The 528,322-nt window shown below is 43.9% G+C and overlaps 5 protein-coding genes, 3 long non-coding RNA genes and 2 pseudogenes across 30 annotated transcripts, besides 36 other annotated features; 6 read left to right on the top strand and 4 right to left on the bottom strand.

The window, feature by feature from the left end:
* Positions 4,597-5,167: an enhancer, noted in NCBI's record as "OCT4-NANOG hESC enhancer chr15:68799611-68800181 (GRCh37/hg19 assembly coordinates)". NCBI's record gives its function as "activates a minimal SCP1, AML or CMV promoter by ChIP-STARR-seq in naive and primed H9 embryonic stem cells {active_cell/tissue: H9 hESC(naive and primed)}" and the evidence as "EXISTENCE:reporter gene assay evidence [ECO:0000049][PMID:30033119]".
* On the top strand, positions 24,752-29,238 carry LOC105370873 (uncharacterized). 10 transcript variants are annotated; one of them, XR_932409.3, is made up of 4 exons: positions 24,752-25,239; positions 25,673-25,962; positions 27,339-27,612; positions 28,806-29,238. It is a non-coding gene; the product is annotated as an uncharacterized LOC105370873 (long non-coding RNA). The 10 variants fall into 10 exon arrangements; XR_932408.3 differs by having other exon boundaries at positions 24,752-25,278; positions 25,673-25,795; positions 27,402-27,612; XR_932404.4 differs by having other exon boundaries at positions 24,752-25,278; positions 25,673-25,795.
* An 11,038-nt stretch (positions 29,239-40,276) lies between these two features.
* LOC124903513 (uncharacterized) lies at positions 40,277-41,968 on the bottom strand. Its single transcript, XR_007064689.1, has 2 exons — positions 41,910-41,968; positions 40,277-40,763 (listed from the first exon to the last, which is right to left on the bottom strand). It is a non-coding gene; the product is annotated as an uncharacterized LOC124903513 (long non-coding RNA).
* Positions 78,275-78,569: a silencer, noted in NCBI's record as "tiled region #1870; HepG2 Repressive non-DNase unmatched - State 21:Repr, and K562 Repressive non-DNase unmatched - State 21:Repr". NCBI's record gives its function as "represses a minimal TATA promoter and a strong SV40 promoter by Sharpr-MPRA in HepG2 and K562 cells {active_cell/tissue: HepG2 | K562}" and the evidence as "EXISTENCE:reporter gene assay evidence [ECO:0000049][PMID:27701403]".
* Positions 80,276-215,907, top strand: ITGA11 (integrin subunit alpha 11). Of its 3 annotated transcripts, NM_001004439.2 has the most exons (30): positions 80,276-80,424; positions 109,410-109,521; positions 143,155-143,255; positions 147,641-147,732; positions 150,735-150,849; positions 153,854-153,981; positions 155,140-155,288; positions 161,037-161,181; positions 161,657-161,822; positions 163,539-163,609; positions 172,795-172,939; positions 176,594-176,742; positions 179,961-180,101; positions 180,377-180,580; positions 181,328-181,458; positions 184,177-184,343; positions 185,643-185,785; positions 187,198-187,308; positions 190,936-191,021; positions 192,047-192,254; positions 195,076-195,174; positions 196,712-196,788; positions 198,571-198,660; positions 199,576-199,666; positions 201,036-201,149; positions 201,359-201,445; positions 204,743-204,853; positions 204,996-205,091; positions 208,554-208,667; positions 209,309-215,907. In NM_001004439.2, exons 1-30 carry the CDS (start codon positions 80,373-80,375, stop codon positions 209,378-209,380), a joined length of 3,567 nt encoding a protein of 1,188 aa, NP_001004439.1. In that variant the 5' UTR covers positions 80,276-80,372; the 3' UTR covers positions 209,381-215,907. The 3 variants fall into 3 exon arrangements, with proteins under 3 accessions (NP_001004439.1, XP_011519665.1, XP_005254285.1); XM_011521363.3 differs by lacking the exons at positions 147,641-147,732; positions 150,735-150,849; XM_005254228.4 differs by lacking the exons at positions 80,276-80,424; positions 109,410-109,521; positions 143,155-143,255 and adding an exon at positions 143,262-147,293.
* Positions 81,116-81,875: an enhancer, noted in NCBI's record as "H3K4me1 hESC enhancer chr15:68722903-68723662 (GRCh37/hg19 assembly coordinates)". NCBI's record gives its function as "activates a minimal SCP1, AML or CMV promoter by ChIP-STARR-seq in naive H9 embryonic stem cells {active_cell/tissue: H9 hESC(naive)}" and the evidence as "EXISTENCE:reporter gene assay evidence [ECO:0000049][PMID:30033119]".
* Positions 122,155-122,449: a silencer, noted in NCBI's record as "tiled region #14581; HepG2 Repressive non-DNase unmatched - State 22:ReprW". NCBI's record gives its function as "represses a minimal TATA promoter and a strong SV40 promoter by Sharpr-MPRA in HepG2 cells {active_cell/tissue: HepG2}" and the evidence as "EXISTENCE:reporter gene assay evidence [ECO:0000049][PMID:27701403]".
* Positions 142,003-142,504: an enhancer, noted in NCBI's record as "H3K4me1 hESC enhancer chr15:68662273-68662774 (GRCh37/hg19 assembly coordinates)". NCBI's record gives its function as "activates a minimal SCP1, AML or CMV promoter by ChIP-STARR-seq in primed H9 embryonic stem cells {active_cell/tissue: H9 hESC(primed)}" and the evidence as "EXISTENCE:reporter gene assay evidence [ECO:0000049][PMID:30033119]".
* Positions 146,451-147,650: an enhancer, noted in NCBI's record as "CDK7 strongly-dependent group 2 enhancer chr15:68657127-68658326 (GRCh37/hg19 assembly coordinates)". NCBI's record gives its function as "activates an origin of replication core promoter dependent on BRD2, BRD4, P300/CBP, MED14 and CDK7 cofactors, with strong dependence on CDK7, by STARR-seq in HCT116 cells {active_cell/tissue: HCT116}" and the evidence as "EXISTENCE:reporter gene assay evidence [ECO:0000049][PMID:35650434]".
* Positions 169,985-170,580: an enhancer, noted in NCBI's record as "H3K4me1 hESC enhancer chr15:68634197-68634792 (GRCh37/hg19 assembly coordinates)". NCBI's record gives its function as "activates a minimal SCP1, AML or CMV promoter by ChIP-STARR-seq in naive H9 embryonic stem cells {active_cell/tissue: H9 hESC(naive)}" and the evidence as "EXISTENCE:reporter gene assay evidence [ECO:0000049][PMID:30033119]".
* Positions 194,562-195,062: an enhancer, noted in NCBI's record as "H3K4me1 hESC enhancer chr15:68609715-68610215 (GRCh37/hg19 assembly coordinates)". NCBI's record gives its function as "activates a minimal SCP1, AML or CMV promoter by ChIP-STARR-seq in naive H9 embryonic stem cells {active_cell/tissue: H9 hESC(naive)}" and the evidence as "EXISTENCE:reporter gene assay evidence [ECO:0000049][PMID:30033119]".
* Positions 196,509-197,375: an enhancer, noted in NCBI's record as "H3K4me1 hESC enhancer chr15:68607402-68608268 (GRCh37/hg19 assembly coordinates)". NCBI's record gives its function as "activates a minimal SCP1, AML or CMV promoter by ChIP-STARR-seq in primed H9 embryonic stem cells {active_cell/tissue: H9 hESC(primed)}" and the evidence as "EXISTENCE:reporter gene assay evidence [ECO:0000049][PMID:30033119]".
* Positions 205,557-205,646: a silencer, noted in NCBI's record as "silent region_6587". NCBI's record gives its function as "represses an Ori minimal core promoter by ATAC-STARR-seq in GM12878 lymphoblastoid cells {active_cell/tissue: GM12878}" and the evidence as "EXISTENCE:reporter gene assay evidence [ECO:0000049][PMID:35858748]".
* On the bottom strand, positions 216,577-234,694 carry FEM1B (fem-1 homolog B). Its single transcript, NM_015322.5, has 2 exons — positions 233,774-234,694; positions 216,577-222,832 (listed from the first exon to the last, which is right to left on the bottom strand). Exons 1-2 carry the CDS (start codon positions 234,019-234,021, stop codon positions 221,197-221,199), a joined length of 1,884 nt encoding a protein of 627 aa, NP_056137.1. The 5' UTR covers positions 234,022-234,694; the 3' UTR covers positions 216,577-221,196.
* Positions 226,450-226,951: an enhancer, noted in NCBI's record as "NANOG hESC enhancer chr15:68577826-68578327 (GRCh37/hg19 assembly coordinates)". NCBI's record gives its function as "activates a minimal SCP1, AML or CMV promoter by ChIP-STARR-seq in primed H9 embryonic stem cells {active_cell/tissue: H9 hESC(primed)}" and the evidence as "EXISTENCE:reporter gene assay evidence [ECO:0000049][PMID:30033119]".
* Positions 233,797-234,698: an enhancer, noted in NCBI's record as "H3K27ac hESC enhancer chr15:68570079-68570980 (GRCh37/hg19 assembly coordinates)". NCBI's record gives its function as "activates a minimal SCP1, AML or CMV promoter by ChIP-STARR-seq in primed H9 embryonic stem cells {active_cell/tissue: H9 hESC(primed)}" and the evidence as "EXISTENCE:reporter gene assay evidence [ECO:0000049][PMID:30033119]".
* Positions 233,855-234,054: an enhancer, noted in NCBI's record as "active region_9644". NCBI's record gives its function as "activates an Ori minimal core promoter by ATAC-STARR-seq in GM12878 lymphoblastoid cells {active_cell/tissue: GM12878}" and the evidence as "EXISTENCE:reporter gene assay evidence [ECO:0000049][PMID:35858748]".
* Positions 234,085-234,414: a silencer, noted in NCBI's record as "silent region_6586". NCBI's record gives its function as "represses an Ori minimal core promoter by ATAC-STARR-seq in GM12878 lymphoblastoid cells {active_cell/tissue: GM12878}" and the evidence as "EXISTENCE:reporter gene assay evidence [ECO:0000049][PMID:35858748]".
* Positions 239,106-240,305: an enhancer, noted in NCBI's record as "P300/CBP strongly-dependent group 1 enhancer chr15:68564472-68565671 (GRCh37/hg19 assembly coordinates)". NCBI's record gives its function as "activates an origin of replication core promoter dependent on BRD2, BRD4, P300/CBP, MED14 and CDK7 cofactors, with strong dependence on P300/CBP, by STARR-seq in HCT116 cells {active_cell/tissue: HCT116}" and the evidence as "EXISTENCE:reporter gene assay evidence [ECO:0000049][PMID:35650434]".
* On the top strand, positions 245,641-245,761 carry LOC124903593 (uncharacterized; annotated as a pseudogene).
* Positions 254,921-255,568: an enhancer, noted in NCBI's record as "H3K27ac hESC enhancer chr15:68549209-68549856 (GRCh37/hg19 assembly coordinates)". NCBI's record gives its function as "activates a minimal SCP1, AML or CMV promoter by ChIP-STARR-seq in naive H9 embryonic stem cells {active_cell/tissue: H9 hESC(naive)}" and the evidence as "EXISTENCE:reporter gene assay evidence [ECO:0000049][PMID:30033119]".
* On the top strand, positions 255,228-305,447 carry CLN6 (CLN6 transmembrane ER protein). 2 transcript variants are annotated; one of them, NM_001411068.1, is made up of 7 exons: positions 255,228-255,749; positions 293,789-293,903; positions 298,051-298,149; positions 300,576-300,764; positions 301,121-301,176; positions 302,680-302,802; positions 304,029-305,447. In NM_001411068.1, the coding sequence occupies exons 1-7, from the start codon at positions 255,571-255,573 to the stop codon at positions 304,297-304,299; spliced, it is 1,032 nt and encodes a 343-aa protein (NP_001397997.1). In that variant the 5' UTR covers positions 255,228-255,570; the 3' UTR covers positions 304,300-305,447. The 2 variants fall into 2 exon arrangements, with proteins under 2 accessions (NP_001397997.1, NP_060352.1); NM_017882.3 differs by lacking the exon at positions 255,228-255,749 and adding an exon at positions 282,711-282,937.
* Positions 257,338-257,897, bottom strand: HMGN2P40 (high mobility group nucleosomal binding domain 2 pseudogene 40; annotated as a pseudogene).
* Positions 281,967-282,016: an enhancer, noted in NCBI's record as "active region_9643". NCBI's record gives its function as "activates an Ori minimal core promoter by ATAC-STARR-seq in GM12878 lymphoblastoid cells {active_cell/tissue: GM12878}" and the evidence as "EXISTENCE:reporter gene assay evidence [ECO:0000049][PMID:35858748]".
* Positions 282,617-283,206: a silencer, noted in NCBI's record as "silent region_6585". NCBI's record gives its function as "represses an Ori minimal core promoter by ATAC-STARR-seq in GM12878 lymphoblastoid cells {active_cell/tissue: GM12878}" and the evidence as "EXISTENCE:reporter gene assay evidence [ECO:0000049][PMID:35858748]".
* Positions 282,668-282,847: a silencer, noted in NCBI's record as "fragment chr15:68521930-68522109 (GRCh37/hg19 assembly coordinates)". NCBI's record gives its function as "represses an EF-1alpha promoter that drives an FKBP-Casp9 reporter gene in an ReSE screen in K562 erythroleukemia cells {active_cell/tissue: K562}" and the evidence as "EXISTENCE:reporter gene assay evidence [ECO:0000049][PMID:32094911]".
* Positions 283,247-283,326: an enhancer, noted in NCBI's record as "active region_9642". NCBI's record gives its function as "activates an Ori minimal core promoter by ATAC-STARR-seq in GM12878 lymphoblastoid cells {active_cell/tissue: GM12878}" and the evidence as "EXISTENCE:reporter gene assay evidence [ECO:0000049][PMID:35858748]".
* Positions 283,357-283,426: an enhancer, noted in NCBI's record as "active region_9641". NCBI's record gives its function as "activates an Ori minimal core promoter by ATAC-STARR-seq in GM12878 lymphoblastoid cells {active_cell/tissue: GM12878}" and the evidence as "EXISTENCE:reporter gene assay evidence [ECO:0000049][PMID:35858748]".
* Positions 300,701-301,241: an enhancer, noted in NCBI's record as "H3K4me1 hESC enhancer chr15:68503536-68504076 (GRCh37/hg19 assembly coordinates)". NCBI's record gives its function as "activates a minimal SCP1, AML or CMV promoter by ChIP-STARR-seq in primed H9 embryonic stem cells {active_cell/tissue: H9 hESC(primed)}" and the evidence as "EXISTENCE:reporter gene assay evidence [ECO:0000049][PMID:30033119]".
* Positions 301,432-301,531: a silencer, noted in NCBI's record as "silent region_6584". NCBI's record gives its function as "represses an Ori minimal core promoter by ATAC-STARR-seq in GM12878 lymphoblastoid cells {active_cell/tissue: GM12878}" and the evidence as "EXISTENCE:reporter gene assay evidence [ECO:0000049][PMID:35858748]".
* Positions 306,114-306,408: an enhancer, noted in NCBI's record as "tiled region #569; K562 Activating DNase unmatched - State 5:Enh, and HepG2 Activating non-DNase unmatched - State 10:DNaseD". NCBI's record gives its function as "activates a minimal TATA promoter and a strong SV40 promoter by Sharpr-MPRA in K562 cells, with weak activation in HepG2 cells {active_cell/tissue: HepG2 | K562}" and the evidence as "EXISTENCE:reporter gene assay evidence [ECO:0000049][PMID:27701403]".
* On the top strand, positions 306,329-321,734 carry CALML4 (calmodulin like 4). Of its 5 annotated transcripts, NM_033429.3 has the most exons (5): positions 307,107-307,194; positions 307,288-307,318; positions 312,758-312,898; positions 314,811-314,999; positions 318,327-321,734. In NM_033429.3, the coding sequence occupies exons 1-5, from the start codon at positions 307,192-307,194 to the stop codon at positions 318,422-318,424; spliced, it is 462 nt and encodes a 153-aa protein (NP_219501.3). In that variant the 5' UTR covers positions 307,107-307,191; the 3' UTR covers positions 318,425-321,734. The 5 variants fall into 5 exon arrangements, 4 of the variants coding, with proteins under 4 accessions (NP_001273623.1, NP_001273624.1, NP_219501.3 ...); NM_001286694.1 differs by lacking the exon at positions 307,288-307,318 and having other exon boundaries at positions 306,329-307,194; NM_001031733.3 differs by lacking the exon at positions 312,758-312,898.
* Positions 311,147-311,918: an enhancer, noted in NCBI's record as "H3K27ac-H3K4me1 hESC enhancer chr15:68492859-68493630 (GRCh37/hg19 assembly coordinates)". NCBI's record gives its function as "activates a minimal SCP1, AML or CMV promoter by ChIP-STARR-seq in naive H9 embryonic stem cells {active_cell/tissue: H9 hESC(naive)}" and the evidence as "EXISTENCE:reporter gene assay evidence [ECO:0000049][PMID:30033119]".
* Positions 318,592-458,124, bottom strand: PIAS1 (protein inhibitor of activated STAT 1). 7 transcript variants are annotated; one of them, XM_011522126.3, is made up of 16 exons: positions 457,201-458,124; positions 456,526-456,640; positions 454,859-454,959; positions 425,689-426,133; positions 370,409-370,493; positions 370,102-370,149; positions 366,533-366,623; positions 365,739-365,873; positions 358,744-358,849; positions 347,635-347,708; positions 338,547-338,707; positions 336,672-336,802; positions 335,785-335,965; positions 331,085-331,227; positions 328,772-328,809; positions 318,592-324,897 (listed from the first exon to the last, which is right to left on the bottom strand). In XM_011522126.3, the coding sequence occupies exons 3-16, from the start codon at positions 454,907-454,909 to the stop codon at positions 324,604-324,606; spliced, it is 1,983 nt and encodes a 660-aa protein (XP_011520428.1). In that variant the 5' UTR covers positions 454,910-454,959; positions 456,526-456,640; positions 457,201-458,124; the 3' UTR covers positions 318,592-324,603. The 7 variants fall into 7 exon arrangements, with proteins under 7 accessions (XP_011520428.1, XP_016878177.1, XP_016878178.1 ...); NM_001320687.1 differs by lacking the exon at positions 454,859-454,959 and having other exon boundaries at positions 320,975-324,897; positions 457,208-457,863; XM_017022688.2 differs by lacking the exon at positions 454,859-454,959 and having other exon boundaries at positions 456,526-458,124.
* LOC105370871 (uncharacterized) lies at positions 324,893-330,141 on the top strand. Its single transcript, XR_932396.3, has 2 exons — positions 324,893-329,171; positions 329,288-330,141. It is a non-coding gene; the product is annotated as an uncharacterized LOC105370871 (long non-coding RNA).
* Positions 442,288-442,788: an enhancer, noted in NCBI's record as "H3K4me1 hESC enhancer chr15:68361989-68362489 (GRCh37/hg19 assembly coordinates)". NCBI's record gives its function as "activates a minimal SCP1, AML or CMV promoter by ChIP-STARR-seq in primed H9 embryonic stem cells {active_cell/tissue: H9 hESC(primed)}" and the evidence as "EXISTENCE:reporter gene assay evidence [ECO:0000049][PMID:30033119]".
* Positions 457,826-458,325: a silencer, noted in NCBI's record as "silent region_6583". NCBI's record gives its function as "represses an Ori minimal core promoter by ATAC-STARR-seq in GM12878 lymphoblastoid cells {active_cell/tissue: GM12878}" and the evidence as "EXISTENCE:reporter gene assay evidence [ECO:0000049][PMID:35858748]".
* Positions 466,427-466,946: an enhancer, noted in NCBI's record as "H3K4me1 hESC enhancer chr15:68337831-68338350 (GRCh37/hg19 assembly coordinates)". NCBI's record gives its function as "activates a minimal SCP1, AML or CMV promoter by ChIP-STARR-seq in naive H9 embryonic stem cells {active_cell/tissue: H9 hESC(naive)}" and the evidence as "EXISTENCE:reporter gene assay evidence [ECO:0000049][PMID:30033119]".
* Positions 466,947-467,467: an enhancer, noted in NCBI's record as "H3K4me1 hESC enhancer chr15:68337310-68337830 (GRCh37/hg19 assembly coordinates)". NCBI's record gives its function as "activates a minimal SCP1, AML or CMV promoter by ChIP-STARR-seq in naive H9 embryonic stem cells {active_cell/tissue: H9 hESC(naive)}" and the evidence as "EXISTENCE:reporter gene assay evidence [ECO:0000049][PMID:30033119]".
* Positions 489,612-490,395: an enhancer, noted in NCBI's record as "H3K27ac-H3K4me1 hESC enhancer chr15:68314382-68315165 (GRCh37/hg19 assembly coordinates)". NCBI's record gives its function as "activates a minimal SCP1, AML or CMV promoter by ChIP-STARR-seq in naive H9 embryonic stem cells {active_cell/tissue: H9 hESC(naive)}" and the evidence as "EXISTENCE:reporter gene assay evidence [ECO:0000049][PMID:30033119]".
* Positions 491,624-492,161: an enhancer, noted in NCBI's record as "H3K27ac-H3K4me1 hESC enhancer chr15:68312616-68313153 (GRCh37/hg19 assembly coordinates)". NCBI's record gives its function as "activates a minimal SCP1, AML or CMV promoter by ChIP-STARR-seq in naive H9 embryonic stem cells {active_cell/tissue: H9 hESC(naive)}" and the evidence as "EXISTENCE:reporter gene assay evidence [ECO:0000049][PMID:30033119]".
* Positions 492,162-492,700: an enhancer, noted in NCBI's record as "H3K27ac-H3K4me1 hESC enhancer chr15:68312077-68312615 (GRCh37/hg19 assembly coordinates)". NCBI's record gives its function as "activates a minimal SCP1, AML or CMV promoter by ChIP-STARR-seq in naive and primed H9 embryonic stem cells {active_cell/tissue: H9 hESC(naive and primed)}" and the evidence as "EXISTENCE:reporter gene assay evidence [ECO:0000049][PMID:30033119]".
* Positions 495,122-495,829: an enhancer, noted in NCBI's record as "H3K27ac hESC enhancer chr15:68308948-68309655 (GRCh37/hg19 assembly coordinates)". NCBI's record gives its function as "activates a minimal SCP1, AML or CMV promoter by ChIP-STARR-seq in naive H9 embryonic stem cells {active_cell/tissue: H9 hESC(naive)}" and the evidence as "EXISTENCE:reporter gene assay evidence [ECO:0000049][PMID:30033119]".
* Positions 501,797-502,682: an enhancer, noted in NCBI's record as "OCT4-NANOG-H3K27ac hESC enhancer chr15:68302095-68302980 (GRCh37/hg19 assembly coordinates)". NCBI's record gives its function as "activates a minimal SCP1, AML or CMV promoter by ChIP-STARR-seq in naive H9 embryonic stem cells {active_cell/tissue: H9 hESC(naive)}" and the evidence as "EXISTENCE:reporter gene assay evidence [ECO:0000049][PMID:30033119]".
* Positions 502,683-503,568: an enhancer, noted in NCBI's record as "H3K27ac hESC enhancer chr15:68301209-68302094 (GRCh37/hg19 assembly coordinates)". NCBI's record gives its function as "activates a minimal SCP1, AML or CMV promoter by ChIP-STARR-seq in naive H9 embryonic stem cells {active_cell/tissue: H9 hESC(naive)}" and the evidence as "EXISTENCE:reporter gene assay evidence [ECO:0000049][PMID:30033119]".
* Positions 504,674-505,264: an enhancer, noted in NCBI's record as "OCT4-NANOG hESC enhancer chr15:68299513-68300103 (GRCh37/hg19 assembly coordinates)". NCBI's record gives its function as "activates a minimal SCP1, AML or CMV promoter by ChIP-STARR-seq in primed H9 embryonic stem cells {active_cell/tissue: H9 hESC(primed)}" and the evidence as "EXISTENCE:reporter gene assay evidence [ECO:0000049][PMID:30033119]".

Raw genomic sequence — 528,322 nt, 5'->3', positions numbered from 1 at the left:
TTATTGGAGCCGTGTCCCTCTTGGAAGGCACAGCGTGGCTTTCCTGAGGCTGTGAAGTTTGAGCAGATCTCTGAAGGATGTGTTGGCATTTGGCAGGGCTGGGGCTGCTGGGATCGAGCCTCTCTCAAGGTCTCTGTGCTCCCAAGGCTCTTGCTGTCCCTGGGCTGCTTTGGAGGGATCATTTGCTCACAGCTCTGTCCCCACTGCTGGGCATGGACGGCTCTCAGAGGAGCTGCCGCCTCCACCTCTCCTCTTTCCCTTCCTCTTCCGTGGGCTCCTTTTCTCTGCGGGTGTGGCCTCCCAGCCCTCTCTTCTCCTTAAGGGCTGGCACCTTTGTTTCTCCCTCTCTCCTGTTTTCAACCTCTCCTCTCTATCCTGTTGGGGCTGCAACATATTCACGTCATTCTATCTCAAAGACAAACACACCAGCCTCCCTCCATTCCTCATTCTTCTCATCTCTGAATTCTCTCTCCTTCCCTCTCCAGCCCAGTTTCTGGGAGAGCTGTCTGCACACACAGAGCTCACTCCCACACTCTCCACCACAATGTGACTTATGCCCCCTGCTCTCATAATGAAATGGTTTTTGCCAAGATTACCAACGACCTCCTTGCCAATACATTCCAGGGACATATTTCTTCTCTCATCTTCCTTGGCCCCAAGGCAGCATTTGACACCGCTGGCCATTTCCACCTCGCCTGGCACTCCTTGCTGGGCTTCCATGAATGTCCCCTGTGGTTTCCCCTCCCCTTCTAGCTGCAGCTCCCAGCCTCCTCTTCCTCTGCTCATTCTGTACAATCTTATGTTCCTCAGGCTTCTGTCCAAGATCATTCTTGCATTTCCCTCTACAGAGAAGCTCCCCAGGAGCTATCTCCATGACTCCATTACTCTTTCCAGGCAAAAGATTTCCAAATCAGTATCTCCAGATAGGCCCTCCCTCTAGAACTCCAGGCCAACTCCAGATGTTCCAGCTGTTCACCCACATCCCATTTGGCTGCCCCTCGGGCGTCTCAAACTTCCCACGCCCCAGAGTGCAGCCATTATCTCCTCTTCCGGCCGCCTTGTTGCTGTATCTGAACCCCAGGAGTCCCTTTTGTTTTATTCCCTCTCCCTCTTCCCCACATCTAATCAGGCACCAGGTCTCCTCCATTCTTCTCCCTGGTGTCTCAGGAGTCACCTGCTTGCCTCCATCTTCCCTGCTGTTGCCACGGCCAGGCCTCCCTCACCTCCTGACTGCCCTCCTTGTGGGCCTCCTGACTCCACACCCTCCACCATCATCTGTGAGCATTGACTCAGGGCCAGGCCTTGTACCAGGTCTTGCTCTAGCACCGACGCATTCTCCACCTGCAGCCCCGGGATCTTTAGAAAACACAGTTCAGATCACTTCACTCCCTACTCTTGGGATGAAGTCTGAATCCTTAGTGGAGCACAATTCTAATTTCATGAGAAAGATAAAAATCAAAACTACGAATAAATCAACACAATCCTGTGACTTGTGCTAAGTATTATAAGTAAATAGGTGATGGGAAGGAGGAATGAGGGGCCACTTACCTTGTGTGGCTATGAAAGGCCTTCTGCAGGGGTGACATGTACACTGAGACCTACAAAGTAAGTGGAAGAAGCCAGCTGGGAGGGAGGGAGAAAAAAGTGGATCTGATCACAGAGAAAAACAGGAAGTGAAGAGAAAGAGAGAAGCAGGGGTGAGGGAGTTCACACAGCCCCTGACCAGTGGAAATCACAGCCGGGCTCAGAATTCCTAAGCCCAGGCCTTGGATGCTATGAGATTCAGCTGCTCTTCCTGCCCTGGGTTCCATGAGATGCCCTGTATCCTTTTAAATCCCCACCCTCATCACCGACCCTTTTGTTTGAGTTAATTTGAAGAACCGTTCCTGTGAACAAAAGGACCCAGATTAGAACACCACCCTCTTTTTAAAATATTTTATTTATTTATTTTTTGTGACGGAGTCTCACTCTGTCACCCAGGCTGGAGTGCAGTGGCGTGATCTTGGCTCATTGCAACCACCACCTCCCAGATTCAAGAGATTTTCCTGCCTTAGCCTTCTGAGTAGCTGGAATTACAGGCACCTGCCATCATGCCTGGCTAATTTTTATATTTTTAGTAGAGACAAGGTTTCACCATGTTGGCCAGGCTGGTCTTTTTTCTTTTTAATTTTTTTTTTTTTTTTGAGACAGTCTCACTCTGTTGCCCAGGCTACAGTACAGTGGTGTGATCTCAGCTCACTGCAACCTCTGCCTCCCAGGTTCAAGTGATTCTCGTGCCTCAGCCTCCCGAGTAGCTGGGATTATAGGCATGCACCACCACACCTGGTTAATTTTTGTATTTTTAGTAGAGACAGCGTTTCACTATGTTGGTCAGGCTGGTCTCAAACTCCTGACCTCAGGTGATCTGCCTGCCTTGGCCTCCCAAAGTGCTGGGATTACAGGCATGAGCCACCACGCCGCGCCCACCACCCTTATGATCTCACCTTAGACGTCACTTCTTCCAAGAAGCCTTCCCTGATGGACCACTCTGGGTTTAGTGCCTGTTATTAATTTTCCAGGGCTGCTGTAACAAAGTACCGTAAACTGGGTGGCTTTAAAGAACAGAAACGTATTCCGTCACAGTTACGGAGGCCAGAAGTCTGACAGCAAGGTGTTTGCAGGGTCATGCTCTCTCTGAAGCCTTTCGAGAAGAATCTGCCCCACTCCTTTCTCTTAGCTTCTGGCGTTGCTGCCAATTCTTGCTGTTCCTTGGTTGGCAGGCGCGTTGCTCCAATCCCTGCCTCTCTCATCACATGACATTCTCCCTGAGTGTCTCTGTGTCTGTCTCTTCTCCTCTTGTTTAAGGGAACCCATCATACTGGATTAGGATCCACCCTAAGGACCTCATCTTAATTTGATTATTTCTGCAAAGACCCTATTTCCAAATAAGGTCACATTCACAGGTTCCAAGGGTTAGGACTTCAACATATTTTGCAAGGGAGGGCACAATTCGATCCATAACAGTGCCCCTTTCCATGGGCTCCCATAGACAGCAGCACTTGTCACACACTACTGCAATTGCTGGTCCACCTGCTGACCTCCCCCTCCAGAATGTAAGCTTTGTGAGAGCAGGGGTGCAATAGTCACACTCACAATTACCTCCCGAGGGCCTGGCACATAGCATATACAAATTATTTTTGAACAAATCCATGATGACACAATGAGGGAATGGTTCTCTGTACCTACTCTACCTGCTTCTTTTTGCTTTAGTGACCTGCCTGGATCTCATGGCCCAGACCCGGCAAATCTGTCAGATCACAGCCACTTAAAACTACAGGGCCTTGGTTTGCAAGAGATGGACAGTAGTGGTCACAGAGCCCAACTCCTTTGACTTCAAACCAGTCTTGACTGGCAGCCAGCTAGGAGCAGAGGATACAAAGGCAAACGCCGCGTGGTCATTCCCAAGCCGACCCGCCTGCAAACTCACTTGGAGGCTGCTGCCAATGCTGCAGGCCCTGCCAGGCAGCTGTGCACGGGAGCCCTGTGCAGCTTCTGTTATCCCAGTGCACGAGCTCACTATTCAGCGCAAAGGGGAAATGCTGTTCGCCAGCACCCCTGAACAGTTATCTGACCTGCTCATTGGAGAGACTCCTCACCAGCTTCAGAGGTGGGGTTGGCACAAGGAGGTGGGAGAGAAAAATAAGGAAAAACAAATCACTTTTACCTGGTTCTCGTTTAGAAATCATGAGTTACTCTCACTGATGTCACCTGTGGGGAGTGAAAGGGAAATTTAGAAGGGAGAAGGCAGCCTGGCTGGCCCCACACCAACTTTCTAAAAGGGTTCACATGAGGGGATTTGGACATCTTTCATCACTGTAAATGTCAACGAAGATAACTCTAGGTAGCAATTGGTTATTCCTCTTGATCTGGAAGCATCACTCCTTTCAAACTGCTTGGTGGGATGTATTGAGGGGGCAGCCTGATCTGAATTTTGTACAAATACCAGTATCATGGGGGAACCCCTAACCAAAGAAGTGCAAACTCCTGAAAATAGTTGGTGCAGCAATGACTGACACAGTCAGTCATAATCTCATCAACTCATTTTCTCAGCAATCTTGGGAGGTGGAAGGGAAGGAGTTATACACAGGGAGCCCTGAGGGCCAGAAAGTGAGATAACTTGTTAGAACTTGGTCCCAAGTCAAGGGTAGAACTAAACTCTGATCTCTTAGCTTCTATTTTCTTTTCTTTTCTCTTTTTTTTTTTTTTTTTTTTTTGAGACGTAGTCTTGCTCTGTCACCCAGGCTGTAGTGCAGTGGCGCGATCTCGGCTCACTGCAAGCTCCACCTCCCGGATTCACGCCATTCTCCTGCCTCAGCCTCTGGAGCAGCTGGGACTACAGGCTCCCACCACCATGCCCGGCTAATTATTTTGTATTTTTAGTAGAGATGGGGTTTTACCATGTTAGCCAGGATGGTCTCGATCTCCTGACCTCGTGATCCGCCCGCCTCGTGCTCCCAAAATGCTGGGATTACAGGCATGAACCACCGTGCCCGGCCTCTTAGCTTCTATCTTCTTACCTTTTTTAGGGGCACTGTAGTAGTCAGGGTTCTTTAGAGAAACAACCAATATATCTATATATCTCACACCATTATGGCTCACACCATTACGAAGGCTGCAGAGTCCCATAATCTGCTATTTGCAAGCTGGTGCTGTTAATTCCAGTCCAAATCAGAAGGCCTGAAAACCAGGAAGGCCAATGGTGTAGGTTCCAGCCCAGTGGCTCAGCTCCAAGTCTCAGCTTGAACAGGCAGGCAGAGAGAGATAATTCAACCTCTCTCCACCTTTTTGTTCCACTCAAGCCCTCAACAGGTTGAACAATGTAGACATTGAGGAGGGCCATCTGCTTTACTCAGCCCAACAATTCAAATGCTAATCTCTTCCAGAAACACCCTTACAGACACACCCCCAAATAACATCTAACCAGGTATCTGGTGCTATGGTTTGTACGTGTCCCCCAAAAGTTCGTAAGTTGGAAATTTAATCCCTCTGCTCTCATGAATGAATTAATGGGTTAATGGGAGCTGTACCTTGTGAATGGATTAATGTTGCTGTCACAGGAGTGGGTTTGTTATTGGGAGTGGCTTTCTTATCAAAGTGAGCTCTCTCTGGCTCCCTGGCACTTGACCTCTTGCCATGTGATGCCCTCTGCCATGTTATGATGCAGCAGGAAGGCCCTCACCAGATGCCTGTGCCATGCTCTTGGACCTTCCAGCCTCCAGAAATTCTTTTCTTATGTATTCAGATGTCAATTGAGAAAAAATGACAAGACAAGTTTCAATCATTTTAGGAGGTTTATTTGCCAAAGTTAAGGACACGTGCCCAGGAGACAGGTCTATGCCTTTCTCTGAAGATGATTTTGAGGGCTCCAAATTTAAAGGGGAAAGGGCAGGGTATTGAGAAGTCAACAATTTTCATGTAAGAGCAGGTAGGGAAAAATAGTCATTCATGCCTTTGTCTGGCTCAGTGAATCCACATTTTTTTTTTGACTGACAATAACATAGACAAATGGGGCAGAGGAAAAATGCAGGGAATCTGCATTTTTACATAAGATAACATGGACAAAATAGGGCAGGAGAACAATCAGACATGCATTTGTTTCTGGTGGGTGGAGCGGGGGTGACTGCACCTGTAAAGGTAAGCTACCAATTTTCATTGCCATAGTGAAATTTTAACAGAAAAACTTTAGGATAAAGATCTTGAAGCTTACTAGGAATTTCCTTATGGGCAAACTATGGGGGAGACATGTAGCTTTTCATCTTGTAGCCATCTTATTTAGGAACAAGAAAAGGGGAGGCTGGTTTGCGTGACCCAGTTCCCAGCTTAACTTTTCCCTTTGGCTTAATGAGTTTCCTTTCACACAGGTTTTCTGTTATAGCAACAGAAAAGAGACTGAAACATCTGGGCATCCCATGGCCCAGTCAAGTTGACACATAAAATTAAGCATCACTGGCTCCAAGGGGCAGAACTTGCTGAGCAGCCTGGCAAGAGGAGAAGCAGTAGATGCCCTGTCATGGGAGTCAGAGTGTAAATGGGGATGCTGTCCACACCTGGAGAATCAGGGCTGAGGCTGGGCTGCATATGCTTGGGGACTAAGCCTAGGGCCCCCTGGTGCCTCCAGGCTGGATGCCTACTTTACAGGAATTGGATCAGGCCCTGAGACCTCTAGGGGGTGGAAAAGGCCTCAGAGAGCCTGGCTTGGGGATTCTGGAACTCTGAGGTGATGGTGTGGGCGTGGGCATCGGAAGGCAGACAGCCAGTGCACACAGGAGCTGGAAGACAGGTCTTAGGGCCTATAAATGTTGTTATCCCAAAGAGAGGTATCTGGCTGTCCAGAACTTTCAAATCTTTTGATGAAAACTAACCTGTTCATGCTTCAAGAATTTGCTGGCTGGCTCTGCAGCAGCCTACTCCTGCTTCTTCCCTGAGGATGGAGTTTCCTACAGAACCAGGCTAGGTGTGGGCAGCTGAGGATGAACAGGAGGGGTGGTGAGCTGCTGTTCAAGGAAGGTGAACTAGATTGGGGTTCGGCGCAGCCTCCATGGCCTGGACTGGCTCCAGAGCTCAGAGTGAACGTTAACATCTACCTGGCAAAGACAAAGAAAAATCCCTACTGGCAATTTACAGAAACATAAAATTCAGTGGAGCAAAATGAAGAGGAAAGGTGCATGAAGGCGGTAGGTCAGATGGGAACTGGAGCCTGCATAGCAGCAAAGATGGTGGGCAGTGTCCTGAAAGCCACTGGCTGTGTATTTCTCTGAGCCTTTGTTTCCACTGTTCCTTTCACTCTTATGTCCTCGTTGCCTCTCTCTGACCAAATCCTTCCTTCTTTCAAGGCTCTGCTTAAAAGCTACCCCATTCTGTAAGGAGCCCTATCTTATTCCCTAGACCCTCCTATGGGTGCACTCTGAATGGGTCACTGTACAAGCAAATAGACACAGCCCAGCTCGGTGAAGCTGGACATGGCCATCTCCACCAAGGACTCTCCAGTGCAAGTCCACATTACTCTAAGATCTACAGGTTCTGTTTTTCTAATCCCTAAACACCCCCACCCTCCACCTGCTCAGAGCAGAAGCACCCTCTTCACCCTGTCCCTGTAGAGCTCAAGGAGCTCTGCAGTCAGGCTATGAACATCTAAGTTTCTGGGGTGTGTATCCAGTCTAATGGAAATATGACACTACCATTCACAGTTCTAACTTCTCTGAATCATACCCTTCCCCTGCCCCCTTTTTTGACCCCAAACCCCTCTGGGTCCCTGCAATAGCTATCCTCCAAGATGGCCCCAGTGGCCTGCCTTCTGATAGCCACACCTGCCGTGGTCTCCTCCCCCTCAGTGCCAGGGTTGCTCTGTGTGAACAACAGAAGATGGCAGACATGGAGGTGGAAGGCTTCTAAGATTCAGTTATATGAGACAGTACAGCTTCCTGCTCGGTATATCTCTCCCTCTCTGTCACTGCTCACTTCGGTGGAAGCCAGCTGCCATGTCTTGAGTAGCCCAGTGGAGCAGGATGGACTGAAGCCTCCTGCCGACAGAAGGTGAGACTGGAGGAGCTCCCCCGACAGCTGAGAAGCCCTGGGAGAACTGCAGCCCCGCAGACAGCCTGACCTCATGAGAGGCTCGGGGCAGAGCCACCAGCTGAGCCGCCCCCAGATTGCTGTCTCTCAGAAACTGTGGGAGATAATAAACATTCACTGTTTTAGGCTGCTGAGTTTTGGGGTGATTTTTATGCAGCAATAAAGAGTTAACACGGGGGATTCGGGCTTGTCAGGGAGCACATACTCAGCTGCTAGACAGGAGAGAAGGGGAGGAGGGGAGGAAGGAGAGATTTTACTTCCTGGGCTGGCGGTGTGACTGGATAGAAGAAGCCGCAGCTCTGGCTTTGTTCCCATGCAGTGGCAGCAGCCCTTGCAGATGTAGGGCCCTGGCTGAGTGTGTGGGGCACTTTCCTGGCCAGGGTCTAGCTTTGAGTCACCACTCCATGGTTAAGGAACCCCTCTTTGTCCCATGCTCAATACATCGCAGCTGCTACTATAACTGACTGTGCTATGCTCTTGGTTTTGGCCCCTCTGAGATTTCCTTTGGTAGGAGGGTGTCAGGTTTTTGTATGTTCTGGAAGGTCCAGCTGTTCAGGGCAGGCTGGACATGCATTGCTAGAGTCCACTGCAGGGGTGAGTCTGCCATGAGGCAGGTGTTCATTGCACAGGGCACTGCAGGGTTGGCCGGGGCAGTAAGTCAGTGGCCGTCTTCCAAGTGAGACCAATGGGTCAGGGAAGAAAGAAGCCATGGCCTGGTCAGTGGACTCATCTGTGTCCAGGCTCACCAGGCCCCTGAGCTCTGCAGGGCAGCTAGTTCCAGTCCTTGCCTGGTGAGAGGGGGGATCCTAGAGGACCTAGAACCAGCCCGTGTTATGAGTGAAGGAGTCTGCAGCACTGCGGCCAAGCAAAGAGGGGACTGATAGCCACAGGATCTGGCCCTGTGGACAGGCCTATTCATGGCAGGGCCAGTTGCCCAGTCTTCCTCCATGCTGGTCTGAGAAGACATTTCCAACCGTGGCACTGTGTGGCAGCAGTAAAGACCCTTTCAGTCGCCAGTGGAAGGAGCCCAGCTCAAAGTTGATAGTAGATATTGAGGAAGACCAACATGCTTAGTGTTTGCGTTTGCTTTAGGTACATGAGCTCACTTAATCTTCACAACAGCCTAGAGGCAGGCATTCTTACTTCCATTTCACAGATGAGAAAGAGGAGGTAGAGGGTGGGCTCATCTCAGATCTCACTGCTGGCAAGTAGTAGAGCAAGAGTTGGCCAAGGCAAGCTGGCTCCACAACCCATGTCCTTGATCCCCAGAGGGAGGAAAATCCAGGTCGAGAGCTCTCTTCGAGGAAGGCTGCATCCAGAGGCTCAAAAAATACCCCCAGTGTCCACTTCTCTCGCCACCCCTCACCAGCCCTCGGCGTGGCTTCAGTCTCTGCCAGGCCTCTCCATGTGGTGGCCACCAGCCGCTCAAGGCCTACAGTACCCCACTGTGTAAAGGAAGGTCCCAGAAGTCAGTCTCGCTGGGCTCCTGGGGTCACATGCTCACCTACCAGCCACCTCTACAGCCCATGGCCCCTGATGCTTTAAAGGGCCAGGATTGGGTCACAGGCTTCACCTGGGAGCCAGGTCTGGCATCAGAACCTGAGAATCTTGTAACCTGGGTGAACGGGTGCCACACAGGCAAACAGAACACGTGTGCCTGAAACAATGTCACTTACTCCCAGTGTTTTTTAAAGGCAGGGGGTGGGTGAGGGGATCTAACACCACCATTAAATAATGTTCTAGAAGCACACACACCCCATTGTGCCTCCAGCCTAACATGGTAGCTCTTTTTACTCTTGGTCTTTCCTCTGGGCCTTGTCTGCCCGCACACATCTTTTGAGGTAGTTAGAAATGACAGTACAATTCACCGGCCTCAGGAGAGAGCTTGAGAAGTGATAGTTAGCCTGGGGATGGCAGCTGATTCCTTTCATAAAAGACATAAAGGAATCTTCTCACTCTGGGCCTCTCAGGCTACCCTATTGCTGCATGTTGAGTGTTTGGGGTTTGTTTTCTAGTGTTGGGATTCTGTCCTTATGGCTTGGGGATAATGAGGGAAGGTTGTTTCTGCAGTGCTGGGATGAGTGAGGCCGGGAGGTGCTGGGTGGCAGTGCTACCTGGACCTTTCCCCCACCCCATGCCAGCGTCCTGGGCAAGGGTGGCCCTTACCTGAGAGCTTGCAATGTGAGACCCTGCCGGGCACTTGCCTGGGATCAGCTCTCAATGCCTGGGCTGCAAGCTGCTGGCTGAGACCGTTCTGAAGCCAAGTGTTACGGCAGAAATAGAAAGCACGGTGCCCTTTCTATCCACCAAGCGCTGTGCAAAGCCTTCTGCCACGCTGTTTCACTGAGTTCTCGTGCCGATGCTGTGATGTGGGGATGTACTGTTATTACGTCTGTCTCACACAAGGAAACTTGAGCTCAGAGAGTTAACTAACCCCATCAAAGTTACAGAGTTAGGGAAGGTACAGCCCTGATTCCATCCCCAGCAGTCAGAGCCCACGTCCACAGCCACTTTGAGACAGGGAGCAGAGGTGAAAGGGCACGGGCTGCCCAGAGTTAAATCCAAGCTTTGCTACTGGTTGGCTCTGAGCTGGTTACTCAACGTCTTTGTGCCTTAGCTTCCTCATGGGTAAAATGGGGGTAACTTCGGTACCACTTCATAGGGTTATTATGAGGGTACCTGAATTAATGCCCATAAAATACTTAGACTCTGGCCAGGGACATAGTAAGTGCTCAGTAAATGCTAGCTGTTAGTATGCAGTGTTGCAAAACTTGAAAGGGAGTGAGTCTTCACCAAGGGGGCTGAGTGCCCTGTTCTAACAGGTGGCACAGGTGGGAGCACAGGAAGGAGAGACAGACCCAGAGATAAGTGGGTGGGAAGACAGACATGTAGGGTGAAATCTAAAGCAAGGCAGACCATGATTTTTTCTGATAAACCTATCAAATAGGTCATCAGAGACAAACAAGGAAGTTGCTCAATTCTCGGCAGAGATCTGGAAGGGCTTCAAGGAAGAGGCAACTTTTGACTTGGACTTTGATAGAACCATGGAGGTAGATGAGGTGGAGACATTGGAAACACAGGCAAAGAGGTAAGTAAGGCCGATGGGGGTGTTAGATCTTGGCATGTGGTCAGAGGAGGGCCAGTGCTGGGATAAGAGAAGGGAGGAGAGAGAGATGGGAGGGAATAGGGGAGGAACTCTGAATGTCCAGCAGAGACCCCCCCAGGATCTTAGAAGTGTTTGCTCAGAGGGGTGGGCTGCCTGGTAGCAGAACAGGGTGTTTATGATGAAGCCCTTCAGCCTGGACCAGGCTTACCACCAACCCCATCTCTGGGAACTCAGGGCCCATGGGCTTCAGAGGTCCGTCCACTGCCACCTGGGTGGGCTGTGCTGCTTGGCACAGGATCACTGGCATCCACCGCCACGCAGCACCCAGGAGGGAAAGCAATCACTCCACTCAGACTTCATCCCTCTACCAGGACCCTTCCCTGAACAAAGCCAGCATTTACAGTTTGGCCATGCTGGGGTAGGGTTATTCGGGCTGTTTATGACTTGGGATAGAGCATTTTCCTGGAGAGCAGAAGTCCCTTTCTGTCCTGTTTGAAAGCTATTCGGACCTTTGGAAAGAGTCTGGGTGATGGCATTTTGCCCTTAAAAATACAGTGAAGGCTAGAAACTGGAAAGAATTCTGATGAAGTCATTCCTCCTTCCCAAGAGCCGATTAGGCCCTGATGCCACTCCCAGGTTTCAGAAATTTGGGAAGCCCTCAGAGAGTGGCAATTTCAAGTCAGGAGCAGCTGCCGTCCAGCATAGGGACCCATGGCATCACAGCAGCAGGCCAGCCTGCTGGGAGCAGGGAAGAGAGCTCCAGGCCCTCACCATGTGTGCCTGGGCGTCCCTCTCCTCTCTGGCCCAGATGCTTCCACAGAGGAAGAAGATGAGGCCGATGAACTGCTGAGCTCTCAGGCCCTCCCTGTGGCCTTCTTCTGAAACCCCTTCAGGCCAGCATGGGAGGGGATGGGGAGAATTTCCAGCTGTGTCCACTCCCGTTACTAGGAGCCATGGCAGGTCCTTTGGCTCAGAGACTCATCTCATGTCCCTGTGGGCTGCCCAAAAATCCAAAGGCATGGGGAAGATAGGTGACCTCTAGTACCCCTGGTCCTCACCAGAGCATGCCCCCAAGCTCTCCTTACCTCCTCCTGCGCTGTGTGATTTGAGGGGCTCCAGAAAACCTTTTCGTTTCCAAATTTATCCTCCAAACCCTGCATGGGCCTGCCCTGGGGGCCAAGGATTTCCACAGTCAGACTCACAACTCGGGGTCGAGGGTCGGTGTCTCCAGAAGGCTCCTCCTCCAAGTAGGCATCCAGTGCCAGGAAAGAGCAGAGGTGGATTTAGGGCAGGGGACTGGGTGAAGGAGGAGAGCCTGGGAGGATCTGGCAAACTCAGGAAGGAGAAGAGGTTTGGAGAAGCTTTTTGAACAGAGTTTAAAATCTGGCAGGATGCGGGGAAGTGAAGAACAGAGTGGAAACAAGCAAGGAAGGGAAGATACAGAAAATTGAGGGAGACAGAGGAAAGGAGAAGCAGAGGGGCTGAGAACCAGGAGGCAGGAGGCTGGAAAGAGGGAGGTGAGAAGAAGGGAGTGGGAAGGAATGGAAGGGAGTATGGGGGGAAGGGGGAGAGGAGAAGGCAGAAAGGGCAGCTCCAGGACCTTGGCCTGCCCACTCTCCTAGGTGCAACCATGGTAGGTCCTGGGGTACAACCTCACAGGAGGCTTCTCCCCTGAGGTTCTGGGCCAGAGACTTTCCTCACCTACTCTTTGATCTGGGCCTGCTGGGAACTTTTTATCTCCCTCGTCTACCCACCAGTTTATTACCTGCAATCAGCCTCTCTTTCCCTTGGGAGGGAAAGGTGATGCTCGGCTCCTACCCTAGGAGAGGACACTGATTAGTCTAAGCCAGTCTTGGTCATTCCTTCCCCTTTGCCAGCGATGGGTTTAATCTGGGCATGTGATGCAGCTCTAGCCAATGAGTCATAAGGGGAAGGGGACTAGCTCCTGGAAAAGTTTCCCATAAATATAAAGAGACACACGGCAGGAAACACCCTGCTTCGTCTCTGAACTCATCCTGCCTGCATGAATCCCTTGGAATTGCTGCATGCATCCTGCCACTTGCTCATGGTGCCACTGAGCCCTGAGTTCACTAACCCTTGGGACTGGACTGCTTGTGTGTGATGTCACATATTTCCCTCATGTTTTAGGTATATATTACTTGCAGCCAAAAGCATCCTAAAAATATAAATTTTTAATGAAAGTATTAAAAGGCTTTCAAGAAGGCTGAGCAATAGGGACAGACTGATCCAGGTACACGATGGATATTTACATGGGGAGGCAAATTTGGTCTCTCTCTGTTGCCCAGGCTGGAGTGCAGTGGTGCGATCACGGCTCTCTGCAGCCTCAACCGCCTGGGCTCAAGCACTCTTTCTGCCTCAGCTTCCCAAATAGCTGGTACTACAGGTGCGCACCACTATGCCTGGCTAATTTTTTGTACTTTTTGTAGAGACGGGATTTCACCGTGTTGCCCAGGCTGGTCTTGAACTCCTTGGCTCAACTGATCTGCCTGCCTTAGCCTCCCAAAGTGTTGAGATTACCAGTGTTAGCCACTGCACCTGGCCTCAGGAAGGCAAATATGTGATTTCTGGAGAATGTTAATGGACCATTTAATGGACGAACATTAAACTTGGAACAAACAGAGCTAAGATCTAGACCTGAACCTCCCATCAACTCACTGTATAGCCTTGGATAAGTCAAATATTATCTGAGTGTCCCCACCTGTGAAGTGCAGAGAATGACACACCCTTCATAAGAAAGGCATGGGGTGGTCTGGTGCAGTGGCTCACGCCTGTAATCCCAGCACTTTGGGAGGCCGAGGCAGACGGGTCACTTGAGGTCAGGAGTTCGAGACCAGCCTGGACAACATGGCAAAACCCCGTCTCTACTAAAAATACAAAAATTAGCCGGATGTGGTGGTGGGCCTGTAATCCCAGCTACTTGGAAGGCTGAGGCAGGAGAATTGCTTGAACCTGGAAGGCTGATGTTGCAGTGAGCCAAGATCGCGCCACTGCACTCCAGCCTGGGCGATAGAGTGAGACTGTCTCAAAAAAAAAAAAAAAAGGAAAGGCATGGGGTGTAAGGCAGGTATTATTACTGCTGATATTAATATTCTCTTTCCTTTGTAGAGCTGACAAATCATTTAGTTGTCTAATCTATAAAGACCATGTTGAGATGGGAATTACTGCCCTCATTTCAAAGAAGAGGACATGGAGGCCCAGACCACCTTAGGATTTTGCCCAAGGTCACAGCTCTTGAGTTGCAGAGCTGGGATCTGTAGCTAACATCAGATCCAGGGTTCTGTCTACTCTGACCTGGGAGGGCCTGAGTGGCATTCATGCACCATTTGGAGTGAGTTAGCTTCAGGCTCTGTCCAACTGACGGTTAGAGCTGAAAACCAGGCTCTAGAAAAGAGGTCAAGATTGGGGAAGGGGCAGGAGCTTGAAAGGCCTGGAAAGTTGGCTCCACTGAAGGATAACCTAAGGAAAGCAGGCAGGTGAGCTGGCTCAGGTGCTATGCCGTGTGAACACCCATGGGCCACTGCATTCAGGGTTGGGGACTGGTACCTTCAGGTGTCTAGTGTTGAGAAAAGAGTATTGGCTGAGGCCTTGGGAAACCAGAGTTCAATTCCCAGCTCTGCCCTTTCTAGCTGTGTGAGAGTGGGCAAGTTCCTTAACCTCTCTGAGCCTCAGTTTACCCACCTGTAAAATGGAAGCAATAATTCTTGCCCATCCCATGTTGATATTACACAGGTCGAATGAAGTGCTTTATGAATTGTAAAGCTTTAGAGAAATCTAAGCAATTGCTTGAAGGGGGAAAGGACATCAAGAAAGAAGAGCCATCTATGTTGGCAGACAAGGCACAAGCCCCCTGGTATGATGGGATTTGGGTCCTGCTTTGGGGTCATCAGGACTTATCCTAGCTCCAGGACAAATAGTTTGCCTGGAAAACGCTGACAAAGAGCCAGAGCTCACTGAAGGGCAGCTGATTAAAAATCAACCTGGTGAGGCTCTGCCACCGTTAATGAGGTGTGATCCTGAAAGTGCAAGGCCTGGGTGGATTCTGCAAAGAGCCTGTTGGCTTTGATCCCCCTTCTCCTATAAAATGTTATGTCTGCTCTTGGCCCCTCAAATTCCTAGACGGACGAATCAGTCTGGGCTGCCTGTGGAATTTGCAAAGAATGAATTTTCAAAAAAACACACTTGGGAACAATAGTTACCAGAAGTGTCTGGGTCTCAGAGGAAAAACAAACACCTTAACCCCAGTCTGCAAGTGTTTCCCAAACATCCTTCTACCTAATGCCTTCCCCCATGCTGACACCTAACATGAAGCATGTCATTTAATGAGGAGCTAGTTTACCCTGTGCTTCTGAGCCACGAAAAATAAAACACCACCAGACACAGCAGCTGTGTTGGAGCAGATTCCCCACATCCCCTTCCCTAGGGAATGAATGGCCCCAGTAGCAGCTGGGCACAGACCTCAGGGTCTGCTGTTTGGGAGAGACAGCAGTTAACTTGTCTTTTACCTACTTTTACATTTTTAATTTTAATTTTAATTTTGATTTTAATTAAAGCAATGAATGTGCTTAGTTTTAAAAAGCCAAACAGGGCCAGGTGCAGTGGCTCACACCTGTAATCCCAGCACTTTGGGAAGCCAAGGCAGGAGGATCACCTGAGGTCAGGAGTTCAAGACCAGCCTGGCTAACATGGTGAAACCCCATCTCTATTAAAAATAGCTGGGCGTGGTGGTGCATGCTTATAGTTCCAGCTACTTGGAAGGCACAGGCAAGAGAATTGTTTGAACCTGGGAGGCAGAGGTTGTAGTGAGCTGAGATCATGCCAGTGCACTCCAGCCTGGGCGACAGAGTGATACTTCGTCTCAAATAAATAAATGAGTAAATCAGTCAAATAGTACCATAAAATTTTTAATAAAAACAGCAGTCTCTGTATTCACCTCTCCCCATCCCCAATAGGCAATCATTTTTAACACCTTTTGGAGTATTTCACCGCATATTTCTATATAACAAGCTTATAATTCTGACCCTTGATTTTTCCTCTTTTCCTTTCATTAATTTTTAATTGACAAGTAAAAATTATGTATATTTATAGTATACAACATGACATTTTGTATGTGTATACATTGTGGAATGGCTAAATCAAGCTCTTTAATATATGCATTATCTCACATGCTCATTTTTGTGGTGAGAACACTTAAAAACCCACTCTCAGCACTTTTCAAGTATACAATATGCTGTTATTAGTTACAGTCACCATGATGTACCACAAACCTCTTAAATTTATTTCTCCAGTCTAATTGAAATTTTGTGTTCTTTGACCAACATGACCCCAATCTCCTCAACTCCCAGCCCTTGTTAACCATAATTTCAATCTGTTTCTATGAGTTTGACTTTTTTAGATTTCATATATAAGTGAGATCATATCTTTCTGTGCACGGGTGGTTTCTCTTAACATAATGCCCCCCCAGATTCATTCATATTGTTGCAAACATCAGGATTTCCTTCCTTTTCATGGCTGAATAGTATTCCATTGTGTATATACACCATGTTTTCTTCATCTATTCATCCATTGATGGATACAAGTTGATTCCATTGAAGGAAACAAAAATATTCCTTTCTGGAACACTGGCGATTGTCGAGCTGAAGAAGATTAAAACACAGGGGGATACTCTGCCCCTCCCTCTGCTTGCCTAATGGTGATTTATAGGAACAGGTCTTCCTGCCATCCTCCTTGCCTTTTCCTGCCTAATGAGGGGCTTCTTTCCAATGCTTGCTTATCAACTTAGAGACAGCAGTGCCAGAAGATCTAGGTGCAGACTTTACTCTTCCCATAAATTTACCTTCCCACATTTTGCTGCCTTGTGGAAGCCTGAGGCTGCTCTCTTCTTTATCTTGTCACTATAGAATTTATGAGTGTTTTAAAAAATACTGTTTAAGCAAGGCCCCTAAACCACAGCCTTGAGAGAGAAATATTCCCTCTCCCCTGTGATGGGTACAGCACACACCAATACATTTTTGCTGGTTTTTCTCTTGCTAATCTGAATTTTGTTTATAGGAGAGCATCTCAGATAAGAAGCTATGAGGGAAAGAAAAGAAATTATATTTTCTCCCCTACATTCTATCTTGGCTATTGTGAATAATGCTGTAATGAACATGGGAATGCTGACATCTTATCAGCATTGATTCTTGACTTATTTTTTTTTTGACATTAGCCATAAATGTCAAAGATGATAGCTTAGCTCTCTTATACTTCTCCCCTAATCCTAACATACACACAAGTACACGTGTGTGCATACACAAGCACATGTACACATGCAGACACACACACTTCCCAGATTCCCATCTTTTCAATATGATTGTATCATAATTTTTATCTGTCTCTTATTCAGTATTGACATGATTATGATTATATAAATATTGTTCACAGCTGAGCCACCTAGTGTACCATGATTATATTTTCTTTCTTTTGAACAGCTTTTTGTTTTTTTCAGCTAATAATTGCTTTTCCCTCTCATTTGTTTACTCTCTATGAACTTATGATTAATTCAGCCCCTTTGTCCAGAACTATAAACATTTCTCTATTGAGTTAAATACACCATGTAAGCTTAGGTTCCTGTTTCCTGGAGCCATTTCTTTTGAAACTTTCTGTCCCCCTGCTCCCTCTGAACTGGTTGCATGCTAAGCCTCTGTAGATGTGTCATCAACAATGACAGAATAATTCAGATAAACAGGTTTGCGAACAACAGCCTATGATGGTTAATTTTATGTGTCAACTTGACTCGCCAAGGATGGCCAGATTAAATGTTATTTATGGGTGCCTCTGTGAGTGTGTTTCCAGATAAGGTTAGCATTTGAACCAGTGGGCTCAGTAAAGTAGAGCACACTCACCAATGTGGGTCTGAATCATCCAATCTGAGAACAAAAAGACAAAGGAAGAAGAATTTGCCCTTTTGTTTCCTGCCTACCTGTTGATCTGGGACATCTCATCTCATCTTCTGTGTCCCTTGGACTGGGATTTATACCATCAGCTCCCCCAGTTCTCAGGCTGTTGGACTTGGACTGAAATATACCACTGACTTTCCTGGGTCTCCAGCTTGCAGACAGCAGACTGTGGGACTTGTCAGCCTCCATAATTGTGTGAGCCAATTCCTCATAGTCAATCAATCCATCCATCCTTCTGGTTCTGCTTCTCTGGAGAACCCTGATTAATACACTGCCTTGATAAGCAGATTCTACATGGGCAGGAACAGAGTGTGAGGGTCAAACAGAGATAGCCTACCAGCAATGTGTTCTTCAGAAGAAATGCAAAGTGTTGGCTAGGAGTGAGGAGGTTATAATGAGTATGTGTAAGTCAGGTTGGCTGGGAATGGAGAGTAGGTAATTGTTCTTTCTGACTATGGAAATCAGAAGGCTTCCCAGTGGCGGTGATATGTGAGCTAGGCCCTGGGTGATTAGTAAGATTTCAAAATGCTGAGAAATGAAAAATCCAGAACTCAGTTGGAACAGAGGAAGCATTCTGAGGAAGGGAGCAGAGACTGGAAAGTGAACTGTAAGGAGGGGAACGCATGTGCTGGGAAATGAGGCTGGAAGGGCAGCAGCTGAGCCTGGTCCTAGAGGGTGAGGGGGAAACATGCACCCAAGGAGTGTGTGCAAGTGATGGTGATACCATTCATGCTATTCTAATGACCTCCTGCGCTCTGACAAAGAGTCTGCGCTTTATCCTTGCCAAAATGGAGCCACTGAATATCAAGGTTTTGAGCACCAGAGTGTCCTCTGCTGTGAAATAGGACAAACAAGCAGAGGCTGGAAGGGACAATTCAAGCAAAGAGGAACTATTCCAGCCAGGAGCTGGAGGATAGCTTCGGGCTCTGTGAAATGGAATGTGCAAGAAATGTGTGGTTATTTTCTGAAAGTCTGTCTTGTTTATCACTGTGTCCCCAGGACCTAGACACAGTGGAGTTTTGGTGACTCTTTAATGAATGAATGCATCTTTGAACAGGCTGGAAGCCTCCCTAGGCAAACAGTATAGCCATTGCCCCAGGAGAGTCCCCCAACTCATACACCCACAGATATTCAGCCCCTTTCCTGAGGGCTGGAGAATCTTCCACTCTCCGTGGCCACCTTGCCTTCCAGAAGCACTGTCTGTGCCTTTCTCTGGCACCATGTCCTCTGTAAGCTTGGGCTTTCTCAGAAGCCTGAAAAGAAGATTGCTTCCAACATACTTCCCTCTCATCTTTGCACACGGCCCTACAGAGAGGGAGCCCAAAAGTCCAGCTTCAGTCTCAGAGTGGGAGATAACTCGATGGGAAAAGTAAAAACCAAATAGACCTCATCCTCCTGATTCTTCTACAGAGCAAAAGTAAACACAAATCGGTATCTGCACACTTAGCCCTGTGTCTGGCATGTGATGGGTTCTCCAACCTTTCCATTGTTATTTGTAGCTGCTGCTAAGTGCTGCCTGAGTTCACCAAAGGGGCCAGCCTTGGACCTTCCTCCCTGTGTGACCTCCCTCCCTTCCCAGTCTGTCAGCAGCAGAGACTGGGAATTATGCCAGTGTGAGGGTCGGTGCTCCTGGCCACTCTGTTGAGGTCTCCACTGGCCTGAGCTCTCTGCACGCTCCACTGAGTCCCGGGGAGATGGTTATGAGGTCACCTCTGGCAAAGGTTTTTTAGACACTCCCCTCCACATCCTCCTTTTCTTGAGTCAAAGCAACCCATGATTCAGCCTCCAGGGAAGAGGAGTGAAGAGAAGCTTTGAAAACAACCTGCAGGGCAGGAGGCAAGAGGCCAGCAGCAGGACTGCATGAACACTGATGGGTCACGGGCAGCAGATGGGAGTTTTGCTTCTAGAGATAGACAGATCACAGAACAAATCCCTACTCTCTGCAACTTACCAGTTTTGTGAGCCCTTGGATAGTTTCTAAACCTCTTTGAGTCTCAGTTTTCTCATTTGTAAATTGAGATTCGTAGTCCCTAACCCTTGGATAGTTGGAGGTTTAAAGTGGACTAGTGCCGGTCCATAAACAATGTTTTAACTGGTCTGCAGTGAGATAAAAATAGAAATGGAGAGTAAGGGTTCAAAAACTTCTACAGCACTTTAAAAATGCCTGACATCCAGACACTGGCTCCATGGACTTATCTCATTGAACAGGATGTAGACCAAAATATTGCTCTTCACTGGACTGGAAATACATTTAAAAAACAAAAAACGGCCGGGTGCGGTGGCTCACGCCTGTAATCCCAGCACTTTGGGAGGCCGAGGCGGGCGGATCACAAGCTCAGGAGATCGAGACCATCCTGGCTAACATGGTGAAAACCCGTCTCTACTAAAAATAAAAATAAAAAAATTAGCCAAGCGTGGTGGCGGGCACCTGTAGTCCCAGCTACTCAGGAGGCTGAGGCAGGAGAATGGCATGAACCCGGGAGGCGGAGGTTGCATTGAGCCGAGATCGCGCCACTGCACTCCACACTGGGCAACAGAGCAAGACTCCATCTCAAAAAAAAACAACAAAAACAAAAACAAAACGTGGTTCTTGACCACCAATAGTTTGGGAGGCACCATTGTGAAGAATCTAGCTACCCAATAAACAACATTATGATCAGAACACGGGAGTGCTGAGTGGTATTGGATTTGGTATGTTTCCTCTCTCCCCAAGCTGCCCAGGTTGGTCTATGGCAATCCCATCCTTCCTTTTATGAGATCTGCTCTGTGCCTGTCACTGGGCTTGGGACAGGAGAGTCACGTCACCTTTGACTCATGCCTCCAGCTCAGCCCTCACATCCAACCAGTTGCCAAATTCTGCCTCCCCCAGTGTCAGTGTGTTTCCCATTTCTGCCCTCTTCCTTCCAGCCCCCCTGGCCCCCACAGGACACAGGTCCTTGCCACAGTAGGGTGGTGGTGGCCTCCTTCACACACGCTGTCTGCATCCTGACCCTCCCCACTCAACTCCATCCTCCACACTGCCTGCAGAGGGAGTAAATGTTTTTATTTAAATAAACGTATTTAAGAAGAGTTTTTGATTTATAGAAAACTTGCAAAGATAATACAGAGAGTTCCCATAGACCCTTCACCCAGTTTCCCCCATTGTTAAATGCTTTGATACATTTGCCATAACTAATGAATCAACACTGGTACATTACTATTAACTAAACTCCATACCTGTTTGGGTACCATCAGTTTTGTTCGTAATGTCCTTTTTCTGTTCCAGGATCCCATCCAGGATGCCTTATCATGTTTAGTTATTATGTCTGCCCAGCCCTCTCTAGCCTGTGACAGTTTTTCAAGAGAGGGAGTATTTCAAAGCAGACTCATGGGTTTCCACTCTGCTACAACCTTGGTGGCTCCCCCATTGACTTCCATGACCTGGCCCACAGGACTCATGCCTCTACTTCCATTCACTGTATTCTTCACCCAACCTGAGGCCAACATACAGACAGCCCAGTGTGGGGCTTGGCTCCTGTAACTTTCCCAGGCATGACTTCCCTCTTTCCTTCTTAGTATACGAAATTCCTTCTTGTCCTTCAAGAACCAGCTGGCATATAATCTCAGCCTTCTGATGATCTACATCTGGCTGCCCCATGGCTCACTGCTTATTCCTCTGTTTAGCATGGATTCTCTTCTACTGCCAGGTCTTTCTCCCCACTAGACATAAACCCTCATAAGCCAGGTGGCTGTGGCATAGTGGCTATGCAGCAGGAGAAATTCGCTTATGTTACATTGGGCAAGTGTCTCAGCCTCTCTGACTCAATTTCCTCATCTGTAAAATGTGGCCAAAGATACATACATATCTCCAACGGTTGAGGTAAGAGCTAATGTAACCAATGTGTTATATACTAAATTCTCAACAAACGGTGGCTATAGAATCAACCTAAATGCCCATCAGTGGATGAATGGATAAAGAAAATGTGGTACATATGCACAGAGGAATAGTATTCAGCCATAGAAAAGAATGAAATCTTATCATCTGCCAGTAACATGGATGGAACTGTAGGTCATTATGTTCAGTGAAATAAGCCAAGCACTGGAAGATAAATATTGCATATTCTCACTCATGTGGGAGCTGAAAAGTGGATCTCATGAAGGTAGAGAGTAGATTTGTGGTTACCAGAGGCCAGGAAGAGGAGGGAGGAGCGGGGAGATGGAGAGAAGTTGATTAATGGGTACCAATATACACTTAGATAGAAGAAATGAGACCTGGGGTTTGATAGCTAAGGAGGGTGACTATAATTAACATTAATTTATTATACATTTCAGCTAGAAGATAATAATTCTAATGTTCGCAGCAGAAAGAAAAGATAAATGTTTAAGGTGATGGATATCTCAATTACCCTGATTTGATCTTTACACATTATATGAATGTATCAAATTATCTCATGTACCCCAAAAACATGTACAAATATTATGTCTCAATTTAAAAATTTTTAATTGAAAAAATGGTATAGTTATATTACTGTCATAGTTATTATTTTTGATTCTACCTCAGCCCCTCTGTGCAGAGGCTGGCACATAAAACGCAATCAGAAATTGAATTTGGGTGGGTGCTGTCACTCACACCTGTAAACCCAGCACTTTTGGAAGTTGAGGCAGAAGGGTTCCTTGAGCCCAGGAGTTTGAGACCTTCCTGGGCAATATAGCGAGACCCCATCTCTTAAAAAAAATTGCATGATGACGTGAGCTTGTAGTCCCAGCTACTGGAATGCTGAGGTGGGATGATCCCTGGAGCCCAGGAAGTCGAGGCTGCAGTGAGTTAGAGTTCTGATCGTGCCACTGCACCCCAGCCTGGGTGACAGAATGAGACCTCATCTCTAAAAAATAAGTTGAAGAAAAGAATTGAATTTTATTTAAAAGCTCCATCATTCCACAAAGGCTTTTAGTATTTATAGAGAAGACCCACCAAAGGAAAGGGCAATGCTGAACCCGGTGGAATAAATCACAAATGGTGGAATTTCAGGCAGCAGCAGAAGAGGTATTTGGGGAAAAAACATTTCCTGTCTGTGCTCCTAGAGTCATACCCGTCTGCATCCAACCATGAATCCTGGCCACAGAGTCCTTCAGCACAGCTACCCTGGCCCTAGAGAATCCTAACCATCTCCACAACAATGCTGCTGGAACCGATTCCCATAATCACAGTGTGAACAATTGTCTCTGGGGCAAAATTACCCAGACAATACAGAAGTCAGCTTTGGAGACTGACACACAGGCTCTGTTTGGGCAGAGAGGACCAGCAGGGTTTCCAGTCACAAAGGCACACTGTTGTCATATTAGTCATCAGATGTCAGTGAGAAAGAGGCCCTTGGACATCACCTTGGTGGACAGATGAGGAAACTGAGGCCCGTAGAGTAAAAGGGCATTGCCCAGCCTCAGTCACCATCCATCAGTTCATTTGTTTGTTAATCCATTCATTCCATAAACATTTGGCGAACATATTCTCTGAACCAGATCCCATGCCACTGGGGACAAAATGATGAATGTGATTCCACAGTTTAAAAAACAGCCCAGGCTTAGTGGTGTGGAGACGTCTCCAAGATTCCTTTCAGGCAAGCTCCCCCTGCCTTGTGGGTAGAGTGACTTAGTTTGCTGTGGGAGGCGCATGAATGATTCTGGTCAATATGCTATGGAGCCGGAAGCTCCCAGCAGGTGCCATTCCTTCCAGTTAAAGCTTTGACTCCTCATCAGTCACCGGTCCAACAATTCTCCTTGCTACCCCTAATCCATTCTCTGCCCTTCCATGTGCCCTGTGTCAATTGTATTCACCCCTAGAACCCTAGCATCTAGAACAGTGCCAGCACATGGGAGGTGATATGGTTTGGCTCTGTGTCCCTACCCATATCTCATCTTGTAACTCCCATAATTCCCACGTTATGTGGGAGGGACCTGGTGGGAGATGACTGAATCATGGGGGCAGGTCTTTCCCATGCTGTTCTTGTGACAGTGAATGGGTCTTAAGAGATCTGATGGTTTTAAAAATGGGAGTTTCTCTGTACAAGCTCTCTCTTTGCCTGCTGCCATCTGTGTTAAGACGTGACTTGCTCCCCCTTGCCTTCTGCCATGATTGTGAGGCTTCCCCAGCCACGTGGAATTTTAAGTCCATTAAACCTCTTTCTTTTGCAAATTGCCCAGTCTCAGGTATGTCTTTATCAGCAGCATGAGAACGGACTAATACAGGAGGTGCTCCGTAAATATTTGCCAAACTAATGGAAATGCTATGTAAACTCAAAAGCACAATACAAGTACTAGAACCAGTACCAATGTGTTTGGAAACATTGCATGTGGTTGTGTTCAGTCAGTGTAGCTACTGGGGGGGCTTGGGTTCAAATCTCAGCCCAGCTTCTGACTAAACAACTAGCCAGGTGACTTAGGGAAAGTCACTTCCGTTCTGCAAGCCTCAGTTTCCTCCTCTGCCTCATAAGGTTAAATGAGATCATGCTTCATAAAACACCTGGTTCTTTGTGTATCTGTCACACAAGGGATAACCAATATGACTATTTGGTTACATTTGGCTTTTGTTGCTTAGTTTATTCTTACATAGATGGGCAGCTGGATGTTAGGGAAAAACAGGGACAGGAAAGAGACTCCATCCAGTGGCTCTCTGAAGATTCACCCTTGTTATCAGTCACTTGGGATTCTGTTATCAGAATTTGGGATTGCTTGTTATCACAGCATTACCTAGTCTACCCTGACTAATACAAGGGCACTTTGAGAATCTGATGGAAGCTCAGGCCACAAGAAAACTGCACATTCATGCAAAATTCAGAACCTTTCAATTTTAATGTCTTGAGATTTCGTTGTGTTTCTAAGATCCTTGATGTCCCACAGCCTCCTCTTCTCAGCCTTGGAATCTGAGGCACCTGGGTTGTAAGTGATGCTATGTCAGTGTTCACAAAGGCTCACAAGTCTGCGAAGTGGCCAAGATGAGCTGACCCTGTCACCATGGAGCAAGGCCTATGTGTGCAAATGAGTCATGAGCTGAGAGGAAAGAGCTTGAGCCTGAGCTTTTTTTTTTCTTTTCTTTTCTTTTCTTTTTATGATGATTGCTTGAGCCTGAGCTTGTTTGCCAGATGCTTTCACTAGCCCAAGCTTGTTTTGTGGATGCTTTCTGCTGCCAGCTACTTTGTAGTCCCTCCTGTGTGACAGCATCTTGCCATCAACGGGCTGCAGAAGAAGGGGTGCTTGTTGCTATTGTGAGCAAACACTGCATAAACAATCAGCTCACATGTGTGTCCCAGAGCGTATGACCAATGACCTGGAGAACTCTCAGGCTGTGGGGTGGAGAGAAGGCCATTCTGAGGTCAACTGAAACCTCACTTGAGGGGCAGTTCCGTAGATGGGAATGAGGAGAGAGTCATGGCCACAGCCACCTGGCCAAGGAGAGAGGCCATAACTGCCAGACAGAACCAAGGATGGAGGGACTTCAGCAGCACGAACAATCCACACTCAGCATGGGTCACTCTCTGGGACACACATTTCCCTCTGGCTGAAAGGCTGAGCTGCTCCAGGGCCAACTGTGAGGTCAGACAGCTGCCCAGGGATGTCTCCAGCCACTCAAGGGTGTGTACTCCAGAGCAGAGAAGGGTGGGATGGGGGCAGGGGAAAGAAGGACCCTGGCCTGGGTGTCAGGCCTCCTGGTTCAAATCCCAGACTCATCACCAGCCTCCTGGGGAACCTGGGGCCATGTTACCCCTCTCTGAGCACCTCCCTATCTGGGCCCCTGAAGGGGCTCTGCCCCAGTTTTGAGGGGTAGAGGACCCCTCTTCCAGGCTCAGGGTCAGAGCTGGCTTCTCCAGAGTTGGCAAGTTGGCAAAGTTGGCAAGTGGCTGGGGCTTAACCACCTCTTCCTATCAGAGGCTCATGGCTCTGTCCCTGGGCAGGGGCCACTCTCTGCACTCCAGAAGCCTGCCTACTCCCCAGTATCTTCCCCACTGGTTATTATTATTCAATGCAGGAAGAAGAGACCACTCACCTGTAATTTCAACAGCAACAAAAGACCTGAGGTTCCACCATCAGAACTTCACGCCCTAAGGAAGATGCAGCATTTCCTGTAAAATGCAAGTGCTCCCAGGCAGAGGTAGCTCCCGAAGCCATGATCAGTTATGTATACCTTAGTGGCAGCTGATTAACAGACTCTTCCCCAGAGCCAGCTGACAGGAAGCACATCGGGGTAAAAGGGAAGATGAAAACTTGGGTGCCTGGAGGAAGGGAACAAATGCGAGCAGGAGCATGGTAATAACATAGGTAAAATAGCAGACGTTTATACATTACACCTGTGTGCCAGGCACTGTTGTAAGTACTGGATAGATAGACAGATAAGTGGATAGATAGAGAGCTAGAGCTAGAGAGAGAGAGTGAGAGAGAGAGAGAGATTTATTCTGGCAATAGTACAATGCCATGGGTGTTGTTATCATCACCATTTTACAAATCAGGAAACGGAGGCCCAGAAAGTTCACATGTGCTGGTCTTTGCCCTCCAGACCCACCCTCCACCTTTCTCCTCCCTGCTCTGTGTCCTGAGGGCTGATCTCTGCCCTCAACTTTACCCACTGCCTTGTCCTCTGGCTTCTAGTTGGACTCAGCCCACAGGGGCATTGGCAGGAGTACAGGGGGTCAGAGTATTTGCCCAGCTTCCTTCCTACCAGCCTTGGTTTTAGCAGAGCTGCTTTCCTCTTCCCCTGGCCACAGGTCCCACCCTCGGCCCCTCTCCCAGGGCTCTAGCTGCCACCACTTTCTTCACATGCCCCTTGCCCTTGCTCCTGACCCCTCCAGTCCCAGAGGTTGCACAGCCTTCTGGGGCTGCCCCGTGCTTTGTGGGTTCTGCACACACCTCTGTAAACAGCCCCTCCTGCAAACTCTGCTCAAACATCCATCTCCTGTGGGACCCTGCTCAACATCACTCATCTGGTAAGAGCTAGAGGCGGAATTCAAACCCTGGCCGTCCAGCTGCAGGCTGCCAAGAGCCTCTCAGCCACTATGCCCGTGCCCCTCATCAGTAAGTGTTGGCAACTCCTGAGCCTGCTGTGCATCAGGGTCTCTGTGCATTGCTCTATGGAATGGGATCCCACAGGACTTGGGTCCTGAGGTCAGTGTTTATGAGGGAACGTGGCATTTGTGACTTTACATGACAGTTGCGCTCAGCAGGGTGGACTCACCTGATGCTCACAGGCCTGAAACTGACAGAGGGTCTGGAATATTCCTGCCATTTGTCTTGTCCTCAGTCCTGACTGAGTGTTCTTTGAGCACTCAGCCATATTTGAGCACAACAGCCATGTCAAAGATGAAAATCAGTCCAGGCTCTTTGCTTTGCCAAGGGGGAAACTGAGGCCCAAAGAGGGGTGTAGTTTGGGCCAGGTCTCCTGGCTCCATATGCCAGAGGAGGCATACAGCTCTGAGCAGGAAGGATGACTGTTTCCATAGGAGAGCGCCAAACGCAAGGTTGGCAGGAGGGGTCGGAGCTCGGCGTCCTCACCACCACTGACATTCCAAGGCTCCTCCGTTGAAAGCTTTATTTGGAGCCTAAAAGCTGGTAATTGGGAGAAGTCAGTGTGACTCATATACCAACACTGTTTTTGTTTTTCCTTTCTTAAAATTCTCAACTACTGGCTATTTTTATTTCAGAGCCAGAATTGATTTCGTGGCTTTCTTTCTCCTCTTCTGGGATTTTGTGCCCTATTGCCACAGAAACCCTGGGCCCCTTCCCCAGCTGTCATGAAGGTGCCTGAGTGATGGTCAGAGAGATGACCGGAGGGGCCCACCCGGCCACCGCAGCAGCAGCAGCCAAGGCGGGACTAAGCCTCCACACCCCACATCTCAGTCGTGGCCAGCCCGGGATGCCTGCCTCTCCTGCCCTGTGGTGTTGCTGTCCTCATATGACCCTTCAGTCCCCCGACATGTGAGTCTCCTGGGGACTCAGACCTGCAGCTCCTCACTCAGTCCCTGCCTTGGCACCCCTCCCACCAAAAAGTCTTCTCCACAGGCCCTGGCTTGCTGCCCTCCCCCCAGACATCCCCTGGTCTCCCCCAGCCTCCCCACCTCTAAACTCATCATTTGTGCTCTTCCTCCACATGGCTACCAAAGTCATCTTTCATTTTTAATTTGTATTTAACCAAAATAACATATAAGCACATTATTTTCAAAAATAGTGCTACAAATTCAGGAATGCAAACTAGGAATATAAATAAACTTTCTTTTTTCTCTGTTGCTCTCCTTCCTTCCTTCCTTTCCTTCCTTCCTTCCTCCCTCTCTCTCTTTCTTCCTGTCTCTCTTCTTCTCTCTTTCTCTCTCTCTTTCTTTCTCTCTTTCTTCCTTTTCCTTTCTTTCTTTCTTTCTCTTTCTTTCTTTCCTTCCTTCCTTCATTCCTTCCTCCCTTCCTTCTCTTTCTTTCTTTCCTCCTTTCTTCTTTCTCTCTCTCTTTCTTTTATTCTTTCTTTATTCAAAGTCTTGCTCTGTTGCCCAGGCTAGAGTGCATTGATAAAATCAGAGCTCACTGTAGCATTGATTTCCTGGACTCAAGTGATCCTCCTGCCTCAGCCTTCCTAGAAGCTGGGACCACAGGAGTGTGCCACCATGCCTGGCTAATTTAAAAAAATTTTTTAGAGATGGGGTCTCACTATATTGTCCAGGCTGGTCTTGAACTCCTAGGCTCAAGCAATCCTTCCACCTTGGCCTCCCAAAGTGCTGAGATTACAGGCATGAGCCATCACACCCAGCCAGAAATAAACTTTATTAAGCTGATAAAAGGGTACCTACAAAAATCCTACCGCAGATGTGATACTTGGAGTACCATGTGGAACACTTTCCCTCTGAAATCAAGAATGAGACCAGCATGGTTGCACTGCCACTTTTATTCATCACTGCACAGCAGGTCTTAATCAGTGACATAAACAAGAACAGACAAAAAGATATGCAGGGGCCAGAACACATTTTCTAAATTCCTAATATTGTAAAAACATTTTTAATTATTTTATTGCTTAAAAAATAATATAAACTACCTCAAATCCTTAGAAGGAGCAAGGTAGATGTGGAAATTAAAGATGCCACCAATTATTTGCTACTGCTCTGGGTCAAATTCCTCTCTTCTTGCAGCTGGACAGGCTTTAGGGACCTGCTTGAGCAGAACATGGTAGAAGTGATGGACTGGGGCTTCTGAGGCTAAGCCATAAGAAGCCTTGAGAATTTCACCTGGCCCTCACTGTCTCTGGGAGCCCTGAGCCATGATAGAAGAAGTCCTTCCTATATTGAATGTCCTTGAGACCTCCAGTACTGGAAAGGGCATTTGTAGATGCTCAGACCAACAGTCCAAACTGAGCCCAGTCTGCCAACTTGCCCTGCCAAGGTGTCAGATGCATATGTGAATGAGACCATCCTAGACCTGCTGATAGCCCATCACCCGGCTGACTGCTACTGAGTAACCTCTGCCAACTTCACGCCGAACACAGAACTGCTGATTTGAACTCTGCCTGAATTTCTTGGCCCACAGAACAATGAGATATAATTAAAAGGCAATGGTTCAAGCCACTATGTTTTGTAATTTGTTTTACAACAAAAGATAATCAGAATATAGCTGTAACAAATAGTGAGTACCAAACTTCTACGTAAAGATATACATGGATATTTTCTTCTATTTTTTTTTTCTATTTTAATTGGTTTTAGAGCTGGGGTCTCACTCTTTGGCTAGAGTGCAGTGGAGTAATCACAGCTCACTGAAACCTCGAACTCCTGGGCTTAATCAATCCTCCCACTTCAGCCTCCTGAGTAGCTGAGACTAGTCATAAGCCACCATACCTGGCTGATATCTTCTCTTTTACGAAAATTCATGAAAAACTGTCATCTCCTGCCTCCATCATTGGTTCCTTCCCTAATGGCACCAACTTTCAATTCTTTTAGCTCTTTCTTCTGGTTTCGATTTCCAAGTTTTTAAAAATAAATATGTATGTATTTATAATGTTATTACTTGAATTGCTTGTTTTTACAGAATCTCTTAACCTCCTGTCCTGGTAGTCTGGGATTTAACACTTTACCTGTGACTCTCCCACTTTCTTTATTCCCATATTTCCAAAAGCACACATTTTAATTAAATCAGTAAGCACATTTCCGTTACTATGTGTAGAAATGGTTCCAGATGGGTCAAATAGTGACTATGTTTATTTCCTGTGGCATTTAACCCTTTCTTCCGCGCTGGCATTCACCCCTTAGACCTGGCCCTCAGGATTCCTGCATGGCTCCTACGCTGGCCCTCCTCTGACTGCATCTTTCCAGAGAGATTGAGGTGCTCCCAGGCCCAAAGGGATGTCCCTACCTGGGGCCCCCACCCCTCCCCTCTGGCCACACTTCCAGTTCCTGGGACTCCCAAATTCCCTGGTCAAATGTCCACAAGCCCATTTCCAGAGAGTTCTCTCCAGAACCACTCCTCCTAAAGAGGGCACATATCCCTGGGCCCTAAAGGAGGCCAAGAGGTGGGTGCTTTCTGGAGGGGTGTGGACAGACTGGAACATGAAAGCCGACATGTCCCCATGCATGTGCACCAGGACCCTCAGGAGGCAAGAAATGGAGATCGGCCTCTCCAGGGGCCTGCCCTTGGTCTTGTGCTGGGCTAGCATTAGACCGAACGGCTATCCCCCCGGTCCCCCACCAGCCTCCATTGATTGGGTTTTCTAAATTCCCACAGCCATTTCTCCACAGTGTTCCAGATATATCTGTCAAATGTCTAGCAACAATTGCACCAATACCTCAAACCATCTCATCCATCCATTCTATTTCCCCCTTTTGTGTAAAAAAAACTAAAGAAGAAACACCCAACAGCCACTGGGTGCCAGGCAGTGTGCCCAGTGCTGGAGCACGTGTGATGCATAAGGTCGGCTCCTGTCCTCTGGAAGCTTGCAATCTGGTGAGAGGGCAACATGAAGCCTGAGGTTATCTCCTGAATGCTACTCTTATAGGATTTTCCTTAGTTCAGCTAAAGACGGGGTTCTTTGTCCCATGGCCATGAAAATTCAGGCTTGCAGACAATTTGGTGAGTAAGACAGGGTTTTATTGGGTGAAAAGGAAGAAAAGGGGGAAACAAGGACTCTCACTAGACCAGAGCCCCTTGCTGGAGCGCTTCCTGCAGGCAGCTTGGATCCCAGATTCCACACAGGAAAAGGAGGGGCCAGGCTCCTCCCCGCTGCAAACGGTGCAAACTTCCTGAGGCTCTACCCCAGTGCTGGAGTTTCTTTGGGGACCCCTTCCCACCTGGCTGTCTCACCACCTACACAGGTCCAGGCTCCCAGGGTGGCTGGGGGGACCCAGATACATAGAGAAAGACAGGCAGAAGGGGACACAGGGTGGGATGTTTTCATCTTGGGAATCCATAAACTTCTTACTGTAAAATTTCTTCAAACAAATTGAATGGGAAAAACATAAAACCAATAAGGGAGATAAAAGCAAGCTGTTTATGGAACCCTATAAACAGGGGTGGCTCAGAACACAATTTGAAAATCACTTTTCCAGGCCATTATACCAAGGTGTTTATAGCCATGTCACCTTTTTTGCAACTATAAGCACCAAATAAGAATGTGCTTGTTGCTTCTTGCTCCATACATGAGTTGAAATTAAGGCAAGGCTTCATTTAGCCAGGGGGACAGAGGTTCTCTACCCCTACCTTAACTCAAAGCAGTAAATGGCTAATAGCAGGTGCAAGGGGTTAGCACCACTCTGGGGGGTATTTGATCAGGGGAGTGGGCTTCTGTGTTCCTCCAATTGTATCATGAAGACAACCACCCACACCAAAAAGCACCAGGCAACTCTGTCTGGTACCCACTTCTCCATCCTTTCCTCCATTCACTCACTCAACTCATACATTTGGGGAGCACAAGTTTGTCAAGGTTCTCTGTTAGGCGTTTGGGACTACTGCAGTGAACCAGATACCCACCCTAGGGTCAGTAAAGAAGATAAGGCCTGTGTCACAAGAGAGGTACTGGTCGAGTGTTACAGGAGCTCAGAGGTGGAAGAAATCCCTGCCAGCGGAAGGAATGAGGGAAGGATCCCTGTGGGAGATGGCACTGAAGCTAAGCGTTGAAGGCTAGTGAGACCTGGACATGGGGAATCAGAAGTCTTTTTCAGGTCAAGACCCTGGTTGGGAAGACCAAGTTTCCTTTCTGCCAGAGCACAGTGGGAATGGAGGGGGTGGAGCACTGGTGAAATACATCCCCTCAAAGCTGCCCTGAACCCAGACCCAACTGGACAACCCCTGGCTCGTATGTGTGCCTGTGTCACCTGGGGCCATTTTCCAGCATTTGCCTGTGTACAACCTGTCCGGTCAACTCAAGTGAGAGCACCCCAAGGACCAGGACTATTTCATCTTCCGTGAAGACAAGTCACTGCATGGAGGTGGAGCATAATAAATGCTTGCTTGCTTGTTTCTTCGTTCATGCAACAGATGTTTATTGGGCACCTACTATGTATCAGCCTCCATTCTAAGCACTGGAATAGAGCAAGGAACAAAGAGATATTGCCCTGCCCTTGTGGCACTGACATGTCAGTGAAAGCTGCAGGCACAGGCTCTTTCCCGGCTGGCTAGACAGTTGATCTCCAACTCACCCTGAAGACTGAGAAAAACAAGCGTTCTCATCTCAGCTCCCTGCTTAGCTGTGTGACTCAGGGAAAGCTCTGTTATGCCTCTGAGTTTGTATCCTTGTTTATGAAAACAAGGCATTCATGATCGCACCCCACAGTGGGGCTAATGTGGAACAACGTGGGGAATGGAACAATCTGGGAGAGGTGCCCAGCACAGTGCCCTGGCCTAGTGGTACCTCTGCCTTACAAATATTAGTCCCTTTCCCTGCCCCATGCTAAGACCTCAGTTTTCTCATCTTTATAATGACCAGTTTGGGCCAGATGCTCTCCTCTCAAAAGGCCTTCTTGCAGCTGTAACATTTTGTGATTTCAAAATTCCAAAAAGGCAGGAGCAGTGGGAGGGCTCGTGTGTTATTCCTCGCAGTAAATCAGCCCCCGTATGAAGTCAGCTCGCCTCCCTGGCACGCCTCAGCTTTTCCCTTTATGAGGTTTGGGACCTGCCAACTCCTTTGAGCCACACTGGCTGCTTCTCCAAGCGTAAATGGCTTTACCATCCGCGTGTGCAGCTTACCCGTCCCCCTGCAATCCTGTGGAGAGGAAAACGGCCCCTTCTTATGCAACCCTGTCTGGAAAGACAGACAGCAAATGAGCACAGCTAAAAGTATTTCATTTTCGTGTGTGGTGGGGGGCCGAGGGGGGTTGTGGGAAGGTGGGTGACATTCCAACATGCTCTGGATTTTTATCTGTGTTTTGCTAGGAATATAAGAAATAAGAACACAAGAGTGGCAGCTCGGGCAGCTGTGAATCCGTCCCACAGTATTTTCAGTCCAGGATTCTGAAATGTCCTCCTCCTCCTTCCTAGAAAATGCACCCAGCCTCAAGGTTCCATCCAACCTCATTAGTGGATATGGTCAATTCCCGCCCAGACTCCCTCAGATCTCACCCTCTGGCTTTTTGGAGCTTTACTGCTAATGGCAGCAACTGTGACCTTCAGAGCAATATTCTTGGACACTGGAACAGCCTCACCACAGGGAGACCTGGACATAGGAAGGATTGATCTCCATCCACCCAAACTCCATAGCCAATGCCTGCCATCTCAGAGCTCCCCCTGGGAACAGGCTGAGCACGGGACTTCACCTGCCCTGGAACCCTTGCTTGGCTTCTTCCCCTAGCCGATCCTGCCTCACCCACTTCCTCGGCAGTCCTCCATGGGAGCACACCCTGGGCCAATCCATGGCACCTGAATGCTGGCTCCAGGTCTACTCCTGGTAGAACCCCACTTATTTTAGAACACTTATTTTAGAGATAACACAACAGACTCAACGTGGTTAAAGGAAGTAATAATCATGACTTTTTCAAGTGCCAGTGACAGAAACCTCTTTCAAATTAGAATAAGTAGAAAAAGGCTATTCATTTCAGTATTTGCCTTGAGGCCTCTGGATAGAGGATAGGCCTTTGCCTTGAGGATAGAGTTAGGAACTCTAACAATTTCAAGTTACTGCTTCTTCCAGGTGGCTGAGGAAGAAGATTCTAGGGAGTTCCTTGTAATTCTTAGGGTCTGTGTTTCCAGAGGAAAGGAAGGTGCCCTTTCTTATGGCTCTTGGGAAGGAAGGAGGAAGAGGAGGAGGCAGCTCGAGGAAGACTCTAATTAATCTTGCCTTGATCACATCCTGATACCAGAATCAGTTATTCTGGCTAGATTGATGAGTCCCTGAATGGCCAGACCACAGAACTATGCCCATACCTGGCCAGCAAGGACAGGTCAGCCCTGTCTGAATCACAGGGAGTGGAGGAGAGGAATAGGGAAGACCAGGGCACTGAGTTAGAAGTGACTTACCAAAGGCCAAGGAATTAGTAAGTGGTAAAGTTGAGATTTGAACCCAGGTGCTCTGTCTTGATGCTGAGGGTTGGTTTCATTATACCACAGCTGTGATCCACAGCACCTAGCCAGTACCAGGGGCATCTCAATGACCATGGTCAACATCAGCAGCCATGACATCCACTAAATTTATAGGACATCTTTAACCTTTCAACTCACTTTGACCAACACTCTCTTTTTCTCCATCCCCAGAAAACTGCAAGACATGCAGACTGATTGTAGATTCATATGCAATTCTAAGAAACAATACTGGGAGAGCCCAGGTATCCTTTACTCAGTTTCCCCTGTTGGTAACTATGGTATGCGATCACAGCCAGGAAATTGGCATTGGTATAGTCAAAATGTTTCCCACCACAAGGATCTCCCATGATGCTCTTTTAGAGCCACACCCACTTCTTTCCTATCCCCGCCTCTTCCTTAACCCCTGGAAACCACTAGAGAATCTTATGTTCTCCATTTCTATAATTTTGTCATTTAAAGAGTGTTATATAAGTGGAATCATATGGTCTATCACCTTTTGGTATTGACTTTTTTTCACTCTGTGAATTCTCTGGGTATTCAGCCAGTTGCTGCGTGTATCAATAGTTCATTCCTTTTTCTTGCTGAATAGTATCCCATGATCTGGATGTACCACAGTTTGTTTAACTATTCATTCACCTGTTAAAGGACATCTGGATTGTTTCCAGCTTGGAGCTATTACATATAAAACTGCTGTAAACATGCATGTATAGTTTTCATGTGAACACAAGTCTTCATTTCTCTGGGATAAATGCACAGGAGTGCAATTGCTGGGTCATATGTAGTTGCATGCTTAATTTTTAAAGAAACCGCCAAACCGTTTTTCAGAATGGCTGTGCCATTTTTTCATTCTCACCAGGTTTGTATGCATGATCCAGTTTCTCAGCACTAACACTTTCTAGGTTAGCCATTCTGAAAGCTGAGTAGTGATATCTCATTGTAGTTTTAGCTGAGTTACCTTAATGGCTAATGATGATGTGCCTCTTTGCCATCTGTATGTCTCCTTTGGTGAAATGTCTGTGCACATTTTTGCCCTTTTCCTAATTGGATTGTTTGAGTATTTTACTGTTGAGTTTTGAGGACTTTATTCCAGATACTAGTCCTTTGTCAGTTATGTGGTTTGCAAGTATTTTCTCCCAGTCTTTAGTTTTTCATCCACTTAGCAGGGTATTTTTCAGAGTAAAAGTTTTTAATTTTGATGAGGTCTATGTATTAGGCCATTCTTATGTTGCTATGCAAATATCTGAGACGGATAATTTATAAGAAGAGAAGTTTAATTGTCTCATGATTCTGCAAGCTATACAGGATGCATGATGCCAGCATCTGTTTCCAGAGAGGGTCCAGGAAGCTTTTCCTCATGGTGGAAGGTGAAGTAGGAGCAGGCACTTCACATGGAGAAACCAGGAGCAAGGAGGGAGGGGGTGCCACACACTCTTACATGACCAGATCTCATGAGAACTCACTCACTATGATGAGGACAGCACCAAGCCATGAAGGATCTGCCCCCACAACCCAAACATCCCCCACCAGGCCCCACCTCCAACACTGGGGAGTACACCTCAACATGAGATCTGGAGGGGACATCCAGACTACGTCAGTACAAATTATACATTTTCCTTTTTATGGATCATGCTTTTGGTGTCAAATCTAGGGACACTTTTTTTTAGCCCTAGATCACAAAGATTTCCCCCTATGCTTTTTTTCTAAAAGTTCTATAATTTTATGCTTTGCATTTAAGTCTGCAATTTTTGTATAAGGTGTGAGGTTTATATCAAGGTTCATTTTATTTGGCCTATAGGTATTCAATCACCCCAGCATCATTTGTTGAAAACGTGATTCTTTATCGAATTTTTGCACCTTTGTCAAAAATCAGTTGCATCTATTTGTGTGGGTCTACTTCTGAGTTCTCTATTCTGTTTTATTAATCTATGTGTTTATCCCTCCAACAATACTACACAACCTTGATTACCGTAGCTATGGTGTAAGTTTTTTGAACTTGGGCGGACTGATTTCTCCCCATTTACTTTTTCAAAATTGTTTTAGCTATTCTAGTTCCTTTACCTTTCTACATAAATTTTCAAATAATCTTGTCTAGATCTACAATTGGGAAGAATTGGTGCTAATTCTTCTTTAAAGTTTTGGTAGAATTCTCCAGTAAAACCATCTATCCTGGAGATTTCTTCTTGGAAGTTTTTTAAATTATGAATTTAATTTTTACATATAATTAAACATTATATATACATTATCATTCATTTTGAAGGATTTTTAAATTTCTATTACAGATTTACTTTTGAACCCAGGAGCTGAAAATTAGAGCTGAGTGTCCAGTGTAAGAAGTGGGAAAAACAACAAAAGAATAAACTGAAAGAGACTAGAAGGAAGGAGTTAATAAAAATAAAAGTGAAAATTCATGAAATAGAAGATGAATACCCTAGAGATCAACAAAGACAAAGTCAATTCTTTAAAAAAAGAAATACAGTAGAAAAATGTGTAGTAAGAGAGACAGAGATGGAGAGAGGGTAGGAGAAACAGAAGGAGAAGGAGGAGAATAAGAAGGGGGGGAGGAAGAAGAGGATGAGGAAGAAGTTGAAGAAGAGGAGAAGAGGGAGAAGGAGGAGGAAGAAGAGGAGAAGAGGGAGAAGGAGGAGGAAGAAGAGAAAGAATGAGGAGGAGCAGAAGGGCTTGCCTATTGTTTCCTCAGGAGTAGATTCAGGTTATGCATTTCTGGCTGGAATGTTACATAAGTAATGTCAGGTCCTTCCCAGGATATCACATCTGGAAACATATGGAGACATATTATGTCACCTGCCCTTTATTGAGGATACTAATTTTGATCACCTGGTTTAGGTGTCATATAACTTCTCCATTGAAAAGTTATTTTTTTCAGGCTGGGTGCAGTGACTCACGGCTGTAATCCCAGCACTTTGGGAGGCCGAGGCAGGTGGATCATTTGAGGTCAAGAGTTCAAGACCATCCTGGCCAACATGGTGAAACCCTGTCTCTACTAAAAATACAAAAATCAGCTGGGTGTGGTGGTGGGCGCCTGTAATCTCAGCTATTCGGGAGGCTGAGGCAGGAGAATCACTTGAACCCAGGAGGCGGAGGTTGTAGTGAGCCAAGGTAGCACCATTGCTCTCCAGCCTGAGTGACAAGAGCGAAAATCCATCTCAAAAAAAAAAGAAAAGTTATTTTTTCTTTGCAATTATCAACCAACACATAGAGAGAGAATGTTAGACTATGAAAATATCTTACTCATCACCAAATTTTCCACAAGCTTTTGTATCCATTGCTGAAACTTGCCTCTTCCAATGTTTACGGCTACATCCCCTCCACATTTGCCAGAGAGCATGCAGCATTCTACATTCTTGGCGATAGCCCTCCCTCCTCTCCCATGTGTGTCTGTTTGTTTGTATTTACCTACTTATCTATTTATCATGGCTATAGACTCTAAAACTTCTACCTTTTCAGTAATTTATAATTCACTGTTATTCCAAATTATTTGAGTGTTCAAGTTATCCTAGATTTGACCAGTGGAAATCCCTTCCAGTTGGTTCTTATGTCCTTGTAACATGCTCCCATCATTTTTTGAGTGAGTCTTTCCTTTCTGGCATACTAAGATGTTTTAGGCTTATCTTGTACCTATCCTGACCCAGCCCTAGAATCAGTCATTTCTTCAAGCAGCCCTGGTTTCTTTCATTGGGGAATAATAGTAGAGACCAAGATCTAGGCATTGGGTGTGCTCACCACTACCAGGGTGTCTTTGATTCTAGGTCCTTTTAGTAAACAGAGCTAGGAAACATAAACACACAATCATATAATATATATATATATATGTACACACACACGTATGTACAAATACACATTACATGTGCATACCTATACATGTACACATACATAGACATATTCTAGAAATCATGAGTTTACACTGATACCTCCAACTCCAATTTATCCCCATTCTTTCTTGCCTTCCCTCAGTCTGTATTTAGCTGCCCCTTCTTTCACAGTGAAAATTCTATCTCCCAACTAGCACCATCCCCTTATTTAATCAATCCTACATTCATCTAAAAGGGTTTCAGAATTGCTTCGCCCATAGCACTAGAACAAAGCAAGCTGCAATTCCGACCCCTGCTGCCTCCGACCCAAGTGTGAAGTTACATAGTTGAGTACTGTATTCATACGCCTCTTGGATTCATTTTTTCTTTTTTCCCTTCTGTGTGGTTATGGTACTTTTCTGAAATACAGTTGAGTTCATTTAAATACAGTTGAGCTTGGTGTGTTAAAAAGAATGGGAAGGGGAAAAAACCTTCCCCCTTTACGTTCTTTTAAATTTTATTTAATTTTTTTGAATACACAAAATATTTACATGCTTCCAAAAGTCAAAACTATACAAAAAGGTATACTCAGAGAGGTGTCACTCTCTCTCACATTCCTCCCGCCCCATCCCTCCACACTTGTAAGTAACCAGCTTCATTGTTTTCTGGCTCATCTTTGCTCTGTCTTTTTTTTATATAAAGGTAAGCAGACATGGCTATGTTTTCCTATTTCTCCATTTCTTACTCAAAAGGTAGCCCACTGTATATGCCCTTTTGCACCTAAATTATTGTCACTTAAAAATATTTTCTGGAATTAATTGCATATCAGTTCATAGAGGTCTTCCCCCAGCCCTTTTTTACGGTGGAGTAGTACTCACTCTCACAAATTGCCATGGAGAGTATAAAATAGCACATCCACTCCAAGAGACGGTTTGTGGCCAGGTGTGGTGGCTTGACTGTAATCCCGGCACTTTGGGAGGCTAAGGCGAGAGGATTGCCTGAGCCCAGGAGTTTGAGAACAGCCTGGGCAACATAGGCTGTCTTTACAAAAAAAATACAAAAACTAGCCAGTCCTGATGGCACATTCCTGTAGTCCCAGCTACTCGGGAGACTGAGGTGGGAGGATCACTTGAGCCTGGCAAGTTGAGGCTGCAGTGAGCCGTGATCATGCCACTGCCCTCCAGTCTGGGTGAGAAAATAAAAATAAAAAATAAAAAAATAAAAAACGATTTGCCAGTTCACTGTCTTATAAATTTGAACAGTCACATACCCTTCAGAACTCAACGTTTCTACTCCTAGTTTTATACCCAAAACTGGAAGACACATACAAGAATTTTCAAAGCAATGTTATAATAGCAAAAACCTAAAAAAAAAAAGCACAGTACTGCCCATCAAATGGAGATTGAATCAACAAATTGTGGTAGAATATTTTACAGCAGTCAAAATTGGTGAACTATAGCTACACAATAATATAGGTGAATTTTACCAGTAAACTATTGAATAAAAAGCCTAAGTGAGAGAAGTTAACAGATACCACAATACCATTGTTATAAAGATTATACAGATAAAAACAAAAGCAAATTAAACAATTTACTCCTCAGAAGTGTAGTGGTAAACTGTTTTGCATGTACACACACATATATATGTATATTTTTGTGTACGTGTGTGTGTATTCATATATAATGGTAACCATATTTTTAAGGTAAAGCAATGATGAATACAAGATTCAGGATAATGATGAACTCAACAGGAGGAGGCAGGAAGATGGGATGGGAAAAGCCAGTTAGCAGTGTTCTATTTCTTGCTGTTGGTGGTAGGTTCAAAGGTGACGCATACATAAATGAAAAGATAGACCATGGATACAGCCATGATAAGCATATGCCATGAACCATACAGACATATCCAGGTTGTGTGGATCTCAATCCCGCAGCTTAGACAATTTAGGGGAGATGAGACCTTCTAAGAAAAAAATATACAAATTACAAATTTGTTCAAATTTACAAGACTGTGGACTGGCAAATTGTTTCTTTTTTTTTTATTTTTTGCCACAGGATCTCACTTTCTCACCCAGCCTGAGTGCAGCGGCCTGATCATGGCTCACTGCAGCCTCAACCTGCCAGGCTCAAGTGATCCTCCCACCTCAGTCTCCCGAGTAGCTGGGACTACAGGAATGTGCCACCACGCCTGGCTAATTTTTGTATTTTTTGTAAATACAAAATCAGATATCAAAGTGATCATTATTAAGAATGAGAAATTACACATTTCTAAAATATGACAACATAATCATCACAAAATCCAGAAGAATAACAGTTTTTATTATTAGTAGCAATAGACAGTCTTACACACCTCTATGATACTGACACATTTTTTTCCTATATTTTAACATTTCTGACCCATACTCTGTGATCACCTCTTCATGTAATAATGATTTTATAAAATTACTCTTCCAAAGAAAAGAAAAAGATAATTCGGCCTTCCCTCAGGCATGGGTTTTTAAACTGTGTTTCATGATGGTAGTTTGGAGGAAGCAGCTCCACGACCTGTTACTAATAATGTCACACCTGAAATGTCCTCAGCAGTCTCTTGCTCAGCCGATGCTTTATGCCTAGGGCCACTGTCATCTGCACCTGCTGGACTGGTAGCCCTTGGAGCCAGGTGACCGTTGATAAAAGAAAAACTTCAGCCAAATTAAATTTAAAGGAGTCTAACTGCGCAATTAATGAGTCATGAATCAGCCAGCCTCCTAAGCCAGAGTAGGCTCAGAAGCTCCAGTGCAGTCATCTGGTGGAAGAAGATTTATGGGGAGAAAAAGGAAAGTGACATACAGAAATCAGAAATGAGATAAAGAAATAGCTGAATTGGTTACAGCTCAGGTGTTTGCCTTATTTGAACATGATTCAAAACGTTGGCTACATTTAATTGGCCTAAATGCTGTGACTGGCACAGGCAACGGTCTGGTTACACCTCCACTTGTTATAGTTCATGATGTACAGAAAAAAACTTTAGGTTGAACTTAAAATATGTAAGGAGACAGCTTTAGGCTAAACTTGATTTAACGTCGTGAAGCCTGGGTCATAACAGTATCTCCTTCAGAGTCCTTCCTGTGGCTTTAAAAGCAGGACCCACACATTCAGTGACATCCCTTGGGGGGGTATCAGGGTGCCCTGTGGATATGGGGTGGTGCTGGCATTACCAGGGCAGAGGCTACAGACGCACTGCATGGCTGAACCGCTGCTTCCTCCTGCATGCTCAGCAGAGGATGCCTCAGCCTTGCAGAACCCACCCAAGACGGGGGGCTCTGAAACTGAAACCTCATTAGCTTTGCTGCCAATCACCTCTGGAACCAGGCTTGTGAGTAGCCTGGTCCTGCTCCTCTGAGGTCACTAATAACAAGACCCTAAGTGATGGCATTGGTGGTGGTTGCTGTGTCTCTCTGGGGCACCCGAAGTAGGGCAAACGAACTACAGGTCATGTCACTGAGAGCATGAGGGAAGGCAGGTTCAGTGATCCCAGCCTTGCTTTTTTGAGTCATTTACCCAAATATTGGTGAGCATCTACTACATGCGAGTTTCTGTGCTGGGAACTGAGGTACAATGGACATGATGGGGCTAATCCCTTCCCTGTGGGAGCTTCCTTAAGAGAAGAAGGCATTAGTTTAAGTCTGGGCACACTTGCCTGTCAGAGTTAAGTGTCCCCCGACCTTAGGCCTCCTCTGGCTTCTGCTTTTACTCTATCAAACCCTCAGTGTTCTGTTCCATATGCACACTGGACATGTTGGTTCATTTACTCCCGGATTCCTGGGGCCCAGCACACAGCTGACATCAGCGCATTTGTTGAATGGAGCTGGCTGACCAGAAAAACCCAGGACAGGGAGACTTGGAGGCCATATGATAATGAAGGAAGTTGAACTGGGACTTTAGCACTCACCTTAGGAACCTCCCCAGCCTGTTCTGACTTCTGAAGCCAGCCACACGCAAAGTGGCTCTCTCTCGCTTCCGTCTTCACAGTGTGAGTAGCAGGGAGATCCTGATCTGCTGGCTCTTTCCTGGGGGAGAGGTGGTGGGCGAAAGAAAGAGCATGGCCTGGTGGTTGCGAGCAGACAGTGCTGGATTCAGATCTCTGCTGTACTACTCACTGTCCTGAGGCCTCCCTGAGTCCCACACAGCTACAGGCTCGTTCTCTGCAAATGATGACAGATGCCAGGCGCAGTAGCGTCTCCTGGAGTATCACCTGGGAGGCCGCACAACTAGAAAGTCCACAGGGGCTCAGTACAAGGTCCCAGCCCTACTGGGCACGCAAAGCCTCTCTGCTCTCACGCCTGACCTTGCACTAAGGGTAAGCTCCAGGAGGGCTGGGCTCATCCTTACCCCCACCGTATCCTTAGCATCCAGAACAGGGTCTGGTACAGAGCCAGTACAAGATAAATATTTATCCAAAGATGAAAAGATTACACTGCAGAAATAGAATAAATACAAAATTTTATTGTCAAAAATGACACGTCACTAGACTTGTTGCTTTGGTTAAAACGACTTCCTGGCTATGAAAAATCTGGCCTCAAAAATGTGTTTTCCACTTTTCAGGAGGACTAAATGCCAATTCAGTGCTACTTGAAGAGCTCTTTCCTTTGTTGATTCTATTATTACTAATTCACTGTGAAAGGTTCAATTGCAGACTAGGAGAAGTAGAGAGCTGGACTGGAATGAGATTGTCATAGCTCTGCTCACATATCAGAAAGCTGCAAATATTCTTTCCTCCTTTCATTTCTATACTTCAGATGTCCCAAACCAGCCTGCCAGCAGTGTTTGTCCCCTGCCTTCCCTCCAACCCACCCTTAGGAATCTCAGCACAACCAAGGAAAGAGGGTGACCTTGTGCACTTGAGTGTGTATGTGACTATGGGTGTGAATATACCTGAGTGTGTGTGTCCTCCTGTGTGAGTATGTGTGTGACACTTCTTTCCCCGTAAGGTGTTCAGAACCCAGGCTTCACTTGGTACCTCCTGTGAGCTCTGGAGCCAGGTTCTCCACTCTGTTATACCACAGTTGCCCAGAGAAGGACCCACGCACCATGTTCAGTAGACCTGGAATGCCATAAGGAATACCCAGACCTATAAATTATCTGCCTGGAGGTTCCCCAGCGCTGTCTAGGTTACCTGGACCCACACAGAAATCCTGTCTCCCTGGAAATCTAGCTTTTTAGCTCACTTTCCTAAATGAGGACAGGTGCCCCGTCCTCACCTTGGCATTCACTTCTCTCTCTTTATTCCCATACCCAAGCTGCAGCTACTACCAGCCTGTGTAGGCCACCAGTCTACTGCAGGGGTGGCCTCCTCTAGTCTCACATAAGATGCAGCTTCTCCTCAGCATAGTCCCTAATCACCTTTAGAGTCTTCCACTCCCCCCATCCCTCCTCCACCCTAGAATTTCTCCTTTATGACCTCCTCATGGGTCATCCCTCTCTGTTATTCCTTACCCCTGCATCTCATTGTATGTTTTTTTTGTTTTGTTTCATTTTTTTGAGATGGTGTCTCACTCTGTCTCCCAGGCTGGAGTGCAGTGGCACAATCTCAGCTCACTGCAACCTCTGCCTCCCGGGTTCAAGCAATTCTCCTGCCTCAGCCTCCTGAGTAGCTGGGATTACAGGCGCACGCCACCACCCCCGGCTAATTTTTGTATTTTTATTAGAGACGGGGTTTCACCATGTTGGTCAGGGTGGTTTCGAACTCCTAACCTCGTGATCTGTCTGCCTTGGCCTCCCAAAGTGCTGGGATTACAGGTGTGAGCCACCATGCCTGGCGGCATCTTTCTTTTTTTTTAGATGGAATCTTGCTCTTGTCGCCCAGGCTGGAGTACCATGGCTCAATCTTGGCTCACTGCAACCTCTGCCTCCCGGTTTCAAGCGATTCTCCTGCCTCAGCCTCCCGCGTAGCTGGGATTATAGCCATGCCTGGCTAATTTTTTTTTCGATTTCTACTAGAGATGGGGTTTCCCCCATGTTTGCCAGGCTGGTCTCGAGCTCCTGACGTCAGGTGATCCACCAGCCTCAGCCTCCCAAAGTGCTGGGGTTACAGGTGTGAGCCACTGCGCCCGGCCTCACTGCATCTTATTGCACCAAAATAATGAACATCACTCGTCTGCTGCTGTCTCTTTTCTTCCTCTTTGCCCTTGTGAGATTATTCCTTTTCTACTAGCAAGGAAGCTCCATGAGGGCAGGATGTATGTCTGTTTTGCTCACTGAAGTATCCCAAGTTCCTGGCATAAAGTAGGTGCTCAGTAAATATTATTGAACACCAAAAAATGCATAGTATGGTTGAGCAACTGGCCAGCGGGTTTGGAATTAGCTCAATTTATCAGCTTCTGGAGCATTTTTGGAAATCCCAGTAGCTCCAGAAATAACGTTACTAAAGCCCCAGGAAAGGAACATTCTGTTACTTGTTAAACAACTTCTCACCAAAGCCAAAAAAACAAAACAAACAAACAAAAAAAACCACCTCTCACGACCAACTCCATCAATAATTTCATCCTTCTTTAGCCAAATCCACTTGGGGAGAAAGAGCAATAGAATGTGCAAGGAGCAAGGAGTCCCCATTTTACCAGGTACATCTGTGGTTTCCTTAGAGTTCTGGTTTGCAGTTTTGACTGGGCATCATAATTCCTGGAGAGTTTGTTTACTCCTGTGCTCTGTACCCAGAGGCTTGGCTTTCCTAGATCTGGGATGAAGCCCAGAATCTGCATTTTAATAATCTCTCTATCCAATTTAGAAGCGACTGGCAATCTCCCATCTCAATTTGAAATACTATATCTTAGAGTTTATAAGAGCAAATGAAAATTCAGCAAAGATACGACCTGTCATGAAGGAGGCTAAGGGGAGTTGGTTGATAAACCAAGCATCAGGTTTTCTCAGGAGCCACAGCTGAAAAAAGGACATTATGAAAGCTGAAAGGACAGGCAGACACACAGCCAAGAATGAATCCCAGAATAAACTGAAGAAAGTTTTCTAAAGGAAATGGATGTGAGTTTTTAAGGATTTGTTTTGTGAAGGAGAATATGGACTTCATGGGCATTTACGCATGGGGTATGAGTTACAGGGAAACAGATTTCAGCTCCGCATAAGAAAGAATTTTATCACAGACTCACCTTGCAATATATTGGGTTAAAGGATTTACTTGAAGGTTGGAGAATATTATATTTACCATCATTTCTTCTTTGAGATAGCATTCACAGGGCTAGAAAGGGGAACAATGACCAGCAGTTGGGCTTAAGAATGGAATAAATGCCCAAAAAGAAATCTTCCATAACAAAATGTGATTACCATTGTTAAATAACTGCTGGAAGGGAGATCTGGAAAATTGTGGCATTTTTCCTTAGTGGTGAATGCAAGTTTGGGCTGGAGCTGAACTGCCAGACAGAGTAGTAAAGAGCTGTATGGGGGAAGGGTGGGGGAAGTGTATCACTGAGGTATCAAGGTAGGAGAAACTTGGGGAGAGCAAACAGGATAAGAAAGATGTCTGGGGACCTCTACTGTTATGTTGTATATGACATTACTACCTGGCTTTCATCTCACCTCAAAATCTTCATTAAGCTTTAGGGTTTTCACAAATGTTTTGGGCTTTTGAGGGACACGGTAGTCTTGATTGCTGATTAAGTTGGACCCGAGAAAAAAACCAAAGACTGCTCCTAGAAGAAGAGCCAAATATTAGTTTTAGCAATGCTAATAGCCACTAGCAATTGAGCTCTTATTGCATGCCACACATGGTGCTAAGTACATTAAATGCAGTATTACATTTAGTTTTCACTATCATCCTCTAAGGTAGAAATCATCATCCCCCTTTTTCAAGAATGAAAGCTGAAGCTTCAAATATAAATAAATACACACACACACACACACACACACACACACACACACACACACACCCGTGTGTTACCCAGGTTATGTTACCCAGGCTGGTCTCAGTCTCGTTGGCTCAAGTGATCCTCCCACCTCAGTCTCCTAAAGTGCTGGGATTACAGGTGTGAGCCATCGTGCCTGGCTGGGGCCCCAAATATTTAAACAGTATGCTCAGTGCTGAAGCTGGGATTTCAGCCCAGGCCCATTTGACCTCAGGGCCTATATTTTAAAATACTACCTATGAAGAAGCTTCCCTGGTCGCTGGAAAATGTCCAGTGAAAGGCTGGTGAGCCTCTGTCAGGTATGTAGTAGAGAGATTTGGGCCTGCCAGGAGTTTAGGCCATGGATGATGCCTACACATACATACACTGGATGTGAACACACATAAGCACACACACTTCCTGAGGATGCACACACATGTCTTTTGCATACTTGCAACGGGACTGAACCAACCACAGCTCTCAACTCTGCTGTGTCTTCCTCTGGGTACATCATGTGACCTCTGTTGGGAGCTCTTGGACCGCAGGAGTTTGGCACCAGGCAGATTCAGCATTTCCTTCTCCCACACTACATATCTTAATTGAACACTTGTTCCAGGCCACACAGGGTACTAGGTACTGGGTATATAGGAATGGGAAAAAGCAGACAAGCTCCCTGCTCTTATGGAGGAGACAGACAATCAGATAACCACACAGACAAACATGCAATTGCACCATGACTCTGCTGTGATAAGGAGTTTTTTGGTGCTATGAGGGGGACAGAGCCTGAAGGCCTGGGACTGAACTGGGCTTGGAGACCCAGAGACCAAGTTCTGAGTTTGAGCAGGTGTTGTTCAGGTAGCAGATGGGGAAGAGTGCTCTGGGCAGAGAGAATAACATGAACAAGGGCCTTGCAATGGGAGGGAGTGTGGCCCTGGAGAACTGGCTGAAGACTGGTGGGGTCTGAGCAGTCATGGGGGTGGCAAATGGCCCACAAGAAGCTGGGGTTAAGTGAGCAGGCAAGGCAGGGCCTTGGAATCATGACAGACAATTCCTCGAGAGCAGTAGGGAACCATTGATGGGTTTTAACAGGGAGACCAGAGACAAGTCAAAACAGATTTACATTTCAGGAAGCAAACTCTGGCTTCAGTGTGGGATAGAGATAAAGGGGGACTAGTGGGGATGCAGTGAGTCCTGCTGGGCAGTGATTATATGCTCCAGTGCCATCACCATCGAGACGATGGTGGCAGATGCCAAGGTCTTTTAGGACACCAGGTCTTCCCTCACCAGCCCGAGTCCTCCACCTCTTCTGCAGGGCACTGGGGCCCAGGAAGGGATGGTCAGCTTATTGGCCCACCTAAGAAAGAAGTAGGCACCTGAAGGTGGTACAAAGTCCCTGTGTCGTCCTCCTAAGACGGTCTCCTCTTTGGCTTAGCTCAGGCATTTTGTGAAACGGTGGGGCACTGGAGGAGGGTGAAGAAGAGAGGCAAGTTCTCTAATTTCTGCGCCATTTTCCCATTTTTTTGTGTGGGAAAGTGCCCTGCAGTTATCTGCATAGATTGTCAGATTGTCTGGCAGAAACCCCAGCCGGGGCCCTCTGGGGAGAAGAAATGCATGATTCAGCCAGTGGGATGGAACCAGAAAGGTTTGCAATTGATGAGAGAGGCCAGAGGGAGGCTGGGGGAAGGGTAGGGAGTGAGAGTCATGGATTCCTCCAGGCAAGAGAGCTCTGGGGAGCAGGACAGGAGACAGTGAGGAGACCCCAGGCATGCCAAGCAGAAGGCAGACTCCTGAGCACTACTTCCCGGAGGCAAAGCTGTGCCGCCAGGGAGCCAAGAAATAATAAGATAGGACTGATTGAGTGACTGATTCAGCAGTGGGGTTGCTCTTGGTCCAGACCCAGCCTAGAAATTACAGGCCTGGGTTGCAGCATCCGGGACAGCTACTGGAATCAGGGGCCTGCCGGTGATTGTGGTCAACAGCCACATGGCCCTGCCTTGCCTTCCTGGGCCATGGTCATCTCTGATTGGGGGAGGAGCTCTTTCTCATGGACCAGGCTGGAGAGCTGCTCCCAAGGAGGCCCTGCCGGGTTGTCCCAGCAGCACAGATGTCAGGGAATACTCCATCCACTCAGCACTGCAGAAACCAGCCTGGCCTCACCTGTGTCTGCAAGACAAGAATGGAGAATTCAAAATCTCCATGCATGGTGGTTGTGAAAATGCAGGTTTTCAGGAGTGTTGTCATGGTGCAGAGGAGACAAAAAGTGGCTTTATAATCCTAGCTCTGCCATTGCTGTGGGACTTTAGAAAATTCACTTCCCCTTTCTGAGCCTCAGTTTCCCAACCTGGAAATGGAGATGATAGTATCCACCCTGGCTCACAAGACTTGTGATGACCAAATTTCAACACTTTGAACAAAAAACAAGATAAGACTGTAATGACTAACTTCCGTCACACATGCTTATGGTCACAGTCCATCTGACCTCCCACACTACTGTCGGGACGAGAAAGCTGAGGTCATGGAAGTTAAATGTCTTGATTAAGATCTAGTGGATGGTGAGTGGCTGAGCCAGCACTCTACCCCCATCCACTGATCCCAAGACCAAAGTTTCCTCCACCACCCCACAGCCGCCTGTGGGCTAGTGTGGAGCCAATTTGCATTTAAAGAGGTTTTAAAAAAAATATTAGTTCTGAAATTCAGAACCAGAGACAACAGTTGCCTTGTTAATTTTCAGACCTAAAAGTAAGACAGGGTCAGCTCATGGCAACCTCTCCATGAACTCCAACCCAATAAAATACCTGAAGCTTTGCCCCGCCGCCAAAGCTTTGAAACACGAGTAGCAAGGTTAGAGTTGGGTGGGTATTTTGGTTTGTTTTTTGTTTTTGTGGAGATCAGGAACTTCAAAGTTCAGGTACTTGCCCTCTCCCCATCTTACGGATAAGGAAACTGAGGTCTGTAGAAGACAGGAACCAGCATGGTATCACTTATCCAGTTCGAGGCAGAGCTAGGATGAGACCTTGAGTCTTCCTTATTCTCCACATGATGCTCTTTCCAAAATGGCAACTGCCTCATATATTCATCACATGTGGCTGGATAATCTCAGGAGGTGAAGGGTGAGACTTTCAAGAAGCCCTTCAGCAGGTTGCAGGGAATCCTGGTCTCTGCTGGGGTGCAAAGAGCTTTTTACATGCAGGTTCAAAGCCCATCCTCACCCCATCAGGTCCCTTCACCTATCCTTCCTCATCCCTCATCTCCTCAGCTCCAACTTTATGCTCTGGCCTGGAGGGCTCCTCACCAATGAGCCACCACCTTCACCCACCCCTCCCTATCCCCTGCCTCGATTTCCCCCACTGCTGCCATCCTTCTCACCTATCTAATTTTTACTCTGCTTTTAAGGGAGTCATTCTGCCTGCTCCATGAAGCTTGTTCCAGGTTCTCCAGCCCTCTCTCCCTTTTCTGAACCATGGTAATAATAATAATATTATAGCTAACATTTATTGAGACTTAGTACATTCTAAGCGCTGTGCTAAGAGATCATGTCATTTAAATCCTAGGTGCATTACTGCTCCTCAGTGGATACATACTTATGTATGGGGTGTGATCACCATCTCATCATTAGGCTATTCTAATGATTCCCCTGGTTGCGCTGTGATAGCCAAATAAGTGTTGTCAATGTCAGCAGCCTCAGGGGCATGCTCTCCTGGGAAATTAGACCGGGGCAGTAATAAGCAAAGTGACCTTCAGAGACAGATTGGTCCCCACATCAGCAAAACTGAGTTATGTGCTCATGGAAAGGTCCCAAGAGGCAATGTGTAGGTCAGAGGGGAGAGGGGCTGGCTGATCACAGAAGAGTGGAGAAAGATGATGTGCCCAGACCAACACTGGCAGTGCCCAGGAGGGCAGTGGAGAGGCAGCCCTTGCCTGTGGACTGGCCACATTGTCATTCATGTAACAAATCCACTTCATGCAGTCTCTCATCATTCATTTATTACTGGCCATGCCTATGCCAGGCACTTCTCTAGGGTCTAGGAGTGGTTGGCACATGGATGAGTTTCCCTTGCATTTATCACAATGTGTAACTTTATTTTTAGCTGTTTTTTGGTTATATCTCACCTTCATGGTTTGACTTTAAGCTCTCTTCTGTTCAATGCTGTGTCCCCACTGCCCAGGATGGAACCTTCTTCACGGTAGCACTTGATAAACATTTGTTGGTTAAATGAAGGACATGTCGTCCCTGTTGAGGAGAGAGAGGCAGGAAATTTTATCAATGACGATGAAGATTCCAGCCTCATGCAAGGTCACCCAGGTGTGACAGGGATGTGCCCTGCCCCACTTGAGCACACGAAGCCACTTCCTGCTGGTGATACTGGCTCCTACTCAGTCCCCCTTCCAGGAGAGAATGTGAGCACCCCAACATGAGTGCTGAGTTGTCCTTGCAGGTCAGTAATGCAGTATTTAGGTTTATCCATCATATTCACACACTTTATTCACAAGAATACCCTCACCCACACCAAGGTGCAGGCTCTGGGTGGGGGCCACAGGTGTCTGAGTGTGCCTGGCTGAGAGGCCACGTGCTGACAGCCCCCTTAGGACTTCCAGGGGACAGCCAGCCAGCAGTCCCCAGAGACCACCCCTGAGGTCAGCCTGGCAGGGCTCCTTTCCATTGGAATGTCCACACCAACAATGGGCGCATTGTAGCTCCCCAGCTTCCACTCCTCTGTCACTTCCCCAGAGCAGGAGACCATCTGGGCAGAGGACTCTGGGAGGTCATTCTAATCCAACTCCCTCATTTTATAGTAATTATTTATTATAATATACATCATACATAATGGGAGTGCACAGAGACAGGCGTATGGTGTATGGAGTCATACTGTCACCATGTACACATCCCCTGAACTAAGAAAAGAAATATTGCCAATGTATTAGAACTGTCCCCGCCCCGCACCATTCCCTGTAGTAACTTCCAGCCTCCACACACCAGAGGCAACTATACCTTGATTCTTAGTTAACCAGTCTTTACTTTTAAAAATAGTTTTACCAGCAGGGCACTGTGGCTCACGCCTGTAAACCCAGCACTTTGGAAGGCCAAGACAGGAGGATTGCTTGAGGCCAGGAGCTCAAAACCAGCCTGGGCAACATAGTGAGACCACTATCTCTACAATAAAAAATTTAAAAAGTAGCCAGACGTGGTGGTGTGTGCCTGTAGTCCCAGCTACTGTGGAGGCTGAGGTAGGAGGATGGCTTGAGTCCGGGAGGCTGAGCCTCCAGTGAGCCGTGATCGCGCCACTGCACTCCCATCTGGGTGACAGAGGAAGACCCTATCTCATAAATAAATAAGGAATTAAATAAGTTTTACCACTTGATATGTATTTTTTATTGTGATTAAGATATAATTCACATATCATAAAATTTACCCTTTTACAATTAACAATTCAGGGGTGTTTAGTATATCCCCATAGTGTGCAACCATCACCACTATCTAACTGCAGAACATTTTTATCACCCCCCAAAAAAAACCCTGTCCTCATCAGCAGTCACTCCTCATTCCCCTCTTCCCATATCTCCCAGCAACCACTAATCTGGCTTTCCATCACTATAGATCTGCCTACTCCAGATAGCTCATATAAGCAGAATCAGATGATATGTGGTGTTTTGTGACTGGCTTCTTTTACTTAGCATAATTTTTCAGGGATCATATATGTTGCAACAGATATCAGTGTTGAATAATGAAACACACTAATTTGTGATAATAGTTACATGACTGTGTTTGCCAAAAATCGTAAAAGTATACATTAAAATGGGTATTTTTTTAAAAAAATGGAAATAAATTGAATGATGCTGTATGAATTATTCTGTGACTTACTGCTTTCACCCGGCATTGTTTTGACATTATTGTGTGTTTTTACACAGCTGTAGTTTGTTCACTCCATCGCTGTATAGTATTTCCTTGTTTGAACATGCTGGAATTTAGTTATTTTACAGCTGATGGACATTTGAATTGTTTTTCTTTGAAGGCTAGTACAGTTCTGCTATGAACACTCTTTAAAGTGGTCCCTGGTGCACATGTGCAAAAGAGCCTTTATCTAGAAGTAGAATTCGAGTCATAGGGTTTTTGCATGTTCAACTCTACTAGGTAATGCGAAATTACTTTCCAAATAGTTTCATCAATTTATACTCCCATTGGCAGTGGAAGAGAGTTCCATGCCTCCATATCCTCACCAATACTTGGTGTTGTCAGACTTTTTAATTTTTGCCCATCTCATTAGGGTGTAATTTTGTATCTTGTGGCTTTCATTTGCATTTCCCTCATTACTAATGAAGTTGACCCTCTTTTCCTACACTTGTAAGTCATTTATGTTTCCTCTTCTATAAAATCTCTGTTTATGTCTTTTGCCTTTTTAAATTGTCATTTTCTTATTGATTCTTATTTATATATTCTAGATGCTACTCAATCTATTGTTAGTTTTTTGTGTTTCAACTCTCTTCTCCTAGTTTGTGGCTTATCTTTTTATTCTTTTTATGGAGTCTCCTAAGGGACAAAATTCTTAATTTTAATATAGTTAAATTGATCAATCTTTGTCTTTATGGTTTGTATTTATTGTGCTTTACTTAAGGAATCGTTTCCTACCCTGAGGTCATAAATATATTCTCTTATATAACTTCCAATAGTTTTATAGTTTTTCCTTTTATATTTAAGCCTTTGTTCCATCTGGAATTGGTTTTTGTGTATTGTATAAGGTAGGAATCTAATTTCCCTTTTTTTCCATATGGATAACCAGTTGTCTTAGCACTGCACGTCTGCAGCATCTGGTCTGTCATATATCAAGCTTCTACATATGTGAGGCTTTATTTCTGGGCTCTCTTTTTCATTTCATTTCTATGCTAATATCACACTGCCTTAATTACCATATCATTATGGTAAATCGTGGTACCTGGTCTGGTAAATCCACCACTGGTTTGATGGTTCTTTTTAAAATCTGAATGTGTTGGCTATTCGTGACCTTTTTGCTCTCCCATATAAATCTGAGAATCAGCTTGTTAAAGAAAATAAAATACTATTGAGATTTTAATTGGAATTACATTAAATTTACATACCAACTTAGAGAAAACTGACATGATGATGATATTGTGTCTTCCTATCCAAGAACATGGTCTCTCTCTTCATTTATTTAGGTCTTCTTTAATGTCTTTCTATAACGTTTTACAATTTTGTTAATAAAGGGCTAGCCCATCTCTGTTAAATTATTCCTAGATTTTTTTTGCTGTTTTCATATTTGGTAATTTTTTAACTTTTAAATTGATACACATTAGTAAAATACATATATCATAAGAGCCCACTGAATTGTTACAAACTGAACGCACCCATTTATATAGCACCCAGATTAAGAAATAGACCATCAATAGCATCTCGTAAGTCCTTCACTCCCTTTGCCAGTCACTGGCCTCCAGGGGTAAGCACTAATCCAACTCATTCTCACCCAAGTAAGTATCAATTCATTCCACCTGTTTGTGAACTTCATTTAAATGAAATTACATAGTATATACGCTTTGAGATCTGACTTCTTTACTCAGCATGATATTTGTGAGATTGACTCCTATTGTTATGTGTTATTGTAGACCACTCACTCTCATTTCAACACAGTATTACATTGTGTGAAAATGCCACAATGTATTTATCCATTCTTCTGTTAATAAGTACTTAGTAGTTTCTAGCTTGGGGTTATTATAAATAGTATGGTTAAAAACATTCTGGTCCATATCTTTCAGGAATATATTCTGGAGTGGAATTGCCTATGTGTCCAACTCCAGGAGACGCTGCACTGCCCAACAGTTTTCCAGAGTGGCTGTGCCAATTGACATTCCCACCAGCAATGCAGGTGTTCATAGCAGAGTTATTCATAATATGTACAAGTTTTTGTGTGGATATATGTTTTCATTTCTATTGAATAGTTTCTGTGAACAGAATTGTTAGATCATATGGTAAACCCACCAGGAATTGTCAAACTGTTTTGCACAGTTCCTGCACCATTTTCATTTTCCATTCCCAGCAGCAATGTATGAGAATCCCAATTTCTCCATATTCTTGCCAATACTTGTTATTATCTATTTTCATCATTATTCTAGTGGATGTGAAGGGATATCTCATTGTGATTTTGGTTGGCATTTCCCTAATGACTATCAATGTTGAACATTTTCTCTGTGCTTATTAGTTATTTGTATATCTCCTTTGGAGAAATGCTATTCAAATCATTAACCCATGCAAGAAAGTAGGTTATATGTCTCTATTATTACAGTTGAATTGTGATCTTTTTTTAAGTACTCTGGATGCAAATCCCTTATCAAATTTATAATTTGAAAAATTTTCTCCCATTCTGTGGATTGTGTTTTACTTTCTTGATGTTCTTGGAATCTCAAGGGTTTCAATCTTGTTAGATTCCAACTTAACAATCTGTTTTATCATTTGTGCTTTTGGTGTCACATCTAAGAAATACCTGATTGATCCAAGATCACAAAAATTTATGTCCATGTTTTCTTCTGAGTTACACATTTCTAGCTCTTACATTTAGGTCTATGATACACTTCAACTTAAATTTTGTGTATGTGTGAGATAAGGATCCAAATTTATTCTCATTGTGGTTTTAACTTGCATTTCTTTGATGACTAACTTGAGCACCTTTTCATATTTTTATTAGCGATTTGGATACTTGTTTTTGAAGTGCCTGGTTCATCATATACTTCACCCATTTATTAATCGAAGTGTTTGTTTTTTCTTAGGGATTTGTAGATGTTCTTTATGTAGTATGGATATGAGTACTTTGTTGGATAACCTACTTTGTGGGTTACATTTCCACTCTCCTGATGGTGCCTTTTGATAAACAGAAGTTCTAATTTTTATATGGTTTGATTTATCATTTTTTCTTTCATGATTTGTGCCCTGTTTAAAAAATCATTGCCTACTTCAAGACCATAAAAATATTCTGTAATATTTTCCTCTAATTTTTTTATTGTTTTGCCTTTCACATGTAGATCTGCAACCTGGATTTGTCTTTGTGCATATTCAAAGTAGTGAGCCAAATACATTTTGTTACATGTAGATAATCAATCAACCTAGCACCATCTATTGAAATGACAATCCCTTCTCATGCTACACTATAGTGTGGCCTTTATCATAACAGGTAACAGAATATGCATGAATCTCTTCATGGGCTCTCTTATCTGTTTCATTACTCTGTATATCTGCCACACTGCTATAATTACTATAGCTTTATGATAGCTTGTTACCTGGTAGTGAAAGTCCTCCAGTTTAGTTCTTAGAGATTGTTTTAAATATTTTAGATATTTTCCCTTTGTAAATGAATTTTAGAAGCAAGTTGTTTATGTTCACCAAACTTATACATACACACTGATTTTGATTGGAATTATATTGAATTTATAGATTAATTTAGAAAAATTGACATTTTTGTAATAATGAATCTTTCCATTTTCAATCCATGAACATGGCATATTTCTCACTTCATTTAGGACTTTTACACTTTTTCTCAATAATATTGTATAGTTTTCAGAGTAGATCTTGCACATATTTTGTGAGACTTATTCCTGAGTAGTTGGTGTTTGTTGATACTAATGTAAATTGTGTCCTTTTAAAGTGCCATTTCCTCTTTGTTTCTGGGCTATAGAAAGAAAATAGATTTCTTATTAATTTTGCATACAATGGCCTAGCTGAGTTCACTTATTAATTTCAATAGTTTGTACATTCTTCTCAGATTTTCTAGCTCTACATTCATGTCATCTGTGAACACAACTTTCTTTCTTTCTAATTCTTGTGCCTTTTATTTCTTTTTCTTGCCTTATTGCACTTGGTAGGACCTTCAGTACTATGTTAAGCAGATGAGATAGCAGCCTTCCTCATCTTGCTACTAATCCCAGGGGGAAAGTATACAATATTTTATTTCTAAGCATGAGGTTTGCAGTAAGGGTTTTTTAAAGATACTTTTTAACAATGTAATGATGTTCCCTGCTATTTCTAGTTTGATATGATATTTTATCATAAATAGATATTGAATTTTGTCAAATGTACAGTCTGAATCTATTAAGGTGATCATATTATTTATTTTTCTATTTTCATTTGGTAATATTGTAAATTATAATATTGATTCTATTTTTGTTTATGGGGTTTTCAGCTTCCTTGAGGTACACTGGACAAAAAATTATATGTTCTCAAAGTGTATAACATGACTTTTTGATATACATATGCATTGTGAAATGATTACTGCAATCAGGCTAACATATCCATCCCCCGACATAGTCACAGTTTTTGAGTGTGTGTGTGTGATAAGAATATTTAACATCAAATTTCTTAGCAAATTTCAAGTGTATAGTATAGTATTATTAATACTAACTATAGTCACCATGCTGTGCTAGTGATCTTCAGAATTTATTCATCCAGCATAAGTGAACCTTTGTACTTTTTGACAAACACTTCCCATTTCCTTCACCTCCTAGCCACTGGCAGCCACTGTTCTATTCTCTGCATGTACGAGTTTGACTTTTTTAGATTTCACCTATGAAATCATTCAGTATTTGTTTTTCTGTTCTGGCTAATTTCACTTAGCATAATGTCCTCCAGGCTCATCCATGTTGTTGCAAATGGCAGGATTTCCTTCTTTTCTAAGACTGAATAATTCCATTTCACATACACACACACACACATACACATACATACACACACACACACACACACACACAGAGTACATTTTCTTCACCCATTTGTCCATTGATAGACACAGGTTGTGACTATTTTGAATAATGCTGTCATGAACATGAGGGTGCAGATAACTCTTCAAGGTATTTAATTCATTTTCTTTGGATATATACCCAGAAGTGGGATTGATGGATCATACTGTAGTTATATTTTTAATTGTTTGCAGAACTTTCATACTGAGTGGCTGTACCAATTTACATTCCCACCAACAGTGTACAAGTACTCCCTTTTCTCCACATCTTCACCAACACTTGTTATCTCTTGTCTTTTTGATAACAGCCATTCTAACAGGTATGTCTCTGTGGTTTTGATTTGGATCCCTCTGATGATTAGTAATGTTGAGCACCTCTCCATATACGTGTTGGCTGTATGTATCTTCTTCTTTTGAGAAGTGTCTACTCAGGTCCTTAGCCCATGTTTTAATGTTTTTTGTTGTTGTTGTGGTTGTTATTGAGTTGTTTGAGTTCCTTACATATTTTGGATATGAACCCCTTATCAGATATATAGTTAGCAGATATTTTCTCCCATTCCATAGATTGCCTTTTCACTCTGTTGATTGTCTCTTTTGCTGTGCAGAAGATTTTTAGTTTGATACAATCTCACTTGTCTATTTCTGTTTTTGTTGTCTATGCTTTTGTTGTCATGTTCCAAAAAAGTATTGCCCAGACCAATGTCAAGAAGCTTTTCCCCTGTGTTTTCTTTTAGTAATTTAATAGTTTCAAGTCTTACATTTAAGTCTTTAATCTGTTTTGAGTTGATTTTGGTATATAGTATGAGAAAGATTCAATTTCATTTTTCTGCATATGGATTGCCAGTTTTCTCATCACCGTTTATGGAAAGAGACTATCCTTTCCTCACTGTCTGTTCTTGACACCCTTGTTAAAGATCAGGTGACTGTAGATACAAGGTTATTTTTGGTTTCTTTATCTTTTTGGATTATATGTCTGTTTTTATGCCAGTACAATATAGCTTCAATTACTGTAGCTTTATAATATAGCTTGAATTTGGCAGTGTGACGCCTCCAGCTTTGTTTTGGCTATTCAGGGTCTTTTGTGATTGCATATGAATTTTAGTTTTTTTTTTTCTGTGTCTGTAAAGAATACCACTGAGATTTTGATAGTGGTTGCATTGAATGTACACCACTTTGGGTAGTTTGGACATTTAAACAATATTAATTCTTCCAGTCCAAGAACACAGAATGTCTCTCCATTTATCTGTGTCTTCTTTAATTTCCTTCATCAATGTTTTATAAATTTCAGTGTACAAGTCTTTCACCTCATTTGTTAGGTCTAACTAAAAATCCCTAAGCATTTTATTCTTTTTGTGGCTCTTGTTAATGAGATTGCTTTCCTAATTTTCTTTTCAGAGAGTTTATTGCTTGTATAGAAACACAACTGATTTTTGTATGTTGATTTGGTGTCCTGCAACTTTACTGAATTTGTTTATTAGTTCTAACAGATTTGTTGTTGTTGTCGTTCTTGAGTCTTCAGGATTTTCTACATATAAGATCATGTCATCTGCAAACGAGATAATTTTACTTTTTTTCTCATTCAGATTTGATTTCTTGTTATTTATTCTTCTTGTCTCATTGCTCTTGTCTCATTGCTCCAGTACTATGTTTAGTAGAAATGGTGAGAATGGGCATTCTTACCTTGTAACAGATTTTGGAGGGAAAGCATTCAGTTTTCCCCCATGGTTTATAACGTTAGCTGTGGGCATTTGCTCTATGGCCTTTATTGTGAGGCAAATGGCCTTCTGTACTTATTTTGTTGAGAACTTTAATCATGCATCGATGTTGAATTTTGTCAAATGCTTTTTCTGCGTCTACTGAGATGATCATATATTTTTTCTTTAATTTTGTTAATGTGGTATATCACATTGATTCATTTGCATATGCTGAACTATCCATGCATCCCAAGGATAAATCCCACTTGTTCATGGTGTATAATCCTTTTAACGTGCTTTTAAATTCAGCTCATTGGTATTTTAGTGAGGATTTTGCATCTGTGTTCATCAGGTATATTGACCTGTAGTTCTCCTTTCTTGTGGTATCATTGTCTGGCTTTGGAATTGGGTTAATGCTAAACTCATAAATGAGTTTGGAAGTATTCTGTCTTCTATTTTTGGAGGAGTTTAAGAAGAACTGGTATTAATTCTTTGAATGTTTGGTAAAATTTACATGTGAAGCCATCTAGTCCTGGACCTTTCTTTATTGGGAGGTTTTTGATCACTGATTTAATCTTTTTCTTTGTTATGGGTCTGTTCAGGCTTTCTGTTTCTTGTTGATTCAGTTTTGGCAGGTTGTACGTTTTTAGGAATTTATCCATTTCTTCTAGATTATGCAATTTGTTGGTGTGTATTTGTTCATAACATTCCCTTATAATCTTTTTTACTTCTTAGATATCTATTGTAATGTCTCCTCTTACATTTCTGATGTTATGTATTTGAATCCTCCCTTTTTTAGTTAGTCCAACTAAGGGTTTGTCCATTTTATTTTCTCAAATAACCAATTCCTAGTTTTGTTAATTTTAATTTAATTTTTTAATTCTCTATTTGATTTATTTCTGCTACAATATTTATTATTTTCTTTTTTCTACTTTGGGTTTTTTTTTTCTTCTTTTCCTAGCTTCTTGATAGGCAAATTAGGTTGTTTATTTGAGATCTTTCTACTTTTCAAATATAGGCATTTATTGCTAAACTTCCCTCTTAGTACTGTTTTTGCTGTATCCCATAGGTTTGGGTATGTTGTATTTTTGTTGCATTTGTTTCAAGATATTTTTTAAATTCTTTTTTGATTTTTCTCTTGCACCCAATGGTTGTTCAATAATGTTATTTAGTTTCCACATATTTGTAAATTTTCCAGTTTTCTTACTGTCAATGATTTCTAGTTTCATTTCACTGTGGTCAGAGAAGATGCTTGGAATGATTTTAATCTTTTTGAATTTGTTAAGAGCTGTTTTAAGACCTAATATGTAATCTTTCCTGGAGAACTTTCTATATGCACTTGAAAAGAATATGTATTCTACTACTGGGTAGAAAGTTCAGTATATGTCTCTTAGGTCCATTTGGTGTATAGAGTTGTTCAGTTTTCCTCTTTACTTATTAGTTTTCTGCCTGAATTATCTATCCACTATAGATAATGCAGTTAAAGCCTCCTACCATTATTGTATTGCTATCTATTTCTTCCTTCAGATCTGTCAATGTTCACTTTATATATTTGGGCACATACATATTAATAGTTGTTATAGCTTCCTCTTGAGTTGATCCATTTATCATTGTATAATGAATTCCTTTGTCTCTTGTGGCATTTTTTGACTTAAGGTCTTATTTTGTCTTATCTAAGTGTAGCCACCCCTGTTCTCTTTTGTTTAACATTACATGCAACGTCTTTCTTCATCTTTTCACGTTTAGCTTATCCATGTCTTTAAAGCTAAAATAAACCTCTTGCAGGCAACATATTGTTGAACCTTGTTTTTTTACATTCATTCGGCAACTTTATGTCTTTTAATTGGAGAATTTAATCCATTTACATTTAATTATTAATAGGTAAGGACATATCCTTGCTATCTTGTTAATTGTTTCCTGACGATTTTGTAGAGCCTTTGATCCTCTCTTATTGTCTTCCTTTGTGATTTATTGTTTTTTTTTTTTTTTGGTAATGGTATGCTTGCTTCTTTTCTTTTTATCTTTTGTGTATCTACTAGACATTTTTTCCTTGTGATTACCATAAAGCTTACATATCACACCTTAGACACAAAATATATTACAATCTATTTCAAACTGAAAACAACTTAACTTCAATCACATACAAAAACTACACTTTTAGTTCTCCTCCACACACATTCTATGTTATTGATGTCACAATTTGCAACTTTTTATATTGTGTATTCTTTAATTATTGTATCTCTTTACAACATTGTCTATTACCCCATTTTAGCTCTTTATTTTGTTATAGTATATCTGGCTATTTTTTAAAGCTGTTTTTCAATTCATAAATTTCCTCTCCAGCCTCTCTCTTCAGTGTTTAATTTGCTGGTTAACCAATTCCATTGGGCTTTTTGTTTCAGTTATTATACTTTTAAAATTCTGGATCTGCTTGATTCTGTTTCAAACCTGCTTGTTTCTTGCCCACTTTTTAAAGATACTTTTTATTTATTTAAACAGTTTTTCAATCTGGTAAGTCCAGCATATGAAGTCTTCATGGATCTGTTTCAGCTGCTTGTTGTTTCTTCTGACTCTCCTTTTTGGTGCCTTATTTTCTTGTGTGTTTTGTTTTATTTTGTTTTTATTGTGAGCTGCTCATTTTCTTTGGAAATGTATTTGTGAGAATTATTTGAGGGCTGGGTTTTAGTTCCCCTAGAGATTATTTATATTTGTTTTTATTATCCTAGGACCACTTAAAATTAAATTCTCCATTTGAGGTTTTGGAGTCAGGCTGATAGGATTAATCTGGACTCCAAACTCACATAGAGACAACCTATAGTTTTGAATTTTCATGTTTTTTTTCCTCTCCATCCACAATAAATAAATAAATAAATAAACAGTTTCCAAGCTTTACCTTCTTTGTAGAGTTTTTTTCTTATTCATTCTTACACAGAAGATAAAGCTTTGGTGGGGCAGCAGGGATGTCCTAGCTTTATACAAGAAGATCTCCTATTAGATTTTCTTCCTTGGGTAGTCTTCCTGTTCTGTTCCCTGCTTCTGTAATCATAAGTCAGTAGCTTTAGATGCCCCAAATTTTGACAGCAATGCACAATTCAAAAGGGAGCTTTGGCACCAACCTCCAGCCAAGGATTTCTGGTTTCCCCTCATCTGTGATCCTTTACCTTTATGCCAGCTCATTAGTGCAGTTAAAAATATTCTTTTCTGCTCCATACAGAATTATCCACTATTTCATTTGGTAGGGTCATTTATGGTATCTAGTCTGCCATAATGCAGGAAAAAGGAGTCTCCATAACTTCTCAAAAGAGGAGACCAAGGTCCAGAGAGAAAAAGCAACTCACAGCCATGAATGCTGACACTGTGGCAGCAGTTAGATAAGTCCACTGAGATTACTACTCATGGAAGGATTTCTGGGGCCATGGCTGACCTGGAAGGTTATTTACCGTGGCCAATGAGGGCAGCATAGCCAGAATCTCTGGTTTATGGTCAAGGAGGGTCAAGTGTCCCCCAGCCATCCTTCCACGCCTTCTTTCCCTGTTATACTTATGGTTCACAAGAGGAGGACATAGAACACGACAGGAAGACAAGGTCAGCCTAATTGGCAGTAGAATCATGAGCTTCTTCTCAATTATGCTACACTCCAGAAAATGCTCCTTGCCCCTTCTCTTACCATCCATTGGCACTTTCTGGCTTTCAGCTGACCTCTCCTGACTCCCTGCCTCACACTCAGCAGCAGCCACCAGATGTCTGGCCGCTGGCCTGGGTGCCTGGGGAAGAAATATCTGCTGTGGGAGTGAAGAGCCACTATTGGCTCCTGACATTTAGTGCACTTGTTTTTTGATCTCTGTCCCAGGAAGAGCAAGCCAAAGAAAGTTGAACACAGCTGAGTACCCAGGCTTATTACTTTCATCATCTTGAGAGCTCATAACTTATTTACTGAATGCTTACTTTACATTAGGCCTGAGCTACACTCATGACAGGCAGTAATTCTGCCAATTCTCATGCCAATCCTTAAGTTATGAGAGGTTAACTCACTTATTCAAGGTCCCACTATTGGTAAGTAGTGCTGGGACTCAAACTAGGTCTGTCTAATTTCAGATCCCATGATCCTGACCCCTCCCTGGTACTTTATAGCCCAAGATGAACTTTTGGATCATGTAAGAGTGATGAAGCAACTGGCCCAATGTCACAAAATTGTCAGTGGCAGTGCCAGGCTTGCATGATTTTCTTCTTGATGCCCCAGGGGCAATGGGCAAGCATGGAAGCCCTCCCTGTAACTTCCAAGGGTCTGGCCTGGACAGTTGAAATCTTCCAATTATCCCCCCTGTATAAACTTGGTTGCTTTCACTGATGAAAATAAACTGTTTTCCCCTAGAGAGAAAAGAGACCACAGGTCAGGGGAGAGTCCCGCAACACTGTCCCTCGGATGCTCTGACCCCAGTCAGACTCCAGACACACAGGAGCAAGAGAGGTCTTGCCAAGCTCTCCTTCATACCTCCTGCACAGCCAGTTGGAGGAGGAGGCAAATTCCCTGCGAACTTCTTTGAGTCCTCGCTTAGCTGCCAGCCCAGCTGCCTGCCTGCTGTCTCCCCACAGGGCTGCAGTAGAGCCAGCATGGGAAACATTGAGTGTTGCTGGGTTTCGGTCTTTCTGTGCAGCCTTGGAAGCTCTTTGGGCAAGTGGACCTGGAGGAAACTGCAAAGCCGGCTCTCCTTTCTGAAATCCTGAAGAGCACCAAGCATAGAATTTGAAAAATAGAGCCTCCAGGCCATGGCACAGTCTAATTTAAAGGTGAATCCTGTTTAGGAAAAAGTCGGGCTGCGCAAATGAATGAAACGTGTCAACCTTCAAAGATAGACAAAGGGGCTAGCAATGGCCTTTTGTTGTTGTTTTTGTTGCTTTCTTCCTGGAAGCAATTCTCTGAAAAGGCTGGTCCCTGCCCAAAGGAGTATGTTGTGGAGACCAGATTATATTCGGGTAGAGTGAGAGAAAAGTGGGCATTAATTCAAGGAACAGCCGTGGTTCCATAGAGTAAGGGTCTCAGGAGACACGGTGTTGAAAAACATAGCCTTACTGGCCAGGCACACTGGCTCATGCCTCTCATCCCAGCACTTTGGGAGGCTGAAGCAGGTGGATCACTTGTTGTCAGGAGTTCAAGACCAACCTGACCAACATGGTGAAACCCTGTCTCTATTAAAAATATAAAAATTAGCCGGTCATGGTGGCACATTCCTGTAATCCCAGCTACTCAGGAGGCTGAGGCATGAGAATCACTTGAACCCGGGAGGGTGGAGGTTGCAGTGAGCCAAGATTGCACCACTGCACTCCAGCCTGGGTGACAGAGCAAGACTCTGTCTCCAAAAGAAAACAAAGAAAAAAAAAAACAAAACATAGCCTTAGGTAGAGCTAGAAAGAACCTCCTAGTCCAACACCTCACTACTCTATAAGTGAAGCAGCTGAGGCTCAGATAGGGGAAGGGACCTGCCTGAGATCATACCACCATGAGTGGCAGCTACAACTTAGGAGCCAGAAAGAGCCTCTGCATACTCAGAGAAAGTCTTCAAAGTCTGTCACTTGTCAGCCAGGGATCTCAGTGGGAAATCCTTTCCAGTGTGTAACAGAGGAGTCATCAGACCCAGCTGTCACGGGGGAGGAAGAAGATATTTCAGCTGGTGTCTCTGGAGTATATTCCCAGAGTCTTTACAACCCACACCTCACATACAAAGGTTCTTCCCTTGGTTTGTCCTTGGCACTGACCTTTTGTGGTCTAGCACCCATCACACTGTATTGTGCCCACATCATGGCTGTCTCCTCCATCAGACCGTGAGCTTTTAAAAGGCCATCTTCACAGTGCCAGCACCATTCACATAGGATGCACTCATTAAATGTCTGTTGAATGAGTGAACAAGTGAGTGAACAGATGCATTCATGTTTAGAGGGAGGGATGAATGGATAAACAAGCCAGCACTTTCCCAATGAACAAGATCTCAGGTCAGTGTAGTGGAAAGTTCCCAGCACCTGGAAACAAAAGATGGATGTTGATTCACCACTTGGGTGACAAGGTCATTAGAAACCCAAACCTCAGCATCACACAATATGCCCATGTAACAAACCTGTACATGTACCCTCTCAATCTAAACTATATATATTTTTAAAGATGTATGTTTGAATCTGAGCTCACTGCTCACCAGCCATATGAGCTTATCCAAGTCCCTTAGGCCAGGTCTGGCACTTGGTAGCAGCTACATGCACCATGTGCCAGTCTTTGCCTTAAATGCTTAATCCACAATGCCTCATTCAAAATTCACAAGGAACAAATGATTTAGGCACTATTGTTCCCATGTTACAGATGGAGAAACAAAGGTGCAACAAAGTTAAGAAACCATAGTATAAGACCTGAAATTAAGGTTCAGTATTATGTGCTGTCTTGACGTGTGGTGAAATCACACAGGCCCCAAATGGCCCAATTGCCACTTCCCCTTCCCAGTATGCTCCGATGGATAATGTCCCCCAGCTAAACTACCCTCCTTATCAAGAGGGCCAGGTGGAATTTCTCCTTATCCCTAAATAGTGGGTTTTAGTTCTCTGCCAGACCCTGGAATTATTCAAACAAACCAATCACACTATCCTGTAGGAACCAGGAGGCACCTCGCCCTCTTGATACTACAAAGCCTGCCTCCCTCAGCCCTTGCTATTCACTCTGTTTCTGAATGTAGCCCCTGTGTGGCCCTATGTGGCATGACTCATCCCCCAGACTGTAAGGACATGTGACTAATAAACTGCTGTGGACCTCACCTGTCCTGTGTCGGGTGTCATGTGTTCAGCCATTCCCATAATCCTAGAGAGGTAATCTCCCCCTCACCAATGGGGTGAAGTGGAGGTGACTAAAACAGAAATTTGCCCAAAGTCACACCGCTAGTGAGACAGGAAGCTGGGACTTGAACCCAGGCATCTGATGCTAGAGCTTACATTCTTCACTTTGTGCCAAATTGCTCACAGTAGTCCAATAATTATCATCCCACTAGTCCATAGGCATCATAAGGTCGCAGGCAGTGCCTTGCTAATAATGCATTCCTAGGGCGTAGCACAGCACCTGGAACATTAAAGCGAAGTTTCATTGGGTGGATAAACAGATGAATGGACTTCACATTTCTGAACCTCAGTTTTCTCATCTGAAATTTCTCATCTCCCTATACCTCACGAGAGGCAGTTGGTCAAAGACGTTAAAGTCATTAACTTTGGAACCAGATTAACTAGGGTTAAATCCTGGCTTCACCAATCACATAACCTTGAACAAGCTCCTTAACACTCTGTGATTGAGTTTTGCCATTATAAAATGAGGACTGAATGAGTTAACATATGTAACAACTCAATGACCATTATTATTGATTTGCATGGTTATTTTTGAAGAACATGTTAGAATGCATATGTAAAGGACCCTGGAGGATTGTGGAATGAGGGTGGGTCTTTGGTGATGTCCCACTTCTCCTATCAACCGTTTGAGATGGACACTGCTGGCTGCCTGCCCAAAAACCATTCTGCGCCTTCTTTCTTCCTTCCCAACAGAGCCTAAATTTTGTTAAGGAATTAGCCTCTCCTACAGCCGACTCAAAGTAATATGGCCCCATCCCCAGCCATGAACAGATCATGACTATTCTAAGTCCATCAGGTGATTTTATTCCCTTTGCCAATGATCGGTACAGGCATGGGATCCAGTTCTGCCCAGTGAAAAGTGAGGAGAGGTGTGCCAGGGGCTTCTGGGAAGTTTCCCTTTTTTCCTGTGGATGTCACCATGATGGATATATTTCAGTGGAACTCTAGCTGCCGTCTTGGACCAGCCCGAGGACAATGAGAGGGCAGAAGATGAGCTAGGGTTGTGATAACCTCTGTTTGAATTTCCTCTACCTCTTCACTTCTTATTTTTTCAGGGATAATACATTCACTCATTATTTAAGCCCATTTGGGTTCAGTTTTCTGGAGCTTGAAGACAAAGCATCACAATTGATGTAATCCTTCCTGTATTTGGCACTCTTACCCTCTTCCTATTGCAATCGATAGTTGTCAATTTTCCTGTCAATCTCTCATGTCATTTCAGTTGTAGCTTTTTTTTTCTTTTAATTTGTCCTTCTCTCTGTCTAGACATTAAACTTTTTGAGAGAGGGAGGGTGTCTGTGCTCCCTAGATCTGTGCCTGGGACATAGCACACACCCAACAAATATGTGATGAATAAATGAATGAACAAATCTCCTAGTCCTCAAGTTGTTATTAGATAAGACCGAATAAAATCACTATGCCAGCAGTAGGTGGTTTTGAATTGGAAATTCTAGAAGATTCACCAGAAGATTCTTGCTGAGTTTTATGAGATATTATCAAAGGCCATCATTAGGAAATGACATTGTCATATTTTGATTTTCACTTCCAAGTTTGGAAGCTTGAGTAATCTAGGTAAATTCTTCCTGTAAAGGGAACTTAAAAAACTGGACAAAATATTTTCCAAAACTCAGCTTGAAAGAATGAGAAAACTATTAAGGTAGTAAAAAGAATTACTGGACTGAGATCTGAAAGAGAAAGGAAACTCAAAGACGTAAGCCTGGCATTTGGGGCTGCTTTTGCCCTGGAGGCATTTGCAAATCTGGAAGATGTGGCTGAGACTGGGAAACATTTTTGACGGTATTTGTGGGTAGGAGAAAAAGTTGTAGTTCAGGGTCTGCCAAAGTGGGGATCACAGTAAATCCTTAACACCTTAAAACCCTAAAGGGCTTTGCCCTAAGAGTGAGAGGGATCTGTCAGTACACCAGTCCTCACATAGACTGTAACCCAGCCTTTAAATGCCTGGGTACCCAAAAAAGTCTCAACTTCTGTAACATTATTAACAGGATTAAGGTGATCTGAGTGGTGTCAAGAACCTAGCAGAAGCAAATTATTATCTTTGGAAGATAAAATTCAAGTTCTCAATTTATTTTTTACAAACAATTTTCAAGTACAATGACCTGTGCACAAAGATAATGAATCACATGAGGAACAAGACTATATATATATATATATATATACACACACACACACACACACACACACGTATATATGTACATTATATATGTACATGTATGTGTGTATATATGTATGTATATATGTATATGTATGTATATATATACATATATATACATGTATGTGTGTGTGTGTATATATATACATATATATATATATATATATACATCAGAGGAAACAACATACAATATAAATAAATCATAAGGACTCCAGTTTCTCAGACCCAGACTTTAAAATAATAATTTTTACTGTGTTTGAGTAGATAAAAGACAAGATTTAAAATTTTACCAGAGAATTTGTAAAGAACCAGATGGAAAATTTTAAACTAAAAAATTAAATAATCAAAATTAAGAGCTTAAAGAATGGATTTTGACTCAGCTGAGGAAGACTTAATAAGTTGAAAGATAGAGAAGAAGAATATATCCAGAATGAACAATAGGAAGAACAAATTGAAAAATGCAAGGAGAAGATGAGATACAATAAGATTTGGTTAGAAATTCTGACAAGTGTTTAGTTGGAGTCCCAGTGGTAGAGGAGAGAGAAAATGAGATGGACACAATGTTTGAAGAGATAATGACTGAGAATTGTCCTAAACTGATGAAAGGCTTAAATCCACAGATAAAAGAAGCCAAATTAATCTCAGGAGAATAAGTAAAAATAAACCCACAACATAGCAAAGTTTCTCTAAACCAAAATTAAAAAGAAAAATCTTAAAGGCAGCTATAGAGAAAAAAAAGACATTTTACATTCAAAGGAGCAAGGATTAAACTGAAAATGGACTTTTCAACCAAAACAAGAATTGGAAGACAATGAAATGATAGTTTCAATGTGCTAAAAGAAAAAACAATGCCAGTCTAGAATTTTGTGCCCAGAGAAAATATCCTTCAAAAATAAAAATGAAATAATGGCATTTTCATACAAACAAGAACGGAGAGAATTTGACATCAGAAACTCTAGTCCTAAAGGAAACACTAAATAATATTCTTCTGGCAGGAGAAAAATGAACCCATATGGAAAGTTGAAGATGAAAGAAAAGCCAGAAAAATGGTAAATATGTAGATAAATCTAAATTTTGACTGGCTGCAAAAAAAAATATCTCCTGGGGTTTAAAATACAGAGAGAATAAACAAAAATAATTGTTTTTGAATCAGGAGGGTAGCAACTGTGGGGTAAATGTTCCAAGGCCCCTGCATTGTCTGAGAGGAGGACAAAAATTATAATAAAATTAATATTAGTGCTTTATCAAGCAAACATACATGCTGGAGTCTCAAGGAAACATTAAAGAATAGCAAATGAGTTGATTACTTCCAACATAGCAGAGAGGAAATAGAATAATTACAAATGATCTATCCAAAAGAAAGAAACAAAGAAAAAGGAGTATAAATCAAGCAGGACAAATAAAAAATCCTATGATAGTAGATTTCAAGGTGAGTATAGAGGCATTAAAATTAAATGTAAATAAACTAAGTGCTCCAATTTTAAAAAAAGTTGAAGAGTTTAAATTTAAAAACAGTTACATGCTGCTTACATGAGATAGGTCTAAAACACAGATATAGAAAGGTTGAAAGGAAAAGAGTGGGAAATGACAGAGAGTCCATGCAAACACTAACTGAAAAAAGGCAGTGAAAACGTGTTCATATCAGACAAAATAGACTGTAAGGCAAAAAGCATTATTAAAAATAAAGACCCTTGTAATAATATAAGGTTCAATCACTAAGAAGATATGATAATTCAAAATCTGTACACATCTAACTACTTAGCCTAAGCATCTATAAAGCAAAAATCAACAGAACTACAAGGAGAGACACAATTCTACAATATTTGAGGGAGATAATTTTGCTTATTTTGTTATAAGAAAATAGCACTTTGTTAACTATGGGCCAAGCACTTTTCCACACACTTCACATGTGCTAGCTCATTCAACCCTCACAACTGTGGCATGCAGTAGGCACCCTCACTTACTAGGTGAGAATTCTGAAGCACGGAAAGCTTAAGTAACTTGCCCAAAGTCACAGAATTGGTAAAGTATCAGGGCTGAGATTTGAAACCAAGCATTCTAGCTCTGGAGTGTTACTGACATTAACACTACTCTCTTAGTAACTGGCAAAAGCACACAGGCAAAACTCCATCAGGGCAGGAGGTTTGGCCGTAGTCCTATATTCTCTATGACAGTAGCTCTTCTAAGCCCAAATTTGTGGCACATTAATGTCTAGCAGTGGGTTGTCATGAGGTTGAAATGAGATCACGTGTTTATAAACTGGAAAATGCTGTAAAAATGTTAGTTCTGTTGCTTTACTTTTGATCTCCTATTTTATTTGATTTTCAGGTGATTTTATGTTTGTGGTATCCACTTTTGTTGTCATCCCTTCAGATCCCTATTGCAAAAAGTTAGAATATAAATAACTGATAAATTGTTGTTGCATCACAGTTTATACAGCTGAGTATCAAAATGTTTGTGTCAATAGAATCTGAGTTAAACACATTAAAGGGTCACATATTGATGATGCTTTGGGATTTTTTTCATCCCACACGTTGTGTGATTCTGCTTCTGGGATATCAATACACTTAATGAAGGATGGAATGACCGGAGAGCTGGTGTGGGACCCTATGCAAGTTACTGACCTTCTCAAGCCCATTGTAAACTGCCCACTGCCTTCACAGGGCTTCAGGGAGGGTTACGGGAGACATAATTGGGAAAGCCCCTTGAATTATATACAGAGCTAAACAAATGTCAGTCATTGTTAAGAATCTCAAAATGATGCAGAGAGTTCAACTAGTCTGTTGCATGCTGTTTCATGTGTTGTTAATAATAACAGCTAACATTTATTGAGAGCTTGTCATGTGGCAGGCACTGTGCCAAGCCCTTCCAAGGCTGTGTTTCATCTCTTCCTCACAGTGGCCCAAGATGCAGAGCGGTCAAGGGCACTGCAACCAGATTGCTTGACACCATCTCCAGGCCCCACCATGTTACCAGCTGAGTGTCCTTGAGCAAGATAAGGTTCCTTTCGTGCCTCGGTTTCTTCATCCGTAAAATGAGAATAACAATAACACCAACTTCATAGAGCTGTGATTATTGGATGAGTTAATGTATGTCAAGTGCTTAGAAGTGCATCTGGCACTCTGTAAGAGTTTGCTGTTTTATCATTTTTATTTTATAGGCAGTAAATTGTTGTAAGTGGCAAGTCACCCAGCTATTGAGGGGCCAGGCTGGGATTCTAATCCAGGTCTCTCTGACCACAGAGCCTATGTTTAACTACTAAACTTCCTAGCCAGCAGCCCCAGGAGCAACTTCAGAGGCCATCAGCCATTTGCAGAGCCTGTTTTGAGGCTCTGCAAAGACCAGGGAAAATGCTAGCTCCATTTCCCTTGCAATAATCCTCCAAATGATGCTTGATTTTTGGCCTTCTCTGAGGGGAACACTCCCAAGAGGCCTTAAGCCCAACACTTGCACCCACATTTTTCTCACTAACGCTCAGCAGAGAAAAAATGCTCACAGAAGCATTTGTTACCCAAACATTAACTAAAACACCCACACACATCATACCTCCACCCCTCCTCCACACCACCACTTGGCCTCTGCCCCCAGCTGCAAATTTCCTGGGATATGTTTATTTCTGGGACATGCTTGGGGATGAGCAGGAGCAGCTGGGGTAGTCTGGGAGAACCTTCCCTGGAAGAGCAAGAAGTTTGTCCTCTTTGCAGAAGTAAGTGTAGATGAGCAGTCTCTAAGCCGGCACCCACTGGTGGCTGCCCCAGCCTAGGCGGCATTTGATCCCAGGAACAAGGCCAGCCCTTCAATCCTGTGATGAAGGGGAAGTAGAGGATGGCTGCATCTTTTTTATCTTCTGGCAACTGGGCTACTGAGGCTGACTAACAAGGCTGGCTGGAGGTGGAGATTAGCTAGTGGGTTTCATTAGTGCTCATACTGTTAGGAACTTTTTTATGGTTTGTCTTGGGTTGTGTTCCCCTATCTTCTGCTCTTCAAATTCCAAGATCAGTTATGCAACTTGTGATATTCAGAAATTCCTGCACACCCTTCCAGACTGAGGTCACCAGCCCAGAAGGCTAGGACCAGCTCTCAGCTAAATGGAGAAACATAACACGCTAATTTTTATCATTCCCTCAGCTGCCTTTCTGAAGGTCTACTTTCTCCTCCTGGACCCTTGAGCTGCACGAGAGCTGGTGCTCCTGACCCACACTCACTAAAAAATCATATCTTTTCTCTTCCCTATTAAAACTCCTCCTCTGTTCAGGGAACTTGGGGAAGAAAAGGATGTGATAAATAAGTTCACACTACAGGTGAGTGGTTGATATTAGTTTAATAGGTTAATCGACTTCCCAAAGAGGATATTCTTTTTCAAGGGGTGTACCCAGAGCCAGAAACTCAAACAGCAGAGTTTCTGGCATTCCCAGACATCCCAGTTGCTTGGACAGATGTAGGCAAGTCTGGAGGCAATATAATTAGCATGGTTTGGAGGCACTATCAGTGTTGCTCCCTCAACTCTGGGGTTCAAATCCTGACACTGCCACTTTCTCGCTACAAAAATTGGGGCAAGTTGCTTCACTTCTCTAAACCGTTTGCCATAGGTTGGGCTTTCTTGGAAGTAGACTCTGATATAAGGGCTTAAGTGTAAGTTGTTTTTTGGAGGAAGTGATCCCAGAGAGCACTGTCAAGGCAATGAAGAAATAAGACAAGGAAGGAAGCTAAGGGTGCAGCAGTGAGCAGGTTACCACTCTGGGTGACTGGGGTGCAATCCCACTGGGCACTCTTTGGAGATTGTTGGAGAACACACCTCAGAGTGGTCCCTTGGAGGGGAGGGAGCTGGGGTACCTGTCCACCAGCTCCCATCGGTCACTGGTTGAGGACTGCTCCCATTAATGCCTCACCATGCCCAGTCTGCTGAGAGGTGGTCCAGGGGCTGGAGAACACCCTTGGGCTTATAGTTGGAGGCCATAAGATCTGGCTTTCACAGGAATGGTGAATGCCAAGGGAATATATTGGAGTGTTGACAGAGACTCAATGCCATCCATTCAGTGGGAATAAAAAGACCCACGGTATGCTGAGGGATTGAATGAAGTCAGGTAGAGCATGCAGCACAGTGCCTGGTCCACGGTCAGGACTTCATCAGTCATGGTTATAGGTCCTGTTATTCATATTCAGGGGATGCTGGGTACTACCCAGAGAGGAGTGTGTGGTTTGTTTTGGAGAGAGTTAGGAAAGAAAATAAGGAAGGCAGGAGTAAGCCCCCATTAAATAGGGCCTTGAAGGGCAGGCAGGGCACAGGTTTGATCCTATGAGCAGCAGGGCTGCGGGGTGATGCAGGGCGCTTGGGTGAGCAGAGGACATAGCACCTGTGGAGCCCAAGGTGGGGAAAGACGTCATCTTTATGGGAGCTCAAGTGATGCCTATGAAAGCACAAGATGCCTTCAGGGAGTGTGAGGAGGCATCTGAAAAATGATCCATGAGGCAATGACACCTCCTTCACAGAAACTTCTTCAACTGGTAGAAAGGCCACAGGCTTCTGTCCTTCTGACTGGCGTGGACGCAGTCCTACCCTAGTCTCCCCCACCTCCTGCAAAAATCTCCAAAGGCTTCTCATTACCTATCAAATGAAAGCCATACTCCTCATTATGACATTAAAAATCCCCCACAATGTGACTCCAAATTATTTTTCAACTCTTGTCTTTTTATCACTCCTTCCCCCCAACCCCGCAAAAAATTTGATCATCCCCAAAGAAAAAGATTAAAATGTAAAACTTTATCAGAACCTTATTTATAGCCAGAGAGTGTCCTCCAGGGGATCTGTCCCTGGCATTTGAGACAATGCTGGCTGCAATGGCTCATAACCTTTAGGCAACATCTGAAAGTGGTAGAAAGAACCAACACTGCTCTGAAAAATAATGGAAAATGGTATCTTCAAAATATACGGGGTCATCTGTACCTTTGAGGTTTACTTAAGGAAATGTTTCTCTTCTTTAACATGGATTTGATTGTGTTGGATCTGAAGAATATTGTTTATTATTGCTGCATGTGTATGTATGCATGCATGCATGCATGCGTGTGTGTGTGTGTGTGTGTGTGTGTGTGTGTGTGTGTGTGTTCCCATCATGCCCACTGAAAGCCCACTGAAAGAGAGGGGGCAAATGTGCACATTGCCTCCTCTGCCAATGGAGAGACTTAATAGTTGACCAGACTTAGACCAAAGAAGTGGCTTCCAAGGAAGTCAGGAGTTAGGAATCATGAGGCAAACTCCCTTTCTCCAAATACACCAGAGGGAGCTTACCCTTAAAGGGGCGGGAACCTGAGACTTGGGTTTACGCTGTTCTCACACTTCTGCCACCTCTGACTATTCCTCACTCCCTGGAAACAGCTCAAATGCTGACTCTTTTGCACAGACTCTGGTAGGCTTGCATTTCCTCTACTTAGAATGTTCACGTCACCTCTGAAAAACTCCTATTACCAAGGCCCACTCTGAGGTGACCTCCTTCTCTGGCCCTCCTATGTGCTTCTCTGGCTCTCTGTTCACACTTCTATTTTAGCCCTTCTCACAGTCCCATTTACCATCCAGTGCCAAAAAGCAACGAAACCAAGTGGTTAGGAGCTTGGGATCTGGAATCAGGCAAGACCAGGTTCAAATCCTGGGTCTTCCTTTTACAAGTTCTGAAACCTTACCTCTCTGATCCTCAAGTTCTTCCTCTGTAAAAGGCAGGTATAATTGCACCACTTTGTAGGGCTGTCATGAAGATTAAAGGAAATGTGAGGAAAGCATCCAGCTCCATAAGTGATCAATAAATGGGAGGTGTTGTTTTGATTATTACCGTTCATGTTTGTCTCCTCTCCTAGATTAGGAGCTTTGTGGAGAGGCAATAACACATCTGGTTTGTCACTCTAACCCCAGGAGAGTGTCTGGTAAATGCATTAATAGAATGGCTCAACTCCTGCTCCCTTACCAAGTTGCACCCTTGGCCGTGAACCCTATGCACTGTGGGAATTCCTCACTCTGCTGCATGTCTTGTTTCACGTCATGACTGCTTCCCAAGACTGTCCTCTTTACCCCTGTGCACTGCATCCAGACCTTCACTTTCATGGCTTCTCTCAGACATCTCAGCCCAGCCCAGGACCAGGATGGAAGTCCTGGAAACCCCCTGGGTGGTGCTGAGGACTAAACGAAATGATGCAAGAGTTGCAGTTAGCCCATATTAACTTCTCAGTTAAAGGTATTCTTCACATCGCTGTAGTGACATTCAATTCTGATGTGGCTCTTCCAGTCCGGTCCAATGTCAAGGGTTTAGCCCAGCTAAACCCCATCAGAAATGACCTCTCAGCTGGAACATCCACTGACACCTCTAGACTTTTAAAGCAATTTCTATTCTCTCATACCCTTTGACATACTTTTTCTTCAAAGAGATGTTTCCTTATCCATCCTGCGTGTCTGTCTGTGCTGTGGCCATGCTCCTTCCCTTTGATATCTTTACTGCAAATGCTGTATATACTTGTGGCTTGAGAAATGGAGATCACAAAATAACTTTCTAGATTCAGTATAGGTTGTGTACAGGGCTTGATCCTTGTAGAAATTCCAGTCACTGACCCGCAGGCACAGGATTAGGAAGAATGGCAGCATCCACCCGGCTCTAACATTTCGGATTAGACTTTGAAGCGGAAAGTGGCTGGGACAAACATACACTACTGGTGTAAACACACTTCTTCAAAGTTAACCTGCTTCACTTTGTTGGTGGGGATGAGACCTGGCATGACAAATAAAAACCAAGGGACACCCTCTAAGCACACTTGTGCATGACAAATGCAGCCACTTCCTATCACAGAAGTCATTGGTCCAAAACGGTGGCATGCATCATTCAAACAGCAGATAACAAGGCAATCTGGTGGCTTTTTTTTTTTACTTTTTTTTTTCCTTTTCCCTTTGGGATTTATTATATCACTTTTTGGCAGAAGATGTGCCTTCTCAGTAACTGTAAGCTTGCTTACGCTTATCTTTGAAAAAAAGTTTGCATTTCCTAAGCACAAACCAACTGATAGTACAGAGAGGAGGTGGGATCCATGAGGGGGACCGCAAGGGCAGAAAGGAGCCTAGAAGCCAGGGAGTGCCTCAAGGTGGAGCCCCCAGGCTGATTATGGAGACTGGCTGCATTGGAGGTACCTGGGAGCAGGACAGAGAAGGGTGGAGAGAAATAACCAGAGAGTGGGAGAGAGTGGGGAGTATTGGAAAAGAAAGTTGGAGAAAGTGAGACAGAAGGCCCAAGATAGACACAGGGAGACCAGTTCATCCCAGTTTGTCAGAGATTGTCCCCCAGTGTTGACACTGAAGTCCTATATTCTAGAAAACCTCTTAGTCCCAGGCAAACCAGGACAATTGATCACCCAAGGTCAAAGTGGTGAAAAACTCAGAGAAAGAGTAGAAAGAGAGAGGCACCTCTCTGAAATGAGTGCAGATCAGGGCACCCCAATAACTTTTCTGGAAGAAGAGTGCATTGTGGCCAGGCATGGTGGCTCCTGCCTATAATCCCAGCATTTTGGGAGGCCAAGGCAGGTGGATCACTTGAGGTCAGAAGTTGGAGACCAGCCTGGCCAACATGGTGAAACCCTATCTCTACTTAAAAAAAAAAAAAAGATACAGACACACACACACACACACACACAAATCAGCCAGGCATGGTGGCGGGCGCCTGTAATCCCAGCTACTTGGGGAGCTGAGGCAGGAGAATCACTTGAACCCAGGAGGAAGAGGTTGCAGTGAGCTGAGATTGCACCACTGCACTCCAGCCTGGGTGACAGAGCAAGACTCCATCTCAAAAAAAAAAAAAAAAAAAAAGCATTGGTCCTAACTGAGCCAAGGCCTCTGTCATCAGTACTCCAGACCACTGCTCGTTCTCCCTCCATAGAGAAGCCAAGGTCCTCCCAGAGGAGCATGCTCAGACTGAAATCTTGGGAGCCACAGAAGTTGCCAATAGGACCTGTCTCTGAGCTGACCATGCTCATGCAGTCTTGGCCTGAAATACCCGCTCCCTCCACCCAGTTGGGATGTTGGGATTAATACTCAATCTGCTTTCAGAATGCTGGGTTCCAATCTCAGTTCTGCCTCATAGATGATGTGGAATCTTGCGTGAATCTATTGCTACTTTGAGCTTAGATTTTTTAGTAACCATGGATTTGTCTGTCCAGTATACTTTGCCATCCCACTTTTTCTGGTTCCTTTAGGAAAGTCCTCTCCTGTAATATGTGGTTTTGATGGGGCTGTCAGTCATGGCGCCTTTCTCTTCCCAAGTCATGGGGCTGGGTGTGTGTCCCAAACTGAGCTAATTATAGCACCATATCCTCCAGACACTAGGACTGGTTCAGGGGTGGGCATGAACCAAAGCCCTAGACTTTTCTGCTGGATCTACTAAAGGAAGGCTGTCTCTCTCCCTTCAGAATCTATGAAGTATAAGCTTGGGACTGCTAGACAGTCAGAGAAACTCTTCTGCTGCAGGAAAGGAAAATGGAGTGAAGCAAAACTAAGAGAAGACAGAGAGAGAGCAGTAACATTGATTTGAGACCCTTGATCCAGCCACACCTGCAGACAGAACACCTTTGCACTTCCTAGTTACATGACCTTTTACATTCTATTTTCTGCTTCAGTTTGATTGTGTTGAATTTCTGTCACTTGCAAGTGAAAGAATCTTCAACTATACAATCTCTTTACTATAAAAAATAAATACAATTTTGTACAAGATGAGTATTAAATTAGATCATGGATATGAAAGGGATTTCAAAAATAGTAAAACACTATACATAGCACTTGTACATTGTTGGTAGGAATCTAAAATGATGTAGCAACTGTGGAAAATAGTTTGGCAGTTCCTCAAATGATTAAACATAAAATTACTATATGATCAGCAATTCCACTCCTAGGTGTATACCCAAGAGAACTGAAAACATACATTCATACAAAAACTTGTATGAACATTATGCTAACATTATGCTATGTTAATGGATGGTAGAACTGCTACCAGCAAGACCGGCAGCACAAGTGTTCATAGCCACATTATTCACAATAACCTAAAGTGGAAACACCTAAATAAGCCTCACCTGATGAATGGATAAACAAAAGGGGGTAGATCCATACAATGGAATGTTACTTGGCAATAAAAAGGAATGAAATACTGATACATGTTGCAACATGGATGAACCTTGGAAACATCATGCTAAGGGAAAGAAGCCAGACTCAAAAGGTCACGTATTATATGATTTCATTTATATGCAACGTCCAGAATAGGCAAATCCATAGAAATAGATTTGTGGTTGCCAGGGACTGGTGGGAAGGAATGGGGAGTGACTGCTCATGGTTACAGGGCTTCTTTTTGGGGTGATAAAAATATTGTGAAATTAGTGAGGATGATTTTACAATCTTGTGAATATACTAACAACTACTGGATTCTATGGCACAGTTTATGGCATGTGAATAAATAAATCAGTTAAAACACTGTGTACATGTAAAGAGTTATTATTATTATTCAACAGAAATCACAGCTTTCATAAAGCCCTTCACCAAATTCTCTGCAGTTCTCCAGCCTTAGAGTCTGGATTGTGCACTTGTCACTCATATGCTGCTGCCTTGGGTGTGATTTAAATAATGTTTAATAGTGATGAAATAATAAATGGTTTTAAATAGATTAATAAATAACAGATTATGATTAAATAAATACATGGTTATGTCTTGTCTCCTCAGCTCCATCACCAGCTGCCCTAGTGTGGGGTTCTCCTTCCGTGTGTCCTACAGAGCACAGGGGCACAGTAGGCACTCTGTAGGATCTGTTGAAAGAACAAATGAGGGCACACCTCTCCCCTCACCCTCCCACATTACACAAAAGCACACAGAGTGATCCTCAGGACCCCCATTCCCCAGGCACCTGTGAGGACGGTGAAGGTGAATGAATGGTAGAATTGTTACCAGCGAGACCAGCAGCAGCGCAGCTAGGACAGCCACTACAGTGCGCCCCTTCAGCAAGCAGCATGCAGACTCTGAGCACAAGCTGCAGACCACCCACACGTCAGAGGTGCCTGGGGCACCCACCAGCATGCCCTGATCCTTGGGGAATTTGCATTCTTTGCACGTGCTCCAGGTCGTTCTGATGCACCTGGAGATTTGTGCAAGGCAGGAATGTGGGCTGCAGCCCATTCCCTAGCTGTAGGGGTGTTCTACATTCAACTCAGCTGGCTTAAACTCAACTCAGTGAAGAGGACTCACTGTCGTATAACTGATAAGTCCCAAGGGGAGTGGGGTTAAGGGGTGGCTTCATTCAGGAGTTCAACAAGATCCTCCATTCTGTCATCCAGTGTCCACCTCATCTCAAGGCCAGATCCTCCTTCCCTACCCTGACCCTGTCAACTTCTGAGCCTACAAAGTTCCTTGTCCCAGGCTGGGAGAGGAGGCAGGAGTGGGAGAGGTGAGGAGAGAGAGTTAGTTCATTTGTTTGTTTGTTCTAGGGGCTCTTTTAGAAAGGCAAGAAAGCTTGCTTCCCAAAAAAACTTTTTCTTTTGTCATATTGCCCTTTCTGAAACGATGGGCTGGGAAGGGCAACATACTGATTCATTTCAGCCTGAACCGCATGCCTCCTTACACACACACACACACACACACACACACCAGGGACGGAATCACCTTCCCCGAGTCTGTGGCTGAATGGGTGAGGTGAAGATGAAGTAAAACCCAGATAGCCAACCGAAAGATAGTGAGGTTGGGAGACGAGCACAAGCCCACTTCACTTATGTGAACCTGGGTCTTCTCAAACTCCAGCTCATCTTCAGGGGCCCTGACTGAACATCACCTCCTCTGGGAAGCCCTTCCAATACCTCCCAGATAGAAAACTCTATCCTTTGTGCACCCACACACCACCTGTACTCACCCATCCATCCACCCGCCCACCTACTTTGTTCCTGGGTGTTAGGGGCTGAGTACTCCATTGTGAACCAGAGATTTCTACCCTGATGGTGTTTTCAGTCTGCACAGGAGAGAAAAGTTAAATGATCACACCAATTGATGCCTTGCTTCTCTACTAAGCACAATGAAGAGAAATGAGGGAGAGCGGGCTGGGGAATATCAGCATGTGTCTGGGACTCAACCTGGTGGGGACGGGAAGAGGGGGTGAAGGAAGCCTTTCCTGAGAAAGTGGGGGAAGGGCGCTCTGCTGTGGCTTTCCCTGCATCTTGGCCTTCCTACCCTCTGCCTCGGCTTCCTCCATTGCTGGAAAAGCCTCCACAAGCGCGGTGGAGGTCCGGGGCCTGGATTTAAAGCTCTTGAGATAAATGTGCATTGAATTTAACTACCAGTGATTAGAAGAGGGAAAGAAGGTGGCAGGGTTACAAAGAAGAGCTTCACGTTAGGTTAAGAGGGGGTGCACGGTGTCCCTGGGTGCTTTGGAATGCCTCAGGTGTGGAGGCTCAGGGAGTGGCAGTGGAGGCGAATCTGCATGTATTCCAGGGTCAGAAGAAACACTAGCCTCTACAATTCAAGCCGCAGGGTGCAGGGAGACACGGGGATGTCTTAGAATGGACCTTTGAGGGACATCCACTCACTTGGCCAAGGGAGACCTGCGTTCCAGCAGGTGTTCCTGAGCCAGCTTGGGTACCCTCTGAGTTTTGTGAATCTCTTTTCACTGGGAAATGGGAATAAAAACCACTTTTCCTGAACAGAATCTGACTGAGGCGGTGCGGTGCTACACTGGTGAGGGGGTTCCCAGGAGCGGTTCTCTGGAGTTTTCTCCAGAGGCTGACGTGGGGTTGGCGGAGAAGGAGCGCTGCACAGGCGCGTCGAGGCAGCGCGCCGCCTGCCCAGGTGGCAGAGCGGCCGAGACTGGCCCAGAGCCCGAGCCGGAGTGGTGTCCGGCGCCCCTCCCCTCCGCTCGAGCCCTCCCACTTCCTCTGAATGAGCCGCAGCTGTCAGGGAGCCCGGCGCCCCGCGCAGTGCAGGCTGCAGGCGCCGCGCCGAGGAGGCTGCCGCTCTGGCTTGCCGCCCCCCGCCGCCGCTGCACACCGGACCCAGCCGCCGTGCCGCGGGCCATGGACCTGCCCAGGGGCCTGGTGGTGGCCTGGGCGCTCAGCCTGTGGCCAGGTAGGTGCCCACCCTCTGCCTCCCCTTGCCTCTCGGAGTCCCTCCCTGGGCCCTCGGGGCTTGGATCCAGCGGCCAGGATCGGGACGCGACCCTCCTCCCAGGGTCAGACCTCAGCTGCTCTTGGGGACGTGGGTCCCCCAGGGACTGGCCCCAGTCTAGCGGTTCAGTCAAGTTTCGCTAAAGAGGGAGGTGCGAAGGCTATTGAAAGCCGGGACTCTTTGGTGTGTTTGGGAAGAGTTGAAGAGGCTTGAGTTGAAAAGCTCCCAGATCTGGTGGCCCTCCTGGGCGCCTTAGGTGCCTCCAAGGCCCATGCCGGGGTTCCCGCACGGCTGCCAGGGGCACTCGGGTGTCCCGGGAGCGCCGAGGGCGCACGGCCCCGGCTGGGGAAGGGAATCAGCGCCAAGAGAGTGTGCCCTGGCTGCCCTCCTGCCTGGCTCCGGGGAAGCATCTCAAAGTTTGGAGAGCCGGGCGCGGCGGCCCCGGAGGGCTGAAGGGTGGGGGTGAGGGCTGCGCAGAGTGCCTCCGGCCAAAGACAGAGCAAAGCCCCGGGGCGATGGCCGGTAGGCGGGGGCTAGCTCTCGTCTGCCCGGCCAGCAGCGGCGGGACACAGTCGCGCAGCGCAGGACCCCCGAAACGTTACCTGACACCCGGGGTAGGGACCCGGCATTGCCTCCCAACCCGCGCTCGGAATTATGCAATTATTCAATAATCTGGGGAAAGCCGCCGTCGCCTAGACGCGCGCCGCCGCCTAATGCACTCCAGGTGTCGGGGCGCGGCAGGAACCTCCGGCCCGAGGGGCGCGCGGCTGGGAGCGGGAAGCCAGCCCTGAGCTCTCCGCCCTAGGGTACCCTGGCCCCGGCCGTCCCACACCGGGCTCCCCGGCTCCACCCTCCACGCGGGGCGGCTGCCAGTGATGCTGTTCTGCGGAAGACGGCCAAGTGCTCCGGCAAGGGCCAGCGCCTCGGTTACTGGCCGGGTGTGGGCGCTCAACCTTGCCTCCCCTTCTGCGTGGGCTCCAGGCCCGAGCTGGGGCCAGTAGTGGGGGTCAGATGCGGTGGTAGTGGGAGAGGTGCCCTCAGGGAGCTCAGGTGGAGACCCCTATCCCGCAGCCGCTTGCCCCAGTCCCCGGGTACCACGCGAAGCAAGTCCACCCTCCTGTCGGCCTACAGAGGAGCTTCTCAGAGGGCCCATGGTTGAAAGGGCCTCTGGCTAGTGGAATCCTAGAGTCACAGTTTAAAACAATCATTGATACATTGAGTTGTGGGGGCTTGGAAGGGAGAGCAGGGGAAGAACTGCCACCAGGCCAATATGCAACTAGAAGCCAGCTGCGGGAGGAGGCCAAGCCCATTTAGGTGTGTTTAGACAGGAGGGGAGAATCTTCTCCAGGAACTGTCCTCATATCACTAGGAGATCCAGCCACAAGAAAAGAGACGCACTCCTGTGTGACTCCAGATAGGTGGCTGCATCAGAACCTTGGGAAGGAGTGGCTGCCTTAGGGGCTAGGGACAGCCTGGACCTCAGGAAGCTAAGAGCAATGGCTTTGGAATCAGACCTGGCTTCCACTTCTGGCTCTGCACCCTGCTAGCTGTTCAATCTTGGACTGGTTATGCGACCTTTCCAACAGGTTTCCTTATGTGAAGAATGGAGACACAAATTCCGTGTCCTGTAAAGTTGTCAGGATGCACTAAGGCACTGTAAGAAAGGCCCTTAACACAGGGCTGGGTGCACAGTAGGCTTTAATCAATGGTTGTTAATGTTGTTGCTACTCAAGGAGGAGGGGGCAGAGAATGACATTAAAGGACCTCTGAAGACACAGGATTTGTGACTCAGAGCTCCGCTTATATGGCGAAAACCACTCCTGAGTTATGTCTGGTCAGTTGCATTCTTGAAATATGGGATTCATTAAACATATCAATCAATGTTGGAACAATGACATCTGCTTGCAAGGAGCTGGGGGTGGGGCCCTAGCGTGTGTGCAATCTGGGTCCTGCCTGTAACTGAGAATAAGCCAAGGCCAGGGAAAGCTAAACAGAGGCACCAGGGAGTGAATGGCTTGGGGAAACCAAGGGCTGGGTGTTCAAACAAGAGAAGTTCAATTTCAGCCAGATAAGCAAGGAAGGCTTCCTGGAGGAGGAGATATCATTTGAACTGGCCCTGGAAAAGTGTGTAGAGTGTGCATGGGCCTGAAAGTGGGAATGTTCATATTTTGGAGTATTATTTTCTGAGACTAGTTAAAGAAGATGATGAATATTTTAAAACCACTCTGGTCAGTGTGGACTTTGAAGACTAGAAGGGTCTCAGGGATCATTGGGTTCACTCCTCAGGCTCCAGGACAGGACTGATGTTGATACCTCATCCATGCATCACATGAATTCAATGTGAGGATTACCAGGAAGCTTGTCTACTGGTGATGGCAGTTTGGCTGGGCAGGGAACCTGTCAGAGGCCAAGTTGAGGGTGAGACCTCAGAGCATCTACTCTCCCAGAGCTCCAGCTGCAGGCTGGACAGCGTGATGGGGTAGACAAAACTAACAGGAAAGCCTAAAAAAAAAGTAATCAAGTCCAAAGAGAGAGATCCATTGACCAGAGCTTTACAGTCATAACCTATCTGTAGGAAGGGTGATGATTCTTAGAAGCATAATCTTTGCTGAGCACCTGTTATCTGCCAGGCCCCATAAAGACACAAAGTGAGATCAGACACAGCGTAAGGGTGGAGGCCCTGGAGTTTCACTGCCTGGGATTGGCCTAGCCCCTGCCGGTTAGGGCTCTGTGCTCTTGGCAAGTTACTCCATGGCTCTGTGCCTCAGTTTCCTCACCTACAAAGTGGGGGTAATAATAGAACTTAGAGTTATCACAAAGATTAATGCTTAGAAAGTGCCAGGCATGTATTAAGCACTCAAGGAGGTTGTCTTCTCCAACATCATCAGCAGCAGCAGTAGCACTCAAGATATTGACTATTCAGGATCTAAGGACACAGAGATATAACTTTCAAACTCAAGTTCTCAAGAGAAGTTTAGAGGAAGTACATTGAAGAATCAGAGGAGACATACATGCCAGGGCCCCAAATGAGTGAAGACTTTCCTAGTCCCTCCCGCAAAGCCCTGGCCCAAACTCTTGATCATAATAAGAACTCAGGGTTGTTGTTTTGTTTGTTTGTTTACCATCGGGGCTGTCTTGAAGTCAGTATGCTCTTGATGTGGGTGTATTGTGGTGTGGAAAAGGAGAAGGCCCATACCATGCAACATGGCCCTTGTGGGTAGGGGTCCTACCCAACAGAAAGCAACCTGTGGAAAAGCACAGTGCTAGACACCACAGGTGTACAAAGGCTCCAGAGGTCCAAGACTTGCTCCCAGCCTCTCCTTCCCAGTGGAGAGCAGGGAAGAAGGGAAAGTTTGTCACTTTGCCACCCCATTGCCCACTTTGACAGCCAAGCCCCTCAGCTGCCATTAGCTGAGGAGCTTCTGGATCTTTCCATATCACAAGCAGACCCTGGAGTCTCACTCTTTTTCTGCTTACTCACCATGACCCCATCTCTACCCCACAGTGGACCCCCAGAGAGGGGATGTCTATCTCCATGCTCTTCCCACCATTCCCAGCCCATCCACACAGGGCTGTGAGCCCTGGAAGAACTCAGACAGTATCTTACCTCTCAACCTTGCCCTCTCTGAACCTCTTTTTCCACCCTCCTGTAGTGGGGAGCTCTTCCTTCTTCTAACAGCAGGGACCTTCCCTTGCATTCTCCCTCCCTTCCACCAACACCCCCAGCTCCTATCACTTAGGATAAAAATATGTTCTAAGCTGAGCTGGCTTTGCTCTTGCTATGCAGAAGGGAATTTGGGGAATTTTAAAAGCCCCTGTTTCTTCTCCACAATGCCTGACTTTGGGTGTTATTGTCTCACCATGGGCTTCCAGAGCTTACTTTGGGGGTCAAAGTCGAACATTGTTCTAGGATCCATCATAACCCTCCCCAGGCAGTGATGGGCTCTGGCTGACTCAGGGAAGGTCAGCTACAAAATGAGCCTTAAAAATCCTCTAATATGGTTCAAAAATGGTATCTCTGCTGATCCTCATCACTGAAGTCCCCTTCCAGGCCCACCCACTCCCCACCAACTGTATGTAGGCTACCACCAAGGATTCATAGCCATTTGGAACTTTTCCCTAAGCAGCTGTGAGCTCCAAAGACACCCACACATCTTCAGCATGGAGTGCTTTCTATAGGAGCTGTGGTCCAAGGGCGACCCTCCACAACCCCATCATGCAGATCCTAACTGTGTGAATTCTTTGTCAAATGCCCATTAAGTTTGTTACCACTGACAGGAGAAGGAGAGGAGGAGACTGGTGCTGGTCATCTTGTAAATCTAAAATAAGTGAGCTGCAAAAAAATTCCATGGAGAGTTTTCATACTATATACTTAAGATCTGAGTCACACGACGTGTGAAATCCCACCTGGAGGAAAAAGTCAGTGAGGCCAAACCCCCTCCCTGCTGCCTCTCACTTCCTCCTTCACTGAAGCACTCACCAAGCAGCAGAAATAATTGGCATGTGCATGGGCTTAGGACCTAGACTGCCCGGATGCAAATCCTTTCTACCTGGGTGACTCTGGGATAAGCCCCCAGGCCTCAGTTTTCTCAACTGTAAAATGGGCAAAATAACAACTTCATAGGACAACAATCAGGTTAAATGTCCATATGTAATTCATTTGTGTCAAGTGCTGAGAACAGTGTCTGGCACCCAATAAGCCCTCAGCTAACAGAAGCATTATTACTCTTCCCATCATTTAATATTTGATTGATGTCAGGCACTGTGTCAAGCACTTTCTCACATCTCAATAAGGCCTTGCTACAGTTGCACAAAGTCACTGCTACAATTCTGCCATTTCCAGGTTACACATAGGAAGTTAAAAGGCTCATCCAAGGTCATGTCGATAGAGTAAGAGGCATTGTTGGGATTTGTCTGACCCCCAGGCCACTGCCTTTTTTTTTTTTTTTTTTTTTTTTTTTTTGAGACAGTCTTGCTCTGTCGCCCAGGCTGGAGTGCAGTGGCATGATCTCGGCTCATTGCAACCTCCACCTCCCAGGTTCAAGTGATTCTTCTGCCTCAGCTTCCTGAGTAGCTGGGATTACAGGCCTGTGCTACCATACCCAGCTAATTTTTGTATTTTTAGGAGAGATGGGTTTTCGCCATGTTGACCAGGCTGGTCTTGAACTCCCAACCTCAGGTGATCTGCCTGCCTTGGCCTCCCAAAGTGCTGGGATTAGAAGGGCCACTGCTTTTAATCCATGCACCATACTCTCTTCAGGAAATGGAACTTGAGGGCACAGAAAGACAGTAAGTTGTCCTTGTTAAAGGAGGTGTCTTCAACAGCTGAGAAATGGAGGAATTGGGGAATTGTTGGGGAATTGAGATCAGTATGCAAACAGCTACCCCCACAGGGGCACCAGCTTCTAGGCCCAGCTAGACAGTGACTCCTCCAACAAGATGCTGACTCGGTAGAAGTGGTCCTCCTATGATGCTTCATTATGTGAGAACGTCTCTCCCTCTCCCCTCTCCCCACCCAGCTCAGGGCCCACCAGGCTCTGCCACCTGCCCCCAGGTGCCCAGTGCTCTGGAACACTGACTTCCCAGGGGCTGTCATTCCAGCCCATTCTCAGGGTCAAGGTTTGGCGATCTTCTCCTGTCTGCCCCGCCTGCTCCCATTCCGCTAATCAGAACCTGCTCTGAGCTTCAGGCCTAATGAGTTAACTCATGCTGAACCGCACTAATAAGTGATGACAACGTGATGTGTTCTACCCAAAGGGATTTCCATTTCAACTGGCTGTGCCTTGAGCCCAAGGAATAAAGGGCTAATGGTGGGATGTCAGGCACCAGGGCCAGCCAGCAGATGAAATAGGTGAGGCTGGAAGACCTACCTGGTGTAGTCCAACCACTTAGCCCCCTGCCCCATCACTGGTCAGATACCCCCTACCCCAGCCCTTGTTGCTGATGGGCAGCCTCGTTCTATAACATAGAAGAACCCAGCTTGTGGCTTGGGTGATGCAGCTCTAAAGCGGGCAGAGGTTTTTCCACGTGGCATGTGGGGTGAATTAGGCAAGTTGCTATAGCAATGCACTCCGGGCTTCCAAACAGGATGACACAGAGAAGGGGTTCCTGCCTGCGCAGCTGGGGCTGACAGCTTTCTTCCCCCAGCAGCATCACTCAGCTGGGCCAGACAACCAGAAATCCTGACCCTGCGGATTTTCAGGGCCTGTTTCTTCCCTGAAGATCAGAGGACTGGGCCTCAGGAAGGCCATGGAAAAATTGTGAAATGGGCAAGTGGGCGTAGCTCTAGATAGTCTGCAAAGAGCACTCCCAATGTTCCTTCTGTCAGTCAGGCCGGGCCAGGTGAGGCCAGAGTTCCTGCTGAGACAGGTGTGTCCATTAGATGGATGGAGAAACTGAAGCCCTTGCCCCACCTCCTCCAGGCAGAAGGGTACAAAGCAGTCTCCATTCCCTCTCCATCTCCTGGAATTGCTCTCTCCCTGGCACTATGCATAGCCCCTGCGTTCAGAGATTGGTGGCCATAATAAAGTCCCATCAATAGTTTGTAGACAGGGTTCTCTGAGTTTATTCAAACCACATATGACACATGCAGGACCAGTTACTTAATCTGAAGGACCCAGTGCAAAATGAAAATGTGAGACCCCTTGTTTTAAAATTACTAAGAATTTCTAGATGGCCACAGCAGGGCATTCACCAAGTGCAGGGCCTTTCTGAACATGAGGCCCTCAGCCACTGTACAGGCCAAGCGCTCATCAAACCGGCCCTGCTCACATGGCTCTCCCCGTGGGCCTGTTGTTTGGCAAGGAAGACACCATGATCCCACTTTACAGATGATAAAAAACCAAGTGGCCTGTCCATTTCACCAGCATGTGCTGAGCGCCCACTAAGCCCCAGGCACCTCCAAGTTCTGGGAATTCCAAATTAGATAAAGCGCGGTCTCTGCCTCAAGAAACATGGAGAAGGCACCCCACAGATCCCACAGACTGCAGGGCTCATTCCAAACACTGATGTACACAGAGGGCAGGGGTGTCTGTGGAGCAGTTCTAAAGGCACACGCCAGAGCTGTGAGGTCATTTTTAAGCCATGGAATTAAGATACTTCTGTCTCCAGTTATTGCCTCAAGACTGCTTTGGGAACCTTTTTAGGGGATCTCTGCATCTTCAACATTGGGCTCTGGAGCTTCCACCTTGGCAGACTTGAGAAGCTGGGACTTAAAATTCCTGGCCTTTCGGCAGCCCCAAGTATTTGTATTGGCATAGTCCTCCAGGGTCAGCACTTCTAAATAAGGGTTGACTCCTGTTCACCTGCCCACATGGGCTTCGCATCTCATTCTGGCATGGAATTGTAGAGGGTCAGCACTAGGAGGGAAGGCAGGGACCAGCAGATCCAGTGGTCCTCCATCCTGGGTGAGGGTGAGAATGATGATGTAGAAGAAAACTGTCGTGCAGACCCCACCCCAGAACACATCATCACTCTCCACATTGGGGCCCAGCAGGGACATTTTTTGAAGCTGTCCAATAATTCTAACGGGCATCCAAGATGGAGGATCACTGGTATAATGTAAACCCAGCCCCAGTCAAGCAAAAAAAACCAAACACTCTCCAGGGAAGGAAAATGACTTGCCTAGGGTCACACAACACCAGTGGTAAAGCCAAGATTTAACCAGTTCTCCTGACTCTCAGTCCTTCTGGAACTGCCCAGCCTGCAGTGCCACAGGATTCACAGCTGGGTTGGGCTGGAGACACAGCTTGAGAGTTTGAGAAGCTGAGTGCAAGGTGGACTTTGCAGATTGGAGCTGGTAGGTGTGGAGTGATTCATTGGTGATACTCTCTATGTCCCCTACAAGGCATAAGCTACTTGATCCCTGTGTGGCCCCAAGGGGGAGACCAGAAAAACCAAAGAGGAGCTATAGATAAATTGATTTGGCTGAGGATGCCAGTCAGAGCTGTCCACAGACAGATGCACCGGCACTGGGGCGGGGGGTTCTCTGAGTTTCTCAGAGATGTTGGCAGGGGTTAGTCGAAGTCCATTAGGGTCATTCCAACCCTGTGATCTTGGGCCCTGCTGAAATTGAAGTGAGGGTTCAGGTGAAGGAAGCACCTGACTCAGGATGGGACACCGACAACGCCAAGCCCAGGCTGGGTGAGGAAGGAATACTCCATCAACAAGAAGGAGGAGGCCGGCCTGCGGGGTGGGACAAGCAGGGGGACACCTAGGACCTCCCTGAGGTCCCCAGCTCAGGTTTCATTGTCCCTCTTGCCCCCATTCATCCAGAGCTTTCTCCACAGCCGTCAAAGTGAGGCTCAAAAACAAACAGAGTTGTCTTACTTTCCTCCTTAAATCCTTAGTAGCTCTCTACAACCATTGGGTTGAGTCCAGACTCTTTGACAGAGCCAACCAGACCAGGTAGGAATGGCCAGCCCTGGCCTGCATTCAGGACTCACCTCTAACAGAGCCATACGTTTGGGCACCTGCACACGCCAACAGCAGCCCCAATGAGACTGAGCTTCTTAGTTTCTTAAACACACTGAGCTGTCCCTGGCCTTCACTCCTGTTGTTGCCTATGTCTGATTCTACCCTCTGCCTCATTTCTCCTGGCTGCCCCCAACTTATTCTTCAGGTCTCTGCTTGCCACTTCCTCCTGAAAACCTCCCCTGACCTCCTCAATCAGTCAGGTGGGGCCCCACTTGTGTGATTCCAAGGTGTCCTGTACTTCCCCCGCCATACAGCATTCCAGTTGCCTGGACATCTCCCCTACTGAAAAGGGAGCACCAGGAGAACAGGGACCATATCTGTAATTAGCCACTGTATCCCCGGGTCTTGCACAGCGCGAGACATAGCAGGTGCTCAGTTAAGATGTGTTGAATGAACCAAAGAACTCTCTGTCCAGGTAAATGGAAAGCTATTTAAGGGCAGGGTAGATGTCTTCAATTTCTTTGCACATGCACTCCAGGAGGTAATAGCACAATAGCCTTTGGAATCAGGCCCTGGGAGATGCTCTGGGGGATAAAAGATGAGAAGAGATAACTCCTGCCTTTCAAGGAGCTTGTGGTTTAGCAGGAGAGAGATTTTTGGATAAATAACTACAATGCAAGGGAGGAAGTAATGACTGTGAGCCAGCTACAGATAAAGGACTCTGGGATTTGAGAGGTGGGAGAGAGATTATTTGTAAATGCAAGAAGGACTGGGTCTGGCAGCAAGAGGGTTAGGGAGAGAGTTCACCTGGGTAAACTGCCTGAGGTTTGGTGGGCAGGATGCCGGAGTGTGTGCTGTGAGGAATGGTAAGAACAGAACAGTGGGCTGAGGCCTCTGAGAGGAAACCGAAAGCCAACTAAGGCATTTGGATTTAGCAGATGGGAGCCATGGAAGGTTTTTGAGGGAGAGCAGTGACATGTTCTATCTGTGCTTGGAGGAGCTTCCTCAGGTGGGAGGGGGAGGCTGGATACAGCAGGGCTACGATGGGGAGCAGGTAGAATGATAAGATGGCTACTGCAGCGACCCAGCAAGGGGACACCAGAGTGAAATGAGGTGGTGAGATGCAAAAGGAGTGAACCCAGGGGGATAGAATTTAACAGGGCCTGGTCACCAGAGAAGGAAAGGTGTCTGGGAGACCAAGGACGGTGTCACCAACCTGAAGAGAGGCATGAGAGGATGAGAGGTTTGACAGGGGAAGTTGAGTCAGGCCTGAACGTTGACTTTGCAGTGCTCGTGGGCAGGTGGAGGTGGCCCTCAGGCAGTGGAGAATGTTGCTAGGGAGCGTGCAAGTGAGTAGTCGGACTTGGAGTGGTTTGACTGGGAGCTTTCACACAGACGTGCCTCAGTGGTGCGGGCCTGAGTGAGAGGGAGCGCCCCACGGCACAGAGCCTCTATCCCTCCACCCCTTTTCAGGCCCAGAAGCAGTGATTCATGCCCCAAACTTAAAGAGAATTCAAATTCGGACTTTAAAAGCCTTTTAGAACAGAAGAAACCAACCAGAGGGCCAGGCCAGACCACAAGCCAAACATCAGCTGTGGAATGTGCTTGCTGCTGATGGTGAAGCCAGCCAGGGGCAAAGGCACCAGCAGGCTTGCCAGCAGCCCCTACCATCGTCCTGAACATGTCCCGGTTGCCACTGGGAGTATCACCGCTCTTAACTCTCTTCTAAAAAAATTTTAATAAACACGTAATAATAATTGTACATATTTCTGGGCTACATAATGTCCTCTCTTTTCAGCGTAGATCTGTCTGCATTCTAGCCCATCTGAAACCCAGCCCCTCACCCCCACCCCCCACCCAGGCTGGCCCCACATCACCTTTGTGTGAAGGCTCTGATCTCCCATCTATCTTCCCCACTCTGCTCAGCCCAAAAGAGGAAGACCAGAAGGCAGGTTACACGAGGGGTCAGGGGACAGAAAAGCTCCCATGGCCTGTGGCCACAGCCCCCTCACTGGCCTCCTTGCATCCGCCCTTGTACCTTGAGGCTCTCCCACCCAGCAGCCAGAGGACTGCCACCAGAATGTAGGTCACATCATGTCATGTCCCTGCTCCGCTCCAAACCCTCCAGGGCTCCCCGCTTACTCTGAGTAAGAGGTCCCGTGTGATCTGGCTCTCCTGCATTTCTGACTTCCTCCTCTGTGCCTTCCCCACTGGCTCACTCCGCTCCACCCCTGGGGCCTCCGGGCTGTTCTTCAAACACATCAGGCACCTTGGACTTTGCACTTGCTGTTTCTTCTGCTTCGAATGCTCTTCCCCAAGAACCTCTCTCACTTCCTGCAGGCTGCTGTATCCAGCCTCCCCCTCCCACCTGAGGAAGCTCCTCCAAGCACAGATAGAACATGTCACTGCTCTCCCTCAAAAACCTTCCATGGCTCCCATCTGCTAAATCCAAATGCCTTAGTTGGCTTTCGGTTTCCTCTCAGAGGCCTCAGCCCACTGTTCTGTTCTTACCATTCCTCACAGCACACACTCCGGCATCCTGCCCACCAAACCTCAGGCAGTTTACTCCAACATGCTTCTCCCATTGAGGCCTTGCCTCGGGCTCCTACCTAAAATTCAACCCCCCTGCATGCATTCACATGCATAAACTCCCCTCCTATCCCCCTTCCCTGCTTTAGTCTCTCCGAGGCTTTTAATATTATCTCACATTATTACCTGTTTTATTTATTCATGTTGTATATTGCCTGCTCCGATGGAATGTAATCCTGAGAGCAAAGATTTTTGTCTGTTGAGTTTACTTACGCATCCCAGGGCCCAGAACAGTGCTTGGCCAGAGTACACAAGTGATAAATAGTTCAAGAATGAATCAATCAATCAGTTAAAATCTCCCCACCCGCCTGCCACAGTTGCTAGAAATCCCATTTACTAATCAATCACTCCTTTTAGATAAGCCAATCCTCCTCCTTACGACCCCAGGCTACTAGGTAGGTATACATTCAGTCCTGACTTTTCCCTGTCCACTTGTTATCAAAGGCTTTCTTTCCAGACAAGAAGAGGTTGGTGGCCATTGAGCATCGCTTACAAATGGGCAGAGCGAGGAAGGTTGCTGAAGGGAGGAAGGGCTCTGGAAGGGAGGGGAACCTTAGAAAGGAGTAAATTGGCTCACAGCAGGCAGTCCAGGTCAGCCCAGCTGGCCCCATGCTATTCATCACTATTTACTATGACTCTGAGATGACACAAGGAGACAGGGGAATGGCCTTGTTTTTACACAGTGAAAACCTAGTTATATAATGGGACTTCCTAGGAAACAAGGGGGCAGGGAGCATGCAGCAGAAATTTTAAATGCCTCATTTCCCACAAAAGGGTAGTGATTCAGACATCATCTATATGCCACAGAATGTGGCCATGTTGTTTAGCACCCAAGAAGGAGCTGGGAGTGCCCAGAAAAGATGGTGGGAGCTGAACATAGACCCCAGATTACAGTCCAATCCCTGGGAACCACCAAGCCAGAATCTGTCCTGGTGGCTTGGGAGATGACATGAAACCCATTGCACAGGTGGAGAGACTGAGTCTGAGCCTAACAAAGTCCATATTAGGAGCCTGTTCCACTGACATAAGGTTTCAACACTGGTCTCGACACTTAATGGCAACAGTAATACTAGCTAACATAGAAGTTAAGTAACTTAGCCAAGATCACCCGGATGATAAAGTCACAGCCTGGCATTTGAAGCCAGGCAGTCTGACTCGAGAGACTGCAATTCTGAGAGGTCAAGTGTCTTGCCCAAGGTCATACATCTGCTGCTAAACAAGAGAGCCAGAATCCAAACCTCTCAAGACTTCCATTCGATCTCTTCTAAAATAAATGTTTGGCCTTCATGTTTCTAAAAGCCCTTTAGGGGCTATGCTTCCATGCTGCCATGAACATTTCCTGAGCCAGAACCTCAATCCTGATTGTAAACCCAGATGTAACAGGAGAAAGAAGTTGACAACAGGGACTCTATTTCCAAACAATGGGTACACTCAGTACGGGGTTGGCCCTTCCTCATCCACAGGTTCATGAGGGGTCCTGGGCCTCAGGGGTTCTCTGAGAGGCCTCAGCACCAAGGGTCTGCCTGGGAGGGCCCTTAACAGAGCCTGAACATCCCAAACAAATGGCCACTCTAGGCTTGCATCCCTCCAGTGATGGGGGCTCACCACTTTGCATGGTAGTCCTTCATTTTCTAGCAAAGGCAGATGGAGTCATGAGCCCTTGACTCCTTTAAGGACCTAAAAGTAGCAGTAGACATTTGAGATCGTTTTGCAACCATGAAAAATTGGCCTGTACTGAAAACCAAAAAGACCTCTGCATAACCCTCAGAGAACAAAAACACTTCCACTCCCCAAAGTCCGCCATCCCCACCAAGCCTAGACAATGGCATCTGGTGGATCTCTGTTAAATTCCATGCAGCCAGAGACCTTTTCAGATGGGTGTGGGTATATCCACTGGAGGGCGGGCCCTGCAGGCTTAGAAGGGAAGGGCCCCCACAATTCCTTTTTTTAGTTTGCATTCAAAGAGCAGGGCAGACTGGCCCAGTAGTTCTCTGAGTCCTCTTCACCCTACTTCCTCTCGTCTGAGGGAAAGCCCTGCCACAAATTGCATATCCTGAGCCTTGTCTTGCTCTTATTTTGCCCAAACACTCTCTGGGCTGGGGCTCATCCCACATGCACAGGGCTCTTGATCCACACACCCATGACAAGCAGGAGACAAGCTTAGGAGTTGGAAAACCAAAACCAAACTGTCTGAGCTCTTTGAGATGGTCAGTATGCCAGGAAAGGGAGGGACTCACTGTCCAATTCAGCTCCAGTTGAAATGGCCTGAAGCCAGAATCAGTGTGGGCAGGGCCGCCACGTACAGCTGTACCGGCTGTGCGCTACATGATTTACATCAACTACAATGTAAACAGCATCCTCTGCAGTTGTGTAGTAAAGTGACCTCAGGAAGGGGGTGGGGGGGTGGGTAAAGAAAGTGATAAAGGTGTACATAAATGGGCTTTTAAAAATCCTACACAGGGACTTAAAGCATCGAGTCCTGTGTGTGCCTTTCACAGATAAGGCAACTGAGGGCCATGTGAAGTAAGAAACTGGTCCAAAGTTGCAAAGCAATTTAGAAACCATACTGGCAATAGAACCAGGATTTCTGAAGCCAAATCCAGTACTCTAAGTTCCTTCCCTCCCTGAGGCTCTATCACTTTCCCCTTTAACCCCTTATTGGAAGGTTAGTGTCTTAGAAGCCTGAATACTTCTATTCATTTTTTCCGTCTCATTTAACAAATGTATATAGATCACCTATTGTGAGCTAGGCATTGTTCTAGATGCTAAGGATAAAGTGGGGAGACAGACACACTGATTCTGGCTCTTGGGATGGGATAGAAAGAATTCCTATCATTCTTATTTGTAGTATTTGCCAATTACCATGATGTAAATCCTCCCACCATGGTCGTTTTCAAGCTGCCAACATGACATCACTGAATGGGAAGAGTGCACACAATCAGCTCTTGTATGCAGACTCCAGCACACATTAGTCCCTTCCTTTGTGGAACTTAAACTCCAGTGGGAGAGGAGACAGTGTCCAAGTAGGCAAACAGCTCTTATAACCACCTGTAATTATTTTTAATTGTAAAATACATAAAGAAGATGTTGTGAGGGAGAAGAACAGATTCTCCATAGCAATGGATTCTCCTTTCTCAGAGGCCATGGCGTTAAAACTGGAGGTTGAGAAGGAGCCAGCTGAGAAAAGTTCTTGGGGAAGAATGTTCCAGACAAAGGGGACTGCAAATGCAAAGATCTCAAAGTGGGAAACAGCTTGGTGTATCTGAGGAACAGAGAGGAAGACGGTGAAGCTGGAAGGTAGTAAGTGAGAAAGCAAATCCGCAGGGCCTGGTGGGCCCTGGGAAGGGTCTAGAATCTATTCTAAATGCAATGGAGGAACTCTCGGGGGCTTTAAGCAGAGCCAGGATCTAGTTCACACCGTTGAAAGATCACTGTGGCTGCTGCAAAGAGCATAGCTTGAAGCTGAGCAAAATTGGAATGAGGGACCAGTTGGAAAACTCTAGTGCAAGTCTAAATACAAAATGAAGAGGATGGCTTAGTCCAAGTATGGCAGAAGAGACAGAGAGGAGTGGGCACATTGGAGAGGAATGGAGGGCTAGAACTTGCAGGATTTGCTGATGGGAAGTAAAGGAAAATCATAAGGAATGACTTCCAAGCTTCTGGCTTGAGCCATCTGGTGGGTGGTAATGCCATTTCCTGCAATGGGGACAAAACCATTTAAGAAGCGAAAACCTGGGTTCCTTTTCCAGCATGTGAAATGTGAGATGTTATGAGACATCCAAGTGAAATGTCCTATAAGCAGCCAGGAAATTGATTGTGGGGCTCAAAGGGCAGGCCTGGGCTGGGTGGGGTGAAATATGGGGTCCTCAGGAGCTCGGGCCATGTTGAGGCCAAGGTCCCACACACTCGCTCAGACAGAGCAAGACTCTGTCTCAAAAAAAAAGAGGAGGTCCATTTTGATCACTTTTCCTACACAGAGAAAATGATAAATGATGTAAGATGGAAAAATACACTAGTTTTCATAAAAAACTGTGACCCTTGTTTTTGTTTTTTACGGAGATGGGGTCTCCATATGTCACCCGGTTTGGAGTGCAGTGGTGCGATCTTGGCTTACTGCAACCTCTGCCTCCCTGGTTCAAGCAATTCTCCTACCTCAGCCTCCCGAGTAGGTGGGATTACAGATGCCTGCCACTAGGCCCAGCTAATTTTTTGTATTTTAGTAGAGACGGGGTTTCACCATGTTGCCCAGGCTGGTCTCGAACTCCTGAGCTCAGGCAATCCGCCTCCCAAAGTGCTAGGATTATAGGTGTGAGCCACCGCACCCAGCCATGACCCTTGTTCTTGAAGAAGATGATCCATATATTCTCTGAAGGCATGAGATGGCTGTCCAGGGCTCGGAGGAAAAATAATGTTAATTACAGTCAGTCTCAATGTGCTGTTTGCTGCTTTAAAGTTTTAGGCCTGTTTTCCTTGAGCTTGACATCTGCTTAACCAGCCCATTGGCAAACTCCTGAGTTCTCAGAAAAAGATACAAAGGACTGCCGAGGCTCTCACCAGCCCTTGCTCGTTCTCTGTCTCCCTGTCTCCGGATGCTTCTGTGAGTCTCTGTTTCAGCCTACATGCCACCTGCCCTAGCCGACATTTGTTCTCCTCTGCAACCCCAGGGAAGGGACCCTCACTCCTCCACAGGCTGCCCAGCCCCAGATTGATTGTTTTTTTCTGATTTGGAGAATTCTTCCTCATATAGAGCTGCAAATGCTTTTGATGGCTGAGGGGAGGCTGTTGTGATAAGTCACTTGTTAACAAGCATTAGTTTATCTACCATACAACAGGACATTGAGGGGATGGGACAGATAACAGGCAAGGCTTTTGATGAGATGACAAGACTGAAGTAGAAGAGAGGGAGGCAGGCCAGGGTCAGGGTGCTCCAAGGTTGCAGGCACCCAGTGTGTGTGATGAGGATGTGCCAGGGCCTGGCTGAAAGGGGAGGTGGAATTGACAGAGGACAGTGGGTGAATGGCAGGCTGCTCTGCATCCCTCTACTTAGGCCCTTCTTGGATGAATATCAAGTTCATCTGATAAGCTCACCCCTGGTGGCAGGCAGCACCTGCTTCACTCTTTCTGAGCATCCACATCAAGGCCAGCTGAATCTTCAAGACTCTCAGCTGACGCAGACCCTGGAACTCACCTAGTGATGGCTCCCAGCCCCTCATGACACACATGAGCTCTCTGCTTCCTGGTGTGTTCTTTTTCACATGCTTAACATTCGAGAGGGCATGTGAGCACATCCCTATCTAGGGCTCCTCCTCCCGGGGAAGGTGGACACTGTGGCTGCAGCTCCATGACACAGGCCTTGCCTCAAACCACTGGCGTGCTCAGAGCCACTCCCTGCCGGAAGCAGCAGTGGGTGTGGACTGGGGACGTGCTGTTTCCCAAATGAGATAATCTCCCCCAGAGATTCTGCTAAGAAATGAGGGGTGTGCTCATACCATGGGGACAGATGATGCTTTTCCACAGAAGCCCCCCGTGCTGCTGAAATCCTTCTCCTTTCCCTTCTGTGGCCAGTCTCTCTATCCAGCCTTCAAATGGACAGCACCCTCCATCCCTTGAACCCCTCCCCTTTCTCTAGACTCCATCAGAAGACACAATTTCTTCGTCCCATTATTCCTCCCCGTCTTCTCCAGTGAGCTGCGTTCTGACCTGCACAAAGGCTGGGGAAGCCAAGAGACACATCCAGAGATGAGGAAGGCCAGTGGCTGGCGGTGATATTATAGTTGGAGGAATAAGGAATAGGAGAGACTCCATAGCGCTTCCTTCAGAAGAAAGGCAGGGGGATAAGGCCAAGTTAGCAGAGAGACAAGCAGTCCACCCAGGGGTAGTCATTTGGCAGAGAAGTAAGATGCTGACGAGTTGATCAGAGAAGCTAGAAAACAGGGGGGTCTTTTGCAAGAGTAAAGAGGAGGGATGCATCCCTCTCCTGGAAAGACCCAAGTTTGGTTAAGTTTTCTCTAGAGCACAGGAGGGTATCAGGGTGGTAAGAACTGGCTTGGCATCACCAGGCCAGCCCTAGTGGCAGCCTGCAACTGTAGCAGCAGGGCAGGCCCGGCTGGGCGCTAAGCCGTGGGGAGAGGGGTTACAGCTCACTTTCATGGGGGGGCTTGAGGCTGAGGGACACTTGTTTGGACCCAAGTGCTAGAGGGGAAGGAGGGAATGACCTCAGTCCCAAAAGCCAATCTGATAGATACTTGCGGAGGCCCTGGCCGTTGGCCTGCCCACGGGAGTGCCCCCGGTGCCAGTCTGCCTGCTCCTCCCCTCTGAGGGGAGATGGATTTGGAAATAAGTCCAGAGGAGGCGGAACACACAGACTCAGAACCTCAGTACTGGAAATGTTTGTAGACCACCTGGCCCTACTTCCTCATTTTCTAGAAGAGGAGACAGAGGTCCAGAGAGGGAAGGTATTTGTTTCAGGTCACATAGCCAGTCGAGAAACCAGGTCTTCTGATGTCCAAACTAGTTCTCACCACAGTGGTCTCAGCACTCAGGAGGGGCTGTTATACTCCCATGTCCCCTTTGCTGAGTCCTGGAACCAGCTGTCCTAAAGTCAGAAGTTCATCCTGTGGCCTTTGACCTTAGCATTCTGCCCTCCAGCCCCGTCCCCCCAGGGACCATTCCTAGAAGACCTCAGGGAGACTGAGAAGCCTCTGTCATTCCAAGGCCACAGTCATGCCTCAAAGGAGCTGGTGCTCCCTGCCTGGTGTCCGCAAGTTTTGAATTAAGAGGGGGTCTGATGGCAGCCATGTTGCCCTCCTGCCCACTTGCCCTAAGTCTCCTCATCGAGGTTTCAGCAGCATAGTCCAGCTCTGGGGCTAGGCTGGGCTTTCTGTGGAAAGGTGACCACATCGCCTGGACCCCCACCAAGGCCTCTGTCTTTCTGACATCTGGGTGTGTCCAGAAGCCCCAGCCAGGGCAGGAGGGCCCAGCCAAGTCTCCATGGTACAGGCAAAGGGAGAGAGAGAGCTGGGCCCTGGACAATGCCAAACGTTTGATGGTGATTTTCTTTCGTTCTTTCCTTGGCTTGGGAATGCAAAATATTATCGTTTTTGCCTGGAGATTTCCCTTCCTAAATGCGCATGGCTCCGGCCAACATTAAGATGAGTTTGCATTCCTCCACACTGCCTGGTTTCCAATTCTAAATTGTTTGCTGAGACTCAAGACAGATGCTCGAGTGCCGACAACTGGAAGTCAGCTGGCGTCTGCCCAAGGGAACCTCACTGACATGTGCCGTGGTGGGTCTTCGATGTTACAAAGCAGGAGCCTCTCATTTTACAGATGGGGAAGCTGAGGCCCAGAGAGGCACCGGGGCTCTCAATGGACATCCAGCCAAGTTAATGACAAAGCTGAGATTAGAACTCAGATCACCCCACCCTAGTCCAAACTTCTCCTGGCTTCACTTCAGGCTCTGTTGACTTATAAACATGTCTGTTGCCTGCCCAGTGGGGCTGTAAGCTCTGAACACCGTAAGTCGTGTCTCAGCCAGCTTGGTGTCCTCACTTCCTACCATGGAACCTGGAGCTCCATAGACCCCAAATAGAGGTTTATTGAACTGAAGGGCCATAGAGGGGACTAACACAGAAGGAGTGGTGGTGAACATAGATAAGTATGAAGAGAGGCTGGTGACCTTGGACACATTTCTACCCCGCTCTGGGCCTTAGTCTTCTCACTTATAGCAACAAGCTTTTTAAACTCGACAGAGCAGTTCTCAAACTGTGTTCCAGGAAACCCTAAGGTTTCAGTGAGGCATCTTATGTCTGCTACTGAGGGTGGGAAATTCCTCCCTACCCCCTAGTCCTAACCCCAACATCCACTTCTTGTGTCTACTTTTCATGTATATATTTTGTTCAAAAAATGTGAGATTCGCTGTAGAAAAACAAAGTTTGGAGGCTAATAGATTATTTGATCTGGAAAATTCCTGCTTGTTCTTAAAGATAAAGTCCTGGCTGGGTGCCAGTGGCTCACGCCTGTAATCCCAGCACTTTGGGAGGCCGAGGCAGGTAGATCACTTGAGGTCAGGAGTTCAAGACTAGCCTGGCCAATATGATGAAACCCTGTCTCTACTAAAAGTACAAAAATTAGCCAGGCATGGTAGCACATGCCTGTAGTCCCAGCTACTTGGAAGACTGAGGCAGGAGAATTGCTTGAACCTGGGAGGCGGAGGTTGCAGTGAGCCGAGATTACACCATTGTACTCCAGTCTGGGTGACAGAACGAGACTCTGTCTCAAAAAAAAAAAAAAAAAAAAAAAAAGCGAATAAGTTCCCCCTCCCTAATAACATATTTGCTACACACCACCTTTGACCCAATGGTAGCTTGTCTAACGGGGAGTTCGTGTCATGCCCCCTAGCAACTGGAAAGAGAGAAAATGAGGTGAAGGAGGCCTCATGCTCTGGAGGCTCCGTTCTGCACAGAGCTGCTCCAGAGCCCAGAATCCATGTTGGGTGCCTGGCTGGCTGTGGGTCTGCGTCTGTCATTCCCTGAGTGATTCAGGACAACCCAGCCATCAGGCCCGGTGTATGGCTGAGGCAGGAGGAGGCCATGATTTGCTCGTTAGGCCACACTTCTCCCTGACAGGGTAGGCCCGGGCCCAGCTCTGCCTAATGTTGGGTCTTCCTGATGAGATCTTGAGTAGGAAATGATTGGGGTACTACCCCAGCAACCACGAGTCCCCAGAGATCCCCAGCTCCTCTTCTCCTTGTCTTTGTCCAATCACTCTGTGAAATTGTTCCTCCTCCCTGATGGTCCATCACTTAAGAGCTAAGCTGCATCAATTATCAATTGCTATAATAATGTCCTGTAACCAATAATCCCCCCAAATCTCAGTGGCACACAATAATAATTGTTTAGTTCACATATCTGGGGTCAGCTGAGGGTGGGGGAGTGAACTGGTCCAAGCTAAGCTCAACTGAGTGGCTCTGCTGGGCTCACTGGGCTTGCTTGTGAGTTTGGGGGTGCTGACCTCAGCTAGGTTGGGCTGGGGCAACTCAGCTGGGGCAGCTCTGCTCCGAATATCTCTCACTCTTTTCCTGGGGTCAGTGGACTAGCCGTCTCATGTTGCTGCCAGAAGTGCCAGCAAGCAGAAATAGACAAGGCATCCTAAGGCCCAAGCTGGGAATGGGCACACATTATTTCTGCTCAGATGGCCTAGCCCAAAGTCAAGGTTGGGGGAAATATACTCTCCTCTTTTAGAGGCAGGAATTACAAAGTCCCATGGTAAAGGGTGTGCATATAGAGAAGTGAAGAATTGAGACTGATGATGCAAGCTGGAGCAGGACCACTTGTTTTTGTATCCCAGCTCTGCCACCCACTAGATGTGTGACTTGGGACAAGTTACGGGATCGCTGTGCCTCCAGTTCCTCTCTTCTGCCATAGAGCGGCTTCCTCTGGCCATCGGCTCCCATCTGCTGCTTCATCCAGACTTTTAAGCCCTTGGGACTCTGGCTCTGTCCTTCTGGCATACCTGGTCTCCTGTGCTCTGCCTGTTGTGATCAGGGAGCCACCAATCAGTTCTGTAGTGAGCAGAGGGCATGGGCCCAGGATGGGTGAGTCTTGAAGAAGGAGTGTGTGGGAGGGGGATAAGCCTGGGTGAGGCCTCTCCAGGGTTGTCGTTGTTGATAATTTGTTGTGGTTGTCAGAGCTGAAATTTCTACTTTAACTCAACACATTTTTCTGAGCACCAGGCCTTATGGTGGGATAAAGGGATAAGTAGAATCCAGTTCTCCTCACATTGCTCAGTCTTAGATGGGGAGAAGATTGTGTGGAATCAGCTCTGCTCAGTGTACATGTCTAATCCTATTACTTAAATATTCACTCCACACCCTCCATGTGGCAATGCAGGCAGAGTTGCTGCTCATGGGATGCTCACAGTCCACTGTGAGTTCCCTGTTGGCCACGCAGCTGCCCATGGGGGCGGAACCGCACACTCCCCACCAGCCTGGGGGCTTCCCAGGGTGAGGGCAGAGTTACTAGGTCTCCTATGAGAGCAGCAGGTCCCCAAGGGCAGTATCCCTGCTTCTCCCCAGAGTCAGAGGGCTCCCCAAGCTCTTCTGTAATGAAGGCCTTCTTCCCTCAACTAGCTAGAAGCTTCTCTGATGTAGGGACCACGTCCCCTCACCCCTCCCTTGCTCTATCGCACTAGTGCCTACTACAGGAGCCTAGACTAGGGTCCTTGGGCCTCCAGCAATGCTCCCAAATCTAGCATTGCCTTCCTAGATGCCTCTTTGAAATGATGGCCTTGGGCAGAAGGGAAGGCTGGCTGGCAGCAGAGCAAGAACCCTCACATGTTCCCTGCTCGCCAGGGCAAAAGGGGCAGCAATGCAGAGGATACGAAACAGCCAGCCATCTGAAGCTCATTACTTCTTCACTTTTGAATGGGTTGTTTTTTTTCCCCCATAGCAGCAAGAGGTTCACTTTGCCATATCTTTTTGCCTAGGCCAGCTTATGGTCTTTTCTCCCTCCTCCTCTCCCTCTCTGTGATTTGCTTTTAGACGTGAAGATTCTTGGGGCCCAAGTAAAACTGGGAAGAGTGAGATAATACCAGAGATTCTTAGTGATAAACCCCACCTCCCTCACCCCATCCCAGCGCCCTCCCTCCAAGGAAAATGAAAGCTCTTGCTTACACAGGTGCATCTGCAACATGGAGCAGAGCCCAAAGAACCAGTGGAGGCCTGGGGCAGGGCTGCGGAGAGGCTTCTGGGAGGTGTTCACGCTTAGGTTCCACAGATCGGCTTCCTCTGGCCGTCAGCTCCAACCTGGTGCTTCATCCAGACTTTCAAGACCCTTGGGACTCTGGCCCCATCCTTCTGGTATACCAGGTCTGCTGTGTTCCACTTGTTGTGATCAAGGAGTCAACAGTCAGTTCTGTATTGAGCAGGATCTTAGAGCATGTGACTGGGATAGATGAGTCTGAAGAAGAAGAGGTGTAGGAGGGGACAAGCCTGGCTGAGGCCACTCCAGGGAGGATTCAAGTGACTGACGACGGTCGGTGGTGTCTGAAAGGGCAGAGGAAGACTTGATGGTGATGGGCTGGATGGCACGGGACCCGTGAGGCCTCAAAGTCATCCTGGCCGCTTCCTAGCTGTATGACCTTGGCCAGTTGCTGACTTTCTTTGTGCCTCAGTTTTCTCATCTTTAAAATGAGAATGATAATATACTTACTGCAAAACATGGTTATAAGCATTAAATACATTCAGAATAGTGCTTGGTACATAGTAAGAGCTTTGTTCATGTACACAATTATTTTTATTATTGTTATCTAAGTGGTAGGGGACTATCAGTACCTACCTAATCAGGTAGTACTGATAGGTAGAGTATCAGTACTACCTATCAGTACCTACCTAATCAGGTAGTACTGATAGGTAGAGTATCAGTACTACCTATCAGTACCTACCTAATCAGGTAGTACTGATAGGTAGAGTATCAGTACTACCTATCAGTACCTACTATCAGTACCTAAGTCAGGGAGCTAGGAGGTAAACTAAGGCAGGAGGAGCCAACAGGTACTGATTCTGAGAACAGATTCTCAGAAGGTGAGAAATCCGGTAGGCAAGTCTATCTGCAACTTTTGGGCACTGGGCAAAGATAAAAGCCATTCATGGATGTGGCCTTGAATAGCATATAACCTAAGAGCAAGGCAGAAGGGAAGGCAGCTGTTATGCAAGGCAGGGAGTGACAGAGCTATGAGCAGCCCACGCTGAAGGCCCCAGAGGAAGGACCACTTTGCAGCAGAGGTGTCATCAGAGGTGGGACTTGAAAGCGTAGGACGAAGGGAAGAAAGGCCTTCCAGGCATGGTGAACAGCATGGGCAAAAGCGCTGAGGCCAGCTCAAGGAACCAGGGCATCTTGATCCAGTTCAATTCAACCAAGATGTATTGAGTACCTTTCCTGCACCAGGCAGTGCCAGAGGTTTGCTACTCCCTTTAGTCTTGCCAACCACTTTTCCAGATAGATATTTTTATTCCTGTTTTATAGATGAGTAAACTGAAAACCAGAAAGGGAGAGTAACTCCCCAGGGTCACCCACTTATGAATGAGTGCTAGAGCCAGGCTTCTAACCAAGTCCTCCCAGAACTGAAAGCCCATCCTCTCTTCATGTCTGGCCTGACTCTCAAGGAGCCTGGCAGGATGGCAGGAGGAGCCAGGCAATTCCTGACACCTCCACCCAGGTAGGCTGTTCTCTTCTTTTCCCCGGCTCCACATTTGCACCAGGAAAGCCTGCCTAGCACCTTTGGGCCACTTCACCTATTCCTCCACATGGCCCTTCAAGGCCAGAATCACACCTCCAGAAGCTTCCTGAGCACCCAGCCCACAGGGTCCTTCTCTCTAACAACCATGGCATCTGCTTGCAGGGCACACTTGCACTCCACGTGCTTCCCGTGAGCCACTCTCCCAAGCTGATAGGACCCATCTCTCTTCTTGTCTTGCCCTCCACTCATCCCCTGTGCTAAGTGCTAGACCCAACAATGAGTAGCAAACAGACCCCATCCTGCCCTCATGGAGCCTGCGTCCTGATGCGGGAGACAGGAGTAATCAGACAGTCACATCCATGGAGTAGAATTACTAACTGTGAGAAGAAAAGGAGAGGTCACCAGTCACCCATTAGTAAGGCACAGGGGTGATGAGATCATTAAGCAAGATCTGATGTAATCAAGGTATCAGGGAAGCTTCCCAGGGGAGGCCAGGGGAGGATTTGCATTTATGCTGGGGTTTAAAGGTGATGGGAAGCTCATCAGAGAGGCTCAGGCAGAGGAAATGGCACATGCAGAGGCCCTGAGGCAGAGGAAGCAACGTGCATCTGGAGGAGCAGAAAAGGGACCTAGAGGAAAACTCACACAAGACAAGGCTAGGCAGAGGCTGAGGGGCCATGGGGCCACATGGAACATTTTGGACTTTCTCCCAAGATCCCTGGGAAGCTATATGGGAGGAGGAGGAGAGGCAGGGAAATGGAACAGCACAGCAGACGCTCCTTAAGCTGGAGCGAACTCTCCCCGCTGAGCTGTTGAATGGCCTTAGCCATACACTGGCCAGCAGCCCTCAGCACCTGGGACCAGGACTGCCCTACCTGGCCTTCACCTTAACCTGTAGGGAGTGGAGTGGCTTTGAGAACTGTGAGCCCCAAGTGATGCTCTGGCTTGATGCTGTGGTTTCCGTCCCTTCTTGAGACTGACTGATGCTTTTTTTGAAAGACACACAAGATTCTGAGAAAGGGAGCAACAGTTGACGTAACTTTGGCCACGGCCCACAGGAGAGCAGCCCAGGAATTGTGGTTTTTTTCCCCCTCTGTCATCAATATCAAGGGCAGAACAGTGGCAAGCTGCCCAACCAGGCTCCCAACATCTCTGCAATCAGCCTGTTCATTCCCATCAAAACAACTTTATTTTATCATGTTGGTATTTGGAAGTCATCAATCTCTGAGAAAAGTACTTCTCCCAAACATGAAACCCATCTACCATAAAAGGAGGCGGCCAGAGATCTTGTCAGGAGCCGAGGTCAGAGAGATGGACTTGACTGACATCATTTTTAGGAAATCCACTCTCTGGTTGGTTCGGTTTGGTCAGAAGCAAACGCCAACTGGTCTCTGGAGACGAAACCAGCACTTTGTAATTTAATGCCTCTTCCTTGTGGCCAGATTTCACTAATCCTGTCCCCAGTGAGGTTGGGGCTCTGTCTAGGACTAGTCCCACCTTCCCCTGGGCCCCCACCACCCCCTCACTGGGCACCTCACTTTGGCTGCAGGATGGAATGCAGGCAGCTGGCTTTCCCTCCCATTGCGTCTCCCTGCTGGAACCCAAAGGCAGAGGCAATGGGACCTAGGGCAGGAAGCGGAGACCCTCTTCTCTAAAAGGAATCTTCCCTTCTCCCCAGTGAGTCCTTCTTATGAAAAACTGATCTAGGGAGGGAAGAGAACACATCACCCCGGCACCCCAAGCTATGTGGTCATGTGTCCAGCTAATGTGTCCCCAGCTGAGTGATTTGGGGAAACTATTTAATCTCCCAGAGGTGTGATTGTATCTGTCTCATGGGGTTGGTGTGAGATTTAATTGATTAATGTAAAACTCACGGTTAGATGCCTAGGATCGTGCCTGGAATATATCAGCGCTCATCATTATTTCCTTTCTCCTTTTCCTCACTGAGGGGAGAGACTGTCCCAGACAAATGAAGATCCTGGTCTCTAACTGTTCAGTCAACCAGTATCTACGAGCTGGACCTCCATTCAAGGCACTGAGGATAGAGCAGTGAGGACACAGCAGAGTCCCGTGGCACTTAGAGACTATAGGAATATTCTAAATATCAGCCATGTGACAATAAACAAATGTCATATGTTTGTGATAAACGCTATGAGGAAAAATGGAGCACAGGAAGGGATCCCTGGGGTGTTTGGTGGCCTGGTGATGGACAAGATGGCATTGAAACAGAGATTCTAAGACTGGAGGGAGAGAGCCTTGCAGGTATGGGAAGAAGAGCATTCCAGGAAGAGGGAACAGCCACGGCAAAGATGCTGAGCAGAGAACGAGTCTGAAGTTGGAAGGACAGCGAGAGGGTCAGTATGGCTGGAGGAGAGGAGGAGGAGAGGGTAGAAATTAATGGGGCAGAGTGAATGCGGTGAGATTATGGAGGGCCTTGCAATGAGGAGTTTGGCCTTGGCTTTGATGGGGTGGAAAACTCATTGATACAGGGGATGGAGCTGAGGGGTGACGGGATCTCACAGGTCTTGGAAGGGTCCCTCTGGCCATGGTTGCACAACAAGCACTGATAGAGGGCTTGGGGTGGACAAGGCCCCAAAGACACAATCTGTGGCTTCACCTTCACTGGCCCTCACCCCTCTGCAGGCCTGGAAGTGGCAGGTGGTCTGGATTTCCTGACAGCTAGAACATACTTTCCTTTTCCTGCTGGGTCAGATGCAGGAAGGGGAAGTCCTAGTCTCTAGTGGGCACCAGGAAGCCAGGCAAAGTGCCGTCCACAATCAGGGTGTATGTGGCCTGTGCATGTGTGTGTCTGTGTGTGTGTGCACGTGCGTGCATACATGTATATCTGTGTGCGTGTGCATGTGTGCATACGTGTGTGTTCATTCCTGGGACAGATTTGGAGAGAGGGTAAGTTTCTCTCTGCCACTGCAACACTCCTTCAGTAACCCCCCTATGCCCACCAAGCTCCGAGCTCTGCACAGGTGACACTGGTGTCTCTCTCTCTCTCCTCTGTGACATTGCACATGTGACACTGCTGTCTCTCTCTCTCTCCTCTGTGACATGCCTTCACTGGCCAGGGACCTGTGTTCTTCAGGACCCTGTGCTCACCGGAACAGAGTCCTCTTCTCCAAGGCTGCCCGCTGCTAGCCAGGCTGATAAGTTCATTTATGGCATGGGATTTGTAAACAAAGCACTAACGGGTTCATATACTCTTCTTCCCCAACCCCCACTCCAGGGCCATGACACTAAATTCATGTGGGAGATTAGGAATCGTGACGATAGAGTGGGCAGCTACATAGTCACGTGCTGCCACTGTCCTCCCCTGTACCCATAGCAGGTAGTGCTATCAGTCACACTCCTCTTGCCTACTGAGCCCAGACTTGACCTCAAAATCTTTCCTAACTCAGTGCTCCAGAAGTGCTAATGATCCATTGGCATGTTCAATAAGATAACACGTATCTAATATCCCTACTTGAAGGTCCCTCAGTTTTACTCTGGGGACTTTAATTCTATGACTCTAATGATGGAAATTTTGGCTACTGTTATGTGTTTGCTGAGCAAAAAAAAAAAAAAAAGGGAGACAGTGGGAAAAATAACTTGTTTCTGTATGATAGGCCTTATTAAAGTAGGTGCCCCAGGGCTTCACAGTTGAATACTGAGCAGGGGGTCAGTGCCCAGGGGAAGGAGAGTGGCGCACTCGTGTGCGGGTCCAAGCCTCAAATTCAGAGGCCCTACCCAGCGGGCTTGGGTCCTTGGGAAGGTCAGCTAACCTCTCTGACCCTCTGTTTTCCCTTTGCTGCTTGTCATGGAGATCGAATGATAACATACATGTGAATGGTCTTTGAAACTAAATAAGTATCCCACATGTGAAAGGGGCAACAATGATAAAAGGTCTATTCTGCCAATTCATTTTTACTTATCCAAAAGTTTTGGCTCGTGGCAAGATCCCACCCCTCAAATTTAATGCGTCCCAAGTGTGGATGGGTATCAAGGCCAGATGTATCCTGAAAATGCCTTCTGGTGGGGAGGCGTCACAGAGTAGGTGTCTGAGGTCCTAGTTCTGATGCTACCACTGACCTGCTGTGCAGCCCTGGACAATCCTCTTAACCTCTCTGGTACTGCACCAAGTGCATCTGCCAAGTGAGGACGATGCTCACTCATTCTCCAAGGTCCTGTGACAGCAAATGATGGCAGATGTGAGGAGGCCCAGAAACCAAAAGTACTATACAGATGTGAGGTGCTATTTTGTTGTTTCTTGTGATTTGCCCAAAGGGGTAAAGCATTTGGCTTAACACAGGCTTCCTGCCAGGAAGAATTAGTTAACTGACAGGTGACTTAAACAAACAGGGGCGACCCTTGGGGCCAGGGCGAAAGGGTCATAGGGCTTTTTCTGTGCTCGCTTCAGCTGCCCCGGCCAAGCAGAAGCCCCTGCCGAAGCCAGACGGAGCTTTGTCAACTGGTTCAGAGGGAAGTGGGGAGCCCAGTGCCGGCGCCCATGGCCACTGGGACCTCAGGCTTGCAGAGGAAGGTGGATGTCAGTTGCCTGACTCTTCAGCAGATAGGGGAGGCGGTAATGAAGGGAGGAGGAGGGAAGAGAAGGGAGAGCAGGAGAGAGGAGGAAAATGAGAGGGAAAAAAAAGAGGAGACCAACAAAAGCTGGAAGCAGCAGATGGGAGGAAGGAGTGATGGAGAAGGAGGGCAACTGTCTCTCCCTGGTAGAATCGGGAGTTCCCTGGGGGAAGGACAGGTCTTCCATTCAGACTGGGTCTCTTTGAGAGCAGGTTTTATGTCCCCCCTATCCATGTACAGGGTCTGTATTAGGCCTTTCTTTGTGGGGCTAATACAGGAATACCTGAGACTGAGTAATTTATAAAGAAAACAGGAACCCGGCCAACATGGTGAAACCCTGTCTCTACTAAAAAATAAATAAAAATCGACCAGGCACAGTGGTATGTCCCTGCAGTCTCAGCTCCTTGGGAGGCTGAGGCACAAGAATCTCTTGAACCTGAAAGGAGGAAGTTGCAGTGAGCCAAGACCGAGCCACTGTGCTCCAGCCTGGGCCACAGAGTGAGACTCTGTGTCAGGGAAACAGAAAAAAAAAAGAAAGAAAGAAAGAAAGAAAAGAGGTTTATTTTGGCTCACAGTTCTGCAGACTGTACAGAAATCATGGTGCCAGCATCTGCTTCTAATGAGGGCCTCAGGGAGCTTCCAATCATGGTGGAAGGTGAAGGCGAGCCAGCGTGTCACATGCAAGAGTGGGAGCAAGAAAGAGAGGGGGGAGGCCCCACACTCTTAAACACCCAGGCCTGTGAGAACTTAGAGTGAGAACTCACTCATCACCAAGGGGATGGCACCAAGCAATTCATGAGGGATCCGCCCCCATGACCCAAACATCTCCCACCATGCCCTACCTCCAACATTGGGAATCCTGTTTCAACGTCAGATTTGGAAGGGATACACATTGAAACCATATCAGGCTCCCCCAGGACGGGGGTGGAATCTCTCCCATCAGACTGTGGGCCCTACCAGGCAAGGACTACATCAGCCACCTCATACAGGGACTCCCCAAGATGGGGAAACATGCTTGTCCCACAGCCAAGACCCTCCAAGGTTCATGACCTGCCAATGGGTCCTGACACAGCCCAGGGCCTACACCTCTGCCTGTCTGACTCCCCTGCTTCTCCTCTCCTCTCCCCCTGCCTCAGGGTTCACGGACACCTTCAACATGGACACCAGGAAGCCCCGGGTCATCCCTGGCTCCAGGACCGCCTTCTTTGGCTACACAGTGCAGCAGCACGACATCAGTGGCAATAAGTGGTGAGTGAGAGCGGCCGCCCACACCCAGCCCTGTACCATTCCACACCCAGCCCCCTCCATCCTGCCCCTGTGCCCTGTGGCTGCCCCACTGGCCCTCACATGGAGACTGACGTTTCCAGTGACTTGACTCTGTCCCAGCAGGTCAGAGACTGCACAGGCTCTGCTCCTGACTATGAAAGCTTGAATGTTCAATTTCTCAAGCCCTGTATCTTCTCATCTGTGAAATGGGAATGAACGAGCCCTCCTTCTCTGGGTTATGTGACAGTGGGGGTAGCAGGCACCTGGGGACCAATTGTTAGCCCCTGGTCATGTCTACCTGGAGAGCTGCTGGGGGTGTCTCTGAGAGGGTGGGTGTGAGTGTGCTCTCTAGCTGAAACCCAGGCAGCGATGGGGCAAAGGGGAGGGAGAGCCAGACCAAGTGGAGGGAGAGGGCTGGAAAGATCCCCAAGAGCCCTCCAGAGCAGGGGCAATCAGGAGGAAGAAAGGATTCACCTCCAATTTTAAAAATAACTTTATTTCAACATATTTTATCATCTAACTCACTCATTTCAAGTATCCAAGTCAATGATTTTTTTTTAAATGTACCATGTTGTGAGGCCATCACCACAAATCAGTTTTAGAATATTTTTATCACCCCAGTAAGATCTCTCGCCACATTTACGGTTAGTCATCCTCCTCCCCACTTGGTTTTTAGCTGGCAGAAGGCTATCCTTCCTGGGATGGAAAGGGCCAGGACTCTGCATGGCCCTTTTAGAAGCCCTTGCATAGTCAAGAGACCACATGAACACTCGTGATCAATGTTCTACGCTGCCCTCTTCCCACTCTGGCCCCTGTCTACCCTCCCCAACCTCTCCCCCTTCTTGTGCTCCCCGCACCCCCTTACTTGTGTTCAATGCTCCAGCCACATGGCACAATCGCAGCATTGCTGTTTCCCCAGATCTTCTTCAAACATGCTCTTCCCTTCTGTGACACCCTCTCCTGACTTCTCTGCTCACCCCACCACCATCTGGCTAATTCTCTCGTATTCTTTTTGATTTTTGTAAAGAAATATCTTACTTATTATCTTTCTACCGAGGTATAACATACATACAACAAAGTATAGGCATTTTGAATGTGCAACTTAACGAACTTCCATGATATACACCTATGTAATCACCTCCCAGAGATATATCCACCATTTCCAGCTTCCCAGAAGGTGGTGCCCACTCACCCCCGCCCCAGCCAGTGCCCCTCCAGGGACCCACTATGCTGACTCCTATCTCCATAGGTTAGTTTTGAACTTCATAGAGGAGAAATCATGCAATAGGTGCTCATTTGTATCTGACCTCTCACTCAACATTACGCCTGTGAGGTTTAACCTGTTGTTAAGTGAACCATACTTCATGCTTCCATTGATGAGCAGTATTCCATTGTATTAATCTACAACAATGTATTTCAGTTTAGTGTTTATTTTACTGTATTTGGATTGTTTCCATTTTGGGCTATTTCAAATAACGCTGCTATTGGCATTCATGTACGTGTCTTTTGATGGGCATATGTATTCACTTGTATTGGGTTTTTACTCCGGGATAGAATTGCTGAGTTAAAGGGTAGTTATGTTTAACTTTTTAGTAGGACCTGCCAGGCATTTGTTTCAAAGTGGTTTACCAATTTAAACTCTCTCTAGTAAAACAAGAGCCTTCTGGTTGTGACATGTCTTCACTAATTCATGACATTATCAGTCATTTTAATTTTAGTCATTCTAGTTGTGTGTGGTGGTATCTCATGGTGGGTTTAATTTGCATTTCTCTATTTACTAATGATGTTGACCAACTTTTCATAAATTTAATGGCCATTTTTGTATCCCCTTTTGTGAAATGCTGTATCAGGTCTTTTGCCCATTGTAAAGATTGTGTTGTGTGTCTTTTTCTTACTGATTAAAGGCCTTTTATATATATAAAATATATAAATAAATATATATAATATTATAATATTTATTATATAATATATAATATTATAATATTTATTATATAATATATAATATTATAATATTTATTATATAATATATAATATTATATTTATTATATAATATATAATATAATATTTATTATATAATATATAATATTATAATATTTATTATATAATATATAATATAATATTTATTATATAATATATAATATTATAATATTTATTATATAATATATAATATTTATTATATAATATATAATATTTATTATATAATATATAATATAATATTTATTATATAATATATAATATATTTATTATATAATATATAATATTATAATATTTATTATATAATATATATTATATATTATAATATATAATATATAAAATATATATATTCTGTATATATTATATATATTATATATATATATTCTGTATACACTTCCTTTGTGACATAGAAGCATTGCAAATATCTGTTCCCAGTCTATGGCTTGCCTTTTCATTCTCTAAATGGTATCTTTTGATAAACAGAAGTCCTTAACTTTAATAAAGTCTAATTTATCAATATTTTTTATGGTTAGTGCTTTTTGTGTGTCCCATTTAAGAAATCTTCACCTCTCCCCATATCATGAAGATATTCTTCTCTGTTTTCTTCTAGAAGTTTGATGTTTTTGCTTTGTCATTTAGGTCAATGATTCATCCCAAGTTAATGTTTGTGTAAGGTGTGAGATAAAGGTCAGAGGTTTTTGTTTTCTTTTTCTCATATGGATGGCCAGTTGATCTGGCACAATTTGTTAAAGACTATTTTCCCCATTGAATTCTAGTGACATCTTTGTTGAAAATCGGGTGACCATAGATATATGGGCCTATTTCTTGACTCTATTTTATTCCATTTGTCTATTTATCTAAACTTGAGCAAACAAAAAGCTGCTTTGGTTACTGCAGCTTTAAAATAAGTCTCGAAGTCAGGTAGTGTGAATTCTCTATATTTGGTTTTCTCTTCTTTTTTATTTCAACTTTTATTTTAGATTCAGGGAGTACATGTGCAGATTTGTTACATGGGTATATTGCATTGTGTGGAGGTTTGGGGTACAAGTGATCCCGTCACCCAGGTAGTGAGCTACCCAATAGGTAGTTTTTCAACTCTTGTTCTCTCCTTCCCTCCCTCCCCACTCTAGTGGTCCTCAATGTCTATAGTTCCCATCTTTATGTCCATGTGTACCCAGTGTTTCGCTCCCACTTATAATAGTGAGAACACACCATATTAGGTTTTATGTTTCTGTGTTAATTTGCTTAGAATAATGGCATCCATGTTGCTGCAAAGGACATGATTTCTTTCTTTTTCATGGTTGTGTAGTATTCCGTGGTGTATATGAACCACAGTTTCTTTATCCAATCCACCATTAATGGGCACCTAGGTTGATTCCATGTCTTTGCTATTGTGAATAGTGCTGTGATAAAACATACAAGTGCATGTGTTTGTGGTAAATGATTTATCTTCCTTTGGGTAATATACCCAGTAATTGGGATTGCTGGGTCAAATAGTAATTCTATTTTTAGTTCTCTGAGAAATCTCCAAACTCTGAACTAATTACCATTCCCACCAACAGTGTATAAGCATTTCCTTTTCTCTACAGCCTTGCCAACAACTGTTACTCTGGAGCATTTTAATAATAGCCATTCTGACTGGTGTGAGATGATAGCTCACTGTGGCTTTCATTTGCATTTCTCTGATGGTTAGTGATGTGGAGTATTTTTCCATGTTTCTTGGCGGCTTGTATGTCTTCTTTTAAGAAGTGTCTGTTCATGTCCTTTGCCCTCTTTTTAATGGGGTTGTTTTTCTTTGGCAAGATTGTTTTAGCTATGATAGATCCTTTATGTTTCCATATAAATTTTTAAGTCAGCTTGTCAATTTTCCTCCAACAAAATTTGCTGAGATTTTTATTGGAGTTATACTGAATTTATACGTTCAATTTTATGGATAAATTTAGGGGAAAATGAAATCTTAATAACATTTTTTCTAATCCACTAACATGTATATCCTACCATTTATTCAGTTTTTAAAAATTTCTCTCAATAATGCTTTGAAATATTCAGTGTAAGTTTTACATCTCTTATTGCATTAATAAAATATAAAATATTTATATTTTATACTATTAAAAATAAACTATTCTTATTTCATTTTATACTATTCATTTCATTTTATACTATGAATATAGTTATATTTACAGTTAATATAAATTATATCATAATAAATATATATTTAATGTAAATATATTTTCATATTTGCATTTATGCTATTAGAAATAAAATATTTTTATTTCATTTTATACTATTCATTTTATACCATAAAAATATTTATACTTATATTTATATTATATTTAATATAAATCATATTATAATAAATATGTTAAAGTCTCCCATTATTAATGTGTGGGAGTCTAAGTCTCTTTGTAGGTCACTCAGGACTTCCTTTATGAATCTGGGTGCTCCTGTATTGGGTGCATATATATTTAGGATAGTTAGCTCTTATTGTTGAATTGATCCCTTTACCATCATGTAATGGCCTTCTTTGTCTCTTTTGATCTTTGTTGGTTTAAAGTCTGTTTTATCAGAGACTAGGATTGCAACCCCTGCCTTTTTCTGTTTTCCATTTGCTTGGTAGATCTTCCTCCATCCTTTTATTTTGAGCCTATGTGTGTCTCTGCACGTGAGATGGGTTTCCTGAATACAGCACACTGATGGGTCTTGACTCTATCCAATTTGCCAGTCTGTGTCTTTTAATTGGAGCATTTAGTCCATTTACATTTAAAGTTAATATTGTTATGTGTGAATTTGATCCTGTCATTATGATGTTAGCTGGTTCTTTTGCTGGTTAGTTGATGCAGTTTCTTCCTAGTCTTGATGGTCTTTACATTTTGGCATGATTTTGCAGCGGCTGGTACCGGTTGTTCCTTTCCATGTTTAGTGCTTCCTTCAGGAGCTCTTTTAGGGCAGGCCTGGTGGTGACAAAATCTCTCAGCATTTGCTTGTCTGTAAAGTATTTTATTTCTCCTTCGCTTATGAAGCTTAGTTTGGCTGGATATGAAATTCTGGGTTGAAGATTCTTTTCTTTAAGAATGTTATAATAAATAGAATAATATTTATATAATAATATATAATATTATTATTAATAATTTTATATTATTTTAAATATATTTTAAATATAATATTTTAAATATAATATTTTAAATATAATATTTTAAATATAATATTTTAAATATAATATTTTAAATATAATATTTTAAATATAATATTTTAAATATTTTATAATATATATTTTAAAATATTTTAAATATATATTAAATATAATATTTTAAATATAATATTTTAAATATTTTATAATATTTTAAATATAATATTTTAAATATTTTATAATATTTTAAATATAATATTTTAAATATTTTATAATATTTTAAATATATTTTAAAATATTTTATTTTAAAATATTTTATAATATTTTTAAAATATTAATAATTTTATATTTTATTAATTTATTATTATATTAATATTTATATATAATAAATAATATATAATATATTATATAATAAATAATATATAATATATTATATAATAAATAATATATAATATATTATATAATAAATAATATATAATATATTATATAATAAATAATATAATATTATTTTAAAATTTTTAATTTAATATTTTTATAATATTTTATAAAATATAATATAATACATAATATATAATATATAATATATTATATAATATATAATATATAATATATTATATAATATATAAAATTTAAAATATTAAATAATAATTAATATATAATAATTTATTATATAATAAATAATTTATATATTATATAATAATAATATATTATATATTATATATTATATAATAAATAATTTATATATTATATATTATATAATAAATAATTTATATATTATATAATAAGTAATATATATTATATATTATATAATAAATAATATATAATATATTATTTATTATATAATAAATAATATATAATATATTATATATTATATAATAAATAATATATAATAAATCATATTGTAATAAATATGTTATATTTAATATAAATATATTTGTGTTTATATTTTATACTATTACATATTATATATTTATATTTTATACTATTACAAATGAAATACTTATTTCATTTTTCAATCTTTTTTACTAGTACATAAAAATACAATTGATTTTTGTATATTTACAATACATCCAGCAACTTTACTAAAGTCATTTATTATTTCTAATAACTCCCTTTTGGATTCCTTTGGATTTTCTACATATACAATCAGATCATTTGAAATAATTACAGTTTTGTTTATTATTTTCCAATTTTCCTACCTTTATTTATTTTTCTAATTGCACTGGCTAAGATCTTCAGTGCAAGGTCAAAAAGAAGTGGTGATACTGAACATTCTTTTCTTATTTCTGCTATGATAGTGAAATTTTCCAATATTTCATAATTAAATAAGATGTTAACTCTAGTTTATTCATTTATTTATTGTAGATAACTCCAGATTAAAGAAGTTTTTTTCTATTCATAGCTTTCTAAGGTTGGTTTTTTTAAAAATTATGAACAGGTGCTGAATTTTATCAGATGATTTTTCTGCAACACCTGACATAAGGTTCTCCTTCATTCTGTTAATATGGTTAATTACATTGATTGATTGATTGATTGATTGATTGATTGGATTGATATTTTCTTTAACTATTAAACCAACTTGCATTCCTGGGATAAACCTCATTTGGTCACCACGTATTCTCCCATGTATATATTCTCAGGAATTTTGTTTCTGTTGGGGTATTTGTATCTGTTTTGTTTCATGAGATATATTGACCTGTAAATTTTCTTTTTGGAAATACCCTTATCAAGTTTTTGTATCACAGTTATTCAGAGCTCATAAAATGTGCTAAGAAATGTTTTCATTTTTTTCTATTCTCTGGTAGAACATAAGATCTGTATTATTGCTTCTTTAAATGTTTAGGATAATCCACTAGTACAGCATCTAGGGTTGTTTCGTGGGAAGATTTCTCATTATAGATTCAACTTCTTTTTTATTGTTATTATTATTATACTTTAAGTTCTAGGGTACATGTGCACAACGTGCAGTTTTGATATATAGGTATACATGTGCCATGTTGGTTTGCTGCACCCATTGACTCGTCATTTACATTAGGTATTTCTCCTGTTATCCCTCCCCCAGCCCCCCACCCCCCAACAGGCCCCAGTGTGTGATATTCCCCGCCCTATGTCCAAGTGATCTCATTGTCTTTTCACATAGTCCCATATTTCTTGGAGGCTTTGTTTGTCTTTACTCTTTCTTCTCTAACCTTGTCTTCTCACTTTATTTCATGAATTTAATCTTCAATCACTGATACACTTGATCGAATCAGCTACTGAAGCTGCACATGCATCACTAAGTTCTTGTGCCATGGTTTTCAGCTCCATCAGGTCATTTAAAGTCTTCTCTACACTGTTTATTCTAGTTAGCCTCTCATCTAACCTTTTTTCAAGGCTTTTAGCTTCCTTATGATGGGTTTGAACATGCTCCTTTAGCTCGGAGAAGTTTGTTATTGCCAACCTTCTGAAGCCTACTTCTGTCAACTCGTCAAAGTCATTCTCCATCCAGCTTTGTTCCATTGCTGGTGAGGATCTGCGATCCTTTGGAGGACAAAAGTGCTCTGACTTTTAGAGTTTTCAGCTTTTCTGCTCTGGTTTCTCCCCATCTTTGAGGTTTTATCTACCTTTGGTCTTTGATGTTGGTGACCTACAGATGGGGTTTTGGTGTAGATGTCCTTTTTGTTGATGTGGATGCTATTCCTTTCTGTTTGTTAGTTTTCCTTCTAATAGTTGGGTCCCTCAGCTGCAGGTCTGTTGGAGTTTGCAGGAGGTCCACTCCAGACCCTGTTTGCCTGGATATCACCAGTGGAGGCTCAGTTGGATATGCAGAAATCACCCGTCTTCTGCATCGATCATGCTGGGAGCTGCAGACTGGAGCTGTTCCTATTCGGCCATCTTGGAATGGATCTCAACTTCTTAAAGATAATGGATTATTCAGATTTGCTACTCCTTCTTGTGTTAATTTTAGTAACTTGGGTTTTTCAAGTAATTTGTACATTTCATTCAAATTTTATCCACAAATATTCATATTAGCCTCCTATTATCTTTTCAATGTCTATAAGATCTATATATCCTCTTTTTCATTTCTCTTTTTGGTAATTTGTGTTGTCCCTCTTATTTTTTATCAGTCTTGCTATGGGCATATTAATTTTATTAATGTGTTCTAGGATCAACTATGGGCTTTACTGATTTTCTCTATTGAATCCCTGATTTCTCATTCATTGGTTTCTATTCTCATTTTAATTATTTCTTCCATTTTTTTATTTAATTTATCTTTTTCTAGCTTCTTACTTAAATTGTTGATTTTCTGACCCTTTTTCTTTTCTAAAATATACATATAAGGCTATATATTTCCTCTAACATTGCTTTAGCTGCATCCTACAAATTTTGATGTTTTCATTATCATTCAGGTTAAAATAATTTCTAATTCTCATCATGATTTCTTCCTTGGACCGTGGGTTATTTAGAAATGTGTTTTTTAATTTCCAAATATTTGGAGATTTTCTAGTTGTCTTTCTATTATATTTCTAATTCAATTCCATGGTGGTCAAGAGAGCTGCTGTATAATTTAAAATCTTAGTTGTTTGTTGGCAATATTTTAAATTACTGATTCAATCTCACTGCTTGTTATTGGTCTGTTCAAAATTACTGTTTCTTACTGATTCAAGCTAGGATGGTTGTATGCTTCCAAGAATTTATGTGTTTCCTCTAGATTTTCTAGTTTGTTTGCATAGATGTTCATAGTAGTCTTGAATGGTCTCTTATACCACTGTGGTGTCAGTCGTAATATCTCCATTTTCATTTCTAACACAGCTTTACAATCTATTTGCAATTAGTATTTTACCACTTTCTAAGTAACACAATAACTTTACGACAGTTTGATTCCAGTCCCCTGTCCTGTCCTTTGTGTTATTTTTGTCATATATTTTACCTTTGCACATGTTATAAATTCCACAAGACATTATTGTTATTGTTGCTTTAAGTTGTTAATATTTATGTCTACTTATCCACATAGCTACCCTTTCTGGTGTTCTTCGTCTCTTTTATATAATTCTGTGCTCTCATTTGAGATAATTTTCTTTCAGCCAAAGAACTCTACTTAGTATTTCTTGTGGTATAAGTCTGCTAACAAGAGTTCTTTCAGCCTTGGGAGTTGGGTTTTCTGTTTGTTTTTGTTCGTTTGTCTGAAAAGATCTTAATCTCACCTTAATTTTTGAAGTATTTCTTATCTAGTTTTTCTTTTAGCACTTTAAAATGTCATTCCATTGTCTATTGGCTTTACAGTTTCTGTTGAGATGTCAACCATCAGTTTTATCATTCTTTTGAATGTAATATGTCATTTTCTTGTGGTTGCTTTCTTATTTGCCTTTAATGTCAGCAGTTTGACTATGATGTATCTAAATGTAGTTTTGTTGTATTTGTTCTGCATAGGGTTTCCAAAGCTTCTTGAATCTGCATTGATACTTTTAATTAGATTTGGAAAATTCTCTACCTTCATTTTTAAAAATATAGCTTTTGTCCCATTTCTTCTCTCCTTTTCTTTCTAAACTTGAATTGTGTGTATGTTAGGCCTTCTCGCCATATTTCTCATATTTCTGTTCAGTTTTTTATTCCATTTTTCTCTTGCTGTGCTACAATTTAGATATCCTCTATTCATCTGTCTTCAGGGTCACTAATCCAGCTTTCTGCTGTATCCATTGTGCAGCTAAACCCATTCGATATACTCTTTATTACAGATATTTTATTTTGCTCCTGAATGTCCACTGGATTCTTTTTTTATAGATTCTAATTCTGTCACAATAATCTGTCTTGATCCCAATTGTCCATCTTTTGTTCTATTTTCTTTAACACATTAATTATAATTATTTTGAAGTCCTGGCTGGTTAACTCCAATATCTGGATCATCTCTGGTCTGCTTCTGGTGACTATTTTATCTCATGGTTATCCATTTTTTCCTGATTATTTACTCATTTTGTAAATATTGTGAATATTGTGGATGTTACAGTTTTGCCCTTATTCCTAGGATGTGGTCTTTACTCTTAGAGCATAGATTTTCTGGGGTCTCAAATGAAATCCCAGAGTATTCATTAAGGTCTCTCCTTTCTGACTGGGTATGAACCCCAACACCTTCCTCCCAGAATAGGAGGCAACCTCTAAAATCTCTGCTCCCATTGGCTGTTTTCTGATAGATTTTCCAGTGTATCATACTATGCATACACAGCTTAGGAGTCAGCCAAGAACCTGAGGGAAACTTTCAACAGAGCTTTTGAGACTCTTTTCCTGTTGTTCTCTCCTTTCTGGTATGCTGCCCTTCCCAAATCCTAGTCATCTTTGCAGCCCCAACTCCAATCCCTATTTCCTCCATCCAGCAAGACTTCTACTCTCTGCATCCATTTCCCTGTGCTTCAGCAAAGAAAATGCCCTCAGAGGAAAAGCTGGGGTGAACAGGGTTTCAGCTTCTGTATTTCCCTTCTTACAAGTATTGAGCTCTGCCTTGATTGCTGTCCAGTGCCTGAAAATAGTTGTTTTAGATATTTTGTGCTGTTTACATAGTTGTTTATGGCTAGAATTGAAAGCCCTCTTTCATATTCTTTTTATCAACTTAGATATCACTTCCTCTGAGAAACTTTCTCTGACTATCCCTTCCCATCACTACATAAGCTGCCCCCATAGAATTCTGTGTTTCTCTTTTCATAGCACTTATCAAATTGAATAGTAATTGCCTGTATCATTATCTTACTTCCTGAAATCAGCGGTATAATTCCTGGTGTTTAGTAGGTGCTCAAAGAACTTACTTTGACAGACTGAATTAAGGATTTGAGCCTCTTTCAACCAGCCCAGACATAAGATGCATGACATCCATATTGTTTACATGGTATGAAAGGTTAAAAATTAAGTTGAACTGACTTTTCCAAGACAGAATTTATTTTGACCAATATTTGTTTATTAGGCATCTGTTAATGAATTTTACTAGACTCGGCAAAATATTGGTATGAGTAAAACGTGGTTTCACTCTCAAATAAGTCACAGACCAGTTAGGGAGGCAACATTAATACCCTTGAAATAATTTAAAACCAATGCAAGTCAAATATGACCTGGTATTAATTACATGCATCTTTGAGGCTACTTTCTCCATGAAGGCTTTCTGAATCCTTTTCCTAGCCTAAAATGACCTTACCCTCCCCAAGCCTTTTCTGTGATAACACATATCACTTCCCACTTTTTGTTGGAGTCACTGAGGCCCATGGCCCATCTCCCCTGTTGGACACCAGCTTCATCTCCCTGCAGCCCAAGAGCAGCCAACACAGCATCATCTTCACAGCAGAAACCCAGCCAGACTCTGAAAGGAGAAATCACTGTGCCTGGGGTCTCTGGAAATGCTCCATGGAAGAGGGCAGTTGAACATGATCTTGGAGGTTGGGCATAGAAGAGCAGAAAGATATGACAGAACCAACTCCTGGTAGCTTTTGCTTATCTGAGTGCAGCCTGGAGCATTGTGGGAGAGAAATGGTGCCCCAGGTGGGCAGGGTCCCACCCATTGCAGCCACTGGACCTGAGCATGTTACTGCCACAGCCGAGCTGAGAGAAACAGAGAGGGTGGCCTTGGGGACCCCGAGAGCTGAGCCCCCTCCAGAATGGACAGGAGCACACTGGGCCTTTCTAGAATCTCTGTTCCCACTTGTGTGGATCCCACCACAAATCCTACTTGGCTTTCCCCTCCCTGCTTCCTCTTCTGGCCCCATCTTCTCTGTCGTATGGGCAGCATTCCAAGAATTTGATTCAGACCTAGGACCCTATGGGTGTTGATCCTAGAAAGGAGAGGTTGATGCCAGTGTCATTTAGGAGACATTGGCTGACTATTAAGCATGACCCCAGTGGGATGTATTGATTCAGCTCTGTGCCAGGGTGAACCTCAAAGGAAGGACAGGAGCAAAGGTTTGAAGTGCGAAGCCTCTGCCACGTGGAAGAAGAACCTTGGGAGAACCTCTGCCAACCTTCCCGAACCTCTATTTGCCCATGTGTAAAATAGGAATGAGCATACCTGTCCCAGGGAGCTAGGCAGGATCAAAGAATACCCAAAACACGATTATATTTTGTAATCAGTAAAACAGGAAACGAGGATTGAGTCACTGCAGGCCACTGCTGACTTGATTGAGAGGCTCCCTCTGACCCAGGCTCTTCCTGCCTCTGTGGTATGGACCTGGCTTCCGACACCTCAGGCAGAGCTTGCGTGCCTTGGTCTGCATCTCCTGGGGCTGTGGGGGAGGCCAGGAAGCTGCATGTTTGAAAGAGTTTCCCAGGGGACTCTAGCAGGGAGACTGTAACCCCCCAAGGATCCGCTGTTTCCACTGAGCATGTAAGACAGATTCCAGTGAGAAAGAACATCACTCCCCAGCCCCGGCCCCCAAATCCAGGTCCCAGCATTGCCCCCAGGGAAGAATCCACCGCTGACTCCCACCTCAGGCACCAGTGAGATATGCCCCGTTTACCAGCCGTAAGCCTCCTTGAACGTCAAGGGCCCGCAGTAAACAGTTGGAGGATAAGAGGGCAGACCTGGTGGGGCAGTCACTTTATTTTCTTAACATTTCTCCTTCTTCCCACCTCACTCACAACTCAGAGCTCAAACTCAGCAAAGCTGACCATACACCAACGCTTCAGACATCCTGAACAGTTTTCCACATCCCCTGGTTCTAGCAACAATAACAACACTCGCAGACACACAAAAAGGAAAGAGAAAACAAATTCCTCTTGGGCTGAGTGTTCTCTGCCCCTGCTTTTTAAGCCCTTGTGTATTTTCAGAGAAATTTAATCCACATGACTATCGCATTTACATTGAAATTATTAATTCCGTGGGTTTTAAGACCATTTGATGTCCCAGCAGCTCCAATGCAGGGCTTGCAGAGGGCCTCTCTGAGCCTTTGGTCCCCTGAAGCAGGAAGCCTCCTGATGCTGAGAAAAAACAGAGCTGGGCCTCACAAGTATCCCATTTTTCACTGAAGCTCTCACCCCTGGAGAGGAGAGAAGAGAAGCCTCAGCTCTCAGCAAGGCAGAACGTTTCTCCTCCTCTCCATGAGGGCGCCAGGGAGCAGAAGACTGCCAGTCCCCAGTGAGCTCCAAAAGGGGACTCTCTAGGGACATGGTGAGCTTTAAGATCAAGAGACCATGGTGAATTCCCTGGGTACAGGTGTACAGACAGGAGCAACTTGTAGGGGAAGTAGATTTGTCCCCATTTTACAGGCAAAGCAACTGAGACTCCAAATGATGACATAATTAATAAGTGTCAGAGGTAGAGGCAAGACTGGAGCCCAGATCTCTCTAGTCCCTCTGCCTCAGGGCAGGAGCCTGGTGAGCCCCAAGGGGACACAGAACAGAAGCAGCCTCTGCCCCAGGGCTGCCATGCTCCTCCCCAGACACGCTGCTGGCCCCATGAGAGCGAGGCTGTGGTGTCCACAGGGCCCAGCACTAAGTGTATTTGCATAAGTGGGTTGGTGGGAGATCAAGTGCTGCCCAACCTGGAACAGAAGGCGTATGTTCACAGAACCCCGATCTCAGATGAATCCCAAAGGAGGGACACACAAAAAGGATCTCAGGTGTTCATGGGAGAGAGAGTTAATTTCCAACAGCATGAGGCTGTGGGGGTGGAGGGAATTGAGAGCGGATTGTGAAGGAGGAGGCTTCCAGGTGGATAGGATTCCAATGTTCAGAGTACACATGGGTGAGAGGAGTACAGCAGATGGAGGGGACAGCATGGGAAAGAGTACAGAGATGGAGGGGACAGCATGGGAAAGAGTACAGAGATGGAAAAGAAGAAACTGTGTTTAGAGAAAGGACGCCATCCCATGTGGCTGGAGGAGAAGGTACAAAAAGCAGAGAAGTAAGGCCAAAAGCTGGGAGAGTGATGATCCTACCATGGAGTTCCTAAATAGCAGAGTGAAGAGACTGTACTTGGGAGGCAATAGGGAGCCACTGGAGGTTTTAGAGCAGGAGAGTGGCTCACCAGAGTTATAATTTTGGTGATCAATTTGGCTACCATGTGGAGGATGGAATCGAGGGAGGAGACCCTGGAGGTGAGGAGTCAAGTGGGAAGGCTGTAGAAGTCTAGGTGAGCAAAGAGGATGCTCAAGCTAAGGGGTGGGGGCTTGAGAAAGGGGCATGCTTTATGAGCAGCAGTAATTCATTCATTCATTCCATTAATACTTCTTGAGTACCTGTAATGGGTTCTGGAAACTCAATGGTGAATAGAATTGCAAGGTCTCTGCTCTGATGGAGTTTTTCTTCTGGAGGGGCAAAAAGTATGATTAGTTTGTCCATCATCTGTCAGATAGTTATCTGTGCCATGGAAAAACATTAAGCAGGGTAAGTGGGCTTGGGAACAGTGGTTGAATTGAGGGCTCAACTTTATACAGGCTGTCTAGGATGCCGCCATGACAGGATGATAGTCATTAGAGACATGAGGGAAAGGAAGAATCTGAGAGAATCATGGTTATCTGAGAAGGAATTCCAGGCAGAAGGAATGACAAGTGCAAATGGCAAGTGAAGTAGGAGCATGCTTGAGATGTTCAAGGAACAGCAAGTGTGGCTGGAGTAGAGTGAGCTAGGGCAAGAGCAGAAGGAGGCAAGTTCAGAGATGCAAGAGGCTGCAGGATGATTGAGGACATATCTTGCTGACTAGGAAGATTGTGGTATCCTTTACACAAAAGCAAAATCCAGCAACAGGGTGCAGGCTTTGGAAGTTCAGGTGAGCTGAGCTTTGGACTCATTGGTTTGGAGGATCCAAGGGCCATCCAGGTGCAGGGGAGGGGGCCTTCAGTTTGGCAGGGAAATTAGGGCTGAGACCCACATGTGCATCAGGAGAGCTCCATTCAGCAGGGAGAAGGAAGCGGGGCTTGGGATGAACGACAGACTGCAGAACGTCCATAGGTATGAGGAGGAAGGAGAAAGAGAAGGCGGAGAGAGAAGGGTCAGAGGAGGTGCTGTGTCCGGGGGCAGAAGAGGAGAGGATTGTGAGGAAGACGAAGGTGGGTGCAGCATCGTAAGGACTTCCAGCTCTAGGAGGGAAAGCAGCAGCCAGGAGTGCCTCTCCTAGAAGCAGCTGAAGGGGCCGGGCTGGGCAGCTCACAGCACTGGGCAGCCTCTACCAGGATTGGAGCCCAGCGGATGTAAGGGAATGTTTATAATATACATTAACACACACAGAAAATCTCCAGTCTCTGCAAGGCTTTACTGTCATGTGTGTCATGTGTAAAGAGTCTGGAATGAACTACTGTCCAGCAATGACTCTCAAACCTTAGCGTGCATCCCTGGAACGCTTGCTAAATCGGATTGCTGGAACCCACCTCCAGAGTTTCTGATTCAGTAGGTCTGAGTGAGGCCTGGGAATGTGCTTTTCTAGAACTTCCCAGGTGGTGCTGGTGCTGCTGGTCTGGGAAGCACACTCTGAGAACCACACACTTAGCGGTTGCCATTCCCAGTGTCTTAAGCTGGTTACAGCAGGCAGAGGCAGAATCACCGTGTAGATGCCTCCATCTGTGGGGCCAGGGAGAGCCCAGAGACAGCGGAGATGGGGCTGGAGGTGAAGTGGGGAGGACAGAAGGTGCTATTTTTGAGGCGATCTGCTCACACTTCATTCTTGTAATGCACCCAGAGGCCCCTTCCCTCTCTCCCTCTTATCCTTTCCCCTACCTTCTTCTACTTTTCCATCCCTGTTCCTTCACTTTGCCAGATTTCTCACCTTACTTTCTCATCTTTTCTCCTCATTCTCCTCCCTTTCCCCCTCATCCCCTCCTCCCCCATCCCTTCTCGTTCTTCCTTCCCCTCTTTACTCCCTCGCCTGAGTCTCTGATAGACATGGGTGAGATAGGGGGTGAGGGGGCGGCCAAGGCGAAGGGAGGCTGCCCTGTCCCACCTCTCCCTGCTTCTCTCAGCAGCTGCCAGTGTCTTTAGTCTCATCAGCCTGTCTTGTACCCACGAGAGGAGGGAAGGATAAAGAGCCCCATCCAGGCTCCCAGCACCCACCTGCAGCAGTGGGCCTGCAGACTCCCAAGGCTGGGCAAGGAGAGTGTGCACAGAGAAGGGTACAAGAGCAGCCAGAGGGAGGGTCCCTGGACCAGGAGAAAAAGGAGAAAGGGGATCCTGGTGGAGCAGGAGAGAAAGGAAGTTGGGAGATGGGCTGCCCCCTGCAGAACTGACCGGAGCCTCGGTTTCCTGAATCCTGGGGTGTCCTAATGGGAAATAGAAGCTTCTCTTGGGAAAAAGGGAGCATTTTAAGCCTCACTCTCATCGCCCTCAGCCATGGAGGGACAGACATGGTGGCCTGACTCCCCAGAGTCACAAAGGGTCCTGGGCAGCCTTCCCGCCTCTTTGAAGGATCCTCTGGGATTATTTTGCAGCAACTTAACTCTGCACTGTGTGGCCAGACATGGAAAGGGCTGTGGAATTGGGTGTCCTGAGGATGGACTGCGAGGCAGTAGGGAGGGAGACCCAGCAGCTTGCCTGGCTTAGAAGCAAATCATCCACCATGGCCAAGTGCAGATCCTGCCAACACCCACCATCACCACTACCACTACCACCCCCAAAGCTTGGCATGACACAGCAGATGGGCAGCCATGGCCCCTGAAGTGGACCAGGGCTGGAATGGACCTACCTGGCATAGGTTGATCAGGTTAATACCCATCTCTCCTTGGGGACCTCTCTATAGATACAGTGTCTTCTACTTGTGGAGACTCCAGGCAGAGGGGAGAGCCCCATAACCTGAAGACAGGGCCACCATTCCCATGATCTTCAGAAGACCCCAATTCTCAGAGATGATGGTGGGCTGGGGAGGGACAGAATGGCTGGAGACAGGCCCAGGAGGCGCAGGTGGACCACTCAGGCCTGTGGGTGGGGTTGGCCTTTAGGGCTGCTCCGTCAGCTGCAGCTCCTCCCCAGGCCTGGGAGGGGTCTGAGAAATCATTTGCCCCAGCCTCATGATTTTACAGATGGGGGCACTGAGGCCCAGAGGTAGAAAGAGACCAGACCAAGGTCACACAGCAAGTCAGTTTGAGGGCCGGGACTGAAACCTAGTCTCCCAGCCCCCAGCCCAGAGTTGCTTCCATTTCTGCAGCATTTCCACCGGGAATAACAAGCACTTAGGCGAAAACTACCCAAGGGTCAGTTCACCCACCATCGCAGATCTCATGTCTCAAGACTTTGTAGATGATATTTACCCAAACTAAATTCTAGTTGGGCTAAGGCATCCATCCTTTTACAGTGGGTTTAGGTACTGACCTTCCCAGATAACAAATTTGCATTTTCACTAGGGTCTTCCATGTCTAAAACCAGAGGCCAACTATGGTGGAATTTGGGTTGACTGCAAAGGCAATCCCTGAAGAGTAAATCCACAAAACCAGCCGTGGAGCCTAGGCCCAAGAGTGTTGCCCTCTGGCACTGCCACTTCCTCCTCTCCCAACCCAGAGGTTTCCCAGCTCCCATTGCAGTCCTTTCCCACAGGCATAGAGTGCTGTCTCGGGGCACACACAGGCCTTCTGCCTCAGCAGAGGCAGCAAAGGCATGTCCGAGTAGCTCCTCACTACAGGGAGAATCTAGGCTTCGAAATCACAGAACTGAGCTCCCTTCCCAGCTTGGCTACTTTCCAAGCAATGGAAACTCAAGCACATCACATCCACTTTCTGGATCACAGTTTCTTCATCTGTAAAATGGGTATGGTGATGTGAATCCCAAAGGGTTCTTATGAGGAAGAAATAGGAGATGGTGTTTAAGTGTCTACCATGGGGCAGAGGCTGAATGAGTGAGTTCCCTACACTGGCCTATGCCCTGGAGAAAGGGTATGGTGTCCAGGGACAGGTTTTGAGGAAAGGGCCTCTGGGGCTTGTTGTTTGAGCAGAAAGATGCATCTTACACAAGTCTGCCCTTTTTCATCAGTGACAGTGCAGGCTGCCAGGCCTGGGGCAGCCTTGGTTGTTGCTGTGGAAGCCTTTCTGAGCAACATCCTTTGCTCTTTTCCTGGCCTGGGCCCCCAGAACAGGCTCCCAACACCACAGCACATAAACGCTCTCCGCTATTTTCTCTTGGAACAAATAAAATCCGGCATCATGACTCATTCTGGTTAAAGGATAAGTCACTACAGAAGCGAAGCCCAGGATAGGATGAACCACCCAGTGCACGAGAGATAGAGGGAGAGATAGAGAGGGAGAGAGGAAAAACTGTATTCGTGGGGAAACGTTGGCCCAGGGCCCCAGGCCAAGCCACCCAGCAGACCTTGGCAGGCACACACAGACAAGAAGAAAATGAGCTGCAGAGGGCTGGGAGAGTGGAAATCCAGACATTCGTCCTCACTGGCAGGAGCTGGGGCATCTTCAGGCCCTCAAATGCACAAAGCAGCAGTGAGAATGACCAAGGAGAGCACAGCAGCCCCAGAACCAAGAGCGAAGTCTGGGGCACTGTGGATTTAGGATGTGGCCTGCAGACAGCTCCTAAGGTTCCTTGCATCTCTTGGGTGATTTTTTTTCCTCTTCTCTCCTTGCTTTTTCATTCTGTCTCCTTTTTTTTTTTTTTTAATGCCAAACCACACAAGAAAGTCCCAGAAATTGAAGAGATGTCAGTGAGGGTCCAGGAAACTTCTGACACACACACAAACTGGTCAACCAGAGATGGAGCTAATCTCAGCTCCACCCTCTAAGGCCTCTAAGGCCAGTCCTCAGGGCCATAGAACGTCCTTAGTGCTGAACTCGGAAAGGCAGGAGTTCAGCCATTGCATGCTTTTAGAGGTAAGACGCACAATCTCGGTAGTGAAAATATTGAAAAGAAAGTCTCCTTGTTACTAACTTCCAAGAAAGAAAATAAATTTAACGTGGGCAGTTCAGGAAAGCCAGAGGGGTTTGCCAACTCAGCATCTTTGCCACCCGTCTCTTCCCACTCCCCCACCAGCCTCCCCCTACAGCAGCCTGTGGGCTCCCCACAACCTCCTTTCCATTTCTGCAGCCAACACCATTTGTTCTGCGATGCCAACATCCTTCCTAAGTCCAGTGAAGGAGAGGAAATGGGAGCTTTCCACATGAGGTGGAGAATAAAGAAATGTTGAAATTCCCTGTATCTTGAGAGTGGCTTTCTATAACTTCATAGGTTTGAATTTTCAAGGCTGGTACTGTTTTTAATTGCTCCTTGGCACTTTATGTGCAATGATCATAACTGACACTAGGGGGTGCAAGATAGCCCTCCAATGGCTCCTCTAGTCAACCATTGAGGCTTCCTGTAGATATCACTCAGGGTAGCATGTGCTTCCATTCAGTTAGGCTATAAAATGTGAAAAACAGAATTTCTTATTGAAAACCACAAGGTGCAATGTGCATGTTTTAAGGTTATATACAATTAGAAAAACAAATGAAGGTGCCATAAATGCCTTTTCTCACTAATTTTAACTATAATTAATCACTATCTAACCCTTGTTTTCTGCAGGCTTGGATAAAATACCTCTTTCTAACTTTCTCTGACTCCTTCATGAGGAATCAAGGGCTCCTTGGGATTTCTCTTTTTTTTTTTTTCTTTTTTTTGAGGCAGAGCCTCGCTCTGTCGACCAGGCTGGAGTGCGGTGGCATGATCTCGGCTCACTGTAAGCTCTGCCTCCCGAGTTCACGCCATTCTCCTCCCTCAGCCTCCCGACTAGCTGGGACTACAGGTGCCCGCCACCACGCCCGGCTAATCTTTTGTATTTTTAGTAGAGGTGGAGTTTCACTGTGTTAGCCAGGATGGTCTCAATCTCCTGACCTTGTGATCCGCCTGCCTCGGCCTCCAAAAGTGCTGAGATTACAGGCGTGAGCCACCACGCCTGGCTGCTCCTTGGGATTTCAAACTCTTTCAAATAGCTTTTCTTTTTCAGTGCCTTCTCTTCCAAGCAACCACAAAACTCAGACACATAACCAATAGCAAGATGCTTGTTATCAACCTGAGGCCATCTTGACAAGGTTTCTGTCATCTTCTGTTGAATTCCTGCTTTCCCTCTTGAATCTTTTCTTCCTGGTTTATCTGTGATGAGTCACCTTGAGACAATAATGTAGACAGACATGGAAAGAGAGTTGTAGAAAAAGCCAATCAAGAAAAATGGAAACTGGAATGGGAAAAGGAAAGAAGAAAGATGAGATGGAAAATAAAATGCCAACAAGAGAGAAGAGAGGGAAGGGAGGCTGTGAACCCCCAAGGGTAGGGCTTGCCTTTATTCATCTTGGCCTCTTCAGGGGTTGGCATAGGCCCACAGATGGTGAAGAAGAAAGGGAGGGAGAGAATGGTTCCAGACGTCTGGATGTGACCCAAGGTAAATCTTGGGGAAGCCCAAAGCTGGATGTCCTTGTGTTAAAGGGTCTGGAGACCATGGCCCCTGGATGGGAGAAGTTGAGATTTCTTATTTTTTTTAATTTTCCTTGCAAAGTTTGGAAGGGCCCCGCTAAAGTGAACTCAGGCAGGAGACCAGGTGAGTGGTGGCTGGTGGCCCGGCCCAGCTCCGGGATGGCTCACCCTGTGACAGCAGATCCTCTCTGCAATTTCTCTTCTGCCACTTTCCAACTGCCGAGCCAATGATTTTATAACCCAGGAGGAGGACATTTCCAAAAATGTAATGACACACTTCACCCTCCAATGAAGCTAGCCCACAGCCTTTTTGTTTCTTTATGGCTTCTTGAAATAAGAATAAGTCTATAAGAATGACTATTTGTCACAACACAAAGGGAGAGGAGAAAAGTAAATCTGAGCTTTGAACCAGACAGAAAAGACTTCGAAGCAGTCCATGTAAACAATGATTCCCTAATGCAACCCAAGGCCGGCTTCTGTGTCCTCTGCGCTCCTGCACTCCATCCACCTCCCAGAGGTGGGGCGAGGCCTGGGTAGGAGAGTGAGGCCGAAGAGCTGCCCCTTAACTAGCTGGGTGACTTCGCCTCTCTGTGCTGTAGTTTCCTCAGCTTCAAAATTGGAATGTAGCTGGGTGCGGTGGCTCACGTCTATAATCCCAGCACTTTGGGAGGCCAAGGTGGGCAAATCACCTGAGGTCAGAAGTTCAAGACCAGCCTGGCCAACATGGCAAAACCCCATCTCTACTAAAAATACAAAATTTAGTTGGGCATGGCAGTGAGCGCCTATAATCCCAGCTACTCGGGAGGCTGAGGCAGGAGAATCGCTTGAGCCCGGGAGGTGGAGGTTGCAGTGAGCCAAGATGATGCCACTGCACTTCAGCCTGGGCAACAGAGCAAGACTCTGTCTCAAAAAAAAAAAAAATTGGAATGCTGTCTCTGCCTCAGGATTGAGAAGATTAGGTCAAAGTCAGGGATACCTGTAGCGCAATCCCTGGTACCTAATAAACTCCCCCCAGAATATTCATTCATGCATCCATTTATTTGTTTATTCATATAAAGTGCTTTGAATGGAGAGGCACACATGTCCCACTGTTTATTTCTTGGTTGGGCATCCTGTCCTCTATTCCCGTATTATCTGTTTTCCATCATCTTAAAGCCTGGTGATCACCTGATAAAATAATCCAGGGGTTCCCAAAGCTGGCCACAAAACAGAATCACCTGTGAAAGGTCAAAAAGAATACAGATATCTCAGTCAAGTCCAAGAATTACAAAGACAGACCCTCTAGAGGTGGTGCCTGGTAATCCCTATTTTCAAAATCCCCAGGTGAGTCTAATGCCCAGCCAGGTGCTGGAATCACTGACTTAATTTTTTCTAAGAGGTCTGTGAGTTCCCATGGATCCATAGGTTAACTCCGTTCCAGGCTTACACTGAGAGTGGCCCTCAGTGCCTGAATCCAAAGAGGGATGACCAATGGCAAGAAGTTAAGAACCCCAGAAAGCAGGTAGGGGCAACCTGACTGGGTGACAATGCTGTGCTTGTCAGTCATGTAGGCATCCAACCGTCTGTCTGTACTTAGGACCACTTTAAGTAGAGTTCTCTGGACAAGTGAGGCAAGAAGGGAGAGGACTTGGAAAGTCAGAAGGGAGGAACAGGGATGAACCTGTTGAGGATGACTCTGCCACAAGCTCCATGAAGGCAGGGAATTGTCTGTCCCTCCAGATCCCACCTCAGGCCCAGCCTTCATCATGGAAGGCAGCATAGAAATAATGCACATGAGCGCCGGCACCATGCGGGACCCTCCCTGTGAGCCCCAGCCCTTTTTCACCTGAGTGACACCTATTCATTATGCAAGCCTCTGTCCAGGAGTTGCCCCCTCCAGGAAGGCTCCCCAGACAGCAGAGCAAGAACCCTTCCTCTGTGCCCTGCCACACCTGGAGACCCCTCTTGCGGCATGTTCTCCACACTAAATTCATCGGGTATAAGTCTCCCTGCCCTCACTGGGCTAGGGGTTAGGCTGTGCTTCATTCATCTTTATGTTCACAGAGCCCAGCACATAGCAAGTGCTCATTAATTATTTCTTTGAACAGAATGTGTCCAAGTCCCTCATTTTACAGATGGGGAAACTGAGGCTCAGAGATGGCAGGTGACTCACCGTGGGTCACTTAGCCCATCTGGGGATAGGTTAGAGATAGCCATGAACATGTCAACAGGCCCACGAACAAGAAAAGAGTATCTGTCCTTTCACCTCCAGGCCATCTCCTTTTTCTGCGTTACCCAAATCCCTGTGGCTGGTAGACACAGCTGGAAGAATGAGGGTACCAGTTGTGCCTCAGCCTCTACCTGACCACGTGATTTGGGGCCAATCCTGACATTCTCTGGGCCTTGCTTTCTTCCCCAGTCTAATGGGAATATCTTCCTTGCTGGACCACCTGCCTGGCCATGGTTTGCTGGAGACAGTTGGGTGTGTACACCTCACTGGCCACATTTAAAGAGTCACCATCCTATTTATGAGCCAAAGCAAGCACACCAGCCCAGATCAGAGAGCAGGAAATGCTTAGGCCCCTTTCCTTCCTACCATGCAATGGCTGAGAAGCTGTCAGACCTACACATACCAGAAATTAAAGCTGTACATTCTGCTGAGAAACATCTGTCCAAACTATTGCTGTGTTTATGTTTCATTTTTGGAGGAGAAAGCTGCTATAAAGTGGAAAGAAAAAAACCTCTGAGCATGACTTGGAAAAATAAGCAAGGGTTTGTCAGGCATCTTGCAAAGAGATGGGAGAGGGGTTACATTGCATGTCCAGCCTCTCTGCGGGGAGAACAGACCACAGCCACCTTCCTGAGAGAGCTGGGCCAAGGGCTCACCAAGGCTGGTTGTCCACCTGCAGATGGGACCCAGAAGAGTTCGGCCCAGCTGTGCTGCCAGTTACACCCCAAGAAGCAAAGTGAAGATGCAGCTTGTCTTTGCAAAATGAGCAGCTTCCTCTATCTGTCTATTCATGTGTTCACTCAACAAACAGTGATTGAGCCTTGACTGTGTGCAAGGTATTTGACCAGCGCTGGGGGGAGATTTGAAGATGGATCAGGGTCTCTCTCTCTCTGCTATCTACAGGCAAATTATCTAGAGGAGATAAAAGACACAAACAATAAAGGTATAGACAAAGCTTCATAGGAATTGAAGGAGCTTTCAGCTAAGAGATCAAGGAAGGCTTCCTGGAGGAAGAGGCACTGAAGGGTGGATGGAATGGGGATAGACTGAGAGTTTGGGATGAGGAGACTGCTCATGCAGAGGTGGGAAGGAGAGAGTGCAGGCAATGTTGAGAAACGGATAGACGAGCAGCCGCGTGTGACTGGCACTGGGGTGTGAGATGGGGAGGGGTGCTGAAGATTGACACTCGAATGTCAGACACTGTAAATGGCACAAGTTGGCTACTTTTATTCCGCATAGTCAGTGGCTGAGGTTCTCATTTTCCCTCCAGATGGGTTGAGAACTTCCTTTGCAGTCACCTTCCCTCACTCTTCCCTCTTCTCTTCTAAGAACTTCTGCAACTTAGGAAGGAAGCACTGTTTGGATGTCAGCTGAGGTGGACCTAAAAGTTGTCAAGTGCAAACCAGAGACCCAAATGTTGATTATGAAGTTGACGTTTGTGATGATACTTGTCAACAGGTGTGTGCCCAAGCTGAAAGGGGCCGCCTCTATGTCCAGCCATCAGGGTAGCCTGTAGGCTTTGTATCTACCGACTTCATGACTACCCATAGCTACTTATGTGTGGAGGCCTTTTATTTATTAGTATTGATAAAAGATATGCAATAGAAATTTATTTATTTATTTATTTTGGAGACAGGATCTCTCTCTGTCACCCAGGCTACAGTGCAGTGGCATGATCATAGCTTACTGCAGCCTTGACCTCCTGGACTCAAGTGACCCTCTTGCCTCAGCCTCTTGAGTAGCTGGGACTACAGGCACATGCCACCATACCTGGATAATTTTTTATTTTTTTATAGATGGGGTCTTGCTATGTTGCCCAGGCTGCTCTTGAACTCCTGGTCTCAATTGATGCTCCTGCCTCACCTTCCCTAGTAGCTGGGATTATAGACATGTGCCACCATGCCCAGCTTCAAGAAAAATTGTTCAAAGCACCTGAACGTCTATCAGTAGAAAAAGGGATGAAACTATTTATTTCAGTATCCCTGAACAGGAGAACGGTATAACACTGTGCAGCCACTATAAAGAATGAGGCAGAACTATATTATCTATCTATACCAGGCCCACCTCTAACATCTGAGGGGCCTGAGGCAAGAAAGTAAACAGAGGCTCTGGCCCACGGCCTGCCATCTTTTCTTCCCACCGCTGGTTCTCTCTCAATAATTGGGGGACATTACACATGTAGACACTCCAGCCTGCACACCCAAGCTCTCTCTACAGCCCTGCAAATGGCCACTCCTTGGCTACTACCATCAGAAGTATGCTTCTCTATCAGAAAGGCAGGTCTAGAGGAGAGGCCTGCACAGGCCCTGGACTCAGGCCTAGGCTATTTGGGCAGGAGATTCCAGCATCCCAGCCACCCAGAGTGGGAGGACAGTGGCTCCAGGTGTCCTGTCCCCTTGACCCCTAGGACTCCTCACCCCATAGGAAGGGGCACAGCTAGAGAAGGGTTGGAGTGGAACCAAGAGCAGGAGCCCTAGTCACACAGTCCAACGGGGGCATTGATAGATATTAACACAGAAATATGTCCACATACAAAATAATTAAATGGAAAAAGCATGTTACACAACCACATATGTAGAGTGATTCCAGTTTTTAAATTCTGGATGTCCTCTAGATTGTCTGCATCCCTGCTGCTATAGTAGTTTCCTATAGAAGGCTGGATTGAGAAGGGGAAGGAGAAGGCTTTCAAGTTTTACTTCGGGCCAGGCGCAGTGGCTCACGCCTGTAATCCCAGCACCTTGGGAGGCTGAGGAGGGCAGATCACCTGAGGTCAGGAGTTTGAGACCAGCCTGGCCAAATGGTGAAACCCTGTCTCTACTAATAATACAAAAATTAGCCAGGCATTGTGGCGCATGCCTGTAATCCCAGCTACTCGGGAGGCTGAGGCAGGAGAATTGCTTGAACCCAGCGGGGTGGAGGTTGCAGTGAGCTGAGATCCCACCACTGCACTCCAGCCGGGGCAACAGAGCGATACTCTGTCTCAAAAAAACAAAACAAAAGTATTAGTTTGCACAGTTCTGCAACATGAACACTAGATAACAAATGTGTATTTTACCTTTAATACACAAAGAATCACAGTTTTTAAATAAGTGAATTTTTTGAACCAATTAAAGGATTATTTATTACATATTTTCTTATGACCGAAAGAAGTAAAACAAATTTTTCAAAAATAAATAGATAAAATCAATCTGGGTGCGCTAGATGGTCAGAGATGGCTGTGGTCATGATCCCCAGATACAGTGAAAGTTCCCAGGGTAGAAGTGCTGCTTTACTTGGCCAGAGGGCCTCCTACCTGCTTCCTTAGCAGATCCTTCAAACAGGGCTTCCCATCCTGCCTGTACACCCCAGAGGATCTGCAGATTCCTGGGTCATGTCCCACACTGGCTGAGTCAGAACCTTCTGGAGGTGGGGTTCAGGAACCTGCATTTGTACCTCCCCTGGTGATCCTGATGACCAGCAAGTGTGGAAACCACTGCCCCTCAAAACCCTGAAGGGTGAGCAGACCAGGTATAATATTCAGTCCCTTTGGGTAGATGAGAACACTGAGGCCCAAGGCAGTTAATGACCTTGCCTTCCCCTGCCAGAGCTTGCTCTATTCATCCAGTTGGGTCAACCCATGTTGGAAGACAAAAGCAAGCAGCTGGCAGTCAGTGGTCCCAAGCTGCAGCCTACTGGGTCACAGGCATCCCACTAAGCCAGGTGATTCACCAGCTCATACAAAAACTGCATTTCAGGATCTACTCTGTGCCAGATGCTGTTCTGGGTGCTGGGATATTTGTGGCTGCCCACCTGACCAGCAAGATCCTAGCTCCCTTGGGGCTTAAATCCTATAGGGAAATAAGGACAATGAAAAGTTATTCAAAGAAGCCAACATCAGACACTACAAAGTACTTGAGGAATACAAGGCAAGTTGGTGAGAGAGGGGGTGACAGGTCTTCAGGAAAGGCCGCTTTGGGGAGCTGGCCTTGAAGATGAGCCCTAAATGATGGCTGAGAAGACCCGGCTGTGCACACAGTTTATAGCAGCCCAGGTGAAAAAAAAAAGAGAGGAGAACAATGAGGTGATCTAGAGCCTCAGAAGGCGTGGTGAAGAGGGTGGATTTTGTTGGCATGGATCTGGGGCTTTGAGCCCAGTGAGAGTCGCCATGCCTCTGTTTCCCCCATATAAACACTCCTCATGCTTCTCAAACTTAAGCATGCATCAGTGTCTCCTAGAGGGCTTGTGAAAACACAGACGCTGGGCCCCACCCCCAGTTTCAGCCTCTGTTGATGGTCTGGGGTAGGGTCCAGGGAGAATTCTCTTTCTCAAGGGAGGGTCAGTCATTTTGTTCTGTTCTGCCCTTCGACTGATTGGATGAGGCCCACCCACATTAGGAAGGGTGATTTGCTTTCCTTAGCCTACAGATCTAAGTGTTAATCTCATGCAAAAAACACCCTCACAGAAACACCCAGAATGACGTTTGGCCATATATCTAGGCACCCCGTGGCCCAGTCAAGTTGACACATAAAATTAATCATCATGTATATGTCCCTGTTTAAAATGCACACAAAGGTTTCCAGTGTCTGATAGGACTTTATGGAGGGAGAGTAAGGGATGTGCAAACAGAGGGGCTCTCGTTTCCCTAGCCCCCACGAGGCCAGGCCTCACCAGATGTGTGAGCCAAGGTGAACCACAAGCCCCTGCAGTCAGTCCAGGAAGACCTGCAGGTGCCAACTTCTCCCCTTGGGCAGGTCCTGGGCCAGATTCTCCATCTACACCCAACCCCCAGCCAGGGCAGCCCCGGGGTCCCCACTGGGCAGGCATTTGGACTTGCTGCTCTCAGCGCTTCCCCAGACCCATCTTGAACCCATTAGCCACCAAACTCACAGGGGCTGGAGGAGATTCCATTTTCCATGGAGAGAGAGGGAGAGAAAGGCCTCACTAAAGGAATAATCTCTCCTTTGTTCCCTCGAGCTCTCGGCTCCTCCAGTGAAACCCCTCCCTGATGCCCCTATCTGATTTCAGAAAAGGAAAATGGAGCCAGGAGAAAAAAGAGACAAAGGGACCATGTGGGTTTAAGGGAGCGGGGGCTGTGTTGAGAGAAAGGAACAGGTGAGGAAGGGAATGGGGTGAGAGAGGAGAGAGGTGAGAGGCTCCTGTGGGGAGAGGCCCTGCTGGCCCTAGAGAGGACAGGCCTCACTCCTCTCTGAGCACTGAGCCTTCCACTTCTTCACAATGAAAAAAAGAGCACAGGACGAGGAGTCCTGGCTGTGAAACTGATCAGTGTCTCTCTGCAGGCTCATCATACTTACATTCTGAGCCTCAGACACAAACTGCTCTGCCAGCCCCAAAGCTGTCCTGGAGATCAAAATCAAGTGCAATTAAATTGCATTGAAAGTGATTCATTCAAATGAAAAGGATAACCAATGATAATTGGATTTCCCGGGATGTGAGGTTGAGGCCTTGCAGAGGGAGGCTGTGAGGCCCATCAGGGAGGGGATTGAACCCACATTCTTCCCTTCCTGGGCAGTCCATGCCAGCCTCTGGTCTCAGGATCTCCTGCAGAGGCAAGCTCATCCTTGGAGGTTCCTTCTTCCTTCCCCTAGCATCCAGTGAGCTCAATTCATGGCCTTGGCTCATTTCATCTGCTGGGGAGCTAAGCTGCTCCTGCCTGCCTCAACAGACACAGCCTGTAAAAGCCTGACTGGGCCTAGAGCCCCAGCCCTTGCCTCTAGGCTTTCTGCCCTCCATGGCTTGGGGGAAGCACCACCCTAGGAGTCAGGACACCGTGTACTAGTCCAGCTCTGCCACTGCCTGTCTGAGGCCTCAGACACAGCACTTCTCTCCCTGGCCTTGGATCCCACATTTGAGGCTGGCCCAAGGAACCTGCATGTTTCCTCCCAGCTCTGATGTCTCGAGGCCTGTTCCCAGGTAACCAGAAACATCTGGAATGCAGGGTTCCCTGTCTAAGCAGCTGTTATATGTGGGATGCACACAGGACAAAAGGGTTTCTGTTGCCACAAGGCTAGGCCAGGGGAAAGTTTTATGCATTCAGTTAAACAACAAGAGAGAAATAATATACATGGTGCTGGTGATTCCACCCACCACTTACTCAGTAAGTCCAGGCCCCAGGTGGAGCATGAGCTAGGGGATATGAATCTGCTTCTCCCTCATTGGTCTTGGTTGCCATGTTTCTCTTATAGCATAATAACATATGGAATTTCTAAGAGTAATTTTAACTATGTGCACTTTTTTGCCTTGTACACTCTAAACATTAGGATGTTTTAAGTTATAAGTACCTAAAAACTCACAGACTTACTATGCAGTAAAAGGTAGTCATTGAGCCTATGTCTGAAAAGCCCAGTGGTAGTTAGGCTGCAGGTACAGTTTGATCCAGGGGTTCAAAGCATCAGCAGGACTTCAGCTCCTTCTCTTCATGCTTCTCTCAGCTCTCCCACTGTCAATGCATCAGCTCATAACCCTCATCATCACAAGGTGGCTGCCAACAGTTCCAGGCCTTGCATTCACTCACTACAGCATCCAGAGAAAAGAGACCACCCTGCTACCTGCATCCCAAGCACAAGTCTTGAGATTCACTTGATTGGGGAGATTTAAGTCTTTGTCCCACCCTGACTCAATCACTGCAGCTGGGGGATAAACTCTCCTAACCTGAGCTATGTGCTCCATCCCTGCAACTGGGAATAGAGTCAGAATCCCTGGATCCTCAAACAGAAATGAGTACTGTTGGGAAGGAGGAAATGGAAACCAGGGAAGCAGTCAACATTGACTTTAGCATGGAAGCTGGGTCACTCCATTGAACTCCTATGCATGGAAAGTACTCGATTTCTCAACAACCCTCTTTCCAAGGATTGAATTCAGGGGCTTCTCTTAGGCCTGAGGCAAAGCCAAAAGCCCCCACAGTTGCTCCTGCTGCAGACTGTCACACAGAAGGTTAGGTTGGTCACTGGGCACCTCTTTGCCGAGTGCCTTCAGGACCACCCTACTCTGGTGCAGTAGGGCAGTCCAGGACATCTTAGACCTCAAGGAATCATGACACTACAACATTGGCCACACCAGGCAGCAGGGATTACAAGCCAGTTTATGTGAGAAAGGCCAGGGTAATCACCGACGGCTTCCTGGAGCAGGTGGGAATTTATGCTGGATTTTAAAGGGATGATCTCCAGGGTGGGGTACACACACCACAGGGACTATGCTGGACTGTATACTGCAGTACAGAAATAAAATAAATGTGAGTTCTATTTAGGTTTATATTTTATCTGAAAAAAATAGAATTACTAACATTTAATATACAGTTTATTAAAATTGGACAGTTTATGCTGGTATAATTTACATATACACTTACACATAATTAGGGGTACATATCATCTTTTTTCTTACAGGAGATTGAATTTTAAAAGTTTAGAGACCAAAACTGCCTGGAAGAATGGAGCTGAGGATAAGCAGAATTCAGGATGAGTCCCCAAAGAGCCTTGTTGGAGAGGGTGTGAGGTAGAGTCAGGTGGGAGGGCACTGGAGCCAGGGGCCCTTTGTCTTAGTCTGGGTCCTGCAGGGAGCCAAGGAGCCCAGCAGAGGGCTTCCAGAGTGCCATGTCCGGCCTTCCAGAGTGCAGTCTCCACAGGGACCATCCTCTCTTGGCAAGGCCCTTCTTAGAGGTTGGTCAACAGGGAAAGGGTCCTACAGGGCTGTGGCTGGAATGTCTGTTGCCCATTTTCCCATCCACCGAAGCCCTGCTCCCTGCGCCTCCGCAGGAAGAATGCTGGGAGCCCGCAGCCAGTGACTCACAGCACACAGCCAATGGAAAGGGCCGGATGCTCGCCACGACCTTTGGGGTTTGCTGTGCCGTCTGGTGCCCACGCCAGGAGGTATAGGGTATCAAGCCCCCGAGAGGCGTAGCAGGCCCTGAGGCTGCAGAAGGCTGTATAAGCCTGAGGCTGCAGGGGGTGGCAGGGGCTGCCAGACCCCAGGCAATTTGGCTGGTCTCAGTGGTGACGTGAACATTTTCCCTGCGCTTCGGCAGTTATCCTCTCAAACTGGGACTGAATCATGTCCTCCAAACCTCAAGCCCAACAGGCACACGTAATGCCCAGACTCAAGAATGGAGAGAAGGGCTGACCCAGGCCCTCTCTTCATGGCAAAGAAACATTTGGGGCAATGCAGAGGAAGCTGTCCCAGGAGAACTCCAGTCCCAGCCCCGCAGCAAACCAACTGTGGGGCTGGGTCAGCTCCCCTCTTGGGGCCTCAGTTTCTGCAGCTATATTATGGCGACAGTAAGCCCTGCCCTCCTACCTCATGAAGTACTATGGACTCCCAGAGAAATGAGGTCTGGGAGAGTGGAGATGGGACCCAGGGAGTGGCCCTTGTTCTTTGAAAAGGACAAAACCGGTCTCATTGCAAATTTGAGGTCACAGTGACTTAGTGAATTTACTACCAGATTGTCCCATCTCAGCCACTGCCAGGACACGTGACTTTTCGGAAGCCACCAGTCTTTGCGCATAGCTTGCCTAGATATGGCCCCTTCTGTTTCTCGGTGCCTTTCTTTCTTTTTCTTTTCCCCGAGATAGAGTCTCGCTCTGTCACCCAGGCCGGAGTACAGTGGCATGATCTCGGCTCACTGCAACCTCCTCCTCCCAGATTCAAGTAATTCTCCTGCCTCAGCCTCCCAAGTAACTGGGATTACAGATGCCCACCACCACGCCCAGCTACTTTTTTTTGTATTTTTTAGTACAGACGGGGGTTTCACCATGTTGGCCAGGCTGGTCTTGAACTCCTGACTTCAGGTGATCCACCTACCTCAGCCTCCCAAAGTACTGGGATTACAGGCATGAGCCACTGCACCCAGCTGGCCGTGGCTTTTCTAATCTAGAACATGCTGCGCCTGATTCTCCCAGAGGCACCCTGAGAGGTGCTCCTCCATCTGGCAACAGTGCCCGGGAGGAACGTGTCCCTCAGGAAGACTTGGTCACGTGTCAGGTTAACCTTGAAAACTGGAGCAGCCCCAGAGAAGTAAGCTTAGAGCCCAGGGTTCTCTTACTGACCTTTTTCTTTCTTTCTCTCACTTTCTCTCTCTCTCTCAAGAATGGAGCAGCCTTGACCACACAATCACTTGCAGAATTAAGTAGCCAAAAATCACCTCGTCTAGACAAACAGATGTTATGGGTCCAATTAATTTCTGCCGGTCAAAAATAGGCGGGCTTAATAAGGGGATATATATAGAATCTGCCATCATCTGGCTCCCCAGGGGAGAAACCTCAGCTCTTATTTCATAGACGCTTAATTTCAAACAGAGTTCTATAACTCCCACTTCAGACCTGGCTTTCCTTCCTGACAGCGCCAAGGTGGACCGGGGCAGGGAGAGCAATGGACCACAAGAAGCCACTTAAGTGCCATGCAGCCCGAGCCTCCCGGCCACCTCCTCCCAACCATCTAACTCCGCTGGCATGTGGTGGCTTCTTCTTTGGGCCATGTCACCAGGCAGTGGGAAGCTGCTGGAAGAGCAAGGTCTAAAGAGCTCCAGAAAGTCCAACCTGTCCCTGTGCCCCAGATCCCACCATCATCTGTTCTCCATCCCTCGGGATCGAAAGCCTTTCGGGGCTCTTGTGGGCTGTGGTGTCCCCTCCCACACACAGTACCGCTGTCCCTGGGAAGGGTTACCGTTCTTAGCCACTGTTAGTATGTGGCCTGAGCAGAGAGCCAGACCGGCACCCAAGGCCTAGAGGGCCCCAGGTGTGCCAGAGTCACGTGCCACAGACCCAGTGGGCAGGTCAGAATCCTGGGACACTCTGGGCCCCCGTGATGGGGCTGCTCTCTGGTGGGTGAGAGATGAGGCGTAGAGGGCCCTGGAGAGCACTAAGGACAGGACCTGGGGACCCTCCAGTCTGAGGTAGAACTCTCCCCAGCATCAGTGGGGGTGAGTCCACAGCCGCACCTCCAGGGTCGCAGGCTTTTCCTCCAGGGCACGGCCACCGGGGCTTGGCCGGGCCAGGAAGGAGTGGCTGCTCACTTTTCCCTAGGTACATGTAAGTAAGTAAGCCAGGTGTGTTAGTTCCTTACGGCCGCCATAACAGATGATCACAACCTGCGTGGCTTAAAACAACAGAAACGCATTCCCTCAGAGTCCTGAAGGACACGAGCCTGAAAGGAAGCAGCACCAGGTCCGCACTCCCTCCGCAGGCTCTGGGGGAGAATCCTTCCTTGGTTCTTCCAGCTTCTGGTGGTCCCGGGCGCTCCTTGGCTTGGGGCAGCATCTCCTAACTCTGCCTCTGTCTTCTCGTGTCTCTCTTCTCCCCATGTCTCTCCTCTGTGTTTCCTCTTCAGGACACTTGCCATTGAATTTAGGGTCCACCCAGATAATCCAGGATGATCTCAACCCAAGAACCTTAACTTAGTTACATCTGCAAAGACACTTTTTCCAAAGAAGGTTGCAAAGGCATTGGCTCAAGGCAGGAGCCCCAGCTGCATGGCAGCTTCCGCCCACTGGCTGCCTTGTCCACCCTGACCCACTCTGGGGCACCAGCTTTAAGGCTTCCCTGTAAGATGAAGAATGAGGGCCCTTTCAGGTAATGACAGATGGTCAAGACTCTGTGGCTCCAGAAACATCATTCCTTTGTCAGAATGACTTCCATTACCACTCTCTCGTCATTTGACAAACTCATATTCATCCCTTAAGACCCAGCTCAAACATCGCCCCCTCCTCTACCAGGGATTTGCCTCCATCCCATTTGTTGCAGAGCCCATGTGGTCTTCATCTCTGTACCTAGGCAAGGGCCTAGAATGGGCCACAGGTCCCATGACTTTATGCTGAAAGCCCAGCATCCCTCCCTCAGGGAGACAGTGGTCCCAGCCTGAGGGTCTGCATGTGGTCACACCTCCAGGGTTCCCTCCCACCCTCCCCACCCAACTTCACCTCCACACTGCCCACCAGGCTCCATCCTCTGCCAGGAAAGAGTACCTCCCCCAATGTCTTTGCTCATCTTCTCTTCCTTCCCAGGCTGGTCGTGGGCGCCCCACTGGAAACCAATGGCTACCAGAAGACGGGAGACGTGTACAAGTGTCCAGTGATCCACGGGAACTGCACCAAACTCAACCTGGGTAACGTGGGCTGGTGGTCTCTTCACAATGAGGCCAGCGGTTGTCTAACACAAGGCAGGCTCTGATGCACGCCCATGTCCATGGTCACACTGACTCCTTCCTGCTACTCCATGAGATGACCCAGCTGATATCACTGCCCCCACTTTACACATGAGGAAGCTGAGGCCAGGGAGAGGAGGCAACTTTTCCACAGTCACACAGCTTGCCAGGGGCTCACCAGGAATCAACCCAGGCCCTAGCTGTCCCAGGCCATTCCTCTTTCTGACTCAGCCACTGCCCTTCAACTCAAAGTTTTCTCTCCCAGGAGAAAAAAAAAAAAAAAAGGACTTCCTGTCTTTTTCCTGATTTTGAAATAATAACAACAATAGCTAACATTCAGATATCTTCGATAATGTTCACCATGTGTGAGGCACATTTGGACTCATTTAATCCTCACAACACCCATATGGGATTTAACCATTTAACAGATAGGAAATGACAGCATACAGAGGTGAGGGGACCTGCCCGGGGTCACTCAGCTCACAAGGAGCAGGGCTTGGCGTCCAGTTCATGCAGGCTATGGCCTCCCTTTAACCACCATGCAGCACTGCCCTTCGGAAATGCAAGCTTTTCCTCGCCAAAGAGCTTTCAGGCATATTCTGGAACAGGGAGATGCTGTGAACAGCCCCCAGCCTCCGAAGCCCTCCTAAAATCTACTCGTGTGTGTTTGCATGCATGTGTGTATCTGCTTATGTGTGTGCAAATGTGTATCCACTAAGCACACACACCAGTCCACTAAAGTGCTCCCACTTGTCCTAAAGGTCAGACAGCAGCTGGGTCATTGCTTGCTCTGCTCTCAGAAGGGAGAAAAAGTTCCATTTTGGCTGACAAGCTGCAATTCTAGGCTTTGCCCTGGAGGACTGGACTTCCCTAGGGCCAGGACCCTGGGCCTCCCTCCTTCGAGGAGCGGGGTCTCCACCCCAGAGCAGTGGGGTGGGTCTCCCTGGGAGATGGGGGATGGGAAGGGCAGCAGGGTCTCACTGGGCGGGAATGGCAGAGGTTCAAGAGATAAGCTGATGGATGAAAAGGTCAGCATCCAAAAGAAAGCCCAAAGAACTCCCCAGGGCAGCCAGCTGTCTGTCACATGGTCCCGGAGGCTCCCGCTGTCCACATCTGCATCAGCACCATGGGTGGGAAGTTCAAAACCCAGCATAGCCGGGGCCCAAACTTCAGTGAGGAAATCGTCTAAGGGAAGAGGGTGCCTGGTTGGTGGCATATGGTTCCAGGTCATCAGCACCCTGAGAACACAGGCTTCTGAAACTGGCCAACCTGGAGTCCCCTTCCAGCTGTACAAATTCTTTGCTGTGTGTCCATGCGGAGTTCACATCCTCTCTCTGAGCCTCAGTTTACTCGTGTGTAAAGCAAGGAGGCTGGACTCGACAACCCTTAGGATCCATTCCAGGTCTAATCTGTTTCCGAACCTTTAATGCGCACCTAGAGTGTACCAAACACTGTACTATTTATTGGGGATATGGTGGGGAACAAGAGGCCAAGGAAGGGGACAGTAATCGGGTAGGCAAATTAAGAAGCAGGATAGTTTTAGGCAGGGATCAATGCTGTGCAATAAACCAGGTGCTGTAATAAGAGTGGCTAGGGGGTGATGGAAGTGGAGAGGGATTTCTACCATAGAAGGTGATCAGGGAAGGCTTCTCTGAGCAGGTAGTTTTTGAGAAGGTTACAGGTGGGGGCGGAGCACTCCAGACAAAGGAGGAGCAAGTGCAAACGCCCTAAGGTAGGAACAAGTCTGCCCTGTTGGAGAAGATAAAGAAAGGCCATGTGGTTGGGACAGAGGCAATGAGGTTGGGGTGTGGTGGAAGAGTGGGCAGTCTTCTCAGGGCTTCAGCCACCAAGAGAAGCTCCTGGTCCAGGCAGGGACGTGGATTCGTGAACCAATCTTTTTTTTTCTCTGTTGCAATGTGGACCCCATTTCTCTCCAGAGGGAGGAGGAGACATAAAGCCATGAGACCCTGGAAAGCATTTCTGAGCTGGGGCACAAGCCTAGGAGGCAGTGGGTAGCAAAGTGAGTTGGGATGGAGGAAAATTACTCTTCATTTGAGGTGTGGTTCTCTCTCTCCCACTGAGAAGAAAATGCATGGCAGAAAGAACATCTGTCAGTTTTGCCCCACAGTGGAAAATGCAAGGCTGGGAAACCTGAGTCCTGGGTTTTCCTACGGCCGTTCCAGGCACTGGGCAGCACGATGCCAGGAATGTTCTTTCCTTTTTCTCCAGGGAAGGCTAAGTGGGTGTCAGCCATTCACACCTCTGTGGGAAAGACTCTACCACTGGCACTGTCCTTCCAACACCTGGATAAAGTCAGGGTTTTCAATGAGGGGCAGGGGCTGGGGGAGGTGATGTGATTCTCAAAGCCAGGGCCTGTGTAGGGAGATATCTGGGCCCGGGACCCTCACCCAGACCTGCTGAGGAAGGCGTGAGTCTCTCCCGCTCACAGAGGGGTTGGGCAAAGACTTGAACCTGAGTCTGTCTAACTCCAACACAGGGATTTTTCCTCCCCTGCCCCTCTGTCTCAGCCAGCTGCACAGTTTCACTACAAACATCAGTCCCAGGGGAGAGGGAGGAAGGAGAGGGGCAGGGTGGTGAGGTCTGCGTTCCTTAAATAAACGGAGGGCAGAATTCTAGCCAGAAGGGGGCGAGGGTTACCCAGCCCAGTGGAGCATGGAGCCGCCCCTCTAGTTCCCACTGCCACCGTGATGCCATCAGATGGGAGAAAACACAGAACTCGGGATGAAACGTCACACGGTCTGGGCTAAAGATCTTGCTCTTTAATTTCCCAGCAGGTAACCTTGTGGCAGTCACTAACCCTCTCTACACCTCAATGTTCTCATCTGTAAAATGGAAATGATGACCCCTGGGTCTCCCAGGACCGTGAGGGGTCCTGAAAGGGCAGGTGTGCGCGGTGCTTTGTAGATGATAAGGCATCTCAGAAACACCGGGGCTTTACTGTTATTTTCTCTCCAGCTTGTTTGGGCAGACAAAAGAGAAATCGAGCCCAGTCATTCTTAGCACAGCCAAGAAGGGCAGATTTCAAAAGGAGCCTTGCTTCAAACTGAGGAAAACCAAAAAGGAAAAAACAACAAACACAGCTGCCCCTACCCTCCAGTCCACAAAACAGTCTGTGTCTGACAAGCTGGGCTCTGCCAGCGGCCCACCCCCAGACTCCTGCACCAGCTGGCCTTCCTGACCTGTGTGCCCTGGGAGCCAGGCCGACTCTTCACACTTCCAGTCACCGACACAGTGCAATGCAACCCATTCTTGCTCAAGGCCTCCTTAGAAATTATTCCTCCCATTGCTCGAACCTGGGAGTTGGAGATTGCAGTGAGCCACGATGGTGCCACTCCACTCTAGCCTGGGTGACACAGTGAGACCCTGCCTCAAAAAAAAGAAAAGAAAAGGGAGGGGAGGGAAGGGAAAATTAAAAAAAAAGAAAAGAGAAAAGAAAAGAAATTACTCCTTCCCCAGGCAGGGAAGCCACCCAGAGCTGTCCACACTGCATATTAGGGCTTGCACACTCTAGCTCCCCAGCCTCTCCCACTCCCTCTTCCTGTACACGTGCACACACACACACACACACACACACACCCCAACACACTTCTGGGGAATTCAGACTCACTTCCTTTCCTTCGGTGGCCTCCAGGATGATCTGGTAAAACCTTAAGCGATGCAATTTTTTTATGATTCTAATCTGCCGCAGAGCTGACCCTCTCCCTATTCCCAGCAGGCTGATAACCCAGCTCCTAAGCACCTCTCTTGGCAGCCTCCTTCAGAATGGCATTCCTGGGCAAGGCCTGGCAGCTCTGGAAGGCTCTCGTTGAGTTGGCTCTGTTACCCATGAGAGGAAACTCTCAGCTGTCACATGTTGATTGTTCAGATGAGCAGAGAAGTGGGCACAGAAAGAGTTGGGCACAGGACTGGTTAAGTGTGGATGGGGGTCAACTTGGAAGAAAGCGTAGCGGGGATACTGCACAAAGGAAGCCAGCCCAGGTGGGATGCCATGGCATGCTTGGGGGCACACGGGGAAGTGGGGCTCCAGTCGGATGGCTGGAGGAGGAAAAGCTGTGGGCTAGGAGATAGAAGGCTCGGTGAGTGCTCACTGTGTGACCTTGGGCAGGTTGTTTGGCCTCTCTGAGACTCGGTTTTCTCATCTCACAGGCAGTTGTGAGGATGTCCTGAGAGTACGTCTGGGGAAGGCCTTTGTAAACCCTGAGAGCCAGAGGTCCCCAGGGTCAGGGAGAATCGGGGAGGCACCTCGGGTGACCAGACCAGCAGCAGGCTCTGGGCAGAGGGCGGGCAGGAGGGGGCTGCAAGCTGAACTTCTCCCCCAACCCCAGGAAGGGTCACCCTGTCCAACGTGTCCGAGCGGAAAGACAACATGCGCCTCGGCCTTAGTCTCGCCACCAACCCCAAGGACAACAGCTTCCTGGTAAGAGCCACCTGCCACTGCTTGGGGTCAGGAGAGGCAGGGGTGGGGGTGGGGAGGGGTGGAGCGTCTCCTTACACACCCTCATGTCCATCCTGTACACCCACTCTCCCCCACTCCAACCACCAAGCTGCCTGGCCCTGTGCATTCCAGGAAGCAGCTCCCCCGCCAGCTCCCTGCTTATGCCATTCCGGGTGGCAGGGCCCTGGGTGTTTTGGCAGGGACAGTCCAGGCAGAAGAAACAATTGAGCCCTTTTGTGTGCATATCCCGAAGGAGGGAGGAACAGCCAGAAAGGGGACAAGAATAAATGTAGATAGCCAACAAGTCTGGTGGGGGACTGTCCCTTTCCTTGGGGAGCTAGTTGTCTGGGCTGGAGGTCAAATCTCTGCTCTAGGCTTGAAAAAAGAAGCAGGCTGCACCACACACCCAAAGAAGACTTGGAAGGGATGCCATAAATGAGTAAACACAGACTACCACAGCCGAGGGAAGGGCTACAGAGTGACAAGCCGTCTCAACTATCCAGGATTAGATGAAGAAGGCTGGAGGAGGTTTCTGTTTTGTTTTTAAAGAAGAGACAGGCCTTCGCAAGGAAGAAAAGGGCATGTCTGGGTTGAGGTGGTAGAAACATTCATTCATTTAAACAATGATGTTTCTGAGCACTTACCATAGTATGTGCTAAGCCCAGTGCTGGGCACCGGGATTCAGCAATGAATAGAGACCCTGTCCTGCTGGAGCTTACACTGTGGTGGAAAGAGAGGCGACAAGCAAACGAGTAATGTCTAATAGGACTTTGGGGGACAGACAGCAGCAGGCTCTGCTTACAGGTCTCTGTTCTGTGCCCAGGTGAGCACATATGGACTCTGCACATGGTAGTGAGTGTGGGCGGCACAATGGATTGGCACTGCCTGCTCCTTGCCACCACCTTGGAGTGAGCTGCGTTGAGTATGGGCGATGCTTGGGGTTCAAACAGGATCCTTCTGAGACTGATGGTTCCTAGAAACAGTTGCAGGAGAGGACTTCAGAGAAAATTTACCCCAGAAAGCCCAGTACAAATTACTGCCCATTTTTAGATGGGGTGCTTGTGTCAGTCTTTGTTCTGGTCTATTTCTGCTGACAAATGAGACATCTGGGGCATGAATCACAAGACAAATTAGATAAGACAAATAAGACATAAAGATAAGACGATGACTGGGATGCAAGGGGACTTGAGTGCATAGTGGCCCTGCCAGGGAAAGTCATGAGGTGCCTTGATGTATATTCAGCCCACAGCCCTTTATTAGCCATAACCAGAGGCAAAGCAGGACCCCTGGCCCTATCCACACACATATCCGTCAGGGGCTTTGTCTCTACTCCCTTTTCCCTCTCAGGCTCCTTATCACATTTCTTCTTCACAAGGTGGTATGAAGGTCTGAGAGGAATGGTGTGATATATTCTCTGGGGCCTCTGTGAGTAGGTTAATCCTTGGTTTATAGATAGTCACCTGTTCATTGATTCACTCATCTGTCCATTCCCCTCTCAACAATTCATTCCTCCATTCATCTATCCAACCACCCATGCATTCATCTACCCATCTGTCTATACATCGATCCACCATCAATCTCCCATGTAATCATCCATCTTTCCATTTATTCCTTCCTGCATCCATCCATCAACCTCCATCATCTATCATTCATCCACCCATCAATTCATCATCCATCCATCCATCAACCATCCATCATCCATCTGTCATTCATCCACTTATTCATCCATCATCCATTCATCCATCATCCATTCATCCATCATCCATCCACCCATTCATCCATCAACCATCTATCATCCATCCATTATCATTCATCCACCCATTCATACATGGATCATCTATCCATCCATCATCCATCCACTAATTCATCCATCATCTATCCAGCCATCATTCATTCACCCATTCATTCATCATCCATTCATCCATCATCTGTCCACTATCCATCATCCATCCATTATCCATTCATCTATCTGTCCATCCATTCACATCTATCCATCATCCTTCCATCCATCTTCCATCCATTTATCCATCCATCCATTCATCATCCATCTATACATCATTCATCCATCCATCTATACATCATTCATCCATCCATCTACCACCCACTTATCCATCCATCTATCATCTGTCTATCCATCCACTTATCCATCCATCCATCTATCCATTCTTTATTCCCCTCTGTCCCCTGCCACTTCCAAACATTATGTACAGCAGCTTCAACAAAGTACACAGATAAAACATAACCTTTAAGATCTGAGCTTAAAAAGAAAGTAATTAAAGAAAGGGATCGGAAGTAGAATAATTACTCCCCTAAACCAAAGGAAATTACAGCACAAAATTTAGCTCTGGGTTTCCTGATAGCAGGATAACAATGGAAGCATGGAGCTGAGCTTTCATTTTTAATGACAATGACTCTGAGAAGAACCCTTCACTCAGTCCTTCAATGGGGACTGACATCAGTGTTTTTGGTAGAACATTTCACAGAAAGAATACAGACATTCTTATCTTCCCCTGCCCCAGTATGAGCCATGGCATGTTTTTGGGACCCAGTCCTAGAAGTTTGCCCAGTAAGGCCCTTCAGGCGACCTCTCAGACAGAGGAGTTATTCTAGTGACCCTTGAAGTGTTCACACCCGTGGGTGAAAAGGCTTCCCCAGATCCCGTATGGTGGGTGGGTGAGTGGGGTGGGCAGGTAGGGTGAAGAAGTATCATATTCCTAAATGATGAGATGGAGAACAGGGCCTTGAAAAAACAATGAAAGAGACTCCAAGATCAGTTTTTCTCCATTAGACCTGAAACCAAAGGAACTAGTACACATTGCAGCAAGAGAGAGTTCAGTTAGACCCAAAGAAGATCCCTCACCCCCTCACCCCTCAGATAGAAGTCTGTCTTGGGTCGTGGAGGATGGGAGTGGGCCTCAGGCCATTGGACCTCGATCCTCTCTGAGGTCCCCTCACTGACTGGGGATCTGCACTGCCCTCCCCAGGCCTGCAGCCCCCTCTGGTCTCATGAGTGTGGGAGCTCCTACTACACCACAGGGATGTGTTCAAGAGTCAACTCCAACTTCAGGTTCTCCAAGACCGTGGCCCCAGCTCTCCAAAGTAAGTGGCTTCAAATCTGCAACCTCAAGCTGAGCAGTGGACAGTCCAGAGAGACTTGGGCCCTGAGCACAACAACCTGTGGCTAGAAAGCAGTATTTGGACTCTAGCACTGTCCTGCCCCAGCTCTCCGGATGACCTGGAATGTATCACTCCACTCTCTGGGCCTCTGTGGGAGTCATAATCCTGGCCTCCCTCTCCCAAGTGTGATGGTGGAGAGCAAATGAGCTAAGGTTTCAAAGACAATCCCAGCCTCAAGGGAGGCTCACTGCAGAAACCCTGGGTATATAGGAGGTTACCTGGCAAGCACATGCAGCAGACAAGCTGTGCACTGCACAATTCTGGGGGAATTGTTCACTTAGACATATGAATGGCGCCCCCTGATGTTGTGCAATGCAGTAGCCTTGTAGATGAAGGAACAGGGAGAACAGAAATCTCCTTGGTAGTAGTTCCACCAAATCAGTGCTCCTGGACAGCAGGGAGTTCTGTCCAGCTCGTCCAGAGCCTCATGGAACGTAAAACCTCTTGCTCATTGCCCACCTGCGAAGAAAACCTGGGGAATTACTGCTCAGACCCTGCCTCCCACAAGCCCAGACTTCTTGGCTCTGAGCCTCACTATTTCCTCTGCACTAAATACCATCACCCAAGCAGCTGCTGCCCGTTTTATGGAGGGTTCGGGAATTGGCACCTCTGGCTTGCCTGCAGCCGCCCTCCAGACAACAAGGCCGAGTCAGATGGGGCTGGGGAAGGGAGGAGGAGGAAGCATCAGTCCAGCAGGGGCAGAAAGGTCGTCTTTCTGGGGGATAATGAGACATGGATTCTATTCACACAAAATGACAGAGGAAATGGCAGAGCCAGGGCACAGGAGGAGGCCTGAGGTCAGGGTACGTGAGGGGCCCACCGGGGAATGTCACCACCCCTAGAGCTAGTCCCTCCAGGCCTAGATGTGACCATCCTATGGTCCCTGAACCTCATGTGGTGGAGGCCTCCTCACCTGGCTGACCAGCAGCATTGCTCTGAAGCTTACCAAATGCAGATTCCAGGGCACCCCATGTGGGTCCTAATTCAGTAGGAGTATGTGCAAGTGTGTGTGTGTGCATGCGTGCGTGTGAGTGTGTGTGTTTTTAAGCTCCCCAAGGGAGTGTTCAGCCATGTTTAGGAACCGTAGCCCTCAAACCAGTTTGTTCCCAAGGTATCTTAGAAAGAAAAATGTGAAATTGTAAGAAAGAAATCAACAATAATAAATGCATTATAATAATAAAGCTGGCTTAAAAATAAAAATAAAAATAACCTGTTAAAAGATTATGAACTCCTCCAAATCAAGGAATTTCTGTCTTGGTCACCCCCACTGCTGCCTGCACCATGCAGAGCTCCAGCACATAGCAGGTGCTCAGTCCACATGTGTGGAGCCGAACTAAACCAGAAAAGGACAAATGTATGAGGCTCTGCCAGGCCAGGAGTGTCAGGTCATCACATGCTGTACACAGTATGCAGGTGGGACAAGAAGTGGCGGAGCACTCAAGTTGCCCAAATGCTTCTAAAATGCTCTACTAAACACAAAGCCTGCAACAGGCGTCCCAACTCAAAGCCACCCCCACCTTCCTCTGTCTGCTCAGCACTGACTTCAACATAGTGCCTCTTCGAAATGCAAGAATTACTGGAACAGTTAACACACAAAAGGTTCATGCAGCATTGTTATAAAGTAGATTTTATAACAGCATAAAAAGTCACCAATAAAAATGAGCAATGCCCAGACGCAGAGTGTATGCATTATTTCAAAGTAACTCCAACTGTTGACAAACAGAAATAAATTACTTAGATTTTAAAAGAGGAGGGTTTTTTTAATATTTGTTATGGCCAATATTTTCTTAATTTTCTTTGTTGATTTTCATTATTCCTTTTAATTTAGTTTTTTTTTTATTTGTTTGTTTTGTTTTGTTTGTTTTTGAGGCAGAGTCTCACTCTGTCACCCAGGCTGGAGTGTAGTGGCCCGATCTTGGCTCACTGCAACCTCTGCCTCCTGGGTTCAAGCAATTCTCATGCTTCAGCCTCCCGAGTAGCTGGGATTACAGGTGTGCATCACGACTCCTGGCTAATTTTTGTATTTTTAGTAGAGACGGGGTTTCGCCATGTTGGCAAGGCTGGTCTCGAACTCCTGATCTCAGGTGATCTACCCACTTCGGACTCCCAAAGTGCTGGGATTATGGGTGTGAGCCATGACTCCCAGCCTAATTTAGTATTAATATTACAAAAGCATAAAGAAACCTTTATATTCAGAGGCAGAGATAATGGCACGAGAGCTTGACCTGATGATATCAGTACCATATTAACTCAGTGGTTTCCTTAAAAAATAAATAAATAAATAAAAAGTGAAACCATGATCAGTTCAGATTTATTGAGCATTTGCTTTGTGCTCAGCCCTTTAGAAGCATCTTCTCATTAATTACTCTAGGCAACTCTTTACTATTGTTGTGCCTCTTTTACAGAAGAGAAAACTGAGGCTGAGAGGTTTTGTGACTGACCCTAGGTCACATAGCTAGGGAGTGCCAAAGCCAGGAGTCAGTGTGATGCCACATCCCACATTTCTAGCCACGACATCATATCTCCCTCCTAAAAACAGAAATCCATTCATTTGGGCTGAAAGTGGTAAATGCCAGCCTGCTCATTACAGCAAAACAAACAATACCAAGGTACTGATTTGAGCAGTGCTGGCTGCCTCGGAAGCGTTGGCCGATTGGTAGTGGTCAGTCTCTGATTAGGAATAGAAGTGATCAGGCTTAATTTAAGCTTTGTTCAAACAGCCAGCAGAGTGGTAGAACACAGCCAGGAATTCCTGGGCTCACTCACATTGCCCAAATAAATGTCCAACCCAAGGACAGTTTCCCAGCCCAGGGAATTACACATATGGAGCAGAGTCATTCATTTGTCCTTTGAACAATTGTCCAGAGAATCAGAGACTCGCAGACACTGCTCCTTGGGTAGCCATAACTGTGTCCCCACTTTCCAGGGTGCCAGACCTACATGGACATCGTCATTGTCCTGGATGGCTCCAACAGCATCTACCCCTGGGTGGAGGTTCAGCACTTCCTCATCAACATCCTGAAAAAGTTTTACATTGGCCCAGGGCAGATCCAGGTGAGCATCTCTTGGGCTCTTTCCACTTCTGAACAGGGCCACCCAAACCCATGGCAGGTGCTGCCTTAGGTCTAAGAGAGATCTTTGCATGCACGAAGGAGGTGTAGGTAAGAGGGCAGAGGTAGTAGGGCCAGCCAGCACTGGGGCACTGCAGCTCAGGACACTCCTCTCTGGTGTAGCACATCAAATGACATTTTGGGGGAAGCCTCACTTCACGGGTCAGACACAAGACACCACCTGTGAAGACTTAGACAAGCTAAAAAGTGACAAGGAAGGTGGGAATGGTTGAGTGGAATCTAGAGCCCTGTCGAGTGGGGCACAGGGGAGAATTAGACATACAGGTCATGGAGGGAAGATGGTAGGAGAGGTAAGGGCTGCTAGGCTCATATATCTGAAACGCTGCCTGGCTAACGCGGAGGTAGATTCATTCCCTTTTATTCTGCCTGAGTGAGGACTAATGACTAGAAGTTATTAGATGGCAGATTTCAAGTCAATCTAAGAAATTATTTGTAACGATTAGGGCTGTTAAAAAGGGAGTGGACTTTCTCATGAAGTAATGAGTTCCCCATCACCAGAAGATCATCTTTTAGGGTATCATGGGTGAAAGTCCAGCATTAGAAGGGCACGTGTGCCAAATAAACCCTGTGGGCTCCTCCAACAGGAACGTTTCATGGTTCTATTCCTACTATAGGTCTTGAAGCTTTTTGTTTATTTTGATGCTATTAATATTGTCATTATTTTATCATCCATGGGGATAAAAGAACCTCTTACAAGTTTTAAGGAACCTCAGTTTTGGAGTTTGGTAAACACTGTGACCTTCCACCCACACTATTCATAATTTTTTGGACTTAGACTGATTCTCTGCTCTGCTTTTGTTTTCCTAAGAAAGAAGCATAATTGTTGGGCCTTTCTTTCAATCACGAAGTCTCCATTCTCTATATGCACCCCTTCTTGTGCCACCAAGCTGTCCATTCATTCCTAGAACTTTGCAGAACTCACTTCCCTTTGGCTGTGGTTACTTTCTTGGAAAGGTCCTCAGCCCTCCTCCCTCCTGTATTATCACACAGAGACAACTCCCGGGGATCCTCACTCTCAAATTCTAAGGTTCATGGGTTCATGGGGTCAAAATGTTCTGTTGCCCTCTCCTCTCCCTTGCAGGTTGGAGTTGTGCAGTATGGCGAAGATGTGGTGCATGAGTTTCACCTCAACGACTACAGGTCTGTAAAAGATGTGGTGGAAGCTGCCAGCCACATTGAGCAGAGAGGAGGAACAGAGACCCGGACGGCATTTGGCATTGAATTTGCACGGTAAAAAAAAAGTAGAACAAAAAAAATTTTTTTAGATCTCAGATGCTATTGTAGTTATCTATTGCCTTGTAACACACTACCACAAAATTTAGTACCTTGAGACAATAATTTCTTAATTCCTCAAAATTCTGGAGTTTGACTGGGCTCAGCTGGTCGGTTTTCTCTTGGGTCCTCTCAGGTAGTTGCAGTCTGGTGTCACCTTGGGCTGTTGTCATCTGAAGGTTCTCACGTGGCTGTCAGTTGTTGTTGGCTGTTGGCTGAGAGCTCAGGTGGGACTGGTGACCTGAGCACCCACACGTAGCCATGTGGCTTGATTTCCTTGTGGCATGGCAACAGGAGTTTTAGAGACAGCGTCCCAAGAGTGAGCATCCCAAGAGGCCCAGGCAGGACCTGGGAGACTGCCTATAACCTAGTCTCGAAGTCCCAGAATATGACTTCTGCCACATTCTATTGGTTGGGCAAGTGACTGAGCCCAGGCCAGATTCAAGGGGAAGGGAATTTGGTTCTGCCCTTGATGGATGAACAGCGAGGTCATTTTGCAGAAGAGCATTTAGAATGGGGAATATTGTTGCAGCCAACTTTGAAAAATAGCTTCTGCCACAGACACTCTATAAGAAGTAGGTTCTGTGAGGATGGGGTCTTCTTATGGAGTGTTAGTCATCAATGGAGTGGAAAGAATGCAGTCAAATCTGACACCTGAGACTGTATAGTAGTGAGGCTGATTCCTTAAAAATCACACCAGAACTCGGCCAGGAGTGGTGGCTCTCACCTGTAATCCTAGCACTTTGGGAGGCCAAGGTGGGCAGATTGCCTGAGCTCAGGAGTTCGAGACCAGCCTGGGCAACACGGTGAAACCCCGTCTCTACTAAAATACAAAAAAAAAACAAATTAGCCGGGCATGGCGGCATGCGCTTGTAGTCCCAGCTACTTGGGAGGCTGAGGCAGGAGAATTGCTTGAATCCAGGATGCAGAGGTTGCAATGAGCCAAGATGGTGCCACTGCACTCCAGCCTGGTGAACAGAGCAAGACTCCGTCTCAAAAAAATAAAATAAAATAAAATCACACCAGAACTCACTCATCCAGATAAATGTTATCCCTAGATGTTGTCTATGCAGAAGGCTACATGCTTATTCCAGTAATGTTGTTGCTCAAAACATTGTGCTCACCCCCCACTGAAATTAGCCAGTTTTAAAGGCAATCCCCAGATCTCTTGAGCCGAGGCCTAAACTCATAAGATGACTGTGTCAAAGGCATTTAGATTTTAAATGTCTAAGTGTTACACCTATAAATATGAATTCTGCTGCATTTGTTGAGACCACAGACCTGGTACCTTATAATCCCACCTTAGGTAGGGTTAGTTGACGTGTTTTTTAAAAAAAAAATCCACAAAGTAAGAGCTATTTAGGCCAGGTGCGGTGGCTCAGACCTGTAATCCCAGCAGTTTGGGAGGCTGAGGTGGGAGGATTGCTTGAGCCCATAAGTTTGAGACCAGCCTGGGCAGAAGCATGAGACCTCATCTCTACAAAAAATACAAAAATTAGCCAGGCATGGTGGTACATGCTTGTAGTCCCAACTATTCAGGAGGATGAGGTGGGAGGATCACTTGAGCCCAGGAGGCAGAGGCTGCGGTGAGCCAAGATCACACCACTGCACTCCACCTAGGCAACAGAGCCAGACCCTGTCTCAAAAAAAAAAGAAAAAAAGAAAAAAAGAACTATTTAGTAGTATTGTGAATTCGTAGGCTCAAAAGATTAAGACTTTTCCAACCTCATAACTCTTTATAATTAAGTCATTGCTCAACTAGCGTGTTTCTGTTTGCTGATAAAACTTGCTCAAGCTTTTCCTAAATGAGCATTTCTCCATGTGAAGGTGGCTGTCTTACTCATCCTCATAAGGAATGGGCCATTTTTCTGTTTTTGTTTTGCCTTCTTCGGGGTGAGACCCGAGACTCCCAGCAGGCCCTTGTGAAATGGCTTGGGTAAGGGAGGCAGCCCATAACCACCAGCTCTCACTTTCTCAGTGTGAAGCTAACTGACTCATACAGGGATAAAGCCCACTGTTTGGACCTCACTTTACAACCCACCAACCCCTGCTCAGTTATCCGTGTGTGACTCACCAGGTAGTTTGAACCATCAGTGACTCATGAGCACCGCTGAGGTTGCAATCTTCACCTCAAATTCTGATCTTCCCAAACTTCCAAATTCAAGTCCCAAACTACAGCTGGTGCCTTTTAAGGTGAAAGGTTTTCTGTCCTCACTCAGTTTATTCTTAATGCATGTTTTTTCCTATGCACCTATGAAAGGGCAAAGATCCAGGCCATGAACATGAGGGCTTATAAAGATGTCGGTAATCTGTGGGTCCTGGCCACTGATGGGAGGGCTGTGACAAGTGTTCACCCTAACCCTAACTCGGTGAGGATGAGAGAGGGAGGGGCCCCCATGGAGTGGCCAAGGAGAACTGCCAGGAGGAGGCGGCACTGGACCTGTCCTGGGAAGACCCTGGGATTCCAACAAAAAGAGGTGAACAGAAGACGTGCCACACAAGACATTCCACCCTGAGAACAGCAGAGGAGAGGGAAAGTCAAGGAACATTTGCATTCAGAGATGTGCTCCTTTTGACCACAGCAAGGGGTTCATGTTGGTGGGAAGTGAGCCATGTAAAGATGGTGGGAGTGATGATGTTGTAGTTAAAACCAGCATGGGTGGCCACTGCAGATTCTTGAGTACAGGAGTGTAATCATCAGATATGCACGTTAAAAAAAATGAGCCTGGCAGCTATGTACAGCAGGGAAGTGGAGAGGGCCCCTGAACAATGTGGTGTGATTCTACCTTTGTCCACATAACACTTTATTGAGCCTCTACTATGTGCCTCACACTATTTTAGGCACCAAGGCTAGATCAGTGAACAAAATAGGTACAAATACCGTGCCATCGTGAGCTGACATTCTAGAGAGAGGGGCAGACAATAAATAAATAAATAAATAACAGCATACTAGAAAGAGATGAAAGCTATGGGGAGAATGGAGTGTGGTAGCGGGAGTGGAGCAGGTGCAGAGGGCAGGTACAGAATCAGCATGCACAGGGTGGTGGGGAAAGGCTTCCCTGACGGATGACCTTTGATTGGAGATTTGAAAGGAGGTGAGGGAGTTGTTGGCAAGCAGATGGCTGGGAGGGAACAGCTCAGAGAAAGGCTTGGTGTGCCTGAGGCCTTCCAGACCATTGAAGAGTCCAGTGTGGGTGGGGGTGAGTGAGCAGGACCAGAGGCTAAGAGAGGAAACGGGCCAGATTTCAGAGGGCCTAGTGAGCTGTTGTCAGAATCTGGGCTTTCCCTGAGAGAAATAGGAACCTGTGCAGGTTTTGAGCAGAAAGGAGCTGTGACGGGGCCTAAATCTCCATGGGCCACTCTGGTTTCTAGGCCCATGGAGCCTGTTATGAGTATAAAGCTCTTGCTGCTCTCAAGGAATGTATAATCTAATTTACAAAGGAACAAATCCAAGTCCCTTTACCCAGTGCAGAATCCGAATTTAAAATCTGATGATTCATGCTGATATTCGCACGATTACAGATTCATATGACATTCACACTATTCCACTCTATGGAAATATGATCCTGACATTTTTCTTGGGTCCATATATAATAAAACCTGTTTTGCTCCTGCCATGCTTTTTTGCAGGGTGTTTTATTCCTGGGCCTGGCCCTTCCATGCAGTCATGGAAGCATCTAGAATCCCCTTGGAAAGAATAGCAGAGTTCTCCTGCTACTGGGTTGCGCTTGAGCTCGAAACCTGCTCTCGTCATGTGGCACGTGCCTCTGCAGGTTTCAGTCCACAGCACATACTAAAATTAGTGGGTTTTTTAAGGCAACATATCCAGCATATCGGAGAATTGCTAAGAGAATGGTGGATGTTTTTTCTCTTTGCTGGTAGTTTGAAGATGTTCTAAACTAATGTATTCCAGCTTTTGTAAATTCCTCAACTCCTAAATTGTATGCATCAGTTCCTCAGCGTGCTGCGTAAGAAGAGATACCTCTGATACCAAAGCCGTGTGGCTCTTTAACCTGTCACTACAGAGCTTAAATCTGTGGCCTGTCCTGCCTTGCTGTGGGTCAGACCCATGAGGAATAACCTCAGAGTCTAAGACTAACATTTATTTTTAGATCCTTATTGGCAGACTATAACTTCTGGGCCAGACTCCTCGGTGAGACCATGTCTATACCCCTCAGAACCTCATGGTCTAAAGGAGGGCCGGCCACAGGGACACCAAAAGCCAGTGGTGATTTGGGAGCCAGTTTTTCATGCTTTGTAGCCCAATGGCCTGTTACAAGAGCCTCTCTGCCAATTGACGGTCGAGGTGCCAGCCCTGCTGTCTCCTGGGCTGGATTGCCTGATAGGTGGGCTGAGCTCATGCTCTGGGCACTGAAAACAAAATAAAAAGTGAGAAAGAGAAATATTTGTCATGGAATTTGATATTTAATGTTTCCCAAAATAGAATCAAAGTAGTCCTTGTGAGGAAGTCAGAGCTCTGTCAGGCCTCATCGCACGCATTTTATGGGTTAGTGTTGTCTGGATGCTGAGTCACCCTGGCACATCCTGTTTTCAGTACTAAAGAAAGTGAGTCTCAACTCTGGATGCTCACCAGAACCTTATAAAATACTGATGCCAGCCCGGCACGGTGGCTCACAGCTGTAATCCCAGCACTTTGGGAGGCAGAGGCGGGCAGATCACTTGAGGCCAGGAGTTCGAGACCAGACTGGCCAACATGGCAAAACCCCGTCTCTATTAAAAATACAAAAATTAACCAAGCGTGGTGGCAGAGCTCTCTAATCCCAGCTACTTAGGAGACTGAGGCACGAGAATCGCTTGAACCCGGGAGGAAGAGGTTGCAGTGAGCTGAGATTGTGCCACCGCACTCCAGCCTGGGCAACAGAGGGAGACTCTGTCTCAATTAAAAAAAAAAAAAAAACTAATATCCAGGCCACCACCCCAGAGATTCCAATTTCAGGGGTCTGGCTGAGGCCTGGACATCAATGGTGTTTGTTTGTTTGTTTGTTTGGTTGTTTGTTTGTTTGTTTTGAGACAGTCTCACTCTGTCGCCCAGGCTGGAGTGCAATGGTGCGATCTTGGCTCACTGCAACCTCCGCCTCCCGGGTTCAAGCAATTCTCCTGCCTCAGCCTCCCGAGTAGTTGGGATTACAGGCGCATGCCAACACACCCGGCTAATTTTTGTATTTTTAGTAGAGGCAGGGTTTCGACATGTTAGTCAGGCTAGTCTCGAACTCCCAACCTCAGTTGATCTGCCCGCCTTCGGCTCCCACAGTGCTAGGACTACAGGCGTGAGCCACCGTGCCAGGCCAACAGTTTTTAAAGCCTCCCTCCGAGAGATGTCAGTGAGCAGCTGGGGTTGTGAACCACTGACTTAATGCCTCTAAAGGTTGCCACTTGCCCCTGAACTCCCCTCCCAGGTCCACCTCATCCCTTTGGCCTGTCCAAAACAGCAAGGTCAGGACTCCAAAGGGGCTTTTCAACATTTCATTTAAAAACAACAGATCTAAGAACCCTCTGAGCAGCTGGTGAAAGAGTAGCTCTGGCCATCTCAATCCAGCTACTTCTTTGGTTTGAGGTCCTGGCACCTGTTGGGTTGCCCAAGGAGGACTTGGTCCTGGTTTCTGTGGCTGCCCCTCTGCAGGAGCGTCAGGGGCTGCCCCAATCCCACTTACCTTTCATGACCCTGCCCCTGTGCTTGGCTTCCAGCTCAGAGGCTTTCCAGAAGGGTGGAAGGAAAGGAGCCAAGAAGGTGATGATTGTCATCACAGATGGGGAGTCCCACGACAGCCCAGACCTGGAGAAGGTGATCCAGCAAAGCGAAAGAGACAACGTAACAAGATATGCGGTGGCCGTAAGTCCTGGCCCGCCCAAGGGCTGCTGATGGCCTCTGAGAGGCTTTACCATCAAATCCCTGGGGACTCCAAGGGACTAGTTCCAGGCAGTATCACAAGTGTCCAGGCCCTCAAAAAAGCCTCCCATTTCATCTTCTGAACAACAAGTTGAGGATCTTTCTGCACTGCTCTGGCCTATCCACAAAAGCTACGGGTTGTGTTTCCCCCCATCCATTGCCAGGGAGGGTCTGGAACCTCAGAAAACTAGAATACACCTCCAAACCTCCCAGCTCCCAGACCCTAACTTAGCACAAGGGCTTTATCTTGCCCCTAAAAGAGAGTCCATTCCAAATGCAAATGGCATTGCGAGGAACTCTCATGGCTACCGGCCCTGGCTCCAGCCCACCCTGGGGTCCCCAGGGTCTAGGCCGTGTGGTGTATGGGAAAGTCTGTGCTATGTTCTGGTTTGTGGTTCCTGCCCCTGTTCCCTGGCAGGTCCTGGGCTACTACAACCGCAGGGGGATCAATCCAGAAACTTTTCTAAATGAAATCAAATACATCGCCAGTGACCCTGATGACAAGCACTTCTTCAATGTCACTGATGAGGCTGCCTTGAAGGACATTGTCGATGCCCTGGGGGACAGAATCTTCAGCCTGGAAGGTAAGCAATGCATGCTAAGAGGGGATCCACTCTCTCCTGGGCTTATGTCAGGTAAACCCCGTAGAGCACAAACCAATCCCACAAAACGAAATGGCTTAACAAGAGTCTTCCGTAATAATAAATGCCAGGCCAGGCATGGTGACTCACGCCTGTAACCCCAGCACTTTGGGAGGCCAAGGTGAGCGAATTGCTTCAGTTCAGGAGTTCAAGACCAGTTTGGTCAGCAAGGCAAAACCTCGTCTCTTTAAAAAAAAAATTACAAAAATTAGCTAGGTGTGGTGGTACATGCCTGTAGTCCTAGCTACTTAGGAAGCTGAGGTGGGAGGATCGCTTGAGCCTGGGAGGTTGAGGTTGCAGTGAGCTGATATCATGCCACTGCACTCCAGCCGGGGCAACAGAGCCAGACCCTGTCCCCAAAAATAAATAAATCATAAATGCCAACAATTGAGTATTACTCCGTGCCGGACGTGAGGCTGTGCGTTTTATGAACAATGCTGAAAGGTTGCTTTGCTAATGTTCTCATTTTTATCGCTGGGAAAACTGAAACTCAACGGAGTTGAGTGACCTGCCAAAGTTCTCACAGCTTGGGAGCATGGTGGGCTTTGAACTAGGGTTGCCAAATTTCGCAAAAATAAGATACAGTGGGTGTGGCAGGCTTAGGTTAAAACTTATTTGTTCTCTGAAATTCAGTTTTAATTGGGCATCCTATATTGCATCAGGCAACCCTAGCTTGTGCCTAGCAGAGTCTGACTCCGTATTCTGAAACCCTTAATCCCTATATGCCAACTGCTTCCACTCCACCAAAAGCATTTTTTATTTTGGGCAGAGTCCTTCAGATTGCCTCTCTCCTTGTGATTTAAGCTCCATTTCTGATTTGCATAAATTTCATTTCCACCATAAATTGCTACAGTGGGCCCTTCCAATATCGGGCTTTGGGCATATGGGAGGATTATAAAAGGAAATAGAAGGCAGTATAAAGCCTGAGAAGTCTGCAGTGCATTGGAAATGACAAGCCACAGACACACGAAGAGACTAAAATGGCCCTCGTAAACAAGGGCAGATGAATATAAAGTCTGAACGTGAGCTTTGACACCCACTCCAGAACTCAAATATCCAAATCTGTATTTCTCCTCAAAATGGTCGCCTTGAGTGATGAGAACATTCGATCCAATGATGTGTTCAGGGAGTCCCTCTGTGGGGAGAGGCTTTCAGCACTCATGGGATTTCTTACGCAAATCTGCAGTGGTGACAGACCTCCCTCTGAGGGTGGATTTGATGTTTGAGTTCCATCCAAAGACATCTGGAACCAAAGCTAGTGAATAAAAGGAATGAACAAAGTGGGAAATTCCATTTCTGGCCAAAAACGTACACTATTTCTGTGCACTTTTGCTTACTTTCCCTCCAGTTTTAGCAGTCTCATAGTATACATGCCCTGTAATATAAGTTGTCCCGAGCCCTTTTCAGAAGTAAGTGGGCTACCAGTAACAACCCACATGGGCACCTGGAAGGTGTGTGGTGCCCCCCACTGCACAGGGTGCTGGGGAGGGCTGAGGAGGCTGGCACACTACTGGCCTCAGCTTCAGAGCCCCCCCTCGAAAGAGAGCCCCACCTCCTGACGATGCCCCCAGGAAGCAGGAGCTGTGGGTTGGGCAGCAGATCTGTCTGGCGCTAAGGGATTGGGCATGGAGCTGACATCTCTCTGTCACTCTGTTGCAGGCACCAACAAGAACGAGACCTCCTTTGGGCTGGAGATGTCACAGACGGGCTTTTCCTCGCACGTGGTGGAGGTATGTGGTGGAGGTACGGGCACAGAGCCCAGCCTCTGTCTCTCGAGGGCATGCTCTTCCCCTTTCTAGCTCTCTGGATCTGTCATCCACCTTCACAGATGGGTTGGCTCTTCTCCTCACTTTCTCTCTTTCTTGGGGTCTCTCTGCCTCCCATCTTCTGTGGGCTGGAAGAGGGGAGTCGAGGTCTTCCACCTATTTATGTTGTCTTAAGCCACCAGACAATGAGTAAACACCCAGGTGATCCTTCCCACAAATAACGTACAATCTGTAGGACAGCAGAGAAATAGCCACAGTTCATTTGCTCTTTAGAAGCGAATGGACTACAGACAATAATCCCATAATTTCACCTGTGAGGCGCGGGGTGTGCCTTCCCATTCAGTCCACAGAGCCTTGTGCAAAATCTAGGGCAGGTGGCAAAGCCAATGGCACGTGCTTTGGATAGCTCCAGTGCCCAAGGCGGCCTGCACATGCCAGGCCCCATGTCAATGTTGGGAGGGTATCCAGATGTTCCAGCTGTGCTCTGGCAGGTGACTCATAGGCCCCCCCCACTGTGTGGGTGCTGCATCAGATTGCAGAGGTCCTGGGGTGGGGCTGGCCCACAGAGGGAGGGGTGTGGTGTCACAAGCAACATGTGACATCTGGGGCTCTGCATCACTCCCCCGCTGTGTGCTTCACCTGGTGCTGGTTCATAAGGAGGGGCTGGAGCCTCCCAGGACTGCAAGGGGGACAGAAGAGTCGATGTCTGTGAATATGCTTAATGTACTGTAAAGTCCTGCCCAGGATTGTCATGTGGGAAAACGTACCGACTGCATCTGTCAGTATCGATACGTGCTCCTGTGGGTGTGCTTTGCACAGACAGGTGTCCCAGGTGCATGTGTGTGCAAGTGTGTGTGTGTGTGTGTGTGTGTATGTGTGTTCTGCCTGGGCTGGCACCATGAGAGTGTACTTATTCCTCCTAATTTACCAGAGAAGGCCCATTAGTGCATCCTAGTTATATGTCACTGTCATCCTGTTGCCCTCTCCTAACTCCTCTGTGAGGTGGATAGGGCAGGACTCCTTGTTCCTAGTTTACACATAAAGAATTCAAGGCATGAGAAGGTTAAGTGACCTGCTGGAGTAAAATTCTTCAGAAAAAATATTAGTCTCGTGCTCTTTCCTCTACACCAAGCAGCTGCTCCGTGAGAGGGAATCTCCGGGGGTCTGAGTCAGAACTTCCAAACTGGAGGGGAGGGGGACATGTGCGTGACATGCAGCCGGCAGATGGACGGAAATGCCACTCACACTCAGACTTTTCTGAGCTGCATCTGGACAGTTTCATGCCCACTGTCTTGAATAACAGCAAGATGTAAATATAGCTGCCCTATCCTAATAACAGCCCTGTTACATGTGCACAGCGGTTTAAACTTCTCCAGGAAATTCCTGCACCTCATTTCACACCAGAACAGCCCTACAAGGTTGGCAGGTGATGATAGTTATCCCATTTTAGGTGGTTGGATCAGCCACTCTTTTCAGTGCCTTCTCTGTGCTGGGTCCTGAGCCTGATGCCAGGAGAATCAGAGGCGGGAGCCCTGCCCTCAAGGAGCTCAGAGTCTGAGGGTAAAGAGCCCAGCACAGCGAGGTGAGAGCATCCATTCATGTGGGGGCCAGCAGAGTCATGTGCTCTGGCAGGACCAGCCCTGGTCTCCAGACTCTGACGTCAGAGCTGATTAGAAAACGCAACAAGGAAATGCAATTTAATTAAATCTACATGCATTTGTCAAGTGCCACTAAAGTGCTGAAAGGACCCGGAAATGATTCTTGCCACCAGGAGTCAACTTGTAAACAATCCTGAACGGCAGTTCTTAGCTTTGAGAGTAGGATGAAAGAAACTATAGATGCCTTCTAGGTAAAAGTGTACAATACCTGGAGGCCCCCCTCATCCGAAGATCCCCTGTGAAGACCCCCTGCTCAATGCAGGGGATAGGGGGAGACATGCACATGTCTAATGTTAACCAAAGCAACGTGATCAAGGTAGTATAGAAGGAAGGGCCTCCACTAAAAGAAGGGGTGGTCAGGGAAAGATCCGGAGAGGGCTTGGCACTCGAGCTGCCCCTAAAGGACACGGATTTCAGCAGTCCTGGGTGGCAGTAAGCAGGAGAACAGAGAGCATTATGGACACACACTGGGTGACATCCTGGCACAGCTCAGAGGTCAGCCCTGGTGTTGGGGACAGAAGAGAAAATGAATGTCCCAATGTTTCCTTTGTCCATTCACAGCCATTTTTTGAGTATCTTCATGTGTGTCAGACTCTGTACCAGGTACATTAAAGAAACATTTCAGCTGACAGCCATTCATAGCCTAGCTGGGGAGAAAGACTCTTAAATAATCAGCTCACTGTCCTGCTTCTAAAATCATGATCTGTGTCTGCCTAGGAATCGGGGAATCTAAAAAGAGGAGGACATTAAAATGGGCTTCAGGGACTCAGGGAAGCTTGAGCTGAGCCTTGAAAATGGCTCCAGCAGTTCAGTGTTGAGCAAGGTGAGTCCTTGCAGGATCAACAGGTTCCCCAGCTTCCAGAGTGAGGAGACCCAGGAGCTCACAGCCTCAGCACAAGACTTCGGTCACGTCAAGGTCATGACTGCCATGTGCAGCCCCTTCCACATATGCTCAACTTCTCTGTTCCCCAGGCAGAGGGATGCAGCTTGCCTCTCCCATATACCCTAGTTCTTCCATCACCCCGACACAGGGACCTAGCTTGACTCTTCCTCATACCCTAGTTCTTCCATCACCCCTGATATTTTCATCTAATTTGACTTTAAGAGAGACAACGATCGCATTTGAATCTGAGACTCTTTAGTATTAAAAACAAAAACAAAAACAAAAACCTTTCAAATGCACAGGAATGGTGCAAGCATGATGGGCTGGCTGGCTCTGTGACCGGGCACTGGGGGCTATTTTAGAGCACAGACGTCTTTCAGTGCCAGGCCGCTGATGCCATCATGAATGGCCACAGCCATCCTGTCCCCAGGAGTCCAACTCCTCAGCTCTCAGGGTCAGTTAGGCCTCTCTGGGGATCAGGGCTATTGGGTCCAGCCTTTCCACTTTGCCCTGAGCATGTCTGTCTCCCAGGCAAGCCCCCAGGCTTCCTCCCTGCCAGAAGCGCCACAGATGGTCTCAAACAGCTGCTGCCTGAAGAGATACTGAAGGAGCCTGAGGGGCTTCCCCGGGCCTGTTTAGTTCTGGTAGAAGGAGAGATCCCTAGTAGAATGTTCTCAGATGGCAGAAGAAAGGCCCGGCTCCTCCTTGCTTGGTTTGCTGCCGTCTTAATGAGCAAGGAAATCAGTCTTTGAATTAGCAAGGGTAAAAACAACAGGAGAGAGAAGGGACCAGAGCCCAGGGTACAGGGGAGACCCCAAGACATCACCTGGACACCCACAGAGTCCAGGGCCCCAAAACATTACATTCCAGGCTGAAGGCAAAACGTCTGAGCCATTGGGAAAACCCGGGTAGCTGGAAACCCTAGTCTTGATTTGCAGAAAGGGGAAAGAAAATATTCCAAAAATTATCATCAGGAAGGCTAGCTGTGGATCCCTGGTCAGACTTTAGAATACATTTTTAAGCTAATGCTTCCATTAGCATTTGGAAATGAACGCAAAGGTCACTAAGAGCCAGAGTGGCTTCCATTAGTGCTGGCTGTCTGCTGAGGTAGTGAACTACCTGTCAAGCTGGGTAATCAAGCAGGAGCTGCAACAATCTGCCAGAAAGTTGGGAGAAGGGATTCACACCTCCAGAGGGGGACTAGACTCTAAGACTCTGTAATCCCATGGGCCTTGAGGGGAAGATGCAGAGGGAGAAAGAGGACTACAAAGAATTGATGGGCATGGGTGACGGTGTGCAGAGGGCTCAGCTGGAGGGATTTCGCATCCGCCTTCCTACACTGGAATCCTAAATCTGCCCTAACTCCAAAAGTTTACAGAAGGAAGCAGTTTTATCAGGGTAGATCTTGTCTACGCAGAAACCTTGGTGACTCACCCAAGGTGGGAAGAGATCCTTTTTCTCTTGTACCTAAAGGTGAGGTCACTTACCCTGCACGTGATGACCTAACAGGACCAGTGCTCAGTTCTGTTATGAAGCAGGTCAAGTTCAGCTGAGCCCTGTGTGGGAGGGTCCTCTGCAGCACCATCACCCATGCGCATCAATTATTTGTAGTCCTCTTTCTCCCTCCGCTTCTTCCCCTCAAGGCCCATGGGATTACCGAGTCTTCGAGTCTAGTCCCCCTCTGGAGGTATAAACATCCCAGATGAGCTACCCCAGCCACCCTCCTGCCTCTTCAGCCTGTGCCCATCCCACAGGCCCTCCTGGGATTGAGGTCTAGACAATGAAGGGTATTGGCTATTCGCTAAGGTTCTTAGTGGCTGAAGCTTTAGAGGTGTAATCTTCCCTAAGGGTTTCGCATTTGAACTGGTTTTGCGTATCTGATTCAACAAAAAATGAGAGAAGCTGATGGATAATGGTGAATTGAGGAGTTGACCTGTGGAAGCTGTAAACCCCTCCTGTGCCCCCCTAGACCTAAACAATAGACTCCTTCACCTGCCAGGCTGGGCGGGCAGTCAAGATGGTCTCCTGGCCCTCTCCCCAGGGGTCCAGGACACAGCAGCTGAGGTCCTCTGCCACGCTGGTCCCAAGGGTTTGCGAGTTGTCTCCTGGTGGCAGGAATCATTTCTGGTTCATTCGGGTCCTCCTAAGCCTGGCCCCATATCCTCAGGCTGTGCCCTAGTGCCCACTCCTGGGTCTCTTTCCCAGGGCCTCTGACAGGAGGCAACCAACTCTGATGGGGAATGAGCAGTCAGTGTAGCACGCCCAGGTCCCCGCGGCCCCTTCTGCTCACCCCAGCTGCCGGATTCCAGCACCGCACATGGTGAGGGCCCCTCCTCCACAGAAAGGCAGAGGGGCTGTTTCTGGGCCTTTCCTGCCCACACCCCATTTAAGCCTCCTGGCCATTCATCCCTTCCTCAGGTCCACTTCAAGCTTGTTGAAACAAGCCTTCTAAGACTCCAAGCCATTAGTGAAAAAGCATAATCCACCCTCTAAATGGTGTATGTGCCTTAGAAGGGGCTCCTGGGAACAGAGCCTCACCCCTCTACAGCCACTCTGACGTGGACTCTCGGGAGTTTGGCGGGGGAGGACAGCCTCGGTGTCCTCTAGGGGTCTCCCATCACACCAGCCCACAGCACCACCAGCGACTACCTCCACCTGGCTCCATCGTCTTGCCTCACAAAAGCCAAAAAGAGCTAGAAGGAAGAATTACTGGCACCTGGTATCCTAATTCCGTGACTACTGGGCAAGAGGGAAGCACTGTCTGGCATGTGGGCTCAGAAAAATCATTTGACCTGTCTGAGCTTGTCTTAGTAGATGTCTGAAGAATATTTGTGAAATCGAATCAAGGCTTGGAACTGGAAGTGTTCGTTTTGAGACTTACTAATAAATCAAGTAAGATTTTCTTAAAAGCCTTTCCTAACCCTACTATGTACTCACCCCCTCTTCTCAGTTGTTCACCTGCTCCTGGGACTGCCAAAATAACCGGTCCCTGACTCCATCAGAGCACTTCTCACATGCTACCGCAATGACGAACGTGACTGTGACACCTGATTCTTCGACTCCCGACCACTGGGGAGATGCTTACAGATGGATTCATGAACGAGAAGAGCTACCATGTACCAAGTACTCACTGGCTGCCAAGTGCCCTGCTAAGAATTAAAAATGCTGATTTTCACAACAGAACTATTTTACAGCTGAGGAACTCAAGGTTCAGAGAGAGAGAGAGAGAGAGAGAGAGAGAGAGAGAGAGAGAGAAGAACTTGCCCAGGGTCACACAGCTAGAAGCTCTGAGCTGGAAGTGGAACTCAGAAGCCTCTGACTCCAGAACTCCTTCCTGCTCTCACCACCACGCCAGGGATCCTCCACCTCTGTCCTAGTGACATCTTGGGCTGGATAACTCTGCCGTAAGGGACCATCTGGTGCATTGTAGGATGGTTAGCAGCATCTCTGGCCTCGACTCACTAGACACCAGTAGCACCCCCACCACTACCCCCAGCTGTAACAAGCAAATATCACCTAGGGCACAAACCTGCCCCGGCTGAGCAGCACTGCCCTAGACCATGCTGCCTTCACTGCCGGGGCTGTGGTCCAACCCTGGCTTGGGACATGGACTGGCCGGAACACAGGGCTTTGAGAGATATGGTCACACACCCTGGGAGCACGCAGCTCAGCTGGGAAGGCAAGACTGCCTCAGAGGCCAGGTCAGAGGGCAGCTGAGAGCTGAGTTGGCAGGGTCTGGTGGAGGGAGCTACACACACTGCAGGTGCTAGGGCTACAACGTCCTTTGGGAAGGCACAGCGTGGCCTCAGACCTTCTGACAGCTGCCAAGCCTGAGACCTCATGTCTACACAGAACGCCAGGAAAATCAGCTTGTGGGGAAGGTCCCCTCGTGCAAGGCCACCCAGGCACACCCTGGTAATATCTGGTGGGAGCCCAGGTGGCCCCACATAGGAAAGGAGGCTATAAAACAGGAAGCCAGTGCGAGGCCTGCAGAGCGGGGGACACAGCTCTTCCCGGGAATGCCCACTGTTTGTTTGCCAGCTGGGCCCACGTGCCTGACTTCCCCTATTAAGGATTTGGTCCCTTCTCTTTTTTTGCCCCACCCTTCTAGATTTTTCTAAACTCAAAATGTCTGGGCTTCCCCAGCTGGGAAGAGATTGTGACATACTAAGGCTTGCTTCAGTGGCCTTAACCTGTCTACTCCTCACAGTGTCCCCATCCTCAGAAGACTCTCCCTGGCCACAACAAATTCACTCTCAGGAAAGGGCCTCCCACTGCAGGCCCAAGACTGCAGCTGCTGTCAGGGTTAAAATGGGATGAGGTGGGAGACTGTAAGCGATCGCCTGGCCAAGTGTTGCCAAATCCAGAAGTCATGACGGAATTCCCCAAGCTCCCATAGGGAGAATCAGTGTGAGGGGTCTCCCCGGCTGAATCCCACGCCCCTGGGCCAAGCCAGCCCTTCTCAGTACATCACAGGGGCTCCCTGTCATCTGCAGAGCCAGAAATTCATCTTCAAAGGCCTGTCCATGAAGCACAGAAGCCAGGTCTGCAGTTACAAACTTGGACTCAACAGGCAGAGAGAGGGAGGAAAGCAAGGAAGAAAGTCAGACCCCAAATACTGCGCCCCTCCCTCAGGAGGGTTCAGGTGGAAAATGGAAAGCTGGACCCACAGCAGGCTTTGGGGAAACAGATAGATGTTTTCTTCTCTGCCCTACTTACCTCTCTGGTCAAAGCCCCAGCCCTGCCTCTGACTTGCTGTGTGACCTTGGGCAAGTCCCTTCCCCCTCTGAACCTCAACGGCTCATTTGTCAAGTGCAAATAATGAACATCTGTCCTTCTGATTTCACAGGGCCTCTGGGCCCAAATGGGCAGCCAGATGAGAAAGTACTCCACAAAGAATAGAGCACACCCCACGTGCAGGAATGTTGGTGGTGACTTTGTGGACAGCGAATATATGAGTTCCTGGCTCCTGTCGTGGCCCGAACAAACTGTCAGAGCCTCCTAGGCTGAGGCTCGAGCACAGAGTAGCAGGAAGAAGGCTAATTAGAAAGTACAACGTGAAACATAACCAAGCACATTGACTCTCCCAAGACCAGCTTATTTATAGCTGTAAAAACATTCTGTCTGAACAGTCAGTTCTACCTCTGGAGGGTTAGGATTTGTTAACCCTTTGATAAGATCAGCTTGACTCTGTAAAGCGGTGGGAATCTCAAGCTCACCCAGGCAGCCAGGCAGCCGGGCTCAGGGAAGGCTCCGTGGGAGAGAGTGGTGATTTACCAGCCTGTGTTTTGAAAGCCCAAAGCTGGGATCCAGACAGTCTGCCCCCACCCCTGTAATCACCAAGGTAACCCAGAAGGCAGCCCTTCCCTGTTTCCACCACCTTCCTTGGGCCCGTCATCGTCCCTGGTCATTTTCCTTCCTCTTCCAAGTGCTGGCTGTTTGTCTGCCTGTACCCAGTAGGTATGTCGATTGCTGAAGCAGGGGATCGGGGATACAGGAGAGAGAGGGTGAGTGGACCCAGTCTTCAAGAAAGGGCCATGGGGTCAGTAACCTGGAAACTTTCCCTCAAGGAGCCAGAGTTTCCTGTCTTCCTGCCCAAGCATTGCAGCTTCCCCTTGTCCTGCAACTGGTGGGTAGAACAAGACCTTCCAAGCCCTGAGAAACAAGCAGAAGCACCAGTGCCTTGGGTGCTGGCTGTCATGGAGGTGGCCCTGGCTTATCTGTCCAGCCTCATGTCAAGGCTCTCTGCCCCTCTTGCTTGGTGCTCCAGCCCCATCAAACAGCGTTCAGTTCCTTATGAACAAAGGTTCCGTGCTCTCTCCAGCCTCAGAGCCTTTGCACAAACTGTTCCTGGCCCTTTTCTCCAGCTCTTCTTTCTCTCTGGCTCTACCCATCTTTCAGGTACACGGGTAAACATGACATCCTCGAAGACTTTTCCTGACCCCCATCTCAATCTAGATTCAGCCTCACTGTGGTTTTCCCTGATTGCGTTGATCACAGTTTGCAACTGCATGTTTGTTGAGTATTTTTTTTTTTTTTGTATCTTCAAGCTCTGTTGCTGGTGGTTGGGGGCGGGGATACGGGGGACAATATCCCTGGCACCAAACAAATGCCTGGCACAAAGGAGACCTCAGTGAATGTTTGCTGAAGAAACCAAGGAGTAGGATTTACGTGCAGGGAAGCAACTCAGACACTGCAAAGAAATATTAAAGAAGGGCAAGTGCAAGGGGCCCTTTCCCTCCTTCAATACATGTCAGAAGGAGTGGACAGTGGCGAGACGGTCCCTAAAGGGTTTTGAAGCCCAAGGAGGGATGGAGGTTTGGCCCTGGATTTAGAGTTTGTTTCTAGAACATTCCTTTTTCCCTAAATTCCTGTCCTTGGGATCAATTTGACCCATTTTGTGCCAAGGATGGAATGGGGCAAGAAAGTCTCCTTGGCTTATTCAAAAGCCAAGAGCCCCAGCCAGAAGTTAGGTTGCTAAATAATGCACCCAGGAGAAGGTGCCCGAGGTGGCTGGTGGAGGCGTCACTGGTCATAGGACCTGATGTGGCTCCTGGCAACTGGCCCATGAGGACAGGTGCTGATGTGTGTCCCCTCCCCAATGCCAGGATGGGGTTCTGCTGGGAGCCGTCGGTGCCTATGACTGGAATGGAGCTGTGCTAAAGGAGACGAGTGCCGGGAAGGTCATTCCTCTCCGCGAGTCCTACCTGAAAGAGTTCCCCGAGGAGCTCAAGAACCATGGTGCATACCTGGGTAAGAGCGCAGAGTGAGGGGAGGCTGGCGGGTCGTGGGCCGGGAGGGCACCCAGGGGCTGCACAACCCCCAGCCCACACACGAGTGAGGGGCCTGCTGTGTATATTCTGGGCTGATTCAAGCACCCAACTCTGAAGAGCATCCCCGGGGGCATTTCCTCTCCACCCTGGTATCCACCGCGCCCAGCACCATGCCCAGCGTATAACAGGCTCTCCATAAATAGGTAGAATAAAGGACAAGCAGTTCCCCACTCCCTTCAATGTGTTTCATTTGGTGCTTCTAGACTCTGGGTCAGCTGTTGTTGTGCCTTAAAGCTTTTGGGGCTGCCTAGGGCTCCAGTACACTGAGCCTGCCTCCCAAAGGCAAAACGCAAGTCGAGTGGAACCTGCATTCATTTTTATTTCTTAATGTTCATAATCAAGGCAGAAGTCGCTGCCCATGAAGCACTTTGGAAGTGGATATCTAGATAGAAGCACAAATCATTGATGGTGAAGGTCCCAGCAGCGAGGCCTTAGCCTGCTGGCCAAAGTCACCTTCCAGCTCTGCAGGAGCAGTCACCTGGCCATCCCCAGGCATGTCCCATTCGCCATGGCTTGTTCCTTTCTAAAGGAAGGGCCAGAGGGGAGGGCGGCAAGGGGGGTGATGTTCAGGGTCCCCACTGTCTCTGGGTCTTTCAGAATTTCTGAACCAAATCCACTGTCTGTGAAGTTACTCCTCATTGAGGCCTCCTCGGACCCCACTCCTCCATGGACTTGGGGCCACCCAGAGTGGACAGCGAATCTGTCCATGCGTCCATCTTTCTGATGCTTCATCCCATCCCAACCTTTGTTCCTCAGCTCGTTAGCCAATACCCTGCCTATGACTCTGCCCACCCTGTGGTTACCCTGTTTTCTATCCCCAACCATGGGACCCTCAGCTGACAAAAGGGCAAAATGCTGGAATCAGGACTGTGCTAGAAAATTCAGAAATGTAGATCCCTAGAAGTTTCCCAACAGCACCTGGCCCTAGGGCCTGCGTTCCATTTAATTCGCAAGGTGTTAAACCTGAATTGCATAGCACCTGCAGTTGATGCCATCAGAGTGCCATGTTAAGTGCCGTGGTAAGCAGGACACAGCGCCTGCCCTCAAGCTGCTTCTGGGCCAGTGGGAGACACAGACATGTGCGCAGATAATTATAACACAATTGAGGTAGGAGCTCAGATAAAAGCACAAATAAAGGAGAGAAAGATTGGAGTCCTTGCCTTGGCAAATGCTCAAACACTGGGAAAGATGCTGGAAGAACAAAGGCTAGCAACCCTTTAACTAGAAACTAGAATGACTCGTGTTTTATTGTGTTTCCTCCCAAGTGTACAGCCCTGTGCTGGAAGTGAGGAAACCAAAGAAGGGGTGCAAGGTGCAGGTGCCTCGAGGCATTAAACAGCAAGGCAGATCACATCAGGGTGTCCCAGGGCCCATGAGGTTAATTCCAAGTGAGTCAGAGAAACGATGTGGTTGGCCATGGTCCAGCGAGCTGGTACACTCGGGACCTACTGTGTAGGAGCTGGAGCCTACACCAGGTCTCCACCGCAGGGGCCATTTCAAATAAGCCAAGAAGGGCCAAGAAAAGGAGGAACATGTGGGAAATACCAGGTTATTTCAGGACCCAAGAAGTAGATGAGTGTGGCTGGAGCAGGGGGCAGAAGTGGGAACATGGAGGAGAGGGAAGGTTGGGATAGACTGTAGCAGGAGGCCTCGAATGCCAGATTAAGACGTTTGAGCTTTTTCATGTTGGCAACAGGGAGCTGAACATATCTGAGTGAGAGCTCAGCAGGATGAATATCCCCCTGGCCCAGCAAAGCCACCCTGCTTCCCCTCCCAGAAGACCCTGATAGGGTAGAGCTTGGCTGATGGACACTCATGAGGCCCAGCTGTCATGCCTTAGCCACAGTCACTGCCTTGGGTGGGGGTCTTGAGGGAGTGCCTTTTCTCCTCCTCCTCCTCCGTCTAGGAGTCATCCAGTGAGAGCAGTGTCTGGGTTCTCTGCTGGGGCAGAGATGCCTGCTGGAAGATTCCTCCTGTGTTTCAAGGGAGAGGAGCCCTACAGGGGAAGGAGACCAGGAGGCCAGCTCCCAGCCTCCACTGGGGGTGCAGTATAAATTTCGGGCCATGGTCCTACCCTTTCATCAGGCCTTCAGGGAGGCTGGCCCAGCCTCAGAATGGCCCTTCCTGCTGGCCAGAGAGTTGCCTGGGTACCAAAGGTGCTGCCCACAGACAGCTGGAAGGCAGGAAGCTCTGTGAACTTTGAATGCTGACCCATGCCTGCCCAGAGGACACTTGGACCTCAAACTGCATCTCAGTGCCCCTCCTTCCAAGCAGGCCCAGAAGCCCAAGACCAACTGAGAACATTTACAGTAGTGCCACTGAGGGCTCAGCTCAGAAGAAACCTTTGCCCTACACCACAAGGCTAAGCCCACCCACCCATATATTTATGATTGCTCTAAATACATGGCCATGTTAGCCACCCCTTGTGAGGTCTTGGTATTATGGACCTGTCAAGCCTCATTTCCCAAAGTACAGCCTCAAGAGTGAAAACTGTTGTGTCTGGAACCAGAGCAGTTCACCCCCAGGCACTGAGTCAGCTCATCTGTACACCCTATAGCCACTCTAGAAGCAGCCAATGAGACCCAAGTGACAGTGTTACACACACAGATACGCAGATGCACACGCATATATGTGCACACACACACTCACACACGTGCATTGCAGGGGACATCTGTTCCCCAGAAACAGCCCAGGAACTGTCAACAAAGTCCAACACTCATCTAAAATCTGGGATCCAAGATTATCTGGCAGAAAGTGGAATTCTAGGATGCCATCGGCTTTCCACACCTGCTGGAGCCCACTTTCAGGAGAGTTGCCTGAAGTTGCTGCACATTTGCTTCCTGGGTACTGGGTGGGCGACTTGAGATTCACAGTGATCAGGCACAGCCATACCGGGAGCGGGGATTGGCAGCCTTTCCAAAAGAGCCCCTGGGGTTCCTTTTCTTTCTCTTTGGCATGCTGTATGTATGGGGCTGACAAGAGCCTAGGAGCTTCCACCTTTGAGTCTGCAAAGCTTTGGGGCTGCAAGAATCCCTGAGACCCCATGTAAATATCTGAAGCAGACCAACTCCTTCCACATTTACGGCTCACACTCTAGTCCTCAGTGAGCCACTTAGCAGGCGTTTGTGGTAATAAAGAGAACCCTGGTTAGTCTCCAAGAGTGAAGATTGGTGGGGAACCAAAACAAAGTCTCCCCAGTATTAACTGAAGTGAGGCTAGAGTCTGCCCTACTCCCCATTGCCCTCTGCTGTGCTCATGAGCAGGTGAAGGAGGGATGTGTGCATTTCAAGTTAGTCTTTTAGCAGTCCCACCTGGCTTCCTTTATTTTCTCCAGCAGGGGCTGGGGTGCAGTGAGTTCTCCCTACCCTCCAAACCCCCTTCCTGGGTCCTGCCTCTTCCAGGCCTCCCCAGCTGCCCCTAGGAATTATGGCCCTGCGTGATTGAATCTGCTCAGCTAGCCCTGAACCTACCCCATCACTGGCCCATCCTCTGGCACTGCCAAGCCATGCACCGGGCCAAGCAACGCCTGCTGAGGACACGGTGCCAAAGATCAGCCTGTTTCCTCCTGTGGCAGGGTACACAGTCACATCGGTCGTGTCCTCCAGGCAGGGGCGGGTGTACGTGGCCGGAGCCCCCCGGTTCAACCACACGGGCAAGGTCATCCTGTTCACCATGCACAACAACCGGAGCCTCACCATCCACCAGGCTATGCGGGGCCAGCAGGTAATGGAGGGGGAGCCTGGGGCCGGGATGGAGGGAAGAGGGGGCAGATCAGACAAATGGGAGGGCAGTAAATACAGGCATGCCTGGACCACTGGGTGCCCCAAAGGGCAGTCATGTTCCTCCAGCCACCTTCATGCTGCCAGGAGTGGCAGGAGTGCGCATCCACCTACAGAAGGCCCCATGGGCCCTCCAGGATGCCAGCTGCTTCCCTTTTCCTGGAATGGAAGCAATGAGGAATGGGAAGGCTGCCAATGCCATTGCCCCACAGGGAGGTGGTTGGCAACCAGACTGTGCTGCCAAGAGTCCTGTGGTGGACAATGATGAATGCAAATTGGAAAGCTATAAGAGTCATTGGTGGTGAAAACAGGGCTCCAATCCCAAGTCACTTCCAGCACAGGGGAAAACTGGGCTCCTGGGAAGCAAGGTGGCTTTCCCAGGGTTCTATGGCAAATTCATGACTGGGTCAAGCCAAGAACCCTCTTGGTGGGGCTGCCTGCATCATGCCACCTCCTGACCCCAAATAACCCCAAAATCAGGCCTGGGCTCCTCCTAACCAGCAGCATCTGTGCCCTCTCTAGGCCAGAGCTGAGTGCTGTCCAGGCCCTTCCATGTTGTCCCCAGCTCCCTGCCGGCTCTCCTGAGCCTGGGAACAGTCCTGTCTCCTGAGTCTCTGACTGCCCTTGGCTGGTCACTGTGAGAATCCGCTCCTCACCGAGTCTAACCTAAATCCCTCTCACTGCAGAGCGCCACCCTCCTGCCATTCCTCCTCCTGTCTCTTGGGTGCAGGCCATCCCAGGCAGCTCAGCTCTCACCCTCCACCCTGCCTGCCCACACTCACCCAGGGCCAGCTCTTTTGGGAATCGAGGGCTAGACCTTGAGAGCTGGAGGGAATTTGCTGATGAATTTATGACATTTTTCCTGCCCAGTTCCGCCTCCAACATCCGAAGGAGAAACCACAGTGCTGAAGGCAGCTAAATTAAGTGAATTCCAAATCGCGGTGACCCACATAGCTGAGGCCACATATTTAGACAAATTTCTCCCGCCCCCTCCCTCACTTGCTGTCTGTCCGCTTCTTAGTTACTTTATGTAGGCACATCTCTTCCCTCTCCCACCCATGTGTATTATTTCCCTTTCCTCTCTTCTAAATTTTTTATCCTTCTCCTCAGTTAAAAGCTTTTCATCCTTGAGAATAGATTTCTCCTGAAAACACGCTAAGCCAGAGATGGACGGGGTAGGCAGAATCATGAGCCAGGGTGTCAGACAGACCCCAGTTCCAACCAGCTTGGCAGTGACCAGGTGACCGGCCTTCTGACCTTGGGCAAGCAATTCTCTGAGTTTTGGTTCCTTCCCTTGAAAATGAGGATGACTCTCTCTCCTAGCAGCATGGGGCTCACATGAGCTAACCCAAGGCTATAAACCATCCCACACAGGGCTTGTCCACGAACAGGGCGCCTTCCCCTTTCCTAAGCTACCCAGTGATCCAATAAGCATTAATTAGGTACCTTCTGTGTGCCAGGCAAAGTACCCTGGCCAAGAGGGAACACAGCAGGCTCAATGCCTGCCCTCATGAGGCTCCCAGCAGAGGGAGTGGGGGCTGGTGGGAGGAGTATGGAGCTGAAGGCACATGGAAAAGGGGCAGGGAGCAGAGTGGAGAAGGTCAAGGATAGCTTCTAACAGGAAGTGACACATCAGCTGAGACTTGAGGGATGGCAGGGGATGGTCTGGGGAGGACGCAGGGGCGGGGAGTGCATGCAAGAGAAAAGCTTGTGCAGAGGGAAGCCTGGAAGCCAGCCAAGGCCTGGGGCCTTTGGAGAAGAGAAATAACTCAGTTTGGCAGGACCCGGGAGCACTGCAGTGGGAGCAGGAGCTTGTGGGGACAGAGGCTGGGGAGGGAGGCTGGTCCAGCACGGTCCTGCTAGAGAGTTTAGATACTATCCCAAAAGCAAGAGGTGGAGTGGTGTTAGAGGCCACGCCAGCTGCCATGGGGGTGGGCTGAAGGGGCCAGCCTGAGGCTGGAAGGCCCTTTAGAAGGCGCCTCACCTAGGGACGAAGCAGGGGGGAGCAGTTGGTGAATTGGCACCCACCACGTAGCACTTGCTGGCAGGTTTACGGGTGGGAGAGGTGGAGGGTGGAGTCAGGGTTTCTGGGTTTCTGATGAGGGGGTGGATGTTGCCCTCACTGAAGTGGGGAGCACTGTACCCCAAACAGAAGGGGAACACAGCAAGTGCTCAGACACTGAAAGAAATCATAATTCACCATCCACGATGCTAATGCCAGAATGATTTATAACATCAAAAATTAAAAACAGTGGCTTACACCTGTAATCCCAGCACTTTGAGAGGCTGAGGTGGGAGGATCACTGAAGCGTAGGAGTTCCAGACCAGCCTGGGCAACATAGTGAGACCCCATCTCTACAAATAATTTTTTAAAACAGCCAGGAGCGGTGGTAAGTGCCTGTGGTCCCAGCTACTCAGGAGGCTGAGATGGGAGGATCACTTGAACCCAGGAGTTTGAGGCTACAGTGAGCCAAGATTGCACCATTGCACTCCAGTCTGGGTGATGGAGCAAAACCTTGCCTCAAAAAAAAAAAGCTAACCGTCCAGCAATAACTGATTAAACACATTATGATACATGCATAATTTGGAGCACTGTGGAATGACCAGTGATTATGTTGTAGATGAAAATATAATACATCATAGAAAAATGTTCATGATGTATTGTTTTATTTAAAAATCAGTATATAAACTATATTTGCCTTATTACCCCAATTTGTAAAAATAAAAGCATATATACACACACCTACAAATAGGCAACATGCCTCAGGGGAAAAAAACTAGAATAAAATCCACTAAAACGTTCGTGGTAGTTATGTTTGGATGTCTTCTTCATACTTTTAAATAGTCTCCTGATTTTTTGCCATTATATCACTTTACACACAAGATAAATGGCCACCAACAAAATTAACAGAAAGAAAGAAGAGTGGCGAGGGGATAATGACAGAAGGAAAAGAGGGAAGGGGAGAAGGGCAAACTGAAAACAGACAAGTCCACTCTGAGGGACAGGAGAGAGAGGTAGCGCGTGAGAAGGGAGGATCCATTTGTTCACCAAAAATTCTGAGTCAAAGGATGACCTTGGCTTCCCTCTGCCCGCGAGGCGAGGGCTCTGGGTTGTGCGAGCTGGGCAGCCAGCCCACTCCTCTCTCCCATCACGTGCCGCAGATAGGCTCTTACTTTGGGAGTGAAATCACCTCGGTGGACATCGACGGCGACGGCGTGACTGATGTCCTGCTGGTGGGCGCACCCATGTACTTCAACGAGGGCCGTGAGCGAGGCAAGGTGTACGTCTATGAGCTGAGACAGGTACAGCTGGGCAGGGGCTGGGCAGCTTCTCAGGTGCCCCCAACCTCTGCTTTGACTTGGGTAGCCACGACGGAAATGCGTTACTAGCGAGGCCAGTGCTGGAGCCAGGCCTGGGGAGAATCAGAGCCTCCTCTGTGGCTGGGTTCATATAGCCAGAGACGGGGTTCTGGGGAATGGAGTGGTGAGAGGATGCCGGAGCAGCCTGCAGAGGGAATTATGAGCCTGAGGACTTTTGCCAAACCCTCCCCAGCCTTTTTCTGCCCCTGGTTTTGCAGAACCTGTTTGTTTATAACGGAACGCTAAAGGATTCACACAGTTACCAGAATGCCCGATTTGGGTCCTCCATTGCCTCAGTTCGAGACCTCAACCAGGATTCCTACAATGACGTGGTGGTGGGAGCCCCCCTGGAGGACAACCACGCAGGAGCCATCTACATCTTCCACGGCTTCCGAGGCAGCATCCTGAAGACACCTAAGCAGGTCAGGCTTCCCTGGGGAAGCGGATGGAGCAAATGGGGCTGCAGGAGTCCCAGGAGTCCCAGGAGCTTCTGTGCCTCATCTGGTTCAGGATTTTCTTCCAGGCCCTCTCACAGAAACGGATGCCAATCTGTCCTGGCCATGCTTCCCCAAGTGGAAATTTTGAAAAGGGCACATTTTACCTTCAGGACCCTCCCATCACCCCCTTTGGCACTCTCTCCCTGCTTACCCTCATCCTCCCCCAACAACAAACAACAAGAAGTCCCTGGCACCTGACCCTCACTCCCCCCGAGACGCGCACACATGCAGTTGCCTACCAGTAGAGCATCCCTTCTGGGCTCACTCTTCTCTGGAAATGCTTCATGCTAGAAACCATGCCCACCTCAAAACCAACCCGTCTCGGGTCCCGTCCCCTGAGGATCATTCTTTTGCCCACACGGTTTATCAGTAAAATAGCCTAAAAAATAGACCAGCGTGAGAGATGGGGATGGGTCGCCTCCAAGTAACATGTATTTACACTTAATGGGGAACTCTTTTAAGACACGATATTTTAATCCAAAAGAATGACTTGAATGGTAGGAATTTCAGGTGCCATGATAGGCCAAGAGAGGAGATTGCTTTGGGTTGGGGAAGCTTCTTGGTGGTTTCACACAGGCTCCCTATTGTTCCTGATTGTTCCTGCTGCTCGGGGACGCCCGCCCCCACACTCACAGTGTGCATGCCCTCCCCCTCTCTTCCCGCGCCCTGCAGAGAATCACAGCCTCAGAGCTGGCTACCGGCCTCCAGTATTTTGGCTGCAGCATCCACGGGCAATTGGACCTCAATGAGGATGGGCTCATCGACCTGGCAGTGGGAGCCCTTGGCAACGCTGTGATTCTGTGGTTGGTTCCCCCGCTGTTCCCACCTCCTGGGCTCTCCTGAAAGTCACAATGAATCCAGGGGTTTTAAAGATAGGCTTCAGGATCTTTGTCTCTTGTCTTTAACTGCCCTCAGCTAGACCCACCCTGTTCTTATCCCATCTTGCTTACACATTTCCTTTTGGTGGAATCAGTGTAAATTCAATATAAATTGAAGTCCTGTCCAAAAGCCCCCGCTCTTAGAATTTGTCCTAAAAGTTATGGCTACTCAAGCATGTCTTCCACTTCAGCTTTTCAAGCTATAACACTCGCAGGGGCAAGTTGAGCGTGTTTTTACCATCTGGAAGGACCTTTCCTTCTCCCCTGGCGTGGAGGAATGTTTATCTAGTACAGAGATTTCTTTCCTCCAAAGCGCTCTGACTTCTTGCTTCCTTTCTTCAGGGCCTCATTTTCATGCTTCCTAAACACCCATTTATTTTACCGTATGTTTGCTGCTTTTTGAGCCAAAAAAAAAAAAAGACCTTGAGTATTTTTTCATATATGTTGATGAGATATTTTTCATCATAAATATAATAACATAAAGAACATTTATAAAACAAGGAAAAAAAAATCACTCAGCCTGCCATCACCTTAACAATGCCACTATTAATGCTGTGGTATATCTCCTCCCAGTCTTTTTCCCTTGCCTGTAATTTTATATAAATGCAATCATATTTGCCTACAACTTTAAAAAGGCATTGAACAGAAATATATAACTTCACAGGGAGAATAAAGGAAAAGACAGGCTCCTGTTCACAAGAATACTACAACCCAAGGGGGAAATGTCTTCCTCCAGGTTCCCTAGAAAACAGCCTGAGGCAAAAGCCTCTGTGAATGCTTTGGGAGTGGGAGCAATCCTAGAAGCAGAAGTGAAGCCGGAAGAGAGCACCGATGCCGAGCGAGCCAGCCTGTCCTCACCACGCGTGCTGCTCTTTGCTCAGTGTCTCAGCATTTCCAGTGTGGCGTAAAACAGCCCATTGTAGGGGAAGAAGGGGCAGCAGCAGACTTGTGGCTCCCTCAGATCCCTCATTTGTCATGGCCAGAGCATCTGCTGCCCAACAGTCCCGGTGGTGCCCCAGCCCTCTAGGCAGCACTGGGAAGCCAGGGCCTGTGCGTGTGCAGCCCAGCTAGTGTACAGGAGCAGGGTCTGTCTCTTCGAAGGTCTGTGCTGCATGTGGGGGCTCTTAGGTCCTTGTTGGTGGTGGTGGTGGTGGCAGCAACAGCAGCCTGGGCTTGCAAGGTGTGTAAAGGTGTCCACTGTGTTGGTTCCAGCCAAGAAAGCATGGCAGATGACCAAGGCCCGGGGAGGAGGTACACAGAACCTAGCAGGTCTTTAAAGTAACATATAAACTTCTCTACAGGAAGCAAGATACACATGTGCACACACACCCCTCAAGAGAATCGGTCTCACAGAAATGATTGGATCAAGCTCTAGCTTTTGAAGTCTACACCTATGTGCTACCTAAATACTGATGAAATTGCGGGCGAGAGCCCTCTGGGAAGACTATGGTCAAGCCCCATAGTTCTCAAACATGACTGCCCATTAGGATCACCAGGGGAGCTTTTAAAATGTCATTGCCCAGGCTTTACCCACACCAATTAAGCAGAATTCTGTGGAGGGACCTGGGCAGCAGTAATTTTTTTTAAACTCCCCAAGTGATTCCAATGGGAAGTCAAGTTTGAGAACTTCAGATGTAACCCACTATGTTGACACAGCACTCTACACTGTCAAAGGACATTCTCACCTCCTCTGATCCTCACAATCCCCCATTGCAAAGATCATGTGACCTGCCAAGGTCCAATGAGGAGCCCGTGGAGCCAAGACTCAAATCCACTCTTTCACGCTACAGTGCAGAGGTGCTGTTCACCTTTATGCTAAGAAGAACAGAGTATTGGCACAGATCATCATGTTGAAGCTATGAAACCTCTAAGCCACTCTACTTCTATTTCTTTTTATATACATTCATGGTTGGGAGAGGCAATAGGTTTCCGTTCCTAATTACATTTGACTTAGGCCGGTATAAGGGTAAATTTGTATTTCCTTGGTTACCTGGATGGGGTAGTGTGGGGGTTAGATGGATGCTGGCTGCACGTTGGAATCACCTGGGGTGCTTTAACGCCTCGCTCTTCGAAGTGTGGTCCATGGAACGTTCACATCACCTGGGATCTTGTTAGAAATGCAAAATCAGTGCCAAGCTATTGGATCAAAATCTGCATTTTAACATGATCCCCAGGGGGCGTGCACACATATGAAAATTTCAGAGGCACTGCTTTAAAACCTGCTAAGGTCTGATTCTGATGTGGTTTTGCCTAGGGTGTAGCTGAGGCACCAGGATTTTTTTAAGCTCTTCAGATGACTCACATGTGCATCCAGGGTGGGGAACCACTGCTATAAAAGATGATGAGGGAGCAAAGGGAAGTCAGCATGATCCACAGCGAGCACAGCCCCTCGGGGAAAGTGCTGAGGGGCTGCATGGAGGGGCCATGAGGTGGCTGAGCCCCTTTCGCCCCGTGCTCGCTCTTGCCAGTCCTTTGACATCCGAAGCCCCCTCCATCCTCCACCTCGCCCCCTCCATCCTCCACCTCACCCCCTCCAGTGGCTTTGCAGATCCCACTCGCATCTGGTTCTTGTCTTTCCCCATGGTCACAGCAGGGCAGCCTGAGCCCCTGCCCCACCCCAGCTCACTGGCCCTTCTCCTCCAGGTCCCGCCCAGTGGTTCAGATCAATGCCAGCCTCCACTTTGAGCCATCCAAGATCAACATCTTCCACAGAGACTGCAAGCGCAGTGGCAGGGATGCCACCTGCCTGGCCGCCTTCCTCTGCTTCACGCCCATCTTCCTGGCACCCCATTTCCAAACAACAACTGTTGGTAAAGCAGGCCCCTCCTTTCTCCCCACCCCCAGACTCCAGTCTCCCCCTGCACCTTGCTCTATTTCAAAGCCTGGGCTTTTCCCAAAATGGGTGCTAAGTGCCAGGTCGCCCAAGAGCCACCTTGGATGACTACTGGATCCCATTTGATGCTCTCATTCCAAAGGGCAAAGAGGGGATGTCATGCCAGGGTGAGAGTGGCAGTGAGCAGGGGTGATCATGACAGGGAGGACAGGAGAAGAAGGAAACAGTCTGGGCGTAGAGTTTGGATCAGAGCACAGGACTGATGCCAGTGGAGAAAAGTGGGGTGTGGAAGCCCAGAAGTCTGCCTGGATGCAGACCCAGGAGTCCTACAGGGGGGGTGCTGGAAACCAGGAGGCCAGGTCAATGAGACCCCAGCAGCAGGGAGCCCCGCTCAGAAGTGGGTGTGAGTCCACAGCAGGGCAGTTTCCTTCTGAGGGTCCATCACTTCCAGCTAAGTCTGGAGTCAGACACCTACTCATGACAGCCCTGGCCCCAGGTGGTCTCAGGAAGTGAGCTGCGGGTTCCAGGACTGTCTGTGCTGGCACAGGAAACAGGGACTCAGGGAGTCTCTCAGCCAAGGAGCAGGACCAGACAAAGAAGAGACCAAAGGGAAGATGAGGACAAAGGTGGGCCTGGGGGCTGTGCCCCTCTCTTTCAACTTCTGTCCCTGAGAGGAGACAGATATGAGAGCCAGCAGCAACCTGCGGGCGTGCTGGAGAACAGGAGAAGGGACTGAGCCTTTCCGGGAATTGGCAAAACCTAACTGAAGGGGAGGAGGCAGCAGGGTTTATGCCCCAGAATAGAGTCAGAGATTTGAGGATCCGGCAGGAAGGGGCTGGCCAGCCCTCCTTGGTGTGAGAGGAAGTACCCAGCAAAGGCTCTGACCAGCCCTGAGGGGGATCCCAGAGCCCAGGGAAAGACAGGGAAGGTGGAGGGAGAGGCGGAGGGGGTTGTTGACTGCAGCAAGGGCTCAACATGACACCACCCTGGCCCCACATCCTGTCTCCCCTCCTCATCTGCGGTGTTCACTTTCCCTCCACTTCTTCCTTCTGCTCTTTCTCCACCCTCTTCCTCCCCCTTTTCTTTGGTTCCTTCCTTTACCTTCCTCATGCAATCACTTGCTCTCCATGTGGGAGTTTCTCACCCACACTGGGGCTCGTGAGAGGAAAGGAACAGCTCTCCCCTGGCCAGCCTGGGGGGCTTCCTGGAGGAGGCAGACAGTCTTGGATGGGCATGTGGCTCCACCTTTGTGGTCTTGCCCTCTCCCCTCCTGCAGGCATCAGATACAACGCCACCATGGATGAGAGGCGGTATACACCGAGGGCCCACCTGGACGAGGGCGGGGACCGATTCACCAACAGAGCCGTACTGCTCTCCTCCGGCCAGGAGCTCTGTGAGCGGATCAACTTCCATGTCCTGGTAAGCTGGCAGCCCCACCAGCAGAGCCCAAGCTCCTATAGGAAGGAGCATCTGCCGTGGGAGAGGCAGAGAGTCTGCCTGGCTGGTTCTAAGCCCCCAGCAGACCTCAGGAAGCCAGCCAGGGACAGTGTACCCTGACCTTGGCCACTCCACATTCCCACCTCATGCCCCAGAGACACGCTACATACCACCTCACTAGACATCCTTCCAAAACCTCTTCTCCTGCCACTCTCAGATGCCGAAGGGAGGAAGGTGGGCTCAGTAGGTCCAGCAGAGAGAACTAGGAGCAGCTGGTGGGGGGCACAGCCCCAAAGGGAGGGATAAGCAGGCAGCAGCTAACAATTAAAGGCCAGGTCCAGGAGACAGTGGCATGTACAAAACAGGAGGTGAGACAGAGAGGGGCGCCAGTGATGTCACAAGTAGGGTAGTGGCCTGGTGCCCCATTTTATAGCTAAGGAAGAGAATGAGAGGTTTACTTCCATCCAGAGATACCAAATACCCAGCTCACAGCTCCAGCCCCAGAGATGCAAGCAGGGTCACTCAGAGCCCTCCTGGTCCCAGTAGTTCAATGGCCAGAGTTCAGAGATGTGAGCAGGTCTGAGAAGGTGCATCCCTGTTAAGGGGCCCCCTGAGACGCATCCACACCAGCAGCATCTTCATCCTCCCCACAAACTTGGAAATTCACTTGTTCTGACTCAGAAACTCTGGGGCTGGGGCTGGGGCTGGCGCCAGCACCCTGTGTTTTAACAAGCTCCCAGGGGACTCTGGTGCCAGCTCAGGTTTGACAGCCACTGCCTTTATATAATCAGGGATTGCAGGTTCCAAGGGGAAATTTTTAGGCTGCTCTAAGCAACCCCTTTACTTACCATCTATGCTCAGAACCAACCTGAGCGCCCCTGTCTTGCTCACGAGTTTGTTCATTCACCAATTCCACATGCTGAAGCCCTTATCACAGTGCTAGGGCCATGCTGGGAGGCTCCAGGCCTATTCCTTGCTTGGGAAGGAAGAGTGACACACAGTCATATGGTTCAAATGCTACATGAGCAGCAGGCGTAACTGGTCTGAAGAGAGTGGTGGGTGGGGTGGGATACAGGCGGGCACTGCCAGGCTTCCCAGAGGCCGAGGTACCCGGGCAATGGGAGTCTGGCCCCGAAGGATGTGCAGGAGCTTGGCAAAACAGCCAGGCAGCTAGGTTGGCATGAGCTGAGCTTGGAGCTCCTTTCACAGAAGCACACTCTTCCCACCAACAGACCCGCTAGAAACCTCCATCCACCTGCAGACTCACCCTGAGGGCACAGGGCAGCTGCCCTGCCATCTAAGGAAGGTGGAAGTTCTATCTCAGCATCCACGGTCCTGGCTCATAAAATGACGTTCTCTCCTCCCTCACCGCTGCCCTCATCTCCACCCCCCAGGACACTGCTGACTACGTGAAGCCAGTGACCTTCTCAGTCGAGTATTCCCTGGAGGACCCTGACCATGGCCCCATGCTGGACGACGGCTGGCCCACCACTCTCAGAGTCTCGGTACATCTCGGTACAGGGCACGCACCTCGGGCATGAACCCCACCCCCACCTCCACCTCAACCCCAAAGCCCAGAGCCTGAGTGTGCCGGGTACAGAGGACACCATCCCTCATCTCACCTTCCCACCTCCTGTCCTGGCAAACCCACAGTGTGGCTCCTTCCTGCCTCTCTCGGGGCCTGTGCTGAGTGTTAGCAGATCAATTCCTTAAGGGCAAGGCCCAGGCCTTCTCCTGTTCAAGTTTCCCCGTATCCCCAGCACAGGGGAGCACAGGGTGAGCACCGGAGAAATACAAAGAACCACTGGATGAGAAGGGATCGGAGATCTTAATCACCCACCTCCCTCCTTTACAGATGAGGACAATGGAGACCAGAGAGTGACTCTTAGAGCCTGGGGTTCTGCTTGTTAGGTGACTAACTGATTCACAGAGCTCCTAAGTATTGCAAAAAGAAGTGTTTTAACTGACTGACAGCGGTCCTAAGCATTCCAAAAAGAAGCGGCCCCATCCCTCAGCCACATTTTCTAATCCCTGGCTCTGGGGCATCCAAAATGTTTGACATCTAACATTCAAATGCTCCCTGCAGCCGCAACTCCATGTAAATCCCACTCAAGGAAAATGTCAGGCAGTGATCAATTCTGCTGCTGTGCTGCAAGAGCAGGCAAAAGTTATAAAATGGAATAGCTAATGCCTGAACCTTGAGGATTTGGGAAACAACTTTTAAGCACACCACGGTGCTCTTAAGCCATTCTGTGAGGTCCAGTCTCTGAGCAACGTCTGTGTGAGTGACAGAGTCCAGCCAGGAAGCAGTTTCAGAATTATTCAAGTTCTTACCTGCATTTCTTCAACACCAGGAAAGGACCGTACAGTCCACAGCAATGCCCCTGAAAACCTCCCCTTCTCTCATTCACACCCATCATCCCCCACAGCCCCTCCACACCCCTCTCCCCAGGCCTCCCACAGTCCCCTGCCAAACCTCCGTCCTCACACCTCCCCTCTTTCTCCTAAGTCTGAGCTCCTGGGCTGGCAAAGCTGGATTCATCGTTAGTGAGCCGGGAGAAGGGGAAAGCTGGGCGCACTAAGTCATTTTTGTCCTCTCGCAGTAATTACAAAGTCACTATGGCAAATGAATGAGTACGTGGCACTCACCCCACAAGCATGCTGAAGCCCACAGTGCAGATTAACACACAGGGTAATCCCTGCTCTGACACCGACGATCTCCGTGCAAGGTGGTAATGAGCAGCACAGGTCAGGTGGGAGGCAGTATGCACTTGGAGGACGTACAATCAAGCAATCAGATGATAGGTCAGAGGGCCTTCCTGGAGGAGGGAGCCTTTGGCCAGACTTTAAAGGCTAGGCAGGATTCAGACATGCAGAGACAGGGAGGATGGGCTTTTATTCCGGGAGAGCTGACAGCATCACCAAGGCAGGGAAATAGGAAAGGCAGGATGCAGCTTCAGGTAAACCCCTTTCTCACCTTATAAAGAAAAGGTGAGAAACAGAGCTGAAAACTTTGTAGAGCAGCTAAGTTTCTAAAACTCTGATTTATCTGGATTTCTAGCCCCCAGCAAGTGAGACACATTCTTCCCATCATTCTACAAAGTCTTACTTTGCCTCTACTAAATGCCCAGCGCTGTTCTAATACCATAATATCTGGCCTGTTGGGGAAGTGAGCCATCCCATATTATTGAGTGTAACAGTTGCTTATTACATTAAATTATTTATTTTAATCAGCCAGATAGAAATTCTTCTGAAGGTCATTATATAGTTCTCAAACTTCTTAAACAGTATGCTGAGTGGGAGCTGGCTGTTTTTTCTTTGAGACTTGAACTCACCAGGATGAACTTTGGTGCTAGAATGCCGTAAAGCCCCTATCCTGAACTAAGTTCCTTTCCCAAACGGCTCCACGGTGACCCCTGGATATGGCTTCGCTGGCTACCATTGCAGTCGGCAGGTCCACCTTGCGGTGGGGAGCTGAGGGGCGAGATGGGTAGATCAATGCCTAAAGCAAGAGCGTGTGGATCTGACTGAGGGCCAGAGAGCTCTCCTTCGAGAAAAGTTAATGAATTTAAGATACACATGACTTTGTGACACCTGTTTCCTCTCCCCTGGTTTGGGCTGTGTTGTCGGTAGTGACAGTTACTGCCCCTCAGCTCCAGGCTTGAATATCCATCTGCCTGCTGAGGTCCTCGCCCTGGGTGGGCCACAGGCACTTCAAACTCAACATGCCGCACACTGAACTTCTCACTTAACCCCTACTTTCTTTTTTTTTTTTTTTGAAATGGTATCTCCCTCTGTCACCCAGGTTGGAGTGTAGTGGCACGATCTTGGCCCACTGCAGCCTCTGCCTGAGTTCAAGCAATTCTCCTGCCTCAGCCTCCCGAGTAGCTGGGACTGCAGCCACTGCGCCCAGCTAATTTTTGTATTTTTTAGCAGAGACAAAGTTTCACCATGTTGGCCTGGTTGTTCTTGAACTCCTGACCTCAGTTGATCCACCTGTCTCAGCCTCCCAGAGTGCTAGGATTACAGGTGTGAGCCACCACGCCCAGCCAACCCCTGCTTTTATTACCAAATGCCATGATTATCCTTCTAGACACCTAAAAAAGAAACTCAGCTGACACCCTGGACCCCTTTCTCCCTCAGCCCCGACAACCTCCAGGTTCCTATTGATCCCGCCTCTGGGGTCACTAACCTATTTCCTCCTCTCATGCCCACTACCACACCGACACCAGCGTCATCTCTTGCCCGAATGTTGTGGCAGCCTCCTCAATGGTCTCCCTGCCTCGAGCCTCCATCTTCTCACTCCATTCTCCCACAGCAGCCAGGGCAGCCTTCAGCATGCAGGTCTGTCAGGACATTCCCTGCCTGAGGCATTCGGCGACTCCTACCAGTTGCAAGGAATGACCCCAAGGCCCTGTAAACACAGGCCCCTGACCATCTCTTCCTCTCTCCCACCCCTGTGTCTCTTACCACAGCAACACTGACCCACCTATCATTTCCCAGACTCACCGTCCCGCTCCTGCCCCAGGGCCCCTGCATCAGGCCGTCCTTCCTCCTGGACTTCACCACCTCCATCCCGGTCCACACAGCTACCTTGACCGTCCTTCAGAACTCTGATCCCCTGTCACTTCCTCGAAGGCTTCCCTGACTTCCTACAGGCCAAAACAGCTGTTTCTCCTCTCTGCCTCTTCTATTCCTCATGCACATTTCTTTTCGGTTTTTTTGCACATTTTACACTAGTGATTTGTTCATACACCAATCTTCCCCTTGAGCTGAGGGCAGAAGCTGCATCTTTCTTGTTTTGTATCCCCAGTACCAAAGCCCTTGCCCACACACAGTAGATGATCAATAAATGTTGACCAGAACCGCTCTGCTGGGTGAGTGGGGGTGGGGGTTCTGTGCCATCAGCTCAGTTATGAACTGGAGGGGAGCCAGGAGGAGCTGAGCTTTGAGCATCGTTTTAAAGAGGGAAGCATCTATGGAAAAGCACAAGACAGAGCAGTGTGGTGTCTGGGGACAGTGCAGGAAAGCCAGCCCATGTCTAGTGTGGTGGAGACAGAGCTGGTGTACATTGAGGGCGAGGGGCTGCGGGTCCCTACCCAGCTGCCCACACCTGGCTCTCCCTGGCCCAGGTGCCCTTCTGGAACGGCTGCAATGAGGATGAGCACTGTGTCCCTGACCTTGTGTTGGATGCCCGGAGTGACCTGCCCACGGCCATGTGAGTTGGCTCCTTCCACCCCCACCCTCGCCCCTTCCCCTTCACTGCCAGAGGCTCTGGGGCTCCTGGGGCCCTGGATTATTTCCTGGACATCCTCCTCACAGGCAGCATGGATCAAACATTGCACTTGGAGCCTGCGTTCTAGCCCAGGCTCTGCCACCAACTCCTGCATAACCTCAGGAAAGTCTCTTCTGTAATATGAAACTACTAGTCTAATCTAATTTCAAATTTTGTTAAAAAAAAAAAAAAAAAGAAACCCTTTCTTCGGAGCCCACATTACAAAATAGATGAAAGGTAGAGACAGGAGTCTCTGGAGTTCTGGGTGCTTGTCCTTCAGCCCCCAGATGAGGTGACCTCTAGGCCCGCTGGCTGAACACCTTGGGCTTTCCAATCCTTCTGATGGAAAGATGCCAGGGACACCAGCCGAGGGTGAGCAGGGGACCTACAATCCCCTGGAAGAGACAAACGAACATACAAGGGAAAATAATGAACAATATCATATTCTTAATTTATGTAACATATTTTCCAATAATTTATGCTCAACTTTGATCCAACTATGAGATGATTTAGATAGAAAACATATATACCATGACATAGATAATAAAGAGAAATAGCACATTCAAAACTTGTAGAAGGATAATGGAGCACATATTCTAACCAGCTAGGCTAAAATAAGGATTATCTCTACATTAGTGCTGAGCTTCCTAGCAGCCAAGGCCAAAAGGGAAACATGATGTGCGGAGTGGTGATGCGTGAGTGGTGAGGTCAAATAAGAGCTCTGGGTTCAGCGGAGGGTATGATCTCTATGGTGGGGACACCAAGGGCCTTTGAAATAGGAAGTGGTCTTGAAGGGTGAGCTCTTTCCAGCCCTGCCATCCATTTCCACTCTCCTCCCAGTGGCTATTCCCATGAGCAGAGGCCAGTCAAGTGCCCAGACCCACCTTTTTGCCCCAACCCTGGGGCTCCTCTCTACCCCTGCTTTCCTCATTCCATCTGCCCAGTCTCTGGTGGTCTCTTGTTCTCAGGGAGTACTGCCAGAGGGTGCTGAGGAAGCCTGCGCAGGACTGCTCCGCATACACGCTGTCCTTCGACACCACAGTCTTCATCATAGAGAGCACACGCCAGCGAGTGGCGGTGGAGGCCACACTGGAGAACAGGGGCGAGAACGCCTACAGCACGGTCCTAAATATCTCGCAGTCAGCAAACCTGCAGTTTGCCAGCTTGATCCAGAAGGTAAGACCTCAGCGACCTGCCCAGACTGCCTCTGCCTGGCACAGAGGAAAAGGAAGGCCAGGTGGGCTCCTGGCTACATGTTGGAATCACAAGAAAGCTGGATGCAGTGGCTCATGCCTGTAATCCTAGCACTTTGGGAGGCTGAGGTGGGAGGATCACTTGAGCCCAGGAGTTTGAGGCCAGCCTGGGCAACATAGTGAGACCCCATCTCTACAAAAATATATAAAGTAATTAAATAAAAAAAAAAATCACAGGAGAGCTTTAAAAAGCCTGCCCCCAGACTCCTCCTCTGGAGATCCTAACTGATTTGCTCTGGGGTTGGGCCTGGCATCGGGAGGCTTTTAAAGCTCCCTCAGTGACTTCAGTGTGCAGCCAGGGCTGAGAACCACCGGCACTAGGGGAGTCTGAGCCCTTTGGGAACACAGGGAGGAATACCCTTCAGCCCGACTCCTGGGCCCTGGTTAGGGGCACACACACCACGCATGTGCCACCAGCCATCCACACGTTCTACCAACAGTGCACCCTGCAGGCTTGCTCGGAAGGTCCTTCTGACAAGAATCAGAACCGGTTCTTCCCCAGGTTAAAACTTCTGATCACTCCCAGCTGCTGTCAGAACAAACTCCAGGCTCCTCATTGTGGCATTCAAGGCCCATCTCACCCACCTCCTGCCACTTCTCCTCTAACTGTGCCACGGGCCACCTTGTTCCCAGCACGCCCTGCTGGTTCCCACCATGGCCCCCACCTGGGACTCCTCTCTCCTCTGCCCAACAGGCTCCTGCTCCCACTTGGTGACCATCCACATATTGCCTACTCACGGCGTCCAGCGCTGTGCTAGCACTTGGCATGCATTTAACCCTTGCAGCAACCTCAGACATAGCAGTAGTGGTGGTAGTGGTGGTGGTGGTGTCCCCATTTTACAGAGGAGGAAACTGAGGCATAGGGAGGGGTTAAGGCCTGCCCAGGACCACACAGCTGGTGAGCCGCAGAGCGGAATTCCCACCCCACAGCTGGCGCCTGAGCCTGCGCTATGTGACAAAGCATAGTCCTCAGCCCTGCTCTCTGGGGTATCTTTCCCAAAGCTCTCCAAGGCCACAGGCGGCCCTCCAGCCCGCATAGCATCTGGTACAGCCCTTCATGTGCTCTGAAGAAACATCAGTCTCCAAGTGCTGGCCTCTTGAAACCCTTGACTCCCAGGTGGCAAGAGCCCTGTCTTAGCCATGTCTGTGTCCAGAGCTGGGCACATAGAAGGCCCTCAAGACAAGTTTGTTGAGTAAACTCAGACATCAATGTCATGTGTGGGTGTTGCGGGGGTCCTAGGGCCCTCAGACACAGCCTCTGTCCTCGAGGATCTCAGTGTCAATGTGGAACCCAGTGTGCCAGGCAAGACAGGTGCCAGGCCAGTCTGTCCTCTCCACCCCAGAACCACTGCCCAGCACCCCTCCCCAAGTGCCCCCCCCTTGCTTGCCACACACACAGGAGCAGTTCCTATAGCCAGGAGGGGAAGCTGAGTGGAGGGAGGCCACCCCAGGAAAGCGAGGAGCTGCCTACTCGGGTACCCCCTTCCTCCTCAGTGGGCTCCCCCATCCTCAAACAGACCTCAAGGCCTATCTGCAGCCACAGTTCCTTCTGTCAGGCCCAGGCCTGGGCCCCAATCCCACTCCCTCTCCACTGCCCAGAGTGACAGCCCAGGCTGATGATGAAGAGCCCACCTGATGGTCTCTCGAAGTCCCCTCCTGTCCAGGGACTTGTGTCTGTCTGGATTTCAGGTATACGGAGGGAATCAAGCCCCACACCAGCATCCGCCTTCCCCTGCTTCCCTGGCCCAGACTTCACAAGGCCAGTCTCATGCTTGCTCCTAATCCTGGGGAGGGAATCATGGAGATAGTTTCTGTGGCTCAGAAGAGCTTTTGGAAATGAGTGGAGGTAAAGAGAAGTGGGAGACATGTTCTGTGAAGTGCTGTGTCCCCACACATAGCAGGTGGGGTGCAGAGTTAGCCTGGAGCCTACCTCCTTCACAGGTGCCACCACCCATCCCCAACCCAGGAAACGCTCATGGCTGTGAGGTCAGCATTCCTCTCCTCTCTCTCCCCAACATCCAGCCAAGGGGAACTCTAGTAGAGAAAGCACCCCTCTCAGCCAAATGCAGATGTGTTAGTCTGATCACACACTTTTTGCACACACATGCAAAAACACAGCAGCCTACATATTTGTCCTGGGAAATGCACATGCTCTGTGTACATGCAGCAGGTACATGCACACACATGCACTGACACGCAGACACACACAGAGTCTCCACAGACACATGCTCACATCCACACGGGTGCATGCATGCCCAGAGACATACACAGCCATGTGCCCAGGTAATGCCCAACAGTGCAGAGAACACAGCAGGGACAAATAATCATCATAACTGTAGCTGCCACATACGAGTGATGACAATAGGCAGGGCATGGGATAGGCGCTGCATTTATGTGCATCGCGTCATGTAATCCTCATAACAACTAGATGAGGTAGTTACTGTCATCCCCATTTAACAGGTGAGCAAAATGAGACGCATACATGAGCCCCCGCCATCCTCCCCACCGCCTCTGAGTGTGTCCCGCCCCGTGTCATGCCAAGTACCAGGAACCAAGACACACCCTGGCCTCTGGGGCCTCTGGGGTCTCAGACATCAGAAGGGCTGTGGTCCAGGCTTTCATATGGGTATCAGGGGCTGAGGCGGCCCCTGCAGAGTGGGGTGCAGGCTGGGGGTGAGGGAGCCTCGAGACCTGGTCCCAGGCCCCACCTAACTGCTGCCATGATGTCTGCCACCCACCTCCAGGAGGACTCAGACGGTAGCATTGAGTGTGTGAACGAGGAGAGGAGGCTCCAGAAGCAAGTCTGCAACGTCAGCTATCCCTTCTTCCGGGCCAAGGCCAAGGTTGAGACTGGGGACAATGTGGGGGAGGGTCAGGGTGGGCACTGGGAGGCACAGGTAGTTTGGGGAGGGCGGCAAGAGCAACAAGAGTGAACACAGAAGACCAGGGAGGGATGGGAGGCCTGAGGTGGCTTTTATTTGTCTTTTCTCCCACAAAATTACATTCAAGTGACCAAATGAGCCAGCCATCCCCATGCTAGCAGCCCATCCTTTAACTCAGAGAGAATTCCTACCACTCCCAGCCACTAGTCTGCCACCTGCCCTTAGCCAGTCCCACTGTTCTGCAGCCTCACAAGTTTTTCAAATTTCTGGCCTCTGCCACTGTGCTGTGTATGAGGAGGGATGGGGAGAGAAACTACCATTTCGTGAGTACCTACCACCCAACTGTGCTTAAAAGCTCATGTGAATAGAGGGTGGGTATGTGAAGGGAGAAGCAAAGTAGCTGGGAAAGGGAGGGAGACGCCAGATTGCAGGGAGTGTTTGGACATCAGCCCTGGGCAGCAGGCAGCCATAGAAGGTTCTGGAGTAGGAGACCTAATTGAGGCCAAGCTGCGTGGACTTGGGAATCAGAGAGGAGCTGTGGCAGGAGCCAGTAGGCGGCAGCAGTGCTCCCAGGAGCAGGGTCTGCACAGCTGGGGAAAGAGAAAGAAATGGGAGTGGGGATGAGGGCTCCTTAGCAAAGCACCTCCCTGGTGAGATATAAGTCAAAGGTGTGGTTTCTGGGTTGAGGCACCGACAAACCCAGGAGCTCTGGAGTGGGGATGGAGCAGGACATAGCCCAGGCTTCCCCACCCACGCCCAGCCACTCCTGCAGAGAAGGGGCCGCTGAGGTCTCCTGGGAAACCTCGTGAGGGTGAGACCAGGGAGCGCATCAGGGGTCTGTGCAAAGCCTCAGTAATGCCCCCAGGTGGGGCAGGGAGGAGGCGAGGAGGGTCGCATGTTTCCCCACCGCGGGGCGAAGGGCAAGGGGAGTATCAGGGCCCAGGTCAGCAGTGTGGCAGAAGCGCTGCCAGACAAGGGGCGGATGCCTTGTTGGCCTGCTGGGTGGCCACTGGCCCTCATCCCTCTCTGGGCCATCTCCTCCCTGCCACACACAAAGAAGAGGTGGACAAGGCAGTCCTACCAAACGTTTCTGGCCCCCACATCCTGTGGTGCATGGCGATGGCCATCGGCCCTTCCTGCCATCAAGGACCCCTACCCTAAAAACCCTGCAGACAGAGTCTGGAGCTGGACTTGCTGCTTTCTGGTTGCCTTTTGCTAAAAACAAAAGAAGAGGAAGAGGGAGGGGGGCTGGCTCAGCCCCGAGAAACCCCATTGTGGGAGCTGTTGTCTTTGGCTGTGTCCCCACAGCAGCCCTGAAGCTCAGCTCATGTTCTGTAGCACCTGGTCCTCCCTTTCCCAGCCTGTTCCCAGCCAGCAGCTCCCCAACCCCCAGCAAGCTCCCTCTCCCCAAGCCAGCAGGGGGCTGTGGGGAGTGGGCTGTGGGGAGTGGGCGGGGCTGGTCCCAGCAATGCCCAGACATGCGACTGCTTCCTTGCAGGTGGCTTTCCGTCTTGATTTTGAGTTCAGCAAATCCATCTTCCTACACCACCTGGAGATCGAGCTCGCTGCAGGCAGGTCAGGGCCGTGCCTGCTCCTTCTCCCCAAAGCTTGCTATTCCGGGGCCCAGCTCTCTGGCTGCTAGCAACTGCTCCTCCCGACACTGAGTCCGCTGCCCCACGCCCTGTCCCCCACTGCCCCAACCTTGAGTGGAGGCAGTGGGGTGGGGAGGTGGGCCGGCATCCGTTGCAGGTGTGGGCCAACCTGCTGCCCCCTGTGTTGCCACCACTCTTCATTCTTTGGATGATAAATAATAATGTCAGCCCTTTACTTTTAGACAGCCCTGTATACAGCAGTAATTCACAAACCCTATGGTTATAAAGCATTGTACAGGCAAAAATCTCAGTCCTCACAGAGGCCCCTTAAGATCATCAAAGCAGGGGTTATTCCACACACCATCTTCCAAGTTAAGAAAAGAGAGGCTCAGAGAGGGTGAGTGAATTTCCCAGGGACACACAGCAGTAAATTGTGCAGCTGGAAGCTGAACACTACTCGTCCTATTCCCCATCCAGGGCTCTTCCTGTCCTAGTCACCTCTCTCCCCTTTTTCTATTTTTAAGAGGCCTTTTCTTACTCTATGTGGGTCTTCCTGTCTATCTGTCTGTCTGTCTCCCAGGCCTCTCAGAGGTAGCTTGCTATGTGTTGACCCCATGAATCACTTTGTGTCAGTAGTAAATACACTTCTCTTTTTTGCAGAATTACCTCTGTGTGGGGAAGGACAGAGGGATTGTGTCCACTCTGGAGCCTTATAAATGGCAAAAATCCTTAGCTAAGAAATAAATACCCCAGGCAAACCGAACACTAACATTCCAGCACACACACGTGCAGGTCAGAGGTCACATAAGCGCTGGGGACTCATACCCGACACGTGCTCGCGTCCCAGCTACAGTTAAATGAATTGTGCATCCTGGTAGAATTCTCACACACCACGTGGCAAACTTGGCAAGGCCTCCCTTGCTCTCTGCCCTGCTCTAAGAAAGCCCAGTCCCGTCTTCACAGGAGAAATGAGCGCGCTTGCAGAGCAGTGTCTCTGGCACAGCTGTGGGGGGTGTCTGAGAATTAGGTGTGTGTAGGAGGGGGCTCTGGAGGCACATCTGTGTGTGTTGGGTCTCCCTTTTCTAACCAAACCCCTATCCTGGGGTAAGGCTTCCAAAGGGAATCAAACTCAGTCTATATAACAAGCAAGAACTGTACATTTTTATGTCTAAAATGATTTGCCCCGGTAGTTCATGGTGCTCAGATATAAAGGGAGGCACACTGGACAGAACCCCCCCGGAAGATGTCTCTGAATTTCACTCCCAGCCTTCTTGTGGCAGCAGAGTGCCCCTGGCCGCCCTGTAGGAGCTGCCCCCGGTCAGTCCAGGGATAAATGAATGACTCTACTGTGAATTCCTCACCATCCCTCCTCCGTGGGCACAGCCTTTGCCACAGGTGTCATCTCCCACAGCCCCTGAGTCCAGCAGGCAGCAGGATTGGCCCGCCTGACAGACGGGGCATCTGGGTGAGGGAGGCAAACAGGCTGGGGTCCAGTCCGTGCCAGGCCAGGCACAGGCCTCCCAGGTCCAGCCCAGAGCCCTCCCCTGACTCCACCTAAAGGGGCAGCAGGTAGAGCTAGTGTCATCCATCCCTGCTTCTGGCCCTTCCTCTCCTAGGAGATGCCTCAGGTTCCCTGTCTGGCCTGTCTGGTGCCCATCAGCCCCAGATAAGCCAGTGTGCTCCTTCCACAGTCTGCCTCAGACCCTTCCCGCTGCCTGTGCTGGCTGAGCCCCTTCCTGACCTTGCCGCCTGGCTCTCCTTGCAGTGACAGTAATGAGCGGGACAGCACCAAGGAAGACAACGTGGCCCCCTTACGCTTCCACCTCAAATACGAGGCTGACGTCCTCTTCACCAGGTGGGCCGGGCTCCGGGGGCCCCAGGAGAGGGAAGGCATGGGGAATGGGAGGAGGGAGGCCTAAGGGGGGGCATCCTCTGATGGGCCCTAATAGGGCCAGACCCCAGCACTAAGGGACTATGGATGGAGCCAAGAGTGTCCCTGGTGGGTCAGAGAGTGCAGCACCCCCATCCAATGTGGGGAGGGGATATCAAATTAGAGGAAGGAGGAGACACAGGCCCGGCCCTGGGGAGCTCCCAGCAGGGGCAAGAAGGGAGGGTGGGGGCAGTGGGAGGCGTCCACCCCTGGCATAGGCAACAAGTGGATGCATGGTCTGTAGAGAATTTAAAAACAGAAATAATATCTATCGTAAGTCAATCTGCTTTTTGTTATCATATTATGCCAGCACATCTAAACAATGTCAGTGGGAAAAGACTCTTCCCCAAAGGACAGACTGCTCCCACCCCCACCCCCTTGGCATGCTACTGGCCCCCAATCTGATGGAGGAAACAGCCCCTGTCCTCTGAGAGCTCATGGGCAGATGGAGAAGTCAGGGCAGAACAGCAGATGCGGAGAGGAAGCTCAGGCCCTCCCACGCCAGCCATCCCTAGAGGGTGGAAGGGAGCACAGTGGCATGGTCACTCCGAAAAGTAGCTACACTCCTAGGCAGAGACGCTGGGGCAGGGATGAGATAACTGGCTCTTCTGACTCACGCCCACCCACTCAGGAGGCAGACATTGCTCACCCATGGCAGCGCTGATTCCTGCAAAGGCTCAGAATCCTTCCAACATGACACTCACTCCCAGCCGACACAAGCGGGAACCTGTTTTTCGTGGCCCGGGGGAGGCCGGCACATGCCCTCTCCCTCTTTCATTCATCTGTCCATCCAGCCAGCCCTGACTGAGCTCACGACAGCCCTGTCCTCTGTCTCCGCAGGAGCAGCAGCCTGAGCCACTACGAGGTCAAGCCCAACAGCTCGCTGGAGAGATACGATGGTATCGGGCCTCCCTTCAGCTGCATCTTCAGGGTGAGGCTGGAGGGGAGCCGGGTAGAGGGGGAAGGACGGGATCTGAGCACCCCCATCCTGGAGGGGAGGAATGTGGAATCATCGCTAGTGCCCGGAGTCCAGCCTCAACCCTGCCACCCACCCACTGTGCGACTTTAGTCAAGTCACTTCTCCTCTCTGGGCCTCTCAGTCTTCTTTTGAAAAACAACTGGACTGCAGTGGGGGATGTATGGGTGAAGATAGGGTGTGGTTGCCTAAAATTCTTAAATTTTTTTTAAACAGTGGTTTAAACACACTAGGGTTTACTCTCTCCCATAAAAGAAGCCCAGAGTTGGCAGCTTCACAAAGTCATTCAGGAGTGGGTCTTCTATTCCACCATCCTCAGCGTGAACTTACCAGCCTCCAGTTCACCTCACAGTACAAGATGGCTGCAGCTCCAGCCATCACCTTCTCATTCCAGGCAGCAGGAAGGAGGAAGGGGAGAAGAGCATGCTCCCTCCTTATTAAGGGACCTCCCTGGCAGTTCCTTACTCTTCCAGTGACCTCTCTTTATCCAGAATGTTGTGACTGAGCCATAAGGGAGGCTGGGAAATGTGGCCTTTTGTCTCGGTTCTGCCACTAAGGAAAGTGGGAGAATGAGAGTTAGGAGGCAATTTGGCAGCCTCTGCTATAGTGGGCCCCGATAGCTCCCTCAGCCCTGAACAGCTGTAAGTTCATCAGCTTCTCTTAGGCTGTGTGAAAGCTGAGGGCAAGCTGACAGCTGGATACTGGACTTCAGACATGCTGAGCCCTGCATGGCTTGTTCAAGAGAGGCCTAGTAAGCTGCCCAGGGTCACACAGCTCATAGGTGGTGGTGGGCCCAGGATTAGATTCCTGGTCTTTCTGGTTCCAAAGCCCTGCTTGGAATCACTGCTGTCCTGGCACTGAATGTGGCACTGCTAGAATGTGAACAATCATGCACTCCTTATTTAGTAATAAATAGCGAGTTTAATTAATTAAATTAATTGTTAATTAATGATTCCCTCTCATGATGTATTCATTGCTGTCACCATCTTCACCCCTGGCCTCAACAAAATCCCCACCCCAGGCAAGAAGAGTTGAAAATGCAGGTGGCCCCTGCTCTCCGGCCTCAGGATCCCCACTGACTTGTCTTCAGCTTCCAGCCACCCATCCCCTCTCAGGGCTTTCTTGCACTTGTCCATGCAGTCCCCGGCCACAATTTGACAGAGCTTAGGAGCTTCCATGGTGAAAACACCAGGGGTCTTGAGTGGGCCTTTTTCCCAGGCCTGATGGGGGAATTGCCACCCCCAGGGGCTGGTTGGCCCCTGTGGACCTTGTTTTCCACCCCCCTCAACTGACTGTACTGACACCTCCCTGTCTCTGGCCACAGATCCAGAACTTGGGCTTGTTCCCCATCCACGGGATGATGATGAAGATCACCATTCCCATCGCCACCAGGAGCGGCAACCGCCTACTGAAGCTGAGGGACTTCCTCACGGACGAGGTGGTGATGGCCTTGGGAGCCGGCTAGGGGAGGGGACCAGAAGGAGACAGACACTCCCCCTACGTGTGTCCCCAGGTTCCCAGACCCCAGCTCCCTTCTCCCAGGACCACGGCTAGAGGAGGAGAAAAGAAACCTCTCTGGGATCCTGCGTCTGCCAGAGCTGGTTGTGAGGCTGTGTATGTGTGTGTGTGTCCATGTCCTTTATGTAGGCGAACACGTCCTGTAACATCTGGGGCAATAGCACTGAGTACCGGCCCACCCCAGTGGAGGAAGACTTGCGTCGTGCTCCACAGCTGGTGAGTGTCCCCCAGACCGAGAGCCACAGTGGTTGGGGTTAGAGGCGTGCCGCCGGTGCTCTGCGGGCCATTTCCCTCCCGACCCAATAGCTTGCCAATAAGAGCTTACTGAGCACCTGTATGTACCCAGCCCCAAACCAAGAAAAAAACTGAAGGAGGAAAAGACTTCTTGGCCTGTGTGAGTCCCCCGTCTCACAGGGAGTGGGACAAACACACAGAGTGAGTGTCTGAGAAGCCAAGGTCACAGCCTGTGGTGTGCCAGGCAAACGAGCAGAAAGGGGTGGGGAGAGTGGACTTGCACCTGGGCCAAGCGGGCCAGTAGGATACAGAGAGGCAGAGGGAAGGGGAAGAAAACAGACGCAGCCAGAACACCAGAACACACACGTGGCTTGTATTGGAGACATTTGGCTGCGTCAGCTGGGGCCTCCTGCCCTAGAGATGGAATGCAGACCAGCTTCAATTTCCAGAGCCCTCCCAAAACACCTGCTCATTTCCAGTTTGCATTCTCAGGGTTGCCTCTGCCTCCAGATACCAGTTTCTCACCCTGCTTCCACTGTTCTTCCCCCAGACAACAATCTTCCCTGTTTTAGTTTTACTTCCCCCAGACAAGTACCTCCCACAAAGCACTTACTGAGGGTAGTGGGCTTTGCCAAAGATTTAGGCTGGGTTGGGGTTGGGGTGGGCAGCACGGCAGCAACACTAGTAACTTTCACCTAATAAATTCTAATTGTTTGAAGATTTGTTTGGGTTTCCCATTAACGTTAGTTTCTCCACTTAATCCTTATATTATAAATGATCTTGAGGTATTACTCTAACTAAGACCTCCAGGGCAATGGTAAATAGATATGATGATGACAGAATAATCAGGATTACCTTAATCATGATTACTTAAAGGAATTTATTTTTATTTTGATTGTTAAATATGATCATTGCCCTAGGCTTCACACATGAGGGGATTTCAAAATCATTAGGCGTCCACCTTCCAGTCCTGATTTGGCTCCTTCTAACTTCTTTTGGTTTGCTAATCTTAAAAAAAATCTTTAAAGGGCAACCATTATTCCTCAGCTAATAATGTAAACAAAACTGCATTAGGCCGTGCACGGTGGCTCATGCCTGTAATCCCAGCACTTTGGGAGGCCGAGGCAGGTGGATCGTGAAGTCAGGAGCTTGAGGTCAGGAGCTCGAGACCAGCCTGGCCAGCATAGTGAAACCTCATCTCTACTAAACATACAAAAATCAGCCGGGTGTGGTGGTGGGCGTCTGTAGTCCCAGCGACTCGGGCTGGGCAAGAGAATCTCTTGAACCTGGGAGGCAGACGTTGCAATGAGCCAAGTTGGCGCCACTGTACTCCAGCCTGGGCAACAGAGCAAGACTCTGTCTCAAAAAAAAAAAAAAAAAAAAAAGGACTGTATTGACATGGTTACATTCCCAGGACTCTTAGTCATTTAAGAATGGACTACATGGTTGGTATCATTGCTTACAAAAGTGTCTTGAACTTGATGGGCTTATGTTGAGAAGTAAAATTTAATTTTTAATTTTTACCTTTTAATTCCATTTTTCCACAAACTTTTTGAAGTCCCTTTGAGAGGAGCGAGCAGGAGCATTGTCATGGTGGAGAAGGAGTCTCTGGTGACATTTTCCCAGCCATTTTTCTGCTAAAGCTTTGATTAACTTTCTCACAACACTGTCATAATAACCAGATGTTCTCATTCTTTGGCCCTCCAGAAAGTCAACAAGCAAAATGTTCTGAGCATTCCGAAAAACTGTTACCATAACCTTTGCTCTTGACTGATCTGTGTTTGCTTTGACTGGACCACATCCACCTCTTGGTAGCCATTGCTTTTTTTGTGCTTTGTCTTCAGGATGGTACTGGCAAAGCCATCTTTTATCCGTTATAATTATTTGAAGAAATGCTTCAGGATCTTGATGTCACTTGTTTAAAATTTCCATTGAAAGTTCTGCTCTTTTCTGCAGCTGATCTGGGTGCAACAGATTGGGCACCCGTCAAGCGGAAATTTTGCTCAACTTTAATTTTTCAATCAGAATGATGTAAACTAAGCCAACTGAGCTGTCTATAGTGTTGGCTAATGGTTCTGCTGTTAATTGTCAGGCTTCTTCAGTGAGGGCCTGAACAAGATTTTTTTTTTCCTCACAAATTGATATGAATGATCTGCTGCTGCAAGCTCCATCTTCAGTGTCCTCTAATCCCTTTTCTTTTCTTTTCTTTTCTTTCTTTTCTTTTCTTTTCTTTTGAGACAGAGTCTGGCTCGGTCACCCAGCTGGAGTGCAGTGGCACGATCTCGGCTCACTGCGACCTCCGCCTCCCGGGTTCAAGTGATTCTCCTGCCTCAGCCTCCCAAGTAGTTGGGACTACAGGCGCGTGCCACCACGGCTGGCTAATTTTTTGTATTTTTTTAATAGAGACGGGGTTTCACTGTGTTAGCCAGGATGGTCTCGATCTCCTGACCTTGTGATCCGCCTGCCTTGGCCTCCCAAAGTGCTGAGATTACAGGCGTGAGCCACCATGCCCAGCCCTCTAGTCCTTCTTAAAACAAGTTATCCATTTGCAAACTGCTGATTTCTTTGTGATATCATCCCCATCAACTTTTTATAAAGCATCAGTGATTTCACTGTTCTTTCACTCAAGTTTCACCATAAATTTGATGTTTGTTTTTGCTTCAATTTTAGCAGAATTCATGTTGCTCAGATAGGGGCTCTTTTCAAACTGATGTCTTATCTTTCTTAGTGCCTCAAACTAGATCCTGTTCACATAGGTTACAACAAGTTAATACGAGTTTATTTTGGGGCAAAAAAAGTTTTGGAATCCATGCATAATTTTTCCATAATACACATTTTCCATGAACTTTATGAAGACCCCTTTTATCTGATTCAGGAAGTTCCCTGGGAGTTTTTATCATGAACAGAAGTTGGACTTCCTAAAATACTTTTTCTGCATCTGTTGCAGCGATCATAGAATTTTTTATCTTAATGTGTTTATATGGTGATAGGAAACATTTATAGATTCCCTAATGTTGAACAAAAGTTCTGTCCCTGGAATATATCCAGGCCGGTCACAATGTACAGCTTCAAGTGGAGCATCAGATATACCATCCTTCATTTGTCCTTCAGTCATCCCCTGGCAGACGCAATGCACATGTCCCCCACTCCCAACTTTCTCTTTGTCCCCTGTCCTCTGCCCCTGCCCCCAGGAGCAGAGCCCCAGTCGTTCAAGCAGTGTTGCTGCCCCCTGCTCCCCTAGCCCAGCAGCTCAGCCCTGAGACCCATCTTCTCTTTCAGAATCACAGCAACTCTGATGTCGTCTCCATCAACTGCAATATACGGCTGGTCCCCAACCAGGAAATCAATTTCCATCTACTGGGGAACCTGTGGTTGAGGTCCCTAAAAGCAGTAAGTAGAGCCCCTGGGCTGGGCTGGAAGGAAGAAGGGAAAGGGGGCGGCTGTTGGGATGTCTTCCACCTGGGGCTGCCTGGGGAGGGGACGGGAAGAAAAGCTTCCAAGCCAGCTTCTGACGAGCCCTCTGATTGCACAGCTCAAGTACAAATCCATGAAAATCATGGTCAACGCAGCCTTGCAGAGGCAGTTCCACAGCCCCTTCATCTTCCGTGAGGAGGATCCCAGCCGCCAGGTGAGCCCCTGGGAGCCCTGCAGAACTGGGCTTAGGCCGGACAGCTTGGGAAAGGGTTGGCCGTGCTCCTCTATAGAGTTTTCCTACAACCCCTGGCTGCATGTCCCAGCAGGAGAGAATCAGGCAGACCTGTGGGCTGTTAGGGCAGCCGCTGAAAAGAGGGAAAAAAGCAAGACAAAGCCTCAGGGGCAACACTAGGGAAGGTCCAGAGGTCTGGTGTGAACTGAATTTGTGAAGACCAAAGGATGGGAGATGCCTCGGTATCAGCCTCTGTTAGTTGCGTAAAAGCAGATTGTTACAGATTACACTGGCTTCATCCAGGGTCCAGGAAAGGAGTGAGACTCTGTGAGACCCAACGAGAAGTGAGGTCTTAAAGAAAAGCCCATTCCTGGAAGAAGTGGCAAAGGAAGAAAAAAGAAAAGAAATAAATTTGTAAAAGAAAGCAAGCAAGCAAAGCCCAGTCCTGTGGAAATAGACAGGGCAGCCGGGCGTGGGACGCTGCTGCCCTCCACTGGCCACACCCCAGAAATGCCAGCTTGGGCTCCAGGCAAACATTCCTATTACAGAGGCGGAGTAAGCTCCCAACACCACCCCAGGGAGATGCTGGAGAGCAAAGAGGCGGGGTCAGGAAGCATCCCTTATAAAACAATCCAACAAAAACCAATCACAGCCAGGGCAGGGGGATGCCAGGCAGAGGGGTATCAGGATCCACCTAAGGAGCTTTTTTGTTTGTTCATTCATTTGGCATTTGTTGGGTGTGTCTCCTACGGCTTGGGCCCCAAAGGGGAAACAGAGATAAATTAGGCAGACAGGGAAACAGTGACAATAAATGGGTGAGTGCAGTCTGGGGGTGAGCACAGGCCCGGAGGGGAGCGATTCCGAGCGAGGGACATCCCCGGAAAGCTTTCTGGAGACTGTTTGAACCGAATCTTGAAAGATGCTGCAATGTTCCCAGCATCCAAGAGAGGGAGGTGTGGTACAGGCACCCCCGCTCCCCCACACATACCCTGCTCACACACACAGAGAGAGAGAGAGAGAACCCTTCTTCTCACATTGATGCTTGTCTTTTAGGTGACTTTTCCTTCTTCCACCCCCACTCAACCCCCCAAAAAATTCCTCTATACTCTCTGGATGCCTCACTCCCTTTTTTTTTTTTTTGAGACGGAGTCTTGCTCTGTCACCCAGGCTAGAGTGCGTTGGCAGGATCTCGGCTCACTGCCAGCTCCACCTCCCAGGTTCATGCCATTCTCCTGCCTCAGCCTCCCGGGTAGCAGGTATTACAGGCGCCCGCCACTACGCCTGGCTAATTTTTTTTTTTTTTTTTTAGTAGAGACAGGGTTTCACTGTGTTAGCCAGGATGGTCTCGATCTCCTGACCTCATGATCTGCCCGCCTCGGCTTCCCAAAGTGCTGGGATTACAGGCATGAGCCACCGTGCCCGGCCATGCCTCATTTCTCTTTTAGAAATCCAGCAACCCCAAAATTAAGCCCCTGTATGCTGGGCTGTGTGCTAGGTGCTGGCGCTGGGGAGGCAGAGCCAGGTGCCCGCCTTGAGGGACAGAAAGAGCACACATAAGGGCCCTGCCATTTGCTGGCCCCCAGCTGTGTGCTGAACATGGTGACAGACCTCTCAACACTGTGAGGCACTGTCCCCACCCCCATCTCTCAGGTATGCACACCGAGGCATGTGAGATGAGGCAGGAGGGACAGTGACTTGCCTCAAGTTGAACAGTGAGTCAGTGGCCAAAGGAGGGCTCTGTCTGCTGTTGCAGGTGGTCCATTCACTCCACATGGCTCTGTCTGCTGTTGCAGGTGGTCCATTCACTCCACGTGTTAGCTGAGCTCCTGCTACATTCCCGGCACGGCTCCAGGTTCTGAGGATAGAGCAGGGACAAAACAGACAAAGCCCCCACTCTCCTACAGCTGACATTCCAGGCAGGCAATAAACATAAATATAAACGTTATCAACTGGTGATAAGGGCTACCCAGAAAAAGGCACACATCTAAGGGTGGAGTGCCAGGGGGTGCTGTTTTATACAGGGGAGTTGGGAAAAGCCTCTCCAATAAAGTGACATCAGACAGAGACCATGAGGAAGACAGGAGTGTCTCGTGGCTGCGTGAGGGAAACCCTTGCAGGCAGAGGGAATAGCAATGCCTACAGCAGGCACGCCATGGCATGCATGCTGGAGGCCAGGTGGCTGAAAGCTGGAGTAAAGCAAGAGGGAGCAGGAGGTGAGGTCAGCAAGACAGGTGGGACCCGAGAGGGGAGGGCCTTGCAGGCCAGGGCCAGGACTGCACTTTTTACTTTGAGCTTGAGCAGAGCAGAGCAGAGCATAAGCCTGCCTTCCTCGTTAGAAGGATCCCTCTAGTTGCTATGCTAAGAACAAACTGCAGAGGGGAGGCAGTCGGGCAGCGCTGTAGTCTCCAGAGGAGATGTGAGGGCACTCAGGCCCAGGAGGTGGGAGTGGTGGCCACATTCCAGGTGTTTCCAAGGTAGAATGGACAGACTTTGCTGCTGGGCTCCGTGTGGGTGTGAGAGTTAGGGTCAGTGATGGATACATGGCTTCTGGCCTGAGCAGCGCGGAGGGATAGTGCTGCCATTTGCTTAGGTGAGAAAGAGCTGGAAAGAGCAGGCTTCGGGGGCTGGGGTGTTAAGAGCTTGGTTAGGGGCCTGTTACAGTTGCCAGGCAGGCCAGGAGACAGTCGGTGTGAGCCTGGAATTCAGCGGAGAATCCAGGCGGACGACAGAAATGTGAGAGCAGTCGGCGTGTAGACGGTGATAGCCACAGGACTGAGGGAGCTGGCCTGGGCTTACTTTCTGACCTTCACGCCCTGGCCACTTTTGCCTTTGGGACACCTTCCTCCATAGGAAAAAAGTATTTAAAATTATGGTTTATAACCATGTTGATACAAAGATTAAAAAATGTTATCCAAGCTGGATTCTATTCCATTTTTTCCTCTAATTTTAAAAGAAATGTAAACATTTTCATGGGCTCCTAAAAGTGTTATGGGCCTTGGCACCATGACTACTGTGACTCGTGGGAAAGTCAGCCCTGAGTTCACCCAGGAAGTGACTCTAGAAAAAGAAGAGGTGCAAGGACTGAACCGTGGGAGACACTGACCTTTAGAAGTGCGGGAGGCGATGCGGAGGCAGCAAAGGGAGAAGGAGTAGCCCATGTGGTGGGAGGAGGATCCAGGGAGTGGCGGGGGCCTGAGGCCAAAGGCAGCAAGTGTCTCAAGGAGGCAGGATCACTTGGGCCACTGAACCCAGTGTCGGCTGTTCAGGCAGTGGTCGTCCTGAGGCCTTGGCTGGCCTGTCCACCCATCCCTCTGGTATCCCCCTGAGGAAGAGGATGCAGCTCCCCCACCAGGTGCCAGCTGTCTCCACCCTCCTGCCCCTCCCAGACTGCCACCCCAGCCCCAGAAGAGTAATGCTGTTGGCCCGGCCCCCCTCCCCTTGCAGATCGTGTTTGAGATCTCCAAGCAAGAGGACTGGCAGGTCCCCATCTGGATCATTGTAGGCAGCACCCTGGGGGGCCTCCTACTGCTGGCCCTGCTGGTCCTGGCACTGTGGAAGGTGAGGGCCCTGGCAGGGGAGGGAAGGAGCAGCATCCTGGCTGGTGGGCCCAGGCTCCAGCCCCTGGAACTTCGTGGCCGCTGCCACGTTCTCCTCTCCAGGGGAGCTGGCACCCCACCCCTCGCCATAGCAGACACACTGGTTAGGGCCAACAGACGGCACTCAGACTATGGCTCTAACCTGTTTGTGGATGCCTTTGAGAACCTGATGAAAACTAAGGTTCCTATTATTAGAGAAAAAAAAAAAAAGCAAGTACAAACAACTGCACAAAATTTCTCCCACAATGTCAAGCTGTTAACAAACCTCCCGAAGTCCATCTCTGTCTCTGAAGCTCTGGTTACAAACCCCTGGTCTCAGCCTCCTCCTGTTACAGATGAAGGAGGCCCAGAGAGGGATGTTGGCTGGGGCTGGTCACACAGCAAGATGGGCACTAGTATGACTTCTTGCATGCAGCCCATGGTCTCATCCACTGTGTTCCAGTCCACAGAGGCAGTTCTGGAGGAGGGGGTGCTCAGAATGAGCTGGGGGTACTCAAGGAAGCCCTGAGGGAGGAATCCCAAGGAAAGGTAGTGGAGGGAAAGCTGGGGCAGGCCTTGCCCACCCTGTCCTCCTCTGAGACGTCTCCCTTTGCCTCCTCACAGCTCGGCTTCTTTAGAAGTGCCAGGCGCAGGAGGGAGCCTGGTCTGGACCCCACCCCCAAAGTGCTGGAGTGAGGCTCCAGAGGAGACTTTGAGTTGATGGGGGCCAGGACACCAGTCCAGGTAGTGTTGAGACCCAGGCCTGTGGCCCCACCGAGCTGGAGCGGAGAGGAAGCCAGCTGGCTTTGCACTTGACCTCATCTCCCGAGCAATGGCGCCTGCTCCCTCCAGAATGGAACTCAAGCTGGTTTTAAGTGGAACTGCCCTACTGGGAGACTGGGACACCTTTAACACAGACCCCTAGGGATTTAAAGGGACACCCCTACACACACCCAGGCCCATGCCAAGGCCTCCCTCAGGCTCTGTGGAGGGCATTTGCTGCCCCAGCTACTAAGGTGCTAGGAATTCGTAATCATCCCCATCCTCCAGAGAAACCCAGGGAGGAAGACTGTAAATACGAACCCAATCTGCACACTCCAGGCCTCTAGTTCCAGAAGGATCCAAGACAAAACAGATCTGAATTCTGCCCTTTTCTCTCACCCATCCCACCCCTCCATTGGCTCCCAAGTCACACCCACTCCCTTCCCCATAGATAGGCCCCTGGGGCTCCCGAAGAATGAACCCAAGAGCAAGGGCTTGATGGTGACAGCTGCAAGCCAGGGATGAAGAAAGACTCTGAGATGTGGAGACTGATGGCCAGGCAAGTGGGACCAGGATACTGGACGCTGTCCTGAGATGAGAGGTAGCCGGGCTCTGCACCCACGTGCATTCACATTGACCGCAACTCACACATTCCCCCACCAGCTGCAGCCCCTTGCTCTCAGCTGCCAACCCTCCCGGGTCACTTTTGTTCCCAGGTACCTCATGGGAAGCATGTGGATGACACAATCCCTGGGGCTGTGCATTCCCACGTCTTCTTGCTGCAGCCTGCCCCTAGACATGGACGCACCGGCCTGGCTGCAGCTGGGCAGCAGGGGTAGGGGTAGGGAGCCTCCCCTCCCTGTATCACCCCCTCCCTACACACACACACACACACACACACACACACACACACACACACACACACACACACACACACTGCCTCCCATCCTTCCCTCATGCCCGCCAGTGCACAGGGAAGGGCTTGGCCAGCGCTGTTGAGGGGTCCCCTCTGGAATGCACTGAATAAAGCACGTGCAAGGACTCCCGGAGCCTGTGCAGCCTTGGTGGCAAATATCTCATCTGCCGGCCCCCAGGACAAGTGGTATGACCAGTGATAATGCCCCAAGGACAAGGGGCGTGCCTGGCGCCCAGTGGAGTAATTTATGCCTTAGTCTTGTTTTGAGGTAGAAATGCAAGGGGGACACATGAAAGGCATCAGTCCCCCTGTGCATAGTACGACCTTTACTGTCGTATTTTTGAAAAATTAAAAATACAGTGTTTAAAAACAACCAAGCACTGACATCCCATTCTGTGGGCAGAGCATATCACAGTGAGCCATACTCCCCTTTGAAGGAGAGGAAGTAGAATGAGGGAGTTCCTTGCTTCCTCCCCCCTACCTCTACATGTCAGAAGGGACTCATCCACCATTTGCTGCCCACAACATGCCCTCCTAGTGGCTGCCTGGCCTCCGTGTGACGTCTCCAGTGGTGGAGCGCTCCCTCTCCCAAGATCACCCTTCCATCTATGGCCAGTGTGGACGGTTAGGACCTAAATGTTTCACTGTAGCTTCTGCCCTTGGTTCCAGCTCTTCCCTCTCACGCCTCCCAGACTTCTCCAGGCCGGTTTCATTGTTAACCGTCTTACACTCTGACATCAGCCAAGGCGTCTCCATTCTGTTCTTGTGCCATTCATGTCTTGGATTCCCAGTAAGTAGAACCTTGGAAATAATTTGATCTTGTTTTTGCATAAATGAGGACACTCAGAACCAGGAAGAGCCCTAGGCTCCCACAGCAAAACCAAAACTAAACCCAGGACTGCTATTTCCCAAGCCAGATTCTGTTATTCGAGCCCAGCCTTAGAAGGGCTTGATGTGGAGCAAAAGGTGAAAATGGTGAAACTAAAATTTGAGTATCAAAACCCATTGCCTTCTAATAGAATCAGAAGGAAATGTTGCTAAATCATATTCCATTTCCGTCATCACTCTTATGAATGGGGTAACCTGGCTAAATGAGAATTAATGAACCCACACTCATAAGTTTTCATTGACTTAGCACCAAGTCGTCCATCAAATATCATCAGATCTGAGAATGCTCTTATGGATATCTGATTTTTAGAGGCTGGCATTCATATTTTTAAAAACTGCCACCTGTGACCACACTGCAGGCCAAACAGAATGTACCTGCTGGTCAGATGCAGCCCAGAGGTCACTGAATTGCAACCTCTGGACTCTCGGTCAGAGGCAAGCAGCCCTTATTCCAGAACTCCACAGTCCTTCACACCCTTCCCCAGACCTACACCAAGACCAACTAAGTGGTCAAAAGGTGGACAAACTGAGAGTTGTATCAAGGCCCTTAGCCTCTCAATTTGTTATCAAGTTTCCCTTTCTGAATCTATTTACCCTGAAGTATAAATACCCAAGATGAGCCTTAAGAGTGCCTGGTAGAGCAAACAAAGATGCATCTTATAGGGAGCAAAGTCTATGCTAACGCAGTGTTTCTCAATCCTGGCTGCACCTTTGAACCACGGGAGCTTTAAAAGTGACCACTGCAAGGGCCCTACCCACTATGGATCCCAATTTCATTGGTTGGGAGAGGGGCCAAGTTTGTTTCCAACTTCCCCAGATGACTCTAATGGCTGAGAGTTGCAATCAACAGGTAAGTGAATATCCAGGCTGTAAGATGAAGAAAGAGGGGGTTGTGCCCAAGCCCACTGTGCCTCATAAAGCAGATGATCTCTGCAGCGCTGCGCTTCTCAAAGAGTGGTCCCAGGACTGCCTCAGTCAGACCACAGACTCCTAAGTTCCTCCTCAGACTTCATGGATCCAAGCTCTGTGAGGTAATTCTAAGCACATTAAACTTGTAGAACAGCCATCTGGATTTAATATTACATAATAGCTATAATATTCTGCTATTCTCTAATCTTCAATGTCAGTTTCTTAAACTGTCAGGCCTGTCTTTAGATGCCCTTCAACTGTGCTGGGGACTATCTTGATGGCAGCCAGCAAAGAAAATCAGCAAAAACCCCAGTGGAGTTTCTGGGTTTTACTTTTGTTAAGGAAGGTGATGGTTTCTTGACATGACAGGTATCTAGGTGGAAAGGGCAAAGTGCTAATGCAAACACAATGGAGACACTATGGAATAGCTCTGCCTAGGGACATGTGGAAGAGCTTCTAGGAGACAGTGTGGACCTTTCCATCCCTAGAGGTCTTCACAAGATAAATTCCTACCTCCGTCAGTATTCAAAAGGTTTTAGCATCAATACTGTCTGAGAATAAGACATTAGACTTGAGTCAGTCCCCTGGCTTCAATCCCAGGATGCCAAGCAGCCTCTAATGGAGACCGCTGGCTTAATCGTGCTCCTTTCCTGGCATAACAACTCACTGCACCCATGCCTCACCACCACGAAGCAGTCTCCTCACCACCCAAATGTGCCTTGGGTGACTTAAATACAGCCATTAGTATGAATGGTCCCCTGTTTTTATTCAACACCACACCAGTCTTTGCTTTTACCTTCGGCTAATGTGGTTCCAGCCTTTTATCCTGCACTCCTTCTTATAATTTAAAAAAAAAAAAAACTCCCCTACTATCTTTATGTTAATATTAACATCAACTAGGTTCTTCTCAAAGGACAGCCAGGCCTAACTGGCCACGTTAAAATCTGCACAGTGCTTTTGTGTCACTGTCTATTCTATTAGTTTCAACATCATGCTAAAATAGGACAGCATGTTCCAAAACTGAAACTGAAACAGGAACGGAGCCTTGCTGATTTAGCATGAGGAGGGAATTGTAAGCCTTGCACCTGGACACTAAAACTTTTCAATAAGATGTATGCTAAGCCGTACCTAGCAAACTTACCAGGTCCAAAGTAGAGTACAAGCAGAAAGTTATTTTTAAAGGATGGGCACTATCCTTGAGGGACTTACCCTTTCTAATCAGCTTTGCATGGTTTGTTTTGAGACAGTGTCTCACTCTGTTGCCCAGGCTAGAGTGCAGCGGCACCATCACAGCTCACGGCAGCCTCTGCCTCCCGGGCTCAAGCAATCCCACCTCAGTTTCCCAAGTAGCTGGGACTACAGGCACACACCACACTCAGCTAATTTTAGTATTTTTTGTAGAGACAGGGTCTCGCCATGTTGCCCAGGCTGGTCTCAAACTCCTGGATTATCTCCCTGGCCCTGCATTAAAAAAGATGTGCAACAACTTAGTGATGTGTCTGAAATGTTTTCAGAAGGTGGCCCAAGTCAGAGTCAAAAAATTTTTTTATTTGGAAAATTAGAGGAAATACAGAAAATCAAATTTCAAATAGATGCATCTAAATGGAGAACAAGCTTATCAAGGACAGAGTCCATCTTTCTTATTTTTATTTTTGAGACAGGGTCTTGCTCTGTCACCCAGGCTAGAGTGCAGCGGCACAATCACAGCTCCCTGCAGCCTCGACCTCCTGGACTTCAGTGATCCTCCCACCTCAGCCTCTTGAGTAGCTGGGACTACAGACATGCACCACCATGCCCAGCTAATTTTTTTTTTAATTTTGTGCAGAGAGGGGGTCTCACTTTGTTGCCCACACTGGTCTCTCTTATTTTTGTATGCATATCTGTGGTGCAGTGCCTGAAATACAGTAGGTGTTCAATAAGCGCCAACATGCAAGAGTATCTTGCCATTGATTAAGGCAAAAGCAAAACCCCAGTCCGCCCCTCTGATGGACTGAGCACACCAAATTTCTAAAGCACAGGCAAATTAGAAAATATAATTTTGTCTAAACTTGCCAACAAGCTAAGGTTTTGTGAACCACCTAAAATTTGCCTCTCTCATACTGAAATTTTCTAGGTCAAGTATCTGAAGGAATACACTACTGCCAGTATTTTCTTTGGTGATCTGTCATATACAGCAGACATTACTTGAAACAAAGAAAAAAATGTTTTAAAACCTGTCTGGATGATTTCCGCAGTCTCACTAGGTTATTGCAGCCAGGGAGTGACCTAGCAGAGATCTGAAGGTGAGCTTCCCTAGTACTGGCATCTCACAGTGAAAGAGCACTGTTCAGTGGGTCAAGAGACCCAGAGCCTACTCTCAGTTACGACACACATAGTCCTTGTGTGGCCTTTCTGGGCTTGTGTCCTGAACTATAAAATGAGAGGGTGGCACTAAATGTTTTTTTCAGATCTCTATAGAGGCTGGAATGGCCACAGAGAATCTAAATTTGAAAACAAACATGTCCTGAGGGTGTGCTCCAATACCACCCTTTAATACTCTCCTGAGATGTGAAGGCTGGAAATGAGAATGCCATATTATTGTTACTTGCAAACGATTAGTGTATCTGGGACATCCAAAAGAAGTAACTGAAAATTTATTTCTTTAAAAACAAAAAAAACCATTACAGTGCTTTTGTAAAAACATTAATATTTAGAAGTACGTAGTGGTAATAAAAGGAAAATAGTTGTAAGACCTTCATTAAAAAGAAAAACCTAAAAAAAAAAACAAAACAAAACTCTGGATACAGGTGTATGATTTACCTAACCAGACATAGCTTTCTTTTGGATAAAAAAAAAAAAAAAAAAAAAGCTCAGAAGTGCAGAACTGTACAGATGTCCCTAAATCTATTAATTCAATGCTAAACGAAATAATCTCTTAACATGATAAAATTACACCAAACTTCATCTGGAAAAATAAACACGTAATAATGAAAAAAGTTAGCCACTCCCACCTCCCCACTTAAAAAAGACAAATGAAGAAATACTAGTCCAAGGCCAGGTGTGGTGGCTCACATCTGTAATCCCAACACTTTGAGAGGCTGAGGTGGGAGGACTGCTTGAACCCAGGAGTTCAAGACCAGCCTAGGCATCATGGCAAAACCCCATCTCTACAAAAAATACCAAAATAAAAAGAATTAGCTGGGCATGGTGGCACATACCTGTAGTCCCAGCTACTTGGGAGGCTGAGGTGAGAGGATCACTTGAGCCCGGAAGATCAAGGCGACAGTAAGCCATGATGGCACCACTGCACTCCAGCCTGGGTGACAGAATGAAACCCTGTCTCAAAAAACAAACAAACAAAAACCAAACAAATTATAGGAAAATCAACATTTTAAACCAAAGAAGAGAAGGAGAAAGAAGGGAAGGGAAGCCATAAAAGTGTCTTTTTCAAATAGATCATGGGGGAAAAAAAAAAAAAGTATGACTTGGAATAGAGACAGCCTTACAAGCAGGATCTAAAACTCAGAATCCATTTTTTTAAATTGTGATAAATTTGACTATAGAAAAATGTAAACTTTGGATACAAAAGTACCATATTTAAAGTAAATAAGCTACAACTATTACATGACAGAGAAAATGTCCTCAAACTTCTAAGGAACTTCTAACAAGTAGAAAAAAAACACACACAACCCCAAAGCAAACACCAATAGTCAATAAATATATGAAAGTGTTCAATGTTACTCATAATAAAGGCATACAAATCAAACCATGAAATGCTATTTTTCATTAATCACAACTTTGCAAAAATTAAATGATTAGATCTGATGTCAATAAAGATGTAGAGAGATGGAAGGCAATTTGATAACTTCTGTCAAGATTTTAAGTAGTCACTAAACCAAGTTCCAGTACTAGGAATGAATTTGTCCTTTAAGTATGGTACTTAAGGATGTTGACTGCAGCATTATTTGAAATATCAAAAACTGAAAATCTAAAAGTCCATCAATAAAATCTAGTTAAATACATTTTCAATCCATCAACAGAATTAATTGCTATGAAGTTGTTTTAAAAACCTATACATATAGAAATGGAAAATGCCTAAGATATATTACATGAAAAAGATAAGATACAGAATAGCGTTGCAAAGGTAGAAGTTCATTTGCATTTTAAAAACTGAAAAGGAGAAATAATACATATGTGCACAGAAACATTCTGGGAAGCTACTCAAAAAACTATTAATAGTGATTGTCTCTGCAGAGTCCAAATAGGAGGCGGGGAGAGATGAAAAGGGAACTTTTAAAATATATATTTGAATTTTTCTTTACTACGTGAATTTTTTCCCATGCACATATATAACTTTGACAACTTTAAGGCACTCAACAAAAGAACATCGCAACTAAGGCACACTGAATAATTAATAAAGACACAAACCTCAAAGTAGTTTTTTTCAAACATTTACTGAACACAAACACCATTTTTTCCTTTTACACAGCAAGATTGTTAGTTTCAAATTAGCTGAGTTATTAGGACTGTCAATTGCCATGAAACTAAAAATGACTCTACATGTCAAACTCAAATAGAAAATGTCATGCAATATATAAATCACTAATGGACCTCTGGTGCAGTCAGCAAGTTTACTATGTTTATTAAAGTCACATAAATGGTTTGACAAAAGTGCACAATAGAATGACATCACCGGTTTGTTATAAATCACAGTGAATTACTAGAATACAACAGTGTAGTTCCTCTGCACGGAGGATTGCAGGATGGGGTGAAAAGGACAGGGTCTTTTCCATCGATTAGGCCAGTCAGATTTTACTCCCCAACTGTGTACCTTTGAAAAGACTGTGAGGAAAGCTGAGTTTCTTTCCTCATCTTTTCTCCTCTACCAGTTACTAAGCAACAACAACAAAAAGCCATGCACAAATTTTACAACACCTGATAAAAAATAGATACAAAATCTTGTTCATTTCATCATTTGGCAAGCTTGCATCTTCGCTCCTTCACTTTTCTGATTAGGCCATTCATCACATGACTCACCCTGAATAAAAGCTGTAAATAATTTAGCAATACTTACCCCTATACACACATCAAGATACACTCCCCATAACCATCAAGTCACTGTCTCTTCCCTACACATTAACACAAAGGTACACACCACAAACCTAGAGACCACATTTACTTTACAGTTTTAAAAATTAATATATCTCCACTATCAATAGTGTAGTATTTATTTCAGATCCCTTATTTGGGGGAGGGCATGCTGTATAACCCAGCCCATCTAAAGATTTGGGCAAGTCTGCCAGAAATACATAAGAAAGCCCTGCAATGTGATAAACACATAGGAGTTTTCTACTTTCAAGAGATGACATCCAGAACAAAGCTATGCATTTTCAGAGTAGGAATGGACACACAGCTTAAAACCTCTGGACTAAAAATATTTCATAGCACAAAAGGCAGAGTTTTGTTTTCTTTAACCCCTTTTTAATGTTATATAGTCAGTGAGAAAAACAGAATAGTCATGTGTGCATCAACACATCTAATTTGAAAAGGAACATTTAAGATTCTTACAGAAAATCTATCATAAAAAACAAGTCCTTTATACTTTCATTCATTTACTCACTAATTCAGCCACTGGCTGTTTCTAAACCAGCAAACTAATCAAAGGTCTGGCAACTCACTCCTCATCCCACCCCATTCCAAAAAAAAAAAAGAAACGCTTCTGCTTAAATAACCCAAAGTGGTCTTATTCATAAAGTAGCTGCCTCAACTATAGTGAAAACTCTTAACAGGGTGTTGCTCACTTGAAATTTTAATTTTCAAAACATTTGTCAAACAGAGTTGGTATTTAGAAAGCTGCTGCCCCCAAATCATATTTTACTTCAAACAATGTTATCATACCTAAGTTCTCACAATTACCAATTATTAGTCCACTATTAGTATAATGAAATAAAACCCTTCTCAGAAACAAGCAGACCAAAGCTTACAGATGGTCTGCTTTGGGGTTTGGTTTATTTAAAATTCCCACAGCAAAGAACCTTAACGTGATTGGGCTGTGGGCTACTAGAGCAACCAGGGTGGACTGAAAAAGCTATGTTTTCAGTGTCAGTTCTAATGTAAAAATGTTCCCCTTCTTTATCAATCGAGGGGATGGGTTTGCCGCCCATTCCTTGAGTTAAATAGTTAACTTCATAGTTCAATTTTGCCAACTCTATCAAGTGCATAAAACCCACTTAAGTTTCTCATGATTTGCGAATGAAAACATCCACCTGGGCCTCCCTAGCTCATCCAGATTTATATAACAATTACTGAACAGGACAGAGAAGTTTTGGTTGAATCTGTAATACCATCAATGAAGATTTACAATTCAAAGCATAAGTATACCAATAGTAAACATCAAATGACCAAAGTGGCTGCAAAATGGAGACAGCCTAGAGTTCACAGAGGGCTGAGATATAGAACTATCATTTTCTTACCTATTTTCCTTTTTTAAAAAAAAATTAAGTTGGGGAAGGGTCTGGCTAAACATATTTTCAAACAATTCTACCAAAAACATTTTAAAAAAACAGGCATGTAGATCACTTATTTCAAAAATGATTTTATACAGGTGTTTCACAATACACATTTGGATTGATTTTACAAGATAGAATTAGATTCTCAGCAAGATACTACACAATTTACCACTATACTAAACAAACAAAAAATCTAATTACCATTAGCATAGTTCATAGTTTATTCCACTGTCTTCAAATTCGTTCTCCACCCTGTCAGCATTTCAATCAACAGTTTTACTTTCTTCAGCATTGTCTTCCCTTCTCAAAATAGAATGTCATTAAATTTTGATGTCTGAATATGTACATATAATCATTATTCTCATTTTATAAATAAGCAGTGTCTTAAATAGTGCTGGTCCTGGGTAGCCAAAGGGATGAAATGTGTTTTTAAAACATGCAACATTATCTGATATTTTAAGTTTTGATGTTTAAATAAAAATAATATACATTAATAATGGAACCAACTGAATACCAAGTATCAAAGCTATTCCTTAGACTGTCCAATAAGCAGGCCTTGTAGTTTGAAAAATAAAGGGTCTGATCTGAACTGTGGAAAAAGCATGATTCACTCACCTTGAAGAAGTGCATTTTCTCTTTCAGGCCACTGAGAGTTGCTAAGAGCAAGGTACAGTATTTCCTTGATTCATACCAGGAGGATCAAGTCTGGTAATTTTCAAATTAGGGCTCACTCAAATAAATACCTCCATTTAAGCCAACCTAAAAACCTTCCTTGTAAAATCTCAGGTTAGGAAAATAGGTATCTATTACCATGACAGAATTTACCATCAAAACCTTCCTAACTGAAGCAAGAAGACAAAGTATAATGATAGCAACTGTAAAAAGTATCTTGCATCCTTGGGGGATAGTCCCCCCTTCTGTCCCCTCCCATCCTTCAAAATATTTCATTTTGTGGGGTATCTCTATTTTATTTAAGGCCCTAGGGTGCTGATTTTGGCTTGGTCATTGTTTTATACTGATCCAACTGCAACCTTTCTCTTACACTTTACAAAGCATTATCCATATATAAAATGTTAATTGAAACCTTTTTTTTTAAGTTTATATCTGATGCTGCTACATCATTATAATGCTTTTCATTAAAGAAAAAAAAAAAGCTACAGGTCTTCACTTACAGTACCATGCACTATGAGTAGCTAAGGCATTCATTTGGCACTAGAGAGAAAATTACAGATACAGCTAATTTTGCTTTCATTATCATTTTTAACATCAATAGAAATAAGCATATAACTTTCACTTGAATTTCTGTAATGCTTAAAAGATAATCACAGAATACCCTTTTAGTTTGACAGTTACAATGTTGCCATTAAAACAAAACAAAAAAACCATAAAGACCTCTGTATAGCCTGTAGGAATAAGTGACATTTTGTGGTTGAAAAATTTGCAGCTCTCAGACACAATTACCTTTCAAGTGGCATTGAGAATTATTTTCATCATAAAAAACATGTAAGTTCCTATACCACACTAGTGATATTTCTACTTCTTGTCACAGACTAAGAAAGTGAAAAAATTCAAACATATCCTGGTTCCTTTTCATCTGTCATAAGTAAAATACCTTATTAGGGAGGCATAAATAATGCCTTCTGGAAAAGTAGTTTCCAAATTTTAAAAGATACAGGAGAAAAAGGGAAAAGGGGACAAAAATAGAATGTATAACTACACTGTGACAATTTGTTTCATAAGAAAACAGCATTCATAATTTTTACATGTCTATGAGCTGAATCAAATAGACTGCTGCAATTTAGATAAATTTCATTAAAATAGACTTTGAAGAATTCAAGCCTAAAGGCAGAGTCCATCAAGATTCTCTGAAAAGTTGGTTTAAGATGATAACCATTTTGTATATACTACCCAGCATAATGCAACAATTTCAAATGGATTTAAATTTATAAATTTGTAACTATTATTAAATTAGCACATTTTCCAGATTAATCTGCAGCTATTTTTTAAAAATCCTCCTGAATGCTAAAATGTGCTGCATCACTCCGTATAAATAATGGAAGAGTGTAAACTATCTACAGCAGTTTGGCATGTGCAGAACACCTGGATATCCCATTCCTCTTAATGTTCCTTTTTAGCTCTTTTTCTTCATAAAATCCTCAAAACTGCTGCATGGATAACATGCTGACATAGGCTTAACAGAAATACTTTTGTAAGCAGCTGTTTAAAACATTATCAACTTGAAATTATAAATGTCCCTTGTTACATAAACAAAACATTTTATATCTGTTCCTTTAAAAAAAAGAAAGACAAATAGGTAACCAATATGCAAATACCTTATAGTTACACCAAAACAATGTGGTTTTGTTAAAGTCTGTCTGAAATCAATTACCATGAGGCAAGAAAAACAAATACAGAACTAAGGAAGGATGGGATGGGAGGAAGGGTAGTGGAAAGAAAAGCAGAATTTATGAACACATAATTCTACTGTCTGTGATTAAAAGTCCTTTACTTTTTAGCACCACATTAAACGACTTTACATATCCAGTCACTTAATGAAATCCAACAAACTCTTCAAGAGTTCTGGGGATCTGGTCTTGGTAGTTAATGTCATTAGCCCGAACTGCTCGGGCAGCCAGGCACTTGAGACTCATCTTCATTTGAGTTTTAAGCAGTATTTCAGATACCCCAGTTGTACTTTTGTCTAGCGGAGTCTTATTCTGTTTATTCGTCATGTCAGTGTGAGCTCCGGCTTCAACTAGGCTAATGATGATGGAGTGCAAGGTCAAAAAATCACTGATGGGCCTGTTGTACTGAACGATAATATGAAGGGCACTGTTTCCCTCATTGTCCACGGCATTCACCTCAGCACCACAGTCCAGCAGGAGCTTTGTGACAAGTGCATTTGGAAAGCTGCAGACGTCATTGGTGTGGAAATCATCAACTGGAGTATTGGAATTGACAGCCAGATGCAGCAAGGTGAAACCTTCACGAGTTCTGGGATCAAGGTGAATCAGGTTGTAGATCTGCTTGTTAATTTTGCACTGATCTTCTTCGCTGCACTGTGTTTTGGTAGAGATGCACACTAAATACAGAAAGGTATAGAGATTACATTCATAATTGTCCATAGCATTGTGGACATCAGCATCTGAAATATTTTTCACTCTGTTCATACTTTGTTCTATTTCCAAAACACTGCATCTCAAAACACATTCTATGTCTGGGGCCTTCACAGTTTCATTCAAATGTATCATTTGTGAGAAAACTTGAGCAAATCGAAGAAGATCCTTGTGGGTGTTCCTGTTACCTTTTTGTCTGAGGTGCAGGGCATGAAGCCACAACTTGATACACTGCTCAAATTCCATATTATCCGCATAAACAGCTCCTCTGTAAATGATGGGATGAGAAACATCAATATTGTCAGCACCTAAAATCCGTTCCCGAACTATAAGGCCTTCCATATGAAGAGCATCTCTGTCTTGCCGAATGGACTCCAGTTCCTGAGGATTTCTACATTCAGTTCTATTCCCATAAGCATGGATTGGTGGAAGAACCTCTTTTTCGAGAATGTTATCACCATCTTGGAACCTCTCTAACATGGCTAAATATAGATAGTGGTATGTCTTTATGATGTCATAGTTCTCACGGTCATTTGCAAAGGAGGCACCCAAGAGTTCCAAAGCTTCAATCCGACTTCTTCGGTCGCAATCAGCATGAGAGAGTAACAGTTCTACGACATCAGCTTTACAGCTTTCGGCAGCTACTTTCAATGGCGTCATCCCATGGCCATTCACTACTATAGCAGCACGCCATTTTATCAGCTCTTTCACAATATCTATGTGCCCAGCTTCAGCTGCAAAGTGCAATGCTGTGGCTCCACAATGTGCTTTGGCATTGGGATCAGCACGTTGTTCTAAAAGGTATCTGACCACATCAGTGTGTCCCTTATATGCCGCAATCATTAGGCAGGTGTTGTCATATTTGTTGGCAATGCTGATGTTGGCATTATTTTCAACCAAGTATTTCACAATGTCCAGTCTGCCATCAAAGCATGCTGCCCGCAGGGGGGTTGAATTAGTTACTGTGGTATGGTTCACGTTGGCTCCATGGCTGACTAGAAGTTTAACAACTTCAAAATGTCCTGCTCCAGCTGCACACCAAAGAGCAGTGGCACCATCAATGACATACCTACACATGAAAAGAATAAGCAGTTAGATAACAGAGGCCACAGCCTAACATATGTTTAAGGGATGTATTCACTCCCACCGACCAAGACCTCACTCTCCAGAACATTAATAAAACATCAGTTCTCATGAAAATAAAAACAGGTAATTTAAGGAAAGCACTTTGCATAGTACTTGTACCTAATATAAAGCTCAATATATGCTAGCTATTACTGTTACTACTAGAGTATATAACCCTAAAAAACAAACCTGAAAAATCACGAACTTTCTACTAGCAAAAGTAAAGACACTTCAGAAGGCACAGAGGAAATGCGTGGAGGTAGCTTCTTCATCACCAAGTTGATTCACTGGTTACTAGGAGAACAGCATGTTCCTCCTTCCCAGTAGCCTCCAGGTAGCAAGCAGTTTCTGACAATTATGAAAGCCACCCCAACCCTACATTAAAGCTGTGTTAGACACTGCTTTAAGAAGAAAAAAATAAAGCAGGTAAGTTTCCCCTAAGCTAATTGAGTACTATACTACAGCAATGAGAATGAAATAATTACTGCTCCACACACAATATGAACAGATAACATAAACCTGATGCTGAGAAAAGAAGTCAGATGAACACAGCACATATTATATTATTACATTTACATACCTATCTGCAGTGTTAGAAGTGAGGATACTGGTTACTTTTGGGGAGAGGTAGTGAAATGGGAGAAAGCACAAAGGGGACTCTAGTAAACAAATATGTTCACTTTGTGAAATTTTTATATATTTATAATTAGTGCATTTTTCTCTAAGTTACGTTATGCTCCAATTTAAAAGTTTTAAAATGTATATGTATATGTGTGTGCATATACTGCTTGTCTGTGTGTTCCTCAATCAACCACTACAGGAAAAAAATACTAACAGCAGGAAATAATTAGCACTTTTGGAAAACCAAGCAGATATCTTCTCTGACATGACTGGACTTGTGGCTTCATACTTATCACTTACTTACTAAACATCTGATATGTGCTAGATTCACTACTTAACATACAAAATTAGACTATTGCTAGAGTCTGATCTTTCCCACCTTTCTACTGTCAATTTTTCCCCAACCTTAATTTCTAAATTTCTTACCACTAACCAAAAGACCTGATAAGTAGATTTTTGCTGGAGACAGTCTACTGTGCTAGAAGCAATAAGTACATTTGGAAGTGTTAAGAAGAAAGGTTGATCAAAGGAATATTCACTAGGGCAATTAAATATACACACCAAAAACCACACTAGTGAGCTTCTCACTATACAACCTTATAACACTGGTCAAATTATATCCCCCATGAAGTGGAAAAGAGAATAATGCTCCTGGTGCTATAGTTTGAATGTGTTCCCACCAAAATTCAGGTGTTGCCAAACGTGAATAGCATTAAGAGGTGATGTCTTGAAGAGGTGATTAGGTCATGAGGGCTCCTCCACTTGTGAATGAAATTAAGGACCACACACAAGAGGCGTTAGGCCTGGCATGGTGGCTCACGCCTATCATCTCAGTACTTTGGGAGGCTGAAGTGGGCAGATCACTTGAGGTCAGGAGTTCAAGACGAGCCTGGCCAACATGGTGAAACCCCATCTCTACCAAAAATACAGAAATTAGCCGGGCATGGTGGCACACGCCTATAATCCCAGATAGGAGCCTGAGGCAAGAGAATTGCTTGAACCTGGGAGGCAGAGGTTGCCGTGAGCTGACATCGTGCCACTGCACTCAGCCTGGGCAACAGAGCAAAACTTCATCTCAAAAAAAAAAAAAAAAAAAAAAGAGACGTTAGCAACGTTCCGCTGGCTTGCCTTTTCACCTTCCACCATGTGAGGACACAGGATTCCTCCCCTCTGGAGGATGCGGCCCTCACCAGACAACTGAACCTACTGGCACCTTGATCTTGAACATTCCAGCTTCCAGAAATATGAGAAATAAATTTCTGTTCATAAATTACAGTGTCAGGTATTTTGTTATAACACCACAGAACAGACTAAGACATATAAATATCATGGTTTAACCCCAGTTAACATCACCACAAAAAACAATACCCTTTATCACTTCTACTGAAAATACTCATTTTATAATAATTTAAGCAATTACTTCTTCAGTTTCAAATAATGACACAAAATGTTTATAAACAAAAGCCCTCTCAGTAACAGTGGCTACCTACAGAGAAGAGGCTAGGACTGGCTGGGAAGAGACTTGAAGGTACTGGAAATGTCCTACATTTTCATCTGGGTAGCAGCCACATGGATATTTAGGGAAAAAACTCACCAAACTGCATACTTAAGACCTCTGCATTTTACTGTATGTAAGACATACCTCAGAAAAGATCAGAAGCCTCCTAAAATTATTTTTCAAATTTTTATTTTTAAAAATGCATTTGTTAATTGATTTTTTTTAACTAAAGAATGAATCAGGCCGGGTGCGGTGGCTTATGCCTGTAATCCCAGCACTTTGGGAGGCCAAAGCAGGCGGATCACCGGAGGTCAGGAGTTCGAGACCAACCTGGCCAACATGGTGAAACCCCGTCTCTACCAATAATACAAAAATTAGCCAGGAGTGGTGGTGGCACATGCTTGTAATCCCAGCTACGCAGGAGGCTGAGGCAGGAGAATCACTTGAACCCAGGAGGCAGAGGTTGCAGTGAGCTGAGATTGCACCATTGCAATCCAGCCTGGGTGACAAGAGCAAAACTCCATCTCAAAAAAAAGAATGAATCAAGAAAATAAGACACTACATCAGTGATGCCAACTATATGTTTTGCAAACAATTCAGTTTAATTAAAATTCACTTTTGTTATTTTTTTGTTATGTTTTTATTGTCATGATTATGTAAAGTTCAATAAACATTTATTTATTGTCAAAAAATAACACTTGCAACAGCATCAGAAAATACCAATAAATAGTAATAAATCTAATGAAAAATGCACAAGACTTCTACACTGAAAACTACAAAACACTCCTGAGATAAGTAAATCTAAATAAATGGGAAAATATTCCATGTTCATGATCCAGAAGACTCTATAATGTTAAGATGTCGATTCTCCCTCAAAATGATCTATAGATTCGATATAAACCAAATGAAAATCCTAGCAGGTTGTGTGGTATATGTGTGTGTGTGTGTGTGTGTGTGAGTCCAAGAGGTCGAGGCTACAATGAGCCATGATCAGGCCACTGCACTCTTGCCTGAGCAACAGTGCGAGAACCTCTCTCTAAAATGGGAAGGAGAGAAAGAAAGAACTGACAGGCCAATTCAAAAAAGAATATGGAAATGCAAACAACCAAGATAATCTTCAAGAAAAATAAAGTTAGAGGACAAACTACAGTAATTAAAATAAGTGCTGGCACGGGGACAGAATAATATTATCAACAGACCAAAAAAAAAAAAAACTCCAGAAATAGATTCACACATACAGAATCCCTTGATTTCTGACAAAGGCTCCAGTGAAATTCAGGTAGAAAACATGGTCTTTTTAATAAATAGTTATGGAGCAACAAGATAATCTATATGGAAAATAATTAACCTTGATTCCTACCTCACAGTACATACAAAAATTAGAGACACAGTATAGACCTATAGTGTGAAAAGCTTCTCAAAATAAAAAAAAAGCCATAGACTATTCTTAATGAATTTAGTGTTGATCACAATTTCTGGAACAGAATACCAAAAAAAAAAAAAAGCATTAACCGTTAAAGAAAAAGAAAGTATTTATTGGATTTCATTAAAACCAGAACTTCCATTCATCAAAAAACATTATAAACAAAGCGATTAAGTGGCCAGGTGCAGTGGCTCACACCTGTAATCCCAGCACTGCGGGGGGGCTAAGAAGAGGACTGTTTGAACCTAAGAGTTCAAGACCAGCCTGCGCGACACAGCAAGATCCTGTCTCTACTCAATTTAAGAAAAAAAAAAAAAGACTGAACAAGTATACTTCACAAAAGATATCCAAATGGCCCATAAGCATATGAAAAGATGCTCAAGATAATTAGTTAACAGGGAAATGCAAATTAAAACCAGTTTACCAATATACACACCCAGCAGAATAGCTAAATTTAACAAGACTGACAGGGCAATAATAAGTGTTGAGCAAGATGTGGCAACTGACATTCTCATTGCTGGTGGAAACTGCAAGTAGGAATGTAATTTGGTTGTTGAACTTTGGGGAAACTATTTGGCAATATCTGTTAGTTAAACATACACCTACCTGATGACCCAGCAATTCCACTCCTTGATATATACCAGATAACTAAATGCAAATGTCCACCAAACAACATACACAAATGTTCACTGCAGTTTTATTCATAACAGTCAAACACTGGAAACAACCAAAATATTAATTAATAGGAAATGGATAAACTGTAGTATATTTATGCAACGGAATACCACACATCATTAAAAAAAGAAACTACTGATACATGCAAGTACATGGATGAATCTCAAAGACACTGTGTTAAGCGAAAAAAGCCAAACAAAAAGAGTACATACTACATAATTCTGCTTATAGGAAGTTCAAGTACAGGCAAAACTAATCTGTGGTGACAGAAGCTGTATTAGTCCATTTTCACGCTGCTGATAAAGGCATACCCGAAACTGGGCAACTTACAAAAGAAAGAGGTTTACTGGACTTACAGTTCCACATGGGTGGGGAGGCTTCACAATCATGGCAGAAGGCAAGGAGCAGCAAGTCACATCTTACATGGATGGCAGCAGGCAAAGTGAGCTTGTGCAGGGAATCTCCCCCTTACAATCATCAGATCCCGTGACACTTACTATCAAGAGAACAGCACGGGAAAGACCTGCTTCCATGATTCAGTTGCCTCCCACCAGGTCCCTCCCACAACACGTGGGAATTCAAGATAAGATTTGGGTGGGACATAGCCAAACCCTATCAGAAGTCAAAATAATCATTACCTCTGGCAAGGAAAGGGAGGAAACTGAGAAGGGGCACAAGGGAAACTTTTAGAGTGATAAAGTGTTCTACACATTGATCTAGAGAGTGACTAGATGGATGTAAACATATTAAAAATTCATTGTACAGTATTGTACACAAGATTCATGTACTTTACTAGATATGATATACCTCCACTAAAAAAACAGATATAATTAAAAACAAAAATAGGCACAAATGACTTCAAAGAAAAATAGTTTAAATGAATACGAGTAATTTATACCAAATACTTTCATTTCAAGTAATTTCAATTTCAAGTAATTTCAATTCAAGTAATTTATACCAAATTACTTTGGTAATTTATACCAAATACAGTGCCAAGCACTGTATTCACTGCTGAATATGCAAAATATCTCACTTAATCTTCACAATAATCCTGTGAGGTAGGTACTATTATTATGCCCTATTATACTATTATATTATAGTTATAATATTAACTATTATGCAGATAAATAACTAAAAAGTTTATATGAGGGCTGGGCACAGTGGCTCACGTCTGTAATCCCAACACTTTGGGAGGCCAAGGTGGGTGGATCACCTGAGGTGGGTAGTTCAAGACCAGCCTGACCAACACGGAAAAACCCCATCTCTACTAAAAATACAAAATTAGCCAGGTGTGGTGGCGCATGTCTGTAATCCCAGCTACTCGGGAGGCTGAGGCAGAAGAATTGCTTGAACCTGGGAGGCAGAGTTTGCGGTGAGCCAAGATCACGCCATTGCACTTTAGCCTCGGCAACAAGAGTGAGACTCCATCTCAAAAAAAAAAAAAAAAAGTTTACGTGAGATTAAAAATACAAAAGTACTTGGAATACCATAAAATGCATCAAACGTAAGGAAACATAGTACACATCATTGTTCAAACATTTGTTTCAATTTAAAGAACGTTTCCAAACTGATTAATATAATAAAAAAATACAAAGTTAATACATAGTAACAATTACATAGTTACAATGTTTCCTTCCACTGGATTTGTTTTGTTTTGTTTTGAAACAGGGTCTTGCTCTGTTGTACCGGCTAAGTACAGTGGCACAATCACTGCTCATGGCAGTGGCACAACCACTGCTCACTGCTGCCTAGATCTCCCAGGCTCAAGGGATCCATCCACCTCAGCCTCCTGCATACTACCTTTTTTTTTTTTTTTTTTTTTTTTTTTTTTAGGTAGAGATGAGGTCTCACTATGTTGCCCAGGATGGTCTCAAATTCCTGAGCTCAAATGATATCCCCACCTAGGCCTCCCAAAGTGCTGGGATTACAGGTGTGAGCCACTGCAACTGGCCTGGTTTTTAAAACATATAATTATTATATGCCAGGAAACAGGAATCTAAACTACTTCAAACTCAAGAAATGTTAGATTAAAATAGGCAGTCACATTATCTTTAACCCTAGCAATAAACCTATAGGAAAAGCATTACCCTCATTTTAGAGATGAAAAGAGACAAAAAGTGATTAAAATATTTTTCTGATCTCAAACTTCTCAGAATCTATGATGTAAGAGTAAAAATTAAATTACAAGTATTCACTTGGTTTTTATAATGGAAACTACTTGGTCAGTTTAATATTTTTCCTGGTATAGTCTAATAATTTCCATTTTTTTCCCTTGAGCTACAGTCATTTGACAGGAGCCTCAAAAAAGTTCCAATTACCTATTTCTATTGAGGCAATTAAAAATTTTAAAGATATTCTATGACAAAAGAATTCAATGCAGAATGTTTCACAAGACTGGTCCTTCAGAAACATTAGCCTTGGTAAATTTAGAATTTCTACATCTAAATCAAAATATTAAACAGATTAAAGAGAATTACAATACTAACATTTATGACATTCCTCCATCTATAAAATCTAGCTAAAATTGTAAGACTATACTGCCTCAAAACAAAATACCAAATACATTTAACAGAAATTAAAGATAAAATAAAATTAATGCAGTATTTACTAAGTTCCTAAAGGAGAAGCACTATAAAGCAATGATCTTTCTAGGCCCAGTCCAAAATTACAATGCAAGTTCTCTATTATGTATTCATCTTCAAATCAAGAAACTATAATCTGATATTCACCTTTTCAAACAAATAGTATCCATCAGATGATGGAAACTTTTCACAATAAGAGATAACATTTCTGATCACAAGGCTGAGCTCATCTATTACCTGGTTCAATCTGAAATAGAAATGCCTGGTTCAAGCATTTGAAAGGGAAATAAAAATTCATTAAATATAAATGATCCACACTTTATTTTAACCAAAGTCCTTAAAAATCATGTATTACATGAAATGTAATCCCTTGAAATATATATTGCCAACGACTTTCTAAATGAAGTCAAATACTGGCATGCCCCTCATGCCTTTCCTCCGCCTCAACATTTATCAGAAGTATTAGTACTAGCACTGACTTTAAAAGAACAACACTCAACAAAAAGCCTCAAAATTCTCGGAGGTCCTATTCTCCCCATCCACATCAGCAAACCCCTTCAAGGACAGGTGGTCTCCACAAACTCTGGCAGAGAGCAGTCAGACCCTCAGAACTCAGGCCAGCACAATGTTTCATGGTCATATGACACCTCCCCCTTGTTCTGTTCCCTTTTTATAACATTCTTAACAAACAGCTTCCCATTATTCAACTAAGGGATCTTCTTTCATTCCCACTCATGTGACTTTTCTTCTTGTCCACTCATCTATATCAACATGGTATTCACATGTCACGCCACAAGTAAAATAATCTCAAATGTTACTCCTAAAAATGTGAACAAGAGGCCGCGCACAGTGGCTCAAGCCTGTAATCCCAGCACTTAGGGAGGCCGAGGCATGCGGATCACGAGGTCAGGAGATCGAGACCATCCTGGCTAACACGGTGAAACCGTCTCTACTAAAAATACAAAAAATAGCCAGGCATGGTTGTGGGCACCTGTAGTCCCAGCTACTCGGGAGGCTGAGGCAGGAGAATGGCATGAACCCGGAAGGCAGAGCTTGCAGTGAGCCGAGATCGCGCCACTGCACTCCAGCCCCGGCGACAGAGCGAGACTCCGTCTCAAAAAAAAAAAGTGAACAAGAACTCAAATATCAATGGCTTAATCTAGGTGGGTGGTCCCTTTCCCCTCGAGGCTCTATCATGAATCCACTTTAGTTTCCTAAGGTATTATAGAAGGTTTTAGGTAGAATAGACTTTTTAAAACTTTTGTAATATTTATTTTAATGTATGTCTTTCTCACGCACACACACAAAACACACAGCAAACCCATAATTACATGGGATGAAGCTAAGAAGTAAAACATTCTGAAGACAACTATCAAGCAAATAACAGACAATTTAAAGAAAAGATATTTATTAAGTAAACAGCAGGTTAGTGAACAATTTGGCCAAAAATTATGAAGCTAGCACGTGAATGACTAAAAATTAGAAACACTAATCTACTTCAGCACACAGCTGTTAATCCCTATATGGCCATGTGTCTCAAGTGCTGGCTATGTGTTTTTCAAAGGTCAGCCCCCAAGGGTCAAGTCAGCTTTCTATTGTTAATGTACTCAGGCTAACATTTTCACAATGTCTGAAACAAATGCAAAGTGAAATCATCACACTCTTTTTTGGTTCTAAAATCCTAAAATGACTGGGATAAACTGCAAAATAATCTCACAGAAGGTGTGAATGCACAGAGAGTACCAGGAACTTCAATATCTCTTTTATTAATTAATTTGTAAGCTTCTCAAAAGTAGAAACCTTAGATTTCCTGTACCTTACATTTCCTCCAGAACATGACACAGGCTAGGCCCATCACAAGCATTTAATAAGGACTATTTTTACATAGCAGCTAATAAATTCATAATTGTAATAATCCATAAGCTAAACTGATATACAGAATCAAGGAGATGAAATCTTAAATGATGGAAACATTTGAGATTGCAGTTTAACCAGTCTTACTCTTAGTACTTTATACAGGGATCACCAAAATCTGGGCTCCAGCTCTCTCCAGTCTCCCACAATCTCTTTCTTAATTGCCCCAACTTGAATCCCTTCTTGCAACAGCACTGAAACACTAGTCACTGCAAGGGCACCAAGCTGCTGCCCCTCTTCTTCATGTCCTACTACTATTCTTTAAAACACAGCTCGAACGTCACCTCCTCTGTGAAGCCTTTCTAGATTCCCCCCGGATAAAACAGCACTTCCTTTCCCTGTTTTCTCTCAGTAGTCCAAATGATTTCTACAACCCTAAATGGCATGGCATCTGCAAATACTCATTTGTGTTATTAATTTCTCTCCCCCCACCCAGACTGACATCCTCCAAGACAAAAGAGTATGTTATTCATCTCTGCATATCCAATCCCTACCACAGAACCTAGCACGCAGTAGGTGTTCAATAAATGTTTACTTACCGAACTCATTAATTTCTCTGGCCAGTACAGAACATTGGGCAAGATAAGCCACTACACAGGCTCAATGCTACATTTCTAGTCATTTCAGGTTCTTTTAATTGCCACCTCAAAACATCTCTTTGACGACTGAAAAAGATGGCAATAAGCAAAACCTTTCGAAATTCTTAACTCTTTTTTCTCCCCACTATTCTCCCTTATGCACATTGCCTCAGCAGCAGTATTCCCAAGCAGCTGTTATTACAGAAATTCATATCTCAATGACTTCATATGCCTATACAGGTGGAACGGTACTGGAGGTTCAGAGGTCACTGTGCTTCACTCCTTCTCTAGGTGCGGGAATGCAAGGAGTTACAGAGAAGACACGAAAGCCAGTAAGGAAAAGCAAACATGAATCAGGTTGCCATCTTTGGTCAACATGAAAAAAAACATCTCCTTAATGTGTATAATGGTGATACCCGTGATATAAGCCATTGCCCATGGGCTACCATTTCATTAAGATGTAATGCTATGAATATTTTCCACTCATCTAAAATAGAAGAAAAAGCTTTTATTGTTTAAACCTAAAAAAGAATCAACCGAAACAGAACATTTCCCTAGTCATCTTAAAGAAGAAATGTTTTTTTCAGTCGAGTTTTAGCCAGGCAGTTTCTAATCACCAAAAACTAAAGATATATATTTTTATGCTCAGACCCTACTGACTTCAAAAGAAAAAAAAAATGCTAAAATAGCTTATGTACTACCACAAGTCAACCAAAACATATGTAGCAAAATCGTTATACAGTTGTAATCTGTAAAACGTGTTATAATCCTCCAGCATAGAAAAGAGGATAATGTCAAACCTGACAATTCTGGTCAAATACCCAAAAATTCGTACAATTAAACTCAAAGGGCAAATCTTAGGCATAACAATGTGCATTTTTAAACTTCCCACCTCAACTAACAGTAAATGATCAAGCTTCCCCACAACATCACGGGATAAGATGTAATTTAAGAATGGCATCATCTCCCACATCAGGTCCAATGCCATCTTAGTAGCCAATATATCTACACCGAGCAACGTGGAGGAATCAGAATCATGTCTTGAGATGTCTGGCTGCGTGACAATCCCTCATGATGCTGCAGCTGCTGCTGGTTCTAGGTGCTTATTTTGACATTAAAGCCCAGCAGCCCACTGAAGGTTTTACGGAACCACTCACTTGAAGGGAGTAAAAATGGATGCCCAAATAACTCTTTCGGAGTTCTTCAATGTTAACCGCTGACCTCCTTAATTTCTGATCAGTTACATCACCAGTTCCACTAAAAGTAAAACCTGGAAAGGCAGCCACCTCCTCCAAATGGCTTGTTCACAGACTATCTAGTAGAGAAGACGACTATTAGATTTCAAGGCCGAGGGTGTGGTTATCTTCCCACAGAGGGAATGAGGGGTAGGGGCTGATGAGGACGGGCAGCAAAACATGGGATGGATTATTAGCCCTGGAAGATGAAGTGGGCATTAGTGGGGCAGGAGGTGGTACAAAAAGGGGAGAAGTGAGTACCTACATGAAGAGAGGGTAAGAGAGGGTGAGGGAGGGGAGGGCCCGTGAATTAACGAGTCCGCGCGCGTCGGAGAGAGGCTGGCTTGGGATGTACCTACCCGTCGAAGCGGACGGTGCCAGTCTGCTGAGTCTGCACCCGGTAATGTTCTAAGAGCAAGCGTACCACCTTTGCGTGTCCATTGCGGGCTGCGATGATGAGGGGCGTGGAGCGCTGCCCTCCCTGCTGGCTGACATAGCCAAGCAGATAGCGGATGTCGCTTTCAGACCGGTTGAGAAGCAAGGCGGCCAGAGTCAGCACCTTGCCCTCGCTGGCCGCCTTGTATACATAGCCAGCCAGGCCCTCCATGGCCGCCGCCAACTCCAACACCCGTTTGGTCGCCACCGCTGCAGCTGCCGTGCGCCCCCGGAGGCCGCGTTCGCCAGCGCTTTAAACCTGGGCCCTCACAGCCCATTCAACAGGGCGCCGTCGCCGCCGCCGCGCCCAGGCAGCAGTGCGGCCCAGGGAAGGCGGAGACGCAGAGGAGGCCGAGTGCCGCGAAGGGCACGTCCGCGACCCAGCCCGCGCAGGGAGGAAGGCGGTCAGGGCCGCCCGCCAGGTCCCAGGCGCCGGCCCTGGACCGAGGGGATCTCCATGGCGGACGCCGCCCCGGGCCTCAGGCCGGACCCCTCCTTCCTGCGGGATGCGACAGGCGCGTGCCCGAGCTACGGGTCGCCGGCCGGGTCCCGAGAGGACCTCGCGCACCCCGGATGGCGAAAGATGGGCGCGTCTCTCCTGACCCGGCCCACCCGGCCTAAGGCCTAACACTGCCTCCTCCTGCGCTTTCCGCCCTTCGCCGTCCCTGACTGGAGGAAACCTGCAGGCTCTCGTCCGCCGAGCTCAGAAGTGCCAGGCGCTGCCAACGGCCCCGGAGATCCTCGCGTAGGGGCCCCCGGGGCGATGCGGAACGCTCCCGCAAGAGCGGCGCCGGAACTTGGGCGGGGAGGAAGACGAGCTTTCGCAGACAGGGCCGGGAGGAGAGGGCGGGAGCGGGAGGGACGCTAAGTGGGGTGTCTCCGCCTAAGCCGACCGGCGGGCACACGCGGGCCCGGTAGAGAAAGGTTCTGCTGCGCGTAGTTGGCCCATCCCGTTTGGGCCTGGATGTCCTCAATGTCCTTGACTCCTGGAACCTCCTCCTGGCCCCTAAACGGCCCTGAGGGTCTCCAGCCAGGGAGTGGGGGCGGAGTGAGGGCGCTAAGCTGATGGGCTAAGGAGACCACCCTATTTTACTATAGACGGTGCGGGTCCTGCTTCTGCCCCTGAGCCGGGGTTAGGGAAGGGGTTGCGCGTACTCGGAGGGTCCATTTCAGGAAAAGGGCGGCGTTTCTGAGTTCCCGAAATGTGGGAGGGCTTGAGAGCCACAACACCAGGCTCTGAGAAGGGACTGGAAGTACGGCCTGACTTTCCCGGAGAAAGGGGTTAAGTGTGAGAGAAAGATGGGAGCGAAGGGGAGCTGCGCTCGCGGTGGAAGGAGCGAGGTATCCTGGGAAGGAAAGCGAGTCCCGCGTTCAGACAGAGCAGGAATCTCATCCTGAGCCGGCAGAACCTCCGTTTTCTCACAGACATCACAAGATTGTTGTTAGGATTTGAAACGATCGTTTATCCAATGAATATTAGAGGTCGACTACGTGCCAGGCTCTGCTTAGCACTAGGGATTCAGTAATGGAACAAATAAGTCAACAAATGATAGACAAGATCAGTTGAACTGGTATCATTACCATTTGCTCTGAAGCAAATGAAATAGAATGATGGGGGCACTCATTTAGTTTGGGTGATCAGACAAGACCTCTATGACAAGTGACAAGAACAGACGGTATTCTAGGCAAAGGGGACAGCTAATATAAAAGTCCTGAGGAGGGAACAGTCTGGTGAGCTCGGAAACAGAAAGGTCAGTGTGGCTGCAGCAGAGTGGGCCACAGTAAGAATGATAGATGAAGTCAGAGGATGCAACACACGTTAGGGCCTAATAACCCATAGCAAAGGGTTTAAGTCTACTCTGTGATGGGGGCATTTGAAGGGTTTTAAAGAGGGAAGTGACAAGATGCTATTTGTGTTTTTTAAAAAGATCACTCTGGCTGCTGTATGGAGAATAAACTCTGGAAGGCAAGAGTAGATAGGGGGACAGGCCTTGGATTAGGATGGTAGGAGTGAATGGTAGGTGATGAAGCTTCTGGGACAGTCTCAAAAAACTCAATATGAAAGTGACTTCCTCCCTCTTCCTCCCTTCCCCAAAGGACAAAATTTACCATAGAGAAAGAACAAATGCATTTATGTGGCTCCAAGGGACTGGGCTCGGCTCAACAAGTTCACATACATTATTTTATTTGAACCCCACCATTCCAATTCTAGGAGGTAAAGGCCTCACTTCCATTGCAGCTATTGGTGGAGGTGTGGGTCACTTCTCAAATTCTCTCCATTCTACAGCTCAGCTTTACCCACTTATTGCAGATCCCTACAGAAACACGAGTTATTTTTCTCCTTACCATAAACAAAAACAGCATTGGCAATAAGGGCTGAAGGTAAGATTCTACTGGTAGCGTCTCTGAAATAGCTGATAGAGAAGTGGGGGAAGCTGGCTGGTTTATTTGGGGACTTCAGGGTCATGAAAAAACCCAGTGTTTGACAGGGACCCAGGCTTTTTGGTCTCGGATTCACACATTCAGATGTGTGATGACTTCCTTTTCTGGCTCCATACGGCAAGCATGCACCTCATCTACCATCTGTCTCCTCTCTGCCTTTCTATCTCTCTCTGTCTCTCCATATCTCTAACTCCGTCTCCCTACCACCCTCCCTCTCCTCTGCCAACACACTTTGATTACCTGGGCACAAGCTGACCTGGAGGAGTGCCTGGCTCTTTAGAAAAACCATCTCCTCATAGCCTTTTACCCTATTATGTTCCTGAATCATTCTACATTCTATTCCGAACCAACTTTCTGAAGAAGGTGATGTAAAAAAGTCCAGACACAGGCCCCTTCTTCCAGTTTTGTTTTCTAAGGGAGACCTGATTCATCCAGACTCATTGCTGAATAAGAGACTCCCTTCTTCCTCGTGCCCTCTCTACCTCAGTTTGGTGGTATAACTGGATGGGTACTACAAGGGGTGACTGCTCCAAGGGTCAAGCTAGAGAGGGGCTCAGAACTTGCATTGTGTGGCCTCCATCCCAAGATGGGAATACCTCTTTGCTCCAGCAGCCCAAAGTCAGGAGGTTTGGGCTGCTGTTTTCTTCTGTGTTTATCAAAGTTGCTTCGTATAGGCTTCTGGGCTCCCTTGGTTTCTTAATAGCTATTGGCTGACTGGAGACTATTTAGTTGCTTGTTTACCTGGGCTTAGAGGGTGACGTTTCTGTGGTCAGGTTGTGCAAATCTGGAGAGAGGATATGTAAACAGGACAAGGCTGCTTTCCCAAAGGCCAGGGCCCAGAAATAGTTCCTTGTGCTTCTGACCTATTTCCTCCTCCCTGGACAGAAAGCCACTGAGCAAATGTGCAATAGTAAAACATAACTACAAGTAGCTATATCCTGATGGAGATTGATTTGCTGATGACAACAAACTGCAGCCTTCCACCTGGAAATAAGGCAGGACTGACCTTTCCCCGCACTTTGCTTCCTAGGCATTATAGTGGCCTATGAGCAGAATTTGCCATGCCTTCCATGGAGCATTCTTTTTCCAAGTCAGGTCAATCCAGCCTGCAGCTGTAAGTCAATGAAGTTCCTCAGATAAAGTGCATGCAAAAATGTTATTTTTCAAGCACCAGTAAAGACACTTGTTTTAATCTTATACCCCTTGCACGTACTATAGAGGAAGAGGGTGACCCTTAGTGTTGAATAGATCTGGGTGGGATTTCCATATCTATGGACAAGCTGTGGCTCTGGGCCAGTTTCTACATCTGTACAATGGAGTCAAATCTTTTCCTTGCAGGGCTGGTGTGATGGGAACATGCCAGCTTCTTCACCAAGCCTGGTCCTATGAAGGGGTGCCTCAGTACATACTAGTTTCTCTTTCCTCTTATTCCCCTCCTGCCCACCTGACAAAATCCTTCTATTTTGCCCACGTTACAAAACTCTTCTATTTTGCCCACCTGGCAAAATCCTTCTATTTTGCCATTAACCTGCTCAAGAAAGGACTTTGTCCCCATCTGCATTTTCTCTGCAAGAATGTGCCCGCCTCTAAGAATGGAGAGTAAACCCATGGTATACAAGGGGCTGGGGAGGCTAATTCACAAGAGTTCAGAAATTCCAACAGAGCTGCACAAGGATGATGTCAGAAATAAGAGTGATAACTCAGAAACCAGTGACAGTCTATCAGCCCGGTTTCACAAAACTGGCAGCCCACTGGCCTCTGCCTCCTCTGCCTCCCACTCTCCTTGCCTTTCCCTGAAAAGCAAATCTAATGATTGGCAAAAACAAAACCAAGGCTGGAGGAGAGGGGGTGGCTAGTCTGTGTTATTTTGCGAAGCCATTCATCTCTGCCAGATTTAGGTTTACCAGGAAAGTAGGTTGAAATAGACGTGTGTCTGCTTTGTTCTAACCCCATTCTTCTCTGGATAGTGGTACCAATCGGTATCCTGGGCTTATAATGACAGAAATATGTGTGCCAGGCATCACAGTGAACATTTCACACAGATGAGCATGTTATATTTACACAAGCTTCTGAAGTACATGCCATTATTATCATTCCCATTCTTCAGATGAAGAAACTAAGGCAGAGAGCTGTGGAGTAGCTTGTCTGTGGCCTCATAACTGGAGTGTGGGAGAACATCAGGATTTGAACTCAGGCTGTCTGGCCACCTCCACCCCACCTGCTACCAACCTTCTGTGCCCTCTCAGTTCTCCCCACCCATCATGTTCTTTGCAGTCAGGACCCCAGCTTTAGGTGCCCAAAGCTTTCTGTGGTCCTGGTCACTTCACTTGGGCTAAGGGGCCAATTAACTTACTGAGCCATCCCATGCCAATGGGGAAGGGCTGGAGGAAACCCCACCACCATCCCACACATAGTCTGGACAGCCCTCACTCCTACCCCAGGAGCACAGATCCACATCCAGAGCAAATGCCATCTCATCCTGGACATCTTCCTTGATTTTGCCCCTGAGGTCTATACCACTTTATACCTCTCTTGGGACCTTTGCCTCTTTCCAAAAATTACTCGTGTCTGTACAAGATTTCATAGTCTCCAAAGGCCTTTCCCATCCACCTAGTCCAGCTTCTTCCCAGGCCTTTTAACCTCCTTCTATCACTGGGATGGCATTCAGCATGGTAATTCAGCACCTGAGCTCTGGAATCCAGCCTGCAGCATCCTAACTTCACCACTTGCTAGCTGTGTGCCGCTGGGCAAGGTACTTGCTCAACTTCTCAACATCTCGGTTTCCCTATCTGTGAAACTGGGATAATAATAATGTCACCCTTATCTGGTTGGAGGGTTGAATGAGATAAGCATACAAGCATACACAGCACCCAAACTCAGTAAGTGCTGGCTGCTGTTATCATCTCACTAAATCTTCTCCCAAAACTCCTGTGGGATTAAACCTTCCCACCACCCTCCCACACACACTCTGGTTCTTGTCATCAGTAAAAATGCATCTGAACCAGATGACCTTTAAGCTTTCTTCCAGCTCCATCAACCTATGATTCTACCATGAATCACAGTTATTATGGACACATTTTAACTCTTTATGCCATAGCAATCTCCTGAAGGCCCAGCCCTTAACATAGGGCCTTGTATACAGTTGGCTGTCCTGCCAGGGTGATGTTAGCACCTAACAATAGTCCTTGCCTCATCCACGCACTGGGATGAACAAATGAGGAAATTCCTATATAGCATTTAGTCCAGTGCCTGGCACTGAGTAAGCCCCTAATAAGTCATGGTTTCTATTATTATCCCATCTGATACTAATAAGATTCCCAAACATGGTCATTAAAAGCATAGGAGCCACACTGGGTGTGGACTCATCCTAGTGCTGATCCTGTGAGACCTTGAGCAAGTTAATTCACCACCCCATGCCTCAATTTCCTCCTCTGTAATATGGATGTGATTATGAGTAACTTCCTAATAAGGTTGTTGTGAGTTAATAGAAGGGCACTTAGAATTGTGCCTGGCATCTGCTTGGTATATGTAAGTGCTTTTTGTCATCATTTACAGATGTCAGCGGCACCAAGGGACATCCCCAAGCAGTAGTGGAGTTGGGATCCAAACCTAAGCTTGACTGATTCCAGAGCCTCAGTGCTAATATTAGGAGATATTGCTGCCCTGTGTGATCCCATGCATTTCAGCAGGAGCCTCCTTGTCCACTCCTTTCAGTTGTCTTCCCTGGCAAAGGAGTTTTTATAATGGTGATTTCAGGATGGGAGGAGGGTGAGTCAGCACCAGAGAGACCTAAGGATGCCCTCAAATCATACCACAGGAGAAGCAGCCTTCTTCTCACCTGTGTCTGGTCGTATCACTTTAGCATTCCATCAGGACCTGGCCCAGAAGCCCAGAAACATGGCAACACCCACACCTGCCATCTAGCCTGGAAGCTGCAGCGAAACCCTCAGCACTCACGCTGATGTCACATTTGAGGCTAGTCCCAGCTCTTCCATGGAGACAGGCCCTGGCCTTGAGGCCATTTCCCATTTCTGAGGCATGATTCACTTAGCAGACAAGACCAGACAGACTCGTTCATGTTCATACCTACCGGAGGAAGGAGAGGTGGGTGGTGGATCCAGGGGGAGAAGAAAAACAAACGGGGTTAGGGCTGGCAGGACTCTCGCTGCTGGGCTGCAGGGGCGGAGCAGGCAGGCAGAGCGCCTGACTTAGGAGCCGTGCCCAGCATGGCCACCCACTCACCCATTTATCTTCCTTGCAGTCAAATGTATTGATTTAAACAGGAATCCGTCTGTGCTTCTAAAGCCCCAGAAACGCACTTACATCTCACGTGTAGCACAATGATTTTCAAAGAGGTTTCCCACAAATAATTTTAATTTGGGTTACTTTTTAAATATTTGATTCTCTTATTAACAAAGCAACACATGCTTATGAGGAATGCTGGGACAACTTTTCAAATGTCAATTTTAAATATATACAGAATTATACCACCAGCAATAAGATTTTCAGTAAATTTCCCACTAGTCTGTTTTCTGAGTCCACAGACATATATAGTTCATGAAACAAAATTGGAGCCATACCACACAAAGAGTTCCATATCTTTTTTTCTTTTCATTTAACATAAAGTCATTGGCATTTTTCAATGTTACCAAATATTCTGCTACAGCAATTCATAATGGCTGCATTTATCAGAATAGATGTGTTATAATTTCGGTGGCCATGCCCTGATTGTTGGACTTTCAAGATGTTTACGAAAATATTACTATTAAAATAACAGTGCCACGAACACCTCTTTACTTGTATTTTTGTCTGTATATCTGATTATGTGCCAATAATAAATTTCTAGTAATGGAATTACTAGCTCACAGGATTTGAATATTTCTGAATATATCTAGCCAAATTACTTTCCAGAAAATACATCCAGTTTACACTCCCCCGGCAATGTGTTCGAATGTTCTCACTCTGTTTTGAGCTTGTGAGCCAGTGAGTTAGGTAACAAGGTCTCATGTTACAGACGAAGAAAACTGGGCACAAAAAGATTAAGTAGCCAGCTCCAGTTCGTACAACTGAGATCCAAGCCCTGGCCTCCTGGAGTTAGTGTCAGGGGCCTTCCAGACAAGGAGAGCTCTGAAGAGGTTTCCTGACTAATGGAGTTGGATAGAACTTTCTTTTTTTTTTTTTTTGAGACGGAGTCTCACTCTGTCACCCAGGCTGGAGTGCAGTGGCGACATCTTGGCTCACTGCAACCTCTGCCTCCCAGGTTCAAGTGATTCTCCTGCCTCAGCCTCCCGAGTAGCTGGGATTACAGACATGTGCCCCTATGCCCAGCTAATTTTTATATTTTTAATAAGTAGAGACAGGTTTTCAGTATGTTGGCCAGACTGGTCTAGAACTCCTGACCTCAGGTGATCCACCTGCCTCAGCCTCCCAAAGTGCTGGGATAATAGGTGTGAGCCATCATGCCTGGCCGCCTTCTATTATTTATTAGAGACATTAGTCTGTAACTTCTCCTTTTTTAATAACTTTGATATATTTTTATATTAAAGTTATGCTGGCCTGAAAGTTGAGATATTTTCCCTTTTTTCTCTAGTATTTTCTTTGAGGGAAGGTTTCTAATTATGGATTAAAGTTTTTAAAGTAGATGTAGGTATATGTACATTTTGTACTTATGTTCATTTTGGTAAATTGGGCTTCTCAAAGAATTGATTCACTTCCTTCAAATTTTCAAATTTATTAGCGCACATTTTTTATAATATCTTTTTATCATTTTAATATCTGTAGCATCTGTTTTTATAGCCTGCTTTTTTCATTCCTGATACTGATAATTCATATTTTCTCTTTGTTTTTCTTAGTCTTACTACTATTTATCAATTTTTTTTTTTTTTTTTGGATACAAGGTCTCACTCTGTCACCCAAGCTTGAATACAGTGAAATGATCACAGTTCACTGCAGCCTTAGCTTTGGCTCAAGCGATCCTCCCACCTCAGCCTCCCAAAGTGCTAGGAGTACAGGCATGAGCCACTGTGACTGGCCTATCAGTTTTTTTAACCTTTTCAAAGAATGAATGTTTGGATTTATTTTCCATATTGCAAATTTTTTTCTATTTCACAGATTTTTGCTCTTTATTATTTCTTTGCTTTTTCTTTATTTGGTCCTAATTTGGTTGCTCTTCTTTTAGATTCCTGATTTTCAATTCTTAGTGTTTTTGTTTGTTTGTTTTTTTTTTTTTTTGAGATGGAGTCTTGCTCTGTCACCCAGGCTGGAGTGCAGTGGCACAACCTTGGCTCACTGCAACCTCCTCCTCCCGGGTTCAAGCGATTCTCCTGCCTCAGCCTCCCGAGTAGCTGGGATTACAGGTGTGCACCACCATGCCCAGCTAATTTTTGTATTTTTGGTAGAGACAGGGTTTTACCATGTTGGCCAGGCTGGTCTTGAATTTCTCACCTCAAGTGATCCACCTGCCTCAGCCTCCCACAGTGCTGGGATTACAGGCTTGAGCCACCTCGCCCAGCCAATTCTTAGTCTTTTTTTTTTTTTTTTTTTTTTTTTGAGATGGAGTCTTGCTCTGTCACCCAGGCTGGAGTACAGTGGCACAACCTTGGCTCACTGCAACCTCCTCCTCCCGGGTTCAAGCGATTCTCCTGCCTCAGCCTCCCAAGTAGCTGGGATTACAGGTGTGCACCACCATGCCCAGCTAATTTTTGTATTTTTGGTAGAGACAGGGTTTTACCATGTTGGCCAGGCTGGTCTTGAATTTCTAACCTCAAGTGATCCACCTGCCTCAGCCTCCCAAAGTGCTGGGATTACAGGCATGAGCCACCTCGCCCAGCCAATTCTTAGTCTTTTTTTTTTTTTTTTTCATTTCTGATATATACATTTAAGGCCATACATTTTCCTCTAATCACTGTCTGGCTGACATCCTACAGTTTATAAAATAAAATTATATGTGTTTATTACAAGAATCAAATTAAGAAATTGTATCAGCTTCTCTAACATACTTATTTACACAGCAAATATAATATACCAAGATGATGCAAACCTTTCAAATATGTCAAGCCACAGTTTTCTTTGCTTTTTTTTCTTAGTTTAAAATATATTGTTGTTCTTCCACCTTATCTTTGTTTTCATAAGTGGTTTTTCTCTTATCCTGCCTTATAATTTTGCTAGGTTTGGTGATGTAGGAAATCAAAAAAGGATTTAGACAAGAACAAATGAAGTTATGGTCCGAACAATTTTGAAGCAATAGATTTACATTTGAGAACTTTTAGTTGTAATGATCCTGCAAGTTTTGGTTTGTTGTGTTTTCATTATTATTCAGTTCAAAATATTTTCTAAATCTCATGTGATTTTTTTCATTTTATTCATAAGTTATTTAGAAGTCCTATCAAATCTCAAAGCGGTGGGGGATTGTATTATTAGCTACATATGACAGATGTTTGGCTTAATTCCACAGTCGAAGAACACAATCTGTAGGATTTCATTCCTTTGATATTTGTTGAGGTTTGATCATGTCTCAGCATGTGGTGTATCTGTGGGAAATGTTCAATGTGTACTTGAGAAGAATGTGCTTTCTGTACTTGTTTATAATATCTAAAACAAAAGAGTGATTATCTTCTAGGTTATATAAAAACTCAGGCAAATCGGTAGGAAAAAAAAATGCCACAGGAAACCCTATAGAAAAAAATGGCATAGGAAAAGAACAAGCTATTCACAGAAGCAAAAGCCCAAAATAGAAGAGATACTCAAATTTATTAGTAATCAGAGGAACGCAATCACAAGATACCACTTTTTATACTTGGACGTCAGAATGGTAAAAATTAGATAGGCAAAATCAAATGTTAGTGTTTATCACAGAGAACTCACAAAGGTTTTTAGGTACAAAGACCTTCCTCATGGCTTTATCTGAGTGGTGGGGAAGTGAGGGCAACTTAGGTATTCATTATCACAGATGGAGAAGAACCATACGATGGATGCTCACTCTGGGAAGATTGGTTAGTGGCTCACCAAGTCTATCTCCTTTTCTTCCAAGACACACAAATAGACTACATTTTCCAGTCTTCATTGCAGTTAGGCACAACCATTTGACTGAGGTCTAGTCAAAGAATATGAATGGAAATGATGTTGCTATTCCAGGCCCATGAAAACCTCTCACACAAGATATTTATGCCTTTCACCTTCTGCCAATGCAATGCAGGTGGATGCGACCATCTTGGAAGCCATGTTAAAGAAGGCAGAGCCACAAGATAGATGCAGCCGGGTTCTCTAAATCACCACTGGGGAGAAACCCACACACCAATGAGGAATACCCATTTTTTGGATTTTAAGAGCAAGAAATAAACTTCAATTGTGTTCAGCATTATGTGCTTTGGGGTTTGTTTATTACAGCAACTAGTGTTACTGCAACTAATACATAGTACACTATGAAAATACAATGCTGGAGAAAGAAGTGATGGAATAGATATGCATAAAACACCATTGATAGGCCTCACAAACATAGGGTTAAGTGCAGAAGTACAGAAACAGAATGAAATTTATAACTAGATTCTATTTATTAAATAGCATATGCACACAATATAATAATACATGTTTTCTGAGGATACATGCATATTTAAGGATGTATAACAAATGCTTTAGAATGGGTATGTATGGGCCAGGTGCGGTGGCTCATGCCTGTAATCCCAGCACTTTGAGAAGCCAAGGCAGATGGATTACCAGAGGTTGGGAGTTCGAGACCAGTCTGGCCAACATGCTGAAACCCCATCTCTACTACAAATACAGAAAATTAGCTGGGTGCAGTGGTGGGCATCTGTAATTCCAACTAATTGGGATGCTGAGGCAGGAGAATCACTTGAACCTGGGAGCCCGAGGCTGCAGTAAGCCATGATCGTACCACTGCACTCCAGCCTGGGAGACAGAGTAAGACTCCATCTCAAAAAAAAAAAAAAAAAAAAAGAATGGGTATGTACGGTAGGAATCAGAGAAGAAGGGAGAAAAAAGAAAAATTTCAAGAGAGTAATTGTACTAACCTGTGAGGACAATAAACTATGAAGTGAGAAGTGCAATTAATTACTTTTCTACACCTGATGACCTGAGTACAATTTTGAAAAATACAACAAATAATTTAAGAATTTAATAGAACCAGCAAACAAGTGTATGAAAAAAATCTGAACATTTTTAGGAATCAAACAAATATAAATCCATATAACAATAAGATATCAGTTGCAATAGCAAATTAGCAAGTATTTTTTAAAATATTAATATCCAGTGTTATGGAGAGTTGGTAAAATAGGACTCCTCATATTTGGCTGAAAGGTGTGCAAATTGGTAAAATTATTTAGGAAAGCAGTTGATTGCTTCTTGGCCTTTTGGCTAAGATCAAGTGTAGGAAAGCAATTGATAATATTTATGAAGGTTCTAGAAAGGTTTATACCTTTTGTCTTAGAGATTCAATTTCTTGGAATCTAGCTAATGATATAACCTCAACAATCTCAATAATAGAACCATCAAAATAGTTTTTATAAAGATTGTATAATGGGAAAGTTATTGTGATGCACTATTAAGTTTTTAAAAGCAAAAAATAAAAGCAAATATTATAAATAATAATTAATATACATTTGGCTACAAATATGTAAAAATAAACAAACCCACATCCAGGAGCATAAGATTTATGCCCTACCCACAGTAAAGTCACAGTATAGAAAGAACAGACAGCAAAAATAGGTCTCCACTTTTATGAGACAGGAGATTTCAGGCTAAGAAGTTGGTCTTGTTGAATGAGGACTAAGACCACTTGAGTCAACATGACACAAGTCTCCTAGGAAATTCTTGCCCAGGAAGACAAGGTGGTAAACCAACAAATACATTTATTGTTTGCTTCAAGAAATTAACATATTGGGGAAAACAGTTTGCTCATTTGGCCAAAGAACTCTCCTGTCAGGATAACAGACTGCTCAAATAGGCAAAAAGCTCACGTATATGACAGTTTATTTATCAAGGCTTGCATGGAGACTTTTATTTCTCTGTGTCTACTAATCCTAACTCTCCTAAATATTACAAACTGTGCTTAATTCCTATCAGTTTCTTTCTTTGTAAGACCATCTTAAACCATTTGAGCCCAGACCCCCAAATCCTATAAACATCCTTTCTTGAAATCTCCCTCTGACATACTACTAATTCTCTATCGAGGTAGTGTTCTTCCTTTCTGCAGTAAGGCTAATACAACTTATGCCCTACCCGCTTACTTTAAAAGTAAGTACTAAAATAAGTACTCAGACTTACTTTGCTTGATCAACAGGTTTTTCTGTTACCCAGGAGGCGGAGGTTGCAGTGAGCCAGGATCACACCACTGCACTCCAGCCTGGGGGACCCTGTCTCAAAAAAAATTAGATTAAATTAAAATTTTAAAGACCTAAGTAAACAGAGGGATAGATAACATTTATACTTTGGAAAACACAATATTGTAAAAATGTCAGTTCTTCCCAAATTATTCGTTAGGTTCAATGCAATGTCACTCAAAATCCTTTTTTTTTTTCTTTTGGTAGAAGTAAAAAAGCTCAGTAGAATTTATATGGAAATTACAAAGGATGAAGAACAGCAAAGACAATCTTGAGAAGGAAGAAGAACATGGAGGATACACACTATTGAGAGAAAACATTTATTTTATATACAATTTGTTTATATAATATATAATAATGTAAATATTTATTTTATACGTGTGTGTGTGTTGTGTATCTCACAAAGGACTCGGATCCAAAATATATAAAAACTCCTACAAATCACTATGAAAATGACTGCCAAGGGGGAAAATGAACAAAAGACTTGTGCAATCACTTTACCAAAGAGTATATTCAAATGCTCAATAAGCATATTTTTAAAAAAGAGTTTAGTATTATTAGTCATCAGGGAAGTACACATTAAGACAGCTCGGAGATACCGATATCCACTTGCTGGAGTGTCTAACTTTAAAACACTGATCATAACAATTCTCATACATTGCTGGTGGGAATATAAATTGATTCAGCTACTTTGGAAAACTGGTGCCCACCAGTGAAAAAGATACATACTCTATTATCCAGCAATTCTTCTCCTATGTATATACCCAACAGAAATGAGTGCATATGTATGCCAAAAAGCATATACTAGAGTGTTTATAGCAGCCCTGTTGGTAATAGTCAAAAACTGGAAAAACTCAAATGTCCATGAGCAGTAGAATGGATAAATTGTGGTTATATTCATACATCAGAATGTTCTACTATTACGTATTTTTATACACCAAAAAGAGAATGAATGCCCTTTACATGCAACAACATGATGAATGTCCAAACATCATGTTGAGCAGAATAAGCCAGACACAAAAGAGTCACTACTTTACTGATTGCATTGATAGAAAGTTCAAAAGAAGGCAAGAGAGTTTACCTTTTGCAGCGAGTATTAACTGGTTGACTGGAAGGCAACAAGGAAGAAGCTTCTTGCATTCTGGAAATGTTTTCTGTTTTTGTTTTTGTTTTTGTTTTGTTTTGTTTTTAAAGACCGGATCTCTCTCTATCACCTAGGCTGGAATGCAGTGGCATGTTCATAGCTCACTGCAACCTCAAACTCCTGGGCTCAAGTGATCCTACAGCCTCAACCTCCCAAGTAGCTGGGATTACAGGTAAACACCACTACACCCAGCTCTATTCTTTCCCCCGGCCCCTGCAGACACCACAGTGATTTACAGCTCTATTCTTGACTTAGGGTGTTGGTTCCATGGGGATAACTCATTGCTGAAATCCATCAAGTTTGGTATACTTAATGTTTATGCACTTTACTATATGTAAGTTATACTTCAACAAAAATGTTTACCAAAAAATCCAATAAGTAAACCTTTTCTTTCATATTTAGGGATGTTCACTTACTGATCATTCATTGTGCTGTGCATTTTCCACCCACATGCAATACTTGAATAATTAAATTTCTTTTTAAAATATACCTTTCCGTTGATCCTGCTAGCTAGTGGCCTTTTTCCCCTCTTTTTTTAAATATCAAAATTCCTTAAGAGAGCTGTCTGGACTCATTGTTTCCAATTACTCTCCTCTCAGTCACTCCCTTTTTTGGAAGTGAATTTTTTTTTTTTTTTTGGAAAGGTTCAAACATATACAAAAGAAGAGAAAATTGTAGAGTGCACATCACCCAGATTCGACAATCATAAACTCATAGTCATGATTCATCCATACCCCATCCCACACACACTCCCATTCTATTATTTTGAAGCAAATCCCAGACATTGTATTATTTCATTAATAATTATTTTAGTCTATATCTTTCAATAATATATAACCAAAATATCATCATATCTAAGCAAAATATCTTCCAAAATATCTATTCAGTGTTCCAAAATACCATCATTATATCTAAAAAATTAACAATAATTCCTTAATATTTGTAAATATTCAATCAGGGTTCAAATTTCTGTCTCATAAATGATAGCTTGTGCTATACATTTTTTTTTAAATCTATCATATTGTCAAAGATCAAAAAGTTTGAAAACATACAGTGTTGGTCAAACTGTGTAAAGTGATTCAACCTCTATGGAGAGCAATTTGGTAATATTTATTAAATTATAAAATGCACATTTCCTTTGACCTAACAATTTTACTTTTAAAAAATTTGTCCTATAGATACATTCATACATGTGAAAAGTGGGGGGTATGGGGTGAGGTGGTACATGCCTGTAATCCCAGCACTTTGAGATCACTCTAGCTCATGAATTTGAGACCAGCCTGAGCAACATGATGAAATGCCATCTCTACAAAACATAAAAAATTAGTCAGGCATGATGGCTAATAGGATTGCTTGAGCCTGGGAGGCAAAGGTTGCAGTGAGCCAAGATCGTGCCATTGCATTCCAACCTGAACGACAGAGCCAGACCCTATCTCAAAAAAAAAAAAAAAAAAAATTAAAACTTTTTTCAACCATTTAAAAATGAAGAATTATTCTTAACTTGCAGGTCAGACAAAAACAAATGATGGACCAGATCTGGCCCCTGGGTTGTAGTTTGCTAATCCCTGATTTAGCGTAAGTACTCACAAGATATTTGTAAAGTAAAAGAAAACAAAAGATAGGAAACCACCGACATTTCTATCAAAAGATGATAAACAAATGTTAAAACTTTGAAACAAAGGAACATTGAATAGTTATGTAAAAGAATGGGTTAGTTCTGCTTTGGTAGTGAAAGGGAGGAATCTCCATACTGAGAGCTGGGGGAACAAAAGAGAAAAAAAAACAGTAGGTATATGATACTACAATATTTTACAATTATATGAAAATATTATTAAACTAAATACAAATATATGTGTTCATAGATGCACAGAATTTGTCAGTACAAATATAGAACAAATTGATAGCAGGAGTGACTTCTGGGGAGAGAAATTAAGTGCTAGAAGACAGGGATGTGAGGAAGACTCAAGGTTTTTTGCTGTTTTCGTTGTTTTTTTTTTTAATATATGTATAGGCAGCAATATTTTATTGAATGGTACTGCTCCTTGCAGACCAGTGCTAACTCATAGGCAGTGAACCCCAAGTCAGCCTCTCAGTTTTTACTCTACATTCTTGTGTACCCCTTTTCTGGCTTCTTTTTGTAGTACAATGCATATAACATAAAACTTACCATTGTAATCATTAGAAGTATACCATTCAGTGACATTCAGTACATTTACAATGTTATGTCATTATCATAATGATCTAGCTTCGGAATGTTTTCATCATCCCAAACAGAAACCCTGTACCCATAAAGCAGTCACTCCTCTGTCCCCCAGCCACTGGAAACTACTAATCTGCTTTATGTCTCTATGATTTGCCTATTCTGGATATTGCATATAAATGGAATCATACATTGTGTGGTCTTTTGTGTCTGGCTTCCTTCATTTAGCATAATATTTTCAAGGTTTTTAAGGTTCATCCATGTATCCTGCATCGGTACTTCATTACTTTTGATAGCTAAATAATATTCCATTGTATGGCTATACCACACTTTGTTGATCCATTCATCTATTGATGAACATTTGGGTTGTTTCTACCTCTTAGCTATTGCAAATAAAGTTGCTATGAACATTTGTGTATACTTCTTGCTTGAGCTCGTTATTATTTGTGTTATATACCACAGAGCAGCGTTGGTAGGTCACATGGGAATTTTATGTTTAACTTGTGGAAAGCGGCTGGGCATGGTGGCTCACGCCTATAATTCCAGCACTTTGGGAGGCCAAGGCGGGTGGATCGCTTGAGGTCGGGAGTTCAAGACCAGTCTGGCCAACATGGTGAAACCCCCCTCTCTACTAAAAATACAAAAATTAGCCAGACGTGGTAGCACACATCTGTAATCCCAGTTACTTGGGAGGCTGAGGCAGGAGAATCACTTGAATCTGGGAGGTGGAGGTTGCAATGAGCCGAGATCGTGCCACTGCACTCCAGCCTGGGCAACAGAGCAAGACTCCGTCTCAAAAAAAAAAAAAAAAAAACCTTGTGGAAAGCCACCAAACTGTTTGCTATAGATGTATGCCTTTTAAATTGTATATAGAAGCCCCCCTTATCCTTGGGGGATATGTTTCAAAATCCCCGGTGGATGCTTGAAGCCTCGGATAGTACTGAACCCTATGTATAGTATGTTTGTTCATCTCAAAACAAAGATGGCTACCAAACCTCAAACAGCCTGGTAGCATATACGGCATGGATACTCTGGACAAAGGGATGATTCACACCCCAGACAGAGAGCAGGGCAGTAAGATATTTCCTCATCCTACTCAGAATGGCACAAAATTTAAACTTATGAATTTTTATTTCTGGAACTTTCCATTTAATATTTTCAGATGGCAGTTGACTGCAGGTAACCAAAACCACAGAAAGTGAAATCACAGAGAATGGGGGACTACTGTACTGTGTGCATGTCCTACCTATTCAAGAATAAATTTTAGAATATCTCTCTTTGAATTTTAGAACAATCTTTCTTTGAAGATTAAGGCCAGGTGTGGTGGCTCCCGCCTGTAATCCCAACACTTTAGGAGGCCGAGGCAGGAGGGTTGCTTGAGCCCTGAAGTTGGAGAGTGGCCTGGGCAACATGGCAAAACCCCATCTCTATAAAAAATACAAAAAATTAGCTAGGTATGGTGGCATGTGCCTGTAGTCCCAGCTACTTGGGAAGCTGAGGTGGGAGGATCGCTTGAACCCAGGAGGTCGAGGTTGCAGTGAGCCATGATCACACCACTGTACTCCAGCCTGGGCGACAGAGTGAGATCCTGCCTCAAAAAAAAAAAAAAAAAAAAAAAAAAAAAAAAGATTAAAAAGTAAATTAAATGGGGATATACAAGTTTATGACCTTTACAATCTAGTTTACAATCTAGTATGGGGTCTAACATTACTATGCTATTGTATGCTATGTCTCTGTATCTGACTCCATGGGATATAATATATACAATTAATTTAATCATATTTCACTAAAGAAGTTAACTGATGATTATGTAGTTGACATGTAATAAAGTTATAGAATGAAAATTTCTTGAAAAACAGTACAGGGGCCGGGTGCAGTGGCTCACGCCTGTAATCCCAGCACTTTGGGAGGCCGAGGCAGGCAGATCACAAGGTCAGGAGCTCGAGACCATCCTGCCAAACACGGTGAAACCCCATCTCTACTAAAAATACAAAAAAATTAGCTGGGCGTGGTGGCGGGTGCCTGTGGTCCCAGTTACTCGGGAGGCTGAGCCAGGAGAAGGGCGTGAACCCAGAAGGCAGAGCTTGCAGTAAGCCGAGATCGTGCCACTGCACTCCAGCCTGGGTGACAGAGCAAGACTCTGTCTCAAAAAAAAAAAAAAAAAAGTACAAATGCTCCTCAACTTAGGATGGGACTATGTTCCAATAAACCCATTGTAAGTTGAAAATGTGCAAGTTGAAAATGCATTTAATACACCTAACCTACTGAACATCACAGCTTAGCCTAGCCTACCTTAACCATGCTCAGAATACTGATATTAGCCTACAGTTGAGCACAATCATCTGGCAACACAGTCCACTGTAGAGTATCAGGTGTCTACCCTCATGATCAAGTGGCTGCCTGGGAGCTGCGGCTCGCTAATGCTGCCCAGCATGGGCACATATGCCAGTATCATAGCCTGGGAAAAGAGCAGAATTTAAAAGCTGAAGTACAGTTTCTACTGAATGTGTATTGCTTTTGTACCATTATAAAGTGGAAAAATCCCAAGTCAAGCCATCATAAGTCAGGCACCATCTGTATTTATCAGCCACGCTTATGCCACATGAAACAAGCCTTATTTTAGGAAAAAAAAAACGCATTAGGAGATAACACAGCATAGTGGTTGCATGCTCTGGCTTGACCTGGATTCAAATCTGGATTCTACCACTTCCTGCTTGTGTGACTTCATGCTTATATTTTAACTACCTTGACTCTATTTCCTCAATGATTATATAATGTCATGGGGAGCAAGTATTTTATAATCCATGCAAAACACTGTACTCAATAGATGTTTAAAAGTTTTTTTTTGTGGGGGCCGAGCATGGTGGCTCTTGCCTGTAATCCCAACACTTTGGGAGACCGAGGCAGGTGGATAGCTTGAACTCAGGAGTTTGAGATCAGCCTAGGCAAAATGGCAAAACCCTGCCTCTAAAAAAGATACAACAACAACAAAAAAAACTAGCTGGGGATGGTGGTAAGCACCTGTAGTCCCAGCTACCCAAGAGGCTGAGGTGAGAGGGTGACCTGAGCCCTGGAGGGCAAGGCTGCACTGAGCCATTACCCTCCAATTGGGCAACAGACTGAGACACTGTCTTAAAAAAAAAAAAGTTTTTTAAGCAGTAGTCACCTCATGTATAGTGACCAGGCTATCATAATTCTGGAGAATCTAATGATTTGACAAAGTTGCCCCTCTCCTTCCTATTATCTCAGTAACTGAGATTCTTGGAGACAGTAGTCAGATTTGCAGAAACTAACATATCTCCCGGGAGGAGAAAGATTGAGATATACTTTCTTTCCTTTTAAAGTTTGTGGTAGATTGAAAAAATTGCCACAAATTTTCTCCATCTATGTACATGAGCCCCTTTACAATGTAACTTTGTAGCTTCTTTCATCAAGAGATGAAATCTATTTCTCCACCCTTTGAGGCTGAGCTTGGCCCTGTGACTTGTGCCGGGGTAGTATGACTTTAAAGCAGAGGTATGAAGAGCTCTTGCACACTGGGGCTTCCCCTGTTGTTGCTCTTTGGAGACAGCAAAGTGAGGCACACTCAGGGCTGCCTAGTGGAGCCTGAGAGACCGCACAGAGCAGAGAGTTGGGCTTTACTAGAGTTGGCCAGATGGGTATTGTGAATGGAGACGGGGCAAGGGAGTTCAGGGTGTATCCACAGGAATGACCAAAATAGTTGACAATGAAATTTAAGCCGGGAAAGAAGGGAAGCCAGGATATATATGATATATATATATATCATATATATCTATATCTCATATATATCATATATATCTCATATATCATATATGAGATAGATCTCATATATATCATATATATCATATATGAGATAGATCTCATATATATGATATACATATATGTATATAATATATGTGAGATATATGTATATACATATCATATATATCTCATATATATCATATATCATATATAGATCCCATATATATCATATATAGATCTCATATATATCATATATATCATCATCATATATCTATATATCATATATATCATATATATCATATGTATCATATATATCTCATATATCATATATACATCTCATATATATATCATATATATACATCTCATATATATCATATATATACATCTCATATATATATCATATATACACATCTCATATATATCATATATACATCTCATATATATATAATATATATACATCTCATATATATCATATATACATCTCATATATATCATATATATACATCTCATATATATCATATATATACATCTCATATATATCATATATACGTCTCATATATATCATATATACACATCTCATATATATATCATATATACACATCTCATATATATCATATATACATCTCATATATATATCATATATACACATCTCATATATATCATATATACATCTCATATATATCATATATAGATCTCATATATATATCATATATCTCATATATCTATCATATATATATCTCATATATCTATCATATATATATCTCATATATCATATATATCTCATATATCTATCATATATCTCATATATCTATCATATATATCTCATATCTATCATATATATCTCATATATATATCATATCTCATATATATCTCATATATATCTCATATATATCTCCTCATATATATATCTCATATATATCATATATATATCTCATATATATCATATATATATATGAGATGAAGGCCAGAGAAAAGGTGGTAAGATCTATTAATTGTAGGTCCTATTGGAATCAAAAGATTGCTGGACTTGTGGTGCTGGACAACCCAAAAGTAGTGGTCAGAGCCTGGAATGCTTGAAATTTAGATTATGGAAGCAGGACTGGCTACATAATTTGTGGACCCGGTGCAAAATGAGGATGCCTTATTCAAAAGGCAAGTAAAAGCTTTTACCTTGCTTCTAGCCTTCTCTCTCTGGACTTTTTGTGCTTTTTATATGCTACTTATGAAAATTTCTAAATAAAGAAAAAATACAATTTTAAATTATTAGCACGAATTTTACCATTTATGTTCATATTGTGCAATGTGGAATCACCGAGTTACACAATTCGTATGTTACGGCTTGTCCCCAGAGGGTGCTCTGACTAGCCAGAAGAGACAAACAGCGCAACAAAGACTCAGGAAGCTTGCAAGCAGGAAAACAAGATCCTCCCTCCCTCACGCCGCCCCTCCCCCAAGCTCGGAGCCAGAGGCGGGCGCGCTCCCTCGGGCACGCGGGTACTCTGGGGCTGGCGCAAGCCCTCAGCGACGCCGGGCGCGTGCGTTCCGCTGCCTCCAGCCCCTGGGCACCGCTGCCGTGCGCTCGCTGGCGGGGAGAGGCCTGCAGAAGTCAGGCCAGGTGTCTCTCTTTCCCTTGGGCCCGCGGCCCAACCGCATGGCACCAGGCAGCCCCCAGCGGTATTGCGACCTCTGCGTCAGTCGCGCTCAGTCCCTAGATACAGGTGTGCCGGAGAAGCCCAGGGAAGGGATGCGTGACCATCACTACACCCTGCCCCACGACGCGGTGGGACGCGCACCCTGACCCTCCCCAGAGCCGCGCCCAGGACCTTGCCTGGGCGGAAAATGGCAGCCGTTGCCGGGAAGGAGCGGCGAGCGAGAGGCAGGCCCCGGCCAGAGACACTGGGAGCCATCCCTAGGAGGGAGGGAGGCGAGGCGGGCTTGAGCCGAGCCTTCAAGCCACTGGCGCAGGCGCCATTGTCCTGTGAGACTTCGCTGAGAAAACTCAAATTCAAAGGTAAAAAGTAAGTTTCAAGGCAATGAGAGCAGCGCATTAAACCAAGGGCGAAGCCCTTCTGAACGTGGGGCCCTGTGCGACTGCACTGCCCACACCCCTGAAGCCAGCCACGTGTGTGGGGATCCCAAAGAGAGTATTGTAATAACAAATACTGTGATACAGGAGTGCTATAACACAAGTATTGTATTGGTAATAACGGCTAGAGCAGTGCTGCCCAACAGAAATACAGTGCGAGCCACATATGTAATTTTACATTTTCTAGTAACCACATTTAAAAAAGGGAAAAATGGCCGGGCATGGTGGCTCACACCTGTAATCCTAGCACTTTGGGAGGCAGAGGCAGGCGGATCACTTGAGGTCAGGAGTTCTCAACCAGCCTGGCCAACATAGTGAAACCCCGCCTCTACTAAAAATACAAAAAAATTAGCTGGGCATGGTGGCGCGTGGCTGTAATCTTAGCTATTTGGGAGGCTGAGGCAAGAGAATCGCTTGAACCTGGGAGGCAGAGGTTGCAGTGAGCCGAGATGGCGCCACTGCACTCCAGCTTGGGAGACAGAGCAAGACTCCGTCTCAAAAAAATAATAATAATAAAATAAAAAGAGGGGAAAGGCTGGGGGCGGTGACTCATGCCTGTAATTCTAGCACTTTGGGAGGTCGAAGAAGGAGGATCACTTCGGGCGAGGAGTTGGACAACAGACAGGGCAACATAGTGGGACCCTGTCTGTACAAAAATTAATTAGCCAGGCATGGTGGCCCGCACCTGTAGTCCCAGCTACTGGGGAGGCTGAGGCAGGAGGATCTTTTAAAACTGATAAGTTGAGGTTTCAGTGAGTGGTGACTGCAACACTGCATTCCAGCCTTGGTGACAGAGGGAGACCCTGACTCCAAACAAGAAAGAAAAAGTAAAAAGAAACAGGTGAAATGAATTGAAGTATTTCATTTAACCAAACATATACAAAATATTGTTTCTTTTATTTTCCCAAGCCAAACTGTATCCAGCTTTATTAAAGATACTCTCCATAAACAATCATGGCATTTCAGGCAGGGCATGGGCAAACAATAGTTAACATATGCAGTGACTTTCAAACTCCCTTCTTCAAAGGACTACCAAAAATCAGAAAGCCACTATAAAACCCAAATGAAGTCCTCATCTGATGCTCTGAACAGGGAAAGTTTAGAGTGAGGTTGATAGTTCATGTTTAGCATGTTGTTTAACAATGTTTCATGAGCTGACCCTGACTTTCAGGAAGTGAAATGAAAATGGCAGAATTTATCTGAAGATCCACAATCTAGAAACAGAACCACTGCTTTTTTGAGGGGTTCCATCTCAGTGGCATCACTGGAAAGGCTAGATTGCCTGACACACCAGTAACCAATTATTGGGGGGGGTCAGGTCCAACAGGTGTCTGGGTTTAAGGGAGTTAAATCTATGCTGAAAGGTGGAAAGGGAGAAGAGGACATAGAAAGGAATTTGTTTTTCCGTCCCACGAGGCTTTTGTGCCAAGGGACCTTGTGTGTCAAAGTCAGGGAATCCCCCTTCCTGGGAGCCAAGGGCAAGTCTCCCAAAACTAGAAGGGAAAAGGGTTTTCCCCACATCAACCTAGCTTCGGAGACATTCTGTTAGTGACATATGCCCCTTTCCCAAAAAACACAGTGAAGTGTTCTGTGTGCTAACAACATAGCTTAAAAAAAAGGTAAAACAAAATTCTGCATTTTTGTAAAACTTGATAAAAAATAGCATTTCAAACTGTACAGTCACCAGAAGTACACAGTTATCAAAAATGCACACACTTCACTTGGCATCTGCAGCACCTTCAGCTTTCTGTGTCTGGTCTGTTTGGGCATCTCCATTTTCTGCAGGGTTATTCCCCTCCTTGCCAGCTTCAGCTTTTCCCTTTTCCCTTTTGGTACCTTCTCTCCCTTCTTTGCAGGGGCCTTTTTAGGTTTGGGCTCTGGCTTTGGAGGAGCAGGTTTAGCAGAAAACCTCGTGGATCTTCTCTGTGGTTTGTCCTTCATCTTGGTTTTATCTCCTTTAGCATCACCTTCAGCCTTTCTCCTGGGCACGGTGGTGGCGGCAACGGCGGCGGGACATAGGCGCTGGGAGCGTGGCTTTGATCTGTCCTGGGGTCGTTCTCACCTCTTTTTCACACTGCTCAAAATATTATCATTTCAACATGTAATCAACATTAAAATTTATTAAGAGACATTTGACCTTTTTTCATACTAAGTCTTCAAACTCCAGTGTGTATTTCATACTTACAGCACATCTTATTTCAAGTGCTCCCTTGCCACGTGTGTCTAGTGCTATGGTAGCAGACAGGGCAAGTCTAGAGAGTGAAGCTGCAAGTGGGTGGCTCACCACCATCCAACTTAAGAACGAGAACATTACCTGCTCATGCATCCACCTGTATGCTCCCTATGCCCCTTTCGTATCGTGCTCTCTCTCCTCACCAGAGATAATACTGGCTTGAATTTCATGTCGACCATTTTCTTGATTTTTAAAAAAATATGTAGTTTTGGCCGGGCGCGGTGGCTCACGCCTGTAATCCCAGCACTTTGGGAGGCCGAGACGGGCGGATCACGAGGTCAGGAGATCGAGACCATCCTGGCTAACACGGTGAAACCCCATCTCTACTAAAAATACAAAAAAAATTAGCCGGGCGCGGTGGTGGGCGCCTGTAGTCCCAGCTGCTCGGGAGGCTGAGGCAGGAGATTGGCGTGAACCCGGGAGGCGGAGCTTGCAGTGAGCCACTGCAAGCGGAGTTTGCGCCACTGCACTCCAGCCTGGGCGACAGAGCGAGACTCTGTCTCAAAAAAAAAAAAAAATGTAGTTTTATCATAGGCATAGGTATTACCAAAGAAGATATTGTTTAGTTTACTTGAGATTTATAGAAGTTAGACTTTATGCTGTTTGTGTGTCGCCACTGGTGGCATAATATCGGCGGCTAAAAAAGAAGTATCTGCCGACATTTGTGTCACTGTCACATCAATCACATCATGTGAACAAGCTATTTGGCACCAGACTTTCTGTGAGTGATTTTGATGACTATTGCATTGCTATTTTAACATTGATTGTTACTAAATTTTAAGTATTACTTTATATATTGCAATAGTGTCATCAGACATTATTAAACAGTGGTTCTAATGCTAGTGGTGAAAAACACAGCTCCAAAATGTTAGACATAAAAGTGCAAGTTAGATGTGTCAATTGCCATGAGGGACTGTCCTCCCGCTCCATGTTATTAATTTAGGAATGAATGCCTTGGGAAATATTGGAACATTCTGAGAAATAAAACTCAGCATTCAAACAGAAACACTTCTAAGTTTGCAAAAATAGTTACATAACCAGGCAGAAAGAAAGGAAAAATAAAAACAAAAAACCCGGTCACGTGGCTGCAAGATCCATGCCACAGTGATGTACGCCTGAGATGCTGTGGTTGTGCATTTAAACACTCTGAGCACATCAAGCCCTATTTTATATGTATCCGCATGGGGAAATTAGAATGCTGCTAGAAAGCTATTAGGTACATGTCCATTTACACCAGCCTTTCCCATTCAGGATTTATTTCACTAAGGTGCTAGCCTGCCATGTAGTGGCGAAAGAGGGAAACTACAGCTCTCTTAAAAACTATAGTATTTGATACATCAAAAGAACAAATGCAACATGAAATGAAGACTTAGAAACTCGCCATTCAACTTAAGAACTAGAACACTGCCTATTCATGCATCCACCTGTATTCCCCTTTCCTGTCTTGCTCTACCTCCTCACCAGAGGTAATACTAGCTTGAGTTTCAGATTGACTATATTCTTGATTTTTAAAAATATGTAGTTTTATCATAGGCATAGATATAACTAAACAAGATATTGTTTAGTTTACTTGTTTGAGCTTTATGCAAGTTTGACTTTATTTAGTTTTCCACAGTTTGCCTTTTTCATACATTATATTTGACCAGGTTGATGTGTGTAGCTATAGTACATGCACTCTGTGAATATATCACTATTTTTCCATTTTCCTATCAGTAGACATTTGGTAGACCCCAATTTTTGGTAAATAGTACTGCACTGAATATTGTTATGCTTGTGCAAGAACTTCCCTGCAATATATCCAGTTCAATTTTACAAAATATTGCCAAAGTGTTTTTCAAGATTGTACCAATTTACACAATATTGGTGGTATAAAAGAGGTTCCACTGATACATATCTTCACCAGTACTTGCTACTAAATTTGTTAATTTTTGCCAATAGAGTTGGAATAAAATGCTTATTGTGGCATTTATTTATATTTACCTGATTGTCAATGAGGTTGAGCATCTTTTCATGTTTGTTGGTAATTTATGCTTCCTTTTTTGGTAAAGTGCCTATTCATGTATTTTGCTCATCTTCCTACTGGTTTGTCTTTTTCTTATTTTAAGATTCACACAAGACCGGGTGTGGTGGCTCACGCCTGTAATCCCAGCACTTTGGGAGGGCAAGATGGGTGGATAACCTGAGGTTGGGAGTTCAAAACGAGCCAGACCAACATGGAGAAACACTATCTCTACTAAAAATACAAAATTAGCTGGGCGTGGTGGTGCCTGCCTGTACATCCCAGCTACTCGGGAGGCTGAGGCAGGAGAATCGCTTGAACCCGGAAGGCGGAGGTTGCGGTGAGCCGAGATCACGCCACTGCACTCTAGCCTGGGCGACAGACCAAGACTCCGTCTCAAAAAAAAAAAAAAAAAAAAAAAAGATTCACACATACACACACACACATACACACGCACATGCTAGATCTTTTTGTCAGTTCTACATGTCACAAATACCTTCTTCCAGTTTTGCATTTTTGCAGTTAACAACCTTGCTGGACTCTCTTATTAATTCTAATAATTTGTCTGAACATTCTTTTGAGGTTTTCTATATATGCAATTATATTACCTACAAATAATGACAGTACTGTTTTCTGTCTTACCCTTCACCTTATTGACTAGAAGGGGTGATAGCAGACATCTTTGCCTTATTCTGTTTGTTTGTTTGTTTGTTTTGAGACAGTGTCTCACTGTGTCACCCAGGCTGGAGTGCAGTGGGGCGATCTTGGTTCACTGCAACCTCCAACCCCCAGGCTCAAGCGATTCTTCTGCCTCAGCCTCCCAAGTAGCTGGGATTACAGGTGTGCACCACCATATCCAGCTAATTTTTGTATTTTCTGTAGAGAAGGGGTTTTGCCATGTTGCTCAGCCTGGTCTCGACCTCCTGAGCTCAATCCATCCACCCGCCTCTGCCTCCCAAAGTGCTGGGATTACAGGTGTGAGCCACTGCGCCTGACCTTGTCTTAGTCTGCTCTTAATGGAACAATGTTTACAGTGATCTACCATTAAGAATGATGAAGATTATAGGCTTTTTAAAAATAACCTTTAACAATAGGAAGTTTCATTTTATTTCGGCTTTACTAAGAGCTTTTGTCATAAATGGATGTTAACTTTTACTGAATGCCTTTACTATATCTATTGAGATAATTATATAACTTTTCTCCTTTAATCCATTTAATGTGATGGACTAAAGTTATGGATTTGATGTTAGAGTATAAGAATGATTTACATTCTTATACTCTTTGGATAAATCCAGCTTAGCCATCATAAATTGTCTTTATTACATAATGTTGGATTCAGTTTCTTAATATTTTGTTTATAGTATTTACATCCATGTTCATCAGAGATTCTGGTCTGTTATTTCCTTTCTCATACAGTCCTTGATTAGTTTTATATTAAGTTTATACTAACCTCATACAGAGTTAAGAAGTATGCTTCTTTTGATATTCTTTGTAAGAGTTAGTATAAAATTAGAATACAAATACAGTCCCCAACTTATGATTTTTTTACTTTATGGTGATTTGAAAGTAGTTCACATTCAATAGAAACTGTACTTCAAAGCCTGAATTTTAATCTTTTCCTATCTGTAGGCTAACGTGAGTGTTTTGGGCATGTTTAAGTTAGGCTAGGATAAGCTATGATGTTTGGTATCATTTGCTCCATGAAAATCTGCTACGAATTGCGTGAAAACTATCTAGGCTTGATTTTTTTTTTTTTTTTTTTTTTGAGACAGAGTCTCGCTCTGTCGCCCAGGCTGGAGTGCAGTGGTGCGATCTTGGCTCTCTGCAACCTTCGCCTCCCGGATTCAAGCGATTCTCTTGCCTCAGCCTTCCGAGTAGCTGGGACTACAGGCATGCGCCACTAAGCCCAGCTAATTTTTGTATTTTTAGTAGAGACGGGGTTTCACCATGTTGGTTAACCAGAATGGTCTTGATCTCTTGACCTCTTGATCCGCCTGCCTTAGCCTCCCAAAGTGCTGGGATTATAGGCATGAGCCACCGTGACCAGCTGGCTTGATTTTTTTTTTTAAGCCACTGATTCAATTTATCCCATAGCTATTGGACTACTTGGGCTTTCTTTTCTTCAGTAGGAATTTAATTTTTTTATTTTTCATTGATATATAATAGATGTACATATTTTCAGGGTACATGTGATAATTTGGTACATTTGTATAATCAAATCAGGGCCATTGGGATAGCTGTCACCTTAAATATTTATCTTTTCTTTATGCTAGGAACGTTTGAATTATTCTCTTCTAGTTATTTTGAAATGTCCAATAGTGGCCGGCGCAGTGACTCACGCCTCTAATCCCAGCACTTTGGGAGGCCAAGGTGGGTGGATCACGAGGTCAGGAGTTCGAGATCGGCCTGACCAACATGGTGAAACCCCGTCTCTACTAAAAATACAAAAATTAGCCAGGCCTGATGGTTCGCACCTGTAATCCCAGCTACTCGGGAGGCTGAGACAGGAGAATCGCTTGAACCCGGGAGGCAGAGGTTGCAGGAGCCGAGATCACGCCATTGCACTCCAGCCTGGGCAACAGAGTGAGGCTCCGTCACATACACAAAAAAATAATAAGAAATGTCCAATAGATTAATGTTAACTACAGTCACCTTATCGAATATCAGGTCTTCTTTCTTCTACCTAACTGTGTATTTGTACCCATTAATCAACCTCTCCATCCCCTCACCCACCCTTACTGTCAATCTACTCTCTATCTTCATGAGATTCACTTTTTAGCTCCCATATGTGAGTGAGAACATGAGATATATTTGTCTTTCTGTGCTTGGCTTCATTCAACATAATGATCTCCAGTTCTATCTATGTTGCTACAATGACAGAGTTTCATTCTTTTTCATGGCTGAACAGTATTCCATTGTATATCTATACCACATTTTCTTTATCCATACATTCAGTTGATGGGCACTTAGGTTGATTCCATATTTTGGTTATTGTGAATAGTGCTGCAGCAAACATGGGAATGCGAATTTCTCTTCAATATATCAATTTCCTCTCTTTTGGATATATACCCAGTGGTGGAATTGCTGGATCATATGGTAGTTCTATTTTTAGCTTTTTGAGGAACCTCCGTATTGCTTTGCATAGCAGCTGTGGTAATTTACATTCCCACCAACAGTGTTTGAGAGTTCCCCTTTCTCCACATCCTTACCAGCCTCTGTTATTCCTTCTTTTTGATAAAAGTCATTCGAACTAGGCTAGATAATGTTTCATTGTAGCTTTGATTTGCATTTTCCTGATGATTAGTGATGTTGAGCATTTTAAAAAATACCTGTCAGCCATTTGTATGTTTTTATCACAAATGTCAATTCAGATCTTTTGCCCATTTTTTAATTGAATTTTTTTGTTGTTGTTGTTTTTTGTTGTTGTTGGTTTTGCTATTGAGTTCTTTGAGTTCCTTGTATATTCTGGTTATTAATCCCCCTTGTCATATGGATAGTTTGCAAATATTCTCTCCTATTCTTTGGGCTATCTCCTCTTAGTTGATTGTTTCCTTTACTGTGCAGAAGATTTTTAGCTTGATGTAATCCCGTTTGTCTATTTTTGGTTTTGTTGTCTGTGCCTTTGAGGTCTTACACAAAAAAATCTTTGCCCTGACCAATGTCCTGGAGCATTTCCCCAAGGTTTTCTTCTAGTGGTTTCGTAGTTTTAGGTCTTAGATTTTTTTTTTTTTTTTTTTGAGACGGAGTCTCACTCTGTAGCCCAGGCTGGAGTGCAGTGGCACAATCTCGGCTCACTGCAAGCTCCGCCTCCCAGGTTAATGCCATTCTCCTGCCTCAGCCTCCCAAGTAGCTGGGACTACAGGCACCCGCCACCACGCCCGGCTAATTTTTTGTATTTTTCTTTTTAGTGGAGACGGGGTTTCACCGTGTTAGCCAGGATGGTCTCAATCTCCTGACCTCGTTATCCGCCCACCTCGGCCTCCGAAGATGCTGGGATTACAGGCATGAGCCACCGCACCCGGCCTAGGTCTTAGATGTAAGTCTTTGATTTATTTTGATTTGATTTTTGTGTATGGTGAGAGATAGCAGTATAGTTCATTCTTCTGCATATGGTTATTTCATTTTCACAGCACTATTTATTGAAAAGACTATCCTTTCCCATTGTATATTCTTGGCACATTTGTTGAAAATGAATTGGCTGCAAATGCATTTATTTATATCTGGATTCTCTGTTCTGTTCCATTAGTCTATGTGTCTGTTTTTATGTCAGTAACATGCTAGTTTGGTTCCTATAGCTTTGTAGTATATTTTGAAGTCAGTTAGTGTGATGCTTCCAGATTTGTTCTTTTTTTTTTTTTTTTGAGACTGAGTTTCACTGTTAGTGCCCAGGCTGGAGTGCAATGGCACGATCTCAGCTCACTGCAACCTCCACCTCCCAGGTTCAAGTGATTCTCCTGCCTCAGCCTCCCAAGTAGCTAGGATTACAGGCATGTGCCACCACACCCAGCTAATTTTGTATTTTTAGTAGAGATGGGGTTTTGCCATGTTGGCTGGGCTGGTTTTGAACTCCTGACCTCAGGTGACCCACCCAGCTCAGCCTCCCAAAGTGCTCAGATTACAGGCATGAGCCACCATGCCTGACCCAGGTTTGTTCGTTTTGCTTAGGATTGCTTTCACTATTCTGGGTCTTTTGTGGTTCCATATGAATTTTAGGATTGTTTTTTCTATTTCTGTTGAGAACATCATTGGTATTTTGATAGCAATTGCATTAAATCTGTAATCTGCTTTGGGTGGAATTATCACTTTAACAACTAACTATTCCAGTCCATGAACATGGAATAGCTTTCCATTTTGCTGTGTCCTCTTCAATTTATTTCTTCAGTGCTTTGTAGTTTTCCTTGAAGAGATCTTTCTCCTCTTCGGTTAAATTTATTCCTAGGTTTTGTTGTTGTTGTTGTTGTTTGTTTGTTTTTGCAGCTATTATAAATGGGATTGCCTTCTTGATTTCTTCCTCTGCTAGTTCATTATTGGATAGAAATGCTACAGATTTTTGTCTGTTGATTTTGTATCCAGCGACTTTACTGCATTTGTTTATCAGTTCTAACAGTTTTTTGGTGGAGTCTTTAGGTTTTTCTAAATGTAAGATCATGTCTTCTGTGTACAAGTCTAATTTGAATTCTTCCTTTCCAAATTGGATTCTCTTTATTTCTTTCTCTTGCCTAATTGCTATGGACAGGACTTCCAATACTATGTTGAATAAAAGTGGAGGTGGGCATCCTTGTTTTGTTCCAGAGCTTAGAACACCTCCCAGTTTCAAGCAATTCTCCTGCCTCAGCCTCCCGAGTATCTGGGATTACAGGCATGCACCACCACGCCAGGCTAATTTTTGTATTTTTAATAGAGACAGGGTTTTAATATGTTGGCCAGGCTGGTCTCGAACTCCTGACCTAAAGTGATCTGCCCACCTTGGCCTCCCAAAGTGCTAGGATTACAGTCATGAGCCACCGTGCCCAGCCCATTTTTAATTTTATTTATTTGGGACTTCTCTCCTTTTATCTTAGCCTAGTTAATGGTCTGTTAATTTTGTTTATCTTTTCAAAAAACCAATTTTCATTTCATTGATTTTCTCTATATTTTAGCCTAATTTCATTTATTTCTGCTCTGATATTTATTATTTCTTTCATTCTAATAATTTCCTTCTAACATGTTTGGTTTGTTCTTGTTTTTCTAGTTCCTTGAGGTGCATTGTTAGGTTGTTTATTTGAAGTCTTTCTGCTTTTTTGATGTAGGCATTTATTGCTATAAAATTCCCTCTGAGTACTGCTTTTACCATATCTCATATATTTTGTTATGTTTATTTCCATTTTGATTCGTTTGAAAAATTTTTTAAATTTTCTTTTTAATTTCTTCATTGACCCATTGGTTGTTCAGGAGTAAGTTGTTTAATTTCTATGTGTTTATGTAGTTTCTGAGATCCCTGTTGTTATTGATTTCCAGTTTTATTCCATTGTGGCCAGAAAATATATTTGATATAATTTCTACTTTATTGAATTTGTTCAGACTTGTTTTGTAGCCTAAGATATAGTCTATTTTGGAGAATGTTACATGTGTTTATGAAAACAATGTGTATTCTGCAGCAGTTGGGTGAAATGTTCTGTAAACGTCAGTTAGGCCTATTTGGTCTAGTGTGTAGTTCAATTCTGATGCTTCTTTGTTGATTTTCTGTCTGGATGATCTGTTTATTACTGAAAAGTGGGGTGTTGAAGTCCCCTACTGTATTGTATTACAGTCTATCTCTGCCTTTAGGTTGATTCATATTTACTTAATATACTTGGGTGCTCCAGTGTTGAGTGCATAGATACTTATAATTGTTATATCCTCTTGCTAAACTGACCCCTTTATCATTATATATTGATCTTCTTTGTCACTTTTTACAGTCTTTGACTTGTAGTCTATTTTATGTAATATAAGTATAGCTAATCTTGTTCTTTTTTGGTTTCCACTTGCATGGAATGTCTTTTTCCATCTCTTCACTTTCAGTCTATGTGTGTCTCTATTGGTAAGTTGGGTTTCTTATTCTTCATTGTGTTCATGTGATAATAACATATTAGTTAATATCACCCAGCATATAGTTGGGCCTTGTTTATCCATTCAGCCACTGTCTGTCTCTTAATTAGAGAATTGACTGAATTCTCCAATTAAACTTAATAATAACATTGAATAACCCATGTACATTCAGTGTATTATTGATAAGTAAGGACTTACTACTGCCATTTTGTTGCTTATTTTCTGGTTGTTGTTTTTTGTTTTGTTTTGTTTTGTTTGAGACAGGGTTTCACTGTGTCACCCAGGCTGGAGTACAGTGGTGCAATCATGGCTCACTGCAACCTCAACTTCCCTCGACTCAGGTGATCCTCCCACCTCAGCCACCCAAGTAGCTGGGACTACAGGAATGTGCTACCACACCCAACTAATTTTTATACTTTTTTTGTAGAGATGAGGTTTCAACATGTTGCCCAGGCTCATCTCAAGCTCCTGGGTTCAAGCAACCTGCCAGCCTCAGCCTCCCAAAATGCTGGGATGACAGTCATGAGCCACCACGCCTGGCCACCTTTTATTTTTATTGTATCTGTTATAGGTTTTAACATTATGGTTACCATGGTGCTTACAAAAAAACCGATAACTTATTTTAAAGAGATGATAACTTACCTTAGATCACAAAAAAGAGCAGAAATAAAGCAAAACCAAAAAAAAAAACCTCTGCACTTTAACTCCATCTCCCCACATTTTGACTATTTGTTGTCTCAATTCACATATTTTTATATTGCCTCTCTCTCTCTTTTTTTTTTTTTTTTTTGTCAGAGTCTTGCTCTGTCATCCAAGCTGGAGTGCAATGGTACAATAGCTCCTTGCAACCCAGTGATTCTCCTGCCTCAGCGTCCCAAGTAGGTGGGATTATAGGTGTGCACCATCACACCTGGCTGATTTTTATATTTTTAGTAGAGACAGCGTTTCACCATGTTGGTCAGGCTGGACTCGAACTCCTGACCTCAAGTGATCCACCCACCTTGGCCTCCGAAAGTGCTGGCATGAACCACTGTGCCTGGCCGCTATTGCCTGTCTCTTAACAGGTTGCTGTAGCTGCTACTGTTTTTGATAGATTTCTCTTCTAGGCTTTATATTAGAGTTATGAGTGAATTTTACATCTTAATTAGAGTATTGGAGTATTCTGGGGTTGTCTTTGTTCTTAATTTTACCAGTAGGTTTTATGCTTTCAAATGTTTTCTTTTGGCACATTAGTGTTTTTTTCTTTCAGATTGAAGAACTCCATTTAGCATTTCTTTTAAGACGGGTCTGGGGATGGTGAATTCTCTTAGCTTTTGTTTGTCAGAGAAAGACTATCTTTCCTTCATATTTAAAGGATGGCTTTGTTGGATATAGTATTCTTGGATGGCAGTTTTTTTTTTCTTTCAGCACTTTGAAAATGCTGTCCCATTCCTTCCTGGCTTTATGGTTTCTGTTGAAGTCTTGTTGCCAGATGAACTGGAATCCCCTTATGTGTTATTTGCTTATTTTATATTGCTGCTTTTAGGATCCTTTCTGTGTCCTTGACTTTTGAGAGTTTGATTATTATATGCCTTAGGGTAGTCTTACCTGGGCGAAAACTGCTTGGTGTTCTCTGATCTTTCTGTCCTTGGATATTTATAACTTTCTTGAGCTTTGGAAAGTTTTCTGTTATTATTATTATTATTATTTTGCATTAGTGCATCTTTAATGTTAAAGCTAGTTTTTTTTTTGTTTGTTTTTTGTTTTTTTGATCTTTTTGAGATGGAGTCTCCCTCTGTCACCCAGGCTGGAGTACAGTGGCCCTATCTCAACTCACTGCAAAGTCCGCCTCTCGGGTTCACTCCATTCTCCTGCCTCAGCCTCCCGAGTAGCTGGGACTATAGGCGCCCGCCACCAGGCCCGGCTAATTTTTTTTGTATTTTTAGTAGAGACGGGGTTTCACTGTGTTAGCTAGGATGGTCTCGATCTCCTGACCTTGTGATCCGCCCACCTCAGCCTCCCAAAGTGCTGGGATTACAGGCGTGAGCCACCATGCCCATCCTTTTTTTTGTGTTTTTTTTTTTTTTTTGAGATAGAGTCTTGCTCTATCACCCAGGATGGAGTGCAGTGGCGCAATATCGGCTCACTGCAACCTCTGCCTCCTGGGTTCAAGCGATACTCCTGCCTCAGCCTCCTGAGTAGCTGGGATTACAGGTGCATGCCACCATGCCTGGCTAATTTTTGTACTTTTAGTAGAGATGCGGTTTCACCATGTTGGCCAGGCTGGTGTCGAACTCTTGACCTCAGGTGATCCACCCACCTTGGCCTCCCAAAGCACTAGAATTACAGGCATGAGCCACCGCACCCAGCCAAAGCTAGTTTTTTAAATAAAATTTTATATCTATCCAGTCTTAATTAGTTTGACCATAAGGTAAGATTTTCATGAACTTTTTAGAACCCTTTACAATTTTCCATCAAACAGCAGATTAATTTTCTAAGAAAACTCTGTTATTCGGAAAAGTAGGCCGAGATTCTGGCCCCATATCAGTATGATTTCAGTGTTTTAACCTAAGGAAAAAAGCTAAATAATTCCTTTTAAATCTTAGCCAACTTGTTTATACTCACAGAATTTTAAAAGGGTTTTACAAACCCTTTTCACTTTGCTTAAACCTTCAGTTTTGTTCCATTACTCTTTTAGGTTAGGACAATGTTTAAAACCCTCTGAACTAGACAAAATTACATTCCCTTTAACAAAAGCCGTATTTCTGTGACTTCTTACAGTCTTTTACGAAAAGCACATTCCCCATACACCTTGTATATAAAACTGTTTCTGCAGTCGTCTCAACTACATATTACAATGTTAACGCTTAGCAACTTTTATTTTTAGTGAAAAACCTGGTAAGTAAGCAATTTCAATTATGTACTGGGGTGGAGCTTAGGACATTAGACAGAAATGAAGATAAGGTCTGACTCTTAGCATAGCTGGTGGGCATGGCTCTCCACATGTCCCCAGGCCTTACCTATCATCTAATGCTCCAAAGTAGGTAAATCAAACCATTTTCAAAAGTCAAAGAAACAGTTTGACCTTAAAGCATTTAGCAAGTCTGATATCTGACCTTAATTTAAACCAAATGTCTACACTTTCAAGACATTTTATTTTACCAATAATCTTTAAAACTGTCTTTATTTCCAAAAGGTTACTAAAGTCACGTGAACAAAAAGGCATTAGTTTCTATTTTTCTGACAAAATATTTTATTTAAGCACTTATTTTTCTTTTCCTTATTTATTTATTTATTTATTTTGAGATGGAGTCTCCTTATTATTTATTTAAGTAAGTTCTGTACCCCTTGTTCTTGCTCAACTCCCTCTTGAACACCAATAATTATTAGATTTGATCTTTTGAGGCAATTTCCCATATCTTGTCGGCAATCTTCATTCCTTTGTATTCTTTTTTTCTTTTTTCTCCTCTATGTAATTTCAAATAGCCTATCTTTGAGATTATGGATTCTTTCCTCTGCTTGATCCATTCTGCTGTTGAGAGTCTCTAATGAATTTTTTGATTTAGCAAATGTATTTCTCAGTTCCAAGATTTGATTTTTAAAAATTTCAATCTTTGTTAAATTTAATAAATTCCGAATTGATTTTCTGTATTATCTTGTAGATCACTGAGTTTCCTTAAAACTGCTATTTTGAATTCTTGGTCAGAGAGCTCACATATTGCCATCTTCTTAGGGCCATCACTGGTTCCATGCTTTGTCTGTTTGGGGTGCCCATGGTTTCCTGTTTCCTGTTATTTCTTGTGGATATACATCTACATCTTTGCATTGAAGGATTATTTATTTATTCTAGTCTTCTCTGTGTGGCCTGTTTTGCTTTTTATTGGGTATGTTTGCTTATAGAGTCTTTGTAATATACTGCTGAATTTCTTATTTGTTTGTTTATTTTCCACTAGGTCACTACCTCCTTTTTGGCACTAGATGATTTCTTAAGCCCAGGTTTGCCTCGGCTCTAATAAACAATTGGAACACTGAAGTTCCAAATGGGGGAGGTCCCAGAGCAGATATCCTGGCAGTATGGATAGGCTGGCTGGGGATTAGTGCCCAGGAGACCTGTGGAATGCAGCTGCTACAGTGTGGTGCTGCTAACAGCCACTCTGATTTGGTGTCTTCTTTGGCCGAGTTACAGAACCATGTTTCTAGGGCTAGGGATAGTATCCCCACCTCCCTCCTTGGTCTCTCAGTGTCCTCAGAGATATTTCTTCCTTCAGGCAATCATGATGCTTCCCATGGGTTGAGGCAGAGGCAAGGTCTCCTGCCAGGAAACCCACAATGGTGGAAAAGCTAGTCGTCCACCTCAATCTCACTTTTTCCAGTGCAGAAATCGTTGAGTCGGGAAATTTCCCACACACTTGGTGCTGGGCAGATTATAGGGAGGGGAGTCATGGATGTAGAAATCCATTTATCTTACTGACTGCTCAGAGCTTTTTCACTTCTCTATGACTCCAGGAACTGCCTCATCCTCATATTTGGGTTCTGGAATATTGCTGGCATAGTGCTGATCATCTCAGCACTGTGTATTTGTTTTTGGTTTTCTGTGGGAAGGAATGTAGCCAGCTTGCTTCTACACCACCAGTTTTGGACTGGAAGTCTCCAGGCTTTCTTGATGCAGCTTTGATAAGTTATATGTTTTTAGAAATGTTTCCCTTTCTAATAAATTTTGAAATTTACTAGCATAATGTTATTTATGGCATGTTTATCTTTTTCATCTCTTCCATATTTGCAGCTTTCTTCTGTTCTTCATTCATATTCTTGCTTATTTGTGAATGCTACTGTGTTTTTTTTTTTGTTTTTTTTTTTTGGGAGATGGAGGCTCCTTCTGTCGCCCAGGCTGGAGTGCAGTGGTGCGATCTCGGCTCACTGCAACCTCCACCTCCAGGGTTCAAGCGATTCTCCTGTCTCAGCCTCCTGAGTAGCTGGGATTACAGGCACCCACCGCCACGCCCAGCTAATTTTTGTATTTTTAGTAGAGACAGGGTTTCACCACGTTGGCCAGGGTGGTCTCGAACTCCCAACCTCAAGTGATCCGCCTCTCTCGGCCTCCCAAAGTGCTGGGATTACAGCCGTGAGCCACCGCACCCGGCCCTGTCCCCTTTTTTTTTTAAAGGAATCTTGCCCAACATTTATCTATTTTATCTGGCCCTCCCCTGGCTTGTTATTTTATTTTATGTATATATTTATTTATTTAGACAGAGTCTCGCTCTGTTGCCCACGCTGCAGTGCAGTGGCACGATCTCAGCTCAGGGCAACCTCTGCTTCCTGGGTTCAAGCAATCCTTCTGCCTCAGCTTCCCAAATAGCTGGGATTACAAGCATGTGCCACCATGCCCAGATAATTTTTTTTGTATTTTTAGTAGAGACAGAGTTTCACCATGTTGGCCAGGCTGGTCTCAAACTCCTGACCTCAAGTGATCCACCTGCCTTAGCCTCCCAAAGTGCTGAGATTACAGGCGTGAGCCACTGCGCCTGGCCTGGCCTTGGCTTGTTGATCATCTCTATTGCATGTTTGTTTTCTGCTTCATTAATTTTTCCTTTATATTTATTATCTCTTTCCTTATGCTTTCTTTGGGTTTATTCTATTGGGAGTTTTTTTCTTCTTACAGTGAAGCCTAGCTTATTAATTTTCAGTCTTTTTTCTTTTCTAATGAAAGCAGCTAAAGCTATAAATTTCCCTGAATTACTATTTTTCCTGCATCCATAAGTCCTGATAAGTGTAATTTTTATCATTGATTCTGTTCAACTTTTTATTTCTTTTATGATTCCTTACTTGACTTACAAGTTATTTAGAAGTATACTTCCTAATTTCCAAAACCTAGTGGATGTGTCACTTCTTTTTCTTTTATGCACTTCTAATTTGGTTGCTTAAGTTAAATCTATGATTGTGGATTATAAAATGTGGTTTATGTAAATCAGATTCTTGAAATTTGTTGAGGCTGGTTTTATGGCCTTTTATATGGTCAATTTTTAAAAATATTCCAAGTGTCCTTGAAAAGAATGCCTGTTCCTTGATTGTTGAATGCAAGGTAATTTATTCACTAAATTCACTAAATTAAGCTAGTGAATTGTGTTATTCAAATCTTTCTTGACTCATCAATAATTGGGAGCATTGTATTGAAATACCCCACTATGTCTGTGGATTAGTCAATTTCATTTCATAATTCTATAAATTTTTATTTTATATATTTGGATGCTATTTTAGTAGGTACCCACAACTTTAGAACTATTACATCTTCCTGATAAATAAAACCTTTTATCATTGTATAAAGTCCTTATTTATCTCTTATAGTCTATTTTGTCAAATGACAATATAGTTACACCAACTTTCTTTTAACTTCAGGTTGGCACAAAAGTAATAGCAAAAACCACAGTTTCTTTTTCACCAACCTAACAGTATTGCCTGTTATATCTTTTTTCATCATTTTACTTTCATCTTTTCTGTGTCCTTTTATTTTAGGTATGTCTATTTTTTTTTTAATTTAGGTCTAAGAATGTGTCTTTTAGTTTATTGTTTAGTCCATTTATACTTATTGTGATTACTGATATATTTAGATTTTTACCATACCCTTTTTTGGCTTTCCATTTGTTTTCCTTTTTTAAACTTATTTTTTTCCTTTTTCTTCTGCATTGGGTTTTTGTTTTCTTATTCTATTTTACTTTTTACTGGTATGGAAGTTACACATTTTCTGTTTTTAGTGATTACCCTTGAAATTTTACCATGCACATTTAACAACATCTAAAGTGAACAAATACTTGAACCTTCTCTAAGAAGAATACAAAGAACTTAGAATAGTCTAACTCTCCCCACCAACCTCGGGCCTTCTTCCCCCATCTATAAATATTATTGTCCAGTATTTGTTTCTGTCCTTTTTTAACCCCACAAATTATACACCATCATCACCTTTCATTATAAGTTTTTGCAGACAATTTTTGGAATTATTTACATACTTAATAATTGATTTGCTCATCATTCTTTCTTGCATTGCAATGATAAGTTATATATTTTTAGAAATGTTTCCCTTCTTCTGCGATCATTTTCCTTCCTCCTAAAGTATATCTTCCAGAAATTGTTTTAGTTAAGGCCTGTTAGTGGTAAAATCTCTCGGTTTTATTCTGAAATGTTCCTATTTCACCTTCATGTTTCTATTTTACATGCATTTTTGAAAGACAGTTTTGCTGGCACACAATTCTGGGTTAACTTTCTCTTAACACTTTGAAGATATTTTTCTGTCTTCTAAATTCACTGTTGCTGCCACCATATAGTTTTTGTTTCTTTGTAAACAAGGTTTCTTTTCTCTCTGGCTACTTTTAAGATCTTTGCTTTTGGAGCTTTGTGGTTTCTCTACACCATGTCCAGATGTGGGTTTCTTTCTTTTTCTTTTTTTTTTTGAGACAGAGTCTCACTCTGTCGCCAGCTGGAGTGCAGTGGCGCGATCTGGACTCACTGCAACCTCTGACTCCCTGATTCAAGTGACTCTCCTGCCTCAGCCTCCCGAGTAGCTGGGATTACAGGCACGTGCCACCACACCCAGCTAATTTTTGTATTTTTAGTGGAGATAGGGTTTCACCATGTTGCCCAGGATGGTCTCAATCTCCTGACCTCGTGATCTGCTTGCCTTGGCCTCCCAAAGTGCTGGGATTACAGGCGTGACCCACTTCTTTTTTTTTGAGACAGAGTCTCATTCTGTCATCCAGGCTGGAGTGCAGTGGCACAATCTTGGCTCACTGCAACCTCTGCCTCCTGGGTTCAAGTAATTCTCCTGCCTCAGCCTCCCGAGTACCTGGGACTACAGGCACCCACCACCACGCTCAGCTAATTTTTGTATTTTTAGTAGAGACGGGGTTTCACCATATTGGCCAGGCTGGTCTCGAACTCCTGACCTTGTGATCCCCCCGCCTCGGCCGCCCAAAGTGCTGGGATTACAGGCGTGCGCCACCACACCAGGCTGTGAGGCACTTCTTGATATGTGCTGTCTTTCTTTTATCTGTGGGCTCATGTCTTTTATTAGATCTGGAAATTCTTATCCAGTAGTTAGCTTTTCAAATATTGCTTCTCTCTTATTCTCTCTACTCTCTCCTTCTGGGATTCTGATTGGATATTTTTTAGACTTTCTCATTCTACCCTTTCTTCTCTTAACTCTTCCTTCATGTTTGTCATCTCCTTAGCAACCTGTGCTGCATTTTAGGTAATTTTGTCAATCTGTCTTTTGGTTTACCAATTCACTACTCAGCTTTATTTAATCTATAGTTTAGCCTGTCCACTGAGTTTTTGTTATTGTTGTTTTGTTTTGTTTCATTTTGTTTTTAGAGATGGGGTCTCTGTTGCCCAAGCTGGGGTTTGGTGGCACAGTCATGGCTCACTGCAGCCCCGACCTTTTGGGCTCAAGGGATCCCTCCAGCTTCAGCTTCCTCAGTAGCTGGAACTACCGGAGCATGCCACAACAGTGGCTAATTTTTTAATTTTTTTTTTTTTGTAGAGATAGGGGTCTCGCTATGTTGCCCAGGCTGGTCTTGAACTCCTAGCCTCAAGTGATCCTCCCACCCTGCCTCCCAAAGTGCTAGGATTACAGGTATGAGCCATTGTGCCTGGCCTCCATTCAGTTTTTTTTTTTTTTTTTTTTTTTTTTGAGACGGAGTCTCGCTCTGTCGCCCAGGCCGGATTGCGGACTGCAGTGGCGCAATCTCGGCTCACTGCAAGCTCCGCTTCCCGGGTTCACGCCATTCTCCTGCCTCAGCCTCCCGAGTAGCTGGGACTACAGGCGCCCGCCACCGCGCCCGGCTAATTTTTTGTATTTTTAGTAGAGACGGGGTTTCACCTTGTTAGCCAGGATGGTCTCGATCTCCTGACCTCATGATCCACCCGCCTCGGCCTCCCAAAGTGCTGGGATTACAGGCGTGAGCCACCGCGCCCGGCCGCCTCCATTCAGTTTTAATGTCAACAAATTGTTAAGCTCTAAAATTTCTATTTGCTTATTTTTCAGATATGTCTGATCAATTGCAAAGGTCTTTGCCTTATTTTCTTAAATAATAGCTTTATTGAGATAAAATTCACTTGTCATAAAATTCACCCTTTTGAAGTATATAATTCAGTGGTTTTTAGTATATTCACAGAAGTTGTGAAGTCATTACCACTACTTAATGCCAGAACATTTATACCAACCCAAAGAGGAATCCTGTATCCATTAGCCATCACTATCAACTTCCTTCTATCCCCATTATGTCTACTTTCTGTCTCTGTAGATTTGCCTATTCTGGACATTTCATATAAATGGCCTAATACAGCATATGGCCTTTTATGACTTGCATTTTTCACTTAGCATAATGTTTCCAAGGTTGAACCATGTTACATCAGTACTTAGTGCCTTCTTATAGCTGTATAATAGTCCACTGAATTTGTATACCATAATTTATTTATTTACAAGTTGATGGATTTTGGAGTTGTTCTCACTTGTTGGCTATTATGAATAATGCTCCTATGAACATTCATCTGTAAGTTTTTCTGTGGACTTTTTTTTCAGAGCTCTTGGTCCTATACCTAAAAGCAGAGTTGCTGGGTCATGTACTAACTCTGTATTTAACAGTTTGAGGACCTGCTGGACTATTTTCCAAAGGGGCTGTGCCATTTTATAATCCCACCAGGAATATATGAAAGTTCCAATTTGTCCACATCTTCACCAACATGTGTTATTGTTTGTCTTTTTCATCCCTTGCTTTTTCCTGTGATACCATGTTTTATTTATTTAAACATTTCCTACCTAGTTATTTTAAATCTGCTATTCAATCATTTCAATAACCAAAAAGCTTAGGGCTCTAAATGTGTTATTTTTTGTCATCTGTTCTCATTCATGGTGGCTTGTTTTCTTCTGTGTTTAATACATTCCTGGAGAAATGCAAGGAAGGACTTTTGTTTCATTCATTGCTATATTCCCATCATCTAGAACCATGACTGAAATCTAACAGGTGCTTAACAAATCATTGTTGAATGAATAATTGGGTTCCAAGGACCTAAGCAGGAGAGTAAACCCCAAATAGCATGTACATTTGCTTCTTCTGGGTGCCAGGGTGTTGACAAATACAGAGCTATGTTAGCCTCTGTCAGTCAGTGTCTGGTTAGGAAAACAGAAGCCCTGTGCCCTATGTATTCCATCGATTAATCGATATATATATATATATATATATATATATATATATATATATATATATTTATTTTTATTTTTTTTTTAGACACAGACTCGCTCTGTCACCCAGGCTGGAGTGCAGTGGCACGATCTCGGCTCAATGCAATCTTTGCCTCCTGGGTTCAAGTGATTCTCCTGCTGTGGGTCTCCTGTAGCACTCTAATAAGTCATTAAATTCCACAATTTGACTATACAGAGCTCAGGTTGACAATTCTGAAACAATTTCAAAGCAGATATTACTCGTGGCTCACCGTGGCTGTGGAAAGACCTCCCTCCAGCCTCCATGGCCTCTCCGTTCAGGCAGTTGTGTGGTGGTTTTTGGAGAATGCAGGTCCCAGAGGCAGGCTGCCCAGGTCCACCTGTGACTACACCATGGACAGGCTGTGTGGTTTGGGGTAGATGACTCAGCTTCTTTGTACCTGAGTTAACTCATCTATAAGCAGGAGCCAAGGTTAGCGCTATCCCTTAGGGCTACTGTGAGGATTAAATGAGATAATACACATTAAGCACTGAGATCAGGGTTTAGCACACAGGAATTGTACAATAAATGTCTATTGGTTTTGTTTGTTTTGTTTTATTCTTTTTTTGTTTTGTTTTAGACAGAATCTCACTCTGTCACCCAGGCTGGTGTGCAGTGGCACAATCTTGGCTCACTGCAACTTCCGTCTCCCGGGTTCAAGCAATTCTCCTGCCTCAGCCTCCCGAGTAGCTGGGATTACAGGCACCTGCCACCATGCCCAGCTAATTGTTGTATTTTTAGTAGAGACGGAGTTTCACTATGTTGGCCAGGCTGGTCTCAAACTCCCGACCTCAAATGATCTGCTCACCTTGGCCTCCCAAAGTGCTGGGATTACATGCGTGAGCCACCGCGCCCGGCCTTTGTCAACTGTTAAGAGTGAAAGAAATTATAAGGAAAAAGAAATGATAAGGAAAAGAGTGGAGGGCTCTGGGAGCCTCTCAGCTTCTCCTAGCTCTCAGCAGCAGACGGGAGGGGAACGGGCTAGCAGAGAGCAATTCAGCTCTGGGCTGTCATGGGGACAGCAGGCTTCTAGGCAGGGTCTGAATTTATAGCCACATGTAAAAGGCAGTGATCTCTTCCATTAATGGGTGGAAATAGAGCCCTATATTAGGGCTTTTGTTCAAGTTGCAAACTCAGGGCCGTGAACTATACACTTCTCCTTCCCTTGGCTGTCTGGTTAGAGAAGGAGCAGCCATATCGGTACACTGCCTGGCTCAGGGTGGGCACTGGCTCAAGCCATCCAATCAGAATCCCTCCGCGGGAATTTTGAATTGGGCCCAGAAGAGGCCACCCACATTCTGCTTATCTCTTGGATGGAAGAAAGATAAACTTGGGAGCTGCTGACTGAGGCCGTCGGCTGCTGTATTTCCTGGAAAGCCAGGAAAGCCAGTCTGCAGGGAGAAAGAGAGAAGGATGACATGGAAACAGTGTTGTGGGTGGTGCCTTCCTGGGCTCCCAAAGTCCCAGCACCATTCTCAGTTCCTGAGGCCCAACTGCATCCTTATGCTTAGGTTCCCTAAGACACCCCTAAATCCTTGTAATAGAAATCCCCTTTTGTCATCAACCTGTCCCCCGTTGCTTCTAGTAATCACAACCACAAGAATCTGAATTAAACACAACCTGGGGACCTTCTCTCTCCCCACAGTGTGACTTCTGGTCACCCTCCCAGCTTCTTCAGCCAGATGGGGAGTGTCCTGCAGGCAATACCAGTTGACACAGAAAGACAGTCTCCATCTTCCCCCAGTGCCCCAGTCCCTTGCTGTCTGTCCTTGTGCAGCCTTCTCACTGTGCACAGTCTTGTTGCCCACACTTAGAGATCCCCTAGTCAGGCCCCTCCTGGCTGCCTCTCTCCAAAGTAACTGAGTTTTCCTGGTCCCACTTCGTCTGTCTGCCTTCTGGAGTCCCAGCCTCTGGATCCAGGATTCTGTGTGTCATGTCTCTCAGATGGTAGCTGCAGTCTAGCAGGGGCCTTCAAAGCCTTCTGGTGGCAGGGCAGTGTGGGAAGATGTTTTGAAGAAAGAGAAATTTTCAAAAGCTCTTAAGAGACTGGATAGAAAGGGTACTGGATTAGGAGTGGAGACTGGATTCTGGCCTGGCTTGGCTTCTAACTCGCTGTGTGGCTTTAGGCTTCATTTTCCGCAGCTGCAGAATGATGAAATTAGGCAAGATCAAAGGCTTTCCAGGGAGCCCTTTGGAGGTGACTTGGCCACGGCCTTGTAACCATAAGGGGAGAAGAGATGGCACCTGGGACCCTGCTTCTCTTCACTCAGGGCACCACCCCCCCCACCCCCCCGTAGGTGTTTCATACATTGAGCATGCTGGAAAGATCTTTGTCTTAGCCCAGGTTTCCAAAGAAGCAGAGCAGGGCAGCATGTATGCTAACACTGTATTGGGGAGTGTGGTGGCTGGGAAGGGGAAGTGAGGACAAGGGGGAGTGAGACAGAGGAGAAGGGAGGGCACACAAGAGAGTGCACTGCGGAGCTGGCCACCACTCCGTCTGGAAGGATGCTAGACCTTACAGGACCTTCTTTATTATTTATTTATTTATTTTGAGACTGAGCCTTGCTCTGTCGCCCAGACTAGAGTGCAGTGGCGTGATCTCGGCTCACTGCAACCTCTGCCTCCTGGGTTCATGCAATTTCTCCTGCCTCAGCCTCCCAAGTAGCTGGGATTACAGGCACATGCCACGACACCCAGTTCGTTTTTGTATTTTTAGTAGAGACAGGGTTTCACCATGTTGGTCAGGCTGGTCTTGAACTCCTGACCTCACGTGGTCCACCCACCTTGGCCTCCCAACGTGCTGGGATTACAGGTGTGAGCCACTGCGCATGGCCCAGGACCTTCTTTAAAGTGGCTGTGTGAACTCGGAACTCAGGCCAGTCTGTCCAGAAAGAGGAAGAGAGAAAAATTTATTTGCTAATCCCTGTCTCTTGCTGGTCAAAGTTCACTCCATGGAGTGTCCAACACTCCTGCACTTCTGAGGCCAAGGGTGTGGGGCCAAGGGGAGAGGAGGTGCAGTTGACTTCTGCCTGGGTGAAGTCAGTTGTCACAGCAGCTGGACAAAACAAGTGGCAAGGAGCTGGAAGACTGGTGTGTCTAACGGATCTTAGGCGATACATTTAAAAGTATCTGATACAGGCCTGGTGCAGTGGCTCACGCCTGCAATCCCAGCACTTTGAGAGACTAAGGCGGGCAGATCACAAGGTCAGTAGATCAAGACCAGCCTGGCTAACATGGTGAAACCCCGTCTCTACTAAAAATATAAAAAATTAGCCAGGCGTGGTGGTGCATGCCTGTAGTCCCAGCTACTTGGGAGGGTGAGGCAGGAGAATCACTTGAACCAGGGAGGCAGAGGTTGCAGCAAGCCGAGATCGTGCCATTGCACTCCAGCCTGGGCGACAGAGCAAGACTCCGTCTCAAAAAAAAAAAAAAATATCGGATACAGCTATAATTGAAAAGTAGTGGGAACCTCTACTAAAAGAAAAGTCAAAACCACCAAGATGCATAATACCAAAGGACCTTCTCAGCTGAAAGATTTCTTGATGCTGGCCACTGAAATTGCAGCTCAGAGAGCTGAGACTAGACTCCCTTCTGATGTGCAGGGCCCATGTTCTCAGATAATCACAAACAAGATCCTGCAAATGTGTACCCCTCAGCTTTACTCTATCCTCCTCCCCCAAATTTCCATGCAATTTAAAGAGCTAATGAAGATGGTGTTTTTAAAGTGTCCTGGTGGGATGGGAAAGAGAGGGGGCTGATAATCCCACCGGACAGGGAGAATTCTCATCTTGTTCATTCAGAAAGGCCCAGCCCCCTGCCAGGTTGGACTCCCCTCCCCTCAAGGGGTAGCAGCGGACTCCAGAAAAAAGGCAGATGTGTTTGTATTTAAGAGATTGGAGGATTAAATGAGCTAGAGAGGCTCCCTCCACACGGCCTCATCCTCTGATGGCTGGAAGCCCACCTCTGAGTGTTATTAAATCGATGATGACATCATGGGCACTGCATGCCCCTCCCTCTGGAGCCCAGCAGGCTTGCAAAGCCTGCAGAGGATAAGAAATTGGGGTCAGAGCGGGAAGCCTCAATCCTTCTTCTCTGGTGTATACCGAGATCGATGTGTAGATCAGATTCACCAGAATTAAATCTGGGGCCCCGTCTGAGTGCTGTCCTTGGCTGACCCTTGGGCACAGTACTTCAGCTCAGGGCCTAGGTTTTTCTCTGCTACAAAACAGAGACAATCACCTGTTCTCCTTACGACCTGGTGTGTGTGGATCAAATGAAACAAGGAAAGCTTTAAAGCAAATGTGTTCTTCAGGGGACCAGGGGCGGAGGGGGGGGATTGAGGTGTGGCCTGTGGGCTGCTAGAGCCCAGGATGGGGCTGATGGAAAATGACTCCCAGGCAGGCAGTCCTAGCCTCCCACAGCCAAGAAAGGACATGCAGGTTCTGACCAAAGGGGAAAGAAATAAATCCAATAAACATCTCCCAAGAAGAAAGACAGGAAAGAAAATAGAATGGAAATAGGCATAGCTCAGACCCCTCATGGTCTGGGAAGCAGACCAAGGATACTGGGCAGGGGAATGGCACATTGCATTTGCATCTGAGGCACATCCCTTCCAAGAGGCACATCCCTTCTGCAGCGGCTTGAGGGCTGGGTGAGAGGAGACAGGACTGGAGACCTGCACATGTCGTGTGCGCCTGGTGTAGCACGGGGGTGGTGGGGAGAATGGGAGTTGGTTGCAGTTGTTCTAGTTAGCGGCCTGGGCTGCTGACAGTGACCGTGGGGAGGAGAGAGTTTGTGACATTGACAGTGGTGTGGAAGGTAACCTTTCTGTGGAGGGAAACCTCAGGTCTCGAGACGGGCTATTGTAAATAACTTAGTCCACCAGTGCTGGGCTCTCTGCTAAGAGTTTCATATAGTCATCACAACTCCAATGTAGTAGATGCAATAGGCATCTTCTTGTTACAGATGAGTAAACTGAAGCTGTGAGGGGTTGAGCCATTTGCCCGCATCACAGCTAGTTCAAAGTGGTACCACTAATGAAGTCCTGGCAATCTGCCCTGCAGGCTGTTCTCAGGTTTGACCTTTGGTTCTGTTTTTCACTTGAGGATGCTGTCCCCTTAGGTTCTGTCTGTCTTGTATGCTCCGGTGACTCACGAGCCTGTCCACTGGGTTCCCAGGTCTCGCCTCAGCTTCAGACCACCGGTCCAACAGCCTTCCTGACCCACCTCAAGCTTAATGCGTTCAAAGATGAATCTTTATTTACACGAAATCTGCTCTAGCCCACTTCCCGGGGGGTGCCTCCACTATCCACCCAGGGGCAGAATCCGGCCACTGCCTGAACTCTTCTCCCCTCACCCCCCACATCCAGAGTCCCAGTCACCATACCTCTCACACGACTCTAGATGTCACCAACTCGCTCCTTCCCACTGTCACCGCCAGCCCCTCACTAGAACATCTGCAACCCACGTGCTGCACCACGCGGGTGCTACACGTGCAGGTCTCCAGTCCTGCCTCCTCTCCTCCACCCGTAAGAACAAGGGAAATCCCACAGAACCCTCTGCCCCGGGGAGCATTTAAATCAGCTTAGTCTATCTCCAGGTCGCTACCCCGCCCCAGCCCAACACCCAGGCCTCAGTCACCCTAGACAGAGATTCCCGTACCCAGGCAGGCAAGGGACCCTAACACATCCCAGCCCGCTGGTGGTCACGCGCGCAGCCCGGACAGGCCAGCAGCCCCCGCCCCGCGAGGACGCCACACTCGCAGCGCCCGGCCCTCCCCTAGCGGAGCCCGCCCCGTCTCCCTCCGCCCCGCCTCCCTCCGCTCCGCTCCGCTCCGCTCCGCCCCGCCCCGGGTCCGCAGCCCCGCCTGTTCCTCCCGAGGGCCGCGCGCTCTCGCCGGCCCGCCCCGAACCGCCCCGCGCTGGGAATTTGCGGCGGCCTCCGCCGGGGCAGCCGAGCTGAACCGGTCTCTTCCTCGGAAAGGCAGGGCCGAGGGGCCTGCGGGGCAGCCATGGAGGCGACGCGGAGGCGGCAGCACCTGGGAGCGACGGGCGGCCCAGGCGCGCAGCTGGGCGCCTCCTTCCTGCAGGCCAGGTGGGCGCGCGCCGGGGTGAGAGGGCGGGCTAGGCGCCTGTGCGCTGGGGCCTCGGGACCCGCCACGTGACGCTCCTAGGGCTGCCGGGCGGGAACCTCGTGTGCGGCGCTGGCCGGGGCGGAGCGGAGCGCGGGGGGCTTGGAGGCGCGCTACCGTGGCGGCGGTGCCCCCGCGTTTCCTTCTCTGTCTGGGGAGCCTGGGGCCCAGCGGGGCTCGGCCTCCCCGCTTCGCCGTTGCTCGGGTGGGAGGAGCGCCCGCCCGAAGTTTGGGGTTTTCCTCCCTTCCCGCGTTCCAGCGACCCGGGCTGGCGCCGGGACAGCCGCTGCGCTGGGAGAGCTCCCCAGGGCGGTGGGTACACACACCTCGTCACTCGGACCCCCAACTTATCCGCAAGTTCCGGGCGCCACCTCCGCGTTCTCGGGGTCCCTCCAGCCCTGAGTAGGACTTGATTCTGTCATTTATCAGGAGGCTGTCTGCTTGACCTGGGGCACCCAAGAATGTGCGAATGTAATGGAAGAGACAGCGGGGAAGGGCGGAAGCTGCCGTCCAGAGAATGAATGAGGAGCCCTTCTCAGTTTTTGGTTTATCTCGTTGGGCGAGCAGAGCTCCATTCTACCTTCGTCCCGTTTTACTGACCAGAAACATTCACTGCATTCAGCAGGCATTCTTTAAGCGCCTGTGGTATGCCCAGCGCTGTGCCAGGCAGTAAGGGGGTAGGCAGGGTGAAGGTGGGAGAGGCTTACGGTCCTGTAGGGATCAGGAGAGACAGAGCCCAAGTGGGAGTGAGCGGTCATCTTGGAGGGCTTCATGGAGGAAGTGGCACTTGAGCTGAGTCTCAGAGGACTTGGTAGGGGACCCAGGGAAGACAGGCTGTTCCATCCAGGGAAACAGTGGGGAAGGGCAAGGAGTTTAGTGGTGCTGGAGCTTTCCGGCTGTAAAAGAAAGTGACAGGAGGATGCAGACTGATTGTGAAGGGCCTTTAATTGCAGCAAGTCTAGGACTCGAGTTGAGGACCTAGATTGCAAAACTTAGGGGTAGGCGCACTGCCGTGACCGTGAGTGCCGCCTCAAATGTTGGGCCTTGGAGGCCTTGCTTGTCTCACCCTAGTTCCTGTCCTAGGTGACAGGTTAAGGACACAGTCTTTATCCCATAGGCACTGGGGAGTCGTGAGAAGTTTCTGAGCACTAGCATGCGCAAAGTCCTTGTTAGGAAGTTTTTGGTACGACCTGGATGAAGGGAGAAGTCTGAGCGCTTGGGCTGAGGTGAGGGATGGCTCGTTTCTGCTGCTGCGGACATGCGGGCTGAGCAGCTGCGGACTGTGTCCGTTTTCACTTAGAAACAATGTACTGGCCATAGACCGCATACTGTAGCTCACCTGTCTCCCTCGGCCTGTGAGTTAAGTATTATTTTACTGATGAGGAAATAGGCTTAGATGGGCTGAGGAGCCTGACTGGCTGAGTCCCCGGGCTGTCTGCCCCACGCCGTGTCCAGTGGTTTCATCTCTGCTGTGACCCAACCCATTTACCAGCTCCCCTCTTCCAGGCAGCCTCTTCTGCCTGCGGGATGTCTCTGTTCCGAATCCTTGCCAAGTTGGGGGTCACTGACTGCCCTGAACTGTGACAGCCCAATGGGAACAGCCTGTGGGTCTCAGATAGGGTCACCACTTTATCTCCTGTGTGGGGCTCCCATGTCTAGCATCTTACTCAGTCTTGACAATGAGCTGCCAGATGTCACTTCCAATGTACAGATGGGGAAATGGAGGCCCAAAGAGGTTACATCATTTGCTGGCAAGAACCAGGGCCTAAACCCAGGGTTTCTGACTTACGGGCTCTGCTCTTACGACTCCACTTTGGCTGCTAAGGAGTCATGTCCCTCTTCCCCTGTGTGAGCTCCCCACCAGCCAGGGTATTCCCAGGGGGGTGGTGTGAGGGTGGGAGCTCTCTGTCTCCCAGGGTGTCTCTGCCCCCCACAATGTGGCTTCAGCCCATTCCCAGTATCATTGCTGCTCAAGAGAGTAGGCAGAATCATCCTGTCCAGTTCCTAGGATGCTTGGATTTCCTCTGCTGCATCCGTGCTTTGCTCACTACCTCTTAAGGTAACCCATTCCAACGTCCACCTGCTTTGTTGCCAGTTTTTGTATTATAATGAAAGTGTTACAATTAGGCCGGGTGCCATGGCTCACGCCTGTAATCCCAGCACTTTGGGAGGCCAAGGTGGGTGGATCACTTGAGTCCAGGAGTTCGAGACCAGCCTGGCCAACATGGAGAATCCCCGTCTCTACTAAAAAATACAAAAATTATCCAGGTGTGATGGCCCATGCCTGTAATCCCAGCTACTCAGGAGGCTGAGGCACCAGGATCCCTTGAGCCTGGGAGGCGGAGGTTGTAGTGAGCCGAGATGGCGCCACTGCACTCCAGCCTGGATGACAGTGAGACTGTCTCAAAAAAAAAAAAAAGTAAAAAAAGAAAAGAAAAGAAAGTATTATAATTAGTGCCCGTGATAAATCAAATAGCAAAGGCTTCAAGTTTTAAAAAGTAGTAATCCCTGTCCCACTCTTCCCTAGCACCAGAGACAATCACCCTAGCTTCTTTTAGCTCTTTTTTCCAGAGTCAAATTCCTATTTCCAAATAATATGTTTATAACAATAAAAAACACTAGCACTTTTTATGGATCAGGCCCTGCTCTTAAGTTTTTGCATGTATTAATTAAACCACGACCCTTGAGATACGATCTACTGGCCAGGTGTGGTGGCTCATGCCTGTAATCCCAGCACTTTGGGAGGCCGAGATGGGCGGATCAGGAGGTCAGGAGTTCAAGACCAGCCTGACCAACATGGAGAAACCCTGTCTCTACTAAAAATACAAAAATTAGCCAGGCATGGTGTCATGCGCATGTAGTCCCAGCTACTCGGGAGGCTGAGGCAGGAGAATTACTTGAACTCAGGAGGCGGAGGTTGCGGTGGGCCAAGATCGCGCCATTATACTCCAGCCTGGGCAACAAGAGTGAGACTCCGTCTCAAAAAAGAAAAAAAAGGGATAGGATCTACTATTATCTCCATTTTACAAATGAGGACATTAAGGCCCAAGAAGTTAAGTGACTTGCTCAAGATCTGGTTAGTGGCAGAGCTGGGATATGAACCCAAACAGTCTCCAAAGTCCAGACTCTTTTTTTTTTTTTTTTTTGAGATGGAGTCTCACACTGTTACCCAGGCTGGAGTGCAGTGGCATGATCTCAGCTCACTGCAATCTCCGCCTCCCGGGTTCAAGCGATTCTCCTGCCTCAGCCTCCCAAGTAGCTGGGATTACAGGTGCTCGGCACCACGCCCAGCTAATTTTTTGTATTTTTAGTAGAGACGGCGTTTCACCATGTTGGCCAGGCTGGTCTCAAACTTCTGACTTTGTGATTCACCCGCCTCAGCCTCCCAAAGTGCTGGGATTACAGGCCTGAGCCACCGCGCCCAGCCAAGTCCACACTCTTAAAAACTACACTCAACTGCTATTTCTTGGTTTATTTTATTTTATTCTTTTTTTGAGATGGAGTTTCACTCTTGTCCCCTAGGCTAGAGTGCAGTGGTGCCATCTTGGCTCACTGCAACCTCCACCTCCAGAGTTCAAGCAATTCTGCCTCAGCCTCCCGAGTAGCTGGGATTACAGGTGCCCACCATCACGCCCATCTAATTTTTGTATTTTTAGTAGAGATGACGTTTCACCGTGTTGGCCAGGCTGGTCTCTAACTCCTGACCTCAGGTGATCCACCTGCCTTGGCCTCCCAAAGTACTGGGATTACAGGCATGAGCCACTGCGCCCAGCCTTTGATTCCTTTTAGAAAAAAGGAAAAATTTTAAAAATTAGCCATGTGTGACAGCACATGCCTTTCTGTGGTCCCAGCTACTCAGGAGGCTGAGATGGGAGGATTGCTTGAGCCTGGGAGGTCAAGGCTGCAATGAGCCATGACTGTGTCACTGCACTCCAGCCTGGGTGACAGAGCAAGACCTTGTCTCCAAAACTAAAATAAAAAGATGATATTAGTCCCCTACCCTAAACTTTAGCTTTCCTCACCCCTTCCTACAATTTCTGTCCTCTGTTTTCATGTTATCAAAGTAGACTATAATTATCTGCTGCTTTAAAACCGTAATTATCTTCCATGTTTTATCTGTGGATTGACTCTAAACATTGAAAATTAATATAAAATGTGTATGTTATTTAAGCCATGTATTTAATAAATATTGTTCCAACAGAGCCAAATAATGTTTAACAGTTACATTTGCTTTCTTATGTTACTTTTGTTTTTCTTGGAGTTTCTAGTTGCCTTTCTTTATTCTCTCATTATATTTGCCTTCATTTCCTTAGTTTTTTTTCTGTTCAAGCTTTTCATTGTCTTGTATGTCACCATTCTTTAAATAGAAGCAAAATTAGTCTCTCTGTGGTCCCCATTTGTGGGTTACCGCTTGACTTGTTCAGGATGAAACCCCTTCCTTTTCTGCCAGGCAGCCCTGCAGATGCTGCTGACTGCCTTGAGGATTTTAAGTGTATGGCATGCACTCCTCAACTGTCGTGGTGTCATTGTCCCCATATGGTAGACTTGGAAAGCTGGGAAGGAGAGAAGAGTCTAACCTTGTTTCAGGTTATCTGCCATTGTGCCATCACCATTGTTTTCAGCAGCATTTGCTAGTGATTGAGACCTAGCTGGCACAGGCTGGGGGCTCAGTGTGCTAAGTCTGTGGAGCCAGGAACTTGGGACAGGGTTGAGGTTGCTCATCCTCAGGACATGAGCTGGGGGAGAGGATGCCTTTACCATTCCATGATCTGCCTCCCGTGGGCAGAGTTCCAGGAGAAGAAAACCAGGCAGGTGCTGATTAATCTTTTTTTTTTTTTTTTTTTTTGAGACAGAGTCTTTTTGTATTGCCCAGGCAGTGCAGTGGTGCCATCTCAGCTCACTGCAACCTCTGCCTGTGAGGTTCAAGCAATTCTCATGCCTCAGCCTCCCCAGTAGCTGAGATTACAGGTGTGCACCACCATGCTGGGCTAATTTTTGTATTTTTAGTAGAGACGGAGTTTCGTCATGTTGGTCAGGCTGGTCTTGAATGCCTGGCCTCATGTGATCTGCCCAGCTCACCCTCCCAAACTGCTGGGATTACAGGCATGAGCCACTGTGCCCAGTCTAATCTTGATTTGCAAGCTGGTTGCTGAGTGTCCACTCTGTGTGCCTGCTTTTTTTTTTTTTTTTTTTTTTTTTGCAATAAGGTCTTACTCTGTCACCCAGGCTAAAGTGCAGTGGTACGGTCATAGCTCACTGCAGCCTTGACCTCCCAGGCTTAAGTGATCATCCTGTTTCTGCCTCCTGAGTAGCTGGAACTACAGATGTGTGCCACCATACCCAGTTAATTTTTAATTTTTAATTTTTAATTTTTTAGAGTTGTTTTTTGTTGTTGTTGTTGTTGTTGTTGTTTTCTTTTTGAGACAGTTTCACTCTTACTGCCCAGGCTGGAGTGCAATGGCGTGATCCTGGCTCACTGCAACCTCCGCCTCCCAGGTTTAAGTGATTGTCCTGCCTCAGCCTCCCAAGTAGCTGGGATTACAGGCGCACACCACCAAGCCTGGCTAATTTAGTATTTTTATATAGAGACAGGGTTTCACTGTGTTGGCCAGGCTGGTCTCGAACTCCTGACCTCAGGTGATCTGTACACCTCAGCCTCCCAAAATGCTGGGAGTACAGGCATGAGCCACTGGGCCCAGCCCCCCTCTTTTTTTTTTTTTCCTGTCCTACTAAGTTAGGCTGGACTAATGACAGGGATTCTCATTGACCAAGGTGCTTCCTGAGGTGGAGGAGGAGGTAGTCACTGAGCCTCTAGTGTATGCTGGGTACACATAACTTCCAGATACACACATCTAAGTGTTCATGCTTCCAAAATCCCTTTATTCCTCGTACCGAACATCCTACTTTTTGCCAAGTTTGGAGGTATCAGAGCAAGAAACTGAAGGCTGTTACCTCTTTCGCCACCCAAGTTCTCTGGGCCTGGAGGTTATCACTCTCTGCTTTTTGAGGCCTTACCCTGATGGCTACTGAGGAAGGAGCTGGGTGGGGCCTCTGTGTTGGTCACTCGTCTCAGACCACTGAGCAGTCCTCAGGGTTACTGGCTATCTGTCCAGTCTGAAGATCGAGCCGCCCGTCCCTTCTCTTTCTCTGGCTCCAGTAAGCCAGGCATCTCAGCTCCATGCAGAACCTTCTTCACTTCCACCTCCAGGCCTTTACCCTGCTTTCCTGCTTTTCTGCCTAGTTAGATTCATCCATCCGTGCTTTGAGGCTCCCTTCCCTCATGCAAGCTTTGTGTATTGCCCTAGGCCACGCTGATCCTTTTCTTTTTTTTTTTCAGTATTTATTGATCATTCTTGGGTGTTTCTCAGAGAGGGGGATGTGGCAGGGTCATAGGATAATAGTGGAGAGAAGGTCAGCAGATAAACACGTGAACAAAGGTCTCTGGTTTTCCTAGGCAGAGGACCCTGCAGCCTTCCTCAGTGTTTATGTCCCTGGGTACTTGAGATTAGGGAGTGGTGATGACTCTTAACGAGCATGCTGCCTTCAAGCATCTGTTTAACAAAGCACATCTTGCACCACCCTTAATCCATTTAACCCTGAGTGGACACAGCACATGTTTCAGAGAGCACGGGGTTGGGGGTAAGGTTATAGACTAACAGCATCCCAAGGCAGAAGAATTTTTCTTAGTACAGAACAAAATGGAGTCTCCTATGTCTACTTCTTTCTACACAGACACAGTAACAATCTGATCTCTCTTTCTTTTCCCCACATTTCCCCCTTTTCTTTTTGACAAAACTGCCATCGTCATCATGGCCCATTCTCAATGGTCGCTGTCTCTTCGGAGCTGTTGGGTACACCTCCCAGACCGGGCGGCCGGGCAGAGGCACTTCTCACTTCCCAGACGGGGCGGCTGGGCAGAGGCGCTCCTCACTTCCCAGACGGGGCGGCCAGGCAGAGGTGCTCCACACCTCCCAGACGGGGCGGCCGGGCAGAGGCGCTCCTCACCTCCCAGACGGGGCGGCCGGGCAGAGGCGCTCCTCACATCCCAGACGATGGGCAGCCGGGCAGAGACGCTCCTCACCTCCCAGACGGGGCGGCCGGGCAGAGGCGCTTCTCACCTCCCAGACAGACGATGGGCAGCCAGGCAGAGGCGCTCCTCACTTCCTAGACGGGGTGGCGGCCAGGCAGAGGTGCTCCTCACTTCCCAGATGGGGCGGCCAGGCAGAAGGGCTCCTAACCTCCCAGACGGGGCGGCTGGGCAGAGGTGCTCCTCACCTCCCAGATGGGGCGGCCGGGCAGAGGGGCTCCTCACCTCCCAGACGGGGCGGCCGGGCAGAAGGGCTCCTCACATCCCAGACGGGGCGGCCGGGCAGAGGGGCTCCTTACTTCCCAGACGGGGTGGCCGGGCAGAGGCGCTCCTCACATCCCAGACGATGGGCAGCCGGGCAGAGGCGCTTCTCACCTCCCAGACAGGGCAGCCGGGCAGAGGGGCTCCTCACTTCCCAGACGGGGCAGCTGGGCAGAGGCGCTCCTCACTTCCCAGACGGGGCGGCCGGGCAGAGGCGCTCCTCACATCCCAGACGATGGGCAGCCAGGCAGAGGCGCTCCTCACTTCCTAGACGGGGCAGCTGGGCAGAGGCGCTCCTCACTTCCCAGACGGGGCGGCCGGGCAGAGGCGCTCCTCACATCCCAGACGATGGGCAGCTGGGCAGAGGCGCTTCTCACCTCCCAGATGGGGTGGCCGGGCAGAGGGGCTCCTCACATCCCAGACGATGGGCGGCCAGGCAGAGACGCTCCTCACTTCCTAGATGGGGTGGCGGCCGGGCAGAGCCTGTAATCTTAGCACTTTTGGAGGCCAAGGCAGGCGGCTGGGAGGTGGAGGTTGTAGCGAGCCGAGATCACGCCACTGCACTCCAGCCTGGGCAACATTGAGCATTGAGTGAGCGAGACTCCGTCTGCAATCCCAGCACCTCGGGAGGCCGAGGCGGGCAGATCACTCGAGGTCAAGAGCTGGAGACCAGCCTGGTCAACACGGCGAAACCCCGTCTCCACCAAAAATACAAAAACCAGTCAGGTGTGGCGGCGTGTGCCTGCGATCCCAGGCACTCGGCAGGCCGAGGCAGGAGAATCACGGGAGCCCGAGGCAGGGAGGTTGCAGGGAGCTGAGATCACGGCAGTACAGTCCAGCCTCAGCAACAGAGGGAGAAGGAAGAAGCGAGGGAGAGGGGGAGGGTTGGGGGAGGGGGGAGGGAGATCCCTTTCTAACCTGATCTCCTGATAAGCCTAGTAATCAAAAACAGAATAGCAAGCTGTTGGCCAGACATGGTGGCTCACAGCTGTAATCCCAGCACTATGGATGGCTGATGTGGGTTGATTATTGAGCCCAGGAATTTGAGGCCAGCCTGGGCAACATAGTGAGACCTCATCTCTACAAAAAATAATAATAATAATAATAATAATAATAAAATAAAATTAGCTGGGCATAGTGGCATGCACCTGTGGTCCCAGTTACTCAGGAGACTGAGGTGGAAGGAATGCTTGAGCCTGGGAGGCCAAGGCTGCAGTGAGCTGTGATCACACCACTGTACTCCAGCCTAGGTGACCCTGTCTCCAAAAAACAAAACAAAAAAACAGAATAGCAAGCTATTAAGAGCACAGGTCTTGAATTAACATAAACCCAGGTTTGAATTGTGTGTGTTATTCAGGACGACTGGGTTGCAAGTGACAGAAAGCCAGTGTGAACTGCACCATCCTTAGCAAAAAGGAATGTGTTGGCTCATATGGCCAGATCATGAACTGGCAACATGAACACTGTCAGCACTTTTTCTCCCCCTTTCCCTGATCCTCTCTGCGAGGCTACTTCATTCTTACCTGGATGTCCCTTGAGGGTGGAACCTTGGCTGTAGGCAGTCCTGGGCTTGCACCCTTAGAACCCAGCACTATAAAGGAAGGAGCTCTTTTCCTCACCTGCAGTTGGAAAAGTCCCACTGGGCCAGTCTAGATCACTGGCCCTTCCTGTGGCTAAGAAAATATCATGTCTTACCAGAAGAAGCAGTGGGTGGGAAATAGGCTGACAAAAGGAATTGTTGCCACAGCTCCTTACTACACGGGTGGCTTTGGCTAAGCACCTAATCCCTCTAAGCCTCAGTATCCTCATCTGTAAAGCAGATGCGTGGATTAGATGAGATAGTGCAGGTAAAGACCTAGCATTGCACATAGTTGGTGTTCAGTGAGGGGGTGGAAGATACCGAGTAGAGGGGACAGGAAGACTTAGCTGACCTAGGGAAGGCCTACCCAACCTGTCTTGCCTGCCACTAGAAAATGAGATTTCTCCCAAGAGCTTGCCTCCCTGTCCTGGGGTACTCTACCAGCCAGTATGGATCATCCTTGGAACTGGCAGGAAGGGATCTCAGAAAATTAGGGAAGCAACAGCAGTATCGACAGAAGACAGTCTTTGCAGTGCCTCTAAGCTAATGTTTGCCACTACAAAAGGAGTAACTGGTCGTTGTGACTGTTTTAATCAGCCAGTAGTTGCTGAGCATGGACCAGGGCCTGAGCTCAGAACTCTGGAGGAATACAGATTTGTGGTCCATGGCGCCTGTTCTTGGCACAAACGAGACGATGAAACCCACACCTCAGTCCTCTTAGGATGTGGCTGGCTGCTTGTCCCTGGAGGTGTGCAAGTAATTGCAGGGACTCTGTAAAGAGGATTTGGACTCTGATAGGGAGGTGGGTGAGTTGGGAGAACCTTAAAGGTCACCCCTGTTCTCGAGGGTCTAGATGGGAGAGTACAGCTCCAGCCCCATTATGCCAGACTGGGTTGGCGTTGAAATGCTCCCTGCAGTGGGCTGGTGGGGCTTTGGGAAAAGCTTCATCAGGGAAGCCTTCCCAGAGGAGGCAGCACTGGTCCTGGAACTTCAGTGCATCTGTGAACAGCAGATGACCAACTGTTTAGTGAGAGGGACAGGCCTCCAAAGATGTATCGTGAGGCAGTACTCCACTTCCTGCTGTGTCTCTCACATCACCTTGCTTCTGCTGGCTCCTTCTCAGGTTCTACTGTGGACTGCTGAGAAGAGGATTACCAGCAGCCCAACCTGACCTCCTCACAGTGCTGGAATCAAGCGAGCAGGAGGCCCTATCCATTTCAGTCTCTCTAAAGCACATTTCATTGGAGGGCTCTGATTGGCCAAGCTCTGGTCACATGCCCATCCCATAGACCAATCCTGATGGACCCAACTATGGGATGGAGGTTAAAAGTATAAGCTCAGGAGCCCAATCATTTGGGTTCAAATCCTTAGCTGTGTGACCTTGAGCAAGTTATTGAGCCTCTTGGGCCTCAGTTTTTTCGTTTCTAAAATGGAGGTAATATTTCAGCCTTGAAAGGTTTCTGTGAGGATTAAATGAGATAATACATGTAAACAGCTAACAGTAGTGCCTGGGATATAGTAAGTGCTCAACTAAGGTCAGCTGCCATGATCCATCATCAAGTTTCATGCTTTTCAGCCACGATTGCGTCCTTTGCCTTTCTTGATTTCCTCCATCTTTCAGTAGCGGAGAAACCCCAGCAATTACACCTGTTCAGCTGTTTCCTTCCTGAATCAGAGAGAAGCTAAGGTCGGGGCAGCTGAAGTCCACCTTCTCCTTGACCACAGGGCCAGACCCCAGTATATCCAGCAAAACCCTATCCATAGAACTCAATTATGTGTGTCTCCTCCTGTCCTCAAGTCCCCAGACCTCTTTGTGGCTAATCTCAGGGGAAGATTTTGGTGGAGGAGGAGAGAAGAGCTGACTTCTCTCGTCTGGTTCCTTCCCAGGCATGGCTCTGTGAGCGCTGATGAGGCTGCCCGCACGGCTCCCTTCCACCTCGACCTCTGGTTCTACTTCACACTGCAGAACTGGGTTCTGGACTTTGGGCGTCCCATTGCCATGGTGAGTGTGAAATGGTGCACAGGGCTCTGACCAGCACTGAGGACACTTAGTGTGGCTTGAATTTGCCGAGTGACCTTAGACAAGTCACTTCTCCTTTATCTCCTAGTAAACTGAGAGAATAGGCCTGGATGCCTTCATATCCTTAGCTCTATGACTTGGCCCGTCAGGCAACTGCCAGCAAGTGGGGGGCCTGAAGAGTCATACTTTGCCCCAACTCTCATGGGGGAACTGGTGGTCCTGAACAGTCATACTGTAATACTGTAACCCCCTCTGGCCTGTGTCTGGAAGCAGGTGAACCAGGTTGAACCAAATCACCAAGACAGACAAAGGGGTATAGGAAAGGAAGTGGAGCACCGCACCCCCACCTCCGTCTCCCCTGTCCTTCCCCATTACCTTGGGATAGTATTATTTTTTCTGGAGTTGAAGGGCGTAGGCTGATTTTGCATATTATATATGACTGTGAGCCATGGGTAATTTTTAATGCCATCCAGTGAAACCATCCCCTGCCTTCCAAGGCTACTTCATGCTTTAGTATCCAGTGGTGGCCTCCACAGACAAGATTAATGCTGGGAGGGCACCAGTGCCCCTTGCTTGTAGTGGGAGGATGGAAGATAGATAGGTAGGTAGGTAGGTAGGTAGGTAGGTAGGTAGGTAGGTAGGTAGATAATTGACAGATGATAGATAATAAATAGACGAACGTGAAGAAAATTAAGTGAGATATCACCAGGTATCAAGTCATTATTTGGTAGTGGGGGCACAGTGTGACTATTCATGGCCCCCAGACCCCTCCCACCCAACTTGCTGACAGTTGCCTGACGGGCCACAGTCATAGAGCCAAAAGATATGAAGGCATCCAGGCCTATACTCTCAGTTTACTGGAAGATAAACGGGAAGTGACTTTTCGAAGGTCACTCAGCAAATTCAAGTGTAAAAATAACAATATCCAGTGCTGAAACTGGCACTTTGTACATACTAGTGATCATGCAAATTAGCAAAGCCCTTTTGGGGCCGGGCATGGTGGCTCATGCCTATAATCCTAGCACTTTGGGAAGCTGAAACAGGAACATCACTTGAGCCCAGGAGTTTGAGATCAGTCAGGGCAATATAATGAGACCCTGTCTCTATAAAAGATTTGTAAATTAGCTGGGTGTGGTGATGTGCACCTGTAGTCCCAGCTACTCAGGACTGAGCTGGGAAGATCTCCTGAGCCTGGGAAGTTGAGGCTGCAGTGAGCCGTGATCACACCGCTGCACTCCAGCCTGGGCAACACAGTGAGACCCTGTCTCAAAAAACAAAACAAACAAAAAGCAAAGCCTTTTTGGAAAGCAGTAATAATTCATAAGTAACAACTTGGCAAGATTAGTACTTAGAATAGTGCCTAACACAATAAGTGTTTAATGCATTTTTACTGAATGAATAATAATTATAGCAAAGTTAGAATAGTGGCTAACATCGAATGTTTACTCTGTTCTAAGCTCTTTATGTGTTTCAGTTTATTTAATTCTCATATCAACACTATTGCTGATCTCAATGTTATAGATGAGGAAACTTGAGGAGAGAGAGAATAAGTAACTGGCTCGAGGTCAAGCATAGAGGCCAGCATCTGCCCAGGCATTCTGGCCCTGGAGCCCCTTTCTGACAAGGTTGAATTCTCTGTCACATAAATATCCAGAATCCTAATATATTCATCCCTCTGACCCAGTAATACCCTTCCGAGAATCTGCCCGTAGGGATATAATCAGCAAGAAGACAGCAGTTTCCTCTAACTCAAAGATGTTCATTGCAGTGGTGTTTATGATAGCCAAACCTTAGAAGTGACTTGCGTGTCCAGCATTAGGGACTGGGTAAATCAGTTTTGCTATGTCCATTATAGAGAATGTTTCCTGGCAATTAAGCAGAAATTATGGATACTATAGAGCAACCTGGAATATTTAAGGAGAAAAAAGGTTCCTAAATGACATGCAGACTGACTAATTGCAAGTCAATAACGAGCTTGTCTACCTGGGATCAAAGACTTGATAGGTGTAAAGAAAAGCTGTCCTGGCAATGCTGTCAGGGAGTGATGGTGGGTGCTGGTTCTCCTTCCTGCAGTCTTTTTGAAGGTTGCCTTTTAAATGTGGAAAAATAAGAGGAATTGAGCCAAGAGTTGGGGCATCTGGTTGGGTTTGTGGGTGACCTAGGGCAAGTCACTGTCCTGGGCTTCATTTCTCTCTCCAAGAAGACTGGCTGGACTGGCTGCTCTGAACCTTCTTCTAGCATGAAGGAACCACATACTGGGGGCCAAAGAAGCTGCCCATCAAACTGGTGCTAGAGAGAGAGATGAGGCCAGGAGTGGGCTCGTGGCTCCCTTCACTCACTAGGACCCAGCTTCTACTGGCATAACAGGGTCTCCTATTGGGCAAATCACTTCCCCCATCCTGCTTAGAGCTGCTGTGACCACTGTAACCCTAAGTAGGACTTGGTGGAACGTAGACATTTGAAAAGCTCTTGTATACGCTAGAGATTTTCAAATGTATGCATAATAGTTGCAAATTTGTTAAAAACAAAAACATTTACAAGTTATAAAAGTAACATGTCATAGATGTAACATAGTTGTAACATAAAGAAGTGTTAGACTCTCCCTACCCCTTTCCTGTCCCACTGCTGACAGTTTCGGGAACACCCCTTTCACTCTTCTCTGCTTGTACAAACACATATATACATCCTTTTCCCTTCTAACCATAATGGGATTTTGCTTTATACTTTATTTTGCAACCTGCTTGTTTTCCTTTAGAATATATCATATGGTGGGCATGGTGGCATGTAATTCCAGCACTTTGGGAGGCCAAGGCAGGAGGATTGCCTGAGGCCAGTCCTGGCAACATAGCAAGACCCTGTTTTTACAAATAATTTAAAAATTAATGGTGCTTGGTGCCTGGCACCTGTAATGCCAGCACTTTGGGAGGTCAAGGTGGGAGGATCGCTTGAGCCCAGGAGTTTGTGACCAGCCTGGTCAACATAAGGAGACCTCATCTCAATAAAAAAGAAAAAAGAAAAAAAAATATAGCTCTCTCTCCATGTCAGTACATATAAGGTGTCATTTCTGTTAATGGCTACTTAACCTTCCATGGTAAGAAGTACTATCAGGGATTCAACTGGTCCTGTTTGATTGAAGAGTCAGCCTATTTCTGATGTTTTGCTATCACAGAGTATTTTAGCAAGTATATATATGATGTAGGTAAAGAGGCAGATAAACACATGCACACTGAGTAAGAGAGAGAGAGAGAGACTGAGATTGCTGCATTCTGTGAGTTTTATTTCTGCGGGTTTAGTTTATCCAATATGGCATTTCTGTGTTAAAAGAGAGAACCATCTAAATCCTTCCTTGAAACTTGTGGGCCTTATGTGTGTTTTCAATCAACAGATACTAGAAGTACAGTTTGGGGGTTGTGAAATGCTTTAACCCCGCATAGGGGTTTTCACACTGGCCTGGACAAGGCCAGGGCTCAGAAGAGAGAGCATTGCAGAAGGAGGAACTGCCCCTGGCCTGCCTTCCTCTCTCTGGGAAGGAAGAGTTGCAGCTACTTTGTAGAGCATTCTTGTTTTCTCCTTTGTCTCCTAACGTGTACTTTGAACCTGGTTTGGAAGCAGTCCCTCCACATCAGGGCCTAGCACTCAGGAGACTGATCTGGCACTCAGGAGCGCCAGAACCCGAACGGTCCAAGTAGGCCCTCTGGGCCACCTCTCTTGTGTTATAGATGGGGAAACCAAGGCCCAGAGAAGGGAAGTATTAGCCCAGGGTCACCCAGCAAGTTGGTGCCACAACGGAGTCCCTGAGAAGCCTACCAACTCCCAAGCTGGCATCAGGGTCATTTATTTGGTATCTGCTGGGTGAGGGGCACAGGGTCAGGCCTTGACTGGAATTGCATCTGCTCTGTGTCTGGGGACAAGTCCGTTACCTCCTCTGGGACTCAGCTTTCCTGTCTGGATAAACCTTTGTCCCAAGGCTGCCGAGAAGGTCCAGCGATCACAGGAAGAATTAAGTGTACATGATGGGGTGGGGGGTGAAAGGAGTTGGGGTGGGCGGCATTAGGGGCAGACTCCCTTGAGGCCCGAGGGCCGCGTGGGGCTGTGCCCAGGTGAGCCCATTCTTCCATTTGCTCCGCAGCTGGTATTCCCTCTCGAGTGGTTTCCACTCAACAAGCCCAGTGTTGGGGACTACTTCCACATGGCCTACAACGTCATCACGCCCTTTCTCTTGCTCAAGGTACTGTCCCAGGGCCCCCACTCTCTCCTGTCATCCCCATTCTTTGCACACCTGGCAGGAAGGTGATGCTAAGCCCTGTGTCCTGACTCAAGCACGCTCCTGCCTGCTGCTGGGGGGTGAAGGCTGTGACAGAGCAGCATGTCCAGGGCCTGGGGCCCGGGGAAGGCGGAGCTGCCGGTGGCCTGGAGGGATGGAAAATATGCCCCAAGAAAGGGCTTTTGATTTGAGCCTCAGCCTGGCGTGCCAGTGGGGGAAGCAGAGAGGTGTTCAGGTAGAAGGACCTAAAGACAAGGCTGTGCTTGGGAAACCGTAAAACATTTGGGGAGGCTGAGGCAGAAGTGACTGGAGGTCCAGGGAGAGGTCAAGGACCCACTGGGAAGAGAGGAAGAAGCCAGGTGGCAGGAGAGGCAGCAGCAGCAGCTGAACTCCATCCTCTGCCCTGGAGAGCCCTGAGATGTCACTGGGAGCACTAGCAGGAACTGCTGGCTTTGCACTTTGCCAAGTAAGGCCTTTAAAACTACTATAGGTTGAGCATCCCTAATCCAAAAATCTGAAATCTGAAATGCTCCAAAGGAGTCTGAAATTTTTTAAGCACTGGCATGATACTATAAGTAGAAAACTCGGCCAGGCGCGGTGGCTGGAGCCTGTAATCCCAGCACTTTGGGAGGCTGAGGTGGGTGGATCACTTGAGGTCAGGAGCCTGGCCAACATGGTGAAACCCCCGTCTCCATTAAAAATAGAAAAAATTGGCCAGGCGCAGTGGCTCATGCGTGTAATCCCAGCACTTTGGGAGGCTGAGGCGGGCGGATCACCTGATGTCAGGAGTTCGAGACCAGCCTGGCCAACATGGTGAAACTCCATCTCTACTAAAAATACAAAAAAAAGTAGCCGGGCATGCTGGCAGGCACCTGTAGTCCCAGCTACTCGGGAGGCTGAGGCCAGAGAATCACTTGAACCCGGGAGGTAGAGGTTGCAGTGAGCCAAGATCACGCCATTGCACTCCGGCCCGGGCAAGACAGTGAGACTTCATCTCAAAAAAAAGAAAAAGAAAAAAATACAAAAAACTTAGGGCCGGCATGGTGGCTTACGCCTGTAAGCCCAGCACTCTGGGAGCCCAAGGCAGGCAGATCACTTGAGGTCAGGAGTTCGAGACCAGCCTGGCCAACATGGCAAAACCTCATCTCCATTAAAAATACAAAAAAGTTAGCCAGGTGCGGTGGTGTGCGCCTGCAGTCCCAGCTACTTGGGAGGCTGAGGCAGGAGAATCACTTGAATCCAGGAGGTAGAGGTTGCAGTGAGCCGAGATTCCACCACCGCACTCCAGCCTGGGCGATGGAGCAACACTCTGTCTCAAAAAAGAAAATTCTACACATATGTACTTAACACAAACTTTGTTTCATGTACAAAATTATTTAAAATGTTATATAAAATTAACTTCAGGCTGTGTATGTAAAGTATATAGGAAATATAAATGAATTTTTCCAGGCATGGTGGCTCACACCTGTAATCTCAATACTTTGGGAGGCTGATACAGGAGGATCACTTGAGGCCAGTAGTTTGAGACCAGCCTGGGCAACATAGTAAGACCCTATCTCTACAAAAAATTTAAAAATTAGCTGGGCATAATGGTGCACACCTGTAGTTCCAGCTACTCTGGGGGCTGAGGTGGGAGGATCTCTTGAGCCACTATACTCCAGCCTGAGTGACAGAGTGAGACCCTGTCTCAAAGAAAAATGAAAGAAATGAATTTCATGTTTAGACTTGCATATGCATTCCCAAGATATCTCATTGTGTATATGCAAATATTCCAAAATCTGAAATTTGAAACATTTCAGATAAGGGATGCTCAGCCTGTATCACCATTTACTATCACCATCATTTTGTATTGAAGAAAGATACTTCAAATCTCCAGAAGTAGGAGGGGTATAATCCCAGAACTCCGGTGTGTTTTCAGTTAAACAGTGGCATTTCAGAAGCACCTGCCCCCATCCCTGACATTTTCTTCATGTTTGCTGGGACCACTCAGAAATCAGAAGGTGCCTTCAGCAGGCTGGGCCAGCCACCCAGGGACACAGCCAGGGACAGTGGGAGGGCTGGGCCTGAGCCTGGACTCCTGCACTGAAGGCTGGGCTGTCCCCTCCAGCCTACAGCTCATGTGTGACTTTGGGAAAGGAGTTGGGCCCTCTGGTCTTTTTGCTCCCTGGGTAAAGTCAGCGGGGGGTGCTGCTCCACATTCCCTCCGGGGTTCATAGGGGTCACGGGAGGATCTGGAGGCTGGGCTGGCCTGCTAAAGGGACCAGCCACTTTTTGGAGTGACATTCCAGCTGGAAGCGTCCATCCCACCCCAGGTGTGAGGGGGGAAGCAGAGGGTGTCACATACTGTGACAGAGGTGGGGTCATGCTGCCAACCCCACTCTGAACCCCAGCTCATCGAGCGGTCCCCCCGCACCCTGCCACGCTCCATCACGTACGTGAGCATCATCATCTTCATCATGGGTGCCAGCATCCACCTGGTGGGTGACTCTGTCAACCACCGCCTGCTCTTCAGTGGCTACCAGCACCACCTGTCTGTCCGTGAGAACCCCATCATCAAGAATCTCAAGCCGGAGACGCTGGTGAGGCCACCTCCTGCTCCCTGCCTGTAAGCCCTAGGAGCACAGTCTGTCCTGGGAGGCTGAAGAAATGGCCCCCACCCCTCGCCGCACCTGTCCTTTCACCAAAGGCATTCTGCTAGGTGAGGGCACTGTCGCCTGCCCCAAGCTAGGATGCTCAAGTGTTCTTAGGAAGTGGTGCACAGACTGCCTCCCACCTGGGCCCCTGTAACAGAAGGCGAGGCCCCGGGTAGGGAATAAGGCAGTGGGGGAGGCCTGGGACTGGGAGAAGGGTGGTCAGAGGGGATGCTTGGGGCCCCAGCACCTCCCTGGACTGACATCGACATCCCCCGACTCTGCCCTGCCCGTTCCTCCCTCAGATCGACTCCTTTGAGCTGCTCTACTATTATGATGAGTACCTGGGTCACTGCATGTGGTGAGTGATGGGCCCATCTGTCTATCCCAGGGGCCCCAACTACCGGCTAGCCCTGTCACTGGCTCAGGGACACACTGAGCAAGGCTGTCTGGGCTGCGGGTCTCCATGTGTTGAGTCTCATCCCCTGTAAAGGCACTGTGAGCTCAACCTCCAGTGAAGTTGTCCCCGAGGTTGCCCGGGAGACCCAGCTGCTGTCCCAGGCTCCAGGCCCCGGCTTCCAGCCAGCATCCCCCCAGCATCGCCACCCCCGCCCAGCCCTCAGTGCCCGCTGTGGCCAGCAGAGGGCAGCGAGTGGCTTTGGTCCTTCCTCGCCAAGCCTGAGCCCTGAGGGTGGGGGAGGAGGACGCGTCCCTGATAAACAACCCCCAGATGGTGATGGCAGGGGGTGGGGGCACAGCCAGGGACCCCCACCCGTGTCGGGCCTGCTCTTTGGGAGTGGAGGAAGCTGCGGGGAGCCAGCTGGATCAGGCTGGGGAGGGGCGTGCTGTTTGCGCTCCCCCCTCTTCAGAACTCCCAGAGGGGCACCTTTTCCTACCTACCCCGTCCCTCAGTCGGGGGAGACCTCAGAAATGTGGTCTCAGCCTCAGGAGATCCCGGGCCCAGGCTGGGAGGCTTCATCTGTTCCACCCTCCCATCTTACCCAGGAGAAACTGAGGCCAGAGGGAGGAGGGCTCCGAAGGCTGCAGCTGGGAGGTGAGGGCCAGCCCTGGACCCGGCTCACTCCTGAGTTGGTGCTCACAGCACACGCACCCTGCACGGGCATTTCCAGGGTGTTTCGGGCCCTGCGATGTCAATCCTCCTGGCTCAGCTGGTCCAGGGTCCCTGGACAGGCCTCCTGCCATCTTTCCCTGGCCTTTGCCAGAGCCTCTTCCCACAGAAGGTTGGGGAAGGGTGGAGGGGCTAGGAACAGAGAGCTGGAGCCCCAGCAGGAAGGGGGTGTGGGTGAGAAGAGGCAGGCGGGTATACTGGTGAAAGCACAGGTGGGAGAAAGGGAGCCGGTGTGTGGAGAGGGGAGAGGGTAGTATTTTGGGGTGAGGTGTCTGAGGTGGGGGTGGGGCTGTGTGCTGAGAGTGGGTGCAGTGCTTCACCAAGAGGCCCCTGCAGGTGCTGTTCTCTTTTTTAACATGTGGACCTCCATCCTCAGCCCGGGAGGTGCCTCTGTCTCCAGGCTAGTGTGGTGCTGGGCTGCTGGTGTCTGCGGTGCATGAGACAGACAACCCCCCAGACACCCCTTACCCCCACGGAGTGAGTGAGGTGCCCTGGGCGGTGTGGATGCCTCTGGGCCTCTGACTCACACGTGCGTTGCCTTCCTGTTTCTGTTTCTGTCCCACCTTTGACGCCCAGCACAGGCAAGGTTGGGTGGAGAGGAGCGCCTCTCACCCAGGCTAGGCGTTTTGTAAACTGTGACGTGGCACTCCATGAGACCCCATGGGAGTGGTTGCAGAGGTTGTGGGGAAGAGGGCCGCTGAGCAGGCCTCTAAGACACTGGCCTTCCTGTCACAGGTACATCCCCTTCTTCCTCATCCTCTTCATGTACTTCAGCGGCTGCTTTACTGCCTCTAAAGCTGAGAGCTTGATTCCAGGGCCTGCCCTGCTCCTGGTGGCACCCAGTGGCCTGTACTACTGGTGAGTGGACATCAGCATGGGGGCAGAGGCAGGGGCACTGAGAGAGCCACGGCAGCAAAATTCTGCACTTGCCAATGGACCTGCTGTGTGGCCCCAGGGAGACTGGCCCTCTTTGGGCCCGTGCTTCTTCTTGTGTCTAGTGGGGACTGTGACAATGCCCTGTGGTGGCCTCTTTGTTTCCATGAAGCCCAGGCCTGGGTGTGGCAGGGAGGTGGGAGGAGAGGGCGAGGTTGCACAGTCTGTCTCCATCCTCAAGCCCCTCTCGCTCTGTGCCCCATCTCAAGAACCCCAGTGTTGCCCTGGGGCCGGTACAATCCACCTCCGACACCAAGCCCTGTAGTGGGCTGCGGTTTCCACCTCTGTGAAGTGGGGATGATGGTACCTGCCTGTCTGCCTCTCAGATGATGAGGATGCTGAGGACAGAGAGGGGCTTTGTCAAATGTAAAGCACTATGGCGAGGCCAGACTGGGGGGTTTCATGGCGTAGGGGCTTCTGGCCTTGGGTCTTTGTTCCCTCTGGCTCTCTCTTCTTCCCATTGCAGAGGACTTAGGCCTCAGCCAGTCTCCTAGCCCTCGTCTGTCACTTCTGCCCTGGAGACAGGTCACCCTGGGATTGTGGGTATCATGGGAAGGACAGGGTCGGGGCAGGACTGGACCCTTCTCTGATGGGAGGCCTCCCTCAAAATGAAAAGGGCCTCCTTTCCTGGGCCAGCTCTAGATCCTCTCCCCGGCCTGTCCCCTATGTGGCTGAGATGGCCCACTGGGGCTCATCTGTATGCTCTCTGGGGATTAAAAAGAATGGGTGGCAGCTACAGTGAGCGGGAAAGACGTTAGGGGAGCGCTTCCTGCTGGTTCTTACCCCGGCATCCTGCCGCGGGGGTGGCTGCCGTCGTAATGGCAATTGTTTGTTGCTTTCTCCTCTAGTCAGTTTTTGTTGTGTGGAAGTATAAACTTAATGTGACCAGAGAAGCCAGAAATATACATTTGTAGGTATTCTGTTATTTAAATATTGGCAACAAACTCAACATTTAAAAAACAGTAACTATACCAGCTAAATCAATATGCTGCCCATGGGCTGTGGCTTAGAGCGGCATAGTTCTCTGAGCCCTGGCACCAGAGGACTCTTCTGCCTGCCTGGAGGGCAGCCTGGCTCTCGCACACAGGAAGGGATGCCAGGCAGGACGGGGTTGCCACGGCAGCTGCCTCACTCACCCCTGGCCTTTCCAGGTACCTGGTCACCGAGGGCCAGATCTTCATCCTCTTCATCTTCACCTTCTTCGCCATGCTGGCCCTCGTCCTGCACCAGAAGCGCAAGCGCCTCTTCCTGGACAGCAACGGCCTCTTCCTCTTCTCCTCCTTCGCACTGACCCTCTTGCTTGTGGCGCTCTGGGTCGCCTGGCTGTGGAATGACCCTGTTCTCAGGAAGAAGTACCCGGGTGTCATCTACGTCCCTGAGCCCTGGGCTTTCTACACCCTTCACGTCAGCAGTCGGCACTGAGTCCCTGGCACCAGGCTCTGGCGCTCTGCTGGGTGGGAGGGTGGGCCATGGAGGGCATCTGAATACAGGAGTAGGGGGGGTGTGGGTGTGTAACCAGAGACCGAGAGCATGAGTGGGGTGTGCCTCGTGTGCGTGGATTCGTGTGTGTGTGTGTGTGTGTCTTGTATATGTGTGCGCAGAGTGCATCATTTTCAGACTCTACTATTTCCGTCAAGTTTCTGTTTGATTTGGATCATCTCAGGATCGGATTCTGTTTTAGAGTGTTTCTGGGCCAGGATCCGGGCCCCTGCCCTCCTCTGCACCTGACCACACTCCCTACTCAGGGCTAGTCTGTTCTTCCCGGACATCTTCTGGTAGCCGTGCAGGAGAGGGCTGGGTGGGGCAGAGGCCAGGAGGGGACCTGGTGTGTCACCTGCCCACCACCTGGCTCATCCCTCAGGCCCACCCTGACCCTACATTACATAGGTTACGTCAGCCTACTGTGGCTGTTGAGCAAAGCATTTCTCCTTTCTGGGCCTCATTTGCACTAGATGGGCCTGTGGTCCCAAAGTAGGTCAGTAGGTTGGGGTTGCTGACACCCCTTGGGTGCAGCTTTGGGACAGATGAGTGGCTCTGTCCTGTCACTGCCCTCTCCCTGCCTGGGGGCTATGTGCACTCCAGACCCCTGCCCAGGCTCAGGCCCATGAGGTATGGAGACACCCTGGCCCCCAGGAGCTGGAGGCACCGCCCACTCCCCTGGCATTCCAGCTTTGCAGGTGACCCTCCTCTACCCAAAGCTCTGTCCCCCTGCTCCCACTCCAGAAGAACTGCGGCACGCGCTTCGGGCAGCCTAGCCACAGGCTTTGAGCGCCTGCATTCCTGGGGGCTGGAGGGTGGGGTGCCAAAGGCCCTGAGCAAAAGCCAGAGCTCCTCTCATCAAAGCCTTTACAAGGTGCTGGGCCCAGAGGCTTTGCCTTGACAGAGTGGCCCAGGGTTTCAAGGGAGGAGGAACCTCCCCCTACCTAGGACCCTTCCTGTGGGGGGTCTACAGAGTCAGGGACAGAAGGGAAGGGACCCACAGGAAGTCACAGTGGTGCCCAGGGATGTGTCAGCCCCCAGCCACGGGGACGCGGGATTCAAGAATGAAGTAAATACAGTCACAGCCCCAAGTGGTGTTAGAGGTGTTTTTTGTCTTTTCTCCCTTTCGTGCTGAGGTGTAGCACACACGGTGCGCCCTACAGCATGGTGAGTTGCTGTATCGTGAACCCTCACGCAGCCATTGCCCCACGCTGGTGTTTTCCATCTGTGCGTCACCCCCGGAGACACCTACACACATAAGGAGGGAGTTGGCCGGGGCACCCCAGCACACACTGGCCTAACTCCAAGGAGGCACCTCATCTCTTCTGGAGCCCCTTCCCACAGGCAAGGGGATTCAGAGGGAGCATGTTGGCCTGGCCGCCTTCAGGCTTCCAGAGTCCCAAGTGACTTTCCTTGATGTCCTTCTCTCCATCCTCTGCACAGAGGCAGCCTTCCCTCCTCTTATCCCTGCCATGGGGTTTGGGAGGGGGAGCCTCAAACTCTGACAGGGAGGAGTCGGAGTCCCCAGCTAAAATTCTCTGGGTCTAGAAACAGGTGTAAAGCGATTCTGGGGATGTGATTTGGGAGAAAAGCACACTTTCCACACAGAGGCGGTCAGGAAAGGAGCGGGGAGGGGAGAGTGGGGCACAGGCAGCGCCTCCCGTCTATGCGCCTGTGTGCAAAGTGGCACAATGCCCCCCTTCCTATTGGCAGTGCAGCCCCTGGCCAGCAACCACTCGCACCTGGGCTGGGGGCCTTTGTGTAGGGCACACCTGTGCAGCCACACCTACTTGTAGAGCCTCATAGACTCAGCTGTGGACAAAAGCCTCACGCCCCAAACAGGGAAATGGGATCTCAAGGGGAAGAAGCTGGGGAGGCCTCACACCCTGCCCCCATTTCCTCCTATGTGGGGGAGGGGAGCAGCACGAACTCCTGAAGACTTGGGAGCGTCAGCAGCTTCTGCGGAAGGGGTGGGGCTGAGGGTGGAGAGAGGAAGGGAAGGAAGAAAAGGGGAGCCTTCCTGGCCAGGGTAACCGGCACTAAGAGGCCTCACTCCAAGCCCCCGAGGAGCCTGTGGTGGGGCTGGAGACCCGGCTCAGGCCCCTCCACCACCCTTAAAGTCCTCAGAAGGTGGGAACTGAACTGGCACAGGATGGGAACCGGCTGTGCGCTGGCCACTTGATTTTGCCAGCTGCCCTGTAATTCAGCTGGTGAGGAAACTGAGGCACAGACTGAGGTAGAATGATTCGCCAGTCACTCAGCAAGTCAGCAGACGGGGAGGACTGAATCCCAGCCTGAGAGCACCGAAGCTTGTATCCCTGCAATACCGAGCCCCAAGCCTGCGAGCCCCGGTGCCCATCTCTGAGTTAGGCCGTCTTGGAAGGGTTCCCTTCCTCCTACAAGATGGTGTGTGAGGAGCCTTCAATACGACCCGGGGTGTAAAGTGTCCAACTCTAGTAGGGGCCTGATGGCATCCCCGCCGAGTCCCAGGAGAGAGAGAGAAGACCCCTTCCTGGAGTCCAGGGCTCCCGGGAAGAAACACTGGCATTTGTCCCTTTGCTTCGGCTTCTGGAGGCAGAGACTCTGAGCCCAGGGAGAGCCTTCTGCAGCCCCATTTCCTCAAAAATCCAACCTGCCCAGGTGGCGGGTCATGAGCTGTGCTCAGGAAGCTGGAATCTGACCCTGGTGGCGTCGGGCCCAGTCTCCATGGCAGCCGAGCATTTATTACCCGGGCCTCCACCCAGCTTGGCAGACTTTAGACTTGAGGCTGGAGGAAAGGGAACTGAACGCGGTTCTGGGAGCAGCAAGCCCACGGGTAGCAGCCGAGGCCCCAGAATGGTGAGTGTGAGGGTCTGTGTCGGCCTGGCCAGGGCTGGGGGCGTGAACCTCAGGTGGAGCCCTCCCCTGACTGTTTTCCTTTCTCTGCTGCAGGCCAAGTTTCTTTCCCAAGACCAAATTAATGGTAGGTTGGGTTTGTTCTTTGATTAGCAACTCAGCAAAATATGGGTCTCATTAGGCAATTTGCTCTGCTCATGTTTTCTTGGTGGGAAGGAAGGTGGCTGTGGGAGAGCTGGGCCCACCCAGGGCCAAGAGCTGCGGGGAGGCTGCTGTTGGCGGGGTGGGGGTTGGGGGTAAGCCTCCAAAATAGACATGTGGCTTTATACTTGTCAGTGTGACTTACAAGCCAGGGCGCTAAGACAGAACTTACTAGGTTTCCCTCCAGAACCTGACCAGTTGGATTTGGGGACTGAGGGGACTGGGGATGGAGAGAGAGACCATTAAAGGTATGGCTGGCAGCAGGGAAAGAGGAGGGGCTTTGTAATTGAGACAGAACAGAGGCCAGGTCTGCACTCTCTGGCAGGATGCGTCTACTCTCTGCGCCTCAGTCTCCCTATCTGTAAAATGGAGGGTCCACTGAGCCCCCTTTGCCCTGGCATCAAGCCTGGTTTGGGCGTGAGCACTTTATTCCCTGGGTCCCCTACTCTGCCAGCCCTCGACCAGGCTTCAGTTTCACACCGTGCAGGGTTCTATTTCCAGAAGGCCAAGAGCAAAGAGTTGCGTTACAAAGAACTTGGGGGCCCAGACCTGAGCCAGGGGAGCCTCATGGCTGCAGCCCCCCTGCACCTGGCAGGAGAGGCCCAGGAGGCACAGCCAGCTGCTGCTTGAGGTTGTGACCCTGAAACCTGTCCCAACAGTGGACGTCAATGGGCCTGAGAGTCCCCCGAGGCATCCCATTCCTCCAGGTCTTTGCTGAAACATCGCCTTCTCAGTGAGTCCTTCGCTGACCACTGGAGATAAAATTACAGGCACCTTGGGCCCTTGTGATCCAGGGTAGGGTCCTGAGAGCCCAGCCAAGTGGGGTTAGGGTTACCTGGGCAGGAGTTCCAGAGTTCTGGGTATTCTGAGCTTGGTCCAGAGGGGCAGGAATTGTGAGCTCCAGGTGGGCACCTCCACGTAGAACCCTGGAACTCTTTATCCCAAGAGGAGGGCCAGGGCAGGAGCAGGGACTTTTAAAACACAGGGCCCGGGGCAGTGCCCTCTTGTCCAGGTCTAACGGTGATAATGAATGGTGGACTGAGGGCTGGAGTCCAGCCTTCAGCCTCAGCATCCTCCCACCCATGCCTGGTTTTGAGGCTCACTGACCCTCCCTCCTGGGATAGCCAAAGCTCCCAGAAGGGAAGAAGGTAAATTGTCTTTGTATCCCAGTATCTGACACCAAGAAAGTGGCCACCAGTGTTTAATGAGTGTGTGAAAGACTGGATGGGGTGGCCTAGCGAAGTGGGAAGAACAGGGGCTTTGGAGGCAGCAGACCTGAAGCCTAATCACCCTTGAGCCTCGGTTTTCTCACCTATGAAGTAGGATATGCCACCTTACCAGGCTGCTGCGAGCCACGGACAGAGGGGAATAATGTCAGTTACATGCTGGACGCTGGGCCAGGCATAGCCAGGTGTCACCCACATGTGGGCTGGGGCTGGCTCACTACAGCTAGCAAGAGCCATAGTTTTAGGAATTTTGCAAGCAGGATGTTAAAGCCAGCCATTATTAAATAATGTAGGATCAAACAGTGTTTCAATCCCTACATCTATCTGTACAAAAAGTTAAAAAGACAGCCCTATTGTGATCAGTGGAGATGGAGATTTGAAAGAAGTTTCAATTTAATGAATGTGTTTGGTAAAAGGGTGAGAAATAGTTTAACAGTAGATCACATCAGGTTTAATGACCATTCATTCATTGGAAAAAGAATCGCACTCATTGGCGCGCAGCTTCATTTGTCAAATCATGGTTGAATCGAAACTATAGGTTGGCAATGGATATAAGAGTTGGCAAAACTTGGGCTGAGTGCAGTGGCTCACGTCTGTAATCCCAGCACTTTGGGAGGCCGAGGCATGTGGATCACCTGATGTCAGGGGTTTGAAACCAGCCTGGCCAACATGGTGAAACCCCATCTCTACTAAAAATACAAAACTGGCCAGGTGCAGTTGGCTCATGCCTGTAATCCCAGCACTTTGAGAGACCGAGGGAGGCAGATCACCTGAGGTCAGGAGTTTGAGACCAGCCTGGCCAACATGGTGAAACCCTATCTCTACTAAAAGTACAAAAATTAGCCTGGTGTGCTGGCAGGCACCTGTAATTCCAGCTACTCAGGAGGCTGAGGCAGGAGAATCACTTGAACCCAGGAGGCGGAGGTTGCAGTGAACCGAGATTGAGCCACTACACTCCAGCCTGGGCAACAAGAGCGAGACTCTGTCTCAAAAAAAAAAAAAAAAAAAAAAAAGCCGGTCATGGTGGCACATGCCTATAATCCCAGCTTCTTGGGAGGCTGAGGCAGGAGAATCACTTGAACCTGGGAGGTGGAGGCTGCAGTGAGCTGAAATTGTGCCATTGCACTCTAGCCTGGGCAACAAGAGCAAAACTCTCTCAAAAAAAAAAAAAAAAAAAGTTGGCAAAACTCATTTGTGGTAATCAAGTGGCTAGATGGAATTTATTTATTTGAGACAGAGTCTTGCTCTGTGCAATGGCATGATCTCCGCTCATTTCAACCTTCACCACCCAGACTCAAGGGATTCTCCCACCTCTGTCTCCTGAGTAGCTGGGACTACAGGCATGCACCACCACACACAAAACATTTGTAAATATTTTGTAGACATGAGGTCTTACTATATTGTCCAGGCTGGTCTCGAACTCCTGGGCCCAAGCGATACTCCTGTCTCACCCTCCCAAAGTGCTGGGATTACAGGCGTGAGCCACTGCACCCAGCCCTAGATGGAATTTATAATAAAGAATAGTGTACATTTCTGTATTATTTGTAAATTGTGTGCTACACATCCTTTATGTTTGTACAGTGCAGAGGACACAAGTACATTTATGATCAGAGCTGGTGGTTAAACATCCAGCACAGCTGGTGTTATCCTAGGCCTTGCACAGGTCTCTTTCTTGTCCTGGGGGATTTGCATTTTCAAAGAGAAGACTTAAAGGGGATTTTTAATCCAATTCATTTAACCCAATTAATCCTTTCATTCAACAAATGTTTGTGTCCCTTCTTTGTGCCTGGAGCTACATACAACAGTGAACTCAAAGACAAAAATCCCTTCCTCACAGGGGGTCACCATCGAGGGAGGGGAACGTGGTGAAATATATGTGCTAGTATGTTAGAGGGCCGACCTGTCAGGAGAAAAAGCAGGAAGGAGAGCCAGGAGGTGAGGAGGGAGAGTGAAGAGATGGTGGAGGAAGGGGCCAGCAGGAAGCCCAGCTGGGTCTCCAGCACCCTGTTGTCTTGTTCCAGTGCAGGAATGCAAAGTTCAGATGTGGCCTTCCAGGTCTTTAAAGGCGTCTGAGGCAGGGAGACAGCACGTATCTGATGTGAAGGTTTGTGAGGAGGTGGGCCTCTATTTGAGCCCTGGCCCTGCTGCTGGCAAGGACCACAGGCCCCCAGTGACTGACAGGGCTTGTCGGGGAGTAGTGAAGTGCCCCCATCTGCAGATCCAGGCTGATTCTGGACCCCAAGGGTGTGATGAGCACCTTCCAGCACAGGTCAGGCAGGGAGAGCAGTGGGCCTTGGGCCCACCCTCACCCAAGGGCAAACCCAGACAGAAAGACAAGGTGAGGGTGGCCATGAGAGGTCCCCAGGGGTACCCCCTGTAGTGCTAAGGTTAAGCTCTGTGATTGGGGCAGCCCTCTCTCTGTCCCCCTGACGTGAGGTGATGGCATTGTCCCCTCTGGCACTGGGCCCTCTTGCAGGCAATTGGGTTTTATGGGAACTAAACCTGGGGTCTTAGGCCAGGCTCTGGCCCTGCTTCCCCTGGGCCTTTTTGGCCCCTGCCACCTGGTCCTGACTTTGGTTTGCCCCTTCGGAAGCTCAGGCTCTGGAATGTTCTGAAAGGGCAGTTGTGCGGGGCTGGGGCTTTCCTCTCAGTCTCTCCACAAAGGCCGCGAATTTGTCTCTAAATGGTACATGGCGATCTGCCTGTCTTTAGTGACCCCCCTGAAATCCTACCAGGGAGGCCTGAGTGCCTTCATTAGGGAATATGAAGGGACCCCTGGTCTGGGCTGGGGATTTGGGGGGCTCCTTCTGCATCCTCTCCCTCACCCTACTGCTCTCAGTGGTGTCTGCCCTGGAACCGAAGGCAGTGTGGCCTGGTGGGCAGAGCTGCCCACAGCCAGGCTCTCAGTGTTCCAGCCCTCAATGTCCTGTCCGCACATGGGAATATGAGGGGGCGCATCACAGGGTTGTGGGGATGAAGCGAGGGCCTGGGGGTGGAGTGCTCAGCAACGTGAATTGTCATTGTTGCTGTCATCAGCTAAGGGGCTATTATTGTCCAGGCCTCTAAGGACCTACCTGGGTGGTGTGAGAAGCAGGAGAGAGAACAGAGCCCTGAGCCCCAGCCTGGGAGGGCCAGCGCCAGGCCACTGTGTTTCCACGGCTCCACCCACAGGCCCGGGTGCCTCGTCTGGGCTGGACGAGAATCTCCCTGTCCTGATGGCAGCCCCACCTACCCCTAAATCAGATGCTCAGTCAGTGCGGTTCAGGGACTTTTCCTGAACTCCCAGCTGGCCTTCCTGGGCCTCCCAGGGCCGGGAGCCCGTGGGATGGCTGTGTCAGGCCGGGAGTCTGTGGGTTTAGGGGAGCTAGCTCCGGCTGCCTTCCACCTCCACCAAGTACCGAAGGAGAAAGGGCTTCAGACCCTGGGAGAATTTCCCAGCAGGACCCTTTGAAGTCTCTAAGAACAGGACCAGGGCCCGAGTCCAAGGACAGCTTGAGGGTTTAGCAGCCTGGAGGCCAGGGCAGGGGCAATAGGCTCAGAAATGCCCCAGCTCTGATGATGATGATAATATCATCATATGAAGGCCACTCTCTGGCAGGCCTCCTGGGATTTCTGGCTCTCACAGTAATCCTGAGGCCTTATTATTCCCATTGTCCAGAAAAGTTGTGTTTGCAGAGGTCCCCTGGGGGTCTGGACGCCTTGCTGTGGGTTCCTGCTCTCCCCTGTGGGCCCTGGAGGGGCACTGTCCTGGGAGTTCCAGTCCTGTGGGTTGGCGGGGAGGGGGAGGGAGAAGGAAGGGAGGGAGTAGGGAGAAAGGGAAGGGGAGCCAGATAAAATACAGGACACCCAGTTAAATTAGAATTTCAGACAAACAACAAATACTTTTCCAATAGAAGTATATGTCCTATGCAAAATTTGGGGCATACAATAAAAGTATATTCAGTGTTTATCTGAATTCGGTTTAACTTGGCAGTCCTGTATTTTCATTTGCTGTATCTAGCACCCTTGGGAGGGGAGAGAGGGATGGAGGGAGTAGGCAAAAGGAAGGGGAAAAGAGGGAGAAGAGACTAAGGATGGGGAGGGCGGCATGGGCGGAGAGTGACCAGACGCTGCTGACCCTCCCTCTGGGCCGTGTGCAGAGTACAAGGAATGCTTCTCCCTGTATGACAAGCAGCAGAGGGGGAAGATAAAAGCCACCGACCTCATGGTGGCCATGAGGTGCCTGGGGGCCAGCCCGACGCCAGGGGAGGTGCAGCGGCACCTGCAGACCCACGGGATAGGTGAGTGGTGGTGGGAACAACGGGGAGAGGGGAGGGGCCCAGCAGGTGGGTGCAGACAGTAGAGGTGTGAAAAGCTCAGCAGTTTGAGGGGCAGGTGGCAGGGAGGCCTCCTGGGGATCCAGCTGTGGCAGCCCCAGACCAGGAGTGCCGTACCTCACTTGGGCTTCCTGGAATCCTCATAGCAACCAGTGATACCCCATCTCACAGACCTCGGGATCTAGGCGTTCCAACAGACTTACCAAACCCAGAGAAAAATCGCGCTGACAGCGATCCCATGTTGCTTTATAGGAACATTTCCCTTTGTTGAGTATTTGTCATGTGCTTAGCTCCAAAAACCCTATGAAGTAGGCATTCTCCTAACCTTTTTTTTTTGAGGGGGGACAGAGTCTTGCTCTGTCACCGAGAAGCTGACGTGCAGTGGTGAGATCTCGGCTCACTGCAACCTCTGCCTCCCAGGTTCAAGTGATTCTCCTGCCTCAGCCTCCCAAGTAGCTGGGATTACAGGTGCCTGCCACCACGCCTAGCTAATTTTTGCATTTTTAGTAGAGATGGGGTTTTGCCATGTTGGCCAGGCTGGTCTTGAACTCCTGACCTCAGGTGATCTGCCTGCCTCGGCCTCCCAAAGTGCTGGGGTTAGAGGCCTGAGCCACTGCGCCCAGCTTTCTCCTAACTCCATTTTACAAGCAAAGATCAAGGTTTACATCCATTAAGTTCTTGAGCCAATGATGGCATCAGGATTAGTACCCAATTCTTCTGATATCAAAGACTGACCTAAAAACTATGCAATAGTTTTTAGAAAAACTATTGCTAGAAAAAAAATGCTGAAAGAAAACCCATCCAAGATGTTACCAAGTGGTTCTCTCTGGTAATGGGATTATGGGTGATTTTTGTTCCTTTTATTGTTTCCTGTATTTTCAACAATGAGAACACATACAGCTTTTCATAATCAGAAACAAGTTTTATGTTTTGTTTTGCTTTTTCTAAGAAAAAAAGTAGTTTCAGAGCCTGGGGTTGCTGTTTGCATTGGGGGCTGGACACTCAGGAAGGAGGGACTGGCGCAGGGGAAGGGCATCCGCTGGGAATAGCACTTGACCCGGAGCCCATAGGCTGCTGCTCAGTCTCAGGTCACCAGCTTCCTCATCTCAGGGGGGTCACCACCATCTGCTAGGGTTACCAGAGGCCCCACTAGAGGATGCCTGCAGTTGCGCTGGGAGCCCACCCTGGGGCAGGCCACGCTGGGCCCAGGTGGGCCTCTGAAAGCCTGCAGCCTGGCGGTGGGTTGCTCAGTGGTCTGATACCTGAGATCCCCCATGTCCAGCTCCAAAGGGGTGGTGGTTTCCTTGATTTCTGTCCCCTCCAAACAGGAAGTTGTAGTCCAGGGAAGTTTTGATTTCCTGCAGTTACATCCCAGCCAGGGCCCGTGGAGGAGGGGCTGGGATGGAGACTGCAGTGAGGGGAAGGCAGGTGAGCAGCCCAGCCTGCGACTGAGGCTTGAGACCCCAGGTGGGGGTGCTGATCCATCCTGGTAAGATGTACTGTGGTGGCTGTCAAAGGTGGAATGCACACATGGACCTGTTTCCCTCCAGTTCAGGGCAGGAGGGAAGCGCTAGAAGGGAGCAGAGGAGCCCAGTCCTCCATCTGTGGTTGGGAACCCACTTTCTTGAGCTTTGGGGTGATGATAAGCATCGTCACTGAGGACGTTGCTGAAATGAAGAATGTCCAGTCCAGTGAGGGGCCTGTCGTGGGAACTCGGTGGGAGGGGATGCATCCTCTTCACTGTGACCACTGCCACATCCTGGCATTCCCTGGTCAGTTGACCTTGAACCGGCTGTGCAGGTCCAGCAGGAGGCCAGCTGGCTTCCTAGGAGTCTTTTTCCCTCTGCTCACTCTGCTGTGTTTGCGGGTTTCCTAGACGGAAATGGAGAGCTGGATTTCTCCACTTTTCTGACCATTATGCACATGCAAATAAAACAAGAAGACCCAAAGAAAGAAATTCTTCTAGCCATGTTGATGGTGGACAAGGAGAAGAAAGGTTACGTCATGGCGTCCGACCTGCGGTCAAAACTCACGAGTCTGGGGGAGAAGCTCACCCACAAGGAAGGTAACAGCCTGGGTCCTGTCTCCCAACAGTTGGAGGGGGTTAGGGAGTTGGAAGGAGGGCACCAAAGCCTAGCTGATGCCACCAGGGTGGTACAGACCACCTCTGTTGATGCGCGCGCAGGAGACTGTGAGCAGATGCCACACTAGGTGGGTGCTGGACTGGAGCCTGGGGAAGAACTAGAGGGGCTGGAAGGGCGCAGGGAGGTCTGCCAGGGTGAAGGGACAGCCTAGGGGAAACCCAGCTCGGAACCCACAAGGCAGGGCAGCTGGAGCGTGCAGTCTGGTCTCCCCCTGTGTTCAAGCTCTCACTGTGGGGCTTCATCTAGTGCATGACACCCCTGGGAGCACAAATGCCTGCTCCTACTGATAAAGAAGCAGGGGGAGTGAGCGGCTCCCAAGCAGCGGCGCAGGAGCGAAGGCAGGTCTAGACATCCCTGCCCTTTTTCCCATCACAGCAGTCTGCAGTTGCTGCTGAGGTCGAGTTTCCGAATTGAGGTGCTGCTTTGCTCCCTTTCCAACTCAGGCTGCTCTAAGCTCTTCCAGAAAGGGGCTCCAGAGGGAACTTTGCCAGGACAGTTGGAGAACTGCCGAGACAGGCAGGGTTCCTGGTTCCAGAGCCCCACGAGAAAGGGGTCTTTGCTTTGCACCTTCCTGCAGCCTAGCAGGCTGTCCTGCCTCAGAGCAGGACGAGGCCTGGGGTCTTCTAGGAAAGCCCTTTGTACACTGTCAAGGGGATCCCCACGCCAAGGCCATTTACAGCCTTTGTTCTTCCAGCCTGCGGACCCTCCTGCCTAGCCCTGCCATGTTCGCAGCAGCCAGCCAGCCAGCTCTGCCTCTGCCCGAGGCCAGGGACCCCGACCTTAGAGCCTGGGGTTTCTAGGTAGGCTGCCCTGCTTGCCTGTGGTTTGGACAGGAGAGCTGGGCTTGGCCACAAGTGGGTGCTGGAAAGAGGCTTCAATATGACGGACTTTCCGTCTCTGGTTAAATCACAATAAACCACTGGAGGAGAGCTTTGAGGCTGTGGTTTGAATCCTGGGTGCCAGGAGACCTTTCTCCCACCTCGCTTTCCTTGCTGGAAATGAGGGTACAGTAGGTGACCCCTCAGGTCCCTCTGAGCTACCACTCTACAAATCACTCTGCTCAGATTTTAGCTACTGCCATTAAGGCACAGTGCAGAGAGTTTAAAAATTGCTGCAGAGTTTAAAAATTGCCTGACATACAAAAATTAGCCAGGCGTGGTGGCGGGCGCCTGTAGCCCCAGCTACTCGGGAGGCTGAGGCAGGAGGATCACTTGAATCTGGGAGGCGGAGGTTGCAGTGAGCCGAGCTTGCGCCACTACACTCCAGCTTGGGTGACAGAATGAGACTTTATCTCCATAAATAAATAATCGCCCAACAGCAGGCTGGGTCTCCATACCCAGCTTTTCCAGGTTCACCTCTCGTGGCTGTTTTCACATGGATAGGGAAGACATGGGTCATCCTTCCCTCCCAGACTCCCCCCAGGACACTGCCCGGCCCTCTAGACAGCAGGTGGAGTCAGCAGAGGGAGCAGGGCCTTCTTTTTGTGGTTAATGATCTCTGTCCTAAGCAATGCCATGGCCCCAGACTCACATACATCTCTAATAACCAGCAGAGGACTGTTTCACAGAAACTGCTGTGTTCCAGACAAGCAGGGACACCGATTTCCCTCCCACTTGCCACGGGAGATGGGAAGAATGATACCAGCAGCAGGAATCCTTTTTCTGGGTGATCGAAAGACAATTTTCAGTTTAAAAAGCATCCTTGGAATGGCTGTGGGTGAAGCCTTCTCCTGAGGCCTGGGATGGGCTGACTTTAGCACTTTGGCTTTCTATGGGTCTTTGAAGTGAGATGGAGTGAAAGGCTGTTCTACTCAGGTGTCCTCAGACTTGGCACCTGGCTAAGTGCTGTCCCTCGCCCAGATGGGAAGAGGCTGCAGTGACTGGCCCTGGAGCTGATGTTGGCCTATCCCCCAGGATGGTTTTAGCCACCTGGCTGATTGTGGAAACTTCTCCACAAAATGAGATGAATTATACTGTCCTCAACATTCTCCCAATAAATACTCAGAACTACTATCAGCTTAGGCCAAGGCATGGTGATTATACTTTCGAGAAGGATAGTTAAGCAGAGAATCACAGGATATTTTCTAACTGACGACCGGAGGTGTGTGTGTGGAAGGTATCCAGGCCTGGGAAGTTGACACAGGGCAGTGAGATGAGGACAGGCTAAAGAGCCATGGTAGGTTGACCCCAAGAGGCCATTGTGGAGAATACAAGCTGAAATGGCTCTTGCCAACGCCTGGGACAAGCTATTATTTTATCCCAGGAATCCAGAACCAGAAGAAACAAGCAAATGAAGTGATTTTTTTTTTTTTTTTGGAGTGATGGAGAACAATGGCAGTTTTGTTTTGTATACTGTGAGCTCTCAACAGAGTTGGATTTATTTTTCTCTCATATAAACCCCATCCCCCAAACATTTTTTTTTTTTTTTAGAGGTGATGGTAGCAGACAGTGCTTGTCACTAAGTCCTCTCTTGGGGTGGGGGCAGAGGTGGTGAGGAGCACCGGCTTAGGGGAAAAGGCAGGCAAGTGAGGAGCAGGCCGAAGCCTGGGACTGTGGAGGATGTTCGCTCTGTTTGCAGGCTGAGCTGCGGAAGGTAAAAACTCCAGGCCAAAGGATTCTAGAAATATGGGCACAGGGGTCATATTTTCATGAAAAAATAAAAATAAAAGCACAGGGTGGGCCGGGCACAGTGGCTCATGCCTGTAATCCCAGCACTTTGGGAGGCTGAGGTGGATGGCTCACCTGAGGTCAGGAGTTCAAGACCAGCCTGGCCAACATGGTGAAACCCCGTCTCTACTAAAAATACAAAAATTAGCCGGGCATGGTGGTACTTGCCTGTAAGCTCAGCTACTCAGGAGCCTGAGGCAGGAGAATCGCTTGAACCTGGGAGGCGGAGGTTGCAGTGAGCTGAGATTGTGCCACTGCACTCCAGCCTGGGCAACAAGAGCGAAACTGTTTTAAAAAAAAAAAAAAAAAAGCACACGGTGGCATCAGTGACCGAATCCTTACCAGTACACCTCCCTACTCCCTGCCCCTGCAGAAAGCCCGATTAGCTCAAAATGGAATAAGGGTCTCAGGAGTGCAGGGATGGGTTGTCCCTTTCTGTTCACTGGTTTACTTCCTGGTCTACAGGAATAGTCAACTGCACGCTCAGGGAAGACCTTAGGGGAGCTCCAGTCCCCAAAAAACTCACTGTTTTATAATGGAACACTAAAGCCAAACTGAAAAATTAAATGTGATTTATTGCAGTGGATGATCTCTTCAGGGAAGCAGATATCGAACCCAATGGCAAAGTGAAGTATGATGAATTTATCCACAAGATCACCCTTCCTGGACGGGACTATTGAAGGAGGAGAATGGGAGAGCCTCCCCTGGGCCTGAAAACTTGGAGCAATTAATTTTTTTTAAAAAGTGTTCTTTTCACTTGGGAGAGATGGCAAACACAGTGGCAAGACAACATTACCCAACTATAGAAGAGAGGCTAACTAGCAACAATAATAGATGATTTCAGCCATGGTATGAGTAGATCTTTAATAAAAGATTTGTATTGATTTTATTAACTACCGTGAGTCCGGCCCTTTCAAGCATGGAAGGAGCCTGCGGTTTGGAGTCTGGCCTGGGTTCCAGTCCTGGCTCTGCTGCTTCCCACTGTGACTTTGGGCAAATCATTTCACTCCTCAAAGCCCCCCCACACAAGCTGGATTCCCACTTCTTACCTCATGGAGCCTGTTGAGGAAGGATTGAGCTGATGACTTAAGGGCAATCTACCAAGAGACTTATTCTGTATTTGGGGGCTAGAACCATCTTCCATATTTCCAAGATTTTCCAAGATGAAGCCAGTGCTAGCTGAGAAGCAGCAATGAACAGAAAGCTGTAACACTTATGACAACAATTCTTGCAGTGCCAGAGGCCCATTTACAAATTCTCATTTCCATCTCAACAGATATAGTGACATAGCTCAGGCTATTCATTCATAAACACAGAGTGTAGAGTGAAAACACTAGAGTGAAAACACATGCTACAATGAGGCAGCATCAGCTGAGAGCAGGAAGAGCGATCTACTTTACACCCCACACCAAAGGAAACCAGATGTGAGCTGCTAAATTGACTGGCCTTGCAGAGCTCAAGAAGGGGGCTTCCAATGCTGTGAGAATTCCGAGCTGTTCCCTGGGCTCTGTTAACAGGCAGAGAGGTTCCGGGATGGTCTGCTCAAGTGGCCCACACTGGTCATTGCCTTAAGCCACCTCCCCAGGACTTACGGAGAGAAATAAGGGGATGTAACCAGCAATGGCCAGGGTACAACAGCCCTGGAAAACAGTAGTAGGAGCACTAGGCTTTCTGGGAGTCCATCCAGCTGGAGTGGCTTTGAGTGAGTTACACAGCTAGAAGGTGCCAGGTTGGTGCTGCCAGAGATTCAGAGGTGCCATACACTTGTCAAATCTGGATCATTCGTAGTGCCAGCACAGTCCTAAAAGGGCTGGAGTACCACACCAACACAGGTAGGGGTGCAGGGCTTCAAGTACAAAGATTTGCATCCATGTATGTATCAAAAGTGGGTTCTCTGGGCTGTGGCTTTGTCTAGTAGTACCACAGTGGCTAAAGTAGAAGAAAACCAAATCAAATGGGATGTGTCTTTTGGGAGGATGTACAAGACACAAATCTTTCACTAGGCACCGGGCACAGGGAAAACTGCAGGGAACAAGAGTTGTAGTGTTAGTGCAACTGTCTCAACGATGCTGTGTGGCTTCAGACCCAAACAAGGCCCTGAGGAAGGAGACTCTCATTTCCCCAAGCATAACTGCAAGGAGAGGAGGAATTCCTAGGAGCCAAAGAGTTTTGTGGGGTGAGGGTAAATAAATGGCCCAAATGCCAACTAGGTGAAGTTGTGACCATCTGGCTGGGAAGCCCAGGTCCACACAGTGTAGGAGCAGATGTTTTGTGGGGTCTGAGGTTTACGAGATTTGGCTGCCTTAAGAATACAAAAACAGAAATGCAGAATTTCTGGGGCTGCTCCTAGGACCAGAACAAGTGAAGGGTCCTGGTGCTTAAACTTCATTACCTTCATGGTAAATCCACCAGAGGGCCGGTTAGATGCTGGCCCCGCCGAGAGAACTGCTGTCACTTTCAGGCAAAGCTCAAAGGTCCTAGGCCCACAGTTCTTTTGAGCTCCAGTCATGGACATTAGGAAGTAAATCCTGCACAGCCAACCTGGAATACCAAAGATTAGATGGGAGATAGATACCAATGATTTAGATGGCACAGGAAGAGCAAGTTCTGGATATAATAAATGAGGGTACTTTCCGTCAAAGCTTTTCTATGTCTATATTTATCACTGAATAGTCCCAGTATGGTTTTAAAGCAAGTTTTATGAATCTCATTTGCCTAACAGGAATCTGAAATATAACTTGCCAAAAACACACAGTTGGTGTGGAATGGTCATTAGAACCTGGGGCTCCTCTTCACGGACTCCCTGCTCATTAAGGGATTCAGTGGTCCAGAGTCTAAGATCCTATTAAGTGTTTGATTCAAACCTCTACCCGAGGAAGGGCTGTTACCTTACTCCTGGTCCTGGTTTCAAGCTCATTCCTGAAATTCCAGCTGGTTTCTCTAGCACCTAGTGTTGTTTACAAGAAGGCCACGGTGCTCTTAGCATTCAAACTGCAGATACTAAACAGATGCTGTGATTTATTAAAGAGTTAGCCATATTTCAACAAGAAAGGGAAATGATGGCTATATTCATTACTTACCTCAAAGCATGCTGCAAGAAAATTAGTTAGTTACTTGTCATGCTTTGAAATCTCTGGATGAAAGGTGCTTTGGAAGCACAAACCATTATCACTTGTCTCATAGGGATTGTCCCCTTGAACATCCAGCAGTGTTATTTTACAGAAGACAAATTAACTGAAGGCTTTTCTTTTATTACATCTAAAGAGCTCTACATAAACAGGTAACATTCAATAGGTAAACAATTTTTTTCCAATGCATGTAATAAATATTTTCACTTGGTACTTTTATACAAACTGACATTGTCTACTATACATTTTTAAAAGCCATTTTACTGGTTTGGCATGCGGTATGGAAATTCTAAGAGAGAAAGTTTTAAGGCAATGAATCACAGATTTAAGTTCATGGAATTTATGGTAACTTTATCTGTTTATGTACATTTTCCCCTTTGTTAAACAATTAACAGCAGCACACTCTGGGACCACCAGCTATTTTCCCTCTCTTTCTGAAATCTAAGCTTTGTATTTAATTAAAAAACAGAATTCAACATCTATTGATAAAACAAAATTCTTACTAAAATAATTTCAAATGTGCTTTAAAAAGTCCTGAAGATCTTGAAAGTTTTATGTGTTTAAAATTGAAATTGTCTAAAAAAATGCTCTTTCCACATTAATTTAGTTAGGATATATTTTCACTCCATTTCAGACACTTGACTCAAAGGAAAATCTGCCAAAGAATCCGATTTTTCAGAGCTTACGTGAATCTTTCCTCAGTAAAGATACAGAATTGTGATCATGTCTAAATAATTAGTAAAGCAATTTTAATGCTCAAAATAGTCAACCAAGTATGGCATGGTTCTGGTTCAGATTTTTTTTTTTTAAGATGTATCCAATAACACTCACGAAGTAATTAAAAGCCACTTTAACCCTGCTAGTCAAATAGCTATTTTATCAAAGATGTGTGCATACAGATGTATATATATATACACACACACACACACAGTACTGTACAGAAACAAACATATGCATACCTACTATGAACGGCCAAGGCAAGGGGGATGATGGCAACTTGACTAGATTCTGAGAACTGCTATTTGTCCACAGATAGCATGTCAATGTTGGGATGGGTTGGGGAGTGAGCGTAGGCTAAGAAAAAAAGAGATGAAGTGACTATGTGCTTTTCTTTAAACTTAGTAGTTACAGACATAGTACAGGACTCTACTAATAATTAGTAGAGATCATGAAAGTCTGATTGATATTGACCATGAGACCAACAGAGTGACAACTATTACTTAATGCAACATTTTGGAAAGTCAACAACTGATGGAAACAAACTCCTCACAGGGTAGAACGAACTAAAATTAAGACAACTGAATGGTTAGTTTCTCCTGTGGACACATGACCAAAACCACTGAAACCACCGTATGTTTATTTCTCCCTATTACCTGTTCTTCTCTTAGGTTGGTATAATGTGGGACACTGAGGGAAATTAACCTTTTCTACAACTGAAGAAAGTAGAGGGATACGTTTTCAACTGGATCATTCAAACGGTTTGTAATTCAGCATCATACACAAAGTTACTGATCAGAATTCTGAGACCACTAACAATGACACATAAAAAAACAGGAAGAAAACTATTCATTTTACCTAAGACAGCTGAATTAGTAAAAATGTTTCCTAAAGCAATGTAAAAATCAGAAAAAACTCCCCACAATTTTAGTAATTTCTACCCCAACAGAAATTTAGACACAAATTATGGTAGTATTAGAAATTAGCCTAAATTAATACGACATTTGCTCACTATAATGCCAGATTCATTAAAAAACATTAACTGTTTCCTGGTTAACTGACAATCTGTTTTGGTTTTTTTTTTATTGCAAATTGTTTTATGACTATAACTCAGCCATTTGTGTGTGGAATACACATGCGTAGGGGAAGACTATGAAACTCACTTGTTACTCAAACACACTTGTTTATAAATACATATATACACACACACATATACATATCAACACCAACTTTTTTTTTTCCCAAAATTCAAGTCAACAATTTAGTGGCAGAGAGATGCTATAAAAACATTATTTTTAGATGCCACACAAGTCATGAGAACCATTAATTTTATCATACAACTGAAGTACAGCCATCTTGAATTCTACCTGGATTAAAGTTGATCATTTTGTTACCAATGCAAGGTTTAAAACTACAAGTGTATACACAAAGGTGGTCCTCATCAACTCTGAGAACATTAATAGTTGCGGTAGGAAAATCCAGTCTGGAAAACCAGCAGTCATTATGCCCCTTATCTCTTCTGTTAAACCTGCATTCTCAATCAACTAAAAAATATTTTCCACACCTGAGAACATCATACCTTCTCTGATGAGGATTTTGGAACATTAGTAGAACCACTTTTCCTTCCCTCCAACTCATATTTCTCTCCTGAAAAACAGTTTTCAGTATATTTACATGTTCCATTATGAATAAGAGTAGATCAGACTGATCCATGAATTCTAAAAAAAAATGACTTTCCTATGTCATACTTGTTAAAAGGTGAAGAAAAAGATAAACAAGGCAGATACGCTAAGAAAATAGGTATACTCAGAACCAAAGAGTAAAAATGACTAAGGGTCAAACACATCTTGAATTTCAACTGTTTATCAAATAGTAGACTTCTACAAAAATGTGGTGCATTGTACTTTCCAAACAATTTATTTTTAGGATAACTGACCGTGTATCTTTCTTTTTTAGGTGATGTAACATTACCTCTGTCAGCTGCACAAAACACCTGACAGAGCTTTCTAAGCTATTTTTACTTCCTACTTTGGTATGAAGATCTTACATGAAAACTTGTTACTCTGTGGCCAAAAAAAGCAGGTATTCACAGACTTGGTTTAAATACACAATACTGGCAATCCAGATTTAGAATAAAGAACTAGACTAAAGTGTATTATTCATAGGTCGGCTAAGCCTACTCCTTACCCAGACAGCTTTATTCCAATATCTCTAAAACATATTCTCAGGGGGTACAGAGCAAATAAGAGAATATGTGATGGAGAACATGCAATTGGGATAGTTGATAAAGATGCTCACACGTGAGTTCAAGACCTTCAAAGCACTTTGAAAGAAGCAAGCAACTGATTATATTAACTGAATGCACACTCGGGAGGAGAGGGAACAGTGATGACAGAAAAATACATACAGACGCACACAATGAACACACACACCCACGAGCCATGTCCTGAAAATACACAGGGAATGCAGCGGGACAGATGAGCTTTATAACTTAAGGCTGGATAAAATATGCACACACAAACAGAATCCAAGTCTGTCGTTTTCAGAAAATGGAAATCAAACTATCCCCCGACCCCCTCCCCACAACAAAGAAAAGCCCACGATTGAAAACTTCATACATGCAATTCCTTTTCTGTTATTGCAAATAAAATAATGCCATCGAAGTCAAATAAAACCAAAACCATAGGACAAATAATGAAAAATCTTCAGAATCCAGAAAAAAATGAACTGAAGGTGGTTTGTGGGTGCTTGTTTTTCTTTTTTCTTTTCTTTCCTTTTTTTTTTTAAACAAGTGTTTTATCACACAGGCAGTCTTAGATTTATATACAAAAGTAAAACTGAAAATATAGTTTTGTTCTCTGTACATTTCTTTTAATTTTTTCCCTAAAAAAAGGAAAAAAAACACGCTTGTATACTTTTCTAAACAGAGTAAGGTAAAACAGAGCACAAAGTTCTCTTCTTTCTGCCAAGTTCATTCGATCTGGGGTGGGGATGGGAGCAGCAGGGCCTGGGAATCAGTCCAATGAAATAATGTCTGGTATGATGCCAAAGATGGATGCCGTGTCCGTGCTGCTCCTGTTTGTGACGGTGTGGCTATGGCTTTCCCTTAGGCTGTTGGAAGAAACCAGGCTGCTGTTACTGCCACTACTGCTTCCATTGGTGGTTGGCAGAGAAGTACTGCCTCCTGCACTTAACTGATCAAGAAACATCTGTGAGGAGGTATACGGGAAAAACCGAGACGAGTGTAGGAGGTCTTGATCATCTGAAACTGCTGCTGCTGCAGCGGCAAGCAAGGAGGTGTTGTAATGCTAGGGAGGGGAAACAAAAGACACAAAAATGTTAATTATACTTCCAAATTAATATATTTTCTCCTCAGCGGGACACAGCCCTAAATTTAAGATAGCCTGAGTATCTAGGGTTTCTGAAATATTTACTAAGACATTTTGCAAAATCAAATGGCCTTATGTAAGGACTGGAGCATTGATCTTGAGAAGACATTTTTGTATCTGAAACTGGAGGAAAAACAAAATATAAATTTTATTGTTTTTTGTTTTAGTTTGTATTGCAAGCAATTACCAATTCTATTTCCCAAGAAGCATATGCTCAGAAGCAGCAGGAGGGGCAGACAGTCCATGCTCTTGCTAGTAAGGAGATACTTAGCCAAGAAATCTATCAGTCAATATGACTCACTGCCCTGTTTCTTTATAAAACAGTACTGGAAACCAACAGACACTGTTCTTATTATACACTCAGGCACCACTGAAAGTTAGAATTTTTATTTAAATTTTAAAGCCATAATGATAATGGGTATGATTACTCTAAGTTTTCCAAGGAAATTTATCTTTCTCTTGGCTACACATTATACTTTTAAATACAGTCATGCGTCGCTTAATGACACGGATGTGTTTTGAGAAATGCATCATTAGGCGGTTTTGTGGCTGTGCAAACATCACAGTGTGCTTGCACAAACCTAGACAGTAGAGCCTGCTACACACCTAGGCTGTGTGGTCTGGCCTACTGCTCCCAGGCTACAAACCTGTACAGCATGTTACTGTGCTGAATGCCGTAGGCAACTGTAACACAATGCTAAGTATGTGTATATCTCAACATAGAAAAGGTACAGTAAAAATATGGTATAAAAGATAAAAAAATGATACACCTGTATAGGGCACTTACCATGAATGGAGCCTGCAGTACTGGAAGTTGCTCTGGGTGAGCCAGTGAGTGAATGGTGAGTGAATGTGAGGCTTAGGACATTATTGTACACTACTGTAGACTTTATAAACACTGTACACTATGGCCACACTAAATGTGTTAAAAATATTTTTCTTTCTTCAATAATAAATTAACATTAGCTAACTAATTTTACTTTATAAACTGATTTTTTAAAACTTTGACTCTTGTAACACTTAATTTAAAACACAAGTACATTGTACAGCTGAACAAAAATATTTCCTTCTTTATATCCTTATTCTGTAAGTCTCTATTTTTAACATTTTAAAATATTTTTTACTTTTTAACTTTTTTGTTAAAAATGACACACACAACACATTAGCCTAGGCCTACACAGGGAGGTCAGGGTCATCGATGTCACTGTCTTCCATCTGCACAGCTTGTCCCACTGCATGGTCTTCAGGGAAAATAGCATGCATGGAGCTGTCATTTGCTATGACAACAATCTTCTGGAACACCCACTGAAGGACCTGCCTGAGGCTCTTCTTAAGGAGGTGTCACTCTTTTCAGAAATATGTCCATGGTGTTTGGCTTGGTTTCTTTTTTATCATAGGTTTGCTTGTAAGTAGATAATGTACCATAAACATTCCTCTCTATTAATGAAAACCTTTCATTGTTAGGGCCCATGTTTTTTTTGTTTGTTTTGTTTTTGAGATGGAGTCTCGCTCTGCCACCCAGGTTGGAGTAGAGTGGTGCACGCAATCTCGGCTCACTGCAACCTCCGCCTCCCAGGTTCAAGTGATTCTTCTGCCTCAGCCTCCCGAGTAGCTGGGATTACAGGCGTGTAGCACCACGCCCAGCTAATTTTTGTATTTTTAGTAGAGACGGGGTTTCACCATGTTGGTCAGGCTGGTCTCGAACTCCTGACCTCATGATCTACCCGCTTTGGCCTCCCAAAGTGCTGGGATTATAGGTGTAAGCCACAGCGCCCAGCCAGGGCCCATGTTTTTAAATTTTTTAAGGAGCTTGTTGAGGTCTGCAAAAGCTTCTGCTAAACCTTTCACTGTGAATTTTCTTGGAGGTTCTTCCTTTTTGTCTCCTGCAGTTTCCTTTTCTCTTGCACCTTCTTCAGCTGCGTGTTCCTGTTCCAGTTCCAACAGCTCATTAGTCAATTCCTCAGGAACCACATCTAGGAGCTTCTCAATGTCATCCTCATCTACATCTAGGTTAAAGTTGTTTGCCATGTCAACCACAGCCTTGTCCATTTCTGCAACCTCTTCATCCTTAGCAGATTCTTTGAAGTCATGAACAAACTTCTTCAGTGTCTTCTAGATGTCATTCACATACTCCTTGGTGACATCAGTCCATGCCCAAGCAAGGTTCTTGATGCAGTCATAGCTGTTGTAAACCTTCCAGAATTGCATCAGTGTCCTCTCGGTGTTTTTCAGTTGCAGCAATAGCCTGGGCAAAGATCCTCCTTAGGATCTTTTAATAGGCCTTAAAAACTGCTACAACTCCTTGATTCATTGGTTGGATCAAAGAGGTGGTATATGGAAGGAGACACAACACTTTGATATTGGGATGAAGATCACCAATGAAATGAGGATGTGTGGGAGCATTATCAACAAAAATCATCATCTTGAAAAGTATGTTACTCTCTCAACAGTACTTCTCCATTTTGCTGGCACAGCAATTCGGGAGGACATCCTGGAAGAAAAGCTGGGTCATCGATGACTTCTTATTGCTCCTGTAGTACACGGGCAGTGTGTGCTTGCTGACATGCTTGAAGGCTCTGGAGTTCTCACTGTGCCAGATCACAAAGGGTTTCAATTTGTAGCCTGCAATATGGCCCCAAGCAAGACTGTTATCTTGTCCTTAAAAGCCTTGAAATCTAGCATTGACTTGGCTTCTTTATGGATGAAAGTCCTTTCAGCCATTTATTTCCAGAATAGGGAGGTTTCATGCGTATTGAAAATTTGTCTGGCAAGTAATCTTCCTTCATAATCAGCTTATCTAGAGTTTCCAAAAATTCTTCAGTTGCCTTCACATCTGCATTTGCAGACTCTCCACTCACTTTGATATTACATAATGAATAATGATTCTTCAATCGTTTAAACCACCCGGAGCTAGCAGTACATTTAACACTGTAGTTGGGTCCAGTCTTTTCTTTAAGCATTGCAAACAAACTTTTTGCTTTGGCCATGATCATTATGGTGCTGAGAGGGATATGTTTCTGTGTCTGGTCTTCAATCCAGGTCACTAACAAGTTTCTCCATATCTGATACAGGCCCTTCTCAAATTTTTGTTAGTCTTGTTGCCTTGAACAAAGCAGATCCTTTAACAGCTTCTATCACTTTGTTCTTGTTCTTTAAGACTGTAGCTATGGTAGAATGGGACTGCCTGACTGGTGAGCAATAACTATCACTGATCTTCCACTTTCATCGTCCTTAATCACTTAATTTTTTTCCATGTCAGTCACTCGATGTGGCCTCTTACTGGCAACATTAGCTGTGGATTTTGTATGCTTAGGGGCCATGATGAACAAAACAAGACAAGATTTTCATCAAGCACAAGAGGAAATGATGCAATCAAGAGATGTGGCAAACTGGGATGTATGAGGCTGTCCTGGAATAACATGGCACACTGTTTTACAGCAAACTTAAAAAAAAAAAAAGTAGAGGTACACTCTAAAATAACAATAAAAAATATAGTAAATGCATAAACCAGTAACAGAGTTGTTTATTATCGTTATATTGTACATAATTATACGTGTGATACTTTTACATGACTGACAGCATAGGTTTGTTCACACCAGCAACACCACAAACATGTGAGTAATGCCTTGTGCTACAATGTTACCATGGCTATAATTGATGTAGGGATTTTTCAGCTCCATTATAATCTTATGGAATGCATATATGGCCTGTCATTGACCAAAATGTCATTATGTGGCGCATGACTGTATTTTTAATGTACAATTAAAATAATAGTAAATTTTTCATAACATACCTGATTGTCTCCTGATAAGAAAGGAAAGAAATCTAATCCTGTGGAAGAAAAAATTATTTCAGTTTAAAAAAAAAAGAAGGAAAAACTCTTCCAAATGCCCCAATACTTCAAAAACAAATACAAGTCTTATATGCTATGTCACTCAGAATTTTATTTAAACATGAAGAGTTGAGCTAAACGTTTTACGTCTCTCCTTTCTTTAGATTACTAAGGCTGAAAACTAAGCTTTGGCAATGATTTGTCTTCTCCGTGACCCCATTTGGGGGACTGGGGCCATTACTACTCTGTCAGATCTAACACTGATCCTTAAACGGGCATAGTACTTTTAACAAATGCTCTGGACTCCTCTTAAGGAAACTTTCAATCTGCTCTAAGTTACTCCTCACAAGCACTTCATGAGGTATGTAATTAGTTTTGCCCTCATTTTGCAGGTGAGAAAGTTTGAAGTTGAAAGAGTTAGGTTAAGTAAGTTGTAGTACTGATTTTTCTTTCTTAAATTTGCTCATTTGCTATCAGATTCAACTGACAGACTGCAGTGGCATGAGGGGAGAAGAGGTTTGAGTGCCTGCAAACTGGCTACTATTACATAAGAAGGAGTAGTTCTGCTACCTGGCTGCTGAGGATTCACTGCAAGGAGGCCCCTTCCAATTAACATTCTTTTCTAGATCACCCAGTGTGTAATGCGATGAAGAGCAAGTGAACAAGCATGAATTAAATGCTTCATTATGATATCTAAACTTGGGGAAAGGTAAAACACGCAGCTATAGATAAATATATTACAACACCACAGATACTCTGGGCATCTACTCACTGTCTACATTATAACCGATTACAACACGAAGGCTTACAAAATGCATAGCACTGTTGTTCTTGATAGTGACAGTGCGTTTCATACATGTAGAAAAAAAGGTATAGAAAGATATCTAACCGTTAAGAGCAGCTGTAACTGGCTGGCCGTAGTGGCTCACGCCTGTAATCCCAGCACTTTGGGAAGCGAAGGCAGGCGAATCACCTGAGGTCGGGAGTTTGAGACCAGCCTGACCAACATGGTGAAACCCCGTCTCTACTAAAAATACAAAATTAGCCAGGCGTGGTGGCACATGCCTGTCGCGCCATTGCACTCCAGCCTGAGCAATAAGAGCAAAACTCCGACACACACACACACACACACACACACGCAGCCTGAGCAATAAGAGCAAAACTCCGACACACACACACACACACACACACACACACACACACTAGCTGTAACTTCCCGGGAATGGGGTTGGGGGATAGGTAGAGGGAAACTTTCACTTTATGTTTCTGTGTTGAATTTTCTACAATGAGCATATATGGCTTTTTTAATAAAAAAAAGTTCTTAGATTATATGACTAATATTCAAATTATTATGCTACAAAGATATAAAAACAATTCTTTTTGATAATATAAATGATTATTATGAACTCAAAATATATAAATGAGTATACTGACATTTCAAACAGCTTTTAAAAAGAAGGATCAGATAAATGTATACACCTAGTATGTACCCACAAAATTAAAAAAAAAATTTTTAAGAAGGATCAAATTCATTAGAATAAAAACTAAAACTTTCAAATGTCTCAACTCACCATTATCTAAAACATAATACAACATAGTTACCCACAATGCCTGTTGCATTACAACTAAAGTCAGGGTACAATAAATAATGTTCACAGGGCTGGGCGTGGTGGCTCACGCCTGTAATCCTAGCACTTTGGGAGGCCGAGGCAGGAGGACCACGAGGTCAGGACCAGCCTGACCAAAATAGTGAAACCCTGTCTCTACTAAAAATATAAAACATTAGCCTGGTGTGGTAGTGGGCGCCTATAATCCCAGCTACTCGGTCGGGAAGCTGAGGCAGGAGAATTGTTTGAACCTGGGAGGCGGAGGTTGTAGTGAGCTGAGATCGTGCCACCGCACTCCAGCCCAGGCAACAGAGCAAGACTCCGTTCCCCACGGCAAAAAAAAATAATGTTCATAAATACCAAAATTCAAACCCACATACTAGCAGTCATTCAAAAACAATTTGCAGAGTACTCAGGAGCTCACAAAAACTAAAGATTATTGCACTAGTTTTACCACTGGGAGTAAAACACTGGCTACTGATGACAGTACAATCAACGAACTGGGTCAGTATTTATAACAACGGCATATTATTTCTCTCAGTTCCCTGGGTCCAAGGCCCTGTTGGCTCAGTCTTCCAGTTCTTCCTTAGATTCACCTAGAAGAGAATTATATAGATCAAAGGCATTCATAATGCTATGTGACAATGTAGAAGAACCAGTGACTCACCTTGTAAGTCGTAAGGCATGGGTGTCATGTGGAAAGGATGCCTATAGTCTTGGATGAGGGAGGTATTAATGTAGCTTGTGTCTACAGCAGGAAGGCTTGGGGTGCGGGATACTGGAGATGCTTGATGTGGAAGACTTAAAATGCTGGAAGAAGGAAAGATTGGCATAGTTTTCATTAGCCAGTTAAACTCTCAAGGTTAACAAAAAAAGGGGTTGTATCTCACAATGAACCCTCGGTTTAGTGCTGGAAATAAGAACAAAACCAAGCAAAGCAATGTATAATTTAGATTATACACAATTATGAGAAAATAATTTGTATACATAATAGCATTTAACAGAGGCCACAGGAAGAAGTGGACAGATGCAATGGTATCCAACATTCACAAACCTCACATTGCCTTTGGAATATCATCACCTATGCTTTCAAAATGCAAGAGAAAGGTACAGTTGAGCCACTTTAACGGGATATGAGTGAAAGATACCTACATCAAATGAAAGTCGGAAACCCTTTTAAAACAACACCAGAGTATTGGCTATTAAGAAGCATACGTATGCCCTAGCAAAGAAAATACATATAATAAGACAGAGGGAATGAAGCAATCTGAGTGGTTCGGAGTTACCAGCTGGCCCCTCAGATTGTAATCTTTAGGAGGGCAAAAACTGGGTATTGTTTAGTATACCCAATGCCCAGTACAGTTATCAGCACATTGTTTGCATAAAAGCCCTGCTGAATCTAATGTAGTGAAACAAGAAGAAATACTCCAAAACGAATAGGTAGTGGAGAGTTTTTAAAGAGAGAACAGTATAACTGGAAAAAGAAAACATAAAACAAGAATTAGGACTCTAAAAAACAGTGAAAAGTTTAAATAGCTAAGTAGCTTTTTTTTTAAAATTTACTAACAATTAAGGGAAAGGAAAAAAGGAGAAGAAGGAAAAAATAATAATTTAACTAACTTTGGGGCCAGGCATGGTGGCTCATTCCTGTAATCCCCATACTTCGGGAGGCTGAGGCAGAAGGATAGTTTCAGCCCAGAAGTTGCCCAGCCTGGGCAACATAGGGAGACCCTGTCTCTACGAAAAATTAAAAAGCTTAGCCAGGCCTGGTGGCACGTATCTGTAGTCCCAGCTACTTGGGAGATAGATGAGAGGATTGCTTGAGCCTGGGGGGTCGAGGCTGCATGAGCCGTGATTGCACCACTGCACTCAAGCCTGGGTGACAGAGCAAGAGCCTGTCTCAAAACAAAACAAAAACAAAAACAAAGCTAATTTTGAAAAGAAAAACAATTATAGTAGCCCTCTTAGAAGGAAACATAAGGGTTATATGTTACCCCAACAATACAAGAGGCTGAAGGTGTATGTGTTATAGAAAATAAAGAGAAAGGAAGCAATAAAGAGGCTGTCTTTTGCTTTTAATGCTTCATGTAAAGTACCTGGGGCATGGGGATGCAATTTCAGTGGTATAGAATATTTCAAAAGAGGGCCGGGCGTGGTGGCTCACACCTGTAATCCCAGCACTTTGGGAGGCCAAGGCGCATGGATCACCTGAGGTTGGGAGTTTGAGACCAGCCTCACCAACAGGGAGAAACCCTGTCTCTACTAAAAAATACAAAAAATTAGCCAGGCATGGTGGTGCATGCCTGTAATCCCAGCTACTCGGGAGGCTGAGGCAGGAGAATCACTTGAACCCAGGAGGCGGAGGGTGTGGTGAGCCAAGATGGTGCCACTGCACTCCAGCCTGGGAGATAAGAGTGAAACTCTGTCTCAAAAAAAAAAAAAAAAAAAAAAAAAAAAGAACATTTCACGAGATGACAAGGTTGGATTTCTAGGAATAGAGTTCCAGTTATGACCATCTACCACATTTTAATGAATGGGATATGAAGCATAAAACACACTCTCGTCTGCCTCATAAAAATGTTTCATCTAATGGAAACTTTGTTAAACCTCTTATATCTAGAAAAAGTACCATTTACCATTAGCTGAGTCTTCTCACAATGTCTAAGAGATTATAAGAGAGGATTTAAAATGCTAGTCTTTGAAAACATCTCAAACAGCATAGACAATTTCTGGATGAACATTAAGCACTCAGTGGCTAAAGACAACAAAATGTTTTACATTTAGTGTTTGCCTCTAATTCCTGGCTGCATGCTTTTCTTTCAATTTGTGATAATGTTTTGAAATGCATTTCAACCTTTATACTGCACAATAACAAACACAATATGCTGTACTGAGGTTTCCAGTTACCAACTAGTCATTATTATAAAATGGCTACTAGTGTTGACTATGGTGTGTTATTCTCCTTCTAAGGATGTAAACTTTCAAGTTTCTTGTTTTTATCTGCAAATAGAGAGAGAAATGTCTGGCATTTGCAAATACTATAGCTGGGTTCAATTAGTCACTGGGAAATTCAGGAAGTACTTAATGCATTTAATGTAATTTTCCAAACATAATAAACATTATTTATTTTATTTTCTCCAAATATTTTTGGAGAAAGAGCAAAGTAAATATCCAAAGAAGAAATATTAGATTCCTAAACACTCAAATGTTTTCTTTAAAGAAAAAATATATAGTCAGTAATACTATTGCATAGTTTACATAAATACATATTACTATTAATAGTCTAAAGAACAGAACAAATATATATATTATGATGCATTTAGCCCAAAAGTATTTATATATCCAGAGGTTTATGAAATATCTTTTAAAATTGTGATTATGGCACTTAAAAAAATCACATGACAATGTGTATTTGGTCATACTATGGTTTGATATTTACAAAATATCTTGGAATTGAAATTCTATAGATACTTGTTCTAACTTTAGGTAATGTGACTTTTCCTTTTCTCCTACTCAGACATAAAATACATTGGTGTAATAACAAGGTCAGGCTTGCTGGGTTATAGCCATCAAGATAGGCTTTTATCAGAGGTCATGTTCATAACAGTAGGATTTGTGCTTAAATTATTCACTTTGTTTAGAATGATGATACTGTTTTTAATGTCTTTGTTTCTGTCTGTATGCCAAGATGGACTACTGTAGAATGAAAATACCGATGTGTGAAATGTTTGACTGAAATCTTATTTTTTTTTGAGATGGGGTCTCATTCTGTCACCCAGGTTGGAGTGCAGTGGCACGATCTTAGCTCACTGCAACCTCCACCTCCCAGGTTCAAGTGATCCTCCCCCATCAGCCCTCCGAGTAGTTGGGACAACAGGCACACAGTGCCATACCCAGCTAATTTTTTGGTAGAGACAGGGTTTTACCATGTTGCCCAGGCTGGTCTCAAACTGATAGAAATCTTTAATCTCATCATACAATGTCAAACCTGAAAATGATTTGACTCCAGGCACAGAAATGCCTGCTCTTGATCTGGTGTTGTAACAATGCCATCTATGGACTTCCTTCTCTCTCCTACATTCTTTCTTTAGTCCCTAATGCTTGCTGGAAGAGTTTCTGGTTAGCTTCTATTCAGTTGCAACAGGCCATGTGATTCTCCTGCTTTATACCTAAAAAGGGACACATCTATTTCTAGATTTACAATTAGTGTGCTACAATTGTGCTTCAGCACAATTAGAAATCTTGCTCAGAATCCCTGATGTGTCTACAGGACTAACAGCCTGTTTTGAGAGTATAGTTGGAGTATGCTACTTGTTTTACCACCCCCCAGAAAGTGCTAAGCTGTTTAAGGTTAAGACTGTACTTACTCATTTTATTATCATCCATGCTTAGCTGAGGGTGTTTTATACAAAGTAGATAACAATGTTTCATGAACTGAAGTATAACCTAGGTACACTGTTATTGATATAAGACTAATGGAAAATATGGGAGAAAACTCTGCAAAGTGGGAAATGTTGTGTGCTGCAACAGAAGTCATTCACTACCAGCCTCATTCACATTCTGAAGCAGATTTAAATCATTGGTCTTCCTCTGCTTTCCACTTGAAACACTCAACTTGGGGTGAATTTTACAGCATACATTCCAGTTTGAACAAATGTTCTACATCCTGTGAGCAGGAGCAGGATCACCTGGGAACTTAACTAGAAATACAAATTTTTTCTTTCTTTTTTTTTTTTTTTTTTTGAGACAAAGTCTCGCTCTGTTGCCCAGGCTGGAGTGCAATGGCACGATCTTGGCTCACTGCAACCTCCACCTCCTGGGTTCAAGCGATTCTCCTGCCTCACCCTCCAGAGTAGCTGAGATTACAGGCGCATGCCACCACGCTTGGCTAATTTTTGTATTTTAGTAGAGATGAGGTTTCACCATGTTGCCCAGGCTGGTCTCAAACTCCTGAGCTTGGACAATCCACCTGCCTCAGCCTCCCAAAGTCCTAGGATTACAGGTATGAGACATGACGCCTGGCCTAGAAAGACAAATTTTCTTAGTCTCTACTCCTGACTCAGACATGGGGGCGCAATGTATGCATTTTATTAAGCTCTCAGGTAATTCTGATGTACGTACACCACAGTTTGAGAACCACGGTACTAGAATGATCTTTTGATATGAAGAATACTATATCCAAGTACCCTTTTGGTGCATTACCCCAATCCCTCCAGAGTATTACAAACCTGGGAAAAATTCAAACTATTCTTTGATTGCTAAGTTAAGTTTCACAATCAAGAATCATTTTATTTGGCAAGTCTTTAATCCCTATTTGCCAAGTTAATTTTCATGATTACTTTTTTTTTTAAATGTCTCAGCACTTACCCTTTATTATTTAGTGGTGATGTGGGAGATAGGGAAGGACAGGTCCTCTTGGCAGATGGCTCTTCTTCCTCTTCATCAGATGAACTGTCTATGGTTAGGTCAATCACTTCTACTTTCTTGTTTTTATTTGAGGACTGGTGGTGAGACGCTACCTGATGCTCCAATGTGGAGCTCAAGCATCCTATATGGGAATGATTAAAATACAAGGCAAGGGAAGAGCTATGACATCTCTCTTTTCTCAGTGTCACTACAGTTTATCAGTTACAGTTTAGATTCACAATATTGTTGGAGCCAGAGAGTAGAAAACCAACAGTGGCTCTGTTCTTCTAAGTTTAAAACTATTATTTAATAATAGTAAATTATTTTTCAAAATAATAAATTACTGAATTAGAGCAAACAATCAAAATGTGTCATATGTCCACTTCAGAAGAAAAGTAATTTGAGAGCAGACGGTATATTAATTTTTGTCTGTATAGTATCTGACATACTTAAATACGATGATAGCATTTTCAAAACTCATAGTGTCTTTACAGCAAAAACATACTAAAAGCCAGGAAAAAATAAATAAATGAAAAAAGAACCTTTACTACTCTGTATCAAATCTGTTAAAAATTTAAAAAGGGTACAGTTTCAAAAGTATGAGTTTACAAATGACTAATTATATTACATTACTTTGAAATCTTATATCAGTAAATTTTTTAAAGCTGGCAAAAAAGTGAATTTAAAAGGAGTTCTATTACTTCTGAACATTTAATCAATAAGTTAATAGGAATTATTAAGCTATCCACAAACTGCTCAGTGATTTTTAAAAATATATGGATTTTAATATTGAAAACCAGACTTAGAGCAGTAGGGAGACTGCCTCTTCCTTGTGAAGAACTACTCACCATCGACTCCATTGTAAGAGGCAGAAACTTCCTGTACTTCCTTTTTTGATCTCATCGGTGCCCAAGTGCCATCCTCCTTAAATTGTATTTCATCACAGTCTGTACAGTACTTTAGGATTTCCATAAACAAGCTATAAGAAAACAATTCATCCTTAGAATATATTTTAAATGAACATAAAGGTTGAACAACTTAAGTTATATTTATTCTTAAAATCTAGTACTAACTAGGAATATAGCTGCCTAATTTATGTCACATTTATGTAAGAAAATATCATGTGACCATGAAAAATGACATTTTCAAAGATTTTTAATCATATGGGAAAATGTTCACAAAAAGTGAGAAAACGTCAACAAAAGAAAGCTTCATTTCAAAAATAAAATTCTGTGTGAGTAGTATATAGACAGTAGTTACCTCTGGGTGATACCTTCATGAGTATTTATTTTTCTTCTTTATACTTTTTTGCATATTCTAAATTGCCCACAATAAGCATGTCTTATTTGATAAACTAAAGCAAAACATATACAAATATGTAATCAAAGGTTAAATCTCTTTGATAAAATACCGTGACAGACATTTAAAAACATGTATAAAGAAAGCATAAAATTAATTACGGCCAAATTCTTAGGTTATAATGTTAAATGAAACCAAAGGACAAAAATTATTAACAGTGTACAATCACAATTATGGAAAGACAAAAATCAGAAAATCATATACCGAAAAAAGCTTTTTATTTTCCTGTGTTTTCCAATTTTTCTTTAAAAGAGTATGTGTGTACATGGCTTTTATAACAAGAAATGGGAGAACCTAAAGCTATGTAACATATAAAGTTGGAAAATATCACTATTTAATTCTGATTTACTAGTAAGTGATCACCGACATTTCTGAAAAATTAAACATAAAACATTTAAGTTACATGTTGTTTGTTTGTTTGTTTCCCATGACTGGTCTGACATCTTTCAAGCTCCAGGTTATACTTGTATTGCTAAATATACTTAATTTCTGATATTACCACCTTTAGGCTCCTATGTTTTCTTAAATACTACAGGTAAGTTGCCTTAAGTGTTTTGCTAGAAAGTACAGGAAATATTAAGTAGAGGCTGGGTGTGGTGGCTCACATGCCTGTAATCTCAGTACTTTGGGAGGCCAAGGCAGGAGGATCACTTGAGCCCAGGAATTCGAGAGCAGCCTGGGCAAAATGGCAAGACTCTGTCTCTAACCCCCCATCCCCAAAAAAATCAAGGAGATGTCCTCCTTTTCACAATTTGTTTTTGTTTAGTGGCAAAAAGCAGGAGGAAAAGGGGGCTGCAGAATAGAAGAAAATTTAGAGGAACATTCCAAGATGTCTGGTAGGATAGATAAAACAAAGAGGTGTTAAAAGCAATAATTGGTTTTGTGATGCTATAGGTGGGCAAGACAAAAAAGAAAAAGAAGACCATGACTGAAGGTGGATCTAATCTCCAGAAATAGGCTAACTTCTATTGAAAAGCCCAATTTTGGATGAACCTGAGTTAACCCAAATTTCCCCATACATTCTTGTTCCAATATGGTCTGCATATCTAGGGATGGATGGACTAATGACAGGAAAAGGAAAAGGTATAAGCACACCCTGCTTAAAAGCACCAGTGCTTTCAACGACAAATGCCAGGAGGCACTGACAGTAACACACGCATTTTCAAACCAAGGGAACATCAATTTAAAAAGATAAAATATTCATAACACTAATTTGAAATAAATTACTTTGAAAATATTGGTTTGCAGACTCACAAAAATCCTACAAATATATAACTTAGAATTTTCATCCCAAATCTGATGTGTAACAAACCCAGATAATATATGGTCATTTCAAGGTACCAAAAACACTTAAAGTAACATACCCATCAATAATAAGGTGTTCATATGGAGCCTTCTTATCACAGACAGGACAAACCCAGGTTGGTTTTTTCTCATTCATCTGAATGTAAAGAGTTGCGTCAAAACATTGTAGATGAGAACATGTAAGGGCCCGACACGGAATTGTCAGCCGCATTTTACCAAGCTTTAAAAAGGGAGAAAAAGTAAATATTAGATAATTGCTATTCAACATTTAAGCTTTGACAAAAATTTCCTAGAACACAACAGGTAGGCATGCTGATTTAAAGCATACAGTGTTGACTTTTCATCAATGTAGAAGAACATTAAACACATTTCCTGTGAAATATCCATAGGTTAAAAAATGACAGTATTTCTTTGGCTATCAAACAAAATGACTATGGAAAGTCTACAACAAGGGTTATTTACTAAAATCCACAGCTCACAGATCAGCTTTTGGTGGAGAGGGTCATAAACCCCTTGAATTACATTCAAAATTTCGTGTGTGCATTTTTCTGGAGAGAGTGCTTTCACCAGTTTTTTTTTTTTAAACAGATGGGGTCTTGCTATATTGCCCAGGCTGAAGTGCCAACTCTTATTCACAGGCACAATCGTAGCACACTACAGCCTCAAACTCCTGGGCTCAAGCAATCCTCCTGCCTCAGCCTCCAGAGTAGCTGGGGATACAGGCGCACACCACTGTGCCCGGCTTTTCTCAAATTCTTAAAGCAGTCCTTGATCCAAAAAAAATTTAAGAACCACCTTACTAGGGATTAGGGAAAATAAAGAATGCCCTATTAAATACTGCACAATACAGAGATGCATTGATATTTGCTATCAGTCTTATCTATGAATGAAAGTAGTTCACAGGACAAAACTGAATCAATAGTGATCATTCCCCATGATGTTTGGCATAATTGCCAAGTGGCAGCTCTGAGGAGGAAGGCAGGTGCACACACTCTGCATTGCTTCCTCACTGGGAACCATCACGAGCAATTCAGCCTACAGCCCTGGACCTCTAGCATCTCCAGCATGTCAGGAGACTTCTTGCCCTGCAAATATTGCTTCAGCTAACACGGGTTGAGTCTATCCAGGAAGAGGAAATCTGCTTCATCTGGTCCCTGAGCTGCTAGCTTTAGCCCAAGGCAGAAAAGCCACGCAGAAACCTGCACAGGGAGGTACCACATCACTATCTCATTCCCTGGAAGCCAGCTTGTACCACTGTAGAGTCCCCAGATCCCACAATGGCCACCATATAGCAGAGAAGTTATCTACTTTCAATAACCACATTATTTGCCAAGTACCAGGAAAAGATTTGTGAACTTGAAAAATATAAACGCTTGTGCTGGAGAGGATGTGGAGAAATAGGAATGCTTTTACACTGTTGGTGGGACTGTAAACTAGTTCACCATTGTGGAACACAGTGTGGCAATTCCTCAAGGATCTGGAACTAGAAATACCATTTGACCCAGCAATCCCATTACTGGGTATATACCCAAAGGATTATTATAAATCATGCTACTTATAAAGACACACTGGACACGTATGTTTATTGCAGCACTATTCACAATAGCAAAGACTTGGAACCACCCCAAATGTCCATCAATGATAGACTGAATTAAGAAAATGTGGCACATATATACCATGGAATACTATGCAGCCATAAAAAAGGATGAGTTCATGTCCTTTGCAGGGACATGGATGAAGCTGGAAACCATCATTCTGAGCAAAGTATCACAAGGACAGAAAACCAAACATCACATGTTCTCACTCATAGGTGGGAACTGAACAATGAGAACACTTGGACACAGGGCGGGGAACATCACACACCAGGGCCTGTCTTGGGGTGGGGGGCTGGGGGAGGGATAGCATTAGGAAAAATACCTAATGTAAATGATGAGTTAACGGGTGCAGCAAACCAATATGGCACATGTATACCTGCACGTTGTGCACATGTACCATAGAACTTAAAGTATTTTATATATATATAAAACATATAAAAGAAAAAAATATATATGAAAGAAAAATATAAAGGCTTGAAAAGAATATGAGTTAAATGAGGAAAAGATTCTTGGCTTACTTAGATCAATTTCAGGGAAATGTGAAATTTCCTAGTCTACCAGGAAATTAACTGTCATTTGGGGCCCAAAATAATTGCTTTGATACCGATGATTTACTGTGTCTCTAAGAAAGGCATTTAGCCTTTCTGGGCCTCTTTTACTTTCTCTAAATTAACACTATTTCCTCCTTACTTCAACCAGATGTAGCCATGATGAATAAAAATAGAACACTGAACATGCTATAAACTTACTGAGACTAGAGCAATGCCAGTTTACAGTATCAGAAGTATAACCTGGAGGGACCTAGAGTAAAAACTGGTAACTCCCTTCTGTGTACTCCCAACTCTACACTCCTGCATATGATTACAATCAAGCACCACATAACATTTTGGTCAACACTGAACCGCATATACGATAGAGGTCTTCAAATTAAGACAGCCATGTTACTGGTTTCTGTATTTACTATACTTTTTATCATTATTTTGGAGTGTACTCCCTTTACTTATATATATTTTAAAAGTTAACTGTAAAACAGCCTCAGGCAGGTCCTTCAGGAGGTATTCCAGAAGAAGGCACTGTTACCATAAGAGAGAACAGCTCCATGTCTGTTACTGCCACTGAAGACGTTCCAGTGGGAAAAGATGTGGAGGTGGAAAGTAGTGATACTGATGATCCGGACCCTGTGCAGGCCTAGGCTAATGTGTGTTTGTGTCTTTGTTTTTAACAAAAAAGTTTAAAAAGTAGAAAATAAAAGTAAAAAATGTTAAAAATAGAAAAAAGCTTATAGAATAAGGATATAAAGAAAGAAAATATTTTTGTACAGCTGTACAATGTGCTTGTGTTTTAAGCTAAGTGTTGTTATTACAAGAGTCAAAAGTTAAAAAAAATAAAAAGCTTATAAAATAAAAAAGTTACAGTGGCCAGGTGTGGTGGCTCACACCAGTAATCCCAGCCCTTTGGGAGGCCGAGGAGGGAGAATCACCTGAGATCAGGAGTTTGAGACCAGCCTGGCCAACATGGCGCAACTCCGTCTCTACTAAAAATACAAAAATTAGCCAGGCATGGTGGCACACGTCTGGGATCCCAGCTACTTGGGAGGCTGAGGCAGGAGAATCGCTTGAGCCTGGGAGGCAGAGGTTACCGTGAGCCAAGATCACACCAGTGCACTCCGGCCTGGGTGACAGAGGGAGACTCTGTCTCAAAAAAAAAGTTACAGTAAGCTAAGGTTTATTACTGAAGAAAGAAAAATATTTTAAATTTATTGTAGCCAAAGTGTACAGTGTTTATAAAGTCTACAGTGATGTAAAGTGATGTCCTAGACCTTCACATTTGCTCACCACTCACTGACTTATTTGGAGTAACTTCCAGTCCCGTAAGCTCCATTCATAGTAAGTGCCCCATACAGGTGTACCATTTTTCATCTTTTATACTTTTTACTGTACCTTTTCTATGTTTAGGTACACAAATACTTAGCATTGTGTTACAACTGCCTACAGTATTCAGTTTTGTAACATGCTGTACAGTTTTGCAAACTAGGAGCAATAGGCCAAGGTACATAGTAAGCTATACCATCTAGGTTTGTGTAAGCACACCTATGATGCTTTTGTTGAATAACAACAAAATCCCCTAATAGTGCATTTCTCAAAAGGTATCCCTATCATTAAGGCATGCAAAACTGATTGTTATTTATTTATGTGTGTCTCCTCCTACTAGAAACAGGTTGGACTAATTTCCTTGTTCCCATACTTGGAAATATACAGCAGTAAGACAGTCCTGTGCACTGATAAGGCTTCAGTTCTGCATGATGGGCAATTCCAGGAGGCACCACTCATGGAAGGTATGCAGGTCATACTCAGTCATTTATAGTGCAGCCTGAGTATGAGTTCTGGTGTTAGAATGAATCCTGGCCCCACTACCTACCTACTGTGTGAATTCTGAATGTTATTTTACTTAATCACTCAGAGGCTCAGTTTTGTAAAATGGGGATAAAAATGGGATCTACACAATATGATTGTGGGGATTCAATTACGTTTACTACACAGTACCTGACACATAGTAACTTTTCAATAAATAACAGTAGTATTAATTAAAGTACAGAAACATATTTGCTTTAAAAATCACTTTGTACACTAGGAGACCCACCCAAACCTCAGCTTAGTAGTCATTCTTTTACTCTGGGCTCACAAAGTATTAAACAGCTTCATTAGACTCCCTTACTGCATTTCTACTCAATTTTAATCTTTGTATTTTTTGAGAAACAGTCTCACAAGCAATTCTCCTGTCTCAGCCTCCCAAGTAGCTGGGATTACAGGCAGGTGCCACCATGCCTGGCTAATTTTTGCATTTTTAGTAGAGACAGGGTTCGCCATGTTGGCCACACCGGTCTCAAACTCCTGGCATCAAGTGATCTGCACACCTTGGCCTCCCAAAGTGCTGGCATTATAGGCGTGAGCGACATGCCCAGCCAATTTTTTATGATTTGATTTACATAAGCACCTGATAAAAAGGCCAAAAGAACAAAGTAGTTATTATAACAGAAAAATTACCATTAGGCAAGATACCATGTTGCATTAGTTCAGAAACATTTTCCAAATAGCAATCTGGTTGGTGGTGCCAAGTTACGTTTTTAGATCTTATGTCAGACCTTAGCTTATCTATGAAATACAAATTCCTATTTTATAAGGTACTTTTGCTATTGCCTTAATACTAAGTAGAGAAACCACAGACTAAAAATTCTAGAGAAATACAGTAATAGTACACAAGGTTTATGAACTGTAGAACTATCAGACTACTTCTGATCGTTTATGAAAACAACAGATAAGATGATAAGAAATAAAGATTGTTTCAGAATCCAAGCTACAGGCCATGAAATTTATACTCTGAAAAGCAGCTGTTTTCCAAAGGCCTTCATCTCACATACCTTTACCCCATGATCTCCAGCTGTCAGTTCATATCTTTTAGGCAAGAGAGCAACTCTCAAGCCTTTATCTTCAGCTATACTGACAAGGTGACCTACAGAGTTTTTAAGGAACGCTGACACAGAAATGGTACAAGACAGACATAAATGGGTATGTGAAAGCAAAAGCTCGCTTTCAAATGCATTATTAGCTGCCACACAAATGCCTTAGAATCATAAAATAACTATTATGTGATAATTCTCATATTCCTGATTTTTTTTAAAAAAATCACTAAATTCTAAATAATTATCTGAAAAACAGATATCGATTTTCTCTAACTTGGTAACAAGAGAGAAGCTGAGCTTTGAACGTCTTCATCTTGTGATTACAAATTCTTCCTTTCCCTTTATAGGACACAAATTATGTTTGCATTATTTGCAAATAAGCACTTTAACTCCCAAATGTGTTTTCTAACGCCACTAACTTTACAATAATAGTGCTATCTATATTAGTAACTGATGACGCTGCAAGAGAAAACATTCTAGATAAAAGTTTTAACCAACTTATATTTTTAAAAAGCCCTAAAAATGTCAATAAAACGTGCTTTTTCCTTGCAAAAGGAAAGGAAAAAGTGTGACATTAAAAATAATTTCAGCTGGGCACAGTGGCTCACACCTGTAATCCCATCACTTTGGGAGGCTGAGGCAAGCGGATCACTTGAGGTCAGGAGTTCCAGACTAGCCTAGCCAACATGGTGAAACCTCATCTCCACTGAAAATACAAAAATTAGCCGGGCGTGGTGACAGGCGCCTGTAATACCAGCTACTCAGGAGGTTGAGGCAGGAGAATTGCTTGAACCCAGGAAGTGGAGGTTGCAGTGAGCTGAGATCACACCACTGCACTCCAGCCTGGGCAACAGAACAAGACTCTGTCTCAAAAAATAAAATTTTAAAAAGGCTGGGAGTGGTGGCTCACACCTGTAATCCCAGCATTTTGGGAAGCTAAGGCAAGCAGATCACCTGAGGTCAGGAGTTTGAGACCAGCCTGGCCAACATGGTGAAACCCCATCTCTACTAAAAATACAAAAAATTAGCCAGGCGTGGTGGCGTGCACCTGTAGTTCTAGCTACTTGGGAGGCTGAAGCAGAGGAATTGCTTGAACCTGGGAGGTGGAGGTTGCAGTGAGCCAAGATCTGGCCACTGTACTCCAGCCTGGGTGACAGAGCAAAACTCTGTCTCAAAAACAAAACAAAACAAAAAGAATAATTTCACAAGTTTTTTTCACAATAATAAATATTTCATAAATACATTTCCAGAGTTTATCTTCTTTTCTTCTATCAATTCCACGTTATTTGTATTTGGGTTTACAAAGCAGCTTTTCAAAGATTCCTCCACCTCTATTTTTAATAAATCAGAACCATAAAATTCCCAAAGAGTAAAAACATTTTTAATTATTTTTGTTGCCTTTAGCTAAATGGCACAGAAACAAAAGAAACTCATTTATTTTGAGCTCTGTACATCACAAGGGCAACTGTAATGCACAGTGAGACATCATATTTACATATTTCAAAGAGCACAAATCTCTTTTATTATCCCATAAATTTGATATATAGGTATTATTAAATTTTATTTTTGAGTAAAAACATACCTAAAATACATGATCTTACTATTTCAGAATAACTGTAAGGGATTATCCCTTTAGCCAAATAGAAACCCATGAAAGTATTATAATTATACATTTTACACATACACACACACACACACACACACAATATACATATATAGTTGTTTTGTTTTATAATCTGAATTTTTAAAGCAGATGTCAATTTAAAATGAACTGCTGGCCAGGTGTGGTGGCTCACGCCTGTAATCCCAAGGGAGGCCAAGGCAGGAGGATTGCTTGAGGCCAGGAGTCCATGACCAGCCTGGGCAACATATCAAGACCTTGTCTCTACAAAAAAATGCAAAAATCAGCCGGGTGTGGTGGCACATGCCGGTAGTCCCAGCTACTTGGGGGGTTGAAGCAGGAGCACTGCATGAACCTGGGAGGTGGAGGCTGCAGTGACCTGAGATGGCAGCACTGCACTCCAACCTGGGTGACAAAGTGAAACCCCGTCTCAAAAAAGAAAATAAATAAAGGTGCAAAGAGCAAAATGTGATTAATAGTTTCTAGTAATACAGAGATGAGCACCTGCACTACAGAATTGAAACACAGTTCCACAAATAAAACTTCAAAGATTTATATTACTGTGCTTATTTATACGAATAAATGCTTCATATATGTGTTAAACATAAAGCATCATATATATTAGTACAACTATAAACACTTTTAAGTGAGATTGCAGAAAAACAATACTTTTTCCAGTGATTTAAATGGAAAATGAAGTGTATGTACTTTTCTAAACGTATTTTCTGAATTGGTGTTTTACAACAAAATGAGGCGGCAAAGAACAACAGATGGGGGAATGGATAAATCAGGGTTTCGGAGAAAGAGGGTAGAATAAATATACACCTTTTTACCTTTTTCTTTAAAAAAAAAATTTGTCTTTTTCTCACCCTCTACTTCCCCAGTCTGTGAATCATTTTTCTAAGCATGAAAAGAAAAAAAAAATAAAAAAACAAAAAAACCACACACACAAAAACCCACACCAGTCTCCTTTACAACCTAGGCTGTTATAACATTTACCTGGTTACTTAAAGAATTTTTAACACTAATATAAAAAGCCTGGAGTCAAAATATTTTTCACAAGAAAAAAATTGGCTTTATTATAAAAAGGAATAAAAATAAACGTTACAGGAATAGAAAGATATATACACAATGATACAATTTGATGATTTTAATTAACTTCATTGTATTTTTTTCTATAACTTACAGAAACTAATTCATGATCTAATTTTTTCATGTTTGAAGTTTCATAAATTACAAAAGACTAATATTTGTAATTACAAATAACATTTAATTTCTATTTAAATTCTTTGTTTCTTTAAGAATACAGTAACTTCATCATCATCTGAGATTAATAGGATCTCAGTATCAAAAGCTTTCAATATCAGGCCTGTCTGAACAATCAGACAAATCAGGAAACAGACATGTCCTTTCATTCTTTCTCCCAAATTTAAAATATGATTAGTTTGATTAATTATAGAACAAAAAGTAACCAAAATGTCAAGGTAATTAATTATTAAATTTTTCACATATTTTCATATGGCCATATTCAACCACCACCCCTACCAAAGAGCCTAACATCAGATTAGTATAACATTTTTTTGAGACCTTTTCCCTTACAGGTTTAATAATTTGGCTAAGTCTTGGGACCATATATTTATTTCATGAAAATGATTGATTCTGACCTCATTTTCTGGCTTAAAATATCTCAAGGTTTTTTTATATGTATAACAAATTCAGCATTTAGGCTGAACAGAAGTTTTTAATTGGTGAATTGTTATAATGTGGTCATTGTTAGCAAAATGGTTAAATGAGATGTGTGGGTAATCATGGCTAGATTTTTACTCAGAAAGGTACTATCTTAAGTAAAATTTTTGGCCAGGTGCGGTGGGTCACACCTATAGTCCCAGCACTTTGGGAGTCCAAGGCGGGTGGATCACCTGAGGTCAGGAGTTCGAGACCAGCCTGACCAACATGGAGAAACCCCATCTCTACTAAAAATACAAAATTAGCCAGGTGTGGTGGCGCATGCCTATAATCCCAGCTACTCAGGAGGCTGAGGCAGGAGAATCGCCTGAACCCGGGAGGCAGAGGTTGTGGTGAGCCGAGATGGCACCATTGCACTCCAGCCTGGGCAACAAGAGCGAAACTCCATCTCAAAAAAATAACAATAATAAAAATAAATAATGTAAAATTTTTATAAATACACTGAGACAATAAACATTTCTTATTTTGAGATTTTACACTTGAGCCTGAGAGATGGTCATTAATCACAGGCCATATTTAGATATGTCTTACTAAGAGTAGATCATTTTTAAAGACTTGTTTAGATTCCAAATGCAATGCCTAGATGTCTTTCCACTTTTCATAAACTGTAACAATGGTGGACATATTTTAGAAGCAAACAGAATTTCTCAAATAGTAAAAATACTTAATAAAAAGAGAAAATGTATGTTAAACTTTCTGGAAAGCAAGTAATAGTTAACACTTACTGGACATAGTAGAGAAACCCTTAGGCTGGTTGTAGCTATTTCACTGTCTGGATCCGCAGTCAACTTCTCTTTAACTGATATTCATTGAAGAAGAAGAAAAAAAGCAAACAGAGTTTTATTAAAGATACATTACTGGAGCATTACTATAAAGAATAAAAAGCTTAAACAAATCTGTTCAATTATTTCCCAATCAATTGAATGGAAAGATAAAAACAACCATATGGCTTTTAATTCTATAAGCAAAGGATGGAAAACAATTGTTTATCTGTAGAATGACTATGTTTCCTATAAATTTCCTATTTCTCACTCAGGGGACAAAAACCTGCAGCAATATGAGAGAAATTTCTCTAATATGTTGACATATTCAACTAATGGTAGACCCTTTTTCTTTTATAACTCTAAGATATTGGATCAAGGTTTTCTTTCTTTTAAACTATGACTAATATTACTTGGGCTCTTCTACTTTCGAGGACATTAATAATAAGAATAACATTTATACATTTTTGAAAGCTCAGAAAATAAAAATATTTACTGTAAAACAGCTTAATTCAAACTTCAAATTATGAAAAGAGTCCTATTTCTTTTTTTTAACTATACAATTATTTGAATTTTAATCTATTTCTCTATAAAATACTTGTGCCCTCTTAGGCAAGTCAATCCTCCTTTCTCAGCTTAATTTTACTTGTAGTAAAATTGGAACCCACACTAGATAATCTTTAAGTCTTTTCACTTCAAACTTCTTATGGTTCTTAAGGGAGGAGACACTAGTAATTTTACTTTTCCAAGGCTGTTCTTTCATTCTCTTTCAGTCTGATATGAAAGACTCTTTATACTTCTCATCTGGAAACCTTAGCTGTTACCTCTGAAAACTTCAATAACAGTAACAAGAAAAAACATTATAGGGGGTGAGACAGGAAATACATATATGTAATATTCCAACAATTTTAGAAACTGTCCCATAATAACTTTAAAGTCTATATTGTACAAAGGGGCCGTAAGTTGGGTAGCTGTATACACAGTCAACAGAAGTTCTGAGCTGTGGTACAACTAAGTGTGACCAGATAAGACACCATATAGAAAAGAAAACGAAGAGAGGGAGAAGTACTCGGGTAAGTTACAATTTCAGAGTCTACTGTTCTGATAACCATTTATGAGAAATCCTACCTTTATTAAACACAGTCCCCTGGATTTTAGTCTGGATTTTTTTAGATGGTCCAAATCCTGGAGATCCTATCCAACTATTTCCATAAATTAGTGGATCTCAAGTAAGGTGCACATCAGACCTACCTACAGAGCTTCCTGAATCAGAATGAAAAGAGGGACACCAATTGGTAGTTTTTTAAAAGCTCCAGATATGATTCTAATGCCAGACTAAAAAGTCATTTCATGGCCTGGAAATTCCAAATTTTCAAAGTCTTAATATATTTCACAGGCTGTCTCCTGACACACAAAAAAGGCATACAACTTCTGGTTTTTAGTTTGGAAAATATAGTTGTAACACTATGCTAATGAATACCATATATAAATTACAAAAAGTATGCCTTTGTCATTATACACCAAATCTTAGTCAATCCTTTCTTATAAATATGATTTTAAAAAGTAGTATCTTTGTTAAAGGCAACAAATAATCGCCATATGAAATAAACATGCAAATAGAATTCTAATGTGATTACTCACTGTGTTGGCTAATTTTAGGTGTCAACTAACTAAACGAAGGGCTACCTACATAGCTGGCAAGGCATAATTTCTGAAAGTGTCTGCGAGTGTGTTTCCAAAGGAGACTGGTGTGTCAGTCTGTGGATGAGTGAGGAAGATGTGCCCTCAATCTTGGCGGACACCATCAAATCAGCTGGAGGGCATGGAAAGAACAAAAAGGCAGAGGAAAGGAAAATAAATTCACTTTCTCTTTTTCCTTGAGCTGGGATACCCTTCTTCTCCTGCCTTTGGACTTCTGTGATCCCAGCTACTTGGGAGCCTGAGGTAGGAGGATTGCTTGAGGCCAGGAGTTTGAGACCAGTCTGGGCAACACAGTAAGACCCCATCTTTAAAAAGAAAGAATTCCAGGTTCTCTGGGCTTGGGACTCTGGGATTTGTACCACCATATCAGCCCTTCTCCTCACCCCTCTTAGGCCTTTGGCCTTAGATTGAGAGTTGGCTTCCTGGATCTGTGGCCCCTGGACTTCAATAGTCACATTACTGGCTTCGCTGGTTCTCCAGCTTGCTGATGGCCTATCTATTGTGGGCATTCTCAGCCTTCATAGTCATGTGAGCCAATTCCCCTAATACATCTCCTCTTAACTCACTCTCTCTCATCTCTCTCTCTCCTTTTCCTCTCTTCCTCTCCTTCCCCTCCTAGAGTTTCTCCGGAGAACCCTGACTAATAACCACTCTACATGCCTTCACCAACCATCCCACCAGCACCCTTTATAGACATAGCAAGCAATGGGCATAGTAACTGACTTTGAACTTTGCATATTTAAATTTCCACTTAAATGAAGCAATATTATAGATCATAGTATCAACCTTATACAAAACAAAGCTCAGTGTTTAGTGCTTAGAAAATAAATTGAAATAAGAGAGGCAACATAAAGTAGTGGTTAAGAGCATAGGACCTAGGGATAGCCTAGCTTAGAATTTAGTCTCAGTTAAATCACTTAACCTCTCTATGCCTGTTACATCATCCGGTAAATGGGAACAATAATAGTACCTCACAGAACTGTTTTAAGGATTGAGTTAATATGCATAAAAAGTTTCAAAATACACTTGAGCCTGGGAGGCAGAGGTTGCAGTGAGCTGAAATTGCTGCCATTGCACTCCAGCCTGGGTGACAGAGTGAGATCCTGTCTCAACAACGACAAGAAAAAAAAATTTTTTTTGAGACAGAGTCTCACTCTGTCACCCAGGCTGGAGTCAGTGGTGAGATCTTGGTTGACTGCAGCCTCTGCATCCCAGGTTCAAGTGATTCTCCTGCCTCAGCCTCCCAAGTAGCTGGGATTAGAGGTGTGCACCACCATGGCTCAGCTAATTTTTGTATTTAGCAGAGACAGGGTTTCACCATATTGGCCAGGCTGGTCTCAAACTCCCAACCTCAGGTTATCTGCCCACTTTGGCCTCCCAAAGTATTGGGAATATGGGCATAGCCACCATGCTGGCAACAAAAAAAGTTTTAAAATAGCCTAATATTATTCTCAATAAATATTAGCTATTGTTACTTAAAATAAAACACGATTTATATATTCACTTTCTCTCAGAGGTGGGAGAATTTTCTGAAATTATTTTAGAATGTTTGCCAATTTCTATTAAAAAAAAAAAAAAACCTATGCCTTCTCTTTTGCCATTACAGACCCAATCCTAGTCCTTTTATTCTTGTAAAGATATTTTTTAAGGTCCTACCGGGATCTTGATTAGACTGGATTAATTCTACAGATTAATTTGGAGAACTGACATACAACAATAGAATCTTTCAATCTCTTAGCAAGATATATCTCTCCGTTTATGCAGGTCTTCTTTCAGTTTTTCTCAACCATGCTTTGTAGTTTTCGGCATACAAATCTTGCACATAGTTTGTGTGATGTATCCCCACGTGTTTCATATTTTTGGATGTTACTGTAAAATCTTTTTTGAATTTCAATTTCCAATTGTTCATTACTAACAGAAATACAATTTGTTTTTGTATATTGACCATGCATTCTCTAACTCTGCTAAACTCACATAGTATTTCTAGTAGCTTTTTTGGAGATTCTTTGGGATCTTTTTCTATGCAGACCATAAGGTCATTTGTAAATAAAGACTATAATTATTTCTTCATTTCTAACCTGTGTGTTGGTTTCTTTTTTAAAACTTTTCCTTGTCTTATTGTGCTGTCTAGGATCTCTAGGGCAACGCTAGGGGCAGATATCCTTGCCTTGTTCTCAATCTTAGGAGTGAAGCATTCAAGTTTTAGACCATTAGTGATGATATCAGCTGTAGTGTAGACTTTTTGTAAATACTCTTTATTACACTGAGGCAGCTCCCTTCTCGATTTTGCTGACAGTTTTATCATGAATGGATGTTGAATTTGGCCAAGTGCTTTTTCTGCATCTCTGGAGATGATCATATGATTTTTCATTTTTAGTTTGTTGAGAAGGTGAATTATATTTCAGCATTTGAATGCTGAAACCAACTTCGTATTACAGAAATAAATTCTGTTTGGTCACCATGTATTGTTTCACCTACTGGACTTAACAACATTCAAAACAATTCTGAAAAAGAAAAACAAAATTGGAGAATTCTAACTGATTTCAAGACTTACTATCAAGCTACGGTAATTAAGACTCGTTTGGCATAAGGATAGACATACAGGTCAATGGAAAAGAATAACGTCCGGAAATAGATTTATACATCTATGGTCAATTGGTTTTTGATAAAGGTGCCAAGGTAATGAAATGGAAGGAAAGACAGTCTTTTCAACAAATGCTGTTGGAATATTTCGATATCTATGTGGGGGAAAAAATGAATCTCTACTCTCACCTTGCATATACAAAAATTAACTCAAAATGAATCACAGACCTAGATCCAAGAGCTCAAACAATAAAATTTCTAGAAGAAAAATAGAAGAGAGTGTTTGTGACTTTCATTTAGGCAAAGATTTCATAATATATCAAAAGCATGACATTAAAAAATGGGCAAAAAATTTGGCAGATACTTCATCAAAGAAGCTATAAGAATGGCAAATAAGCACCTGAGAAGATGCTTAACATCCTTAGACATCAGAAAAATGCACAAAGAAATACCACTACATACCAATCACGATGGCTACAATAAAGCAGCCTGATGATACCATATGCTGGTAAGGATGTGGAGCCACTTGAAATCTCACACATTGTTAGTGGGAATGCAAAAATGGTATATTTACTTTAAAAGAAATTGCCAAACTGTTTTCCATATATACTTATCATATGACCCAGCAATCCCACTCCTAGGTATTTACCCAAGAGAAATGAAAACATATGTCTACAAAACTGAGGTATCCATATGCAAAATGTAAATGTTTACAGCAGCTTTATTCATATTGCTGCAAAACTGGAAATAATCCAAATGTCCATCAATTTATCAGATGGATAAATGTCCATCATTTATCAAATGGATAAATTATAGTACATAAATGAAATACTACGCAGCAATAAAGAACAAACTACATGGATGAACTTCAAAAGCATTATACTAAGTGAAAGAAGCCAGACGCAAAAGGCTACATATTGTAGGATTGCATTTACCTGACATTCTGGAAAAGACAAAACTACAGAGCAGAAATCACATCAATGGTAAAAGGATGGGATGGAATGCAAAAGGCCACAGATGAACTTTCTGGGGTAAAGGATGTTCTATATTTTGATTGTGGCAGTGGTTCATGATTGTATACATCTGTCAAAGGAATTTTTATTGCCTATAAGTTATACTTTAAAAAACTTTCTCAAAAGAAAGAGAGAAAACGGAGGGGAAAAGCACTATGCTATATTTAATCATAAGAAAGTATGAAGAAAAAATAAAGTAAAAGTAGAAGCACTTATTACTTGTGAGCAAGGGAATAAAAAATAAAAATAAGACATATAATATTTGTCCTGCAGTAATCAGTCAACATGTGGGAAGTTCTCTGGGAGTTAAAGTTTTCACATTGTTACAGTGATCTGCAGTGCTAACAGTATTTTATTATATGACTATAATAAAGTTACAGCTAGTCACATTTAAAATTAATCTTGTTTTACCCAATAAGTCGATTTGGGGAGCAGAATTAATCTTGTTTTTAATCCCTGTTGTCATGAGCTACAGGAGTTAGCCACTACTCACATGACGCTGTATTTAAATTTAAATAAAAATTCAGCTCATCCGTTAAACTAGCCACATTTTAAGTGCTCAATAGCCACATGTTGCTGGTGGCTACCATATGGGACAGTGCAGATAGAGAACACTTCCATTATCACAGATTGTTCTATTACTGGTGTTCTGGGGTTGTTATTATTTCAAGATAATTTCTATCCTTCATTAATATCAGGTTATTTTAATTCAGCCTTTTAAAATTTTAAGGCCGAAAACAATCAAACATATTAAGATCAATATTTCATTTTATAAGCAAAGAAACAGGCACCAAGACCTGATTTTTTTCTGTAGCTGTCTTTTCATCAGTTTACTTCAAAAATATGCAGATCTACTATGTATGTGGCACTGTGCTGAGCAATAGGAATTCAAGAAAAAAAATAAGATTAAATTCCTCCTCCAAAGAACTCATAATCTAGTAGAGGGTAAAGATGTTCAGTGAGATCATCTCTAATGCACTCTGATGGAGTATGTTCAGGAAGCTAACCAAAAGTCAACTCATCAATTTTGGGGGTTCTGGGATGTCTCCTGGAAAAAAGTGAAACAAAGGATAATGACATTAGGCAGAGAAGGCAGCAGGGGAGTTTTGAGGCATAGAGCACAAAACTAAAGCACTGAAGAAAGACTAAAGAGTTCCATATTTTTGGAATGGAATGTGAAGTATGAAAAGAAGAGTAAATACAGGCGACCCTGGAAAGTAATAAGCAGGTGCCACGTCATGGAAAGTTTAAAAAGCAGAGTGAATACAGGCGACCCTGGAAAGTAATAAGCAGGTGCCACATGATGGAAAGTTTGTGTGTCATGCTAACATACTTGGAGTTTTTATTCCCTTGGTGTTAAGAAGCCATGAAATGCAAGGGAATGAGAATGGTAAGATTTTAGATCTGTATAAATCACTTAGGAGGCTACCAGAGGAGATAGAAAAAGGCGTCAAGGAGAGGGATGTTTTATCTAAGAATGGTTTTTAAAATAAAAGCAGGATATGAGAGCTTAAACAAGGGCAATGATAGCATGATAGACAGAAGGCACATTTGAGAAATATTTAGGGAGTAAGTTTGACAGGAGTTGGTGAGTTCAGTTTTAAATACTTGAATTTGAGGAACCAGTGAAATGCTTAGGTGAAGGTAGTTAGCTATATAAGTCTGAAACGCAGGGGAGAGGTCTGAGATGAAGACATGTATTTTGGGGTGGGTGTTAGTTTTAAACCATAAGGGTGCGTAGAAAAGTGCACCCAAGATAAAACTCCAAGAACAGCCACATTTAGAATGCTTCCCTTAAGAGAATCCATTGAAGGCAGGTGATTGAGAAGATATGGTCAGAGAAGAAAGGAGAGAATTTCAAGGAGAAAGTGGTTCATATCAAATGCAGCAGAAGTATTCAGGATGAAAACTGAAAATATACACTTTAAATTTAGCAATCAGATCATCATTTGTGACATCTGAAAGAGCAATTTCAGTGGAATGATAGAGGGTTAAAGACCATAATGAGATGCAGTGAGGAGGTAAAAAGAGCAAGTGTAGACTACTCTCACAAAAATTCGGATGAGAACAATGGGAGGAACACAGAGCTCTATCCATAGAGGAGCTTGTTTTCCTATTTTTTAAAAGATAAAAGAGTCTTGACAGCACAGAGTGACAGAAAAAGCCTGCAGACAGAGAGGAACTGAAAACACAGGACAAAGAGCAGATATATGAGGGAGCCAGGTCTCATAATACTGTTACCAAGCATCTCTACCTGGATGTCTCATCCCATCTCAAACACCACAAGTCTAACAGTCCACTCTGATCTCCCCCCTGCAATCTGATCTTTTCAACACAGTTTTCTGTTTCAGTAAATGGCATTACCATGTTACCTAGTGCTTGAGTAAGAAGCTTAGCACTCCTCCTTGGACTCATCACTCCACACACACAGTCAATGCCATTTCAATGCTTCTCAAAACTGTCAACTTCTATCTACCACTATCACCTTAGTTCAAGACATTATCATCTCTTACGTATACTATTACAAACAGGTTCTCAACTGGCCTCACTGCATTAGCCTTGCCTTCCTTTGATTCGTCTTCAAAGTGAGAATCAGATTGTCTAAATGTAATCGTGTCATTTACTCCTCTGCTTAAAAATCTTTTAATGGTTTTCTATCATCTATCTTCATATCGTCTATGTCAACTTATACCTGTCCAACTCTCTGGTCACCCTCCTTCTTGGCGCTCTCTCTCTCTCTCTCTTTTTTTTTTTTTTTTTTTAAAGACAGTGTCTCTCTCTGTTGCCCAAGCTGGAGTGCAGTGGTGCGATCTCAGCTCACTGCAACTTCTGCCTCCCGGGTTCAAGCGATTCTCGTGCCTCAGCCTTCCGAGTAGCTGGGACTACAGGCACATGCCACCATGCCAGGATAATTTTTTTGTATTTTTAGTAGAGACAGGGTTTCACCATGTTGGTCAGGCTGGTCTGAACTCCTGACCTCACTCAAGTGATCTACCCGCCTCGGCCTTCCAATGTGCTGGGATTACAAGGGTGAGCCACTGCACCCAGCCCTTCTTGGCTCTCTCTATTCCAGCTGCACTGGCCTTTTCTCCTGGCATACTCTGTTCCCATCTTGGAGCTTAACTTCTCCTCATACTTATAATCTTGCCTTAAGTATCACAGTATCAGAGAGGACTACGTTCCCCTATTGTACCTCTACAGAGTTCCCTGTCTATCTTCTTCAAGGCACATGTCAAAACTTTAACTCATTAATGACTTGTGCAATTATTTAATGCCTGTCTTTCTTACCAGACTGCAAACTTCTGGGGGATGCAGAGATGGTATGTGTCTTGTTTAATGTTATATTCTCCTGTTCCTGGAACACAGTAGACTCTTAACACAATTTCTTGAATGAAAAGAATAAATGAATAAGCAGGGAAAGGGAGATTTCCTCTTGACACTGAACAAAATAAAGCGAGGACTGGGCACAAATGTAGATAAGCTAAAAAAGTAATTATGGTGGCACTGAGATTAAGGAAGAAATGGGTGGTTTAGGTAATTCATGTCTTGTAGCCCCAATTTTCATGCATTGGCAGAGTGCTGAGAGAGGGGGATAGTGTTTGATTAGATTATGGCTAAGGCTTGAAATAACTGCTGAAGGGAGAAGGAAGAGGAGAAAGAAACTTGATTAAGAGTTGGTAAAAGACTGTTTTTCATAGTTGTGAGGGGACAACTCTACACAAAGGCAGAAACTGCAAGACAAAATCCTACTAAATCAAATGATTCAGAGAATGGAGTTCTCTGTGAAAAGTCTAAATAATACCAACTTTATTCTTTCAAGAACATAAGAGTGTCTGGCTTGACTACTAAAACTTTGCTAGAAGTACTTATTTTATTAAGAATGACTTACAAAGAACATATTTGTAACTGATTTGACTCTTTTAAAATACCTGACATTTCCTTTTGTCAAGTTATTGTAAACAGAATTTTAATTACATAATTTGTTGGGAAAGTTTTTGGTTTTTTTTTTTTTTTTTTTTTTTACAGGCAGCATACAGGTAAAGGTAGATAACCTGTTTTTTAGTAAATTACAACAAATTTCTTACTGGTGGGATCCAAATTAATATTCCATTGGCTTCCCTGGCCAATAAGTAAGGTAAGGTATCAATTTCCACAAAAATCTCATCCAGTGTACAATTATTCTCCACATCCATCAGTATATCAGACTAGAAATAGCTTTTGAATTAAACAGTTTTTGCTGCTTAATGGTAGCTAATAGTGGTTTCTCGGAGAAAATAAAATAATTCAATTCCAGACTCACGTTCCCACTCTCCCTCCAGGTGGTGCTATAGCTACAAGCGGAGAAGAGTTAACAGCTTGAGCAAAGACAGTTGGCCTTATTGTTGTTGTTGCTGTTACTATTAAATAAAATAACTTCATCTGCCTTATTTCTTGGTATTCCCTCTTCCATACAGGCTCACATAATTCTTTGCTTTCTGACTGGCTGAGATTCTAGTATTGTGAGGCAAATACGAAGATTCTCAGTAGAATGACCAGGAATAACTTCAGCAAGATTGTGATAGAAGACAAGTTATCTTATACTCTCCTTCAAGGCAGATGTCTGTCTTTTCTTTCAGGATCCCTACCATCTTCTTATCCCTGCCAAATGGTGCCACCACTCCCGCAGATCCCAAATCAGTGCTGCCCTTCTAGGTCTCCATCATCTGTCAATGCATGCCTACAGAGGCATTAGCCAAAGTGTGCTCCCATTGATTCAGGATTAGCTGCATTTTTAAAGGACCATTTTAATACAGAAAAATTCTTCAATGAACTATTAAGGGTATATTGATATTCAGGGGTAGTGGGATCTTTTACTCTGCCACAGAAATAAGTTACAGAAAGGGGTAATAGCTATGCTACAAAAGGAAAGCTGCTATTATCTTAGTTCTTTCCACCAGAGTGTTCCTAAGTACAAATCTGATAATGGGCTTCATTAATCAGTTCACATCAAAAGTCCTTAAAGGATAGCTATCTAACACCTGCCTATAAAAGTTTTGTTTCTAAGTCCCCAGCCCTCACTCCTAAATCCACGCAGCCCCCGGCTCTCACAAATAAAAGAATAAACGAAGAACTTAGTTCACCTCTTTGGAAAGGCCAAACCCTCTGACCTTAACCCTTAAAAACAGAGGTCAGCACAGCCCCATTTGAAGACCTTGAATCTCAAATTCAACGTATCAAAACAAACCATCCAGTAATTCACACGTATGAACCCAGACTTCGCAGAAGCATTAGAAATCAGACGGCATAAACTTCTTGTTACAGATGAGGAAGATGAAACTCAGGAGCAGCGTTACTTGTCCACAGTCATATAATTGATTAATGGCAGAATTATTATTTCTACCACCCCACTGGCTCTCTTCACTTTGTAAATGCAGGGGGTGAGGCCATGATATAATTCTGTACATTTTTCCTGGATAAACCACCAATCTAAAATAACTTTCTTGAAATTTATGCCAAGATGCCCTTCCCATTTCCCAGAATTCCTTAAACATTGATTTTATGAAGTTGTAGAATAATATTCTTCCATGTTTGTGCACTGACTTCACAAAGTTAATTTTAAGATTAGTAAAATATAGATTATAAAATATAGCTCATGACAAAGATATCAGAACTACTCTAAGAACTACACAACAGGCTCCAGTGAATAAACAAATTCTAAAATTTCTTGAGTTGAGAAAATACTACTCTAACCTTTAACAAAATAGCTGAATAAGTGAAATAAGTTTATCATACGTACTTAAAGCTCTAGAATGATCCGGATTCCTTATTCCCTTTGCTCGTAACCTCTGAAGAAGAACTGTTGAGGACAACTGTTTTACAAGATATACTGCCATGGAATAGTTCTGGAAAAAAAAAGAAGTAGAAAACAAACAACATATGTAAGTAAATAGTACATCTATTTTAATCTCACCATGATAGGGAAAGAAAACTAACACTTCTTAAAACACCTACTGTGTGTCAAGCAGTCTTAGGTGTTTTCATGAACAGTAATTCATTTAATCCTGACCAAAAAGCTGCCGAGATGATCATAAACCTGTTTTTATGGATGAGGATACTGAAGTACAGAGAAGTAAAAGAACTTGCCCTAATTTTGCAATTTTCAAGTAACAAACCTAGAATTTAAACCCAGGTCTGTCTTGGATTTAATATTACCTATACTTGAAGCTAATGAATTTAAGGCACTTACATGAAAGAATACTGTTAAGACTAAGTATAAGCCAAAGACAATAAGATGTCAAAGCTATAAACCATATTTAGTAGGTAACAGATATATCTAAAATAGTATCTATTTTTTTTAAATGACAAATGAGATGGGCTTCCTAATTTATACCTTTTAACCTTTCTCTATGCCTTCAAGTAGCTCTTGAAAAGATTATACTTGGGCCATTATCACAACAAGCAGAGGGAATATTAAAGAAGGTTTTCAAACAGAAGCTGCTGGTTTGGCAAATGAACAGATGAATATCCATTACCAGCAGACAGACTACCCAGAGATGACAGAGGTAGAAGGGGACCAAAAAAAAAAAAAAAAAGAAAAGCCAAAACCAAAAAAAAACAGTTAATCAACAAGCTAAGACTAAGTGAAGGGTACATGGTTGGGTAAGAGAAAGAAAAGACGGCTGAGGTTCACGAAGGGTAGGAAGGAGATCTAAATGAGAAGGATCAGTTTCTATTTGGTGCTGGGATCAAGAGGAAGATCAAGAGACTTGAAAAGAAGTAAAAGGAAAAATAATTGCTGCCATCTTGTATTTTATAGCTACACACATTTTTCAAAGCATTCTTAACATACGCTGCCTACTTCATTTAAACTTTGCACAAGGCCTATTAAGACACAGGTAGGATAGGTATTTTTCTAAGTGAAGGGCTGATGAAACTGAGGCACAAAAAGATTATGCAATCTGCTCATGATTAGGCAACTGCTTGATGACAGAGCAGACACTAGAAACCAAAGGGAAAGGGTGGGAATATTAAGACATGGAACTTAATGCACTCCCCTCTTTTGACAGAAAATATACTACAATACTCTCTGGAAGGTCATATTTTTATTTAAAGTTCGGAAAGCTATCTGTGTTTACATGCTACACATTTTCTGAGAGGGAGGAAAAAGAAGTGTCAAAAAAGCGAATTTACCTTCATTAATAAATTTCACATTAATGAGGAACAAGTAACATTAAAACTTTCCCAGCCGGGAGCAGGGGCTCATGACTGTAATCCCAGCACTTTGGGAGGCTGAGGTGGGTAGGTCACGAGGTCAGGAGATCGGGACCATCCTGGCTAACGTGGTAAAACCCCGTCTCTACTAAAAATACAAAAAACTAGCCGGGTGTGGTAGCACGTGCCTGTAGTCCCAGCTACTTGGGAGCCTGGGGCAGGAGAATGGCGTGAGCCTGGGAGGCAGAGCTTGCAGTGAGCCAAGATGGCGCCACTGCACTCCAGCCTGGGTGACAGAGCAAGACTCTGTCTCCCCCCCCAAAAAAAAAAAAAAAAAAAAATTCCTAAATTTTAGAGCATACAACATACTAATCTGATATAGCATTGACAAGCTTTATTTGTTTATTTATTTATTTAATTTGAGACAGAGTCTCGCTCTGTCACCCAGGCCGGAGTGCAGTGGCGCAATCTCGGCTCCCTGCAACCTCCACCTCCCGGGTTCAAGTGATTCTCCTGCCTCAGCATCCCAAGTAACTGGGACTACAAGTGTGCACCACCATATCTAGCTAATTTGTGTGTGTGTGTGTGTGTGTGTGTTTTGTTTTTTTGTTTTTTTTGTTTTTAGTAGAGATGGGGTTTCACCATGTTGGCTAGGCTGGTCTTGAACTCCTGACCTCAAGTGATCCGCCTGCCTCAGCCTCCCAAAGTGCTTGGATTACAGGCATGAGTCACCAGGCCCAACTGGAAAGCTTCTTTTAGAAAAAAATCTTATTCACCATTATTATTTACTTGCTTAATGCTTCAAGTATGACAGAAACTGGAGAAATGCTAATTAACAATGTGAAACTATGTATTGACAACTTGAATCTTCAGAACTTGGAATTACCCTAAGGCTTTATATAAATATTTAAGAAGAGATCAAGCAGAAACTGCAACAAGTTCAGTGAAAAGGTATGCTCACTCTAGTTGAAACATGTAAGCAAATAGAAAAATAAAATAAAAGCAGCAAAAAGAATGTGGTACTAACAAATGCCACTTGTACTGGTAATATAAAATGAAATTTTTACATCATATGAAAGAGGTTCAGCAGCAAAAAAAACCCCACCAAAGCTTAATAGTGACAGAGATTCTTTTCTAGGTAGACAGTATTTTATTGTTCCTGCTAATCCTTCAAATACTAATTCCAACTACTGATATATATTATACTATATTATATTATATTATACTGATAGTTTTGTTTATTGCTTTTTCAAAAGTCTTAAAAATTATTTGTCAAGTTCATGAGATAATTTCTCTGTAATTGAAATATACTCTATTCATTATGTGCCCCTTACACTAGTACAAGTTGAGTATCCCTGATCCGAAATGCTTGGGACTATAAGTATTTTGGACTCTGAATTTTTTTTTTCTTCCAGATTTTGGAATATCTGCATTATACTTACCAGTTCAGCATCCCTAATCTGAAAATCTGAAGTCTGAAATGCTCAAACAAGTATCTCCTTTGAGCATCCTGTTTTGAATTTTAGAGCATCTTGTGTTTCAGATTTTCAGATTAGGAATACTCAACCTACATCTAAATAATTTCTCTACAAATAATGAGAGTTTAATAAATGCTAAAAGGAGTGCTTACCCTGAGGTAGAGCAAGAAGTTACAATATAACTCACTTACTTCTTTCAGGCGCTATACTAGCTCTCCTATTTACTTCATTTGAAAAGACACAGTTGCAACATTTCTCACTGGCAACTATTTATACAAAAGTATCTGCAAAATAGTAAGATATTCTACATGAACTATTCAGAATATCTTCACAAGCTGAATTAAAACAGTAATTTAAAAACAATCTATTAAGTTATTTTCTGGGCTTTGGAAAATAATGCTGATTTAGTGTTTTACTTCCCCAGAAAAATGTCTTCAAATCTTTGTAGCTGGAAGCCTTCCTATGGAAGAGTATTTCCCCCCTCCTCTAGTGCTTTTTATCAGCGGCCATATTCCCCTCCTCTCCTACAGTTTCAGACTTCTTTCCTATTTCACCAAAAACACTCCCCTTCTTCCTTGGTGAGCTATTCTTTTCATACACAAAAACAAAACATTTTCAAAACTTTCCCCAAAAAGGAGGAAAAAGGGAACTCCAAGGTACACTAGAAATAAAATATTTAAAAGGATTTTAAAAACCTAATGGTGACATATGAGTTAAAGGAAAAAAATATAACCCTGAGAGATGTCAAAAAGAATTTTGATATAATTCAAAATCCATTTCTAAAAAAAAATCCAGTAAGAGAAATATAGAAATACATCATTGATATAATATTCTATCAAAATTAATAGCAACATTATAATAATGTTATAACAGTAGCAGTATTCTCATTAACATAAGGAGCAAGTCAAATATGTCCACTAGTGCCTGCATTGTTTAACGCTGTTTACAAAGTTCTAGGTAGTAGAACAAGAAATAAATGACAAAAGTATTAGGGTAATATAATTTATATGACATACCTAAAACTCAAAACTGTCAACATAGAAATACCAATAAATCATCTAAAAAGCTAATAGAACCAATATATGAATTTAGCTATGAAATAAATATTAAAAATAACTAGTTTTTAAGTAAACCAACAATAAATACTTTGAAAATATAACAGAAAAAAAGATCTCTTTTTATAATAGCAGTAATAATAACAACCAACATGGGAATTAGCAAAAAATATGCAGGAATTGTAGGAAACCCATTAAATTGCTGAGGAACATAAAAGAAGATTTGAAAATACAGTTCCTAGAATGGTTATATTAAATATTGTAAATAAATTCTCCCTAACTTAATCTATAACTTTAAAGAAATCTCATCCAAATTCTCAGAAAGATGTGCAAATGGGGTACAGGAGCGAGGAAAAGAAATATGATAAAGTAATTCTACTTTATCTGGAAGAAAGAATGTTTAAAAAAAAAAAAAAAAAAAGTAATGCAGGAGAATCAATGTCAGCCCTGCCAGTGTGGTTCCAATAACCACCAATATGCAGATGACTCACACATTTTTTCCCTCTAGCCCAAATGTATCCTTTAAGCCTATCTGCCCCACTGCCTATTCAGGATGTCTCACAGGCATTTCAAACTCAAAAGTTTCAAAAGTAAATTCATAATTTTCTCCATCTTGTCCTCCAATGCCCATTCTTCAAAGTAAAACAAAACAAAACAAAAACAAAACAAAACACACCCACACTCAGTCCTTTTCCAGTGTTTCCTCTATCTCAGCAGCAATATCATTTGCCTAGCCCCCCACCCAGAAACCAAGGACTCATCAGTCACATCTCCCTTTCTCTTAGCCCTCGACTTTCAATTCATCACTCAATCCTGCAGATGCCCCTACTTACCTCCATTTCTATCGCCACCACTCTAGACAAAGATACCATTTCACTAATACTTCCACAAGAGCTGGCTCCTAAGAGATGTCCTTCTGCACGATTCTGGCCTCCATTTAAACTATTTACCACTCCAAGGAGTGATCTTTTCTAAAAAGAAATACAGCACTATAAACTTTCTGCTTAAAAAGAGAAAATCCTGGCCAGGCACAGTGGCTCATGCCTGTAATCCCACACTTGGGGAGGCCACGGCAGGTGGATCACAAGGTCAGGAGTTCAAGACCAGCCTGGCCAAGATGGTGAAACCCCATCTCTACTAAAAATACAAAAATTAGCCAGGTGCAGTGGCAGGTGCCTGTAATCCCAGCTACTCGGGAGGCTGTGGCAGGAGAATCGCTTGAACCCAGGGGATGGAGGTTACAATGAGCCGAGATTGTGCCACTGTACTCCAGCCTGGCCAAGAGTGAGACTCTGTCTCAAAAAAAGAAAAAGAAAAAGAAAATCCTTAACTTTAACATTACCTACAATGCCCTGAATGGTTTAGTCCTATCTTACCCCTCTAGCCACATCTCATATACCACTCTTCCCCATTCTCTGCACTCTAGTCAGTGAATCCCTCTCAGCTTCTTGTAAAAACCAGGCTCACTCCTACCACTGGGCTGTTGTGTGGGTAGTTTCCTCTGAACCTTTCACCTGATTGCAACTCTTTTCTCAGCTCTTGGCTCAGTCACTGCTTCCTCAGGGAAGCCCTCCCTGACTGCTCTCTCTCGTTCAAAGTGCCCTTTGATACACTGTAAAATCACCATGTGCTTCTCTTTTATAGTACTTATAAGTAAGTTCACATTCTTTGTATGTGTCCACCAGGCCCCTACATCACAGGCCTCATGAAAATGAACTTTTTTCCCTCCCTATGGTACTGCCAGTTTTGAGTATAGTAGATGACACATGGTAAGCATTCAATAAATTTCAAATGAACTGGTGGATACATATGAGTTCATATCATGAAAATTGTCCCAAAAAAGAATGTTAGACTAAGAAACAACATAGAAAAAGATCAGAAACACACTCAGGATATGTAAAAGTTAAATATATAACAATGGTGGCTTCAGAATCAACATTTATTTAGTTAACAGTGTTAGAACCAGCTATTTAAAAAGTGAAAGAAAGCAATTTTTACCTCACATCACACATATATTTAATATGAACTAAATATTTAAAGGTAAAATATGAAACCTTGGAAGTCTAGAAGAAAATAAACAAATAATTCCATAGCTTGGGAAGGGCAGATAGGCAAAGCATGATGGAGACGAGAAAAGACTATATAAAGGAAATAACTGGTTAAGTTTTGGCTATACGAAAACTTTGTGTAGCCAATATAAATAATATTAATAATATTCTGCATATTAAATAACATAAAAATAAAAGGCCAACAAACTGGAAACAAATATTTGTAACATGAAACAGAGTTAAGTTTTACTATATGAAGATCTCATAATCAATAACAAAAACAGCAATAGAGAAACAGACACGGATACAGTTTTAAAATGTAATCACAAATATAAAACATATTCAATCTCAGTAATAATGAAAAAAGTACTAATTAAAACACAGTGGTGGCATTATTTACCTAACAGAATTGGTAAAAATTTCAAAGAAGATAATAGTGTTAACGAGCACGCAAATAACACTGAAAGTCAGAGAATAAATTTGTACAACACCTTTGGAGAAGGTAATCTGTCAATGTACACAAAATTTCTTAAAATTCTGTAGGCTCTTTGACTCAGCAATCCCACTTCTGAGAATTTACCCTAAGGAAATTATCATATGCATGCAAAGTTATAGCTACTAAGATGGTCTTCAAAATGTTCTTTGACATACCAATGAATCAATCAATAAATCAAGTAACACGCTCAATAGTAGGGAACAGGCAAATTTATGGCATACTCATATTGGAATATGATATCATCACTTAAAATAATGCAGAAGAACATGTGATGATACAGGAGGACATTTATGATCAATTGTGGAGTAAAAGGGCCAGGTTATAAAACACTGGATACTTCATAATCCCATTTTTCAAATGGAAACATGTTGAAAATTCATTGTGAGACAAAAATAAATCCTTTTGCAGCTCATTTTACATAATTTACATATAAATTCAGATAGGCATGGTGATTAACCCCTCCTTATAATACAAAAATCTGGTAGAAACAAAAATTTACTTACTCTTCCAATTTCTGCAGTCCAAGAAACAACAATCGTGTTTGGTACTGTTGTGGACAGTCGGACAAGTGAGGTGATATTAATTGGTCGGCTGGGTCGCTTTGGTTCCACGCCATTTTTTGTAGGTGGAAGGTAACCCTAAAAATGAAATGTAATTTATTTATACTTATTATTTCCACAATCATTTTGACTTCCATTCCTTAAGAAAAAACCCCCTACAAACTGCATACTAGAAAATATGAATGTTTTCATTAAAAAGTAGAGAAGCAAACATTTACAAGTTTCTTGTGTTATTATTTTTCCAAACAACCTTATACTCTCCTTATAGTAAACCTGAGAAAACTATTAGTGATGAAAATTCAAAATCTCTTAAATTTAAAAATCAGGATGAATTCATAACAAGCTTAGATAGGTACATGAGTAGTAGTATTTCAAGGGCACCAAAAACAGTCCTCACCCTTACCTCCTGTTTAAGACATAGCATTCTTCAAATCTCCATTCTACCATAGGCTTATAGACTCACATGAACACAGCTGAGATTTTGTTGAAAAAACTTCGCCCCAAAATCCAGTACAACACTAAAGCTACCATACCCAACTCCAAATCCTATGTCCCCAAAGCTAATGTCACTGCTGCTAACTGTACATAGTTGGTACAAGTGTTTCACCCAGTCAATGAATATATATCCAAAATAAAAATGTTTTCTTAAGGAAAAACTATGATTTAACAACAGTTGTGATGACTTATTTGATAGTTATGTTGGCAATGAATTTTAAAAAACAGCTCTTAGGACTTACTGGAAGGCTGCAAGGTTTTGTATTCACTTTCACACAAAGATTGGGTGGGAAGTGATCTTCTTGTGGACAACTGGTTTCTGATAAACAAAACCTAAACAATAAAGGACAAGTTTAATTTCCTTTATTAAAGGATGACTTCATTAGTATTATTGTTAAATAGATAAATTTAAAAGATGGTAAATTTAAAAACAACCAAAAGGGAAAACTATAAAAACTGGACTTTTCACCCTATTAATAAGTATATGTAAATAGGTTTAAAATAAATAATTCTGTCAATGTAGAGTTGTGGTAATCATGACTATCACCCTGTAGTTGTCTTCGTGATACTGCCAATTATTTGGTTAAGCATGTTCTGAGAAGCACTAGTTTCTTCAGTGATTAACAGATGTTAAAAGAAAAAAAGACTCGTTAGTCAAATAAAATTAAGAAATTCTGAATCAAAACAATTAAATTAAGCTTCCTTAATACAGAACTTTTCAGAGCTTTTAATAGGCTAATAAGCATTATAAATCTCTAAGAGGAAGACCTACCACCTGTATGCAGTATTTTCCAAATTTATTTGCCTATGAAACACTTTTCTGGTTCTTAGCAGAAAATACTGAGAATGCTTTTAAGTCCATCCCCAGGATCAGTAAGCCAAAGTACTCCTTATTTTTTGAGAACTGAAGATATTGAATATTATTTGTGTTATAGCCACATAAATTTAGAATACTATTTTAGAAACTTATAAAAATATTTCTAAATTAAATGCAGTCTTTTGGAAAAATCAAGGAAAGATACATAATTCATAAATTCTCAGTCTATTCACTCTTATTACTATTTTGCTATTTAAGGCATTTATTCTTTATTAGTACCTATTCTCAATATACACCTAAGGCTCATTGCACTGTTATAGAATGCTAATAGCACCCCTGAGTTACATAGTAGGGAGAACCCTATCTCCGAAATCTGTGAAATATTCCTCATGTGCCAACAACTCCTCTCAACACCTGCGGTATGGGGTCTTAACCTGCTGGCCATGAAATCTGAGTACGGGGATCGTGCACAATATAAAACAATTTTATATGTAAATTATTTTGAGTACATATACATGTTCAGTTTTATAGGGAAACCATTCACAGCTTCTATCAAATTCTCAAAGGGATCAGGGATCCATAAAAAAGTTAAGATTTACTGATCTACAAAGATTTTCTAGAAATATACTTAGCAAACAGATGTCAAAGCTCACAGGACCACTCCTAACCCCAGCAGAACCTTCCATTACAGGCTAATTCTTTAGGCTGCAATAGTTAAAAGGATGTCACAGTTTTTAAATAATTATTCCAATGCAGTGATCAATTTAAAACATGGACCCTGGCTGCCTGAACCCTTTCCTATAGGAAAAGAGTAATTTAAATGACAAGACAGTGTCTATTCAACTAATCTAAATCACCCTAATGAACTGAAGAGAAAAAAGAAAAAAAGGAATAGCAGAAAGTTTCTGTGAAGTGGTTCATGGGGCAGAGAGGAGGGAGTGGAGCAGGGAGGCACAACATAAATGAAAACAGACTAGGTGTCTAATAAAGAAAACTTGGATCCTAATTCTCAACTAATTATTTTTATGCTTTAGATAAACATTTCTAATTAGGATAGCAGATAGGCATACACTCCTAACTTAAATAATACACTATGGTTGCAGACCTAGCAACGTGGGGCAGGGAGAGAGATGAACTGTTTTATTAAAACACAAAGAACCACCTAACAATTACCAAATATAACACAACATGGTTCTTTTTTTTTTTTTTTTTCCAAGTCCTGGAGATACATTTCAATTAAAATAGCAGTCATCAAGATACCCTTGGAATCTCTGAATTATAGCTCATCTATCTAGACAACCTTACTTCAAAATGTGGACCACACCTGTTGCTGCTTTAAAGAATGTATGTATATTAATACAAAATACTTAGTAACTAGATCTTTTATTCTAAAGCTACGGTTTTTAAACTTTATTTTAGTCTTGGGACCCTGTCTTTAAGCAAAAATTAACCCAGAGTCAAACATGCAAAACAGATAAAAGAGATAAAAGAAGCCCCACTTTGGTTCAGACTGTGTATGTGTTTAGGAGAGAAGAGGAGGATGGCAGAAGAGTATGAACCCCTAAGGGTGGCTCCATGCAACAAGTTTGAAAACCACTGATTTAAAGGATAATGTCAAGTATCAGCACAAGCAAAATGTAAACTGTTGAGGCAGGAAGTAAAGAAGACTACAGCAATACATAATTAACTATGGAGACATCTTATTTTTGTCCTTTAATTTCTTCAGTCATTATCACAATCTGGCCGACATAAAATATACCTTTTATACAGAATCATCTTTAGCAGTGCCTTCCAAAACTGAAACTTAGATTATCACTAGTCTACTGCAGTAAGGTCCTGTCATACTGTTTTATGGTATAAAAGTTATTAAGTATAGTCATATCCTCTTTAGAATCTTCAACTCAACTTTCGACTTCAACTCTGCTTTCTCACTGTTTTTACCTTATTATTTCAAAGCTTAGATGAGAGGTTTTCACATGGTTCCATGAAGTGCTGAACAGGCGTTTTAGATTAATCCCTTTTTTAGCCTCCTAGTGTATTTGTAACTTGTACATACAACTTAGTATCTGATTATTGAGACAAGGCTAACTGTTTGATTTATCCTCCTGACAATTATAGGGAAAACAGCTTACTGAGGAAAACAACTGTCTTATATTTTCTCTTCCATCCCTATTCCAACAGTGTGGACATTTAAGTTGGTAAATCGAATAATAAAGCATAATATGATGGTTTATATAAGGGAGATATATATATATATGTATATAAAAGGGAGATATATAAGGGAGAGAAATAATACAAAATATTTCTTAGATATTCTAAGACAAATGAATGGGCTAAGAAAAGAAACTCAATAAGGGGTTGTGAATCCATGTTGGAAAATTTCCCATTAGTCTTTGAACATTTTTAAGAGATGTCTCAAATGGATCCTAAATTAGAGCATATTTAAATTATTTAAAATACAGAACAAAACAAATTAGAATATTTTGATGTTTGTTAGTCCATGACATACTGTAGACTTAAGTACTAATTCCTTATCCACAGTACTTTGCCTCTTATGGAGATAAGGCCCATGCTTTCATAAAACTTGATATGATATTGTAAGATATCATTAGCTGGAGCTTCTCAACCAACTGAGGGCAATCAAATATGGTTAGATATATAGAACATGACTTGCTATATTGAAATCTAAACTGGGGGGTGGGCGGGCAGGGGAAAAATCTAAATTGGATGAAAATTAGAATATCTCATAACAGGAGAATGTTTTCCCTCACCCAAATATCTAAACCTAATATTTTCAATACACTTATTGAAAAATCAGGTAGATTTCCTCTTATTCCTTAAAATTTTTTTTCCATTTCCCCTTCCTGATAAGGAATATTATCTTTTAAACTTTGAATATATCCTACAGTCAGCACTGTACCTTAACTGGACCCGTACTGTGAAAAGGAATATTATCTTTTAAACTTTGAATATATCCTATAGTCAGCACTGTACCTTAACTGGACCTGTACTGTGAAGTCACATTTGGTCCCAGAAATATCCCTAGAAGAGACAGAATAGGAATTACAATTACTTTTAAAGTATTTGCATGAAAGTTCATTCAAAGACCTTGTTACTCCAGAAAAGTTTTTCAAATTATCATAAATATAACTGTTCTTACAGTAACTAACACACTATACTTTCATTACTAATATTTGCATCACACAAATACTAACTCACCAATCACTGTTTTTTAAAATCATTTATTATAGACTACTGGATTCAAAGGTCAAACTTCAAGTTACACTTGACGACAACTTACATGGAACTACTGATTTGCTGCACTTGTTGTGGTGTCAAGGCAAATGCAAAACAGGTTTCTCGAAAGCGCTGACTGTTGTCTGATGCTAAAGAAGACAAGAATTATACTTTCAATTACCTTTAAATTCGCCAGTAAAGACAAAAGCAAAAAAAAAAAACACACATGTCTTTAATTAACTGGTATATATTCTAGAGTTTAGATAACAAGGCAATTAAAGCACTGAAAAATAAGAAATACACTAATTGTAACATAACAAACAGAAATAGAAACAAAAATGGCTAATTCCAGAATAACACATCAGGATTCAAATTCAGACAATACATAATCAAAGAAAGACTAAGGAAAATTTATCTAATCATATAAATGTTTGCATCTAAAGAGCACACTTGTATAAAAACATACGAATTTTATTTAAAATAGAATGATATAAACCCATTTAAAGAGACATGGTTTCTGGAAGAAGTAACAAACATACCCACCTTGAGAGCTAGACAGGTGAGATGACATTTGGTTTATAAAGTAAATTAAGAATTTTATCATCTCCTGTTTAACTCTACCATGCAAGTTTTATACAATAAATATCACATACAGTTTTTCTCCTAATCTTAGATGAGTTCAAAATTTGCTTATTGTCACTAACTCAAAGAAGGAAAAGAGTTGTAAAAAACAGAAGAGAATTAAGAAAGGAAGGAAGGGAGGGGAAGAGAGGTGGGAAGAAAGAGAAACGCATGCAAGCAGGTAGGTAAGCACAGTCAGACTAGACCAGGGGTTCTAAAGTATGCCGTTATGAGCAACAATAGTTCCATTAAAGGCTTTTTGTTTGCTTTTTTAAGAGACAGGGTCTTGCTCTGTTGCCCAGGCTGGAGTACAGTGGCACCATTATAGCACAAACTCAAACCCCTGGGCTCAAAGTGATCCTCCTGCCTCACCCTTCTAAGTAGGTAGGACTATAGGCATGCATCACCACATCCATTGGCTTTTAGTACATGTTAGATACATTTTTTTTTTAAAACAGTGGTTAATATCCCTTTTGCTCACTAATGAGCCCTCAGTGCTTGGCACAAAGAAGCACTGAATACTATTTATTTGTTGAATGAGTAAAGGAATACAAAATTTTAAGAAATAGCAGATTAAACTATTTATACTACTTTTCCAGGGTAATTTTCTAGAAGAAAATGATCACTAAGAGTTATTATTAAGAAACTATCGGCTTCTGGGGCACTTAAGGCCTGTGCTGAATAAGCAGCTGAAGTTGGCTGTTTCAATCTCTTGCTTAAACTGAGTTTGATCATACTTGCAAGAAACACTTCCTTTACAACTTCCAACCAAACTGCAATATGTCACGCAAAAAGTCGATACCAAACGTATCATTAAGAGAAAGAAATAGAAAAGAGCACTTGTTGATCTAGAATTCTATCTCAACATTAACAGTATCTTTAAAAGGCTAGGTTTGCTTTCTGCTTTATGTGTTCTAGGATGGCTTTTTCTTAAAGAATCTATCACCAAGGAGCAGTCACTAACAGAAAAAGTTGTCTTAATTGTGAAACATCAACCTGGCAATGCCAATAACTAAGGCCCAGAATGTAGAAAACCAGCTAACATTTCCCTCTGTCAGGCAATGCAAGTAACTAACTTCTTTGCTTCTTAGAGGATGTATCTCTATCAAGATTTTAGTCCAGTAGACTTAGCCTAATTTAAATCGTTGGCTCTATTTTTAAAAAGTGCTAAAATAATTTCTCAAGTCCAAAAATTCATATTACTCTCTAGGCAAAATTTCAGATGCATTTTAGAATATATGACTACAGTAAGTTTTGGATATATATAGGTTTAGAAAGAGAAGATATAACTAAAATAACAAGGCTATTTCTTATGTCACAAATAAAAATCAGGTTTCTTACTTAATAATAGCCCCTACACTTCCATCTCCATTTATATATACATTGTAATGCTCATGGGGTTGCTACTGTTTATCTAGAATAGCACCTTTCACACTTTGTAGTTTTTGGGCTTAATTGCTGTTACAAATGACAGTGAAGTCTATAGTTTTGGTTTTAGATAAAACTATTTAAAAACCTTTCTGAAAGTGAAGTAAGCTACCATTAGCCCTTTCAAAAAAATTCTGGACAAAAAGAATTACAGAATCTTCATACTGAAATGAGTCTTACAAAATCATCCAAAACAATGACCTCCAATGTTGGGGGTATACATTTCCATGGGTACAAAAGACAATCCACAGGGATACAGAAAAAAGTATCTATCTGCAAAACAAAGTTTTATAAAGATGAGATTTTACATAAAACCTGAAATCTAATTTATAAAAAAACTAAAATGTTATATAAAATCTTAATCTTTTTAAACTCTTATTTTTCCTATAGGTTAAAAAAATTAACTGACAAATAATAATTATACATATTAATGGGGTTCACGGTGATGTTTTGACACATACAGTATATAGCGATCAGATCAAGGGAATTAGCACACACATCATCCCAAATGTTTACCATTTCTTTGTACTGGGAATGTCCTATATGCTTTACAACATATGAGTACAATAGTTTATGTATAAGCTACATATATAGTATGTACAAGTACTTTGCTAAGAGGTACTTATGATCAAATAAGTTTGCAGATCATTGATCTAGAGTTCAACCTTCCTTTCAACCTTTCCATTCATTCTCTGTTTGAACCCTTTTAGACATGTGTGAGATGTGGCCTTTACTTTGTCAGGCAGATGATGACTGGTGATGAACAGTTTAATTGTAAAAATGCTTGCAGCCCAACAGAGAGTAGTAGAATATTGTAGAAAGGGACAAGATTACACAGACCTGGATTCCAAACCGGTTTTGCCACTTACGTGCCATGTGACCTTGGGTATTCATTCACTCTGAGTCTTTCTTCCAATATTTAAACACAGAAACATACACGCTCTGTTAGGATTATTTTGAAGAATGTAAATGAGTAACATATTGAAAACAACCAATAATTTCCTTTTCTTCTCACTTTTCTCCTTACCACTATACTGAGTCAAAATATATGAGGCCGTAACTTCCACCCACTGATGCCACACAGCACTGAACTAATCTCACCATCCAGTGACAGCCATTCTTCAAATATTTGAAGAGACTTAATATGCCCCTCCCTTTCCAATGACTCTTCCCACTGTATTTTAGTAAAGATTTCAGAATTACTCACTGTCCAAATCTTCCTCCTCCAGACGTACCCCAGGTTGTTACACCCTTATTAAAGTGACAGAACTGGCTGGGCATGGTGGCTCACGCCTGTAATCCCAGCACTTTGGGAGACTGAGGCGGGCAGATCATCTGAGGTCAGGAGTTCAAGACCAGCCAGGCCAACATGGTGAAACCCTGTCTCTACCAAAAATACAAACATTAGCCAGGTGTGGTGGCATGCGCCTGTAATCCCAGCTACCTGGGAGGCTGAGGCAGGAGAATAGTTTGAACCTGGGAGGCAGAGGTTGCAGTGAGCCGAGATCGCCGCACTGCACTCCAGCCTGGGCAACAAGAGTGAAACTCCGTCTCATTCATTCATTCATAAATAAATAAATAAAGTGACAGAACTGGACAGCACTGTCACAGCACATATCATTTGTTCAAAATATGTGTTGCCCTTCTGTATTGGCCTATCCCAATGGGAGGATAATGTTCAGGGCCATGGACATTACCCTTGGTCAATGAAATAGGAGTGGTAGTGTACCACTTTCAAGCAGTTCAAGAGGCACCTAAGGCTTTACTGTCTTTGTTTCCCCTCTGCCTTGATCCCAGAGCAAACAAAACATATAGCAGAGTCACAGTCTACAGCTAGTTAAATAACATAAGTGGGAAAGAAGCTTTATTTCTTTGGTTATTTTTTCTTTCTTTTTTAGAGACAGGGTCTTGCCCTGTTCCCACGCTAGAGTGCAGTGGCATGATCATAGCTCACTGCAGCCTCAAACTCCTGTGCTCAAGCAATCCTCCTGCCTCAGTCTCTACAGTAGCTGGCACTACAATAGTGGGTGCCACCATGCCCGACTAATTTTTTTTATTTTTTATTTTGTAGAGATGAGGTATTGCTGTGTTGCCCAGGCTGAACTGGAATGCCTGGCCTCAAGAATCCTCCCACCTTGGCCTCCCAAAGTCCTGGGATTACATGCCCAAATCTTCTTTAGTTGTTTCTAATAGTTGTTAGCCATTGAGATCTAAGGTTGCTTCTAAGTTGATTGATATATTCTTCCAGATGTGATGTCAGTAGAACACTACTTTCATTAACTACTTTCTAGTAGTTAATCCATACAATAATCATGAAGACAATGTTATCAGACCATTTTTCAGATGAAGAAATTGAGGTTCAGAGTAATTACTAACTTGTCAAGCCTTCAAATTTGTAAGTAGAAAACTCAGAACTGGAACTCAATCTGTACATCTCCTGCCTCCAAAGTCCGTGTTCCTCTCATAACATAGGTTTATTAGCTCTCTTGATCTCGGTGCTGTACTCCTACCAGTGCAGCCTTGCATTACACTGGATCACAGAAAATCGGAAAAGAATTACCTATTATCCTCTTATTGTAACTGCTTATGACTTTTATCTATTTCCTTCCAGTCATTCTCATATCAAACTATAGATACAATATGAAAGCTTGCTTTAAAAAAATTACCCTTATTACATTTTCAATTGCAGTCTCTATTACCATTTTTAATTACTGTATTCTCTCAGGGGACATATGAACATTTTAATTACTCCCCTGATTAGTCATTTAGGTTATTTCTAATTTTTCACTATTTGAAATAACTCTGTGGATATCTTTGGGCTTAAAGGTTTGTTTTTTGGAAGGGGGGCAGGTTATTATTTTATTTGGATCAATTCCCAGGTGTGAGATTTCAGGGTCAAAAAGTATGAAGATTTTTATGAATCCTGACACATCGCAAGAGTGCTTTTCAAATGGTTGTTTTACATATAAGACCATCAGCAATTTATGCATCTAGTGATTACACTCTGGCCAGCATGGGAGTTGCTGCTAATTTAATGAATGGATCCTGGTAACTCTTGAGAAGTTTAATTCACATCTAAAATATTTCCATGTTTTGTTATTTGCTGAATTTCCTATTTAACTAATTGTCCAGCCTTGTCCTATGCCTATTTATGTATTTGCATAAGGGTTTCATATACAAGAATATTAAAACCCTGGAAATTTGCTACAAATATTTCCTCCAGTCTGCTACAATTTTTTAAATTTCATTTGGGCTATATTTTTAGATGATATAAAAGATTTTTATGTGGTCCAATCTGTCAACAATCTCCTTTTAAATTCTTCTGCTAATTCTGAACTTAGCTGTTCCTTTGCATAAATTCAATAAATACACAATTAATTTTTTGGCTTATTGTTTCTATGTAATTATTTAATATATCTGGAATTTTAGTTCATATTTTAAAAATCTAAATTTCAGCTCTTTCCACGGTCTCCCTCTGATGCCGAGCCGAAGCTGGACTGTACTGCTGCCATCTCGGCTCACTGCAACCTCCCTGCCTGATTCTCCTGCCTCAGCCTGCCGAGTGCCTGTAGCGCGCCACCACGCCTGACTGGTTTTCTTACTTTTTTGGTGGAGACGGGGTTTCGCTGTGTTGGCCGGGCTGGTCTCCAGCTCCTAACCGCGAGTGATCCGCCAGCCTCGGCCTCCCGAGGCGCCGGGATTGCAGACGGAGTCTGGTTCACTCAGTGCTCAATGGTGCCCAGGCTGGAGTGCAGTGGCGTGACCTCGGCTCGCTACAACCTCCACCTCCCAGCCGCCTGCCTTGGCCTCCCAAAGTGCCGAGATTGCAGCCTCTGCCCGGCCGCCACCCCTTCTGGGAAGTGAGGAGCATCTCTGCCTGGCCACCCATCGTCTGGGACGTGAGGAGCCCCTCTGCCTGGCTGCCCAGTCTGGAAAGTGAGGAGTGCCTCTTCCCGGCCGCCATCCCGTCTGGGAAGTGAGGAGCGTCTCTGCCCGGCCGCCATCCCATCTAGGAAGTGAGGAGCACCTCTTCCCGGCCACCATCCCATCTAGGAAGTAAGGAGCGTCTCTGCCCGGCCGCCCATCGCCTGAGATGTGGGGAGCGCCTCTGCCCCGCGGCCCCGTCTGGGATGTGAGAGCATCCGGCCGCGACCCCGTCTGGGAGGTGAGGAGCATCTCTGCCCGGCCGCCCCATCTGAGAAGTGAGGAGACCCTCCGCCTGGCAACTGCCCCGTCTGAGAAGTGAGGAGCCCCTCCGCCCGGCAGCCGCCCCGTCTGAGAAGTGAGGAGCCCCTACGCCCGGCAGCCACCCTGTCTGGGAAGTGAGGAGCGTCTCCGCCCGGCAGCCACCCCGTCCGGGAGGGAGGTGGGGGTCAGCCCCCGCCAGGCCAGCCACCCCGTCCGGGAGGGAGGTGGGGGGGTCAGCCCCCCGCCCGGCCAGCCACCCCGTCCGGGAGGTGAGGGGCGCCTCTGCCCGTTCACCCCTACTGGGAAGTGAGGAGCCCCTCTGCCCGGCCAGCCGCCCCGTCCGGGAGGGAGGTGGGGGGGGTTAGCCCCCCCCGGCCAGCCGCCCCGTCCGGGGGGTGGGGGGCGCCTCTGCCCAGCCACCCCTGCTGGGAGGTGGGGAGCCCCTCTGCCCGGCCAGCCGCCCCGTCTGGGAGGGCGGTGTGGGGGTCAGCCCCCCGCCCGGCCAGCCGCCCCATCCGGGAGGTGAGGGGGGCCTCTGCCCAGCCGCCCCTACTGGGAAGTGAGGAGCCTCTCTGCCCGGCCAGCCGCCCCGTCCGGGAGGGAGGTGGGGGGGTCAGCCCCCGCCCGGCCAGCCACCCCTTCCGGGAGGGAGGTGGGGGGGTCAGCCCCCCGCCCGGCCAGCCACCCCGTCCGGGAGGGAGGTGGGGGGGTCAGCCCCCGCCAGGCCAGCCGCCCCGTCCGGGAGGGAGGTGGGGGGGTCAGCCCCCCGCCCGGCCAGCCACCCCGTCCGGGAGGTGAGGGGCGCCTCTGCCCGGCCGCCCCTACTGGGAAGTGAGGAGCCCCTCTGCCCGGCCAGCCGCCCCGTCCGGGAGGGAGGTGGGGGGGGTTAGCCCCCCCGGCCGGCCGCCCCGTCCGGGGGGTGGGGGGCGCCTCTGCCCAGCCACCCCTGCTGGGAGGTGGGGAGCCCCTCTGCCCGGCCAGCCGCCCCGTCCGGGAGGGCGGTGGGGGGGTCAGCCCCCCGCCCGGCCAGCCGCCCCATCCGGGAGGTGAGGGGGGCCTCTGCCCAGCCGCCCCTACTGGGAAGTGAGGAGCCCCTCTGCCCGGCCAGCCGCCCCGTCCGGGAGGGAGGTGGGGGGGTCAGCCCCCGCCCGGCCAGCCACCCCTTCCGGGAGGGAGGTGGGGGGGTCATCCCCCCGCCCGGCCAGCCGCCCCGTCCGGGAGGGAGGTGGGGGGGGTTAGCCCCCCGCCCGGCCAGCCGCCCCGTCTGGGGGGTGGGGGGCGCCTCTGCCCGGCCGCCCCTACTGGGAAGTGAGGATCCCCTCTGCCCGGCCAGCCGCCCCGTCCGGGAGGGCAGTGGGGGGGGTCAGCCCCCCGCCCGGCCAGCCGCCCCGTCCGGGAGGTGAGGGGCGCCTCTGCCCAGCCGCTCCTACTGGGTGGTGAGGAGCCCCTCTGCCCGGCCAGCCGCCCTGTCTGGGAGGGAGGTGGGGGGGTCAGCCCCCCGCCCGGCCAGCCGCCTCGTCTGGGAGATGAGGGGCGCCTCTGCCCGGCCGCCCCTACTGGGATGTGAGGAGCCCCTCTGCCCGGCCACCACCCCGTCTGGGAGGTGTACCCAACAGCTCATTGAGAACGGGCCATGATGACAATGGCGGTTTTGTGGAATAGAAAGGGGGGAAAGGTGGGGAAAAGATTGGGAAATCGGATGGTTGCCGTGTCTGTGTAGAAAGAAGTAGACATGGGAGACTTTTCATTCTGTTCTGTACCAAGAAAAATTCTTCTGCCTTGGGATCCTGTTGATCCGTGACCTTACCCCCAACCCTGTGCTCTCTGAAACATGTGCTGTGTCCACTCAGGGTTAAATGGATTAAGGGCGGTGCAAGATGTGCTTTGTTAAACAGATACTTGAAGGCAGCATGCTCGTTAAGAATCATCACCACTCCCTAATCTCAAGTACCCAGGGACACAAACACTGCGGAAGGCTGCAGGGTCCTCTGCCTAGGAAAACCAGAGACCTTTGTTCACTTGTTTATCTGCTGACCTTCCCTCCACTATTGTCCTATGACCCTGCCAACTCCCCCTCTGCGAGAAACACCCAAGAATGATCAATTAAAAAAAATAAATAAATAAAATAAAATAAAATTAAATTAAAAAAACAAAAAAAAAAATAAAAAATAAAAATAAAAATCTAAATTTCAGTACTCCAAATTGCTTACTGTTACACTAACACCATTTGTTAAATAAACTTTCCCTTCCCTATGGATATGTGTGCTTCTTTTATCATATATTAAATCCTTATGTCCTGTATGTTTCATTCTGGACCACGTTCCCAATTATCTTTTTTATCCTGGTGCTGGTACTCTATTTTTTGTTATAGCTTCACTGTTTCATTATCTTATAGTTAGGTTTTTCTCTATCCATTTTTTTTAATTCATCTAGATGAATTTCCAAATCTTTTTGTTATGATTTTTAAAGCTCAATAGTATTTTGAATAGAATTACAATAAACCTATGAATTATTTTGAGAGCTGATATATTTACATCTTTAACCTTCCTGTCTTGGACTATTGCACCTGTGTCCATTTATTCATATCTTCAAGGTTTTATTTCTATCATAGATTAGTTACACTGTTCCCATTAATGTCATTCTTAGTAAAATACCTACCAATAGAAGAATGATTGAATAAACATTCATAGAATACCCTAAAACCAAAGAAAGAATGAAGATGATTTCTATGTGTTGGTATGGGAGTGATCTCTCTAAGATACATCATTAAAGTGACAACGACAATATTAAAAAAATACAGTATGCTACTACTTTCTGTGTAAGAGAGGAAGTAATAATACATAAAGCTACTGGCTTTTTTCGGAAAAAAAAAAAGAAAAGAAAAGAAAACCAGAAGGATAAACTGAAATTAATTAAAAATGATTACCTATGAGAGACAGAGAATGGGATAAGAAATAGGAAGAATTTTAATAGTTTTCTAGTTAATTTTTACGTTTAAATCAAATTCAAAAGATAAAACTGAGCAAAAATGAGTATTTCTAACTTTTTAATATTTATATTTTGCGTGGACTCTCACTTTGGTTGTTATTCAAAGTGGTTATTACATAATTTCGGTTTTTGTTCTTCTAAGCTCTATTTTGCCACTCAAATTGAACTTAACCCTAGTTTTATAGCCAATTCCTTAGGATTTGCAGATAAACCTTCCCTTAACCATAAGTAAGGAAAAATTTAATTTTCCTTTCTAACATTTATACCTCTAGTTCTAATTCATGTCTTATTGTATAGGCCAGAACTTTTACAAGAATATTTGTAGATCTTCCAGGGTGACTTCTTTGCTGTAAAATTTGATGTACCTTTAACATTGTAGTTTCCTTTTTTTTTTAGAGACAGAGTCTCACTCTGTCACCCAGGCTGGAGTGCAGTGGTGCCATCTCGGCTCACTGCAACCTCCACCTCCCAGGTTCAAGTGATTCTCCTGCCTCAGCCTCCCGAGTAGCTGAGACTACAGGTGAGGGCCACCACGCCCTGATTTTTTGTATTTTTAGTAGAGACGGAGTATCACCGTGTTAGCAAGGATGATCTCAATCTCCTGACCTCGTGATCCGCCCGCCTCAGCCTCCCAAAGTGCTGGGATTACAGGTGTGAGCCACCATGCCCGGCCAACACTGTAGTTTTTAACAATCACCCACAAAGCTGCTTCAAAACATACATGTCTGGGAGTTTAGCCCCCACTGGGAATAATTCTGATGCACCTCCATTATTAGTAACTACCTCTAGGGTTCTTCTTTCTTTTTTTCTTTTCTTTTCTTTTTTTTTTTTTTTAGAGGAGGTTTTGCCACATTGCCCAGGCTGGTCTCAAACTCCTGAACTCAGACAATCCACTTGCCTTGGCTTCCCAAAGTGCTGGGATTACAGGTATGAGCCACCACGCCCAGCCTAGGATTTTTTTTTTAAACTAATAAATAAATACCCAGCAATCCCACTTCTAGGTATTTACCCAAAAGATTCGAAAACAGTATGTCAAAGAGATGTCTACACTCCCATGTTCATTGCAGCACTATTCAAAATACCAAGTACGGAATCAACCTAAGTGTTCATCAACAGATGAATGGATAAAGAAAATGTGGTCCTAAATAAGTATACATAATGGAAAAGCATTCAGCCTTAAAACAGAGAGAGATTCTGTCATTTGTGACAAACATGAATGGAATTAGACAATACTATGCTTATTAAGTGAAATTAGCCAAATACAGAAAGACAAATACTGCATGCTCTCACTTATATGTGGAATCTAAAACAATCAAACTCATAGAAACAAAGAGTAGAATGGTGGTTACCAGATATGGTTAGAAGATAGGAGAAATAAGTTTTTTTTTTAATAAGATCTTATTGCACAACACAGTGAACATAGCTAGTAACATTTTAAAATTGCTAAGAGTAAATTTCAAATGTTCTCATCACCTAAAAAATGTAAAATAGTTGTGGAAATTGATTAACATATCAGCTTGATACATTAGTTGATTTAAGCATTTCACATGGTAGTCGAAGATCGTAACATCACTCTGTGCCCCATAAATATATACATCTATAATTTTTCAATAAATAAATATAAAGCTGTCTGTTGACTATAAAGATTCCCTATAATGTTAAAGAACACTTTTTCTACTTCTTTTTAAAAAAATTATTAATGGGCATTTAATTTTATGAAACCTTTTAAAGTTTCTATTTAAACTCCAAATAAGCTAATGGATTCTTGGAGTCAGAAGTCCGCGTGCTTACCCCAGTTCTGTCATTCAGTAATTGTGTGACCTTGGGCACACTGTCTGACATTTCCATGCTTCAATTTCTTCATCTAGGTAATATAACCCTAGAGAAACCTTAGAATTATTTTGATAACTAAATAAAAATATAAAACCGCTTATAACAGTGCCTACCTAACCCAAAGTAAGCAGTCAATAAATGTTAGCTATTATTACATCTGATGAATTAATATATTTCTTAATACTGAACTATTTATGACTTCTGGATAGAGGATATATATCTCTATCAAGGTTTTAGTCCAGTAGACTTAGCCTAATTTAAATCTTATTATTCCTCCAATATTCTGATAAATTCTACCAGTTAATATTTTAAGGAACACAACTATATTCAAAAAGTGAAACTGAATGATAGCTTTTTTTTTTTTTTTTTAAGTGTTACCTTTGTTTCTTTGTATTCCTCTTTGGCCTGCTTACTTTTTAATAACTGAGAACATTTTGTAGTATACAGAAATTGTTTATTCCTCAAAAAAAGTTCTGAAGAATTTACCAGCAAATGTATCAAACCCAGAGTTTTTCTTTTTTTAAAAAGTAGTTCTTTGATAATATTGTCAAGTTATCAGTATATCACATTTTATACATTATTTTCACTGCATATACATGTAGAAAAAAACATTTGGAATGTTTAATATATCTGGAAACTTCATAGAGGTTTCTGAAATTTATTAACATATAACTGTGTAAATGTATTGCTCCTAATATTTATATACATATATTTCTTCTATGTGATTTAAATCTACTTTCTATGGTTGATTTTGTTTAATCAGATCTGCAAGAAGCTTATATATTTTGCCTCTTTCATAAGCCTTTTTCTTTTAAGGTTTATTTATTAATTCCACCTTTTTTCCTATTTTTAAAAAATCTTTATTTTTAATTTTTGTGGGTATACAGGTGTATATATTTATGGGGTATATGAAATATTTTGATACAGGCATGCAATGCGTAATAAACTATTTTTTCTAGTTTCGTATGGTGAAATATTGCTTCCCCCCCTCAAAATGAACATATCTTTTTTATTTCCAATTATAGAAAATATGCAATACTCACTGTAAAAAACAAAAATTAAAACCACAAGAGATTACAAAATAAAAGTCTACCCCATAATCTAGCTGCTTCCCTACAGGATGAAGAAAACCCCTGAACATTATGAAAAATTTGGTATACAACTATAGGGACTTATAAGCACACATAAATCTATGTAAGAGTGTGTGTGTGTGTGTGTGTGTGTGTGTGTGTGTGTGTGTGTAAATACAATTATTTTGCAATCTGCTTTTTCATTAAGATTTTAAGTTTTGAGGACATGTTTTCATTTCAACATATACATAAATTATCTAATCCACTTCAATGTCTGCAAAGTATCCACTATATAAACACAATTTAAAAATAATTTTTACCTTTATCTTTAATATACTACTTCTATTTTTCTTAAATTTTATACTAAATTCTTGGTTCTTCATCTTTTTAAATCATAAAAGCATGCAGTGTTTTCTTTTGGCTTTTCATTAATGCCTTATTTTCATAATTTATTTTTTTAATGTCATTTTAAAAATCTTTGTTTTAGTATACTCACAACAACAACTTTTATAGTTTCTGCTGTTTTGAATTAGCTATTATGTTTACGGTCAAGTATATATATAGCTTTATAAATATTGCAGACACTTGAAAAGTAACTGGGCCAGGTGCAGTGGCTCAGGTCTGTCAACCCAGTGCTTTGGGTGGCTGAGGCAGAAGGATCACTTGAGGCCAGGAATTTGAGAGCAGCCTGGGCAATATAGTGAGACCCTGTCTCTACAAAAAATAACTTTAAAATATCAGCCAGGTGTGGTGGTATGTGCCTACAGTCCTAGTTACTCAGGAGGGTGAGGTGGGAAGGGCTGCTTGAGCCCTGTAGTTCGAGGTTACAGTGAAAAATGATCGTACCACTGCATTCCAGCCAGAGTGACAGAGAGACCCTGTCTCTAAAAAATAGTAATACACTGTATCCTCTAATATTTATAAGTTACAAAGTTTAAGAAATACATGTTATATAACACATTATATATTAAAAGTTTTTTTCTGTTTATCACTGATTACTGCTGTTTATCCATGTCTTTTAGTTTTCCAAGAGAAAAAAAATTATTTCTATTTTAGATTTTCATTATCAATGTTTATCTTTTCTAACATTTATTTATTGTACATTCTGTGACTGCTTCTCAAGTTTGTCCTCTGTTCTACTAATTTGATTTTCTACAATACTATTTCTCACTTCCAATGAAGACTTAATTTTGGATACTGCGTCCATTTGTTGGAATGCAAACAGGAACAGACCCTTCAGAGAAACTCATTCTCAATTCCTAATACCACTGAGAAAGGTTATTACTTCTAGCAGAATCTGGAATGTTTTAACAGATGATGTTCTAATAAAAAACAGTCATATTTTTAGAATCTGCTGCTTTTTCTCATTTGTTCCAAAAAAAATTTTTTTTTAGATCAGAATTCTCAAATCCAGCTATACAACAGAATAACTTGGAGAACTAAAACCACACCCTAGCCAACAACCAATCCCACTAATTGTGAGATCCAGATATAATATTTCTTAAAGGTTTTCCAGGTTGGCCAGGAGCAGTGGCTCACACCTGTAATCCCAGCACTTTGGGAGGCCGAGGCAGGTGGATCATTTAAGCCTGGGCAACAAGGCAAAACCCTGTCCCTACTAAAAGTACAAAAATTAGCTGGTCGTCGTGGCACACGCCAGTAACCCAAGTTACTCAGGAGGCTGAGGCAGGAGGATCACCTGAGCCTTGGGAGGTTGAGACTGCAATGAGCTGTGATTGGGCCACTGCACTCTAGTATGGGCGGCAGAGTGAGTCCCTATCTCAAAAAATAAGTAAATAATAAAGTTTTCCAGGTGATTCTAAATGGGCAGCCATATTTGAAAATTCCCATTCTAGACTGCTAAGTTGAACTGCCTAAACAAAAGATCTAAAGGGAGAAAAAGGCCAGGCATGGTAGCTCACGCCTGTAATCCTAGCACTTTAGGAGGCTGAGGCACACAGATCACTTGAAGTCAGGAGTTCGAAACCAGCCTGGCTGACATGGTGAAACCCCATCTCTACTAAAAATACAAAATAATTAGCTGGGCGTGGTGGCGTGCACCTGTAATCCTAGCTACTTGGGAGGCTGAAGCAGGAGAATTGCTTGAACCCTGCAGGAGGAGGTTGCAGCGAGCTGAGGTCACACTACTGTACTCCAGCCTGGGCAATAGAGCGAGACTCCATCTCAAAAATAAATAAATACATAAATAAAATAAAATGAAAACAAAAGGAAAAAAGTGGTCTTGGTAGAGATTGCTAGCTTAGCACATCATCTTCTTTTACTCTATCCTAAAATTCCAATAAAAGGTCAGTAAAGATTTTTCTTTGCTTGCCTGTTTTGTTTTTGTGTTGTAAAAGAATAAACCCAAATGAGGAGAAAGAAATAGGAGGGCAACAAAAAGTGTAGAAACTGGAAAGCAAATATATGAGTGGTAACAAAGTTACCAAAGAAAAACGCATCCTCAACTAGCAGTGAAGCTGAGTGAAATAGGAGAACTGATCTAATTTATAATGCAAAATACCTGTACAAGTGGGGCTAACAGAATATAGCTAAAGCAAGGGGAATTTCTTGAAAACCTGCTTATGAAGTTATCAGATCCCCAGGTCCATTCATCCTCTCTAGTTAGCTAGACAACTGCCCTTCCTTCATCCTGCAAAAGTCAGATAGAACTGCTCAAAAAAAAAGAAATTCAAAACTGGAACTGGGTCTATAAAGCTTGATGTCACATTCAGGTTTAAAAAATGACCAGGCGCGGTGGCTCAAGCCTGTAATCGCAGCACTTTCGGAGGTCAAGGCGGGCAGATCACAAGGTCAAGAGTTCAAGACCAGCCTGGCCAACATAGTGAAACCCCATCCCTACTAAACATACAAAAATTAGCCCAGCATGGTGCGCCTGTAGTCCCAGCTACTCGGGAGCCTGAGGCAGGAGAATCACTTGAACCCAGGAGAGGTTGCAGTGAGCTGAAATCATGCCACTGCACTCCAGATTGGGTGACAGAGCAAGATTTCATCTCAAAATAAATAAATTAATTAAAATAAGTCAAAAAAAATGAACAGACATGCCAGCACGACTAAGTATCAGAGGAAAGCCTTCAATGTGGAATAATGGTGACCAAAATGACCAAAAAAAAAAAAGGTAGCTGGGAACAGGCAGAGATTATGCAACAATTAGATAAATTTCCAAAGGCTCCGAAAAAAGCTACCATTTATAACCATGGTACAACTATAAAACAATTAACCAAGGCCAGGCGCGGTGGCTCATGCCTGTAATTACAGCATTTTGGGATGCTGAGGCGGGTGGATCACTTGAGGTCAGGCCAACATGGTGAAACCCCGCCTCTACTAAAAATACAAAAATTGGCTGGGCGTGGTGGGACACGCCTGCAATCCCAGCTCCTGGGAAGGCTGAGGCATAAGAATCACTTGAATCCGGGAGGTGGAGGTTGCAGTGAGCCAAGATTCCAACACTGTACTCCAGCCTGGGTGAGAGCCAGCCTTGTCTCAAAAACAGAAACAAAAACAATTAACTAGTTATTGTTTAAAAAAAAGAAACATCTGTATTTTATATGTATACACAAAGTTCTTGGAGGGTAAAAATACGATGCACAAAGGAAAAGCTCAATAGACAGGCTGGACAATAAAGTTCAGGATATCTCCCAGAAAGTAAAGCAAAAAGACAAGGAGGAAGAAAACAGGTTTGAAAATTAGAGGGTTAGTCTGGGAATAGGAGTTCCAAAGAGAGAACAGAGAAAACAGAAGGAAGGAAATAAGAAATAATTAATGAAATAATTCAAGACAAGTTCCTACAAGTAAAGAACAAGTTTCCAGATTACCACTGTATTCCCAATATAATGGCTAAAATTGGTTCATATGGCAATAAAATTTCAGAACACTGCACATAAAAAGAATCCTACATGTTTCTGGAGAGGTGGGGCAAGAACAGGTTACAGAAAAAGATCAGAAACTGGTCTGGGGCGCAGTGGCTCATGCCTGTAATCCCAGCACTTTGGGAGGCTAGGGCAGGAGGATTGCTTGAGGCCAGGAATTTGAGGTCAGCTTAGATCAGCATAGCAAACCTGTCTCTACAAAAAATAACAAAATTAGCCAGGCATGATAACACAGGCCTTAGACTTGGCTACTCAGGACGCTGAGGCAGGAGGATGGCTTAAGCTCAGGAGTTTGAGGCTGCAGTGAGCGATAATCATGCCACTGTACTCCAGCCTGGGTAACACAGTGAGACCCTGTCTCTAAAAAGGAGAAAAAAAAAATCGGAAACCAGCCTAACTTTGAACTTTTCAACAACACTATAATTAGAAGGCAATGGAAAAATTAATGCCTTCAAAATTCTAAAGGAAAATTATTCTTATGTTGAAGTCTACACCCAGCCAAATTATCAAATAAAGTATGGGTATAGAATAAAACATTTTCAGGCATGCTTTATTTAAAAAATTACCTTCCATGCAGCTTTTTCCTATGAACTACTAAGAGATATGCCACACTAAAAAGAGGGAGAAAACTAAGAAAGAACAGGACATGGGCCTATGAAATACAAGATTAACACAGGCAAGAGGCAAAATAATATCTGAGATGTAATGAAAGAAGACCTCAAGATGACAGAGTATCCTGTGTTTGGGTTTAGCAGAGTATCAGTTCAGAAGGCTCTGGTAGGGAATTCTCATAGAACATGAAATTGACAGAATTACCTCATGCACATGAATTTAGACATTCATCTTATCCATCTGGAGATTTACACAGTGGCAAAAAAATTTTGGCAATGAATGAGAAATAAGTACACAGGGGGAAAAAAAAAGAAAAGAAAATGACCAGAACAGGGAAAATAAAAAGGTATTCAAGAAATGAAAAATAGTTCACTACATTGCTCACTTACAAATAGTGTTTACATAGTCATAATAAAGTATAAATGGGATGATCCAAACAAAATTACAATATAATCAAGACAGGGCGACAAACAGATTATACGGTAGGAGTGGCAAATAAGCCAAATCTTATCTCCCATGGTGGGAAATCAATATACAATGCCTAAAACTGAAAATGCAACAATTTGCAATGCAAGCATATTACTTATACATTTTTTTAAAAGCCAAAAGAGATCAAAATACTTGCCCCTAGAAAGACAGAAATGATAGAATATGAGAACATGGGATTTTTAAAATGAGCCTATTTGACATTTTAAACTATATTCATTTATAACTTTTGGGTTTTGTTTATTTGTTTGTTTGTTTGTTTGAGCCAGAGTCTCTCTCTGTTGCTCAGGCCGGAGTGCAGTGGTGCAACCTCAGCTCACAACAACATCTGCCTCCCGGTTCAAGAGATTCTCATGCCTCAGCCTCCCAAGTAGCTGGGATTACAGGCATGCACCACCACACCCGGCTAATTTTGTATTTTTAGTAGAGATGGGGTTTCACCATGTTGGCCAGACTGGTCTCAAGCTCCTGACCTTAAGTGATCCGCCAGCCTCGGCCTCCCAAAGTGCTGGGATTACAGGAGTGAACCACCACACCTGGCTGTTCATTTATAACTTTGAATGAAAAAAAAAAAACAAAAAACAACAACAAAAAAAACCACAACCCAAGAAATAGTGGAAGTCACGACTGTGGTAAATGGGCCAAAGAAAAAATATCTGTATGTCCACAGGATAAAGATGAGATCTTCCTAACTTCTGACTGTCTTTACAGGAAATGTTTTACTTCTTTACATAGTTATAGCCATCAGTAGTTGAAGAATGCAAGAGTAATACCCTGATTCAAATTCTCTGGAATACCCATGTTATTTTTTCATTTCAAAATAAAAATAACCTCCCACCATCATTATCAATAAAGATTACACAATTATAAAAATTCAGACAATACAGACACAGAGAGATAAAGGTATTACTAGCATATACTTTCTCAGATCTTTTTGTGCATGTGTATACATATGTACACACGTATGTGTACATATATGTATACGTGTGTGTGTGTGTATATTCACACATATGTATACATATACCTATATTTAGGTTTATATTATGTCCACATCTTTGTTGCCTGTGTTTTCCGCCTATAATTATGTTTGGACATGGTACAAATACAGATCAACATTATCATTTACAATGAAGCATAGCAGTAGTGAAGGTACATCTATTTTATCAATAAATGCCCTGAAGACAGAAATTATACAAGTTTCCTTTTATAAATAAGGTTTCTATAATATCACAGAATATACTTAATTAGGTACTACTCCTGTGAGTTCACTTACATTTCTAGATGTGGCTCTGAGTAATTTTAAATTAGTTTCTAAGCAAATTGTTTCCTATAGTGCAGACTCCTCCATGTTATTTAACATAAGGAAAAATAGTCTCCATGGTATTCCATGGAAAGATTTTTTTATATATAAGGCACTTTTTAGTACAACCATGTTGTTTCTTAATCTACTAACTTTAAAATTACTTTTCTAAAATAGATACATGACATATGCCAAGACTTATAGACAAGAAAATGAGACTAAGTAGTAGTTGCAATTTTAACATTTAAAAAATGCCCCAGAACAGTAAACTCATAACTTTGTGTGTCTCTGTGTGTAAGAGGGTATGTAGAATTGCATATAAGAATTTTGGGACAGGTGTGGTGGCTCACACCTGTAATCCCAGCACTCTGGGTGGCCAAGGCAGGAGGACTGCTTGACGCCAGGAGTTTGAGACCAGCCTGAGTAACACTACAAGACACTCTCTACAAAAAGTTTTAAAAATGTGCCAGGCATGGTGGCTCACACCAGTAGGTCCTAGCTACTTGGGAGGATAAGGCAGGAGGACCACTTTAGCCTAGGAGTTTGAGGTTGCAGTGAGCTACGCTTGTACCACTGCATTCCAGCCTGGGAGACAGAATGAGACCTTCTCTCTCAAAAAGAAAAAGAAAAAAATAAAAAGAATTTTGTATGTATAACACTCTGAGATTTAGGCTTAAAAAAAAAAAAACAGCTTTTACCTTACAAGAAATGTTTCCAAGCTTCTCAATTCTTGCAGATACTTCCCAAGAAAGAAAATAAAATTCTATTTTCTTAGGGTTCCTCTAGTTGGCTTATTTAGTTGGATGAGAAACTAAATGAAAGGGAATCACTGCAGATACTGCATTGCTAAGTTTTGAAAAAATAGTGACTATTACTCTTCCAAAAATGTATTTTGGGTATATATAATAAGCACAGTGCTGATCATATCACTTCTGTTTCAAAGATTTTCATTTGTTCCCCACTTTATGAAGAGAGTCTACTCATCTTGGTGTGGCAATCAAATTAAGCTAATAGCATTTCATTTTCTTCCTATAAAACCAACCAAAATAAAATGATTAAATAATTAAAAGAAATAGGATTTATAAAGTGTTTTAGAACCACTGTGAAAGGATTTTTTTCATTGTTATTTCCTAGCAGCAACTTACTAGCCTCTAGGATTGCATTTCACTTCATGAGTTCAGGTAAATCTCACATTATCCTTTTAGCTTGGCAGAGTTCTAAACCATCCAATAGTTGCCACCTAGGACTCCCTTGTCCTTATTCCTCCCTTCTGGCTCACAAGTGATTCTTCTAGGGCCTAACTCCCTTGAGAACTATAGTTTCAATTTCTTGTTCACCACAGTATTCAACGCTATGTTACCTGCGACTGTCAGATATAAGGGTTTTGTTTGTTTATTTTTTGTCTTTCTGGTGGAACTACAATGAAGTCAACTACCATATCAACTTGGCCATTTTCCCCTTTGATGCTTCCCCTGAGAATACTGTTTTCTAGCAACTTGCCCAAGTACTCTGAGATTATCCTTTGCCCTTAAAGTTTATTTGGTGTTTGTTTTGAGACAGGGTCTTGCTCTGTTACCCAGGCAGGAGTGCAGTGGCTCGATCTTGGCTCACTGCAACCTCCATCTTCCAGGCTCAAGTGATCCTCCTGCCTCAGCCTCCTAAGTAGCTGGGACTACAGGTGTGTGCCACCACATCTGGCTAATTTTTTGTATTTTTTGTAGAGACAGAGTTTCGCCATATCACCCAGGCTGGTCTCAAACACTTGGACTCAAGCAATCTGCCCGCCTTGGCCTCCCAAAGTGCTGGGATTACAGGTGTGAGCCACCATGCCCAGCCTCTTGAAGTTTTTTAGTGAGCTGTCCTCCAGGTCTATTCATTCCAAATACGTTCAATAGGGCTTCTTTGGATTTAAGTAGAGATGGCTGTAAAGAAATACTAACCTGAAGCTTAGAGAGAGGTCTGGGTAGAGATAAACAATTAGGAAATCTCTCATACAGAGAGCAGATTAAGTTATGGGAGTGAATGAGATGACCTGAGAATACCCTGTGGAATCAAAACACAACAGAATCCCTAGGACCACCAATATTTAAAGGTTAAGTAAGATAAGAGGTGGCCAGAAATACAGAAGAAAAAGCAAGAGAAGAGAGAATTTAAAAGAAATAGGAGTGCTGAGGCAGGGCAATCAATAAACCCTATGCACAAAAAAACAAGAATAAAGCAACACCAAAGCAAATCATAACCAAATTGCTTAAGACCCAGTGAAAACAAAATCTTCAAAGCAGCCAGAAGAAAAAAGACAAAGGAAATATATAGAACAGCATACAGATAACAGCAGATTTCTTGTCAAAAATAATGCAAGCAGAAAACAGAGTAAGAAGTGGAGTAAAATTTTTGAAGTGCCAAAAGAAAAAAAAAAAACAAAAAAACATGTCAACTGTTAACACTTTACTCAGCAAAAACATCTTACAAAAACAAAGGTAAAATAAAAACTCTGAGACATACAAAAGGTAAAAGAATTCACCACAGTCCTTACATTTTAAAGAAATGGTAAAGAAAGTCCTTCAAGGAATAGGAAAACAACACCAGATTAGAATCTGGATATACACAAAAGAATGAACAATATCAGAAATGGAAACAACATCGATAAATATAAAGAATTGTTTATTTAAGTATCCACAAAAGAGAACTGATTGTTTAAAGCAAAAATAACAACAACATACTGCAGTTTAAAACTTTTATAGAAGTAGGTCAGGCCCGGTGGCTCATGCCTGTAATCCCAGCACTTTGCGAGGCCGAGTCAGGAGTTCAAGACCAGCCTGGTCAACATGGTGAAAAGTTGTCTCTACTAAAAATACAAAAATTAGCCAGGCGTGGTGGCGGGTGCCTGTAATCCCAGCTACTTGGGAGTCTGAGGCAGGAGAATCACTTGAATTCGGGAGGTGGAGGTTGCAGTGAGCTGAGATCACGCCACTGCACTCCAGTCTGGGCAACACAGTAAGACTCTGTTTCAAACAACAACAACAACAAACTTACATGGACGTAAAATGTATGACAAGAATAGCACAAAGACCAGGAGGGGGAAAATAAAAATGAACTGTTGTAAAGTGGTAAAATGTCACCTGAAGTAGGGTCGTGACGAATTAAAGACGTATACTACAAAACCTAAAGCATCCACTAAAATAACACAACAAAGAGTTATAGTTAATAAGCCAACAAAGGAGACAAAAATTGAATCATTAAAAAATCATCCTAGAGAAGGCATATGAAAAAGGGGAAAGAGGAATAAAATAACAGATAAGACAAAAAGAAAATAAATACCAAGATGGTAAATTTAAAAGCAACCATATCAACAATAGCATAAAATGTAAATAGTCTAAATAACCCAATTAAAAGGCTGATATTATCAGACTGGCAGATATGAGAGAGTTAAAAAAAAAAAGACAACTATAACCTGTTTTTAAGAAATCCACTTTAAGTATAAGAACACAAATTGGTTGAAAGTAAAAGTATAGAAAAGATACATCATGGTAACAAAGAAGGATAAGATATACCATGACCAAAACAAAGCTGGATGACCTGGGCATGGTGGCATGGGCCTGTAGTCCCACCTACTCAGGACACTGAGGCAGAAGGATCGCTTCAGCCCAGGAGTCTGAATCCAGCCTGGGCAACACAGTAGACCCCATCTTTAAAAAATAAAAACAAAAGCAAAAAGCAAACAACAAAAACCAAAGCTGTCAGAGAAAGTAGATTTCAGAACAAAAAATATTACTAGGGATAGAGAGAGTCACTGTATAGTGACAAAGGGGTCAAGAGGACATGTACATAATAGTAGAGCTTCCAAATACATGAAGCAAAAACTGATAGAACTACAATGAGAAATAAACAAATCCACAATTATGAGCAAAGATTTTAACATCCCTCTCTCAATAAGTGATAGAACAACTGGACAGGAAATTGGAAGAATACAGAAGACTTTGAACAATATTACCAACCAATCTGATCTTTGAAATTTATAGAACACTCCACTCAACAACAGCAGAATGTGTATTTTTTCAAATGCACACAGAACATTTACCAAGATAGACCATATTCTGAGTCAAAAACAAATCTCAATTAACTTAAGAGGATTCAAGTCATACAAAGTATACTGTCCCACAGTAGAATTCAATTAAACTAAATAACAGAAATATATTAGGAATGTCTATTCAGGTCTTTTGCCCATTTACTTTTTTTTTTTATGGAGTTTTGCTCTGTTGCCCAGGCTGGAGTGCAGTGGCATGATCTTGGCTCACTGCAACCTCAGCCTCCCGGGTTCAAGCAATTCTCCTGCCTCAGCCTCCCAAGTAGCTGGGATTACAGGTGTGCGCCACCACGTCTGGAGTATGTGTGTGTGTATGTGTACATATATATATACTTTTTTTTTTTTTTTTTTTTTTTTTTTGGTAGAGATGGGGTTTCACCATGTTGGCCAGGCTGGTCTCAAACTCCTGACCTCAAGTGATCCACCCACCTCGGCCTCCCGAAATGCTGGGATTACAGGTGTGAGCCACCATGCCCCGGCCTGCCCAGTTTTTAATTGGGTTATTTGGTTTGTTGCTGCTGAGTTGTTTGAGTTCTTTATATATTAACCCCTTATCAGATGTATAGGTTGCAAATATATTCTCCCATTCTGTAGGTTGTTGTGCTCTCTTGATTGTTTCCTTTGCTGTGCAGAAGCTTTTTAGTTTAATTTAATGCCATGTGTCTATAGTTGCTTTTGTTCTCTGTGCTTTCAAGGTTTAAGCCTTGTCTAGACCAATGTCACAGAGCTTTTCTCCTATGTTTTTTTCCTACTATTTTCATAGTTTCCGATCTTACATTTAAATCTCTAATTCACTTTGAATTTAGATATTTCTTAAAAGAAGACATACATACGGCTAGCAGATATATGAAAAAATGTTCAACATCACTAATAATAAGGGAAATGCAAATCAATCAAAACTACAGTGAGAAATCACCTCACTCCAGTTAGAATGGCTACTGTCAAAAAATCAAGACAGCTGGGCACAGTGGATCACACTTGTAATTCCAGTGACTCAGGAGACTGAGGTGGGAGGATCGCTTGAGGCGAGGAGTTAGAGACCAGCTTGCAGAACATAGTGACAACCCATTTCCAAAAGAAAAAAATTAAAAGACTTAGCAGGGCATGGTGGTGCATGCCTATAGTCTCAGCAACTTGGGAGGCTAAGGCAGGAGGATCACTTCAGCCCAGGAGGTCAAGGCTGCAGTGAGCTATGATTGTGCCACCGCACTCTAGCCTCGGAGACAGAGCAAGACTGTGACTCTTTATTTATTTATTATTATTTTTTTTTTTTTTTTGAGACAGACACTCGTTCTGTCATCCAGGCTGGGGTGTAGTGGCGCAATCTTGGCTCACTGCAACTTTCACCTCCCAGGTTCAAGTGATTCTCATGTCTTAGCCTCCAGAGTAGCTGGGACTACAGGTGCACACCACCACATCTGGCTAATTTTTGTAGAGGCAGGATTTCACCATGTTGACCAAGCTGGTCCCAAACTCCTGACCTCAGGTGATCTGCCCCGCTCCTCGGCCTCCCAAAGTGCTGGGATTACAGGCGTGAGCCACTGCACCTGGCCTACTCTGACTCTACACAAAACCAGAAGACAAGTGTTGGTAAGGATAAGGAGAACAGGGAACCCTTAACATAATGATGGTGGGAATGTTAATTAGTACAGTCATTACTGAAAACAGTATGGAGGTTTCTCAAAAAATTAAAAATAGAACTACCATATGATCTAGCAATCCCACTACTGGATATACACCCAAAGGAAATGAAATCAGCATGTGAAAAAGATATCTGAACTATGTTTATTGTGGCACTACTCACAATCGCAAGATATGAAATCAACCTAAATGTCCACAGAGAGACGAATGGATGAAGAAAATGTGGTATGGAGACATGATAGAATACTATTCAGCCACAAAAAGAATAAAATCCTGTCTTTTGTGGCAACACGGATAAACCTGGAAGACATTAAGTGAAATAGGCCATGCATAGTAAGACAAATATCTCACGATTTCATCCACATGTGGAATCTGAAAGGCTGTTCTCACAGAAGTAGAGAATAGAATAGGGGTACGAGAACTCTGGGGAGGACAGAGGGAAGAGAAATAGGCAGAGATTGGTCCACAAGTACAAAGCTACAGTTAGATAGATAAATTCTCGTGTTCTAACGCATGGTAGCATAACTAGAGTTAACAATAATGTATTGCATATTTCAAAATAGCAAGAAGGGGCCAGGCATGGCAGCTCACACCTGTAATCCCAGCACTCTGGGAGGCCAAGGCAGGTGGATCACCTGAGGTCAGGAGTTCGAGACCAGCCTGGCCAACATGGTGAAACCCCAACTCTACTAAAAATACAAATTAGCCAGGTGTGGTGGCGCACACCTGTAGTCCCAGCTACTCGGGAGGCTGAGGGAGGAGAAATACTTGAACCCGGGAGGCAGAGGCTGCAGTGAAACAGTATCATGCCACTGTACTCCAGCCTGGGCAAGACAGAATGAGACTTTGTCTCAAGAAACGAAACAGCAACAAAAAAACAAAAACAACAACAAAAAAACGCTAGAAGGGAGGTTTTTCAATGTCCTCATCACAAACAGACAATGAATGTTTAAGGCCTCATGCAAATTATTCTGACCTGAACACTACACAATTTATACATGTACTGAAACATCACATTGTACGCCATAAATATGTACAATTTTTATGTGTTAGTTTAAAAAACAAGAACTATATCAGGAAAATGCCCAAATATTTGGGAACTATTACACTTCTAAATAACCCCTGGGTCAAAGATATCAAAAGGAAAACTACAAAATATTTTGAACTGAATGAAAATGAAAACAAAAAATATCACAAGTTGTGGGATACAGCTAAAGCAGTATTTAGAGAGAAATTTACAGCTCTAAAATGCCTATATTAGAAAAAAAAGGTCTTAAATCAATGGTTTCAGTTTATACCTTAAGAAACTAAAAAAAGAGAAGAGAAATGAAACCCAAAGGAATCAGGAGAAAGAAAATAATAAAGATCAGAGCAGAAAATAATCAAATTGAAAAACAAAAATATAGAAAAATCAGTGACACCAAAAGCTGGTTTCTTCTTGAAAATCAAAATGAAATCTCTAGCAAGACTAATCAAGAGAACAAAGAAGAAAAGACATAGATTGTCGATATCAGGAATAAGAGGTTATATCACTACATATTCTATGGATGTGAAGAGAATATTATTAATATTTGGCGTACCTTTATGACAAAAACTTATAACTCAGCAAGAATGGACAAATGTCTTAAGACAAAAAACTACCAAAGTTTACTTAAGAAAAAAGATAACCTGAATAGCCCTACAAGAATCTGAATTTGTAATTTGATAACTTCTCTGAAAGAAAACTCTAGGCCCATGTGTATTCTCGGGGGACTTCTACCAAATACTTAAGAAAAAAATAATACCAACCCTACATAAATGTTTTCAAAACACTGAAGAATTCTACCTGACAAGAAAAAATATTGATTCTACACAAACTCTTCCCCATCCTCGCCAAAAAAAAATGGAAAAGAAAGAAATGCTTAACTCATTCTATGAAGCCAGTACTACTTTGGTACCAAAATGAGACCAAGACCTTATTAGACAAAAAATTACCAACCATTTACCTGTCATGAACATAAATGCAAACACTCTTAATAAAACTTTAGCAAATAAAATCCAACCATATGGAAAAACAATAATTTATCATAACTAAGGGAGATTTGTTGCAAAAATACAAGGCTGGTTCACCATTCAAAAATCAAGTCACCATATTAACGCACTAAAAAAGAAACACCATATTAACAGCTCAATAGATGAGGAAAACGCATTTGACAAAAACCCAACAACCATTCCTAATAAACACTCTCCAGAAACCAGGAATAGAAGTAAACATCTTCAAATCGATAATAGACAGCTATGAAAATTTACAGGAAACACTTTACTGAGACGTGAAAGAATCAATGTTTTCCCTCAAAAATTAGGAATGAGGCAGTGACATCCACTCTTACCATTTCTATTCAACATTATACTGAAGGTTCTTGCCAGCACAATAAAGCAAGAAAAATGCATCAAGACTGGAAAAGAGTAAAACTGTCTATTCATAGAAAATATGACCTATGTAGAAAATTCAATAGAATCTACAAAACGCTTCTAGAACAATCGAATTTAGCAAGGTGAAGATGCTATACAAAAACCAGTCGTATTTCCATATAATAACAGCAAACAATCAGAAACTGAAATAAAAAAAATACCATTTACAGTATAGCACCATGTACTGTGGAAGAGAGTTTGACAGTTTCTTACAAAGCTAAACATACTCTTACCATATAGTCCCACAATCACACTCCTTAGTATTTACCTAAAGGAGCTGAAAACATATGTCCACATAAAGCCCTCCACATGGATGCTTACAGCACCTTTATTTATACTGCCAAAACCTGGAAGCAACCAAGATGTCCTTCATTAAGGGTAAAAACAGAAGTCCCTCAAATTTTCACTTATCCTATGGCATCGTTTTGGGGAAAGATGAAATGTTCTAGTGGTGTTCATAATTAAGGGTACTTACAATGGTCATGGGGGATCTCTCTTGTGAATATTAAGAGCCTATTATGAGAGAAGATTTGTAACACCATCTCCCCGTAAGTATTAATTATCAAAGTTTCATCTCCAAGAAAGAAGAGAACTGCCCACAATAAGCAGAATATAATTACAACTCAAAATACATAAAAAGTGCAGAAAGAAAAGTTAAGGTTTTAGAAATTTCATCTTTTATATTGTTCCACAGAGAAACGAACTAGATCAAAAATAAAAAGACGAATCATGTTGCAATTTACATAAACTCAAAACATTGGAAGTAAAAAAAAAATCTAGATACATAAAATAATTGAGATTCTGATGATAGAAACACTGAGCTAATCTAAGAGGCTGTACTTTCAATTGCTCTAAAAATATTTGCTATTCCACCTCACCAGCAGAAAGAAAAGCTAAAAATAGTCATCTTTCTGTTATAGAATATTTCTTGCTGTCTTAGGGAAAGTGAAACTAAAGTTCCTATCTACGAATGTCAGCCTTACAATCTTTAATGAACCCTCTGACTTAGTCAAACAAAAACTTGACAACTATGTAATTTTTTAAAATATAGCTGGAATGATATAGTTTCATCATTAGGCTGTCAGCTCCCATTAAGAAAGAAGACTGCAGAAAATATGTTTTCTCCAATTCATATACTAAATCATTAACAAATTCATATTGCTTTGACTATCTTTAAATGGGAATTTTTAAAGGAAAGAATACTTAATGATATGAGAATACAGTCATAAAATATTAAGTGAAAAAGACAAGATATAAACATGAAGTATAGAGCATAAATAAGCAAATTTACATATTATGCGTTGAAAGATTGAAAAAGGCAGCAAAAATTGACTCCTTTGTAACTTTTATTTACAAAATTCTTCACATTGAGCATATGTATTGTTTTTATAATAATTTGCTTTTTATACCTTATACAAAACCAATATACTATACATGTATATAAGTGTGTGTGTGTGTGTGTGTGTGTGTGTGTGTATGAAATATATGCAGTCGTTTGCTAGAGCAAGAGAGAGACAGAGAGAGATCCTATTGCTAGATTTCTGAATTTTCAAGGTTGCAAATATTTCACAATAAATTGTGGCTAAAGTTCTTTGGAGTACAACAAAAATTACACATGAATTTTCCATTCATACAGAAATTACCTATACTAAGAAACAGGAAACAATTCCAACATGTAATACTATTAAACTTTAGCACTGTAAAACCCTTTGATTTCATTTTTATCACATCCTTTTATCAGGTTCCTAATAAGCCCATCCTTAATAAGCTTGCCTTATACTTTTCATCACCTTTTTTCTCTGGAGTTTAACTCTACCTATCCTAGTTATTCTAACTTTACATTATTCCTCAGATTAGTTTACTGAGTTAGTAGCTGGTCTCCTGGTAGACTTAATCAAAGGAGTCTATAAAGACTCCCAAGCAGCTCAGGAGTTAAAAGTATGGTAAATACACTTTATCTGGCTCATCTATTCTCTCACAGCTGGCAGACCATTAGGCTGTTTTAAGTCCAGCAGGGTTATGAAACAGGACTGGGTCAGTTCAAGCCAGCCAGCTATGAACCAAGTCTAATGATCAATGTTTGAATGTAAAACCAGAAAAAGTAAGCAGACTATAATTGGGATATTGATTTTCTTTCTTTTGCAAAACTTTCATTTTCTTTTTTTGTTGTTGTTAATGCAAGCATTCCAAGTTTTAAAAGAACATCTAAAATTGTACTACTTGACAGCAGCTGAAAAACATTTTGGTATACAATCTTCTAGGCATTTTCCTATACATACATTGATATGTACCTATGTATGTGCACACATATAACCACATGCATGTAATATACTTTGTTCCCCACAAAATTTGCATTGAATACACTTCTTAAAACATATTAAAGTCTTTCCATGTTAATAAACATATCTTTAATGGCAACTTGATGTGAAAAAAGTTTAAAATAATTTCAAATAAATAAACAAACCAATGTCATCATTTTAAGTAGCTACTTGGTATTCTACCATATAGATGTAGCATACTTTAACCAATCTCCTATTGTCAAACACTTAGGTCATTTTCATGTTTCCCTTCCAGAATTAATGCCTTGATGAATCCTTCCCTCCCTGGTTGTATGTGGGTGGATGCATCATGCATTTGTGTGTTATTTCCGAGACATACTCTTAGAAACAGAATGGGCAAGTCAAAAGACGAACACAATTTTAAAGCTCTTGTAAAAATTGTCAAATTGCTTCCAGAAATGTACCAATTTTCATTTGCATAACCAAATGGTATATGAGAGTTCTAGATTTCCTTGCCGACACTGGACAGTGAATAAGAAACATCTTATTGTCTTAAATTTGCATTTCTTTGACTTTCTAGAAATTGACTACTTTTCATACCCTTATTGGCCTTTTTCTGTATTGTGAACCACCCTATTAGGCTGTAGTAGGCATTCTTTACATTTTTTAAAAAGATTTAATTCTTCCAAACTGGGAAATGACTACTTTTTTTTGGTGGTATAATGGTCACTGATGACCTAGATAACAACAGTTTCTTTGGCATGAGCTAGTCAAAAACCTACCTGGAAAGGGTTCATGAGAGAAAGGAGGAAAGAAATCAAAGACAGTAAATTGAGACATCTCTGGAAAGGAATTTGTGGTGAAGGAAAAGAAAATAGGGATGTAGCTGGAGGGAAATTAGGAGAAAAGTAGTTTTTTTAAGATGGGGGACTGAGCTAGTAAAGAGGCAAAAAATTGATAATGTAGCAGAGAAAGAATTACTAAGCAATATCCTTGAATAAGCAAGTGAGTAGGATCTAATGTGCAAGTGTAGAATCTGGTCTCAGTACAGATACCAGAGCATTCACCCTCAGTTACAGAAGAAAACATATACGGTAAACGGACAGAGATGTAGGCACATGGGCATAAGGTATATATTGGTGGAAGCCTTTATAAGTTATCTTCTGATTGGTTCCATTTTCTCAGTGAGGAAGAAATAAAACGCAAAGTAATCACCAAAGAGTTACGGCTCAACAACAGTTGTTGGAAGTATGTAGTAAGAGAATAAGATACAAAAGTCACCTAAGAAAGTGTATGGAGAGTGTATGGACTAGGGTAATACTGTATGATGGCCAGGTAGGATTAAGCACCCCCAATCCACACACAAATTGTTTCTAACAGTCCTTTCTATATTAAAATATGTACTATGGTCATATTTCAAATATTCCCCCTTAGTTTATTCATTTTCCCGTTTAGTATAATAAACCTTTCTTTTTGAATCTCCACAATAAAATCTTAATGAACTCTCAGTAGTTTTACGCTAGGGAAAATTCCTTCCTCACCTCAATATTATTTAAATATTATCTATGCATTTATTTCAACGCAACCTGTACTTTCCTCTGATACTATTTCATTTTTAAGCATTTAAATCTTTAAACCATTTTGATATTAGTGTTAAATTGCAGGATAGGAATTTTACTTTTTAACGGCCAATTAGGTACTCCTGAACAATTTAACATCCAATTCATACCTCTAATTAGTAATTTCACTTTTATGTTATTTGAAAATTGTATTTCTACTTTATTAACTGCTTATTCAGGCACCAGTTCCACAGCTTAAATTACTACACCCCTGCAATATATAGAGATACTCTCTTTTCAGAATTCCTCTGGCTATTCTTATTTTTTCTTCTAGATTATTTTAGTCATGATGCCTAACACACCCAACTTCGCCTTCTAGTTAAATCTTGCCAACCCTTACCTCTGACCACAGAAGTAGGATTGAGCAGATGCTGACAGGATCAGGGAGCATAATTTTCCCAGGGATAGCCCATCTACTGGCTTCTGGACAATCAATAAAATGAGAAGGCCTAAAAGGATCCATCCATTAGTGACAGATTAACTAAAATCAACCCAAAGCAGTTTAATTCAAGATTTGGAGTATGGAGTATGGGGACTAAGAGCAGATAACCATAAGCAAACAAAACAGATGCTTACAAATATATACGGATGCCACAGAGGGAGAGAAAAAAGCACACAGCCAACCAGAGAAAGTACATATCATAACTGTCTGATACTGGTTTTAAACCCTATATATTCAATACAATAAACTTTTCTTAGGTAACCTGAGGTATTATGCTTTCTTGCAATAAAAACAGTCTACAACAAAATGAAACTTTAGAATCATTTGATTAAGTTCTCCTCTTCCCGTCACACCCCTCTCTACTAAACTAGATTTTAAACTGCAACTACATAGAATTTATTGAGAATAAATACCTTTTTTTTTTCTGGAGACAGGGTCCCACTCTATCACCCAGACTGGAGTGCAGCCTTGATCTCCCCAGGCTCAAGTGATCCTTGCACCTCAGCCTCTTGAGTAGGTGGGACTACAGGCACGCACCACCATGCCCAGCTAATTTTTTTTTCTTTTTGGAGAAGAAGTTTCACTGTTGTTGCCCAGGCTGGAGTGCAATGGTGCGATCTTGCCTCACTGCAACCTCTGCCTCCCAGTTTCAAGCAATTCTCCTGCCTCAGCCTCCTGAGTAGCTGGGATTACAGGCACCCGCCACCACACCGGGCTAATTTTTTTATTTTTAGTAAAGATGGGGTTTCACCATGTTGGCTGGGCTGGTCTCGAACTCCTGACCTTCAGGTGATCCACCCACCTCGGCCTCCCAAAGTGCTGGGATTACAGGCGTGAACCACTGCACCCAGCCGTAAGTATCTTTCAAAGGACTGTCTTTCTATATATTAAAATATTTGGGGGCCTGTAAAAAATTTTTTCTTCAAATAGGTCCTGTACATTTGAAAAGTATTCTTTTGTTTTCTTTTTTATTGTTGCATGAGATTTTTCTTCAATTTTCTAATTCTTAGCGGACATACCAATATTTCTCATAGTGAGCTGCATGAGAATATACCTTGAGATATTCTGGAGGAAAAACGGTTTCATGTTCAAAGAATTTGGGGAAACTGATGCATAAAATATATCTGGCTTAGAGATTCACAAAATACATTACCATATTAAAAATTGAGAAATTCCACAGGAGTAAAAATTGTTTAAATTTAAGTTTTTTAACTTAATGGGGCATGGTCAAAGAGCACCTACTAACATCCCATGCAGCCAGTAACCAAGGATCACAGTTGTAAACCAATGGTATACAAAAGTGAGTAGACATTTCTTGTGTGCTTATTCAGTAGCTTCTAATTCCCTGAATAGACATTTTTGTTTGTATCTTTACCTCTAGTTTCAGACTTGGAACATATGACCAACTTTCAAGTCTAGGCCAAAAAGAGTTTTGCGTTTCTCCTGGCCAGGGCTGACTGGTCAAGGGCTGAATAAGGCATTTTAAAATAGTTTAGTGAACCTCAGTCTTTTTCCTGGGAATGCTAGGACAAAGATTTATCCTCTTTCTGGCTAGATTTGAATCTGGAGGGTTTTCAGGAACTTCTGGGACCCATATAATGCCTAAACATGGTCTTGACATAAAGGAAGCAGAACCACAAAATGGAGAATATGAAATGAATCTGTTCTACAAATATTTACTCAACTAATATTTACTGAGTACCTAGTATATGTAAAATAATATTCTAGGTGCTTAGCATACTTCAATAAACAAGAGACCCAAACCACTGCCCTTATGGCATTTACACTGTAATGAGAAGAGAAAGAAAATAAATAATACACATAGTAAAGTATGTCAGATGCTGACAATGTTATGGAAATAATAGGGCAGTGTAATGGGAATTGGAAAGAATAGGGTAGTCAGGGTAGGTGTCTCATCAGACATATTAATACCTTGACTAGAAGAAGATGAAGGAGATGGCCACGTGAATGTTTGTGGGATGAGTATTCCAGGTAAAGAAAACACTCATGCCAAGGCCCAAGACAAGAGCATACACAGTATCTGAGAAACAGCAAGTAGACCAGTGTTGTTAGAGTCAAGGTAACAGAAAGAATAGTTATAGATGATGATATCAGACAGGTAACAAAGATGGCCAGGCAAATGGAGAGTTTTAAACAGAGGAGTAACATGATTAGCTTTTATTTAAAAGTATCACTCTGGCTACTAAATTCAGAATATTATACAGGGAACAAAGGTAGGCACAGAGATTAACATAATAATCCAGGTGAGAGATAATGGTGGCTCAGATAAGCATAGTAGCAGTAAAGGTCATGAGAATGGTCAGATTCTAGATATACTTTAAGGGTGGAGCCAATAAAACATCCTAACTAATGAAACTGGAACATAACAAAAGAGAAGAGTCAGGATAACTCCAGAGTTTTTGACTTGAGCAACAAAAAGGATGAAGATACTCTTAACCAAAAGGGAGAATACTGAGGGTAGACTTCATTTTGGAAGAAGAAAAAAAGTTGTTTTAGACAGGTTAAGTGTGAGATAGCTATATGAATGGTGATATAAAGCAGGCAGTCGGATGAAACTCCAGAACTCATGAGAGAGGTCTTGAGATATAAATTTAGGGTCCTCAGTGTTTAATTACTATTTAAGGCCTTGAGACTAGTTCAAATCATCAAGGGAGTGAGTGTGAGAAGAGAAGAGGAAGAACGAGGAAAGACATCTAAGAAGAAATGACTAGCATGATAGGAGGAAAATCAAGAGAGTGTGGAATCCTGGAAGTCAAGTGACAAAGTGCACAAGCAGGAGAACCTCATCAACTGTGTCAAGTACTAACAGATCAAGGAACCTGGAGACTGAGAACAGATCATGGGGTTTGGCATCACAGGTGTTCTTGACAAGAGAAGTTTCAGTGGATTGAATGAAGCAAAAGCATGACTGGAGTAGACTTACAGGAGAATGAAAGGTAAGGAACTGGAGACAGTGACTACAGAAAACTTATCTATGGAATTTTGCCACGCTGAGGATCCAAGCAATGTGGCAGGGGCTGGCAAGAGAAATGGAGAGTCAAGAAAAAGATTATGGTGATGTTCATTGAGCTCTGCATCAAGCTCCTTAATCTTTGGTTATATAAATTGATGGATTAGCTTTTATGCTTATGCTAGTTTTAGGTAGATTTTAATTAATTCTAACTCTTCCTCACTGTTGATTTTCTAGTAGTTTTCTTGTACAAGATTAGTTAATAGTTTCTGGCTATACTCTAATTCTAGAAAGAAAAATCATTTAAAATAATATTTCACTACCTACAAACCATGTATCGTATTTACTGGTGGTATATATAGGAACAAAGTAACTGTATATTTAGAGTTTTTTTTTTTCTTAAATGTGTGTTTTATCTAGCTAAGTATAAGCATAAGTATTTACCATCAGCTTTTTTCCTGTTTATAACTGATGACCATCTTATCTTTCATCACACATTATTAGTTTTATAATTGCTCTTAGATATAGTTTAATAGACACTTTCAAATCCATTCTAAACAATCATTTCTTTTTCAAATGAAAGTATAAGGGTAAAGTATTAAAAATTGAGTAGCAGCCTAAATTCATGATCCTAGGAAAGGCTCCAAAGACTATAAATATCTGGTATAAATACTAGACACTTAACATTTGCCCATAAGTGGTTTTATATTCACAACAGATGAACCAGAAGTTCCAGGCATTTGAGTAAATATTGATTTATACTTCTGAAATATACAACTTAAGGTAACTCAATCTTACACACTATTATGGTCACTTTCCCCTAAGAAGAAATGGAATTTCCTTCTGATAAGGATTAAGAGGACTCATTAGAGTGAGGTGATAGGAAGTGAGACCATACCTAAGCATACTTGCTAGGAACAATGATCAGAGTGAAAACAGCTGTAAGTTAATGGACAATCCCTAACAAACACATAAATTGAAAATAAGCAAACATGTACAAATAGCTACTATCCTGGACTCTCATCCCTAAGTTAAAAACCTATAGGTTCAGAAGAAGAAATATTATGAATAGCAAGATTCATTTACTGGAGCTGACCCAGAAAAATGCTTAAACAAAAGTAGACTTCTTAGAATATGGTTCTCTAGGTCAGTGTTTCTTTGTACTCTAGGAAGTACAAAGGGTCCCATCTCCTCACGAGTGCATCTTACCATGCTGAATATGCTAGTCTTTTAAACACTCATGAATTATTTTCAAACTATGTGGCCCCTAAATATAACCCAACATCATCTGTGTTCAACCAAAGAAACAGCGATCCAACACAATGCTGGAGAAAAGCTTGCTGTGCTGTATTTAAGTATGGAACACTATTGTAATCGATTAAGAATTTCAGGAATTTTCAGCAGTAGGGCTAATACACTGACGTTAGAGCCTAATCCCCCTTCACTCTACAGATCAGGCTATTTTCTTCTGCTTTATAGATAATATTAGGAGGAAACTGGAGGGGATTTTGTGGGGTATAAGAAGAGGCATGTCTACAGACCTGAGGAAAATGGCACAGTGAGGAGCTCAACACACAACTAAGGAGGGGGCAGACAAAGGTGGGGGAAACATGAAGAGAGACAACTGGGAGACTGCCAAAGGCAAGTGTCTATTAGAATTTGGCCTGGGCCAGTTTTGCACCTAGGTAAGAGAATATTTTCTTCCTGCTTCTACTATTTCACTTTTGGAAACCACAAAACTCTCCATTCAGAAAAATTTAGAAGGTCTAGAAGCAAAGGTTATTTTCTAAAGTTTTTTTGTTTGTGTTTCTTTTGTTTATTCTTTTTTTTTTTTTTTTTTTTTGCAAAGGTCATTTTCATCATGAGCACAGAGACAGGTGTTTAACCATCCATTTTTAGCCTTCATGGGCAGGTGAGGTACAAATAGCCAAGTATCTCCAATATACATATTCTCATTTCTTTCTCTTCTTTCCTCCAACCCTGGGTGCAAATGAATGCACTCTGTCTCTTACACACACATATTCATGTGTGAAAATGTATGTATACACAAATTAAGAGTATAAAAATCAACTGGAAGAGGAAGTATCACCTTTACTTGAATCAATATCTACAACTGTAGCTTGGTATACAGCAAAAGTAGTATATTTTATAATGGACCTCAGTTGAAGAACTGAAATGGACTGGTAAACATCATTTTTTAAATGGTAAAATGTTTATGTGAGGTAATTTCTTAAGCATCTAAAAAGAAAGAATGTGCCTATCCTCTAATTTTATATTGAAAAATCTAACCTATGTGGGGCTATAAGAGATGTAACAAGCCACTATCATTAAGAACCATAATTTCATTTTAAGGTTACTGTTAGTTATTTATTTAAAAAAAATTTTTTTTAGAGATGGCGTTTTGCTATGTTGCCCAGGCTGGTTTGGAACTCCTGGGCTCAACCGACTCTCATGCTCAGCCTCCCAAGTAGCTGGGACTACAGGTGTGCACCACTGTGCCCAGCTATAATTTCATTTCATACAGATTAAACACATTTCAGAGGTTTAATCTATAAAGCATAACTGGGGTAAAACTAGAGGTGAAATGCTAGATTGGAAAGCAAAGTGAAAGGAAGCTGCAGACTTAGAAAGGCTAAAATAGATTACTTATGGGGTAGTAAAAGCTCCAGATTCTTTATTCCGGAAACACTAAGTTAAATGTCACTCTCCAATTCTGATGTAGCAAACCTAGATCATATGGTGGGAAAGTGAGAAATATGAGAAAAAAATCATGTACATAAATATAATCTTGACTTGAAATTGACTTCAAAAGAACTCCACGATCTACACAGGCATAAGGAAATTATACAGAAATATACCAATAATAAATACAAACAAATGGCCTGATTTACTTATCTAAAAGTAACCTAGATAAATTCTAGAAAAACTTCTGAAGTAAAAATATAAGTTAGAGTATTAAGATTATCTGGTAAATAGTAATATATTATCTCTGCTAAGAGGAAGTTAACAATTCATATCCTGAGTGAACCTGAAAACCTGAATTTCCTACACTTCTAGATGGATGAAACTGCAATGTGGCAAATTAAATATTGTTACAGCTCAGCTCTCTTGGCTGAGCTTTAATACAATTCTCAATGGAGTCATCAGATTTTCTTAAACCTAACCCACCTACCCTGAGTTGAATGATTGCTTCTTAGCTATACACTATAGTCCTCTCAAAATAATCTAAAGTAAAGCACTAAAGACAAATATTTTCTTCATTCAATAGCAATTCTTTCATAACTTTAATTATTGTACCTATTAAGATTTTGGCTGTCACTATGCAATGTGGGAAAATGCTTCTTCTGTCAGAGACCCTTATGTAAACTTTGTTACATAATTGCTGTACATATTTATGGAATATGTATTTTTGTACATGCATACAATGTGCAATGATTAAATTAGGGTAACTAGGATATCCATCACCTCAAACATTTATCATTTCTTTGTGCTAGGAACACATCATATCTTCTCTTCTGGCTATTTTGAAATACATAATAAATTCTTATTAACTACAGTCTCCCTCTGGTAACCACCATCATCACTACCTCCATGAGATCAATTGTTTTTAGCTCCCACATATAAGTGAGAACACGAAATATTTGTCTCTCTGTGGTTAATATGAATTTTGAAGAAACAACTATGAATACATGTCTGATAGAATAAATTAGTGAAGAGGAGAAGAGGCAAGACACAGTAATTACTCTTAAAAGTTGTTGATGTTGGTAGTAAAATTTAGGCTTAAATGTGTTGGGTAAAATTTCAATAGTAACTACCTACAGAAATAGAAGGCAGAACTCCCAAACCATTAGAAAATAAAAGAGAAACAAAGTATAATTCATATCACAGAGGTCAGAAAAAAATGACAGACAACAAATTAAGATGGCAGAACAAAGACCAAATGTAACAACGTTAGCATAAAATGAGAGTAAGTTAAATTTTAAGACTGAGTTTTTAAAAAGCCAGGTACGTGCTATTTGTAAGAGAGAAATCTACTACAATGAGATGTCACTTCACACCCACTAGGATGACTATATTAAAAAAGGCATATAATAACAAGTGTTGGTAAGGATGTGGAGAGAAATGCGAATCCTCATAAATCACTGGTGGGAATATAAATGGTACAGCTGCTTTAGAAAACAGTCTGGCAGTTCTTCAAAGGTTAAACAAAGTTACCATATGAGCCAGCATTTCTAGTTCTAGGTATTTAACCAAAAGAATTGAAAACATATTTCCACACAAAAAATTATACACGAATATTCATATTAGCCAAAAAGTGGAAACAACTCAGATGCCCATCAACTGATGAATGTATAAACAAAATGTGGTATATCCATATAACGGAATATTACTTGGCCATTAAAAAGAACAAAGTTTCGGCACATACAACTTTATGAACTTGAAAACATCATTCTAAATGAAAACAGCCAGTCACGGAAGGTCATATACCATACGATTCCATTCATATGAGATGTCCAAAACAGGAAAATCTATAAAGACAGATGCCGTATTAGTAGTTTCAGGGGATGGGAGAGGTGGCACTAAAGAGTGATTGATAATGGGTAGAGAGGCTCTTTTCTGGGTGATGAAAATGTTCTAAAATTGATAGTGATGGTGGCTGCACAACTCTGTGGATATAGTAAAACCAATGAATTGTACACTTTAAAGGAATATATTTTGTGGTATATGAATTATATGTCAATAAAGCTATTTTAAAACAAAAAATCAAAAAGAACCCAAAAATAAACACCACAAAAGGTTGAAAACAAAAGAACAAAGTTTATGTCAGACAAATGCTAACGAAAAGCTTAAAAAAAAAAAAAGGATAATAATACAAAACATGGTAGATTCAAGGGCAAAAGCCTAAACACAGAAAAAAAAATATCATTTTATCTTGAAGCTTTCCCCCTAAGATCAAAATCAAAGAAGGGTCAGGCAGAGTGGCTCACACCTGTAATCCTAGCTCTTTGGGTGGGCGAGGCGGGCAGATCACTTGAGGCCAGGAGTTCGAGACCAGCCTAGCCAACATAGTGAAACCCCATCTCTACTAAAATACGAAAATTATCTGGGTGTGGTGGTGCGCACCTATAGTCCCAGCTACTCAGAAGGCTGAGGCAGGAAGATCACTTGAGTCCAGGAGGCGGATGTTGCAGTGAGCCGAGACTGTGCTACTATACTCCAGCCTGGGCAACAGAATGAGACCCTGTCTCAAAAAAAAAAGAAATAAAAATCAAAGAAGGATGTTCACTGTCACCACTATTATTCAACACTCTATTAGAGCCATAAAGCAATAAGGCAAAGTAAATAAATGGAAGGCAGCAGGCAGATGGTTAAGAAATAAAAACTGTCCCTGTTTGCAGAAAACAAGGTAGTCTATGAAGAAATACCCCTCAAATTTACAAAAAACTTCCTAGAACTATAAGTGAACTCAGCAAGGTCACAAGATATAATCACTCAGAAAAAAACAAAATATTTAAGTACAGGTCTAACAAAACAAGTGTGGGAACTATATACTGAAAACTATAAAATGCTGATGAATAAAATTTTAAAAAAGATCTAAACAAATGGCAACATACCATGTTCATATACTGGAAGGCTCAAAATAGAAAAATTATTAATCATCCCTAAATTGATATGCAGGTTTAATGCAATTCCTATCAAAATCCCAGCAAGACTATTTGTAGAGCGAGAAGATAATTCTAAAATTTGTGTGGAAAGGCAAAAGAACTAGAAGAATATTTAAACAAAGTAAAAGCAATTACTCTACCTAATTTTATGACTTATTACATAGTCTGACATAGTAATCAAGACCATGTGGTAATGGTGGGAGACAGAAACACTGATCAATGGAACAGAACAGAGGACCCAGAAAGAGACCCACATAGGTACAGACAATGATTGTTGATAAAGATGCAAAAGTAATTCAATGGAGGAGGACGGCCTTTGCAACAGGGGTCTAAGAACAGTTAGATCTCCATAAATGAAGCTCAATCTCAATCTCACACCTTATAAAAAGTAGTAACAAATGGATCACAGATTTAAATGTAAAATGTAAAAATAAAAACTTTCGAGGAAAAAAAAATCTCCAAATCTAAAGTCAGGCAGAGAGGTTTTTGACTTGGCTAGGCACTGTGGCTCACGCCCATAATCTCAGTGTTTTGGTAGGCTGGGGTGGGAGGATCACTTGAGGCCAGGAGTATGAGACCAGATCCCGTCTCTACAAAAAGTAAAAAATAAATTAGTTGGGCGCGATGGCACACACCTGTAGTCTCAACTACTCAGAAGGCTGAGGCAGGAGGATTGCCTGAGCCCAGCAGTTCAAGGCTGCAGTGAGCTATGATCACATGCCACTGCATTCCAGCCTGGGTGACAGAGCAAGTCAAAAAAGTGGGGTGGGTGTGCAAGTGGGGTTGTTAGACTAGAAACCTAAAACACAAATCTAACAAAGAAACAAATCAGTAAATGAGACTTCCTCAAAATTAAACATTTTGTTCTATGTAAAAAGATCCTATTAAGAAGACAAGCCAGGCGCAGTGGCATGCATCTGTAGTCCCAGCTACTCAGGAGGCTGAGGCAGGAGGGCTGCTCGAGCCCAGGAATTTGAGATTAAGGTAAACTATAATCACTCTTGTGAACAGCCACTGCACTGCAGCCTGAGCAACACAGTGAGATCCCATGTCAAAAACAAACAAGGAAACAAACAAAAAAAAAGACAAGTTACACCACAGGAGAAAAGATCTGCAAACCACAAACCCAACGAAGGACTAGAATCTAGAATCTAGAAAGAACTCTGAAAACTCATAAGTTAAAAAAAAAAAAAAAACACTGCAATTAGAAAAGACAAAAGACATAAAAAGATATTTCACTGAAGAGGATATTCAGATGGCAAATAAACAAATAAAAGGATGTTCAACATCATTAGCTATTAGGGAAATGCAAACTAAAACCACCATGAAGGCCAGCCACGGTGGCTCACACCTGTAATCCTAGCACTTTGGGAGGTTGAGGGGAGAAGATCACTTGACTCCAGGAGTTTGAGACCAGCCTGGCCAACATGGTGAAACCCTGTCTCTACAGAAAATACAAAGAATTAGCCAGGTGTGGTGGCGTGTGCCTGTAGTCCTGACTACCTGGGAGGCTTGAGAGGCGGGAGGATCACCTGAGCCAGGGAGGTTGAGGCTGCAGGGAACCATGATCATGCCACTGCCCTCCACCCTGGGTGACAGAGCGAGACCTTATCTCAAAAAAAAAAAAACAAAACAAAAACAACAACAAAACACAATGAGATATCACTATACTCCTATCAAAATGGCAAAACTAAAAAATAGTGATAGCATCAAATGCTGACAAGGATGCAGAAACACTGGATCATTCATTCATGGCTGCTAGGAATGTAAAATGATACAGTCAGTCTGGAAAATAATTTTGCAGACCTTTTAAAACTAAAACTAAAACTACCATACAGCCCAGCAACTGATAACCCTTGGGCATTTACCAGAGATATAAAAATTTATTTTTGCACAGGAAATTGTATATGAATATTCATAGTAATTTTATTCATTAACAGCCAAACACAGAAAACTACACTAATGTTCTTCAGCTGGTAAATGTTTAAACAAATGAAACTACATTATATGATAGAATACTTCTCAGCGCCCCCCTCCCCGCCCCTTAAAAGGAACAAACTAGTGATATACACAGCAACTTGGATGAACCACTGGGGCTAGAGAGAGTGGGTGAGGTTATCAAAAAGTTAGCAAGAGGGAGTCTTGTGGGTGACAGGACAGTTAGGTATCTTTTATTGTGGTGGTAGTTACATGTGATAAATCTGCACAGAGCTACAAATACACATGACTGCAAATACAACTAATAAAATCTGAAAAGCTCTGTGTATTGTACCAATGTTATGTCCTAGTTTGGATACTGCACTATATTAAGAAAGATGTTAACAATGGAGAAGGCTAGGTTAAGAGTACACAGGATGTTCCTATACATTTCTCAACTTCCTACAAATCTGTAATTATTTCAAGATCAAAAGGTGTTTTTTTTTTTTTTTTCCCGAAGAAATACAAGCTACAGACTGGAAGAAAACATTTGCAAACTACATCTCTGACTAAAACTAGTATCTACAATATGCAAAGGAACTCTCAAAAGTCAATAATATAAAAACAAGTAATTCAATTAAAGAATGAGAAAAATATGCACAGACATTTCACCAAAGAGTATAAGTATGTCGACAGATGGCAAATAAGTATGTGGAAAGATGTTCAACATCATTAGTCATTAGGAAAATGTAAATTAAAACCAAAATGAGTTATCGCTACATACATACTTAAACATCTAAAAATAAAAAAAGTGACAATAACAAATATGCTGGCAAAGACAGAGAAAAACTGGACCTCTCATACAATACCAGAAGAAACAGAAAGTGGTACAGCCACTCAGGAAGACAACTTGGTATTTTCTCCCAAAAAAAAAACCCCCAAAAACCCATATACTTACACATATGACCCAGCAATTCCATTCCTGGGCATGTATTTGGAGAAAAGAAAACTTATGTCCATACAAGCACCTGTACATGAATACTCAGGATAACATTATTTATGATAGCCAGAAACTGTAAACAACCAAAATGCTCTTAAATAATTCGAATAGTTAGAGAAATTGTGATATATCCATACCATGAATCATTACTTAGCAATAAAAAAGAACTGATGGCTAATGTGCAACACCAATCATAAAAAAAACTCAAAAGACAATCACAATGGAAAAAGTAGTCACAACTTATATCACAAAGTGCTAAATTTCTTAAGTCTATAAAAAAGGGTAAAAAGCCCAACCACCAAATTTCAAAATAAAAAGCTCAAGGAACTTTGAAGAGTAAAAAAAAAAAAAAGAAATATATATACATATATAGTCACCCAGCCTGAGTGACGAGAGTAAAACTCCGCTCATAAATAAATAACGATGTGCTTTTATAATTTAAAAAATATATTTTTAAAAACAACAACAACAACAACAACAAACTTCACCCTCACCCATAAGAGAAGTGCAAGTTAAAACTATAATGAGTTATAAATTTTCGCTGTTAATTTGGAATGATCAAAAAGTTTAATAACACATGGTATCGTTGAAGGCACAGGAGGAAAAAACAGTCTCTTACAGAGCCTGTAAGATTATAAATTAGCAAACACACCTTTCTCTAGAGGGAAATTTGGCAACATCTACAAAAAATATTTAGATGCACTTTCTATTTCTAGGAATTATAAAACTACTGGCTATATTTAGACAAGTGCATAGTGATATATATCACAGAATATTCTCTACAGCAATGTTTTCAACAGCAAGAAACTACCCAAATGTTGACCAACAGGGGAATATTTAATAACACAGAATCCAACGAATCTATTGCCTACTAAGTAGCTGCTAAAAAAGAATGAGGCAAATATGTTTGTTTGTAGGTGCAGCAGCTACCCCAGTAAAAATATAAAAAGAACTGAAAGCAACACCTGTGACTGAAATAAGGGTGAAAGAGGGACTTCCTTTTCATTGCAAACCCTTTTGTAACTTTTGAGTTTTGTACATCAATGTATTATCTATTTAAAAATTTAAAAACAATCAAAAAATTAAGTACAATTGACCCTTGAACAACACAGATTTTAACTGTGTGGGTCCATTTATACACAGATTTTCTTCCACCTCTGTCACCTCTTAGACAGCAAGATGAAAATCCTCCTATTACTCCTCCCCTTTAGCCTACTTAATGCAAACATAACAAGTATGAAAACCTTTATAATGATCCACTTAATAGTAAATATATTTTCTTTCCTTATGATTTTCTTAGTAACAGTTTCTTTTCTCTAGCTTACTTTGCTGTAAGAATACAGTACACAATACATACATATACAAAATACGTGTTAATCAACTGTTTATGTTATTGGTAAGGCTTCTGGTAAACAATAGGTTATAGTAAAGTTTTGGAGGAGTCAAAAGTTACATGTGAATTTTTGACTGTGTGTGTTGCAAAGGTGGCATCCCAATCCCCTTGTTGTTCAAGGGTCAACTATACAATAATTCCATGTTAGCAGAAAAGTATACAATTAGACCAGTGGAACAGAGTAAGATCTAGAATAATATTCAAAGGAAGTTTTGGGAAAAAAATAAAATTAGAGCCCTATACTCATGTAAACAAAAATAAAATTCAGAATTGATTAAAAAACCCCACAAATGTCAGAAGTGGAAAATGTTATTTACTCCTCTAGGAGGTAGCATAGGTCATCTGGAATCAGACAAAATCCAACAGCTACTGGTTTAATATATGAAAAGCAATCAGTGTTAGACACCATATTAATAGAATAATGGGAAAAACTATACAATCATCTCATCAGATGTTGAAAAAGCATTTAATAAATTACAACATGCAGGCTGGGCACGGTGGCTCACACCTGTAATCCCAGCACTTTGGGAGGCCGAGGCAGGTAGATCACCTGAGCTCAGGAGTTCGACACCAGCCTGGCCAATGTGGGGAAACCCCGCATTTAATAAAAATACAAAAATTAGATGGGCGTGGTGGTGCGTGCCTGTAGTCCCAGCTACTTGGGAGGCTGAGGCAGAAGAATCACTTGAACTGAGGAGGCAGAGGTTGCAGTGAACTGAGATCATGCCATTGCACTCCAGCCTGGGTGACAAGAGTAAAACTCCGTCTCAAAAATAAATAAATAAATTAATTAATTAATTACAACATGCTTTTATAATTAAAAAACTCAACAGGAAGGGCATCTATGAAAGAATCCACAGCTAACATTATACTTAATGGTGAAAGACAAGATGCTTTTCTTAAGGAACAAGAAAAGAATATCTACACTTCAAATTCAATAGCATATGAAAAGGGTTTTACATAATGATCAAGTGGGGTTTATTCCTGGAATGCAAGGATGGTTCAGTGTATGAAATTCAATATAATACACCACATTAACAGAATGAAAAAAACTACATGATCATCTGAATGGATGTAGAAAAGACATTTGACAAGTTTCAACAACATTTCATGATAAAAAACACTCAACTAGGAATGGAAGGAAACTATCTCAACATAATGAAGACCATATATGAAAAACCCACCACTAACATCACATTCAATGGTGAATGACTGAAAGCTTTTCCTCTAAGATCAGGAACAAGGCAATTCTTGCCACTTCTACTCAACATAGTACTAGAAGTACTAGCCAGAGCAATTACACACACACAAAAAAATGAAAGGCATTCAAATTTAAAAAGAAGTAAAATTAATCTCTGTTCACAGATGACATGACGTATGTAGAAAACTCTAAAAGTTTCATGCAAAAGAAAAAAAATATTAGAACTAAGAAACAAACAGGAAAACTGCAGGATACAAAATCGACACACAAAAAATGAGTCCTGTTTCCATACACAAACAATGAACACACTGAAAAGGAACTTAACAATTCAATTTTCAGTAGCATCAAGAAGGATAAAATACTTAGGAATAAACTTGACCAAAGAGGCAAAAGACATGTACACTGAAAACTACAAAACATTTCTGAAAGAAATTAAAAATATAAAAAAAAGGATAATGCTCATGAATCAAAAACAATATTGTTTAAATGTCCATAATACTCAAAGCAATCTACAGATTTAATGTAATCTTTATCAAAATCTCAATGGTATCTTTTGCAAAAATAGTAAAAAAAAAAAAAATCCTAAAGTTGATATAAAATCTCAAGGGACTCCCAAAAGCAAAAACAATCTTGAAAAAGAACAAAACTGCAAGCCTCACACTTCCTTATTTCAAAACGTATTACAAAGCTACAGTAATCAAAACAGTGTGGTCTTGACATAAAGACATACAGACCAATGGAACAGAATAGTGAGCCCAGAAACAAACCCTCACACATACATAGCCAAATGATCTCTGACAAGGCTGTCAAAACCACACAATGGAAAAAGGACAGTCTTCAGTTTTTATTCAAACATATAGTTTCAAAATAAACATTTAAATAAAATTCTAGGAACTGCAGATTATCTTGAAAGGACATATAGAGATAATAAACTAATTTATTTGTTTTTTCAACAATTCAGGCTTTTTATTTTTACCTATCTTAAAGTGATTTAATTATAATACTACATCCAACATTCGGTTTCTTTTGTACTGTAATATCTCCATCTTTGGCACATCTAAAGCTTATTTACATTTCAGTTTTAATAAATTTAGCCAAGAGTAGTGCCAAAGAATTACAATAACTAATCTCTGCCCAGAGCTATTGGGGTCTGCTGCAAGCACTGTCAGGAATGAAGAAAAAGAATGGGCCAGGCGTGGTGGCTCACGCTTGTAATCCCAGCACTTTGGGAGGCCGAGGTGGGCAGACTGCCTGAGCTCAAGATTTTGGGACCAGCCTGGGCAACATGATGAAACCCTGTCTCTACGAAAATACAAAAAATGAGCCAGGCGTGGCAGTGGGCACCTGTAGTCCCAGCTACTTGGGAGGCTGAGGCAGGAGAATTGCTTGAACCCGGGAGGCAGAAGTTGCAGTGAGCCGAGATCATGCCACTGCACTCCAACCTGGGTGACAGAGCGAGACTCCATCTCCAGAAAAAAAAAAAAAAAAAAGAATGTCTTAAAATTATTTTCCAAACACCCAGCTATGTGTCAACAAAACGTCTTTTTTTTAAAAGAAAGAAAGAAATGATCGCCAAAATTAGATTCTCCCTTTTGTTACATTATCCTATCTACCCCATGATGACCACATGCCCCATGATTACCACAACCAAGTCCTCCAGCTGGCTGCCATGCAAACTCATGGCAACCCAATTTGTGCACAGGAGGCTGAGCGAAGCACGGCAGAATTCGCTGTTAAATTCTGAAATGCTGCATTTCAAACACTATACAGTATTATACTAGATGTCTGATCTTTAAATTCGATCCCAGTAAGATCTTAAATGTTGGATTTCTTTGATAAACTGTACTTACTTCTGACCCTAAGTGTTTGGCTCCTTAATCTCTCAATTAAAAAAAATTATTTCATAATTATAATTGTATAGAGTGGTTCTTTCACTGATTCTAATGGTTAAGATTCCTTTCCAAACCCAAAAAAGCCAATCATTCTTAGTTCCCAAGATCACACTCAAGTACACAGACATCCATTTATCAAAAATACTGGATGCCTTGGGGAATTCTGGACAACTATACAAACACGACTATTACATTAAAATCACCAGATAAAAAGACAGAATATTATCTATAAAGGAATGTACGACTTAGCAGGTAAGTGTTAGACTTCATTTTGAAGGTCAGAAACCAGTGCTGCCAATTAGGGAGAAAAATTTCCAAAGAAACCCACCTACAGAAAAATTAGTGCTCTTGATTTCCCAAAATTCAAGTATAGAGGAGCACAGTTTATGCTGAATTATCTAAAAGTAGAGTAGAATGAATCATAAAACCTTTGAATGCCCTTTCTAATAGTTATCAGAGCCTGCGTCCTTGAATTTGTATCACCTGATCTCCAGGCACTGGATATTAAGAATGTGGAAAAAGGAAAACTCAATTATAAAAAATGAGAAAAGAAGAAAACTGTGAAATATAATCCAATGTCAGAGGAGCCCTTGGCAGAAAACACTGGTAACCAATGTTATTAAGATGTAGCAGAAACCTTACCCACACTGCACAAAACCTGATGGATCATTTTAACTATTTAGGAGTGTTAAAGCATCTGTTCCCTTTTTGCCTAGAGCAAAACCCAAGTTTATATAAATATATATATATTTCAAATATTTTCTATAAATTATTTCTACATCTTCTCAAGCCTAAAAGAGGTGTAAATATCTCCAAAGAAATATTCTACTTTAAATAGGAAAAAGGGTCAATCTAGTTTTCTTAAATACTAAGACTATACGCCCAGCACATCTAGGTTGCCGGTCTTCTCCAGAATTATTGGTATACTATCCCATGTCAAGTAAGAACAACTGTACCTTTAAAAAAGCACAGGAAAATTCAAATATATATATAGCCCAGAAAATAGACATTCTTGGTGTTTAATGGAAAAGATTGTTTCATAAACATCAAAATTTAAATAGAAGCCACCTTCCCAGGCTTAAAAATGAAAAAAATAAAACACAGTTTGTTTAATCACAAATTGAAGGACACCCATGTGGTCAATTTAAGTGTTTCTCAATGTTTCAGATTCTTCAGTCTGTAGCGTCCAAACACTTTCTAAACAATATTAGAATACTTTCAGAATTTAGGAGGACCAAGAAAAGGCAGTGATCTTTACAGATAATTTCAAAATTTTAAATAATTTTTGGTGAAAAAACAGACAAGAAAAAATGACTAGGAAATTATTTCATTTTTATACTCATTATTTACTGTCACTGTGCTTGATGAGAAAAGAAAACATACAACTGTATGATAAAAAACATAATTTGCTTCTCTACTTTTCCCAATCCTTCCCCCCATTATAACCCTCTCAAAGGGGTAAAGGGAGCTAAATGATTTCTTTTAAAACTCAACCACAATTATGATCCATGTTGTTCCCCCACAAAATAAACCACTTAAATTATTCTCAGGCAAGAAAATGAACTTCTAATTTCAATGCCTTTGGGGAGTTTAAGAAGAATGGCGCAAAAGAAATTCAGTAGAAGCCCTCTTAACTGATATTATGATTAACTGATGCTCTCCATTCCCTTTATAGAACATCCAGACCAATGCCCTACCAAGCTAACTGCCTGTGGCCAGTAGACAACTCTACAGTGCTTCCGCACAATTCTGCTCACACCATGTGGTATGCTTACCAAGAACCAGAGGTTTATTCTCAAACTTGCTTATGTTAGTTGCACTTGTAATTGTAATTACAAAACTGAATTAAATATTACAAAAGCTGCTAAAATGTAAGTCTAAAAAGAAAGTTGCTGTTTTCATGAAAACTAAGTTAAATGCTCTGGGAAAGACCTGATAAAGCCAAGTTGCTATTTAAAAAATGCCAATGAAGCCAACTATAAAAGATTTTTCCCCATTCGCAACAGATTCTATACTCAAATATCTTCATAAAAGCCTTTAAGTCTTCTTGCTAAAATAATCTAAAACTGCGAAGTCATCACTGTCAAAGAAAAGGCCTTGACCAACATCAAAAGATTGGCAAATAAATATACATTAAAGTAAGATGTTTAACTTATGTATCACTTTTTATCAATTCACTACTGGTTTCAACTAGATTGGCTAAAAGGAGTATCTTAATCCATTTGGGCAGCTATAACAAAATACCTCAGACTGGATAATTTATAAACAACAGAAATTTATTTCTCACAGTTCTGGAAGCTGGGAAGTCCAAGATCAAGGCATCTGCAGATTTTGTGTCTGGTGAGGCCTATTCCTCATAGACAGCACCTTTTAGCTGTGTCCTCACAGGGTGAAAGGGGGCAAATGAAAGGGGGCAAACAAGCTCCTTGGAGCCTCTTTTATAAGAGGCATTAATCTCATCCATAAGGGCCACGCCCTCATTACCTAATCACCTGCTAAAGGCCCCACCTCTTAACACTATTGCATTGGGAATTAGGTTTCAACATTTGAATTTGTGAGGGACACATTCAGACCACAGCAAGGAGATATTCTATCCTTCAGTAATCAAGTAGAAGAACATTGAATTAGAACATTAGAAATAACACTCATAGTCAGCTGGGTGCGGTGGCTCACACCTGTAATCCTAGCACTTTGAGAGGCTGAGGTGAGCGGACTGCTTTGAGATCAGAAGTTCAAGACAAGCCTGGCCAACATGACAAAACTCCGTCTCTACAAAAAATGCAAAAATGAGCCAGGCATGGTTGCTCCTGCCTGTCGTCCCAGCTACTCAGGAGGCGAGGTGGGAGGATCGCTTGAGCCAGGAAGCGGAGGTTGCAGTGAGCCAAGAATGTGCCACTGCACTCCAGCCTGGGCAATACAGCGAGACCATCTCGGAAAAAAAAAGAAAAAAAATAAGTAACACTCATAGTCAATAATTATTATGCCTCATACCAATCAATGAGAAATCTCTAATCAATAAAGACATATGATGTGAACTTATTCAGATATATTGCCTGAGATATTTAAAAACTTGAAAAGACATCCCCTGAGAAGGTAAAATTTGACTTCAATCTCATATAAAGCAAACAAGATGAGTCACCATACTTTTATATGACTACAGATGGCTCGACTTAACAATTTTCCAACTTCATGGTGGTAAGAAAACAATAGGTATTCAGTAGAAATTACTTCGAGTACCTACACAACCATTCTGTTGGTAACAAAACCATTCTGTTTTTCACTTCAGTACGATATTCAATAAATTACATGAGCTATTCAATACTTAATTATAAAACAGGACTTGTGTTAGATGTTATGTCAGCTAATGTAAGTGTTTTAGACACATTTAAGGTAGGTTAAGCTAACCTATCATGTTTGGTAGGTTAAGTGTATTAAGTGCATTTCTGACTTTGGATATTTTCAATTTATGATGGATTTATTGGGACATAACCAGAGGAGTATCTGTAGTCCAAATGAATGCAAAGCTCTCTGTTCTATACATGTTGGCCTTTGAAATAATTAAAAATATTAAAAATATTTAAAAGCACTATATTAAAAATGTATTTTCTATTTGAAAATTTACCTGAGTCAAGGAAGATATAAATAGCTAAACTAGTAACAAATATAAATCTATTAATAGATTTGTTTATACTTAAGTCTGAATCAAATCAAATACTGTATCCTAAAGAACTATTATTTTATTTACCATGAAAGTATTCTGTGTTTTTGCCATTATGTTCTAACAAAGCCAATTTAAACAATAACTATAAACAATATTATAAACTATTTTGAATGATACAGGTATTATTCTAAACAAAACAATATTAAAGGATTGAGAGGAAATATCAAATAATTATCTTGTCCCTGAATGGACAAGATATTTTAATCCAAAATTATTTTTCCTTTTATTTTCATAATTATGTAAATTTCACACCTCATCAACACCAATATTGGCACACTAAGCAATAAGGTATTTCAAACAAAGTACCCCTTAACACATGTGCTCAACATCCTATCAAGATTAAAATTTTCTTCCATTATTTATATGGATCAATAATACATGCGGCTGCCAGGTTACGTGAGCTAGTGAGGTTCTCCTCTCCTTCAAAATGAAACCAGAAATACACACACACACACACACACACACACACACACACACCCGTAAATGACTAACAAAAAGAATACCACAGAAGTATTTTAAAAGTTTATCTGTAAAGTAAGCAAGTAATTATAATTTCTATGGATTCTACATTAAACATAACATTTTTGTAATTAGGGAAAATTTTTTTTAAATGGAGTATATTAAATTTCAAAGACATCAATTAACCTCAGAGATGACAGGATAGGGCAATAAGAGGAAGAATACCATTCTTCCCTACTCTATTTCCCATCCCTATCATAGCCACTGTTTGTAATTACAGAGTGTGGTATGGCTCAGTTGTGTTTGCAAGGTAAAATGGTTAAAATCCACTGAATTAAAATGAAATAAAAGATTCCATCTACTGCATTAAAACGAGTTGGAGAGCTAATAAATGTTTACTGAACTACCATGTAACAGGTTCATATCTAGCTATTATAGGGATTTATAGATAAATGCCTCAGAAGCCTTATCATTTTGAGGAACAAAACAAAAACATTTAATAAAGGGTAAATTAAATGTTAGGACAGCCTGGGCAACATAATGAGACCTCAACTCTACAAAACATAAAAACAAAAATCAGCCAGGTGTGGTGGTGCATGCCTGTGGTCTCAACTACTTGGGAGGCTGAGTTGGGAAAATTGCATGAGCCAGGGAGGTTAAGGCCACAGCAAACCAAGATCTCGCCGCCACATTCCAGCCTGGATGACAGAGCGAAACCCTGTCTCAAAAAATAATAATAATTATTATTATTATTAAATACAATTTAAGTTGGGTGTGGTGGCTGACGCCTGTAATCCTAGCACTTTGGGAGGCCAAGGTGGGAAGATCACTTGAGTCCAGGAGTTCGAGACCAGCCTGGCTGACATGATGAGACCCTGACTCTACTAAAAATACTAAAATTAGCCAGTCATGGTGGCACGTGTCTGTAGTCTGAGCTACTGGGGAGGCTGAGGTGGCAGAACTGCTTCAGCCGGAAAGACAGAGGTTGCAGTGAGCTGAGATTGTGCCAGTGCACTCCAGCCTGGGCAACAGAGCAAGACCCTGTCTCAAATAATAAAATAAAATAAAATTTAAAAAATAAATGTTATGAGGCCGGGTGCAGTGGCTCACACCTGTAATCCCAGCACTTTGGGAGGCCGAGGTGGGCGGATCAACTGAGGTCAGGAGCTCAAGACCACCCTGGCCAACATGGTGAAACCCTATCTCTACTAAAAATACAAAATTAGTCGGGCATGGTGGCACGTGCCTGTAAGTCTCAGCCACTTGGGAGGATGAAGCATGAAAATCACTTGAACCCAGTGGGGCGGAGGTTGCAGTGAGCCTAGATTGTGCCACTGCACTCCAGCCTGGGCTACAGAATGGGGCTCTGTCTCAAAAAAATAAAAATAAAAAATAAATGTTATGAGAGCATGCAGGGAAAGTGAAATTGATTCTGGCTGGGGAAGAAATGTACAGATGAAAGGAGGACAGCCTAGAAAGATAAATGAAAAAGGTTAAAGAAAAAAAGCATTTGAAATAAGCCTCATAGAAACAAACAGAATTGAGATAATGAGAGGCCAAAGTAAACAATAAATTAAACATCTTACTTTACAACCACCTTTTACTTCACCTCTCAATTCTTACAGTTAATTATGGACAATGAAAAGAATACTTTAATTATGGCTCCAAAATAAAGGCCTTAAAATTATTTTAAATTGTTTTAAAGAAATAACAAAATGATCGTAAGAATGAATGAGAATTACCTAATAAAATGGGAATTATCAGAACTACTGTCTTCCATTTTAGTTAGAAATACAAAACCATGCATAAAAACATTCAGTTTACATTTGAACATCTTAAAATCTGTTTAAATCTAGTGCTTAAGGCCACAATGGAAGGGAAAAAATGAAAAAGTAAATGTGCCTGTCCCATTCTGGACTCAGTGATAGTTGTGATCAACTAGCCAGCTGGTGTTCGAAACTATGTTCTCAAAAACTTGATTTTAAATGTATGTACGTTTAGAAATGAAGAGAATGCTGGAAGCTATTTAATTTTCCAGAAAACGTGGTTTTCTTAGATTTAAAACAAATGAACTACCGGCAAAAATAATCATTTAGGAAACTAAGTTATGTGACAAATGTAGCCACTTCATTTAATGAAGTACAGAAAAAGTCTTAATAATGTTAAAGAATTTATAAAAACAGAGCCTTAAAATATACTCATCCTACACCCTGAAGACTAATTACATAAAATCTTTTTTCAATAAATATTTTTCACATTCAATAAGCATTGCCCTTCAACAAATATTTATTGAGCCAATAAACTTCCACAAATTACTTTGTGGTGAGATCTTTTTATGCATATTAAATTGGTTTGTTTTTAATTCTATAACGATGAGATACTGAAAATCTATTTACATATCACTAAGCAATTCTATACCACCTATTCATTTGGTGACTTTCTGTGAATACATACCACAAACAGCAGATTTATTCATGAAAACTGGCATTCAAATCATACTTCAAATATAGTCAATTATTGCTATTTGTGACATTTATGTTCATAAAATCACCACAAACACTGAATTTGCGAATATATAATCACTGCTACCAGGGGAAGTATAGGGTTAGGTTCCTGCAAGCCCCTGGTCACAACGTTTTCATCAACTGATCAATACATAACACATATGTACACATACATACATGTACACAGACCATATACAGAGATATGGATAGATACAGATATGGCCTTTAATTTAAAATGGGATATATATATATATATATATATATACACACACATAATCAGACAGACAAGAAAAGATGCATATGATATATTATTAAGGGGAAAAAAGGGAAGTTATACAATACTATGTATATGATTCCTTCTGTAAAAAACAAGAAACAATTTGCTTATACTATATATGCATACACACTAAACAGCTAACAAGGAAGGAACTTTGGCAATTCCATTTTTTACAATGAGCATGTGTCAGTTTTATAAGCATACAGTAGATTCTCAAAAAATGTTTTCTTATTATGGCCACTTAAAAAATAAAATAATGTGATACAAAACTCACGTTGTTTGAAAATGACTCCTATAATCTTCGTGTATTCAGATAATTTCTGCTAAATATAATTAAAAACAAACACTTCATATTTCAAAGATAGAATTTCAGTAAACATTTTCAAAATGTTCTCAAAAATTCGCAAAAAATGTTCTCAACACTTGCCAGTCCCCCAAACTGAAATGTTCAATGATCTGTAACAGGGATTCACAAGCTTTTACTATACGGGTAAATATTTTGTGCTTTACAGGCACACATGGTCTCCGTTACACATTCTTTGTTTTTGTTTCTTTCCTTTTTTGTTAATAACTCTTTGGGAATATTTTTCAGATTTCTTAGCTCAGAACCACATAAAAACAGGCCACAGACTGGACTTAGCTTGCCAGCCGTAGTATGCCAACAAACCAGCATTTAGAAGTCTGATATTTTAAATATATTATACCAAAGGCATCAGAGGTCACAACAGTTGAGTTTTATTCTACGTTAAATAAATAAGGTAGCATTATAGCAATTAAAATTACAAGTTGATTAATATATTGAATTCTATATGCTAGACTACAAATCAAATGATGGAACAACACAGTAAAATAAATTTCAAGCACTTATATTATATAACCGTAATCATGAGTGTGCATGTGCATGTGCATGCCTGTAAAGCATGCACTTCTCCACTTGAAAAAAATCAGCTGAAATTTAACTAGCATACATCAAAGCTCAAGTCTCCTTTTATGATCATTAAAACCATTCACTCATTTAAATAATCAAAACTAGTCAGTGATTTGTTTTAGAGATCATCAACCCCTGAAAATTAAGAACTAATCAGAGACTTGTAGTGATTCATTTGGTTTTAATTTAATTTATGAGATATTATAAAATATTAATCAACCTTCTAAAATACTACTCTTTGGAAGTTTATATTCTTGAAACTTTTTAATATTTACTTTGTCAGTAACCATCACTATACTACCTTTTTTCCTGAAAGACAGCTTTTATATATTTGATTTTATCTAAATTTGAAAGATCTTCATTATTATCCAGCTGTTACTATCAAATGAAAATTTCATTATGAATAATAAACTGGGTCAAAGTAAAAGCCTAAAACGAAAATTCATCCTGCAAAAGTAACCAAATACTATCATACAATAATCTTACCTAGACTGGTGGGTTTTATCAGTTCATCCAGTAAATCATAAAATGGTAATTTTTGAAGTTTTATATCCGGATGGACTGGGTGAAGAGCTGATGTAAGATGTGGGAGTTCCAGTTCATGTTTAGGTCCCAGAAGAGAAACAGGGAGTAATGGCGATGATGCAGGGTGACCATCGTAAGTGAGTTGTGGAATGGTAGATGGAGACAAAGTTGCTGGCATAGGACTTGAATGTACGTTGGGGATGGACAAGTCTGCAGGCGTCATGATTTTCTGTGGGAACCGCCGCCTATAGAGTTCCTTAATTTTCATTTGCACAGCAGGACTACAGCCAGCCTTTAGCAAATGCAGGGCTTTTGTGAGAAGTTCGTGTTTGCGTCCGTGCTTGTTTCTCCCGGCGTAGCCCAACAGTACTTGGAGTTCAGAAACTCTAAGGCTCATAACCATTTGCTTAGAGAAAAAACAAAATGTAAAACATTAGTATTCCAATAATATAATTTACACTATTAAATGACACTTTATTATAACCCCCTTCTTATGGTTTACTTAAGCAAATAAAGGCCAGCTCACTTATAATCCTATTATTTCAAACTTCAAATTTAATCATTTAACGTTAAGTAACCAAAGAAATTTAAAATTAATATTCATAAATTCATTGACTTCTACCCTTGGTTATAAGAAATATAGGATAAAGTATACACCAGGGAAAACCACACCTCACTTTATTCCACTGTTTTGATGAAACTGTCAGGTATTTATCAAGCACTTACTGAGTCTCCAGGAGAATGTCGAGTGCTATGTAGATGGCAAAACGTAATGATGTGCTCTCAAGAATATTTTGTTTTCTTGGGGAAGAATTATAAGTATATATGAAACAACAAACAGTCCATCTCAAACACCAGATGTAGGCAGGATATCAATAGCTATTATCAAGTGTTACTTACATTCTGTACTAACTCTGGAATTTGTAGACTTAAGTTACACCTTTTTTGACCAATTATATATCAGATATTCTATTTGATATTTTCACATGGAATGTCATTATCTTTACAACTCCGCAAGGTATTATCCTGCCTGATTTATACATGAGGAGACAAGTTCAGAAAGGTTAGATAACTTATAAAGCCATAAAGCTACTAAGGAGTAGTCAGGATTCAAACCCAGATATGTCTGATTCTAAAGCCCATGCTCTTTCCACTAAACCATTAGGAAAAAGACAGAGCTGGACTCATATTACTGACTCTCACTTAACTTGCAAGGCCAAGCTAGAAGTCCAGCAACCCAATTCATATGCCATAATGCATGAGGCTGCAGTAATCTATTTAACTTTGTTTACCTATGTTCGCAAACTTATTTAGTCCCCCTTTCTCCTTTTTCCCCACCTACTAATAGGAAATGACCATCTATACCAATCCTCCCATTTTAAAGTGGTGGAAAATGGAATCCAAAGAGAAGAAATCACTTACCCAAGATCACACAGCTATTAGCAGAATCCTAAAAGATTGCATCACCACTGACAGGGAGTATTAGGATAAAAAGACACATGTAAGCTTACCATTTGCTCTCTATTTCTCCAACTAATTCCTTCACCTCATACCAAATACACAAAAGCTATGCTTATGCTGCCTTCCCTAACTCACCACCACTCACAATGATAACCCCAGCCAATTCTCTAAGGGTTCTTTGCAGGTGGCAAAACCATTAAGCAAAAAATAAAATACTGAGGAGAAAAGTATATAAAGAGCTTTATAAGCAATATAGCTGGTTAATCAAAGAAATATGAGTCCTTCCTTTACTTCTCTGGCTTGGAAAACTCTTTCCTCAAGGTCCAGCTTTTGTTAGCCTTTGGCCATTAGCCTTGGTAGGATGATCTTTACTCTCACTATTTTTACAAAGGCCACTTTTCGCATCTGTATTTTAGCATTTATTTTGCTTTATTGTAATTTTCTGTTTACACAAGTGATTCTATAAGCAAACCAGGGTTCTCCATGGTACACAACCATATTACCCTCAGCATCTACAACTAGGGCCTGACAACAGTGGAAACTCTTCAAATGCCTGCATAATCAATGAGTGAATGAATGAACGAACAAATAAACAAGTAAGAAAGGACACCAGAAGAAAGGGTGGGAGGTAGCATCTACAGCGATAACTTATCCAAATAAATGCTCAAATTCATGTTCTGTAGAGGCATGCAAAGATATAACGTAAACCTTAACAAATTCCACCCAAATCTTAGAAATGTTTTCTCTTTTTAATGTTATCAAAGATTGTAAACAATTACTAACTATAATATCAGCAGGATATCAATTTCTCCCTACTCACCAAAAGAGTACAAAATACTTCTAAAGACTTTTATTATTTAAAAAGGAACAGGGACTTCAAACTGAAATGTACTATTAATAAGTAAACTGCTTTTAAATAAATAACATGAAACTTCAAGGATTAGAGGTTAAAAATAAATTTAAGTTGGCATGGGTCAAATGTACTGCATTTTACAGAAAAAAAAAGTACAAATTTTGAAGAGAACTATTTCAACTCCATTCTCCTAAATCAAAAACAAACCAGCAAAATTCAGTGACTACTGTAAACTCTGCATTGATGACAGCTTTTGTCTTTATTCCATAGGTACAAAGATTCAGATGCAATGCAGATGTATCATTTTCCTATTTTTGTAGAAGAATATGTTGACATTTCTCATAAAATCTCTTGCTTGATGGTCCAAAAAAGTTTATGACACAACAATAAACTTGAGCGCCCTCAATTACATTTTTTGTCTCTCTCTGAAACAAAGAGTAGCAGCAGCAATAACAATACTTGGTACATAGTAGGTACTCAAATAGTAGCTGCTATCAGCAAGCCAAGCTTTTTAGTTTTGTTTGTTATTTAAGAGATAGGGTCTTGCTATGTTGCCCAGACTGTTCTCAAACACCTAGGCTCAAGTGATCCTGCCTCGGCCTCCTGAGTAACTGGGTGTTTTTTTTTTTTTTTACAGGATTCATCATCAATTGTCATAATTATCAGGCAGGTACTGTTCTCACTTTTCAGGTGGGAAAATAAGACTTAGCAAGGTTAAGAAACGTGTTGAATGTCATGCAACTGGTTCTACTCCAAATGTACTTTCTTTCATGCTATAATATGTTGACATTAAGAGGAAACGAACCACATGCCTTTAATTGGATAACAGAAAAACCTATTTGAAGATTAATTTATTTAACTCAATCTCCATTTCAAGCTTCAACATTTTGGCTTTTAAAAACTGGCGATTAAGATAAGAAAAGAATGTGGATTCAAATTAACCATTGCAACTTATAATCAGGTATAATGAAAAATCAGGTGCTATCTATTGCTATTATTGGAACAGCTGTTGCATACTCTTAAGGACTGTGATAAGCATGCAGTATTTTTTAAAATGAAATAAAAGAAGGGGGCGGGAAACACTGAAGCATCTTTCAACAGAAAAGCTGCAAAGAAGCATAAAGCAGTCAATTCACAATGAAAAGTGTTGACAACACTGAGGAAAACTAAACACTAACACATCTGAGTTGTTGAAATGAAATATATTTTAATCTGCATTTAAGGTGTTTAAAAATCTCCATTTGTTAGCACAACAAAATAAATATTTACAACTAAGGATTGCATCAACCACTACTACTATTAGAAATCATTACTTCCTCAGCAATTTTGTAGCATTCTGCTGACTCTACGTCCTCAATTGATAGAGATCTCAGAATCCTAGGGGATTTAGAATGCCTCAGAACTGTATATATTTTGAATGCAAGAGCATTCTGTAAGGAGCAACCTCTTAAAACTAATTTTCATAATCTGACAGACGTGAACACAATTTAAAAAACCAAAAAGTTTTACAAGAAAAACAGCAGTCCCTTCCCCCTTTAACATACCCCACAATTTTCAAATCCCCGAGGCAACCACTTTCAAGTCTTTTTAGCTAGTTCTTCTGGCATTTTTTTCTCTATATTCTATGTAGTAGGTCTATGCAGCTGTTTAATTTTTTCTTTGAGGACTCTACTGACTTCCTATTATAAAATATAATGGTTTAGCTCTGTTACATCTTCTCTCCCTCATCTTTCTATCATAATTTTTGGTTGAATCAATTGTCAGTACTTACATTATTACTATGGCTGTAAATAATATTCACAGCTGAGCCAAAAGTACATCATGATTACTCTTTTCTGTATAACTTTGCTTTCCTTACAGTTAATAACTACACCATTTTTCCATTTGCTTAGGTTTCTAGGTACCTACTGCTAATTCATCTGCAAACAGCTAAAAGTATTAACTTTCTTCTCAATATATTCAAATACATCAGGTAAATCAGTTTTCTTTCCTGTAGCCCTCCACCATATTCCAATTTGGACTGTAGGCTCTCCAAGCCTGGTGCACAATTATGGTCATGGAATTTCCCTTTAGCTTATCCCAGGAATTCCCTTGTCTCTCTTTTATACTGGATCCCGTTTCCTTATGCCACTACTTCCCCTTTCTTGGTTTTCTCTTTTTAGTGGGGTATTTCCTCTAGCAGCTTTCTGAGAAAGGGGGCATGTGAGGTACGATGTTTTTATTCCTTGCATTGTATTTTTAAAATCTTCATTTACCCTTACGACTGAGTTTGGCTCAGTACAGAGTGCTGGGCAGGAAATCATGTTGTGTCAAGATTTTGAAGGCCTTTCCTTATTGTTTTCTGGCTTCCAGTGTTAAGAAGCCTAGTACCAATCTGACCCATAATCCTTCATAGTCAACTATATATCCCCATCTGGAATCATAGCAGCTTCTCTTAATCTGTTCTGAAATTTTACAATGTTGTGCCTTGGGGTTGGTCTTTTTTTTTTTTAATTGCATAAACTGATAACTGTCGATCCTTTTAAACTTAGAGATGTATGTCCCCTTCAGTTCTGGGAAGTTTTCTTACAATAATCTTCCTTCCATGTCTTTGTGTTCTCTTTCTTATACACTTATTATTCAGACACAGGTCTTCCTAGACTGATAATCTCATTTTTCCTTTACTCTATTTTCTTTTTCCTTGTGCATTTTTACATCTCTTGTCTTTTAGCTCTATCTTCTGGGATTTTCCTCAATTTTATCTCCTAACGCTTACATTAAATTTTTAATTTCCATGAACTCTTTTAATTTTCTGCATTTCTCTTTTCTTTTTCCTCTACATTTTGTTATTTTTCTTTTTTGAGAATATAAATTGGGTGTTGATGTTGTTTTCTTCTTCTCCCTACACTGGTATCTGCCTTTCATGCCTGAAGCTTTCCTTAAATGAGAGACAATCCTGGGCTGTGCATACATAGTTAAGAGTAAGATACTAAAAAGATGATGGGAAAATCTATGTGAGTGAGCAGACCAGGGTACTTCATCTAGAATGACTGGGCAATAACCTGGCTATTTTGTTTGGATTCCCTTTGCTTCCTTTTGTCTGATCACTTTTGACAGAGAGGAACAACCCAATCTCCTGCTTTGGTGGTATAAGGCTGGCTTCTAGTGTTCTAAGGGCAGAGTAGTGCAGAATGGGAGGTTCAATACATTCAAGACAATAACATTTTATTCAATCCCCTTTTCAGATATGTAAAACTTTACAAAAACACAGATATATATGTACGCAAACTCTGTCCCAACTACACAGAGGCAGGGGCCATGTTCTGAGAAAGATAAATACAGACAATACTCAAACAACGTCAACAAGCAAACAGGCTTTTGCAACTAAACAGAAAGTGCCAGTTTTATTGTCTCATTAGCTGTGACCTTCCATTATTGAAGGTTATATCTACACTGTGGATAAGAATTAGGTACTTCTTGTTGAACAACATAATTACTCTTGTTCACACATCCCACTGCAGTGGTTTACAGGATTAGTCATTAAGCAGACTATATTATGAGTCTTTATCTGGTATCAATTTATAACGAATTGTAAACCAGAATGAATTCCAAAGACAGACAAAATAGGGATTTAATAATGTCATAATATTTCATTTATACTTTTGCCTTTCATCCACAAAAGCAAATGCATAATCACAAATTCTGTAACTGCACACATTAAAGCTTGCACACAACAACAAAAGTATTTTATTATTTTCAAAGTCAGATTCTTCATTCAATGGGGCTTACTTTTGGATGATTTCTAAATCTTCTCATTACAAATTGTTAATAAGCAGCTATTAGCAATCTGTCAACAATGCCCCATTCAACCAGAAAACCTAGTTAGACAGTTTCTATTCAAAGCAGCAAATCAGGTTGGTTACATACTTCTCCATAATCTTGTTTCACCCAATTTCTCAACTTTTATCTATTTTGCAGCATAAGACAACCGGAAAATGACCTGTAGTGCCTACTCCTCTAGTTAATTATCTTCCACCTCTCCAGGTCCATCTTATTGACTGCATTGAGGTCCCACAAAATGACAAAATATTGCAATTATACATAAATAGAGATCCCATTCTTCTTTAAACAAAGTATAAACACTGTTGAAATGGTACACCATGGCTTTAATTTTTGATAGATAATTTAAACATCATCCTTATTTATATACTACCACATTTCATGAAACTTCTATCCTTCAAAAAGCTCCTTCTGGACGATAACCTGAACATTAAAAATAACAAATCCAGCCAGGCGCAGTGGCTCAGGCCTGTAATCCCAGCACTTTAGGAGGCTGAGACAGGCAGACCACTTGAGGTCAGGAGTTTGAGACCAGCCTGACCAACATGGTGAAACCCCATCTCTACCAAAAATACAAAATTAGCCGGGCATGGTGGTGCATGCCTGTAATCCTAGCTACTCGGGAGGCTGAGGCAGGAGAATCGCTTGAGCCCAGGAGGTGAAGGTTGCAGGGAGCTGAGATCGCACCATTGTACTCCAGCCTGGGCAACAACAGCGAAACTCTGTCTCAAAAAAATAAATAACAAATCCAACTCAGAATGTTATAACATTGGAGTACAATATTTTTCCTAAAAAGTTTAGGCCAGGTGTGGTGGCTCACACCTGTAATCCCAGCACTGTGGGAGGCTGAGGCAGGAGGAACACTTGAGCCCAGGAGTTTGAGACCAGCCTGGGCAATACAGCAATACCTCATCTCTACTAAAAATAAAAAATAAAAAATAATTAGCCAGGCCCATTGGTGGCACACACCTACAGACCCAGGAACTCAGGAGACTGAAGCAGGAGGATCCCTTGAGCCCAGGAGTTCGAGGCTGTGGTAAGCTGTGATCACACCACTGGACTCCAGTCTAGGCAACAGAGTGAGACACTGTCTCAAAAAGAAAAAAGGAAAAAAAATTTTAAAGGGCTTAGTTTAATTTTAAAATTTAGAGTGCAAATTTCTAACACATTGCCAGACTTCTTATGCAGAGGTGGGAAAATATGGCTCTTATTTAAGAAAAAGGCTGCTCTGCACACAGATGTTCAATAAATGCTTTTTGGATCAATGCACAGGCCCTAAATGAGTATGTATAGGAAGAGAAGACAGGAACAATGAACACATAGAAATAAACTAGTCTTCAGAAACATGCGTAATCATCGTATTAATTCAATTCTCAAAAGTTACTGAATACCTAAAATATGCTGAATAAATGTGCAATACAATATAATGGTACTGGCAAATACAGAATTTGGATTCTGGTACTGACTTGGCCACTAATTTACCAAATTACAATCTTACAGGTTCTGTTTTCTCACTTTGAAAAAAAAAAAAAAAGAGGGATTAACTAGAGGTTCTCAAAGATTCCTTAAAATTTCAAAATTCAACATTGTAACTGTATTAAATGAAATTTTCTTCTCATTCTTCTACTCTTCTACAGTTGGGGAAATACAATACATACAGTTAGTGAAATCTTTCTATATTAAAAATGTTTTCAATCATAATTTTTAGCGTCATTTACATGGGTTGACAGACTAAAAATGACAAAACATAATATGTATTAAATACTTATAATGTACCAGTAACATACTAATTATAGTAAGCATGATTATCTTATTTAATCCTCATATGAACCTACAAGACAGAGCATTATTATTCTCACTGTATAGATAAGAAAACTGACATTACATCTAAAATCACACAGTAACTACATGATGGAGATAGGGCTCAAATCTGACCTGATTCCAGAGTTCATAACTAATACAATGTCTTATCACAAGCTCAGCCAGAGCTGAGTATATGTTACACTGAGACACGGACAGGAAATGGGTGACGGGGGCACTAAATGACAGTCAAGGAATTTATACAGTATAACATGAGCAGGCAGTGGAATAAATGCATATTTTAGAGGCAGTAAAGATGTAATTGAAATAGTGCTTAAGGAAGTTACCGAAGTAACCACCAATAGGATGGCTGAAATAAGAAAAAAACTAAGAAATAAACCTTCTGGCTAAAAGACATGGCAACACGCAGGATTTATCTACATGTAAGGTAAGAAGGAACTGTGCAGTGGAAATACAGGAGACAGGACCAAGAAATACTGCAAAGAAAAACTACAGGCCATGTTCAATATTCTACAAACAGGTAGGTCTTTTAAAAATTAGTACTGTACTTGATCATGAGAACAATCATCATTCACTTTTCAAATAAAATCTAGAATTTAAAAATACTAAGTAGGGCTTTAAGAAGTTTTAAGTCTATTAAATTCTAAAAGATGATTATTCTTTCCTAACTGTCCCCTTACCAAAAACAAACAAAACACTGCATTTGCAATTAGATGATCTAAGTTTCAGATAAGACAAGAGACAATGAACAGTATACCCTATCTGAGAGAAAGCTGAAAAGCCTAAAAGAAGAAACACGTATTAACAAAACAAAAAGTGACAAGAATGCATCTTCTAAACTAAAGAGTCTAAATTACAGCCTTCAGTCTGGGTCCTAGTATAGAGATTAAGGAAAAGTCCTAGAGGGGTGGTACTGAACTATTTCCGAGTAACAGGAGTAACCTACTGAAGGTAACAGAGCTAGCAAGTAGTGGAGCTCAGACTCAAAAGGCAAATGCCAATGTCCACACAATGCTACATGGTAATAACAACTACAGACACTATCACATAGTATGAAAATGTTTTTGGAAATAACAGCAACAGAGTATCAAAAACAGAACTTAAAGATCTTCTTGTCTAAAACTCCATCTAATATATGAAGTTTTACTCCAACTTTCTTGACTGGGCCCCCAGCCTCTGCTAAAACACTTCTAAGAGTTCACAACCTTTAAAAGCTGCCCACATTAGCGAAAAGCTCTAGGAATTGAAAGTTCCCTTTAAAGTCCGCCCAATGGCTCTAAAATTTCGTCCTCTTGGTATACCAAAATTGACTCTTAAAATGCTTAAAATGTGTTAAAAGGACTCTTTTCCTTCAACTAGCTAGACCCCTTCCCACTCCTGATCATTCTCAAGCATTCTGCAGTCCATAGTACTCAGAAGTGAATGAAATAATCTAGATATGGTGTGACTAGTCTCCAACACAGCAGTATTACTATCCCTCTTAATATGAACATGGTATTTTTACCAATATAACCTAACAAGTCATTCACGTTTTAGGTTTGTTTTATTTGGACAAGAGGGGATGTATGGTATGTGTTATTCTTTTATTTCAGCAGGGAGGGGGCTGCATCCACATCATCCTGTTGCTTATGTTAACTAAAACCTTTATTCTATCTTTTTCACATAAATGGCTACAGTATAAAGTCAAACCACCTCATCCTCGAATACAATTTTTTTAATTTAAAAGTAGAACGTAATGTTTCATGCCATTAAACTTCATGTTTTTCAGCTCTTCATTCCAGCCTTTCAAACCCCTTTTGAAAAATTGTATCCTACACCCCTCTATTGTACAATTATCACGAAATGTGGTAAAACACTGATTTTCCAGTTTATGTCCTCCCATAGATTTTGAGTTTTTCAAGGGTAAACACTCATCTCCATATCCCCTATGCAAGTATAGTTAATGACACCAAGTAAGTGCCCAACAGATGATGATATGAATTCCTCTTCCTTTTATAATCTTAACACACCCTTTCCAGTTCCGTGTCATATATAAAATCTGAGAATTGTGCCCTTAAATATTCACCCAAGTCATCCTTAAGAACTTGGAATATGACAGTGTCAACTCTCTAGGGCCCTGAGCATATCATAAGAGATTATCCTCCAAGTAACAATAAAATTTAAGGCTACAAATGAAGATTATTCAACTATTTGCGATTAAGATGACTCTTTTCTCCTAGGATTCCCCAATCTTTTTTGTTGTTGTTCTTTCTTTTTTTGAGACAGAGTCTCACTCTGTCGCCCAGGCTGGAGTGCAGTGGCGCAGTCTTGGCAACCTGTGCCTCCTGGGTTCAAGTGATTCTCCTGCCTCAGCCTCCCGAGTAGCTGGGACTACAGGTGCATGCCACCATGCCTGGCTAATCTTTTATATTTTTAGTAAAGACGCGCTTTCACCGTGTCAGCCAGGATGGTCTCAATCTCCTGACATGATCCACCCACCTCGGCCTCCCAAAGTGATAGGATTACATTCGTGAGCCACCGCGCCCAGCCTGATTCCCCTATCTTAAGGTAAAAATAAACATCTTCCAGAGTGCACAAGAAAATTAAGGTTATCATATTTCAGTCCTGATTTATAAGTTTTAGACAGAAACAAGTTTTTAAAAAGACGTACACAAATGTTCTAAAAGCCCTAGGTGGCCAGGAGCGGTGGCTCACGCCTGTAATCTCAACACTTTGGGGAGGCGGCAGCGGGCAGATCACCTGAGGTCAGGAGTTCAAGACCAGACCGGCCAACATGGTAAAACCCCATCTCCACTAAAAACATAAAAATGAACCAGGCACGGTCCTGGGCACCTGTAATCCCAGCTACTTGAGAGGCTGAGGCAGGAATAGCACTTGAACCCCGGGGGGCCGAGGTTGTAGTGAGCCAAGATCGCATCATTGCACTCCAGCCTGCGCAGCAGAGTAAAACTCCATCTTAAAAAAAAAAAAAAAAGCCCTAGGAATGATTCCTTACAAACTACACAGAGAAATATTAAAAAGAAAAAAATAGGTTACAGCAAAAAGTTATTCAGGTCTTGCAATGACAGCTTGCCTAAATATTTTTTAAAATTCCATCAGAAGCCTATTAATAATAACGACCCTTTCTTTTCTACACAGAATGGAAGACTTTCACTTGAATATTCTACTAGTTACAGATAAGAGAAATAATTTCACAACAAAAGCATCCTTTAGTCTATGTAAAGTAAAACTGCTAACTTTCCACAAAACTTACAGATCATTATGATCATTATCTTCAGAACAGATTATTATGATTAAAATTTAAGTTTTATGATTTAAAGTAAAATTTACAAAGTTACTACAGTAGCAAAAGCAAGTTTAAGAAAATGTTTTGGCTGGGCACAGTGGCTCACGCCTGTAATCCCAGCACTTTGGGAGGCCGAGGTGGGCGGATCACCTGAGATCAGGAGTTCGAGACCAGCCTGGCCAGCATGGTGAAACTCCATCTCTACTAAAAATACAAAAATTAGCCAGGTGTGGTGGTGGGTGCCTGTAATTCCAGCTACTCAGGAGGCTGAGGCAGGAGAATTGCTTGAACCTGGGGGGGCGGAGGTTGCAGTGAGCCAAGATCACGCCACTTCGCTCCAGCCTGGGCAAAAGAGAGACTCCGCCTCAAAAAAAAAAAAAAAAAAAAAAAAAAGAAAGAAAGAAAGAAAATGTTTTTATTTTCTTTCAAAAATTCCATTAATGTACATAAAAATTCATTTTCAAGGTGAGGCTCATGAAAACATATTACACATTCTTCGTGAAATTTATGGAAAAGGAAAATGAGCTACTCACAAAACTCTGAGGCTAAAAACCCAAACAGACTATACTTTTTAGCATCCATTTTAACATATCCAAAACATTAAACAAAAAAGCAAAAAGAAAAAAAAAAAGGAATGCTAAAGTTCCAGATAAGAAGCAATTTTTTTAAAAGCACAAAAAGAGAAAAACAAAGTTTATCTATCTACAACTTACTCTGTCAAAAAGAAAAAAAAAGTTTAATTGTCCATGTCTAAAGGACAATTCATAAACTAGCCAAAAGAAGAAATGATCTGTGGTTATGGTTTTATAAAAAAAGTCTTTTATCTTTTGTGGACATTAGAAAGTGAAATAAAATATGAGGTTTATCATAATCAGTCAAAAAGAACAATTACTGAAAACTCATTCTTAATACCATTCCTTGAACATATAGCTAATCAAATTCCAGAGTACTTCTCCAAATACTCAATGCAGCCAATGTTCTTAAAAGTTTAAAAATAAAAGTTATTTTACTTCCTGTAATCCCAGCATTTTGGGAGGCTACTCAGGAGGCTGAGGTGGGAGGATGGCTTGAGCCCAGCAGATCAAGCCTCCAGCCTGGGCGGAAGAGCATGACCCTGTCTAAAAATAAAATTTTTTTAAATTTAATTTTTAAAAAAGGAAAAAAAAGTAGAGATAAACTCTATGACAGAAGAAGAACAATATCACTGAATCCTAAGTCTAAAGTAATCCTTTCACTCAGCTCAGTCTTCCTGAGTGATCTCATCCACTCGTAACTTCAAAACGCTATCTCTAAATTAACAATTTCCAAATCTTTATTTCCAGCCTAACCTTGGTCTCCTAAACTCCAAATCCACATCTGCTAAACACCTCTCCTTATATCCCAAGAGTCATCAACTCAACATATTCGAATCTAACACATCAACTCTCTCCAAACCTTCCATCCACCTAATCACCCGTCAATGCCAGAAGCTGCTACACCATCTTCTTGTTCACCTCCAATCTATTTACCAAGTCCTGTCAATCTTAACACCTTAAAATATCTTAGTCCCTATTACCACTCTAATTCAGAGTCTGCAAGAGACTCTTAACTTTTCTCCCTGCCTCCAATATTATCCTCTCCAAGTCATTCTCCTCACTATTGCCAGTGATCATTCTAAAATATAAATCCAATGATGTCACGCTTGTGCTTAAACTTTTCCATGATCACCTACTGCACTCAGAGGCCCCATCTCCTTAGCATGACCACCGTAACCAATCTTTTAACCAACTCTCCATCTTCCAGGACTTTTATATATGCTGTTCTTTCAAGGAGAAGCTCTTCTCCCCCCTCCTATCCCAGCCTTTTACTAGCTAACTCCAAATCAGTAAGTTCTCAATTTTGATGTCACAACCTTTGGGATATTTTCCTTAATCCACTCCTAACATTAAAAAAATTTACGCTTTTATGTGCTCTCCTGTTTAACTCAGTTTACCGCTCTTATGCCATATGTAGAGAGGCCCTGTTTACTTGTCAATTCTTAACCAAAATACATGCTCTGTCTATAGAGACTGTCTTGTTCATCATTAATAAATATGAGTAACAACGGTTTGGCACCTGTCAATTATTACAAACCATATTGGTAATGCAAATATATTAGAAATTACACATATAACCTCGCCGGGCACGGTGGCTCACACCTGTAATCCCAGCACTTCGGGAGGCCGAGATGGGTAGATCACGAGGTCAGGAGATCGAGACCATCCTGGCTAATACAGTGAAACCCCGTCTCTACTAAAAAATACAAAAAAATGAGCCGGGCGTGGTGGCAGGTACCTGTAGTCCCAGCTACTCAGGAGGCTGAGGCAGGAGAATGGCATGAACCCAGGAGGCGGAGGTTGCAGTGGGCCGAGATTGCGCCACTGCACTCCAGCCTGGGCGACAGAGCAAGACTCCATCTCAAAAAAATAAAAAAAGAAATTATACATATAACCTCTCACAAATAAGGACATTATATAAATGTACCCAGTGCCTACTGAGCATACTGGCATCCAAACTCAGCAACTAGTGTTCAAACAATAATTTTTTAGTTTTAAGGGCAAAACTGAAGTTTATACTTAATCCTACAAAGAATGAGAAGTTGTAAAAACATTTTCAATTGCAGAAAATGTTAAAGGGAGGAAACGGACATAAAAAAATAAATCTAATTGAAGAGTAAATAATTTGAAAAGGGATGTAAGATATGATACCAATTTAGAGGCTGTTTTATGAATACAAAATTGACACTACAAGAGTCTGAAATAGTGACGGTAACAACTGAGAAGGAAAGGAAGGCATAACATTAAGAAGATTTGAAAAGACTTGGATGTGGAGGAAGTCTGTAGTTCAGATGGTTCAGAAATAGGGAAGACTTCTTTGAGTACACTAACTCAGTCAGGTTTCCTAGTTAATGTTCTTACAGAATTCTGTCCCTTTCCTTTATAGCATTCAACATAGTTTCAGACTCCATACATAGTTTCAATGTGGAAAATTCTCATAACAATCTGGCCCCAACTTCCCATAACTCTTTTTTTTTTTTTTTTTTTTTTTTTTTTTGAGATGGAGTCTCGCTCTGTCACCCAGGCTGGAGTGCAGTGGCCTGATTTCAGCTCACTGCAAGCTCCGCCTCCTGGGTTCACGCCATTCTCCTGCCTCAGACTCCCGAGTAGCTGGGACTACAGGTGCCCGCCACCACGCCCAGCTAATTTTTTTTGTATTTTTAGTAGAGACGGGGTTTCACCATGTTAGCCAGGATGGTCTCGATCTCCTGACCTCATGATCCGCCCATCTCAGCCTCCCAAAGCGCTGGGATTACAGGCATGAACCACTGCGCCCGGCCAACTTCCCATTAACTCTTATTACTCTCTTACACAGATATCCACATGTGGATCTAGTAGCTGTTCCGCAAACATACCTCAATGTTTTCTCTCCTCATTACCTTTGCTCATGCTGTTACCCTTGCTTCAAAGAATATCCCAGTAATCACCTTTTTTAATTTTCTTTTTTTAAAGACAGGGTCTCACTCTGTCACCCAGGTTGGAATGCAGTAGCATGATCATGGCTCACTGCAGCCTTGACCTCCCAGGCTCAAGCAGCCCTCCCACCTCAGCCTCCCAAGTAGCTGGGACTACAGATTGACGTCACTCCCCATGGCTAATTTCTGTTTTTTGTAGAGTTGGCCAGGCTGGTCTCAAACTCCAGGGCTCAAGTGTTCCGCCCCACGTCAGCCTCCCAAAGTGCTGGGATTACAGGTGTGAGCCACTGTGCCTGGCCACCAACTTCCAAAACTCTTCTAAGGCCCAGTCTGAAATAAGCTTAGCCAGAAGTGACCTCTTCCTCTTATGAATACATTGTTAACTACTTAGATTTACATGGTTATTTGTTTTGTTGGTACTGCTTTCTATTATCGTTTATTATTTTTCTCCTCAAAAGAATGAAGCTGGCCAGGCGCAGTGGCTCACGCCTGTAATCCCAGCACTTTGGGAGGCCGAGGCAGGTGGATCACAAGGTCAGGAGTTCAAGACCAGCCTGGCCAACATGGTGAAACCCCGTCTCTACTAAAAATACAAAAAATTAGCCAGGCATGGTGGCATGCACCTGTAATCCCAGCTACTCAGGAGGCTGAAGCAGAGAATTGCTTAAACCTGGGCGACAGAGTGAGACTCTGTCAAAAAAAAAAAAAAAAAGAATGAAGCAAACTCCCTGGGGTTAGCCACTCCATGGAGGGAAGGGAGGTAGGGGCGGGGGGGCGGGGGTGAAAAGAAGGTCATTAATTCCAAGAACAAACAACAGCAGAAGAGAAAGCACCAGCAACTCAATGAAAATAAGCCTCAATGTCCACTCCCTCTCCCAAAGGATTCTGCCACTGGGTTCTACAAACCCCTACAATTGTCCTCCCACCTAATTCCCATTCTACTTATGAGCAGTAATATCTCTAGAAAAGTGCTGTTCAAAGGAAATACAATGTAAGCTGCAAATATTGAGACACACACGTAATTTTAAATGTGCTACTAGCCACATTTTAAAAAGTAAAAAGGCCAGGCACAGTGGCTCATGCCTGTAATCCCAACGCTTTCAGAGGCTGAGGTAGGACAATCACTTGAGCCCAGGAGTTCAAGACCAGCCTGGCCAACATAGTGAGGCCACATCTCTATTTCAAAAAATTACAAGTAGGTGAAATTAATTTTAATGATATATATTTACTTAATCCAATAAACAAAATATTATTTCAACATGCAATCAATATCAATCATTAATGAGATATTTTCCATTCTTTTTTTCATACTATGTCTTCGAAATCCAGTATGTTTTACACTTACAGCAAATCTTAATTAGGACTAACCATATTTCAAGTTCTCAATACCCACACAGAACTAGTGGCCATAGTACTGGACAGTCCATCTTCTAGGTCATCCTGTCATTCACTGAAGTAAAGTTTTAGTACCTGCCTTGGCCATTCAGGCTCCAACTTAACTCCTCATCATTACTTTCCACCCTCAGCTACCCACTTCCGAGGCCACATCTTAGACATTTCCAGCAGAACCTGCACCACCCTCAAAATCACTAACTCGAACATTTCATTTTCCAACTACAACCTCCTTTTCTTACTTGCTTCATTTCAAGAATTCAATTCACAAAGATCTCTAATTCATTGATGTTGTCATGCCCTATCCATTAGCCCCTAAACATTTCTTTGCAAAATTCCATTGTCCCTCCATGCCTGGCACATTCAACTAGTTCCCACTTTGTAGGAGAAAAGAATGCATGCACTCATGCAGATGGATGTTATTTTACATCCACAGTCGTCAATCTCAATGGGCACAGGCATCTCACTAAACTTTCCAGTGAGCCAGCAATCAAACTTCCTACAATAACTCTTTCATATCTTTTCCTTGCTCCTCCCACATCTCCTTCCTCCAAAAACTACCTTTAGGAAGCATATATACAACAAATGACTATTAAACTTTAACAATGCATTTAACATTGTTAATTCATATTCCAGAAAACATTTCCCAAAATAAAGTTCTTCCTAATTATTAAAACATCTGCTCTCTATAAAAATTCAAATATGGAAAGGTACAAGAGAACCAAACTATTTTTCATATAGTTACAGGAGTACTAGAATGTAATTTCTTTTTTTTTTTTTTTTTTTGAGACGGAGTCTTGCTCTGTCACCCAGGCTGGAGTGCAGTGGCACAATGTCGGCTCACTGCAAGCTCCGCCTCCCAGGTTCACACCATTCTCCTGCCTCAGCCTCCCAAGTAGCTGGGACTACAGGCTCCCGCGCCACCACGCCCGGCTAATTTTTTGTATTTTTAGTAGAGACGCGGTTTCACCGTGTTAGCCGGGATGGTCTCGATCTCCTGACCTTGTCATCCGCCCGCCTCAGCCTCCCAAAGTGCTGGGATTACAGGCATGAGCCACCGTGCCCAGCCTAGAATGTAATTTCACAAAAGCAAAAACTCTATTTCATTCCCAAATGATGTGTGAGCATTTAACACAGCTGATTTGGCATATAAATCAGCACTCATTTTTATTGATAGAATGACTGGATAAGAACCTTGCTTTAAGTAAATGTGATACCAAAGGTCAAACGGGCAAAAGGAAGGAGGAGGGGAGCGTAAGGGAGAATGCTTGTTTGCAAGATTTAGCAGAGAATACCTATAGCCACAAAGAATACTTATTATAAGCCCAGTAAAGGAATAACTATTTTTATGTTTTACTAAGAGTTTTTTAAATGTATCCAAAAAAATAATGGACAAGGCCGGGTGCGGTGGCTCACGCCTGTAATCCCAGCACTTTGGGAGGCTGAGGTGGGCGGATCACGACGTCTGGAGTTCGAGACCAGCCTGGCCAACATGGTGAAACCCCGTCTCTACTAAAAATACAAAAATTAGCTGGGCACGGTGGTGCGCACCTGTAATCCCAGCTACTGGGGCAGCTGAGCCAGGAGAATGGCTTGAACCCAGGAGGTGGAGGTTGCAGTGAGCCAATATTGTGCCACTGCACTCCAGCCTGGGTGACAGAGCAAGACTCCACCTCAAAAAAAAAAAAAAAAAAAAGGACAAAAACATTTAAGGTGTAACACAGACTTTAATGGTCTTGCCAAAAAGCTGGACTTTTCTCATAACTCTGACGATTCAACTTCTTCGTGGATGAGAGCATTGACACATAAGCCTGAGCACTTTTCAAGACTTAACCCAGGGCAGGGGCGGTGGCTCATGCCTGTAATCCCAGCACTTTGGGAGGCTGAGGTGGGTGGAACACCTGAGGTCATGAGTTCGAGACCAGCCTGGCCAACAGGGCAAAATCCCTTCTCTACTAAAAATACAAAAATTGGCCAAGCATGGTGGCAGACACCCGTAATCCCAGCTACTCGGGAGGCTGAGGGTGGAGAATCACTTGAACCCAGGAGGCAGAGGTTGCAGTGAGCCGAGATAGCGCCATTGTACTCCAACCTGGGTGACAGGAGTGCAAACTCAGTCTCAAAAAAAAAGACTTAACCCCGGGTAAATCACTGTGGTAATTAACTTAAGTCCCTTCTTCCACAAACATCACCAGATGTACTTACTGAAATCTATGAGCACATATATTGGCCATGCTCTGTCCTTCAGGCTGGAGTACAGTGGCGCCATCACAGCTCACTACAGCCTCAACCTCCTGGCTCAAGCGATCCTCCCACCTCAGCCTCCCAAGTAGCTGGGCCACAGGCACATGCCTCAGCCAGCTACTTTTTGTATTTTTTTGTAGACACAGGTTTTTGTCATATCGCCCAGGCTGGTCTCAAACTCCTGCACTCAAGCAATCTGCACACTTCAGCCTCCCAAAGTGCTGGGACTACAGATGTGAACCACCACGTTCACCCTATACATATTTTCAGGTCTCCAAAACTTTCCTCTCCACCTTCTCCTACGGAATCCTCCTCTTTGAAGAATGCTACAGTAAATTTGGAAATTTACAAGACTATGATATAAAATATTAGATGCAATGGTTTTAAGACAACATTACAAATAATAATATACAAAACTACTGTTTCACTCCTAGTTTTCACCTTTAAAATACACTATTGATACAAGTTACCTAGAAGAAATGGGGAAGAGAGGATGAGGGTGCACAAAGGAAGGCCTCAAGGTTTTAGAATGCTCTATTTATTAGGCTTGATGTTTGTTTTACTACCTTTCTATAAGTTACACATTTTTCTATAAGGTTATACATACTACGCTGTATATAATTTAATTTTTTTTAAAAAAGCAACCTAGCTTTCTCTTAGAAAATAACACGATTTCTACTACCACTCAATATAAATCTTAATTCAACATAGGCATCTATTTAAGAATCATTATTATATATTAATATAGTTTGTATTATAAGCTTCACAGAAAGTTTACAATGACCTCCAGTTAAATATGAATTCACCATATACAAATGTCTGCCATATTCCCCCCATAAAGAGAAACAAAATGACAGTGAGGGAAGAAAAAAAGAAAAATCTTTAATCCACAAGGACAAAAAGAAAAAAAAATAACCAACTAGAAATTTCAACAAACTTTTTGATGATGAAAAGCAGGCAATGCAGTGGTAACTAAATCAGAAGAGGAAGCTACAACCTACAAATGCCTAGAGAGGGGAATACTAAAGAAAGGCAAGCATATCTAAAAACACAGGGGGCAAGGTACAAGGGGGCTGTTAGAAAATCTGAACATACAGGATGGTTACACCCTCAGGTCTCCTCTAACTAAATATCCATGAGACAACTTCCCTACCATGCCCACTAGCCTCTCGTAACACAAGAGGCCAGAGGATTACTGGAACAACTGAACCAGAGAGGCTCCAGACTCAGACCAGCATGGAACTAAGATCAAGGGTGAGGCACAAATCTAAAAGTGGAGATTAAGCAAAGTCTGCATACTCATAAGTGGGACACCTTTATCCTGCCTTGTTCCCCAAACATTATCAGCCAGGTAAGTAGCCTCAACAAGAGATTATAGAATTCCTCTCGGGAAAAAATGGACAGACCAGACCTACTCACACTTAGAAGACCATTAATCTCATTCCTGGGACTATCTAAATTCAGAGGTGAAGACTAATGGCAATTCTAAAATTCATGTTCTTTTCCCTGATTATGATTCAATTAGACACAAAATACTATACTTTTTTTTTAAAGGTCTTTAACCTTTAAGATGCTACCTGATTTTGAAATCACATATTAGAATAACTTCTGGGACAAAAATATTCCTTTTCCAGTCTTACTTTGACACCCTGGGGAAAGATGTTTAAGGAACAGAGGCTGAAGTTTTTCACACACCACTCTAAAGAAATGCAGAAAGAAACTGAAAAGCATTCAGAGTCTTACAATTTCTAGGTCCTGTTTCAAGTTTATCCCACAAAAGGGAAAGGAAAAAAACAAAATAGGTAGAATGCAAATCAATCATATATATTTGGTAAGAGCTAAGCTCTGCTGGAGAGGAAGTTCTTGGCTAATATTAAGTTAGGGAATTTTTCATTTATTCATATGATTCTTATATTTTACTACAGAAAAAGCAATCAGGCCAGGCATGGTGGCTCACACCTGTAATCCCAGCACTTTGGGAGGCTGAGGCAGGTGGATGATCTGAGGTCAGCAGTTCAAGACCAGCCTGGCCAACATGGTGAAAGCCCATCTCTACTAAAAACACAAATATTAGCTGGGCACAGTGGTGCGCATCCTACTCGGGAGGCTGAAGCAGAAGAATTGCTTGAATCCAGGAGGCGGAGGTTGTGGTGAGCCGAGATCATGTCACTGCACTCCAACCTGGGCAACAGAGCGAGACTCTGTCTCAAAAAAAAGAAAAAAGAAAAAACATAACCTTGAAAAAATTAAGTTATATATTTCCCACACCATTACTGATTACAAGTACTTCAAGCCAGGTGCAGTGGCTCAACACCTTGAATTCCAACACTTTTAGGAGGCTGAGGCATGAGGATCACATGAGTCTGAGAGCAGCCTGGGCAACACAGCAAGACCCTATCTCCAAAAAAAAAAAAAAAAAAAAAAAAAAAAGCTTTTAGTCAGCTGAGCATGGTGGCAAGCACCTGAAGTCCTAGCTACTCAGGAGGCTGAGGTGGAAGGATCATTTGAGCCCAGGAGTTCGAAGCTGCAGTGAGCCATGATCATACCACTGCACTCCAGCCTGGGCAAGAGAGGGAGACCCTGTCTCCAAAAAAAAAAAAAAAAAAAAAGTACTTCAAGCACATTCGTTCAGTGCAATGCAAGCTACTACCGTTTAGCATTACTTACAGAGATGCAGGATTTAATTAAATAACTCTGCTTAGCAAACTGCCTTGTAAGAGATCACTAGAAATAAATTTTTTCTTTTTTTTTTTTTTTCTCGAGACAGGGTCTCACTCTGTCACCCAGTTGGAGTGCAGTGGATCTCAGTTCACTGCTACCTCTGTCTCCCAGGATCAAAAAATCCTACCACTTCAGCCTCCCAAGCAGCTGGAACCACAGGTGCGCATCAACATGCCCAGCTAATTTTTTGTATTTTTGGTAGAGATGTGGTTTTGCCATGTTGTCCAGGCTGGTCTGGAACCCCTGAGCTTAAGCACTCTGCCTGCCTAGGTCTCCCCCAAAGCACTGGAATTACAGGTGTGAGCCACTGCCCCCAGCCTTATTTTTCCTTTTAAGTTATAAAAAATACCATGAGTGGGAAGGTGAAAGGGATCGTCCCATTTTAAATTAGGCACTGCTGTACTGTAAATTTTAAATTTTAAAAAAGATCAAGTTTTCAAAGTTTTTGCTCTTGGGACTCTTGAAAGTGGAGGACCATCCCCCCCGCAAAAAAACTTTATGTCGATTAAATCTATCAATATTTACTGTATTTGCAGTTAAAGCAGAAAACTTTAAAAGATTTGTCATTTAAAAAAAAATAATAGCTGGGCATGGTGTCTCACGCCGTAATCCTAACACTTTGGGAGGCCGAGGCAGGCGATCACTGGAGCCCCCGACTTCGAGACCAGCCTGGGCGACATGGCAAAGCCCATCTCAAAAAACAAATTAATTAATTAATCCATTACTTGTTAACATAAATCTCATATTTAAAAAATATTTTTAATAAAAATTAGAAGACTATCATGGTTTTACATTTTTGCAAATCTCTTTAACATCTAGCTTAATAAAGACATCTTGATTCTCACATCTACTTTTCCATTCAATCTGTGTATTAGATTGTTTTGGATGAAGAATATAAAGGAAATCTAGCCTTATGAAGCTCTATAGAGTTGGGAAAAAATAGAGTATTTTTATTAAAATGCTCTAGCCTTTTCAGATAACTTTCGATATTCTTTGATCCTTCACCAAAACACAACAAATGGCAGGTTCTTAAAGGCTGCTGCAACGCAGGAATCTGAAACCGTATCAATGAATATTTCCCACTCTGATAAACTGAAATTCATTGGTCTATCTTCCATTTCCAATGGATCTTTTTATCCAGGCATGATTTTGTAATATCATGCATTGGTTATTTGGAAAATATTAGTTCACTGAGTTATGCAGTTCTTCCAAATGTTGACATATTTCACTATGCAACTTCAACATAACACATTCATTAATATCACACTGATCTTATCAAAAAAGTCAAGTATTGGGAAACTGTCAAGCTCACAGTGGCAAATACATGTCTTCCAAAGTTCTATTTTCATTTGAAAGCTTAAATTTTATCATTAGTAACAAATATTGTCAGTTGTTTTCCCTGTAGTGACAGGCACACTTTGTTTATTTTCATGAAAATGTATGCCAAATACCCTAGTCTGTATAACCATACTTTGCCAGCCATTTTTTCAAGTAAAAATGGTATTCCATTTAAAAAGCTCACAACTCAACTGCACAAGTTCTTTTCCTTGAGTTAACCATCAGATTTGATATTCAATAAAAGTGTTTTACAGGTACTTTTCATTTCATCATACAAAATATATTTTTAAATGTACTCAAGGATTGAGATACAATAAAATTAGTAAGTTTTATTGCTTCATCAAGGACATAAAGTTTAACTGGCATTTTTTTTTTTAATTCCAAGTGCACAGTGATGAAGAACACAACTACTAGTACAATTTAGTACCAATGCCTTAATTTGTGCCAAGGTGCTGGCAGTTTTACCCACCACTGATTTTGCAAATGTCAGCACGTAAATAATGCCTATTATTAGGAAAATCATTTTGACCTGGAGAACCCTCAGAAAAACTTCGGGGAACCACCAGAGGCCTGAGAAATAGACTTTGAAAACCTCTGTAAGAACTGATGCATTACTTGTATAATTTTTAAAAAGATAATTTTTAGTAAACATTCCGCTATAACAGAAATATTTAAATAAATATACACACATATGTGATAATATATTAAAATCACCAATAACCTGGTACCTCATACACAGCAGATACCCAAAAATATAATAAATAACAGAATGTGATAAATAATTCTTTAATAAATAACAATTACTGAGAATCTACTATAAGCCAGTTTCTGAGCCAGTTCTGTGCCTCTTCAGTCCCCTTCTTGGGTAACTTACAGAAGCCCATAGACCAGAATGATGATTTTAACATATGAGAAAAAATATTTACTCTGAAATCTTTCCAATCTTTAAGATTAGACTTGCATGACTGCAAGAAAAAGTCTTAAAATTCACCATAAAGCACAAGATAGCATGTTAAGTTCTATTTTAAGCACTATGCCATGAGCTTTTTTAAAAACAGGCTTGCTCACATTCAGAAACCCAAATACAAAATGAATTGCTTTGGCTGAGCACTGCCAGAACTGCATAAAGACCCTGCATTCCATTTCTCCTCAAGCTATACAACCCTTACCTGTGATGTTTTCATTCCTATTGTTAAGTGAAACTCCAGCATTAATACTACAGAGGTTACATTAAATGTGGCAATTATTTTTTTAAAAAAACCAGTAGTGTATAGCAAAACCATCAAAACAAGTTGTTAAGAACTTTTAACCATATACACTGATAAATTCAAGAGGTAAATCTCTATAAACATACATAGGAAATATTACACACTGTTAAAAAGAATGAGACCATCTCATTGTCTGGACATGTCATGGAAAGATCTTCACTATCTATTGTAAAAAAAAGCAAACTGTAGGATGCTACATATGGTATGGTCTCACAGTTTTAGAAAAGATATTTATGTACATGTACATTCACTTAAGTTCCTTCTATGTGCCTAGTTTTGTTCTCATCTAGACATACACACACACAATAAATTAAAAATATTATACAGACATACACATTTAAATGCCCATGCAGAGAAAAAAATGAATACAAGACCAGACACAAAAAGTGACATATTTTTATTCCATTTATATTAAATGCCCAAAATAGGCAAGTCTACAGAGACTCAAAATAGATTATCAGTCGCCTAGGGCTAAGAGTGAGGTAAGGTTTGGGAAGGGGATGATGCTAAAAGGATGTAGGGTTGCTTTTCGAGGTGAAAAAATATTCTAGAACTGATTGTGGTTAATGGTTACACAACTTTGTGAATATACCAAAAACTACCTGACTGTGCACTTTAACGAGGTGAACTGTAATGGGATATGTTAATTTTATCTCAATAAAGCTGTCACCTCCCCCTGCCCACCCAAATAAGAATACACAGATATACACCAAAATGATTCCCTCTAAGAATGAAGATGATGAGGTCTTTCCATTTTTACCCTATTTACTGTTAGATCATTACAATGAGAAGTGTAGTCACTTATTATCTCTATAACTTAAAATAATGTAAAAGGTAAATCTAAAACAGCCCTTGATAAATTATTCTGGATTTAATGTTATTCAAGTTCATCTAAGCAGCAGCAAGAAAAAAGAGCGAAGATATGACCCTAAAAATATTTTCAATTTAGATTGTCTTATAGACAAGAGTATCAGGCCCCAGTCTCTGACAGAAACAAATCTTAAACATAATTTGTTCATCTGACACATGTATATTAAAAACACCTATTGTGTCCACAGGGTAGGGATGGGAGAATGGGGGGTGTACAAACAGAACACCAGCCAACAAAAAGACGCAAACTAACAGCTCTGGCTTTAAGTTAAGGGCTTTTGCTATACAGCTGAAGAGACAAAACACACACACAAAGTGGAATGGGGCCAGACAATAGAAAATCTTGAATACTAGACTGAGAACTAAGTCTTTATCCAGTTTTCGATAGAAAGCCATTCAAAGTTTTTATAGATAGGAGTGACAGAATGAAAGGAGTGTTTTGGTGAAATTAACCCGGCAACCAAAGCGGGTAAACTGAAAGCAGTGAATAGCAAAAAAGGTAAAAAAGAGATTAAGTTTTCAAAAATAGGAACGTTTACAACAGTCCTATGAGAGTTACTGATATCTCCATCATTAGTTAATATTCAAAGGATTTATGTTTGTTTTGTTTGCTTGATCTAAAGAAAAGCTGAAAAATAAAAAGGTGGTTTCTTCATTTTGACGAATTTTAGAAGTTCATAGCTAAGAATGAAGACTTACCAGAAAACTCTGAAGGAAGGGTTCTAGGGAATTTTCTTTTCATGTGACACTACTGAAACCAAGAGTAGAGGGAATCAAAAGTAACAGGAGTTGCACAATTTTTAACATGGAAGGGGAAATATAGTCATAAACATCTAGCAAAAAGTGCAGTGGCAATTAATACTACTTCTGAAATTGATGGTTAAAGACAACTAAGTACTTTAAAATTGTCTCTACTGCCTATTTCAAAGAAATCCTAATGATAAAACGTTACATAAATACAGATTTAGGTGAAGACCAAAGTCGAACGAATCAAATTTAGAGTACGATCAATTTCAAGTTCCTTCTACATGCACTACTTTTCAGATGTTGCACAAATAGCATTCTTAATTCACATATGCATTTATTAATTGGTTTAACTCATAAAGGTTTTTTCTAAAAATAAAAATGCTTTCATTGCCTATGTTATCTTTCTAAAACCAGATCCTGGGCCAGGCACGGTGGCTCACGCCTACAATCCCAGAACTTTGGGAGGCCAAGGCGGGCAGATTACGAGGTCAAGAGATAGAGACCAACCTGGCCAACATGGTGAAACCCTGTCTCTACTAAAAATACAAAAATTAGCTGGGCGCAGTGGCGCATGCCTGTAATCCCAGCTACTCGGGAGGCTGAGGCAGGAGAATTGCCTGAACCCCGGAGGCAGAGATTGTGGATCCTTGAAACTATGTTACCTCCCAATTTAAATGGCAACACTTTGTTTTGAGATTAAAAATATGGTAAAGTCTTATTTCCATTTTCTCTATATTAATGTTCAGTATAGTGTTTGTTTTTTGGGGGATTTTTTGTTTGTTTGTTTTTGAGACGGAGTCTCACTCTGTCGCCCAGCCTGGAGTACAGTGGCACGGTCTCAGCTCTCTGTAACCTCCGCCTCCCAGGTTCAAGCAATTCTCCTGCCTCAGCCTCCTGAGTAGCTGAGATTACAGGTGCGCACCACCACGCCCGGCTAATTTTTGTATTTTTAGTAGAGATAGGGTTTCACCATGTTGGTCAGGCTGGTCTCGAACTCCTGACCTCGTGATCTGTCCACCTTGGCTCCCAAAGTGCTGGGATTACCACGTCTGGCAATGTTCAATATAGTTTTAAAATGCCAGTTAAAAACTGATAAGCATCAGCTGGGCGTGGTGGCTCACACCTGTAATCCCAGCAAAACAAAAAAAACTGATAAGCATCTAAATAAGGTACAAAAACTTGCAATATGTGGTCACTGTGATATAATTTCCAAAATCAAACATACTTGCCTACTTGAAATTCTACTATTCATAGAATAGTATGAATAGATTATAAAATACTACTTCATAATCGATTTCATACTTTATCAAACATTCTGATGCTGAAGTAATGTTTGCTTACATTTTGTAAAACCTGTATCTGCCATCATTTAATAATCTTATCTCACATATTACAGAAACATAAACAATAAAGGTATGACAATGAACAAACCAAGAATGACTAATTTATTTCACTGACAACATTTTAGCTAATTTTGTAGAGTGGGTGCAGTGGCACAGTACCTCACACCTGTAAAAACCGAGCACAGAGGCACAGTGTCTCACACCTGTAATCCCAACACTTTGGGAAACCGAGGCAGCACTGTTTGAGGCCAGGAATTTGAGACCAGCCTGGGCAACACAGTGAGACCCCTGACTCTACAAAAATAAAATAAACATTTGTATTGCTTTCTTTTTTTTTTTTTTTTTTTTTGTTTGAGACGGAATCTCACACTGTAGCCCAGGCTGGAGTCCGGTGGCGCAATCTCGCTGCAACCTCTGCCTCCCAGGTTCAAGCGATTCTCCTGCCTCAGCCTCCTGAGTAGCTGAGATTACAGGCGCCCACCACCACGCCCAGCTAATTTTTTGTATTTTTAGTAGAGACGGGGTTTCACTATCTTGGTCAGGCTGGTCTTCAACTCCTGACCTCGTGATCCGCCCACCTCAGCCTCCCAAGGTGCTGGTATTACAGGTGTGAGCCATGGCATCCGGTCCTGCATTGCTTTCTAAAGCACAAAAAAGATCTGTCATATCAATATATTTAGTTAAAATAAAACATCTGCAAACTTTGGTACATGTCTGCAAACACACTGCAAAAAAAGGAGAATAATCTGGGCCTGGCGCGGTGGTGGCTCACGCCTGTAATCTCAGCACTTTGGGAGGCCGAGACGGGCAAATCACAAGGTCAGGAGATCGAGACCATCCTGACCAACACGGTGAAACGCCGTCTCTACTAAAAACGTACAAAAAAATTAGCGGGGCGTAGTGGCGGGCACCTGTAGTCCCAGCTACACCGAAGGCTGAGGCAGGAGAATGGTGTTAACCCGGGAGGCGGAGCTTGCAGTGCGCCGAGATCGCGCCACTGCACTACTGCCTGGGCAACAGAGGAAGACTCCGTCTCAAAAAAAAAAAAAAAAAAAAAAGTAGAATAATCTGACAGGGACTAGTTTAATAAAACACAATGTAAGGTTTCAAATGATCATATAGACCTGTATTTACTAACCTGGATAGACATGAAAATAGCAGATTATAAATAAAAAACAGTGTTGTATCTTTTTATGATGAATATACATATACATATGCTCACAGAGAGAAAGTCTTAAGTGGATAAATACCCAGATGTTAACCATGATATCTCTGAGTGTTGGGATTACAGGTACTGTTTATTTTTCTGCTTACTTCTCAGATTCTCTGAAATTTTCTCAAGCAAAATGATACTTACAAAAATTAATGTGTATGATTCCAACTAACAAACTCCAAACTTTTTGCAAGGAAGCTTGCAAAATGCCCTAGAATATCCAAAAATACCCTAGCATAGAGCTTTTCCAAAAGGGAAAGTATCAGCAACAACATAAGTAGAAATCTGTGAACTGGGCACCCTAGAGGACTCCAGGTCTGCTGTAGGACCTTTAAGGAGGACTACACAAGACCTAGGCTCAAGTCCCTGCCACTTTTATTTGTATGACCTTGCAATAGTCACGTACCCTTTCTGGGCTCACTTTCTCTATCTATAAAAAGGATTTAGTTATTACTTGCCTTTCCTACCTCAAAGAACTGTTGGAAAGATCAAAAGAGATAATGCAATATATTATGAACTGCAAAGTACTATATAAGTAAGATATTATTATTCAAACATTAAAAAAGCAAGATGCTTCATGCCAGAGTCAAACACTTCAGAAAACACCACAATCAATTCTATGAAGTAATGAATCCGTTTTTGGTTGTTGTTTTGAAAGGCTACATCTCATCATAAACACCCAGTTTTTCTGAGACTTGGATACTTTTTCCCAGTTCCCGCTACAACCATTGGCCATTTTATTTTCTTATCCCTGGTTACCAGCAAAAAAGGGTACAAATTACACTAAACTCAAAAGCCTCAGCAAGAACCCTGGAGCAGCATGCTGATGGAGTTCACCAGGAGACACCCAAGGTTAATCAGCTATGGACTCGCCACTAAGCACTACCGCAATCAACAGGGATTACAAGAAACTCTTTGAAGAAAAAGACAATGGGATCGCCCAGGAGAAAACGGTGGATGAAAAGAAGGAGGTATTTCAAAACAATCATATGAAATACTTAGAAACTATACGTAGTATTTTATAAACTATACTGTAGAGTTTTTAAAATACTGTTGATAAAAATAATGACATAAAACAAAAGCCATCTAAATGTGGCACTTGACAAAAGCAAGTTATAGAGATTCAAATCAAATCCATGAATAAACTATCAGATGTACTTGACTCTATCTGAAATAAAAGCAGACAAATTACAGCGTAAGGATCAAAATTAAGTAGCTATTTCTTGAAAATAAAGAGGCAGAAAATAACAATAGAATTCACTGACACACTCATAGTAACTTTTATAATTATGGTTTCTCTTCCCATTTAATTTCATTATTTACTCCACTAAAATGCTGATGGACTTCTTCTCTCCCACTCTTCTTCCTGTAAATTAAAATGGCACTATAACTTGGTTTGAGTTTTACTCCAAAAAAACACATATTTTTTTTTAAATTACTTTAAGAGGAGTTTCATGAAGCTGTCAGCTTATTAACTACCAAGATCATCTGGCCATCACACCCTCCTGCTTCTAAGTTCCTAAAGATGACAAAATACCCTCCACATTCTTAAAAATGACATTTATGGGTACTCCCCTAATGAAAAATTAAACCTTTCATAAACAAATGTGCATAGAGAATTCATTTTGATATGTATGACTCACAATCTAATTTTTATTGGCAATATCTTGAAGTGTTGCAGCTTGCACAATTCCTACAGGGGATAAAGATCTATCTGTTTTTCCCATCTGATCTTTGCACATTTCTTATAGATTTAAAAGGACTCACTAAAAAAGCCATGAGGAAAATAATTATGAATACAATCCACAGCAAAATGAAGTATGGGGCTGAAACCTAAAATAATGAAAAGTCACTGAGTTTTATGTAAAGCTTCACAGTTGAAGTACTCTATTCCCATTTAAAATTTCAAAAAATCTAGATTTTTTTCTTCTTACTCTGATTTTTCCTATCATATTAGGAATGTATGATATTTACCTCCAAAAAATCACAAACAAAAAGCCTTCAGAAAATATCATTTCCAAAAGGAGTATCTGCCAAACCTTACTGCACAGAAAATTATATATACACATTCTCTTTTTTTTAACACATTCTCAAATAACTATGGTAGGCGTTCCTGAGATCACCTCCTCCACCCCTCAAAAAAAGAACAGCAAATCTAACCACAATAAAGTATTAACCAAATTTTTTTAACGCCGCTATCACCAGCTAAGCAATTTATCACACAGCTCCTCAAAGTCTCAGACACACACAATGACATACCAACATGTCAAAACAGTTATTATAATTTGAAAAATTATACAACAGGAACATAAGAGTAGAAAAAAAAAACTTCCTCTGGAAAAACTCTAGTAGATTTGGGAGAGCACAAAAAACGAGATTAATTTTAGAAAAATAACATTTCTTCAAGTGTTTGGTGTTTATCTGATACTGGTTCATTTTCGTAAAGAGAAACTTTACCTAACAAGACTCACACCAGGGATCTGATCTATCCCCAAAGGCACTTTCTTAAAATGAGAAAGAACAAAGAAGGAAATCTCTCAGCATGTGCTTTCCATACTAGTTTCTTTGGACAGCATCAAGAGTGACAATATAGTCTGCACATGCTTTTCAGCTTTATTCTATGGTCCATGTATAACAACTGATTAGCTATCATTCAAAAGAACTCCTAACAAAATAAATATTACAAGGCAAAGATCACAGCAACATAGTGACTCTAAGAGAAAAATTATAGAAAACATGTCTTAAAGTTGTGTGCTTTTTTTTATTTCAAGGGTTAATTATCTCCAAATATTCAAATTCCTAAGGCTTTCTCATTTCAGTCAATAGTTTGAAACTGGGGAAAAATCAAAACCATCCATTGTAAATCTGCTCTCCCTTCAGTAAATTTGTAATTAGAAGTACATTTTAAAAGAATGACACTCAAAGCCAATACCTTAACATACGAATCTTGGAGTGTAAACATTGTGAAGTTATTAGGAGAAAAGCTCTTTCGGTGAGGATATTCCACAGGAAAAACTCTACAGAATCAAATCTGGCATTTGGTTGTTCTAGAAGTTGTCGTTTCATTATAACGGGGAAAAAATTAAATAATTTTTATTTATTATAAAAAGAAGACTCTCCCCAAAGATTTACAATTGTATATCCCCATCTCCTCTCTGACAGAGATGTCAGTTCTCTGGGTCGAGACATAACCAGCTGCTGGGTTCACACACACAGGAAGCCACAGAGAAGATCGCGTTCAGAGCCTCGAAATAATACGCGTTAGTTAAGAACTGCCTGCTACTAAACCAAAATTATTCAAGCGGAGCCCCATTTGTCACAATCCAGTCATAAGGGTTCCACCACCCCCTCCCCCAACTGCTTGTGTAGTGGTATATCTGCTACGGTAAAGAAGCCATCATCAGGTAAAGATTGGGGTGGGAGAAAAGCGGGGAAAAGGGGGCACCCTTTCATCTAATTTCGTGAGGCGTGAGTAATTGGTACTGTTAAGAGGAACGTTCTATTTATCGGGGGTTGGAGTAGCATGAGGGGAGAATTTCGTTCAAATCAACATGGCCAGCAAGATGTCCCTACAAACAAAAGGCAATGGGGGGATATAAACACGAACCATTCACCTCCATCAGCTACAGCATCGCCATCATGGTGTGTGCAGAGACCCCCAAAGGCTCCTCTCACCCTCCACACCAGCTAAGGCAAAAGAAGGGAGAGAGGTAGCTGCATCCCCCCCTCCCAACACTGCTTCCAAAGACACACTCTTCGAGGGGGTTTCTCCCCTCGGCTGCCCGGAATCAGAGAGAAAGAGTAACGTCCCGCTCACTACCTCTCAGCCGAACCCCAACGCCGGCCCGGGGCTCGCTAAACTTTACCAGAGCTTCTCCCCCAGATCCCCACCCTATCGCCCCGGGATCGCGCTTCCCACAAGCGGGGCACCCCAGGCGCTTCCTGACAAGCGAGCAGCCGGGGAAAGCCGAGTCCGGGGCGGGGGCTACTGGGATCCACGGAGGGGCGGGGCGGCCGAAGCCAAGTTCCCGGGGGTCTGAGAAGAGCGCCTGACAGGAGCCCGGGACTGCAAAGGAGGAAGAGGAAGCGGCCACGGGGAGCTTTCCCAATCCCCCCTACGAGAGCACCCTGCCCCCAGCCCCAGCTCCCCATGGGGGGCAGGGAGGCTAACTGGAAGGTGAAAAAGCCGAGCCCATGAGACAGCTGCAGCCCCTACCTCCGGACTCCCTATCTCTTCCCCCGCCACCCCCGCCAGAGGCGCCCACAACAATAACACGCCGGGGACGACCCGTCAGCGCCCCCGAGGCACCCGGGGCCCGCGGCCCGCCGCAGGCGGGCCCCCTCTGCTGAGACCGGGCGCGCCTCTCTCCCTACAACTCCAGGCCCGGGTGGAGTCAGGCCCGAGAGGCCCCCCAGGGTCGGACCCATCCCCCCTGGCAGCAGCGGCGCCGTCTCCGCGGCCGAATATTAGAAGTGAATTCGAGCTGCGCTTTACCTTTAGTTCCGCACTGTCCGCCATCTTGCGTCTGTCAGCGCAAGCGCAGTGAACTTCGCCGGGGGCCGCCGCTAGACCCGCCCCTCTAGCCGGCCTGGCCCCGCCCCGGCCCGCCCCTCCACCTTCCCAGCCCGCCTCTAGCCTCCGCCCCGCTCAGGGCGCTCGAAGCCCCGCCCCGGGCACGTACAGCTGCGAGACAGGCACGTTCCATTTAAATAATGGCGCCAAGCGGCGAGGTTTGACAGTTACTGCCCCCTCGGTCTCCCTGCCCCCCATCCTAGCTCGGCCAGCTCCTCCCGGGAAGGGCCGGAGCGAGAGGGATGCTGGCCTGAGCCCCATCTCTCTGCGGTCCGCGGAACGCTTCTGCATAGCTTCGACGCCTACGGTCACAGAAACAATGCTGTCCCCCAACCCCCAATAAGCAAGGCTTTTTCAGCACCTGCTACCTGCGAGGCTACCAGTGGGCTAAAAATAGAAATCCATTACATTTAAGGGGCCCTTAATGAAGCATTTCTATCATTATTGGCTCAGATCCTCTTGATAACGAGGGGAGGTAGGCAAGGAAGAGATAATTCCCATGGTATAGATTCAGAAATGAAAGCTCAGAGAGGAAAAGTGACTTGCACAAACAAGTATTTTAACGAGGTGGCGTAAGACAAAATTTTGAAGGTGTTCATTAACATTTTTGTTTAAAAAAGTATTTATTTAGTGACCATCTGCTTGCCTTGTGCTAACGGCTAAATATACATTTTGAAATCAAAGTCCGTGCCCTTCTGTAGTTCTCTAATGGGGAATCAGAGAAGTGAACGAACAAAGATACAATTGCAAATGTTAGTGAGTACCAGAAAGGAGCAAAAGGTCATTGAGAGAGAGAAAGGGTTTGGGAGATGTACTTAATTCTGGGAGGGTTTTATCCACTAAATTGACATTTAAGTAGACTTGATGGAAGGATTATTTCATTCCTTTTCGTCTCTACTGAAAGCCTTCTATATACCTCCTCCCCAACCCCCACTTTTACTAATCAACTTTGCCTCATAACTCATGGAAAAAATGAAAGATATCAGAAATAAACTCCCTTATCTTCTCACCATCAAAACCACCCTTATCTGCATAGTAACATTTGGGTTGCTATGAATGAAGTGTCCCTGCGCCTAGGAAGGCCAGTCCCTTTACCAGTGACCGGATTTTTTTCACGCACATTCCTAAGGATTTTACTCTTACAATTACCTACCCTCCAGCATCGTTAGTTTTTTCCCTCTCAATTGAATTGCTCCTATCAGCATATAAATATATTGAAATTTCTCCCATCTAAAATAAACTTCCTTTGACTCCAAAATCGCCTCTAGGAACTGCCCTATTTTTCTGCTATCTTCATAAATTCTTAGAAAGGTTTTTCAAGATCTCTCCAATAGTGCTTGTTCCTACCTCTCACTTCACATTCACTTCTCAGTCTACCCTGATCGAGCTTTGGCTTCCATCATCTGTATCACTTATCAAGATTACTAATGATCTTGTTTCCAAAGGCAATTGCCAATTCTCTATCCATATCTCAATTGACCTCTCTGTAGAATCGCGAATAATTGACATGGTTCCTTTGATTTGAAACACTTTTCCCCCTGAACTTACCTACACGTCACAGATAGTCCTGTTCCCTCACTGGGCCTCCTTTTTGATATGCTGGTTTCTCCTCTTTGGCTCAATCTTTAAATGTTGGACTGCTCCAGGGCTCGGTCCTTGCATTCTTCTCTATTTTATCACCAGGTGATCTCATCTAACTGGTTGACTTGAAGTCTATATGCTCATGACTTTGAAAATGCTCTCTAGCCTAAACCTCTCCATTGTCAAGAAACAAAAGTAAAACAAATTGAGATTCAAGATCTCATTGGCATTATTGCACTCCTAGAATTGGACAAAACTTCATTCCACAAAATAGAATAAATGTTGCAATGAATCAAGCAGAGGATGTTAACTTTAGAGACAGAAAATAGACTGAAGAAGGCAGAAACAACAAAAAGCAGATTGGTTATATCAAAGTCACTTTTCTTTAAGGTGGAGACGTGGAGACAGAACAGTAGAAAGAAAACTGATTGGTTAACATTGGGTTACTTCAGGTATTCTATTTTAAGGATTAAAACAGGAAATTTCATTATCATGCCTGTTAAAGATTGAAACTTCTGTTTGGAAAATTGGCTATCTCTCTTACCATTTTTTGGAAAACCAGATAACTCAGTTTTGTTTTGGTGAACATGGGTGACACCATTTTGATTTTTAGTCTGATCTGGAGGCCTGATGCAGGAATTTGGTTGAAAACAATGGCATCCCATGATTTTTATTTAACAACCTAGGTGAAATTGTGACTAAGACTGAGGGCATTAGCACTACCCTCATTTAACATCATTCTGTGTTTCCAGTCTCAACACATCATTTATAGATTACAGTGTCCTCATGATTTTGTATTTCTGTCATTGCAGCTGAAGAGAGACCATATGACATTCAACAATTGGCTGTATGCAAATATGTAAAACTTTTTGAGAGAACATAATTGAGAATTGTGACTATCAGGAGGACAATGCCAAGAGTTCGGAGTATGCTTCTTAGCTAGGGTTGCCATAAACCAAACCAACTAAAATCAAATAGATCAAAGAATGAGCCAGATGAGAAATCTACCTGTTTTCACCAAGTAGCCTGCTAACTTTTTGAAACTGAGTCTCTACAATACCAGATTATTTATGTACAACAAGAAGTGACAGCAACAGCACAGATTTCCCCGTTTGGTTAGTACGCAGCAATTCTATCATCTAGCATCTCAGAAATGGGTTAAATTAAAGCAAAGAGTGCTAACTCTACAAAAGAGGCCACTAGTAAAATTTGAACAAACAGTTGCATTAGGGATGTTGCTAAAGTTACCCACTAGGTGGAATAAAAGCTCTCTTGGGTCCTGTAAATGTTTGGGTTTGACCCTTTATCAACTTACCCACAAAAACTACTAATTGTGAAATTTTAACTACAGCATTATCCTGCCAAGTGGAAGAGGTGGGCATAAGCAAGAAAAAATTAAGAAGGGAAGGAGTCTTATCATGGTAGCGAGTCTTATTCTGACAGTCTTGGAAAACGCTGTCCACAACATGATGTCAGCAATTTCTCATCCTGGTTTGCAGTTTAAATGTCTCTGGCTGTGGCATCAGGTGTTCTGCTAAACTCTCTATGTGGCTCCCTCATCAAGCATGGGACTTGTCCCTTGAAATTTATATCGAGTTGTTCAGCTTAGCAGTTTTTGTTCATGGTTGGAGAATTGCAGTCAGATATTGAAGGCAACAAGAACTCAGGATCCAGGCTAGTCTATAGATAGATGATAAAAACTCAAAAACAATGAACAAAGCTGCAATCTAGTAACAGGTGTACTATGGTTTTCTTCAGAAACATAATTTTTCTCTCTACAGTCATTCCCATTTCTACCAAAGATAATCATGGTAAGACCAATTTATTTTTAAAATTAATTTAGTTTCAAACTTGACCTGATTATTTACATAAGTGCGGCAAGAATAACCACATAGGCTTCTTTTAAATTTATTTTGCTGGAAATTGTGACAACAAATCTGGACTTTTAAAAACCTCTTGATGTTAGGAAGTCAAACCAAGGCAGACATCAGACTTTGCCTGCAATATCTAATATCTTGAGGCTTCTGGGCCTGCCTGGAAGTGACTACTTTTATTCACTATAAAGCTGAGAACACTTGAAAATTGGCATTCTATGATTCCATGCACATTTTAAAATATGACATTGCTATATATATATATATTCATATATATATTCATATATATGAATATATATATGAATATATATATTCATATATATGTATATATATGAATATATATGTATATATATATGAATATATATATATACGTATATATATATATGATATGGTTTGGGTCTGTGTCCCCAACCAAATGTCACCTTGAATTGTAATAATCCCCAAGTGTCAAGGGCAGGACTAGGTGGATATAATTGAATCGGCATCAATTCAATTGATAATGAATGAATGAAGGAACAGCACTGGCAGTGGGGTGGGAGGGAATTCCGCCATGCTGTGCTTGTAATAGTGAGTTCTCACGAGATCTGATGGTTTTATAAGGGGCTTCCCCCTTTGCTCGGCAACCATTCTCTCTCCTGCCACCCCGTGAAGAGGTACCTTCCACCATGATTGTAAGTTTCCTGAGGCATTCCCAGTCATGTGGAACTGTGAGTCAATTAAACCTCTTTTCTTTATAAATTACCCAGTCTCAGGTATGTCTTCATAGCAGGGTGAGAACAGATTAATACAATATGACATTGCAGTCAAAGCTTTGGTAATATAACCAATATTTCCAGTTGTATTTTGTTGAAGAGAAGAGCTTCTTATTGAACTTATGCAAATAACCATATTGTCATAAAAATAAGAATCTTCATGAATAGTTTCCAGATTTTGGAGGAATTAGGTAGGAAGGAAAAGCAAATCTTTGAATTTTTGGTTGCAAAAGTATGCCTTACCAAATTGCTGTAAGTTATCAGCAGCTTAAAAGAAAAAAAAAATTCCTTAAATATTGAAAAAGAAAACCTATTAAAAGAGAGCCAGCAAGGTTTCGAATTTTATTTATTTTTCTTTTTTCTTTTTCTTTCTTTTTTTTTTTTTGAGACACAGTCTTGTTCTTTTACCCAGGCTGGAGTGCAGTGGCACAATCTTGGCTCACTGCAACCTCCACCTCCAGGGTTCAAGTGATTCTCTTGCCTCAGCCTCCTAAGTAGCTGGGATTACAGGTGTCCACCACCATGCCCAGCTAATTTTTGTATATTTTGTAGAGACAGGGTTTCATCATTTTGCCCAGGCTGGTCTTGAACTCCTGAGCTCAAGCGATCCACCCACCTTGGCCTCCCAAAGTGCAGGGATTACAAGTGTAAGCCACCATAACTGGCCTCAAATTTTAAAAGCTGTAAAGACATCCTGATTTCTCTTTCATTCACCTCTCAAATGAATCCATCAGCCGGTCCAACTGACTCTAAATCAAAGCCCAAGCCAGTTCATTTCACTGCATCTCCACTACCATCATCCACTGATGCTTATTTTTGGACCCATTCCAAGCTGCCATAGTCTCAAAACTGCTGGTAAAACTGCCTAACTCAAAGGGCCACGTTATGACTTCCATGGCCCTAGGCACTTTTGCTTTCTTGGTTTCTATGCTACAGTAAATGTATATACAGTTGACGCTTGAACAACACGAGTTTGAACTGCGCAGATCCACTCGTAGGTGGCTTTTTTCCCTGCCTGTGACACCTCTGAAACAGCAAGACCAACCCCTGGTCTTTCTCCTCCATCTCAGCCTACTCAATGTGAAGACAAGGATGAAGATCTTTATAATGATCCACATCTGCTTAATGAACAATCTTCCGTATGACTTTTGTAATCACATTTTCTTTTCTCTAGCTTACTCTAAGAATGCAATACATAACACATATAATATACAATGTATGTACTAATTGTTTATGTTATTGGTAAGGCTTCTTGTCAACAGTAAGCTATTAATAATTAAGTTTTTGGGGAGTGAAAGTTATGCGTAAATTTTCTATTGTGTGAAGGGTCAGCTCCCCTAATCCCCTGGTTGTGCAAAGATCAACTGTATTTGGGCTTTGTCCCTCGTTCCTGAGACAGAGCTCCTAAAACACATGGAATTTTCTAACAGGAGTATCTTTTGTTTTTCATAACAAGCCTCTTTCAATCACACCTAATGAGGTGACATGGAGTGGGGCCCCTAGATGGCTTCAGGATGGGTGCTGATCCCCACAAAATTAGAAGGGGGCTGGGTATGGTGGCTCACACCTGTAATCCCAGTACTTTGGGAGGCCAAGGTGGGAGGATCGCTTGAGCACAGGAAGTCAGGGCTGCAGTAGGCTGTGTTCACACCATTGAACACCAGGCTGGGTAACAGAGAGAGACCTCCTCCTTCCACCCCCAAAATAATTGAAAAGTGGGAACTTTCAGCCTCACCCCATGCCCTACCTCCAGGGAGAAGAAGGGGCTGGTGATTGAGTTATAAATTCTTCAACAAGAGATAGAAGAGGTTCTGCACTGGCAAACACACGAGAGTACTGTGGGGAAGAGCAACAGGGCACGGAAGCTCTGCATAGTCCCCCTTTACATTGCCCTGTGCATCTCTTCCATTCAGTTATTTGAGTGGCATCCTTCATAATAAACTAGTAAATGTAAGAAACACATTTTCCTCAGTTCTGTGAGTCATTCTAGTGAATTATTCACCATGAGGAAGGAATTATAGGAAGCCTTGACTTCACAGCTGGTCAGTCGGAGTGCAGGTGGCCTAAGGAACTTGTGACTGGTGTCTGAAGGAGGGTATCCTTGTGGGACTGAGCCATTAATTTGTGGGATCTGAACTAACTCCTGGAGTTGACGTCAGAATTGAAATGACTTGTAGGCCACCCAGTTGCTGACAGAGAATTGAAGAATTGGTGTGGAAAGTCACCATGTATTTAGTGTCAGGAAGAACATCAGAGGTACATTCTTCTATTAAAAAATTTAATTATATTTGCTCTTTTTGTTTCTTTGTTTTTTGTTGAGACAGAGTCTCACTCTGTCGTCCAGGCTGGAGTGCAGTGGTGCCATCTCGGCTCACTGCAACTGCGTCCCCTGGGTTCAAGCAATTCTCCTACCTCAGCCTCCCTAGTAGCTGTGATTATAGGTGTGCACTACCACGCCTGGCTAATTTTTGTATTTTTAGTAGAGACAGGGTCTTGCCATCCCCGGCCCCACCTTCTAATTTTGTGGGGACCAGCACCCATCCTAAAGCCATTTAGGGGCCCCACTCCATGTCACCTCATTAGGTGTGATTGAAAGAGGCTTGTTATGAAAAGAGGCTTGTTATGTCTCAAACTCCTGACCTCAAGTGATCTGCCCGCCTCGGCCTCCCAAAGTGCTGGGATTACAGGCGTGAGCCACCACATCCTGCCAAAAAAAAAACTATATTTCTTTTTTTTCTTTTGAGACAGAGTTTCACTCTTGTTGCCCAAGCTGGAGTGCAATGGCACAATCTCGGCTCACTGCAACCTCTGCCTCCCAGGTTCAAATGATTCTCCTGCCTCAGCCTCCCAAGTAGCTGGGATTACAGGCACGCACCACCACACCCAGCTAATTTTTTGTATTTTTAGTAGAAACAGGGTTTCACCATGTTAGCCAGGCTGGTCTCGAACTCCTGACCTCAGGTGATCCGCCTGCCTCAGCTTCCCAAAGTGCTGAGATTACAGGCGTGAGCCACTGTGCTTGGCCTATATTTCACTTTTTTTTTAAAGAGAGGGTCTCCATATGTTGCCCAGGCTGGTCTAGACCTCCTGACCTCAAGTGATCCTCCCACCTCAGCTTCCCAATAGCTGGGATTATAGGCACAGGCCACCAAGCCCAAAAAATTATGTTTTAAAACTGTGTTGCTATAAATACAAATGTAATCCCAACTGATTATGTTAGTGGATCTTTGGGGTGTTGGTTTTTGGCTGGAAACCTCTGTGGCCAGTGGCACCTTTGTCCAAGTTTTGCTCAGGCCCGCTGGGCTCACTCTGCCCACTTGGCTTTGCAGGCTGCGCTCGGCTCACACTACCAACCAGGATCCCTCCCCTGCCGAGGGAGACTGCATGAAGTGGTGAGGGGTGAGGGGTGAGGGGTGTGTGAGTGAGCATGGAGTCCAACTGTGCAGTCAGACATGCCGGCTGCCTCAGCAGGGTGAGCAATTCTAGGTGCCAGCTTGCACGCTGGCTCTCTGCAAGGCTGCAGCTGGACCAGGCACATGCAAGCAGCTTCCATTCCTGGCACCAGGGAACATGGTGGTGCCTGGAAGCTTGGAGACACCAGGAACCGAAGGGCTCCAAGGAGGGAGTGACAGCCCTGGCTTGAAGAGCTCCCAGGTCTGAGCTCCCCGAAGGGCCACAGCTCTTCTTTCCTCCTCTTCGCCTGCAAGGTGGCGAGATGGGGATGGCTCCTCTCTGCTAGGCAAGTCATCCCAACAAGTGTTGAGTTCTAGAAGCAAAGAGGGTAGCTCCTTCTGCAGCTAGCCATCCTGACAAGTGTTCAGCTATCAGCAGAGAGGGTAGCTCCTCTCTGCAGCTGGACGTCTCATCATCTGCAGTGCTCTGGCTGAGCCCAGGGCTTTTATGGGCCTCAGATGGGAGGAAGTGCTGCCAATTGGTCTGTGGGCGGCCATGGGAGGGCCTGGAAAAGGCACCACAAGTTCCCACTCCAGTCAGCAGTACTAGCAGCCTGGCCTGAAGGTGGGGCTTCACCAGTAACCTGTCCTCTTCCACCCAGGAGCCGATCTGCCTCCTGCCACCATCCATGGTGCCCAGGCTGCTTGTGCAAAAGGGCACCTGTAGGCCAGTGCTGGGTTGCCCTCAGGCGCCCCTCGGCTTCCCCCCAGAGCTCCTTGGGGCCCAAATTCCGGAAAGGACCAAGACAGCAGGGGGCTGGTGTGTCAGCTCTGCTCCAAGTGTGCACACACCTGGCCAGACTGTAACAGTGCCTGGGCTCAGCCCCAACCCTGCTCTGAGATTGGAGCAGGCACCAGGGGCAGGGAGAGGCCAGGCAGCAGGAGCAGACACCCCCCAAGCCTGAGGGGGGAGGGGGACTTTCCCAGGACCCCAAGGGTGCAGACTGCAGAGATGCCCAGGTCCTGTGCCTGGGAGGGTAGGACTCCCGCCTGCCTACTCTGTGGAGCAGCATGCAGGCAGCCCTGGCCATGCCTCCTTGCAGCTCCAGGTCCTTACTGGGCCCCTCTCTGCCCACCCCTCTGTGCCCAACCATGCTGCTCCCTGCTGGCAGGTGGCTCAGCTCAGCCCCATTGCAGTGGCACCCAACGTGGCAGGCTTGGCGGGGGGGCTCTCGCTTACCCTGGCTCCTGCTGGCTCTGTGGAGCACAGCATTACTCCAGCCCAGCTCTGCCTCCTCCTGGCACCCTCCCCACAGCAGCTGACCTGATGACAGCGACCGCCGTGGACAGCCCGCTGCTGCCATCAATTGCACTTAATTTGTTCTTATTATTTGAAAAGATTTAAAGCATTTTCATGGGACCCTAAGATTATTGTGGCCTTCAGCCAATACAAAAAAAAAAATGAAAAAACTCAAAATGAATCATAGACCTGAATTTAAAAATTAAAATTAAAAAATTATTAGATGAAAATCCCTATGTTATTGAGTTAGACATAGTCTTCTTAGATATGGATCACACACTTAGATATGAATACCAACATGCATGTTGGTAGGAAAGGTACAGCCACTATGGAAAATAGTTTGGTACTTCCTTTGAAAACAAGATGTACTTATTGTACAACTCAGCATTTGCACCCTTAGACAGAGAAATGACATTTTCACACAGAAGTTTGTAGAAGAATGTTCATAGCAGCTGTATTTATGAGTCCAAAACTGGAAACTACCCAAATCTCCTTTGATGAATAAATGGCTAAAACTGCGATACATACATACCATGGACTACTAATCAGCAATGAAAAAACAATACAACACCTTGGATAAATCTCTAGGAAATTATGCTGGGTTAAAAAAAATAATTTCAAAAGAATACATAGTACATTATTGCCTTTATGTAACAATCATGTAATAACATAATTATAGACATAGGCTGGGCTTGGTGGCTTGCACCCATACTCCCTGCACTTTGGGAGGCTGAGTCAGGTGGATCGTTTGAGCCTAGGAGTTCAAGACCAACCTGGGCGACATAGCAAGACCCCTGTGTCTAAAAATAATAATAATAATAACATAATTATTGAGATAGAGAACAGGCTAGTCATTCTCTGGGGATTAGGGAAGGGTAGAAAGGATGGGTGATATTGATGCCAATTTTTTGGTTGTGATATTGTATTATAGTTGCATAGGATGTTAACATTGCAGGAGACTGAGAGAAGGGTACATGTGACTTCCCTGTACATTTCTCTTGCAGGTGACTCTACAATTATTTCAAAATAAAAAGTAGGTGTATATAGACTGTCCCCAGCTTACAATGGTTTGATCTACAATTTTAAAACTTTACCACCGTGCAAAAGCAATACACATTTGGCCAGGCGCAGTGGCTCATGCCTGTAATCCCAGCACTTTGGGAGGCCGAGGTGGGTGGATCATCTGAGATAAGGAATTCAAGACCAGCCTGGGCAACATGGTGAAACCCCGTCTCTACTTTTTAGTAGTATTTTTATACAAAATTCAGCTTGGCGCAGTGGCATGTGCCTGTAATCCCAGCTACTGGGGAGGCTGAGGCAGGAGAATTACTTGAACCCAGGAGGTGGAGGTTGCACTGAGCTGAAATCACACCACTGCACTCCAGCCCAGGCGACAGAGCAAGACTCCATCTCAAAAAAAAAAAAGCAATACACATTCAGTAGAAACCATACTTCAAGTACCTATACAACCATTCTGTTTTCACTTTCAAAAACTATCCAATAAATTAACACATAAGATATTAAACACTTTATGATAAAATAGGCTTGTGTTAGGCAACTTTGCCCAATTGTAAGCTAATATAAGTGTTCTGAGCACATTTAAGGTAGGCTAGGGTAGGCTATGATGTTTGGTAGATTAGGTGGATTAAATACATTTTCAATTTGAGATAGTTTCAGTTTATGATGGGTTTGTCTGAACGTAATCCCATCTTAAGCTGAGGAACATCTGTATGTGTACATATATGAAAAGTATACATATGTGTATGTGTTTATGTGTGTATACATATATGTGTGTATGTATATATGTACATACATATATTGCATATATTGAAACATTGACATCGATAACACCCATCCTCTCTACCCATCCGTAATTCCCAGAGAACTACTAGCCTGTTCTCCATCTCTATAATTACATTATTATTACTTTTTTAGGGGTGTGTGTGTGTGTGTGTGTGTGTGTGTGTGTGTGCATAATGAAGATGCAATATGTCCGAATTTGTGGAGAGAGGGACATCAGCAAAATGGAGAAATAGGCAGCTACAAACTTTCACACCGCCACAGAAATATTGAACAAATAACCAGAAATTGTCAGAGCAACTTTATCAGAACTTTGGGAAATAGTTAAAGATTTACAGCAACCAAGCAAATGCTCATTTTAAAAAATTATTTATTACCTTTTAAATTTTTTATGTTTTTAGAGACAAGGTTTCATCACATTGCCCAGGCTGGTCTTGAATTCCTGGGCTCAAGTAATCCTCCTGCCTTAGCCTCCCAAAGTGCTCTGATTATAGGGTAAGCCAACACGCCCAGCCAATTTTTTTTCTAAGGCAACTTGAAAATGGAAAGAAAACTTTATGAACCCTTCCCTGACTCAATAGCAGTCTTAGCGACAGCAGCCCACCTTCCCAGGGTGGGACTCCGGTCCTTGTTTATAGAGAGCAGAGCCAACTTTATACACAATTATTAGGTATGTCTATTCTAACCTGCCTGGGTGTTACCTGAAAAACTGAAACAAAGTGCTCATTTCTGTTTTCACACTGTAACCCACTGTAGAAAAGCAGCAGGCGTTGTTTAAACATTGTAAGGCAAACAAACAAACTGCAACTGCCTGGGGCCGAAGAGTACAGTTGGTACATAGAATAACTTTCCTAAAGCCTGGGAGTAAAAGCCAGGGAGAGAGAATTGTTGGGAAATTAGGGCATTCAAATTCAAAAGTGCTCTGTATATAGGGCAACTTAGAAAGCAACACACATGTCTGGGACAGGATGCATGTTCAGAGAACTGAGAACAGCCTAAGATTCCACCACTGGTTGATATATAGACTCAGTGCAACCAGGAAATGACTGCTGAGGAAGAATTTCAAATGGCCTTATTAAGTGTTAAAGGGGTGCTCCTGCAAAAACTCAGATGCAAAGATTGGAAAAAGTTTTTTGTTTGTTTTTTAAGTTCCCCATGTTCAGGGAAATTTCGGTAAAAACCCTGGCTGTACAAAAGTTAAGCCATCAACAATCAAGAACAGCAAACTCTAGGGAATGTAAATATTTGTTTTCCAGAGATAACACATTATAATAGTCAAATGTCCAGTTTTCAACAACAACAAAAACCCACAAAGCATACAAAGAAATAGGAAAGCAGTGGGAAAAATAAATTGACAGAAACCATCGCTGAGGCAGCACAGACGTTAGACTTACTAGACACAGACTTTAAGTAACTTTTTTTTTTTTTTTTGAGACAGAGGGCATTTTGTATGTCTTCTTTTGAGAAGTGGCTCTTCATGTCCTTTGCCCACTTCTTATTTTTTATTTTTTTGAGACATAGTCTTGCTCTGTCGCCCAGGCTGGAGTACAGTGGTGCAATCTCAGCTTATTGCAACCTCTGCCTCCTGGGTTCAAGTGATTCTTCTGCCTCAGCCTCCTGAGTAGCCATGACTACAGGTGCATGCCATCATGCCCAGCTAATTTTTTGTATTTTCAGTACAGATGGGGTTTCACTGTGTTAGCCAGGATGGTCTCAATCTCCTGGCCTTGTGATCCACCTGCCTCGGCCTCCCAAAGTGCTGGGATTACAGGTATGAGCCACCACACCCAGCCTTTGCCCACTTTTTAATGGGATTGATTGTTATTTGAGTTCCTTGTATATTCTGGATATTAGTCTCTAGAAAAATGAATAGTTTGCAAATATTTTTTCCCTTATAACAGGCTGTTTCTTCACTCTGTTGATAGTTTTCTTTGCTGTGTCAAAGTTTTTTAGTCTAATAAAGTCCCATTTGTCTATTTTTCTTTTTGTTGCCTGTGCTTTCAAGGTCTTAGCCATGAAATCTTTGCCTAGACCAGTGTCCTGAAGTGTTTTCTCTATATTTTTTCTAGTATTTTAATAGTTTCAGATCTTACCTTTAAGTCTTTAATCTATTTTAAGTTGATTTTTCTATATGGTGAGAGATAGGGGTCCAGTTTCATTCTTCTGCATATGAATTTCCAATTTTACTAGTACAATTTGTTGGAGAGACTGACCTTTCCCCAATGTATGACCTTGGTGCCTTTGTTGAAAATCAGTTGTCTGTAAACATGCAAATTTATTTCTGGATTCTCTATTCTGTTGCATTGGTCTATGTGTTTGTTTTTATACAAATACCATCCTGTTTTGTTTACTATATCTGCGTCTAGCTTTGTTCTTTTTGCTCATGATTGCTTTGGCTATTCAGGTGTTTTTTTTTTTTCCTGGTTCTACACAAATTTTAAAATTGCTTTGTCTAATTCTGTGAAAAAATGATGTTGATATTTTAATAGAGATTGCACTGCATTTGTAGATTGCTTTAAAGAGTATGGTCATTTTAATGATACTAATTCTTCCAGTCATGAGATGCGATGTCTTTCCATTTGGTTGTGTACTCTTCAATTTCTTTTATCAGTACTTTGTAGTTTTCCTTGCAGAGATCTTTCACCTCCTTGGTTAAATTACTCCTAGGTATATTTTTTTGTCACTATTGTAAATGGAATTACCTTTCTTATTTCTCTCTTGGCTAGTTTATTATTAATAACACTACTGATTTTTGTATGTTAATTTTGTATCCTGTAACTTTACTGAATTATTTTCTCAACAAAGAGTTTTTTGGTGGAGTCTTTAGGTTTTTCTAGATATAAGATCACAGATCATATCATCAGCAAAGAGGGACAGTTTGAGTTCCTCTTTTCCAATTTGGATGCCATATATTTCTTTCTCTTGCCTAATCACTCTGGCTAGGATTTCCAGTATTATATTGAATAAGAGTCATGAAAGTGGGCATCTTTGTCTTGTTCCAGTTCTTAGAGGAAAGGCTTTCAGCTTTTCCCCATTCAGTATGGTGTTAGCTGTGGGTTTGTCATACATGTCCTTTATTATGGTGAGGTATGCCTTCTCTGCCTAGTTTGTTGAGAGTTTTTATCAGGAAGGGATGTTGAGTTTTATTAAACACTTTTTCTGCATGAGTTGAGAGATCATATGGTTTTGGTCCTTCATTCTGTTAATGTGATGGATGCTGTTTACTGATTTGCGTATGTCAAACCATCCTTGCATCCCTGGGATGAATCCCACTTGATCATGGTGTATTATCTTTGTGGTATGCTGTTGGATTTGATTTGCTAGTATTTTTGAGGATTTTTGTGTCTATGTTCATCAGGTATATTGGTCTGTAGTTTTCTTTTTTGTTGCATCCTTGTCTGGTTTTGGCATCTGGGTAATGCTGGCCTCATAGAATGAGTTAGGGAGAATCTCCTCCTCTTCAATTTTTTGGAAAAGTTTGTTGGCAATTGGTGTTAGCTCTTCTTTGAAAGTTTGGTAGAATTCAGTAGTGAAGCCATCTAGTCCTGGACTTTTCTTTGTTGGGAGACTTTTATTACTTCTTTGATCTCATTACTTGTTACTGGACTGTTTAGGTTTTCTCTCTTCCTGGTTCAATCTTGGTAGGTTATATATATTGAATCTTTCCATTTTCTCTAGATTTTCCAGTTTACTGTATATAGTTGCTCATGATAGTATCTGATGATCTTGTGTATTTCTGAGTATCTGTTATAATGTCTCCTTTTTCGTTTCTGATTTTATTTGGATCTTTTTTTTTTGCTTAGTCTAGCAAGTGGTTTATCAATTTTGGTTCTTTTCAAAAAGCCAACTCTTCATTTTGTTGATCCTCTGTATTGTTTATTATTTATTTATTTATTTATTTTGAGATGGAGTCTCACTCTGTCGCCCAGGCTGGAGGGTAGTGGCGTAGTCTCAGCTCACTGCAACCTCCCCTTCCCAGGTTCAAGTGATTCTCCTGCCTCAGCCTCCTGAGTAGCTGGGATTACAGATGCATGCCACCACGCCCAGCTAATATTTTGTATTTTTAGTAGAGACGGGTTTTCACCATGTTAGCCAGGATGGTCTCAATCTTCTGACCTTGTGATCTGCTTGCCTTGACCTCCCAAAGTGCTGGGATTACAGGTGTGAGCCACTGCACCTGGCTAATCCTTTGTATTGTTTTTTTAGTGTCAATTTCATTTAGTTCTGCCTTGATGTTTATTATTTCTTTCCTTCTACTAATTTTGGTTTTGGTTTGATCTTGCTTTTTAAGTTCCTTGAAGTGCATTATTAGATTATTTACTTTAAATCTTTCTACTTTTTTGATGTAGGCACTTATTTCTATAAACTTCCTTCTCAGCACTGCTTTTGTTGTATCCCGTAGATTTTGGAATGTTATGTTTTGATTTTCATTTGTTTCAAGAATTTTTTTCATTTCTTCCTTAATTTCTTCCTTGACCCAAGGTCATTCAGGAGCATGTTGTTTAATTTTCATGTATTTGTACAGTTTCCACAGTTCCTCTTGTTATTGACTTGGTTTTTGGTGGTTTGATAAAATTGTGACATATCAATTTTCAAAAGCTTGTTGAGACACATTTTGTGTCCCAATATATGGTCTATCCTGGAGAATGTTGTGTGTGCCAATGAGAATAATGTATGTTCTGTAGCTGTTGGATGAAATGTTCTATAAATGTCTGTCAGACCCATTTGGTCTAATGCGGAGTTTATATCCAGTGTTTCTGTGTGAATTTTCTGTCTAGATGATCTGTTTAATGCTGAGAGTGGGCTGTTGAAGCCCCCAACTATTATTTTATTGGAATCTGTCTCTCCCTTTAAATCTAATAAAATTTGCTTTATATATCTGGGTGCTCCAGTGTTGGGTGCATATGTATTTAGAACTGTTATATCCTCTTGCTAAATTGATCCCTTTATCATTATACAATGACCTTCTGTGATGGTTAATACTGAGTATAAACTTGATTGAATTGAAGGATGGAAAGTATTTATCCTGGATGTGTCTGTGAGGGTGTCGCCAAAGGAGATTAACATTTGAGTCAGTGGACTGGGTGGGACTGAGTCAGACCCACCCTTAATCTGGGCACCATCTAATCAGCTGCCAGCACAGCTAGAATACAAGGCAGGCAGAAAAAAAAATGTAAATAGACTGGCCTAGCCTCCCAGCCTACGTCTTTCTCCCATGCTGGATGCTTCCTGCCCTTGAACATCAGACTCCAAGTCCTTCAGTTTTGGGACTCATGCTGTCTCTCCTTGCTCCTCAGCTTGCAGATGGCCTATTGTGGGTCCTATTGATGGCCCTTGTGAGTTAATACTTAAGGAACTCCCCTTTATATATCCTATTAGTTCTGTCCCTCTAGAGAATGCTGACTAATATATCTTGTCTCTTTTTATTGTTTTTTACTTCAAGTTCATGTTATCTAAGTGTAGCTACTCCTGCTCACTTTTGATTTGTTTGCTTGGAATATCTTTTTCCATCTTTTTACTTTCAGTCTATATGTGTTTTTCCACATGATATCTGTTTCTTATAGGCAGTAAATAATTGGGTCTTTTAAAAAATCCATTCAGCCAGTCTACATCTTTTAAGTGGAAAGTTTAATTCATTTACGTGCAAAGTTATTATTGATATGTGATGGCTTTTTCTTATCATTTTAGTAAATTATTCCTGGGTGTTTTGTAAGTCCTTTAGTCATTTTTTTTCTTTATTATTGTTTAACACTGTGGTTTGGTGGCTTCTGTAGTGATAACATTTGAGTCTTTTCTCTTCCTTGTTTGTGCATTTGCTCTACCAGTTGTTCTTACATTCTTACATGTTTCATAATGGTAAATAACATTCTTTCTCTGGCAAATTCCTTATTCATATCTTGAATTGTTTTACTGATTTCTTTGTTATTTCACTTCCATCTGTAGGACTCCCTTAAGCATTTCTTGTAGGGAGCAGAGGGGAGAGGAGGACTTTATCCTGAATATGTGTCTATGGTTTGGTTGCATAGGATGTGTTGGCTTTGATTCTGGGTGGTGATGAATTTCCTCAGTTTTTGCTTGTCTGGGAAAGACTTTATTTCTCCTTCATTTATAAAGGATAATCTTGCTGGGTATAGCATCCTTAATTGGCAGTTTTTTCTTTCAGCACTTTGCATATACTATACTCTCCTGGCCTGTAAAGTTTCTGCTGAGAAGTCCACTATTAGTCTGATATGGGTCCCTTTATAGGGAACCAGATGTTTTTCTCTTGCTGTTTTTAGAATTCTCTCTCTGTTTTTGACAGTTTGACTATAATATGTCATGGAGAAGAACTTTGCATTATATCTATTTGGGGATCTCTAAGCCTCTTGTATCTGGATGTCTAAATCTCTCGCCAGACTTGGGAAATTTTTATCTGTTATTTCATTAAATAGGTTTTCTAACTCTTTTCTCTTTGCCTTCTAGGACTCCAAAAGTTTGAATATTTGGTTGCTTTATGGTGTTTTATGTGTCAAGTTAGGGTTTGCTCATTCTTTTTTATTTTTGTCTAACTGGTTTATTTCAAAAGACCATTCTTCAAGTTCTGAGATTCTTTCTTCTCCTTGATCTACCCTATTGTTGAAGCTTTCAAATGTATTTTGTATTTTATTCAAAAATAAACAGTGTACACTGGTGTTGGTGGTAGCTGTGATGGGCTGTGTGAGCTAGTCCCCAGGCCTGCAGGTGACATGCACAGGTAATTGCAAGCTGTTGTGGTAGTGGCAGGGTGGGTAGGCCCCTGGGAGGAGTGGTCAGGTGTCAATGGTAGTGGACTGGGTAATCTTCAGTGCCCTGAACTGCATGCTCTGGCAAGGGTGAGGTGAAGCTGGTGCCATGTGAGTTTGTCCTCAGGGTTCCCCAGTGGTGTGTGCAGGTGTCTGTCATGATAGGCAGAGATGGGGCAACTTCCAGGCCTCTGGTGGAATGCTTGGGTTAGGAGTGGCAGTGGCCACACGTTGGCCCTGCCACTGGGGAGGGCATGGTTGCTTTTAGTGGTGGCAACCTAGGCTGGCAAATGGAGAATGCATGCCTTGCTTGTTCCTCAGCCCCGGTGGCAGCAGCCCATACCTCACTTGTGCCTCAGCCCCGGCAGCAACAGCCTGCTCCTTGCTTGTGCCTCGGACCTGGTACCACGGGGCCCCAGGACAGTGCACAGTCTGTTGTGGCTGGGATCTCAAAATGGCACCTTCCTGTAGCTGCCTAGGACTCAGGAGGAGTGTGTGACCCAGCGCAATCTCCCTCCCTGGATCAATACCATCACGTCTTCTCCAGGCACTTCCCTGTGTTAGTTTCTGGGCCCTCAAGGCTCTGGGGCTCTCCCGAGGCTAGGATTGCAGAAGTACACAGTGGAAATTTGGTCTGCTGGGGGTCTCTAAGCCACCTTTCCTTGCGCTCTGTCTTGCTTCTCTTTCCTTCCTTGTTTAAGCGTTGCGTGTCACGTTTCTGTAAAATTTCAGTGTTCTCTCTTGGATGATCTATTCGAAGTGTAATTATCTACTCACTATTTTGGTTCTTCTTAGGGGAGGAGGCGAGTACAAGATGCCTCTAGTCAGCCATCTTGAAGCCTCTCACTATCTTCACTTTAATGTTTAACTAGGCAGATTGCCTAGTCAGGGCATTTTAAACCAATGATTAAGAAACCACCATTTAGTGAGGCTAGATTGAAGATAGGATCTATTTTCAGAATGAAAGCTTAACTTTTTAGTCATTAAAAAGCAGTTCAATTTTCTTTCTCACTAACATTCTTGGTATTATAACTTTAAGAATATTCATATCCAGGCACAATGGCTAATGCCTGGATAATAATCCCAATGCTTTCGGAGGCTGAGACAGGAGGATCACTTGAGGTCAGGAGTTCAAAGCAAGCCTGGGCAACATAGTGAGACTCTGTGTCAAAAAAAAAAAAAATCCAAGTGTAATGGTGCACAGCTGTAGTCCTAGCTACTTGGGAAACTGAGGTGGGAGGATCACTTGAGCCCAGGAGGCTGAGGCTGCCGTGAGCCATAATCATGCTGCTGCACTCTAGTCTGGGCAATAAAATGAGACCCTGTCTCAAAAAAAAAAAATCCCACAAATGAGTAACTTTTAAAAATTAAAAAACTCCACATTATTAACTGTAGTTTTCAGTCTTCAGTAGAATAGTAGAATGAAATATGCCTGGGATTACAGGCATGAGCATGGTGGCTCATGCCTGTAATCCCAGCACTTTGGGAGACAGAGGAGGGAGGATCGGTTCAGCCCAGCCAGCCTGGGCAACATAGGGAGATCCAGTCTCTACAAAAAAATTAAAACATGATAGCTGAACACAGTGTCTGACACTTGTAGTCCCAGCTCCTTGGGAGGCTGAGGTAGGAGGATCTGCTTGAGCCTGGGAAGGCAAGGCTACAGTGAGCTGAGATGGTGCCATTGCCCTCCAGCTTGAGTGACAGAGACCCTGTCTCAAAAAAAAGAAAGAAAGAAAGAAGGAAAGAAAGAAAGAAAGAAAGAAAGAAAGAAGGAAAGAAAGAAAGAAAGAAAGAAAGGAGAGAGAGAGAGAAAGAGAGAGAGAAAGAAAGAGAGAAAGAGAGAGACAGAAAGGGAGAAAGAGAGAGGGAGGGAGGAAGGAAAGGGAGAAAGGGAGGAAGAGAGAGAGGAAGGAAGGAAGGGGAGAAAAAGAAAGAGAAAGAAAGAGAGAGAAAAGAGGAAAGAAAAGAGAGAAAGAAGGAAAGAAAGAAAAGAAAGGAAAGAAGAAAGAAAGAAAAGAAATAAGAAACATTAGGTAACGAAGGAGGAGAGAATAAGGAAATATTCCAATTATATCTTATTGTGAGTGTGGCTTAGTGGAAGGAATGCAATCTCAAGGATTAGATTTTTTTGTTCAGTTTTAAAGCAACATTAAATTTCAATTAATGGGGTCAAAATATGGTGGTCTACCCTCAGGGCCATAAAATCAGGGTAGCAGAAGCCTGCTTGGAGTTAAAAATAGATCCTGGGATATGGATAATCCAAGGTTGTTACTGTTGTTGTTACCTTCATTCTATTTCACTGCAATATATCCTCAAAACAAAAATGCCTGTGATAGTCACTGAGTTTGTTCTCAAATACCCAGGTTCTCTTTTCTGTGAATATGATAAGATGACACTTTCCCCACTTTTGAAGTTAGACATACCCATTGGTTTTGCTTTAAATAAGAAAGCGTTAGCAGGGGGAAGATGTGACACTTCTAGGCAGAGCTATGGATTTGTGCCATGTCCGTCCTCTTCCTGCTGTGATAACTGTGGAAGCATATGTTGAAGTACAGCTTTCATCACCAAGGTTCCTGAGTGACTACAACAAGCAGATGCCCTTGCTGATGCACACTGGACATGTAATATAGGCAAGAAATGAACTGACATATTTTTTAGTCATTGAGACTTTGGAGTTTGTTATTATAGCATAATCTACCTTATCTTGACCGATCTCTAATATGGGATGCTGCCAGCACAAAAACCTAAAAAAGTGGCATTGGCTTAGTGGTCAGGTGGTACTGACAAGGATGGTGAGCCATGTTACACAATGGTGACACATTTGGTAAAGCTGTTGGGTAGTCACTTGGAAGGTAGTTGATGTGCCTAGCAAACTTGTAGCTCTAGAAGAAGCAACTAGAAAACATAATGGTGTAGATAGCCAATATATTTGACAATAAATAGGGGTTCAGGGGAGGGCTAGCTAGTTTGCAAGTAGGAGTGAAAGGAAAAGATAGACCAGAAATTCAGAGACTGGCAGGGTTGGGAGGCAGGTTTCTTCTCAATACAGATTAGCTAAAAGATAAAACAATAAAGACTCAGCTTCACAGCAAGGATCTAATCAAGGCTATTGCCATCACATTCATGGTCAAAATCTCTGAACAGGCTGAGGTGTTCTCAGAATAAAGGTCCAACCAGAATGGGACCTTGGGGTTGACTCCCTTAGGAAGGGGTGGGTGAAGGTATTTTGAGTGTGGGAAAGATGTTTGGTGACTAGAAGTGTGGATTACAGTAGTCCTTATGTGTGTATTTGTTCTCTCCTAAGCACATGGTGAAATTGTGCTTCCTTATTCCATTTGAAATTAATCCTGACCATGTGGCTGAATTTGGTCAATAAAATGTGAAAGGAAATTATGTGTGTCACTTTGGGGCAGAAGCTTTAAGAGCCAGTGCTCACTCATCATTTCCTTTTTCTCCTCTTCCCTCTGTCTGGGTGACCATAGAAACACATCTTGAAGTGGAGTCCCCATCAACCTGGGTCCCTCAGTGACTATGGCCAGTAGAGTGTTCTGCCACCCCTCACCTATTCTGATCAATCTAGTGACTAATATGTTTAATCTTTGTAGAGTAAGACATTATTTTTGTTTTGTAGAGTAAACTATTAGGCAGGGAAAAAATGTACAAACCATAAAGTAAAAAAACTTACATCAGATTACATACAAATTTTAATTTTTGTATAGTAAAACACACTTAAAAGAAATTATATGCTGGGCAAAACATTTGTAACACATATACATGCAAAGGGTTAACACTGACTATATATAAAGGCCATCAATAAACTGACAACAAATATTTAATAACCCAGTAGAAACAATGGGCAGAGAATATGAGGAAGTTGTGGTGGACATTGGTTGCTTGCTTCTCTACCATTGTTTTTCCTTCTCCTGCCAAAAGCACCTAGGTTTCCCATAGGGGAACGCCCTTCTCACATTCTTAGGCATGTGATTTGTGTAGGTTTGACCACACTCTCAGCTCTAGGGGGTGCCCAGACTGAATTAAGTCACATGCCAAGCCCTGAACCAATCACTGGGTCTGATGTTAAAGAAAAAAAAAATTATTTGTAACATTTGTTAAAACATAGTAAAGAAAACTTTCTTTCTTTCTTTATTTTGAGACAGAGTCTTGCTCTGTCTCCCAGGCTGGAGTGCAGTGGCACGATCTCGGTTCACTGTAACTCCCGCCCCCTGGGTTCAAACACTTCTCTTGCCTCAGCCTCTGGAGTACCTGGGATTACAGGCATGTGCCACCATAATCGGATAATTTTTATATTTTTAGTAGAGACGGGATTTCACTATGTTGGCCAGGCTGGTCTTGAACTCCTGACCTCAAGTGAGCCACCTGCCTTGGCCTCCCAAAGTGCTGAGATTACAGGCATGAGCCACCACGTCCGGCCTAAAGAAGGCTTTATTCAGGACTATCATGATAGGTATAGGGACCACTGCAACAGGGTTTTGCAGTGGGGAAGAGAGATGGGGCTCAACTCTGAATACAGCATGGACAAGAAGAATTTATAGCCAAGGAGCAGGTGGAAGCAGGTGAGGAGAAAATTACTAAGAAGTGGCATTAGGAGTAGAAGGATTCTAGAGAAACCAACCTAACATGATTCTATCTGAAGACAGGCCAGGGTGATCAGACTTCAGAGGATAAGAAACGAAACCAGATCAGATACTGAGGTTGACTGGATAGGGTAGGGGGTTCTTGCTAAATTGACTTAGCAGGGTTCTTTGCTGAAACTGGATTGTACAAGAAAGTGCATGGATGGGCTTAGGAGGAGGTTCAGGAGCCTGACTAAAAGTTTGGTCAAGCAAAGGATCTTTGTCACTGGAAATGAATGGATCAATTTTCTGATGTCTGGATGGGATATTACTGGGTAATTTTTTTAAAATGAGACTGCTCTAATATGCTTTCATGGAAAGGTATGCATGATATATTGTTTAATAACACAAATAAGTTTCAGAGTAAAGTGTATATGACCACATTTTTACTAAATAGGAAAGAGAAGGGAAAGCCTAGAATAAATGTAAATTTGTGTCAGCATAGAGTAAAAAGCATAATGATGCAGACACATAGTTAACATTGTATACTTGTTACTAGTCTCAGCTCCAAATCTTGGCATTCTGCTTTGTGATGCTGGGGCTGAGACTCCACAAACCTCATTTCTGCTTTGTCAGCTGTTGTTACACTCTGTTCATAGCGGGTACTGGAGGCAGAGAGGGAAGTTGGAGGAGGGATCTCCTGTTTGCTTCCTAAAGGCTTCCTGTTCCTGTCAGAGTAGCTCCAGTAATTTTTCACCCCGGCAGCAGCAGCTGGTTGCAGTTTCCAGTATTCTCCATATTCCCAGAATCAGCTTCAGGGTGCTCCTCAGAGCACCAGTATGCCAGTGCCCACTCCTCAGAGGTCTGGGTCCCAGTTCCACAGGGTCTGTCCTCCACGTTTCTGGGTTCAAATGAGCCTGGCTAATTCCCTTTTCTCCCAGCCCTAGGGGTGGAAGCCACCTCCTGTAGCTCCTCCCTTACCTCAGTGTCCCCTTTCGACATCTCAATCTTTCAATAACGGTAAGCTAACTGTATAAATTTACTGTCACTGCTATAACAGATTGCCACAAATTTAGTGGCTTAAAACAACACAAACATATTATCTTCCAGTTCTGAAGTCATAAATCCAAAACGGGCTTTACTGAGATTAAAATCAAGGTGTCAGCAGAGCTTCATTCCTTCTGGAGGCTTTAGAGGAGAATCTTTTTCCTTGTCTTTTCCGGCTTCTAAATATTGCCTGCATTCGTTGGTTTGTGGCCTCTTCCTCCACCTTTAAAGACGGCAGCATAGCACCTTCAAATCTCCCTCTGATTCTCATGCCTCTCTTTGTCACCTCTGAGGACTACAGAGTGTGACTACAGACTACAATGGGTGACTACATTGGTCCTGCCTGGGTAATCCAGGATAATCTCTCATCTCAAGATCTTTATCTTAATCACATCTGCAAAGTCCCTTTAGCTATGTAAGGTAACACATTCACAGGTTCCAGGAATTAGGACATGGACATCTTTGGGAGATTATTATTCTCCCTACCCCACCAATCCCCTTGATCAGGACTTGGGAAACTTTTTCTGTAAAGGACCAGACAGTAAATATTTTAGGCTTCGTGGGCCATAAAGTGTCTGTCACAACCACTCAACTTTGCTGTTGTAACGTATAAGGAGCCATAGACAAGATAGAAATGAATGAGCATGCAGTATTCTGGTAAAGCTTTAGTTACAAAAATACGCAATGGGTAGAATTTGGCAGCTGTCCTTAATATTCCACCCCATCCTAGATAAAATGATCTCTGTTAACATATCGATGTATTTTCTGTTTTCCTGATTCACCTTAATTATCACAGACTGGTGAAACTGGAGGACAGTAATGAGGAGATTGTTAAATTTTTTGTATATATCTCTATATTGTTTGGCTTGTCACAAATATATTAGCTTTATAATTAAAATATTAAATATCTAATAAAAAATCTATAGCTTTATCTATGTATAAAAATATTTTCTTAAAAAAAAAAAACCAAAGACAAAATAGAACAAAATATCTGAGAGAAGAACCAAGCAATCCTATGTCAGTAAGAATCAGCCTGTCAGCAAAAATAGCTAGAGGCAGCTAGTTATTCTTTAAGGCCCATGGCAAACAATCTCTCCTTGTCCCTCCAGATGAATGTCACCCCACCTTCTCTGAAAGCCCTAAGCTTTTTTTTTTTTTTTTTTTTCCTTGATGGAGTTTCACTCTTATTGCCCAGGCTGGAGTGCAGTGGTGTGATCTCAGCTTACTGCAACCTCCTCCTCTCGCGTTCAAGCGATTATCCTGCCTCAACCTCACGAGTAGCTGGGATTACAGGAGTATGCCACCATGCCCAGCTAATTTTTGTATTTTTAGTAGAGATGGCATATCACCATGTTGGCCAAGCTGGTCTCGAACTCCTGACCTCAGGTGGTCCACCTCCGTCGCCCTCCCAAAGTGCTGGGATTACAGGCATGAGCCACCACGCCCAGCCTGAATGCCCTAGGCTCTTTATTGACACCTCAGAGGCACTGATTGTATAAAGAATCCTGCTACCTAGAATAGAAGCACCTAGTGGGCAGTAATCCCATTTTAAATTGAGAATTAGCCTAGATTAGTAATAGGGATAGTTGCTTTGGAGTCATCAAGACCTTGTTGATCTTGGGCAAGTTCCTTGACTTCTTGGAGCCCCAGTGTTCTCATCTGTAATTTGGGATAAAAAGGCCCATGTGACATGACTGCAGAGTTATAACACTGAAGAACAAGGCTTCAGCTGGGCGTGGTGGCTCACACCTGTAATCCCAACATTTTGGAAGGCTGAGGTGGGTGGTTCACCTGAGGTCAGGAGTTTGAGATCAGCCTGGCCAACATGGTGAAACCCTGTATCTACTAGAAATACAAAAATTAGCCAGGAGTGGTGGTGCATGCCTGTAATCCCAGCCACTCTGGAGGCTGAGGCAGGAGAATCGCTTGAATGTGGGAGGTGAAGGCTGCAGTGAGCCAAGATCGCTCCACTGCACCCCAGCCTGGGTGACAGAGCTAGACTTCATCTCAAAAAAAAAAATTAGAAAAAAAAAGAAAAAAATAAAAAAGAGAACAAGCCTTCAAGTTTGGATTGGGCTTCATATCCAGACTTCACCATTTGTGTGCTCTGTGTTCTTACGCGAGTCACTTTACGTCTCTGAGCCTGAATTTCCTCCCCTGTTTGTGAAGGATCATTACGACACCTATTTCAAAGGTTGGGTGGAGATACAATCAGAATGTAATCCTGTGGTCTTTCTGGTCAGAGCAATCATTATCATCTCTCACTTGGCTTACAGCAACGGCTTCTGCCTGGCCTTCCTGCTTTCAGCCTCCAGACTCTTCTCAAGGCAATAGCCAGGGTGCTCTGGTTGAAACTTAGTCGGATCATGACTATCCTTTAAAATGGAAGTCCACAAACTATGGCTCACAGGATAACTACAGCCCATGAGCTCAGAATGATTCCCACACTTTCAGATGGTTAAAAAAAAGAAACAAAAGAGGAACAATATTTTGTGACCCATGAAAATTATGTGAAATTCAAACAGTGTCCATAAGTAAATTTTGTTGGAACACAGCTATGCTTCTTTGTTTACGCACTGTCGATGGCTACTCTTGTGTTACAATGGCAGGACTACATAGTTGCAACAGAGACCACATGGCAAGCAAAGCCTGAAATATTTACTATCTAGCCCTTTGCAGAAAAAGTTTGCCAAGCACTGCTCTGAAACACAGATTAACAAAGCAGGACAAACAATAAGCATTCTGATGGCTTCCCATCTCTCTCAGAGTAAAAGACAAAAGCACTTCATCATCTTGCCATCTCCTCGTTAGTCACTCTGGCCTCCCTGCTGTCCATATACCAGTTACACTTGGCCTCAGGCCTTTCCCCTGGCTGCTCCTTTACCCTGGAACGCTCTTCTCCATGTATCTGCATAGCTAACTCCTTCATCACCTTCCATTGAATGTTGGCTCAAACGTCACCTTCCCACAGAGCACTATGTGTGATAGGGACAGGAGGCAGAAAAATTCTGGGAGGGCAGGTCCCCAGCGAGGACCCCACCCTTGAGCCTGGAACAGTGGTCCAAAGCAAGAACTTACATCCCTGTTTTCCCACTCAAATGTTGCCTTTTCCAAAACCACTATGGCGCCTGCCCTAACCCGCATCCTGTGTGCATAAAAACCCCAGGCTTACCTGGGAGAGAGACGAGAAGGAGCTGGATGTTGGAGAGTATGGTTGGATGTCGGAGAGAGAGACTCATCCTAAATGTAGGCATATAGTTTTTATCATCCTCTGAAGAGAGGAGTCTGGCAGGGATGGCTGGAGAATCTCAGGTGAAGATTACCTTCTTGTTCCGTCCCCTTTCCAGCTCCCTTTCTCACTGAGAGCCACTTTCATTGGCAATGAAATCCCCCACATTTACCACCTTCAATTCGTTTGTGAGACCTTATTCCTCCTGGACTCCAGACAAAAACTCGTGTGCCTCAAGTGTGGGCACAAAAGGCTGTCACACTGACCCTCTGCTGAGCTGTTAAGCTGTCTACAGACAGCAAAGGTAAAGGGCACTGTAACACTTCCTCTGTGGCTTCAGGGACTTCCGGCACCCTCCCTTAGATGCTGCCATGGGCCAGTACGGAGTTCGCTCTTGCCGGCACCTAAAAGCACACACCCTGGCTCCTGCACCTGCTCACCTGTGCTCCCACTCCCACGTGGGGTGGAGCAGAGAGTGAGTGGAGTTCGCCCCTGCCAGTGCCAGTGCACTCCAGTTCCCACCCACGAAGGGGTCAGGGAACTGTCCTGCTTCACCTGGACCATCTATTTAATATTGTAAACCGTTTCTGTGCTCCCCCGATGTAGGCACTCCTGATCCACCTAACCCAGATCTATTCTTTTCACAGTAATTGTCATCTTCTAACACTCCACTTAATCACTTGTTTACTACATCTATGGGCCTATCTTTCCCAGAATGAAAAGTCCTCCAGGGCAGAGATTTTTATTCATCAGTGTCTCCCAGCACTTACTACCTAGTAGATCTTAAGACAAATGTGTTGAATGAGTGCATGAAATAAAAGAAAAGAAGATATGAAGTATTAAGCACATTGCCTGGCCCATAGTAGGTACTTCAAAGCACTTATCATTGTTATTATTATTGATTGACTGCTAGTATGTATAAAGTGAGTAACATAAAACAAACACAATACATTTTAATCTATCTTACCTTCTCTTGATATCTCTTACGGCACTAAGGACAGTGCCTTATATGTGCTAAGCACTCACTACTCTGATGAGATTTCACTCAGCCTTGTGCCCATCTCTATTGCTATCTACAAGAGCAAGCCAAATTTTGTGCCTCTGATCCCTGTTCCTCTCTGCTCCTCAATATTCAGCTCCCAGGGTTCTGTGCCGGGGCAGAGTGTAAATGTGATTAAGGTGACACCATCTTACTACACTATATACCTATATACCTTAGTGACCCCACTGATATGGTTAGGATTTGTGCCCCCACCCAAATCTCATCTTGAATTGTAGCTCCCATAAATCCCATGTGATGTGGGAGGGGCCCAGTGGGAGATAATTGAATCATGGGGATGTTTTCCCCCATACTGTTCTCGTGGTAGTGAATAAGTCTCATGAGATCTGATGGTTTTATAAGGGGTTTTCCCTTTTGTATAGCTTCCATTCTCTCTTGCCTGCCATCAGGTAAGACATGCCTTTCGCCTTCCACCATGATTGTGAGGCCTCCACAGCCACGTGGAACTGTGATTCCATTAAACCTCTTTTTCTTTATAAATTACCCAGTCTCGGATATGTCTTTATCAGCAGCATGAAAACAGACTAATACACCTACCTTACCAGATCTGCTATCCAGAGAACTCTGAATCTGGCACCAACTTCTGAAAGACTGTTCAAATGCAAACCACTTCAGCAGTACCGATGCTTGACCCTAAGATAAGATTATGATACAAGTCTCCAGGGGTTGGAAAAAACCTGACTGTGTAATCACCATGGCTGGGCTTTGTTTACATAACAGTGTTTGAGAAATGTGTTCAGGACTATTTAAACTCAGACCATTTAAATTCTAAAGAATTCAAAAAATCAAGGCAAACACTTAGAGGATTTTAAAGACTAGCAAAAGGCTGGGTGTGGTGGCTCTGGCCTGTAATCCCAGCACTTTGGGAGGCTGAGGCAGGTGGATCACCTGAGGTCAGGATTTCAAGACCAGCCTGACCAATACGGGAAACCCCACCTCTACTGAAAGTACAAAAATTAGCCAGGTGTGGGGGTGTGCACCTGTAGTCCCAGCTACTCAGGAGGCTGAGACAGGAAAATCGCTTGAACGTAGGAGGTGGAGGTTGCAGTGAGCCAAGATCGTGTCACTGCACTCCAGCCTGAGCGACAGAGCGAGACTCCACCTCAAAAAAAAAAAAAATTAGCAAGATAGGAGACTATATAACTTATATAACATCTACCTCTCCCTTCTCACCATGGTTCTAAGGATTAAGTCACTCTATGTAATATGTCTGGGGGAAACAACTGTGGGGGATTGGGAAATAGAGTCTCTGTAGGTATATAATGAGATCCTACATCCTGAGCTTCCTGGGGGTATCCTCAATATCAAATATTCTGGTAGTGGCAGAGTACGCACCTTGGATTTTCGTTTCTGAAAGTATTGCCATCACTTTAATTCATTGAGATAATCTCCCAAACCCATTTGTGTGTGTGTGTGTGTATACGACAGGGTCTCACTCTGTTGCCTAGGCTAGAGTGCAGTGGTGTGATCTTGGCTCACAGCAACCTCCACCTCCCAGGCTCAAGTGATCCTCCCATCTCATCCTTCCAATTAGCTGGGATCACAGGGTGCACCACCAGACCCAGCTAATTTTTGTTTTTTTTTTATAGAGACCAGGTTTCACCATGTTTCCCAGGCTGGTCTCAAACTTCTGGCCTCAAGTGATCTGCCCGCCTCGGCCTCCCAAAGTGCTGGGATTACAGACATGAGCCATTGCACTCAGCCTCCACACTTTTGTTTTACAAAGAAGAACAATGAGGCCAGAGAGGGACTCTCCAGTGCTAAACACAGTTCCTGGCCACAGATGCTCACTAAACATTTGCTGACTGACTAACCTTGGGCCAGTGACTTCCTTGTAATTAGCAAGTTCCAGAGTCAGAACTCAAATTCAAGTCTCTTAACCCTGAGTTCAATGTTGCCTAGGTTCTCCTCACTCCTACGATAGCTCTATCTCCCGAAGAATGAAGATTTTATGTGCCAAAGACCATGTTGTCTCTGTCAGCACCTATCTCCTCCTTAGGCCCTCTCAGCTAGAGACCAGCCAGCCAGCCATGGGCAGCCTCAACTCCACACAGGCTCCAGGCCAATATTGACACTGGTAGAGAGAGTATTAACAGCCACAGATCCTTCAAGCAGTTGGGTTTGAAATTAAGTGAGCTTCTGCAATCTTGCTGAGGCCTCTGGGTACCAGACATACATTTCCCCAACACCTTTGTTACAGCTATCATGTGACAGCATTCTTTTTACAGGCCCTTCTGAAAAAGTTGTCTTGCTCTGAGTGGTGTAGGTTCTGCAACCTATCCCCCAACTGATTAGACAGAGGATCAAGCCCAAGTCAATGATGGCCATGTTTTTTGTTTGTTCGGTTTTTTCTTTTTTTTTTGAGACGGAGTCATACTCTGTCATCCAGGCTGGAGTGCAGTGACGCGATCTTGGCTCATTGCAACCTTCGCCTCCTGGGCTCACTGCCTCAGCCTCTCAGAGTAGCTGGGATTACAGGCGCCCACCACGACACCTGGCTAATTTTTGTATTTTTAATAGAAATGGGGTTTCACCATAATGACCAGGCTGGTCTCAAACTCCTGACCTTAGATGATCCGCCTGCCTCAGCCTCCCAAAGTGCTGGGATTATAAGCGTGAGCCACCATGCCTGGCCAGTGGTGGCCATCTTTATAGGATGGAAATGAGGGAAGCCTGTAGGGTGAACGGACGTGATAAACACTCACAAATGGACACCTCCTCTATTGCAGAGTGACCAGTGGGACCCACAAGAGTCACTCTTTAGAAAAGAGTCAGACAGAAGATGTAAGGGATGCTGAGTTGTGCCACCATATCCCTTTCAGGATGCAGGTGCTATTTGCCCAGCTGTTGGCATTATTGGCTATTGACTACCCATAGCTAAGTCTCTGTCTCTGAAGATTGCCCTCAGCCAAGTTACACCCCTTTCCAAGAAGCAGATAGTATCCAATGCCTAGCGGGAGGACAAAGCCCTGGCTCCTTGCTATCATTGTCACAGACTTTGCAAAGATTATGAAAACAAGAGAAATCTAGCATGGCTGACTCCATCTTGCTTCTAGCCTCACAGTCTGGCTGTCCTTGCTCATTCCTGGGCATAGGCTAAGCTAACCACAGGAGGAATTTAATTTATGGTTTAACTTTGAAGCAAAGATGATAACACTGCCTCCCTAAAACGGGTCCCCTCCTCATTTGGAGGCTGAAACAGCCTTTGTAAGACTCATGAAAGGCCGTAAGATTAGGACTATGAGAAGGGCCTGAAATCTGCTGAAGTGTAGGCATAGTTTTGATCATCCTTTACTGCTTAGGAGTCATGTGGCCAGAGGTCACAAGATTTGTGACTTCCCCAACTGCTCCTATAGATAACATCACTGTTATAGAACCTAAGATTGGTCTTTTGAGATGTTTTTCAGACTTTTGCATTCTGGTAAGTGACTGACCCTACCTGAACTCATGACTCATGACTCAACCGGTCCTGCGGCCCCCACCCAGAGGTGGACTCAGCACACAAGGACGTTTTCCACACTCCTGTGATCGCATCCTCAACAAATCAGCAGCACTCATTCCCTGGGCCCCGGCACACCCAACCATCTGTGAAAAACCCTAACCTCCAAGTCTTCAGGGAGACTGATTTGAGTAATAACTCCATCTTCCACTTGGCCAGTCTTGCATTAATTAAACTCTTTCTTTACTGCAATACTATGGTCTCAGTGAATTGGTTTTATTTGTGCAGCGGGCAGGTAGAACCCATCAGGTGGGGCCGGGCGCGGTGGCTCATGCCTGTAATCCCAGCACTTTGGGAGGCTGAGGCGGGCAGATCACGAGGTCAGGAGATTGAGACCGTCCTGGCTAACACGGTGAAACCCCATCTCTATTAAAAATACAAAAAAATTAGCCGGGCATGGTGGCGGGCACCTGTAGTCCCAGCTACATGGGAGGCTGAGGCAGGAGAATGGCATGAACCTGGGAGGTGGAGCTTGCAGTGAGGCGAGATTGCACCACTGCACTCCAGCCTGGGCAACAGAGTAAGACTCCGTCTCAAAAAAAAAAAAAAAAAAGAACCCATCAGGTGATTACGTTACCTTCATTGGAGGCAACTCTGAAAAGCCATCCCAACTCCAGAATTCCCCCCAAGGTTGGCTGAGGCCCTCATCCCTCTCTCCTTACAGGCATTGATCCTGAGAGTTCTCCCCAGCAAACTTCCAGCATACAAATAGGTGCCTCAGAGGCGCCTCATCCTAAGACAGTGTGTAGCAGACAGGGAAGCTGAAGCCTGGAGACCATCTGAGAAGACGGTGAGCAAAAGCCATGAGGTACCAGACACTACGGTCTCACAGAAGTCATTCCGAGGTCAGGAGCCACAGATTAAAAATGAGAAAAAAAAAGTAGACGGGGTCAAGTCACTTTCTCAACGTATCCTGAACATCAGCTGAAGTAACGAGAAGTTGTTTTTCCTTCCTGCCAACTGGAAAGAGCCTCAGGACCACACTCAGCCAGGCACCAGAGCTGGGCATCTGCCTTGTGTCTGTCTTGTCCCTCCACTTCCCTTGACCCTTGGACCAGTGACAGGGACACTCTGCCTACATTTGTCAGCCTCTCCCTTTGAGGAACTGGCCAACGTTCTCTAAACAGCCAACTTCTGGCTGCAGCGTTGTTCCGAATAAATTGACCTAGAACAAAGGTGCTTCCTCCTGTCTGACTCCAAGTACAACAAGTTCTTTGGACACTGTGTCTTGACTTCTGCTGGCTGCCCTGGGGCGTAGTTTGAGGTGGGGTCATCTTCTCTTGCTCTGTACCCGCAGGCTCCAGCCCCCTTGCTCTCCCTGTTAATCCAGGATGCTGAGGGTAAGGCCAAATTCACTCATGTTGTGATACTCTCCTTTTCCTTTCTGGCTTTAGTTTCTCCTCTAAGAAAATACAGACATGGGCCGAGCGCGGTGGCTCACACTTGTAATCCCAGCACTTTGGGAGGCTGAGGTGGGTGGATCACCTGAGGTCAGAAGTTCGAGACCAGCTTGATCAACATGGAGAAACCCCATCTCTACTAAAAATACAAAATTAGCCAAGTGTGGTGGCGCATGACTGTAATCCCAGCTACTCGGGAGGCTGAGGCAGGAGAATTGCTTGAACTCAGGAGGTGGAGGTTGCAGTGAGCGGAGATCACAACATTGCACTCCAGCCTGGGCAACAAGAGTAAAACTCTGTCTCAAAAAAATAAAAAAAGAAAGAAAAAAAGAGAAAATACAGACATGGCTCCTATGGCCTTAGGGTTTTCCCCTCATTTCTTGCTCTCTTGCGCTGCATGTTTCTTTTATTCTTTAGCAAGAAATCTTCTCAAGTTTCAAACATTCATTAGATCTGAACTAACGGTTATAGAGAACATCTCAGTAGTAGCATGAAGTGTTCACATTGAGTCTGAAATATTAGCTCAACTACTTCTTTTTTTTTTTTTGAGACAGAGTCTCGCTCTGTTGCCCCCAGGCTGGAGTGCAGCCGCACTAACTTGGCTCACTGCAAGCTACGCCTCCCAGGTTCATGCCATTCTCCTGCCTCAGCCTCCCAAGTAGCTGGGACTACAGGTGCCCGCCACCACGCCTGGCTAATTTTGTTTTTGCATTTTTAGTAGAGACAGGGTTTCCCTGTGTTAGCCAGGATGGTCTCGATCTCCTGACCTCGTGATCCGCCCACCTCGGCCTCCCAAAGTGCTGGGATTACAGGCGTGAGCCACCGCGCCCAGCCAACTATTTCTTTTTATAATGTAAAAGTTGATGGATCATAAAAGTTGGCTTTTAAATGGATTTACTTAAACATTTTTAATATGCAAAAATTTAAACATTTACACACAAAATCATATGAAGCCCCTTATACCCTTCATCCAGCCCAATCAACCTAAAACATACGTGTTTATTTCTACCGTGTTCAGTTGACTGAGAGGAGTCAACAGATGGTAAATCAACTCATTTACTTGCAGGTAACTGAAGGTCAACTTAAAATGACAATTCCTGATTGCTTTGTTTGATTGACCTGGGTCAGAGTGCTAATTCAGGCATGCATGGTGAGACTCCCACATTGAACTGGTCTATAAGTGTCAATGATTCTCTCTTCTGCCCATCCCTTGGATCTATCCCCTTCTATGTACCCCTTGCTTCCCGAATTTGGGAACCTCAGTTGCCTCTTGCCTATGCAGCTAGATTTTATATACTGAGATTTTAATAGGTTGCCTCCCTCCCTCATTTGCTCCTCCCCATTCCTCTCATTTAAACAGAGAGTTATCTCTGAACTATGAAACCTTGAAAAAGCTCTCAGGCAGAGCAGAAGGCAGAAGGAGGCAAAGCTTTCTGGCTTTTGTTTGCGGGAAACCCAAGAAGCCTGAGGGAAAATTAGGGAGTTTGCTAAGGAATGAAGGGAAGAAGCTGGTTTGCAGGTATTGGTGGTGTTTAGGGACAAAAATAGAGCATCTTGGTGGGGAAAAAGAAGAGAGAGGCCTGAGGGTCTCTGATCAGCAGGGAGCATGGTTCTGCTTCCTGAGAGGTGGCACGTCCCCAGGAAGGAATCGGTGCTGGCTTGTGACTACAAGCAGACTCACAAACAGTGCCTGAATCCCAAACATGACATGAAGATAACAGCATTACTGGGCCCAAAGGGACCATGTGGGCAGGGCCGACGGTTGTCTCAGTGGTACCACATGTCTGATGAGGAGCACGTTGCCACTCCCCACTATCCCTCTCCCCAACAGTGATATTGGCACTAGGTGAGACCCTGGAGCTGTGTTGCACCACCCCTGCTGCTGAAGAGGGGAAGAACTCAGATCAAGTCTCAGCTGGATGGAGGCATCGCTGAGCCTCAGTTAAGTAATTTGCCCAAGGCACACGGCTACTAACAAGTGGCAGAGCTAGGCCAGGTCTGCCTGTGTTAGCATCCATGTGTTTAATTACGCTGCAGGATTGCAGAAATTCTATGCCTTCGTACCTCCATCAGCTCCCAGAGGAGCAAATGACACTTTTTTGCCCAGAGGTATGAAGGTAGATCAGATACCCTTTCAAGTGATCTTTCATCTAAGGCAGCTGTGGAGTGACAGAGGCCAGGGTAGGCAGGCAAAACCTCCAACTCCCCAAGACTTCCCCATACTCACAGAACCTTACAGCAATGCCAAGCCTCAGGTTCCTTGTCTGTGAAATGGAGGTGCAACACCTACCCACCTCATAGAGCTCATGGTGGGCAGATGATGGAGAAGAAATAAACTGTAATGTACAAATGTCCCAGTTTAGCAATACAGTCAGGAAGAACAGTAACAACTAGCACTTCAACCACAGCCCTGAGGCCCTGTTGGACCTTTGAGTGTGGTTCGTTCCTGGAGGCTAAGCTCTCTGGTCCCAGCCTGTGCACAGTCTGTTCCCTTACCTGGAACATGTTGTCCCACCCTCCCCTCCCTACTTTCCCTTTGCAAACTCCTACTGATCTTCTGGTCTCAAAAGAAGATGTCACCTCCTCTGGAGGGCCTTCTTGGGCCATGCCCCACCCAAACATCTGAGTAACACACCCCTTCTCTAGGCAATCCTGACATGCACTGCTCCTTGAGCACTGAAATCCCCACTCACCAGCCCATCAGCCCACTTCTCTCCCGCTACGGGCTTCCCCCAACTACACTAGAGACCTCATTGAAGGTGGGGGCTGTGTCTTGTTTATGGTTATATTTCTAAGCTCTAGAACAGGACCTCACACATAAGGGACATTCAGTATTTTAATATTTGTTAAATGAAGAAAGGAAAAAATATGCCCTCTGAGTCATCAAAGACAGATTCATTTATGGCCCTAGTAGTTTTTTCTTTCCTTTTCTTTCTTTTCTTTCCTTTTCTTTCTCTTTCTCTTTCTTTCTCTCTTTCTTTCTCTCCCCTTCCTTCCTTCCTTTCCTTCCTTCCCTCCCTCCCTCCTTTCTTTCTTTCTTTCTCTTTCTTTCGACAGGGACTTCTCACTCTGTTGCTCAGCCTGGAGTGCAGTGGAGTGATTGTAGTTCACTGTAGCCTCGACTTCCCAGGCTCAGCAATCCTCCCACCTCAGCCTCCTGAGTAACCAGGACTACAGGCACAAACCACCACTCCCGGCTAATTAGAAAAACATTTTTTTTGTAGAGACAGGATCTTGTCATGTTGCCCAGGCTGGTCTTGAACGCCTAGGCTCAAGCAATCTTCCCACCATGGCCTCCTAAAGTGCTTGGATTACAGGTATGAGCTACCATGCCTGGCTCAAAATAGTTTCAATGCCAAGTATATTTCATTCTGTCTTAATTTCCTGAAAATTGGTAATCCAAATACAGCTTAAATATAACATAGCTTGCACCAACCACCTGCAAGTAGATGACTGAATGATCAAGCCCTCCTCAATGGGCTTGATAATTCTTTGACTGGCTTCACTGGGCCTAAGACAGTTCTTGAGAAACATTTGCTGAGTAACTGGTAAACATAATATATATTTCCTTGACCAGAGTGGGGATGAAATTAACTGCATTAAAGTCTTATTTGTTTAATAAAATATAGGATTTTATAAGGAACAAGTCTTTACCTCTTGAAAAAATATCAAGGGCCAGGCATGGTGGCTCACGCCTGTAATCCCAGCATGTAGCAAGGCCGAGGGGGGAGGATCCCTTGATGTCATGTAGAAATGGGACAGAGTTCTTCCTTCACATATTCTTATGCTCTCTGAGTCATCAAAGTCAGATTCATTCATGGCTCTAATAGTTTCTTTCTTTTTTTCTTTTTTGAGATGGTATCTTGCTCTGTCACCCAGGCTGGAGTGCAGTGGCGTGATCTCGGCTCACTGCAACCTCTGCCTCCCAGGTTCAAGGGATTCTTCTGCCTCAGCCTCTTGAGTGGCTGGGACTACAGGCGCTCGCCTCCATGCCCAGCTAATTTTTTTTGTATTTTTAGTAGAGATGGGGTTTCACCACATTGGCCAGGCTGGTCTCGAACTCCTGATCTTGTGATCCACCCGCCTTGGCCCCCAAAGTGTTGGGATTACAGGCGTGAGCCATGGCGCCCAGCTAGTTTCTTTTTCTTCCTTTTTTTTTGAGATTGGGTCTCGCTCTGTTGCTCAGGCTGGAGTGCAGTGGAGTGATCATGGTTCACTGCAGCCTCAGCCTCCCAAGCTCAAGCAATCCTCCCACCTCAGCCTCCTTTTTTTCTTTTTCCTTCTTCTGTTGTCCCACTGATCACAAAACCCACACCACTATCTCACTGATGATATACCGCCTAACCCTGAGGCTTTAGTCATACAAAGAAAATAGCCATTCTTCTGTGCTTCCATGTTTAACCATTTCTTTTACTTAAAGAATTCTAGAAACTGGCCTCAGAAGACCCAGATATCTCATCAAGGTGGCGCCAAGTCCCACCTAGGGCAGGAATGCTGAACAATTGATTTACAGCCTTGTTGCCTCTGGCCATACGATCAGGTGGCCCATTACTCAAGATAACCATCACTATCAGATATGGTGACCTGCATACCGTACCCATCATGTGCACTGCCCAGCCCAGCCTGCATACCTTACCCCTGATGTGATTCCCACTCTCGGTCTAATAAAAAAATCCCCACCAGCGTTTTCTGGTAGTCAGCTGACAGATCCTTTCCACTTTCACTGTCTCCCTTGTGCTTGAGCACAAGCCCTGAAATAAAAGCCTTGTCTGGAAAATCTGCTTGCTCCGTGTTAACTTTCATTGCTTGGGGAGGCAAAGAGCCTGTGGTCTGTTACAGCTAGGAGTTCGAGGCCAGCCTGGGAAATAGTGAGACTCCTGTATCCACCAAAAATTTAAAAAATTATCTGGGTGTGGTAGCACACAACTGTGGTCCTAGCTACTCAGGAGGCTGAGGAAGGAGGATCACTTGAGCCCAGGAGTTCAAGATCAGCCTGGGCAACACAATGAGACCTATTTCTACAAAAAAATTTTAAAACTAGCCAGATGTAGTTGGCTAGGACACACAACTGTAGGCCGAGCTACTCAAGAGGCTGAGGCAGGAGGACGATTTGGACCCAGGAGTTCAAAGTTACAGTGTTCTATGATCTCATGACTACTCTCCAGCCTGGGTGGCTGAGTGAGACCCTGACTTTAAAAAAGTAAAAAATAAAAAAATCAAGGACCAGTCTATGTGAGGTGTATTAGTCTGTTCTCACATTGCTATAAGAAAATACCTGAGACTGGCTAATTTATAAAGAAAAGATGTTTAATTGGCCCACGGTTCTGCAGGCTGAATAGGAAACATGGTGGCATCTGCTCCTGGGAGGCCTCAGGGAGCTTACAATCATGGCAAAAGGTGAAGGAGGAGCCAGCACTTGACATGGCCAGAGCAGGAGGAAGAGAGAGAGGCAGGAAGTGCTACACAGTTTTAAACAACCAGATCTCACGGGAACCAAGGGGGACGGTGTTAAATAATTAGAGCCCCCCCCCACCATGATCCAATCACCTCCCACCAGGCCCCACCTCCAACATTTGGGATTATGTCTCTTTTTCTTTTTCTGGAGATGGAGTCTCGCTCTATCGCCCAGGCTGGAGTGTAGTGGCATAATCTCGGCTCACTGCAACCTCTGCCTCTTGCGTTCAAACGATTCTCCTGCCTCAGCCTCCCAAGTAGCTGGGATTACAGGTGCACACAACCCCCAACTAATTTTTGTATTTCAGTAGAGATGGGTTTCGCCATGTTGGCCAGGCTGGTCTTGAACTCCTGACTGCAAGTGATCAGCCTGCCTCCATCTCCTAAAGTGCTGGGATTACAGGCATGAGCCACCGTGCCCGGCCAGGGATTACATTTCAACATGAGATTTGACAGGGACACACATCCAAACCACATCCCGAGGCCTGATACCTGGAGCTATGGGATGGCCAAGATAATCTGGAGTCTAGATTCTAGAGAGCCCTGCCTTCAATTGCTCACAGTCTAATGATGTGCAATAATGGGTCAGGTTTTGTGTTTCACTCCCATAATCCCAACATCTTGGGATGCCAAGACAGGAGGACTGCTTGAGCCCCTGAGTTCAAGACCAGCCTTGGCAACATAGTGAGATGCTGTCTCTATTAAAAAATAAAAATTAAAAAAATAAAAAAAAACAGAGAGAAAAGGGAAATAATAAACAGTGTGCCAGTCCTAATCCTAACCCTCGCTTTTGCTCAATTCCACAGATTTGTGTTGTGCTCCCCTTTTTAACCTCAAGCTGGTCAATGAGAAGTTAATGAACTAAGAAGTCAGCCAAGCCCTAAGCCAGCAACTGCCCTAAACATTGATGAGACCTCTGGGCCATGGACATTTTGCAATGAATGATGGGGGAAATTTAGCCTTATTCGCAGTAAACAGTACTAACTTAAAATGTACCCCACCCTACCATGACAAGCAGCTGGGCCATTAAAATTATAAATTGCCACTTAGGCTAATGTATATTGTTTGCCTGACACTCTGTGGAGCTGTTCATCTCTCTGCCAGAGACGAGCGCTATCTGGTTTTTGTCTTAGGCTGAAGTAAGAACAAGAGGTCTCCTATAAAGTTTTGGATGGCTGGTGGCAGAAGACAGTTGTCATCTCTTCAATACCCAGTGCATTCTGGGCACAAATGATGTATTCTTTTGCCCTAAGAAAAAAATGGACCTAGAGATGTAGGCTTTTTATTTTGGTCTGGCTTCCATATCTCCCATATCTTTATTTTATAGAAAAATCTTTGATAAGTCTAGAGCTGGGTATCTAGAACAACCTGAGCCAATGAGCTCCTTCCCTGGGAATCTGGAATCAAGACTGAGAGATTACAGTTTCAGTGTGGCTGGTTAATAGACAGAACTCATAAACTCAGGATCTGGGAATGGTGATTTCTGCCACCTTGTCTGGGAAGCAAAGAAAGCCAGAATGTAGTCAGAAAAAAAGAAAGAAGGGGGGGATGAGAAATAAGGGATTATTTATTACCTTTATTTTTAATACATTTACGTTTGTGTAATTCAATTTTAATAATGACTGTGTTTCATAACTGTCTGGCAAAATTCCTGTAAATTTGATCCTCTGCTTTTGCAAACTGGTACATGCTGGCTCCAGCCTACCACTGATTGAGATGAATGTTTGTTGGTCAAATTCAAATACAGGGTTAATACTAGAGTTAATATAGAGCAATCTCACCTAACCCCTCATTGCTAGCCCTTGATGCATACATTCCTATGCTATTGTCCTTAACTTAGAACCATTTCAGTCCCTATGGCAGCTGCTCCAAATCTTTACCTATCCTTACTTCAGAGGAAGTGATGACCGGACCCTCTCCAAGCCCCTTCTCCCCAACCCCCTATCTGTGGCTCTTGGCTATCCCCTCCAGGACCTCAGACCTTTAACTGCAGTCAGTACATCCCAAACTGAATTCATTATTTCCTGCCTGAACTTGCTCTTCCTCCCGCTTCTCTACCTATTTTACACCCTAACCACAAAGAACTATTTGTTCCCTATCTCATTTAATAGCATCCCAATTCACTCTGCTTACCAAGTTTGACCTCTTAGTGCAGTGGTTCTCAATCTTGGCTTCATTCAAAAATACATGCAAGCCTGGGCAACATAGTGAGAACATGACTCTACCAAAAAAAAAAAAAAAATTAGCCAGGTGTAGTGGCACATGCATATATCCCCAGCTACTCAGGAGGCTGAGGTGGGAGGATTGCTTGACCTTGGGAGGTTGAGGCTGCAGTGAGCCATGATTGCTCTGCTGCACTCCAGCCTGAGCAACAGAGTAGGGGGATGTGGGAAGGGAAATGTGTGGCTGGGTACCACAGGCAGTGATGCAGACTTAATTGGTCTGAGGTGTGGCCTGGGCTTTGTGGGGAGGGGAGGTTTAAAAGATTCCCAGGCAATTCTAATGCACTGTCAAGTTGCAAACCACTGTTATAGACTAGATAAATGCTCCCTCTTAGCATTTATTATTTTAATTGGTTGCCAAGACCAGTGCATTCTGCCTCCAAAATGTGTCCCCAACCAACTGTGAATCTCCGTCTCTACTGCCCTTGCTCCTTCCCCGCCTCTCCTGCACTGCCATAATGGCTTTGTGGCTCGTCTCCCCACAGTCAGTCTCTGCCCCGCAGCACATCCTCCTTCAGCTGCCAGAGTGATCTTTCCAAAATACAGGTCTGGTTGTGTCTGACACCCATTGAAAAGCCATTATAGTGGCAAGCATTTGCTCCACAATATTTAGATGCAGGAAACATCACATCTCATTCTCTTTCTAAATCAAATTAAATGGGTTTTGAGCATCCATTTTTTCAGGAGAGCAGATTATTGAGGGTTTTCCTTCCTAGAATTGTACAGGAATCCCAGGAAGACAAAAAGCCCAGAAGGTTTAGGAAACGCCCCTCCGGGTCCATGTTGGTCACTGCCGAGATGCTCCTTGTCCAACTTGTGAGGCAGCTCCATTCCCTCCAACTCAAGCAGGGCCCAAAGATCTTTCATTCACACTTTCATTCCACAGCGTCTGAGGTCCAGTTTTCCTAGGCTCAGCACGTAGCTACCCTCAGTCTGGGGCATTGCGTGTCAATGGATGTTCAGGAATCCAACACCCATGGACCCACTACCTCTAAATACTCAGTCCCTTCCCTATCTTGGAGAAACTGACTCTCCCTCATCATCACTGGAAGTCTTCCCTCTCCCAGACAATGGGCTTGAGAGCTAAACACAAAGTCTTATTGGTGGAAGGGCACCTGGCCTGTAGCCTGAAGCAGTCCTCTTGGCCTAGAGGAGAGTCCTGGCCCTGGCTCTGGCCACCAGGGCAGGTAGCTATGACTCCTCTTATTCTAGGCTTTCCTTGAGGCCCCACCCATCATCTTATCAACACATTCCTTGATTATTTACCCCAGTGGAGTTACAAAATAATAGAAGTAAGGTGTGGTGCAGTCAATGATTAAACAGTCTTATTGTTAGTTGGTCACATAGTTGCAGAAACCAGCATCAACCCCCAAAGAGCTCCTAGAAGGCAAGAGTTCGGGAGGGGCTCCTCTAGTCTATTCAGTGTCATTCAGCATCCCTCTTGGCCACTTCTAACTACGCTCCATGGGTATGCAGGGAACATAATGAGCATAATGAATATAGTTAATTCCCTAACCATGCACCATCTTATAGCCTCCGTGACTTTGCTTATGCTGATCTCTCTGTCTCCAATACCTCCTCCTCCCTCTTTCTATACCTGGGGAGCTCCTACTATTCATTTAATATCCACTTAAATGTCGCCTTCTCCAAAAACCTTCCAAAATCTTCTCCCCCAAATGTTTGAGTCATACCTTCATTTTAGGTCTTGCCATGTTACTATCACTGATACTATAGATGTTGTTTCACACCCCCACCCCCCCCACCCAATCAACATGCATATCTTACACTCATGAATTTGTTGTGGGTAGGAGTTATTTTTTAAATCTTTGTATCTTCAGCACCTTCCACAAGTCAGACAAGAGATGAATTCCTACAATTTTAGAGCAATAGGGCACCTTGGAAGTCATCTCATCCAGTGGTTTTCCAATCTTGTTTCAGTTATGCAATCCCTCTTTTCAAACAACAACTTACATGGCAACCCAAAAAGCAGGTGAGAGCAGAGGCACTCTAGTTAAAGCAGGGAGGATGTAGTGGCAAGAGAGGTCTAGGGACCCACTTCTACAGGACAAAATAAAAAACCACAGGTCTATCCCAGTGCCTTCATTTTACAGATAAAACAACCAAAGCCACAGGACATTTCTATTTCACATAAATCTATTCCACTCTACACCCTTAGAAAGTTGTCCCTTTGGCCAGGCACGGTGGCTCACACCTGTAATCCCAGCACTTTGGGAGGCTGAGGTGGGCAGATCACCTGAGGTCAGGAGTCCGAGACCAGACTGGCCAACATGATGAAACCCCATCTCTACTAAAAATACAAAAATTAGCTGGGTGTGGTGGCACTCGCCTGTAATCCCAGCTACTCAGGAGGCTGAGGCGGGATAATCACTTGAACCTGGGAGGCGGAAGTTGCAGTAAGGCGAGATCGCACCACTGCACTCCAGCCTGGGCAATAGAGCAAGACTATATCTCAAAAAACAAACAGAAAATTGTCCCTTTATCCTCTCCAATCTTACAGAGTCATCACAAATTCATAAGAAGAATCGACAGCCCCTTTTGAAAGTCTTCGTTGAATAAACAATTTCCTTTGCCATGTACTGTACATCCTATTAGCCAATTCTTCAAGGGAGGTGTTTACAGGCAAGTTATTACTGTGTCAGGATTGCAAAAACATGTATGGCAATTAACCGGATTTTTTTTTTTTTTTGCTTTTAAAATTTCTTTCCCTCTAATATTGTGTGGGTGTTCGTGAAGTTAAACGACTTGAGTTGGTGCCACATAGCTCTGCCAGTGTGCCTCAGTGAGCAGTTCCAACCTGCAAAAAGACTCTTCCAGGCTAACAATCCCCAGGAAGGATTTGTAGTCTCTCATTACAAGGTCCAGTTGGGTTTTTGTTGTTGTTTTTAAACAATGCCAGAAAGTTGCCCAAAGTACTCCCTTTAAAAGTGGCATCACTGTGACATGCAGCTCCCCTTACTTATATAGTTACATGCTGCATAATGACGTTTCAGTCAACAATGGACCACCTATACAATGGTGGTCCCCTAAAATTAAAAAACTACACTTTTACAGTCCTGTTTCTATGTTTAGATACACAAATACTTATCATTGTGTTACAGTTGCCTACAATATTCAGTACAGTAACATGCTGTACAGGTTTGTGGCCTAGGGGCAATAGGCTAGACCATCTAATCTAGGTGCGTAGTAGGCTATACCATCTAGGTTTGTCTATGATGTTTGCACAAGGACGAAGTCATCTAACTGACACCTTTCTCAGAATGTATCTTGGTGGCTCAGTGATACATGGCTGTATATATCAAGTCTTGGGCATTTTTATTTTTATTTTTTTTGAGACGGAGTCTTGCTCTTTCACCCTGGCTGGAGTGCAGTGACTGCATCTTGGCTCACTGCAACCTCTGCCTCCCGCATTCAAGCAGTTCTCCTGTCTCAGCCCCCCAAGTAGCTGGGATTACACAAATGCACCACCACGCTCAGCTAATTTTTGTATTTTTAGTAGAGACGGGGTTCCACCATGTTGGCCCGGCTGGTCTCGAACTCCTGACCTCAGGTGATCTGCCCACCTCGGCTTCCCAAAGTCCTGGGATTACAGGCATGAGCCACTACGCCCGGCCAAGTCCTGGGCATTTTTAAATTACAAGGGAAGCTACTGGAAATTCTCAGGGTCAGATCACAGTTGCCTGGAGGAGTAAATGCATATTGTGAATTCCTGGGAGGGGATATTGTCATTCTATCACATTCACAGCCCTTTGTTCTCCTTTTCTGCCGTCACTGCCTGGGATCAGGCCTCAGCCTCTTTCACGTGGGCTATTGCTGTTGCCTCCTAGAACATTTCTGTCTTTAGTTCTGACCTCTCCAACCCATCTTTTGTGCTGCTACTAGAGAAGATTTTTGCAAACACATGTGTGTCCTTGGGAAGGGGCAGCGACCAAAAGGGGCTTCTGGGAGGTTGGCCTTGTTCTGTTTCTTGATTTGGGTTCTTGGGTATGTGGATACGTTGACTTCGCGAAAATTCATCAAGATGTAGGTTATGCTTTGTGTAGTTTTCCATCTGTATATTTAAATAAAAGTTTACTTTAAAATGAAAGTGTCCCTGATCACGATATAGTCCAGATCAAAAAATCATTTGCTTTTTCCCACCACATACAAGATCAAAGCCAGCCTCCTTAGCCCAACAGAGCCTTTCCAGCCTCATCCCTCCTCTCATCTATCCTGAGCTCTAGCCACACTGAACTGCTTCCTCCATGCTTCCTTCCATCTGGAATGTCATTTCCTACTTCTCCAACTGGATAAATCTTTCCTAGTCTTTAAAATCTGATTTAAAATTTACTTTCTGTATGAAGCCTGCCCTGATTCCTCCCAGTTAGATGTCCCTCCTGAGAGTTCCAACCAGTCTTCGTGTATCACTCTATCATAGCTGGTTTATCTGTCTTGTTAGATTGTGATCCAGGGACATTTCCTTCATCTTCTTTGTGTCCCAGGATCTGGCACACAAATGTTTGTCGAATGTTATGGAATAAATGATTAAATACATGAATGGAAAGAATTGTCTTCAATTCCCTCAGACTGTAAGGGTTATAAGATCCTTCCTTGGGCTAGATGATTGGGTATACCAGAATGGAGTTATGGAAGTTTGGGATTCAGTATAGAGTCTATTGGAGGTAGGGAGGTTGTTTAGAAGCATTGTATTTAAAAATTAGCCCAGTGCAGTGGCGCATGCCTGTAATCCCAGCTACTCAGGAGGCTGAGGCAGGAGAATCGCTTGAACCCAGGAGGCAGAGGTTGCGGTGAGCCAAGATTGCACCACTGCACTCCAGCCTGGGCAACAAGAGTGAAACTCCACCTCAAAAAAAAAAAAAAAAAAAAAAGAAGAAGAAGCATTGTATTCAGACAGGAGGAAGGCTGGAGTGATGCCAGGGACTTGTGGAGCACCCACCAGCAGAAGCTACTCTGAAATCACCATGCCCCGCCCCACTTCCAAACCAGCTCTTCTTCTGGACTTCCCTCTTTCAGTTTCTAGGACTGCCATCCTCACATTCACAAGGCACCAAAGCTCTTCCTCTTTTCTCTTTTTTGCTCCCTCCATATTCAATTTGCTGCTAAACTAAATACTTCTCAAATCAATCCTCCTTCCATTCCCATTGCTGGCCCCTATGTTAAGGCACCTGGCATTTCTTAGTCTGATAGTTCCCAACTAATCTCTCAATCAGGACCTTTTTGGAAACAGAAGCCAGTAATGGAAATGGACAAATTTTTTTAAAAGAGAGAAAGAAAAAGAAAAAAGACTGGCCAGAAAGATTTATTGAAAGATTTCAGGGATGACCTATGAAACTTCAAAAAAAAATGCTGGAGTCAAGGACAAGAAAGTCACTCCAGCTCTTTTGGTGCATCTCTCTGTGTCCTCAGTGATTTCAGTCTGTACCTCTTTCTCCTGTTACTCAGACCCCATGGTAGAGAACATGGCCATTACTCCATAAAGTTTTACATCTGCATTCAAGAGACCAGACCTGATAGGGGCTGAAATCTCCTTGGCTCAATTACAAATCCCCATGCAAGGAACTCTGACTTGCCCAGTTGTGTCAGTCCCCTACCCCTGTATGAGCATCATTGCCATGTGGAAGAGGTAGGGCCATTCTTAGAGAAGAGGAGCTAGACAAAAACAAACAAACAAAAAAAAAAACAAACAAACAAACAAAAAAAACCAACCAAACAAAAAACAAGGATAAACCTACACACCTTTGGCCTCAAATCTCTCCTACAAGCTGCCACAGGGTTATTCTTCCCAAAGCAGAGTCCTTGCCTCAGCTGCAGAGAGTCACCTCAACTGTGGGCATGCCCTGTGGCGGCTTATAGGTGCCCTATGGTTAAACTGAGCGAGATGGGGGTAAGAGCCTGTGTTAGGCCATACTTGCATTGCTATCAAGAAATACCTGAGACTGGGTAACTGATATGGTTTGGCTGGATTTAATAGGTTCACAGTTCTGTAGGCTGTACAGGAAGAATGATGTCAGCATCTGCTCCATTTCTGGGGAGGCCTCAAGGAGCTTTTACTTAGGGTGGAAGGTGAAGTGGGAACAGGCACCCTCACATGCCAGAGCAGGAGTAAGAGACAGAGTCGGGAAGAAGGTGCCACACACTTTTAAACAACCAGATCTCATGAGAACTCACTGTCTGAAGGACAGCACCAAGGGGATGGTGTTAATCATTTAAGAGAAATCTGGCCTCGTGATCCAACCACTTCCCATCAGGCCCACCATCAACCTTAGGGATTACAGTTTGATATGAAATTTAGAGGGACACATATTCAAATTATATCACTCCACCTCTGGCCCCTCAAATCTCATGTTGTTTTCACGTTGTAAAATACAGTCATGCCTTCCCAACAGTCCCCCAAAGTCTTAACTCATTCCAGCATTAACTCAAAAGTCCAAAGTCCAAAGTCTCATCTGAGACAAGGCAAGTCCCTTCTACCTATGAGCCAGTAAAATAAAAAAAACAAGTTATTTACTTCTAAGATACAATGGGGATATAGGCATTGGGTAAACATTCCTATCGGGGAATCTGCCCCGATATTCACATAGGTTCTTTTCTATTTTCCTTAAACGTCAGCGAGCTTGAGAAATAAAGGGACAGAGTACAAAAGAGAGAAATTTTAAAGCTGGACATCCAGGGGAGACATCACATGTCAGTAGGTTCTGTGATGCCCCACAAGCTGCAAAAACCAGCAAGTTTTTATTAGGGATTTTCAAAAAGGGAGAGAGTGTGCGAATAGGTGTGGGTCACAGACATCAAGTACTCTACAAGGTAATAGAATATCACAAGGCAAGTGGAGGCAGGGTGAGATCACAGGACCACAGGACCGAGGCGAAATTAAAATTGCTAATGAAGTTTCGGGCACCATTGTCATTGATAACATCAGGAGACAAGGTTTTGAGAGCAACCGGTCTGACCAAAATTTATTAGGCAGGAATTTCCTCTTCCTAATAAGCCTGGGAGCACTATGGGAGACGGGTCTATTTCACCCCTGCAGTCTCGACCATAAGAGATGGCTACGCCCAAGGGGGCCGTTCATAGGCCTACCCCAAGGTGCGCATTCTTTCTCAGGGATGTTCCTTGCTGAGAAAAAGAATTCAGCAATATTTCTCCCATTTGCTTTTGAAAGAAAAGAAATATGGCTCTGTTCCGCCCGGCTCACTGGTGGTCAGAGTTTAAGTTTATCTCTCTTATTCCCTGAACAATTGCTGTTATCGTGTTCTTTTTTCAAGGTGCCCAGATTTCATATTGCTCAAACACACATGCTATACAATTTGTGCAGTTAATGCAATTATCACATGGTCCTGGGGTGACATACATCTTCCTCAGCTGACAGGATTAAGAGATTAAAGTAAAGACAGGCATAGGAAATCAGAAGGGTATTGATTGGGGAAGTGATAAGTGTCCATGAAATCTTTACAATTTATGTTTAGAGATTGCAGTAAAGACAGGCATAAGAAATTATAAAAGTATTAATTTGGGGAACTAATAAATGTCCATGAAATCTTCACAATCCACGTTCTTCTGCCATGGCTTCAGCCAGTCCCTCCATTTGGGGTCCCTGACTTCCCGCAACACATTCCCATTCCAAAGGGGAGAAATCAGTCAAAAGAAAAGGGCTACAGGCCCCACACAAGTCCAGAACGCAGAAGGGCAGTCATTAAATCTTAAAGCTCCAAACTCATCTCTTTTGACTCTATGTACTACATACAGGGCACACTGATATGAGGGGTAAGCCCCCAAGGCCTTGGGCAACTCTGCCCCTGTGGCTTTGCAGGGTTCAGCCCCGAGGCTGCTCTCATGGGCTAGAGTTGAGTGCCTGTGGCTTTTCCAAGCTGAGAGTGCAAGCTGTGGGTGGATCTACCATTCTGGGGTCTAGAAGACTGTGGCCCTCTTCCCACAGTTCCACTAGTCAGTGCCCTAGCAGGGACTTTGTGTGGGGCCTCCAATCCTATATTTCCTCTTGACACTGCCCTAGAAGAGGTTCTCTGTGAGGGCTCCACTCCTGCAATAGGCTGCTTCCTGGATGCCCAAGCTTTTCCATACATCCTCTGAAATCTAGGCAGAGGCCACCAAGCCTCCACCACTCTCACACTCTGTTCAACTGCAGGCTTAACACCACTTGGAAGCCACCAAGGCTTACAGCTTGCATTATTCAAAGTGGTAGCCTGAGCTGTACCTGGGCCCCTTTGAGCCATGGCTGGAGCTGAAGGTGGGGAACAGTGTTCCAAGGCTGTGCAGGACAGTGGGGCCCTGGGCCTAGTCCGTGAAAGCATTCTTCCTTCCTAGGTCTCTGGGCCTGTAATAGGAGGGGCTGCCATGAAGATCTCTGAAATGCCTTTGAGGCCTTTTCCCCCATTTTCTTGGATATTAGCTCTTGACTCCCTTTTAGTTAGGCAAATATCTCTAGCAAGTAGTTCCACAGCCTGCTTGAACTCCTCCCCTAAAAGAGCTTTTTCTTACTTTGCCACATGGCCAGGCTAGAAATTTTCCAAACTTTTATGCTCTGCTTCCCTTTAAAATATATATATATATATTCCAACTTTAAGTCATTTCTTTGTTCCTGAATCTGAGTACAGGTTGTTAGAAGCAGCCGTGCCACATATTGAACACTTTGTTGCTTAGAAATTTCTTCCACCAGGTACCCTAAATCATCACTCTGAAGCTCAAACTTCCACAGATCCCTAGGCCATGAATAGAATGCAGCCAATCTCTTTGCTGAGGCATAGCAAGGGTGACCTTTGCTCCTGTTCCCAATAAGTTCCTCATTTTCCTTCATCTTCCTGTCTTCTTCTGAGCCCTCCAAACTCTTCCAACTTCTGCCTGATACCCAGTTCCAAAGTTGCTTCTACATTTTCAAGTATCTTTATAGCAATACCTTACTCCTTAGTATCAATATACTGTGTTAGGCCATTCTTGCGTTGCTATAAAGAAATACCTGATACTGGGTAACTTATAAAGAAAAGAAGTTTCATCAGCTCATGCTTCTGCAGGCTATACAGGAAGCATGATGCCAGCAGCTTCTCAGCTTCTGGGAAGGCCTCAAAGAGCTTTTTCTCATGGCAGAAGACAAAACAGGAGGAGGCATGTCACACAGCAGAGCAGGAACAAGAGAGAGTTGGGGAGGAAGGTGGCACACACTTTTAAACAACCAGATCTTGTAAGAACTCACTCACTGTTGGCCAGGCATGGGGGCTCACACCTGTAATCCCAGGACTTTGGGAGGCCGAGGCAGGCGGGTCACAAGGTCAGGAGATCGAGACCATCCTGGCTAACATGGTGAAACCCTGTCTCTACTAAAAATACCAAAAAATTTAAAAAAATAAATTAAATAAATAAAGATAAAAATACAAAAAACTAGCCAGGCGTGGTGGTGGGCGTAGCTACTCGGGAGGCTGAGGCAGGAGAATGGTGTAAACCCGGGAAGCAGAGCTTGCAGTGAGCTGAGATTGTGCCACTGCACTCCAGCCTGGGCAACAGAGCAAGACTCCGTCTCAAAAAAAAAAAACAAAAAACAAAAAAACAAAAAGCCAAAAAGAAAAAACAACAACAGAAACCTCACTCACCGCCATGCGGACAGCACCAAATGGATGGTACTAAACCATTCCAGGGAAATCCACCCCCATCATCCAATCACTTCCCACCAAGCCCCACCTCCAACACTGGGGATTACAATTTAGCATGAAATTTAGAGGGGACACATATCCAAACTATATCAGGGCCTGACCATTTTAACCTGATCTGGAACAACTCTGCCAGGCACTACTTCCCACAGATTTCCCCACCTGGTTGGCAGGCTTTATCAAGCCTGGATTGCAATTTTACTTCTTCCTTTGTTCATCCTCCTTTCTCTCCTTCCTTTCATGGCTGTTGATCCCTAATAAACTCTTCCTCATGGTCTGCTTCCAGAGAGGCCAAGCTTAGGAAATTGAACATATCCTTCTGCCCACCTAGATTTCCCATCTCCTACCATCTCTTTCTGCCCCAATCCAGCCCACCCTTCAGACACCACCTCTTCTGAGAAGCCTTTCCTAGTTGCCGCATTCAGATGTGTTCTATCCATCTGGTAAAGACGGTATGCCTCTTGTATTGAATTCGCCTCATTCTCCCTAATATTGTAGCTATTTGTGAGCTTCACCACCTCCCACCCATAGGCTCTTGGAGTACTAAGCCTATTTTTGTGTTTTTTTTTTTTTCCTCCAATGCTCTGCTCAACCCTTAGTGAATGATTGATAATATTCTCAAATCCTTGGGAGAATCAGACAGTATTCTCCTAGTGAATACAAATCACTAAAGCTCTTAAAAATGTGTTTTTCCCTTTGGTACTGATCAGTTTCATTAAAAATTTGTTTTTATTGAAGAAGACAGGATAAAAAATGAATTTTAAATTACCAAATGTTTGCAAAATTGTTTAATCCTTGCTGCTAGACTATAAGCTCCTTGACAACAGTGAATATATCTTATGAACGTATTCACATCCCTCTCAAGCATGATCATGATTGCGGGATAGGGGCTAAACCCGCCAGGTCTGCAGTCCACTATGCCAGGGGCCACGTCTTGATTCCATCACTGCTACCTGCACAACCTTGAGCAAGTCAATTCACTCATTTAACTTTCAGTTTTTCACTTGCAAAATGAGAATAAATGCTGGGCGTGGTGGCTCATGCCTGTAATCCTAGCATTTTGGAAAGCTGAGGTGAGAGCAATGCTTGAGGCCAGGAGTTTGAGACCAGCTTGGTCAATATAGCGGGACCTTGCCTCTACCAAAAAATGTTAAAAATTAGCCGGGCATGCTGGTGCATGCCTGTAGCTCTAGCTACTCAAAAGGCTGGGACAGGAGGATTGTTTGGGCCCTGGAGTTCAAGGCTGCAGCGAGCTATGATTACGCCACCGTATTCCAGCCTTGGGTGACAGAGCAAGATTATGTCTCTTAAAAAAAAAATAGTGGAAATAATATCTGCCTCATGTGGTTTTTGAGGGCTTAAATGACATAACTCATATAAAGTACAGTGTCTTGGTAAGGTAAATATTTGATTAAAATTAACTAATTTTATCTATTATTAAAGGGTGTTCTATGATGTTTATGGAATGACAAAAAAATACAAAGAAAGGAGGAGGAAGAAAATAAATTTGGAAAAAATCTTTTTAGTTATTTACTGGAGGTAGAGCCCAGGAGTCAAAGGCTGAGGTACCAAGCCATGTGAATTTCATAACTGTTTCATGTTACTTACAAATGAGCCATAACTGAGGTATTATTAATGGAAAGCAAACTCAATATGGCGCTCACTAAATGGAACTCTTCCAGCGTACAAAATGGGAAAGGAGATAAAGGAAATAGATCTGTCTTAGACTAGGGCAACTGTTCTGAAAATTTTGGTCTCAGGATCCTTTTAAGCTCTTAAAATTTATTGAGGATCCTAGAAACTTTGTTTACGTGGGCTATATCTGTCAACATTTACAGTATCAGAAATTAAAACAGAACATTTATTATTTATTCTTCTAAAAACAACAAACTCATCACATGTTGAACATAAATAACATATTTTATGGAAAATAACTATATTTTCCACAAAAATATAGAAGAGTGGCATTGTTTTAGATTTTTGCAAATATCTTCAATGTTTGGCTAACAGAAGATAGCTGAATTCTCCTATCTGCTTCTGCATTCAATCTGTTGCAACCCTATATTGTTTTGATTGAGGTACATGAAGACAATCCAGCCTCACACAGATCTGTAGAGGGACAAGGAGGAGTATTTTAACAGCTTTTTCAAATAATTGTGGATATTCCTCTTTGATATCACACTAAAACTCATTAAGTGATACTTTCTTAAAGGATAGTTGCAATGTGGATTCTGAAATCACAGCATAATTTTACTGTATATGTGTAATTCCTAAACAATGTATTCTTTCTTTTTTGCTTACTTTTGAATTTTAAAAAATAGTATTATACTGTATATATATTCTTCTGCAACTTGCTTTCTGTGCTCAACATTATGAGGGTCATCCATTTTAATGACTGTAACTCAAGGTTTCTTAACCTGGATGCTATGACATTTTGGGCTGGATAATCGTTTGTTATGAGGGGCTGTGCAGTACATTGTAGGATGTTTAACAGCATCCCTGGCCTTTACTCATTAGGTGCTAGTAACATCCCTCCAGTTGTAACAACTGAAAATGTCTCCAGACACTGCCAAATGTCCCCCGGGTGGAGGATAAAATCACCCCTGTTTGAGAACCACTGCTGTAACTGGAATCCATTTATCTTCACAGCTGTTAAGCATACCATTCTATGACAATACTCCATTTATTTATCCAGTTTCCTATTGTTGGGCATTCGGGTTGTTTTTACTTTTTGGCTATTACAAATCATGCTGCCATAATTAGTTTTGAGCATGAGTTTCTCTAGACTGGAATATATATCCAGGGGTAACATTTCAGAGTCATTTCGTATGAGATGGTCAGCTTTATATAATGATATTATTTAGTTCTTTAAAACAGATCCCTATTAGATACCATGAGCTCTCAATGCCTTCAATCATTTATACATTTGCTTGAGTTCCCTCATCTCTCTTGTGCTCCAGAAGCCATGGCAGGGAGCAGAAAGATCCGGTGGACAAGAGGGACAGAGAAAAGGATGGGCCTGAGGAATGGCCCCAGGAAGGAAATGGAGGAAGTCTGGATTGTTTAGCTGCACCAGGGTCATCCAGGACCTGACTGCATCCTGACTTTTGGGCCCCATCCATGCACCACCTTGTGCCCCACATACTCCAGATTACTCCTCGTGTCTCTGCTGGGGCTGTCCCCATGCCTTGCATATCCTTTCCTGCCTCCTCCGCCTATCAAAAACTTCCTGACTTTTAAGGCCCAGTTCACACGCTGCCTCCTCCCAGAGCCTTGAGCCCCACAGCCTTTGGTTGGTCATTGTCTGGCAATCATCGTCTCCTTTGCTTCTAGAATCTTCTTGAGAGCAGGAGCCAGAGGAAAAACTGTCCTATCGTTCACCAGAAAATTCACACAATCCACAGTCATGTGCCCAGTTTGCACATGGAACAGTACAGAGGAACATATGACGCATTCCATCCTGCTCTCGCAGGCTTGAGGTATAGAGGACAAACCTAGGCCCTCAGAGTACAGGGATCCTGACTCCAGCACTTAGCAGCTGATCCATTTAGCCACTTAATCCTACTTTCTCATTTACAAAAAAAAAAAAAAAAAATCTTAATACCTACCTCAAGAAGTTGATGGATTAGATGAGCTCATGTCAGAGCCTGACACATAGTAGGCTCCCAACACATGTTCTTTCTCTTTCCCACTTGCACCCAATGCAGTGACTTGCACATCAAGGTGCTCAATAATATTTGTTAAATGAACTAAGCCTTTACTCTTCTGGTGGGTCCTATCAGGGCTGCCCTGGCTCATCATTCTTGGCTTGGTTCTTTTTCTTAAGCTTTGAACTTTGGCTAGATCTGAACTAATGGTGTCCTTTTACCACATCTGATCTCCCTGTGGGAAGTCACAAGCACTCTGGAGAGTGCTTGACCCATCCAAAGAAAGTAGCTTGTGGTCAGCTCCATCCAAATGTCAAAAGCCAGAATCTTCCGATTTTCAAGAGAATCCCCAAATTGGGGTTTTAATGAATAGCTTTTGATATTTAAATGCTTGCAACAGATTTCTTTTTCTTTTTCTTGAGTTGGAGTCTCACTGAGTCACCCAGGCTGGAGTGCAGTGGCGAGATCTTGGCTCACTGCAACCTCCACCTCCCAGATTCAAACAATTCTCCTGCCTCAGCCTTCCGAGTAACTGGGATTACAGGCGTGCACCACCATGCCCTGCTAATTTTTGTGTTTTTAGTGGAGACGAGGCTTCACCACATTAATCAGGCTGGTCTCAAACTCCTGACTTTAAGTAATCCCCCCAGCTCAGCGTCCCAAAGTGCTGGTATTACAGGCATGAGCCACTGTGCCCGCAGATTACTTTTTTTTTTTTTAACATCATATAGGACTAATTGGAAGTGTCTAACTCTGGCTTTGGCCAGTGGGCAGCCAGTTTGCAGCCTTCACTTAAAGCCAGCCACTATGCGCCCATTTTCACGTGGCCATGGAGGTAATTGCCCTTAGCCTTAAGAAGAAGGCTTTTACACAGGGCTTCTAGGAATCCTCTCCACTGAGGTTACCCCAGGCTAAAGGCTAAGGGAAGGGGAAGAAAGCCAATACTTATAGATACACCCCACAGAATACACCCACAATCTCCCTTGATTCCTACAGCAGCCCTGTGAATTAGGTGTTATCATCACCCCATTTGACAGAGGAGGAGACAGAAGTGCAGAGATATTAGATCATTTGCCAAAATTCCACTTTGCTGCTAAGTTATAGCATTGGGATTTGAGCCCAGGACTGCCTGACTAGTCTATAAATTCTGACTAGACTATAAATTAATAAAGAAAAGGGAGAAATGGTACCTTATTCTCTGTATCCTTCCAAACACAGGACTGGGCATGCACATAGTTAGTGCTCAGTAGGCACTGTTGATTGAAGTTCAATTGATTGACTGAGTAAAGACATGCTTATGGCCATATCTTCTCAACACTTAAACAAGAATTTGAAATTTGGCTTGTCTGTCTATGCCAGATAGACAAACTCCCCCATCGAATAAGAAAAAAAAGCCACACCCATATAAATAAATTGAATTGTCGGAATTGAGTCATTGTTGTGGCATCAAACAGATGTAGAGCAAATATTTAAAAGAGTAGAGTTGTGTGGGCTGGGCACAGTGGCCCATGCTTGTAATCCCAACACTTTGGGAGGCCGAGGAGGGAGGAGTTCAAGAACAGCCTGGACAACATAGTGAGACCACACCTCCATAAAAAAATTGAAAATTTTAGGCTAGGCAGAGTGGCTCATGCCTATAATCCCAGCACTTTGGCAGGCTGAGGTGGGAGGATCACTTGAGCCCAGTTCAAGGCCAGCATGGGCACCATAAGGAGACCCTTTATCTTGGAAAAACAAACAGAAAGAAAATAAAAGAATAGAATTGTGATTTCCTACCAGCTTTCTATAATCTGTTCCTATTTTCCCAATTCCTCATTCCTCCAAAAGAACATTTTTCACAGTTAAAAAATAATCTCCAATTATTCTTTCATGAGCACGTCCTGAGTGGGATTCCATAGCTTATAAACTTTCAGTTAGTGTGAGTGGCTGATGATGATGACAATGATGCCTCAACTATGCACAGTGATTAATATCTCAATGTCAGTATTTCACAATATGGAGCTCAAGTTACAGTCTTAAACCAGGGGAAAAACATGAGAGGTATTTTTAGTGAAAATCCTTGTTGAAAGACTCCCCACCTATAGAAACATACAGAATAGCTGCAGGGGAGTAGATCATCGTTTTCCTAAAATTTTGGCAAGAAACTGTGAGGAGTCCTGATAAGGCTGGCAACACGGAAGAATATTTTTTCCTCTTGGTGGCACCCAGCCAGCTCCTGGCAGCCCTGTGCCAGCTTCCCAGAGCTGCAAATGGCTTGGAGCAATTTTATCTTGACTTTATTATCCTAACTCACAACCTATAGAAGCAATAAAAGAGAAAACACGACGGAGGAAATGTGAAGCAGTAGCAATGGGCCATGACCAATTTAAGATGAAGTTCAAAATGCACAACCGAGCTACAGACTTAGTCCAAATTTGAACTTAGTAGGTACTAAGGTGGATAAGCCCCCCAAAATGTAGTGGCGTTAGAAAAATACAAGGAAAAGAACTATAATATTCCTTGGACTCCACGTGGGGCCAGACAGGCAGAGATTCTTTTTCCTCCCTCTTGGGAGACTTGAAATGGAAGTCATGGATGATAAAAATGATTTTCTATGTAATTCATAGGGCTATAATATCATCTGTAGCATTACAAGTGATTGTAATACTACAGACACTGATCATCATTGATTCATGCATTAATTTATGAAATATGTTATGACATCCACTCTGCCCTTAAATAGCTCACAGTCCAGGGAGGGGCTTAGTCATGAAAACAAATAGTTAGAAGACAAAATGATAAGTTAGGTCAGGCATGATGACTCATGCCTATAATCCCAGCCCTTTGGGAGGCCAAGGCAGGTGGATCACTTGAGCCCAGGAGTTCAAGACCAGCCTGGACAACATAGTGAGACCTTGCCTCTACAAAAAATAAAAATACATTAGCCGAGTATGGTGGCACACACCTGTGGTCCCAGCTACTGGGAAGGCTAAGGCAGAAGGATTACTGAAGCCCAGAAAATTGAACCTACAGTGAGCTGTGATCATGCTACTGTACCCCAGCATGGGCAACACAGCGAGACCCTGTCTCAAAAAACAAACAAGCAAAACCCAAAATAAGTTATACAACAAAAAGATGGGATGCAGAGAGGAAAGAGTCTGATTTATCCCTTGAGGATAGCAAGCTGGGTGAAAACCTGAGATTCTGGGGCTGAGACAGGGAATTCTTCTTCATAGAGAGTTGGGCCACTAGAACCAGAAGTTTGAACCATGTCCAGGATCCATGCAGAAAATTAAAGTCAAAGGCAGAAGGAAAGTCCTAGGGCAGGAGGACAAGACAAATGGTTCAGAGGCAGCTTGCATTGCTGGAGCACAGAGCTCCAAATCCTGGAACCAAGGAGACCAGATTGATCACAAAAAGGTAGAGTCAGCATCAATTGCCTGAGTAATTCCCTCAGTCCCAGCAGCCCTGTCACTTCTTTGGGCCCCACCTCATGATCAAGCAACCAATGAGTTAAGATGGCCCAACAGGGGCCCCAGGACCACACTTCATGCCAGGCCTGCTTCTGTGTGGATTGCTTCTACATGCTGGTCAGGGGAGTGATGTGAGAGTAGATCAGCTAGCTTGGAGGGCTAAGGATGCAATGAAGGCAGAGCCTTGCCCTTGCTCTTGGGGGGAAAGGGGGATGTTTTCTCAGAGACACTGATAAACAGGCAGGTGTTCATCTGGTAGAAATAGGAAGTGAGGGAGTGGCATGTGTAAAGGCAGGAAGCGTGTGACAGGCTGGGCAATGGGCTGGAGGGGTCATGGCTACCCATGAGCATCAGCCAGTTGAGTTGAGCTATTTGGGGGACCCTTGGGTATGGCCTTGGTTACAGGTATAGGACTTTATCCCATAGACAAAGAGAAGGAAGATGTTCTCTTCAATTAAGAAGTGGTTCTGGGCCGGGCACGGTGGCTCATGCCTGTAATCCCAGCACTTTGGGAGGCCAAGGCAGGCGGATCATGAGGTCAAGAGATCGAGACAATCCCGGCCAACACGGTGAAACCCCGTCTCTACTAAAAATACAAAAATTAGCTGGGCATGGTTGTGTGTGTCTGTAATCCCAACTACTCAGGAGGCTGAGGCAGGAGAATTGCTTGAACCTGGGAAGCGGAGGTTGCAATGAGCCAAGATCGCACCACTGCCCTCTAGCCTGGCGACAGAGCAAGACTTTGTCTCAAAAAAAAAAAAAAAAAAAAAATTAAAAAGAAAGAAAGAAGTGGTTCTGAATCCTCAGGTGCCCAGGAGCTCTCATTGCCCTGCTAGATAGGCCTGAAACCTGGCAGTCACCATGCTCTTCTCCGTGTCCCAGAGAACAAGCCACCAGGAAATAGAAGGGAGTTGTTTGCTGCCATTTCACTGCCTCTGCGCTGAGTAGGGATGCAGATAGATGTTCCAGCTACAGGGCAGCTTTGAGAGAGTGCCCAGAGGGCTGCAGACATCAGCAGCACCCCATGACCACACCAAAGAGGCCTCAGGAGAGAAAGCAGTTCCACTGTCCCTAATCCTAGGACACAGCCATTTCTCTAGGCCTTGACCTGTGACCTCCCAGACTCCCAAGAGGCCCACAGTCTGTGACTGATCAAGAGGTAGTTTCACATTTGTCCTTTGTGGCAAATAATACATCCTCATATTAAAAGAAAGCTAGCTTACTAGGGATACAGCTCATTTGTCCCTGGTCTGGCCCTTGGGGAAAGAGCTTGATTGTATCCAAAGCATAAGCATCGTCTAAAAATCCAACAGACTTTCTTTCCTTCCCATCAATGTATAAATTCACCTGAAACACTGCTTTAGAACGGTCAAACCTTCAGGGCTTCCAGAGGACTACTCCACCCAGCCTCAAGACAGCCCTGTGAGGGGGGGAAAATGAGGCGCAGCAAGGCCAAGGCCCACTGCTCATGAAGCTGAGCTTCAAACCCAGACCTGCCAGACACCCAGTCCATGCATTTCCCACAGGCCCACAGGGTTGCTCCTCCTAAACGGGCGGAGAAGCAAAGGCTGCTCTTTCCAAGGCTCTGTGGGTCCAGCAGAACATTTGCTTGTCAGGTCAGGTGAGTTTATTCATCTTATAATTTAAACCAGACTGGGCCTTAAAGACAACACCTCATGAGGTTGAAAAGTATGTGGGGAGGGAGGGTTCATAATAATATTTTGCATTAATAGGGGTCTCTGTTTTCCCAAGCATTTTACAGTTCCCACTGAACTGGGTCTTCCAGCCCTCCTGTGAGAGAGTCAGAGCATTTCTTACCTCCAGCTCCTTCAGAGGATTAGGGCAGAGGGCAGCCAGCCTGCTTCACCTGAGCTGGCCCAAACCTCAGCTGCTTCCCCTTAAGGGGTTCCAGTCCCTCAGTGTCACTACCAGCAAGGAGGTTTGAACGGCAGGGTCTCTTCAACACCACATGCTCCCCCTGATGGCTTGCGAGGACCATCTGAGTCCTCACTCCTGATCCTGTTGGGAGCAAGTGCCTTTTCTCACAGGAGGGAGAGGCCACTCTCCTCCTCTGCCTGACCTCTTTATCTCCACAGCAATGTCATATGAGGCGAAACTAGGAGGATAAGATATCTAGGGGAATCTCTGTGTAGTAGTGGGAAACATTTTAAGCTTGCGTGCTATATAATTTTTCATAGTTTGACGGAGCACATCAATAAGTTAAACCCTCCCCAGGGCTGCCATGTTGCACAACTCAGTCCTACCTGGGGCCCTACCAGTCTCTAATCCTGTGCCCCAGCCTCAGGCTTCTCTGAGAAAGCTTCCTCCTTTGTGCTTCTGCCTTACAGATCTGACTTGCACATCTTTTTACTCTGGCTTGCAAATCTTCTCCCACTTTTCAGGAAATCTCACCTTCAAAGTCTAGGGCTTGATCTTACCCCAAAGCATCTCCTTCTCCTCAATACCATTCTTTAAGTCTGAGTTATTGAGTCTGGGATGATATCCAGGGTCAGCAGGACTGATCACAGTCAGCAGAGGCACACTGTTCCATAAAACAGAACTACCATCCGGAGGATCAGGTATGCTTCTTTATTTTTCTGATTAACCAGGGCATAACTTTTATTTTATTTTATTTTACTTTGAGATGGAGTCTTGCTCTGTCACCCAGTCTGGAGTGTAGTGACACAATCACAGCTCACTGCAAGCGCTGCCTCCCGAGTTCAAGTGATTCTCCTGCCTCAGCCTCCCAAGTAGCTGCGATTACAGGTGTGTGCCAGCACACCTGGCTAATTTTTGTATTTTTAGTAGAGACAGGGTTTCATCATGTTGGCCAGACTAGTCTTGAACTCCTGACCTCAAGTGATCTGCTTGCCTCGGCCTCCCAAAGTGCTGGGATTACAGGTGTGAGCCACCACGCCCGGCCACCAGTGCATAACTTTTATTAGGTTGGTGCAAAAGTAATTTCAGTTTTTGCCATTAAGTAATGGATAAATTAGATAGATTGGATACACACATATCTGTAATGTTTTCAGTCTAAAGTCCTAAAACCAAACGAAGCCTGCAAACATCTTCTATTTGGCCAGTATTATGAGTTTTTTTTTGTTTTTGGTTTTGGTTTTGTTTTTTTTGAGACTGAGTCTTGCTCTGTCGCCCAGGCCGGAGTGCAGTGGCGTGATCTCGGCTCACTGCAAGCTCCACCTCCTGGGTTCATGCCATTCTCCTGCCTCAGCCTCCTGAGTAGCTGGGACTACAGGTGCCCGCCACCACGGCCCGGCTAATTTTTTTGTATTTTTAGTAGAGACGGGGTTTCACCGTGTTAGCCGGGATGGTCTCGATCTCCTGACCTCATGATCCGCCTATCTCGGCCTCCCAAAGTGCTGGGATTACAGGTGTGAGCCACCGCGTCCGGCTGGCCAGTACTACGTTTTTAAAAATACCTGAGAATTGGAAATCCTTTAGGTAGGACAGGCACTCTCAGCCACAGTCCCCACTGCTCCCTGCTGCCCTACACCCAGGCTGATTCACTTATTTATATTATCTGTGTTGCCCTTAGAGGCATCTGTGTTTGCAACCACTCTTCCAAATCCACAAAGAAGGAAAACATCTAATTGTCCCCTAGTTTGCAACCGTGCTTCTCTCTCAGTGGAGTTGGTATTGCACATTCTTAGCAGCAATGTGCTTGATCCTTTCCTTAAGCCTCCTTCTGCCTAGAAAGCACCACAATAGGCTTGCTTGGCCCTGCTGGGATTGTAACATTTCATTACTGAGCTGCTTGTTTCCTAGAGATTACTCTTCTAATTGTACAAATACACAGTCAAATCTTTGAAGCTGACTCTGGAGTTGGGGGACAAGTAACAAGCACTATATCCTTAACTCCAAGCAGGGTAGGAGGGAAGTTCTGACCTAACCCCAGGACTGACCTTCAGATTATGCTTTCTTGGCCAGGTGTGGTGGCTTACGCTTGTAATCCCACCATTTTAGGAGGCTGAGGCAAGCAGATCACTTGAGGTCAGGAGTTCGAGACCAGCCTGGCCAACATGGTGAAACCCCATCTCTACTAAAAATACAAAAATTAGTCAGGCATGGTGGCATGTGCCTGTAATCCCAGTTACTTGGGAGGCTGAGGCAGGAGAATTGCTTGAACCCAGGGGGCAGAGGTTGCACTGAGCCAAGATCACACCACTGCACTCCAGCCTGGGTGACAGAGCGAGACTCTGTCTGAGAAGAAAAAAAAGCTTATTATTTCTTTTTAATGTGAGCAAAAGGGAGTTGCCCTGAATCAATTCTCTTGGAGTTGGGAGAGTGAAGGGACAGCCAACAACATCCTTACAGTGGAGGATTCAGGTCAGATTAAATGGGGGTCCCAACTTTTGCAATGTGAGCCACTCTCCACACCAAACTCTTCATTTCCACAGCCTGGCAGACATGATCAAGCGATTGCAGCACTCTTTCCCACCATCCTGGGCTGCTCTCTCACAGGCATTCTCAGTCTATCACTCTGGGCGGCCACCACAGCTTGATCAAAGGTGATAGTCATGGTGAAACCTATTTCCTGTTCTTGATGTAATGGGAAGTACACTGGGCAGCTAATAAAAGACCTGGATTCTGGGTCTGACCCTGCCTGCCACTGACTCACTGGGCAAGGCTGTTTACATCTTTAGACCTGTTTCTTACATGAGGTAGTTTAGCAGGTAATTAATTGGTTCCAATCTGATGTCAAGGCTGAGTGGCACTGATGATTTGGGTGAGGAGGGCTGAAGGATTTCAGAAAAGAAAGGATCACTGTGGGTCCGTAGCCCCGGGAGGGTCTCTAAATTAGTAGCATCCACGCCAAAGCTGATGGACATTTTTAGAGGGAGTTTCAAGTACGTGGAATCTGCAAAGGCATGGATGTGAGAATGTACTGAACAGGGAGAGGGCCTATAAATGAGCAATAGTCACTTGAATTCCTATGCTACTAAAATCTCAGATTTCACCACTGTGCAATTCATCCATGTAACCAAAAACCTCTTGTACCCCAAGTGCTATTGAAATAAAAAATAAAAAGGAAAAAAACTCCTAGGCTAGATGCATGCATTCTTTCTCTCAATAAACATTTCCTGTATTCTACGTGTTGGGCATTTTGCTAGGTGCTGAGATCCTCCTATGAACAAGGCAGGAGCTACTAGTACTGTAAGCTAGCTTTTTTTTTTTTTTTTTTTTTGGTAAATAGAGATGGGATCAGGCTGGTCTCAAACTCCTGGCCTCTCGCCTTGGCCTCCCAAAATGCTGGGATTACAGGCATGAGCCACCATGCCCAGCCCAAGCTAGCTTTTTACCCACAACAAACATAAATATGACTGGAAACAAGTGCCCTGTGGCCCTTCTGGAGGAGTGAAGAGATGCATTTTAACAGTGCAGTAAGTAGGGCCAAGTAATCTAACTTGCCCTCAGCATTTGCAGTGAAGATAAGTGATGTACTTCATGTAAAAGGCACTTTGCAGACTGTAAAATCCTCCACAGATGTCTATCAATCTCAGTTGTAACAATAATAACAATAGGATGAGGTGCTGATAGTGGAATTCTAGGAGAGGGCCCTCAAATTTGGCAAAAGACACTCAAAGCCCCTAGCAATCAACTCATCAGAGTAAAGCTAGTATTGACCCTTGCTCCCTGACCTATCACCTTCAACATTTTGACCCAGTTTAGGCTTCCCTTTTAAAAGCTCATAGAAATATTTCCTCACTATAATTACAAGCGAGGCTCAGGATTTCTCTGTTGTAAGAAGAGCTGGTAGAAAAGGGGCAATTAGGCCAGGCTGCAGGGGCTCATGCCGGTAATCTCAGCACTTTGGGAGGCCAAGGTGGGTGGATCACAAGGTCAGGAGTTCGAGACCAGCTTGGCCAAACATGGTGAAACCTCGTCTCTACTAAAAATACAAGAATTAGCCAGGCATGGTGGGACGCGCCTGTAGTCCCAGCTACTTGGGAGGCTGAGGCAAAAGAATTGCTTGAACCCGGGAGGCAGAGGTTGCAGTAAGCCAAGATCACACCACTGCACTCCAGCCTGGGTGACAGAATGAGACCCCTTCTCAAGGAAAAAAAAAAAAAAAGGAAAGGGACAATTAACCAAGGCACATAATGAAGGATACATAAATATATCTGGTGACAGGGGAGGCCCCTTCCTATTGGATACGATTCTCAGTATCCAAGGGCAAGGAGGAATATGCTTCATTTAGACCAGATGTTGAGTACTTTATTATTAAAGGCTCTTTTCAAGTGAGGTGCCCGTGAATGTGGGTGGAGACCTCTGGGGCCTCCTGTATGGACTGAGTCAAACCTCCCTTCCCTACCCTGGGGGTGTCTCATGCTGCCAGCAATGGCCCCATGTAAAAAGCCTGCTAATCATGAGATTGGAGGGGACATTTGGAGTAGAGACAGTGTGACTCCTGTCGCTAGAGCATAACAACGAAGAGTTCGAAAATAGTATCCACTAATGGAAAACCAATAAACATACAACTTCCAGGTAATTACTATCATATAATTAGCTCTCTGCTTTTGTATGCTCCAGTGGAAATGGGGTCAGGGAGACACCATAACACAGCTTAATACTCACCATACCTTCCACAGTGAAATGAAGATTTTTTATTCCCCAACAAAAATTGAGGGCCGGAAAGCACCAAGACTAGCTGAGCCTAGGCCTAATTCATATTGACTGGTGAGCAAGGTTCTTGGGTTATTTATTTATTTTGAGATGGAGTTTTGCTCTTGTCGCCCAGGCTTGGGGATAGTGGCACAATCTCAGCTCACTGCAACCTCTGCCTCCCAGGTTCAAGCAATTCTCCTGCCTCAGCCTCCCAAGTATCTGGGATTACAGGCGCCCGCCACCATGCCTGGCTACTTTTTGTATTTTTAGTAGAGACAGGGTTTCACCATGTTGGCCAAGCTGGTCTTGTACTCCTGACCTCAGGTGATCTGCCTGCCTAGGCCTCCCAAAGTGCTGGGATTACAGGCGTGAGCCACCACACTCCGCCTCTTGGGTAATTTAAAATGAGCTCTGTGCCTGGAGTCTGAAGATCTGATTTTCACTCCATTCGGCTTTGTCTCATCATGTGACTGCACCTTTAGCCTTCAGTGTCCCTCTAATCTGGAAAATGATGGTGTTGGACTAAATCATATATTCTCAGCTCACCCAAGGGGGTAAAACATGATTCTTGTGGAGGCAAAAAAAATCTTAGATATTACAATAGTTTACAGCCTGCCAAAGTGCAACCATACCAGGCAAAAAAATCTTATTCCTTAGTGCTTATTTCTCTAATTGGATTTTCTTGGGTATTAAATGAACAGCATCGATGTTAAGTTCATGGGAGATACGCAAAATGCATGCAAGATCAGTGCTGCAAAGCTATGGTGAATAGATGGTTGGGATGCGGGGACTTTCTTTTCATTGCTTGCTGCATGAGAAAGTTCCATCATGACAGCTGGTTTGTGTGTGCCTATTGGCTGCCATTAGCTGCCTTGTGGGTGTTGCTTATGTTTGATCCTCAGTGCTTTTGTGTGTAACTTAAGCCTTGAGAAATAAATAAAAATAATTTATATTTTACTATTTCATTCTTCTAAGTGAGTCAACCCACCAGTAATTATGTCAACTGCTGAAAATTATTTAAAATTGTCAACATTACAAAGAATATCTAGCTAAGCACACACACACACACACACAGAGAGAGAGAGAGAGAGAGAGAGAGAGAGAGAGAGAGAGAGTGTCCATAGTTAGATATGCAATACAGTTTTAGTATTAAAATGTCATGGGGGTAATTAGGAAAAAAAAGTCTTAAAAGGCTCTTTGGGAAGGTCATAATAGGTTGAGAAACATTGCACTAGGTGATTCTGAGTCCTCAGTCCTTCCAGCTGTGAGATTCTGCAGGCCCATAACTAAGGATTGTCCTATAGGTTGGTATCCACCTAGCTCAGCAATGTCACTTATTGTCTTGTGAAGTTGGGAAAGTTCCTTAATCTTTCTCAGCCTTGATTTGCTCATCTGGAAAGGAGGAATGCATATATGCATGAATAAATACCAGCATCTTCCTTCCAGAGGAAGAGAAATAGACCAGTTTGACCAGTGTTTCATTTCTCCTGGAAGCAGAGCCTTAGACAAGGATTTGAGCATTTGGGGGGAGATGATCCCAGGAAGCAGGAGTGAGGGAGTGGGGAGAGTGAGGCAGGGAAGGAGGAAAAGCCAGTAAAGGGCGTGATGCTGAGTTGGTTACTGTTGTGGACAGGTCAGTCCTGCTGGCGAACCTCTGAGGAATCATATAGAATGTATCTCAGAATTGTTCCTTTGAAGGATGGGAGGCTGGAACATTTAAGCATGGATTTTCATCCATCATGGGTTGAGGGTTACCCCTGAGGATGTTGACCCCTCTGCACTTCCTGCTTGCTCTGCACTTAGGCTGAGTTTCTGCAGCTTTGGAGAATGACCTGAAGCAGAAAAAGGAGATGCCCGAGGTGGGGCACTAATAATATGCATGGAAATATACAACAACATGGCTGCAGCAGTGGCACAGGGCACCCAAGCCTCTGCCACAACAAGAACAGAGTGTGTGTTGAAGAGCAGCCCTGGCCACAGCACCGTCCATACATCCGTGCATCCACGCCTTCATCTGCGCAGCCACGCAGCCATATCTCCATCCATGCACTGTATCCATCCAGGCATCCGTTCATGCGTGCATTCATCCACTCATCATGCTCCTTCCTATTCTAAAAAATGATCTGGGCGGGGGGATAGAGGGGAATGGAATGGCTAGTCTCACAGTCCCCTTACAACCTTGGGTTCTCAACTTTCCTAGGAACAAGCATCGAAAAGGCAGGTGGAGTATGTACTGTGAGCTTCCCACTACAGCTGGAAAAGTGAAGTAAAGACATGTTCTGGTGAGGCTGCCTGGCGAGGTTGTGCAGAAAGGCAAAGTCCTCACTTCAAAATGTGGTACTCCTCATCAGAGCTTCAGACACTGAGTTATTGACTCTAGGTGTGACTGTTCCCTGAAGATGAAGCAGGAGGTGACTGAGGAGATGTAAAGCCCTGATTCAGAATGCTCTAGTTCATCAGATACACCAGACGCCAATTTATTAATTTACAATGAGTTATAGCTGTCAAGAGAATCAGAACCCTTTGTGGGCTAATCAGCACAGAGCTTTATGAGAAGTCAAATGCGAAACACAAGGCTTCTGGGGACTCTGGAATCAGAGCCATGAGAAGAAACGAATGGTCTTCATGGCAGATATCACTGAGCTATGACAGTCTAATGCATTCACTCCCCTTTGGGGGAAGGCTTGAAGGGGATTTATAGTGAGCCTACCTTCTCCCCTGGATAGTGTTGGAGACACATGGCCAAATTCTTGCTCTCCGAGCCTTCTCACCCCAGCTGTCCAAACTCCGAGAGTTCTTACAACTCCCAGATTGGGTACAATGCAATTAATTTTCAATCAGAGTTCCTTAACTGAAATTATATTCCAGTTCTGCTTCCCAAGAATAATATCCAAAGCACTGTGAGTGGAATCCTGGGTCTGCTCAACCTTTGGTTACCTGACTAGAGTTGCTTCAGAGTAGCTGATGGCATCCATCATGTGCGGCTTTTTCTAGTTGGGCTCTCAGAACATCCTGGCTGGCCACCCCCTGCTCCCTGGCAACACACACACACACCCTACTCAGATCTATTCTCTGCTCTTCTCTGCCCTGCTCCATGCCACAAAGCCTGACCTCTGTGGATGCACCTCCTGGCCTCCCTTGACAGCTCATTTCTGGTTGGGTATGGCCAGAGGGGACATTAGCAGGAGACTGGGGACAGGAAGAGAGTGAGATCAAATCTTTTTCTCCCTCTCCGTCTCCCTGATGTCATGCCTGTCTTTGGCAGTATTTGCCACCCCCCATACCTACAGCTCCTCTTGGGTGGTTCCTTTCTTCCTGGTGCAGCTCATACTGGGCTCCAGTAACACTATTTACTCTCCTTGTTCCTTCAGATATAAGGGTAATAACAGCTTCCCTCCCCCCATCCCTCAGATGCTAGTCTCTGAGTGCCCTAACATCCACTGTTGGTGCCCTATTATCGGCTCATGTGTAAGTATCTTTTTCTTTCAAGTGTCTTCATTTGATCCATCTAGGGTGCATTCTGCTTCTTGCCATGACCTGACTGTCATAGAGGGTATCCTTAATCTCCAAGTCTTTTTAGGCACCCATAATAGCTCACCTTATCTTCACAAGAAAGGCTTTATGTTTCTCATGTGACAACATGTGTTAGGGTAAGAACAAAAGCAATTGACATTGACAGCTTTAGAAACCTTGGGTGAGTACAGTATGAAGTGTTTCAAGAAATGTCTTAGCAGGGCAACAGCACATAAAAAAGGAGGCAATTATGACCATCGGTGACCTTCTCAATCACAAACCAGGAAGGGTGAGTCTGTCCTGCCTTTAATCCCATCATATTTTACTTTATGAGAAAATAGAAATATCAGGCTTAGAAATTAAATTGCTTATCAAATTTTAACCTTCAATCATAGACATTAAAGTTATTAATTATTAAAATTTAAATCATGCATTAAAACTTAAATCATGCATTAAAAATTAAATCATGCATTTAAACATTTTACACAAATTAAATTTTACAAAAAGAACATTGGTTGAAATCAACAGAGGTGAATTTCTCTGGGCTTCCCCTTCCTTTTTTGTTTGGCAAAACAATTTTTATTATCCTTCTTACTAAAGGGTCTAAGATTCCATGGTCCCATTGAGAGTCACTCTGCCCATCAATGTATCAAAGAAACAGCCTTTCTTCAATTTATTTGAGCAACTAATGCTGTTGCATAGCTATCATGGAACCTACTACAGGGGGGAACTTCATCCCACACCTTGGGGGTTCACATCCCCAAAGCCCCCTCTAGCACCCCAAAGATGTCATCTTTCTTTTCCCCCTCAGCACTCAGAATTTAAACCACACAATATGGCATCTGACTATACCTATTTTGTTCTCTAATTTCTTCATGGGTGTCACTTCTCATATTTTCAATGAAATTATAAATTATTCTGGGATAGGCATACTGTCAAATGTCATGGTGTGCCTTTCACCATCCAGGACAAGGGCAGTTTCATTGATATTACATATCTATTCAGCAAACATTTATTGAATACCTACTATGTGCCAGACACAATGCTAGGCACTGGACATATAAAGATGATTCAGATAAAATCCAGATCTTCACAGAACTCAGAATCTGGAGAGGACAAGAGTTATTTATTTTGTTTTATTCTTAGTTCATGTCTTTTATTAACTCATACACAATTACTTGTCTTCTGGTTTGTTGAAGCAATAAGTCAGACAACATTTCCCACAATAATGTCTGTCAAAGTGACTGGCCTTAAAAATGTCACCACCACATTTATCTGAAGGGGACTCCCTACAAAGACAGCTAATTTTGCCATTCTCATCCACCTTATGGTATTTCAGGACAGCCAGCTTAACCTTCTTTCTCTTTGGTCTCCATGGGAGTTGCATAAGACTTCATTTTCTTTTCTTTTTTTTTTTTTTTTTTTTGAGAGGGAGTCTCGCTCTGTCGCCCAGGCTGGAGTGCAGTGGCCCATGATGTCAGCTCACTGCAAGCTCCACCTCCCGGGTTCATGCCATTCTCCTGCCTCAGCCTCCCGAATAGCTGGGACTACAGGCACCCACCACCACACTCAGCTAATCTGTTGTATTTTTAGTAGAGACGGGGTTTCACCGTGTTAGCCAGGATGATCTCGATCTCCTGACCTCGTGATCCGCCCGCCTCGGCCTCCCAAAGTGCTGGGATTACAGGCGTGAGCCACCGTGCCCGGCCAACAAGACTTCATTTTCTTAACACCATTGTGAAATCTCAACACAAGATGGAGAGTGCACTCTTTGCAAATGTGGTAGACAGACAAAGCATGTTAATCTCTGATATGGTTTGGCTGTGACCCCACCCAAATCTCATCTTGAACTGTAGTCTCGATAATCCCCACGTGTCATAGTAGGGACCCAGTGGGAGGTAACTGAATCATGGGGGTGGTTAACTTCATGCCGTTCTCATGATAGTGAACTCTCACGAGATCTGATGGTTTTTTAAGGGGCTTTTCCCACCCTTTGCTCTGTACTCCTTGCTGCGCCATTTGAAGAAGGACGTGTTTGCTTCCCCTTCTGCCATGATTGTAAGTTTCTTGGGGCCTCCCTAGCCCTGTGGAACTGTGAGTCAGTTAAACCTCTTTCATTTATAAATTACCCAGTCTCAGGTATGTCCTTACAGCAGCATGAGAACGGATGAATACAATCTCCCAGGTGCTTGCCAACAAAGATCAGCAAAGGCTGATCAGGAGGAATTCCTTCCTTCTCCTGATCTTGACCTTTGCATGTTTCATCATATCTGAGGGTTCAACCTCAAGAGTGGATGGTCTTCTCTGTAAAACTTTTTATGAAAATATGCATTTCGGTGATTGTTCCATGGCAGATGGCAACTCAAAAAGCAGCACAATGGTTTTGAGATAGGGTCTCGCTCTGTCACCCAGGCTGGAGTGCAGTGGTGTGATCACAGATCACTACAGCCCCTACCTCCCAGGCTCAAGTGATACTCCCACCTCAGCCTCCAGAGCAGCTGGGACCACAGGCATGTACCACCACACCTGGTTTATTTTTAAATGTTTTGTAAAGATGGGGATGATCTTGCTACGTTGCCCAGGCTAGCCTCGAACTCCTAGGCTCAAACAGTCCTCCCACCTTGGCCTTCCAAAATGCTGGGATTACAAGGCCTAAGCTACCTCCCCCAGCTAACAATACTTTTAAAATATAAAACTACAGTGCATACTGAGAAGTGCTCAAATGATGTTATGATCATGAATACAAGGGAGAGCAAAGAAAGAATGAAATTTGATTGAGATGTTGAAGAATGAGAAGGCTTTTCCAAGAAGGGCAGTGATGACGGGCACTCCAGTGATGGGGAATTGTAGGCAAAAAGGACTGTGTGTCTGCAGAATAGCAAGCAGTTGAGTATTTGGACAAAGGGGCTTGGAGGGGTAGAGAGGGCATGATAATGGGAGAGGAGGTGCTGCAGAGGCCTTTTGTGAACTCCTGGCACTGAAGTCCTAAGATGTGGGCCTGCATCCAAGTTTGCCTTTTCCCTATATGCCCTTGAGCACATCAACCTTTGGAAGCTACCATGTCCTTATCTCTAAAACAGGGACAATAATGCCTATTTCTTACTGCTGTCACTAGGATTGAAAAAGATAATTAACGGAAAAGCACCACGTTAATATCTTGCCATCCCACTTGCTGTCTAGGGGATATTAGGCAAGATGCTAAATCATTCTGAGCCTCAGTTTCTTCGTGGGACAATAATAATGATACCTACATAAAATTCTTTTAGCATATCATGGCAAGCTTTGCCCCTCAGTATAATTA

This window comes from Homo sapiens, chromosome 15 (genome assembly GCF_000001405.40).
Source record: "Homo sapiens chromosome 15, GRCh38.p14 Primary Assembly".
NCBI classification, from domain to species: Eukaryota; Metazoa; Chordata; class Mammalia; order Primates; family Hominidae; genus Homo; species Homo sapiens.
This window is presented reverse-complemented; position numbering and strand designations above follow the sequence as displayed.

Coding starts and splice junctions, on each gene's coding strand:
- ITGA11 (NM_001004439.2), top strand. CDS start 80,373: ATGGACCTGCCCAGGGGCCTGGTGGTGGCCTGGGCGCTCAGCCTGTGG. Junction 185,786..187,197: donor GGATCAACTTCCATGTCCTG/GTAAGCTGGCAG, acceptor TCCACCCCCCAG/GACACTGCTGACTACGTGAA. Junction 192,255..195,075: donor TTGCCAGCTTGATCCAGAAG/GTAAGACCTCAG, acceptor ACCCACCTCCAG/GAGGACTCAGACGGTAGCAT.
- FEM1B (NM_015322.5), bottom strand. CDS start 234,021: ATGGAGGGCCTGGCTGGCTATGTATACAAGGCGGCCAGCGAGGGCAAG. Junction 222,833..233,773: donor GGCACCGTCCGCTTCGACGG/GTAGGTACATCC, acceptor TTTCATGTGTAG/GTATGTCATTGATGGTGCCA.
- CLN6 (NM_001411068.1), top strand. CDS start 255,571: ATGGCAGCCGTTGCCGGGAAGGAGCGGCGAGCGAGAGGCAGGCCCCGG. Junction 293,904..298,050: donor TTGGGCGTCCCATTGCCATG/GTGAGTGTGAAA, acceptor TTTGCTCCGCAG/CTGGTATTCCCTCTCGAGTG. Junction 300,765..301,120: donor ATCTCAAGCCGGAGACGCTG/GTGAGGCCACCT, acceptor TTCCTCCCTCAG/ATCGACTCCTTTGAGCTGCT.
- CALML4 (NM_033429.3), top strand. Junction 307,319..312,757: donor TTCCCAAGACCAAATTAATG/GTAGGTTGGGTT, acceptor GGCCGTGTGCAG/AGTACAAGGAATGCTTCTCC. Junction 312,899..314,810: donor CCTGCAGACCCACGGGATAG/GTGAGTGGTGGT, acceptor CGGGTTTCCTAG/ACGGAAATGGAGAGCTGGAT.
- PIAS1 (XM_011522126.3), bottom strand. CDS start 454,909: ATGAAATTAAATGGGAAGAGAAACCATAATTATAAAAGTTACTATGAG. Junction 366,624..370,101: donor ACAGTACAGGTCCAGTTAAG/GTACAGTGCTGA, acceptor TTTATTGTTTAG/GTTTTGTTTATCAGAAACCA. Junction 335,966..336,671: donor CTCTTACAATGGAGTCGATG/GTGAGTAGTTCT, acceptor ATTCCCATATAG/GATGCTTGAGCTCCACATTG.